The 551863-nt window shown below is 37.6% G+C and overlaps 1 protein-coding gene, 2 long non-coding RNA genes and 1 pseudogene across 7 annotated transcripts; 2 read left to right on the forward strand and 2 right to left on the reverse strand.

Annotated features, from left to right (window-relative positions):
- Positions 1-2959: 2959 nt before the first annotated feature.
- On the reverse strand, positions 2960-3382 carry LOC122239517 (annotated as a pseudogene).
- Positions 3383-45265: 41883 nt separating this feature from the next.
- Positions 45266-219306, forward strand: LOC122239628. 2 transcript variants are annotated; one of them, XR_006218897.1, is made up of 5 exons: positions 45266-45344; positions 101363-101437; positions 156762-156865; positions 171377-171449; positions 218801-219306. It is a non-coding gene; the product is annotated as an uncharacterized LOC122239628 (long non-coding RNA). The 2 variants fall into 2 exon arrangements; XR_006218898.1 differs by lacking the exon at positions 218801-219306 and adding an exon at positions 179929-179986.
- Positions 159904-467343, reverse strand: KCNH5 (potassium voltage-gated channel subfamily H member 5). 3 transcript variants are annotated; one of them, XM_007095216.3, is made up of 11 exons: positions 467271-467343; positions 440381-440504; positions 419737-419843; positions 415145-415273; positions 399538-399653; positions 392916-393308; positions 369034-369460; positions 272016-272215; positions 234308-234560; positions 220325-220521; positions 159904-162310 (listed from the first exon to the last, which is right to left on the reverse strand). In XM_007095216.3, the coding sequence occupies exons 1-11, from the start codon at positions 467341-467343 to the stop codon at positions 161363-161365; spliced, it is 2967 nt and encodes a 988-aa protein (XP_007095278.1). In that variant the 3' UTR covers positions 159904-161362. The 3 variants fall into 3 exon arrangements, with proteins under 3 accessions (XP_007095278.1, XP_042845788.1, XP_042845787.1); XM_042989854.1 differs by lacking the exons at positions 440381-440504; positions 467271-467343 and adding an exon at positions 422280-422329; XM_042989853.1 differs by lacking the exons at positions 440381-440504; positions 467271-467343 and adding an exon at positions 421851-421929.
- Positions 392996-400273, forward strand: LOC122239625. Of its 2 annotated transcripts, none has more exons than XR_006218893.1 (5): positions 392996-393183; positions 394489-394585; positions 395922-396055; positions 396210-396394; positions 399947-400273. It is a non-coding gene; the product is annotated as an uncharacterized LOC122239625 (long non-coding RNA). The 2 variants fall into 2 exon arrangements; XR_006218894.1 differs by lacking the exon at positions 399947-400273 and adding an exon at positions 396508-396598.
- Positions 467344-551863: the final 84520 nt, after the last annotated feature.

Below are 551863 nucleotides of genomic sequence, written 5' to 3' on the forward strand. Positions count from 1 at the left end.
GAGTGAGATGGGAAACACTGTAGCATTTTAGGCAGAGGAGTGACACAATCCAGTTCACGTTTTGAAATTAACAACTTGGAAGTATGTGAAGAGTGTAAAGAGGAGTGTGCACAGAGAGATCACTAGAGGGTCTTGAAGTAATGCAGGTGAAAGGTGATAATGACTTGGATAGCAGGGAAGTAGGTGAAGATAGTGCACCTGCCTGAATTTGCTAGAAGTGTGGGAAAAGTGGTCAAAGATGATGGTAAGGCTTTGGCTTCAGCAATCAGAAAGACAAAGTTGCCATTTTCTAAGGAGATGGATCTGAAAGTGTACACAGAAAGTTAGGTGTCCCCAGAAAAAGAAAGACAACACATAGCTTTTGTGATACAAGAGAAGTCATTTTAGGCCTCCAGCTATTTTCTGTGAACTGTGCCCTGACCATCTCTATTTGCCCAAGCACACTTCTTACAGAACTTTCTTGGAATTGCAAAGAAATGCAAAAACTTTAGTAGTTAAGGATTTTAAGGGGACAAAGGGAACCCAAAAACTAAGAGTTTCTAGGCCTGGAAATAACCTTACCATATCAGAGACAATAAATCAGAGGAGGTTAAACCTCATTAACATAACGTAGAATGTATGTATAGGCATGTTTCCTTAAGATGCATGTCATGTGCAGCCTTAGGCCCATCTGTAAATACAATGACAAAACTCCCCTTTCTGAATATTCATCTTAACCATCAGTGAAAGAAACTCACTCATCCCTGCTTAGAGAGCCACAACTTTGGAGGTTTTTCCCTGTGATCTCCTTATTTGCTGCAAATAAAGTTTCCTTTGTGTGACAACTCCACCTGGTGTAGTCTCTATCTGTAACTCACCAAGGGGCAAACTCAAGTTAATTCCTTTACAAAATTTGCAGGTTCAGGCACTGAGGGGAATTAAGAGTTCAGTTTTGGGAGTATTAAGTTTGAGATACATTTTCCACATGTAAATTTTAGAAGGCTAGAGATAAAAATTAGGAGTTAGTGTTTAAAGATACATAAGACTATGAGACTTGATGAGATCACCTGCAGAGTACAGAGAGATACAAGGACATGTCCTACCACTAAGCTCCAGGACACAGTAACATTTAGAGATTGGGAATATGAGGATGACTCTGCAAAGAAGGAGCAACTTAGTCAAGGAATTGTAGAATTGTATCCTGGGAGCCAGAGGAAAAGGTCAAGAGAATTGTATCCTGGGAGCCAGAGGAAAAGGTGTTTCAAAGAAAATGAGTAGTCCTTTCTACCAAAGTAGTCATGCATTGTTGGTGGGAATGCAAACTGGTTCAGCCACTCTGGAAAACAGTATGTAGGTTCCTCAAAAAGTTAAAAGTAGAACTACCCTGTGATTCAGGATTTGCACTACTAGGTATTTGCCCAAATAATACAAAAATACTAATTCAAAAAGATACATGCACCCCAATTTTTATAGCAGCATTATTTGCAATAGCCAAACTATAGAAACACCCCAACTGTCCATCAACTGATGAATAAAGAAGTTGTGGTAATATATATATGTATATTGGAATATTACTCAACCATAAAAAAGAATGAAATCTTGTCATTTGCAATGATGTGGATGGAACTAGAGAGTATTATACTAAGCAAAATAAGTCAGAGAAAGACAAATACCGTATGATTTCACTCATGTGTGGAATTTGACAAAACAAAACAAATGAACAAAGGGGGAAAAAGAGAGGCAAACCAAGAAACAGACTCTTAACTACAGAGAACAAACTGACAGTTACCAAGGAGAGGTGGGTGGGGGATGGGTGAAATAGGTGATGGGAATTAAGGAGGGCACTTGGGATGAGCACTGTGAGAGGTATGGAAGTGTCGAATCACTCAATTATACCCCTGAAACTAATACTACACTGTATGTTAACTAACTGGATTTTAAATAAAAACTTTAAAAATTTAGTAATCAACTGTTAAGTACAACTGATTAGTTAAGTAATGAAACCTGAGAGACCATTGGCTTTTTGCAGTGTGCGGCCCTTTGGAAACTTTGAGTAGAGCACTTTTGAGGAAGAGATAGGAAGAAAACCTGATAAAGAGTGAAATCAAGAGAGAATGAATATCACTTCCAGCCAAATGGAAAATTTACCATCCCACTTGAAACAATCAAAGGAGAAAAAAAAAACAGACAAAATATGAATTAATGGTTCTTAAGACACTAAATACCAGGCAATACAGGGCAGTGATGCCTAAGACATGAGAACAAATAGGTTAGCCCTATAAATGCTCCAGTTTACTGTCTTGAGACAGTTTCCCAATCATAGCACTACAAGAAGGAACCAGCATAGAGCCTGATGGAATTGGAATGAGACTGGGAGTCCAGGAAACTGAAAAAGCTACAGTTCGCAGGAGGGAGCAACACAAGGAACTTCAAAAATCTTCGTAATATTGCCATCACTTTTTCAGCTGAGCCTTGATGAAACTATGCATGTAAGGAAGTTACCTGAGACTGGGGAAAGAATCAACTGAAAGGATTGCAAGGAATAGTATGTGCCACTCACACGGGCCAGGAATAGTGACCCTTCCCATCTGCCAAATTAGCTCCCACATGTCACAGGGCTTTGGGTAATCAGAAGTGTCTTGCCTCAGTGCTGTGGGTCCAACCTAACAAATCTTTTTTTTTTTTAAGTTTGTTTGTTTGTTTGTTTGTTTAAGGAAAGGCATATTCAACTGGTACAAATGATAAGTATATTTCAAATGCTAAACAGTAAGCATCTTTTGGTAAGTAACCAAATAGGTGGACTATAACTGAGACATAGAAATGATAGTTATGTCAAGCTTGTGACCTGGTAAAACTGCTTTTCAGTACTCCTGTGGACACTTCATTACACTCACCAAGCCGCCATGTTTGCTAACACAACAACCAATTAGGTCTGGTCTCAAATTCCACTTCTAGGACAATAGCATCAGGAATTCCAGTTTTAATGAATACAACAACAGTTTCTCTAGCCACTGGAATTTGGAAACACATCCACATTTTAAGACAATGCTTCTCAAAATACAAAAGTTGCTTGCTATTGAAAAGCTCCACACCACTTCTGTCTTATGAACTGTACTGCATTTTCATGTTTCATTCCACCTTCAGTTAGTGTTAGAAAGACAAGCACTGGAACTCTGCCAAGACCTACAACTCAGTAGTAACTTACATAACACCCAGGTTTTCTACAAAACAAATTTTTTTTTCACAAGACTTAACCAGTAATCAACAATCTGTTTGGATGGTGGTGCACTGGCATCAAAAGGCCAATTGTGAAAATGAATGCCTTCTATTTTCCACAAGAATGGTGCTGTACTCCTTACTTCTTAAGTTTGTCTATAAATTTGTTTAAGGTTGCACTGGTTAGGTTGTATAAGAAATCTCACTTTGCTCTGTCTTTCTCTGTCCCAAAAATAAATAAAAAACGTTGAAAAAAAAAAAAAAGAAATCTCACTTTCTGGTATGTGACTTCCACAGGTCTGGGCAGTTTCCTTGAACCATGTGAATTTAGTTAAAAACAACCAATAGCATTATGGAAGAATTTTAAGAAGTGAATACAGAAATGATGTAAGGACACTTGTCTGTTTGAATATACGCCACTTGAAATTCTCAGTGCTTTGAGTGTGAAGCTGGAAGTAATAGGGACTGAAATGAACTTCCTAACAAGAAACAGCAATCCTTCAGTCCCGTAAAACTGAAGCAATAGATAGGAAGCATTTAGATAGGTTTAGCGCCCCTAGGTCACAACTCTTGGCAAATGTTCTACAGATTTCAATTCAACACTCTGAGTCCAGGTTAACTGCTCTTATGGGGGCATCTTAGTGGAGTAGTGATAAATTTCTTCAGTTCCCTTGTCTACATGGAGGTCATGTGTGCCTGACAGTAATCTCTACTGCCCTTCAGAAACTCCATAAGTGTGACCAAGAAAGGAATATGTTACTCATTGAAGACTGTGGTCTAATCATATAGCTGGACCCTGGGTGACAGGGACACAGGTGGTGGCAGGGCACCAGGCTCCACCAGGCAGTGATTGTCTCCAAGGAGAGCTTGGTGACAGTTGGCCCATAGCATAGAGAGCCAATACGTATGCCAAGGCCCAATGGTTATCTTGTTTTCAAAGAAGGAAAATAGGGAAAATTAAGGAATTGTAAACCACATTAATGGAGAAAGATTTTATGAAAGGAACCTACTTAACTAAAAAAAAAAAAAAGACTTATAGAGAGAGGCAGAATTTTTATGTGTGTTTTTGGAGGGAGAAGTATATGGATATACGTGCAGTTGGACAGGGGTGTCTTTTTCATGATTTTTCAGGATTACTATAGTCTCTGTTTCCAAGGGGTAGACCAGAATTTCTTGGCTATGACCTCTTCACTAACTTCCCGTACTTTCAGAATAAAATTCAGAATTTTGACCGTGTCTTACATGGCCTGGCTACTGCCTGTCTTTCCATCTTCGTCTGCCATTCATTCTCTCCAAATTCATTCTGTCTTCTAGCAATTCCAAGATGCGTGCTTTCCTACTTCTTTACTTAAAAAAAAAAAAAAAAAAAAAACTGGTAAGAGTTAAAGCCTAGATTCTCTTGAGAGTCCAAACTCTTTCCAACTTATCTAGCTTCCTTCTTGCTAATTGAAATCTGATTACAGTATATGGGTAGCTTTAGAGGCCATCTTAAAGTGATATACCCACCTCTTTGTACCATCAGTACAGAAAAATAGGGCAGAATATGCCTTTAACTTGGGAGCCATCTGCCTCACTTACTGACTCCCAAGAGAGAATGTCAGTTCCCATGCCACTGTGTGGCCTTTCCAATTCAGGGATTATCGAGTTCCTGCTGATGACCTCTGCTCCAAAGGCTGCTTTTAGCAACTCAGAGGCCTCAAGTCGATGGAATCTGTATTTTTAAAAATGCTGCATTCCCTCTATTCTAAAAATAGCTCCTGATGGTTCTCATCATCTAAAAGCCCCTTGGATAAATTAACCCAGATGTACATCTTTGAATTTATAGGATCTGGCTAGGAAATTTTCACATGGGTATAAAATTCCAGAGATTGAAGATGAATGAGATGACTTGTATAATATTTTGTGCTCTGTGGACATAACCTGCTATATACATCTAAGGCACAGTAGAATGATAGTAGAAAAAAATGGAGAGAACTACCAGTCAAACAGGAAGGCAAGTATCCTCACTAGCTTACGGTCAGGTTGGTAAGAAACAGCTATGAATTTTGATGTTAAAGGACCCATGATCTGGATGAATGTTTCCCACGCTTTTCCCTTTGTTGTTTTTTCCATGGACTTTCTGTCTATTCTGTAAGTTTAATTAAAAAAAGAAGAAGACTGGGTGGGGGGTGGTGGTACCTGGGTGGCTCAGTTGGTAAAACGTCTGAGTCTTGATTTCAGTTCAGGCCGTGATCTCATGGTCTGTGAGTTTGAGCCCAGTGTGGGACTCTGCACTGATGGTGCAGAACCTGCTTAGGATTCTGTCTCTGCCTCTCTCTGCGTGTTCCCCCCTCTCTCAAACTAAATACATAATTTTAAAAAATAAAGAGAAGAAGAAGGAAAAACTAAGTTTTTCTATGTGTTAGTGTCATAGAGTTTTCTAAACTAGCAAGAAAGTCAAGGGATTATAAATAAACCTTCTTCTTTCACAGCTTTTTTTTTCTTCCTCCTTCTCTCCTTATCTTCCTCTTCTTCAAGTAATATTTAGATTCTCTGGTAGAATTCAAGGGCCCTGCTTCACTCTCATCCCACTCCAGATACCCTTTCTGCCCAAGGGTAAACAACTAAGGTGGGAAGGGTTCTGGAAATCCTCCTCCTTCCTGCTGCCTCAGACTAACCTCACAAATGTCACCCTTACCCTCATTTTGTGGGCTACACACTTCCTCCACTTTTCCGTTAAATTCAGTACACCGAGTCTTTGTAGCTCTTGCTAAAGCAATGCCATCAGGAATGCTTCTCTCTTGCCTCGTCCCATTTGTCCCTCAGGGACACAGACCAACATCACTGCTCCTATCTATCACTCCATTTAAAAATGAGGTAGGTATGTCTTAGGAAATACGGTTACCACACCATTGTAGCCTAGAAGCATATATATTCCACTTCCCCAGGGAGATCGTGGCCACTCTCTCCACAACCTCTCCAGAGCTGTATCTCCTTTATCTCTTCAGGCTCTGAGACACCTGTCTGATATCTTTTGTTCTAGGGAGGAGGATGGAGAGATAGGGGCCATTTGGAACTATTGAGGTTTGGGGATCCTAGTCTTCACAATCGATAAACTGGAAATTTTGCAAACAGACAGACAAGCAAAACCACTTCTGTATGACTATTTTTCACTTCTCAGGATTTCAGTTCTAGTGTAATTAAAACTCAGGGCACTGCTGTTGGGATACCACTGGTAAATATTTTAATGTCTTTTCCATTAAAAACCTCCAAATTACTATCTCTAAGACCTGGAAACTGAGTCAGATATTAACATATTCAAATGAAGAGGTCAGAAAGAAATTCACTGTTTTCATGAAGAATTACATGCATTTAAAAATATATATGGTCTGAATATTTCTACAGAGGTATGAAAAGAACTTACAGCATCTCATGAAAACACAGTAGGGGGAAATCGCATAAAGTTTCAGTGAGCAATGATAAATAAAAAATAATTAGATAAAGTTAGCATTTATTTTTTCTTAATTTTTTTTATTAACATTTATTTATTATTGAGAGACAGAGAGAGACAGAGCATGAGCATGGGAGGGGCAGAGAGAGAGGGAGACACAGAATCTGAAGCAGGCTCCAGGCTCCAAGCTGTCAGCACAGAGCCCGACACAGGGCTCGAACTCACCAACTGCGAGATCATGACCTGAGCCAAAGTCAGACATTCAACCGACTGAGCCACCCAGACGCCCCTAAAGTTAGCATTTCTAATTTAAAATATATATTATGTAATTGATAGTCACTTAATGGGCTGTTATACTGTGCTTTAGTAGGCAAGAAATAAATGGACATTATTTGATCTGTGACTGTATTTATTGCCATGCAACAAATCATCCCAAGACTTTGTGGTTTTAAACATCAGCAATCATGTCATCATCATCTCTCATGGTCTCTGGGTTTAGAACTTTGGGAGAAACTGGACTGGATGCCAGTACAGGGTCTCTCATGTAGTAGCTGTCAGACCAAGGTTGGAAATGGAACGGTGGAGAGTTAGAACATCTAGAGACTTGGCAAGGAGTCTCTCCATCAGCGGTGTGGTCCCAGACCTTGTCCATGTTGTCTAGTTATGTGAGTTAATTGAAGCTTCCTCACAGCTTTGGTAAGCTCAGGGCAGTTGGACTGCTCACATGGTAGCCACAGGATCCGGTGTGAAAGTACTGGTGAACAAGCAGAAGCCTTCTATGAACTAGCCATGGTAGTTACATAACATTACTTCTTTCCTATCACTCCGCTTCCAAGATTTAAAGGAAAGGATTATAGACCCCATTTCTCAGTGGGAGCAGTGTTAAATAATATAGGATCATATTTTAAAATCTCTACTTCTGTACTTTGGCCAAAAATTATTTGCATTAATCCCACATTCAAACTATAGTCACTTTCTCCTAATAGTTCCCACAAATTTGATCTCGTTATAGTATCAGGCTCAGGCTTGAAGCCCAGCAACTCATTACAGATGGGCATGAGGTTCCCTGGGCTAGCACATCTCCTCAAGCATCATCCCTCTCCATTTTAAGATGTGCAAATTAAGATTAAAAAATATTTGCCTTCCATGCACTCAATATACAATGGCAGGGTAGGAATAGGATAGGCATATACCTATTCAAAAGGGGAAGGAGCACAACCATTCAAAAGAGATGGTGGTGGAAATGGGAGGCACAAAGGTTACTGATATATAGCCCAATTTTTTTCTAATTGAAGTATAGTTGACACACAGTGTTACATACATTAATTTCAGATGTACAACAAAGTAATTTAACAAGTCTCTATGTTGTGCTATGGTCACCACAAGTGTAGCTACCATCTGAAACACTGCAATGTTTCAGTTGCAGGCGCATGTTTCCAGTTCCTTCATGAGGAGCCAGTTCTCACTGGATTTAGTCTCCAGAGTTCTTCCACCTTGTGGGATCATGGTTCCATCACTAAGTTATCCTTCCTTTCCCATAAAAAAAGGAGACTGTGTATGCAACTGAGGCATTTTCTCAGACTCTCTCCTGCCTATAGGGATGCAGAGATCCAAATACTATTTTGCATTGTCTTTGTTCTATTCTGTCCGCACTGATACAATTACTTTAAAAATGATATGGGCTTTCTGTGTATCAATTGATTATCGATCTCATTAGACAGAGATCAAACCCACAAATCTTTTTTGAGATAACCTCTTTTACCTTGTGTTCCCTTTGCAGCTTTTATGGGAAATGCTCCTAAGATTCATGGGGACCTATTGTTTAACAGGAGGGAGGGGGTGGGGTATCTGCCAGGCATGCTCTTAAAATCTTCAGAAGTCTTTTTTTTTTTTTTTTTGTCTGTTTGAACTGATCTATGCAGCACAAAGTTATGTTTTTCTGAGGTCTTAACAAGGAATCTTATAGGCCCACCCTGGATTTGGTCTTTGCCCTGAAGCCATTTCTTAATTAGAATATTTTATTTTTATTTTATTTTATTTTATTTTATTTTATTTTGTTTTGTTTTGTTTTGTTATTTTTGCGATTTGAAGAAACTGGGAGTATGAAATGACCTTATTTTAGAACCCAGCAAGCCCTGGATCCTTTATGTTTTCTCCAAATTTTACTAGAAAATCAAAAGTTCCCTTTTGTATTTCATATGTCTATGCCTCTGACCAACCATACATTGTTAAAAGAGCTTGTACTTCCAGTGTTTTGCCCCCAAACCTTAGCCAGTTCCATCAGTTCATAAGGTACATTTTCTGTTTTCAATGTTACCACAATTAAGAGTTGTTAAGCATTCTACCATTTCATGAAATGAATCTCTCTTCCTCCAGCTTCAAAAAACAATTTTCTCAATTCCCGTTCAGCCCTCATGAATAACCTCCTTGAGGGCTGTCCAACTTCCATATTTACAATCTCAAGTCTCCTCATCCTCTGCCTATTACTTAAGCCAAAGCCAATGTCAGCTGTTTTATTTTTATTTTGTGTGTGTGTATTGGAACTCTTTCATGTTAAGGAAAATAATTTGAAAACAATTTTTAAGGATAGTTGAGGCACAATGTTACATTAGTTTTGGGTGTACAACATAGTGATTCAACTTTCCTACATGTTATGCTCATCACAGGTGTAGCTACCGTCTGCCACCATGCAAAGCTATTCCAATACCAATGACTATATTCCTGTGCTCTGCCTTTTATCCCTGTGCCTTGTTCATTCCATAACTCCAATCCATTTTAGGTTTGTGATACAGATTCAGTCCACTTCAGGATTCCAGATTTTGTTCTGATTCTGTTACTGTGCAAAAAATTAACTCAAAACTTAATACAGCAATCATTGTGTCATCTCTCACCATTTCTGTGGGTCAGGAATTCTCATAGGATGTGCAGAACAGTTCTGCCATGGTGTCTTCAGGAAGGTGCATTTGGCTGGTGGCTGGAGCCGGAAGAGCAGGGAGCTGGGGCAGCTGGCAGCCTGCCAGGCCTCTCTCATGCACTCTCAGGTCTTGTCCCTATGGTTTCACATATGGGCGATTAGTTCTCCTCAGAGCATGGCAGCCTCAAGGCTCTCGTACAAGCACTCCAGTGAACAACACAATAAATATCTGTATTTCCTTTTGTGACCTAGCCTCAGAAGTCACTTAATATCATTTCCCTGTAGTAGCAAATTCTCCCAAATTAAGGGAAGAGGACATAGATGGACCCTCCCTCTCTATGAATTTGGGACTGTCTTAAAACTGCCATTATGACTTTGGCTTATTTTAGTCATACTTTTAAAATAAGGTCTTAAGCTTCTTAACGATGAAGTCTATGTCTCCCACAAAAATTTTTCAGGAACCCAGTTCACCTGGGGATGAAAGTACTGTGGTACTAATTTGAATAGTCATATTGTGGAGTTATTAACTACCAGATAACATAGTAGTAGGGTATCTTAACCACCTCCTTTTCGGCCTTCCTGCTCTCCTAAAACAACGGCTTGGGTCAGATAGACTCTAAACATCCAGCTTCCCTGTACATGAAATCTTTCTTTTCTTCTCAGTTAGTCCCTATTTCTGGCCATTGCCTCTTAAAATGAGATATTTTAAATCAATTACACTAAATGATATGATCTTTGAGCAACCTGACCTGCTCTGAAGAGTGTTTTCATTACACAATTGACTTCCTTGCCCCTATGAAGGACCTAAAATTGAAGACCTTTCATTATATCTGTCATTCAGTGCAAAAACTCATTGGAGTAATCTTTTCATTATAACAGGTGAAAGGGGACATTATGGCTGCTTGACAGGCTATAAATGCAATCCTGATGACCATGAAATTCCCATAATCTTGGTCTTATATCTGCTATGGAAATACAAAACATCAACATACAAATAAAAGGGTTTATCACAACACTTTTGTCATTAAGACAAAACTTTGTGTTTTTTAATTCCACTCATTCTTATTTGAAAAGCTGACCAGGGTTTTAAGGTTTTGTGGGTTTTTTTATTTTTTTAATGTTTATTTGTTTTTGAGAGAGAGAGACAAAGTGTGAGCAAAGGAGGAGCAGAGAGAGAGGGAGACACAGAATCTGAAGCAAGCTCCAGGCTCTGAGCTGTCAGCACAGAGCCCAATGTGGGGCTCAAACTCGTGAACCATGAGATTATGACCTGAGCTGAAGTCGGACGCTTAACCGACTGAGCCACCCAGGCACCCCAGGGTTTCAAGTTTTTATATGAAAATAAAGCACTTAAATAGTTGAAGTACTTAGTTTTAAAAAATAGTTTTTAAATGACATGTCATTACATAAAATTCTTGGGATAAATGGGTATTTCAACTTAATTTTACTGCCTTTCACCCATCACAATCATTTTGGTATCATAACAGGTGCACAGACTACGAATTTAAAGTGAAAATTCTTGGGGGGCCTGGGTGGCTCAGTCGGTTAAGCGTCCGACTTCGTCTCAGGTCATGATCTCGCGATTTGTGAGTTTGAGCCCTGCATTGGGCTCTGTGCTGACAGCTTCAGATTCTGTGCATCCTCATCAAATGCACAAGGTTGTATAGCCTAGCCTCTTATCTCAGTATTTTATATTAGCAAATAAAAGCTATTGATGAATCTTAATAGGAATAGTTAATTACATAAAGGATAAAACATAAGAAAATACATTGCTATTACCAGCTTCTCTTAGCTTTATGTCCTATTTTGTTAACCAGAGCACCACTTGGCACAGTTGTCTTTCCTCTTTACCCTAAACCCAGGTTAACTAAAGTAAGTCTGTGAAAAGAGGCAGTTTCTACCTAGAAAATGAGGCAGAAACTTAACAGAAGTTAGGTGCTTCTTCTACAACGTAAAAAGGGACCAATATATACAGACTATGATCTTATTCATTCATTCATTCTTTCATTCATTCATTCATTCAACAAACATTACATATTATAAATCATGTGTCTTACAGAGAGGACCTTCTCTATATGGTTATCCTAACTGGTAACAAGTACAAAGATCTTACTTATTTCCTTTATTCAGGGCAAATGAGAGATTGGACAAGCTGTGGATTTTGATTGACTTGCAGAAAATACTGGAATAAAAACTCATGAAGAATGAGTGCTCTTCCCCCCCCCCAAGTTTTTATTTAAATTCTAGTTAGTTAACTTATAGTGTAATATTGGTTGCAGGAATAGGATTTAGTGACTCATCACTTAAGAATAGCTGTCTTTTAACATCAGAAATCAAAACCTGAATGTAATTGGTTTAAAGAGTCAAATTTAATATAAGAAGAAAAACATCCTTCAATTGAATAATATTTTGCATTTCCAGACACCCCCATGACTTTTCACTATCTTCTTAAATTTTCTTCAATATTATTTGCATGTGTCAAGGAAATTGTTCATGGAGTTTGTTTGGAAGTTTTAATATTACTTTGAGCCGTTAAAATCTTCAATTAAAGCAATAATTATTCTATTCCTAGATAAAGCAAAGCTCACTGACAATACACCAATTAGTATGTAGAAGTGGGCTCACGTGTGTCTGTTCACTCACACACATACAATATCTTCTATCTGTATGCTATATACTCTAAAATTTTTTCATGTGAGTTTTCTCTTTTCTCACAAAGGAATTGGGATGAATACAAATCAAGTATGTATCCTTATTTAAAAAATTAAATCATACCTAAGTTTACCTAATTAGAGAGTATACAAATCAGGGTTATATTATAGAAGCAGAACTGCTATGAATGATTTAGAATGAAGAATTTATTTTAGGGTTGGATGCGATACAATTTTTGGAGCTGTTGGAGCAGCCTATATAAGCCATTGTTTCTGTGTCTAATGTTGAGCCTCAAGTCACTATAGGTCATCCAGATGAGCATCTGGAAAACTGGATGTGGATGAGAAGAAAGATAACTGCAACCTGAAAGGCTGGAAGAAGACACAGAACGGCAAGTGGACCTTAAGATGACAAGCTGGAACTCATGTCTGTCTGTTATTACATCCAAACTCAATGCCATGTATATGCAGGAGAAAATGGGGTCGTCATGTAGGTGCACATGCAGTTGTGCATGAGCCAAATTGCCTGATGTCCTGCAGTAATTCTCAGAACTACCTTATTTACATCTTCCAGATCTTGTGCATAATATCTCCTGAGGGCCATGCAAAACCAGAAGCATGTAGAGAAGTTCTAAAAACATGTTTTAGCGTAGCTAAGTTGACCCAGTACAGAGTCACTGTAGAGAGTTATTACAGAATCTGGGTCATCTGAATTAAGTCTTTTCCCATTGTATTTTCCAAGGCTAATGTCCAACATTAAGCTCATGTTCAGCATTGGCCATAAAGGAAGCAGAACCTGGAAGACAAAGGACAAAAAAAAAAAAATCTGATCCACTGATATGTGATGACTTCTATAGTGCTATAATAAAATCAACCAGCCTTGCTCAACAAAGTGGAAGATGAATCATATATTTTGGTTTATACACCAGGCACATTTCAATAGAAAGCCAGCCTTTGCTTTGATCCTACCTACCTTTCATCATTTATGCTCCTGTTTTAATAAACTACTCTCTTTAGGCAGTTCTTAGTAAGTAAATATAATCATGGAAATAGTTGTGATGATTAGAGTAATTGTCTAATTGTCATCATTTACTTTGCTTCAGTGAGAGTAATTATGTCCCTGGGTTGAGCCATCAGATCCCCAAACATAAGACAAGCCAGTGCTTGGCCAGCGAACAAGGTACAATTAAATATGCAGACCTTTATTCCCTACATTTGTGTTTGCCTAGCCAATCAGCAAGACCTAGTAAATGGCAAATACAAATCTATAGGAAACAATAAATTATAAAAATGTCCTCTTCTCACTTCCAAAGCACCATTTCTCCTGGTATTTCTCCACCTCCCACTTAAGAGGAACCTGGGTCTTAGAAACCATGGGTAAGCCTAAAGGTTGTGTATTCCATTGTCTCTTGGCTGTAGTTTATGGAGCCACCAGAACTATGAAAGACAGCCTGTACTGGCAAAAAGAAAAAGAAAAAAGAAAACCAGTCAGGCAATTCTTCTCAATGAGTTCAAGGGGTTAGAAAGAAAATGAGAATTCAGGCATACAGAAATAGGGAAAAAACAAGATGAGGAGTGGGTGTAAAGGTAGAAATGAAAGGTATGTACCAAAACCTTTCAAGCAAACTTTGTTTCCAGGTGTGGACAAGAAGAGTCTTTGTGCCATTAACTTTTAGAAGAACTCCGTGGGCCCATTAGGGAGAAATGAGATTCAAACCCTGCAGAGAACTACACCAAGTACAAAGGTGGTCATTATTATAGAGAGCTTAGAGTCTGAAGTTAAGATGAGAGAGGGTCAGAATCAGATATTGTAGGAACTGGGGCACCTGGATGGCTCAGTCAGGTAAGTGTCCAACTTCAGTTCAGGTCATGATCTCGCAGTTCATGAGTTCAAGCACCACATTGGGCTCTGTGCTGACAGCTCAGAACTTGGAGCCTCCTTCAGAATCTGTGTCTGCATCTGTCTCTGCCTCTTCCCTGCTCATTCTCTCTCTCTCTCTCTGTCCATCTCTATCTCTCTGTCTCTGTCTCTCAAAAATAAATAAGCCTTAAAAAATATTGCAGGAACTGAAAAGAAGGATCAAAGCCTTGGAACTTCCTCCAGAGCACATGTAAGCCTTGAGGCTTATCCCACAGTTGCCCACCATGACTACATACGGTCCATTCTTCCCAACTGCTATAATGCTGAGAGGGTTTGTTAAAATTATGAAGTACTTGATCAAAACAGAACTGTGATTTCTTTAGCATCTTTTCCACCATGTCTAGTACCACCCAGTAAGAGAACAAATCAGCAAGAAATGTTGATTACACAGGAAATGTTTCCTGGTCAGTAACAATAGTTCTCATGCTTGCTGTGGAGGAGCAGAGGAACAGCTGATGTGAGCGAATGTTAGCGCCTGGGCTTGTAGCTGGGGTAATATTTGATTTTATAATAATGGCTGCTGCTTTTTTTTTTTTAGAACAGACCTACTTTCTTCTCTGTTTGCTCAGCTTTTTACTTTTTAGAAGGGAGAGAAGGGCATGTACAAAAAAAACTGTCACAATATTATATCAGAACCTCTATGGAAGCTCATGAGAGAAAACATGGAAATAGAGTTCCAGAAAACATTTGCTTTTGAGAAAAGGAAAATTTTAATTTACTCTAGCATCACCCAAATATGCAGTGGGAATTTCATCTCCTTTTATCCACCTTTAGAATCCAGACAGGCCTGAGCTGGCAGATGGACTGACCCAGGTCCATTTGCTGGGAGATGAAAAATCTAAGGGAGCTCATCTCAAGAGAAGAATGATGTGCTGACCTGGTTCAGTTCCTTAACTGATGGACAGGCAGTGATAGGTTCATTGTGATGGTTATTACTTGAATGTCTTCATTTTCTTCATAGCACTTGCCTAGTTTCTAGGGAGATAGAAAGGCACAATTAAAATTTTTAAAAGCTGTTCTACTAAACTCTAATATGTTAGGACCCCTTTATTTCAATGCAACACAGACGTTTTTAAAAGGCTCACCTTCCTCCTGTATCACAGACCCCCTGAGAATTTGGCATCTTGTGTTCTTTAGTTTTTCAGTGACCATACCAGGCAGAGGGTGATATCCACACAGGCCATGGAAAGATCTACTAGGAGCAGACTTGTGCATACCTGAGAAACTCTCCCTGGAGATACTCAGAACTATGGGGCTTTAATTTTGAGGAGAAAGAAGTACTTTCAAAGGGCTTGGGGATCTTGCTTCAGAATGTGTGAGCAAATCCCAACTACATGTGTGACTCTTTACCTACCCAGATGTTAATGAGGTGTGGGGGATTTGGGTTATAAAAATAATTGGGAACCGTGTTAGTTTTTTAGGGCTGATATAACAAAATACTACAAGCTGGGTGACTTAAAACAACATAAATTTCTTCTTTCACAACTCTGGAGGCTAGAAGTCTAAAATTAATGTGTCAGTAGGATTGGTTCTCTCTGAAGCCTCTGAGGGAGAATCTGTTCCTAGCCTTTCTACCAGCTTCTGGTGGTTGCTGGGAATCCTCAGCATTTGTTCTGGCTTGTAGAAATATCCCTCCCATCTCTGCTTCAGTCTTCACGTGGTGTTCCTCTTTGTAAATTTCTGTGTCCTCTATTGTCAGTATAAGGGCACTAATCATTGCATTTAGGGTCCACTCTAATCCTGTATGATGTCATCTTATCTGATAACATCTGCAAAAATTCTGTTTCCAAATAAAGTTGAATTTAGAGTCCATCATCCGGGTAATATGAAGAGTGACTTTTGTCTTCTGTCAGGATATTTATACATTTAAACTCCTAACTTGATCAGCAACCCTGAGTCCTCAGAGGGAATAAATGTCTGTGTCAAGTCACAGTTGTAACAAAAACCAGCAAAAGGCGTCTTCATACTCTGATCTACAAGACAGATTTATTGTAGGAAATTTTACAATTATTTCAAATGACATTCTCCTGGTGCCTGTTCAGAAATCCAGAATGTCTTTTATGTGGAATTCCATTTTTGGTAGGCTTAATTTAGGAAGACTCCTGATAAGTCAATTTGTTAAAAAATGAAAAATAAAGGTCATATCAGATTTCATAATAAGGGCCCAGAGAAACTGCCTGAATTAAGTGTTTGGAAGAATAGTGGTTAGTAAAGTCACACATGATAAGATCAGATTAAAGATAACAGGAAGTCTGAGATTCTAAAACCTGCTTTCAGTTGGCATAGTTTTCCTTTCATCCAGTCTGAGGATGAAAAGAAGAAATCTATATACAAGCAATTTATTCTTCCAATTCTTAAAATCATCATGTTCTTTCTAGCTCTAAAGGAAATGGCAAGAGACCAGAGCCATCTTTGCGAACAGTTCCATTTGAAGTCTGAATAATCTGCTCCATTACCATCTCCTGGAGTTACTTTGTATTATTCACATATGCTTCATACTGTTTTCTATCAATTTCCTTTTGCATAATTGATCAGGAACTAAAATTACCTAGATTTGTTATTGGCACAGGAGATGTTGCTAGCTTTGTGTAAGTATGCCTTTAATATTTTTTTCTCTAGCAGAGCCTCACAAATCCTTCCATTAACATAAAAACAATACAACAAAGGAGAAAGGCTTTAAATGAATGATGGCTGATGAGGTCATTTGGGATACCATAAATATGCATTTTTGCTTTCTTCAAGCATGATCACCACTTTACTTTAAAGTTAGTGCTAAAGATTTTGTCTCCCATAATTGACTGAAATTTTTAAGCCCAAGAATTATGCTATATTCATATTTGGGACCCAGATTTTGGCATTGTGCCTGACAGAGAATAGTACTCAATGAGTGCTTAATGGAGTTGAAACTCATGTTAAGACCATGCTGTTTTCCCAAACACAATATGCCTTGTTTTTGTCCCAGAGGAGAAAGTTTAGACTATGTTCAAGGCCTCTTCAGAAGAACAATGGTAGATGATAAGCTCTGAGGAAGCTTTTTTCCTTTTTTTTTTTTTTTTTTTTTTTTGCAGAGACCCTCTTTGGTAATGACACACTCTGTGACTAGATCTAATTAAAAGCACCTCACATCAGGTGGGTTTACCCTTTGGGTGAGAGCTCAGAGTTCTGTCCTACAAAGTTAAAGCTGCAAGAGTAAATTTAGGTTTTACATTCCATCATTCTTATTCTAGTTAGAACTTTGAGGTGATTATAACATAGTTTATTATGTTATTCCTACTGTATTTACCTTGTGTCACTGCCGTAATTATTATACATTTACATGCATTACAACTTGAAAAAAGTTTAGCTACTTGCAATCATTTAAAGAATTATCATCCGTTGACTATCCTATCACTAATTTAAATATAGATTAATATAATTCTGGGTTTTCTGCATAGGAAAGAAATCTTATATTAGTAGTTTCCTCTTGTAGCTACTTTCATGCCTAAAACATAGAATAATACACAACTTAATTCATCTTCTGGCATTCAAAACAAAATAAATAAGAAGTGGAAGAAATCCTGTAAACAGTGTTCTTCTATTACTGACAAGAAGCACTCTGCTTTTATTCATGCTGAAAACCAAAGTCACCCTAGGGAGAAATTGAAGCTCCTGGCAGGTGAAGGGAATGTCAGTTTTAGGACTTAGTGAAGCCTGGTTTTCACGTCTTTCTCTCACTCCCTCCAGCACTTTCTGAAGCAAAGTCTTAGGCTGTGGGCCAGACTACAATCTTGACATGAAATCTGCTGCTCTAATTTAGATCCTTCTAAGCAAAAATGCTCTATTACAAAAAGTTTTCTTTCATATATTAAAAAATAAAATATTATTTTTAAGAATGTTCTAGAATTTACATTTTTGAACATTCTTGAGATGATAGCATTTTAAGCCCCTGGCATAGTACATTGCCACTGGAAGCCACAATTCTAATAAACTTTGTATATTGCAGAATAGATTCTCCCAAACGCAAAATAATGATAATAATAATAATAATAATAGTAATGGCTATACCTACCATTTAATTTTTATTACTCATGATGTATCAGATGAATGTGGTTCAGCATGTTAGCTATAATGTAACAATTATAAGAAGTTATGGCAGTTGCCATTATGATTATTAGCAGTGTTATAATGATTCCAGTTAAGCTCATCCTTATAAAAACTGCATGTTTCATAAAAATAAAGAATTGATTAGAACTGTCACTTTTAATGGGAATATGATAGAAAGTTGAATTTCAGTATCATCTAATGCAGTATTATTATCATTAATAAGCTCTAGTTCTATGTAAGAACAAAAAAAAATGCAAAACATAACAAACAAAAAACCTCCAGGGACAGCCCCCACTTATCTTCAACTCTCTAGTAGAATATTCAGAGGGTAAAATTCACTAGTTGTACCTTTAGAGAGTAAAACTGCTCCATGTACCACATTTTGATAGTTATTTCAAATATCTACTCAAAATTCAGTACTTGATTTGGACTAAGGGGAAATGTGTATAACCAGAACAGCTAAAAGTAATATCACAAAATAGACTAGTCCTTGAAATATTATGCCATGGCCTTCATAGTGTGCTATTTGGTCTTAAGTGACACTCTGCCAATGAATCTTTGCACTTATGCTCCAAAGTACAAAAAATTCTGCTGAATTGTATCTTGGGGAGAAGTTGAAATTCTGGGTATCACAACAAATATTTATGAGCATCAGAAACATAAAAACTTCAGTGCTTGAGAATTTCAGTGCTCAAATGTCCTTCAGGAGATTGTCTAGCCTATCCCAAAGCATAAGATAGCGTTGCAGCTAGATAATTACCCTATTTGTGACAATGGAGATTCCAATGAATTTCTTATTATCCCAAAGAAGTATTCAACAGCTTTTAGATGTAGGAAGTTCTTTTATCTAATCAAAAAACTGCAGGTCTAAGTAAAAGTCCTTTTCTTATTTCATTGTTATTTAGTGCACCGAAGAGAGGATTTTTGACATAGACCATGAACAGCATATGGCTTTTCTATCTCCAAATGAAAATGAATACATGAAGTATATTTGAAAGTGGCTCAGAGGAAATGTGCCAGGACTTTTCAGTCTTTTTTTGGACCACCCTCCACATCTAATCAATGGTTCTTTTCTAAGCTTTGACAGAACTTTGATCTCATTGGCAACAGAATTGCCAGAGTAGGGGAACCTGTTCAGGATAGGACCATCTTCCACAAATCTGAGACGTAAATGCCTATTTCTCTTCACGTGTATCCCTTTTAATATATTCACATTTTCTTCCCATACCACTTTTTGAAGGAATGAGGTTGATAGATATGTTTCCCATTGTCAAAATTAGTGAAATATTCTTCTTTTGCCCTAGGCTTACCTCAAGAAGTTTAAATAGGAGCTTCCAACCCATTGTCCTGGCAGTTTTTAAGTCTTCTATTTCAAAATTTAGTCTTTTTTCTTTGGAAATAAAATGTATATACAGTAAATGCCCTTGTCTAAGTATACAAATCTTGAAATTTTGAAGAAGGCAGACACCTGGGTAACTCATACTCATTATCAAAATATAGAACATTTTCATTACCTCAGAATATTTTTTCATGCTTTCCCATCTGATTTGTCTTCACCAAAAGCAACTACTCTTCTGATTTGTTCTGCCTGTCCTAGGATTTCATATAAATGGAATCACACAATACACAATCTTACTTCCTTTTGCATAATGCTTATGAGTTTCTTGAATGTTGTGTGTATTTTTGTTGTTATTGGGATAATACAAAAGTTCCATTATTTTACTACTGATGAATGTTTACATGGTTTCCAGTTTTATTGCTACTGTGAATAAAGCTGATGGAACATTCTTGTATATAAGTATCTATCCTGACATATTTTATTTCGGTAAGTACCCAGAAGTGACATTGTTGAATTATGGGATAGGTATTTAATTAACTTTATAAGGCACTTCCAAACTGCCGAATTTCTTTTAACTTTTGACTCTCCCACTAATAACATATAAGAATTTCAGTTGTTTTCCAGTCTCACCAAAGTTTGGTACTGACAGCCTCTTTAATTTTAGCCATTCTAGTAATTTTAAATGGCATCTCATTATTGTTTTGATATCTTATTTTCTGAAAACTAATGGTGTTAATATGCTTTTATCTGTGTGTTGGGCATTCATGTATCATCTTTTGCAGTATGTCTATCCAAGTCCTTTTTATGTTTTTAAAACTACATTGTTGTCTGTTCTTGAGTTGTAGGACTTCTTTGTATATTCTGAATATAAGTTTTTTTCAGATATATATTTTATGACATATATCTGTTGCTTGTTCATTTTCTTAAAGTTGTATTTTGATGCAAGGTCTTAAGTGTATTTTATAATTTTTTTTCTTTCATGGTTCTTGCTTTCTGTGTCTTCTGTAGATATGTTTGCCTAACCTCAGGTCACAAAGATATTCCCATGTTTTCATTGAGAAGCTATATAATTTTAACTTTTATTTTTAGGTGTATAATCTTTCTCAAATTTTTTTTACATGGTGAGGCATAAGAGTTGAAAATACTTTGTGTTTAATGTATATTAGGTTATTCAAAACCCATTTGTAGAAAATGACTGAATTTTTATTGAATTGTTCCATTGAATTGCTTTGATCACTATATCAAAAACAATTAGGACAACTGAAATATAGACAGGATAACACAACAACAAGTGAAGGAAGACCGAAGGGTGGAAACAAGGGTGAAAACAAGATAGCATGCTGCAGAAACCTCCAACTCTGAAGCCAAAAAGCACGGTTAAAAAGAAAGAAATTAAGAAGTTAATAAAGAAAGAAAAAGAAAGGAAGGAAGAACGAAAGGAAGATTTCAATTAAAGCCTTCCCTCTAGGCTAAGGGCTAGCAAAAGGGTGGCCCAATAAGAGTAAACTTATTTGAAATGCCCACTTCATTCCAATAAAACACCAGTAGAAAAACTTTAGGCCCATCCCTTATGGTTTGAGGAAGGCCAAGTGGGAAATTGATCTTTCACCAGCCCAGCAGAAGCAGGCAGCACTCTGATTACCCTGCCAGATGGTGGCGGTGAACCAAGAGAAGAAGCTTTATTCTTACTGGCCTAAAGGAGACTGTATTCCAATTCCCAAACCAAGGGTAGTATCGGGGAGGAAGACCTTCCTCTGCCCTTCAACGTCCTTCTAGCTGGAGTTAGAATCAAATTAACATGAGACAGATTAATCGGAGTCATGAAAGTCCAAAAACAATGAGTCAGCATGAAGCTTATATGAGCTAAGGACAGGGGCAGGGTCTGAGGATACAAAGGGGACAAAGGCCATTAGCAAGAAGGTGGAAAAAAACAAAGGTTACTCTGTAATGCAGTTTTATTGAGCTTATGTTGACAAAGAAAATTTTAACATCGTATTAAATATTTGGAGTATTTCACTCCAACACAAGGTATACCTTACTCATACTTAGATCTTCTTTGAATTGTTTCATTAGTGATTTGTAAAATTATGCATAGAGAGCCTGAACTTGTTTTCTTAAATGTATAACCAAATATTTTAATTTTGAGTGCTATTCTAAATGATAGTTTTAAAATTTCAGTTTCTAATTATTCATCACTAATCTATAGAGATAAGACTGATATTTGTGTGCCAACCTTGTGCCTTCTAACCTTCTTAAAGTCATTTATTAGTTCTAGGAACTTTTTGGTAGATTCCATGGTCATTTTCACTCATAAAATCTATAATCTATGAATAGGGACAGTTAGATCTCTTGCCTTCTGAGGTCAGAAATGCCTTTCATTTCTTTCCTTTGCCTTAATGTACTGAAAGTGGCTTATAGTATGATGTTGAATAGTAATGGAGGTAGATAGTTTGCCTTATTCACAACACTAGAGTGAACACATTCAATTTCCTACCATTAAGTGATATTTGAGGTAGGTTTTTGTGGATGCTGTTTATCAGATTAAGGACATGCCTTTCTATTCCTACATGATATGTTTTTATGATGAATGGATGTTGAATTTTGTCAAAATCTTTTCCTGCATCAATTGATATAATCATATGATTTTTTTCATTATGTTAATATGGAGGATTACATTGACTGATTTTCAGTATTCCACCAACCTTTCGTTCCTGGTGTAAACATCACTTGGTTATGTTGTACTATTTTTTTCTATATGTTATTAGCTTAGATTTGCTAGTATATTATTGAATATTTCTGTGTTTGAGTTGAAGAGAAATACTTGTCTATTATTGACTTGTGTGTCTTAGTAGAAGTTTGTCAATATTATTGTTTTCAAAGCATTATCTTGAGTTTCATAGATCTGTATTTTTTCTGTTTTCAGTTTTATTGATTAGTTCTCATTATTATTTTCCTTTTTCTAGTTTGAGTTACTTTGCCTTTTTTTTAGTTGTTGAGGTGAAAATGTAGATCATTTATTTGAGATCTTTCTTCTTTACTCATATAACCGTTTAAAGGTGTAAATTTACCACTAAGCACTGCCTTAGTTACATCCCACAAACTTTTATTTATTTGGACTTTCATTTTCATTCAGTTCAAAATATTTTCTAATATTCCTTGTGGCTTCCTTTTTGATCCATGTGCTATTTAGAAGTGTGTTGTTTAATTTCCAAGTACTTGTAGAGTTTTTATCTTTCTGTTATTGAGTCCTTGTTGAAATCCATTATGGTCAGAGAACATAAATTGTATGATTTCATAATTTTGATTTGGTAATTTTTTATGATATAGTAGTTTTGTTTTAAGATATAGTTTGAAGAAGATACAAGATACAGCCTATTTTGGTGAGTGATCCATAGGATTTGAAAATACTGTATATCCTGTTGTTGGGTGGCAGTATTTTCAAAAAGTATGGTAGTTGGTTACCGGTGTTATTTAATTTTTCTATGTACTTACTGACTTTCTATTGATCACTGAGAAAGGGGTTTTGAATTCTCCAATTATAATTATACATTTATTCATTTTGCCTTTCAGTTCTATCAGTTTTTGCTTCATTTGGTTTGAAATTCTACTGGCATGTGCTATATATAAGCAAACACATTTAAGTTTGTTGTGTCTTCTTGCTGACTTGACCTTTTGATTGTATACAATTCCCTCTTTATCCCTGGTAACTTTACTTGATCTGATACAAATTTTTTTCTCAGAATATATCCACTCCAGTTTTCTATTGATTAGTCTATATGTGCAACATCTTTTTGCACACTTTTACTTAAAAAAACCTTTGTTGTAATAAAATATACATAACATAAAATTTACCATTTTAACTAATTTTAAGTATACAATTTACTAAGATTGAGTACATTCACATTGTTATGTAGCAATCACCACCATATATCTCCAAAACTTTTTCATCATTCCAAACAGAATCTGTACCTATTGGGTATTAACTCCCCATTCTTCCATCCCCACAGCCTCTGGTAACATCTATTTTATTTTCTGTTTCTAAGAATTTGCTTATCCTAGGTACCTCACATACATAGGGTCATACAATATTTATGTCTGGCTTATTTCACTTAGAAAAATGCTTTCAAGGCTCATCCAAGTTGCATCATGTATCAGAATTTCATTCCTTTTAGAGTTGAATAACATCCTGTTATATGTATGTGCCAAGTTTGTTTATTCATCTGTTGTGGACATTTAGGTTGTTTCCAATCTATTGGCTATTGTGAATAATGCTGCTATGCACATTGGTATACAGGTATCTATTTGAATGATGCTTTTAGGTATATAATGAGAAGTAGAATTGCTGTATTGTATAGTAATTTTATGTTTAGCTTTATAATGAACCACCAAACTTTTTTACATAGTGGCCATACCATCTTATATTCCCACCAGCGATGCACAAGGGTTCCAATTTCTCCAACATGCTCACCAACACTTGTTATTTTCCTATTTTTTAGTATTCTAATGGATGTGAAGAAGTGGTATCTCCTTGTGATTGTAATTTTGATTTACCTAATGGCTAGTGATGCTGAGATATTTCTATGTGCTCATTGGTCATTTGCATATTGCATATATTTGCATATATTTGGTGTTATATTCAATCCATTGACAAATCAAATGTTATTAATATTTTTCTCTAAATTCTTATACTTTTAGTTCTTACATTGAGATATGTTATCTATTTTGAGTTAATTTTTGTATATGGTGTAAGGGCCCAATCTCATTCTTTTACATGTTGATATCCAGTTTTCCCAGCACCATCTGTTGACAATCTTTTCAAGATTGACAAGATTTGACAAGAGTGTCAAAAATCAATTGACCATACAGGTGATAATTTATTTCTGGGTTCTGTTTTATTCCATTTGTCTATATTTATATTCCCATGCTTGTACCACACTGTTTTGATTTTTGTAGCTTTGTAAAAATACCCGAAATCGGGGCGCCTGTGTGGCTTGGTCGGTTAAGCGTCCGACTTCGGCTCAGGTCATGATCTCACCATCCGTGAGTTCAAGCCCCGCGTCGGGCTCTGTGCTGACAGCTCAGAGCCTGGAGCCTGCTTCCGATTCTGTGTCTCCCTCTCTCTCTGCCCCTCCTCTGTTCATGCTCTCTCTCTGTCTCAAAAATAAATAAACGTTAAAAAAAAAAAAAAGATCCGAAATCAAGAAGTGTGAATCTTCCATCTTTATTCTTCTTTTTCAAATTATTTAGCCTATTTGGGATCTCTTGAAATTCCATCTATATTTAAGTATATATTTTTCTATTTATGCAAAATCATTGAGGTTTTGATAGGGATTACACTGAATCTGTAGATGGCTTTGGGTAGTATTGTCATCTTAACAATATTAAGTCTTACAGTCAATGAATGTGGGGTGTCTTTCATTTATTTATAACTTCTTTAATACATTACAGGAATGTTTTATGCTTTGCAGTGTATGAGTCTTTTCAGTGCTATTTTAAATGACATTTTTTTCTTAATTTCCTCTTCAGATTTCTCATCATTAATGTATAAATGCCACTGCTTTTTGCAAGTTGATTTTATGTCTTACAATTTTTAAGAATATGTTTAATAACTCTAACATTTTTGTGGAATATTTAGGGTTTCTAAGTATAAAATTCATGTCCTCTATGAACAGAAATCATTTTACTTCTTCCTTTCCAATTTGGATGTTTTGTTTGTTTACTTGCCTAATTGCTCTGGCTAGAACTTACAATAGGAGTTGAATTGGAGACAAACCATATTTGACACTATTAATAATGATAAAATTACATATGTCAGGCAATAAGCTAAGTATTTTATATTCATGTTCCTATTTACAGTGCTAAAAAATAGATTATCATCCCCATCCTAGAGATAAGGATAATCAAGCAGAAACTAAATAAGTTGCCAAGATCATACATCTAGAAAATGACAGACCTGGAGTTTGAATCAGATGTGAGTGACTTCAAAAACTGTATATTGTCCTGTATACTTTGCCTTTATGTCAGTTATACAAGCACTTTCCAAATTTATGTATTTTTCATGTGCTATGTAATATCCACTTAGGCATCTTTTTTTCTCACTGATTTATTCCAAAGAAAGACTTGTCTAACCAAAATTTACATTTTTGTGGCTATTTGAAATTTTAAATATTTGCTGTGTAGAAAAAGGCTGGATGTAAAATCTTTAATTAAAGCAGATGAATGCTCTATTTTCCCAAAACTATGATCAAATCTATCAGGAGAAGTCATGGGTGACTTTTGGAGTTTGCATCATAAGTGACAAATCAGCTACACAGAAAATCCAAAAGATTCTTTAGCCTCAACTTGTATCTTATCTGAATTAGTAATTAAAACCAGACAGAGTGCTTATATTTGTGTGATGATGCATGAAAAATGAAGATAAGTAATTTTGTATTTGTTTTTTGAGAGCAAATACACCATTATATGAAAAAGCATAGATTAGCATCCTTCTTGGAATATTTCCAAAAATTATCCTATTTATATGAAAGAACTATAATTGCACAAGATGTACAGAGCATTGGTCTGGCAAGAAGAGCAATCCTGTACTTTGGTGTATTACTGTGACTCAAATTTCCTTATTCTTTCCATAGTTTTGTAGTCACTCTTTCACTTAACATTCTTTTCTAAAATACTTGCTTTTTTCATTCAACACTTTTTCAATACTTCTAAGACATTAGCAGCAGCAGCAGCAAAATCTCACTTCTGGAAAAAGTACTACCTAGTTTAAGAGTTAGCTGATGAAAAAGACAACAGCAGAAGTCATGGTCTTGCTTACAGTGAGTCTTTTTAAAGGTTCAAGAAAATACACAGTTGTAATCTGCTAGATTCAGTGTATATTTCTGATTATCACATATAGTATTTTTATTTCATATATATGAATGAATATTTCATATATATGATATAGATTAAGGCTACAGTATGCTTCCCTGCATACCCTATGTAGAGACAGACCTTACAGTTAGAAGGCTTTCTGTGAAACACTAGCTGTTATAAATTTGTATAAGACTTAGAGCCTTCCAGCTACACTTTAAGAGTAGATGAAACATAACAGAACTAGTTCTGTTAGGGGCACCTGGGTGACTCAGTCAGTTGAATGTCTGATTCTTGATTTTGGCTCAGGTCGTGATCCCAGAGTCATGGGATCAAGTCCCAAGTCTAGCTCTGCACTGACAGAAGAGAGCCTGCTTAAGATTCATTCTCTCTCTCTCTCTCTCTCTCTCTCTCTCTGCCCATCTCCCCACTCACACAATATCTCTATAAAATAAATATAATATAATATAATAAAAATTATTAAAACAAAGAACTAGCTCTGTAACATAAGGGCTACCAGAATAATTCAGAATTCTATAGAAAGAAAAACTGAAATACCATACTTTTGCCTTGTATTGTGATATAGCTACGATAACAGAATAAAGAAAGTTGAAGCTAAAGTCATCAAGGAGAATAAAGTGGCACAAAGAGAATTAAGAAATTAGAGAATTAAGAAATTCAACTATTTATTTATTTATAAATTTTAGTTAACATACAGTGCAATATTGGTTTCAGGAGTAGAATTCAGTGATTCATCATTTACATACAACACCCAGTGCTCATCATAACGAGTGCCCTCTTTACTACCCATCACCCATCTAGCCCATCTCCCACCCACATCCCTCCATCAACGCTCAGTTTATTCTCTATCATTAAGAGTCTCTTGTGGTTTGTTTCCCTTTCTTCTCTTTTTTTCCTCCTTCCCATATGTTCCTCTGTTTTGTTTCTTAAATTCCACATATGAGTGAAATCATATGGTATTTGTCTTCCTCTGATTTATTTCACTTTGTATAATATGTATTATCTCTATCCACATTGTTGCAAATGTCAAGATTTCATTCTTTTTGATGGCTAAGTAATATTCCATTGTGTATATACACCACATCTTATTTATCCATTCATCAGTCAGTGGACATTTGGGCTCTCTACATAGTTTGACTATTGTTGATAATGTTGCTATAAACATTGGGGTACATGTACTCCTTTGAATCTGTATTTTTGCATCCTTTGGGTAAATACCTAATAGTATAATTGCTGGATTGTAGGGTAGTTCTATTTTTTAGTATTTTGAGGAACCTCCATACTGTTCCCAGAGTGGCTGCACCAGTTTGCTTTCCCACCATATCCTCACGAACACCTGTTGTTTCCTGTGTTGTTCATTTTAGTCATTCTGACAGGTGTGAGGTGGTATCTCATTGTGGTTTTGATTTGTATTTCCCTGACAAAAATCAACTTTAAAAAATTTTTTTAAAACTATGTCCCCAATAAGGGGATCTTTTTTATTTTTTTTATTTTTTTAATGTTTATTTATTTTTGAAAGAGAGAGAGAGTGTGAGCAGGGGAGGGGCAGAGAGAGAGAGAGGGAGACACAGAATCGGAAGGAGGCTCCAGGCTCCGAGCTGTCAGCACAGAGCCCGATGTGGGGCTGGAACCCACGAACCGTGAGATCATGACCTGAGCCGAAGTCCAACGCTCAGCCGAGTGAGCCACCCATGCATCCCAAAAGTCAACTTTTAAAAGGGAGACAGAATTGTTTCATGTTGGCCCTGGTACTGTATGTTTTCAGTCATGTGTGGACCTTGAGAAATTTAACAGAAGATCATGGCGGAGGGGGAGGAGGGAAAAAGTTACAGAGAAGGAGTGAAGGAAACCATAAGAGACTCTTGAATACTAAGAATAAACTGAGGGTTGATGGGGGTTGGGGAGAAGGGAAAGTGGGTGATGGGCATTGAGGAGGGCACTTGTTGGGATGAGCACTGGGTGTTGTATGGAAACTAATTTGTCAACAAATTATGTTAAAAAAATAAAAGGGAGACAGGCTTTTGTCAGCTGCCACTAAGGTGCTTGGTCCTTGTAAAGAACCTAAGGCCATGTTGGGATGAGGCCCTCACTTCATCCAATACCAGCATTCATTGCCAACAGTACCTGCCCAGCACCTGCCTACACAATGGACTCTGTCTCAGAGGTCTGCGTCTCTTCACCCTCATCCTGCATGATAACGAGGTGGTTTCAGGGAGAATAAGATGAATGCCTTCATTAAAGTTCCTGGTGTAGGGATACCTGAGTGGCTCAGTTGGTTAAGCGTTCAACTTTGGCTCAGGTCATGATCTCATGGTTCACGAGTTTGAGCCCTGCATTGGGCTCTGTGCTGACAGCTCAGATCCTGGAGCCTGCTTCAGATTCTGTGTCTCCCTCTCTCTCTGCCCCTCCCCCATGTACTCTGTCTCTCTCCCTCAAAAATAATAAATAAACATTAAAAATTTTTTTCATTTAAAAAAAATAATAAAGTTCCTAGTGTGAATGTTGACCCTTTCTGACCAGGGTTGTCTGCAAAGTCCCTGGCCAATGTCAACATCAGGAGCCTCATCTGCAACATTGGGGCTGATGGATCTGCTCCAGCAAAAGGTCCTGTTCACTGCTGCTCCCGCTGAGTAGAAGAAAGTGGAAGCAAAGAAAGAAGAATCTAAGGAGTCTGATAATGACATGGCTTTGATCTTTTTGACCACACCTCTTTTGTAACATGTTCAATAAAAAGTTGAACTCTTAAAAAAAGGGTGGGGGTGTGTTTGGGTGGAGACAGAACTTGCAAGAGGCAAAAAAAGGAAATAAGTTCTTCATATAAGAAAAAATCAAGAAAATTATCTGGTAATAAAGAGTAGGAAATATTAGAATTGCATCTAGCATTGAAAATATGGGTGTTTAAATACTATATTAGGGTCAGAGGTAGAAATTTTGATCTTTTGAGCAAAATGAAATAATGTGATACTTTTAGAAGGAATATCATGCATCTGCAATCTTTTCACCAGACCCATATTCAGAAGGGATTTTCAAATTTAGACTATGAGATGGAAAGGACGCAAAAGCTTCACAACTCAAGAAATGACTGCTAATAAATAGTGGTAGCATAAGTTATACCAACATAAATAACAGTGAATGCTGTGTTACTGAAAGCGTTCAAACAGAACTTAAGCAGAACTTAAGTGACTGTATGTCAGGAGTGCTGTGGAGACTGAAAAATTAGAATAAGTACGTGATTTCTAAGGTTCACTTTATTTTTATTTTTTTAATGTTTGTTTTGTTTTTGAGAGAGAAAGAGAGAGAGAGAGCATGAGCAGGGGAGGGACAGCAAGAGAGACACAGAGGTTCTGAAGCCACCTCTGTGCTGATAGCAGAGAGCCCAATGTGGGGCTTGAACTCATGAGCTGTGAGATCATGACCTGAGCCGAAATCAGGAGTTTGATGCTTAACCAACTGGGCCTCCCAGGGGTTCATTTTAAATGCAAGGTATTATTTTTTATCATGTTAATTTCCTTTGTTTATATTGCTTTTCCTGATTCTGTTCCTTTTAGTTATAGAAATTTCATTGATTTCTCTTTGTTGTAAATATCAATTGTAAGATTTATCACTATGTCTGTGTCTACTACTGCATGGTATTTACTACAGTAAAAATTTTGACTAAGGAAATATAAAAATCTCCTTTCAGGAGATAACATCTCATTAAATATGCAACATTTGTCAAAAATTTCATGCTATTATAATTGTTTCTTATTACAGAATTAAAATGTATTCTTTGTAGAAAATTTAGAATTCAAATGAAATATGAATCATCCTGTGGGCTAAGGAGGGAAAATGTTTTTTTAGACTCTTCTCCCTTCCTCTCCTTTCACTTTTTGAAACAGAGGGTTAATATTATAAGCTATATGGTCTGGAATGCTGCTAGGGCATAGTTTCTAGTGGTCAGAATCACTGTATATTAAAAAGTTCAAGACAGGGGGTGCCTGAGTGGCTCAGGTGGTTAAACTTTGGACTTGATTTCTGCTCAGGTCATGATCTTCTGGTTGTGGGATTGAGCCCCACATTGGGCTCTGCACGCTGAGCATGGAGCCTGCTTGGGATTTTCTCTCCACCTCTCTCTCTGCCCCTCCCTTGCCCATGCTGTCTCTCTCAAAATAAATAAACGTTTTAAAATAAATAAAAATAAGAAGGTAAACACAGGATGTGGCTTTTCTTTTTTCCTTACACCTCCAAAAAGGAGACAGCAGTTGTAATTGAATCCAGGCCTTTTATAAGAACTAACATGTTCACCTCTCTCCTGTTCTTCACCAGAACCCGAAAGGTCCTAAGATGCAGATTGGACTTGGGAGTGGAAGGAAATAGGGACTCAATGGGCATTAGGTTTGGAGAGATAGTTTGGATCTCTGTCCTGGGTACCAGCCCATTGGGATTTGAGATTTACTACCAGATAACAAATTTGTTCCTTGGAGGACTTGTTTAAAGAATGGCTGAAATATCAGTGAAAGTCCAGTATTACTTGATTACTTGGTCACATTTTATCCACTAGCACCATACTTTCACTCTGATTCCTCACAATTCTCTGTACCCAGAGATAATTACTAGAATACCTTAATGCATGACCTTTCTGTCTTCCTTCTATGATATGAGTCCAGGAAGTTGTTGGTTTTTTTTTACAATGTAATCTTCCAAAGTATATATTTTTAATATTTATAATTTAGCAATTGTTTTACATGTTAAATAAATTTCGTAACATAATTTTAAAAGTTTCTGTTTGTACCTAATTATTGGACACATGAGAGACAAACATTGTTAGTACCTACCCAAAGGCTACTCTCTCTCCTTTTCCTGACAATTTAACCCTGATTTTGATTGGGGTTGCTGTGTGTTTAGCCCCTAGGAAATGATTCAAGATTGTTCCAAATTAATAATGAAAATTCTGTCTCTTTTTCCAGGTACTCACTTTCCCAGCCTCCTTGCAGCTAAAATTTGCCATGTGGCCACTTCTGGCAAACAAGAACTAAGGGCAAATCTGCTGAGATAAGGAGACTTCTGGGAAATATTGCCCTCACTCTATGATGAATTGAAAGTTTCATCTACCATTTACTTCTTTTTCTCCAGGCATGTTGCTTGAATCTGTGGTCCTAACTTTACGGCCAAGTGAAAATAAGACTGAGATAATGCTGTCAAATGAGGATGGCAGACAAGGATAGAAATAGCCTGTTCCTCCATAAGATCACAGAAATAAACTAGGAATAGACTATCTCCAGACTATGAATATGGTTTTCTGTGTCTTGCAGCTAAGTATAACCTATGATGTTTCAAATATTTCCCTTTTATAAACAGAGAGCTTTGATGAACATTTACATACATAATCTATGATTATGTCTTCATGATGAATTCCTAAAGATAAAATTATTAATTTATAGAAAGTGCAAAACATTAAGGCTTTTGCTATATATTACCAAGTACCCTCAAGACAGTAAAAAATGAGGATTCAGTAAACATTAAGAAACTCTTTTAAAAATGAAATTTTACCAAATAAAAAAGTTAATCTTCCTGAAAAAGAACCTATACCTCTAAAACTTCCTGGAAAGTCCAGCAAAATTCTAAAAGAAAACAGGGGGTCCATAAAGTCTATAACACATAATCAAATATGTATAATGTTGTGAAGGACATCTTCAATCTGTAAATGCATACATACATAAAGAAATCTTCTAACCTCCACACTTGTGGATACCAGGTAGAACTGTCAACTGACAATGCTGTTGTATTTTTTTTTTTATTCCGGTATAGTTAACATACAGTGTTATATTAGTTTCAGTGTTCATCATGGTAAGTGTACTCTTAATCTCCCATCTCCCCACAGACCTCCCTTCTAATAACTCCTTTAAAAATGTTCTCTGTAGTTAGTAGTCTGGTTTTTTGTTTTTTTTTTTTTTTGGTCTGTATCTTTGTTTCATCGCATTTGTTTTGTTTCTTAAATTCCACATATGAGTGAAATCATATGGTATTTGTCTTTCTCTGAATGACTCATTTCACTTAGCAGTATACCCTCTAGACTAACCTACCATATTGTTGCAAATGGCAAGGTTTCATTCTTTTTATGGCTGAGTAATATTCTATTGTACATATATACCACATCTTCTATATCCATTCATCTATCAATGGACACATGTGTTTCTTCCATAATTTGGCTATTATAAATAATGCTGGTATAAACATAGGGGTGAATATATCTTTTCAAATTAGTGTTTTCGTGGTGGGGGGTAAATATCCAATAGTGGAATTACTGGATCATATGGTAATTCTATCTTCAACTTTTTGAGGAACCTCCATACTGTTTTCCACAATGGCTGCAACAGTATGCACTCCCCCAACAGTGCATGAGAATTCCTTTTTCTCCACATCCTTGCCAACACCTGTTGTTCTTGTGTTTTTTATTTTAGCCATTTTGACAGGTATGAGGTGATAGCTTATTGTAGGTTTGTTTTGTTTTGTTTTTTAGAAAGAGAGCACACATGAGCTGGGGAGAGGGACAGAGGGGGATGGAGAGAGAATCTCAGGCAGGGTCCTTGTCCAGTGCAGAGTCCAATGTGGGGCTTAATCCCATAACCTAGGAATCATGACATGAGCTGAAATCAAGAGCTGGATGTTCAACTGACTGAGCCACCCAGGTGCCCCTCTCATTGTAGTTTTGATTTGCATTTCCCTGATGGTGAGTGATGGTGAGCATCTTTTCATGTGTCTTTTGGCCATCTGTATGTCTTCTTTGGAGAAATGTCTTTTCATGTCTTCTGCCCATTTTTAATTGGATTATTTGTTTTTTTGGTATTGAGTTGTATAAGTTCTTTATATATTTTGGATGCTAACCCTTTATAGGGTATTCCATTTGCAAATATCTTCTCTCATTCAATAGGTTGTCCTTTAGTTTTGTTGATTATTTCCTCTGCTGTGCAAAAGCTTTTAATTTTGATGTAGTCCCAATAGTTTATTTTTGCTTTTGTTTCCCTTGCTTCAGGAGACATATCTAGAAAAATGTTTCTGTTGCTGGTGTCAGAAAAATTACTGCCTGTGTTCTCTTCTAGAACCTATATGGCTATTCAGGTCTCACAGTTAGATCTTTAATCCATTTGAAGGGTTTTTGTGTGTGCATGATATAAGAGAGTCGTTCAGTTTTATTATTTTTGGTGCAGTCTGTTGGGTCTGTTGTTTTTTTTTTTAATTTCTCATTCTGCTACTTCATCAGTAGTGCATAGAAATGCAATAGATTTCTGTATATTGATTTTGTATCCTGCAACCTTACTGAATTCATTTGTCAGTTCTAGTAGTTTTTTGGTGAAGTCTTTAGAGTTTTCTATATATATTATTATGTCATCTGCAAATGGCAGAAGTTTTACTTCTTCCTCACCAATTTAGATGCATTTTATTTCTTTTTGTTGTCCAATTGCTGTGGCTAGGACTTCCAGTATTGTGTTGCATAAAAGCGGTGAGAGTTGACATCCTTCTCTTGCTCTTGATCTTAGAGGAAAGACTGCCAGTTTTTCACCATTAAGTATGACGTTAGCTGTGGGTTTTTTCATGTAAGACCTTTATTATGTTGAGGTATGTTCTCTGTAAACCTCCTTTATTGGGGGTTTTTATCATAAATAGATGTTTGACTTTGTCAGATGCTTTTTCTGCATCTATTGAAATGATCATATGGTTTTTATCCTCTTATGTGATGTATTAGGTTGATTGGTTTGCACATACTGAGCCACTGTTTAAATGCCACTTGATTCTGGTGAATGATATTTTAATGTATTGTTCGATTATGTTTGCTAATATTTTATTGAAGATTTTTGCATTTATATTCATCAGACATATTGGTCTCAATTTGTCCTCTCTCATTCTCTGTCTCTCTCTCTCTCTCTGTAGTGTCTAGTTTTGGTATCAGGGTAATGCACGCTTCATAGAATGAAATGGAAGCTCTCCTTTGTCTTCTATTTTTTGAGTAGTTTGAGAAGAATAGGTATTAACTTGTCTTTAAGTATTGGTAGAATTCACCTGCAAAGCCATCTGCTCCTGGACTTTTATTTGTTGGAAGTTTTTTGATTAGTGTTCAATCATTGCTGGTAAACAGTCTGTTCAATTATTTTCTATTTCTTGCTCATTCGGTTTGGGAAATTATATATTTCTAGGAATTAATCCATTTCTTCTTCTCTGGGTTATCTAATTTGTTTTCATATAATTTTTCATAATATTTCCATATAATTGTTTGTATTTCTGTGGTATTGGTTGTCATTTCTCCTCTTTTACTTTTGATTTTGTTTACTTGAGTTCTGTCTTCCTCTCTCTTTTGATGAGTCCGGCTAAAGGTTTATCAATTTTGTTGATCTTTCAAAGAACCAGTTCCTGGTATTATTGATCTGTTATGGTGGGTTGTTGTTGTTGTTCTGTCTTCCTCTCTCTTTTGATGAGTCCGGCTACAGTTTTATCAATTTTGTTGATCTTTCAAAGAACCAGTTCCTGGTATTATTGATCTGTTATGGTGGGTTGTTGTTGTTGTTTGTTTGTTTCTATTTCATTTATTTCTGCTCTAATCTTTATTGTTTCTTCTACCTGTTTTGAGTTTTGTTTATTCTTTTTCTAGCTCCTTTAGGTATAAGGTTAGGTTGTTTATTTGATATTATTCTTGCTTCTTGAGGTACGACTGTATTGCTATAAACTTCCCTCTTAGAACGCTTTTGCTACATCCCAAATTTTTGGGATCATTGTGTTTTCATTTTCGTTGGTCCATATATTTTTTAATTTATTCTAACTTATTGATTGACCCATTCATTGTGTAGTAGCATATTACTTAACCTCCATGTATTTGTGTTATTTCCAGAGTTTTTCTTGTTACTGATTCCTAGTTCCATAGCTTTGTGATTAAAAAAAAAGGTACATAATATGACTTCAATCTTTTTGTATTTGTTGAGTCTTTTTTTTTTTGTGACCTAATATGTGATCTATTCTGGAGAATGTTCCATTTGCACTTGAAAAGAATGAATATTCTGTTTTAGAATAGAACTTTCCAAATATATCCGTTAGATTCATGACATCCAGTGTGTCATTTAAAGACATCGTTTCCTTGTTGATTTTCTGTTTGGATGATCTATCCATTGATGTAACAGTTCTCCTACTATTACTTTATTGCTATCAATTACTTCTTTCATGTTTGTTATTAGCAGCTTATATATTTGGATGCTTTCATGTTGGGTGCATAAATATTTACAAGTGTGATATCTTCTTTTTAGGTTGTTCCTTTTATGATCATATGGTGTCCTTCTTTGTGTCTTGGCACAGTCTTTGTTTTAAAATGTATTTTGTTTGATGTAAGTTTTGCTACCCTGATTTTCTTTTCACTTCCATTTGCATAATAAATGCTTTTCCATCCCTTTATTTGCAATCTGCGTGTGTCTTTAGGTCTGAAATGAGTCTCTTCTAGGAATCATATACATGGGTCTTGCTTTTTTTTATCCATTCCATTACCTTATATCTTTTGGTTGGAGCATTTAGTACATTTGTATTCAAAGTAATTATTGATAGGTATGCACTTACTGCCATTTTGTTATTTATTTTATAGTTGTTTTTCTAGTTCTTATCTGTTTCTTGCTCTCTTCTCTCATCATTTCCTGGCTTTCTTTAGTAATATATTTGGATTCCTTTCTCTTTATTTTTTGAATATCTATTACCAGTCTTTGATTTGTGGTTGCCATTAAGTTTATATTAAGTTGATGGTCACTTAAGTTTGAACCTATTTTAAAGGCACTAAGTTTTTATTCCCCCACCATGTTTTAGGTATTATGGTGTCATACTTTACAACCTTTTATTTTGTGAATTAATATATACTTAATTTTACTGCTTTTGTACTTCCTACCTTTCTTACTTCTGCTTATGGTTTTTTCTTTCCACTCAAAAACACCCTTTGACATTTCTTATAAGGCTGGTTTAGTGATCATGAATTCCTTTACCTTTTGTTTGTCTGGGAAACTCTTTATTTCTCTTCTTCTGAATGATAGCCTTTCTGGATAGAGTATTTATTCTTGGTTGCAGGGTTGTTTTTTTCATTCAGTATTTTGAATACATCATACCATTCCTTTCTGGCCTGCAGAGTTTCTGCTAAAAAATCAGCTGATAGCCTTATGGGGATTTCTTTTGTATGTAACTATTTTCTTTTCTCTTGATGCTTTTAATATTCTCTCTTTACCACTGCTTTTTGCCTGTTTAATTACTATGTGTCTTGGTGTGGCCCTCCTTGGGTTGACTTTTTGGGGGAGTTCTCTATGCCTTCTGGATCTGGATTTCTGTTTCCTCCACAGACTTGGGAATTTTTCAGCTATTATTTCTTCAAATAAATTTTCTGCTACTTTCCCTTTTTCTCCTCCTTCTGGGATTCCTATAATACAAATGTCATTATGCTTGATGTCACTGAGTTCCCTAAGTCTGTTTTCCTTTTTTATTATTATTTTTTCTCTCTCCTGTTCAGCTTGACTGCTCTCCCTTACTCTGTCCTTCAGGTCACTGATCTGTTCTTCTGCTTCCTCTAGTCTACTATTTATTCCCTTTAGTGTATTTTTAATTTCAGTTATTGAGTTCTTCATCTCTGATTAGTTCTTTTCTGTTTTCTATCTCTTTGTCAAGGTTCTCACTGGGGTCCTCCACTCTTTTCTCCAGTCCAATGAGTATCTTTATGACCATTACTTTAAATTTGCTGCCATACATGTTACTTGGCTTTATTCTGTTTAACTCTCTTGCTGTGATTATTCTTTAATTTGGGACATATTCCTCTGTCTCCTCATTTTGTCTAATTCTCTGTGTCTATTTCTATGTGTTAAGAAAGTCAGCTATGTCTCCTACTCTTGAAAGTGATAGCCTTATGAAGAAGAGGCCCTGGTGTGCCCTGGCAGTGCAATGTACCCTGTGCACCAGACCTGGCAGTTTAGAGGTGTCTCCCATGTGTGTTGTGTGTGCCCTACTGTTATAGCTAAGCCACATTTGTTTTCATTCTAGCTGTATGCAATGTATGCCTTTGCCTATTGGGGGGAAGGCTTTGTTAGTTGTGTTGTTAGTGGGGCAATCTGGGGCTGCCTTGGACTTAAGTTGAGTCAGACCAGGCAATTTCCAGAGATGCAGTAGGACCAACTACAGGGTGCTTTCTCTGTGTTGTTCCCTGAGAAGCTTTCACTAGTGGGTGGGGACTGTAGTCAGACTTGATATCTGCCACCAGGACACTGCTGGGGCCCCAGTGGGACTAGTGTAGGTGGTTATCCTCCCTTCTCCCTGGGGCAGGAGTCACTTTGGAATGATGCCAGCTCCTGTCATTGTTGCTTGCACACTGCCAGTTTTATGGTACTGCTTTGGATGGTCTCTGGCCAAGGGCATATTGGAGGGGGCAGGTCCACAGGAGAACATGGAGGTGGGGTGCATACTGCCGACAAGGTCCATGCAGGTCAGCTGTGGGAAAGGACCTGCAGAAGTCTGGGAAAACTCTGCTAAGGCAGGCGAGGTTGGAAAGGGGCAGATTTGCAGAAGCTTGTCGGGGTGCAGTGTGCTGTTAGCAAGCTAGATGGAGAGTGTTGGTGCTATGGCTGGTTCCCACAGGTGTCCACATATCTAGGCTGGAATGCAGGGAAAGCAAAATGGCACCTGCCAGCTTTTTTGTTGTTAGAGAAACTTCCCAAATATCCCTGCCCCTACAGGACAAACTCTGAGATTATTAAATAAATATCCTTCCCACAAACCCCAAGCATTTTTTAAATTGCTGCTTCTATGCTGTATCTCAGCAGGGCTTTTGTTGTGCTGTCTCTTTAAGGGCCTTTAAGGGTGGGGACTCAGTTTCCTGGGCTCTCTCCAAGAACCAAGTGTACTGATTTTTAAAGTTCCAGGTGTTAGGCCCACTGATTGTAAGAACTCATGCAGTTAAGCCCCTCTGATTTTTAAAGCCAGATGTTATAAGGATTGGTCTTCCCAATGTGAGTCCCTCATGCTTGGAGTGCCTGTGGTGGGGGGTGGGGGGAGGTCTTCTCTTCTCCCTTCTCTGCACCAGCAGTATCCCTACCTCTTCTAAGCAGTCCATGGGTCCATTTGTCTTCCAACCCGTCTTCACCCTTCCTATCCACTTCAATGAGGCCTTTTCTCTGCATTTAGCTGTGTAGAGTCTGTTCTGCCAGTCTTTGGGTTGTTTTCTGTGTTATTTACATTAATGTGGTTATGTCGTTGTTTCTGTGGAATGAGGTGAGCTTAAGATCCTCATACTCTGCCATCTTCCCCGGAAGTTCAACTGACAGTGCTGTTTGAGTTCAGAGTTCAAGTACCTCCGTTAGCATGTACAGGAACAGCTGCTCCATAGCACAGCACAACTCTGTGCCTAATGTGCTTATCCCCTGAAGACTGTCACAGGAGAGCCTGAAAAAATAAAACTGTCTCTGGAATTCTACTGTCATACACATAGGGCTGAGTTTCTAAACTTAAAAATCCCCCTGCTCTATCCTCTCAGTCTTTCTCCTCTGGTAAAGGTCATTTCAAAGAGTTGTAAATCCAAATGTCAGCAGTAGCATACTAAGTCCAGTGAACATGGTGGGTAAACATACGGCAGGCTGATTACTCCAATATAGCTCAAATTAATGACACAGCAGAACCCCATTATCAGGTTAGTTAACTAAGAGGTAAAAGAAAGGTGGAAGGTACACAATGTCCTTTTGATGAGTTTTTATTTGTTGATCTCTGCACTATAGCTCTGTTTGATGGGTCTGTTCTTCCCTGTACCCCACTGTAACTATCCCTAAGTCTAAACTTATATGTTAATATATGTTTAAAGATGATTTTTGGGCCTTAAAATGTCACTTTTCCTAAAAAACAATTTATTTCCAGTTCCTCTGGAGTCATAGTAATACACGATATTTCCATATTATCTATCTGCTGTAATAAGAGTAACATGTTCATTCCTACCATTCCTGACTGCTCTCTTTAATAAAGTGGGCCTATTTAATTCTAGCTATATATTCATTAACATCATGGGATGTGAGGTTAATGAAACATGGGGTATGGTGAGACCAGGGATGTAAGGCAAGCACTATGAAGAACACAGTATTTGGCATATTGACATAGGAATAAAGGACAACATGAGACAGTTATGGTAAGGTTGAGAGAAGAAAAAAAATATGTCCACTTTTCTACAATGCTTAAACTCAACTCTAAAAGCATGGTTGCTGTTGTCATTGTTGTTAAAAGAAATGTACCAAGGGCCCACAGCATGATTTGAGAGATATCAACATGGTCTTTGATCTTGAAATATTTACAACTGAGAAGAAAGTGCAGTTACATCAAGAGAGTTAAACTATGATGTGTACACATGGTGAAGACCATGCAAAGACTGGAGTTATGCTGCCATAGCCAAGGAACAACAGAAGCTAGGGTTAGAGAGCTGAAATCGATACTCCAGGGGGAGCATGGCCACACCTTCACTTGAGCTTCTGGCCTCCAAAAATGTGAGGCAGTGAATTCCTGTGGCCCTGGTTTTTCTTTGCAGCCCAGTTTTTGGTACATAGTTAAGCAGCCCTAGAAAACTACTACAACTGTGTTCTCTATAATACTTCTCACCGTCTGAAAGTCACTTTTTTTATTTATGCATTTACATTCTTTCTTCTCCACAGAATATTTCATAAGAGTAAAATATCCACAGCACTGTTCTGGGTGCTAGGGATTCATAGATGGATGAAATATAATTTTTATCCTTGAAGGACTTAAAGTATATAATTTGTAATTATATAATTTGTAAAGCATTTATATATTCATTAATTGAACAAATATTAAGTAGTATATATTCCAGGTACTGCTATAAATTCTGATGTCACAGTGCAGAATGAGAGCTTACATTCTGCAAGGGAGAAAGATAAATAAAAAGATACAAACAGGAGAAAGAATATAAAACAAAGTAATAAGATAGTGACTGAAATTCTGAGGAAAGTTTAAGTTGATGGGTCAAGAAAGGTCAGTCAGAAATAAATCAGGTCTCTTTAAGAAGCAGCAAGAAAGTGTGTATTTAGATTAGGTGACTGAAGCAATGGATGAGAGTAATGAGAAGGAGAGGAGCAGGTGTTTGATCTCATAGAGCCTATAAACTATAGACAGGGTATGGATTTTATTCTAAGCACCACAGACAGTCATAAGGAGTTTGCAGTTCAGAGTTTGCCATGTTCTGAATTATTTTCTAAAAATATCACGCTGGCTTCTGTATGGTAAAGAAACTGTAGGGAGTCTAAAAGCAGAAAGATTATTTAGAGGGCTGTTGCCAGAACACAGACAAGAGATGGTTTGGGCTTTGTTTAGGGTGATGGCAGCAGAAGTGATGAGAAAAGTATAGGTTATTAGTTTATTTTGGAGGTATAGCTAATAGGACTAGCTGTTGTATGGAAGACAGAGGTGCTGGAAAATAATAAATCAGAAGTGATTCGTAGGTTGCTTCATGGTCTGTCACAAAATAAAACCAAACTATATTGATTGCATGACAGTTCTTTAATTAAGAGGAGTTTACTTGATGTTTATATAGAAGAGGATTAGTAGGTGTTTGAGATCATTAAGGTCTTTTACAACCTTGAGTGTCAATGATCCTAATGATCAAAGCAAAGCTGCTATTCTGCTATTGGTCAGTCCACTCCAGGAATTGAGGATCCCATGCAGTGAGAAAATAGTTGGGACTAGGATGGAGATTCCATCCATACTGGATGCATGTTATACATGAGTTTTTCAATTCCCCATGACAACACTTTGCTTAATCACCGTCATTTACATTTTCTGGCTGCCCCTGGGTTCTAATCTTTTTTTTTCTTTTTCATTTCTTTTCTTTTCTTTTCTTTTCTTTTCTTTTCTTTTCTTTTCTTTTCTTTTTTTTTTTTTAGAGAGAGAGAGACTGTGCTCAAGGAGGGGAGAGGGGCAGGGGGAGAGGGAAAGGGAGGGAGGGAAGGAGGGAGAGAGAGTGAGAGAGAGAGGGAGAGAATGAGAATGAATGAATCTTAAGCAGGCTCCCTGCTCAGTGTGGAGCCCGATGCAGGGCTGAATCCTACGATCCTGGGATCATGGCCTGAGCTGAAATCAAGAGTCTGAGGCTTAACCGACTGGGTCACCCAGGCACCCCGCCTCCTGTGTTCTAGTCTTAATGTTAAACGTTTTACATGTGTTACCACATAATGTTCACAAAAATGCCACACAGTAAGTAAAATTATCCTTTTCGTACAAATCAGTCAATTGATTCTGAAAAGGCAGTAAAATGTCCAAGACCTTAGAGATAAAGAGTGTCATAACCACAGTTTTAACCTAAATCTAACTTTTAAGACTTGTTTTTTTAATGTCTATTTATTTTTGAGAGAGGGCAAGTCGGGGAAGTGCAGAGAGAGGAGGACAGAGGATCTGAAGTGAGCTCTGCACTGACAGCAGTGAGCCTGATGTGGGGCTCAAACTTACGAACCTTAAGATCATGATCTAAGCTGAAGTCAGACATTCAACCAAGTGAGCCACCCAGGTGCCCCCGAGTCTGTTTTTAAATACTGTTTTGTACTGCCTCCTCTCTGATTTATAAAGATCTTCAGTGAATAATGAGGGCTGTGAGAAGAATTAAAAATAGAGTAGATTAGATCAATAATTTTGTCTTATTTTAATGTAGTTTATTTGAAATTTAATATGAAATAGTGTGAATGTGTTTTAATGTGGGTGTACCTATACATGTATATAAAACTACACATATACAGATTCTTGAGAGAAAGAAAAAAAAAAGCCTCTTAGTTGTAAAGTAGGTAAATCTTGTCATGGGTGACTTTGGTGATTTCATATCTACCCATGTAGGCCAATACTTTGGGTTATTGGAGAAGTTTCCTGGAAGCCAAAATGAGAGTGTTCTTCAAAACAAAAAGTGGATGCCATTTTTATTGCTTGCTCTCTGTTCCTATTCACTGGATACTTAGAGAAATAAAGTGACAATGAGTTGAAGTAAAAGTCAAGTTTGCTAGCATTTTCATTCAAAGAAGAATTCTTCAAAAAGATGGAAATAGAAGAAAAAATGAAATTCATTATTACTGCTAATGAAATGTCTTCTTGATGTCAAGCAGTAAGTGGTTGGAAGAAAACAACTTGGACTTAACCAGAAATTCAAAATATGGTGCATTTCCAACCTGGTAATTGGGCTGATGTGAGATGTCACAAACAGTGATTGTTACAATGGCCTGGCTCTTAAATGCACACTCTGGATTAAATGGTACCTGAATGGTGAGGGCACCACTCGGCGGTCTTGGCTAATCTATGTGAAACGATGGCGCTAGGGAAGCCATTTCTGCTGGCTCTGAGTAAAGCCTGTCCCTATGCACCTGTGAGAAAGGCAGGTGTGTTGTTTTGTTTTGTTTTGTTTTGTTTTCATAGATCTGATTTTTAAAATAAGGTTAAAAGATGACAGCTGTGAGAAAATGAAGCTATTCTCTGGAGAGTAGCTGCCTTGTGGGATAAGGGAAACTGCTTTTGGAAGCCAGCCCTGAGGCACTTTATTAGTCAGGTGTCAAAGGAGAGCTGCCTGTTCTAGAACTTGAGCTGAAAAGTTTCCTTTTAATCCTCTCTTAGGCAATATAATTTTTCTCTTTCAAAAAATAATCTCTCTGGCAGTATGTTCATTTGACATTTGGTCAACAAATATTCTTGAGCAATTACTAAAATAACGGCATTGCTAATGTGCACCTGAAAAACTAAATGACTTTATAAATTAAGGGTATTTTGATGTACCATGACCACAAAGAGTTTTAATTCAGCTTTTAGCATTTCTATATACATATGAACAGACCATTACTGTAACTAAGGTCATTTGGTGGTGCTACTTAGGGATACCAAAAATCTTCCCATGAATAACGTTTCAAATCCAAATATATTTCACAAACTCCTATTTTGTACAAAATATGTATACTAGAGAGGAATTTAATGTTCACTAAGATATTCTTTTAGGGAGATGAGAATCTGGTGAAGAAAGCCAACATATACACAATATAAAATTCAAATCATAATTTTGCCTACTTGGTAAAAGTGTCCTACAAACACAGAACAGAAATAAAACTCAGTTGGGGCAATGAGAGGACCATTTAAGGGGATCATAGTCAAACTTGGATCTGGATGTAAAGAATAAATCAGGCAGGCATATTCCAACAGAAGGAACAATAGAAGCGATGAAAGGCCCAGAGACTAGAAAATTTGGGAAATGACAAATGGTATTCTGGTTTGAGGGTGGAGGTGGGAGTGGGAGAAGGGGATATTTTTTTTTTAATTTTTTTTAACGTTTATTTATTTTTTTGAGACAGAGAGAGACAGAGCATGAACAGGGGAGGAGCAGAGAGAGAGGGAGACACAGAATCCGAAACAGGCTCCAGGCTCTGAGCTGTCAGCACAGAGCCCGACGCGGGGGCTCGAACTCACGGACCGTGAGATGATGACCTGAGCTGAAGTCGGACGCTTAACCGACCAAGCCACCCAGGCGCCCCGAGAAGGGGATATTTTAATAGGTGTATGATACAAATGAAGGGGGTGGCCTTAAGTAGCATGTAAAATAATCTGGACTTTAATTTTATGGAAATTTTAAATAAGTTTTTAGGAAATATTAGTAATGTTTTGGGAAGAGGGGTGTCATAATCACAGATTTAGAAAGATAATGCTTGTTGACTCTATTGGGAACAGAGAGATCTGTTTAGAGGCTACTGCAGTAGTCCTGACAAGAACTGATGGAACCTCAACTGAGTACAGTGGCAATAGGGATGAGGGAAGAACCAGATGTCAGTAACACTGAAGAAATAGTATCAGTGGTTAGTAGTTTGAGATTTAGATATGAGAGTCCCCTGCATAGAATTTAAGTGTTGACATTGTAGGAGTGGATGAGGTTGTCCAAAGAAAGAAAATAAAACAATCACTAGGCCGTGGTCCAGGCTGTCGTGAAACCAAGTCAGGTGGAGGACTTGGTCCTGGTGATTCATAGGCACTGGTGACCATTGGCAAAGAAGATTCATAGACAATATGACAACCAAATTCAAACTTCTGTGGGTTGGGAAGTAAAAAACAAAAGAAGGAGAAAAGTGAACAGAGATAACTTTTTGTGGCATCTGGAATTTAGGATAAGAGTATTTTGAATGGGAAGCAGAGTCAAAGGGGACATTTTTTAGGAGTGAGACACAAGAGAATGTCCATGAAAGTCAAGGAAATCTGGAGAAGGAGGGAATGAAGTTGTAATAGAGTCTAAGAAGACTAAAGTTAATCCCATAAATTATAATCCCATAATTATATAATTATATAATCCCATAATTATATAGTTTGCCTTGGCAAGGACGAGAGAGTGTACAAAAATGCAAACCAAGAAACAGACTAAACTATAGAGAACAAACTGATGGTTACCAGAGGGGAGGTTGGTGGGGGGATGGATTAAATAACTAATGAGAATTAAGGAGTGCACTTGTGATGAACACCAGGTGTTGAATGTAAGTGTTGAATCATTATATTATACACTTGAAGCTAATATTATACTATATGTTAACTAGAATTTAAATAAAAACTTTAAATGTTATTAAATAAAAGCTGATTTGGTAGTCAAAAAAATTTTTTTAAATGCAGACATTTTGAGGTGGGTGAAAGGGAAGCCTGCAAAATTCAGTAACTGGGAAGTACAATTGTTTGAGGTGATGGCCAACCCCTAACTCGTTGCAAGCAGACAGAAAGGATTGGAAGTGAAACCAAACAAAGTTTAAGTAAAGAGATCTGGTTGTTAAAGTAACCAAAAATGAGGGAAGGAGCAGATGAGAACAAGAGAATATGTTCTCATATAAAACATTATTTCCAGGTATGTCCGTGAAGGTGTTCCCCGCTCATCTGAATTGGTGGATTCAGTAAAGTAGACTGCCCTGCCTCCACTGTGGGTGAGTATCATCCAATCTGCTTAGGGCCTGAATGGAACAAAAAGAAGGGGAAAGGATGATTTGTTCCCATTCTGCCTGCCTGCTTGATCTGGAACATCAGTCCAGATGGCCATTGGCTCCTCTGTTGAACTGGCATTATACCACCAGCTTTCCCAAATCTCCAGCTTGCTCATTGGCAGATCATGACTTCTCAGGCTCATCTGTCTGTCATCTATCTATCTATCTATCTATCTATTATTACCTTTCTCTTTGGAGAACACTAATACACTGCCTCTACCAGAATATTTATAGTGTGTGTGTGTGTGTGTGTGTGTGTGTGTGTGTGTGTGTACAGATACATATAAACACATATGCACATATTTTTTCTACGTATAAATATTTAATATTAATTCCTGGTTCCTGTTTATTTTTTCATAAATGTGATTACATTTGAAAAAATTTTTTTCAACTTATTATTTTGTGATCTAAGATACCATGTGATCTTTTTTGAGGTATACAGCATGACCCTAGAATCACTCAAACAGGAGTTATTATCCCCATTCTACCAGTGAAGAAAACTGCTTTTCTCACATGAATCTTCATCTTCTAAATTCTCACCCAGAGCATTTTCTATGGCAATCATCACATTATATTTGTTTTTCTATTCAGACAAAGGTTTAATTTTTTTTCAAAGGAGTAAAATATGGAAGAGATGTACTCTTTTCAGTGTTCAAGTTTTTGTAAACAGGATTAATATCTAACATTTATACATTGATTTACTGTTCACAGGGAATCTTGATAAAATCTTAGTGTCCACTACGTGCTCCTTGGAATTCCAAGACAATCTTGTATTGCATGAACATGACCATTATCTCACCTTCCAGCTTCCTCAAGCTGTGAGGAACGCTGCAGACTGGCAAAAAGTCAGACTGTAGAGGAATTACTGGAGAGAAAATAAACCTCTCTTTGATGGTATTAATTATTTAGTTGAAACTTGCAGACTGGATATTCAGGAAGCTTTTGACGTATCCCACATTACAGTGAAGCACTGAAGAGAAAGTAGCAACATAGAAATGTTCTTGTTGCCTGAGGCATGTTTTAATTTGGGGCTCAATGACTCAGCCCTACATGGGCAGCCAAAATACACACTTTTCTTTTGGAAGTTGGCATATAAAGACTTTGGGGTTAACATCTCTGAAGGGCTTAAGTACCATTCGCCAGAGTAAGCTTGTTGTTTTATTCCATTTAGAATTGTGTATAGGTAGAGAAAGATAAATTTTTATTAAATTCTGACATGGTTTTTTTTCTCATTTTATATGCAAGAGGATATGTCATTGGTTGGGGAGAAGTAAAAACGGCATTCTTACAGAATGGATGTTAAAGTCACTAACCCAGGGTTTTCATTCTGGCCTCTTTCAGCAGGACCAGTATCAAGGGACAGTTTCTGTTGAGTCTCACGTGAAATTTATATTTTACCAAGTTGTTTAAGGTCTGAAAAATGGTGGGGCTAAGCACCTAAGTGCTTTCTGGAGGTTCAGGGGGCCCATTTTTTGAAGCTGGTTCTTCTCCCATAGCTATGTCTCAGGCATATAATTTAAGAAGGCTGCCATATTATTTTGGAGGTTAAGCTGAGTGCTTCCTTGGTAATTGAGGTCACCTTCATGTGGGTAGTAGCTAGTCTGAGATAATTTCTGTGTTTTTTTTTAATCTTTTCTTTTTCTCTGAAGATATCTTCAGAGATGGTAGTGGAAAAGTCAGAACAATATGGTCTTTTAGCTGGTGGTAGATTCACAAATGTTGAGTTATTAAATTCCTTGTACTATATGTGTTGCATATAATCTTTCATATATAGAAGTAACTTATTTTAAAGCCTTAATTTTAAGTGCATTTTTAAAAAGTTTTTTAAAAGTGATGTGAATCTCAGAAGTAAGAACCTTCTTTCCATTCCCTTTGCTTTTCTCTGATTGTGGCACTTAAGAGAAGAGATGCAAAATCAAACACTCCCTAAAATCTTTTCAAAGGCCAAAGATATGGACCAGAATGCTTGGTTGTGGCCAATTGACTATATTTTATAACTTAGAATCAAATGGGAATTTTATATAATTCTAAATATTTTTTGTTTGGTTGTTTTTGTTGTTTTTTTTGTTTTGTTTTGTTTTGGTTTTGCATTTTCCCTGTTTTGTTGCAGGATTTTTTACAAGCTTACTTTTCAAATGCTGCAGAGCTGTGGTGCTGCAGAAACTGGATATTAAGCATAGGGAGACCTAACTTTTAAACTGAACTTGGTTAAAATCAGATGGGAAGACATTTGGGTCCTCCTCCCTGCCTCTCTTGTCTGCTCTGATGTTATCTCGTTAAATGAAAATACCCTTCTCAAAATGACATTTTGCCCAATGGCATTCCTATTGTTTCTTTTAGGAGTGAGGAGACAAGAGAATGGCCATGGAAAGTAACTAAAACTGGAAAAGGAGAGAATAAAGATGTGTGACAAGAGATAAGGGCAAGACCAAAGCGTAGTATGCCTTTGGCCTAGTGTTTGGAGGGTATACCAATGGTCTATCAGAGAATGAGATTAGTTCTCTCTTAGGAAATCCTCAAAACAGAGTGACTGGCATCTCTTTAAAGTCACAGTTGTTGACTCAGACAAACGCTTGGTAATGCCATGCAACTCTACCATGTTGTCTGTACCAACTCACTGTCCCACTCTCTACAATGGTGCCCTTCTTGATTCTTTTCAAAATTATGTACCCTTTCCCTACTCCTTCCTCATTCCTGGCGGATGGCCTCAGCTCATACATTACATGAAAAATTGAAGGTATCAAATGGAAACTTTGTCAGCTTACTGCCTCCAAACCAACAGATTGCCCACATCTGTGCACATCATCTCTTCCCTTTTTCCTATTTCGTCAATTGAGTGTCACTCCTTCTCCCTGAATCCATTTGTTCCCCTGGTGCTTTGGTTCTGACCCCTTCTGAACTCCTCAGGAACTTGGCCTCACTCTTCCTTCTCTCTTTTGTATTGATACTTTTGATGGCCACTTTTAAAATGTTCAGTTCTCACAGACAAACCTTCCTTTGAGCGCAAATCTTTCTCCTAGTAGCGCCTCAGTAATCTTCCCTTCACAGACTCTAAAAGAGACAGATGAACATATTTTCTCTCATTTTCTTATTTTATACTCATTGCCCAACCCACCCTTCTATCAGTCCACCAAAGCAGTGCTTTCAGTAGGCCCCTGATGGCTTCCATACTCCTCAAAAGTCTAGTTTAAAGAATTCCTCATTGTACCTCTTTTGTCCAGGGTATTTGACACTGCTGATTGCTCTTTCCTTTCTGAAACTCTCTCTTCTCTTCTCTTGACTTTCATGACCCCACATTGTCCTAGATTCCCTTCTTTATTTCATAACCCCCCGACCTTTGTAGTTTTCTTTGCAGGCCTGTCCTCCTCTACCTAGGCATCAAATGCTGGAGTGCCTCAAAGATGGTACTTGTCTGCCTTCTTGTCTCATTCAATCCAGTCTCCTTAGCGATGTTCTCCATGGTTCGAAACACCTTCATTAGGGGCGCCTGGGTGGCTCAGTCGGTTAAGCGTCCGACTTCGACCCAGGTCATGATCTCGCGGTCTGTGAGTTCGAGCCCCGCGTCGGGCTCTGTGCTGACCGCTCAGAGCCTGGAGCCTGTTTCAGATTCTGTGTCTCCCTCTCTCTCTGACCCTCTCCTGTTCATGCTCTGTCTCTCTCTGTCTCAAAAAAAATAAATAAACATTTAAAAAAATTTTAAAAAAAGAAACACCTTCATTATATTAAGTTCCCATGTTGCTCTCTAATATCTCTTACTGAATGTCATATAAGTACCTCAAATACAAATTACCTAATATAGATGTCATGATTTTCCTCCACCCCAAATCTTAGTGTTCTTTATATTAGTGACTCTACCATCTATCCCAGTAAAAATCAGAAATCTGGAGGGACTTTATATTATTTCTCTCTCCCTCATCAGCTATAATCAACCAACCTAATACTAAAACGTGTCAAGTCTAATCTCCCAAATAACTCCAAATCCATTTCACTTGGTTCCTTCTACTGCCTACCTAGTCCTGAACTTATCATCTCTTGCTGGGACTATTGCAAGAGCCAAACTGGTATTTAATTTTTCATTCTGACAACCCTCTCCATCACGATTCATTCTGAATTATAACAGATGTGATCTTTTCAGAACAGAAATCATAATTGTGTTGCATACCTTACCTACAGAAAACATCTCATGAACTGCCCATTGGTCTTTTTTAAAAATGTTTATTTATTTATTTTGAGAGAGAAGAGCACAAGCAGGGAAGGGGCAGAGAGAGAGGGATAGAGAGAATCACAAACAGGCTTCGTACACCTAGCGTGGAGCCCAATGTAAGCCTCCATCTCACAAACCGTGACTGAGCTGAAATCGAGAGTCAGATGCTTAACTGAGCCACCCAGGTGCGCTCCAACAACTGCTCACTGATCTTAAGAACCTAACTCCTTAGCAAAGGTCAAAATGGTCTGATGATATAGCAAATGGCTATTTCTCATCTTGTGCCAGTTTTTTGTTTTTGGTTTGGTTTTGGTTTTTGGTTTTGGTTTTTTTGAGAGAGAGTGTATGTGAGCAGAGGAGGAGCAGAGGGAGAGGGGAAGAGAGAGTCTTAAGTAGGCTCCATGCCCAGTGCAAAGCATACTGCCAGGCTCAATCTCATGAACTGTGAGATCATGACCTGAGCCAAAATCAAGAGTCTTGATGCTTAACTGACTGAATCACTCAGGTGTACCTGCCAATTTTAGTTCATATCTCTTTTCTCCAACCTGATTGGTCTTTCTCAGGTCTTCAGTGAACCATATTCCCTCCTCCCACAGAACCTTAACATATTTTACTTAAACCTTCCTCCATCAGTTCCCACCTCATCATTTCTTATTCATCCACAGATCTCAGAGCCTTTAGTCACCTATCTAGACCAGGGTCTACAGTCTAGACCAGGGTCCATGTATTTCATCCCCATAGAGAATAATGTTCTTTCTTCTAAATAATTTTAAGTTGCAATTATTTATTTATTAAAAATATTTTTAAAATAAACCCCTCTCTTTCTCCTGTAAGCTCCATGAAAGCATGGAGCTCACAATTTTTTTGCTCACAACTGTGTCCCCACCACTTAGTCAAGTTCATAGTATATAGGAGGATTTAATATTTGTTTTTAATAAATAAAACTCTGAATAAGATGGTGATATGATGGGACAGGGACTAGGGAAGAGACCAGAGAAGATAAAGTACTACTGAACTATTATGCCTTTGTGAAAGTTTTCTGGGTTAGGCTGAGATCATTGGTCTCTGTATTATGCTGAAAATTTAAGCATCTGTAACTTCCAAGGCAATAAGTAATACAGCACTGGTCACTTTCTCATGCAGTTTCCCGATTGAATCTATGGTTGCCTATTCCCAGAATTCAGAGACTTCATCCTGGATTATAGGATTTTCTTTTATTATTTTTTATTATTTTTTGAAGTTTTAATTTAAATTATAGTTAACTATAGTTAATTTAGTGAGTAGAATTTAGTTATTCATCACTTACATATAACACCCAGTGCTCATCATAATATGCTAAGTGGTCTGCTAAGGGCCAGTTGCAACTTAAAAAAAAAAAAAAAAGTCTCACCAAGCCTGGCCTCTATGTGACTAATTACACCAGAAGGGAGCAGACTCATGGATGAAAGGACATGAAGCACAGTGGGAAGGAAAGGAAAATCTATGAGGCAAAATGATGCTTAATGCCCATCACCCATTTAGCCCATTCCCCCCAACCTCCCCTTCAGCAACCTTGTTTGTTCTCTATAGTTAAGAGTCTCTTATGGTTTGCCGCCTTCTCTTTTTTTTTCCATTGTTCTATATCCATCTGTTTTGTTTCTTAAGCCCCACATATGAGTGAAATCATATGGTATTTGTCTTTTTCTGACCGACTCATTTCGCTTAGCTTAATATACTCTAGTGCCATCCACATCATTGCAAATGGCAATATTTTATTTTTTTTGATGGCTAGGTAATATTCCATTGTACATATATACCACATCTCTTTTATCCATTCATCAGTTGATGGATGTTTGGGCTTTTTCCATAATTTGGCTATTGTGGATAGTGCTGCTATAAACATTGAGGTACATGTGCCCCTTCAAATCAGCATTTGTGTATCCTTTGGGTAAATACATAGTAGTGTAATTGCTGGATCATAGGGTAGTTCTATTTTTAACTTTTTGAGGAACCTCCATACTGTTTTCCAGAGTGGATGTACCAGTTTGCATTCCCACCAAAAGTGTAAGGGGGATCCCCTTTCTCTGCATCCTCACCAACATCTGTTGTTTCCTGTGTAAATTTTAGCCATTCTGACAGGTGTGACGTGATATCTCATCATGGTTTTGATTTGTATTTCCCTGATGATTGTACGATTTTTTTGAAACTTGAGTTAATGTACAGTACTAAGAAGAAGACCTCCACTTCATGCTCCTAATCTTTGTTCATTTTGCCTCATAGATTTTCCTTTCCTTCCCACTGTGCTTCATGCCCTTTCATCCATGAGTCTGCTCCCTTATGGTATAGTCAGTCATGCAGAGACCAGGCTTGGTGAGGCTTTTTTTTTTTTTTTTAGCTGCAACTGGCCCTCTCTACAGACCACTTAGTGTCAAACTCGGTGTTTGGAATGGGGACAAGGAAAATACAATTTTTTTAAAAAGCAATGTTATATATTTTTCTATACAGATTTATATTTATGTATTACCCTGTATGTGTAAAGTTCTGTAAATGTGCTCTGTTGCTCTTTCCTGTGAATTATTTGTTTGTACATTAAGCAGGGCTCTACCACTTACACCCTACCTTGCAGTAAATAGAAATAATGATATATATCTTTAAAAACTTTTCATTTTCTACAACAGACTTAAGTTTCCCTGAAGTCAAAAAACATCTTTTAAACAAAATTCTTGGTTTTAAGCTTTGTATTCAGTAGTACTGTGTGTAGTATATACCATTACATTGTGTAACCAAAGAGAGGCTTGGAGGGATGACTTCATAAAGGGAGTCAGTAGAGAACCCAGAAATACTGCCTTCTACAAATTAGCTCATCCTCTCCCCTGTTCACTTTTAAGTGGAAGAGATGCCTATAAACTTCTGAAAGCCTGTTAATGTATAATTCATGAAAGGGGCCCAAAAAGTTGTTTGGTGCATCCTTTTGAGTCTGAAGGTACATGCATGTCCTTACATCTAACAAATAAAGCAGTGAATAGAAATCCTGTCAACAAGCATACAGAGACATGCCATTATCAATTTGAGGATTCATTTTTCCTGAAAGATTACAAATATGTCTAAAACTACTGATCCAATAATGCATCAAATATATACTTTCATTTGAACCCAAGTTCAAATATTCAAAATGATTGCAAAGTAATGTAGAACATAAAAAGGTCTCATCTTACTTAACTATTGTGTATATTTATGCATTGACATGAAATAATTATAAATAAAAGTTCTATACATAAGTAAAATCTTTTAGTTATGTAATTAAATTTGTAAACTTCTTCAAAACTCTAAAATTTTAAAAATTGGGCAAAAAGAAGTTGCTTTCTACATTATTTTCTTCCTTCTGCTAATTTGGCTTATGTTTTCCTATAGATCCATGAGGTATGAACTTAGGTTGTTGAGATCTCCTTTTTTCTTTTCTTCTTTTTTTTTGAAGTGTGCCCATTTATCAGTATAAACTTCCCTCTTAAAACTGATTTTGCTATAGCTCATAAATTTTGGTATTTTGTTTCCATTTTCATTTGATTTGACACTTTTTGATTTCCCTTTAATTTCGTCTTTGACAATTTGGTTGTTCAGGAGTATGTTGTTTCATTTCCACATGCTTGAGAATTTTCTGGTTTTCTTCTTGTTATTGATCTCTAGTTTCATACCTTTGTGTTCAGAAGAGATTCTTGATATTATTTCAGTCTTCTTAAATTTGTTAAGACTGGTTTTATGACCTCATTTATGATCTATCCTGGAGAACATTCCATTTGTACTTGAGAAGAATATGGATTCTGCTGACATTGGGTGGAATGCTCTATATACATCTGTGAAGCCGATTTGGTTTAAATATCGTTCAGATCCAACATTTTCTTCCTGATTTTCTGCCTCGATAATCTATCCATTGTTGAAAGTATTGAAGTCTCCTACCATTACTGTATTGTTGTTTATTACTCCCTTTAGATCTGTTAGTACTTAATATATTTAGGAACTCTGATGTTGGGTACATATGTATTTACAATTACTATGTGTATATATCCTCTTGATGAATTGATCACTTTGTATTTATATATGATCTTTCTTTGTCTCTTGTTACAGTTTTTGACTTATAGTCTATTTTGTCTGGTATGAATTATAGCTACCCCTGTTCTCTTTTGGTTTCCATTTACAGCTTGGAGATGTGAGATGTACAGCTGGAGTGGCTAGCTGCAGGTGAGCCCAGTGGTACAGGCCACTGAGAGGACACAGGGCTGGATCCAGGTCCATAAAGCAATTGCAGGGGTCCTGGCTGTTGATGTGCACTACTGTGGCTGCATAGTCTCACCATGAGCACATGCACAGCAGTGGAGGCTGGTGACAGGAGTCAAGATGGGAGTTTGCAGGTGCACAGCTGGCGAGGCTAGCTGAGTATGCACATGGTGGTGGGGGTCAGCTGCAGGAGTCTAGGCTGCATCCTTACATTTATGGCTGGTTGCTGGTGCAGATCCCAGGCTCCAGTGGGGTTATAGAGGAGGGCGGCAGGGTAGGGCTCAGGTGGATGGCATCTGGGAACATAAAAACCTGTGGAACCAAAGTCAGTGAAATCTACAGGGGGTCTGCATTGGCTGTACTGGCTGTTGGTTTCTCTAATAGCAAAAGCTGCTGGAGTCTTTGGCAGATCCAGCGACTGGGAACCATGACTCTTCCCACGGTGTACCATGGAAATTCCTACTAGCTGGGGCATTCCCTCTTGGCACTGAAGAAGTGCTGGACTATGGGGGATAGAATGATGCCCAAGTAAGCTTTCCCTTTTCTTTTTGTACGGTTATTCTGTTTTTTATCGATGTTGTTGTTCAAGTATGTTTCCAGAGTTTCCTAAGTGAACTCCTGAGTCTCCCAAAACTGTTTTTGTTCATGGATAGCTGTCTAATTGTTGATCTTTGTCAGGGGGCAGGTGGTGGAGAATGGAAGCTGGAATCTCCTACTCTACCGTCTTGGCAACATCACTTTGACTGAAGTTTGAATATTGAGCCAGACATGTGTTCCTGGAATAGATCTCAAATTTTTCTTTTAATTGCTGGATTCTATTTCCTAAAATTTTGTGAAAAAAAATGTTTGATTATGTTCATGAGAGATACTGGATTACGGTCTCCTTTGTATTGTATTGTCTTTGCTTTTGGTATGAGGGTAATGATAGCTTCATAAAATTGGTTAGGAACTCTTATGCTCTTCTACTTTCTGAAAAAGCTGTGTAGAATTGGAGTTGAAACCATTTACTTTTTAAAATGTTAGTAGAATTTGCCAGCCAAAACATCTGGGCCCAGGTGATTTCTTTTTTTGGAAGGATTTTAGCTACCGATTAAATAACTGTAGGACTACACAGATTATCTATTTCAACCTGAAATCATTTTGAATTTAGCTTTTGAAATTTTTGTGGAATTGATCCAATTCATTTACATTTCAAATTTATGTATGTGGAATATTTCTTAATAACTTTTTACCCTTTTAATGTCTGTGACAAGTGTAGTGATACCTCATTTCATTCCTGACAGTGGAGATATTTGGGTCTTCTCTCCCTTTTATTTTCCCTTTGTCAGTCTTGCAAAAGAACCAGAGTTTGGTTTGAGTGATTCTTTCTAATGTTTTTATATTTTCCATTTCATAATCTCTGGCCTTATATTTATTCTTCCTGTCTTTCTGCTTACTGTGAATTTATTTTGCTCTTCTTTTTTTCTATCCTTAAACAAGAAACAGATATCTTATATGATCTGCAGGACTTTTTTTTTTGCATTTTAGAATTGTTAAAAAAGAATTTTTTTAATATAATTTATTGTCAACACCCAGTGCTCATCCCAGCAAGTGCCCTCCTCAACACCCATCACCCACTTTCCCCTCTCCCCATCTCCCATCAACCTTCAGTTTGCTCTCAGTATTTAATACTGTTCTCAGTATTGTCTTACAGTTTGCCTCCCTCCCTCTCTGTAACTTTTTTCCCCCTTCCACTCCCCCATGGTCTTCTCTTAAGTTTCTCAAGATCGACATATGAGTGAAAACATATGGCATCTGTCTTTCTATGACTGACTTATTTCACATAGCATAATACCCTCCAGTTCCATTCACATTGCTGCAAATGGCAGGATTTCATTATTTCTCATTGCCAAGTAGTATTCCATTGTATATAAAAACCATATCTTCTTTATCCATTTGTCAGTTGATAGACATTTAGGCTCTTTCCATAATTTGGCTATTGTTGAAAGTGCTGCTATAAACATTGGGGTACATATGCCCCTCTGCATCAGCACTCCTGTATCCCTTGGGTAAATTCCTAGCAGTGCTATTGCTGGGTCATAGGGTAGTTCTATTTTTAATTTCTTGAGGAACCTCCACACTGTTTTCCAGAGCAGCCTCACCAATTTGCATTTCCACCAACAGTGCAAGAGTGTTCTCATTTCTCCACATCCTCACCAGCATCTGTAGTCTTCTGATTTGTTCATTTTACCTAATCTGACAGGTGTGAGGTGGTATCTTAGTGTGGTTTTGATTTGTATTTCCCTGATGAGTGATGTTGAGCATCTTTTCATGTGTCTGTTGGCCATCTGGATGTCTTCTTTAGAAAAATGTCTATCCATGTCTTCTTCCCATTTCTTTACTGGATTATTTGTTTTTTGGCTGTTGAGTTTGTTAAGTTATTTATAGGTTTTGGATACTAACCCTTTACCTGGTATGTCATTTGCAAATATCTTTTACCATTCCATCAGTTGCCTTTTAGTTTTGATTGTTTCCTTTGCAGTGCAGAAGCTTTTTATCTTGATGAGGTCCCAATAGTTCATTTTTGCTTTTAATTCCCTTACCTTTGGAGATGTGTCGAATAAAAAGAATTTTTGATTGAGACTTTATGTAGCTGGAAATGCAAAAATATATTCTCTATCTGGTCCTTTATAGAAAATGTTTACCAAACCCTGGCTTTGGTCATTAATTTGAAATGTTTCCCTTTTCTTTTCTAATATAAGTATTTAAGGCTATAATTTTTCCTCTCAGTATTGAGTTAGCAGCACTTCATAGATTTTTATATGCTGGATGTTCATTTTCACTGATTTCAATACATATTAGAATTTCTCTTGAGACTGCCTCTTTTACCCAGGGATTATTTAGATATATGTAGCTTAAATTACAAGAGAGGGGAGATTTTTCTTGTCATTGTTTTGTTATTTCTATTTTATTATAGTCAGAGAAAATACTTACATGTGATTTCTATGCTTTTAAATTATTTAATTTAATGACTTGGGACCCAGTCTTGATGAATGCTCCATGTGTAACTTAATGAATGCACCATGTGCACTGACATTGTACAGAATATTCTCTAAGTGTCTTTTAGACCCAGTTGGTAGATGATATTCAGGTTTTTATATCTTTTGATTTTCTGTCTACTAGTTCTATTGATAATTGAGAGAGAGTATTCAAGTCCCCAATTATGATGGATTTTTAATTTCTGCTTTCAGTTACATCACTTTTTATGTATTTTGCATAAATATGTGTATTTTATGTATTTTGAATATCTTTATCTGGTACATGATCATTTAGGATTATTTTGTCTTCTTGGTGAATTTACAAGTTTAACCCTGATAATTTTCTTTGCCCTGAAGTCCATTAATCTGATATTAATAAAGCCACTGAAGCTTTCTTTTGATTAGTATTTACATAGTAAGTTTTTTCTAATGCTTTCCTTTTAACCTATCTATAGCATTATATTTAAAAATGAATTTCATGATTGACAAGACTCTGTCCCACAGTCTTTGGGTATTTTTGTTCTGGGTTTTTATTTTCTTCAAGTTTTTATTTAAATTCCAGTTAATTAACATACAGTGTAATGTTAGTTTCAGGTATAAAATTTAGTGATTCATTCCTTACGTACAACATGTAGTACTCATCACAACAAGTGCCGTCCCTAATCCCCATCGCCCATTTAACCCATAACCTCACCCAACACTCCTCCAATAACCCTCAGTTTATTCTCTAGTTTAGGAGTATGTTTCTTGGTTTGCCTCTCTCTCTTTTTTTTCCTCCTATGTTCATTTGTTTTTCTTTTTTTTTCCTCTTTTTAAACTTTTATTTAAATTCTAGTTAGTTAATATACAATGCAATATTAGTTTTAGGAGTAGAATTTAATGATTCATTACTTACATACAATACCCAATGCTCATCACAAGTGCTAGCCTTATTACCCATCACCCATCTAGCCCATTCACCCACATACCTCCCCTCATGAGCCCTCAGTTTGTTCTCTTATTTTTAAGAGTCTCTTGCAGCTTCTCTCTCTCTCTTCCCATATGTTCATCTGTTTTGTTTCTTAAATTCCACATATGAGCGGAATCATATGGTATCTGTCTTTCTCGGATTTGATTTTGTTTCTTAAATCCTACATACGAGTGAAATAAAAAGCTGCATAGTGAAGGAAACCATCAGCAAAACTAAAAGGCAGCCTACGGAAAGGGAGAAGGTATTTGCAAATGACATATCTGATAAAGGGTTAATATCCATAACCTTTGAAAATCCCAATGTTGTGGGAGTAGAATGCAACGCCTTTTGTAGTGCTTGCCTGTGGTAGGTCTGGTATGGTCGTGTGTGTGTGTGTGTGTGTGTGTGTGTGTGTGTGTGTGTGTGAAGGAAAGAAAGAAATTCCTCACTTATAAGGTCATCCACTGAGTCTCAAGGTCCCAGCCAATCTGACTTCTTTTTCCCACTGTCAAAGTCTTCTGATAGTTATTTTATTACTTTTCCCTAAGGTGTTAGTTTTAATTTGTGGGATAAATACGGTGCATTGTGGTTATTATATCTTGTCTAACACTGGATATCCTGCCTGTTTTATTTCCATATAAGTCAAATTTTCCTGTTCTCTCACATGTTTAATATTTTTTATGTTGATACTAATGATAATGATAGATATACTGTAGAAACTGAATCTGGTTACTTTCCCCTTAAGATTAATTCTTATTCTACCAGACAATTAACTTAGCTAGGTTCAAACTTCAAACTCAGGCTTCCCTGTTTATAGCAGCAATTGAAATCTCTGTTCACTTCTTTTTGCTTCAAGTCACTGGCTTTCAGCAGACCCTGGTGTCTCCTCTGCAATTGCAGTTTAGTCATTAGCTGAGGATTTGGGTGACTTTTATATTTTACATGCAGAAGTTTCCACCTATGTGACTCCTTCCTTTCATGATGGTCAGCCTCCTAATTTTTATCTGTTCTACCAATCTCAAATGCTGTCCTCAGACATATGAAGCTTGCAAACCTGCAGTTTTCTGATGCCCTGAGTAGTTTTCTGATGCCTCAAGCCATTGGGAAATTGAGAAATAAGTCAGACAAAAAGCTTTAAATTTATAAGTCTAACCAGGTTCTTATCTTTCTTGTCTCTTAAAGAAAGACTCCTCTCCAGTTTCTGCCTGCTTTTGATCACTACCCAGTGCCTTTGTATAGTAGGGTGACTTTACATATGTGTCCTAGATTTTATATCTGATATCTCTGTTTCTACTGTATCTACTGGGGGTTTAGTGTTCTTGTTGGCTTCCTGTTCTACTCTTTTATCAATGCATACCCAAACTTTTCTGTGTTAGTAAAATGAGATAGTATATAAGAGAAGTATAATGGCTTGATACTCAAAATGTAATACATAGACAAGGAGCATTAACATCATCTAGGAACTTTTTAGAAATGCAGAATACCAGGTTTTATACATCCATTGAATCAGAATGTACATTTTAACAAGATTCTCTAGATGATTCTTATATACAATAAAGTCCAAGAAACGCTAAATACAGGCTGTCTAGAGAAGAGCTTCTTAAACAATCTCTGGATGTTTTCAAGTTTTTGGGTTTTTTATTGTTCATATTCATTGTAGACCCATACAACTGCAACATATAATAAAAATGTATTACTATAAAAATAAAATAACATGATATAAAATCCTGATTTTTATTAGATTCAGCACACATAGAATTACATTTTCAAATAATCAGAACATATATAAATTATAAAAAATGAAAATAATTATAAAAGCTGTATGTGTTCATTGAAAGAGTATATTTTAGATTATTAATATTCACATACAACATAAATATCTTCTGTTGACTTTATAATTCAATATTCTTCCTTGCCAATTATTTTTGTGGGAATTTATTTGTAATGGTATGTATGAAAATTCCACTTAGGTTTTGATGGTTTTATTGCTTCATTTAGCCAGTATATCCCTGCAAATAATACACTGTGGTTTTCTCACTTAATCATCAGATATGTTTACAAAACCTATTAAATATAACTGGATGAACTCTTTCTGTCTTTATTTCTTCAGAATCATTTCCATTTTTATTATTTTTTTGGTAACTTTTCCACTTTAGGAAAAGGATATTTTTTATTTGACAGAGTCCACTGAAGGTTGTTTGCCATGTATAAATTATGTTTTAAAATAAATAATTAAGGGGCGCCTGGGTGGCTCAGTCGGTTAAGCGTCCAACTTCAGCTCAGGTCACAATCTCACGTTCCGTGAGTTCGAGCCCCGCGTCAGGCTCTGGGCTGATGGCTCAGAGCCTGGAGCCTGCTTCCGGTTCTGTGTCTCCCTCTCTCTCTGCCCTCCCCCGTTCATGCTCTGTCTCTCTCTGTCTCAAAATAAATAAATGTTAAAAAAATTAAAATAAAATAAAATAAAATAAATAATTAAAAACTCACTTCCTTAATTTAGTCAGTAGTTCTAAACACTAAATTTAGAAAAAAATGTGATTGATCAAAAATTTATATAATGTAAAAATATTTTTGTAAACATAAATATTTATATTTTTGCAGATTCTTATATCTTTTGAATTAAAGATGACAGGCTAACTTAAGACATTCTGTCTCACAACACTGTCTTATGAGGCATGTAGTATGCAGCTTATACCATATGTAATTTCGTACCATGAATTCGACACCTGAACTAGTCTAGGTGATAGTCAAAAAGTCATATCCACTGATCATGTTCTTGTATGTCACAGTAATGTCAAATTACTATAAAAATGGCTAAATGCTTATACTCAGTCATGTAACTTATCTTTTTGCTTATCTGTTACAGAGTGGCCTTTATCAATTCACAGACCACACTTTAGGCAGCACTGGTCTAGACCACTAACATTAAAGACTGTATTACCCAGAGCACCAAAGAAGTGCATTTTCATTTTAAAATCTATTTATTTCATGCAATGATGCCTAATAATAAATGAGGCAATGTCGCTTTGGCAACTCTGTGATTTATGTCCTATATATAGCCAACTATAGTCTACTTGAGAAATGTCAGGTTCTTAAGTACCCCAAAAGTTCTCACACATACAGATTTGGATTTGCACATTAAATTTAGATCAAAAGCTTCCTCTTCCTGATTTCTTCATCTACTCTACCCAGGTTCTTTACCAAAACCTCACATAGCATGGTTCTACAGTGCTCTCTGTCCTGCCAACAAATTTGCCTATACTTCTGGCTTCTTCAATTTTTTATTTCTTTGCACTACAGAAACTAGACAACCCCTTTCCATTGTACCTTGTTAACACTTTGTCTTAAACAGATACGTGTATTTGCATTTTGACTATACCTCTTTGATGAGGCTGTTTTTTCTTAATGTTTTTATTTATGGGTTCATTTCTATACACTGATACTTTATTCAACACTTCATTATAATAACTACCAACATCATTACAAGATTAATTAATTTTAGGCCCCAACAACTTTAGAGCATAGTCTGGTAAACTTTGGAAGATAGTTCCATTGAATGAGGGGCCTGGTGAGTGGAAAAATGGCAGTAGTATATGTGTTTGGCAGGGAGAATCCTAAATGTTTACCACCTAAAAAGCCACTTGAAGACAGTAACTCACTGCTGCCTAACTACCAGCACATTCACTGGGAAATTCAATTTCCTTTTCCACTGGGGTGTTGTCTGCTGGTTTTTTCTAAGCCTTCAAAAATCTTTGACTTGACAAAATGACAAAACATTTCATGCACCATTCAAAACTCTGGAGCCGTACCACGTACCTTGGAGAAATGGTAACAACCTGTTTCCCTACACCTTGTCACCTGGATTCCAAAGCTGCAGTATCTGTATTCCCAGTTTCAGTGAATACCTAGTCAAAGAGATCGTCACCTTCTGTAATGATTTAAGGTTTGTATTAGGAGGATGAGTCCAAAAAGAAATAAGTATAACAGTATGAAAAAGTATAGATTAGAAGTAGAAACATTATGGTAGTTAAGGTCTACATAGAAAGTAATGGAGGCCAGAATTAATGTAGCAGAACAAGAGAGGACAGAACAATTTTCAGGGATATTACAGAGATTGATTGGATATGAGATGATAGGGAATACGGGATTTTCAGAAAGAGAAGAATGTGGGAAAATGAGTAAATAAGTACAGTTTTAAGTAAATGAAGTTTGAAGTGCCAGTGGGATTCAAGTGGCAGTCATAAATTCAGGGATCTGTACAATAAAAATACCCCCAGAGATTTGAAATGATGGCAAGCACAAGCATTTAGATAAAATTATGGGTAAATTGTTGTAAAAACAGCAATTCCAAGTAATGACTAAATTATGAGTCAGGAAATAAATGCATGTTTGTTTTCATGCCCAAAGGACATGAACTACACAAAATATAGTTTTAAGAAAGTCCTACAGTGAAGTGTATATGATAAAAACATTGAAGTATAATATATAAAAATCTATAAAATTATAAAGATATTAAAACTGTAAGACTAAGAGAGCAAAGAAGTCTAATAGGTGAAAGTTTAAGCAGATATTTCATACAAAATGAAATATAGTTAGTGAACATTTGAAATTAATTTTGGCAAAAGTTAAAATCGTAAGTTAATAAAATTTCCATATCTAATGCTCTTTATTTTAACAAATTAGCAAAAATTTTTTAAAAATATTGTTGATTTCTCCAAGTTCAGAATATATAACAATACAGACCCAGTTATTCTAGTATAATTTAAAGCAATTTCAAAAATATATATCCAGACTTAAAAATGTCTATATCTGGGATTACACTTCTAGACCTATCCTATGGAAACAATTACAAGCAACGAAGATATAAGCATAAAGGTTCCTTATAACCTTAATTATAATTTCAAAAAGTTGGGGAACTAAATGCCCAATAATATGTCCCCACTAGTTTCTAATCCTTTTTATAGTAAAGAACATTTTTTACCCTTTATTTTGAGTTTTGGAGCATATTAGGTACACATTATTGCATAAATAAATTATGAAGACATTAAAATAACATAGATGAATTTTGTGGAGAAATGCTTGTAGTGTTGCTAAAATGGGCAAATGAAATAATGCATAGGTAGTAATTATGTATAATATATACAAATGAGAAATCCACTAACATTTCATGTAGTTATTTGATACTTTCGTAATTAGCAATAGTAACCATGCATTTCTTTGTTTCTGTTTTCCAAAGTTACGTCCATGTTGCATATACAAGCACATTTTTTTTGCTGAAGGGTAATCTATTTTATATCATCATTTATCCACCATGGAAGCTAAGAGGTATGCTTCTCAGCATTCCCTTAAGAGACAAACAGCATAAGGAGTGCAGTTAACTGCCAGCCTCTAGCTGCAGTGCCATTAGTGCCCCACTGTTTGAGAGAAGTCATGCTTTCCTCAGGCCGTCCCAGCAATGACTGGGCACACTTCATATTTTAGGGCCTGTTTGTGCTCTGATGAAGACCTACTCAATGGGCAATCTTTGTGCCAATACTTCCTAGTGGGTAATCCAAGACTTTCTCAGAGTTGCACTATACTTTGAGACTCTTCAACCAAATCTCCCTTCCTTTCGCTTTGCTGTTCACAGATTTGAGATGTGCATCATGATCTTAGGAATTTTCTACTGTTCTATTCCCTTGCATCTTTATGTGTAACAAATGTTTCCACCAAACCAACAAATCTGTCCACATGTTGATGGCAGTTGGGTTAATTCCTCCTTTTGACTGTTAGGAATAAATAAAACTGCTATAAATATTTGTGTACTGATGTTCTGTTGTTATTTTGCTTCCTTCCTTCCTTCCTTCCTTCCTTCCTTCCTTCCTTCCTTCCTTCCTTCCTTTGACATGCTTTTATTTCACTTGGATAACTATCTAAAGTGAAATTGCTGGGTCACAGAGTATGTATGTGCTGACTTTTATTAAAAATTGCCCAAGGGGCACCTGGGTGGCTCAGTCAGTTGAGCATCCGACTTCTGCTCAGGTCATGATCTCATGGTTCATAAGTTTGAGCCCCACACCAGGCTCGCTGTGTCAGTGCAGAACCCACTTCAGATCCTCTATCCCCTACCCCCTCTCTGCCCCTCCTCAGCTCTCTCTCTCTCAAAAAAAAAAGCCCATTTTTTTTCAAAGTGGCTGTACCCTTTTCTAATCCCACCAGCAATGTACTAGACTTTTTCATTGTCCTACACCCCCAATGAAACAAGATATTGTCATTTTTTAAAACTGTTTTCGTGGTTCTGCATAGGTTTCTCATTGTGGCTTTAATTTACATTTCCATGATGACTAATTATCTTTTCATGTGCTTAATGACCATTTATCCATTTTCCTTTGTGAATTCTCCATTAAAATTTCAGGCCCACATTTTTTATGGACTGTTTGTCAATTCATTACTGTTTAAGAATTTTTATAAATTTTAGAAAATAGTTCTCTCCTGAAGATATGAGTATTGTGAATATTTTACTATTTTGTCGTTTTCCTTTTCATTTTATTAATGGTGTCTTTTAAAAAGAAAGTTTTAGACTGAAGTGCAATTTATAGTTTTTTTCTTCATGGTTTGTTTGTTTTGTTCTACAACAATCTTCTATTTTTTCCCAAGAATTCTTATAGCCATAGCCTTTTTATGTAGCTCTGTGATCCATTTCAGATAAATTTTTATGCAGTTTGAGGAAAGCATTGAGGTTAATTTTTTAAACATAGATCACCAGTTCAAAATATTTTGTGGAAAAAATAAATACATTCCCCATGGATTTACATGAATGTGCACATTTTCCATTCCATTGACCATGTATATGTAGGTTTATTTCTGGACAATCTATTCTGTTTTGTCGATTTATATGTCTACTCTTACACTGATACCACATTGTATTGACTATTATAGTTTTATGGTAAGTCTTAAGTGAACTTTGCTTTTCTTTTTAAAATTATTTTGGTTGTTCCAGTCAATTTTAATTTCTAAATCATGAAAATATGTGCATTAAACTATATTAAACTGTATTTCCCCTTAATTCTTTGAATGTATTTGCCTTTCATTCCTTGAACATATTTATTTATAATAGTTGTTTTAAAGTCTTTGTTTGATTAATCCAACATCTGGGTCACTAGAGTCAGTTTCATTGATTGCCTTTTATTTTCTTGACTGTAAATCAGTTTTCAATTTATTTTATTTTATTTGTTTAATTTTTATTTTTGAGAGAGAGAGAAAGAGAGACATAGATCAAGTGGGGGAGGGGCAGAGAGAGAGGGAAACACAGAATCTGAAGCAGGCCCCAGGCTCTGAGCTTCAGCACAGAGACTGACAAGGGGCTCGAACCCAGGAACGGTGAGATCATGACTTGAGCCAAAGTAGAAGCTTAACTGACTGAGCCACTCAGGCGCCTCACAGTTTTCAATTCCTTAAATGTCTACTAATTTTTTACTTTGTAAGTGACATTGTAAATGATACATTTCAGAAGTTATGGAATCTGTTATCTTCTCCTAGAAAGTGTTGATTAGTGTTCTAGTACACTGTTCAGTTTCCAGATGAGCACTTTGAACTTGTGTATGCTGTATCTTATATTTTGCTATTGGAGCTTCTGAGAAGCTCACTCCTTTTCCCAAGCCCTTCTAACTTAATAGGATTCAACATTTAAACTCTGTCTCCCCTGTATGTCTGGCCAGGACATGGTTTAGCCTTTATTAGGGCAGATGTAGAGTACGTATTGTTTTGTTTTCCATTATTCTTGATGTTGCTGCTTAAGGTGGGCATTTTCTGATGTCTCAACTGAATGCCCATCATTTAAAAATAATGTTTACAAGTTTTCTACACTTGCTGGGTTCAATTCCACAGCAGCTACATTCTGGCAAGCCCAGTGTCGTCTTGCCCTGCCCATGCAGAATCCACTGCATTGCTGAGAACCCAACAGGAAACACTTTGTCCAGTTGCTTTATCTCCAATGTCTTTTTTTAAATTTTATTAATGTGTATTTATTTTTGAGATAGAGAAAGACAGAGTGTGAGCGAGGGAGGGGCAGAGAGAGAGGGAGACACAGAATCTGAAGCAGGCTCCAGGCTCTCAGCTGTCAGCACAGAGCCTGAGGTGAGGCTCAAACTCACAAAATGCTAGATCATGACCTGAGCCAAAGTCAAACACTTAACCCACTAAGCCACCCAGGAGCACCTCCAGTGTCTTTCCCATATATTCCAGGGACTTGAGCCTCCAGAAAGTCTGGACATCTGACTCTTCAACTCAGCCTGACTGCCATGCTATAGTTGGACTCTGGCTCATTGTGCTGTGGTCAGAATATTACACCCAGGCAGGTCATTGTCTAATTATAGATCTCACCTTCAGTTTCTCAGCCCTTAAGTAGTACATTCTTTTACTGCCTGTTGTACAGTGCCTGAATATAGTTGTTTTATATATATATTTATATATATATATATACACACACACACACACACATATATATATATATACACACACATATATATATTCAATTTTTTGATTATTTATAAGAAAAGGACTAGAGGAGAGTAGTAGAGTTTTTTTATTTATGGCTGAAAAAGCTAGTTTAGGCTTGAGGATGAGATCAATTCATATTTCTAGGTCAGTACTATTTAATAGAACTTTTTGAATGATGAAAATGTTTTATACCTGTGCTGCCCAATAAAGGAGCTACTAGTTGCCTGCATTTATTGAGCACTTAGAACATGGCCAGTGTAACTGAAGAACTGAATTTTTAAGTGTTATTTAAGTTTAAATAGTCACATGAGGCTAGTGACTACTATATTGGACAATACATTTCTAAGTAAGAGGCATAGAAGTACTTAACCTGCACCAGAACAACTCCTAATTTGAATATCTCATCTTGATATTGTTACTTGAGTCAGTTCTCTGGCTAGGTTTGCTTATTTTATTACATACAATTTATTTGGTTATCAGATAATTGCTCTCCCCAGTCACCATGACACATTCTTTCTCTGATATGTGTTTTTCTGATATTTCTGTGTCTTCATTGCATCTAGCATCACACTGGGCTTACTCTCACTCTTCTTACCTTTCCTGACCAAGCCTGTTTCCTTGACTTTGATTCAGAGTTTTGCTCTAAAAAAGGCTTAGTCTTAGCATTAGGTCTCTAATAATAGTAACTGTGTTCCAATCATTTTTAAAAATATTCTGTGCCTCATTATGACTATATGTTTTTCTATTTTGACTTCTAGATTGAACTGGATATTCACACTTAGGAGAGGCGAGAGTTTAGATAAACATTGGGATTACTTGAATTTATTAAGAAACATAGATAATCAGACCAAAATCTAGGTTTTCTTCATATTGGCCTAAATTTATGCCATTAGAATATAATGTTAAAATTAAATCATTTTTACTTCTAGCTATTTTTTCAAATTCAGAATTCAATGCTCAAATAAATACACAGAAATATTAATTTTTGTCTAATTATCCACTGCAATTTACAGAAAGGGTTTTTTTTGTAATTTGTTTTATTTTGTTTTTATTTTTTGTCTATTAGATTTCAACATCAACCTCCTAGAAAGTGACATAAATATAAAGACATGAAACCTATATATAAAAATGCACTATGGGATAATATAGATATGTCTATCTAAACAAATTACAGCAAACTGCTTATTGTTACTAGCTTTTGAGATTTTTGCTTGCAAGTGTGTGTGTATATGTGTATATGTGAGAGACAGACACACACAGAGAGATGGGGGTATCATGGATTACTTAACATTTTGGTCACTTAAATATATTAATTTTCCATTTGTAGGGACTGTGTATCATCTATGTTTTTTTTTCATTTATAGTGTGATTATTTATATCATTAAATATGCAATATTGGCTGATCATTTTTATTATACTAATTATAATTCATATATTGTCTATAACCTTTGCTTATATATAATTCTTACTCTCCACAGTTTCTTGTTTTGTGGCCTAGTCATGCCTTTATAAGTTAATAATATTAAAGAAGGATGACATAGTTGACTAATGCATTTCAGTTGTCCACTATATTTGTCACCATTGAAATACAGTGATAAAATGTTTCTATAAGTAAAAATAATTCATAGGTATTATTATTAGCTAAAACATAGGGCTAAATGAGACCATAAATAGTATTTTCCAATTTCCATATTGAAAGCAGAGCCATTGCTATTTGGCTTAAGAAAAAAAAGTCACTGTCTTTCTTCTATTTCATGAGATGCTCCTTATAATTAAGCCCATTAACTTAAGTTTATGTCCATTTTCTCTTATTCTGTAGTCAGTGGAGACTTATAAAACAGTTACTATCCAGATAAAACTCTCTTCTTACTTAAATCATATGAAATTAGTAGCATGTTGTTTGACATTTCCTTATATTGCGGTGTACTGTGTGGCTAAATGACTCAGTGTTTCAACTAGATGACATGCTCTCCATAGATAAAGGTTCCATATACCTTTTCTTCTCTTGTCCTCCATAGCATCTAGTTTGGTGTTGTGCATAAAAACACTCTAGTTATTTGAAATGACACAGACCTGCCAGCTCACATACTTACAGGGTAAAAATCTGGACCTATCTCCTTAAAAGCCTGAATTCACAGTAGTCTCTCCCACCCTAGCTCTTTCCCAGTATAGATTTGGACTTAAGCCCCTAGTGCCTCCCAGCCTGCCTGCTGACTATTCCCAGGTAGAGGTCCTTGACTGCCTCAGACCCTCTGTTGTGACTGGTCAGCAACAATATGTACCAACTGGGAACTCCTGAGGTAGTAAAAGTAATTTGGTTAGTATCAATGGGGTATTAGTCCAATTTTCACTCCTTCCAAAGGTTACATGAGTATTGTACTGTACAACTAGGGAGAGACTTGATATACATACATACACTTAATTTGAGAGAAGTAGAGGGAATGAAAAGAAAAGGGACACAGAGAGAATCAGTTCAGTGTACATGACATTTAAAAGACTTAGAGAACAAAGCAAAGTAGAAAATGAAAATCCTAGAAGAGGGGATTTATGCTTTCAGGTTTTTGCTTCAAAATGAAATAAATTAACTTATTTAATTTATAAACTTACACAACTTGCTGGTATCGTGATGGTCTTAACTTATTTGATCTCATTTAACATAACTTGGAAGGGAAAGAAAATGAGCAGGGGTTGAGGACAAGAAAAATAGGAAGCAAATCAGGGTAGGGAAATGAAGTTTTGTAGATAGGACTGAGAGGTGAGACCCTGGCCAGCAGCCAGGCTGTGTCCTAGGCTGTGGCTTGAAGAGATTACTCTCAGCAGTTGCTGGTTTACTTCTCTGCACATGGACCAGGTCTTTCAATTTCTTTTCTCCATTCTCCAAAGAATTAAAGTAAAAAAAGCAAGCTTCTTTTAATGACATTACAAATGTCTATGTGCATGTTTCAAGATAAGGACTATTGCTTCCCAAACATATATTCAATCCGACCATTGATGCCAAATATTCCATTGTTGGCATTAAAAGCCAAATTAGAACATTTTTTAATAAAAATACCTTTATGGGCATCTTGGTGGTTCAGTCGGTCAAGTGCCCAACTCTTGATTTCAGTTCAGGTCATGATCTCATGGTTCATGAGATAGAGCTCCACCATGCTGACAGCACATAGCCTGCTTGGGAATCTCTCTCTCTGCTCCTTCCCTACTCCTGCACATGTGATCCCTCTCTTCTCTCTAAAAAATAATTAAATAAACATTAAATAAGTGTTAAAAAATGAAAAGTTATAAAAATAACCTTATAATTGGAATCAGTAGAAACAAAAGAATACATCACTGCTATTCTTTCTATAATAACTCAGTACCAGAGTTTTGAATGTCCCAGAGACAGACAATAACATTTTTAGTATTCAGCCATATTATTTTCATAATGATGATGAGAAAACTTTTAGCAAAATGACCATTTAAAACACTGATTATCATTTTAAAACCCTTGACTTGTAAGCAAATTTGTGAAAAATAATTTCTTTGTTGGGAACCAATAATAACTAGATTGGCCTAAGACACAAGAATACCTTTGACAGTAATTTGAAGAAAAAACATGTTGACCTCAAAGTGTATCGTAGATATATAAAATTCTAGATGCTAATAATGATTATCTTAGACATTTTGATGGTGTAAGGTGATTACTGTAATTCATAAAAAGTATTAGTCATACTTCACATGAAAAACATTCTTATACTAATCACCCTAAACAAAGTCCAGTCTAGTTTATTATCTTGTGTCTATAGTAGCACAATTAATTTGATTTCATGTAAACACTGGCTTAGTATTAATCATTCAACAGTGTTTTATACATGTAATTTAATTTTATGCAAAGCAAACTTTCCATGCTCAATATTTGGTCCAGGCAATCAAATTTATCTATTGCTTCTATTGTCAACTTCTAAACAATTAATTATGAATGGGCTGACTCTAATTTTATAATTGTGTCATATACAAGCAAAATTCCAATTCTGCTATTCAATTTGTTAAAATCTACTCACAAAAGTACAGGCAATTAAATAAGAATCTGAATTACTTATGATGTAGCAAGGCAGGTCCAGGTAAGGTTAAATTCTGGCTTCTTTAGCTTGCTCATAAAAAAATGGATCCTAAAACTTTCTTGTATAAATTAAATGTTGGAAGGTTTCTTTATGACTAAGGACGATGAAATTAGAGAAAACAGAGGGGCACCTGGGTGGCTCAGTTAAGCGTCTGACTCTTGATTTTGGCTCAGGTCATAATCTCACAGTCATTCATGAAATAGAGCCCTGCAGTGGATTCCCACACTGAGCATGGAGCCTGCTTGGGATTCTCTCTCTCCCTCTCTCCCCCTCCCCCACTTGTGCACATGTTCTATCTCTCTTTCAAAATGAATAAATAAATTTTAAAAAATGAAATAACAAAGAATGCATAGATAGGAAATATAGCATATGCATGGATTTAGGAAGGAAATCTGGTTATTCATAATACTTTGCAATATGTTGTCCTTACTGTACCAAAATGGTGCTTTGGACACAACCAAAAAAGTTTTGGAGTTATTTTCACAGTAAAAAAAAATTTTAATTGAGCTGAGCTGACCACTTAATCTCTTTCCTGTTGTGACTGTTTTGCCATATTTGCAAGGTGGCTGGCATTAACTAGAATACTGAAATAAACCCTATAGCAGTGTATCTGTAGTATTTAATTCCATGTGTTGAATTTTTAATTTTCTTAATATTTTAATTTCAAAATTATTTTTTCTGACAACTTTTTCAGAGTAGTCAGTTGTTACTTTAAGAGTGCAGTATCAGGGCACCTGGGTGGCTCAGTCGGTTAAGAATCTGACTTTGGCTCAGGTCATGATCTCGAGGTCAGTGAGTTTGAACCCCGTGTCAGGCTCTGTACTGACAGCCCAGAGCCTGGAGCCTGCTTTGGATTCTGTCTCCCTCTCTCTCTGCCCCTCCCCAGCTCACACTCTGTTCTCTCTGTCTCTCAAAAATGAATAAACATTAAAAAGAATTTTTAAAAAAGTGCAGTATCTATCCTTTCCAATCTTTATGAACATACCAATTAGAATTATTTTTCTTTCCCATAGTTACCTCTAATTTTTTTGGGAGCATTTTTTCTGTTACTTCATATTGGACTTCTTTTGTTTTGCTTATTTATTTTAAGTATTTGGTGATATTTGGTTTTCCATTTAATAATGAAAGGTAACTGACATCTACATAATACAAAAAATTTTTTAAACAAATAAATATAACTATGATGATACATAGAACTCCTGTTTTCATATAGGTTACACAATATGTTTTTCCCCATTTATATTTTTACTTCCTAGTGTGAATTAAAATTAAAAACAGATCTACCCTTTGACCCAGCAATAGCACTGCTAGGAATTTACCCAAGGGATACAGGAGTGCTGATGCAGAGGGGCACCTGTACCCCAATGTTTATAGCAGCATTTTCAACAATAGCCAAATTATGGAAAGAGCCTAAATGTCCATAAACTGATGAATGGTAAAGAAATTGTGGTTTATATACACAATGGAATACTACATGGCAATGAGAAAGAATGAAATACGGCCTTTTGTAGCAACGTGGATGGAACTGGAGAGTGTTATGCTAAGTGAAATAAGTCATACAGAGAAAGACAGATACCATATGTTTTCATTCTTATGTGGATCCTGAGAAACTTAACAATACCATGGGGGAAGGGAAGGAAAAAAAAATTTAGGGAGGGAACCAAAGCATAAGAGACCCTTAAAAACTGAGAACAAACTGAGGGTTGATGGGGGATGGGAGGGAGGGGTGGGGGGGTGATGGGTGTTGAGGAGGGCACCTGTTAGGATGAGCACTGGGTGTTGTATGGAAACCAATGTGACAATAAATTTCACATTAAAAAAATTCAAATATAAATAAATAAGTAAGTAAGTAAGTAAATAAATAAATAAATAAAATAGATAGATATTGAACACATATTTTGGGTAAATAACTTAAAATTTAAGTACACAGAATTAAAAGAGTAACAGAGGCACTTTTGCTTCTAGACATTTTTAGGATAAGTTATATAGCTCATGTAGCACAGTGAGAAAAATATGGGGAAAAACAGTGCTTCAGTGACCTGTGAGACAATATAAAATTGCCTTATATAGATTAATTGGAGTCCTAAAAAGGGACAGTGTCCAATAGGAAAAAAAAAAATTGAAAAAAATGGCTGAAATTTTTCAAATCTAATTAATCCTAAGTATCCCAGAAGCTCAGTGAACTCCAGATAAGAAAAACATATTTTAAAATCACACCCAGAGATATTTTTATCAAATTACTGAACTAGTGATAAAGAGAAAAATCATAAAATCATCCAGGGAAGGAAAATTATTTCAAGTGAAAACTTGGATCCATACGAAATAATAATGTGTACCGTAAAATGTTAAATGTGTTAGAAAACATAAACGGCTTTTTTCACTTTTCTAAATTTTTTTAAAGGTAATTGTTCAAAGCAAAAATAGTATCAATGTATTTTGGCTATATCATCACAGATAGAAATAAAAGATATTTAAAATAATACTACAAAAAATAAGAGGGGTACGTGGAAACATACTGCCCTGAGTTTCTTGTAGTATTTGAGAAATACTATATTATTCTTTGAAGGTACATCATGATAAGTTGAATATTTTAATTCTCGAAAGCAACCACTTATTTAATGTGAAGAGGTATAACAAAGCCCAAAGAGATAAGTGGAATGCTAATAGATACTAACTTACTTCAATAAAATACAGGAAAATAGGAAAAGTAGAATAAACAATATGGGACAAAAAGAAAACAAATATAAAGTTGTGGACTTAAACTTAGCCATATAAATAATTGCATTAATTATAAACATCCTGAACACTTGAAAGGCAGAGGTTGCCCTACAGGATAAACAAGACCTAAATATGCTGTCTACCAGAAACACATTTTAAATATAAATAAATATATAACTTTAAAGGATTAAAAAAAGATATTTCATGAAACACATAAGAAAATTGGAGTCACTATGTTAATACCAAAGAGAACTGTAGAACATAGGGTATTACAGTACAAAATGGGTGACATTTCATAATGATAAAGGGCTAATTCATCAAAGCAACATAAAATTACTAAATGTGTATGTAAAAAGATCCACATATATGAAGCTTCAAAGTACAATGAAGCAAAAACACAACCGAAGGGAGAAAGGTATAATTCCAAAATTATATTTGGATACTTCAGTAATTAATATCCCTTATTCAGTAATTAATAGAAATAGACAGAAAATCCAAAAGGCAATAGGAGAAATGAAAAACCATGTTAACAAATTTGAACTAACTGATATTTATAAGACGGTCCACCCAACACCTACAGAATAAGTGGTCTTTTCGAATGCAAAAAAAAAAAAAAAAATCACCAAAACAGACCAGGTGCTGTGCTGTAAAACAGGATTAATTTTTTTTAACATTTATTTATTTTTGAGGGATAGAGAGAGACAGGTCATGACCTCACGGTTTGTGAGTTCAAGTCCTGGTTGGGCTCTGTGCTGACAGCATGGAGACTGCTTGGGATTCTCTCTCTACTCCCTCTCTGTCCTTCTGCTCTCGTGAATGCTTGCTCACTCTCTCACTCTCTTTCAATAAATAAATAAATAGAAATAATACAGAGTATATTCTCTCATCCTAAAAGACTCAAACCAGAAATAAATAGCAAAATATTTCCCCAAAATCTCCTAATACGTGGACAATAAATGACAAAATTCTAAACAGCCTATGGATCAAATAAGAAGTAATAAGGAAATTTTAAAAATATAGGAAGAATGATGATAAAATACATTAAATCAAAATTTGTGGAATGCTACTAAAGCAAGAATTAGAGGGAAATGTGTAAATTAAAATTCTCATATTAGAAAAGAAGATAAGGCTAAATAAATTATTTAAAATTCCACTTTAAAACCTTTGAAAAAGAAGAGAAAATTAAACCAAAAGTAAGGAGAAGGGAAGAAATGAATATATTTTAAGAATATATAAAATAAGAAAAAAAAAGGGGGCTCTGGGTGGCCCAATCGGTTAAGCATCCAACTTCAGCTTGGGTCATCATCTCACAATTTGTGGGTTCAAGCCCACATCAGGCTCTGTGCTGACCGCTCAGAGCCTGGAGCCTGCTTCAAATTCTGTGTCTCCCTCTCTCTCTGCCCCTGCCCCACTCATGCTCTGTCTCTGTCTCTCTCTTGCAAAAATAAATAAACATTAAAAATTTTTTTCAATAAGAAAAATGAATCAATGGAACCAAAATATGTCTTTGAAAATTATCTATAGAGTAAAAAGGAGAAAGAGAAGACATACAAGTGAACTAGAAGCAGAAATATTAGGATTGAGAGAATGGGCATCACTATAGATACTATAGACATTAAAAGGATAGTAAGGACAGTTTTGCTCAAATTTTCCCAATAAGTTTGGCAACCTAGATAAAACTGATGGAATCCTCAAATGACACATTTTATTAATATTGACACCAGAAAAAATAGAAAATATTAATAACCCACAGCTCTCAAAAAAAGACTTTAAAAATTTCCACAAGAAAACTCTAACCTCACGTGGTTTTACTGGTTAATTCTGTTAACACTTAAGAATAAATAATGACAGTCATACATAAACTCAATATTTTAATAAGGAAAATTTTCAACAAGTTTATTGAGGTGAGCAATACCCTGATATCAAAACCAGACAAATACATTAAAAGAAAGTTATAAATACCACTCATAATTATAGACGCAAAAACCCTTAACAGATTTTAACAAATTGATTCTAGCACTATATAAAAAAGAGAATTTGTTATGATCAAGGTAGATTTATTTCAAGAATATGGGATTAGCTTATTCAAAAAAATCTATCAGTGTAAATCACCATATTAACAGTAAAAGTACTGTATTATGAACTCAGTGGAGTACATAATATATAAATTTGTCAAATCACAAAGTTGTACACTTGAAACTAATGCACTATTGTGTGTTAACTATACTCAAATAAAAATAATAATAAAAACCTGCCCCTTCACATTGAGATTTGGGCAAGGATGTGCACCCTTACCACTATATTAAGTGTTGTACATGAGGTTCCAGATAGTGCAATAAGTGAAGAAAAAGAAATAAAAGACTTACAGATAGTGAAAAATGAGTAAGGTAGTCTATACGCAGATAACATGATTTGTTTATATAAAAAATCCTAAAGTATCTACATAAATGCCATTTAGCAAGTTTTTAGGATACAGGGTTAATATACAATTTTTTTAAGTTTTTGTGTATACTAGCAATGAACAATTGAAAAAGGAAACTAACAGAGAAACTAGTTGAAATGAATGTATCTGACAAAGGATCTTTATCCAGAATATATAGAGAATTCATAATATTAAGGAGACAAATTACTAAATAAAAAATGGGTAGTAAGAAAATGTCCAGTTTCCAAGCTTATGTGTAAAGACCTTAAAAATCATCATTCTCATCCTCACGACAAGAAAATGCTGAACAGACTGAAGATCAACAACTTTTCTTATCCATCAGAGAAGCAATGTCGCAGGGCAAACTGCTGCTCTGGAATTTAGAGACAGACAGGCAGACACAGAGAATCACAGAGTGCAGAGAGCGGAAGCCCACAGCTGGAGCTAGTATCGTGAGAACAGTTTCAGCTGTAATTGACAAATAGCTGGAGGCTCAGTCTATGCTAGCCTGAGAGCACACTAGCTTGAGTCTATACTAGCTTGAGAGTATAAATTTGCCAGGCAGGTCCCCACACTTTTGTGAGTTTTACCTCCTGGAACCCCACCAGGTTCTCACTGGGAAGATCAGAAAAAAATTTCTTTGTGCTTCTGAAATGGATAAAAAGAAGTGGTATTCCTGGAGCACCTGGGTGGCTCAATCAGTTAAGTGTCCAACTCTTGGTTTCAGCTCAGGTCATGATCTCACAGTTCATGAGTTAGAGCCCCACATCGGGCTCTGTGCTGACAGTGCAGAGCCTGCTTGGTATTCTCTCTCTCCCTCTTTCTCTGCCCCTCCCCTGCTCGCTCTCTCTCTCTCTCAAAGTAAAGAAAAAGAAAAAGAAGTGGTATTCCTATACAATGGAATGATGTTCAGCAAGAAAAAGGAACAAACTATATACAAAAATATCAATGACTACCAAAAACATTATGCTGAATAAAGTAAGTTACACACAGGAGTACATATATTATGATTCCATTTACATGAAATTTTAATCTAGAATGACAGAAAGTATATCAGTGGTTGCTTGGGGCCAAGGTATGGAAATTGCTGCAAAGAACCATTAAGAACTCTGTGGGTTAAGGAAATGTACAGTTATACATATTTATCAAAAGTCACTAAACTTCACTTAAAATGAGTGTACTTTATGTAAATTGTCCTAAAATTGACTGTAAAAAACACTATAATGAATTTTTAGTGGGGGTGGAGATTTACGAGCTGATTTTATAATTCATATGGAAAAAATAAGAATATCCAGAAAAATTCTGAAATATAAGAATAACAATGCCTTGGCAAAGCAGTTGTCTCCAAATTTCTAAGAATTGAAATACATGAAGTCCACATTCTACAATAATATTTATTATATTTTCTTAAGCCAAATATTATGTTTCTGAGGAAACAGGGCTGATAAAGTTTCAATATAAAATATGTTAAGTGAAATATTTTAGCATTTGAATATTCCTATCATTAAAATGTTAGCAATATCTATTTTATGCTTGAATTGCTAATTTAACTAAAATGTTCTAATACCACAGTGGCACAAATGTGTTTAAGTTAAATTTAAAACATTTTCCTGGATTATAGAATGGCCTGGGAGACAAGTTAATGTGAAAATGGTCAGCTATGAATCTACTGATCTAATGAGCAGAAATTTTAGTTGATTATTAAATGAGCAGTGAACTTAATGCAATTAAACTTAGTGCAGTTATTAAACTAACAGTATTCATTAAATATTAAACTCTTACAGAGGCTTGTTACAAGGCCTGTTCTATAATGTATCAAACACCTCATCTCACATGGAACTGAATAAATATCTCAATCTTCAGTACAGTATAGAACCTGACTGGACTTTCTTCTGTAAGTATTGGTCCAGAATAGATCTGACTGACCTGTTAGAAGAATAAGAAATTATTCAGGATTAAAGAGAGAAAATTTCAAGATCTTCCACCCTTTGAGTCTCAGTCTTTGTTCTCTCTCTTTCCCTCTCTTTCTGTCTCTCTCTCTCCCCCCCTCCTCCCTCTCTCTCTTTCTCAGGATGCATTAAATATTCAACTCGTACAGCAAGTTTATAATTTGTAGTTGTAGCATAGAGACTACATGAGATCATGTATATATATATATATATATATATATATGCACATATTTATTTGTTTATCAATATATATGATAGGTAAAGAATGTGTATATGTATGAATCACATATACATGAACAGAGAACCTTCATATCTAGCTAGAAAAACATGTTGTCACTTGCCAAAAGATGTTCATTAAAATACGCACCAGTGGAAGTTAGTTCACTCTGAACTCAATGAATTGCTTGTCCTGGAATATCTACATCAGATATAGATTATAAATTTGACTTACCACTTGTTTGAAAGAAAAAAAATTAAACTAGGACTCCTGTTACATTACTTACTAAATATTCTTTTGGATAGGATAGTTGAATTTTACCTAGGAAATATATTTATTGTTAAGAAATTTTTAATTAATGGACGCCAAATGCAAAAAAATTTTAAAAAGGGATAAAATGAAATGTGTCTTTATTTGGACAAGATTTTTTTTCTCAGGATGGTGATTCACAGGTTTTCAATGCACTTTGGAAGTCTATAATTTCCCAGCATTTCTTAAACAACAGAATTGCAAATCACCAGTTCTTCATTTCCATGGAATTAAAGAATGACTTCTGGCAGGTGAATATGGAAAACCTAGGTTTCAGTTCTCATCTCTTTTCAACTTTAACCTTGGGCAAGTCACTCAGTCTCCCTGTTTTAGGTTCTTCATCTGTAAAATGGGGATAAGTAATACTCTTGCCTTGGAAGGGTTGATAGGAGGCAACAAAATAATAAAATGTGAAAGGACTTTTAAAATGTGGCTTTGTCCACTACTAGGAATTTATCTAAAGGATATAGTAGTGGTGATTTATAGGGGCACATGTACGCCAATGTTTATAGCAGCACTTTCAACAATAGCCCAATTATGGAAAGAGCCTAAATGTCCATCAACTGATGAATGGATAAAGAAGATGCAGTTTATATATACAATGGAATACTACTTGGCAATGAGAAAGAATGAAATCATGCAATTTGCAGCAACATTGATGGAACTGGAGGGTATTATGCTAAGTGAAATAAGTCAGTCAGAGAAAGAGAGATAGCATATGTTTTCACTCATATGTGGAACTTGAGAAACTTAACAGGAGACCATGGGGGAAAGGAAGGGAAAAAAAATAATTACAAACAGAGGAGGGAGGCAAAACATAAGAGACTCTTAAATACTGAGAACAAACTGAGGGTTGATGGGGGTGGGCAGGGGAGAGGGGGAAATGGGTGATGGGCATCAAGGAGGGCACTTGTTGGGATGAGCGCTGGGTGTTGTATGTAAGCGATGAATCATGGGACTCTACCCCCCAAACCAAGAGCACACTGTATACACTGTCTGTTAGCCAACTAGACAATAAATTATGTTTTCAAAAAATGTAGCTTTGTTTGAAAATGGAAGCTTTTTTTTACTTTTATTTTTGCTTTTATTCAAGTATATTTATTGAAGCAAGGTTTGTAGGTTTGTTTCCTTTTTGTTTTCAAGACCTCACTGTTCTATCCTGGTGCATATCTACCCTATACTGTTCTAATTATATGTAATATTCAGAAATAACTCTAAATTAGTATTTTACTTATTAATAGAATCAGACAGGCATCATAATTTTTTTAATTAATACCAATCTGTCATAAGCGAGGCCATTTTAGGCTTCTTAGCAGCATACAATAGGTGGATAACTATAAATTTCATTTTGGTGATTTCCATTTTAAAGATGATTGCCAATGTCCCTGAAAATGGGAATATAGGCATCAAAGTAAGTGCCAGGGCTGACAAATAAAAGTGGACTTTACATCATCAAAATATCCAACTTAATTAGAGAAAGAGCATTATAAAAGCAGAGTCTCAGAAAATGCATTTAGAGGAAAGCCATAAAACCCCCACTGTCTGGGGTGATGACAGAAACCTTATTGTTCATGTGGTGCCTATCACTACCCCAGGCGTTGTTGAAACAAATCTCAATATATCCTTAGGAATACAATTTTTTAAACATATACATAGTTTAATAAATCTTTCTACATTTTATAGCATCCTTTACAATTTTCTCCTCTTAGATCCTGCACCCCACCCTCATTTCATAACAACACGTATCACAAAATAATCAGCAGGAGCTTTATCAGGAAAATAGAACTGAGGTGTAATTATACCCTGAGTCCCAAGTAGATACTTTTCTTGGGGGCTCTCCTGTCATGCTATTACCATTTAACACATACACTTTGATGCCATTTGCACTGGAGAAAGAAAAACAATATGCAATTCTGATATTTTGATCTATGATTGGGGCATACTGAATATTAGAGGCAATAAATGTAAAATTAAGCAATATAACTAAAACCAGATGTTGACCCATTCTTTATCTTTTTTTTTTCTTTTTTCTTGGTAGTGCTACTCCTTTAATGGATACACATATGCTCCAGATGGTCACATTTTACTTATTTCTTTCCCTGTTTATTCAACTTTTATTTTCAGGCAAGCTACTCAGGAGCTTTTCTCTTCCCTCTGCTGATCATTCAAGGCTCTGTCTCAGGCCCTCCTCTCACTGTACTTGCTCTTCTGCATGATCTCATCTAGTCTCTGGTGCTACAATTACAAGTTGTACAAGCCACTGACTCTTGAGAGTTACATCATTAGTCTAGAGCTCTCTTATGAGCTATAATCTACATCCCTAAGTATTCAGCAGCCTATTGGGTATCTTAGCGTAAACTTCTCCAGACCCTCACTCATCACATAAGAGAACCTATTATTTTCCAGCTACACCAAACCCCTCCCTTCCAGTGTTCCCCCTCAGTGAATGGCGTTCCCTTTCTCTCACATGCCACGTCAAAACCCTGAGCGATTTTCTTGATGCCTTTTTCTTGCTCACCCCTACAGATTCACCACATTTGCCAATTCTACCTCCTATATATCTCTCAAATTAGTCCACATATCTCCATCCTCACAGCCACTGCCTGACATCTAGTCCCCATCAATTTTTTTTTTGTCTGGATTATTTCAAAGTCTCTCTATCATGCTCTGCATACAATTTTATGACCCCTCTAAGTGGTCTTCCACAAAGCTATCATCTGGTCTTTTAACACTATAAATCCAGTAATGTCAGTTTCCTGCTTAAAATTTTTCAGTTGTCTTTCAAGTGCCTTAAGGTTAAAATTCAAACTAATTAGCATCACATTCTCTAAAATCTAGTCCCTGTCTGTCTGTCCAGCCCCATGTCTGACTATTCTCAGCAGATATAACAAAATAGTATATTTGCAATTCGAGGAAATTGCCCCCCTCTCAATCATTCCCCTCTCTTGAACAAACTTTTCTCACTGCCCTGACCTCTTTCTTGGCTTATTTAGCCCCTGTCATTAACAATTCTGTTCAAATGTCACTTCCCCTGCAAAGTTGTCTCTGACTCTCTCTCTTTATTCCCACTATTTAGACTACATTAGGTGCCCTTCCTCTGAGCTCCTATATGATGAGGCCCTATAATAACATTTCAGTTCTCACCAATTTTAGTATTTATTAAGAACTAAATACATAAGCCAGGCACTGGGCTAAGAGCTAGAGACACAGATGAAGACACAAGTCTTCCCTCTGTGAAGCCCTGGGTCTAGTCTAGCTCTCTTTTCACACTGTCTCTTGTTTGTTTACTTCCTCCTTCAATACACTATGAGCTTCTGGAGGCCAGGAAATTTTGGCCTTTACTGTTAAGCATAGTATGTGGCACACTCTGTGTGCTCAGTAAACATGTACATGAATAGCTTCAGGTTTAACCATACGTGATGATTTCAGGGGCCTTAAAAATTTGTAGCATTTTAAAATAATCATGCTTATTTATAAATGGACAGAGATTTTATCTATATATTGGTGGTAAAAATTCTTCCTAACATGCTCTATCTCCCTCCTCCTCCCTATGTGCCCTATCACCCTTCTCCTCACATCCTTTTGCATTTTGGCAGAAGCCCAAGCTATATTCAGGCATTATTTATGTAATGCCTCCTCTCAATACATGCCTTGGCTGAGTGGCATGAAAGCCCCAGCTTTTCTATGAAATAAGGTCCTTATCTCTGACAGAATATTCAACTTGGTTTTCTTACTTTGCATTCCAGTTGCTTTAATAGACATCCTAGAGCTTTTTTTATTAGCCCCCACTAGAGTGCCCATGACAGCTGTAAACCATTAGTTACTGGGCTTGCCGGAGGGCTGCCAAGCACTGTGCCATGATAGTATGATAAATCCAATTCATGCAACAACCATAATTGTAAATTTTTGATGGGGTTTTAATAGGATGGTCAGGGGAGAATGTGTCTCAGAGCTACAAAAATTCTTTTTTTTTCCCCCAAAGCCAGAGTGAATTTGAGAAAGCATTTTTTTTTGTTCTTAAACACAAAAAAAGAGAAAAAAAATGTTTTCTTGCCTGATGAGATAAATTGTAGATACTCTCTAGAAATGTTTTCACAAAACAATTCTCCAAAATTTATGTCTGTCATTAGCTGCATGAATTGTCTATGCATGGAAAAAGAAAAGTGAAGCATGTCTACACATGCCCCATAAGTGACTCCCCCCTGTTTTTATGTTGGTCTCTTTCCTCACCAACTTGGTGATTGTCAGTCGTGTACTTATGCAACAGTGTTCCTGAGATTCTGGGGTCTAGTCTAAAAGTACAGTGCTTCCAAAGGATCTCTTAAGAGTCAACTGAAGTTTAAACACTTAATTGCAGTATTATGCTTTAGAAATTAAAAAAGAACAGACAAAAGAAAAAACAAAATGTATTTTTCATACATTATCTCAGTCAATATTAGCTACTCAAATAATTGATTAAATATGAAATAGAATACAGTCTTTCCATTGACCTTTGTATCCATACCAAATCTTAACTCCCTGTCCTATGATTCAACTTTTATAGGAAATTAAAAGGAAAGGAAAATATTCCTACAAAAGATGATAGCCCCTGTGAAACTGCATTTGATTAGTAAATTTCCCTTGAATATGTTATTTACTATTCACAAATTTCTTCAGTAAATTTGCCTAACGTGACTACTTTATGACAGACATTTTTTGTGGTGCTAAGAACCCAGGCTTAAGTATAGACATCTTCCATATCTTCAATGAACTCACAGTGTAGTCACAGAGATCAGCATTAAATATTTTTCTTACATCAACAAATATGATAATTTGTGATAAGAGGTATAAAGTAAAAGTAAAGAGCAGGATATGAGAACATAAAGTTTAAGCAGCCTCCTCTTCCCCACCTTTGGCCCCAGCACCAACATACAGAGCAGTGTTCCCAGTAACGGGGTGGAAGAACAATTCTCAGCCTCACTGTAGGTATTGCAGCCCACTGTTTTGCTTGAGTCAAGATCCATTGGTGTGTTGGCTAAGTACCAACTGGAGGACACCCTGCTGTCTAACAGCCATGGATGACCCCCTGCCGTGGCCAGACTGGTCTATGACTGGGACCTGTGACTGGGAAGTTCTGTTTCAGTTCTGTAAAAAGAAAACAATGTTTGTGTTGCAAGACAGAAAAACTTGAAACCTGTTCTTCCAGCCTCTAAGACTCTTTCCAGACTGTCTACAGCAACAAAAAAAAGTAGCATCTATCATAAATCACTTGCCAGTTTCAGATTCATCCACACACATTATCTATCTTGAACTTCACATCCACCCAGGGAAGCATTAGTATATTCTCATTTACAAGGAAATCAAAGCTCACAAGGATACATGACCTGCCCCAGGTCATGCAGTTTAATACATTATGGTGCTGGGGTCCAGACCCAGTTCTAATGAAACCAAAGCAGGAGCTCTTTCTACCATGCTCTCGTGCTCATTCCTCCAAGGCTTTCATCACCCCAATTCCTGGGATCGTTGTTTAGATCCTTGTTTTACTTGCCATCTGATTTTTGATCACCTCAGAAACAATTCTAGTCGTTCTGGAACTTCATTGTGAGCTACATAGAATGGATATGGTAAAAGTGTCTCTTAGGAGAAGAAAATTCAAATGGCCGGTGTAATCTCTTTATGAGATGAAAGTCGAGGCAACTGAGAAATAGAGCATGACAAATAAGATCATGAATGAAAAATCTATAGGTAACAATAAGTTGAGAAAGCAGAAGATATGAGGAATACTTTTGTTAAGCCAAGCAAGTCACCCTCCTAGTGGTGGATCTCATTTTAGAAAATTGAGCATTTAAACATTCAACAAATGTGTATTATTTATTGATGTGAAAACAAAATCCCAGAGAAAGGCATACTCTTTTGAGGAAAAACAGAAGCTTTCTTTTTTTTCTTTTTTCTTTTTTTGGAGCTCACACAAGGACCAGTGTTGAGGTATCAAAGCCACAGCCAACATTCGTAGCCGGCTTTTCTCCTGCTTCACTGGGGTACAGCAAGAAGGGCCATGAGCGAGACCTGGGAAAAGCTGATTACCAACAAGTGCTGTTCCTCAAAATATCCCAGTTGGGATCAACCTTTTTTTTCCTTTCTGGCTTGCATCATATGTGTAGGGTGCTTCATTTTCTCAGTTACTACATGCTTTTTTAAGGAGCAGAGATAGTGCTCAAATCAAACCAGTATGCAATTATTCAGTCTAGAATTCTAGAGTCTAGGAAGTAAGGTAACCATGGAAGAGCAGAAATGTATATTTAGTGCACTTTATTCTGTGTTTCTGGCCTGTCAGAGTCTGTGGTGCAAGAACAGTAACACGATTAAAAATACAAATCTGAAATCAGCCTCCCTGGTTTTGAATCTTACCTTTACTAGTTGTTATTTGAAAGTCTAAGAAGACAGTATTTAACTTCTGTTACTTCACCTATAAAATGAGAATGGAGAATTTTTTTCTCTTATTTTTTTTCTTTGCTTGTCTCTTCTCTCTTCTTTCTCCTCCTCTCTTTCTTCCCACCTTCCTTCCTTCTACCTACCTAGCATTACCCAACCTTCCTTTGCTTCTTCTTGAGGAATCCACCACTTGGAAGGGTTCCCCCACCAGATATCTTCTCAACTTCCCAGGCTGTTGATGAATGCTCTAGAATGTCACCTCATCTCAGTCAACAATTCTTCCTGCTGAGACTTTGTCTCTGGAGGGAGAGGCAGACACAGAAAGGAGAGATGAGAATAGATAAAGCTCAGAGCACAGCAGAGGTGGCCAGGAGCACACAGGAGCAGTGGAGTCCACAGGCACCATCTGACCTGGTGACACTCATGCCAGCCCTGGGGTTCCAGCTCCCTGGTGCATCCTTCAGCCTTCCTGCAGACCCTGTGGGCTTTCCCATGTCTATCCAGTATACTCCTTCCCTAAATTAATGCAAGTCATGTTCTATTGTTTTTCTCTAAGAACTCTGACCAATGAAATGGGAAAAATAATACACTTGCAAGGACTAAATGGGAAAGTATAAGTTAAGCACTTAATATACTGACTGGCATACTAAAACTATTACTGGTCTAACATTATGGGTTATCTTATTGCTTATGAAAGAAATTTAAAGGGTTTTTTTCTGGATACAGATTAAAATATGTTTCTTTTTTTAATATTTATTTTTGAGAGAGAGAGAGAGAGAGAGAGAGAGAGAGAGAGAGAGAGAGTTGGAGGGCAAGCATGAGCAGGGGAGGGGCAGAGAGAAAGGGAGACACAGAATCTGAAGCAGGCTCCAGGCTTTGAGCTGTCAGCCCAGAGCCTGACTCAGGTTTTGAACTCATGAGCCATGAGATCATGACCTGACCTGAAGTCGGACACTTAACCGACTGAGCCACCCAGATTAAAATATGTTCCTAATTAAAAGAGAATGAATGATACAGTATAAAGAATGTTTAAAATATTGAAAATTATGAAGAAAGAAATGTAAATAGTTCTTACTCTTGTTAAAAAGGCATACAGATAGGGGTTCCTGCGTGGCAGGTGTCCAACTTTGTCTTAGGTCATGATCTCATGGTTCATGGGTTCAAGCCCAGCATCGGGGTCTCTGTTCTCAGTACAGAGCCTGCTTCAGATCTTCTGTCTCCCTTTCTCTCTGCTTCTCCCCCACTCATGCTCTCTCTCTCGAAAATAAATATTTTTTTAAAAGCATACAAATAAATGGGTAAAGAGGTGTGTGTGTGTGTGTGTGTGTGTGTGTGTGTGTGTGTGTGTGTGAAAGAATATTATTCAACCATGGGAAAGAAGGACATCCTGTCATTTGTCACAACATGAATGGATCTTGAGGACATTATGCTTAGCGAGATAAGTCAAACAGAGAAAGACAAATGCTGTATGATATCACTTATATGTGGGATATAAAAAAGCCAAACCCACAGAAAGAGAGATTAGAATGGTGGTTGCTGGTGTTCAGGGGTAGAGAGAACAGAGCTATTGGTCAAGGAGTATAAACTTCCAGTTATAAGATGAATAAGTTCTAGGCATCTCATGTACAGCATAGTGTAGTGTAATCACATAGTGATTATAGTGCAAAAGTATATTACATACTTGGGAAAAAATAATAATAACTGGTGGGTAGCTATGGAGATAAGCCACTTAGATCTCCTATCAAGAATGAATTCTCAGTGCAGCTTCAAGGAATGTAGTTAGCTGACACCCTGTAGCCATTAACACCTTGGAACTGAGTTCTAGAATGGAGGGCATGCTTTTCCCAGCCAATAACTGAGCACGGTGGAAGTACCAGAGCCTGGCCAATTCTGCCCAATATGGAACTCCCCTAATGGTCGCCTTTGCTGCAGAGCTCCCCTTTAGATTGGCATAGACCTTCCAATCTGTTTTGTGAAGATTGCTTTCTCTACTTTTTCCTCTGACATGTATCAGTGGTCTGAAGGCTACTTCTGCCCAACCTTGTTTCCTCCCCTTTCATCTTTTGCATATATTATTCCCCCAAAACACTCCTCCAAACAAACACTTACACTCCTAATCATGTCATCTGCTGCCTGCAAAGCCTGCCTAACATGAAGATATCTTTGCTCTTTTTTTCTAAAAATCTGTATTTCTGTATATGCATATGTATAATTTTTGTTACAACACTAAACTCACATTATACACTTAATTTCATAAAATTGTTTTGTCTTCATGTTTTTTTTGAAGTAGATACTCTTTTATTTATTTTTTTTAATTTATATCCAAATTAGTTAGCATATAGTGCAGCAATGATTTCAGGAGTAGATTCCTTAGTGCCCCTTACTCCCTTACTCATTTAGCCTATCCCCCCTCCCACAACCCCTCCCGTAACCCTCAGTTTGTTCTCCATATTTATGAGTCTCTTCTGTTTTGTCCCCTGCCCTGTTTTTATATTATTTTTGTTTCCCTTCCCTTATGTTCATCTGTTTTGTCTCTTAAAGTCCTTATATGAATGAAGAAGTCATATGATATTTGTCTTTCTCTGACTAATTTCGCTTAGCATAATACCCTCCGGTTCCATCCACATAGTTTCAAATGGCAAGATTTCATTCTTTTTGATTTCCGAGTAATACTCCATGGTATATAGATAGATAGATAGATAGATAGATAGATAGATAGATAGATAGACAGACCGACCACATCTTCTTTATCCATTCGTACACCAATGGACATTTGGGCTCTTTCCATACTTTGGCTATTGTTGATAGTGCTGCTATAAACATTGGGGTGCATGTGTCCCTTTGAAAGAGCATACCTGTGCCCCTTGGATAAATACCTAGTAGTGGAATTGCTGGGTCGTAGGGTAGTTCTATTTTTAGTTTTTTGAGGAACCTCCATTCTGTTTTCCATTGTCTTCATGTTTTTTTTTAACAAATGTTTATTTATTTTGAGAGAGAGAGAGCACACAAGCAGGGGAGGGGGCAGAGGGAGAGAGAGAGAGAGAATCCCAAGCAAGCTCTGGTGCTCAATCTTACAATTGAACTTTGAAATCATGACCTGAGCTTAAACCAAGAGTCAAATACTTAACTGACTGAGCCACCAGGGCCCCCCCCCATTTTTAAAAAATGTTTATTTATCTTCATGTTAAATATTAGAATGTCATTAAAACTTTTCAATATCTTTTCAAATGCTGACTAACAATTATCTTACATCCTTGTGTATCTTATCTCATGGAATTCTCATATAAATTCAAAATAGGCATTATTAATACTTTTCACAGTTTTATAGATGAGGAAACTAAGTTCATAGTAGTCAAGAAACTTAGCTGCAAGCACAAAGCTAGTAGCTGGCATTAAGATCCAGACTTGCCTTACTCTGGGCCCAGGTGGCTCCAGCCTCTGTTTCTTTGGCTCTCACCCTACTCTCAGGCACCAGACTGCATCTAATGGCAGACTTTACCTCTTTTCCTTACAGTACTTATCCTAGGGGGAATATTATGGGTTAGGATACTGCTCATGGCCTCTCTCCCTAACTTAATCATTGCTGTCCCTAGTTATTAGACATAAAGTAATAGTAGACTTTTCATTTAGTCTCTAAAAATTTGTGGGGCATTTATTATGTGTAGGTGGAGGTCACACATGCTTTTGTTGCCTCCATGGGTTTGTGGGGGAGAGCAAGGAGATAGACTCGTACAATTCTATGTGACATACAACATGATGGAGCTTTATAGAAGGCTCTATGGAAACATAATCTGATGGACAGAGTTGTAGTGAAGACTTTTGAGGAAGCTGAGCCTAAAGGACTTATTGAGTGTTCCAGCTCAGTAACAACATGTGCAAAAAGAATTCTAAGAAATTAAGGATGAATGAGGTCATTAGGGTGGGCCCTAATCCAAGGTGACTGGTGTCTCTATCATAAAAAGAAATTAGGATACAGACAGGAAAGACTATATTAAGACACAGGAAGAAGGCCATCTACAAGCCAAGAGCAGAGGCTTCAGAAGGAATCAATCATGATGACATTTTGATCTTGGACTTCTAGCCTCCAGAGTTATGAGAAAATACATTTCTGTTATTTAAGCCACCCAGGCTGTGTTACTCTGTAATGGCAGCCCTGGCAAACTAACACAGGAGGTGAGACAGAAAGGGCAGGCAAGGAGTTAATTAGGGAGGCCCTGTGTGACATATATAGGGGTTTATGCTTTTATTCAGAAGGTAATGGGGAGCTAGCAAAAGATTTAAATCAAGAAGTGTAGCAAAATTCATGTTTTAGAAATGTTTAACTTTTGTACTCCCTGTTTTCCACTTCTGTCCCCATCTAACTCTTCCATGGTGAAAGTAAATGGGACTGAGGGGAGAATGGAGGTAATTAGTCAGTGACTGGTTCCTACACATCTGATCAGGCTTCAAACTATGCTTTCTGACAATTCCATCTCTGCCTTTACCTTGTTTCTGTTTTTTACCCCTAGAATAATGTCTGAGTCCACAGTTCAGACTCTTCTTCCAGTCCCTGAGTTCTGCCTTACTCACCAAATCTCATTACTACCCATGACCCAGCATGACAATTTGGAAATGCTGGAAAGAGTTAAAGAGGCTGAAAAATGAAAGTATTGTAATAAAGACCAACACTGAGCCCAGACTGGGATTCAACCCCATCTAGGTGAATGTGGGTGATGCCTGTGGATTGCCTAGGGGAACGAATTGTCTGGAAACACTAGTCTGTGTCATCAATCTCTAGTCCAGCCTCTTTGATCTGTGCCAGGTTAATGGGGGGGGGGGGGCTGAATAAACTTATATCATGGGGTTCTCATGAGAGGTACAGAGTGGTTGGTTACATGTGACAGGGTGGTTAGCAGAGAAATCCTCCCCCTGTTCTTCACATATCACGTGGCACAGGCCCTGTAGGGGTCTTGTTCTTTGGGGAGCATTGGTAATTAACAATATTGGTATGGAAATGAGAGTGCTTACAGGAAGCAGGTAGACCCCGAGAGAACTGTCTGCATACCCATGGAACATTCTACCTGCCACCCTCACTCCTGGGGACCACCCATGACACTTAGCATAGTGATGGCACAGGGGTTAAGTCTTCACACTGGCAGATCACCCAGAGAAACCTGGCTTTACCAGATAAGGAATTACTCAGGTAGTCTTTGAGTGTCATTCTCCAATTTTTACTGCTATTCTATCCCTATTCCTTGTTTAGTGTGTCAGTGCTCATGTGGCATGCCATATATCAAACTATTACATTTCTCCTTCATCTTCTGTGAGGAAATAAAGATAGATGATAACACTGGCTTTTACCCTCTGTACATAACATGACTTCCTCATATATTTTCTTCTTAACTTTTGTTATAAAATGGTTTGGTAATTAATAATGGCTTTATTTTTTAAATTATGACAGAGTAGGAACAAGGTGCTGCTATTTCCTCATAAAAATCATTCTCATGACATTTGGTATTATCCCTCTCAAAGACGGCAGTAAAAATTCATTGCTGCACTCAAAGACGCTTGTGCAGAATACTCAACAGACATGATAAATTGAGTGGAGTGGGCTCTTTTTTATGTGGGTGGACAGTGAGGCAAGAAGGAATTTCTTACCACTAAAAATAAATAAATAAATAAAGGCCTAACCTCCTCTCCAAGTTTAAGCAATTGACTCATGTTCTCAACTTTCTATAGCTGAATATACTGTGGATCCCATCCATAGACTTAAGACCACCACTGTTCCTGATTTCACCTTGGCTAAGTCTGAATATATACCAATAAGTTTTGGTTCTACTGTTCAATAGCCTTAGTAATGGTGTGGCAGATTGCACTGTCCAAAAATGGCCACGGCAATATTTCTGACCTCATATGCTACTCTCCCACCAAGAGACGTCTTGAAACTGAGCCAGCCTTTTCCTACGTCTTGAAACTGAGCCAGCCCTTGTGGGATAAATAGAAGGCAGCAGAAGTAACTCTATGTGACTTCTGAAGCTGGGTCAGAAAAGGTCACACGACTTCCACCAGGCTCTCTCTGCTTTATTATGTTCACCTTTGAGAACAATTCGTCATGTTGTCAGGTAGCTCAGGCTCCAGGAGAGCCCATGCATAGATGTTCCACCCTGTGGTCCAGCTAAGTTTCCAGGTGATAGCAGTAATAGTCAACTGGAAGATGTGAATGAACAAACCTTCAGATGATTCTAGTCCTCAACCTTCAGGCTGACATTAGTGGAACAGAGCTATTTCCACTGTGTCTTGCCCAAATTGCAGATTCAGGAGCAAACTAAAAGCTGTGATTGTTTTAGAGTGACTGTTAGACAGCAATGTCAATTAGAATGAATGGGCTTGTTGCCAACAAGACCTGGTTTCCATTGTGCTAGGGATGAGTACTTAGCACTTTTGTATTGACAGTATTGAGTTGCAGCATTTTTTCAGTTAACCCCTGAAGCTAAAACTACATAATGGGAAAGAATACAGGCTTTGAAAGCAGAAGAACCTGGGTTCAGTTCCCAGCACTGCCTTGTACTACTAGCAGGTTGACCTCTGGCTAATTACTGAACTTCATTATAAGAAGGAGATAATTTTATCTACCTCACTAAGCTGTTGTGGGGACTAACTGATAGCTGTTGAAGTGCTTAATATAAGCTGGCATACACTCTTAGGAACTAAGATCTCTGAATCAATAGAGGTCAAATTTTCAGAGACAGGGAGCAACGCATTGGGGAGTGAGTTATTAAAAGTAATATTGGGGGAACCCCCTTCCACTTCTACCCTTTTATTCCTGCACTTGTAGTATTTTGGCTATAGGATTTAAAAAGTAACATTTTTTTAAGGGTACCTGGGTGGCTCAGTTGGTTGAGCATCCAACTCTTGGTTTCGGCTCAGGTCATGATCACACGGTTCATAAATTCAAGCCCCATATCAGGCTCCGTGTTGACAGTGCAGAGCCTGCTTGCCATTCTCATTTTCTCTCTCCCTCTCTTTCTCTCTCTCTCTCTCTCTCTTTCTCTCTCTCCAAATAAATATTTTTTAAATACCATTTTTAATTAGATATCATTAAGTTCATTATATGTAGTTCAGGTTGTCCGACGGCCTGGTATTCCATGGTCAGAAGTTAAGTCTTTATTGAGACCCAGAAGCAAGTAGGAGCCAGAGGTCTATACAGTGTCCCTGTTTGCCACAGACTTCAGTACCATTGCATCAGCTGGGTCAAAAGGCCTTGGTGATACAGTAGCTTGCACTGCATCCTGGTCCTGTTGGCAAACTTTGTTTTGCTCCACGCCTTACCCAGCTGTCAGTTACTCAGCAAATGAGAGAAGGCAACATACTCACATTGGTATATACTGTTTTCAGAATTCAAAGAGATGATTCTGCCTCTTTCTTAATGGTATGAAACATCCCCTTCACTTTGGAAGGGATATCCCAGCAAGCCCCAGACACCTGAATCCTTAGAAACTTTTCTAAAGAGACTCTTGAATTTTCATGGTGTTTATGTCCTACATTCTAGCACAAATTTGTCTTATTTAGGCTTTTATGATACTTGTCATGAACTGATCCTCAGATTTAGTTAATATAATGAATGATCTATGGAGTGTCAGGCGCATTAAGATTCTCCACACTCTATTATGATTAAGGGGAGAAGGGTTACCATGGCCCTCTCCCTGCCAGGTGAAACAAACTGTTTCTGGTGGTCCTTGATGTTAACATGGAGAAAAAAAGCACTTAATTGATCAATATGCATATCAGCTGTCAAGGACTGTGTTAATCTGCTTCAATAAATATACACATCTGGAGCAGCAGCTGTAAAAGGCAATCACCTAATTGGATTTGTGATCCAACAGAGTCATTCTCTATAATCCACTTGCCAAACAGGGCAGTTAAATGACGTTGTGATAGGAAGCATCATCCCTGCCACTCTGAAGTTTTTTGATGAGGGCACTAATTTCTGTAGTACTTCCATACAGAAAGTGTTTACATGCTTATAGGAAGGGGAAGTTCCAGAAACAATGTGATGGTTTTGCATTGTTGAGTGTGTCCCAATTCTGTATTTAGGAACTGAAGAAATAACCACAGGATGGTTAAATCCATTGGGCCCACTGTGAGAAAGACTCCAACCCCATTCAACAGCTGATCTCCATAAACTCTCACTAAGACCCATTGAATTCATCTCGACACATATTTTCCAAATCTCTACTATTATAAATTAACATTTTTCTACTATTTAGTTCAAACTCAGCTCTATCCCAGTTAGAGTTTTTAATTTTCCTTCTAGAGCTTTCTGTACTATGTCTCTAGTTATTTGTCTAGTTATGGATGATTAGGGGTAATGAAGCGAGTCTAGAGGAGAATGAGAATCTTCTTATAAGACACCTGCTTCGAGCAACTTAATATCCTTAATAGGGACAGGAGAGTTTCTTCTATTGGCACAGGATGCTCAGGAAATTGGGGGGGAGGGGGGTGTGGTTCTCAGATTGTACCCAAGTGCACCATTCCAATTCGAAGGATCTCCCTTCATTCCAGTTAAGGCCCTAACTTTCACATAAGAGACTTAGAACGTGATGAATGCTACTTATATTGTAATTTGCAAACTAGAAGCAAATTCTAAGTTTTTCAGAATTTCAGCTTTCAGTCCTGCCGATGGTGAAAATTTTAAGCCTTGAGCTTGAGTTTTAATTTTAAGCCTTATTATTTAAGCTCTCTGATACAATCAAAACTAACCAAATCATCATCATGACCAGATCCGAGATCAACAGTTGGATACTTAACAGACTGAGCCACCCAGGTGCTCCTGAATAAATAAACATTTAAAAAATTAAAATAAAGTAAAATAATAAAATAAAATATTGTGAAAATTAACCATGTCATGGGCTATCAGTATTTTATTTTCCACTGGTAATGAGTGGTGATTTGCTCAAGTCCATTCAGATTCTTATTTTTGATATTTTTTCCCCAAGAGGGGTGCCTGGGTGGCTCAGTCGGTTGGGCAACCAACTTCACTCAGGTCATGATCTCACAGATCGTGAGTTCAAGCCCCGCATGGGGCTCTGTGCTGATAGCTCAGAGCCTGGAGCCTGCCTCAGATTCTGTGTCTCCCTCTCTCTCTGCCCCTCCCTGCTCACATTGTCTCTCTCCTTCGAGAGTAAATAAACATTAAAAAAATTTTTTTTAATTAAAAAAATATTTTTCCCCAAGAGCAAAATAACAGTATCTACTCAGGTAGCAAAAACAGTTGTATTAGGTATTTAAAGCAGAGAGAATTGAATAGAGGGAAACTATTAAAATGTGTGAAAAGGACTGGAGGAGCAGAAGGAAGAAAAGATATCACCCTGAAATCAGTAAACTGCTGCCACTTCTGTAATGGAACCCATTTTCATGTGCTTCCTAGCATTTCTAAAGAGTGCTACTCCTGCCAGAGCTAGCATCCACGGAGAACTGGCCTGCTGGAATAAGTGCACAGCCTTCTGGTCTACACTATTCTTAAAATCAACAGCTACTAGGGCAACTGCCAATGCTTTCAGAGGCAGAGTCAGAATTATTCTTTCTTTCTCACACTTTAAAATCTTCTATCAGTGACTCCTTTTTGGCAGTATTTAATAAGAATCCAGCTGCCAAAGAGTCAGAAAACATAGGTTGCAGAGACCCAGGGCCAGGAGTTTGAAGCAGAGGAGAGAAAAATAGGCATAAAACTGGTAGATAATAGATAAATAACCAAAGATAACTAGGTAGAAAGATAGATCCTGGGATGTTGGTGGCATTGAGGAGTTGCTTTAACAACTCTTAGCTATTCTATTTCATGAAAAATGAAATAAAATTGTGATTTGTTTAAACAACTATTTGTATTCTCTGCTGCATTCAGCTGATTACTACCCCTCCCTAACACAGAATTTGGTAGGAGGAAGTAGGATGCCATCACATGGAATTAACTTAGCAGGACCTTGTGATGGAGGACATAACTATTGTAGACTAAAAAATTGATGACCTTTGCTATGTGGTGGTAAAACATTTGGCCAATTTTTTGCCTGTTGTACCTTGAAACACAAGTCGTGTTCCTATTAAGGCTGCAGTGTTAGGGGACATGGCAGGAATTCTATATTTTTTGGTGTATGCTGATTATTTCTTGTCAGTTTCTGCAAGAATGCTTTGATAAAGACCTATGAACTCAAACTGGACCTCACTAGTCAGAAAGTTAAGATGGAAAGACATATGGCACTGCTAAGAGAGATGTTTTCTGACCCTGCCCACAAGCTAGATTAAATGAGAGTGTCATAATTTGGAATGTAATAGATTTTAAAAAGTCAATTGTAGGGTTTTGTTTTGTTTTGTTTTCTTGCAAACAGAAGAGTTCTAAACTATAGCAGCAAAGCTGCATGTGTAGTAATAGATGAGGCTTGATGCCCCAGGCCTTTCCCATGTACCTCCTTTAAATAACTTAGAGGGCAGAGTTTTGACCAGGACCTGCATTAAAAAAATACATTTTATATTGCAACCCAGCACACATATTCATGTACATAACTAAAACAAATGTTTAGTGAAACCATATATACACTTATTACCTGTGATGCTATCTGGTATTTTGTATTCTAATCCATCCCATCCATTCTGTTTATTCTCAAAAATGCTGACCATGACCTTTTCAAATGCCTTCATAATCCAGTAATGAAACATTTTTCAAACTACTGGTCTGCATCTTCACAAATCCTATTACATTTTCATTCATGAACCCCATGTCTTCACTTTTCTCTTTGATTATGGCATGTATCTTTCTAACCACCTCCTGGCATCCCCTTCTATTAGTACTTCTTTCTTGTCTTCAAAAGTGTCACAGGTGGTTAAATCCAACTCTTCACTTACTCCACACCCACACTTTAGTAGATGAATATGACAGGAGAAATCCCACAACCATGCCAAATGATCTATCAAGCCCAGAAACCTTCCTGCATTTCTCCATCAATCCACTCCACCACTCCCAATAGGTGGTTTCATATTTTCTCCTCTTTCCCTGACTTTCAACACCTTTGCTCCCTATTTCAAGCTCCGTTGGTATAAATTCCTTGTTATTTCACTGAGAAAATGAAAGCAACCAGAAGAGAATGTGAACATGCTTGCACTGCCAGACCTACCAACCCACCTGCATGCACCATGCCTTTCCTTCTTTTATAAAGCATAATGTCAACACCTCCATTCCAGCACTCAGCCTCATCTCCTCTTACAATTGTCACTTTTCACCTGCACCACCAATTTTTACCTCTCTGCTGAATCATTCCCAAAGTTATATAATGCTCTGTTATCTGTCCCATCCTAATAGAAAATTGTCTTGACCCCACATTCTACCCCAGCTACTACACATTTCCCTGATTCCTATTACAGCAAAACTCTAGAGTTACTGTCTCAACTTCTTCCCCTCCCATTATTTTTTGAATCAACCACAAGAAGGCTTTCATCACCACCAGCACACCGAAAAGATGTTATATCAATTTCACTATGGCTTCTTATGCCTCATTTTCTTCAGTCTATGAGCAACCATTCATATATATAATGAGTGACTCGATATTTGGCCTCCAGAATACCCTTTGCTTTACCTTTTCATATCATTTCCTGTTTTTTGTTAGTCACCTTTCCTAATACTAACCCATCTCCTAGACTTCTAAACATTTGTGTGACTTAGGTCTTGGTCTCACATACCTCTTCTGTGTAAGTATTTTAGATTGTTTCATTTAGTCCCGTGAATTTTATTTTATTTTATTTTTAAGTGTATTTATTTATTTTGAGAGAGAGACAGCATGAGAGACAGAGAGAGAGGGAGAGAGAGAGAGATCCAGGGAGAGAGAGAGATCTAGAGCAGATCCATGCTGCCAGAGCAGAGCCAGACATCGGGCTCAAACTCACCAAACTGTGAGATCATGACCTGAGACTAAACCAAGATTTGGATGCTCAATGGACTGAGCCACCCAGGGGCCCCATCATTTAGCCCCATGGATTTTAACAGTATCACCTTGATGATACTGAATATGTATCTTGAGTACCAATTTCTATCCTAAACTTTAGTCTCAAATATATAAAACTTGAGTTTTATATATTTGATGGCTAGATGACATCTTCACTCCACTCTGCTCTCAAACTTGATATGCCTTCAACTGAACTCTTTATTCATCTCAAACCCGCCTCTCCCCCAGAATTTCCAGTCTCAGAAAATGGAAATCACTTTCTTCTAGTCATTCAGGCCCACATCCTTGACTTTACTCTACTATTGTCACATTGATTCACACTCTATATTGCACCTTCAAGCAAATCACATGTGCTCTTCTTTCTAAATATTTCCAGAATCTTATCAGTTATTATTTTTTTATTGTTCATTTATTTTTGAGAGAGAGAGAGCATGAGTGAGGAAGGGGCAGAGAGAGACAGAGACCCAGAATCTGAAGCAAGCTCCAGCCTCTGAGCTGTCAGCACAGAGCCCAATGAGAGGCTTGAACCCATGAGCTGTGAGATCGTGACCTGAGCCATAGTCAGACACTTAACCAACTGAGCCACCCAGATGCCCCTGATCAGTTATTTTTAATTCTGCTGCTACCACCTGTTTCAAGACACCATTTCTTGCCTGGACTACTAAAATACACACACACACACACACACACACATATACGTATATAATGTTTATATTAATACATACATATATAAACACATATGTGTGTGTATGTGTGTGTATCCCTGTTTCCATGGCTTGTTTTCTTTATTCCTTTGTTGAAATTATTAGATACTGGTGAAAGAATAGACACACAAACCAATGGGATAGCATACAGATTCAAGAAATGGACCCACACAAGTATGGCCAACTGATTTTCTATAAAGGTGCTAAGGCAGGTCAATGGAAAACAGAGAATCATTTCAACAAATGGTGCTGAAATAACTGTAAATCCATAAACAGCAGTAATAAAACCAAACAAACTTCAAACAAACCTCCAACTGATACAAAAATTAACTTAAAATGAATCACAGATCCAAATGTAAATATAACTCTATAAAACCTTTAGAATAAAACTTTTATAACCTTGGATTAGGCAAATAGGTCTTGGACATGACAACAAAAGTATGATCCATAAAAGGAAACAGTGATATATTAGACTTTATCAAATTTCAAAATGTTGCTCTGCGGACACTGGAAGAGAATGAAAAAAAAAAAGCTACCACAGAGAGAATGACACTGGAAGAGAATGAAAAAATTAAGCTATCACAGAGAGAAAATACTTACAAATCACATATTTTGACAAAGGATTTGTATCTAGAATACATAAAGCACTCTCAAAGCTTAAGAATAAGGACAAAAAAAAAAAAAAAGACACCCAACCTAATTTAAAAAAACAGGCAAATAGAGATGCCCTTTAATGGGCTTACCCAAAAGCTTAACTCTAAATTTTTGACTTCGATCTCTTTGGCTGGAACTGGATATCATGTCCCCATAACTCTCCTTGGGGAGAGGGGAATATTTTACTTAATCATCTTACCACCATGAAGCTGCATAGAACCAGTGTTTCTCTGCTGCATAAAACTAGTGTTATGTTCATATATAATAGGAGTGTCATTGACCCTTTACATACATTTAATTAGAAAAATTATGTTGGAACTGAAGAAGCTATTTTGCAAACTTGATACAAGAACATGTAGCAAACGCCACATGTTAAGTCATTGGATTGTGAGTCATAAATAAGTTCATACACATGAAAGTTGCTAACCACGTAAGTGTTCAAGAATGCTGGTGGTATTATTACTGTTACTATGGTTATTTATTTTTGTATTCCCAGTTCCTAAAGAAATTCCTAAAATAAAGTTTAGTATTCAATTCTTGTTGAGTGTTTCAATGAAATTTTTTTTGTCATGATTGTGACTTTACAGTTTACTAGACTGATCTTTTTAGGAACTAGTCTTCTGGTTCTGATCTTGCAACCCGACTTGCTCAGATGGGCCCCTAACACATAAATAGGTGGTTCTATTGTATATCACTACCCTCACCACTCACCTTTACTGAGGGCTTTTTACATAGGCACTAAGCTGTTCTAGATTCAACTTATTTAGATTTGGATTTTAGTGGTTACCAAATTATATGTGTGTATAATTTATTTATTGTAAATCCTATCCATTAATTATTCAATGATTGTTTTAATTCTTGAGCACTTTCAAAATCCTGTTTTTAGTATATAGATAATAGTGATTATGTACACACAACTCCTATGATGCTTTTAATAATGAGTGAAATATCGAGGAACCTGGGTGGATTAGTCAGCTGAGCGTCCCTCTTCGGCTCAGGTCATGATCTCACGGCTCATGAGTCCGAGCTGCACAGTGGGCTCACTGTTGTCAGCCTGTGAGTGCAGAGCCCACATTGGATCCTCTGTCCCCCTTTCTGCCCCTCTCCTGCTTGCACTCTCCCAAAAGTAAATACAAGAAAAATTTATAAAAATAATAATAATGAGTGAAGTATCTCTACATTCTATATACTTGTTTTCAAAATACTCTCTTGATAGTATGATTTTTTGAAAGGTAATTATTTTTCCATTTATTGCTTAAACATCAAATTGGTGATTTATCTTGAAGTTTTGAATACTTTTTTCCCAAAAATATATGTCAGGCAACCTAAAACTAACAGCCATTTGTCCTCACAGAAATAATAAAAAAAATTTAGAACCCTTGCTGTTTTACTTTTTGAAACACATAATTCATCTTTGAGTTCCATAACTGTATCATACATTGCCATTAGATTGCTAGAAAATTTCTGTGAAATACAAATGATTCTCCTGGTTATTCTCCAACTCATATAAATATTTTAAAGATTCTGATGAGTTGAGAAATCTTTGAATTTTAAAATTAACCTCATCTGTGACATCCTGGCCTCAACCTCACTGCTAACATACATTATTTGTAAAACATGCAACAAATGAATTTTACATATAGTTCTATCTCCATAGTGCTTGCCCTGGAATCCTTTTCTTACTCCATCAAAGAAAGTGCTCCATAATGTTTACTTTTACACACTCCTCCATTCAAAAAAAATGTGTTTATTAGATGTAGAAAACAGTAGTAGTGGTTGTCAGCATTCATTTCTTCCCTGTTTCTTGGGCACACAGGAAACTATACTTCTTACCATCTTGCAATTAGTGAAGCCATCAACTAATTCTGGCCAATGGATTGCAAGTGGAAGTGACCAGAGTAATTTCCTGCCCAAGGCAGTAAAAAGTCCATGCATGAAGATCCAGCCCATTCTTTACCTGCAACAGTGACCTGGCAGCCTTGTCTTGTGATGGGGCATAAAAATGGAAGCACCTTGGATCTCTAGGCCATTGCTTAGGAGATAGCTCCCTGGGGAAAAGGCCAATAGATCCATAAAAGACCTAGTGTGACCAAGACTGTTGATATATTAGGACATTGTAATTTTGAATTAATCTGTTACCAAATTATAGCACAACTTCTCCTCATAAGCACATTAAATAATCCATTTTATGGCAAGACTGTATAATCTCCTGTACCTTTTTCCCTTCAGTAGTTCATGAGCATACATTTATTTATATAGTCATTAGTGAAAAAGAATCTTTAAAAAATGCCTTAAGCTGAGAGATGTTTAAAAAAATACTTGTACTTTTATCCAACGCCATAGCCATTCTCCCACACTGAATAATTTATTCAAATAATATCTCCTCCAAATCTATATCAGCAATGTATCCCTCCATGAATCTTCCAATAGTACTTGATGACAGAGGCATGCATTTTAGTTTATCACTGTATTATCTTTCACGTCATTTCAGCCAACATTACTATGGCAACGAAACACACATTTTCCTTTTGAGATCTCTTTGTCTGGATGAGAAAACTTCAAAATAAAGTTCTGAATATTTATCAAATTTACTGAAAAATTTAAAGTCATGGACTGAGAATCTCATGAACTTAAATGGTAATAAAGAAAAAGTTACAGAGGTGTGTTTTCACATTCTGGATCCTTGGCACTTATATATTTTAAATTCTGGGTGTTTTCAGGCAAACCATGATGGTTTCATGTTAGCATCTCAAGATCCCATATATACTTCAGATGAGGTCATCCTTGAGTCTTTTAGATAATTTCAAGATGTTTTGCCTGAACTTTAATCTTCTTGGATTGTGATCATTTCAATCACAGAATGTATGTGATAATGAATTTGTGTAGTTTGTGTTTAATTATTACTAATATTTTCATATCATGGTTTCCTTGCAAGAATCATTTTTTTTCTTTTTTTATTTCAATTTTAGTTAGTTAACATACAGTGTAATACTGGTTTCAAGAGTGGAATTCAGTGATTCATCATGTACATACAACACTGAGTGCTCATCAGACCAAATGCCCTCCTTTGTACTCATCACCTATCAAACTCATCACCCACCCACCTCCCTCTGTCAACCCATAGTTTGTTTTCTGTCATTAAGAGTCTCTTGTGGTTTGTTTCCATTTCACAAGAATTGTTTTTAAAGCACTTGTGTTTTATGTGAGGTTTCATTAAGTTATAATTAGATAATATAACCCATAAATCTACATGACCAAGAACATGTAAGTTTAAATGCAAGCAATACACTGAAATTGAACAAATGAATAGAAGTGCCATAAAAGCCTTCTGCATTGGTGGGACTCCCATACCTTCTGAGAGGTACCTCCATGGCAAAGAATGAAAGGTGATTCAACAGGCATTATTACAACCTCCCTTTTCCCTCAACCCTTCAATTTCCTCTAATATAGATAGGGGGAGCAAGATAAATCAATCCTAATATCCTTCTTTTTCTAGGGTGGCCATGTGACACTGTTCTAACCAGTGAGATATATCCCAGTGTCCCTGCAGAAAGTATTCATTCCAAGGTAACGCCTTGCTGGAAGGACTTTCACTTTTGGTCTTTCCTTTTATTTCAGCTTGGAACACGAAAGCAATGCTTGAAGGAGCAGTAGCCATCTTGCCTGAGGCTGAGAGTCTTCAAGTACCAACTAGTAAGTGAGAAAATGGGGACCAAGGTCCAGAAATGTCTGATTCTCAAACCAAAATGCTCCAACCCCTGTGGTATGCCACTCACCATAGCTGGGATGAAATGAAATTCATGGGAGGGAGAGGATTTTAGATGAAAGGAAAAAAAACAAACAAACCACATAGCAATGGAGAGTTAAAAATGGTAAACTAGGTAAGACAATAAGATTTCAGGAGAATAAGGAATCTCCACAGCACAGAGCGGAAAAAGGAACTGATGTCCCCAGGAAGTAGGGTGTTTTGATGCAGCATCTTTAATATTAGTTATGATCACACATAAATCAACTTTGTAGAATTGATTCAAATTGTTGGTGAAGGTGTAATAAAAATGGAGATTGTTCAATGCTCTGTGTACTGCAGCATTTGTTGGAAGGCAGTGAGGTAGGTAAAGAAATGGATTGTTAACATATTTTGACATTTTGGCAAGCTTCTTCTACTTGTCTGAAAAGTAAAATTTCAAATGTCCTAGCATTAGATCCCTGGATAGGAGCCTGTTTTATACATTGTTTTTTTTCTTGGATAAAGCTCATTTTGTTTTCATTTTTTCCCATTTTGTGCCAAGAGTTTTTTCTTACCATAAACAGGATTAGTAAACATTTAACACTATAGTACTACCCCTGAAAAATAATTAAACTATTGGGCCTCATTGCTAGAATTTACATTTTCAGAAGAGGCTTTTTTTCTATTGTACAAGTCTTGTACTTCAGAGATACTCATGGGAACAGACTTAGTGTTTTGAAACTTTAATTATACTGATTTGAATAGAACAGGGGTTCATAAACAAAATTAGTGAGAAATAAAACTTGAAGGTCAGTTGGGACCAGCCTGTGGTCTAATTGGTCTAACTGAAGAGGTCCTAGAGTTGAAGAGGACCATGGAGTTCAGGGTGGGGATTTGGTGATGTCAGTCTCTGGAACAAAAATGGAAAGATTTGTAGCTTATTCAACAAATATTTGTTGAAAATATACAGCTGTATCAGACATTTACATTTTTTATATGAGGAATTAAGCTTAAGTGTCCCATACCTTACTGAGTGTGACTAAAATCTTGTTTTTAGTAAGTCTGCAACCAACTCCTAAAAATCCCCTATACGTGAGCAGTGAAGACCAGAAACTGAAGCTCTGTTCTCCCAAATCAAGTCCAAAATGAGGAGAAGTAGGGTGAGCAAGGCTCTCTGTGGAAAATTCCCTGTCATTAGTTTCATGAAACTGGATCTTGAGCACTGCTAATAGGAGCACCATTGCTGACCTGAATATCACAGCACACAGGTAGATTTTGAAAGGCATCCAAACTGAAAACCTCTTAGGAATTTGGAGCTGGGAATTAGCACTTGGTGTTATATGCTGACACACACTCAGACCTGGTCGGGATGTGCTCCTCTGCTGCCTTTTCCATTTTGTCAAATCCCTGGAGTCTGTGCCAGATGTCAAAGAGGAAAACAGAGATGGAACAGGCATTTCTGTAATCCCATTACGATAGTTTAAACTAGTGGATCTGCTTGGAGTGCAAGCTCCAGAAAATTTAAAGAATTCTCATTTCCCTTTGCTCTATCTAGACGTTTCTCAACCTTGGCACTGTTAACATTTGGTAACAATTCTTTGTGGAGGGGACTGTGTGTGCACTGTAGGGTGTTTACTGGCATCCCTGGCCTCTACTCACTTGAAGCAAGTAGCACTCCCCAGTCCTGCCAATCAAAACTGTTCACCGATACTGCTAGATGTCCCCTAGAGATAAAATTGCCCTCCCTTCACGTCTTCCCAGTTGAGAACCATCGTTCTATTCAGAGATTCAACCTATGCTGAAATATTCCAAATGACTCAGGGGTTGGTCCACAATATCACATAGAACACAAGAGTCATGTAGAACAAGAGCTCAGAAAAAGCCATTCTGTTTGACAGATGGGGGATGAAGAGGCATAATTCTGGCAGAGAGAGAGGAATGTAGACTACAGGGCTTGAGAGAAAGAGAGAGACATGATTTTTTTAAAGTAGAAATTGCTTTTCTGCAAGTTGGCATGAAGGGAGACATGCAGGCTGATATTTGGCAGGGTTTAGTTGCCTTACTGTAAGGTGTAGTGAACAAATAGATGTGTGTATGTTTGTTTAACTGAGGTCTTTTTTCCCCCTTCAAGATAGAGACAGCTGAGCAGGCTTGGAATTAGAAAAGAGTTAATAGAAAGCAAACTGAAGGCAGATAGAAAAAAGGAGACAGAAGGTGGAAGCAGAAACGCAGGGAGATAGAAGGTGTCCTGGGAGGAGAATAATGACGATGAAGACAGAATAACACAGCTGGGAGAATTTGGTATCCAGAACTAGGCTGTGTGACTTTAAATCCCAGGTCCATCGTTTATGAGATGTGTGACCTTGGAGATTTTTTTTTAAATCTCTTGACCTTTGTTTTTTTATCTGCAGAATGGGGATCATGATGATTTCCATCCTTGAAGGTTGCCAAGCTGTGAAGCACAGGACCTGTGCTAACTAGATGTAGCTATAGAACAGTACGGAGGGTACAGTAGGACACTGAAGGCATACATTCCTTATGTGAGATGGCTTCTGCAGTGGCTGGGAGAGTCTTTTGCAGTCCAGGTGCAGTGGTTGACAGAAGATGTGGGCCTGGCCCAGCAGACACAATTGAAAGGAGAGGAGAGGAGAAGATCAAAAGGCTTAATCAAACCACAGACTCAGACTGAACCCCTAATCAGCAGCTCTCTTAATGAGTAATGTGGATCTGGGTGAATACAGAAGAGAAATGTAGTGGCCAATTTGCCTGAAGCCTTGGCAAGCAAGAGAGATGACAGGTAGGGAGCCATAGAAAGTGTGGGAATTGGGTCACCATGGCCATCATCTTAGCAGGAGAGCAAGGAGTAATGTTGCATGAATCTGTGGTCTAGGTGATGTCCAGATGGCCAACACATTTGTTCTCCTTGGGGGTGGGGCTTTGTGCTATAATCCCAACCTTTAAAATAGCATCTTTCCCATGTAAATGCCCAATAAATATCCATTGAGTAAACAGAAGAATTGAAGAATAAATGAGGGAGCTCGTAGCCTTTTTTTTGATGTGAAGTCTTCTTTCAAACCTTTTAAATCTGTATAGCAATTAAATTTTACTTTTTATGGCCATTTACAAATTGTGTTGGTCAATTTTATATATCAACTCAACTGTGCAGGTATTTGGTAAAAAATTATTCTAGGTGTCTGCGAGGATGTTTTTGGATGAGATTAGCACTTGAATTGGTAGACTGAGTGAACTGGATTGCCCTCATTAATGCGAGTGACCCTCTTCTACTCAATTGAAGGCCTGAATAGAACAAACAGGCTGACCCTCCTATGAGCAAAAAGGAACTAACTCCTCCTGCCTGACCAATTGGGCAAAGGAAGCATGGTATGAAGTAAGGAAAGAGGGGCGCCTGGGTGGCTCAGTTGGTTAAGCATCTGACTTCGGCTCAGGTCATGATCTCGCGGTCCGTGAGTTCGAGCCCCGTGTCGGGCTCTGTGCTGACAGCTCAGAGCCTGGAGCCTGTTTCAGATTCTGTGTCTCCTTCTCTCTCTGACCCTCCCCCATTCATGCTCTGTCTCTTTCTGTCTCAAAAATAAATAAACGTTAAAAAAATTAAAAAAAAATAAAATAAAATAAAATAAAATAAAATAAAATAAAATAAAATAAAGTAAGGAAAGAGATGTAGGCAAGTGCCAGACGTTCAGGGCCATGAAAGGCCATGATACAGTGGGTTTTATTCTCAGCATAATTAGGAGGACACAGGAGAGGAATTATCTGGACTGTTTTTGAAAGAACTTTCTATGGCCGTGACACTTGAATTGCTGCTTGACATGCATTATTTCAATCAGTCTTCATGTTCATCCTATGGAGCAGTGATTAATACTTTCCCCACTTCACAGGTGAGGAAAATGAAACTCAGAAAGTGAATGCACAACTACTATCTACAAAGTAACAATTGTTATACATCAGTGTAAACAGTGGGTGTTTCTATGGTCTACTGTTGGTGCAATGATTGTGATTAAGTCAAGTCCAAACATGATCAAAGTACTTTTCTGAACCATTACATTGAATGAAGTTTTATAGATTTGCTTTACAGAGTTTCTTATACTCTCATTTAAGATTATTTTCTGGTTCTCCTTTCAAGAATTATTTGAAAAGTGAATTTTGACTAAGAATTTGAGTTAATACTATTACTGAATCAATGCTGGCTGTGAAGGTCATGGTAAACATATCCAACTTCTATATTGTTTCTGTAAGGCTTTTTGTGTGTCTTTTTGTGTGTGTATATATAATGGAGCATACAATAGCTTACATATTATCTTAGGTTACAGCAAATACTTAATTACTGCAAACAATGCCCTTAATCTGACGTGTTTTTCATACCTACTTATGACAGTAGGCAATAAAAATACAATATCCCCTACAATTACAGTTACAATACAAGTAATGTTTGTGATAGCATTTACAATTTGATGACTTTAATAATGATTTGGTCTTTTTTGTTCCAGTGTAGTGAATCTGTTACAGATCTTATTCATGTTGATACTTTACTGTTCAAAGCTTACAGTATTCTCACTATTGGAGTGGTAAAAAGCATTTGGGGGGAAAATCAGCAAATTGGCAAGTAAAATCTCACCAGTGGGATTAAGTTATAAGACTTACTACCTGCAACCTCTTTAGCTCAGATATTTTAACTATTCAGTTGATAATTATAATTCCTTTCTCATGATATTCTTACACTTTTGCTGTTGTGATCTGCTTCACTTTCATTTCTTAACTAAACTAGTTTTCTGTGGGCTCAACTTAGACACTTTTCCATCTCAAAATAAAACCAATTTTGAAATTTGACAAGCAAGACAACGGAAACTTGAAATATAATGAAATAATCCACCAGTGATTTCTCAGAAGTAGAATGACTATTTGTGTGGACAACATTTCTCTCTGAGTCCCCTGAATCATTGAGCTTGGCCACATCCCAATTTTTTCTTTCAGAAAAAAAAAAAGGAAGAAAGGAAAAACTTGGGATGACTAGCTAAGCAAAACACGGGCTGTTTAAAGATTAAAGAAGCACAAAGGATATTTCAGGAAGGGCAGTCAACTGGAAGTGTGGAGTCCTAAACTATCAGCTTGTTGGATCAGAAAGCTGTAGCAATTTAAACTTCACAAGATAAAATAAAATTAAAGCAGTCTTCCTCTGCATGTGCGTGTGCGTGTGCGTGTGCGTGTGTGTGTGTGTGTGTGTGTACACACTCATTGTGCCTTTTACCCTTATTTTAAAGAAATTTTTCAAGATGTTCATGTTTGATCAGATACCTTCCACACCCACAGTGGCTCAGTGAGAAAAAGAAAAAAACCACTAAGCATATTAAAATGTATAACGATTTACTCCTACTGATTTTATTAGCTGAGCATCTCATGTGTATGTTTGCTCCTCATTCAGCTCAATAGATTTCTTTTTTCAAGCCTGCATTTTACCTCTACCTCAAGTGGGGCAGAATGCCTCTGAGGTGAAGACAGCTGAACTCCTCAGACTCCCAGGTCACCCCAGTGAAGGAATGCTTTTATTTCTTGCACAAGCTTTAAAAAATCTGCTTATTAAGCCTAAGAGATCAGAATATTGTCCTTAAAAAGCCCTGAAATAGGACACCCTACATCACATTTGCTCTCCTGATCTCCCTTGGAGAAAAAAAAAAGAACACATCAAATGCTTTTTTTTCCCCCAAATCAAGCAGAGTAGGGTTAAGGAAAAAATAGTGACTGCTATTCTGACCAGAACTTGGAGACTTTCTTTGACTACCTTATTCTGCCCATATTGTAGCTACTGTAGAAATTAAAACATCTATATATTTGGGATCAGTTTTAGAGGAAAGAAGTGTCTACTTACAGTTTCTTTGCCACTAAACATTAAGATATAAGAAGTCCCATAGCTTAAAGTATCAAATAATGGTACAAAAACATTATAAACTGAGTCAAAACAGTTGCTCTAACTAGATCAGAGAAGTTTACTTTGAAAGATCAGATCAATAAATATATTGCTTATTTTCAAGGTAGTATTAAGAGTTACAACCATCATTTCCCTATTTTCCTTACACACTGGACATTTGCCACCACTGATTACTAACAGCCCTTTTTAAAACCATTTAATGCATTGATAGATTGTTAACATATTTTGTATGTTTGCAAATTACTTAATGCATTGTTGCAGGGCCTTGATATTACCTGTGCCTAGCACCTGGTAATAGTTTCTTTGAAGGCTAATGGAGCAAAAAGATGGAATTCAATTACATAGAAATATAATGAAGAGAGAAGAAAGGAAAAAATGTATTTATTGGAATAACATCTGATGGTCTTATCATTTTGACATGTATTTTAGGGGTTTTCTAATTGTTAGATTCTCAGTCATTGTATTAAGTTACACAATCTTTACCTATTCTTGGCCCCCCAAAATCTTTTACTTGTGAATTCAAATATAGCTTAGAACTGTAGTCCTGCTATTCATGTTGCAATCTAATCAGGACCCACATTGGATGACCAAGCAAAAATCCTGAAGGCAATGAGAAGGGACACAAAGACCCATGAGTACCAAATTGCCTTGGGCTCCGCTTCGGGAATGGCCGGCAAAGCTTTGCACAATTCGTTGCTCCATTAATGAATCTTGATGGATTTCTGGCATGGAAAATAAGGATTCCTATTCTAGAAGTATTTATTGTCCACTAGTAACTTGTTCTGTTTCTCTATGATAAATGTCTCACTTTGAAAGGAAGCTACCTATGCAACTTCCAAAATCTTCTGTTCGTCAATATATTTGCTAGCAAAACTCTTGTTGATTGAGAAAGTGCAAATATTAAGACTGAACAATTCAAATTCCTTTCAATGAATCAATAAACTTAGAGACTTTCTTATGAATATGAAGCATCTCACATGGAAATGAGAGCTTCTATTTAGGTGGGCCTTAAACTTTTTGAAGCAATTTACATTTTATTCAACTTGATTCTTACATCAGTCAAGACAGGATAGCTTTTGTTGTAATGACAGACCACTCTAGAATATCATTGACTGAAAACAACAAAGGCATATTTGTTGCTCATGCTACTTGTTTATCATGGGTCATCTGGAGGGGGAGTCTTGCTCTATATCATTCACACTCAGGATCCTAGGCTAAGGGAGCTCTATCTCTGTTCCTTCCTGACTGCAAAAATGGATAAAAGGGGTCATGGTGAATGATGTACTGACTCTTAAAGTATCTGCTAGAAAGTGACTTGTGATACTTCTGCTCAGAAGATATGGACCAAAGCAAGTCATGTGATCCCTCCTAACTTCAAGACAAGGGAGGAAGTTGAATCTGGCTCTGTGTCTAGAAAGAACAACTTGAATGCTTGGAAGAAACCAATGGCTACCCTACCCCTCTTCACAGCCTTATGGGAAAATATACCCAGTAAGGCAAGACATGGAGGCCAGGCCCATTTTCTAAAGATGAAATTTAAAGAAAGAATGGGTAGTTACCTACATGTGGCAACTCTCTTTATTTTTGTTCATAACTGTCTTACCCTCATCATACCACAATGCCTGTAATTTTCATTCTTCCCTTCTTTAGACTAATCAATGCCTTGCTTAAAAGGACACTAACTTTCTACCATCAAGAGATGATGGGAGGGCGCTCTTCAAGATGGGCATGAAAAACATTCATGACGTGAGGATCAAACAATTAAGTAGTGTACCTCCAGGCTGACTGTGCTAGCAGAGGTTTCTGGATTGCAGGGTGGGATGTGGTCACATCAGGGGGATAGGGATTCAGAGGCTCTTTTTACTGAAAGGCAGGACAATCTGCATATTTCCTGGCATAGAACCTCTGGAGACATTTTTACAAATAATACACTGTGAGGGAGCTGAGTTACACATCCATCCCTTAAGTTATAATATTTCTTAGAATTGTTTAATTTAAAAAGCAAAGTAAGAATTAGATGATGCATTTAAACTGTGAATTTTACGAAAATACAATGAGAAACTGAGAATTTCCTTGAAATTGCTATGCTAAGCCCAGCCATGCAATTGATCATTCTAGTGAAGGTCAATTTGGAGTACTGAAATTCAGAACTATAACCAATAAAGAAGAACTGAGTGATGAGATTTGAAGACACACGTCTCCTAAGCACACTTAGAGAGAAGTGGAGATTGATACCAAAATCACGCTGTATAGTATTTGCTTTATACATGAATGTGCTTTCTTATATTAACAAGGTGCTTTTGTGTCTTTGATCTTGAAACTTTTATGTTTTTTTTTCTAATTTTTTAAAAGTTTATTTATATTTGAGAGAAATAAAGACAGAGTGCAAGCTGGGGAGGGGGAGAAAGGGGGGGACACAGAATCTGAAGCAGGCTCCAGGCTCCACAGAACCGGATGCGAGACTCAAACTCAGGAACTGTGAGATCATGATCTGAGCTGAAGTCTGATGCTTCACTGACTGAGCCACCCAAGCACCCAATCGTGAAACATTTTTTAATAGACTTCAAGAAGTCTCATATCTGATCTTTTTCTGCCAGTGTTCTAATAAAATACTAGCATATTATCAATCCATAGTTTCTTTTATTTTTAAGTTAATTTATTTATTTAGAGAGAGAAAGAGAGAACGAGCAGGGGAGAGGCAGAGAGAGAGGGGCACAGCGGATCTAAAGGAGGCTCTGGGCTGACAGCAGAGAGCCTAATGTGGGGCTTGAACTCACCAACTGCAAGATCATGACCTGAGCCAAAGTTGGATGCTTAATGGACTGAGCCACCCAGGCACCCCTCAATCCATAGTTTATATTCATTCGGTTAAAAACTCAAAAGTTCCAGGACTCCTCGGTGGCTCAGTGGATTAAGTGTCCAACTTCCAACTTTGGTTCAGGTCATGATCTCACAGTTCATGGGTTCAAATCCCACATCTGGCTCTGTGTTGACAGCTCAGAGCCTGGAGACTGCTTCGGATTCTGTGTGTGTGTGTGTCTCTCTCTGTCCCTTCCCTGCTTGCATTCTCTTTCTCTCTCTCTCTCTCAAAAATGAATAAACAGTAAATAAATAAATACAAGGCTCAAAAGCTCCAATGGCAAGATACAAGTGGCTTTAAGAAAGTTATCTTTTATGGTGGTAATTTTCTTTGCCTATACTAAGAAGTGCTAAAATATATCATAATTTTTATAATTGAAAACTTTGTTCAAGCTTTTCATGAATAGCTGGCTTTGGGCTGATTTTTAAATTTAGGATATTTCAAATGATTGAAATTTTAAATTGCTAGAAACTTTAAAAAGTTATAATGAAGTTTTATACTAATGGCAGTATTTGCTTCTAAAAGATATGATAACAGAATGAGTGTCTTAGTCATTAAGCTTTTATCGTGATTTCTAGTTTCTAAATTTGCAAAGCCTTTCATGATAAGGTTTGAAAAGAAATTGCCTAACATTATTGCTTTGCTATTTAAGCTGTATTTTTATTATAAAAAAAAAACCTATTTACTATCTTGTAAAGTATTTCATAAAAGAATATATTAAAAAGATCCACTGCTGAAATATGCTTGTCCCTTTTTACAAAAGTGATAGCTTTATTCCAAATTTCTGGATAAAAATCAAAGACACTTTACTTCGTTTACCCTTTTGACACACTGCATTGAAGTCAAAGTCCACCAGGATTGGGGGTACCTGGGTGGCTCAGTTGGTTAAGTGTCTGCCTCTTGACTACAGCTCAGGTCATGATCTCACGGTTCGTGGATTTGAGCCCCATGTCTATTTGAGCCCCACTGCCAGTGCAGAGCCTGCTTGGGATTCTCTCTCTCTCCCTGTCTCTCTGCCCCTCCCTGGCTTGCATGCTCTGTCTCTCTGTCTCTCTCTGTCTCTCTCTCAAATAAATATATGAAAAAAAAAGTGCACCAGGATTTAAGTCCTGGCTTTGCTACTTACTAGCCATTAGAACTAAGCCTAGCCATTTGCCAGCTCAACTTTAACATGCATAATAATAATAATAATAATAATAATAATACCATCTTCCCTGCCTTATCTAGATTTTGTGTCATGAAGATTAAACAAGGTGAAAATCATAAAAAAAACCTGACCATTCCAAAGTGTTATGGAAGCTTAACCTATTAATATCACTATTTAATTATTAGATATGTTTCCTTCTCCTTTTATTCACTTTAAATATAATAAGAATTATAAATATTACTAAAATATTTACTTTTGTGGCAGCTGAAAGCCTTGCAGGTTACAAGTGTCTTACATTCTATGGAGATTATTTGCTATCTCATTTCTACTATGAGTTCTCACTAAGTTTATAAGACCCAGTTTGTAAACACATAGTTTAGAAATACAGAGAATAAACCTAGGGTTGATGGGGGGAGAGCAGGGGAGAGGGGAAAATGGGTGATGGACAGTGAGGAGGGCACTTGTTGGGATGAGCACTGGGTGTTGTATGTAAGTGATGTATCACGGGAATCTACCCCCCAAACCAAGAGCACACTGTATACACTGTATGTTATCCAACTTGATAATAATTTCTATTTAAAAATTAATTAATTAATAATAAATAAAACTAGAGTTGGGTCTCTAAAAGAAAAAAAAGAATAGTTTCCTGTGTTACAGGAAAACAATATCTAATTTCTTATTTCATAGGCAATTTAGTACTTAATCTCTCCTCTATTTGAGAATAAAATTTCTTTCTTTTTTTTTTTTTTAATTTTATAAGCAATGTTAAAATTTGTTTCTTTATATGGACCTGGAGAAATAGTGAGACAAGCTGACAGAGGATATAGAAGGTGTATTTAAATTAAAATGAGGACAGACAAGTGACTGGTAGGGTGAATTCACTTCACTTTTCACCAGGATATCCACGTGTGGTTGAGTTCTTCCCAGACTCTTCAGAAAAAAAAAAATCTAATTCTGGAAGGAAATGTCACTGAATCCAAATAGATACATAGATATGAAAATTTTTCTTAGAGATCAAAACAGGAAGTTTAATATAAACAAAGAATTTGTTTGAAAATAGATTTTTAAAAATCCAAATCTCAAAAATATATAAAGTGCTAAATGAATGATAGGGAGATCTATTTAAATTCAAAAGATAGTAGACTTTCTTCTTAAATCCTGTTATTGGATTAATAGACTCTGCCACTTAACATGAAATGTCCCCTGGATAAGGACAGGGTCCTACCAAATGTGGGCTCCTTCTTTCTTTCTTTTTCTATAAAATAACTAAAGTTTCTCTTGCCTTTTTCTCTTATAGTTTCTTGCCTGTGGGCAATGTTTTCTACTTCACTAAAACAACAAAACAAGCATGATGTTCTTTATCTGTGGTGCAATGAAATCAAATTAAGGGCCTTTGGTTTCTAGTATCACCAAGAGTGTTATGGTTCACATTTCAAAGGAAAAACAGGCTACAATTTACAAACACCCTTTCTGCATTTCCTGAAAATCTTACTTGGACATTCCAATAATAAGGCAGTCACCACATGGGTACTTATAGCAAATAACTAAAAGATGGAAAATAGAAGCTGTGTTTTCACTAATGCATGGGGACTATAAAAGAACAAAACTTCATGGACAGGACTTTCAGAGAAAACAGTTTTAAGACTTGTAGAAAGATGAGGCTTATTCTCACACTGAAACTATGAATATATTTAGTATCAAGCAGGCTTAAAAGCAGAGTCAGCCTCCCCTCCTACATACTCAGGGACAGCTGTAGTCAATTTCCTCCACATTCTTCTTCCTCAGTGTTTCCAGTGGAAACTTTCTCTCCCCGGCATCCCCTGCTGCCATCTCCAGTTTACATCTCTAGATAACCAAGGTCAGACCTTTCCTGCTTCTGTCTTTATTCATGCTGTTTCCTCCATACAGAACTCCTCCTGCCATGTCTGGTCAGATCCTACCTAATTTCCTTTAAGATATGCTTAAAAAGCATGCTGGCCTGCTGTATCATTCACATATGCACACCATGCACCCCCTCACTCAGACAGTAGATATCTCTCTGTTTTTCCGGGCTAATGACTTTTTTGGAGCATTCAGTACAGCGCACTGGTACTGACTTCACTGGTATGAAATCATGTACCTCCCACTAGTCAGCCTTTTCCACTCTCTATTCCTGAACTAGAGACTATTTCTTTCATAGATTTCTCACCACCACCACCACCATCATGTTACCATTACCTGAAACCTGAATTGAGATTCCCACCATTATTTTAGCAAATATGTATTAGAGTGTATTAGCTGCAAAATCTAATTTGGTTAACTCTCTTGGAAGAGACAGTCAACCAAGTGTTTTGCACAGAGGGGGTTCTGTTAAATGCTTTAGTGTCATTCAATAATGAAGGATTATTTGGGGAATTTTCTCCAGCCCTCCCATAATAATTACAGAATAGCTTGTCTGCGGCTCTTATTTCGTAGCTGATTTGGCTATGGGGATAAAATCCAGGAGAGGTGTTTTGAGGGAAGAGTAGAGTTTGAGGAATGGGATGGCCAAATTCTGAGTTGGATCACAAGAAGCGGAAGGTGTTAGGAGAAAGCAGTGAAAGAACAAGGTCCCCAGATGATGGATTGTATAGGAAAGGGTAAGGGAGTGAGATGCTGTCAAATGAATTGGGAAGGGAGGGGAGTTGGGGAAGAATAGAGAAGTCTCTGCATATAATATAATTCTGTATTTCTTCACATTTGACTAGAATTAACTCTGGTCCTAATGAGGAGGTTTAAGAGGACAGAGACATCATGAATGATCGATACTCAGAGAGTTTTCATCGATCACCTAGGACACATCATGGACAGATGTACAGACTATATCCACAGAGGTTCTAATTCAAGTGTGAAGGGTGGGGCCAAGAAGTCTGCGCTTTTAATAAGTGTCCCAACCGACTCATACATGTGGTCTAAGCGCCATCCTTTGGGAAACACTGGGAGAAACCATAAGGTTCACTGTCCAAATATGGCGAAGATGCCAACATCACCTAGTTAATTTGCAGATTGGCCTGTCCATGAATCTGGTGTTTGAGTAGGAGGAGAATATCTGGCTAGCTACCTGCACAGATTGCTCACTATTCTTGTAGCTACCAGAGGTCCAATTTAAGAGAGAGGAAAGAAGTATTATTTTGACATATTGAAGTCGCAAGGCCCCACATCTGTTCCATTTAGTACTACATGTTTTCAGCTGAACAAGATGCAGTTTTTCTTTCAAGTATTTTAAGTTGCTTAAAGTCCAACATCATGCATAGTTTTCAGTAAGTAGCAAAGCCTCTAGATGTCCCAATGATAATTCATAAAACTTCTTACAAAAGCCAAACATGCAAATACAAACACAATTCTTTAGCTTTTCAACTTTCAAACTATATCCAAAGAGCACAATTAAGTCTCTGTATAGTAATTTTCTCATGAAAAATGGCCAGTAAATGCTTCCCATAGATCATTTATTTTAGTATATTGATTTTTTTTTCCTCCTAAAAAGCTGCATTGAAACAACAGCCATTAAGGCTTATAGAGCTTTGCAACATCTGGTTATGATTGCAGACAATTGCTCCATTCCTTATTCTTGAGGCTGCGTAAAATACCACTGAGTACACCTTCATTAGCCGCCTACTATTCCCCTTTCAGATGGCACCTGGGGAAAGGCATGCAAAAGAGATAAAGAAATATCTGAAGGCAAAGCAATAGTTATTGTCCATAAATTACTTATGTCATTTGCCCACAGAGTCTGCTCCCTGGTGTTGTGTTAGAAGAACATTTTGCTTCTGTATTCATTACTTAGGATAGCTGTGCCCAATGTATTTAGTGATTTAAATACAACCATTTTTAAATTAGAGGCACACTAGCATATAGTTTTCCACTTAAACAATTCTGCATAAGTAAAATTCATCCATAGTTATTAGTCAGTTTTGTTAGTAGAAATAAGCAGGAACTGCTAAAGAATTTTGAAGCTAAAAGATTTTTACAAAACAAGATTGAAGTAACTCAGGAAACTCCTCAGGAGGCTAGAGCATGAGGCTTGGAAAATGAGCAGGAACAAGGAAATATCGGGTAGGTCCCAGGAACTGTTATGTGAAGATATTGCTTCTCTGCCCGGGAGAGGAAACAGACATGGCTACTACTACCAAACTGGGAAATGGGCGCAGCCGTGGCACAAGTGGATGCATCCCACTGTCTCTGATTTTTGTGTCACTCCAAATTTGAAGCACCAGGAGGACTTTTATCTTGTTGGCCAAGTCTGGATGTCATTCATGAGAGAAGCCTGAATCTGAATTAGTTGGGCTTCCTGGAGCTTTAGTAGGATTCAGGGCCTGCCTTCCACCAAGATATATATTAGAAACATAGGAGGGGATTCAGATGGCGGGTAGTCAAAAAAACTCTTGTGTCCTCTACATTTAGTGGTAAGACCCAACATGGAGTTTGAGTTGTGTTTCATTCAGAGGCTTTTGGCTCAAAATGGCTAATGTTTAACATGGGCTATCCCACATCTGAAAAAGTAAAATTAATTAATACCGAGTCCATATTTTGAGGAAGGTAAACTGGTAGAGATTCTTCAGAAGATCAGATGTTCATGCCCAGAAAGACAGTTTATAAATATATAAATATATAATTGAATAACATTAAATAAAAATGAATATTGCCATCATTCTTCCATCCAAACTGTCAATAAGCATTTTTTTAATGTTTTATCTAGACCAGGCACTTTGATAGGTCCTGGGAACTCAGAAGTCAATATAACTCTGTTCTTGTCCTCAGTGAACTTATAATAGAAGAAGATGTATGTGTAAACAGACAATGCAATAATGTAGATTGGATGCTTCGTGAATTCATGTACACAGCACAGTGAAGGTACAAATAAGCGAGGGTTGAAATCTACCCAAGCATAAAGGTAGACTTCAGGTAAAAAACAAAAAATAAAAAATAAATGAAACAAGTCTAAGAAAATGAATATATGTTCTCCTGGGAAAGTAGAACGGATGCCCAAGGAAAAGAAAAGTGGAAGTAGTTGCGTGTTATTTGGAAATGGGTGAAAGTTGTGTATGTGGGTGGCTATGGGAGGTGAGAGCAGGGAGCAATGGAATCATGAAATAAGACTGAGAAGTAGAGTCAGAATACAGAGCCTTCCCAAATAGGGAATTTGAATTTATCATGTGTGTAATAAAGAACCATTAAGGGGTTTTAATCAGAAGAATGTATTATTTTGCTTTTGTGCTTTATGTTTTATGGAATATTTTATAAAGGTTGTTCTGCTGTGAACAATGCATTGGAGAATGCAAAGTGAGACAAGAAGATCTGATAGAGTTTGGTAATATCCCAGGGAAAAGAAGAAAAGAGCCAAAGCTAGTGCAATTGAATTATTAATGGAAAATGGGAGGATTTGAGAAATGAAAAAGAATAAAGAATTGGCAGGGCTTTACCACTAACTGCACGTAGGGAGTGAGGGGTAGGGAGGAGGAGGATGCTGGGCTAACAGCCAGGCTTTGACAACCGGTGCAGGGTGCCAGTGGAAAAAGAGTAGAAGATTTGGTGGAGAAAGAATGGGCATCCAATAAATTGTATGTGTACAGATTTGTAGTATAAGAGAGATATTTTAGTTAGAAGGATCCCTGTTAATCACCAGGATAGAGTATATGAGATCACTCTGGGAGAATATGTACATTAAAGACAGAAGAAGACGAAATAAAGAACAGAGAAGCCACACCACATCAACATTTGAAGAGTTGACAGAAAAAGAGGAATCTGCAGTAGGAACAGAAGAGGATTGATCAGAGAGGTTGGAGGAACCAGGGGAAAATGGTAACACAGAACAGTAGGGTAGAGAGAAATTGAAGAAAAATGGCATGGTCAATACAATATTAAAGTTTCTTTCATTGTCTATAAGACCCTCAATAGAAGAAACAATGCCTTTTAAAACCCCAAACTACCCAGCATCTAATAAAATACCTGGTACATGGTAGATACTCAGAAGCCTTCTTTGGATTGAAATATAAAACACATTTGCTGCCAGGGAAGGAGTTGGGGATATAATACCATCCAATAGAATCCCTAAGTGGAGTCTACCTATCAGTGAATTAATACGCATATCCTGAGCTGAGACAGTCCTAGTACCATATTTCTACCAGCCAATAAATGGGGAGAACTATTGTCAGCTGAGAGAACAATCAGGAAGTGATTCATCTACCCTAAAGGAGCATTTCTTATCTGGCCAATTAGAAAAGAAAATAAAGTTAGAGAAAGCAAAAGGGTGGAACAAAGAAGCAACTAACCAAAGATCTCATAGATTTTAGATTCCAGTGAGACACATGTAGAACGCCCATTACCAGAGTGAGTGATCAGTGGCTGTGGTGTAATCAGTGGCAGGCATTTTGCAGAGCATCTGACAGGGACCTGAAGCTTCATTAGTACACTGGCTGATTAAAGGTGTAAAAGTGAGCTTGGAGTGTTTACTGATGTATCAGGAAACCCTAGCAAGGGCCCTGATAAAATAACTAAGCATCCCAGGGAGGACTTATGTGTGACAAGTGTGGCATGGAACAACGCTCAGTGAGGATCTATAGGATTTATGTGATGTAAGAAGAAAGGAAGCTAGACGCTGCCAGAGCAGAGGAAGCCCTCGGGTAAAGAGTTTCACTAATTCCATAATTGGGAAATTAGCTTGCTTCTCTAATGAGGAAGGAAACTAATGTGAGAAATCTATTGTGGAAAATATATTATTTATAATATTTAATTTTGCTTGTGCTAAATGAATAGTGGAATGTGAAGTCTTCTCAACCCATAACGAGGGTCCATTTTGTTAACATATCTTTTGATTGTGAATCCTTCCTAGTACATAGACTATGGAGATGATATCGAAATTTAGTTACAGACACAGATGGAGAGAGAGAGAGAGACATTTATAAATATTAATATAGTATTGGTATCAATATAGATACGGATGTAGATACGGCTACATGATAGATACGGCTATGAATATGGAGGTAGAGATACATGTTTGAACTAGGGAGGTACCTCCTGACTATCGCAGAATGGATTCAGGTGCCTAAGGGCACTTAAAAACAGGTACATAGTACTTTCAAAATGTCTACTTCACATTATGAATATTTACAAATAAAATGACCTGATTCCTGAGATTTATTCTAAAATATTATGGGGGAGAAAATAGGTGAGGCGGAGATCAAATAAAACTAGCTAGCTATGAGTTGATCATTTTTGAAGCCAGGTGATGGATATGTAGATGCTGATTTTACTAAATTGTCTACTTTTGCATTCATTGAAATGTTTTTCCACAATTAAAAGTTGTTAAAAAGTGAAACTTTGTGTCTGCCTCAGAGCACTGTATGTTAAGAGAGCATTTTATTAGGCACTAAACTACATGGTAGAGAATACTAAGTCAGAGAGGATGGGACCAGAGGCAGGATGTTGAAGGGTGGGCACACTTTGGATAGGCCGAGGAGTTGGGAGGGCATTTTAGGCAAGTGAAAGCAATGAGGAAAGGAAAAGAGGAGATCTATCGTTGAACGGTTTATAATAGTAACAGATGAGTGATACAGTATTGGATTAGGGAGATAGTTCTGAATTGCGAAAATCTTTGAGTGCTAAAAGTTCAGTTTCATATCTGCATAGTAAGAAATAGAAACCCACTGATGGCTTTTGAGAAGAGGAAGAATATGAAGACATTTATTTTAAAGAAGATTAAACTGTTACAAGAAAATGAGGGGTGGATAGACTACTAACAGGAAGTCCTGCTAAAAAGCTGGTCAGTAGCCCCAGAGATGATGTGGTGAAGACCAAACTGGTGTGGAGGTTGGAAAGGAAGGGGTGGATCAGAGGGAGTATTTGAAGCAGGAATTAAATGATACAGTGTCCAGAGGTGAGGCCTAGGAATGCTCATAGTACCAAAGTAAAGAGAACATTAAAGATAAGTAAATCAAAATTTTATTTACAATAAGACAATTTTGGCAAGAAGTGGGGAGTTGATATAAGGTTTTAAAAGATGACATGTTCAGATATTTTTTTAAAAGATACACCTCCATTTAATTTTTCCAAAGTGAAGTTTTAGAAAGCCTGATTTTCCTTCTCACTCCATCTTTCTTCAACTAGAGAACAACATCTATAATTGATATTCAACATGCATCCTATATGTAGGCAGATATTCTGAATAATACAAAAGTAAGTATACGAGGACAGGGCTGCTCTATTAAAAGTTATACTTTTCCTGTATAGACAGGAAAAAAAATCAAATGTACATTGTCACACACCCACACAAGAAGTCAATAGTCATGAAACCCCATTCTCTACTCATTACATAAGAACGGAAGGAACATCTCAGTTGTCACTTAGTGCATCTGTACATCTACCTGAGTCTATTAAGATTGAGCATAAAAAGCAAGAGGCTGGACTAAAAACCAGCATTAAAATACCCAAGTGAATTCAGTTTGGTATTTACAGAGCGGAGTATATTTTATTCTAATAAGAAGCAGCTTAATACAATTCAGAGTCCGAACAAACACAATCCTACGCAGAGGATAAAGTGTAAGAGTGACAAGACGCCAACACATTATGACAGCTCCTGTGCTGCCTGACCTGAAACATTTATGAATTTTCTAAAAGTGCATAAAAAGCAAATTTTATCATTGCTTGCAGCACATCAACCCTACATTTTGAGTTTTTATTACCCATAATCCCACAGGCTCTGGTAAAATATCAAACTGAAGTTGATTAGTTAACATTTTAAAAGGACACGATTTTAAGATGCTTCCCCAGGTGTCCTGATTTCAGCAATTTTGCTTCATATGCCAAGTAGCGGACAAATCACTAGCCCTGAAAACAGCCAACACCGCGATTATTAACAATGAAATCCACCCACAAATCGAACCAGTGCCAACCAACCATTCTGAAATGCTGATGGCATCCCGGGGCTTTCCAGCGGTAGGGGCTGGGGATGTGGGAAGCAGCTGTGACTTCCCTCACTACATGCAGATGGTGAGGAGTTAGACTGGTTTCGTTGGTGCTCAGAAGGATGGGTCCTGATGGGAAAGCCACTAACTTCCACAGATGTACGCAGTGATGCAGTGATGCAGCAGTTAGTTCCAGATATTAGTTACAAACTGATCGTTTCATCCCCCACCTGCTTCTCTTCCTGAATTTTCTTTCTCAGATCATTACATTACCATCTACCCAATGGTCCAAGCTAGAAACCTCCAAATTGGCTTTTTTCTCTACATTCCCCAAATCCAAAGTCAGAAAAGCTTGGTTCTGTCCTTTCCATGACTCCTGCCTTCCCATTTCCCTCTGGATTATTACCAGAGGACTTGATCAGGCTTATGTTTGGCCATATAATTAATTGCTAATAGAGGATTCTATATTTAATAAATGATTAGATGGCACATTGCAGACTTGTTGCTAGAAGATTTAAAAAGTATTAATTTAGGGGGCACCGGGGTGGGTGGCTTCATTGGTTGAGCATCCGACTTCAGCTCAGGTCACGATCTAGTGGTCGGTGAGTTCAAACCCTGCAACGGGCTCTGTGCTGACAGCTCAGAGCCTGGAGCCTGCTTTGGATTCTGTGTCTCCCTCTCCGCCCCTCCCCTGCTCATGCTCTGTCTTTCTCAAAAAATAAATAAACGTTAAAAAAAACTATACATTTAGAAGTTAGAAATAAAATTAGCAATTAGAATCATTTCAATTTGGTGCTTAAATTCAGATTCAATATTCATAGGGCTGTTGTATAAGTTTTTAATGAAATATTCCAAATATTTCACAAAATACTAATTTCATATTGAAAAGTATACTGAAATACTTAAGTGGCTAGCAGAGGATACAAGGATTCTCCTCTCCTATTGTTTACAGACATGTCCTAGATTCATCTCCCAGTATGCATTTGCAAATGTTGGAAATCTGAGTTCTTAAGAGATTTATTTTCAGAAAATTAATATATCATCTTTGATTTTCAATTTGGAAGTTGATATGGGCAGTGAGCTATTTCCTTTTCTGCCATAGAAACAAATTGTTCCTCACAAAACACGAACTCAATGTTTTGAAGAATTTACTCAGATCTAGCTTTGATGGGGGCCCTATTGATTACACTGTCCCTCTCCACCAAGGCCACTGTTAGCAGCCTTGTCAGGGGGCAGACCTATTGCTACATGACAAACAGTCACCTTGGAGACACAGCAAGAGCAGCTCCATCCAGTGCCCTTTTCTTTAGTTCTTCACTTTGAAAGCCACTTATACTTGAATGTATTATTTAACGTGGTGAAAAATGCATTGCTCTTCCAAACCTTCAGAGCTCAAATAGGTTTAAAAAGCTCCGGAAACCTTTCTAAAACTAAAATAACCCTGCCCTTGGAAGAAAGATACACAGTGTTCATATCAGGATTATCAGCAGTGGACCTGGATAAGTAAAACAACTAAATAAACAATTTTATGAAATTTGGTGGTGTGATGCCCCTCCCACTCATTCAAGAGGCTTAAAAGGGCCTCGTATGTCATAAACCAATTATCCTCCCATCATGCTTGAAAGAAGTACAAAATTGCTGTAGCCATGGCCTCAGAGGTGGTGTTAAATCCTAGACATACAGTAACTGTGGCAAAGAGAAGTGAAATAACTTGATCCAGCTTAAGGCACAAAGACTAAAATAGAGTTGACCAGATGTCCAATTTCCTGATGAATGGAATAAAGTGACCCAACTGACTAAATCAGAGATTGCCAATTCAATTAGGTCATTTAAACAAGACCTAAAGAATGTATATGTAATTTTTCAACACACCTTGTTAGCTATAGACTTGAAGCACAGATGGGAAGAAAGAAAGGGGTTTGGTATCTGCACTATGCCAGCTTCTCTTCTCTGTGTGATTCTGGGCCAGGGCTGACCACAAGGAAAATGTATGAGAGAAATAGACTCCAAAAGTGAGTCAGGAGTCTTGTTTACCTTGGCAGGTCAGTGCAGTGTCGGAGGCTACTGCAGCTCACGTTTGTTGTTGCAGATATGCTGGTTCACCTTGTTGGCTTATGTCTGATCTCCTCCCTGGGCTTCTCCAACTCCTTGGTCAAGTGCATTGTTAGGATTCTAAACGAGTGTCAGCTTCTCCTGTAGGTCACCTGTGTCATCAAAATTATAGGACTGGATTGGGGGTGATTGAAAGACCAACTCAGTTTCCAGCTTATCTTCCTGGATTTTTGTTTGCCCTTCCTTTCCTCCCCTTCATACCCATCTCTCCTTTCTAGCTCCCCACTCCCTTCAGGCCAGCACCAGATGCAAAAGCAATAGTGGTCCATAAATTATTTAACCTCCCCATTTGCACAATGTCAAGTCCTTCTAATAAATTGCTGTTCTGCCTCATTCCTGATGGTTTTGCTGTTGTGACCAAATCCTGAGTGACACAGAAGGGATTCAAGGCCCTGTGACAGGTGTGTTGCTATACATTGTCCAATCAAACCCTCACACAACTTAATTTTTAAGTGAATGAGAAGGAAAAAAAAAGTGAAGTGCCTAAAGCCACAGAAGTTTCCATGGCACTAAATTCAAGATTTATGTTATTTTCTGTGTCATACAGCTTGATGAAGTTTCCTTCCTCCCATTCGGAGCACATTAAACATTGATCGTAAGAATTTCGGTGACAAGGTAAAGATTCAAAACAAAGAAGCAGGCTAGAATGATAGGGCCAGAAGGAAATAAATTAACTAGATTAGGGCAGAGCTGAGAAGCAGATAGTAAACATCAAAAGTAAGGGTCTGGAATAAGGTCTCACTTTTTGGGTACCAAAGATTCACAGTAAGGTTTTCCAGGAAGACAATGTAGAGGAAGAGCTAAGATTGGGGCAAGTAATAAACCAGAAAAGGACCAGAAGATGCCAAGGTCAACCAAGGTAGAAGGTCTAGAAGTTTGGAAACCAGGATATCAAACATTTTGTGAGCACCTGTTTTAGTAAAGGTAAATTTGGATGCCATGTAATGCAAAAAACAGAGCCAAGTCAAAAAGTAAACCCATTGTTGAGAACCAGACTGCAGGGACTGAAGGTAAAGGAAGAATGTTCAGGAAGACAGATTCAGGAAATGGTCTTTTCTGTGAGGTCTTAGCTTCTGGTTGAGCTAAGAGCCATTCTCAGTGGAGCTTGATCTAAGCCCATGCCTGATATTGAGATTTGGGTACAAAGAGCAAAATGGAAATCCAGTCAGTCATGAGGATTCAAGCTCAAAGCCAGACTGGAGGCAAGTCAGGGTGGCACAGGGTTGAACAATGAAGCATTTGCCTTGAGGGTCTGCCCCTTCTTGCCAGGAGTCAGTTTGGTGCCATCAGTACTGCATACTGAGGTCAAGCGATTCATCAGCTAGGAAGAGCCAGGTAACCATAAGGGGTGACGAACTGTGAAGCTTGAAAAACAACTGTATGTGAGTAGGTGTATAACTATAAATAAATCCTAAAACTCAAATTTGATAATTAAAGATTTATCTGAGTTTTATTTATATGATTGTTATATGTAATATTTGTATATATGATATATGGCATACATAACAGGGAGAATATATATACTCTCTATACATGTAAGGAAGCTAGGTTAACCCCATTTTCATGAGAATTATATTTAGTAGAGTTGAGTATAGGTTAAACTCTATTCAGTGAGTAACTGAATGTTCTCAATTCAGAGAACTATTTGTTCTTCCTAAACTGATTACACTGGGGTAAAGATAATTTATACACATTATTTACATAAGTACTATTTTTCCTTTCAGTAGTCACAAAGATCAATTATCTCACATTAAGTTGTATTTTTCCAATTTCTTAAAACTTCATATTTTTTGCCACAAACATGTAGATAGGCAATTACATTGATTAAATGTGACTTTGGGGTTCTGGGGCACCCAGATGGCTCAGTTGGTTAAGCGTCCGACTTTGGCTCAGATCATGATCTCATAACTCATGAGTTCAAGCCCCGCGTTGGGCTCTGTGCTGACAGCTCAGAGCCTGGAGCCTGCTTCAGATTCTGTGTTCCCCCCTCTCTCTTACCCTCCCCCCCAAAAAAATTAACATTAAAAAATATTTTTTTAATTGGCCTTGGGATTCTAGTACTTCTGGAATTCACACAATGGAAATGCAAAGCTAATTAGTCCACAAATGTGTATATGGCTGCTACCACCCTCTTCCCATGCACAAACTTATATATATATAGAGAGAGAGAGAGACAGAGAGAGAGACAGAGAGAGACAGAGAGAGAGAGACAGAGAGAGACAGAGAGAGAGAGAGAATATCAGACTGCAGGGACTAAAGGAAAAGGAAGAATGTTCAGGAAGACAGATTCAGGAAATGGTCTTTTCTCGAGGTCTTAGCTTCTGGTTGAGCTAAGAGCCATTCTCAGTGGAGCGTGATCTAAGCCCATGCCTGATATTGAGATTTAGGTTTATTATATTATATATTATATATAATATGTAATATAGAAAGAGAGAGAGAGAGAGAGAGAAGTATGAGAGGACTCTCATACCTGCTAGTTATAGCCAGAAAGGAAATGTTTAAAAAGCAGTAATGACAGTTTTCTGACTGCCATTAGATTATTAGATCCCTTTCTTAACACTAAAAACTTCTGTAAATACAGATCTTCAAAACTCAGCAAATAAAAACTCCCACTGCCACAACGTGATAAAGTTTGCAAAAGGAATTGACATCAGCAATATTGGCTTAGGTCCCAATTTGGTAATGATTCATTTTAATATCCTCTGTCTTGCTGAATTATTACACTTTTATTTGCTCACTGTGTCCTAACCAGCAAGAAAGCTATTAACATGATATTCATGCATGTTCCTGTCTCTAGATATTCTATTTTCTGTTCTCCTTCACTGGAGGTAACAGTTTTAAAATGAATATTAGATCATTATACTTTCATCTATGTATAATTGTAATCCATTTAATATGGACCAGAAAAACCTGTCCTCTTGTCGAGCTACAAGCAGAGAAGTATTTTTATGTTTCTCAGTCCTGAAGCTTGGTGTAACAATAGAGAATTGGAGTAAGCTGATTTCCAGAGGGAATGTGGGGATGAATCGCATCATGGCCAGCATTATCCATTATCCTCAAGCTCACTGGTAGATCGAAGAAACTATTGTTCTCACAGGGAGCTTCAGAAAGAAACATTTATAGTAAAAGTTCTGATCCCGTGAAGATGATTTATATTGCTATTTGAAAGAGATATGTGTGGGCGTGGGGTGTGTGTGACTGGGTGCTATGCACCAAAAAGTACTCATTTGACCTAAATTATTTTCAGTTATGTGCAAGGGCAGAGGAGATGCTAATTTGAGCTACTAGGGATATTCAACAAGCAGATCACTGCCAAGGCCAGTGATGGGAGAGGTCTCTCCTGGTGGAGCAATAAGGGGAATCTTTGACCCTCAAGAATTACAAAGAAACCAACTAAAAACAAATCTATGTTTTATTAGCACCATTAATGGACAATTCCTAAAACGTTGATGATAATTATATATCTCAAAACATTTTTTTGTTCATCTAAGTTTAAATATATTCTACATTATTATTGTTTTAATTATACATATATATATAAAGAATATATTATAATTGTTTTTATTTGTTTACAATTTAAAACAGTAAAACAAAATATGAACTGTGAGATATGTTTTTCTTTGGTAAGTGCAAATTTAGTTCATAGCTAAACTGGTTTACTGAATTTGAATAATTATTTTCAATTAGTTTTTTATCTTTCACTTTTAATTTTTAATGGTTATAAAGCTAAAGAAAGAATCTGTAAATAATTATTTTTTTGATCATCGCATTAATATTATCATAAATGTTTTTGTCCAACAGAGGAAGAAGGTGTTAAACACACACACACACACACACACACACACACACACACACACATACATGTGTGGTCTGCTCTGGGGCTCAAATACTGACTAAAGTAGGCAAGGTTCTGGGACTGGTTTGTAAAGTGTGTCAGTTACTCCAGAGAAATAAAATTGAACCAGCTTGGAAAGGGCCCTCAGAGGCATAAATGTGATCAGTTCTGTTTATGTCATGAGTAAGTTATCATGTTTAATAGTTAGCCTGTCCCAAATGATCAATATTTTGATCTTTGTATAGGGAAGATCTAAGATTGCTTGAAATAATAATCTTTGCTCACTGCATTTCATGGTAGGGAACAAATCAGAATTATATCGCCCTGAGAAACCCTGGCTGGGATTCTGGTTGAGGGAAATTTGCATGGCTGCTTTGTGAAGGCCATGTAGTGTGGTTCAAAGATGCTCTGCAGCCCAGAGAAAAAGGCGAAGAGTTACCTACTTGCCAAAACCCTTGTTTGAATGCTGATTGAGTGGTACCAAGGAATCCAAATGAGTTATGCCCTCTTTAGTTTTCATCTCCATCTCAGCTTGATGTGTTTTCATTTTTTTCTGGAGCAGAATATATACTAAGCAACTAATAAGAACTGATCTTTGAAAAACAATTGTGTTCTTTTATTAGAAATTAATTATCCGCCTTGAATGAGGGTATAAAAATGCTGGGCATTCCTGCCACACAAAGGATATAAAACTAGAGCCAATACAAGATTCAGGAGTTTTTCAGTTTGTTTTTGATGTTGCTTTATTTAATGATAAGTAATCTGCAAATACAGCCACTATTGATTGCCTCATTAATAGGCATGGCTACTAGGATAATCCTAAAGCATTTCATTTTATATTTACATGTACATTTCTATATAGGAGTGTGTGATATTCTAGGAAAAGACAAAGTTCAAATGCGAGTCATGATCATAGTTGAGTAGAACCAACTATGTTATTTTGTCCCTTTCTTTCATTTTATGTGCTTCTAGTCTCCATGTTTCTACACACAAGTAGAAGTAGAAAGATGATGAAAAGGCTTTTTAAAAAGGATCTTTTCTCATGTGCCACCTAAGGTTCAGAAAGCATCTCAAGTCTTTCTTGGTTATTGACGTAGTGTTTATAGCAAATGCTATCCTTAACCTTCATTTTTTACTCATCAAGTAAATCAATAGGAGGTAAAGAAGTACCTCACCAAAGGTGAAATAGCACTCTCCTGGTGGATAATATGCCACAGAGATCATATTTACAGATATTAAAAACACAGCAAGGAGAATGACACTTTCTACCCACAGTCTAGCACATTTTTTAATAGTTGCTATTTGTATAGTAATGTCTCCCTTACTGACAGTGGAAAGAGTTTCACTATTAATCTGTCTTTAGACAAGGTTTCAACCTTGTTGCTTCTCATCATCGCAAGAGCAAATATTATGAGAAAAAATTTGAGATTACTTAAAAGTTTTTTCACTTAGAAATGTCTTTCCCTGTGTATTTTCTTGCATTTCTCTCATTTTTGTCTTGTCTCTTGACATTACGCCAGCTCGCCAGGGGATGCATCCAACTAAATTACATAGGATTTCTTATGCAGTGCTAGTGTCCAATTAATAGTAATGGCATTCCCATGCCAAAAGGACACATGCAGAGTTCACAGTTTACCATCCAATGCTTTCCCCTGAGCAAGCTGCAATGATCCTTCCCTCTGCTCTTCCTTCTCTCTCTCCTCCTACTGCCTCTCCTTGTCTGACCTCAGATACCTTCTGCCTGTTTTCCTAATATATATACATCAAATGCGGTGCTTATTTTCAAAGCCCTCTGGTATTTCACAGCTGCCCCTCATATTCCTCATTCTAGTTTCTCCTTGAAGACTCATGATTTTGAGGTAGTATATCCTAAACTATTAGATTGTGATAATAACTTCCATAGATTGGGTGCAAAAATCACTAGTAGGACTAATACCCAAAGATGCTTCATCTCTACTGAAGCAGAGAAAACAACCTGTCTAACCATTAGGTATTCAAAATGGAAAATGGAAAGTTTCTTTAAAGCAAGAAGTAAACCCAGGTAATTACTGCTATTTTATGTACAACTTGTTGAATATTTATGAATATCCCTGAAGAGGAGATAATAAATAATCTTAGAGAAGTTATATAAGACTCTGAAGTTAGACTGACAAGGTCAAATTATGACTCTGTCATTGTACTAGCTAGGTAACCTCAGAAAAGTGACCTACCATTTCTGTACCTTGGTTTTCTCTTCTATAAAAGTAGGATTATAGGGTTGTTGTAGCATTAAATTGGTTAATATTTGTAAAGCACTTAAAATCACACCAGGCATATATACAAATACTGCTTTGATATAGTGTGAATCTTATTCTCATAAAGTCACTAGGTAGATAGACAGCAAAGGAGAAGTTACTACTTCTTCAGTGAGAATCATGGTCATTATCACAGAGGAATGGACCCAGAACAATTAGAATGAGAGAGCATCAGTGTGCATAAGACCAATTATATTGTAATACTTCATATAAGAGAAAATGGGAGCCTGACTCAGAGTAATAGCCATGGGGTCAAATTAGGAACAACTTTAAGACATAGTGAAGAAAGAATCTACAGAATGTGGCAATTGACCGAATAGGTGAAGTGAGAGAGCAGGAGGAATTGACAGTAACAAGATATTGGCCTCAACATCTGAGAGAACGAGTATCTCTTAAGTGCACAGAGCATTTGGGGCACTTGACACTTTGGACTGGGTAATGAAACACTGGGAGATTTGTCAGCAAACAGCAAAACCATTACAACAGCCTGGAATTTGAGGGCAGGGACATGTAATTGGGAGGAGAATGCCAAGATCAAGGCAGGGATGTAGGCAGGTAACCAAGTCCAGGACTCAGGTTTAAGGAATGAGAAAGTTGAACCAAGAAAGGTCATGGTCAAGGAATACTAACTAGGACACAAAGTCAGGGAAGAATCTTAGGTGACCTCCACCTGTCTCCTGGGGCATTAGATTAGAGCTTTCCAAATCTCTCTTGCCAAAAGCCAAGATTTATCCTAGATGCTAGGAAGTCATCATCATAATGTAGGAGATCAACTAAGAAGGACAGAAGAATGAAGAATCTGGAAAATAGGAGAAGTTTTATTACCTTAAAGTCCTGAAGAGGAACTGAAGAATTTGAAGAGAAGGATGTTTCTACATTTTTTGATGATCCATAATAGAGGGGTTCAAGTGAAAATGGAGATGGAGAAACAAAGTTATCAATTACAACTTATAAACAACTACTCTGAAGTATGCAAAGGTCATTGATGGAGAAAGTAGGAAATTCATAGAATAAAATAGCTGGGAAAGGAGTCAGAACATACTCAGATGTCTCTCTACAGATACACAGAGATTTGATCAATTGAACTTTGGTATTTCAGCTTAAGAAGAAATATAGTAACACACACACACACACACACACACACACACACACACACACACACATTACTAAGACACTGCAACAAATCTGTAGCTGTGGAAAACTACACCCTGCTTGAAATAAGCAAAACTGCTTTGTTTGGTTTGATTTGGTTTGGTTTGATTTAGTTTTCAGAAGGGGTATGAGATGTTCTATGTTAAGAAGGCATACATTTCTGATGTTGACGTGAATTTCTACATGGAAACTAAGGCTTTGGCTGATGGTAGGAGAGGGGAACTGAAGAGGAGGAGGGGCTTCTGGGAGAACCAAAGACATGCTTTTCTGATTTAACAGTTGTTACTGGGCACAGGTCTGGTCAAGAGGCTGCACAGGTAGCCAACTGAGCAGACAGAAAGTGGCAAATGGTCTTACTTTTTGGTCTTGAGCAAGCATGTAAGAGTTGTGGTGGTAAGAAATTGTGTGGTCAATAAAGCCTGCATCTTCAAGTTTCCTAATGGCCTCATTGCTCATCAAGGTGTAAGGAATATTTGGCAAAAGACTGTTTTTGTTGCAACCTAACTTCTTCATCATAAATATTGAGAATATGGATCTGAATAAGAGATATCAGTAACCCTCAACCACAAAAGTGTATAGGTAATTTACCTGATGCAAAATTACAGTGGACAATGGTTTCAACCACAAATCAAAGATCAATGTCACATGGGTGCAGTGTGGTGAGGCCTGCCACTTGGTATTGAGTCACAGCCCCATACACAGATGATAAGTACCATCAGTCATACTGGCAAAGAAAGGGCCACAGCACCTCTCTTCCACATTTCAACATGCAGCAACACTGTCATTTAGGATAATTCCATATTTTTAGCTCTATGATTCAGCCTGAACTATTTGTAGGTAAATAAGAATTACAAAGTCACATTTTAAAAATGTAGTCTGGTATTTTATCTACTGTACTTATAAATGTTTTTAACAGTGAATTGCAATCATACTTATTTGAAAATAAAATAATATAGTTTTTACAATAGTCCATAATTCTGAGTCACATTACTAGAGTGCATATATGTGTGTCTGTCTGTAGCGTTCTTAAATTTTCTGGAATAAATTAATCATTTGAAAATACAAAACACAGCTGAAATAATTTTAAGACTTTAAGAAAACTACATGAACTTCCCATAAAAATTAATAACAAGACAAGTTTTGCTTTTTTAAAAAAAAGTATAAGTATTTTCTCCAGTGTCTTAGAAAGTGTGTTTACATTATCTAGATTCCAACTGTCTCATGCACACAATGAAACAGAAATCCTTTACTTCGTTGTGTCTCCCACTGTAGTTAGCATTGCCTGCACAGTGTAAGGACCAATAAACATTTATTGGTTGATGAATTAAAAATAACAGAACATCAAAAGAAGCAGAATGAAAAATGAAACAGAACACTACTAGCTTATCATCCACCTTTTATTAGAAAATAAAGATTTAACAACTGTCAAGTGTATAAAAACTTCAAAAGATTCCCACAACTCTCCATTTGTAAGCAATGATGTTACATCTATGAATCATTAGAAATGAAACTGTGTACACCCAGGTTCTCTTGTAAAATTTTCCTGGGAAGTCTTGAAAAAAGATGCTCACTATAAAACAATCTCTCAATAACCTGTTCACTTTTTATAACGCATAGAAACAAATAGACTGATTTCAAATACATTTCTCTTTCCTCTGCTGTCAGATTCAGCCACTTTACCTCATTCTTTTCTTTCCCTTCAGCACCAGTTGTTTTTTTTTTTTCTGATTGTTTTTAAACAACTAGGATAAATAGCCTTGCCTCTGCTTTCTCACTATCTTTTTACCTCTTAACCCTTTGCAGTCTGTGTTCTGCCATTACTTCTCTACTGAAACTGCTATCTCAAAGGTTCTACTTTCCAAATCTGTTGGCAGTTCCAATGTCTTCTTTCTCTAGGAATGTTATGACACTGGAAACCAAGTTGCCATCTGCCTGTGGGCGCTAGCCCGTTGCATTCCTTCTCTTGTCCTTCTTCTTCTGTCTTCGTTGCTAGCTCCTCATTTTCTTCTTGACCCCTAAAGTCGTTATGAGACTACTTGACAAATAATGATGATGGTCACTATAGTAATGACTAGTGCAAATTCCTTACCACAAGATAGGGACGGTTATCCAATCATTTTATCTTCATAACAACCCAATGAGGCAGGGGCTAGTGTTGTGCCCATGATAAAACTGAGACACAATGAGCTTAATTAACCTGTTGACACCATTAGTAACTGACCAATGAGGATTTGAACCCACAGAGGTTGGTCCCGTGTGTGTGTGTGTGTGTGTGTGTGTGTACACACACATATACATATTTATATATATATATATATATATATATATATATGTATGTATATATAATATATTAACATTTATTTATTTTTGAGAGACAGAGAAAGAGAGCGAGAGAGAGCGAGCATGAGTTGGGGAAGGGGCAGAGAAAGAGAAGGAGACACAGAATCCGAAGCAGGCTCCAGGCTCTGAGCTGTCAGTACAGAGTCCAACGTGGGGTTCAAACCCAAAAACTGTGAGATCATGACCTGAGCCAAAGTCGTAGGCTTAACCAACTGAGTGGCCATGTAAATACCCATAAACCCAGTCTGGAGGATCATTTCTGGCCCCTTTCAAATAATCTCACTTGTAAAGTGTTATTTATTTATTTATTTATTTATTTATTTATTTATTTATTTGATTTTAAGTAGGCTCTATGCCCAGCATGGGGCTTGAACTCACAACCCCAAGATTAAGAGTCATATACTCTACCCACTGAGCCAGCCAGTTGCCCCATAAAGTTTTTAATTTAGCTTATCAAAAAATGAACTTTTTAAAATTAAAAATGGAACTACCCTACAACCCAGCAACTGCACTACTAGGTATTTACCCAAAGGATACAAAAATACTGATTCAAGGGGCACATACACTATCAGCAAATAGCCCAATTATTTAAAAAGTTCAAATGTGCATGGACTGATTAATGGATAAAGAAGATGTGGTATGTATATATATATGAATATAACTCAGACATCAAAAAGAATGAAATCTTGCCATTTGCAATGACGTGGATGGAGCTAAAGAGTACTGTGCTAAGCAGAATAAGTTAGAGACATATACCATATGATTTCACTCGTGTGGAATTTAGGAAACAAAAGAGATGAACATAGGGGAAGGGGGTAAAAGGTGGGGGGGCAACCATAAGAGTCTTAATTATAGAGAACAAACTGAGAGTCGCTGGAGGGGAGGTGGGTGGGAGATGGGCTAAATGGGCATTAAGGATAGCAATTGTTGTGATGAGCACTAGGTATTATATGTAAGTGATGAATCACTAAATTCTGCTCCTGAAACCAATACTACACTATATGTTAACTAGGATTTAAATAAAAACTTGGAAGAAAAAATAAAAACTAGGTAAGAAAAAAATGAACTTTTTTGTATTCACACACATAGTCCTTGACAGTTTCTCTTCCTAACTTTGATGTAATAGTGATGCAGTTATTTTACTCACCAAGTCCAAACTCTTTGACTTCAAAGAACATCTCATCCAAGTCCTGTTTGCTTTTCACCTGTACATTCCTATTAAAGTAACTGTATACTAATTTTCTTTGCCTCCATTTCTCATTGCCTCTGAGTCCCTTTACACATATAGTGAAATTTGTTGTCCCATGACACAACTTTAATCATGTCCCTCTCTTGCTTGCACTTTCAGTGGCTCACCATTTTCTTAATAAATTCAGAATGCATTTGTCATTTAGTAAAACCTGTAAGGCCCTCTTAATTCTAGTCTCTCTAAGCTTCATGTCCTCCTCTCTAATATATGCATGATGTGGTCAAGCCATTCCCCTCAATTCATGCCATTGTTTCCCCTGTGGACCTTTGTTTATGCCATATTATCTGTCTGCACTTTCCCCCAATGCTATCCTTCAACACCATATCCATTGGAGTTCTAACCACCCAATTCCAGGGCCACCTCTCTTTCTCTTGAGCTTCAAACATACTTTATAGCTCTTTTATAGTTACCATATCATGCCTTAAATAATGGATCATTATTTAAAACTCCCCCACTGAAACATGCTGAGTATCTTACTGTTGTAGCCCTAGCAGAATCATGCTTAGTGTTTCACAAATAATAGATTTTGAATAAATATGTTTGAGATTCAATAAATATGTTGAATAAATATGTTGAGGAGATTGGCAAAATTTTATCTGCAGACTAACAGCTAATTTAGTGAAGACCTTTCCTTTAGCACAGTTCTGTAAACCCATTAAGTGAATTAGTTATGTGTCTTGCACATTGAAAAAAAAAAAAAGGTAGTTTTTATCAAGTAGTTTCTTAATTGAAGCACTGAGTTATTTCACATACTACTTTGGAATATTAAGTGTAAAACAGAATCATAAAAATTTTACTAGGAATTTGTGTTGGAAATTATCTCCCAAAATTCATTCTGCTACTTCTATTTAGCAAAGGCAATCTGGTATACATAGCCGGCCATATTGTCATCCTGCTAAAACACAACAGTCATTCTTACAACTAAGTAGGATCTATAACTAAGTCTTGGCCCATGAAAGGTAATCATGAGTGTTTTGTAATATTTCTTGAAGTTTCCTTACAAGTTTGAAGCATTTGTAATGCAGATTAAATGGATGGGGCTCTAGTAGTCATCTATTTAAAAAATAGAAAACAATGATGTTTAAAGGCACAAAATCTTGATTTGTTGTCCACCTCTCTATTTAGAAATAAGAGTATTATGAACATTCCAAGATAAAACTTGATGTGTTGATTATTTTGAAGATAACTATCTATAAATGCATAGCTACAAAACAATATAATAGGAGTACACATTTGAAATTAACACAAAGAGTTGCCATTTATCTTGAAGCTATTTACAAAAGAGAAACAGAACTACCAGAGAGATGGGTTTTAATAAAGGAGATTTTCAAGTGATATAAAATAATGCCCACTGCAGATTACTATCATATTCTTAATAGTATTTCATGTTCAACCTATATTTTCAACTATATTTGGCTTACTAGTACTTATCGAAATTCATCTCTGCAAGAAATAGACTGTAACTTCAAGTCCTTTCGTGCATTAGATGTCATCATGTCTTATTCGTTATAAATTACCTTGCAATCTAATAGTATTTAAACTGAGACAATTTAGAGTCTTTTAAATTCATTTGCTTGGGGGGAAAAAAAACTTTTTAGTAAAATGACCTTCCTTTGAAAATGAAAGAAGGGTCATATTTTTAATTGTTTCAAGAATATGACTATGATAAATCAGGGGGCCTTTATCCAAATGTAATAAGGAAAGCTCACCTGTGTTCATTGTATCAAACTCTTTTTTTGTGTGTAATTCTAACTATGGAAGCTGAAAATGCTCCGTAAAACTTGTTGTCATGACAACAAAATCCCTTAAGAAATGATGCAACTCCACATGTGAAGGAAGCATTCATGACATGATTTAACACAAAGGTGCTTCAACCACCCACCAAACCCTCGTTTTTCAGCTTTTCTGTTGTTTGCTTATATTTTTTAACACTTAACGAAATTTCCATCCTACATAGCACTTTAATAAATATGCTAAAATAGCAGTTATTTTCATCTTTCTCTTACCAACTATTACCTATAGTAAGAAAGGGGATTACTAAAATTTGTCAAAACTTAGAAGTTATTTAGAAATCTTTTCCGTGGTCACTCTTTTATTTGGTTTGAAAAAGCTCCTTTAAACATTCTCTAATAGATTTCTCTATAAAGGAACCGTTTGATAACTCTGGGCAAGGTGAATTTACAAAAAAGTATAGATTTGTTGTTTAACAAAATGAGAAAATAACAAGCAAAAAAGTAAAAATAATTTCAAACAAAACGTAATTGTTTTTGTTTTGAAAAATAACCTCAAAACCAGTGCCCAAAAAGAAAACTTTCTGCTATCCGACTTTTTTTTTTTAATCTTAGAATCTAGACTCTAAAATGGGAATAAAATTATAAGTAATTTCAAAATGTAAAATATAAGTGATACCTTCCAATTTGGGGGAAAAGTAAGAAAAAGAAACTAAGAAAAATTTTGGTTAGTAGCCTTCTTATCCAATGTGTCATATTACTTTCTTAATTTCTTCTTAAATAAGAATGTACCATTTACACTGGCTTTTGAGGTCTTTCTCATTGTGCTTGTAAATGATCTCTTCAGTCTCTTCTTCCACCTGTATTAAAAATTTAATATAGGAGTTTGATAACCTAGATATACCCTTTGATATTCTCAAGTTACACTTCTCATTGTTCCCCAAAGATGGCCTTAACCACCCAGTGTCTTCTTTCATCTCTGTTTTAGCCAGCGCTACGAGGCAAGAAAAGGAATAAAAGGTATATAGATCAGAAAGAAAGAAGCAAAGCTATCTCTATTTGCAGATGATATTATAGTCACATAGAAAACCCCAAGAACAATAAAAACCACTCCTAGAACTAGTAAGTTCAGCAAGGTCACAGAACACAAACATACAAAAATAAATTACATTTCTGCATAATAGCAACACATTGAAGAAACCAAATTAAGAATGTAATACTACTTACAATCACTATATATACATATATATCTTCAATAAAACATACTTGTATGCTGAAATCTACAAAATGCTAATTAACTATATCAAAAAAAAATCTCTAAATAAATAGACTATAATCATGGACTGGAAGACTCAATATAATAAGGATGTTAATTCTCCCCAAATTTATATACAGGTTTAATGCAATTTCCATCAAAATCTAATGAGATTTCCTATACATATTGACAAAAGGATTCTAAAATTTATATGGGAAAGCAAAGGAACTAGTATAGCTATGAATAATTTTGGAAAATGAGAATAAGTTGGGAGGAATTATTCTACCCAATTTCAAGACTTATTATGTAGCTCCAGTAATCAAGATCATATGGTATTGGTAGAGCAGCAGACACATAAATAAATGGGACACATTAATATAGCTAGCTGATTTTTTACAATGATGCCGATGCAATTCAATGGAGGAAGAACACACTTTTCAACAAATAGTTCTGGAACAATTGGCAAAAAAGTAAATGTCAACCTAAGTCTCATACCTCCTACAAAAACTAATTCATTGAACTGTAGAGTTAAATATAAACCACAAAAATCTAAAACTTCTATCTTTTAGAAGATAGAAGAAAATCTTCAGAACCTGGAATTTCATGAGGAGTTTTTAGACATGATTCCAAAATCATTATCTTAAAAACAAAACAAAATAAACAAACAAAAAAACCCTCTAAATTGGACTTAATCACAATTAAATAATTTTGCCTTACAAAAGATCCCATTAAGAGGCTAAAAATACATGTTATGGACTGGGAGAAAATCTCTGAAAGCCACACATCCTCCAAAGGATGCATATTTAGAGCATATAACTAATTCTTAGAACTCAACATTAAGAAAACAAACAATTCAATAAAATAAATGACAAATACTCGAAGATACATTTCCTTGGAAATGATATACTGGTGACAAATGAACACATGAAAACATGTTCAACATCACTGGCCATTAGGGAAATGCAAATTAAGCCCATCATGAGATATCATTATACACTTATTATATTAGCTCAAGTGAAAACAGTGACAATACCAAATGCTGGTAAGGATTCAGAGACACTGGATCTCTCATGCATTGCTAGTAGGAATGTCAAATCATACAGTCACTCTGAAAAACATTTGGCAGTTTCTTAAAATATTAAACATATCTTTACTGTATGACTTGGCAATTTCTACTCTTGATTGTTTATCTCAAACAAATGAAACTGATGTTCCCACAAAAGCCAGGACACAATTGTTCCTAGCCATCTTATCTGTAGTAACCTACAACTGGAAACAACTGAAATGCCCCTCAGTGGGAAAACACACTGCAGTAATTCGTATCATGTAACACTCTACAAAAATAAAAGGGGATACGCTATTAACGCACACAGTGACTTGGATGGATCTCAGCGGCATTATGCTGAATGAAAATTGCCAACCTCATAAGGTTTCATACTAGGCGACTTCATTCACAAAACATTTTAAAATAAAATTATAGGAATGGAAAGCAGAGTAGCGATTGCCAGCAACTGGGGAGAGTCTGGGATGGCAAGGAGGAGGATGTGACTGTAAGGTGGGGCACAAGGGAGATCTTTGTAGTGATGGGATGGTTCTGTAATTTGATTGCGGTTTACCCAAAACTACCCAGGAGATAAGATGCCTTAGAGATATAGGCTGTGCGGTGTCCGATTCCTAGTTTGGACATGCAACTGTAATTAGGTAAGATGCAACCAGTAGGGGAAAGTAGGTGAAGGATACACAGGACCTCTGTGTAATACCTTCTAACTGCCTGTGACTCTATAATCCTTACAAAATAAAAGGTTTAATTTAAAAAATATTAGTATCGGAAAATATTGGTAAAACTTCCTCTGCGGTTTAAATTAAAAAGGTATCAAAGCCTATGCAGCATTTTTCCTGAAAGGGTCGTACTAAAGGATGGTGGGTTTTATTTACTAAAAGACAATAAAAATGGGCAAGGAGGTTGTCATCTGCAATACTTGAGAACCTCTAGAAGAGCGCAGCACTCCAAACAGTCGAAAAATAAACTCGTATATCCCTTTATTTCTGTAGGTTACACCTTTTCAATTTAATTTCTATCTGATAAAATAACATGGTTTCCATAAACTTCAAATCTTAATCCAATGAATAATAGATTCTGGAAAAAACTTAGACATTATGATAAATTAATACACATACCTATACTCAGAAAAATTAATGTGACAGATTTAGAGGATTGTATACATCATTCTAACAGCCTTTAGTTCCCTTAAACTGGATCAGGGTGTATGTACTCCTGACCATTGGCCATATCACTGGGGCTCAGGAGCAGTGCCTTCTGTCCACCTGTTCCTGCTCACAGCTCTATATCCCTGGGAGTGCAAGCTGGACCCTATCACTGATGCTCCCATTTGGAAGTTTCAGGATGATTCTGTTGACAATCAATCAATATTTTCTCTGCTTCCCCATCCCATTCCTCCCACCTGTATTCAATAATACAATATTATCGGTTTAACTCTCTCCCTCCAATGCTGAATTCTAAGCTCCTTTGAAAGTAAGCTCTCCTCCTTCTTTACCTTTGTAACCCTTCCTTGCTACACATAGCCATTTTATAACAAATCTAGTGTATGTTTGTAAAACAAGACACATTTGAGTAATTGCAAGAGAATTAAAGTGCACAGTTAAGTATTAGTAATTCTGTATATTCTATAATGTTGTTAGCACCATTCCAGAATATACAGTGCTGGTTTCTTCATTTAAACCATATTGTACAAAAAGGAATAAATTTAAAGAAACCTGAAAATACTGAGCTAAAAGATAGTCTATCTGGGAGTGAGCAGGTGAGGTATTTAGATATTCATTCGATATTTCGCACAGTTGACACTTAACAATGTTAAGATAACATTCAGTGTTTGTTTAGTCAACAAATGATTACTGAATATATTCCATACACATGTCTCTCTGCTGAGTCCTGAAGAAATAAGGGTATCCAGGAGATGTGCCCTTAGCCTTCACAGAATCAGGTCACAGAGTCAATCCAATGGGAATGGGATTTATTTTTGTAAATTGGTGGGAGCCTAGTCTGCACTTTACAAGCACAGAACAAATATATTTAGAAGCAGCACAGTCTGGGGTCTCAGAATTGTGAAACACTTTTTAATAGGCATTTTTGTCACAGCTTCACTGTGGCTTGAGAGGTGGCAGGCAAGAGTGAGCCAGAAGACTTAGTTTGGAGCAAGACTGAATCTGTCTAACTGCAAGCTAGTCTGTTCTGCTCAGAATCTTTCAGCTTCTTTCTCATTAGGTTAATCTGGAAAAATGAACTTTAGCCAACTAGTCAAAAAAAAAAAAATCTTTCCCTCATAGCTTTCTAGGAATGAGTTTGCAATACAGACCAGTAAAGGTAAACTGGTAAGTTCTTAAGCTTGTGAACCAAATTGTGACTTTTCTAAACAAAATATTGCTATAGCGCTGTTATATAGCCAATCTCCTATTTCACAGAACAAGAAGACTCTTTTTATTTTAGTTGAACTGAAAACGAATAAACAACAACCCACAGCAATAAAAAGCACAGGTCTCCAAACATGAGTTTTACAACTTTGAAAGTGGTTGTCGTAGTGACCAGCAAGTCTAAGAAAAATAAATGGGCAGGCTGCTGAAGAAATTAGTTAATAGAACAACTGATTGACCATTCTTTCTACAAAATAAAGGCTTTGACAGAGAAGAGTGTGAAAAATAAACATGAGTCGGCCCAGACACTAACCTGCTTGGATTGCAAGGACTACATCCTCCTTGGATATATGTCCTTAATTTTTTGAGTAGACTTTATTTTTAAGGCAGTTTTATTTTATTTTTTAAAGTGTATTTATTTATTCCACACTGCCAGTGTAGAGCCCCACATGGGGCTTGAACTCACAAACCATGAGATCATGACCTGAGCTGAAATCAAGAGTCATGATGCCCAACCTGCTGAGCCACCCAGGTGCCCCTATTTTTAGGGCAGTTTCAGATTCACATTAAAACTGAGCAGACAGTGCAGAGATTTCCCATTACCCCTGCCCTCATACACACATAACCTCCTCCATTATCAACATCCCTCATCTGAGTGGCACGTTTATTTCACTTGCTAAACCTACATTTACACATTATCACCCAAATTCCATAGCTTACATTAGAGTTTATTCTTGGTGTTGTACTCTCTGTGGGTGTAGACAAGTGACACATATCCAACATTATAGTATCATACATAGTAATTTCATTGCCCTAAAAAATTGTCTTAGCTCCACCTTTTCAGCCCTTGCTCCCCATGAACCCCTGGCTACTGATCTTTTTTCCCTGTCTCCAAAGTTTTGCTTCTTCCAGAATATCATAGAGTGGGTAGCATTGTCAGTTTGGCTTCTTTTACTTAATAGTGTGCATCTAAGTTTCCTAAGTCTTTTCTTGGCTGTTAACTCTTTGCTTATTGTTTCACTCAATACTATTCCATTGTCTGGACCATTCCATCTTTAGTTCTTAAGGTGGTTCACCTTTGACATTTCTGATAGTTTTAATCTAGAGTGAATTGAAATAAATTTCTTCTGAATGCCTTTTCAAAATCAGCTTTTGAGGTAAATAAGATCTGTTGCGATTAAAAATCTTTGGCATCAGAATCGATGTCCAGTATCTATTAGCTGCATTTAGAAGATAGTCTAAGTGGCTTCAGACACATAAAGCATTAAGGTAGTTTTGTAATTTCAAGTTAATACCTCCCAGAAGTGCTAGTGTCTCTTACCTCCTCTCAGGTAATCTGAACTGAAATATCTGAACAGGGTATACTCTTATAGATCATCAATCAATTAATTGTCATTCCATGTAACTGGAAAATAGTGGCACCAAAAGGCAAAAGGAAGGTAAGAGATGTGAATGTTTTCTTAATGCAATATATTCAAATAGACATTTCACCAAAGAAGATGTAAGAAGGCCATTTTACATATGTTTAATTTCATTAGTCTTTAGGGAAGTGCACATTTAAACCACAAAGAGATACCACTTAGACCCACTAGAATGGCTATAATCAAAAAGACTGGAAATACTAGGCACTGGCAGGATGTAGAGAAACTGGACCAGAACATACATTGCTGGCAGGAATGTAAAATGGTACAGTAACTATGGAAACTGTTTGGTATTTTCTTTAAAAAAGTTAAACATACACCTACCACATGGCCCAGTAATTTCACTCCTGGGCATCTACCCTGAACAAGTGAAAAAGTATATCCACACAAAGACTTGTTTGTAAATGTTTAGAGTAGCAGTATTCATAATGACAAAACAAAAAAAAAATGGAACAATCCAAATGTCTATAAACTGGTGAATGGATAAACAAAGTGGGGTATAACTGTGCATTGAAATACTACTCAGCAATAAAAATGAACTGCTGATACATGCAACAACACGGATTAACCATAAAACATTTTTTTAGGGGCACATGGGTGGCTCATTTGGTTGAGTGCCAACTCTTGATTTATTCTCAGGTCATGATTTCGTGGCTGGTGGGTTCAAGCCCTGTGTTGGGCTCTGCATTAATGGTGCAGAGCCTACTTGAGATTCTCTCCCTCTCCCTCTCTCTCTGCCCCTCTCCCACTCACGTGTGCATGCACTTTATCTCTCTCTCTTTCTCTCAAAATAAATAAATAAACTTTAATTAAAATAACATTTTGTCTGAAAGAAGTTAGGCACAAAAGCTTACATATTATATGATTCCATTTAAATAAAATTTCTAACAAAGACAAATCTATGGAAACAGCAGATCAATGATTGCCTAGAGTTTGGGTGTTAGTGAGAATGACTGTAAGTGGCCATGAGAAACATTTTGAGGATTCTGGGAATGTTTTATATCTGGATCACAGTGATGATTGTGCAACTATATAAATTTACTAAACAATCATTGAATTATATACTTATAATGAGTGAAGTTTATGCCATTTAAACTGACCCCAAAAAGTTATTTGTAAAGAGGCAATAAACCTTCTTCAATGAAAGCTTCTCCAATAGATCTGCACCTGGCAGCAATGTTCTAATAGCAGGCAAAACTTATTTGTGAACAAATTGTGAATCACTAGCAGGGATGAGGGTAGCAAAATTCCTGGAGTCAAATATTTCTAGGAATCACTCATTCACAAAAATTTTCACACATTTTTGCCAACATTTATTCTCCCCCCCTATAATTTAAAACTATAATGCACTGGGCAGTATCATAAAAGGCTAATTTGTAATTTGAGAGATACTTAAAAGAGTCTTTTGACTGGTAAGAAAACTCTTCTTTAAAAATAAAGTTAGGAATTCATCATTTTTTTTAATTTACAAATTTCAACAGAAAGAAACCACTATATATATATGAAACTTAAATATCAAATGAAAGATACAAGTATTCTGTGATGGTTATACTGAGCTGAAAATTACAACATTGGACAGAGAATTGCCATTTCATCATGGTAGAATATGATTCTTTTCTGTTCAGACAGATGGGTGTAGAGATTATATACAGACTGAAAGGGTTAAAAACCTTGGCTAAGCCACGCTGTAGCCTCTGTTGTGGCACTTGGAACTATTTTTAGAAATGTTCTCAAGGGTTGCTTTCCAAATATGCCAACTTCTGACCCTATTATAGATCAAATTACTCCTATTATGGTTTTTGTAATTTGAAAAGCGCAAGCAGCACACCATATATTCTAAACCAGTGTTTCTCAATAAAAGGGTTATGATCACCAAATACCATGTGAGTATGTGTGTGTGTGTCAGGGACAGGGCTTCCCCACGCATCCAACAATTCTCCGACACCAGCTGGGTGTCCTACAATTCAACTCGATTCCAACACTATCTACCTAGAGACTGCATCAGATTCCACAGCTTAAGGGCTCAGTCTCACAAGACTGTTGTCCACTGTAGGTGCCAATTGTTGCCTGTATGTCTGGTTGACTAGCTATAAATCAGCAGTTCCCATGACCTCCCCCTCAGATTCAATTAATTTGCTAGAGTGGCCCATAGAACTCAGAGAAATATTTACTTATTACATTACTGTTCTTTTTTATGGAAGGATATAACTCAGAAACAGTCAGATGGAAGAGATGCATAGGGCAAGGTATGAGGAAGGAGAGTGGACTTTCCGTCCATTCCCTCTCAAGACTTGCCATTCTCCCCACGTTCACCAACACAGAAGCTTTCTAAATGTAATCCTTTTGGTTTTTTAGGGAAGCTTCATTACCAATGCATGCTTGATTAAGTCATTGACCACTGGTGATAGAACTCAATCTCCAGCCTCTCTCCCCTCTCTGGAGGTTGGGGCTGAGACTAAAAGTTCCAGCCCTCTAATCACATGGTTTCCACTGGTAAACAGCCCCTATCCTTAGGTGTGGTCCAAAAGTCACCTCATTAACATAACAAAAGACACAGCCATTACTCTCATCACTTAAAAAAATTCCAAGACTTTTAGAACCTGTGTGCCAGAAATGGGGACAAAAGCTAAATATATGTTTTTTATTATAAATCACAATATCATACTCAACCTCAGCACTATGGATGTATTGAGTTGGATAATTCCTTATTGTGGGGGTCATCCTTTGTAATGTAGGATGTAATTTAGCAGCATCCTTGGTCTCTACCTAGTAAACACCTATAGTGTTTCTGCCCCAGATAGACAACCAAAAAAGTCTCCAGAAATTGACAGATTTCCCCTGGGGTAAAATTGCCCTCAGTGGAGAACCAGTGGTCTAAATGATCAGTCCAAACTCGTTAGAGTAGTGGAAAGATCATGTAGGAACTTAAAAAGTAGAATTTCTCTCACCATTGAATTGTCCAGGTAAGTATAATTTGTTGATAACTAGAAAATGCAAAGTGAGTTGGCAAGTGAAAGCATTTGCAAGAGGGAAAGTATCATTTTTCCAGTTTTATTGCATCAATAAACTTCAACATCTCCAACAGTGAATGAGAGAAATGAATTTGTTCTAAGCATTCTAACTAAATAAAAAGGGACTGATACTTACCACATCGGATGATTTCTATGCTAAACAATTTGCCTTTATTATGAAATATTAGCAACACGTCAAAAGAAAAATCCAAAATTTATACCCAATAAAATTTTATCAACGTATTTGACTACAAAGCCCCACAGATCATCATTTATTTAAATATCAAAGTGAGAAGACATATAATGTGCTTATTTTGATGAACACTGTGAGTTGATAGACGTTAAAATTCTCTTTAATAAAGTGAATTAACATTTTGTTCTAATTACATCCTATTCACCTTGTTGGCAAGAAGGTTAAATGCAAAACACTAAACACTGGACAAATGAAATAGAGAGCAATCCACTAGTCACATATACTCATGGTCTGGCGGAGAAGCACTTCGCATACCATGCAGGGCCACACTGAAGTTACATTCAGGAAGAGAACAGACGGGCTGTCTGGGGAAGTCTTCAGAGTAGCAAAAAGGTAAGGTGACCCTTGGCTCTCACATGTGGATGTGCTTGGCTTCTTTGAAAAAACTTATGGGCTGTCAGGATCCTGTTAGGTTGAACACTGGGTGGAATTCAGCTGTTGTGGCTGATGGCAAATTAGCCAGGTTCAGGAAAAGATTTTCCTGCTAGGGATGAGGTGGGGTAGGGGAGTGCTGCATATCTGCCAAGAACAAGGGAATTCATGATTAGATCATTGGGGCCCTGTGAGGCAGAGTTATTAAGGCAGCACTGGGAGTTTTAGGACTTACAGTTCACATTCTCAGACAGTTAGAAGTGATTTATGATGTCTCAGTCATCCTGAACACAAAGATAACACCAAGTAGTAGGCATATCTTTCCTACATGAGTTAGCTGTGTTAAAACTTTTCAGAACAGAAGTCTTAAAAGAATAGATCTGAACTACTCCAAGCATTCTTTCAAGACTTTTAATTGTAGCAACTGTGCTGGGCATGGTGTGTCCTTCTAAACACTGTAAGGAGCTATAAAGGAAAAAGAAAACACAACCCTTTCCTTTAAGTGGTTCATGTCTATATGACCAGAGTGTCCTACACTTATCTTAGTGCTCCTGTGGGGCTTTTCCACAAATATCATTGTGCAAAGGGAAAAAACCAAGGTGATGCCATGAATTGCAATATTTCATATCTGTGAATAGGTGGACATACATGAAGGTGAATCTTAGAATTTTCTCCTGCCTAAGGACTAACATAAGACCAAACCTTGAAATTCTGTGATCAGGTGATAGTTTGAACCACTCAAGAGTCCTCCCCAAAATAATTTTAATATGTTTCATTTCTACAAATGCTGATATGAAAACCAGGTATCTAATGCATGTCCAGCAGTTACTTTGAGGCAAAGAAAACAGGACTTGGAGTCAGAAATCTGGGTTTGAAAACTTTTTCTGACATTCTGGTTATGCAAGCTTAGAAAAGGCTTTTAGTCACCCAGAGCCTGTGGCCTTGTCTGTCGATGGGCTTATTGGCAGCATCTTATGTGAAAGTAACTAGAACTCTATCTGACAGATAATTCTACTTACCTGTGTATTCATCCATCCAACCATCCATCCATCCATCTATCCATATACGTACAATATACAAATTAGTAAGAATCTTGGTTCTGTATCAGTAACAACAGCAGCAGAAACACAACAATTGGAGTTCTATAAAAAGTATAAACATCCTGTCAGAGTTTAGATGGGAGGCTTGATGGGGATGATAAAATTGTTGGTATTGAATTTTGGTCTTGTGTTATGTTTAGCATAAACACTTTAAATTGTCAACTCCGGCATTATTTTCTCACCTGTATCTAAATAAGTTGGGTGAGAGTGCTAAACTAATTCAACATCTAGAAACCTCTTTATTGCTTTAACATTAACTTTTGAGAATTTATCTTACAGCTCTAAGTCATAAATCAGGAAGAACTCTGAAACAGTACTTAATTCCTATCTGTGTAACAGAAATCTCATAAGATATCGATAACTGATTCTGAAAGTGAAAAATTCAAATAGTACTGCTTTCTTAAGAATTTCAGGTTAATGAAGCTAGGGCTATACTTACGATATAGTCTACATGTTAAAGAGTCCTTTTTAAATATTTTGTTTCTAGAAGTGGGGTGAGGCACAGGAGTGGGTATATGTAGTGTTTGTGCTTGCCTTTATGGTTGACAAGGAAATAAAAACACTCCAGCTGCTAGCCATGGCTGAACATACTATAATCATGTCCAATTTTCTCTATATATAAGTGATAAAAATTTGGAACCTCACTGGGAGCTGGTGTCAATGTGTGTTATTAATATTTATGACTCCTCAGTAAGTTCTGGAATCTATTCTTGACTCCTGGGAAAATCAATGGCAAATAAAAAGAGCCTCAAGTTTTGTGTAAGCCATTATGTTTTTCAAAGAACTTTCACTGCTATTATCTCATTTGATCTGGTCCCAACCTACTTTAGGCTACACAAAGAATAAAGTCTCCACCAGCAGAGGAAAGGAAGGAGGGAGGGGCTCCTGGCAACTCCACCAGAACAGAAGTGTCTTATTTGCTGCTCCTGTGCTGAAAGGCAGAACCCCTCCCTGCCCTCCCTCCTCTAAGACTACCTTTCAGAGGACTCAGTGGTGATTGCTGGATAACTTGCTCTAGTCCTCCCTTTTTTTCCATAGTCAGGCAGGGAGCCCCAGCAGTTTCAGGTCACTTGCAGGGTGTTTCTTCTCCTCCTCCTGCTTCGGGCCCAGTGACAAACTATAGGGAGCAGAAGACAGGCTATGTGTGCAGCAGTAAAAGAATAAGGACTGAAAATCTCTTCCCTTCTCTCCTTGCCCGTGTTGTTAAGAGTTGGGGGGAGGGTGTTAAGAATGGAGACCGTGGTGGTGCCTAGGTGGCTCAGACGTTAAGCATCAGGTCATGATCTCATGGTTTGTGAGTTCAAGTCCCACATCAGGTGAGTTCGCCCCGCTTCGGGTGAGCATGAGCCCCGCTTTGGGTGAACACAAACCCCACATCGTAAAAACATGAACCCACTTAGGGTGAGCCCTGCTTCTCTCACTCTCCCCCCTCCCCATCTCTTTCTCTGCCCTCACTCACATGTGCCCAATCTCTCTCAAAAAAAAAAGTGGAGATCATGGAGATTTAAAGAAGGCATGAGAGAGCTGAAATCCTTCCCTGTCTAATCCTGGATATTGTTCCTGGAATTCCTGCTAGGCAATAAATTAAATAGCTCAAATGTCATTAATATGAAGAATTTCAAGAGAATTGTGTTGGTTTTAAAACAGGATATTCACAGCTATGGAAGACAATCCAAAGGTCCACAATTTGGGTGCAGCTGAATTTGCTGCAGACATCCTCTGTCATGGTCAGTGTGATCACCATATCATACAATGAAGCAATATCTGTTAATGGGTTGAATGACTCCAGGTGAGGAAATGTTAGCACTTCTCCACCCACCACTCACCAGACTGAACGTTGTTATTTGTAAACCGTGACCATAGACATTTATTTTCCCTTTTTATGGGAATAGTCCCAGTGGATTCTAAGAACCAAGAGGACTGTCCTCCCCAAAGACATGCACACACACACACACAAAGACTTAAGGTTGGACACTAGAAGACAGTAGAATCAGATGAGATGGAAAGCAGTGATTGATGCACCCACATGGGCCCACAGGAGAAAAGACACCCAGAAGTTCCAGTTTCTGTTCCTCACATAGTGATCTGGGGTGGTCTGCATCCAGCCAATCTTTTTTTCAGTCTTCTTGACCTCTGACATAATTGTGCAGCTTTAGCCAGATACAACAAACTGATGATGTATTTAAATATGATTCCAAAACTTTAGGTGTACAGAGTATTGTGACTACATTATACTAAATAACAATCTTTTAAAAAATTTTTTTAAATGTTTACTTATTTTTGAGAGAGAGAGAGAGCATGAGCAGGGGAGGGGCAGAGAGAGAGGAAGACACAGAATCCGAAGCAGGCTCCGGGCTCCAAGCTGTCAGCACAGAGCCCATTGCGGGGTTCGAACCCACCAACCATGAGACCATGACCTGAGCTGAAGTTGGATGCTTAACTGACTGAGCCACTCAGGCGCCCCCTAAATAACAATCTTAGTATCATATGGAGAGTACACTTTTTGTGAGATTCCGTTGTTTCAGGTTTTAAAAAAAATGAAATAAAGGGCAAAGACCTTTATGTAAATAGCATAGTTGGACATACAGCTGTCCTTTCAGAAACACCCAGAGATGAGTCCAGCAACATCTTCAGTAGCAGTAGCTGAAATACGTGTGTGTACACGTGTTGCTCTGTGGAAACCGCCTACAGCAATGTAATATAGAGGAAGAAACCCTGGACCTGGAATCAAGACAACTGAATCTTAGTCCAGCTCCTCTACCAACTGTACATAGAATTTTGGAGAATCACTTACCCTCTCCAGTTCTTAGTTTCTTCGTTTCCCAAATTAGGTGTGCTGCTGATTCATTTCCAAAGTCTCTGCCATCTGTAAAATGCCTGTCAGTTCTAGACTGTTCACACAGGGTACGTCGTTATTTAATCCAGTTAAAGCACATTGTGCTAACTTGCTTAGATTTAAAGAAAAAAAAAAATGGATCCGAGCTGATACAGGGAAACTGGGTGTTTTCAGTGATCTTAAAGAAAGCAAACCTTCCCTGATGGTTGAGAATAGAAGCATTTTGATGCAAGAATTCTTGACCAAAAGTTGGGGTCTCAAGCATCCATTTGCATCCATTCTGCATCACACTCTCAGGAGAGAATAGCCCATGGCACAGAAATGTCTGTCTCCTCCTCCTTTTAATGGTATTTGGCACTTGAGTGTTTACTTATCCAAATCTGTAATATATTTTATCATGTTTGAAAGTTGGTATCTTTCTCAGTAGATATATTATCACAGAATTTACAAGAAGGGATTGTAATTGATTGCTGTGTGTATGTGTATATGTGTGTGTGTGTGTGTGTGTGTGTGTGTGTGTGTGTAAGGAAAGAAGAGGGGAAGAAAGGCAAAACAGAGGTGTTAATTACCAATAATTTGTGTATTGATCCATTTAATTATGTGTGATCTTCATATCCCTGACTTCTTTATAAACAACAGCTCACTCTAGACTCTATCCTCTATAAATACACTTTCATATATGCATAACAAAGACAAAGTTTTATTTAGTTGTCCTCTACTCAAAATGCTATATTGCACAGAGAAACAATAGATATAAATAACTCTTCAGTAATGTCCAAAAATCCATCCCTTAAGCCTGTGTTTCTTTAATTAGAAAAAATCTGCAGGCCTCATGTAACAGCCTTCCTATATTACGTATCTCGCTCTCGCCTTTTAATGCTTCAAGGGCTAGTGGCAAACTATGGATTTTCTAAAATATGGAAGCATTCAATTTTTCCATGGACATTCTAACCTTCTTAATTTCAAAGACTGGGATAAACCCATAATATTAGGAAAATAATTATGTTTTTGATAAATTAAAAGAATTTAGAAATATAAAAAGAAATCCCATTTTAAAATAAAAATTTCTTCAAAATTCTATCTAGTTTTTATCACTATCTTTAACAGAAAAGAGAAATCTTTTACTTTAAACAAATATACTGCAGGGGGTTACAATTTTAACTTCTTATGTGACACTAATTTTATTGCTTATAGCATTACAGTACAACTTATTACAGGAAAAATATTATAGATGTTTAAAGTAATATTATCAAAGCTAATATATCAAAATTATTTTCTCTGAATCCATTGCTTCATATTTTTGTAATGGAGAGCTTCTCATTTATTAAACCAAATTCAAAACAATTATTTTCAACAAAGACACAATTCAAACAAGTTCCATAAAATGCACATTTTATTCTGTATCATGAAAAAATATTCACATTTAAATAAAGTGTGAAAAAAAACCAAAATAATCCTCCCTGATGAAATACAGTTTATTGTGCTGAAACCCAGAATTCTTTTGGGTTAGAATCTTCCACCTGCCAATTCACTTTTTAAAATGATTATTTCTTGTGAACAAATTTTAAATAAAGTGATAATCATCACAAATCTCCCAGAAGCAATCAAATTTTGATCCCAAGTGTTCCAGAATTGACCCTAAAGTCAAAGTTAAAATATTTTCACACATTCTCTCAGCGATCAGGTAATAGGTCAACAGGACTTACAAAATTTCTATATTACACATTGCAATACCTTTCTTTAAGTAGAAAGAAATGATCTGCTAGGCATGGATTAGATTTTTAAAAGAGCAAACAAGTACTACTTAGCATAATGATGTTAAAAATATCACATGAAGTTTTTGCATTGTTTTCTTGGCCAATACACGAATCAGTTGTTTCCAGTAAATTAACCCTTATAGGTAGAGGCATTTTTAATACCCCAACCCCCATCAATATGGTTGCAGTGGCAAAGACATTTATGAATTTTCAAAAAATAATTTCCAATAGAAACATTAGTGTTATAGTGAGTAATTTGCATTATAACATATACAATGCTGCAACTGGAGTCAACAAAGTCACTAGAACATAGAATAAAAAGAAATCTATGGTTTTCAATATATCATAAGTATGTACATTTTGATTTGTGTTCTGTGAGTACCAACCAATTCTAAGAGTCTCTGCTTTTTCAATAAATTTCAGTGAATGTTTCAGGGTAGAAATGGTGCTAAATTGTTTTCCAACTTCAATGTTGTAACAATCATATTGTTCCTCATATGAAATGCATGTTCTGTCTTGCTTTAACTGTGAATGGGTTCTAGGGTGGAAGATGTCCGTGCTGCCAACCAAAACAAGATGTAAGTGAATACTGTATTTATAACCTCTGAAAAAGAATCTCAAGAATCACAGGAAAACCTTCCCACAGACATCAAAAAACAATTCTTGCCACTATTTTTCTAAATATGAAATATATTAAGTAATCTTGATTTTAAATGAAACTACATTTGGCTTTTGTATGAACTGACAATGCATGCTTATGACATAGCATACCAATATTAAAGACTCAAGTCTATCAAACTTTCTTTGACATGGAATTCAAAATGAATCTATATTGTGATTTTGCATAGTTTGCTAGCTATGCTTCTTGTTTGCTCATTCTTGGCCTCATCAGGAATAGTTCCCATCATACTCTGAAAAAAATTGAGGAGCCAATGAGGGATCCTTGACACCAAGAGTTCTGTGATCAACAATAATCTTTGTTGCTTTAGTCACAGAGTCCAATCTCCCGAATTCAGTAGAGGAGGAGAGGGTTCAGCTTCATGTTATCAAAGATGACTTAGCAGAGAAGGAGGACAAAATATTTGACAATGAATTACTTAAATTAGTTATTGTGAATACTAACTCTGGCTTATTCAGGCACAGTGTGGATATTTTGGCCTTGACTTGTCTGGTCATTCAACAGTCAGTGATTCTGCATGAAGGAAAGAGTGGTCAGACTCTCTTGGCTTTATCCCACGACATATAGATTAACTATGCCAAGTGTTTATGAGACTGGGCTTCTAGGTCAGAACCAGAGGTAAACTTGGTTGGTAGGGGAGCCCTCAATTACATTTTTTTTAAAGCCAAATATTTGATGAGCTTTCAAAATGCTTCCTAATGTTTCATTAAAATCTTAATAGTGGTTATAACAATGTGTTATCTAGATAGATAGATAGATAGATAGATAGATAGATAGATAGATACTATTAAAAAGCATCACACGCACACAGAAAACCCATGATGAGGAAGCAACTACTAACCCTACTTTTCTATTTCTTTTCCTCAGTTGTTCTTTGACCAAGTACCTTCATTCAGATGTAGTACAAGTCATGACCTCATTTAAACAATAATGCAGTGATAATATAAAAGTCAAGGGTGAAAGTGAGCTAACTATAAAAGGCTTTGGATACTATCACTGGGGTCCTCTACAATTGTTATGAAACAAGTAAAATGGTCTTTTCCATGGTTACCTCTAGCTCTGTTATCATCAAAGAGAAATAAGATGATTTGAGCTAAGAATCCCCAGAATGTAATGCTGTAATACCTTGTTTCTTCTTATCTCAACACATTAGCTTCAAAAAAAAATCTCAGAAGGTAGGACAAATAAATCACCTTCAGAAAATTAACATTTTTTTCATTAGAGAAAATTATTTATACTTTCTAAAGCAAATATACATACAAGAGGCCTATTAAATTTGGAAGTAATACAAATTGCCATTCTAAACAGAAATAGTTCATTTGGATAATGCATTTAATAGTGGTTTGGCCAAGAAGGCAACATCAGTGTAATCAATAAAAAGATCTGCATAATCCACTTAAAACTTAGTGGATCAAAAAATAAATTTTAAAAATAAAATCTTTCTGGAGTTTCATCTAAAGTCCAATATTAAAATGGAGAAAAAATAATAGAAAAAATCCTGAATGTCTCTTGCTTTCCTTGACTATCATGCATTACCTCTTTAGGTTAAAATTCAGTTGGAAAAGAAAGTGTTAGTACCAGTGACCACAACTTGCCTCTTACTTGTTACTGCATTTGGCAATTTACCTTTACAGATGCCTTTCGATTGCTAAAGAAGTAAAGGAAAATTCCACTTGTGATGGGGCACCTTGTGCTTATAACAATTAGGACTTCAACCGCTGTCATTTACTTTGACCTACCATGAAAAATCAGGTATTTACTTTTATGTTACAGAGTGACATTTCTGGAAGTTATTTTAATCTCAGGAGCCTTTAGAAGTACATGTCTTGGGGTGCCTGGGTGGCTCAGTCGGTTAAGCGGCCAACTTTGGCTCAGGTCATGATTTCACCATTTGTGGATTCGAGCCCCGTGTCGGGCTCTGCTGACAGCTCAGAGCCTGGAGCCTGCTTCGGATTCTGTGTCTCCCACTCTTTCTGCCCCTCCTCTGCTCACGCTCTGTCTCTCTGTCAATACTGAATTAAAAAGTTAGAAAAAAATTTAACAAAAAAATAAAAAATAAAATAAAAGTGCATGTCTTGAAAAACTTGGAATTTGTGGTTGGACCAGATGCCCCTTGCAATGTCAGTAGTCTATAAAATGAATTTTTCTCTCTAAAGTCTTCCTGCCTGTTTTAGAATTTCACCCACTTACTGGGGCCCCTGGGTGGCTCAGTCAGGTAAGCATCTGACTTCAGCTCAGGTCATGATCTCACAGTTTGTAAGTTTGAGCCCCGCATCAGGCTCTGTGCTGACAGCTCAGAGCCTGGAGCCTGCTTCGGATTCTGTGTTTCCCTCTCTCTCTGCCCCACCCCTGCTTGCACTCTGTCTCTCTCTGTCTCTCGAAAATGAATAAACATTAAGGAAATTAAAAAACAACTTTAAAAATAAAAAAGAATTTCACCTTTACCACTTAATAGCTAGGCTATCCTGACAAGTTCCTTATCTGTTACTTCTTAGGGTTGTTGCAAAAATTAAATGTGAGATTCGAAATAAAATGTTTAGCACAGCATAAACAGGGAATGAACACCCAATAAATATGAGCCAAATTAACTTATTTAACTTCTAAGCCTGAAGGTAAAGAAACAGATAGATTCTACTCAGTCTTCTCTCATCCTTTGCCTTCATCATTTTCCTGATTCCCAGTCCAAATCTCAATGGTCTTGACCTTCATGAAGCATGCAAACATATTCTCATCATGAAAATCAAGAGATAGAAAATCTCAAGTTAGAATACAGACTAACACTCTTACAACATCTGGCATATAATAGGAATTAAAAAATTCTGGGTCGGTTGAGCATCCAAGTCTTGATTTTGATTCAGGTCATGATCCAAATTCCAGCTCACGTCTCATTTCCCTACATCACATGACTCAAAATTTTAATTATAATGTAGGGCCAATTACAAATTTTAGTACTATCTAAATAAATATGTCAACATAAATGTTTACCTATTTTCTCTTAATTTCTCAAACATTCTCAAACTTCACCGTGCCGTTTAATAAATTTAAATACTCTACAAAGAATGAATTAACTACCTTGCTCTATAGAAGAAGATGATTTGTTTGGTTCTGTGTGTTTGTGCATACCCTCAAGTGTTTTGAAGGACAAGAAAGACATGGTAATAAAACTCCATACTTTGTCACTGGCCTTTGGACTTGGATAGGAGATATTTTCTGCCCTCAGTGGATGGCTGAGAACCAATTATTTTACAGAAAATGCTTTGAAGATTAAACTCATTAGTAATACTGAACATTGACACTGTTTAGCAACTTGATTTGTGTGATATAATTTTGTTAATAAAGAATGTTCATTTTTTTAGTGCTTCTCATCTTTGCATACTTTATGACCCCAAACAGATTTTCACTATAACTTTTGGAAATATTATATTACCACATGTGAGAATTATAAATTAAATTGTGATCATTATAAGTTAAATTCCTCTATCATGAAAACAAAGAACAAATTTATAATTATATAAATGTTTATCTTCATTATTTCCAATGTAGAAAAAGACCTAGGGTCAAAGAAGAAATTTTATTTTTAGGTCTGATTTTTTTTAGTAGTTTTGGGGAGAAAAGTATCAAGAATGGAAAATAAAACCAGCAAAATACAGAGTAAGCATTTTATCCTAACATAAGAAAAGTATATTGGTTTGTAATCTTAAACATATTGAATAACTCATATTGCCAGGAAGAGAATCACTAGCAGTGTCATTATTTTTAGCATCTAAATCTCCAGTTCTAGAAATATTCTAAATGAGAAAAGTTGGATAAGACCCAGGAGGTAAAACACTTGTAAATTTGTGGAAAAGTGAATAGATACCTTTGCAGAGAAAATAAAGAGGGGGGGTGGTGGTGAAGGGCAAATGCCAAAGTAGTACAAATATTAATTAAGCTTGTGAGTAATGATTGTGTGAAAATAAAGTTTAAGGAAAATATTTTTTTTTGAATCTCAGTATTTTTTTAAACATTTATTCATTTTTGAGAGTGAGAGAGAGCATGAGCAGGGGAGGGGCAGAGAGAGAGGGAGACACAGAATCAGAAGCAGGCTTCAGGCTCTGAGCTGTCAGCACAGAGCCTAATGCAGGGCTCTAAGTCATGAACTGGGAGATCATGACCTGAGCCGAAATCAGACGCTCAACTGACTGAGCCACCCAGGCACCCCATTAAGGAAAATATTTTCTTGAAGATCTAAATTTCACAGAAAAGAGGTATGAAAAGCCCAAAAATGTGTCTCTTTTAATGAGAATAGGTCTGTAGCTTTCCTGTTAAAACTGTATTTTCCATAATTCATGTATGGGTACTAGAAACATCTCATATAAGCACTGTTTTACTTAAGGAGGAGAAAACCTGATATTAAAGGAGAATGTATGCAACACAGTATGTTTGAATTTATTACTTGCTCAAGTCCTAGGATTGCATTAGGTTTTATAAGTCACATTATTTATTGTTTAAAGAGCTTTTGACATCCACATGTCTCCTTTTGCTTGTCTAGTGATGTGCCAGTGAGAAAAACAAGCTGTAACTATAGGAAGGTGTAGGTTATAGTTTTGTTTCTGTTCAAATAACTCTGTTTTCCTCTTTGTAGATTTGTTCCAGAGATGCAAGTGCAAATCCCATGAGCTTATGTAGCCTGACACTACTAACCTATTTAAAACCTGACTCTGTTTTTGTTTGGATTGTGTAGTCCCACAGACATCACCTCTTGGTTTGTTTTCCTGAACCAATAAGAAGAACTTTTCTTATAATGTCAACTCAATCTATATCAACCCTCTAAAAAAATCATATATGTCATTCCCCATTTTGAAGAGTTTTTATTATCTGAGCTGCTAACAACATGTAAGTTGTAAGTACAAAGTTTACACTGAGAGAAAGTGGATTGAAAATATTTATTTACATATGTGTAGAATACATATGTAATGCAACTGTGATTTGGAATGCCATGGGCCTATCACAGAGTGGATACAAATATAAGTGTTATCAACTATTTAGCAAATAAATAAAAAACATTTGAATGGATAGTAAAAAGTCATGGTTAATAATGAATGTTCCACATAAATCTCTTTTAATATTTCTTAAATATATTGGGCATTTATAATGAACCTTTCTTTAACTTGAGAAATTGTGTCTGCTTTCAAAAGAATGCCCAATTCCCATTTTGTTATAACAGTTTTTAAATTCTGATGTAACAGAAAAATTAAAAAACCCTGTAAGAGATCTAAATGTCTCAGTGTGTAAGATGTTTCCCCTTTGTTACTATGTGCTCTTGGTATTTTCTTTACCCAAAGGATCACCACCAATGGAGTGACTTCAGGCTTGAGTGTATTCTTTAGGATACAAGACTATCTTTGTAGAATGAACAAATGTTAACAAAATGAATCTCATTCTCAAAAATAAAATGTTTACATGTTATAAGTGGCTTCCTAGAGTTACCATTATTACTAATCATGTATTATAACTTTTTAAGTTAGAACACTAATTTAGGTCACAATAACATGAGTATTTTTAAGTGTAATTAAAATGATTTTCCTTTTTTTTTTTTTTTGACCTTTTTTTTTTCCAGTTCAAGATACACATTGAAAAATCAATTGGTCATTGGAAAGGATTCTTTCACAATTAAGAATTTCATTGTAAGAATATCTGCCCACGTGGAGCCATGTGTCTTAAGTAAGTCATGATTGTTTTTATACAAAACCGAAAGATGAACTGCTCTGTATCTTGAATACTCAACATTTTTTTTTTTTACTTTTTCTCACAAGAATGAGAATTTCTGCTGAGCAGTATGATTAAATAGAATAAACAAAATCATAATATTTACATGTATTTTTCTCTTCTTTCTCTCTTCTCACAAGACATTCACTCCTTCCATGTTTATTTAATAGTTCTAAATTCCCAGATAATTCTCAAGTCTTTTGCTCACATGCCAACGACTGATAATTATTTAGCCATCAGTGTATTTCCCCACCGACTTCTAACAAGAGACACCTCTTCTAAACCCTAGAAAAAGATTTAGAGAGTCCACCTCAGCTGATCTTCTATGAAAGAAAGAAGCAATTAATAATTTATCTTAATGTGATTTTCGTTTGAGAGGAAGATGATTTGCCACCGACCTAACATCATCTTGATATAAGAACGGAGCAGTTCTTATCTTCATTTTATTATTTATTGGTGGGGAAATTGAAGCCCAGATACACCAGAGAACAGTTAATTGGCCCAAAGTGACACTACAATTGTGGCAAAGCTAGATTCAGAATCCAAGATGGAGCTCAGATACTAATCCTAGGATGTTTTCCAAAAGATTGTTCTTTCTTCTCTCCCTTGCCATCAAGACCGCAAGAGAAATATTCTTATATGTAACAAAATATGAAAACACAACATTCACATAATTATAAAATATCCATAAAGTTATCCATGTATGTTATGTACATTCTAGATAAATTGTCTCATTACCTACATAAAATTTTGGAAAAGAGACAGATAAAATAGCTTAAAAGATAAAAATTATACAAGATAGTAGAATTCATTAGGAATATGACACATAATTTCACCAGTACCAACCACTGCACACTTTTAAAAACAGTCACTGCTCTGAAGACTATTTTTTTTAAGTTTTCTAAAAGAATTTAGTAATTTAAAATGGAACAGTAAATGGGCCAGATCTCAGGAGAACAAAATCTCCTTAAATTCATAGAAAATTGTGATTTGCATTTGGGCTCCAATAGGATGAATTTGCAAAATGGCGTTTTTGTTAGTGGTCATAATTAATATTCCTGTTAGAGCTCTAGGAACTCCAGGAGTATATATTTGTTCTTAAAAGCGGCTTAAAATCCCAAATTTTCGAACTCTCTTGCTCTGGTCTACATACAGTTTTTTTCACTGAGCATGTAGGACAATTGTACGTATCTGTACAATGTAAGTACAGGTACCTGTACTTCATGTGAGATGAAACTGGTGTCATAATAAAAATCTTCCATTTTAACAATGAAGTATATGTCTCTCTTCGACATCTATGCCCAAACCATTCGAAGTACTATTCATGTCATTGTGGGACACTAGTTGGTATTGTCATCTGCCTTTCGTGTGCCTATTTTCTTTTTATCATAAGCTCTTGTATCTACTAGACCATAATGCAATAATATCCTAATACAGACTGACAAAACTTGTCCTTATGATGCACAGCTCACATTTCTATTTTTGTTTGGCTTTTGCTGTTGCATTACAACCACCTGTCCAGGGTACAGCATCTGATCTTATATATTATCATAGAAAAATATTGAAGGTATGTAAGTTGCTTTGAAAAATGTTTGGATTTTCAATACATATCTATTTACTCCTATTAATACATTGTTCAGAAATATAATAATAAAAATTTTATTCTGGATGCACCGAAAGCATCTATACAGTGTAAGAATAAAACATGCAGTCGTCTGGTCCCCCAAAAGAGAATCTCCTGTCTATGTGCTGGCTGAGGCAACACAGAACATGACTATGTCACGATTGCACTTATTAAAGCAAGTGTTCACCCTTCATTCAAGTCTGAGTAAGTTCACCTGGTAAGAATTGCAGAATCTGGGAACCGAAAAGACTACTCTATATACAGTGTTTGCTGAACACATGCATTTCTGCTGGAAACAGCAGAGTGCATTCAGCACCTCATCATGTCATGCACATAGGGACAGAGGGGACTGGAGAAGAATGCGTGATAACTGCACCATAAACAAGCAACTGACACATTTTACCCCTTTGTGACAACCTCGAATAGGTCAAAACCACGTTTCTTTCCCACGGATACAAACAATAATATTGTTCGTCGACTGAGTCAATGGCAGAACACAGCAAATATTTGCACCACTAATAGGCAAAGGCGTGGATTGCAGCTTCAAACTACCCTGCTGTTTTAGTCATTCTGATATAGTTTTACACCAATGGTTATTTTTGAAGCACGTGGCTAAAGCTTGACCATTTCTGTACTTAGGTTATGCTTACTATTCATTCACCTCTAAAAGCTTAACCAGGCTTGTGTCGTACATGGTTAAATAGAAAATTACCCTGCAATTCAATAAATGTCAGAGGTCAAGAAAAAGGACCCTCCTCGCCATGAAAGCAACTAAGTCTCAATTTCAAGGTTGATTCCTTTTACTGTGATTACCTCATTTTCTTGTGCCTGTGGTAGGTAGATGTTGTAGCATTGCCTGGAGACATGCTCCCCTGCAAACTTCCATGATGAGTAATGGAAGTCGTGGGCACAGAGAAGGGGAAATGGAGCCCCTGGCACATCACATCTGTTCTGAGACTCCTGGATTAAAGAGGCACATCTTGTGGGCATGTGAAGAAGCTCTAATAGATGTTCTAAAATATCCCTTGTTTTTATAAGTTATTTGGTTCTGCACTTCTCCGGTCTGATTGTGATAACCTGTCTTTCAGTTCTGGTGGTTTTGTTTGGGGATGCTGAGAGATCGTTAGAAAAGCTCATAAAAATGGCAACAATAGGTCAAAATATGTCCTTTGATTTTGCTGTCATCTGGTGTATATTGTGAACGAATATGTACAGATGGTCCAATAATGTACAGATTCCTGGAATATATTTTCAACGTGATGCAAACAATAACTTCCCTGTTCCCACAATTAGATGTCATGCATGCACCAATTTAAAAGTATGCCTCTTTGATCAACTTCATAACATAGACTTTAGTCAAAAGAAAAAATTCTTCTGGGTTCTTATAAATGAACATGTATTTTATTCTCAATACATACCACTTAAGGGACTGGCTATACACAACTGTTTGTGACTTTTTTTTTTTTTAGTTGATAATAGGCACTTTCTAGGAAGAGGATTTATAACTCATAAGACTCTGAAATTCAGTCTTTAGTAACCCCCTTTCATAAATGGATCTGCCTGAGCCACAGCAGTCTACTGTATCAACTCAGCAGAAGTCCTGCAGTAGAACTGTGTGCAAAAAAGCTTTAGAAAATTGTAACCAGAATAAAATTATAGAAAAGCAGTTATCTGAACTGAGCAACTTAACATCTACTTGTTAGTGTTTTTTTGTCACCATGTTTCATGTGTTATCCCTATAAACATTAAGAATCCTGTGTGAACAATTCTGTACCTGTGTTTCATCTTAAGTTACAGATATGTTACAAAATATTGTCTATCTGCTTACATTCTTTTTTATTTTATGTCATTATAGTTAAAATTTTGATATGAGTACTTAGATGTGTTTTGTTTGTTTCTCTGCTAAGAGCCTTTCAACTTCACCTTTGAACAAGTTTTAGAAGTACAAATTTAGAACACTCATCACATTTGGAAAACCAGCATCGCTAACATGAATTGTTAAAAGGCCCTTTTACCCTGTGGTGCAGTTTTTCTATAATAATATACACTATATTAATAGTTTCGTATTTATGGGGTTGGTAAAATCAGCTTACAAGATGGCAGCTGTTCTCCAAGACAGAGGGAGGAGGGATTTCCTTACATAAGCATTAATGATTACTATCTAAGTATAGTGTTAAAAAAGGAGAGGTATAGTTGAGCAGAAATGCAATTCATGCACAAAACTCATAGCAATACGTTCTCAGCGTCCCCCACTGCTATCTGATTTAGGCAACAAAACAGTCATTTTGATGGAGCAGACACTGCCTGTTGGGGAAAATAACCTAACACTAAGTTACAGAAAAATATCCTATGAAAAGAGATTATAAAACGGTACCGACGGTCTAAAAGGGCGAACTCTCCCTTGGCATTAATCCAGAATTTTAACTTAACAGAACAGTGAGAAAATGACAGCTCGATATACTCAGCCTGAGATCAAATTTGTCATGGCAACATTGGCAGGTTGGACCCTGATTCTTCAAATATTACATTGCCTTGGTTAGCAAAAATCATACTTTTTTTTGTATTAGAATAGAGATTATAAATAAATGTAAAGTGTGCATGCAGTCAACTGCATAATATACAAGCAATATCTATGTTTTAAATAATCATCTTCTTTGGCAGGCCAGAATCCAGCTGGACATGCAGTATTTACATATCAAAATCCATATGGTTTCATCATATTGAAAGCAAGTGAAAATATATATATATGTATATACTGTATATACACATGTATGTATATAGATGTATATACTGTTTTTAATATATTAACAAATATATATGTATATATATTAAAAGTGGATTTCATCTTTGTCAGATTCAGGTGACTCAGGCCTTGAAACACTAAAAATATCCTGACATGGTATCTGGGAAGGTACTTGGAGTGGCATCTGGGATTTGGGAGAAGAGGTCTGGGGCGCGCTTTTTTCTGAGAGTATTTTTAAAATTTCTGCCACCTGCTTTTCCAGGGCAGTCATTCTGCAGCTTAGCAGCTGGATGTCCTCTTTGAGTTCATGTTTGACTTCCTGCAGTGTGGTTTGTAAGGCCTGCTCTGGGATGGGATAAAAGGGGTGCTTGGCATCAGCCTGAATAGGGCTGTGCTCCAGCGGACTTCGGGCCTCCCCGGCCTTATCCAAACGAAGGTCACTTTTTGTAATCCCACTGTCACAAGAATCTGTTTTCCTTAATGGGTTTTTGGTAACGCTGTTCTCTGAATCGCTGCCCTTGGGGTCCTCTGACAATAGCCCCATGGACTCCGCTTTCGTGACGTTATTCCAGTCTTCCTTTTTCTCCTCATGGGCGCCCATGTTATTCTTGAGTCGCAGCCATCCTTTCCCATTTCCGTTCTTCATCCTTATGGGGCTGTTGACTTTGAGACATTTGGGGTCAGCACCGCCGTTGGGCTTGAGTTCCATGGCGTCGCGGTTGTTCTGCTTGAGGGACTCACTGGTTTTCACGTAGGCCAGCGATGTCTGGATGGGTGTGATCTGTGACACGGTGACCACACTGGTGCCCGTGATGGAAGCTCCGTTCTGTAAGGAGCGGCTTTCTACCTGGAGCTGGTTGCGCTCGGGGTCGCTCTGTGTTGACCCCTGATTCCGCAGCTCCTTCTGTTGCTTGAACTTCTGGAAGAGCTTTCGGACGGGGTGGTCCACGGGAATGCTGAGGGTGACCTCATTCTTCTGCCGGAGGCGCTCCTCTTCCTCTTTCTTCACGTCACTGATTTTTCGGAAAATGATCTGTGGAGGAGGAGAGATGTTCAGAACATGATTATGAAGATAGACGAGCTTACAGTTGCGTGCCAGGATGTTGGATGAACTTTCTTTTACTGAGGAAACCCTCGAACACAAGGTCATTTCTGAAGGGAAAAAAAAAATACCCCAATGCCATTTCTTTAACAGATGCGATACACTTAAGACTCAACATAGGAGCACTGACTAAGCTTACTTAGCTTATTTAGTCCTACTCCCTTGCCTACGGAAGGGGGAATGTAATAGCTGAATAGAGATGCCTGCTGTTTAGTTTATACTCCCATTTAATAGAAAATAGGTAAATATATATGTTAGTCTATTATATGTGTGTATGCATACGCGTGTAAGGAACTATATTAAATTTCCTTACAATGCATCATTATTTTTTGTATGTTTCTTTTCATATGTGAATATATTCAAGACCGTTTTTAATAACATCCTCTGCTTAGGGGGTCAAATTATGAGTTCTAGGCTATATAAAAGTACCAAAACATTAGTTTACTAGCATAGCACCTATGTGGGGTGAGAGGAGGGATTAAATTTATTTATGTGGCTCCAGAGGGCAGAACTAGGATCTGTAAGTAAAGTTCCTGAGAGACAAATACCAATTCAATACAGACTTCATTTCAAACTGCTATCTATTCACAGAATAAACTGCCTTGAACACTCGTGAACCTCAACACCACTAAAATATCCAAACAGAAGTAAGGATGTTGTCCATGTAATACTGTCACGGGTGGGAGACTGGACTCTTCAGATTTCAATATTCTTAAAATTTGTTTTTCATTGTTAGTATTCATTTTTCCCTTATCATTATTCCAACCTACATACAGGATCTTCTTACCTTTTGAAATATTATAAACAATTTTAGCGTAAAGTGTTTCTCCCACTCAGACTTCAGTTGGTTGCCTCAGACCTAAGTATCATTAACCTTTTTCTGTGCATATTTCCAGAAGGTTTTTTTTTATTTTTAAATTCCGGTATAGTTCATGTAAAATGTTCTGTTAGTTTCAGGTGTACAATGTAGTGACTCGGCAATTGTATACATTGCTCAGTCATCATGACTAGTGCCCTCCTTAATCCCCATCACTTATTTCCTCCATCCCCTACCCACCTCCCCTCTGGGAACTATCTGTTTGTTCTCTGTAAAGTCGGTTTCTAGGTTTGTCTCTCTCTCTGTCTCTCTCCTTTCCTTTGTTTGTTTTGTTTCTTAAATTCCACATATGAGTGAAACCATATGGTATTTGTCTTTCTCTGACTGACTTATTTTGCTTTATACTCTCTAGCTCCATCCATGTTGTTGCAAATGGCAAGATTTCATGCTTTTTTTTTATGGCAGAATAATATTTTACTCTATAGATATATCACATCTTCTTTATCCATTCATCAGTCGATGGACACTTGAGCTGCTTTCATAATTTGGCTATTGTAAATAATGCTGCAATAAACAGGGGTGCATGTATCCTTTGAATTAGTTTTTTTTGTATTTTGAGGTAAATTTTAAATATAGAATTAAATACATAGTTAATGTGCTATTTGATAGGTAACCACAAATAAGTTAGCATAAATTTCATTTAAAATGTCTTCTGAGGGGCGCCTGGGTGGCTCAGTCGGTTGGGCGTCCGACTTCGGCTCAGGTCATGATCTCACAGTTCATGAGTTCAAGCCCCGCGTCGGGCTCTGTGCTGACAGCTCAGAGCCTGGAACCTGCTTCAGATTCTGTGTCTCCCTCTCTCTCTGCCCCTTCCCTGCTCATGCTGTGTCTCTCTCGGTCTCAAAAATAAATAAACATTAAAAAAAAAATGTCTTCTGAAAATAATACTGGGAAGAATGTGTAACTCCATCAAGAGAAGTAAAAATGGTCACCTGTAAGAAATTACCACTTATATTATCAGAATTAGAAGTGAATTTAATGAGTGTGAGATTTTTTGCTCAGGTTCCTTCTGAAGAACAAAATAACTGCAGATGAGGTCTGTAAGAAAAATCCAGAAAGGAGTTATAGTAGATACAGTGCTCTCAGAATCAGACAATTTTATGGGGCTGGCAAAATTACTTACCTCATCACCCTCTCTCATTAACTTATTGCTTAGATTAGAGATCTATATGAAGTACATGGCATATAGTAGACACTCAAAATATTCTGGTTATATCCATTGAACTCTCATAAAATCCTGTATATTTGAAACCATTTCCATTACCACTTGAAGCTTCCAGAGTAACATACAAACATTGATTTATACTAGAAACCAATACTACTGATGGTCACTGTGAACAGAAAAGTCAGGGAGATAGAATTCTCTAAGAGCATACTTTCTAAATTGAAATTGATGCACTAGATACAGCTTATCAAGTGGTAATAATCTGTATTTTAAAGTAAATATTCTCTAAATTCAATAACTGTCTATAAAGACCAGTATATTTTTCCCTCCCTAGTGGCACATGAAATTGGGTCTTTTTGAATGATGTAATACTAATCTGAAAGCCTGACATCAAAGCTCTTGCAGTTTAATTGAAAGCTTTTCAAAGGGTTGACATATTTCTTATGCTCCCTAAGTAAACAGAGCTTATGCTGACCCTTCAAGATACTAACACTCTTTAGGACGAGATAGATCCAAACATGGAAACACAAATACCACATTCTGATTTCATCCCATTTCATTGAAAATGTGCTGAATTTCATTTCAGGAACTGACATGAGGGGACAAATGTAAATGACTGACCACATCCTCCTTCCCACTCAACTCGGATCTTTTGGTTTGTTTTTATAAAGGTAATTCCTTAGCCTTTAGCCATAGCCTTCGTGCAATGTAATAACTGAGAGTCACCTTCACATTTGCAATACAAAGATCTATTTCAGACTCTCAATGAGGGAAGGGAGGTAAATCACACATGAGGATGTTAGATGAAATACAGGGCCTCCATGCAGTATTTGGGACACACTAATACTGAAAAGTCATACATCATTTATCTGAATGGGACATATTGACATTTTAAAACATACTCATTGTTTACCTGAAATTTAAATTTAACTGCATGCCCTGTGCTTTTGTTTGCTGAATTCAGCAACGCTATTGATATGTAATAGACAAAAACATTACTATCTCTGTAGTGTCCATGTGTACTGCTGTGTGAAATTCACAGTTTTTAGAAATTACAATGAAATATTTGGTGTCCCTGGAACTGAGAATCTGGTGGCATCTTATTTGTTGGCTGTATGTTTTAAAATTTCAATATGATGGCTAATGATTGCTTACGATTATTGTGTGCTTAGCAAGTTTAGAATGCTTAGTGATTTAAGCCCATGTAAAACATCAACAAAATAAGCCTTTCGCAGCTTCCCTGACCACCAGCTGGCCCCTCCACACAAACCGAGGATAAAGTGTCTGGACTCCTACTGTTAAGCTGAGAACAGAGACTCTAAATGCCAAACTACGTTGTACAAAGGGAGTCCTGTCACAGAGCCAGGCTGCTGGTCTGCATCAGGGGACAAATGAGATAGAACAAGGTTGTGGATTTTGCCACTATGAACATATAAAAGAAACTGAGAAAGAGAAAGAATAGAGGTTTGGGATATTAGCATCTGAAGTGCTGCACGTTGCTCCTTTCCCTCCACACCCCCCCCCCCCCCACTCCAGGGGGATAGGAGAGGACAAGGAACTAGACATAGGCCCTTGAGCTTTAGGGGCACTTGGAAACATTGAGATAGGCCCTAACTTCTCTGCTGGAGTTTGCAGAGCAGCAGGACCCACACGTTCGCTCTCTGGAGCCAACCAACATGCTGGAAAAAAGCATACACCCTCTTTGTTTCTGCCCATACTTCTGTGTGCCTGGATGGGCATGGCTAGGATCCCGGTGGGCCCGGGAACTAGAGTAGGTAGACGACTGTTATCTCAGCCCCATGGAAGCCAGATGAGGTGAAGACACTCCATGAGGTGGGAGAAGTTACAGCACTCTGTAGAACACTTGCTGCCAGGACCTTTCAGACCATTAAATATGCCACACAATAAATAGTGCCCAGTAGTTGGGTGTGGCCAGCTGAAAAGGCCAACGCTCTGAGGAGTGACCACAAGCCCGCCAGATCTCACAGACAAGCCCTGGGTGCTGAAGTGGAGCCCCCTACCCTTTGCATCAGGCCCACAGGCAATCATGAGCCCAGGGAAAGTAGAAGCAGGTGCAGAAGGAGGGCTGGGAAGAGAGGGTCATGAGGAAATTTCTTACCCAAGCTACAGAATTTGAGCTGGAATCAAACTCAAAACAGTAATACTTGGATTTGATCAACTACTTAACCATAACCAGGCTTTTAAGCCAGAGGTAACTTTGTTTTCCTTAAGTTTATTTCTTTATTTTGAGAGGGAGAGACAGATCACGAGTGGGGTAGGGGCAGAAGGAGAAGGAGTGAGAATTCCAAGCAGGAATTCTCTGATAGTGCAGAGAGAATGTCAGAGGGTCTAGAGACCGCACTATAGTGCAGAGCCTGACACAGGGCTTGAGCTCACCAACCGTGAGATCGTGACCTGAGCCAAGATCAAGAGTCAAACACTTAACCGACTCAGCCACCCAGGCACCACAAGCCAGAGGTAACTTTAAACAAAATTACTGAGTTAGAGGTTACTGAATAGATTAAATTTCTTTTATTTCTTTTGGCTTCAGAATGGAAATTATGACTTACTGAAAAAAATAATTATTAAAAGTTCGCATATAGCAAAGAAGTCACTTTCACACATGTATTATCTCATTAACTACTGTCATACTACTATTTGATATAGGGCCTAGTATTCTCATGTTACAGAAAAGCAAACTAAGACATAGAGAGTGATGTGGTTTGCCTTCCAGGTCACAAGGAGTAAGTGGCTGGGATACTAATCCAAGAAGTCAGATTGCAAGCAGTCCTAACCATTACACTCTACTGCAGGTCTGTAAGGTCATTTTGACACAGAGATGTGGATAGTTGAGTGGGTAAAGCAGGGGGGTGGTACAGCAGTTTCACACCCAACAGATAACCCTCACCGAGCATTTGCCATGGAGAACCATCCCTGAAGGCAGTCCATTGGGCTCTGTGCTCGCTGAGCAAATGACAGCTGGGCAGGAGGGTGTTAGGGGAGGCAACCTCAAAGCGCTCCTCATTCTCAAAGGCAAAGCCAGCAGGCTTGCTTCACTCTACTTCCCTTTAAAATACATGCTGTCGGGGTGCCTGGGGGCTCAGTCAGTTGAGTGTCTGACTTCAGCTCAGGTCATGATCTCACGTTTCATGGGTTCAAGCCCCAAGTCAGCACAGAGCCTGCTTCAGATTCTGTCTCCCTCTCTCTGCCCCTTCCCCATTTGCACTCTCTCTCAAACATTAAAAAAATAAATAAAATAAAATACATGCTGTCATTTTGTATCGTCTTGCTCTCTTCAAGGCAGCTCTTGTATTTTCTTCTAACTTCTACTTATATTAAATATAGTATCTTTACCAAAAACAGGGGGTGGCAAGTCAAAGGACATAATTTTCCCTGGACTTAAATGCCATTCTTGATCCCACTACTACCTGGATTCATTTCGTTATGAGGGCAGAGATTTTTGTCTCTTTTGTTACATGCTGTATCTCCAGACTTTATGACAGTGTCTGTCGTATTGAAAGTCCTCAATAAGTACATGTTATTCGTTAATTCAATAATCTCTTCATACACTCAGTAAATGTATGTTTGTGAAGGTCTATGAATAGAAAATACTACAAATAGGAAGGTTTCCTACTTTTTAAAATTATTTTTCACTCTCTACACAATGAATCAATGTTATTTGTATTATTGTAATTGATCGTTAATGTCTATTCTTATTTCCTCATTTGGAGGCAAACACTACATCATCTACCTCCTGGCATCCTCAGCACCTAGCCCACTACTGGGCACAAGTAGATAGTTAACAAATGCTGGCTGACTGTAATCATATTCAAATCTTTGACCCACAAATCAATCTTTAAAGAACTTGAATGAGAACCTATCTTTGATTCCATTGTAAGGATGCAATAGCATCCATTAAGAACTTATTTTCCAAAAAAGAGAGAGAGGGAAATAAACCATGAGAGACTCTTACAGAGAACAAATTGAGGGTTGATGGAGGGATGTGGGTGGGAGATGGGTTAGATGGGTGATGGGTACTAAGGAGGGCACTTGTGGTGAGCACTGGGTGTTGTATGTAAGTGATGAATCACTGAATTCTACTCTTGAAACCAATATTGCACTGCATGTTCACTAACTAAAATTTAAATAAAAATTTGAAAAAAAAAAAAAAAAGAACTTATTTCCCAGCTGGTGACAATGCAGTGCTTTCTTTCTTTTTTTTTTTTTTTCTTTTAATAATTTTTTAATGTTTATCCATTTTTAAGGGAGAGAGAGCGAGCACAGAGCATGAGTGGGCAGGGGCAGAAAGAGAGGGAGGTACAGAATCTGAAGCAGGCTCCAGGCTCTGAGCTGTTAGCACAGAGCCCTATGCGGGGTTTGAACCCATGAGCCATGAGATCATGACCTGAACTGAAGTCAGATGCTTTACCGACTGAGCCACCCAAGTACCCCAATGCCATACTTTCTTAATACAAGGTATTTGGCACTAAAATTAAAAACAGAGAAATAAAAAATGAAGAGATGATTTTGTCATGTTTACAAGGTTTCAAGACTAATAATCTACTGAGGTACCATCACTGGTTGAACCATGTTGTATGTGTAAAGTATGATAGCTTTTTGTTTTGTCTTAAGTTATGAAGGATGCATTATAGACCAAGAAAATACAAGAGCAGGAGTGCCTAATGGAAGTAACTCACTGTTTTTCACAAACATTAAATGTAATAGACTCTCTATAAGTTCTCATAGTTTTAAAGATAACTTTATGACCCTAAACTCCAAATTTAAATAACAATGTATTTTTATTACCAAGGAGACTACATTTTATAATAAACATAGCATGGTAATTATTCTACATTACCATTACAAGCATGAGCATTTTCAAATATATTCCGTTGAATCTTTCCTTTTTTTTTTTTTTAACATTTATTTATTTTTGAGAGACAGACACAGGCAGAGCACGAGTGGGGGAGGGGCAGAGAGAGAGACACACAGAATCCAAAGCAGGCTCTAGGCTCTGAGCTGTCAGCATAGAGCCTGATGCAGGGCTCAAACTCACAGACTGTGAGATCATGACCTGAGCCAAAGTCAGCCACTTAACTGACTTAACCGAGCCACCCAGGTGCCCAGAATCTTTCCTTTTAAGAAGTGTTTTTTACCTTTAAGTTTTTAATTATGCATATGATAAAATGGTTTCACTTTATAACTGAATGGAAAGATGGGTAAATTTTATTTAGTTAAGCCCTTTTTAAAAAGCATGTTGTCATTAAGATTTTTTAAACTTTTGCTTACTAGTCTTTGGCAATTGAAAGAATCTACAAACAATAAGCATTTCATAATTCAGTTGATTCCTATATGGGCAGTGTGTCCTATAGAAAGTAAAATATTTCCTCCTAAATAAATATGTAAGTTATATAGATTAATTTTAACCAATTATTACATAGAAATGACAATGATTTTTCTCTAGGAAAAAAACATTTTAATTCCCCCAAAGAAATTATTTTAGAAAATGTAAAAGGATCTGAGTGTTCATAGAACAACGTATGGATTAATGTAAAAGAAAAAAATATACATGATTCTTAACATGGTATTAAATCAGCCTTTAAAATTTTTTATTTGTGTTTTTTCTCAGTATTAATAACCTAGAACCCTTGCACTTGATGCACTCTGTGTCAATCTTTTTGTGCAATGGCAAATCAAATTGCTGATGGACACCACAAAAATTAAGGACAAAAAAAAAAAAGAAAAAGAAAAATCATGAATCAGACTATGATTCCAGCCACACATTTATTGGTAGTCACAATAGCCTGTACTGTTTCTATCAGCAAAGAGGTTTATTTCATTTAAGCTTTTCTTCTCTGTGCTTCATTATGTTCTGTGCAGCCCATGCTGGAAGGTTTAATTTATTTAAATGATAAAAGCTTCTTAAACTTAACAGGGAACATGGCCAACTGAGCTTTCCATTTCAAAAGTAGGACATTTGATCATAAAAGTGATATCAAAATTGAATAATTTGAATGTGTACTGAACTTTGAAATCCAATAAAGGCAAGGAAAAAAAGGGTTAGAATCATTTGTTTAATGACATGGATTTAGTGTTATATAATTTGAAGGAAGATAGAGGAGTTTCCCCTCAAATGGCCCATCACTTTCCAAATCTGTGAATCTAGGGAATTGACTAGGAATTTATAGCTATATGTGATCAGGCAGAAACTCCAGTTCATCTGACTCTTAGGGGATCTGGTTGGTTTTGTTCTTTGGTTCCTTTTATTGTTTCCATAAACTCAGTTACTAATTCTAACTCTAGTTCTTTCAATCCATTCCAAGAGTATTTATTAAAACTCTCATGGGCATACCAGAGGCTAGAAGCTCATCTTAACGAAGGCCACAGTGACAAGGCTGTGTCAGATGGTCATCCAACAAATTCAGAAGTGTAAAGGAAGGGTAACAATGACACATCACACTCCATTTTGAAATATGGCTGCCTTGCTTTACTTGGGCCACTCATAAGTCTGTAAGCTCTTAAAGGACAAGGAATGTGTTAGAGATCTAGTTCAGCCTCTAATGTCCTAAATAAATTTTGAGGAATTAATTAATTGATAATTAAGAAAAAGAGATGAGTAGAGAGGGAAAAGTAAAGAAAGGAGGGAGGGAGGGAGAAAAGGAATATCTTTTGATTTTGTTAATGTGTCAGGTAATGTCTAATGTGGATAAGGGTGGTTAAGAAAATGCAAATGCAAAATATCCTAGAATCATTAATACTATTACCAAAATGACTAATGAAATGTTCTACGCCCCATTTTTACCATATAAAAATCATTTATCTCAATTTTCCAGGTGATCATAAATATAAAAATGTATTTTCCATAAGTAACAAAACATATATTGTAAACCCCATTACTGATGTTAGCATAACTCTGAAATACGGATACTTAGTGTTTATGTTTCTATTACTAAAGGTTTTTTCATTGAAGAAAAATAATGAAAGAAGGAAGATAAAGTCTTCAAAACCAAGAAAATGGCTGTTCGCAGGTAAGGCTGACAAGATTAGATTCATTGTCTCAAATATTGCAGTAATCCAGGAATTGCCCTCCCTGCCTCAATTTCTAGTCCCATTTCCCCTTATTCCATTTTTTGCTATTGTGTATCAAATAGGATAGCATCCAAGGCAAAAAAAAAAAAAAAATCACAATAAAATTAAAGCTCTTTAACAAGTCAGCAAGCCTTGTTATGGCTAACTATGGCTCAGTTCCACCTACCTCTCCAATCTGTTTCCTTCACTCCTCATTTGACCTCCACATACCTGCCATGCTCAATCACTTTGATATTAAGAATCATTCCCCATTGGTGATGTTGCAAATTAGTATTCTCTCTCCTCTTCACATGCTGGGGAACTCCTACTTATCCTTTAATACTCAGCTCAGCTGTGCTCTCCTTTATGAGGCAAGACCAGCTACATCATTTGTAGGGCCCAATACAACATAAAAAATCAGAGCCTATAACATGCTTAATGGTAAAATACTGAAAGCTATCCCCCTAAGATCAGGGAAGAGATAAATATGTACCATCTTGCCACTTCTATTCAACATTGCAGTGAAGGTTCCAGCCAGGGAAACTGTCGAGAAAATGAAATAAAAGACATCCAGAATGAAAAAGAATGAAAACTATCTCAATTTGAGGGTGACATGTCATGTATATAGAAATTCCTGAGAAATCCTCACAACACACACACACACACACACACACACACACACACACACACAGCTGTTATAGCTAATAAAGGAGTTCAGAAGGATGCAGGACATAAAATCAATATAAAATTAGTTGTATTTCTATATACTATCTATGAGCCATCTGAAAATGAAACCAAGAAAATAATTCCATCAACAACAGCATCAAAGAAAATAAAATATTTAGGGAAAAATATAACAAAAGTGTATGACTCATACACAAAACTACAAAACATTATTTAAATAAATTAAGAAGACTTAAATAGACATTACGTGTTTATGGATTAGAAGATATATTGTTAACAAGACAATATTCCTTAAATTTACCTATAGATTCAATTCAATTCCTATCAAAATTCTAACTGCCAATTTTTCAGAAATTGATAAGCTGACCCTAAAATTCAGATGGAAACATAAGGGACCCAGAATAGCCAAAACAATACCAAGATACAAGAATGTAATTGGAAGACTCATACTTCCCAGTTTTAAAACTCCCAGTTTTATAAAGCTATACCATAATCAAGATACTGCTATAAGAACAGACATATACAACAATGGAATGGAACTAGGTTTCCAAAAGTAAACCCATGCATCTATGCTCAATTGTTTTTTTGACAAGGATGATGAGGCAACTCAATGAAGAAAGATTAATGTTTTCAACAAATGGTGCTGGAATAATTGCACATCCACGAACAAAAAATGAATATGGACACCAGCCTCACACCATATACAAAACTTAATTCAAAATGCATCAAAGACATAAATGTAAGAACTAAAGCTATAAAATTCTTAGAAGAAAACAAAGGCATAAATTTAGTGGCCTTGAATCAGGGAAAGGTTTCTTAGACACCTATATCTCGAGCCACCAAAAATAATTAAATTAACGAACTGGAATTCATCAAAATTCAAGACAAAAGTGTCAAAGGACACTTTCAAGAAAGCAAAATGACAACCTACAAAATGAGAAGAAGTATTTGCAAATCACATATTTGATATGGCTCTAATATCCAAAATATATAAAGAACTTTTATGACTCAAAAATTAAAAGACAAAAGAAAAAAAAATATTTTTAGATAATCAAGGGACTTGAATAGACATTTTCCAAAGAGGATATACAAATGGCCAATAGGTACACAAAAAGATACATCATTAAGGCAATGCAAAACCACAATACAATGTACTTCACATCCTCCAGGATGGCTATAATCGAAAAATAACATATTAATAACAGAAAATAACAAGTGTTGTGAAGAGGTAGAGAAACTGGAACCCCCATACACTGCTGGAAGGAATATAAAATGGTGCAGCCTCTGTGGCAAACAGCTTGGCAGTTCCTCAAAGAGTTAAACACAGACTAACAATATGACCCAGCAATTCCACTCTTTGGTATATATCCAAGAAAAATGAAAGCACTAGTACACGAATATTTGTAGTAATGTTATTCATGATAGCCAAAAAGTAGAAACAACCCCAAAATCCAGTAACTGGTGAGTCAACAAACAAAAAGTGGTATATATGGATACAAAGGAATATTACTCAGCCAGTAAAAGGAATGATATCCTGATACATGCTACAGCATGGATGAACCTTGAAAACATACTAAGCAAAAGAAACCTGACACAAAAGGTCACTTTTTTTTTTTACTTCACTTATATGAAACATCTGGAATAGGCAAAATTAACCAGGGGGTATATACCCATGGCCAGGGAAGGAGTGGGAAATGGGGAATGACTACTAATGGGTATGAGGTTTCTTTCTGGGGTGATGAGAATGTCCTGGAAGTAGACAGTGGTGATGGTTGCACAACTTTGTAAATATACTAAAAAACACTAAATTGTACACTTTAAGATGGTGAACTGTATGGTGTGTGAATTATAGCACAATAAAAAAGGATGCAGGGCTCCCTATTCAAAACTATTAAGAATTTAGAGAGAGCGACAGCAGAACATGAAACAGAAGCCCTTCTGTTTCAGGGCCCAAGAACAGGGCCCTTCTAAATGCAAAGTTCTGTATGACACAGGCGAACCATCTGTGAAGCTAGCTCTGCTATGAGGCTTTCATTTACTGCCCAGGAAGAAAAGGGTCCATCCTATTCTGCATAGTTGTTACACTTGTTATACTTGTTAACACTTAATGCAGGCAGCAGCAAACAAGATATTCATTCACATTACAAGTATTTGTCAAACACCCACCTTGTTCCAGGCTGTGTTTTGGAGTTAGGTATATAGCAGTAAGCAAAGAAAAGCTCCTTAAATATTCTATAAAATGTCAGGTGGTGATGTGGGCTACAACGAAAAATAAAGAGTAGTTGGGTCTCTTTGAGAAAGTGCTATCTGAGCAGAGGTAGTCATGAAATGAAGACGTGGGCCATGCAGATAGCCATGGGGGGAGGGGGACCCCAAGGTGAGAGAGCACCTTACACATTGGAGGAACGATGTGAACAAAGAAGGACAAAGGAGGCAGCATTTGGTAAACCGGGAGGCCAGGGACTTTGAGTTTTAGATGTGAAGGAAGTCATGGGAGAGGAGTCACATGATCTCACTTCTATTTCAAGATGATCGCTCAGGTTGCCGTGGGGAAAATAAACTAGAAAGTGGGGAGGGTAGAAGGGTATCAATTAGAAGCCTCTTTGAGTAATACAAGTGAGACATCAGCATGGGAAGTAGAAATGGAGGTAGTGAGAGGTGGTGAGATTCTGGATTTATTTTGCCAGCAAAACTGACAGGTTTGCAGATAAGCAGATGAACAATCTGAGAGAAAAAAAAAAATTTCTCTCTCTTTAGTCTAAGCCCATGCTTAAATGGTAACACCATTTTCTGAGATGGGAAAGCCTAGAATGGAGTGGCCTGTAAACTAGAAAGGCAAGCTGCCCACCCCCTCCCTGCCTCAGCCCAGCCACACACATACACACGTGAATATGCATGCATACAAACACATATGCCATCAGACAAAGGTGGAGCAGGAACAGGCTAACTGACTAAACACTCCTGTTAAAAGGGGACAGGAAAAGTGGCTCAGAGACTCCGCAGTCACTGGTCCACAGCAATGATGAAGTCTGCCAGGCAGGCATTATAAGGCCCTGGCAGTGTGGTGAGTTCCTTAATTAGCCTCTGAGCCTGCTCTATAGGATTAGCTCTGTGGGATAAGCTCTCCCACCCAGTGGTCTCTGTGGCTCCCGATTCCATCTTTTCCGAGGTTCTTCTTTGTCCACAGTCCTCCATAGTCAGACCTGATATGGGCCTTGGAGAGTTGGTGCAAGGATTGAAGAGCTTCCTTGGCTCTTTGCTGCCTGTGAAAATTTGGGGGGCCTGAGTTGCGGTTTGGGGCTCATACAGTAAAAGGATATTTTAAGACCGAGCTTGTGGTTTCTTTGGCAGTATATGTCTTCCCCCCACCCCCAAATTTTTATGTTTGTTTATTTATTTATTTTGAGAGAGAGCAAGAGGGGGAGGGGCAGAGAGAGAAGGAGAGAGAATCCCAAGAAGGCTCCTCACTGTCAGCACTGAGCCCAATGTGGGGCTTGGGCTCACAAACTGTGAGATCATGACCTGAGCCAAAGTCAAGAGTCAGATGCTCAATCAACTGAGCCTTGTAAGCACCCCATTCTAAAAATTTGAATAAGTTTCTGATCTGTTTACAGTCAATTCCGTGTGTCTACAGCCTCATAAAAAGTTTTTTCGTAAATATCATTTTCAAGCCTGATTCAATTCTTTGCTTTCTTGGCCCCATGTCTCTCTCCCTTTCTCTCCCCCACCCCTCCTGCCATAATAGCTGCTACATTGAAAGCATCAGGCTTGCTGGGAGGTCACATCCATTCTCTGGCCTTTGCTACAAAATTGAGTCTTAATGGACTTTTTTGTACAGCGACTTTTGAATCTTATTTCTACTTCTTCCTGTTCTCAATTCCTTTCCATATTTGCTTATAAGCCAGGTAACCCTTGTGTGGGATCACTTCTTTCTTCCCATGCCTTACTAAAAGTAACCAGTCACAACACCCACTCACTACTAATATCATTTTCCAACCTCTTCCAAAAAAAGGTACAATATTGAAAGGCAGTCACAATTAGCAACTTTACCAAACGCTTTGCTGCCGAAAAATATTTGTCTTCATCCTTCCAAGTCTCAAATATCCATTCCCTTACTTCTTTCCAGCCCTGCTAAGTCAATGCCACACATTTTGGAATAAGCAATGGCAGAGCCCCACTATTGGTATCGATTTAAGCTCATGTCCAAGTAGCATTGCAACTACCATCTATTTGTTAGCATTTGAAAATTCAGAAGAAAACTCAGAAGAATAAAATTGTTTTACTTCTAAGTTCTCAGCATAGAATTTTTAGCACACTCAAGTTCAAAAGAAAAAATTGATAAAGAAAAACCATCACTGTTATGCTTTGCTGGGAATGCAAAAATGCAGCCATCACCATTGCCTGAGTCTTGTAGATGAACCATTAGACCACCCTGTCTTTGACAATGTAGTTATTCTGGTCACAGTAGTGGTTGCTTCCACATGTTTTCACTTTAGAATCTTTGCAATAAAAATACCAGGATCAGGAGACTTGTACTAAGTATTTTTCATGGAGTATTTGCTTATTTAATTTTCACAATAATCCATTTTAAAGATGAAAAAACCCTGAGGCTTAGAGACATTTAAAGATCGTCCCCAAGTCTACCTAGCTAATAAGTGACAAGGCACAGTTTCCAACCCAGGTGTAGTGGACTCAAAAAGTAGGCTACACTGACTTAAGAATTCCTGGTCTAAATTTAAGAAAGATGCAAAGGATCCAAAAGATCAAAGGCCTGAGGAGAAAGCAATTATATGATAAAGTAGGTTGAATCACTTTAATAATGGCGGACAACAAAAGGCATGACCCTGGGCTGGCAGTTTAACACACAGAGGGAGGTGTATACATAGGAATATGGAAGGAGAGTCTCCAGTATCTAATTAGAAAACAACACTATTTAATATTTGGCAAATGTGATACACTTTACAGTGCACTTCAGCTTATGTTAGCTAATTTCTCCCTGAAACTTTATAAATCAAGCAGGACAATTATTATTACCCCTATTTGACAGATGAGGGTCAGAGAAGTTATGTGACTTGCCTAAGCTCACTGAGCTGGTAAATGGCCAAGCTGGGACTGAAATCTGTTTCCTAAAGCTAACTCCAGTGTTCCCTCCACTGTTACATGCTGACATTCCTAATGCTGTATATAATTTTGTTTCATAGTTTATAATGCACTTTCCACTGTAAATCCTACTAGATCTCATTTGATACTATTCCTTTGTCCCAAGGAACACATCTAATATGTGGCTTTAGTTATTGCCTTGTAAGATAATTGCTGTGCCTCAGAGGGAACAATTACTAAAGTAGGGCAGTTGCAATACCTTCAAAGATATTTTTTCATAATGAAAGAAAATTTCTACAGCTTTTGTCTGGGAAACCAATTCTAGTACATTTATTTAAGTATGTGTTAATTTTTACATTTGATTCCTAAAAGACTAATACAGCTTTTACTCAATATCACACACAAATTCTTCACTGTTGGGAAATACAGACGAAGTAGGTAAATAGTTTTTTCTATTGGAGTATTATCTTCTAGAAATATTTAGAAATGTATATCTAGTCTAGATGACATATTACTGTTTCAATCTTCTATAGTTGGAATCAAATTTACCTGAAATGTAATATTCTTGGGTATTTCTTAATTTGGGGGAATCTGCAAGCTGAAACTCAAAGGAGCCAAAATGATTAGGCACTTGGATTTACAGCCAGCCATTGACAGTTGGACCTAGAAGTTACTTTTCCTGATTTCTCAGTCCATTTTCCATTTCCTCCATGGGGTATCCCTTATTTCTAGATCAGAATTGTGTGGCAAGAAAATTTTTTTTTTCTCAAAACGTCTCGTATGAGTCAGGAGGCAAGAGTTTGCATGCATAAATTTGGCCAAGCCACTTACCCTTTCTAAACATCAGGTGTACCTCAAACCTATTTAGGGTCAATGGTTCTCTATTTTACCAGAATGATACAGGCATTCCATGTAAAATAAAGATCAATTGCTTATATTGAATCTGATGAGTGGCATAAGTATAGCATGTGTTCCCCCAGATAAACTGAGAATACAGTCTCTAAGTATTTGTTGATTGCAAAACAACCAAATTGTGGTGCAGATCTCTCCTCTTTCATTCACCACTTACATATTTCAATTTTCCATACAAGCAAAATTAGACATGCAAATGACTTTGTCCTGAATCTTTAGACCATCTCTATTCTATCCCAATTGTTACAAATCATTAAAAACAAAAACAGACAACTCTTACAGAAAAATTAACATTTTACAAAATATAAACAGCCATTAAATATATGGAATAGTGCTCATCTTAATTAGACATCAAGGGAGTGCAATTTAAAACCATAATGCATTACCCTTACACACTCACCAGAATGGCTAAAAAGATTTTAAAAAGTAGTGTTAATGAGAATGTAGCAAAATTAAATTCTCATAAACTGGGGCACCTGGGTGGTTCAGTTGGTTGTGCATCTGACTTTGGCTCAGGTCATGATCTCACTCATGATCTTTGGCTCAGGTCATGATACCTCCTGAGTTCCAGGCCCACATCGAGTGGGCTCTGTGCTGACACCTCAGAGCCTGGACCCTGGTTCTGATTCTGTGTCTCCCTCTCTGCTCCTCCCCCACTCATTCTCTCTCTCTCTCTCTCTCTCTCTCTCTCTCAAAAATAAATAAAAACATATAAAAAAAATTTTTGAATTCTCATAAACTGCCGGTAGGTGTACAAATTCATACAACCATTTGGAAAACTGTTTTATGTGTCTACTAAAGCTAAAGATAAACATACTCTTGATTTGGAAATTTTACTCTTATGTATATACTCCCTCCAAAAAATATTGTACAAATGTAAATAAAAGGACATGTATAAGGATGCTGGTAACAACACCAGTCATAATGGTTCCAACTGGAAACCCAGATGTATATATCAAGAGCAGAATGGATTAGTTGAAGTATATTCATTCAGTAGAAAACTCTACAAAGAATGTTAACGAACTCCAGCTATGTACAACATGAATGACTCCTACAAAACAATATTGAGTGAAAGAAGCCAGATACAAATCAGCACATACTGTATCATTTCATTTATATAACTCTAAAAATAAAAAAAGAGGTAAAATTAATCTAAAGTGTTGAAAGTCAGAACAGTAGTTAAATCTTGGTGGGGGGGATTGGGTGTCATGAAAGCAGTGGAGCAGGAAATAGGCTTCTGACATGCTTCCTGTTCCATTTCTTGGGCTAGATGCTGGTTACATGGATACGTTCAGTTTGTAAAAATCCATCAAGCAGTATTCTAATAGTTTATACGGTTTTCTATAAATGAGTTATATTTCAACTGAAATGTTACTTACAAAATAAATAAGAACATGTCCCATCCCCGGAGATTCGCAGTGCGGTAGCAGTAGACCCTCTCATTACCATGTCACAACAATGCAGTGGGACAATTTGGTCTATTAGAATTCATTAAAGATTTTTAGGAGCCCTTATTATGTGCAGGACAGGTTTGTAGGTGTTGAGGATAAAATGAATAAAATAAGCGTGCTGATTACAGCTCCATAAACAACAAGGGTAATTTCAAAACAGGTAATTTCAACACAATATGTAAATGTAGAAGCAGAGGAATGTGCACAATGCTAAATAAAGACCAGGACCTCTAATTTACCTCCACTTAATCAACATGACTAGCCTGACCATCACTTTCCATCCTCTTTGTAGGACACACTGACTGATGCCCATAGCACACCAGATGCTCTATCGAGACTGCTGGGCCTGTAAACCTCTACAACCAACAGTTGAACTGTATGCTCATTAATAGTTAGTTATTAATAGTTGTATATATGTTTATCAGTAGAGTCTCTTGCTTCCCTTAAAGAAACCAAAATTGAAAATCTCAGAGGCTTTATTATGCTATGCTTTACCTAACAGACACTACTCATGCCTCAAAACTTTAGTAATTGAATGAAAATTTTGTAAGGTTTTAAGTCAAAATATCTAACCAAAAGTTTTTATTAAACTACTAATTACCAAGCGATGCACAATGCTTTGGTAAGAGTATAAGCTCTAGTGCCAATTCAATGTGGTTCAAATTGTGGTCAATATATTCATTAGCTATGTGATTCTAGACAAGTTATTTAACCTTTTTGTGCCTCACTTACTTCATTTGTAAATGGTCATTGTTGGGAATAAATACATTGCTGTATCTAAAGAACTTTGAAGAATGCCTAGCATATCATACGGATTTTCTTGGTCAATGTTAGCTGTTAATAGTTCTGGTCCTATCACATCAGATAAGAGAGCTTAGTATTAGAAGGTATAGGACAAATAGGATGAATCTTGAGAGAAAGAAGTAACTAATGATAGTCCATTACATGAAGCCACTAACATTGCCTGGTGTGGGAATTTGGGAAAAGCTTCACAAAACTTTGACCTGGATCGTAAATCATGAATAGCAATTCACCAAAGAAATAAAGCCTGGAAAGAATTGTGAGCAGAGCAATGCAGACGGCAGAAAGATGCAGAAGACTAAGATCACGGTGCATTTGAAGAACCTTTCATTTTTTTCTATATTCTTGGAGTCAAAGGTCTCTGGGAGTAAGAGATGGAAAGTTAATCTGGAAAGGTAATTTTTACATTTACTTTTAAAATTTCTCTTCTTCCTCAAAAGACTATGACTTCCGTGACAGCGGTCACCATTTCTACTTTTTTGCCAATAAATATCATTTTATTGATTTGAAGTCAAAGAGTAAGTTAAAATAATCTGCACTTTACATGCAATCTGAGTCTTTATTTTTTTCTTTTCAGACTCTGAAAGAATACATTGTAAATTTACTTTTATAGTTTGAAATGAAAATATACTCTTCATTTGGACTTCATGGATTGTATGCATGGACAAGAAATGTGTGGATAAAGTATTGTTTTCTGATCCTTATTTTACTAATAAAGCCAAAATAAAGTAGCTGCTAGGGTATAGTTATTTAATTTCAAGCATTGCCTTAGAATTAGTGATTCCTGTAGATAAGTCCATCGGACCTCTTTCAATGGTTATGGGGAGGCATAACCAAGAGAGGCAAAACCAATAACTTTACAGCAGTAATATCCACCATGGATCAATTAGTGCAATCAGGGGCACGGTAATCAATTTACACGACACATCCCTTCCATTTATTTTCCTTTTGTTGTTCTTCACTATATGGAGACAAATCTCTCCAAATTGTTATTTCTTGTTTACTATTAACAGAATCAAGAAACCTATTTCTACATCTAATTAAGAACAACAATATGGGAGTGCTTATTTGTTAAATGAATCTAAGAAGATAATAATAATAATATAGAAAAATAAACCTTCATTTCTACTGGGAAAGCATTATGTACAATTAAAATCTGTCTTTACTAGAAGGCAGACTTCATCCCCCACACAAGGACACACATACCAAAAGCTGGTAGAGTAAAACTACAAAGACCCAATTTCAATTAGGTGATACTGAACTATGTTCCAAACAATAAGTATAGATTTGGAGGGTGGGTAGTAGCTATAGCATGTGACACTCTTTTCTAACAATACTATTTTTCCATTGGTTTTCTTTGTAAACTAAATTTTAGAAGTTTAAAAATATAATTATTGTCCATTAAAAAAAACACTAATCATAGGGTGCCTGAGTGGCTCAGTCAGTTATGCATCCAACTCTTGGTTTCAGCTCAGGTCACGATCTCAGGGTTGATGAGACTGAGTCTCACATCAGGCTCTGTGCTGACAGCATGGAGCCTGCTTGGGACTCTCTGTCCGTCTCTCTCTGACTTTCTCTGTCTCTCTCTCTTTCTTTCTCTCTTAAAATAAATAAACAAACATAAAAAACCCCACTAGGGGGTTCCGGAAGATGGCGGCGTAGGAGGACGCGGGGCTCACAGCGCGTCCTGCCGATCACTTAGATTCCACCTACACCTGCCTAAAGAACCCAGAAAACCGCCAGAGGATTAGCAGAAGGGAGTCTCCGGAGTCAAGCGCAGACTAGAGGCCCACGGAAGAGGGTAGGAAGGGCGGCGAGGCGGTGCGCGCTCCACGGACTGGCGGGAGGGAGCCGGGGCGGAGGGGCGGCTCGCCGGCCAAGCGGAGCCCCCGAGTCGGGCTGGCAAAAGCGGAGGGGCCGGACAGACTGTGTTCCGACAGCAAGCGCAACTTAGCGTCTGGGAGGTCATAAGTTAACAGCTCTGCTCGGAAAGCAGGAAGGCTGGAGGACAAAGGGAGGGAGAGCTGCTGAGCCCCCGGACGGCAGAGCTCAGCTTGGCGGGGAACAAAGGCGCCAGCGCCATCTCCCCCGCCCACCCCCCAGCCAAAATCCCAAAGGGAACCAGTTCCTGCCAGGGAACTTGCTCGCTCCGCGCAAACACCCAACTCTGTGCTTCTGCGGAGCCAAACCTCCGGCAGCGGATCTGACTCCCTCCCGCTGCCACAGGGCCCCTCCTGAAGTGGATCACCTAAGGAGAAGCGAGCTAAGCCTGCCCCTCCAGCCCCCGTGCACCTTGCCTACCCACCCCAGCTAATACGTCAGATCCCCAGCACCACAAGCCTGGCAGTGTGCAAGTAGCCCAGACGGGCCACGCCACCCCACAGTGAATCCTGCCCCTAGGAGAGGGGAAGAGAAGGCACACACCAGTCTGACTGTGGCCCCAGCAGTGGGCTGGGGGCAGACATCGGGTCGGACTGCGGCCCCGCCCACTAACTCCAGTTATACACCACAGCACAGGGGAAGTGCACTGCAGGTCCTCACCACGCCAGGGACTCTCCAAAATGACCAAACGGAAGAATTCCCCTCAGAAGAATCTCCAGGAAATAACAACAGCTAATGAACTGATCAAAAAGGATTTAAATAATATAACAGAAAGTGAATTTAGAATAATAGTCATAAAATTAATCGCTGGGCTTGAAAACAGTATACAGGACAGCAGAGAATCTCTTGCCACAAAGATCGAGGGACTAAGGAACAGTCACGAGGAGTTGAAAAACGCTTTAAACGAATTGCAAAACAAAATGGAATCCACGATGGCTCGGCTTGAAGAGGCAGAGGAGAGAATAGGTGAACTAGAAGATAAAGTTATGGAGAAAGAGGAAGCTGAAAGAAAGAGAGATAAAAAAATCCAGGAGTATGAGGGGAAAATTAGAGAACTAAGTGATACACTAAAAAAAAATAATATACGCATAATTGGTATCCCAGAGGAGGAAGAGAGAGGGAAGGGTGCTGAAGGGGTACTTGAACAAATTATAGCTGAGAACTTCCCTGAACTGGGGAAGGAAAAAGGCATTGAAATCCAAGAGGCACGGAGAACTCCCTTCAGACGTAACTTGAATCGATCTTCTGCACGACATATCATAGTGAAACTGGCAAAATACAAGGATAAAGAGAAAATTCTGAAAGCAGCAAGGGATAAACGTGCCCTCACATATAAAGGGAGACCTATAAGACTCGTGACTGATCTCTCCTTTGAAACTTGGCAGGCCAGAAAGGCTTGGCACGATATCTACAGTGTGCTAAACAGAAAAAATATGCAGCCGAGAATCCTTTATCCAGCAAGTCTGTCATTTAGAATAGAAGGAGAGATAAAGGTCTTCCCAAACAAACAAAAACTGAAGGAATTTGTCACCACGAAACCAGCCCTACAAGAGATCCTAAGGGGGATCCTGTGAGACAAAGTACCAGAGACATCACTACAAGCATAAAACATACAGACATCACAATGACTCTAAACCCATATCTTTCTATAATAACACTGAATGTAAATGGATTAAATGCGCCAACTAAAAGACATAGGGTATCAGAATGGATAAAAAAACAAGACCCATCTATTTGCTGTCTACAAGAGACTCATTTTAGATCTGAGGACACCTTTAGATTGAGAGTGAGGGGATGGAGAACTATTTATCATGCTCCTGGAAGCCAAAAGAAAGCTGGAGTAGCCATACTTATATCAGACAAACTAGACTTTAAATTAAAGGCTGTAACAAGAGATGAAGAAGGGCATTATATAATAATCACAGGGTCTATCCACCAGGAAGAGCTAACTATTATAAATGTCTATGCGCCAAATACCCGAGCCCCCAGATATATAAAACAATTACTCATAAACATAAGCAACCTTATTGATAAGAATGTGGTCATTGCAGGGGACTTTAACACCCCACTTACAGAAATGGATAGATCATCTAGACACACAGTCAATAAAGAAACAAGGGCCCTGAATGATACATTGGATCAGATGGACTTGACAGATATATTTAGAACTCTGCATCCCAAAGCAACAGAATATACTTTCTTCTCGAGTGCACATGGAACATTCTCCAAGATAGATCATATACTGGGTCACAAAACAGCCCTTCATAAGTATACAAGAATTGAAATTATACCATGCATACTTTCAGGCCACAATGCTATGAAGCTTGAAATCAACCACAGGAAAAAGTCTGGAAAACCTCCAAAAGCATGGAGGTTAAAGAACACCCTACTAACGAATGAGTGGGTCAACCAGGCAATTAGAGAAGAAATTAAAACATATATGGAAACAAACGAAAATGAAAATACAACAATCCAAACGCTTTGGGATGCAGCGAAGGCAGTCCTGAGAGGAAAATACATTGCAATCCAGGCCTATCTCAAGAAACAAGAAAAATCCCAAATACAAAACCTAACAGCACACCTAAAGGAAATAGAAGCAGAACAGCAAAGGCAGCCTAAACCCAGCAGAAGAAGAGAAATAATAAAGATCAGAGCAGAAATAAACAATATAGAATCTAAAAAAACTGTAGAGCAGATCAACGAAACCAAGAGTTGGTTTTTTGAAAAAATAAACAAAATTGACAAACCTCTAGCCAGGCTTCTCAAAAAGAAAAGGGAGATGACCCAAATAGATAAAATCATGAATGAAAATGGAATGATTACAACCAATCCCTCAGAGATACAAACAATTATCAGGGAATACTATGAAAAATTATATGCCAGCAAATTGGACAACCTGGAAGAAATGGACAAATTTCTAAACACCCACACTCTTCCAAAACTCAATCAGGAGGAAATAGAAAGCTTGAACAGACCCATAACCAGCGAAGAAATTGAATCGGTTATCAAAAATCTCCCAACAAATAAGAGTCCAGGACCAGATGGCTTCCCAGGGGAGTTCTATCAGACATTTAAAGCGGAGATAATACCTATCCTTCTCAAGCTATTCCAAGAAATAGAAAGGGAAGGAAAACTTCCAGACTCATTCTATGAAGCCAGTATTACTTTGATTCCTAAACCAGACAGAGACCCAGTAAAAAAAGAGAACTACAGGCCAATATCCCTGATGAATATGGATGCAAAAATTCTTAATAAGATACTAGCAAATCGAATTCAACAGCATATAAAAAGAATTATTCACCATGATCAAGTGGGATTCATTCCTGGGATGCAGGGCTGGTTCAACATTCGCAAATCGATCAACGTGATACATCACATTAACAAAAAAAAAAGAGAAGAACCATATGATCCTGTCAATCGATGCAGAAAAGGCCTTTGACAAAATCCAGCACCCTTTCTTAATAAAAACCCTTGAGAAAGTCGGGATAGAAGGAACATACTTAAAGATCATAAAGGCCATTTATGAAAAGCCCACAGCTAACATCATCCTCAACGGGGAAAAACTGAGAGCTTTTTCCCTGAGATCAGGAACACGACAGGGATGCCCACTGTCACCGCTGCTGTTTAATATAGTGCTGGAAGTTCTAGCATCAGCAATCAGACAACAAAAGGAAATCAAAGGCATCAAAATTGGCAAAGATGAAGTCAAGCTTTCGCTTTTTGCAGATGACATGATATTATACATGGAAAATCCGATAGACTCCACCAAAAGTCTGCTAGAACTGATACATGAATTCAGCAAAGTTGCAGGATACAAAATCAACGTGCAGAAATCAGTTGCATTCTTATACACTAACAATGAAGCAACAGAAAGACAAATGAAGAAACTGATCCCATTCACAATTGCACCAAGAAGCATAAAATACCTAGGAATAAATCTAACCAAAGATGTAAAAGATCTGTATGCTGAAAACTATAGAAAGCTTATGCAGGTAATTGAAGAAGATATAAAGAAATGGAAAGACATTCCCTGCTCATGGATTGGAAGAATAAATATTGTCAAAATGTCAATACTACCCAAAGCTATCTACACATTCAATGCAATCCCAACCAAAATTGCACCAGCATTCTTCTCGAAACTAGAACAAGCAATCCTAAAATTCATATGGAACCACAAAAGGCCCCGAATAGCCAAAGTAATTTTGAAGAAGAAGACCAAAGCAGGAGGCATCACAATCCCAGACTTTAGCCTCTACTACAAAGCTGTCATCATCAAGACAGCATGGTATTGGCATAAAAACAGACACATAGACCAATGGAATAGAATAGAAACACCAGAACTAGACCCACAAACGTATGGCCAACTCATCTTTGACAAAGCAGGAAAGAACATCCAATGGAAAAAAGACAGTCTCTTTAACAAATGGTGCTGGGAGAACTGGACAGCAACATGCAGAAGGCTGAAACTAGACCACTTTCTCACACCATTCACAAAAATAAACTCAAAATGGATAAAGGACCTGAATGTGAGACAGGAAACCATCAAAACCTTAGAGGAGAAAGCAGGAAAAGACCTCTCTGACCTCAGCCGTAGCAATCTCTTACTCGGCACATCCCCAAAGGCAAGGGAATTAAAAGCAAAAGTGAATTACTGGGACCTTATGAAGATAAAAAGCTTCTGCACAGCAAAGGAAACAACCAACAAAACTAAAAGGCAACCAACGGAATGGGAAAAGATATTTGCAAATGACACATCGGACAAAGGGCTAGTATCCAAAATCTATAAAGAGCTCATCAAACTCCACACCAGAAAAACAAATAACCCAGTGAAGAAATGGGCAGAAAACATGAATAGACACTTCTCTAAAGAAGACATCCGGATGGCCAACAGGCACATGAAAAGATGTTCAACGTCGCTCCTTATCAGGGAAATACAAATCAAAACCACACTCAGATACCACCTCACGCCAGTCAGAGTGGCCAAAATGAAGAAATCAGGAGACTATAGATGCTGGAGAGGATGTGGAGAAACAGGAACCCTCTTGCACTGTTGGTGGGAATGCAAATTGGTGCAGCCGCTCTGGAAAGCAGTGTGGAGGTTCCTCAGAAAATTAAAAATAGACCTACCCTATGACCCAGCAATAGCACTGCTAGGAATTTATCCAAGGGATACAGGAGTACTGATGCATAGGGGCACCTGTACCCCAATGTTTATAGCGGCACTCTCAACAATAGCCAAATTATGGAAAGAGCCTAAATGTCCATCAACTGATGAATGGATAAAGAAATTGTGGTTTATATACACAATGGAATACTACGTGGCAATGAGAAAAAATGAAATATGGCCTTTTGTAGCAACATGGATGGAACTGGAGAGTGTGATGCTAAGTGAAATAAGCCATACAGAGAAAGACAGATACCATATGGTTTCACTCTTATGTGGATCCTGAGAAACATAACAGAAACCCATGGGGGAGGGGAAGGAAAAAAAAAAAAAAAAAAAGAGGTTAGAGTGGGAGAGAGCCAAAGCATTAGAGACTGTTAAAAACTGAGAACAAACTGAGGGTTGATGGGGGGTGGGAGGGAGGGCAGGGTGGGTGATGGGTATTGAGGAGGGCACCTTTTGGGATGAGCACTGGGTGTTGTATGGAAACCAATTTGACAGTAAATTTCATATATTAAAAAATAAAAAAAATAAAAAAAAAACCCCACTAATCATATTGATGAGAAAAAAAGCAAAAGAAATGAAGACAAAATGTCATTGAAAATATTCAATTCATTCTCTTCTTTTGAAACATAATATGAATTTGTTATAAACCATGTGGATTCAGCAAATAGATGGTTTCTACATGGAATGTAGGTTATTAATGTGGTACAATTTTTTACTAAAATTTAAACCTCGACTATTTATCTGCCTTACGTGATACTTGGTTTAATCTTCGGAAAAGAATGTGTTGTACTGAGCATGAAAATGCTAATTAGAATACTTGCAGGAATTTTATCTAGACCTTATGAAATAATTCTGAAAATGCCACCACTATTATGCATTTAAGTATGTTACAAATATACTATTTAAAAAACAGTACCCAAAAGAAGAGGAGGAAAATAAAATGATCTCAGTTATATAAGATGGATTTTGAGGGGTGAACATCAGTGGCCTCATTTCCATTGAGTATGTCCTACTACCAGACTAATCTGATAAAGCCATGATCCTGAATCATCCCTTCAACTGGCCTTCTTGAGTTACACAGTCAGGTTGCTGAGCATCCAAAACTGAATGAGAAAATCCCTCAGTCATGCGTGATAGTTCAGGATCTCCAACATCAACTGGGCTTTCAGTGGACAATTCTTGTCTTGGTCCATTTCTCCTTCTGCCACCCCTGCTCCTGCCCTGGTGAGTTTCAGAGAAATATAACTCTCCCCACAATCTTCCCACATCCCACCCTCTCACCCTCAACAGATGATCCATGCCTTCTTTATGAGGAAAATTGAGGCAAAGAGATCAGCTCTCAATTTCTTGCCTTTCCCTCTGGTCCACTCACCACCTACAGATTCCATACAACTGTGCCTCTGCTTCTCCTTTCCAATTTGAGAAGATGAAATGTTCTTACTTCTATTTAAAGCCAACCCCTTCACTCTCTTTATTTGTCACCTGAATCCTCCAGGACTTTTCTCCATCAATTATCCTTATATCCTCCAATAGCGTTAACTTCTTTTCTACTGACTTTTCATCTCAGCTTTTACCCATCTCTCCCATCCTGGTGCAGAGAGAGAATCTTCACAAAACTCAGCTCCGTCACTTTACTTTGCAACCACTTTAACTAATATTGTATCTTCTTACTGCTGTACTCAAACTAATTTTGTACTGAACGTTTACCCCATTTACCCCTCTAGACCCATACCCACCCTTCCCTACCTGCCTTGGATGCTGGCCTGTATGACTACATCAATGGGCTTACTTTCTGCCTTGCTTCCAGTTGGGTTTGGCCAATGAGCAGCATTAGAATGAGATATAAGTGAAGAAGGAGAGTGAGGAATCAGGGTCTTTTTACTAAAGCTCCTCCTTGAGGTGTCACCATGGGCTGGCTTAATTCCTTGAACTAAACTTAATTCAAGGTCATATCTCCTGTCAGGCAGTCTTCTTGATACAGTCTCTCTCTTTCTCCCCACCACCACCTTCTTACCCTCCTCTCTCTCCTTCATCTTATCTCTTTTGGCCAATGGATGGTAATGGTGTGATATAAACAACCGATGGGTAGCATTATCCCTTATATTTAGAAACTGTGAGCAGTTGCTCACTTTATATATAAACCTTTTATTTAGCCTCCTCAAATTACCCAGTAAAAGTCTGCCATTTATTTCCTGCTGGGTCCTGGTCTGATACAATTTTCTTGAAAACATAGTTTATGTAGATAATACTTGCACACCCTTATTCAGTCACCAACCCACACATTTTAGCTTTTGTTCCATCATCCCTACACTAAAACTATTTTCTTTCTCTCTGGCCACTATTATTAACCCACACATATACAAATCTAGTAGTCATTCTTCAGTTGATACTTTACTGAACATTTTTTTCTACATTTTACACTGCTGGACACTCCATTCTTCTAGTAATTCCCTTTTTATGTCACTAATGGTTTCCTCTTACTATTAAGTCTTTAACACTGATGCTCCCCCTATTTCAGTCCTTGGCCCAATGCTCTTTTAACATTATATGCTTTTCCTAAGTGAATTTTTCCACTCTCAAGACATCAAGCATACCCGACACTGTCTGAATCTAGCTATCTACATGTTGACACAACTATCTGATGACACTTCAAACTCAGCATGGCCGATACTCAAATCATTATACTTATACTATGCCTCAGAACTACGCCTACTTCTGTTTTCCGCTAGGCTAATGACTCCATTTATTCAATCATAAGAGTCATCCTAGAGTCATCTCTCTTCCCCACACCCACCATATCAGCTTCCAGTCATGATTCATTGAAGATTATCATTCATACTTGCACCAGAGAGATATTTCTAAAGTGAAAACATGATCATGTCATTCCACTGCTTAATACCCTTTAATAGCTCTAGTTTGAGCTCTTTCAAGGCACACGGGTGCTTTCTTCCTGCCCTGTTCCCTACCTATATCTTTAGTCTCAGCAGCTGAAACTATCAGGCCTGTTATGTTTTATTAATGCCAAATTGCTTTTCTGTCCTAGTTCAAGTCATTACATGCTATGCTTCCATGCATTTTGAACTCTGTCTTTCTTACCAAAATGCTCTTGATCATGTAATTTGACTGTGTCCTCAGTGCTTTAGTGTAGCACCATTCTTTCCCAGGAAGCCTGTCCTCTTGCCCCTCCTATCCCACCCCCCTCTTCTGCTAGCATCGTGCCTTCCCCACTATCCTCCTACTTGTAAGTGTCCACGCTTGGACTCCCAGAATACCTTCAAGTCTCTCAGAGAATTTAAGATAGAGTATTGAAAGTATCTGTTTGCATCTGTCTCTACCTCATTAAACCTAAAGTGCTCTAAGGCAGGGAAGATGACTTGGTCACCTTCTAACAATTGTAGACCACAGTTTCCTGTGGGATCAAAAGGAAGAGTTGGGGGTGCCTCAGTCGGATAAGCGTCCGACTCTTGATTTTGGCTCAGGTCATGATCTCACGGTTTGTGAGTTCGAGCCCTGCGTCAGGCTCTGCACTTAAAGTGTGGAGCCTGCTTGGGATTCTCTCTCTCCTCCTTTCTCTGCCCCTCTCCTGTTTGTGCTCTCTCTCTCTCTCTCTCTCTCTCTGTCTCATAATAAATAAATAAACTTTAAAAAAAAAAAGGAGAAGAAGCGTTGGTATAATCAAATCTATGTTGGTGACATAAAGAGGTGACAAGAATGATGGAACTACAGTTGTAATCAGGAAGTGACTTGGGTGGGCATGGGAATGACAGTGACCCAGGTTACAGGGCAGAACAGACCGTGGACAACAGTGAGGCAAGACGGCTCAGGACTGTAGGTGTTACCCTAGAGACCCCTTGAACTGAGGAGAGGGATATACTTGTCTCATTCAGACAAGTATTGTTGGTACTATGAACATCTAACCATAATAACAATATTAACAACAAAATCATAGTTACTAATTAGCACTCGTAGGAATCACTGTGCTATACTCTATACTCTCTCTTTCTCTGTCTCTATGTGTGTATATAGATATAGCTATAGATGACATAGATACAGATAGCTATAGATATAGATACAGAAATATAGATATATGGATATATACATATATAAATATGTATATATCCATATATCTATATATATTCCAATTAGTCAGTAAATACTATTGCTCATTATTTCTGCTCACACCACTGTAGTCTAAGCCACTGTTACAGGTTTGTGTCCATCAAAAAGATATGCTGATGCTCTAAGCCCCAGTACCTCAGAATGTGACTTCATTTGGGAGGAGAGTCTTTACAGAAGTAATCAAGTTAAAATGAGGTCTTTAGGATGGACATTAATCCAGTATGACTGGTGTCCTTATAAAAAGGGGAAATTTAGACAGAGACAGACGTGCACAGTGGAAAGATGTGAAAAACTGCAGGGAGGAGATGGCCATGTGCCTGGAGGGCCGCATCTGCAGGCCAAGGAGCACCAGTGGTTGCTGGCCAACAACAGAAGCTGGAAGAGGCAGGGAGGGATTCTCATCAGAGCTGTCAGACACACTTGAGCCCTGCTGACGCCTTGATTTAAGACTTTAGGCCTCCAGAGCTGTGAGACAATACATTCCTGTTGTAAGGTTTTTGGTGCTTTGTTAAAGCAGCCCTAACATGGCACTGTAGCCACCAGCACCCGGCGGTTGCAAAGCCTCCCCGCTAGTCTCTTACTCTGCACTTCTCCCTCTCCACCCCACTCCACTCCAGTTATCCGTTCTCAAAATAGAAGGTGGAAGCAAGAGTGAAGCCTTCAGAATGCACATGGTGCCATATTAGTCTTCCACTAAAATCCTCCAGTGTCTTCCCATCTTATTCAGAATAGAAACCAAAGTCCTTACAGTGGACTCTACAACTCTTCACCTTCTGACTTTATCTCCTGCTAGTCTCCCCTTGCTTACCCCAGTCCAGCCCCACTGGCCTGCTTTCTTCCCTCACACATGCCAAGAAAACTCCTGTCTCAGGGCCTTTGCACTTGCTGTTTCCTCTGCACGTATCCCCTAGATATCCATAAGCCCGGCTTCTTCATCTCTCTTAGGTCTGTGCTCAAGGATCCCTTTTGTGATGAGGCCTGATTATCCTGTAGACAATTGCTTTGCAGCTCCCTGCAAATGCCCTACTCCCTTCCCTTGCTTGATTTTCCTGCACAGTGATCACCACCATCTAATATACTGTATATAGTATTTACTTTTGTCATTGCTTTCCCAACATGAATTTAATCTTAACAAAGACTTGATACATTTGTTTGCTCACTGAGGTATGCTGAGTGCCTGGGACACACAGAATCTGGAACATAAAAAATGCATAAGGTTCATCTGTTGAGTGAATAAATTATCCCTTATACCTTAAAGATAGCACAAAGTAGTAGAATGAATACTGACTGCCACTGAAGAAGGAATTCCTGGGGCCTGTACCCCCACTGAATCACTTACTAGGGGTAAATAGCCTGGGGTTAGTTGCTTCTGAGTCTATTTATTCATCTGTGAAAATGAAGAGAATAAAATCTCTTTTATCTATCTCACAGTGTTGTTCTGAGGGTCAGCTTGGATGATGCATATAAAATTACATCTGTAATCTTTACACTGTTATATAAATATTAGCTATTATTAAAATAAATCTATTCCAAGTTTTATAGAATGGAAGTGATTCCGTGTGTTAAGAGGTAATTAATAAAAGATGACATTCTTAATTGTTGAGAAGTCAGACTTACTGAAAATAGGTTCTAAGAAAAGAACAAGAAAAGGAATCCTTGTCAAGCACTGCTTAAAGATTTTTAAAAAGTGGGAGCTGCAAAGTGCAACGTTCATTACTAACAGCTATTACTTGCTAAGAGTTACTAAACATGCTTGCAAATATAGCAAAATACTTAAGAGCCCAGGACATTTAAGCTTTCTTGGTGCCACAAAGAGCTCATTATAAAGTGAATGAGGCTCAGCATTATTGACTGAGAGTGTATCACTTCATTTAAAAAGAGCAGAGAAAATATTTTAAAGTATCATATTGTGGTTCCTTTAATTTACCTTGCCCACTATGATGTATACATGCTAACAATGCCCCTGCCAAGTAAGTATTCCATGAATAATGTGCAGTTTGTGTCCATCTCCCTATTGGATCCTACGATCATACTTAAGACATCCGGAATCAACTTACCATCTATCAAACAGTTAAATAGGAAGCATTTCTCAAATATATACTGAGGGCCAAGCACAGTGCCTAATGGAATGAACAATGATAAATGAAACCTGGTCTCTCTCTTTTAAAGTAATTTGCAGTCTAGTTAGGAACATACAGCCATTTAGAACCTCAATACAAATCAAACTATAAGAGGCTCTTCAATAAAAGGAATGCACACATAAAAAAGTACATTGCGGGGGCACCCGGGTGGTTCAGTCGGTTGAGCGTCCAATGTTATGATCTTGCAGTTCGTCGTTCAAGCCCCGCGTCAGGCTCACTGCTGTCAGCGCAGAGTCGGATCCTCTGTCCCACCCTCTGTCCGCTCCTCCCTTGCTCACACACTTTCTCTCAAAAACAAATAAAAATTAAAAAATACATTATGAAGGAGGGAAACTGAGGTCATCTGAAAAATTTTTTAGAAATGGTGCTATTTTAATTAGGTCTTAAAAGACTTCAGCAGGAAGACAAGTGTGAAGAGGACGTTGGGGCATGCAAGGCAGAGGGAATAATGGGACAAGAGCAGCAAAAGTTTCGAAAAGAATTTAGACAGATTGGCGATGACTTTATCTGTTAAGTAGGTTTTAAGGGCAACATGGTTATTCAGGAGTCATCCTTTTTCTTTTTTTTTTTTAATGTTGTATTTATTTTTGAGACAGAGAGAGACAGAGCATGAACAGGGAAGGGGCACAGAGAGAGGGAGACAGAATCCGAAGCAGGCTCCAGGCTCTGAGCTGTCAGCACAGAGACCAAGGCAGGGCTCGAACTCAAGGACCGCGAGATCATGACCTGAGCCGAAGTCGGACGCTTAACCGACTGAGCCACCCAGGCACCCCTCAGGAGTCATCCTTAATCTGTGGAAATTAATAATGTCACTGGTAAACTTTCCCTCTGATACAATTGTAGTATGGTGCACAAAGACAGTGGTATGTGGCTTTCCTTATTAAATCTGAAGAAGTGTTCCAATTTTTTGAGAATTACAGATTTGGGGAGGGGAGGATTTTGATAAAAAATTTTAAAACTTCCCTCTATAGTACACATTGTCCAGGACATGAAGAACTTTTAATCGTTTTCAAGTTTAATAGAATTCTTCAAAGCCTGCAGACTCTCTAGTCAAAATGATGAGACTACTTGTGCAGAGAATTTTTTCTTTTTTTGTGCCAGGGCATTTAGCAGTTCTTAGAGGGAAAGTTTTGAGGGTGGTGCTAATATAACACAGCATTTGAAAAACAAGAAATTATATGTCAATGTGTTGGAGAATGTCTAAGATACTCTCTACTGAATATCAACATTTGCCAACTTAATAGAGAAAACTTTTGATAGAGAGTTCTGTGACCCACTGAAACTATAAATCCCAAAGTCTTGCCAGCTGCAATCACAGCACTGTTGTACAGACTGAAATATTTATATGAGAAAGTCCTGCACAAACATTACAACTCAACAAAGATTTATGCTCCTATAGACCCAGGGCATCAGATTCGAGTGTTACTCTTTGTCATATAAACCTGCAGGTAGCTTGAAGAATTGAAGGAAAAGTTTGCTGTGTATCTCAAGAATTGCCAATAGAACATTATCTTTGATTTACAACAACAGTTTAATGGTATTTTATAATAGCCTCCAAACACAGAACATAATTAACTGTAAACCTTTTAGGCAAGTAAGATGGTGTTTTTGGAGGGGTGCGATGGGGATGTTTTAACACCTGAATCAGCAGCATTAAGAATCTTTTGACAGACAAACATACCATGTAGATAGTTAAGCTTCTTTCCATTCCTAGAGATCACACATTTAAACACATCAGATCTGATTAAACCAACAGGAGAGTAAAGATCAAGCAGCAGTCTGTGATTGAATGGCCTAAGATATCAACATACCTTTGTTAAATGACCGTGGGGCCACAATAACAAAAGGTGTGTATGTGGACTGTAAGAATATACTTGAGTATAGAAACACACAATACTTATCATTATCTACTATCTGTCCATTGTCCGTCTTTGGGTGTGTATGTGTTTATTTGTTTTACTTAATCTCAGAAACTCAATAACGAGAATACTATTGGATCTCTTGCCTCGCTGGTCAGATAGAGGGAGATCCCTACTATTTAATCTATTGCTCTCTTGCTCACAGCCACCAGCCCATTTTGTTCCCCTGCTGACTTTCTAACATGGCACCTAGGTTTGCCCCTTGCTCTCCCCCCTCTCTGAAAAAGCCTTCCTGGTCTGTGAAGCTAGTTCAGAGAAGAACATGACAGTTAACAGATGTAATCCCAAAAGGATAACATCCCTATGTTTGCACTTCATTTGATTTTCTTCCTTTGTTTATTTTTATTAAGCTTATTTTGTTATTCATGTATTCTGACAAGTTATGCATAAAATAAAAGATATTTAATAGGGAGGTGGATATGAAGTTTAGTCAACTCTACGTTACACAGCTGGTTGTTTAGTGTCAAGGAATCACTTTTGGATAATACTGACTACAAATGGAATTAATATGCACTAATATATAATTCCTTTCCCGTCTCTCTTTACAGCAAAACAGACTGATGAGCTCTTAAAACAAAGAACTCTTGGGAAGCTGTCACTATTCTTATTTCTGGCTTCCATTACTTACTTCACTAAACTTAATGTGCTAATTTCCAGAAACATCTTATTTTTAAGTGGACAAGTGGACGTCATTGAAACATATGCCTAGATTTCTTTGAGTATAAAAAAAAAGAGGAAAATGCTTATAAATGACACACGTCTTACATTTTTAAGGGCATTATATATAACCTTACACTATTATATCGACTGCTAGATGAGGAGGACTCATGATAGAGCTCTCCCAGCAAAAAAAAAAAAAAAAAATGTCCTGATAGATGAAGCGGTTTGCATCTATTCCTTAAGAAGTTTCCTACGGTACTTAATGCTTCAGATGTAGGAGGAAAAAAACAAACAAACCTGTATTATATTTTCAGAGGAGAGGCTGACTGAGGATACAAGGACCTGTTCTACTAATAGGCGAGATTGGGCGGGAGAAAAGCTTTTAGGGAAAACTCATGATAGTGCAGATGGAGTGACCCTCTAATATGGTACAGGCTCTGTAGATAGAGAAATGCTGGCACACCATGAATCAATTCTTTTAATGAACTGAACATACCAAGCCAACTTTCTGTTAAAATAAGATTGAGTTATCCAGATTTTGGATTGTAAAAGCTCTTGTATCTCCTCTGGTGTCTTGTAGGACCTGAGTTCTCACCCAGTGATAACATAAGGCACAGAGAGGATACACCCACATGGGTGGTATTTATAGCTTACTTAGAATGATTATTATTTTTTTAATGTATTGTCAGAGACAGACAGAGAAGGAGAAAGTGAGTAAAACTTTTGGCTAAAACTTTTAGGCAGTAATACAGCTTTGGTTTTTGCTTTTATTTTACAATAGCCTCTACAACTGTGTTTTAATAAATATCTATGCAAAGAAAGAATAGCACCAGTGGTTTCAATGAAAATCACTGTAAGTTGCCAATTCTGCAAAAACTTTCTGTAGCTAAAGACAGTTTACTATAAGAAAAGACCACTGGCCTCAAAGACCCTGGGGTATAAATTCCATTTCTGCTGCTTATTAGAGGATCAACCTTGTCTTACCCTCTATGGATCTCAGTTTTCTGGCTAATAAAATGGAATGGTAGCATCTTCCTAAAGGCTTTGTAGGATTAAATGAAATAATATATTGAAACTGGTGTCATGAAAAGTGTACAACATATTTTAGAAGCTTTAAAATAGCTAGTCACAACTGGCAAAAAAGCACAAAGTATCTTATAGTATGATTCAACTTATTTGAGATTTCTGAATGATCTTCATTTCTCTTAGATTTTATTATCGACTTTAATAAAACTAAGTTAACATTAAATGAGTTAAGTAAAAATTCTAAATAAAGTTAATAAAAATAATTCAATTAATTTTTTATGAAAACTGCAAGCAGAACTCTTAATAATTTCATAGACTGAGTCTGTGCTGAAAAGGTGAGAAGCTCTTATACAAAAAATATCTAATTTTATAGACGAAGGAGAAGGGAAGATTTTTTTAAAAATAAGAAGGAATAAATGCTACATTCATTTCCTTTAACTATCCGAGAGGGATGAGTTTAGATACTCATTTTTAGTGAATTGAAATCTCTAGTCTGGTTCCCATAAAACAGCCAATGACATTACAAATACTTAAAGCTCACAAGTGGTGTTTTTCAAAGCATTTTCAAAGAAGCATCCAAATTATAATCATTTAGGGTAGATTCCTGGGTCCCACTTCAAACCAACCAAATCAGAATTTTTGAAGGTCAGTCCCAGGAATCTAAATTTTAACTAATGTCCACCCACCCCCTCCCTGGGTGATTTTGTACACCATTTTAGAATCACTGATCTAGTACAATAATTTTCAACCCTGGCTACACATTAAAATCACTCAGAGAACATTTAAAAAAAAAGAAAGAAAGAAAGCAAAGGATACCTATGCCTTGTCCCAAACCAATTTAAATTAGAATCTCCAGGATGAGGCTTAGCATCAGACTTTTTTTCCAAAGCTCCCGGGATGATTCTACTGTGCAGCCTGGGTGGAAAAATACTGCTTGCAGCACTCCAAGATTCCCTGCTTCATCTTTCAAGGTGAAAGTTAGAAATCAGTACCAAAACACAAACTTGCCTTTACAGGCAGACCTCCAGCTGGAGGCTGGGATAGCCCCTTAACCTCTATTTGCTATGTTGCCTGTGTCCACAGAGGATCAAATCTCTGAATGCGTTCTATATAAATACTCCACCCTGTATCTCGGCAATTTAATTCCCAGAATGAAACTGATGCCAAGAAGAGGGTTTTCACTTCATTATTGTTTTTTTTTATTCCATTTCAACTTTTTGTCACCTAGCAGTCACTCAATACATATCTGTTGGTTAGATGTGGATCTCTTAGTCTGCTGCGACTGGTATGACAAAAATATTATCAACTGAGTGGCTTATCAGTAGCAGAAATGTATTTCTCCCCATTCTGGAGGCTGAGGAGAACAAAACCATGCGCAGCAGATTCAGTGTCTGGTGAAGAGCTGTTTTCCAGTTCATAGAGGGTGCCTTCTCTCTGTGCCCTCACAGAGCACAAGGCAAAGGGATCTTTCCAGGCCTCTTTTATAAGGGCACTAATCCTGTTCATTACGGCTGTGTTCTTATAACCTGTTTACCTCCCCAAAGCCCTACCTCCTCATACCATCACCTTAGGGTTGGGATTTCAACATATGAATTTTAGGGGCTGGCGGACACAAACATTTAATCTATAGCAGTCTCTTTGTCTTCAGAAAGCTCTATATTCCATTGCAACACCATGCTGGTAGCAGGAGCACAACACCACCCAAGCTGAACATAGAACTTACAACATCCAAACTTGCAGTTCTTTTTTTACTTTATATAAATCAACGTATCTGTTTCCATCTACCACCACATCATGCAAAAACATGCTAATCCCCAACAGATTTGGAGGGTATACTTCATGTATATCTGATATACATGAAATTCACATATTGGGGAGCATCTTGAGGAGCTAAGCAGCCATCCTCCACAGTAGATAAGATGCAATGAAAAGCTTGAGTGATTGCCACTCAGGAGGAATAGGATATATGCATTGGGACATTGCAGTCAAAGAAAACAGAGTGGCTCAAATATGAGGCCGTCATCAAAAATCACAAGGACAGAAGCTGTGAACAGCAGGGCTCGATCTGCAAAGAAATTGTTTCCTCACATGGATAATTCTTGGTGGCTTCATGGTGAACAATAACAGGTATTTGTTTATTTTAACAATAATGTTTCTCCTGAGCACAGCTGTGGAAGTCACTAGAGATTTGCTGAATGGTGTAGGTTTTGAAAGAAAGCTCTCTTATCCAGATAGAGAAAGCTGTTTGCATAGTACCATGTATAATCAGGAGTTGTCGGTGCAGTCTTCCCCCCGCCATGTAAGAGGAAAGAAACAGCCCTGACCTGGTTTGGAATGGCTAGACACTAAAGCAATAAGGAATTAAGTTAAGTTCTTGAACTGCCATCCAAAGGTTTGCCTCGATATTAATTTATTTATTCTGTATCAACTTTAAACTCTCTAACTTCAAGGAACTAAAGAGAAAAGTAAGAATAGTGAAGGATTTCTTTGGTAAAGAGAATTCTCCTTTATTACATATTAATACACATTTGTATTAATTTTTTTAAAAAGCCCTTTGCTATTACTATCCTTACTACTCCCAATAATTCCATGAGCTCTGTAAGGGACATATTCGTTAAAGCAAAATTAGTAACTTTCTGAAGATTTGGGTTTGGTTTCCAAGACTATTATTTTACCATTTAACATTGAGGGATCTTAGCAGGTTACCTGCTCCTCCAGGACTTGGTTTCCTCGTCTATAAGATGCAGACAATGATATGTTTCCTGAAGAAGTAATGTACGAAACTATTTTCAATAGTTTCCTAACCTGTAATTGTGGAAGTGTCAGAGGTTATAATTATTCCAATTTTAAAGATAATCAAATTGAGGCACAAGAGATTAAGGTGGTCACCCAAGGAAAGAAGTAAGAAATGTTACTTACATCTAGATTTTCTAATTCCTACTCAATAATTTTTCCCATATTATCACAAATAGGTTCAGAATACTGCCAGTGGGCTTCCAGACATCAAATCAATTTAAAAAAATGAGAGAAAGAAAGAGTGGGGAGGTACTTATTATGGTTTGAGATATTAAATAATGACAAAAAGAGCTTTTCATATCTTGACCAGATCTTTGGGAAAGGACGCATAACCACATGAGTTAATATACTCTGAAATAACAAGTTAAGAATAGCGAAACAAAAACTCACTTCTTGACAATTGGCACCAAGCTTCACACTATGGTCAGGAACCATGGCCAATCACTCACCAAATCAATCATTCAGAGGCCTCTGAGAAAAGCTTCTCTGATTTGAAATGGCTAAAACAGCAGGAACTTTCATTCCACACCATATACTTATTTCCATGAGCTGGAGAATCAGAAGCTTTGAAAAACTTCAAGTAAAACATAACTTTCATAACACCCTCTAATCCAAAAGGTATAAGAAAGGGACAAAGAAGGAAAGTGGGAAGAGAAACCAGGGAGAATGTAAAGGATATGTCCTTCTAAGAACATATCCGCAGCCTTCTACAATTTAGGCTTTGCCTCTACATGTTGTTTTGACTGGAGTCTAGCAGAGGGAGTTCTTCACCATTTCGCTGCCCTGTAAGACACTGACATCACACAAGTTGCCCGCAAGAGTGAAGGTCAAAGCTCCAGGCTTTTAATGCACAGACGTTATCTTGTGCAGCAAATGAAGTCAGTGGCAGGTTATTCAGCTTGTCTATGTAGATCACAAGCTCATGAAGTGGAAACTCTCAAAATGTCACCTGTCCCCCCATCTTCAGGCCGGTCTGGTCCCAGACAGAACAGCAGCCACATTACTTCTAAAGAATAACATGCTGTCCTCACATTACAAGAGGTTGTCATCCTAGTAAAGGGAACTTTAACCTATAATCAATGTTACGTTGAAACTGGCTTTCCAACAAAAGCAGTATTTCCTTAGAATATCTAACACTGTATGGGGTGTTCAAAAGTACCGAGTTCATCAGCTCTCTAAACAAGTATAAATTCAATATTTATGTGATATATGGTTTAAAACATTCAGAGAACCAATCACATATATTTTATTTATTTTTATTTAAACAATCCTTGGAAGAGAGACTTTGATTAGAGGCAAGGGGCCAGAGAGACCCTCAGAATAAAGGCTAATTGGGAGTTGAATGTTGGTGAGGGGCGAGGATATTCATTACGGAGGTCCATAAGAAGACAGGCTGACTGGATAATACCAGCCTGCCTCCTATATGGATCATATGTCACAGCACAGATGTAAATGTCGGGAATCTCTAGGTAGAAAATGCTACACGTTTCAGACTATTCACAATTTCCATACAGAGCAGCTATTTCCTTGGTCACCCTTATTGCCAAGATAGCTTCATCCATAATCTAAATAATTCCCCTTGTAGCTGAGGCATTCTCTCCTTCAGGGGAGAATAGGTGACCACAAAAGCGGATCTCAATCCCCTACACACTTTAAGGTCAGACAGTTTCTGCTTTGGCAATAGCTTCCCAATCCTGCTGTCCACATGAATCACCTGGAGTGAATCCTTAACCCCCAAACCTGCTAACTATGGTTTAGTGTCTGAAGTGGGACCCAAGAACCTGCAACTTGATTAAACATCCAAGTGATTCTGGTGTACTTAATCCACAATCCTCACTTTCCTGTATGGTCTGATCTAAATCATCCCCCAAAATGATCATGGCCCCGTGGCATCTCCTCCGCGTTACCTGCAATCCTTCATGTCATAATCCCTTTGCCTGAAATTCCACTGGTAGAAATTGAATGATCTTTTAGAGTGTAAATACACATATGTAATATGTAATATATGTATTATACTATAAAATACTTGTTATATACCCATACGTGATTTTTATATTTATATGTATCTGCTATAAATTTTATATGTTACAAACATATATAAATGTCATACATGTTATAAATGTTATACATTTTATGCATTTGTATGTTATGCCTGTATGTTATAAATGATTCATAAGTACTGTGATTCCACTTGCACTCACTAGGGGAGAATAGGTATGTATCCAAATGAAGGGACTTCTACAAGGCAAATATTCCTAACATTTTCCTCCATCTTTCACTTCCTTCTCCCCAGAAAAGGAGTGATGTCTCTGCTTCGTGAGGTTGGAAAAAGAAGTGGAGCCTGTCCATTTCCTCTCCCCTTTTAAGGAGTCCTTCCTGCAAAGTGGGGGCATTTTGGCCTATGGACAGAGGCATGAGTGTATCAGAGCAGGTTCCCTGGTTAGGAAAGAGCTGGCTTTGGTTTCCCAGCCAGACCAGTGCCTAGACAGTAAATATGCCTGGCTCAGGGCTAACATGGCATAAAATCCACTTGATAAAGCCCTAAACCCATATCCTCCCATCAGCTTCCTTAGTAATAATCGTCATATTTTGATCTCTCAGTTGGTTCCAAATATGGGCTGAATATAAGGATACTCTCTATGATCCCTTGCACTTCCACAATGCCTCAAAAGATAGATATCAGACTTGGCCAAAGAGTGGCTATTTCTAAGCTCCAGAGAGCTGTGTGGAGAAGAAGGTGTAGGGAGTGGGGAGAGAAGAAAGACTGGAAGTTTCAGGAGGTGGGAAGGAAGTATGACCTCATCAAAGGGAAAATATGTGTTACAATTTCTCATGACCTTGCTATGTTCCAGATTTTTTTTATAGCATTAACTTCTCTTCAACAAATTAAACAACTCCAACCTCTTTAACCCCTTCTTACAGATATTATTTATGCCAGGGGAACATAAATCCATGTAATAATAACTATATTCAGTCCTCTTGTAAATAGGAGGCACTCAAATATTGATGCACTTTCCTGCCAAACGTTTTTTGAACTGTACAGCACAAAATTCTCCTCTAAGTGCTATGATTACATTATTCACAATCTTTGACCTCAAGTAGTTTATAATTTGGTGAGAACAATGGGCCCAAAATAAGAAGTATAATCAAAGATTCAAGCAATAAGCTAAAGGGGCTAGAACTCCAAGTTTACCAAAGCTCTGATGCAAAAGAACCCATGCCCAGATGACATGGGTGCCATCCAGGATAGAGGGTGAGGGTCACACTGGTGCCCAGCCAGGCAGCAATCCTGAGAGAAGTTCACTGAGCTGCATTTTTGACTGGAGACTTTCTCTCGTTCATGAGTTGCTCTCTTTTTAAATGACAGATCTCTCTTCCTGCATTCCCTTTAATTAATAATCCTGTGGAATATTTTTCATTAAAAATGAATGTTACCTTTACTATGAAATGTCAAGCATGAATAAAATGAGCAACTTTTTCTTGCAGAGAATATTATAAAAAGGAATGATATTAGCTCACCTTTTCTTTGACAAATTTGACTAGTGGAATGAGCTTGTTCAAGCAATATTTCTCTTTCTTCACATTACCAGTGGCCTTTCTTTATTGTGTTCTCTCCTGAGCAGATGAATGGATACAACTAGTATTGTTTTTTAAGTCAGTCCTTCAGAGATGTCCTAATGTTAAGAGCAGGTGAAATGAAAATTTTATGAAAGGAAATGTAGTTGTCTTTCACTTCTAAAAGTTCAATGCAAATTTAGCTTCAGATTCTAAATAAAAGAATGAACCGAGCTCTTGGTTTACAAAACTACTGGGTTAATAGTAGGCACAGATTGGAAAGCTTTTTTTCCATTTTCCCCAATGCGTCCCCTGAGTGTCACCCATTAAGGCAAACACATTTATGTAAATAACTGTTTCTATAGCCACGGGGGCAAGGTGGGGAGGGCTATTTCAATGGAAAGCAGAATACTCAGACAAACTCGATAGATGTCATTTAGGATAAGTTTAGAACCTATAGTTAAAGTGCAAGTTTTTAGATCAAATTAAATTGGCTAACGCTAATCTTAGCATGCACAACAAAGGGGGGCATGGACGCTGCTTATTAACCTAGGTTAGAGAAATGCAATCCATGAGCAAAAAGTGGCAAGATCTGGACTTGACATTCAACCCCTGTCTGTTTTCTTAATATGTATCGTTCACCAAATAATTTCATCAAATGTTAGAGACCACAGTGGGGAGTTTACTTGTAACAGAAGTTATGCTGAATGTGTGGAGTTTAGAAAGAGGTGGAGGGAGATATTGTTTTGTGTTAACAGAAGAAAGTAGGCCTTTCCTTTGGGAAAAATCAACATTATTCTGGGCAAGTGTAGAAATGTTTATTTCTGCAATTCTCAGCCTATTTCACTGTTGCATATGGAATTCCTTGTCGTTACCTATTGGATTTTGTTTATAAGAGGAGGGTTCTATCTTCTACAGAGATGATTAGATCCAGGTACTTTATTATCATTTCTCTTACTTTCTTAGCACCAGTGACAGACCCAATACTGAGACAAAACTGAACTTCTCTTCCCATTAGAATTTTGGGAGAGAATCTTGGGCACCAGTCTGGCATTGCCATTTATGAAACGCATCCTTATCACTGTCTTCATCACCATTACCACTGCCATCATCACTGCTAACTTCCACTAAAACCTCATGTGGGATAGTCTGTATGCATTTAGTCCAACAACTCTGTGAGGCAGGCACTAGATCCTGAACCCCATGAGGACAAGGAACATATCTGGTTTATTCACTCCTAGATATTCTGCATTTAGAAAAGTGCCTAGCACTTAAGCACTCCATGGCTCTTCATTGGCTACCATTAATCTCATTTTACAGATGCATAAACAGAGGCATAGTGAGTAAACCCGAGTGCACAAGATCATACACTTGAACCCAAAGCTGGCTTTCTAGTCCTTACAAAGAGAGATGTCAGAACATTCCCTGGGAAAGAATATAGATGCCCTTTGCCTATGGGTGTCAATAAGATCACTTTTATTTCTGAATTGGGTGAAAGCTATGGCCCACTTCTCCCACCTCCAGTTGTTTAAGAGCAAAGGAGCCATGTGTTTAGGACATGCTTTCCCCTTTTTCCTTCACCAAAACAACTAAAGATTTATTCTAAGTTGAACATCTACTTCTAGCAAAGAAGTAATTCAAGTGCCTCCTGGAGAATCCCAAACATTGCCATTTCTCTTTACTATTTCGGGACAAATTTTAACCAATTAAGATGTATTTGCTCACAGTAACCCAATGGCAAGTCTACATGTTTTATGTTTAATGCCCCAAAGAATTTTCTAATGTCTCTAAAGTGTAACTTTTGCAAATTGTTATGAAATCTACATTCAAAAGGAGCCCAGTAGTTATCAGAATTAAAAAAATATATAAAGCCGATACCTCTTTTCCTGCTACTTTCCTCTCCAGACATACTCCTCCATGGGTGTCAGGCTCTACTACTAGAAAGGGAAGCAGCACACCTTGCTTTAAATCAGTGAACTCTGCAATATTGTTACTTATTCAATCAACAAAATGTCACTGGAGTGCTAGAGTACAAAGAGCAGGTGGAAATATGGGATAGTAGCCATTTCTCTATCTTTAACAGCTTAACAGTCAATGTGTGAAGACAGGGCGTCTATTCAGTACATATAACCCTGCAAAGCAACATACAGTAAATATTGAAAAAATGATACAGGGAAAGTAGAGATCCCATACAGCTGGAGAGCAGGAGGTGAACGGAGAAAGTGCGGGCAAAGCTGATCCTTGAGGAAGGAGCTGAAGTCACAGGATAAGGTGATTGATTCGTTTCTTTTATAAAATAGCAATTCAAGTTTCATAATATAGTTTTTCCCAACTTGTCTTCCATTTGTCCAAATCTTGATGATTTTTCTGTGCCATATTTTCACAATGTTTGGAGACCAGGAGTCTTTTTATATCTCACCAAAGGAGTATCTTTGCCCTTGCTCTCCATTTAAAATAACCACTTTTGTTGCTCTACAAATGGTTAGAGTTTTTCTTTATTCTAGTCCAGGTCACTCACAGTAGATAGATTTTATTTTGGTGAGATATTAAATACATCTCTGATCTTCTTTAACCAAAATTAAGCAGCTACATCTTTGACACACTGGAGCACACCTGGCTATTGAATCCTGCCACTCTCTGAAATCGAAAGTAGCAGTTTTCTAAGTTGCTCACATTTTCCTGAAAAGAGTTTGGAAAAAATGAAAAAAATACTTGGATAGTTTGAAGTTCTATGGCATCAATGGCAAATTTACTTCTGGGCTATGGATATTAGACCATGAGGCACCTGTGCTTCCAGAAGGAGATTGATATGTTTGTTTTATAAAATATACTCCAAAACTCTAAATTCAAATGTCTTATATGCTGTTTGGTATATAGTAAAGCCAGCTTACCCTCGAGCATCGATACATTTTCATATAATTACATGTGTTGCAAATCTTTTCTTCTGACAGACTTGTCTTGATGGGTCTTTGAATTTTTAAAGATTTCTCTCTCTCTCTCTCTCTCTCTCTGTCTCTGTCTTTCTCATTGTTTGAGCTTCATTAATGTTGTCAACCTCCATAGAGTTGCTGGTTCACAATTAAAAACACCCTTCTAAAAGGAATGTACCAAGTAGAATGGCCTAGGAGCCCCACAAGACAGATTTTTCAGACTGGCAAAGCTACCAAATCCAAATCTGCTTTCCTAGTTTTCTCACCAGGGCGAACATCCATGTTAAGACCTTCTTTGCGGACTTCTTGGGAGAAGTCAGCTGCCTTAGAGTAAAGGGAATGAGGCCCTGCCAGCCATTGTTCTTTGCTCCACACCACCACTCCCACTCCCAAACAGTCTGTGGAGAAAGTCTTCCCAGTGGATTTCTCTAACAAGCCACTTGGTGACCGTCAGGTGTGAAAATGTTACTATTCATAAGCCGGCAGTCAGCCTCACTTTATGGAATCATAAATCCAGAAGGCTGGATCTGATCTCTCGTGCTTGCTTTTTTCTGGTGCAACAGACCCTTCCCCACGCAACAGTGCACTCTATAATGGCTAAGTAGGCCATCTGACATCCAGTCTCTGAATTTCCGAACATTAGGAAACACTAATTTTCTCACTCAGGAGGAGGTATGTATCTTCCTGCCACAGGAAACTAACTTTCAAAGGACCTGTGTTACATATTACCCATTTCACATGCTGGGATTATGATGCCATTCACAGCCACCTTTAAAGTAGTTGCTAAAATACCTGTAAGAGAGGGAAGCAAATCCCTGGCCAGGGTCCAGTGCCCAGCATCACCTCTGTGCCCTGCTGTTAGGGGAACCTGGCTGCTTCCTGCACGCAAAATGAGCAGTTCCCATGTTTAGCCTGCAATTTGCATTCCAGATTGTGAGTTTCCTGAGGGATGGAGCCTCTGCTGAACCGCTGCAGATTGACAACGCTCTCTAAAGGATGAAACTGTGGACACAGCGCAAACCCCAGTGACATCAAATGTCAACTTCTGAAAGTGTTGGGTTAAATCAAGTATAACCTGATTCAGAAAGAAGAGGCAGAAAATGAATGCCTTTCTCTGGGAGAAATTACTGTAGCCTCGCTGGGTCATCTGAGTGTCTCTGATTATTTAGTAGAATGACTTGATTTGACTCCTTTGGGGAAAGATCACTTGATTAGAATGTCAAAATCTATTAAATGCACCTTTCAAATGGGGAAAAAAATGGACATTCCAGGAAGACAGATACTATTTTGGTCATAATCGTTAACTATTAAGAATTCAATCTGACCACAGAGCAGATCTCTATTTTTTTGTTTGTTTGCCAAATGTATATAATGCTCTAAAATGCTTCCTATTCTACATACATTGATATGTTTTAAATATAATATTTATTTCACTTTTTTGGCACTGTAAACATCTTGAAAATGCCCCTTTGAATAACCAAAAGCCTTTCAAAATCTGTTGTAAAGTGTTACAAACTACTTAGAATCAACACAGAAACCTTTTGAATACACGTCTATTGATCTCGATATTTTCTGAGGTTCCTCAGAGAATAGAAGAAGCTGAGTCAGTGGATTAAGCTCAAAAACTGATGGGAAGAAATTCCTACAAGGACAAACTATATCATCAAATTTAGATGTTAACTTGGAGGTTAGATGGGAGGAACCCCCCCCAAAGAGCTCTACCTAAAAATATACTAAAGTACTGATCCACGAATAGATCCAAAGTTAACAATATATATATATATATATATATATATATACACACACGTAAATATATATATATACATATATATATATACACACACACACACATGTAATATATATATATATATATACACACACACACGTAAAAAAATACCTGTTATTATATAGTATATATTTTATATTATATACATATTATAGGTACAATCATAGGTGATCCATTGACTTCTTTTTCCATAACAGAGAAGGAAAAAGATACATAAGAAACAAATATAGGAAAAATTGTGTATATTCAAAATTCAAATCAATACCTAAAGAAATTAGGGAAGCAAATATTATGTACATTTCTGTTTTAATATATTTTTTAAATTTGTTTTAATGTTTATTTTTGAGAGAGAGAGAGAGAGGCAGAGACAGAATGTGAGCAGGGGAGGGGCAGGGAGGGAGACACAGAATCTGAAACAAGCTCTGGGCTCTGAGCTGTCAGCACAGAGCTTGACATGAGACTCGAACCCAAGAGCTGTGAGACCATTACTTGAGCTGAAGTGGGACACTTAACCAACTGAGCCACCCAGGCGCCCCTCGGTCTTAATAGAAACCCTTGCTTTTTTTCATTCAAAAGGAGGGGTTTCCTACAAATGAAGATGGCGTGATATAGCACTGTACTTCCAGAGGCCCCTTCATCAAATATTAATTGTTGAGAATTAAGAAGTGGTTGTTGACACATGGAAATGAATAGTCTGGTATCCAGCTATGACACCCCTAAAAAGGCACTATTGTAAGGCAGGATTCAGCCCTAAAATAAAATCAAATGTTTCAAGTGGACTGTTGGCTACTTTGAGGATTCCCAAGAAAAATAATTTATAAAATTATAATTTTATCATTTCTTAGGTTAAATACTCTTCTGACTATACTAAATGCTTATTCCCTCATTTATTACTAGAAGACATATTTTCTTGCAATAAAAATAAACTCTAGTTTTGAAAAGGGGAGCTATCAAACAGACAGTATGATCTCCCTTCAAGTATGTTGGTAACTTACTGAATTCAGCCCCACTCTGAAACTTGAGAAACGCTGTCCTTAAATAGCTGCTTTGGAGGTATTACTGAAGAGTGAGGGATCTGTGAACCTATGTCCTGAGAGCTAAATGTGGAAAAGTTTTTATTCTGTCTGGAAGCAGATCAAGACAGCCCTAAATAGAAGCAGCTTAAGGAATCAAAAGACTGCATAATTAAGTCTCTGCTTCCTCTAAATGCACATGATAAACTTCTGGAATTGCTGAAAGTCTGCCTCTTTCAACCACCATCAGCGGGGTGAGCGCCAGCCTGAAGCTGAGACACTGGAGGCTGGAACTTCATTCAGAACAGCGATTGGCTGTGTGGCCTCGAGCAAGTCGCCTCACCTCTCTTGGCTCACTTCCCTCCAGTGTTGATTTGAAGCCCAAATGAGACAAGGCCCGCGGTGTGTGAACTGCAAGGTACAGAGCTACATGAGCTTGGAGGTGAAACTTCTACAAGCCGCAGGGTACAGGCTATGGCCAGTGTTTCTAGTAGTTCACACGCCTTTGTGATCCTGATGATCAGCTAAGATAGTAGCTCTCTGCTCACACTCAAGGGTGTATGCAGATTCTACAAGGGAAACGATGAGAAAAAAAGTTTGTTCTTTAAAGTCCTTTCGAATGAGATGAAAGCACTGTTCTGACAAGCACAGCCCCTGGCATCAGGTGATCTAAATTCACGCAATAGTGATGTCAACGTTGCTGTCTTCTGAAAGTGCTAGAGAGACGGGCATTGTGTGGACTCCGCAGGCAGAAATGGTTAGAAACTGCAGCTGGAAGTTAGCTCTAATTGTGATTTAACACTAATTCGTAATGGTCCTTTTCATAATCCTATTTCATAAGGCTCTCTGCCAAAATCGTCAAGGGCATCATTTGTTTTTCTGGATGACAGTGATTATTGTAGTCAGTGATGATAAAAACTATGCTGGCCAGTATGTCAGATTCACTTTGCATTCATTCACTGATTCATTCATTCAGTTACACAGCAGGCACTATTCTGGTCATTGGCAATGGCAAAGAGATTACAGAAAAATACCTACTTTAAGGAGCTCGTTGTTTAATTGAAAAAACAAACATGCAAATAGGAAACCCAAGTACCACAGTCAGTGCTATGAGAGAAGCACAGATTCTCTGGAATACTTCAGAGTTTTATGAAGACCATATTAGCTTTTGTTCCAAGTGTGGACAGTGTTTTAGTGATGTCTTTTTAATTGGATACGAGCTTGCAGGGATATGGAATGAATATACTCCTGTATTTTGTTCAGCTGATGTACCAGGGTGGGAGAAAGGGGGGGAAATAGTGGAGTTGGAACTCCCCTTATCAGAATCCTAGACTACTTCTTCAAAGATGCCAGTACTGACCCCTGAAATACATGTAGGCTGCAACACATGTACACCAAGCAAGTACTCAAAACCAGTTCAGTATCCAGTTCCAGTCTGTCTTCCATCTATAAAAGGTAATTGTTATAGAGATGCTTCACTGCTCAAAGAAAAAAAATACATTCCGTGTCACTGGATTCACCAGGATAAGAATGCTTTTTGGAAAGAAAAACAGTTACTGAGTTCTGAGCCTGTGCTAATGCATGAGTGACCCTAACCCACGATTTCTTTCCACTGTGATATTAAAATACAGGATTGGTGCTTTAGCCACCCATAAATGGCCAGCTGGCTTCTGTTACTCTCTACTTAAGAATACTGCCATTTGAGGAAAAGGATCCCGGTTTTATGGGAGGAAAGGGATAACTACTTTTATGTTCTGTTTTTCCAATTTACAATTTGCATTCATCATTCTTGGGGGGAAATTTTTCTAAGTTTAAATGGGATCCTTTCTTAAATCACTGTAGGAGGGCAAGAACGTTTTGCTAGTAATGATAATTATGCATTGCCGAGAAGTTACAGCAGCCAGTACTGAATGTTGATGCTGATGCATATCCCCAGTAATCCAGACCTATTTCAGTTGTAAGTTTTGATTTTAGAAAACTTCTCAAAGTTACTCCTTCACATTTAATTTAAAAAAAAAAGGGGGGGTTGTTGTGTCCTCCTCCCAAATCATATGTCTAAGCTCTAACCGCCAGTGTGGCTGTCTCTGAAGATGGGGCCTCTAAAGAAACAATCATAGTTAAATGAAGTCATAAGGTTGGGGCTCTGATCCAACAGGATTAAGAAGAGACACCAGAGACTTCCTTCACAGAGGAAAGACCATATGAGCACACAGCCAGAAGGCAGCCATCTACAACCCAAGGACAGAACTCTCAGCAGACACCAACCTCACTGGCACTTTGGTCTTGAACTTCTAGCCTGAAGGCTGTCAGACAATACCTTTCAGTTTAACCATCCAGTCTGTGTTATTTTGTTATGGCATTCTGAACACATTAATACAAGGGATAAATTAATACTAATAGGTCTTGGATTAGCTTGTGTCTGAACTAAGGGGTATACAGATGTTCAGTAAAAAGGAGCATAAACTAGGAGCAAGGTGGGCCTCCAAGGCAACCATAGAGGTGTTTCTTTGAGACCACAACTAAGGGCAAGTGTCAGTTTGGCATCACTTTTTTTTTTAAGTTTTTTAAAGTTTATTTATCTATTTTTGAGAGAGAGACAGAGCAAGCAAGGGAGGGACAGAGTGGCTTAACCAACTGAGCCACCCAGGCACCCCAATTTGGCATCACTTTTGATCAAGGTCCAAGGAGATCCACTCCATCATAATAGTAGATATACTGGAAACATTTCTCTAGAATCGTTTGGCTTAGAAATTTTCATGACACCAGCAATAAAGTCAGCAGAGCCATGGAATGAAAAGACACATTAGTTCTCTGTCCATGACCACTCAATCTGGAACCACAAGAGGGGTTTCTACTCATTAACATAATAGATATGGTATTTAAAAACATTATTTTATTAAGTTTATTTATTTATTTTGAGAGAGAGCACATGGGAGGAGCAGAGAGAGAGAAAGAACCTCAAGCAGACTCCACACTGTTACAGTGTGGAGCCCGATGTGGGGCTCAAGCTCACGAATCGTGAGATCATGACCTGAGCCAAAATCGAGAGTTGGTTGCTTAACCACTGAACCACCCAGATGTCCCATAGACATGGCCTTTAAAAGGGAAGCCCAGTTTACTGCAAAATTTTAGGGCTATATTCACATTGTTCGGTCTTAACTATTTTTCTTTCTTTTCAAATTTCAGTTAGCGATCTCTTCCCAGTTGGTTTTTTTGGAACTGACCACATGGTTTTCTTAGTTCTCATTCCTAACAAAGAATCGTTCTCGGTATCAGCTCATTCCCTGTCTGTTTCCTGCTGTCAGTCAGGTCTCAGATTTTCCCAATTCTGTATGAAAATACTTGTTTTCCTTTTATTTATTTCTTCCAATCTTTCTTCCTTCCTCCCCCGCTTCCCCCTTTTTAATCAACAAACATTTTTAGTACTAATAAATGTCACTTCTGGCAGGAAACTTGTCAGTATTTTTTTTCATAACTTCTAATGTGAAAGTACTCAATTCTTAAGAAAGTAACTTAAAATACAAAGGTGTAAAAAATAGGAGTTTTGTTTAATGTGGGAAATTTCCTTTTTTACACATGTTTATACTAACGGGGTGGCAGCCAGTATAGTTCTTAAAAGTATTGACAAGATAGCAGAGAGTATATTAGAAACATAGTATTATCAGCAAAGCAGTATTTTACCGTGTTCAGTAACACTTCTTGAACCACACTGATATGTCGGAAGTTCCATGCTTTTACTAAAAATGAGACCCTTCACAACACAAGCGGCACACCCGCTGTGGCCACACCACACACATTGGGTCGCACTGAGACTGGGAATCCTGTTCACAACTCTGAACACGCCGATAGCCTGGTTTTTCTGCTCTGCTGTTAGTTTTATCCCTAATCATGATGTAAAAACACTAAAATCAGTCTATGAATCACAGGCAAACTCATGCCGTCTACCTTCCTTTTTCCCTGTTAAAAATGAACACAGCCAAGTATTGCATCTTACTCACAGTCTTCGACACAAGGCTTTTAAACTAGGCTAGCTAGTAAAAATACCACCAGCATGGAATTCAAAGGACTTGGATTCCCATCCCAGCCCTGATGCTTATTTGCTAAGCAAACCTGAGCAAGTCACTTAATTCACTGGGTCTCAGTTTTCTCATCTATAAAGAAAATAAATTGGACTAGGGGGTCTGCAAGATCATTCCTTCCTCTTGAATATTATTCTGTTTAAAATGAAATCCTGGGGTGCCTGGGTGGCTCAGTCAGTAAGCATCCAACTCTTGATTTCGGCTCAGATCATGATCTCACGGTGGTGAGACTGAGCCCCCAAGTCGGGCTCTGTGCTGAGCTATGGAGCCTACTTGAGATTCTCTTCTGCCCCTCCCCTGCTCATGCTCTCTAAATAAATATACAAATAAATAGAAATGAACAGTCACAATTAAAATAAAATATAAAATAATGAAATAAAATAAAATAAAATAAAATAAAATAAAATAAAATAAAATAAAATCCTAATGCCAGTCATGTCATCATCACCTCCTGGAATCCCTCCCTGTGTCTTCCTCTGGGATGAGTTGGATTCATCTCCTCTATGACCCCCACCTACACTCTCTACCCTGAATGTAATCCTCTCATAGCATTTATCGGGCTCTGTTAGGATTTATTTGACTCTTGCTAGACGGCAGGCCCCTAGAGAGCAGGCACTGGGCCTTTTACCTCCATGACCACCTAGGTATGTAGTAGGGCTGTGATGGATGCATACTGATATACACTGAGCCAGCCAATACTCTCTGTGCCACACTTTGTCAAAGGGTCTTGTCAGAAAAGGTACCAAAAATAGCAAATAAAACTCCTCACTCATCCAAATAGTCAGTCTGGAGGAAAATATGTTCATGCTAGCTTGAAACTGAAGGAAATATTTAGAAACAACTCAAAATCCCAACCACACTTAATGTGGCCATAAGTAAATGTTTAGCAGAGACCACACTGTTTGAATAAACAGAGTAGTTACAGTGAGCCACTCTCACCCATTAACCTGACAGGAACCCTCCTGAAACCGAGTTCCCAGATGCCAGCCAAGAGCCTGCTCTAGAAGCAGGTCTTTTAAAGCACAGCAGTCACACCTGCTCGTTAACTCTTTTTACACAGACAGTAAACTTCATTGCATCACAATTAGGCAGAATGAGCAGAAGTGCACGAATTGCTTCAACAGTCTGATTAAAATCCTTTACAGTTTAGAGATCACCTGTGCTGGCTGTGCCGCTTGCCTTTTCAGACCTGGACCTGAGGGTTGGTCCTCAAGTTAATAAGCACCATTTTGTCTGGGGCACCTGGGTGGCTCAGTCAGTTGAGCATCCGACTTTAGCTCAGGTCATCAGTTCGCGAGTTCGAGCCCTACATCAGACTCGCTGCTGTCAGCACGGAGCCCACTTTGGATCCTCTGTCCCCCTCTTCCTGCCCCTGTCTCACTTGTGCGCTCTCTCTCTCTCTCTCTCTCAAAAATAAATAAACATTAAAAAAGAAATTAATAAACACCATTCTGCCATTCCAGGAAATTGTAGCTTCACTTAATTAAGTACATAAATACATAACCCAAGTCAGCAAGTGAGCCAACCTTCCGCTGTTGCTCTCCATGCCTTTTCTGAATGTGTTTAAACTTACTGAAAACTATGGAATTGTGTTCCTATTATTGAGAAAAATACACCAACCCGTCCTTTTGTTCAACTTAGTTCAGCTTCTGACTGTCGTGTGGGGGTTCTTGATCTCCAGCAGTCTAGGGAAGCCTGTGTTGCTTTAAATGCACAAAATAAAATATATAGTATTGCAAATGGAAAAAAAAAACCATTATGTTGAAGTCCAGTTATCAAAATATTTAAAAAGAATTCACAAAAAATAGTCATCTGCGCTTTTTTAATGCAATAACCTCATCTTAGTAGCAGGTCTATAATAATTTCCATAATTATTAAACAGTGATGAGCCTAAACACTTCAGCAAGTACAATATAATAAGAAAATATCTATGAGTTCTTCTGGTAAAGAAATAATACTATTTAATAATACTAATATATACTAATAACTGTAAATAATACTATTTAATAATACTAATATATACTAATAATTATAAATAATACTATTGAATAATACTAATAATAATGTAGTATGTTAGCAACCTTCACGATTGAAGGAAAAGCTAAATTTCACTTAGAAAATAAAGAAAATTAAGATGTAATAATTTTTCTTATCCAAATTTACAGGCTTTAGGTAAAAATTTCAGGCTTCTACTATCATGAGATCAAGAGTTCATAAACTCATTCCATTTAGTTCACAAACATTTGGACCAAGAGCAAGCACACTTGGATTCATCAGTCTGGCATTCATCAAACTTGCATTGTTTGACCATGTTATCTTTAAAAAAGCCAAAGCAAATTAGTTACAAAACTAGTGTGGTTTTGTGTAAAAATTTGCACCTCTGGATTCTCTGGGAGAAAAAAAATATGCAGACCAAGCAACACTGGGCTGGCATTCCAAGGCAGTGTGCAACTAGACCAAGGAGCCCCTGCCCCTCTTATGTATGGTGTGAACACTGGTCTTCAACAGCCACGGGAGCCTTGCCTCACTCATGCATTTTATTGACCTATTTCTGCAGCCACCTCTCGTGTATGGTATTTTCCATTGCATGATAACCTCTGAGCGGCAAGTAATAGAGATGTTTTCTAATATAAGGGGGAGAGAATTGTATTTGCATCCTCATTGTCCTTCCCAGCAATTGACACACTAAGGCCCATGGAAGCTACCTGTTTGTGTAGATAAAATTTTGCTAAAGCACAACTATGCTCACTTATTTACATATTATCTTTGGCTGCTGCTGTGAACTGAACTGTATCTCCCCAAACTTCGGATCTTGAAGTCCTAATCCCCTAATATGATATTTGACAAAGAGGTTTTGGGGAGCTAATTCGGTTTAGATGAGGTCATGAAGGTGAGGTCCTTGTGATAAGAATTCTGCCCTAAAAAGAGGCACCAGAGAGAGAACTTTCTCTCTCTCTCTTTTTCTCTCTCTTTCTCCCTTCCTCTCTTTCTGTCTCCCTTACTCACAGCCATGTGGGGACATAGAGAAAAGGCAGAGGTCTACAAGCCGGGAAGAAAAGAGCCCTTACTGGGGTACCCAGCTGGGTCCCGCACCTTGATCTTGAACTTCTTGGCCTCCAGAGCTGTGTGAAGTAAATTCCTGTTGTTTAAGTGTACAGTATTTTGTTATGGCTCCCTGAGCTAAGACAGCTGCTTTCACACTACAGTGGCAAGCCTGAGTCATTGACACAGAGATTCTGTGGCCTTCAAATCCTAAAATATCTACTGACTGATCCTTATCAGAGAAAGTTTGCCAACCCCTGCTCTAGTTGATGGGTGGAATTACCAGTTCTAGTTCTAGAATTTGTATAGAGAGGAACTTAAGGATGGTTAGCGGGATCTATGTTGGCATAACAAATATCTTATCTTCCCGTAATGGAGATGGGGCAAGCAGCTAAAGCACTGACACACCCCCCATTATTGTGACCACCAGGAACCACACACTTTACAGACCTCTCCACTGAGCCACCTCATGCGCTCATGAAACCAGAGCTGTAATCCGTGATGGCTGAAAATCTGGGTTCCAAATCCACTCCCCCCAACTCACTAGGGACATGCCCTTAAATGATGGTTATGATAGCTATGGATATCAATAGCATACTACAGACATAGTTTTGATTATGCAATTCACAACAAATGTGCAATTCACAAAAAATATTCAATGCAAGAATGATTGCAATAATAGCAATAAGAACAAAATATCCTTTTATTAGGTTCACCTGAGTGGCTCAGTCGGTTAAGCTTTGACTCTTGATCTCAGCTCAGGTCTTGATCTCAGGGTTGTGAGTTCAAACCCTACGTTGGGCTCCAAGCTGGGTGTGGAGCCTACTTAAAAATATATATCCTTTTATTAATAGCTCTGTGGGGCATGAAGTGAAAGTGACTGAGGGAATGAGAAACTTATGTGTCTGTGGAATATTGTTGTGGAAAAAAATATATCAAGTATGTGACAAGCCAAAGCAACATGGTATCACCTAAAGAGTTAGGTTTTAGAATCAGACAGGGATGGATTCGAAGGCAGACCCTGACCCATAATTGATTTGGTAACTAGCTGTCCCCTTCCCAGAACCTCAGCTTTTTCTTCAATGAAGTGGAAATCATAGTGCCTCATCTGTGGGTTATTAAAATTTCATAAGATCAATTATTAAATAAAAAATGTGTTGAAGTGCACAGTTTTAAAATAGGCTCTGAAAATGATATTCTCATGAGTCACTAGAGGATATTTTCTGTTATTTTTATGAGAATACTTTTAAAAAATTTTTTTTTAATTTTTTTAACGTTTATTTATTTTTGAGATGGAGAGAGACAGAGCATGAACAGGGGAGGGGCAGAGAGAGAGGGAGACACAGAATCTGAAACAGGCTCCAGGCTCTGAGCTGTCAGCACAGAGCCCGACGCGGGGCTCGAACTCACGGAGTGTGAGATCATGACCTGAGCTGAAGTCAGATGCTTAATTGACCAAGCCACCCAGGCGCCCCTTAAAATTTTTTTAATGGTTATTTATTTCAGAGAGAGAGCACAAGGCAAGGAGGGGCAGAGACAGAGGGAACGAGAGAATCCCAAACAGCCTCCACCCTGTAAGCACAGAGCCCATCGCAGGACTGGACCCCAAGAACCAAATCGTGAGATCATGACCTGAGCTAAAATCAAGAGTCGAATACTTGACCGACTGAGCCACCCAGCCAGAGAATTTTTTTTTTCTGAGAACAAAGTGACACTGACCGACAGCACACCTGTCCCCACATTTTGCCAAGTTATTGAGACCATCCATCAATTGAAGAAGGGCTGGAATTTATTAAAAAAAATTTTAAAAAACGGACACAGGTTGTAACAGGGAACAGAGTATATATAGGGAAGAAGCCATTTGATGTAACTTGGGCACCAGTACCTGTAGACGTGGGTGCACCACCCTCGGGTTCCATTAAAAAACACACAGTTTCCTGTCTCTAGCTCTCTTCCTAGCAGAGGTAATCATGCAGGTGTGTGCACTCAGCATTCACAACAGTGTGTGGGTGGGTGGGTGTGGTGTACATATGCTCAGATGTGTGAAAGAGAAAAAAAAAAAAGAGGCAATAGAGCTCTGTGATGGACTCATTCTGAAGAACCAGAATTTATTTTCGACTGGTAATTATCCCTCTTTGAGACCTTGCACTGCAAATATATCAGTTGGTTATTTGATATTAATCCCTCTGGGCCTGAGTTTCCCCATGTGTTTTGAAGGGAAAATAACTGTCCTTTTTTTCCCACAGGAATATTACAAACATCAGATGAGGTACTGTGTAAACAACATGCTTTGAGGAGGACAGTGATAAATAGGATCTGTCCTGAGGACCGTAACGATGATGGATAGGGGTTTCGGTGATCTCGCGGTGTGTGGGAAGACTCCAAAACTGGCAAAATTTATACTGGAGAAGACTTAATGAGATGTAAGAGTTTCAAATATCTAACGGGCTGCCTTGCAGAAGAGGAATTTGGCACTGGGGAAGGTAGAGCATGGACTAAAGGAGACTTATTTCTGCTTAAAAGGGACTCTACACTCACTGATGAATAAACAAGAAAATTCCACGTTTAGTTCATATTCGGTACCCCTCTTCCCCATTCATCACTATCTTCACTTTCAATTACATGTACAAATCTGTGTTTCACATATTTGTGTTTCATATACCAGTCACACTTGGCTGTAAGCTCCTTAAGCATTGCGGCTCTAGTCCTCGTGCTCGCAACAACTCCTTACGTTTTGTCATGCAGGTTGTGAGTGCTCAATAAACATTTGTTAACAAAAATATAACCTGAAAATGTTACTCAAATGTAGATCCAATGTTGTGACACAGCTGGGAGGAATATGACTCCTGCGGTCCTATCCTCTCTTAGAACCCCAAGTAGGGAGCTATATTGATTTGCTTATGTTCATTTCTCTGCTGCTGCAGTAGAGATGCTGATTTGTCTCATGGCTTGATTTTTCTCCTCCATGTTAACTAAAGGGAAAGTTCTATTTAAGGGGGCAATGGGAATGAAGCTTGCTATTTCAAAATACTTCACCATAGACAGGCAATTATTTTAGATGAAATTCCTTAAGTGCAGTTGTCCAAATGTGTATTTCATTCTTGGCAATAAAAGGGCCCTAGCCAATGTCCAATGACCCATAAATCATAGCTAGGGGATGTCTTTATGCAAATTAAATTTGTGTCATAGTCATCAATAAAAAAAGAAAACGTCCACGAAGATTGTATTTGCAACAGCAGTGCAAAGTTAAGGATTGCTATACCAATTTGTAGGACATGTCAGTGTGGCTAATTATTTTTTAAGATAGTATGCTTTGAAAGAATTCACAGGTAATAGGCTTTATGAATTGATCATTAAATGAGAAAGGATATTTAAATAGAGTCAGGAATATAAAATAAACATTCAGTCTGATTAACCTTACCAACTTAAAAAATCCACATAATAAAGTAAGGGACGCTGATGTTATTTTTACGGCAGTTATCATAAACCCCAAGAACTAATTATATTATAGTACAGTATGCTTGTTTCTCAACTCTGCCTTTCATTTTACTTTTAAATTATAAAGATTCAAGTCTTTAACCACATACTCAGGGCTTCTTCCCCCCTCTTAAAAAGGAAACAAAATATAAAGAAAGGAAAAGAATTATGTCACTTCAAATCAATGAGAATGTATGAGTGCAAAATGAAATACCTTTCACACCTCAGCTAATAGAGCATGACATATTAACTCTATTGATACTAATAAGGGGAAGTGGATACATGCAACATACCCGTTTCCTTAGATTACAAGTAAGAGTGAGATTCCTTGAGAATGAGTTTGCAAAAGCTGTATAAAAGTCCAGGACTTTGAGCAAGGCTTCTCGCTTGATGATGTGGAGGTCACAGTATGTTAGTGCTCGGACATTGGCACATGCGTGAGCGAGGGTGGTTTCCTTCCAGAAGATGTCTCCAAATACGTCACCTTTCCCTGGAAAATGGTATAAGATATGTATTCAAGTACCTATACTAGTTCTTATCCTAATCACTATTTTTATTCAGTTTCATATATGGTATTGATATACTAGCATAATTTAGAGCCTGAGTATATAACCCCATCCAGATACATATAACAATGTACAACACTGTCATATAATATGTAAAGTAACATCACCCTGAATGCAGTTCTTGATGGAAAATCTGGAGTGGTATGAATAAATGAAATACAACAAAGACAAAAATTGTATTTTAACAAATAGTTTCATTATCTTCTGCCATCATCACTTTTTCCATCTGACTAGAAGGAGCAAAGGTGACTTTTTAGTTTCATCCTTTCTTCTGCTTCTTCTGTAGAGATGACAGTAGAATGCAATATAGAAGGATCTGCTGTTACAGTATTTATAAATCTGGAACTGATTGCACATATATTAAACATACATTATTCAGCAACTAAGTCTTATGCTCCAGGCAGACTAATACTGGCCATGACTTATTCCCCAGGGATGCCTTTCCATCTCTCCTGAGCCAACCTTTATGCAAGGCCTCAGGGCCCAGCCCCGGGGGCTCCCCATCCACAACTACAGAGCCTAAGAAGCTGAGTTGGGGAAAACATGGAGACTCAGATTTGTTATGCTATCAACAGTTCCCTAAAGAGTGCTATACTGTAGTGAAATGTGGATATCTTTTTGAAATTCTGGAAATCACACAGAAATCAACTCTTCACTTCAGAGCAGCATCCACTGGTGAGCTGAACTCCACAGTTCATTCCAAACCAAGAGTACTCAGTTGCCCAAACAAGATGGGGATAAGGAAGACTCAGAAATTAAGGCACTGTGCCAAAGACATGCTTTCTATACTCTAACCACAGAAATGAGTAAATATCTGCTTTCATCACAAAGATTGAAGTCAGAAGGGACAAGAAAAAAGGAAGAAGAAGAAGGGAACATCTTATAACACTTCAGGCCAGCAAGATTATCAGAGAGAAAAGGCAACATGTAACCAGAGAAACGAGGGAGAGAGAGAGAGAGAGACAGAGAGACAGAGATTGAGGTTGAGTGAGATTACACATTCTTGCCCACATAGACAGTTTGGAAATCCTTAAAGAACCATGAGGCACTCCAGGATAGAAAGACAAAACATGCATATATTGAGAAAGTGGTTAAAACTACCATGTGATCATATGATCAGCATAAGGTAACCATAATGGATATTTAATTAATCTTGAGCATTTGTTTCCAGACACTCCAAAATCTTCTTTTAGTTAGTGACAGTGACAATTCAAGGGTCTGATAGTCTTACATTTGTCCAAGGAAGGTTAATTAGAGACCTGTGACCCAAGGTAAGTCTCTGGGGTTATACAGCATCATAGATAACCTAAGGGAGACTTTAGGTATAGAAATTTTAAAAATAAGCCCTACCTCCACTTACACAGATGAATTTTAGATATCTGTAAGTGGCATTATCTAAATTTTAAACAAGTAATTCCAATTGTAAAGAAACACATATTTATTCTAATTGCATGATCAGAAGTACCACATTTAATTATAAAAATGTTCATTGACTGAGCACTGAGTAATGTATGGAAATGTGGAATCATTATCTCGTACACTTGAAATTAATATAATGCTGTATGTTAATTATACTTCAATTTAAAATAAATAAATGAAAGAATATTATGCAGCACCCAAGTATCATAAATTGGAAAATAGTGACAAAAAGATGTTCACATTATGTAAAATAACAAAGGCAGAATATCAAATCATACACATAGTATGATCTCATTTTATGCACTCTACAAAGCAAGTGCACCAAAATGGTAGGTTCTCTCTGCCTTATGGATTCTGGATGGGTTTTATGGTCTTATTATTTCCATTTATTATTTTTTAATCAGAAGACATCAACAACTGTTATATTATCATAGTCCCTGGTGCTATGAAAGTAACAGGGCTTCTAAAGGGCTGCTTTCATGTACCTCTTGTTCCTTTTACTCTATCGTCACTGCTATACTCTCTATACTAGGTTTTTCCTTGAAAAGACAGAAGAAGGATTCTACTTCTTTCTGATTCATTTCTGTGACCGTTTCTCAAACTATCACTTATAATACAGCCTCTGACCTATTTATAAGTGCTCAGTACACTTCAGCTATCTGATTTTCATGTGCAGTAACTACAATGATAATCAATGTTTTTGACTAAGTAATTTCACTTCCAGGAATCAATCAAGATTTAGGACCAATACATGGAATATTCAGTCACAACCCCAGATTGGTAAGACAAACAAACAAATAAATGAATAAAATATCCAACTATGGAAAGCTATCTACATATCAAGCATCAGTTCACATAGAATTAAAACTGTCTTTTGGAATAATGTGCAAAAATGCTTACCTTATAATACTAAATGAAAAAATAAAGATACAAAGTATAATATAATTTTGGTTACAACTACAATAAAGTACATAAAAATGAAACCAAAACTCCCAGACTAAAGTAATTATCAATTAAAAGTACTTTTTCTTATTTTCTTAAAATAAAATATTCATGACAAAACCAAATATACTGTATTTCATTATTCTATGTTATTCTATAGAGGACATGTTATTATTAATTGATAAATTAATTAACTGCTGAAATTAAAATTGTGTTAAAAGCCAAAGGGGGAGTGCCTGGGTGGCTCAGTCAGTTAAACGTCTGACTCTTGATTTTGGCTCAGGTCATGATCTCATGGTTCGTGAGAATGAACCCCACATCGGGCTCTGCACTGACAGCTCAGTGTCTGCTTGGGATTCTCTCTCTCCCTCTCTCTCTCTCTGCCCCTTCTCCACTTATATCTCTCTGTCTCTCTCAAAAATAAATATAAATAAACATTAAAATAAAGCCAAAGGGATACAAGACTAGAAGAAAGTGCATTTAAATAATTATAGCAACTGGCTTCAGGTAATGTGTTTATTTTTTCTTCTTTCTACTTTATGTTTTCCAAATTTTTCTGTAATGAATCTGCCTAATTTTCATTTAAAAATAGCAAGCTACTTTCACAGATGTATTTCCTTACCTATTTTAATAAAACTGAATTAATAAAATATGTAAATAGATCTACAGAATAATAGATGAATATTCATTGATTGATTAGTGTATCATCAATGAGTAAAATATACCCCATATATAAATGAATTTCTCATTGCCAACATAGACCATTTTTTAAATATTTTTATTTATTTTTGAGACAGAGAGTGAGGTAGGGGCAGAAAGAGAGGGAGACAGAGTATCTGAAGTGGGCTCTGTGCTGACAGCACAAAGCCTGATACAGGGCTCAAACTCACCAACCGTGAGATCATGACCTAGCTGAAGTCGGACACTTAACTGACTTAAGCCACCCAGGTGCCCCCAGACCATTTTTAATTATGGAGGCACTCAAATGTCTGTTACATATTTTACCTAACTGCTGAAGTTAAATATGTCTGATACATATTTCTATCAAAAATTTTAAATTATTTATTTTTTTCATATCATGGATAAATAAAAAGCCTGTGATGTGGAAAGAATAGCATTAAGCTAGAACATGAACTCATAAGGGCAGGGAATTTTCTCTGGTTCATCCACTCTTGTTATTCCCCAATTCCTAGAACAGTTCAAGCAAGAGCTAAACAGATATTTTTTGGAAAGAAAAATGTGAATGAAAAAAGGGGAGAGAAGAAAGACACAGAAGAACAAATTGGGAAATAAGACGTTCAAGTTAGATGTGAGGCTCTACCTGTAATGGTGTGGCCTAGATCAAGTTATTCAACTACCTGAATCAACACCTGTTGCTTTGACCCTAAAGCGAACAAGATGAACAAAAACTAATGTTTAAGGTGTCTCTACATCTATAACTCTATGGTAATTCAACTAAAAATCATCAAATTGTATTTTCAAGATAATATTTTTTCTATGTCAAATTGGCCAAAAAAAAAAAAAAAAAAGACTAAAATCTAGGGCCTCAACTCCAAATCCTCAACTTGAATCCCATCTGATTCAAGCAAAGTAAAATTTACCCCTGCTCCTCCTCTTAAAAGAAGTTTAGAGAAGCATAGCAAAGTTAATAAATGTGGATAATTCGGCCCTCAGCATTGGAACTCACATTGCATAATAAGCAATACTAATTGCTGTATAACATAGAATTTCCATTAGGATACACATTGATATAATCAATCATTTTAAAGTGTGTTTGCTTTATCCAGTTATCTATACCAATTTATAGTCACTTAATTCACAATAAACTTTTATGGCACTTCTGGAAGATGTGTCTTGTAAATCAATTAATTAATTTACCATTCACAGTAGAGCTGACTAACATTCTTCTCCAAGGAATATTATGCATATCTACACTGACTAATCAGAAATCACAGATTGTAGAGACATGGGATCGTGCATGGAATATCCAGTAGCTGCACAAGTTCAGATCTAGGTCCTTCTGTTCGTCTTCGTGGCTATAGGATATTTGATGCTAGTTTTTAGGTCAGCTCTCACTGGGTGCAAGTAGTCTCAGCTATAAACATTTCAGGGCTTGAGAAAACTAACCTTCCCCCAAAGCCCTAAAATTAGTAGAAAAGCTCACACTCAACATGAAAGTTGTTGTTTGGCCTATTTATATATTCTCAGTTCTTTGCATCAAGTCTTATGAAGTATTTCACTTCTAAACCACAGGAAACAGGACAGTAAAACAGGAGCGAATTAAAGATTCAGAGACTATGAAACTGGAAAATGTAAAGACAAAACAGAGATGACAAGTAACAATATAATTAAAGGAGTAGTACAGACCATGGTATATTTAGGGAGTATGATCCCCTGAGGTGCTGGTTTTATAGTCAGAGCTTTTTAAAAAATTTGAAACACATTATTTGGTGAGTTAATGAAATGGATAAAACAAATGCATTAAAGTTATTTCAGTTATTCATCAGTGAGTATAGCTAATATAGCCAATGAATCCCTAAAAATACAGCATTTGAAACGTAGGTCGTTCCCTGTCTGGTGTAGTCATGGCTCTATATGATGATTCTTCTATAGAATGGACCTAATCCCTGTATTCACTTTTATCATTAGTCAGCCCTTCACTCTGATTATTGCAGTAGGCTCATAAACTTTATTATGAATACATATGCATAAAAATATTCATTTATACATGAACAACACTAGGAGTTTTAGAATTATGTGATTTTTAATGGACTTTGACTATAACAACACCTAGTGTCATCCACTAATGTTTTAAAGGCATAGAACAGAAACAACAAGATGATGAGTGTTAAAATTAAGAAATTATATAGGTGTAGTAGAATAGAATCTTTTAAAACATTTAGAATTGATGCCTGCCAATCTTTGGTGATTGATGCCCAAGGTCATTCTGTTCAAAAATTATAATGGATAAAAACCTGAAGACACTTTTAGAGAAGCAAATAATTCTTATATACTAAAAAAAACCCACTGATGTAGCTTGTAAATTTTTATTTATACAAAGAAAGAGTCAAATAGCTCCTGTTACGCAGATGTAAAACTAGAGTATCCCGTATCAATAAGCAATGAAGGCAGGGAAGGAGAGTGGGAACAAGACAGGGATGTATAGGTGGGTGTAAGAAAGCTGGGAAAATGCAGATGAAGCTTTCTGTAAGTGGATGTCTCGACCTCAGGAAAAGAAAAGAGCAGTAAGAAAGGAGGCTTCATGGCCCCACCCTGTCAAGAGAACAGCAGCACTTAAGGGAAGGGTAGAGGATTCAGCCTAAGAACTGAGACAAGTCCCAAGGTCAGAACAGAGTCAGGGATGGAGAAGTAAACTCCACCTCTTCTAGGAAGGAACTGCAAAGATTTGTGGCCATTCTTGCAATCCTGAGGCATTCTTGAAAGCTTCGTTTCCAATTTCATACCTCCCAACTAGGTAGACTCTGAACTCTTCCAGGGCCCAGAGGAAAGACTGGCAAGCAGCATTTAAGATCCCCATCTTGTGTTCTGAGGGCTCCCGAGAGACACCCTGAGCCAGTTATCCCTGGTCCTAAACACCTGCCTGGCGGTGAACCAGTCACTATGAGGACCATATTTTTAGATAAGTAGATGATTAACCACCTCATAGTCATGTCATATTTGGTGCAGGATTTTTGTTACACTGGTGTGGTATTTAACAGTGTTGTTAGAAAAATCTTTTTTTAATAAAAGGAAACATATTGGTGACAATAACATAAGCACTATATTTTCTGTCAATATTAAACCAAATAATTGTATAATTTCAAAATTCTATTTAAGAATAGTTAACAGGAACCCATGGGGGAGGGGAAGGGAAAAACAAAAAGGTTAGAGTGGGAGAGAGCCAAAGGCATAAGAGACTCTTAAAAACTGAGAACAAACTGAGGGCTGATGGGGGGTGGGAGGGAGGGGAGGGTGGCTGATGGGCATTGAGGAGGGCACCTGTTGGGAGGAGCACTGGGTGTTGTATGGAAACCAATTTGACAATAAATTTCATATATTGAAAAAAAACTTATTTGAAGTTAAATAAATTTTAAAAAATAAAAAATAAATAAAAAATAAAAAATAAAAAAAATAGGTATGACCTGGGGTGAATCACCTGATACCATACTGCACAGCCTCTGTTTCTTCATCTTTAAAATGACTATAGTAAATACTTGATTCACAGAGTCGATTAAATGATTTGATATAATAATGCATATAAAATCATGAGTACTCAATGACTATTGGTATTTGTATCAGCCTCTCAAAGGGGCTGAAGTGCATTTTTCAAAAATATACTTTTGATAAGAAATATTAAAAGCAAAATGTATGTGTAGATTTTAAATTTTACTTAAGCATGGGGAGGGGTTTCTTATTTACTAACCACAAATATGGTTTTTATTTCTTTAAGCCCCTTTTAACTCTTGAGTGTTCATTTTCTTAAAATTTTGTTTTAATGTTTACTTATTTTTGAAAGAGAGAGAGAGACAGAGAGACAGAGCATGAGTGGGGGAGGGGCAGAGAGAGAAGGAGACACAGAATCCTAAGCAGGTGCCAGGCTCCAAGCTGTCAGCACAGAGCCCAATGTGGGACTCGAACTCATGAACTGTGAGATCATGACCTGAGACAAAGTCGGACGCTTAACCAACTGAGCCACCCAGGTGCTCCTTAAGTGTTTATTTTCAGTAAAATTAATTCTGACTTGCAGACTATTTATTCCAGTTGATAGGGAAAGTAATGCTACTTTTAGGAATCAAAGCTAAGTCCCCTTCCAAAGAAATAATTTCAACTTTTCCTACCATGGCCAATCACCATGGTATAAATTAGATTCTTTCTTGATACTGGGAATTCCTGATGTATAACAAGGAAGGAGTGTTTTATTAAAGAGTTTTAAGTGACCTGAGATATTTAACATTTGGCCTGCTGTATTCTCCTTGTTCAAAATGCCCAAATGGTAGGAAACTTCCTTCAATTCAACATGGTGTGAAAACACAGTAGGGCAAAGTAATGGCTCAAGTCAGGCTGGAAAGGAAACAAGAACAAAATGGCCTCAGAGGCCATGCTAAAAGTTACATTTTATCCTCAAGTTGCTAAAAAGTCAATCTTAATGAGAAGACCACATGGTAAATTATATTTTAGAATGAATATTTTGGTGGCCACATAACAAAGAATTGGAGGTTGAAGCTGATGACAGATTGTGAGCTCTCCAGGCCTTTCAGATGGCAGTCACAGCCCAGGACCAAGCTTTTAAAAGCAGTCACCATGTGAAGGGGTATTAAGGATAAGATAAAGAGATAACAAGGTGATAGAATCAACAAGACTTAGTTTTGAAGGATGATTGGGAAAGAATTTGAAATTGAGTCTAAACTACTAGACTGTAAAGACTTGAATTTTATCCAAAAAATCTACAGGCTGAAGAACAATAAGTATATAATTTGAACCATACAAATGATGTCGGAATCACTACTTTGAAAGTTTAAAACAAGACAAGCATGTAATTTTTTTAAAGCAAATAACTGGCTTGACCTTTATAAAAATGTCTGAATTCACCATGTTCATCATCATAATAATGTATAGCAAACCTACCTGGTTCATAGTTCAACATCTCGAAACAGAAACATGGATGCAAAAGAAAATAACTTTGGGGGCTTAGGAAAAGCCCTTTTAAGGATTTAAAGTGTGAAACACTTGACTTCTAATAGCAAGTACGGGAAGAAATCTTAACTGTAGCATGAAAGTCACATTTTCGCAGATTCTCAAAATAGCAAAATATTATTCATTCACATCTTAGAATTTTTTTTCTTTTTGGAGTAAAAATAAGCAGATTTTGAATTTTGAGCACCATAATTTGTAAGTTTTATTTGATAACACAAAACTCTTAACTCAGGTACTAGAAATTATTTTTTTATTATTAAGGTTATTTAACTCTGTCATTCTCTGCCTCACTTCTGCTCTCTGCCCTAACCCCATGACAATATCTAACCCCTCCATCCAAACTACATAAATAAGCATAACTCTCTCGGGAATTTGAATTTACAATTAGAAGACTTAGATACAGATTGTTTTAGATTAAGAACTCCAGCTCTATGATTCTCATCATCAACAGACCCAGAAAAGACAAAATGTGAATGCAGCAAAACAAATATCTTGGGAGCCAGGTCTATCGTTCACAGGGAAATGTCATTTATATAGCGCTTAAAGATGCAATATACCTCGCTGAGACACTTAAAAGTAACCTGGCTGTTTTGGCCACACCAGTAAATCTGTTCACATTAGGTAATTATAGGGTAGGAACTAAAAAGCAAGAAGATACTAAAGAATATAAAATATTACATATGCATCATGAACTTAATTTGGAATTTTTTGTGTCTCATAAAAAGTGGGAAGGTCAAAAAGAAAAAGGTGGAGGTGTAAGAACTGAAAGAGCTTCAACTTGGAAAAAGACATGAAAAGCAATTATCTTCACCTGCCCTATTTAGAAAAACATCTTGAAGCCATCCTTCAACGTTAAAAAAAGAAAGCACTTTGTTGACTACATTTTTAATCTTTCCACTAATTAGTTATGGTTCAGAACGTATTCATTAAACACTTAGCATTTTTGACACACTAAAGAATTATGTACCTACCAAGGGACTGTTGAGAGGCAAAGATCCAAAAGAATGAAACTGCACCTGTTCTTTGGATTCAGCAATTTTAATTAATTTTAAAATGACCTCCCTTCTCTACCTTTCAACTGGCAAACGAATCAATGTAAAAGAGAGAAAATCCTGTTTATTTCTCCTATCAGACCAACTGAGGTAAATCTTCATTTTTCTGAGCTATGCTCGGAGGTGAGACATGTTTTTTTCTTTCTGTCTCTTACATAAGGCAAAAAGTCATTAGACCTGATGAGAAAGGACACATTTCAATGCTAAAAGCCACAATTCACAATGAAGATACAACAGTTATGAATATCTGTGCACCAAATAACGCAGCAGCAACCATGAGACAGCACAAACTACAGGAGATACAAGAAGGCACAGATAAAACACATTAATAATAAGACACTTTAACATGCATATATCGTGTTTTTCACAAATTTAGATTTGTGCCAACACCATGTTAAGCAGATCTATTTACCATCATTTTTCCAACAGCATTTACTCACTTTGTGGTTTTTTTTAGGTTGTATCTATTTATCTATTTTTTGAGAGAGACAGAGAGAGAGAATATGCAAGTGGGAGAGGGGCAGAGAGAGAGGAAGAGAGAGTATCCCAGTCAGGCTCTGCGCTGTCTGCACAGAGCCCAATGCCAGGCTCAAACTCACAAACCATGAGATTATGACCTGAGCCGAAACCAAGAGTCTGATGCTTAACTGACTGAGCCACCCAGGCACCCCTATTTGCTCACTCTGTGTCTCTGACTCAAACGTTAATAATTCTCACAATACTTCAAACTTTTTCCTTATTATTATATGTTATAGTGACTTGCTACCAGTGATTGCGACCCACTGAAAGCTCAGATGATGGTTAGCAATTTTTTTAGCAATAAAATACCTTTCAACTGAGATATATACTTTTTTCTTAGACATAATGTTGCACACTTTATGGATTACAGTATAGTGTAAACATAAATTTTATATGAACTGGTAAACCAGAAAATTCACTTGACTCACTTTATTGAGATACTTGATTTTTTGTGGTGGTCTGAGACCAAACCTGTAATAACTACCCAAGTATGCCAGCAGAAGACCTAACCAACTTACTAAAAAGGCAGAAAACCCAAAGATATTTATCAAACTTCACTCCCTGATAATTTTTGCAACTTTTCACTAAGTTTGTAATTATGTCAAAATTAAGCTATCAAAAAATGAGAAGAAGGAGAACAGAAACAGAAAGAGCAGAAAAGGAAAGGATAGTCACCAAAATGTTAGGAGTGACACTATTGAGTTTCTCTTTTCCTCTCCCTCTCTTAAAACATTGTTAAGGCGGGGCGCTTGGGTGGCTCAGTTGGTTGGGCATCTGACTTCGGCTCAGGTCATGATCTCACGGTCCATGAGTTCAAGCCCCACGTTGGGCTCTGTGCTGACAGCTCAGGGCCTGGAGCCTGTTTCAGATTCTGTGTCTCCCTCTCTCTCTGACCCTCCCCCATTCATGCTCTGTCTCTCTGTGTCTCAAAAATAAATAAACATTAAAAAAAAAAAAAACATTGTTAAGGTATGCTGAGTGTTAAATAACCCTCCCACCCTTCCTTTTTTTTTAAGTTTATTTATTTATTTTTGGGAGAGAGGGGGAAGGGGGAGGAACAGAGGGAGAGAGAGTATCCCAAACCCATGCAGACCCCCACATGGGGCTCCAACCTACCAACCATGATATCATGACCTGAACCGAAACCAAGAGTGGGACACTTAACTGACTGAGGCACCAGGCGCCCGCCACCCTTCTTTTAATCATAAAAGTACTTTAGAAAAGTCTAAAAACATGCGTACTCAATGGAAACCACACTAAGAAGTCACAAAATGGAGCCAGAGTGGGGATCTACAAATCAAGAGGCTGGCTATTAGGAAAAACCTTCCTGGCAGGTTCCAGGGTAGTTTCCAGGCAGGGCTTCAGAGGCCTCCAGGGTGGAACCTGCACATGGTGTGAATGCAAGGGCAATCCGACAATGCCCTCGTGCTCCCTCTCCTGCAGAAGTTCTCTAGGAGTCCACCCTCCCAGTCCACAATGTCTTCAGACTGTCTCTCCAATAAACCCAGATTGGCAGAAGGTACCAGGACAGAGTTCCCAAAGCTAATCACCACATCTGTCCTGTCATCACTGATCCAAACCACAGACTCCTGTAAGACAGTATTTTTGTCTGGCCCCATGGTGCCAAGGCAGCTGGCCAGCCCATGTAGCCTCTGCCACTATGGCACTTCCCAGCCTGGCCCACCTACTTCCACCCTGAGAGATCACTTCCGGGTCAAACTTTGTTTTTTGTTTTTGTTTTTTTAAATAAAAATCCTCTTACTGCCCTTTGGCTGAATTAATCTTTGTGAGAGGCCCATGGAAAAAAAGGAAAGAAAAGTTTCCAGGGAAGAGGGATGTACATATAATTTGACTCATTAAACCAAAAGATGAAAAGTCTCTGAATCCCAAGACTTTTTTGAAGAAGATAAACAAAAGCACACAAAGAAATAAAATGTGACAGATATATAATGAGACTGGTCCAATACTCAGGGGCCCTGTGTTCATTTTCACTGTGTCACTGTGCAAAACCAGCTACCATTTTATTTTAAAATGAAAAGAAAATGCATTTTGTCTGTCTCACTGAGCAAATGATTCCAGCTTAACAAACCCAACCCAGCGGCACTGCACCCAGGGCTTTCTCCACCCTTCTTTTTAGAAAATAAGTTACCAAGGTGAAGCTGTAATTAAGAAAATGGGGCAAAGTAAATGACAATGAGTACACAGCTGAGGTAACTTATCACAAGGCACACGCTTCACTGTAATATATCCGATGCCTGTTCTCCCACCCACCATTGACATGAACATGCAGGAAAAGAAAATACACCTGTTTTATCCTCTTCTTTAAGCAAACAAGAATGGATGTGGTGTGTATATGCTTCATTTTACCACAAAGGATTGTTCTGGCAAAATACACACTTTTTATGAAGGATTACATAGAACGCCTTTATACTCCGGGGAACAAAGCAGAACAACCGCTAAGTAGCATTAAACACGGTGCTGACTCTAAAGTGCTATACGAATTTCTCTTGCAAAAATAAAAAATAAAAATATTTCCTAAAAGAAATCTCACCTTAACTGTAATGCTATTTCTCAATAGTGTTCTGTCATTTGCAACCCGGAACCATTTTCTCTAACGCTTACTAATTTTACTGAACCTATTTTCCTATGAAGGCTCACTGCTTCTCAATACTAAATTCTGTCTTATTTCAGGTAATTGTGCTTTTTGAAATCAGTTATTCATTTTTGTGCTGGACTTTACTTTTGTAGCTTCTAAAACACAGAAGTCCAATCTTTTACTTACAAGAGTAAGTGGCATTCAAGCTATGGTAGATTGACCTCAGTAGCTAAAAAAAAAAAAAAAAATCCAATAGTTTAAAAATTGAGCTCGTTTTTCATGAGACACAAGCCATGAAAAATATGAAAATGGAGTTGACATCCTGCAATTTTATTTTACTTGAGAGAAAAACAAGGGCTGATTCTCTCTGACCTCATTACGGCTTCTTTTTATACCTATGTGGACTTCATGAAACTGCTACAGATTTATGAGTAGAAATAATCTAAAATATTTAGGGGCACTGGGTGGCTCAGTCGGTTAAGTGACCAACTCTTGATTTCGGCTCAGGTCATGAGGTCCTGAGATTGAGCCCCATATCAGGCTCCACACTAGGAGTGGAGCCTGTTGAGGATTCTCTCTCTCTCCTTCTGCCTCTCCCCTGCACATGTGCATGCTCTCTTTCTCTCTCTCAAAAAAAATAAAATAAAATAAGATCAAATAAAATAAGATCAAATAAAATAAAATAAAATATCATTTAGCATATTTTAACCAATATACACATTACAATGCCCCAAACATGTAATTTCTTAAAATGTTGTTATTTACATACTCTATCTCTGACTCCTTTTTGTTAGTATAACAATCTACTGGGTCTCTGAATTTTTTATTTAATTTTATTATTAGCCAAATATTTTTTCTTGGTTCACGAATGGATGGAACAAGCTTTATAAACCGAAATTTACTTGCACTATGATTACTCTAACATAATGGGTTAAATTCATTTACCTCCTCATCACTTTCAGCTCATTACTTAGGTCTGCTGTGGATGAATGAGGCATAAATATTTGGAATAAGATGATCTGTACTCAAGTCCTAACTCATTTACTAACTAGCTGGGAAAGTCACTAAACTTTTCTGGTCCTCATTTTGCTCATATCTAAAAGAAAGTATTGAGTTAGACAGGTTCTGTTGCCCCTCTGAGACTATCATTCTAGGTTAGCAACCTGAAAATAGTTCCACAAGCCATTTTCACACTTACCAACATGGAGGTACAGACACCTTAGGCTATGACCAACTCTAGTCTAAAAGGTATTGTCCTACTATTGCCAAAGAAAGTTTAATCAAACCCTTGTGCAGCCCATTAAGCTGTGACCAATACGAATGTTCTTTGCTGAAAGAGCATTACTAGTTTTTACTAAGATTCATTGTCTCATTAGTGACCCAATTTCCAAAGTCACCAAGCAGAGGAAATTTCTCTTAAGAAACCTGAGAAGCAAAATCTCTAAAACTGTTACAAATTTGCTACTACATTAGGAAAGTTCACAGTACCTAAAATAGCCACCACCTCATCATCCTGGATGACTTCCAAGGATCCTGACACCACAAAGCAGAGGGCATCCACACTTTCTCCAGCATGGTAAATGAGGTCCCCAGGAGCACAGTGAATCGTTTGGAACTCTACCGCCAAGGCGCGCAGACACCCATCACTGGCCAATCGAAAAGCAGGGTGTTCATTGAAAACCTTCCGATTTAGATGAACACAGATATCAGCTCTCATGTCCTTGGGACAGATGGAGAGAACCTGAAGAAAGTGAGAAATGAAGAAGTGAGAAGAAAAGAAAAAAGGCTATTTCAGTAAAAAAGTCATCCAACAAATGTTTAGCTGCGACAAAGTCGGCAACATACTGTACTAGATGCTGGGAATGCAAAGTTAAAAGTCACACCTCTGTTCTCAAGGACCTAATTATCCAGGGAGATGGGCTGATGAGCATATGGAGTGTTACAATGCAGCATCACACAGTAAAACTTTGAGAGTGGTATGGATCTCTCCATAGAAAGAACAGAGTCTTGGAGCGCCTGGGTGGCTCAGTCGGTTGAGCATCTGACTTCGGTTCAGGTCATGGTCTCACAGTTCATGGGTTCAAGCCCCACATGGGGCTCACTGCTGTCAGCACAGAGCCCGCTTCAGATCCTCTGTCCCACTCTTTCTCTTCCCCTCCCTGGCTTGTGCTCTCTCTCTCTCTCTCAAAAATAAATAAAACATTAAGAAAGAACAGAGTCTTAGGTGGTTAGGAAGAGTCTCAGAAAAAAACCTTAATATAATTTCATCAAAGAGCCAACTAAAATAGGGTATTACCTTTCATCTTAGTCTAGTCTCTGTTTTAGAATTTTTTCATAACTAAAACCAAATTTAGTCTGATGTACTTTACTCCACATGGGAAGTGGATTCATATTAATCAATTATAAGAAAACAAAATCAACAAAAGTACCCTTGTAACTTGACATGCGGGCACTGGCTGATAAAACTCTACCCTTGATGGGTCTATTTTCACTCCTAAAAATTTTCATTTTACAAATAGCTTTATGTTCAAGGAGTGAAAAAGGTATTCACTAGCCTTCTGTAGGGTTTATGCAATTGGGAGTGGCGGCGCCCACAAGGTGAGCACATTACTGCCTGGCAACCTTGCTTGTACTGGTCTTTGACTCCAGACTGCCAAGGGAAACAGGAAAATTCAAGCTATAGGCAGCCTTCAGAAGAGGGCACAACTGGCAGAAACATGCTTAGATAGCTCTCTACCAAAGGGTTGGAAGGTTCTTATTGCCTGTAGCTTTCAGACAGGGCAATTAATGACCCAGAATAAAATGGACACCATCACCACATCTAATCAGAGCATCATAAAGCAAGATGTAATTACAGAAGTCAGTACCACCTATTTGAAAGATGTGTGTAAAAACTCACTTAGAATCCTCTCCCAGCCCCCTTGGGTAAGTTTCCTTGTCAGAAATTTTTTTCTCTGATAGGCTTTCAGCCCTTCAAATAGAAGTCTTAAGCTGATCTTTCCCCATTAAATTATACTGAATAAAGTTTTAATATGAAATATGTGTCTTTCCTGTACTACATACATTTTAACCTTTAAAAAAATTACCTAAGGCTTGAAATATCCCGGATATTCCTTTCACTCGGGACTCATGATCAATGAAAAGTTGGTTGCCTCCCTGTGTAGAAGATGAGTCCATCATAAATGTAAAGACCATTAATTAAATTATACTTCTAGTATCCTTTCCCTTAATCTTTCCTAATACCGTACATATTATTTTGTACCACTTAAGCAACTCTGTGGCTTTTTTAATGCTCCTTATAATTCCTAAGGGAGTAGGGATCAACTCACCTATCCTGAAAAATCTCATCTTTGAAGAAAGGAATGCCTAACACAGCTTTAGAAGCAATTAGCACTTTCCCTTCCACATCAGTTGTTTTCCAAAGTAATGTAATGTTTTCTTTATTATATTAATCTTTAATGACTTCTGATATTACTGGTTCAAGAGGCACTTATTCAACTCCAATGATGGGGTGCACCCCTGCAGTAAGCCCCTGGAACTAGAAGGATTAATAAGACACTGTCTTTGCCTTGGAGGAGCTAGCCACAAAGTAGCAGGAGGAAGACATGTACAAAAAGTTAAAATACAATGAGAAAAGTGCTAGGACAGGACATGGACAGGGTGACATGGGAGCCCATGTTGCCTAGGAGTCATTACTTATGGCTTAGAGGTAGGAAAAAGATAAGGCTCGAGAACACTTAGATCTGGGTGCATATCTATCACTTACTACCTCTGTAGCCTAAGTTGTCTTATCTCTAGAAACCTCACCTGTGAAATGGGATAATGGCACTCATTTCATAGTCCCATTGCAGGAATTAAATGAAAGGGCTTGAGTTTAGCACAGTTTAGCCTTGCACATGGCCAGGACTAAAGAAATGTTGGCTTTTATTACCCCTATCAAACATGAGTACTTTTTTTTGTTCTTTTTTTTTCAACTTTACTTATTTTAAGAGAGACAGAGAGAGCTCAAGTGGGAGAGGAGCAGAGAGAAAGGGGGATAGAGGATCCAAAGAGAGCTCCGTGCTGAGAGCAGACAGCCAATGTGGGGCTCAAACTCATGAACCATGAGATCATGACCTGAGCCGAAGTCAGATGCTTAACCAACTGAGCCACCCAGGCGCCCCTTGAACATGAATATTCTTACAAAGTTTATTGTTGCTTTAGCTCTCTGGAAAAACAATATACTTTTTTTCTTTTTCTTTTTCTTTTTCTTTTTTTTATTTTCCACCCTGTTTTGAATTCTGTATCTTGGCTGTTGAGATTCTAGGCAAAATTAAGGAAATATCTCAGCATGACCCTGAAGATATTTCAAGCACTAGCTAATATTAATATTTTTCTCAAGTTGAAAATGAAATTAGTGCTAGAAAAGCCAAAAAGTAAAAATAATTTTAAAATATATACACACATGCATAAACATTATACTGAATAGCTTAATGGGAAAATGAACCATTCTGTTTCTATTCCATTTACCTTACAGGATTTTTAATGTTTTGGATTCATTTTGGTTAGCAGTCATTTTATGTCCTTTTAATTATGTCTTTCAGGATGCATGCTTCAAATGAAATCCTCCAATGTAAGCAATATTCTCTGTTCAGTGGCATATCAAAAGAGGATTTTTATTACATATTAATTGCATCTTCCCTTTTTTGTTTCACTTCACTTATGACACTAATTCATTTATTATTTTTATAGGTGCCATATACTAAAGTTCAAATGTCATAAAGTGACAAGTTAAAACTAAGTTAAAATAGACCAAAGTCACACCCAGTGGCAAGCTCATTCCCTATCCTTAGATAGAGCATGTGCCTTACATGCTGTGTCTGTCATTGAAATATGAGCATAGATTATTTTTTCTGTAAATGAAGGCACTGACAAGTGTCTTAGGCAAGACAAAACTTAGTTTTAAGTGATAAAATTATCATTCAAGATGACTCTAACACCTGGTCCATTAGTCCTAATTTCAATGTACTCTGCCTTGAATGTCATATGCAATCTCTTGTGGATAAGGTCCTTACTGGGTATCTTATAGTTATAAACAAATGAAATTACATTTCAGTAGAAAATATTCATATTAAAATGAGTATCCCCTCTTCATGTCAGGATAGTTATAAATTAGATTCTTAATTAGGACAATGGATAAATTTTCTCTTTGGAAGAGCTATAGCCATATACAAGGAGTCATTCTTAGAATTCTGCAACCAACCCTGGAAAAAGAAAAAAAAATGCCATGGTCTGAAGGAGGAAACTTTTTGAAATTCATTGATTTATGATACCAAGGACACATATAGTCATTCATTTAACTCGTAGTTAGTAAGAATTGGTTATACACTTGTTAACATGTGGGCTACTATGCACGCCCTCCAGATCCAAGAGCAAAACTTTCAGTGCCTGTATCCCTAGAGCTTCCAGTCACGAATAGCTTAAAAAATGACTATTCTTAGTCCGGTGCCCCATTTTACAGATAAGGCAAATGTATAACATAAAGTTTATGTGATTTGCTCAAGGCCTCTCAATAAGTTACTAGCAAAACCCAAAACTCTTTGGGTTCCAGTTTTTAAGCCATGCTCCTCAACGAAGCTCAACCAGGAACAAAATGTGACATCTGGCACTCTTTTATGTTTGCTGGGTCTTTGAATACTACAAAAATATAGATGCTGATTTCTGAAAATCATTTAATGTCCAATTAATCAAAATATACCTTTTTTTATTAAGAAATCGCTGATGTGCATACCACCACCACCACCACCAAAGAGCAGCCTAGATTTCCTTGCAGATTTGCTTCCATTTCTAAACACTTTAATTTCAGCTTCAGATAAATGTATTGCCATATTTTAGTGTGTGGGTGAAGACATAAGGATGCACTGACAAATTATTTATCTCATTACTATTTGCCAAAAGGAAGTAATCTTATTTGAAATATAAGTTTCAGTGTATAGATGAAAAGGACATGAGCTATATATTAGCATGGAGTAAACATATTTGATAAATGTCATTTTCCCCATCACTTTTATCCATTATGATACTAGTAATGTTGCAAAAGCTTAGAAAAGCAAGCCTAAAAACTTGAATTAGAAGCCAAAGAGTTAAATCAAGATTCTCTAAGGAAATGGTTGACTATACAAAGCCCAAAGAACAAGGTTTTATCCTCTCTATTATTAATTCTTTGAATACACTTAAACATGCATTTTAACAATCCTTATATAAAATGTAGTAAATCAAACCTATAAAGAAGAAAATAAGATTTCTCCATTACTTACATATCTATATACATACATACCATTTTCGTGAAACCTGACTCTCCAAACCTTTATTTCTTGCTGTGTTTATATCTCACTATAATCACTTCCCATGCCATGAAATACTGATTTAAAAACATAATTTGAATCATTGCATAATACTCCATCATACAATTATAACACAATTAACCACTGCATTATTATTGGATATCAAGATTTGTAGTTTTCCCTTTCATAAATCAAGGTACAACAAATACTCTGTACTTTTGTCAGATTGTCTGAGGACAGATTCTTTTAGAAGAAAAGTCAGTGGGCAAAATATAAAAACATTTTCAAGGATCTTGCCAACTTATTTCCCAGAAAAGGCAGAGTAAATTACTCTTTAAGCCAGAAGTGTATGAGACTATCTTACATCTTTTTAATAATCACCCTCCCCTCAATTTTTCATTCATTTGCATTTGAAAAAGAAAAGGCAATTTTACCTGAAACAAAAAATGGAATTGTACATGGCTTGTATGGAATTGTATATGGAACTGTAATGAGACAGAATGTTGAGCTTTATTTAATCTTAGTGAAGGTGGTCTCCTACCACTACTCCCTAGTTTAGTGACAACAGACTGACTGCTTTTATTCAATCTACAACAAATTTCTAATGTGAAAATGAGGATAATCGTGATACTTCCATTTTAAGCTTCTGAAAGTAGTGAACAAAACAAGGGCCCCTTTTGACATTTCTCACTGCTCTAAAATAAATTGTTTTTTTTTTTTATTATCTACAAAATCTTATATCGGGGTAATATAGTGACAGCTATTTTTAATAATAATTGATAAGTGAAGATGATCCCCCCCCCCACCGTTCTCTTTCTTAGGACAAAGGAATAAATGCATTAATGACATTTTGATAGGCAATGAAGTTACCACTGACATTCTTCAAAATCCCTGCTTCCTTTGATGCAATTAAGTTATGCATTGCTAATTAATCTCCCCTCACGGATCCAACCGAATTGGTATTAAATTAGAGAAAACCAGTGGAGAGAGTAAGGCAAGTGACATTTGCACATAAAACATTTTTACAATCCTTCTTGGGAATGAGGAGCTTTAAGACTGCCAACAAATGAAGTAAAGTTCGCTACAGAAATTCAATTCTCATTCATTTTATGGGAAGAAAAAAGGTTCACCTTATTTTTTTTTTCAAGTATAACCAGGCAGCCATGAGGACCAAGGCAGAGCAGCTGTCTGGAGGTTAGTCTGCCAATTTCTGGGGTATCCAAACCTCCAAGGAATTAACTCAGGAACAATGTAATGAAATAAAACCAAAGCAAATTAACTCCCATTATTTAAAAGTAAAAGGTCATATTTAGCAACAGAAGACTGATATGATCAGTGAGAGATTATAGGTTAAAATTCATAGGTTTCACTTTAGAGACAAATTTTCTGCAAATAGACCACATATACAAAAGTGAGACTTAAGATTTTGTTTAAAAAATGTAGTGAACCCATTCTACCAAATTCTTCATAGTTTTGGTTCTGCAGTAAAGTGAGCAATAAAAAGAAACAAATAGCAATTGTTACGATTTTTTAGCTTGTTAAAGGTGCAATGTTCTAGACCACTAACTTTCCAAATTTAGGGCTCTGATAAAATTTAGATTTTCTATTGTTCTCTATTCTTAATCTCATGTGTGTACTTTTTCATGTGCATGTATTTGACTAAATAAGAATACTTTTGCAGAGGAACCGAATAGACATTTTTCCAAAGAAGACATACAGATGGTCAACAAACACGTGAAAAGATGCTCAACATCACTCATCATCAGGGAAATGCAAATCAAAACCACGATGAGATACCACCTCACACCTCTCAGAATGGCTAAAATGAAGAAGACAAGAAACAATATGTGTTGATGAGGATGGGGAGAAAAAGGAAACTTTGTACACTGTTGCTAGGAATATAAGTTGGTATAGCCACTGTGGAAAACATTATGGAGATTCCTCAAAAAATTAAAAATAGAAATAGCATATGATTCAATAATTCTACTATTGGGTATTTACCCAGGGTAAATGAAAACACTAATTCAAAAAGACATATTCATCCCTGTGTTTACTGCAGCATTATTCGCAGTAGCCAAGACATGGAAGCAACCCAAGTGTCCATCAATAAATGAATAGATAAGGAAAATATGGCGTGCGCACATGCACACACACACACACACACACACACACAATGGAATATTACACAGCCATGAGAAGGATGAGGTCATGCTATTTGTCACAACATGGATGGACATGGAGGGTATTATGCTAAGTGAAATAGGTCAACCTGATAAAGACAAATATATGACTCCACTCACAAGTGGAATCTAAAGAAATAAACAAAAAGCAGAATCAGAACTATAAATGCAGAGAACAAACTGATGGTTGTCAGAGGGAAGGAGGGTGGGGAGTTGGGCAAAAAGGATGAAAGGGAGAGAGGGATACAGATCTCCAGTTATGGAATGAGTAAGTCATGGGAATAAAAAGCAGGGCATAAGGAATACAGTCAACAATATTGTAATGGCAATGTAATGGGACAGATTGGTAGCTATACTTGTGGTGAATATAGCATAATGTATAAACCTGTCAAATCACTAACCTGTATACCTGAAAATATATTCTACATTGTATGTCAACTATATTCAAAATTTTTAAAAAGTGAAAAAGAGAATGCTTTTCCACATGTTAAAGTATTTTCTAAACTTAGAAATATATTTTAAAATATATTTGACTGAATTATCCAGAAGAATGGAAACAATTCTGGAAACAATCTGGCAGTGATCCTTTTAAAGTCACCTATGATAAATAATGTTCCAGCTTCTTTAAAAGAATGGCCCACTCATATACTGTGGTAGAAGTGAATTTGTAGTTCCATTACCTGACTATACTGACAAAAGTTTATATATATACCTTAAGACCCAACAATTCCATTCCACTTTGGGTATATGCCTAACAGAAATGTCTGTATATATGCACCAAACCACATAAGAGCATTTGTAGGAGCACTATTCATAATAGCTCCAAGTTGAAAATTAAACAAAAAGGGGCCCCTGGGTGGCTCAGTTGGTTAGGTGTCCGACTTTGGTTCAGGTCATGATCTCATGGTTGGTGAGTTAAAGCCTGTGTCAGGCTCTGTGCTAATAGCTCAGATCCTGGAGCCTGCTTTAGATTCTGTGTCTCCCTTTCTTTCTGCTCCTCCCCCATTCATGCTCTGTCTTTCTCTGTCTCTCAAAAATAAATAAAATTTAAAAAATATTTTTAAAAAAGAAAATTAAACAAAGATCCATAAATATTAGAATAGATAAATACATTGTGGTATATTCACACAATGGACTGTTATCAGCAAAAAAAAAAAAAAAGGAAAAAGAAACAACTACACATAACATAGATCAATTTCAACAACACAATGTTGATTGAAAAGAGCCTAACACAAAAGAGTATATTCTACATAATTCCACTTATATAAAGTTCAACAACTGGCAAAATCAATATATGGTTGTAGAAGTCAAGATATGGGTTACTGTGGAGGGGCAAAGCTGGCTAATGTCTGGAGAAAACATGGAAGGACTTCCAGTAATGAGGTGTTGGGGTGCTGGCTAAACACATTTGTTCACTTTGTGAAAATTTATTAAGCTGTTCATTTATAATATAATTTTCCCACACTTCAGTAATATATTTTAATTTTTTTAACATTTACTTATTTTTGAGAGAGCATGTGCATATGTGCATGTGTGAGATGGGGAGAGGGAGACGGAAAGGGAGAGGGAGAGGGAGAGGGAGAGGGAGAGGGAGAGAGAGAGAGAGAGAGAGAGAGAGAATCTCAAGCAGGCTCCGCACTGTCAGCACTGAACCCCACGTGGGGCTCAATCCCATGAACCATGAGATCATGATCCGAGCCAAGATCAAAAAGTCAGGCGCTTAACCAACAGACGCCCTAGTATTATATTTTAATTTTAAAAGATTACTTAAAAAATCACACACACACACACACACACACACACACACACATGTTAATAATGTGAAGATAGATATGTTAATTAGTTTGATTGTAGTAAATAATTTCACTATGTATATGTAATCAAATCATGTTTTACACTTTAAATATATACATTTTTATTTTTAAAAAGTTATTTTTAAACAAATAGGTATTGTCTAAAGAGAATGAATGAAACAAAAATCGAGCTGTTAAACCAATAGTGACAGCTATTTCTAGAATGATTATGATTGTGAAAGCTTGTGTCTCAACCTACTTTTCTTCCAATAGAGCAAACTAAAATTCCAGAAGATGTGCATCAGTATTCTTTCAAATTACTTATGCAATTTAATATATCTACCCATATATGTGTGTGTACATATATATGCTTATACCAACTATAGAAAGTAAAGGTAGTCCAAAGAAGTCAGAGTAGTAAATGAAGCAAAAGATATGTGGGTCGGTCATTTATATTGCATTTAATTCTAAAAAGAATTTGAGATCTGATTATTTGATTGTATAAAAGAATATATAAGTGCCAATACACATTTATGTCTATATATAGATGTGTATATACAGATAGATTAAATCAAGTATATATAAAATAATAGCTAAAAATTTATGTTGCTTAAAAAGGTTGGGAGATTATTAACTGGAAGAAAAACAGTAAAGTAAGACAGAGTATCAATGTTTGAACAATTGGGATCACACTGCAACATTTTTTCACAGCTCTAACACTCATATATAGATTACAGATGTGGTGCCTAGATATAGCTATTGGTGTATTTATGTGTAAAATAGCTTTACTATAAAATCAGGAATCTTTCAGAGAACACTAAGCTCTTCCAGTCACTCTCCCAATATGCTGACATTCATCAGACTAGACCTCGATCAATGTGTTCTTATTGAATAAATCCTGTTATGTTATTATATGTAGTTGAAATAGGATAGCTAAGCTTTCTGGTAAATTAAGTCCTTCACTGTAAGTAAAGTGCCTCAGGAATTTAGCTCTCTGGGACCACTGGAATAGATAAAAGGGTACAGTTATTTGAATATTTATATGCACAAGTATGCTTTCTAGAGTTTTTTATGGCAGTAATTCATACATAAGCAAAAGGTAAGAAACAATGTATAGACTATAATAAATATAATAAAAACATAACATGTATAATAAATACAATTTTAAAAGTTAAGAAAATGAAAAGATTGGCCTTAGATTGAAAGAAGATATTTATAATACATATATCCTACAAAGGAGTCCTATCCAAGATATATGAAAAACTCCCACAAGTCAATAGGATAAAGGTAGAAACCCAATTTTTTATAAAATACTAACAAGATGTGAACAATTTACAAGATAGATTATCTAAATGGCCACTGATTTTAAAAGGTGCTCAAAACCATTAAGTATGGGAAAATGCCAATTGGAACCACAATTAGATACAACTACACCTGCACCATAATGGCTAAATGTAAAAGGCCAACAACATGCCAAGACTCGGAGAACATGTGGAGCAGTTGGAACTCTCACGTATTCTAGTGGAGTTGTCACCACTTTTCTAGACTCCTTGACAACTTCTAATAAAACTAAACTGCTATCAATACCATAACCCATCAATTTCACTCTTATGTATATACACTAGAGAAATGTATAAAGATATTCATAAAAAGACATGTACAAGAATTTTATATCTTTATTCATAATAGCCAAAACTTAGAACAAACCCTAAGTTAATGCCCATTAGCTATAGAATGAACAATATCCATGAAATTGAATACTTTATATATACTGTATAATTCCACTTCTATGAAGTTCGGCATCAAAATACCAGTTACAGGAAACAGCCCAATGCACATCAACTAATGAATGGAAAAAAGAAAATGTGGTAAATTCCATACAAAAGAATACTATGCAGTCATAAAAAGAAATGAAGTACCAATATACACTACAACAGGAGGAATCTTGAAAGCATGCTAAGTGAAGGAAGCCAGTCACAAAAGACCACATATCTTATGACTCCACTTATATGAAATGCCCAGAATTAGCAAATCTATAGAGACAGAAAGTAGATTAGTCCTTTCCAAGGGCTTAGAGGAAGGGGAGAATAGAAAGTAATTGCTGATGGAATGGTGTTTTTTTTTTTTTTTGAGGTGATGATGATGCTCTGGATAGTGATGATGGTTTCACAACATTGTGAATTCACTAAAAACCACTGAACTATACGCTTTTAAATGATGAAGTTTATGATAACGTGAATTACATCTCAATTTTTTAAATAGTGGTTACTTCAGAAGGGCACAGTAATTGCTTTGACAAAATTAGAATGGGATAGCATTCTAGGGTGATAAAAATTTTATCTTCATCTGAGTAGCCATTACATGGTATTTACATATATGGAAATCTATCCATCTGCTTGCCTAACATTTGTATATGTTATGTGTGGATGTATGTGTGTATGCGCCTTTATATGATAAAATGCAATATGGAAAATCATAACTGTCACCATTCCCAACCACTAAAAATATTGGCAATAGGCAAATTTGGTAAAAATTAAGTTGCAATATCTACGGGATAAACCACTGCAAGGTACAGGACTACCTACTTATGTTCAATAATTACATAGTACTGGTATATGGTGTCTATTATATGTGAAACACATATAGAAGATGGCATTAAAAACGGTTCCAAACAGTTCCTGCATGCAGTTTGCTTGCCAATCTTACCAGGAAGACAAGACAAATTTACTAGGTCAGTCAAAGCTAGAGGGAAAGGCTACCCTGTTGCAAAAGGAAGCCAACTTTGGAGGAAATAATATGCAGCAGGTCAGAGGAGGGTATAAGTAAGGGATGTTTGGGGAAAAGTTGCCATAGGCACAGGCAAAGTGAAATGTTGGCCATTTTACAGCTAATCAACTTTGTGATTAGAGCTAATCAACCTCTATTTTCATTTCATATAACAGAAGCAGCTTTTCTTAAATGATTGGTACATCATAGTGAATTCTATCACTAAATGTAGTCTCTACTATCTTAATTAAGTTTGTATCAGTGCTATTGATAAGAGTTGAAAACACGACAGTGAACATTGCTAGTTATTTATTTACTTAATAGTATGTATGTTGTCATGGTGACTAAAATTTTACAACGTTAATTAAACAGACTTTTCTTATTTGCATGAGCCTATTTAGTAGCACAGGGGGAATGTATGTGTTTTTTAAGTTTAAGAAATTCCTTTAAAACTTAATTAGTATTCTACATACGCTAGAAACCAAATTATCATCTTTTTGATACAGCATGTTATGTTGACATTATGAAAAGGACTTTGGGGAAATAGGCCCTAAATGAATGTTGGTTTATGTATTACTTATACTGATATTTGTCACCAATACCTTCATTGCTGGGAAACAAGACATGTCAGTAATCAAACTTATTACAATTCTCATCATCCAGAAAATAGCCATGAATAAGTAAAATAGCCAGAGTAAGTAAAAATGTCCACAAATAGGAGAAAAGACAGCCACAGAGTGTGTAGGATGTACATGTAATAGATGCCCTTGAGCGTCACTTAATGCCTCAAGGAAACCACCAGAGTCCCAGATACCGCAGACGTGATCTGATTTCAGCCCAGGGCAGATCAAAGAGAGCAGACTGAGAGGTAAATGTATTGACTATAAGGAAAAACAATAGAGAGGCTAATGCCAAACAAATATTCCAAAAAAGTAAAACATAAGGATGAATATATGGAAACCAAAATTGAAAACATAACACCACTTGTAACTTATAAAATGAATTATTTAGGTACAAAGTTAACAAAACATGAGCAGGATGTATATTCTGAAAATTACAAAATACTGATGAATGAACAACAACAACAAAAAAAATCCCTAAGTCAATGGAGAGAGAAATCGTGTTGAAGAATTAGAAGACCCAACATAGTAAATTCAATGTGATAGCATTACCTATCTAAAATAAAATAGTGATAGTCCCAAATGATGTGAGGATACAAAGAAGCTAGATTGTACTTATACTTCTAGTTATACAAAATTGTGCATCTACTCTGTAAAGGAGAATGGTTTCATACAAAACTACACATGTGCTCACCACATGACCTGTAATTACAGTCTTGGGTGTTTATCCCAAAGAAATGAAATTTTAAATTCACACAAAAACCTGTACATGACTGTTCACAGGAACTCTATTTTGCAATAGCCCCAAACTAAAAACACTACAGATTTCCTTCAGCAGGTGAATAGCTGGACAAACTGTTGTGCATCCTACTCAGCAATAAAAAGGAACAAACTATTGATACATGCAATAATTTGGATGGATCTCAAGGAAATTATGCTCAATGAAATAAAGCTAATCTCAAACGTCTACATGATTCTACTTATACAACATTCTTGAAATGACCATATTAAAGAGAGACTAGATTGGCCATTGCCAGGATTCAGGAAAGTGGTGGGGAGACAGGTGACTATTGCCGTAAAGGGTAGCACAAGAGATCCCGGTGATGGAACTCTTCCATCCTGACAATGGTAGTGATTGCATGAAACTACACTTGTGATAAAATTGTTTGGCATAAGACCACACACACACACACACACACGCACACGCACACACATGCGCACACACACAGCACACACATTCGTGTGTGTAAAAGAGATGAAATCTGAATAAGGTTGATGAATGGTACCAATGTCAACTTTCTGGTTATGAGGGAAACTGGGTGAAGGGTACATAGAATCTCTATGATTTCCTACAAGCATGTGAATCTACAATTATCTCAAAATAAAAAGTGTTTTTGAAAAGATAAAAGTTTTGTCCCTCTCTTTTGACAAAGAGACAAACAGCCCTCCCATAAACCAGAACCCCTGGAATACCAACTAATAATAGGGCATAGCAGTCATCTCCATTAACACGCTTTTATCAAGTGCGACTTTTCATAAAGCCAAAAATACTTGAGGAAGCCCCTCAGTAGGAGAAGTGTCTGTAGCCTTGAGTTTACATGTCCCAGCCTGGCAAGAAGATGACCTGAATCTCACCAGGGACAATTTTAGTTTGTCCTTCAGCTCCAGGGTAGTAGACCGAATACCAAACTTCTGACCTGAGGGCATTAGCCTCTAGCACAAAACCAAGGGTTTTACCTGCCCCCCCCACCCCAGAAAGAAACAAACAAAACAAAAACAAAAGACACGTTTGCTTTGGGAATCAGTGTGCAACCTTGCATTTTATAACAGAGCTCTCTGTAAAATATTCTAGCTTCATCCTCTTAAATGCCCAAAACACTTCAAAAATGTCCTGAAAATTTCATTTAGACAAAGAGTTTGGCCCTTGGTGATGTTTATACCTGAACAAAATCTTTACACTATTATTTTCCCTTTAAGGAATCCTTTATTTATATTAGGTTTGCAAATTTTATCTAATCTAATACACTGAGGAAGCAGTGTCAAAGGAAAGGGAATCATTCCTTCCCGAAGTTCATGGAGGTTTTCAAAGCACTCTAACACTGTTCTGCCATTGTTTGCTATTTCATTTGCTCACTGATTGATGGTCACCAATGAATGTTGGAAACATGCTATGTCTTTGGATATACGCAAACAACAGCCACAACACGCAGCCATTATCTTCAGAAGCTTCTAATATGGTGGTTGAGTGAGATATTTTAACCAAAAAACAAACAAACAAAAAGCCGATACTATTTTATCAATGAGATGTGAGTGACATTCTGGGAAAGCATGAAATGACTTAAAAGATATCCTTCCTAGGATGGTGAACAGATTTATGCCTTTTTGTGAAATCACAGTGTCTAATATTTTAACAGAGTGGCAAGCCGAATCTCTCTCCTAAGGCTTAAACACAGCTTAGCAGAGATTTCAATATTGTTTTCTTAGATTCAATTGGTTCAGACTTTGAAAGAGAAAATGACACCAACCATTTAATCCTTACCAAAACTATACAGTGCAGGTATTATTATTTCCATATTACAATAGTTATTAACAGATCCATAGTTTGGATGATTTTAAAGCCCTTTTGCTCTATCTATAACACAGAATTGCTACTGGATACAGAGATAATCAACAGAAATTTATCCCAGGTCAACTTGTAACAGTTGGAGGCACATTTGACTATACAATCTAAGCCTGATTTGAATGCTATCTATTATGGCTCTCATGACAACATGTGGCCCTTTTGGAAACATTTCCTGAAAGATCCTTGGATTAGGACTCCGGTGCCTTATGTGGAGCCCAACTACCTGGCAACACTCCCATCAACTGCTAGCAACATGACCATCTGTCCCCTGCTCGGACTTTCCTAATCTTTTTTATATTCTCGCTCCTTCTCAAACTGACCCTTACTCTTATGCCACTTGCTCCCACAGTAAATGTAACCATCTGCGTTTAGCTCACATCCTCTCAAAAGTTTCTCCATTTCAGAGTGACTGACTCAGAGAGCTCACACATATCCCTGATCTAGGGTACAGACTATCATGAAGCACCTTATTAGCACATTTAGAGACTGGGGGTGTGGACCATTCAGTCACTGTGGGAGTACATGCCTCTAAACACCCAACAGGCAGATTCGGACACACAGTCAGCCACAGTTCATTAACTGTAATAAGATCTCCACGTCATTGACCTTCCCTACAAATTTGACCCCTTCTGTTTTCACCTTTTAAATGTCTAGCATAGATTACTACTGTTTCTCATTACAAACATTTTGTATTACTCTTCCCCATGATATCACCTATGAAAACCCCATCCTGATTTATTTCACCTTGGCTAGCTACATCACACAATTCTGATGAATGCTTTTATTTTAAAACAATGAACACACTTAAAATGGGCACTCGTCCATACCTACCATGTCAACTACAGTTCTCTGACATTTATAAAGCATGTAGGATATACCTGAAGTTTATGATAACAAGGTCCATATTCCCCAGTATGAAGTAGGCCAGGCATGTGGTTTAGGTTTTTTTTGTTTGTTTCAGGATGCTTTCCTAAATTATGGTTTAAACATCAGTTCTGTTCTTTTTGTTTGATTTCATGTTTTGGTAGGCATGAATTATATGTATACTGGGTCTTTATGCCTGTGTTCTCTATTACATGTTTGCATACATGTACCTCTTTATTTTAGTTTCATTAATTTTTTTTGCTCTTTTTATTTAATTCTCTTTAATTATATATTCTTGTAACTATTATTACATAATAAAAGATAGAATGTGGGCACCTTGCAATTTAGTCTTCACTTGTAATATTATTTTATCTCTTTGCTTTCATTTATTTTCTGACTTTGATCAGCTCCCTATATTTCTTTTTCTATATCCATTTTTTTTTATTTATGACTTACGAACTTCTTTCTTAAGTTTGTTGTTCACTACATTTAATTTAGTTTAGTTGTATCAATTTTCTTCTGTACCATGGCTTTTTGTAAAAGTGTGTTTTCATGTTGAAGTTTTATTTTCTTATTTCTTTTCCAGTGTCTTTATATATCTATATATAAATTATCTTTTTTTTCCTGTTTATTATTATTTGTGTTGTATTTTTCCTAACCAGCAAAAGTAGGCAGTCTTGTGTGTATAAGGGAAGGAGGAGGTAAGGGAAGAGTGTGGGGGGCAGGTTTTCTTCTGTATCTTACCAGATTCCTTAGTTCAAAGGTACCCTTTACTGTTACAGCAGTTAAGTGCAATTTCTTTGTAAACTATACAATTTGCTTTTTGTTTTTCTCTGTGTTTTTTTTCAATTTTTTATTTAAATTCTAGTTAGTTAACAACCAATAACATAAATTGGTTTCAGCTGTAGAATTTAGTGATTCATGACTTACATATAACACCCAGGGCTCATCACAAGTGCCCTCCTTAATACCCATCACCCATTTAGCCCATCAACTCACCCAACACCCCTCTGGCAACCCTCAGTTTGTTCTCTATAGTTAAGAGTCTCTTATGGTTTGTCTCCCTTTCTCTTTCTTTCCGCCCCCCACTTCCCATATGGTCATCTGTTTTGTTTCCTCAATTCCACATATGAGTGAAATCGTATGGTATTTGTCTTTCTCTGACTGACTTATTTTGCTTAGCATAATACACATTTGCCACGTCATCACAAATGGCAAGATTTCATTTTTTGATGGCTGAATAATATCCCATTGTATATATGTAAACCACATCTTCTTTATCCATTCATCAGTTAATGGACATTGGGCTTTTTCCATAATTTGGCTATTGTTGATAATGCTGCTATAAACATCGGGGTACTTGTGCCCCTTTGAATCCGTAGTTTTGTGTCCTTTGGGTAAATACCTAGTAATACAATTGCTGGGTCATAGGGTAGTTCATATGGGTGCTACCATATCTTGGCTATTGTAAATAATGCCGCAATGAACATGAGGGGTGCATATATCTTCGAATTATTGTTTTTGTATTGTTTGGGTAAATACTCAGTACTGTGATTGCTGTATCATTGAGTAGTTCCAATTTTAGTTTTTCGAGGAACCTCCATATTGTTCTCCAGAGTGGCTGCACCAGTTTGCATTCCCACCAACAGTGCAAGAGGGTTCTTCTATCTCCATATCCTCATCAATACCTGGTGTTTCCTCAGTTGTTAATTATCCTGACAGGCATGAAGTGGTATCTCATTGTGGTTTTGATTTGCATTTCCTTGATGATGAGTGAGGTTGAGCATCTTTTCAAGTGTCTGTTGGCCATCCGTACGTGTGTCTTCTTTGAAAAAATGTTCATGTCTTCTGCCCATTTCTTTACTGGATTATTTATTTTGGGGGTGCTGAGTTTGACAAGTTCTTTATAGATTGTGGATACTTATCTTTTATCAGATATGTCATTTGCAGATATCTTCTCCCAGTCTGTAGGTTGTCTTTTTGTTTCATAAATAATACAATTTTGGAGGCACCTGGGTAGCTCAGTTGGTTAAGCATCCAACTCTTGATTTCGGCTCAGGTCATAATCTCATGGTTTGTGGGATCGAGCCCCACATTACGCTCTGTGCTGATAGCATGAAGCTTGCTTGGGATTCTCTCTCTCTGCCCTTTCCCCTCTCTCTTTCTCTTTCTCTCTCTCTCTCTCTCTCTCTCTCTCAATAAATAAATAAATAAATAACTTTAAAATATACATATTTTATTATATATTATATATATATATATCCATAAATAATTTGGTTTTAACTTCTTATATCCTGTTCTTAGTCCTCTTATCTTAAGACACTTCCTTTCATCCCTTTACCACTAAGCTTCCAAGAAAAATAGCAGTCTTCCAAGGCTTTCCTTTCCCACAGAAGTATGGCCTTCCCTAAACTATTTCTTCTCATCCTAAGCACGCTCCAAGCTTCCTGACTCCACATAAGCATGTACTCTGGTTCACTATGTCTCACTCCTGCCCTCAAACTTAGAATTTCTTTTAATGTTTATTTATTTTTGAGACAGAGAGAGAGACAGAGACAGAGAGAGACAGAGACAGAGAGACAGAGCATGAGTAGGGGAGGGGCAGAGAGGGAGGGAGAATACAAAGTAGGCTCTAAGTTCCAAGCTGTCAGCACAGAGCCCAATGTGGGGCTGGAACTCACAAACTGTGAGATCATGACCTGAGCCAAAGTGAGACGCTAACCAACTGAGCCACCCAGGTGCCCCTGTCCTCAGTATTTTGCATTGTGGATGGTGAACCCTGATCACTGTTGTCTGTCCTCCATCATGACTAAGACCACTTGCCTCTTCCTCTGTTCTGTATATCTCCCTTCTGACTCTCAGCTCTGTTGCGGGTCCCAGAGTCAACTCTGTTGGTTTCGTGATGTATTTCCCACTGTTCAATTCAGTATAAAAATTTACAATATTCTCTGTCTCTTACCTGAGCTTTAGGCATACTCTTAAGGTGACTTCATTTGCTCTCCGTTTTAGTGTAGAGATTTGGGGAGAACATTTGTGAGCAAAGTTTGGCTGCCACGATTATATTATGGGAATCCAGAGGTCAGCATTATGTTTTTAATTTGTATTTCCTCTTTTGAGAAATGCCTATTTGTGTCTGTTCTCTTTCTATTGAGTTATCTTTTTTATTAATTTATAGGAACTCTTTATATATTCTGGAAGTTAATCCTTTACTGATTACTTATATTTCAACATTTTCTCCTAATTCATAGATTATTTTTTCACTTTTCCTGTGGTGTATTTTGATGTACAGAAAGTGCTAATATTGCTAAAGTCAAATTTTTAGTATCTTTGTTATTAAGTCAAAATATGTCATGTTTAAGAGATTAAGAATTTAAACATATATTTAATCAGAAAGATTTTCTATATATTTTTTTTATTGTGGTAGGAACACTTAACATGAGATTTACCCTCTTAACAAATGTTTAAGTGTGAAATATAGTACTGTTGACCTTAGGTGTGATGTTGCACAGCAGATCTCTAGAACTTATTTATCTTGCAAAACTGAAACTTTATACCCATTGAAAGCAACTCCCCATTGTCCCTTCTCTCAGACTCTGGGAACCACCATTCAAACACTATTTTCTGTTTCTAGGAGTCAACTATTTAAATAACTTACATAAACAGAATCATGCAGTATTTATCCTTCTGTGACTGGTTTATTTCACTTAGCATAATGTCCTCTCATTTCATACATATCGTTTCATATAGCAGGATTCCCCTCTTTTTATGGCTGAATAATACCCTATTGTATGTGTACAGCACATTTTCCTTATCCATTTGTTCACTGATAGATTTAAATTATTTGCACATCTTGGCTATTGTGAATAATGCTGTAGTGAACATGGGAGGGCAAATATCTGTTTGATACACCAATTTCAATTATTTTGAATTGGAATTGCTCTATCATCTGGTAGTTCTATTTTTAATTTTTTAAAAACTTCCATTCTGTTTCCTATAGCAGGTGTGCTATTTTACATTCCCACCAATAACGTACAAGAGTTCCATTTTCTTCACATCTTTGCTGACAGTTGTCTCTCTCTCTCTCTCTCTCTCTCTCTCTCTCTCATTTTGTTTTTTTGTTGGTGGTGGTTTTTTGGGGGGTTTTTTGGTAGTAGTAATTTTAATAAATGTAAGGTGACATCTCAGTGTAATTTTGATTTGTATTTCCCTGATGATTGGGGATGCTGGGCATCTTTTAACATACCTGCTGGTCATTTGTATGTCTTCTACGAAGAATGTCTAATTCAAGTCCTTGGCCAATTTTTTAATTGAATTGGTGTATTTTCACTATTGAGTTGTATGAGTTCCTTATATATTTTGGATATTAACCCATTATCAAATGTAGTGCTTACAAATATTTTTTCCCATTCATAGGCAGCATTTTACTTTTTTAGTGCTTTCCTTTGTTATGCAGAGGCTTTTTAGTTTGATATAGTTACACTTGTCTGTTACCAATTTTGTTGCCCATTTTTTTGGTGTCATATTCAAGAAATCATTGCCAAGACCAATGTCATGAAGCTTCCCCTATATTTTCTTCTAGGAGTTTTATAACTTCAGGTCTTAAGTTTAAGTCTTCAATTTTGAGTTGATTTTTGTGTATGGTGTGAGATAAAGATCCAATTTAATTCTTTTGCAGGTTAATAGCCAGTTTTCCCAGCCCCATTTGTTGACAAGACTATCCTTTCCCTATTGTGTATTCTTTGGTGCCCTTGTCAAGTTGGTCAACCATATATGCTTGGGTTTATTTCTGGGCTCTGTATGGTCTATAAGTCTTTATGTCAGTACAATCCCGGTTTAATCACTATAGATTTATAATATATTTTATAATAAGGAAGTGTGATACTTCTGGGCGTGTTCTTTCTGAAGACTGTTTGGGCTATTGGGGGTCCTCTGTGGTTCCATATGAATTTTAGGATTTTTTTTCCTACTTCTGTAAAAAATCACAGTTTTTAATATTTAAATCTTTAAAGTTAGAATTGGTTGGTGTGGTATGGAGCAATTAAATTGGATTTTTTTTCCCATACAGGTAACCTTTAATACCAATGACATAATTATTGAATGGTCCTACCTTACCCACAGATCCACATTTGCCTCTCTCTGAATTATATAAAATCTCCCCATATGTCTGGGACAATAATTAGGGTCATTATCTTATGCCATTACCATATGTCAATTTGCCTGTCCCTATGCCAAAATCACACGGTCTTAATTATTATACATTACTCCTCTTCACTCCAATGTTGCATCTGTCTCCAATACTCTAGTAAATCTGTTTTCATCAAGTCCACCAGTAAGCTCCATGTTGCAAAATATAAGTGGAATTTTTCACATTTTATTTTATGCGTCTTTTAGAAGACTTCAAGACGATCTTTATTTTCTCTCTTGGCTTACATAAAATCAAATATTTCCATTTTTCCTATAATGTGAGCAGCTACTGCTCAGTGTTCTTTCTAGACCTTTCTTGTCTGCTTGACATCTAACTGCAGGAGGTTTCTCAAAGCTTGATCTTATACCCTTTTCTCTTTCTTAGCCATAATGTCATTTTGCATGATCACAGCTAGGTGTTGATGGTCTTTTATATATTAATGGCTTCCAAATTTATATGCCCTTATGACCCCAGAATTATATCCATTGATAAAATATTTATTGAGCATCCACCATGTACCAATCACTATCAAAATGCTAATTATTAAGAATAAAAGAGGCAAAATTGCCTGTCTGCATGAAATGTTTATTCTAATAATTCTAAGAATTATTCTAATTCTTTAACAAAGGAGCGAACTATATATATAATACTTCAGGTTGTATTAACTTCTGTGAAGAAACCTAAATCAAGGAAGATACCTAAAGACTTCAGCAATGGAGATGCTGCAATTTTGACTATGATAGAAATCGGACTAGAGATCCAATAATCTTATTTATTTATTTATACTTTTAAGAGAGAGAGTGTGTGTGTGAGTGGGGGAGGGGGCAGAGGGAGAGGGGGTGTGGAGAGAGAGAGAGAGAGAGAGAGAGAGAGAGAGAGAGAGAGAGAGAGAGAGAATCTCAAGCATGCTGCATGCCCAATGTGGAGCTGGATGCAGGGCTCCATCCCACAACCCTGGGATCATGATCTGGATCTGAGCCAAAATCAAGAGTTGGATGCTTAACCGACTGAGCCACCCAGGCACCCCTAGAGATCTTAAGCAGAGGTTAACAAAGTACAGCCTGAAGGCCAAATCTGGCCCACTACCTGCATTTGTACAGCCACTGAGTTCAGAATGGTTTTTACATTTTTAATGTTTATTTATTTTTGAGGATGACAGAGTGCAAGCAGGTGAGGGGCAGAGAGAGCCAGTGACACAGAATCCAAAGCAGGACCCAGGCTTTGAGCTGTCAGCACAGAGCCTGATGCAGGGGTTGAACTCACGGACCACGAGATCATGACCTGAGCTGAAGTCAGACACTCAACTGACTGAGCCACCCAGGCACCCCACAGAATGGTTTTTACTTTTTTAAATGATTGAAAAAAATCAAAAGAAAAATACATTCCATTACATTTGAAAATATATGAAGTTCAAATTAATGTGTCCATAAACAACGTTTCATTGGCACACAGAAATATTCATGTATTTACTTCTTATTATCTATGGCTCTTTTCATGCTCCAAGGGCAAAGTTAAGGAGATGAGACAGAGACCACATGGCCCACAAAGCCTAAACTACATATGTACTATCTGGTCCTTTATACAAAAAGTTTGTGGATCCCTGAACTTGATCAATATGCTCTATTGCTTGCAAACAAAAAGTCTCACATGGCAAAGTTCTCTTTGGATTCAATGCCAGAAGAAAATATGTAAGTCTTTAGACAAATGTGTTTGCTTCCTTTAATAGAAAAAAACATTTCTATTTTAATTCAGCTGCCAGGAAAACCAAAAGCTCAGTATGACCAACTTCAGTAACAATGACACTCCAGGTGGCCAGACACCTCTATTGTGTTTAATCCTTTACCTACATGTGTATGTGTATATGTTTATGTAGGTTGATGTACGGTCTTGTTCTCTCTTGATTTTAATTTATGAGAAGTCTATAATTTTGTGTGAAAGCCAATACAAATATGAACAAACATAAGGATAAGTTGTGTTTGGTATAACTATTTTAAGAGGTTATCCATGAAATCATAATGACCAAACTGTCTTTCTCTGTTACAGGATTTGGAATTATGGAACGAAACAAGCACATGTCTAAATTTGTGAGAAGTTATAGTGTTCCCTGTGACAAAAATATGGCCCTAACTTATGGAATATGTAATATTTTCATATACAACTCGAGGAAAATACTAATATTTGAAAGGCTTTTTTTCGAGATCCTTAAATAACTGTGCAGGAAAGTACAAGTCCCAGTCAACTGGAAAATTTACTTCTGTGACCCAACTCATGCTTTGCCACTAACATTCTTATGCACTGTTGCCAACAGTGAGGTATATTAAGATAAAGTGACGATCTCATGTCACCTGTTTCATTAGTTAGAAAGTAAAGGTCATAACAACTTTTCTCTCAACTCTTTTCGAATCTTATATAAAATACTTTAAAAATGAAGTGTGAAGAAAGAAAATCAGACTGTTGGTTTTATTTGCTTGTTTGTTTTGTTTTGTTTTTGAATCTTTTGTCTTATTTTTGAAACTTTTACAACAGCCCTCAAAAAGCCAAATAAATGAAATTCTGTGCATGTGTAGAAAGATTTCAATATAAGAATTTTCTTAAAACCAATTACAGGTAAATTGAATATCAAGAATATTAGCTCTAGCACCCACCAAGTTTAGACTATACAACCAGGCATTTCTGTTGTATATGTGTCTTATGTAAGTAATTAGTTTGATGGCTTTCTGATATCTGTTCATTAAAATATTGAGCTCTTAAGGGAACTTGGGTTCTTACAAGGGACTTAAGAAAATAAAATTTGTGTACATTTTTGAAATGTTACATAGTAAATGACTGTACAAATGAAAGCAGTTTTCCCAACCCCAACACCAGTAAGAATACAAGAACCTTTTTCCAATATTGGAAAACCTTAACATTAATCTAATATTCACACCAAGTTAGGCAGCACAAGCTCATTAAAATTCCAAGTTTCATTGTTCCTGATTATAATTATACCACTGCAGTTTAGTAAAATTATATACCTCTTACTGATTAATAAAAACAGAAGCAAGAATTGTCACAATCCTGTTATCATCTGGCTATTATTACAGAGTAACAAAGATCACATAATTGTAATATGTCTATAAAGATTCAGAGATTTCGATATATCACAGAGTACATTATGTTTAGGAATAGTGAATTTACTCCACCATTCTCGATGCAGGTGAGAACCATCCTTCTCTATATTAAAGAAGAAAACCAAAGTTAAATATATATGTGTGTGTGTGTGTGTGTGTGTATTTAATATATCTATACATAGATTTAATATATATATTTAATATATATATATTAAAGCATTTATATATAAGCATCTATAAATATATATAAATATATATGTATATGTATATGTATATGTATATATATATATATATATATATATATATTTATTTACCTTGAATGCTAACACTTCACAATCATTTAAATTTTTATTAAGGAATTAGAAAATGTTAATTATTCACATAATTAGTCTTCTCTGTCTGCCCCCTAAACTGTAAGTTTCATGTGTCAAAGACCCCACCTATCTTGCTCAGTTTCATCTCCAGTGTGTAGCATAGCATCTAGAACACAGTATGTATGGAATAACTGACTGATGTAGGGCAAAGAGCATTGACTTTAGAGTCAGAACCCTAGGAATTAGAAGCAAACATTTTCTCTGCCATTACATTCACTAAATGTGTATTCCATTACCTCTGATCCTTGGTTTACATTCTTCCAGGTGTCCCAGGCCCAGAGGCCAAGTACCTCTTAGTGTAACCATAAAATAGTATCAGTAGGTCAATGAAAGCAGAATGATTTGATCAGCCCTGTGAGAATGCAAGCCCAAGGTGGCAGGGCTGTCTCATTCACTCGTGCATTGTAGAGGCTGGAACAATGTCTTGAGTCTAAACAGAGGCTTAATCAACACGTGATATTCAAGATTGGAACAGGAAACAGATCTTTAAAGTAAACATCAACCTATGCATCAATATTTACCTAAATATTTATGAATTCTTGACAACACTTCTTGTCAAGCTTCAGCTCCCAGCATAGAGAATTTTACTTTCTTTTAGAAAAAATTTTTCATCTTCCTTCTAACCATACAAAACTTTATTACAAAGTTAATAAGCCATTATTAAATCAAAGTCCTTGTAACAGAAAATTAAGATGATAATGAAGTGTTACCATTAACAATAAAGAGGATTTGGGGTTTGGGGTTTAGGTTTTGTTTGTGTTCTTACTATATGGAAGGATGGTTCTCAACTGTCTTGAGAATGGTTGGATAAATGAATTGCTTCTAATCATATTGTGCTCTGTTATTTATTGAAGTGTATGAATCATTAAACACATGTAAAATTATGTGACCATTGATTTTATTACTTTTACAATACACTCTGAAGCCAAGTACTAACTGTCAGATTAAATGGGGGAAATTCTCTTTGGAGGTACTAGTATTTTTTTTTAATGTTTATTTATTTTTGAGAGACAGACAGAGGGAGCGTGTGAGCAGGGGAGGGGCAGAAAGAGAGGGGGACAGAGGATCTGAAAAGGTCTCTGTGCTGACAGCAGAGAGCCTGAAGTGGGGCTTGAACTCATGACCTGTTAGATCACGACCTGAGCCAAAGTCGAACACTTAACCAACTGAGCTACCCAAGCGCCCCCCCACCCTTGGATGTACTAGCATTTTAAATTGTGCCCTAGACAAGAGGAATCTTAACTGAAACAACTGGGTGGTTGGATTGGGTTGTTTCTCTTCTAATGGTGACTGGTTTCCCCTAAAAAGGCTGTTTCCCATTAATTTCTCATTCAGTGTCCCAAGATAAAGTTTGATACAAGGTTACAATATTAAACTCTTTAATCTAGATGGTCTTCTGATTTTTCCTGGGTGCTAAAAGGAAAATACTATTTCTAACAAAAACTTCCCAGATTATATGTTTAAATTTTAATCCTAGAAATGGAAATATCATTAAAGAATATATATCCTGAATCTGTGTGAGTTTAAGTGACTGTTCATCCATCCTGCTGGCACATGACAACTAGACTGGAAGACTAGCTAACTAGAACTCAAGTCTCCTTATTGCTGGTCTAGCATTTTGCCCATCATACCCTACCTACACTACCTCCAATCCAAACTGTGCAATCCTTTGATCTTCACCTTGACTTCTACAAGTGGAACTTCTAACTCTGCATTAGAAGAGCTATGCCCAAGCTCTATAATTCCTTCTCATGAGCCCACCATATCTCATCCTGACCAACCTGCACAAGTTTTCAGATGGTCTCTCCTGTGTGGCTTAACTCTGAGATGATAACAATACAATTCCAGTCAAATGTTCATGGATTCCTTTTGGGGGTATAGGAAAATGATAAGTAGGGAGAGTAGAGAAACTTTATTTGGAAAAATAAACACATAGGGAAAAAAACTGGAAAAACTTGGGGCACTCAATCACTTAAGCATCTGACTCTTGGTTTCGGCGCAGGTCATGCTCTCACGGCTCCTGAGTTCGAGCCCTGAGTCATGCTGTCAGTGCAGCGTCTGCTTGGGATTTTCTCTCTCCTTCTCTCTCTTTGCCCTCCCCCCACTTCTGTGCATGCTCTAAATAAATAAATAAATAAATAAATAAATAAATAAACTTTTTTAAAAAACAGGAAAAATTAAGGTGTGATAAGGAGATATTTGTCTACTAATACATAGCATATTAGTTGATAATAATATGCAACAAGTAACAGAATGTTCCTCTATAATGCAGACCTAGTCCAAACCCAATTTCATCATATGTGACATAAAATAAGTCATTTCATCTCTCTCAAACTATTTCTATACTAGTAAATAAAAATCATCATAGTACTTACGTGTTGGAAAGAGTAAAAATTAAACACTAAAATTAATGGCCTATTAAATTCATAAAAATTAAAAGAAGATTAATGCCCAATATTAACAATGCTATTCTGAAAAAGGATACATGTGAACCTATGTTGGTGATAGCTCATTTGATCTTTTAGAAGAAATAAACTATATAAATAATATAAACTATAAAATGTACGTACCCTTTGATCTGGCAAACCAGATGCTCAGTGTCTATCTTAATATAAAGACATCTCAATATTGAGACATCTCAATATCTAATAATAGAAGATTTAAAATATATACTATATCCTTTAAATATAACATAAATGTTTATGTAGTATATATTTATGGCATAAATATATGTTCACAAAACCACAGAATCAGTGTGGCAAGCTGTATTTCTGTGAGTGGTGGGATTGTGGACGATTTATTCTCTTCTTTTTCTGTCATATTTCTAATTGTACGTAACAGTTACATATTTCTATTAAGTAAAAATTTTAGAAACAAGATGATTATAAAATATTCTTCTAACATTTATTCATCCTTGGTAGAGGTGATAATAACAGAATGCAGAAAACTATACTCTGGTGATAAATGTATTATTCTCTGACACTTGCCCACAAAGGCAGCAGAACTGCTTCGAAACAGATACATGCTGATTGGTTTAATCAAATGAAGGTACCAATGGAATCCACGTGCCCTGTGTCAATTTATATATTGTTACTGGCTTTACAGTAAGATTTTTAACCAATGTGAATGAGCAGTTGAAGTTATTCTACGACACGTGGAAAGTACAGGCAATTCACAGTTGCTTAATGCTGGTTAATTGATAATTTATTAGTACCTAATGGACGAACTAGATTTTTCCTTTCTACTCTTTTCCACCTTCAAACCAGTTACTTAATGATTAGCTCATAGGGAATTTGTGTGTTATTATAAGATGCATGAAGAGTTTCAGTTTCTAATAAGATTTTATGTCCAAACTCTATTGCTTTCTCTATTGCCTTCTTCGACCCACATCTAAATAAGATTCACGCCCTCTCCTTTTAAAAAAATCTTACATAGCTCCATTTATTGTATTTCAAGCATCATCACAATTTGGAATCACACATTTATCTCTATGATTATTTACGTCTCCTCCCCCATTAGACTCTGAGCAACACAAGAGCAGAGATTGTGTTTATCTTTATTTTCCACTCCATAGCAATTACTACAATATCCTACAAAACCAAGGTTCCCTTTGATGTGGATGTAAATTTTAAAGGACGGCTGTTTTCCTATTTATAAATTCTACCATCGTATAGATCCTTCTTTAACTGATGTCTCCTGTATCTCAGCAATACCCTGTATCTCAGAAATGAAGGAAGTGAAGACTTTCTCAAGAAAATTCCAGAAATAAAGAAATCAAAAAGAATGCTAATGTGCCAAGAGATGCCTGAAGGTCTCAGTCTCAAGACAGGTCAACACTCATGCCACCAGATTGCATAGCCATGTGTTCCTCTCCTTGTCCAGGACCATGCCCAGGAGGAGGGCATGAAGTGGCACCTCAGGAAATTGGCAGTGAACAACTAGAGGAATATCTTTCATACATAACAATTTTTCTTTTTCTTTAAATGTATTTATTTTCTCCGCCTCTTGCTGCCTTCTGCTGTGCCAGACAGAGATGCCTATGGTTATTTGGCAACTAGTAAAGGAGCTAAAAGTAGCTTTTCGGTACTTCATAGACTATAAATGAATCCAAAATCAAAAAAAGCAATCAGCCTGAGCCAAAATACAGGCATCTTTTAGGCATTATCAAAAGAACCAGGAAAGAAATGGGAAAATGAGTAAGGAATAGAAAGCCACAGAGCCCTGGAAGAAAAATCAAATATAACAAACACGGTCAAAGAGTAACAAAGACAGAAATCACAGGAATGGAGACATCTTTTTTAAAAAGTTCAGTTTATAAAATCCAACCATCTGCATAATTCTACTTTTGTCTAGTAAACCGCAAAAGTTGTAGGTAACACTATGATCTCATTCAAAAATGGGTTTTTCAATAGACATTTCTGAAGATTTCCTCTAGTGAGAGTTTGAAAACAGATCAATCAAGGCAGCTCAGAACAAAATAGCAGGTTGGATACACACACCTACTCATACTATCAAACTGTCTGCAGTATGTGGATTCATTCATGATTTAACTTTTCCTCTAAGTCTAAAATATGTTTTGTATTTGTGTTCAGTGGGTGTGTATATAGAAATATTTTATTCATCCAACTGTCTCTCCAATTGAGGTTCTATTTTCATCTATAATTTAAAGATGACACAGAATACCAGCAAAGACGAAGATTAAAAATGATGCCAAACATGAGCAAGTTCTCATAATTTATAACTGGTAAAGGAAGAAATAAATTATAAGCACAACAGCTAAATTATTTGTTAGCACTTGTGGCTGCTTCTCGTACGCAGGCACTACATGGGTACTTTTCATCTTCCAGCCAAATAAGTAAGGTGGTTATCTCCAATGTGGATGTGAACACAGGAGAATGAAACCCAGTTCTCATGGTCTGTATAAAGTCATGCTACTGGGCAACTCACCCATTGCCCTATATAAACAAGTCCTTCTTCTCATTCCTAGACTACACTATCAAATAATTGCTTAGTCCCTACCTCAGAGACCAGTGGCATATTGGTAAGAAAATGAAATACACTGAAGTAATTTCAACATGGTACATAAAAAGAACACATTTAATATTCCTAGCAAGAGGCGTGGGTCACTCAGGATTTATTTTAGTCATACAATGCCTCCCTATCATTATTATAGAAAAATAATACCGCCTGCTACCTGACACGCAGGAAGTTTATGAATAATCATATCAGCTGACAATAATATAAATCTTGCATTGGAGCACTCTTAAACTATGCCAAAAGCCCTGACAAACTACATATGCACTTGAATGTTCTGAAATATGATCAGAGAAATATTAAAAAGTTCTCCTTATTTGTAATGTTTCTAATAAACCCTTGAGTATTATTTTAATTTCTGATAAATGGAAGGAAAAATAAAATCGAAGCTTCAGATAAAGTCCACATTTTCAGAGAAAGCCTGTAGGCCAGCTAGAAAGGAGAAATGTTAATAATAATTCTGAATACTTCAAAATATTTTTGTGGGTAACAAATGAGCCAGACATGTGGCCATGACAATAGTCAAGTTCCCTGACCATGTTTATATATAGGTAGAAAGTCAGAGTTTTCAGAAATTCGAGGCATGATGCTTTCCCACAACAGGCTATAGAATAGTTCCTTACAAGGATAGACTACGCAGTCCCTTTCAACAAACAGATTACTTAACAACCACAGAAAAATAATATGTCACTTGTTTCTTGGGCAAGGCCTAGCTTATCCCGATCAGGGATTTTGTGTTCCTCAGAATTTTTTTAAAAATGGCATTTGTTCTATAGCCATAGGAAAAAAAAAAAACAATTAGTTACATTTGTGAAACCAGAGTACATAGCTCTACTAATAAAAAAATTGTTGGGAAATAATTACTGACTTATAGAATCTTATTCTATCATTTTTGGTATAGGATATCTTGAATATATGTGTCTGAATTTTAAATAAGATATGATACGTAATGGTACTCCAAATCATTCAGACACAATTATCATGTAATATATTTAATATTATTAAATTAGTGTCAGGACCTGCAAGTTCATTGTGTACTACATTCTGCCTGTATCCTTTACCAGCAGGGAGTTAATTTTTTCCTGAAGCAGTTAGATCACTGCAATTTAAAATACTTTAAGTCACCTGTCATACCTCTCCCCAAGCCTTCAATTAGCCAAACTAAATATTCATATTTCCTTTAATTATCCACCACATAACAAGATTCCCAGAACTTCATGCCGTCATGGTTACTTTCTGGTAAGAGTGCTGTCATTTGATAGTATTTCTTTTAAAATATCCAGCTAGATGTTATGCTAAGTGAAATAAGCCATACAGAGAAAGACAGATGCCATATGTGTTCACTCTTATGTGGATCCTGAGAAACTTAACAGGAACCCATGAGGGAGGGGAAGGAAAAAAAAAAAAAAAAAGAGGTTAGAGTGGGAGAGCCAAAGCATAAGAGACACTTAAAAACTGAGAACAAACTGAGGGTTGATGGGGGGTGGGAGGGAGGGGTGGGTGGGTGATGGGTATTGAGGAGGGCACCTGTTGGGAGGAGAACTGGGTGTTGTATGGAAACCAATTTGACAATAAATTTCATATATTTTAAAAATAAATTTTAAAAAATAAAATAAAATATCCAGCTAGAATTACTAGCATAATATTTTATCTATGATCTGATTAATATGGACTGGAATGATTATTACCTCTCTAGTAAAGACAAGAGTGCTTTTGTAATGCATGTTAAGACCAATTCAGTTCATTTTAATATGTTCACATGTATGTATTTACATGATATGGTTTTTTTTAAATTTTTTTTTCAACTTTTTTTTTTTTTGGGGGGACAGAGAGAGACAGAGCACGAACGGGGGAGGGGCAGAGAGAGAGGGAGACACAGAATCGGAAACAGGCTGCAGGCTCCGAGCCATCAGCCCAGAGCCTGACGCGGGGCTCGAACTCACGGACCGCGAGATCGTGACCTGGCTGAAGTCGGACGCTTAACCGACTGCGCCACCCAGGCACCCCTACATGATATGTTTAACATAGCACATTTGTCTGCAGAAATTTTCTTGGAAGGCTGATGTCTTCTCTCCCTTTTTTTTAAAATCCTTTTTTGAAGTAGGCTCCACGTCCGGCACACAGCCCAACACAGGGCTTGAACTCAAGACTCTGAGATCAAGACCTGAGCTGAGATCAAGAGTCAGATGCTTAACCAACTGTGCCATTGTCATAGGAACCTCTGGGAGTATTTGAATATTGAACCAAGGAAATGATGCCAGGTATGAAAATGTCATTGCTGTTTTTCACATTTAGGAATACAAAGAAAAATATGTAGATGTGCTTTTCTAAATTAAAAAATAACATATAGAAGTAAATTGACTAAAAAGGACATTATTTTAACTTATAGGAAAAAATATATTGCCCACCATATTTGGAAGAGGTAGAGTACTTCTTTGATAGATTTGGTTAAAAAAATGATCCAAGATATGAAAATATTCAAATCTCAATTGTTTTAAATTCTAAAGGCATATTTCTGCCTGAATGTTTTGCATAATTCTGCCAGAACTTTTCATATAATGATATCTTCCTACTGATACTTTATGCTTATTATAAAACACATGAAACAAGAAATGAAGACCAAAGAGCTTTTTTCTACTGTTCTTTTTCAAATTGCATGTTAGAAAAAAAAGTGAGACAGTGAGAAATAAAAATGATAAGGTTTTAAGCTTCATCATCCTTTCTATTTTTTCCCATAATCTCCTTTTTCCTTTTTAAATCCTCACTTATTCCACCCATTTCTCAGTCTTTTAAGTGCACAGAATGTTAGCGAGTAGCACAGCCCAGAGGATGGATTTTGGTTATTAAAATTAAAAAGAATCTAAAGCAATTGTAACAATTAGGTGTCAACAAAATATTTTCAACCAAATAAAATTAATCTAGGTACTGTTCCATATAGAATATCTTGCCTAAGGCAACCTTTCCTGATAGAAATACTACAGTCTCCATGTAAGTCCTGACTTTAATGCCACAATTTGTATTAGAGAAGACATTATTCACATAAGGCAAGACTGGGTTAAATCACAGTGATTAATTTGCTTGTGGGGGTAAAGCTGACTTCAAAAAAATCTATAAAACTACATATGTGGAAACGATAGAAGGAAATCTCAGTAATTGGGGCGAAGGTTCGTCTCTAATTAGCTGCAATGCATCATTAAGTTCTATTGTACTAGCAACTGAAAAAAAAACATCGCTGTTTTAGAACAAATGAGAGAAGAGAGGCATTGGAACAAAGACATTTAACTTCATACATTTCAGTCTTTTCCAGTATATACTCATAGTTAAATCTGATAACAACCAACATTAATAAAATATCTGAAAGAGACCATCAAAAAAACGTGAGACAAGAAACATATAGTAAGACAAAGTATTTGGCTCACCGAGGAACAGAAAGTTGAATGGAGGTCTCTCATGTCAAATACGGGATAATTGTTAAAACTCAGATGCTGTTTACTAAAGCTACAACCTCAACTATGTTCATAGTTCTGAGATTGTGAATTACAGAATTTATTTGATTACTATCATCAATCTTTCATTTCCTTTTTTTTCACCCTTGTATTTTAACAAGCTCAGTCAACTTCATTATTATTATCAAAAGATCCTGCAATACAGATGAATATGTGATTAATAGAAGATAGATAGGTAGATAGATAGGAAGAAAGCTTTATTATGAAAGCCATATAAACTCACTGGCTGCTCTGCTGAAAGTATACTGCAATACAATATCTACTGTTATCTGCAATACAATATCTGCAATACAATATTTACTGTATCCTATACAATAACCCAGGTAGGGCATAATGGTGACTTGGACCAGAGATGAAGGGGGTTAGAACTAGAGGTGGAACTAGCAGGATTTGGTGGAGGTTTTAATACGGGGACGTTTGTCTAAGCAACGGATGAATGGAGTTTCCATTAATTGCATTAGGGAAGAATGTTCAGTGGAGCAGGTTTATGGGAGATGATGAGAAGTTCAGTTCTGGACCGTCTCACCGGATGTGAGTAGGCAGTTGGATAGGAGAGTCCACAGTTCCAGAACAGGTCCAAGACGAGTATATAGATTTGGGAAGGGTTAACACATTTTAAAGTCATAAGATTGCAAGATATCACTGAAGAAGAGAATATGGATAGGAAAGAGAAGAGGCACAAGGACTGAGCTCTAGAATATCCCCCTAACTTAAGATATTATTTTAATCAAACTGCTTTCAAGAAATACCATACCATACCAGAGCACCTGGGTGGGTCAGTCAGTTAAGCGACTGACTCTTGATTTCAGCTCAGATCATAATCTCATGATTTGTGGGTTTGAACCACATTGGGCTCTGAGATGACAGCATGCAGCCTGCTTGGCATGCTCTCTCTCCCTCTCTCTGCCCATCCCCCACCCTCACTCAGCCTCTCTCTTTCTCTCTCTCTCTCAAAAATAAACAAAAAAGGAAATGCTATACCAAATTACATATAAACCAGAATTATATGATAGTGTCAGTCACTACAGCATTTGCCAAGAGTGGCCATTATCTTTGGCAATTTGAAATACTAAAAATGGTCTCTTGCTGTTTCAGTATTTATTACAAGTTAAAATAGTATTTTTGTGTGTTTATTAATAATTTGTATTTTTGTTTATTTATATAAACTATGTACTCAGCTAATTTTTCTCCTCAGGCATCTTAATTCTTATTGATTTACAAAATCATTTTACATATTAAGGTAATTAACCTTTCATTTGTGATATTTGTTCCAAATATTCTATCTTATTTTCATTTTCATGGTCTTTGGTGTGAAAGATTTTATATTTTCTAGCCAAATCTATTCACCAGTTACTTTGTTATGTATTCCATTGCTTTAATATGTACAAAGATAAATTAAACATGTTCACATAGTTTCTTTTTACTAGTTTATGGTTTCTTATTTTTTGCATTTAACTCAGTCCATCTGATATTTATGTTAGGCCATATGGGAAACCCTCATTAAATATTTTCTTAGATCTTTAGCTCATTTTATAATTACACTAAATAATATATCAATTCCTTCTTTGTGATATGTCCTTTAACTTACATTCAGTTCTTATCCATAGTAAACTCTAGTTCTGAGATATTTATTCCCATTTTTTGCTTTGGCTACTAATTCTTGTGTCTATATGTGGATACTTTATTATCATATTTTAAAATTATATGTTATATATACTATTTATTTGTCAAATTACTGAATGCCTACCTAACAGGCATGTGGGTTTTCTGCTGTGGTTGTGAGTTTCTCTACTAAACCAAAGTAGAATGACAATTTTTTTTCTTTTGGTTCAGTATAGGATATGGTGTGGTAAGAATGCATTATTTATGTATTTACTTATTTATTTATTTATTTTTACATTCATTTATTTTTGAGAGACAGAGTGAGACAGAGCACAAGCAGGGGGAGGGGCAGAGAGAGAAAAGGACACAGAATCCGAGCTCCAGGCTCCAAGCAAGCATTCAGCACAGAGCCCAACGTGGGGCCCAAACCCATGAACTGCAAGACCATGACCCGAGCCGAAGTCAGACGCCCAACCGACTGAGCCACCCAGGAGCCCCAGGAATACATTGTTTTAAAGTCTTTATTTAAATTCCAGTTAGTTCCCATGCAGTGTAACATTAGTTTCAGATGTACAAGATAGTGATTCATCACTTCCATGCAACACCTGATGCTCATCACAAGTGCCCTCCTTCATCCCCACCACCTGTTTCACCCATCCCCTTTGGTAACCATCAGTTTGTTCTCAGGGTTAAGAGTCTGTTTCTGTAAGGATACATTTTAAAATTCAGCCTCATTGACTCTGAAATTAGTGAGAATCTCATATACCTCCTTCCCAGGCCCAGACTTTAGCATATATCCCTTTATTTATAGTTCTGTCACGGCTTCCCTCTCATGTCTTTGGGCGGGGATTTTCTTAATAGGCTGGGAGAAATCAATACAGGCATGGAGAGTTCGCTGCCACACCAAATTAAACTTTAGATATGTTTTATACATGCATAACAAAGCTTTCGTATTTGCCACAGTTATTTAACTCTGCTTCTCCCATTAGTCAAAAACTACTCTTTCTGGCTTCCCATTCAGTTAGAGGCATGATTTTTTCTTTTTTCTTTTTTTTTTTTTAATGTTTATTTATGTTGAGAGAGATAGTGCGCTCACACAAGTGGGGGAGGAGAGGGAGAGAGAGAATCTCAAGAAGGCTCTGCACTGTCAGCACAGAGCCTGACACAGGGCTGGATCCCACAAACCATGAGCCAAAGTCAAGAATCAGATGCTTAACCAACTGAGCCACCCAGGCGCCCCCATGATTTTTTCTTATCCAAAAGCTAACCCACTTTAATACTTTGACTTATTTCTTTAAGAATCTTTTCATTTGAACTAAAGGTTTATTTTACCTTTAATATTAGCTTCCCAATATTTTTTTCCCTATTATTCTACTCTCTTTGGATACTCTACTAATCAGAAGTACATTTCTGTTGCCACAAATGATGAACAGGCAAACCAAACAAAAAGAAAGTGGTAAATAATAGGAACCCAGAAATTGTTTCCTCCTGCATGGTACGTCCACTTTCAGACATTCCCCATGCCATTGCACTATACCCCAACTCCATCAAGAAGCAGACAGGTGAGCAGGTCCTTAAAGCTTGTGAGAATCTAGTCAGCTCCCTTCCTGAACTACCCCAGCATCTGGGACTCAAAAATCTGCCCCTTACTAGATCTGGGCTTAAAGTATAGGTCAGTCTCTTTTCAAATGTAAAAGGCCATTATTCCATCATCTTACTGATGTTTTCTGCCAGCTGCCATGTGACTTACTGATGTTTTCTGCCAGCTGCCATGTGACTCCACTGAATTTTCTGAAAAGAAAAGCTTCTGACTGAGATGGTGATTGACAAGGTAGACAGTTGTCTCTTGATCTCAGTTTCACTGAATGTGGACCTCCAAGGACATCATGCTTCTGATGTCCTAAACACTGACCCTCACCTGTGTCCCTGAGAAAGATTTTCTTCCTTTTTTTGGACACCCTCCTTTTAACCACATATTGTCTGGCTTGGACATACATTAATCAAATTCCACAGAAGGTGGTTTGTCTTTTTCCTGTTTGTGGTCATACCTTCCACTTTAATGGCTGTTTAACTAGAAAATTAATACTGCATCTTGTTGGAAGGGGGAAATCTCACCCTCTTTCATGATTCCTCACATAATTACCCCCAAGTGTCTCATCTCTACTCCCTCTGAAGGCTTCCCTCCCTCAACACTTCCATGTCTGGTCCCTAAATATTCCCTCAACCATCTGCTCCTAACAACAGCTGCTCTGACTTAGAACTACCTAAATGAAACTCCTCTGACTGAACATTGCTTGGTTCATTTGCTCTTTCCCTTTGACATTGAAAGGTGCTTACTGAGCAGATCTTAAAGAAAAACTCCAAGTCAACATCATATGATGAAAAGAACAAATCAAATTTGTGGGAAATGGCAAGGAAGGTAATGTACTATCTGATTAGCATGTCAAAAATTCAGTGCCTAAAAATAATGGTCTCCACTGATTCTTATAAAGTAAAACAGTTCAAGATCAGTTTTTTCTAAAACTCGTGTTCAAGCCCTACTATCCATTCCCCATATTTGATGTGAATCAGCTGGGTGTAGGAAATCAGAATTTATTTTTTTTTATTTGTTTTTTTTTAAGGAGGACTTTGGGTCCTTCTTTGGCCCTGGTAGGAAATAGATGGGAAGAATTAGAAGAGGTTTCATGAAGAGACAAGTGAGAAATAAGAAAATAGAGATGTCAGATGAATGAGGTGGTATCCACTTTACAGATTTGTGTAAGGAGAAGAGGAAAATAAATAATTGTAAGTTGCTTTGTAAATATGTGTGAGGAAGGGGAGAGATTTAAGTAGAGGACAGCATAGAAGACATAGAACTTTTTAGTTTATAAGCAAAACCATTTCTTTCTAAATTTTAGATGGGCAAAAAGTCAAAGGAGAAATTAAAAATAAAATCAACCCAAAGAGACGGCAGCACTGTTAATTCTAGAGGAATGCAGCAAATTACTCTGAGTCGTAACAAGTGTTTTAGGGAAATGGAGTAATCAGTTGTTTACAGAAACCAAAATTTCTACACTGATGATTAATGGTTGAGTGCTTTTCACCTTCTCAGCACTCAATAGATACTATGATTGACTGATATGTCACTTAGGAAGCAGTATACAGTGGGAAAGCTATAGGCATCAGAAGATCCCATTGAAATGGAAAATAAATAACAACAACAATAATAACGCATACCTTCTCTGTGTCAATGCCTTTTGACATGGACCATGTTGAGACGATATAATCCATGACTCGTTCACTAAGCCCTTTGGGGACCTGATACAGTTTCAGAAAGTCCCGTACATTATTCAGCATCTCATGGTATCGGTTGGTGTTGGCATACATTTGCTGGAAAATTGTGGTAACATTTCCAAAAATGGTTGCATAAAGAAGAGCTGAAAGAGAAGAAATAATGAAAATAAAACAAATATCCCAAGTAAAAATAAATATGAATATTGGCCAAGTCAATGAATTATTTGACAGCGATGTCTTTACAAACTTTTTGAGATTAACTCATGTTAAGCCCTGAGAAGAGTACCTGGAATTAGGTATTCATTCAGGAAATGTTCTTCAGTATGACAAACATGGCTTTATGAGCATGTGCTATCCTAGTTAACATGGCAAAACATGAGAGTGGCTAATGAATTTTGTAAAGAATTAGATGATCCAACGTTAAAATTTGCCTAAGGAATTCTAGCCTTATGCCTAAAGATATCCGGCAGCCTTGTCCTCCTGAATGAAGCCTAATCAATTTAAGTTTTCCAGGGATTGATGATCCAGTTTAGAAATGTATGCTCTTTATCATTGCTTGCTTCTTTCAGCTTCTGTAATACTTCCCTGCTTGTAAATATTTTTAACAGAACATCAGAAATATAAGGAGTGAAGACAAATTAAAGAATTCTACTTTTTAAAGGAGGTTCTGGAGAGAAACAGGATTAGAATTAACAGCTAAATTAAAATTTTGGAATTGCCTGAAAATTCCAGTTATTAAACTCATGTTTAATCCTAGCATTGCAAGTTTTTTTATTCCATCGTTTTAATTAAGAGAAAGGCCAACTTGCAAACCACTGTTATTTACCTGTAGGGCCCTATGAATGCAATACAGTTTTTTAATTCCCCTGACTGCTATGCCCTCCCTCAACCCATAATTCACCAACTCTTCTCTCTCCAGATGTGGTCAGGCTACTAATATTAACCTCATCTTTAAAAGCAGTTGAAGTCAGCCCAAATTCAACATACCTCCAATCTAACCCTACCCTACCCTATCCTGTCTCTTTGGTTCCAGCCCTTGATTGACAGTACACTCTTTTGAAAAGGGGCAGTACTTTATTCCCCTTGATATTCATAAACACAATGTTTAGCAACCACATATGTTCCATAAGCAATTCACAAATAAGTGGAGTTTCAGACAATGGTCACTTCCATTCTATATCCTCAAAACCATCTGAAAAATGACTCCTCCAAACAAAGTATGGTCTGTTTCATTTTGCAATTTCATCAGCCAAATCCCATCTGAAGAAAGTGGTATAAAATCAAGCTAGTGAAGCAACTTCAAAACCTTAATCTATTTTCAGAAAATCATTTGGTTTTTTAAGAACAGTTGTTTGAGTACAACAAATTACAATTTTACAACAGAAAGCCATGATTTTATAAGCATTTACTCAGTTGTTTCTTTCTTTTCTGTCATTTAGAGATTTTGATACCAGGACAGAACAATTTTTTTTTAATTTTTTTAACATTTATTCATTTTTGAGAGTGAGAGAGACAGAGCATGAGCGGGGGAGGAGCAGAGAGAGGGAGACACAGAATCTGAAGCAGGGTCCAAGCTCCAAGCTGTCAGTACAGAGCAAGACGCAGGGCTTGAACTCATGGAGTGCGAGATCATGACCTGAGCTCAAGTTGGACGCTTTACTGACTGAGCCACCCAGGCGCCCCAGTACAAAACAATTTTTAAGGCAGAAGATGTTTTGTTAAAACTTAATAGAAACAATATAATGCTGACATGTCTCAACTGGGTATCTATTTATTAATTTACTTGTTCATTCATTCATTCATTCATTCATTCCCAGTAGAGTTAACATACAGTGTTACATTTGTTTCAGGTATACAGTATAGTGATTTGACAATTCTATATATTACTCAGTACTCATCATAAGTGTACTTCATCCCCTTCACCCATTTCATCCATCCTCGCACCCACCTCTGGTAACCTCTGGTAACCATCATCTTGTTCACTATAGTTAAGAGTCTGTTTCTTCGGTTACCTCTCTCTCCCCCGCCCCTTTACTTGTTTGTTTTGTTTCTTAAATTCCACATATGAGTGAGATCATATGGTATTTGTCTTTCTCCAACTGACTTATTTCATTCAGCATTATATTATCTAGCTCTATCCATGTTGTTGCCAATGGCAAGATGGTCTTTAAATCTTTGAATATTTATATTTAAAAACCAAAACAAAAAATAGGTTATCAAAGATTTAACATCTGTATTTTGTCGTTGTTGGTATTAGGAAAGACAAATACAGAAATAATGTGAACAAATTAGAGTAGATGAGTCATGTAACAAATATGGAAGTTTTTCATTTTCAGAAAAGAGAAATAAAGAGAATTTATATTTTTAAAATAATGAGCATTTCAGAGGTTAATAAAATAATTCTACAATCATTTTTTTGAATAGTGTTTTGCTATTATAAGTTGTCAATAAATATCAGAGGACTACCTATTATTTTGACATGTTTAGCTTGTTTGGCTCCCTAGAATGCTTGCAATATGCTATATTTGCCAAAGTGTCTTTCTACTGCCTTTTAGTTTAACAAATTACCACACATTTCATCCTTTTGGGTACACTAAATATGCACACATTCTGCTCATATAAACATTTTAAGCACTAAAGCATGAATAAAACTGCCAAAGTATTAAAAGTGTACAGCATTAATAAATGAAGGATATAATCAACGTCCCATTAAGTTAAGCATATTACAAATATATCCACTTCTGCCCCCCATTTTCATGTGAGTGTGGTGGGTAGGACTAAACAAGGTCATAATTAAAGGTAAGACCTATTCAATTATATGTACTTATATTAAAATTTTTTTTACTTTGACATAAGTTGTAAAAATCATGCAGAGAGTTCACATGTACCCACATGCAGCTTCTCTTGATGACATCTTACACAACTAAAGTAATTTATCAAAACCAGGAAATTGAAAACGGTACAAAACAATTAACAAGACTGTAGACCTTATCCATGTTTCACTATTGTTTTACATGCACTCATTTTTTGGTGTATAATTTTATAAAATTTTATCACATGTGCAGGTCCTCTTCCTTAAAAATATTTTCAGTGTTTAGGACTAGCATACATTTCAAAACTAGAGTAACAACAAGTACGATATTTCATAGCAAGCAATAACACCACTTCCCACCACAGTCTGTGTTCCCAGGATAAAGGGGCACATCTTTGTGTGTGTTCGCCAAAATGTCCATTTTTAATAGCATTTATATTTGGCAGCAATGTGGCCATCATCAACTAATCTTATCTTTTTTTATTTTTTTAATGTTTATTTTTAAGAGAGAGAGCACAAGTGGGGGAGAGGCAGAGAGAGAGAGGGAGACAGAGAATCCAAAGCAGTCTCCAGGCTCTAGGCTGTCAGCACAGAGCCCCAGGTGGGGCTTGAATTCAGAACCGTGAGATCATGGCATGAGCCAAAGTCAGCAGCTCAACTTAACTGACTGAGCCACCAAGGCACCCCAATATCTTTTTTATTCATTAGTACTTTTCCAGTCCCTTGGAGAACTTTTGGTCCTCCCTCTCATTCTCCCTTGATTAGGACACAACAGATCACTCCAAAAAGTTTTAATAACTCTGAAACTTCAAAATCTGTTTGGGTCTTAACTGGGTTGGAGGGGGGGAGGTGGAGCAGAATTTAATACCAGTGGGAATACCATTTCTTCTTCTATGGATTTCCCCTAATTTTCTTTTTTATAAATTGAAGTATAGTTGACACATGTTGCATTAGTTTCAGGTGTACAACGCAGTGATTCTACAAGTCTATAAGTTATGCTTCACTCCATCTGTCAGCATTCAATGCCATTACAATACCATTGACTATATTTCCTATGCTGTGCCTTTTATCCCCATGACTTATTCATTCCTAAACAGGAAGCCTATATCTCCCATTCCCCTTCACCCATTTTGCCTGTCCCTCTACCCCGTCCCCTCTGGCAATCATCAATTTGCTCTTCGTATTTATGGGTCTGTTTCTGCTGTTTGTTTGTTTTGTTCATTTGTTTTGTTTTCTGAGATTCCACATATAAGTAAAACCATATGGTATCTATCTTTCTCTATCTGACTTATTTCACTTAGCATAATATCTTCTAAATCCATCTGTGCTACCACAAATGGTAAGATCTTATCCTTTCTTAGGGCTGAGTCATTTTTCATTATATATACATACACATCATCTTTTTTTTCAAATTTTGTAATGTGTATTCATTTTTGGGGAGCAGGGGAGGGGCAGAGAGAGGGGAGACACAGAATCTGAAGCAGGTTCCAGGCTCTGAACTGTCAGCACAGAGTTCAATGCAGGGCTTGAACCCACAAACCACAAGATCATGACCTGAGCTGAAGTTGGACACTTAACCGACTGGGCCACCAAGGGGCCCCAATACACATCATCTTTATACATTCATCTACAGATGGACAGTTGGGTTGCTTCCATATCTTGGCTATTGTAAATAATGCAATAAACATAGGGGAGCATATACTTTTTGAATTAGTGTTTTCACTTTCTTTGGGTAAACACTCAGTAGTGGAATTATAGTCATAGGGTAATTCTGTTTTTAATTTTTTGAGGAACCTCCGTACTTTTTTCCACAGTGGCTATACCAATTCCCACCAACAGTGCACAAGAGTTCCTTTTTCTCTACATCCTTTCCAACACTTGTTATTTCTTGTCTTTTTCATTCCAGTAAATGGGCACACGTCTAAGGAGAGAGGCCCTGAGGCATAACACACAATAATGAGGTAAACAGATCTCAGTAAAAACTATCTTTCTGCTGCTAATTCCCAAAGTAAGACCTGTCTCCCGAATTATAGACATGCTTACCTTGTTGGATATCTAATAGCCATTCAAGTTAAACATACCCAAAAAAGAACTCTTAATTTACAACACCCTCTCTCCAACAACCAAATGTACCTTTATCTCAGAAATTTGTAAAGCCACAGCTAGTAGCTCGGACCAAAAGCTACAAAGTCATCCTTCAATTCACTCTTTGGTTCGTTTCCTATCCCTAATGCATCAGCAATTCCTGTTGGCTCTACCTTCAGAATATAGCCTCAGTTCAGTCACAGCTCACCACCTTTACCAGCACCCTTGCATACTCTTTGTGCTTTTCCACTAGCTAGCTGTGTTTCCATGGGCCAATTACTTTCTGAGCTTCTATTTCTTCACTTACAGCTTTAAAATTACAATAGAATCTTCACAAAGGGGTTTAATCATGTTAAATGAGATGATTCAAATAAAACAGTTTTAAAAAGAGAATCCAATAGGGAGTAAGCCTCCATGAAATGTTCTATTCCACCATCATCACCACCACTATCATCATCATCGTCTTCATCATCGTCGTCATTGAAATAGCTAGCAAACAATTTTTCACACAGCAGAAAGAATAATCTTTTTTTAAAAAAAGAATGAAATTATCTTGGGCCTCTCTACCTCAACCCTTTCCTATCACTCTTAGACTTAAATCCAACCTGGTGATGTCCCAAGGACACTATAATCAGAGCACTGCCTCCCTCCCTAATCCTAACTTCTACCAGCCTTCCCTCATTCCTTCTGTTCCAGTCATACTACCCCTCTTGCTGCTACTCTAATATCCAGTCATTAATGCATCAGCACCCTTTCACTAACTGTTCCTTCTACCTAGAACACTCTTCTCCAAGATCTTTACCTGATCAATTTTCTCTCCTCATTCAGGTCTCTGTTCAAAACCCAGCTCACCACAGAGGGCTTCTGTGATCACCTTTCTAAACATCGCCTTTCTCCAAGACCACTCTCCATTAACTTGCTACACCTGAGATCTTAATTTTATTTATCACCACTTTATTTTTATTTATTTACTTACTTGCTTATCTACTTACTTCTCTATCTTCCCCATTAGAAATGCAAATTCCATGAGTACAGGCATAGGTCTTGTCCTTTTTGCTTACTGCTATATTTCAGACCTTGTTCTTTGTACTCCCTACTATATTTCTAGAACACACACCAGATTCTGGAACATCCTGAGTATTCAAATATTTTTTCTAGTATTTTCACACACCAAAAACCTAAGAAGCAATTTTTCAGAAACATCCTTCTTTCTAATCAAAGTCTTATTATTGGTGATACAAAAACATGGAAGGAATACACATCATTAATGTGAGTAGAAGAATAAAATGTTTAGAAGTTAAGGTGACGTATGCTTTGGCTATATTAAGATAATAAATAAATTGGGAAGACCCATTATCATTCACCAAACATGAATGCCCATGGTTGGCCTGGCTAGTTTTATAGAGGCCTGTTATATAATTTTACCCTTTGAATGCAATGCGATATAATCAACTCACCTACTTTACTAATAATAATTAGGCTAATTTATTAACATTTGATAAACCTCTTTTTACATGCACTCCTGTAGCCTTTTAGGCTTAGGACAACTTTAGACAAGCTACTTTTGCAAGCTTATCATATTTAAAGTCTTGGTAATTCTGGCATACAGATCTGTAAATGCCTTACCTAAAAGTCTTTTATTTTCTAATTCACACAAAGGGATTATTTTGAAGATAATGATGGTAGATTAAAGATAGCCACAAACCTCTGACACCTTTTCCATTCACAGACAGAGTCTATATCCCTTCCCTTTGAATCTAGGTATCGAATATGGTTACTGTACTCATATGCCATTAGCTGGGCCCAGGCCTTAGGAAACTGGAAACCTCTGATTTCTTGCTTTTTCAACATCTGTCCTTGGAATGTAGTTTCCATGTTGTAAGGAAGCCCATGCATTCTTCTAGAAAGACCCACATGAAGGGGAATCAAGGCACCTAGCCAATAGCTTAGCTAAGCTCCCAACTAATCACTGGCCTTAAATTGAACAACTTGAAATGTTGATATGAGAAGAATATTCTGGTAACACTTAAGGCTATACAGGTGGTTCAATAAAATGTTTCTTTCCATTCATATTTATATTAATACTGATAGTTAAGATATGATGGAAAATGTTCCATCAATCTATAACTATGTGTGCAGTGCATGGCTTGACAACATAAGCTAACAAGCCATGTTGGTAGCTGAGCCAACTAAGAAGTGGATCTTACAGACCATTCAAGCCACCCAAGCTGATACCACATGGACCAGAAATAAGTCATGCATTCTTATCTATACATAAATTAGACTCAAGGCAAAAATAAATGGCTGTTCTTATTTTAAGCTGCTAAGTTTGATTAGTTATACAACTAAAATAATTTAAACCCTAATAAAATAAATGGATTCTCAACAGGAGAGAGAACTGGGGGAGGAGGGGAGTGAGCTCCTCATGATGTACATCAGAGCCCAAGAGTATATTTTAGGAAATACTTTTAAAATATTTAATATACTTTATATTTTCAAATCCAAAACACCTATTTTTTTATAATATAAACATTAAGGTCATGAATGTTTAATGTATTTAAAAGGAGGCATAGATTAAAAGATTGAATAATGCCATTATAACGAGTCATAGATTTCCTTATTCATTCAACATTGTAGATATCAGTAGATATTTATTGAACATCTATTTTATACCAGCCACTACACTAGCCACTAGGGATATGATGATAAAAAGAGAGATAGAATTCCTGCTCTCAAGCAGTGGCCACTACTTTCTCTAGAAAATATAGTCTTTAATTCTCCCAAACACATTCTTTGAAAGAAGGTTAATGATTTTTTCCTTTTCATGGTTTATAGAAATTCACAAATAAACTTATAGCCAGCCCAAACATAAAAACTAAATATGGTTTATTTCTCATGGTTAAATAATTTGCAGAGTCAAACAAAAAAATCTATGTTCAGCGAATTAATTGTAACTCAGCTTGCACTCTTATGAGTTGCTCACAAAAAACAGAGAAGATGATGCTATCTGGGTCTCTGAAGGAATTATGTTCTCTAGTCACTTCATTCTGTTTGCTCCTTAGGTCAAGGTGCATCTATTCATTTCGTTAATGATTTTTTACTTTTTAGACTTTTTGTGCCCATTCATGATGACATCCAACATTTACTTTTCCTAATTATCTTCTTATAAACCTTGGCAAGTAAACATTGGCTGTAGACTGAGCGATTTAAAATGTTGCTATGAGAATGAATTTCTGGTAACCTTACAGCCTTGCAGGTGGTTTAACCATCATTTCCCTTTCTATTTATATTCACTAACGTCCACCTTTTACAATGATATTTAAGATATAGAAGGAAAATGTTCCATCAATCTGTGATTATATGTGTAGCTCCCAGCCTGTTAAGACACATGAAATGATTCCTGTTGGTCTTAGAACAAAGTGAAGAAGCTGATCTTCAGGAACCTGCAGTTTCAAAGTCTTACTCTCTTTCCAGCTCTCTCATAATGGCTCCTGGCTTTCCTGGATGCTCCTTTTTTGCAATGACCCATATATGTAGGCACCCTCCAGGTATCCACTTATGAGCAGATATTTTCTCTTTCCCAACCTCACTCAATCTGTGCCCCATTTCAGCTAGTATGTGAAATGTGCCAATTATCCAGTTAGAGATGAATCTTACTACTTTATATTAAATACTGAAAACTATTTAATATACTCTCTCTAAGGGATGTAAGAATTTTGAATGGGGGAATTCCAAGTTAATTAAATCATTATTTGAATTAAGTGTCAACTAGTGAGATGAGTTGGGACACAGAGGGACAATTTTCAGAATTTAGCGAGTTATAGCATAATATTGGACAGATTGCATCAGCTTATGGACAATCCATGAATGCCATAACAACTGACTATATCAAAATTGTCTCAATAATTGAATGGCAGTGATTATTGATATTATTTCTTATGGGCCCTAAAGAATCACTTAATTTTATAAAATTAATATATATAATAATACAAATTAATACATATAATAAAAAACATAATCCAATGTTAATAAGTTACTAATGTAACATCAAAGATGGAAGGAAAGGGAGGGAAGGAGATGACTGAAAAGATGTAAAAGTTTTGTTCATTCAAAAGAACTCCAAGAAATTAAAGTAAGAACAAAGAATCAATGGAAACGAATTTGACAATAAATTATATTTAATATAAAAAAACAGTCAAAGGATCAAAATAGCTTGATCTTCACATGATCCTTCTGTGACAGTTATTCTATTTTTTTATGCTAAGTAAATCTATTTTCTTCTTTTCTTTCTAATCCAGCACAGTTCATTCAGACTTCTAGTAAAATTAGCATACTTACTTGGATTATATAGCTAAAGAAGTTTTTGTAACTTTAATAAAGACTAGCTGCAAAATATAGAACAATGATCCTGAAATAAGAGGAATGATAATAGATCAATAACAATGTTATTGACCTCAATGAATACTGACCTCATCATTTCTAAGTCATTTATTATAAATCAAACAATGTTTCCTAAAGTGCATCAAAATATATCAGGTAACCAAAGATAATCAAAGATTAAAATGGTGTGTTATCTTGAGAGGCCCCCAGCTCCTTTTAGTGCTACATCTTCCCTTTCTTTAATATACCTACCATCACCCTGAGCCCCCTTCTTACCGGGGCCTACCTCATTGCTCAGGATATCACAACCTCCTGGTTGATGCATTGCCCAGCTGATACAAAGGTTAGTTTTCTCTCTCTCTCTCTCTCTCTCTCTCTCTCTCTCTCTCTCTCTCTGACACACACACACACACACACACACACACACAAAACTTCTGAGGGAGCTGTCTTAGGTACTGAACACCATCTCAAGCAAGGGCATAGCTTGATCTGCCATCCTTGGGACACTGGTCACTCTTATGTTCCTCAAATTCTAGAGCCATCTTAGAGACAGAAGAAGGAGAAATGTGAGGAGGTTTGGAAATAAAAAGCACACAGACAGAGCTTGCTGGTGATGAACAGTCACTCAGACATGCCCCAAGGGAAAGGAGATACTTTTTTTTTACATTATTTTTCAAAAATCATAGTTACAAAGTAAGACTTAAACTTCAGCTGAGTTCAAATGATTAAAGGAAAATCAGATATGTTCATATCAGGTGATGCCAAGCTTGGCAAGAGTCAGCACAGACACAAAAAAATAGAATACCAGCTTGGAAAAGATAGCATGATAGACCTTTCTGTTTCTGCAATTAAGACTTTTTTTTCCTATGTCTAAAAATTGTTACTGTTTTGGTTTCAAGGAACAACACATACTTTTAGTACTTGTACTTTGTTTCCAATATTTTTTTTCCTCTGTTAACTTAGGATAAGGCATTTTTCTCCTCTACCATCTCCATTCTCTCTCTCTCTCTCTCTCTCTCTCTCTCTCTCTCTCACACACACACACACACACACACACACAGAGTTCAATTATGATCTAATCTGATGAACAGATGATAATGATATATATAAGTTGTACTTTTCAGGATATTTATAAATTCTTATATTGTATCTTTTTATTTAAAAAACTTTAAAAACAAAACAAGGAAACTATAATGGTGAGATTCAGAATACAACAGTACAATGATTTTTGATACAGGGATTTTCCTCTGCTCAAGTTATAAAATGCAAATCAACCTGCTCTACCTACTTAAAAGTCCAGCTTTATCAGCTGCAGGAAAAAAAGAGAAAATAAAGTGAGTCCAGAATGGTATAAGTAAGGTGAAAATAAAATTTCTTTTGTTTATGGTTCTTTTCTGTTTATTTTGTACTATTACAAAAGTGCTACTATTGTGCTTAATTATGGAAGCACCAGGTATAATATTTGAAATAAGATACCTTTTTGCCAAAACACAAGTATTACTGATCCAAGATCCAAGGACTGCAGTGGAACTTCCAACAACCTGAAGCCTTCCAAGAACAGTACCTGTGGAGCATACAGCCAAGAGCTTCCTGTGTCCTCTGCAGCCTAACTTCCTGCTCATCTTCAGTACAATTCATTCTGACTTCTGAATCTTTGTGTAATTTCCTCATCGTGGATTTCAAAATATGGCCACAATTTTTTTTCCATGTTGGTATGCACATGTCTTTGCATTGAGACGTCATTGCTTTTCCTACCATAGGTGGAATCTATTTCTTTCCATCTGGGCTGAATTCATGACCTCCAACAGAATGTGGCAGAGATGATATTAAGCAAGTTTGCTTTCGATTTATAGATATATACAGAAACAGGGCTACAAGGATGTTTATAAAATGTTAGTTGGCTATATTTGGAAAATGGAATTTGTGGGGATTTTTGTGTTGCTTAAGCTAGTCTGTATTTAAATTTTTACAATAAGCATGTACCTTTTTAGAAAAAGCATAAGTTATTTGCATTTTTAGAAAGGAAGAAGCTATAAATCTCCTTAAAGGACAATTAGGTCAGTTCCCAGGTGAGATATTCGTGAAAGGCCATTAAAAATCGAAGACACTGGGGCGTCTGGGTTACTCAGTCAGTTAAGCATCCGACTTTGGCCAGGTCATGATCTCATGGTTTGCGGGTTTGAGCCCCACGTCGGGCTCTGTGCTGACAGCTCAGAGCCTGGAGCCTGCTTCTGACTCTGTGTCTCCCTCTTTCTCTGCTCTTCTCCCACTCATGCTCTGTTTCCTCTTTCTCTCAAAAATAAGTAAAACTTAAAAAAAATCCAAGATATTAATGGTAATTGTAAACTTTACTTAGTGCTTATTATGAGCCTTACATATGTTATCTCATCAAACTCACAAAATCACTCTAAGTTACTATTTTATCCTTATTGTAAACATAAGAAAACAAATTCAGGAAATTAACCTGCCCAAAGTCAGGTCAGAGCTTCAGTCTCAGTAACTACTCAGCTTAATACCATTATCAACTTTAAGATTGATATTGCAAATAATAATCATCCTGTCCCATAGAAGACCTCTTATAGCCAATGTTAGCTGTTTACTAAATGTTGATCTGACCAAATGTTCTTAAGTATCAACAGTGGATCCCAAAGAATCAAATACTCTCAGGGCCTAGATTATAGGTCAAATAGAAACAGGATATACCCCTTAAGTGAAAGGTGCCAAGAACTGTTTTAGGGCCCCATCACTAAACTAGGATGTGCTTACATGAATACAGATGAGAAGTCCTTAAATCTGCTATGCCACATTACTCAAATGTCATTTAATGCAGTAGAAAATAAAATTTATTAATATCTTTGTAACACAAAAAGAAAATTCTAGTTCACTTTGTTAACAGCTTAGTCACTATGATACACTATTATATACTATGATACATGTCAATACTAATCAAGCATTAATCATTATTTTGACTGACTTAAAAATTCAAAAATTTGGATATGTACTTAACTGATGGAATGGAATTCCTAATTTTTGAATCTTAGAAGGCAAAATATCCAGGGGACATGAGAAATACAAATCTAACATTTATAGTCTCCCCATCCCCCTCCTTACATTGTACATTCTTAAATTATTGCTGCGTCCTGTGACTCCCCATTATAATCTAGTTTAGATGCCGTGTCATCACTTTGAAATGATTGTAATGGCCTTCACTTGGGCTCCTCCTTCTATTTTTCTCAATTATTAGGATCAACCCACTGAACTCAGCAACAAATAAATATGTTCTCAGCCATCTCTGAATCCTTTCTTTAAATAACTGGGCAGAGTATCTTGTCCAGTCTAGAGATCTATCTGCTTGTCAGTATTCTCCTGTTTCCCTTCTATCTGGAAATACACTAAACACCAAGTTTCCAAACCAGATAAACAGCATTTTGGGTGGTGGGGGCGGGGGGGGGGGGGAAGCCTTTCAGTCTGGTGCTGGGAAGGGAGATGAGATACTGTGCATTTCTTTCTGTGACCATTGTCTCAACATACATTATCTAGAGATCCTTTATGTGGTGGAGATGCAGACAAAGTAACAACTTCCAAAGGCAAAACCGAACAATTTTATGAAGGAAACATTTTGATCAATGAAACATTTTGATCAAGAGCATGGCTGCTGTTCTCTGGTCCATTGCTGGCTCCTCTCTCTCTGTAAGACCCCTTTATGAAATGGTTTACTAAGAGTTTTTCATTCTGCCTTCAGATGAACTCTTACAGCTTCCTTTCTATTAACATCTCGGAATCTCGTCTTATCATCCCATGGCTAGTGTGACCATAACAACTTCCCAGCTGTTCCCCTTATTTCCATTCTCCATTATAATGCAATGTGCACATGACACTAGGCAAAATTTCCTAAAATACTAAAATTTTATGATTTTATTCTTCTCCTTGAGTATAGAGGCACCTGGGTGTCTCAGTCAGTTGAGCGTCTGGCTCTTGATTTTGGCTCAGGTCATGATCTCATGGCTTGTGAGATCAAGCCCCTTGTTGGGCTCTGTGCTAACAGCACAGAACCTGCTTGGTATTTCTCTCTCTCTCTCTCTCTCTCTCTCTCTCCCTTTCCTACTTGAGCACATATGCTCTCTCTCTCTCTCAAGATAAATAAACATTTTTAAAAAATATTCAGGGGCGCCTGGGTGGCGCAGTCGGTTAAGCGTCCGACTTCAGCCAGGTCACGATCTCGCGGTCCGTGAGTTCGAGCCCCGCGTCGGGCTCTGGGCTGATGGCTCGGAGCCTGGAGCCTGTTTCCGATTCTGTGTCTCCCTCTCTCTCTGCCCCTCCCTCGTTCATGCTCTGTCTGTCTCTGTCCCAAAAATAAATAAAAAACGTTGAAAAAAAAATTAAAAAAAAATATATTCAGTATATGCACATAGCCTATAAGGTAAAGGCATTCTGAAAGAAACTATAGGATGTATACAATGGTAAAATGTATCTATCTGCCAGATTCAGTACATTTTCCCCCCATAAGTTATTTTATCACTTCCCCACTTTTATTCTGAGCTACTATGAGTAAGTAACTATATTCTTGACTCTTTTTTTTAAACCAAGTCAGAGTTTTGCCCAGGGAATGAAAGTTAATTCAGCCTTCTATAAATAAAGGGATGTGAGGCTTTCTCTGACTCTGAGTATAACAACATTAGCATGACTGTATCTCTCCAGCTGCCTATACAGGGTATGAACAATCTTACTACCTATTAGAATTTCATGTAATGCATAGCAAACACTTCATCAAAGGAAAGGCATTATATCATTGAATGAATGTATTCTTTAAGCTTTTTAAGCCAGGGCCAGTATTATCTATCTCCTTCATAATCCTCAAGAATAACTAGATATTCTTCAACAAAGTGTGTCACTGACAAAAGTTGCTGGCAAAAATGAAACAATTACAACAGTGATAGGGACTCTGTCCCTTGTTTGGTGAAATTATAAAGCTAGTTTGTGTGAGTATAGAGACATTAAATTTTATGCACAATTTGACACTTTAAAAAATGGTATTTTAGCCATTTTATAAATATAATGGGCCCCCTTCGCATTGGCCAATAGGGCTTGTGATCACATGAAGCACACATGTATCAAGTGCTTACTGTGTGTAAACACAATGGTAGGCCCTGTGGGAGATATGGAGATGTGCAATTTTATATACATATTTAAAATTTTTAATTTGGTTATAAAACTCTAGGCTTAGGAATGATTATGAATTGTCTCATCTTCCTTAAAACTGTGCTAAATAATGTGTCAGAAATCTGACAAAATATCAGCACAGTATGAATCCTGATCATTAAATAATTGTACATTTGCAAAACGCACTGGAAGAGTGAATAAGGTCAAAACCGAACAGGTTGACTTTACTTTCCTACTGAGACTGTTCTACATTAAGGTTAGCCTCATCATCGCTGACTTAACACTGCCCTTGACAATTCTCATTTCCCTCTTCCTTTTAAACAGTGCAATCTCCTTCACTTTTAGGACACACTGTTCCTCTCCTGGCTCTTGTCTCCTCTCTTATCTAAGGTGGCTGTCCAATTAATCGTTCAAACCAACACCTTTCTGAGAGGAAAAGAGGGCATTCTTAATGGTTACGTCGGGACAACAGGAATTAGTTGATCTGTTCCAGGTAAATCAGGGACACCATGGGTCATCCCACCTTATTCCAATTCCTCTTCCTAGGATCCTGTCCCTCATTGTAAGAGATGTGATTTATGGGCTTCTGATTGCCATTTGCATCAGAACTCACTCCTGGAGGAAGACTGGCCATTCATGGGATCAACTAGTATCTGGCCCTGAAAGCTACTTTGCTTACATACCCTACCATCTCATGTTGCAAGTGCCTTTATTTGGATGACTGTACCTCACAAGCTGCCTCATGTGGTGCCTAAAAGGAATCATGTCATTCCCTCCCAGCCTAGCATATTCCCCAAATCTCTTTTTATAGTCATCGGAATGGGTATAAAGTATAAAACCAATGCTCTAGAAGGTGAAACCCCTACATTCTTCTTTTGCTGGGACTGTATATGAACTAATTTAGCTGACCCTGAGAGCTTAGAAGGAACAGTAAATGTTGGAAAAGATAATAAGTGAAATGAGAAAACTATGTCTAGAGAAGGCAAAATGACTTATAAGTTGTAAGGAATTTGATTTGATGGAGCAGTCCAGAATTTGCAAACTGCCATCTTTTCAAACACTATACTTCTCTATGACTTTAACAGATGTTGGTCTAAAAAAAAAAAAAAAAAGTTTCTGGATCAAATAAGTTTTCCATTAGCTCTCTCTCTCTGAGAGTCCCAATTCACATTAGCATATCACAATGCTTATTAACATATCAAAAGCTCTGAGAAGCCTTGCAGTAAAGACACCATTTTTCATAGTTGTTTGTTCTTGGAACCCTTTTTATTCATTAAAACCTTACAAACATTTTGCAGATCTCCATGGAAAATCCTTTTACGATCACTGCAGCAGGCAGGAGGGAGCAGGTGCAGGCACTGGAGCATATGAGAGACTGTTGCCACAGTCCCAGGATGCTAATGCAGGCCAGCAGTGAGGAACCCATTTTAGCAAATCTCAAAACTGGTGGTGCTACATCAACCAGTGTCACAGATGGACATAGAGAAGGAACTAGTTATGAAAGGTAATGCCTACCTATAGGAAAAGCAAGAGAAGGAGTGCTAGGTGAGACCAAACTTGAATTTGATCAAAAAATAAACCAGGCAGTGGCAGAGAGCAAGGTGAGGGGCTGTATATGTGAGTTGGCAGAGTTTGCTGGATTTTTAGGCAGACACTGTGTTCCCCTGCCACTGTTTTGTGGGTATTAAAGTGGAGTTGTCTGAGTCTTTCTCCTTAAATTTTGTTAATGTTTGTTTATCTTAGAGAGGGAGAGACAGAGTACAAGGTAGAGAGGGAGGAGCCAAGAGAAAGAAAGAAAAAGAGAGACAGACAGACAGAATCTGAAGCAGGCTCCAGGCTCTGAGCTGTCAGCACAGAGCCTGATGCGGGGCTCAAACTCATAAACCGCAAGATCATGACCTGAGCCGAAGTCAGACGCTTAACCGACTAAGCCACCCAGGTGCCCCTCTAATTGAGTCTGAAGTCAATGTTTGATAAATAAAGAGTAAAATACAATAGTATTTTTTTCAAATATGAAAAATGAATGAATGAAATTTTTCATATTTTTTCAAATATGAAAAAGATTACTCTTGTAGGTTTGGACAGCTTACACTGGAGCATGAAAGAGACTAAAGACAGGTGAACAAGCTACCACATTGGTAGCCATCTCTGTGAAGAAGGAAATTATGAGGATCTGAAATAAAGCAGGGGCTAGCATATGAGGAGAGAAATAAACCAACCAAAGACATAAGGAAGAATCAGCAAGACAGGGTAACTTAACTTAAGCCAATGGACTCAAACACATTTATATTCTTGCAGTCTTGGAGGGCCTGGGAAAAGTCTCCCACACCGTGGCACTCTGTATATTCAGTGTGTACAATCTTCCTTTATGTCAAACTGTACCTTCTCAAGTATTTTTTTATAAATTGTTCTACTTGTGTCTCTTTAGCTTCTCTATATAAAGCGTAAATTTTATTATAGACAAAGAAAAACATACCATATTTTCCATGAATTGTGCATTTCCTAGGAGAATCTTGTGCATTGCTTGGAACAATAAATTAAACGATTTAAAAGGATAACTGATGTTAAGCATGCATTGTAAACATGCATTTTATATACAGTAAAGCACCTCACTGACTTCTTTTAAAGATAAATTCCCATCCTGTGTTTAAACAAGATTATTTAAAGATTAATCACCAGGGGACAATGATGTATAAGACAATCATATAATCATCCAGTTAAAGGAAAAAATCCATGTGATGAAATATGAAGACATGAAAATAATCCATCATGAAATAGCAGAATATATTACTCCACTTACAATTCTTGGGAGCAATGATTTGTAGAAACTCTGAGTATTCTGGTTACAGAAACTTTCCACTGTCAGCCTATTCATTAGTTGCTGGCTGAAAAGCAAAACTTACTAAATTGCCTAAAGGAACGGAGCCAATGCCAACCCAGTAGGTCAGCAGAAATGACACTGGTTTAGTAGTTTCAAAGGCTTTAATTCTTGATTTGATAAAATTATTCTCATCTTTCTAATTTCCAAGACTGTGTATCCTATGAAACACAGCATGATATATTACTAAATGTCTTCTCTGTCTCCCACATTACTAGGCTTCATTCTTTTCTAATAACACTCGGTACCAAATGTTCACCTTTTCAATAAATCATTACTGCCAAGGTCTGACGTATATGGAATAAAGCCATACCAAGTTCACTTTACTGGGCACATCACTGTGGCAGAAATGTCGACTATAATAAGCATGTGATGAAAAAGATCTTCAGGGCTCCTGTCAGGTAGTACATAATCTGACAGCGGGTTAAAATTGAACATTTACATGAAGAGGCTGGGTGACTGAGCCTGACAGCTGTCATTAACAGTGTGAAGAAACAGAAGTATGCCACCTAAGATTTCCCAGCTTTCACAGTTTACAGGTGCTTTCACATTCCCATTTAATCCTTGTAACAAACATGGAGTTGGGCATTATTCCCCACTTACGGGTAAGAAATATGTCTCTTCTCCCCATCCATAGCACCACTACCCTGATTTAGGTGCTCATCATCTCTCAGCTGAATTACTGCAGTAGCCTCCTGGCTGAAAACCTTGCCAAAGAGCATTTTCCAACTATAAGAACTGAGTTTCCGGGGGAACAGATGAACCTGAAAACTCAGTTGCTTAACAGTAACCACTTTTTGCTTGCAGTTCACAACTGTAGGGTGGATGTGGATTACACAGGTCATTAGGTTGTCGCTAATTTATAGATCTATAATGTGACTCTTGATGAGTGAAATAAATGATTTTTGCAATTGTTGTAGTCATTAGGAAAACTCATATGGTTTATCTGAAAATGAGAACTATACACAAATCAGAGATTCAAGCACATGTCAATATGTCATACACCCTTGGGCACTCAGTAAAAGTGAGTTGTAACAACTAACTGTCCATTTGGGAAGATGATTATTTAATGATCTAGTGCTTTGAATTGCGTTAATTATTGTTTGCAGGCACCTAAGAAATCAGTCACTTATTTTTACTTTTCTGAAAAGGTCTGGAGTAAAAGAAAATAACACTCCTCAATATTTTCTCCAAATGAAATGATCAGGTAGTAGGGTATAAAAGAAGCTGGAAATGAGAGCAGTACTTAGACTTTGCAAGTCACATGGAGGGACTATCACCAGTCTGCTGCTGACAGACAGAAAATGATTTCTGTGTATGCATAGTGATGGTTCATATTCCAAGGGCTGATCTGGTCCTAGCTTTTTATTTTTAATTAGGAACCCAGACTTCTAACATAACAATGTATTTTAGGAGGTTTAATGCCCACCAACCCTTAAGCATGCAGGAGGCCTGAAAATAATTTGTATTTAAGACAAATTTGTATTTAGTTTTTACTTATGTTTTTAAGATTATTTATTTTGAGAGAAAAAGTGCCTGTGCACAAATGGGGGAGGGGCAGGGAGAGAGAAGGAGAGAGCATCCCAAGCAGGCTCCACACTGTCAGTGCAGAGCCTGATGCAGGGTTAGATCCCACAAACCAAACCATGAGATCATGACCTGAGCCAAAATCAAGAGTCAAACATTTAATGAACTAATAAGCCATGCAGGTGTCCTAAAACAAATTTGTATTTAAAACAAACTTAAGGGGCCCCTTGGTGGCTCAGTCAGTTGGATGTCCAACTCTTAATTTTGGCTCAGGTCATGATCTCACTCACAGTTCGTGAGATCGAGCCCTGCATTGGCCTACCTGCTGGTAGCTCGGAGCCTGCTTGGTTCTCTCTCTCTTTCTCTCTCTCTCTCTCTCAAAAACAAATAAATAAACAAAAAATAAATAAAATAAAACAAACTTAAAAATCCTCCCATAGAATAAAGAACAAAGCATAGACTAAAGTTTATCTCCTAGAACTTTATTCCTAAAGAAGTGAGGTTTTTGCTAGAGACTGTGCTTGTGTGTCTGTTACCACAGAAGATTCGAACTTCACAAGGAAGCTCATGATAAAAGCAACTGAGTTTTGTGTGTATAAATGTGCTTTTTCCTTTTAAATGGCTGGTAAGATTAACAGCATGGGATTTCTGCATTCAGAATCTGAATTCAAATCCCCAAATCACCCACACCATAGCCTGTAACTTTGGAACAGTTTTTAATCCTTCTGAGTTTCTGTCTCCTCAGCTAAATAAAAAAAATCAATAATAATAATAATAATAATAAACCTTGGCCTATATGGTTTTTGGAGTAATTAAATGACATGAGTCATATAAAATGGTTTACACAGAGTTTGCCACATACAAAGCATTCACTAAAAGGAAGCTATGGCCAAGATATGGATATGGATATGTTCTTAAATGTGCATCCATAGATGAATGCATAAAGATCACGTGTGTATATAAACATATATATGGAATGGAAAAGTAGTCATAAGAAAGAACACAATCTTGCCATTTGCCACAACAGGGATGGACCTAGAGTGTATTATCCTAAGTGGAGTAAGTCAGACAAATACAAATACCATATGATTTCACTTATACGTGGAATCTAAAAAAACCAGAACAAATGAATAAACAAATAGAAACGGACCTGTAAATACAGAGAACACACTGATGGTTGCTAGAGGGGAGAGAGGGAAAATAAGTGAATAGGATAAAGAGATACAAATTTCCAGTTATTAAATAAATAAGTCATGCAGACAAAAAGGACAGCAGAGAGACTACAGTTAATAATGTTTGTAACCATGTTGTATGCTGGCAGATGGTGACTATATTTATCATGTTGAACATAGCATAAGGTATAGAATTGCTGAATCCCTGTGTGGTATACCTGAAACTAATATAACATTGTACATCAACTATACTTCAACTTAAAAAAATTAAAGTAAGATATATAGTTCTATAATCAATATTGAAATCTTGCCAGTTGTCCATACGTTGTCATGTGAAAACTTAAATCTGACCTCAATATTATATCGTCTTCTATAAAGGTTTTGGAAGTCAGAAAAATACTTTGTAAGCATTTTTTATGGCAAGAACATGGCTGCAGGTGATCGGCCAAATCTCAAATTCTAAAACTTTAGCAAGATTTCCTTCTATCTGAAATGCATTTTGGATGCACCATTCTTAAAAATAGACTATAAAAAAACTTTATAAAGCAAGTAACCCTAAGATGACAAAGTATCAAATATGCTTTTCAACTTATTGCTAGATGAAAGGCCAAAAAAAAAAAAAGGCGAATTTAGACTAGAAAGGTTTATTTTCTGTAATTCTTATTTCCCACTAAGTTCATCTTCGAACAACTTGAAATTATGGTACATATATTTAGGGAACATCAAGTGTCTTCCCAAAAACAATATCGGGGCTTCTGCTTCCAACAGCAATGTAGTAACTGATAAGAGCCATATCCTTCCATTATAAATAATGAGAAAACTGGACAAAATATATGAAACAAGAGCTTTTTTAAAGTTGGGAAGCAAACAGGACATAACCGTGTTTTCCTGAGAGGCAGGAAATAAGATAAGCCCAGCAATTGCCCTGGCTATCTTTCTGGAGGCCACAGAACAAGGATGGGAGGGAAATCAGGTTGATCAAGGTGATCATGCTGAGCTGATGAGACTGAGACTGGAATTTGGGAAAGCTATGGAGGCTAAAGTTTTTGCGACAAAGTATCATAAACAAATACGATAAGCAAACAAAGCGGTTCTAAAAACCTACATAGGTCCCCTTGAGTCTTTTTCTGCATACTACAATGTATAGATAGGGTGAACTCCTTGAGGCCAAGCTAGAAATAGCTAGCAGGCTATTCTACATATATATCTTCCAACCAGCCAGAGTGAAGAGACCTCATTGAATATATAAGATATTCACTAGAAAACCCGGAAGTCATGTCTTAGGAGTAGGGCTAAACTAGTAAAAGAGTAAAGGCTATTTTAGACTCTACTAACAAAGTTTTAAAAACAAGCCTTAAGAGAATAAGTTTATATGCAAATTACTGAGCCTTATATCAAAAGAATATTCAAAACCCTTTGAATGAAATCCATCAACAATATAACATTGACAATATCCAACATCTGATAAAAAATTATTAGATATGTGAGGAAGAAAATGTGACCATAGACATAAAAATAATTAGTCAAAATAAACAGATCAAGAATTAACAGGGATAAAATTAGCATACACGGACTTAAAACAGCTTTTATAAATATGCTTAAGGATTTAAATAAAAATATGATTATACAGTGGACAGAAAGAGAAGGTACATAAATAACCAGATGAAATTTATAGAGATGAAATATATAAAATCTAGAATAAAAAATTTACTGAATAAGATTTATAGCAGATTAGATTGTATAAGAATGAAGAACACTGGAAAGAAAAAAAATATGGGTAAATATAAAGGATATTTTCCCATTTTTAAATTTATTTAAAAGGAAATTTGCCTTAAAGTAAAAACAATTTTATATTGTACAGTACATAACATATATAAAAGTAAAGTATATGATTAGCTATAGCACAAACAGGATAGGATATAAACACATGCTTTGCAAGGTTTTTTTTAAATTTTTTTAACATTTATTTATTTTTGAGAGACAGAGATATAGCACAAGTTGGGGATGGACAGGGAGAGAGGGAGACACAGAATCCAAAGTGTGCTCCAGGCTCTGAGTTGTCAGCACAGAGCCTGAGGCAGGGCTCGAACTCATGAACCGTGAGATCATGACCTGAACTGATGTCAGATGCTTAACTGACTGAGCCACCCAGGCACCCCTATAAGGTTTTTACATTATATGTGAAGTGGTACAGCATTGTGTGAAAGTAAAATATGATGATAAACTAAAGGTATATATTTAAGGCCCTAGAACAACTATTAAAAATTAGAACAAAGAAGTGTAGTGAATAAATCAATAGAGGCAATAAAATTGAATGTGAAAAGTATTCACTAAATATCAAAACAGAAATAAGGGGAAAAAGAAAAACAGCAAAAACAAATAGCAAAATAGTGGACATAGATCCAACCATAGCAACAATACATTAAAAGTAAATAGCCTAAACATTCTAATTAAAAAGTAGAGAATGTCATATTGGATAAAAACACAAGATCTAACTATAAGCTATATACTTTTAGTATAAGGATATGAATAGTTTGAAATTTAAAAATGGTCATACATACAGGAAACATAAGAAAGGTGAATGGGGTACATTTATCAAAGTGTGCTTCAATATAAGGAATACTACCAGAAAATAAAAGGAATATTTCATGATAATAAGTTAGTGAATTCAATAAGAACACACAAAAATCCTAAATGATATCCACCTAATTAAAAATGCTCAAAATAAAAAGTAAAAATTGAAAGAACCAAAAGTGGAAATAGTCAATTTCACAAACAGAGTTGAAGACTTTAATTCTCTTTCCTCAGGAATAAATTGAACACTACCAGAAAATCAAAAAGAACATATAAAATCTGAACTCAATTATCAACCAATGTTACCTAATTGACTATATCAACCAATGTTAATTAACTGACTATAGAAAATTACTCCTAACAATGGTAGAATACACATTATTTTCAGATGTACATGGAACATTCACTTGGATAGACCATATGCCATACAATGAAACAGGTGTCACTGAATTTAAAAAAGGATTGAAGGTCTATGGAGAAAGAAAGAAAGAAAGAAAGAAAGAAAGAAAGAAAGAAAGAAAGAAAGAAAGAAAGAAAGAGAAAGAAAGAAAGAAAGAAAGAAAGAAAGAAAGAAAGAAACTTAAACCAGGAATAAACAACAGATACTAATATCTGGAAAAACATCTTCAAATATTTGAAATTAAATAACATGCTTTTAAATGTCTATAGGTTACAGAAGAAATCAAAGAAAACTAGAAAATAGCTTAAGCTGAATGAGAAAATGAAAAATAACAAAATTTTTATATGAAATGAAAGCAGTATTTGATTGGAAATCTATCATTTTAAATATTTATATTATAAAGGAAAAGATGCACCTCAAGAATTTAGAAAAAGACGTCTAAATTAAAACCCAAGTAAGTAGAAGGAAGGGAATAAAGAGGTAAAAGTAGAAGACAACAAAATTTAAAAAGAAAAAAAAGAAAAAGCAGTGAAACACAAACATGGTTGTTAATTTTTAATTTTTTTAATGCTTATTTATTTATTTGAGAGAGAGCCAGTGCAGGTGCACATGAGCAGAGGAGGAGCAGAAAGAGAGAGGGAGAGAGAGAATCCCAAGCAGGCTCTGTGCTGGCAGCACAGAGCCCTACATCCAGGGCTCATCCTGCAAACCACAAGACCATGACCTGGCAGAAATCAAGAGTCGAACGCTTAACTGATGGAGCCATCCAGGAGCCCTGAAAGATGGTTATTTGAATATAAGCAACAAAATTAACAAATCTCTAACTAGATTGATCAAGAATAAAAGATAAAAGACAAAAATTATCAATATCAGGAATGGAAGTGGATACTTTCACTAATAATAAAGAAATAATATAAAAATCTCTATGTCAATAATTTCAATGATTTAGGTAAAATGGATCAAGTCTTGAATGACACAGTTTGCCAAACTGCCACGAGAATAAACAGAAAAGTTGAATAGCACAATATTTATTAAAGACATGAAATTTGCAATTAAAAATCCTCCCACAAATGAAACTCTACACTCAGATGGCTTTAATAGGGAATCTCTCAAATATTTAAGGATAAAAATATAGCAATGTTAAGCAAGTTTTTTTCAGAAAATAGATAAAAAGGAAACAATTCTCAAGTCATTTGAAGAAGGTAGCATTACTCTTATGCAAAAACTAGTCAAATGTACACAAGAATATTAGAAACCAATAATTCTCATAAACGTTAACACAAAAATGCTTTAAAATATTAGTAAACCAAATTCAGTAATATTTAAAGACAATAAACATCATGACCAAGTGTGATACATCCTAGGAATGTATGGTTGGTTTAACATTTGGAAAATCAATGTAATTTACTAAAATGACAGACTAAGACAGAAATATCATAAAATCATCTCAATAAAATCCAAGAAAGAGCTTTACAAAATGTAATGCCCATTAATGATAAAAATTCTCAGGTACTTTTGGTTTTATTGATTGTTCCCTTTGCTGTGCAAATTTTTTATCTTGATGAGGTCCCGATAGTTCATTTTTGCTTTTATTTCCTTTGCCCTGTAGACGTGTAAAGTAAGAAGTTGCTGCGGCCAATGTCAAAAAGGTTGCTACTTGCTTTCTCCTTTAGGATTTTGATGGTCTCCTGTCTCATATTTAGACCTTTCATCCATTTTGAATTTATTTTTGTGTGGTGTAAGAAAGTGGACCAGTTTCATTCTTCTGCCTGTCTCTGTCCAGTTTTCCCCACACTGTTTGCTGAAGAGACTTATCTTTTTTTTCCATTGGATACTTTTTCCCTGCTTTGTCAAAAATTAGTAGGCCAGACACTTGTGGGTCCATTTCTGGGTTCTCTATTCTATTCTACTGATCTATGTATCTGTTTTTGTGCCAGTACCATACTGTCTTGATGTTTACAGCTTTGTAATACAGCTTAAAGCCCAGAATTGTGATGCCTCCAACTTCAGTTTTCTTTTTTCAACATTACTTTGTCTATTTGGGGTCATTTCTGTTTCCATACAGATTTTAGGATTCTATGTTCTAGCTCTGTGAGGAATGCTGGTGTTATTTTCATAAGGATTGCTTTGAATGTGTAGATTGCTTTGGCTGGTATTGACATTTTAACAATATTTGTTCCTCTAATCCATGAGCATGGAATGTTTTTCCATTTCTTTGTGTCTTCTTCAATTTCTTTCATAAGCTTTCTATAGTTTTCAGCATGTAGATCTTTTACCTCGTTTGTTGGGTTTACTCCAAGGTATCTTTTTTTGTGAAATTGTAAATGAGATCGATTTGTTGATATCTGTTTCTGTTCCTTCGTTATTGGTGTATAAAAATGCAACCCGTTTCTATATGTTGATTTTATATCCTGTAACTTTGCTGAATTCATGTATCAGCTCTAGCAGTTTTTTGGTGGAGTCTTTCTGGTTTTCCATGTAGAGTATCATGTCATCTGTGAAGAGTGAAAGTTTGACTTCTTCCTTGCTAATTTGGATGCCTTTTATTTATTTTTGCTGTGTGATTGCTGAGGCTAGCACTTCCAACACAATGTTGAACAACAGTGGTGAGAGTAGACAGCCTTGTCATGTTTTTGACCTCAGGGGGAAAGCTCTCAGCTTTTCCTCTTTGAGGATGATATTAGTTGTCAGCCTATCATATATGGTTTTTATGATGTTAAAGTATGTTCTTTCTATCCCCAATTTCCTGATGCTGTATTTTGTTAAATGCTCTTTCTGAATCTATTGAAAGGATCATATGGTTCTTATCTTTTCTTTTATTAATGTGGTGTATCACATTGATTGATTTGCAAATATTGAACCAGCCCTGCAGCCCAGGAATAAATCCCACTTGATCATGGAGAATAATTCTTTTAATGTACTGTCAAATTTGATTTGCTAGTGTATTATTGAGAATTTTTGTATCCAGCTTCATCAGGGATATTGGTCTGTAATTTCCCTTTTTAGTGGGGTCTTTCTCTGGTTTTAGAATCAAGGTAATTCTGCACAGCGAAGGAAACAACAAAACTAAAAGGCAACCGACTGAATGGGGACAGATATTTGCAAATGACATATCGGATAAAGGGTTAGTATCCACAGTGTATAAAGAACTTATCAAACTCAACACCCAAAAACAAACAGTCCAGTGAAGAAATGGGCAGAAGACATGAACAGACACTTTTCCAAAGAAGTTATCCAGATAACTAACAGACACATGAAAAGATGCTCAACATCACTCATCATCAGGGAAACACAATTCAAAACCACAATGAGATACCACCTCACACCTGTCAGAATGGCTAAAATTAACAACTCAGGAAACAACAGATGTTGGCAAGGATGCAGAGAAAGGAAACCCTTTTGTACTGTGATTGGGAATGCAAACTGGTGTAGCCACTCTGGAGAAGAGTATGGAGGTTCCTCAAAATATTTAAATTAGAACTACCCTATGACCCAGCAATTGCACTACTAGCTATTTATCCAAAGAATAAAAAAATGTTGAATCAAAGGGGCACATGTACCCCGATTGTTTATAGCAGCAAAATCAACAATATCCAAATTATGGAAAGAGCCCAGATGTCTACCAACTGATGAATGGATAAAGAAGAAGCAGAATATATATACAATGGAAAACTGGGCAATGAAAAAGAATGAAATCTTGCCATTTACAACAATGTGGGTGGAACTAGAGGGTTTTATGCTAAGCTAAATAAGTCAGTCAGAGAAAGACAAATATTGTATGATTTCACTCATATGTGGAATTTCGGAAACATCCACAACAGATGAACATAGGATAAGGGAAGGAAAAATAATATAAAAACAGAGAGGAAGGCAAACCATAAGAGACTTTTAAATACACAGAACAAACTATGGGTTGATGGGGGTGGAGAAAATGGGTGATGGGCATTAAGGAGGACACTTGTTGGGATGAGCACTTGGTGTTACATGTAAGTGATGAATCACTGGGTTCTACCTACTCCTGAAACCAAGACTGCATTGTATGTTAATTGACTTGAATTTAAATTTTAAAAAATTCTCAGGTACTAGAAATTGATGGAAATATCTTTAAAGTGAATAAGTCATACCATATTAATAGTGAAAAACTTAAGACTTTCCCCTAAGATGGGAAGTAAAACAAACTCACTCTCACCACTTCTATTTTATATTATGGTAAGATCCTAACCAGCTGAATAAATGAAGGGAAAGGAAATTTGAAAAGTGAAGTAGGGTGGATTTGCAAATGACATGATTGTACAAACAGAAAATCTTAAGAAATCACCAGTACTATTAGAACAAAAAAGTGAATATAGTCATGTTACAAGACACAAAGAGAATAAACAAAAATGTAATTTTATTTCTATATACTACCAACTAATAATTTTAAAAGTTACTAGAAAAACAATGACATTTTAAAAGTCAAATACCATGAAATACTTAAGGATAAACTTAGATATTTATAAACTCTGAACAATAAAATCCAGGGAACATACTATACACTACATATTCTAGAGTGATCTTCATCTAGTTAATATGGTATTGCCATGAGGGTAAGATATGTAAGATAGGGAAGAATATTCTGAAACATAATAAAGAGTCCAGAAATAAAACCACACATTTGGTTAACTGATGTCTGCTTGGGAGAAATGGGAGAAAATGTAGTAGTCCACAATAAATGGAGGAACAACAGTATCTCCACATGAAACAAAATGAACCTTGATTCTTACCTTACATCACATATTTTTTAAAAATTCAAAATATACAAAAAAGTTAAATTAGTAAAATTAGTGATATTATATATATTATATTATATTATATTATATTATATTATAATTATACACACATGCACAACCAAGTGCCACAAACTAGGTGGTTTAAATAACAGAAATTTATTGTCTCACAATTCTGGAAACTAGAGGTCTGAGATGGAAGGTCTGCCTTCTGAGGTCTCTCTTCTTGGTGTGTAGATGGTTGTTCTAGACTTATCTTCACATGGGTTTCCCTCTGTGCATGCCTGTGTCTAAATTTCCTATTCTTATAAGGACACCAGTCATGCTGAATAAGAGCCTACCATAATGATCTGATCTTAAATTAATTATTTCTTTAAATTATTTCTTTAAATAAAGACCTTATATTCAAATAAAGTTACATTCTGAGGTACTAAGGACTTCAACATACTAATTTTAATTTTGAAGACACAATTCATCCCATAACCCCTTTGGTTATTAAAACATAATGGTATTGGCATTAAAAAACCAGAAACATTAATCAGTGGAACAGAATAGTGAGCCCAGAAAGAAACCCATGCATATGTGGTCAGTTAATTTATGACAAAGGGGACAAAAATATATAATGGGCAAAGGACAGTCTCTTTGATAAATGATGCTGGGAAAACTGACAGCAACATCCAAAGGAATAAAATTCAACTGCTATTTCACACCATACACAGGAAATAACTCAAAATGGATTAAAGACATGGAGGTAAGACCTGAAACCATGAAACTCCTAGAAGAAAACATAGATGGTAAGCTCTTTGACATAGGTCTTGGTGATTATTTTTTTCATCTTACACCAAAAGCAAAAGCAACAAAAGCAAAAACAAACAAGTGGGACTACATCAAATTAAAAAGCTTCTGCACAGCAAAGGAAACAAGCCACAAAACAAAAAGCCACCTATAGAATTGGAGAAAATATTTGTCTATCTTATATCTGATAAGGGGCTAATATTCAAATATATAAAGAACTCATACAATTCAATAGCAAAAAACAAACACTCAAATTAAAAATTTTGATCTAAATAAACATTTTTCCAAAGACGATGTACAGATGGCCAAGAGGTACATGAAAAGATGCTTAACATTACTCATCATCAAGAAAATGCAAATCAAAACTACAATGAGATATCACCTTACATCTGTCAGAATAGTTATTATCAAAAAGACAAGTAACAAGAGTGGATGAGAACGTAGAGAAAAGAAAACCCTCCTGCAGTGTTGGTGGGAATATAAATTGGTACAGCCACTGTGGAAAACGACATGGGGGTTTCTCAAAAAATTAAAATAGAACTACCATTTGATGCATCAATTCCACTTCTGGGTTTTATCTGAAGAAAATGAAAAAAACTAATGCAAAAAGATAATATGCACCCCTATGTTCATTGCAGCATTATTTACAATAGCCAAGATATGGAAACATCCTAAGTATCCATTGATGAATGAATGGATAAAGAAATTACGATATATATGTGATGGAATATTATTCAGCCATAAATACGTATGGAATCTTTCCATTTGCAACAACATGGGACCTCAAGGGCATCTCACTAAGTGAAGTAAGTCAGATAGAGAAAGAGAAATACCATATGGTCTCTCTTATATGTGGAATCTTTAAAAAAAAAATTGGTGGTTTCCAGAAGCAAGGAGGCAGCAGGGGGCAAGGGGATGGGGAATAGGTGAACTGGAAAGAAAAGAGAGAGAAGGAAAGAAAGAAAGAAAGAAAGAAAGAAAGAAAGAAAGAAAGAAAGAAAGAAAGAAAGAAAAAGGGAGAGAGAGAGAAAAGGGAGGAAAGAAAAAGAAAGAGGGGGAGGGAGAGAGGAAGAAGGAAGGGAGGAAGGGAGGAAGGAAAAAAGATCATCAAGAACAAAAACAATTCTCAAAACCATTAATAATATGTTAATGCAAATTAAGATCACAAGGAGATACTACTACACATCCACCAGAATAAAGTTATAAAGACTAATCATAGAATATGCTAGAAAGGACATAGAACAACCCAAACTCTTGTACATAGCCAGTGGGAATACAGAGTGGTACAACCACTTTGGAAAATGGTTCGTTTTACAAAATTACTTATACTTAACCATATGACCAAAACCCCATGTAATCTCCATGATTATACTCTAATGATGTAATCTATAATATGTATCAAATCATGTACATGTCATCTGCTCCCAGCCTTATCCCCAGAGCCTGAAACAGTGTGTGGTATGTAATGAGCATAGACAAAATATCAAATTCATGAATGGATTTCTTTAACCAGGCCATTAGTATTTCACATTTAGCCTATTTCCAATATAAAGGTAAACTTTCAACCACATCTCTGGGAGCTTAGGCACATCTTAAGCGTCCTGAAGCACATTCCCAAATACTCTCCAGAAAACTTGCAGCAATTAATATTCCTGCCTGTAAGGTGCTACAGTTTCCGCATTCTACTCTCAACCCAGTGTCAGGCATTAAAATGTACTGCACCTTTGCCAATCTAATTTGGAATTTACTTTTTTTTTAGTCTGCATTTCATTAATTATCAGAAGTGTTGATCTTCTTCCATTAAATGTATTTGTGCTTCTCCTTCGTATATTCTAAAAAGTCTTCTTTTTATAGTTTTGCTTTTAGTGCTATTCAAAAGCAAATGCCTCCCATGTCTTTTAATCATAATAGAGCCCATATAATACTTTTTAAATTCACAGAGCCAGGACAGAACTTTGTGTCCACTTTCTGCTACATAAGAACATCTTTATTACAGAATATTTCATTAAGCATGCTAAGCAACGTGTTTATTACATAGCTGCTTCACAACAAGCTGCATTTTATATTTTTCTATCAGAAATTTACTGATCAAGATTTGTGTTCAGTGAAATTTTGGTAGCAATTTGTGTGAGACACACTGAACTAAAATGTATCATCTCAATTTCTACTCATGCTTTCACAATCAAGGCATTACAACAGATTCTTTATAAGGAGATCATCCCACATGTAATTCTGTTTTCTTTGGAATAGACTATAGCACCTGGAAAACAGTTCATTAGTGGTGAGAATATATATTAGAGCTATAAACATCCTTTTTAAAATGCATACACATTCACACTCATGCAGTTATGCATACCACTCAAAATTATCAAAATTAAAGGGAAAAAAATCTCAAAAGAAACTAGGAGAAAAAATTGTCCAAAAAGCAAACCCAGCACTGAGTTTCAAAAATCCTGTTACAATGTAAAAAAGATAGAAAGCAGGACCTGATGGCCAATGCTGGGGGAAGAACAATTTGATCTCATTAGGCACGCAGTTAGGACATTCAAGAGCCAAAAGGAGAGCCTCACACAAGAAACAGTATTGCCTACCAACTATGTTCAAGAAAGTACATGTGATCGTAAATTTTTCTGATGATATTAAAATACTGATATTAGGACATGTAGATGCTTTGGGGACAAGAGTAAGAGATAAAAGAAATAGATTGTAGGGGAGCAGAGAAGATTGTGAAGAATTTCATCATTAGTGGCAACTTTAAAAACTGTGCCAAATTTTTACATTTTTCTCTTTTTAAAATAATGAACAGTGAGTATAAATTTAGTATAGGATGTATTCATTTGAAAACATCTCAGAAACATGGACTATTTTTAGAAAAGATGAAAAGTAAGTCTTGTATGTGTTTGTTGCCAAGCTGAACTTGGAACTAACTAAGCTTCCACATACAGTGCCAGCCAGCCACTGATATATGGCTAAGTCCTTCCTTTCATTGACACAGAGAGAAAAAAATTGGTGCAAAGCTGCAGCCATTTTGTAAGAGCGGAATTTATCTAAATGTGTCACTTTTCAATCAGTTGTACTGACATTGTATAGAAACACCTTTAAGCCTTCAGTAAAATGTATATGCATTAGGGAACATTTAGGTACATAATAGATAACATTTTTCTACCCCTATTTGGCATTACAGGTAGTCAATGATACTCTAACTTCCAAGAGCTTAGATTCTAAAATAAGGAACTTCGAGGTACATAAGAACAGAAAGAAACCAAATGCATGTCACTTGCATAAAGATTTCCATGGAAGATTCCATTAATTCCACCATTTATAAACCCCTATCACAAGAATGTCTCTCATCTGAGATCCCTGAAATCCCTAATGCTGTAATAAATGGAAAATAGTTAATTATTACTGTGTATATTACTAGTAATAGGTGCCATTTAATGACCACTTTCTATCACAATACTCTTTGAGATTGATATAAGTATCCATATTTTATAGATCTAGATGAAGATTCAGTAGGTTAAATAATTTCCCAAAGTTATTGGATGCTGGTGAGTGATGAGGTCTAGGTTCTCATTTCAGACTATCTACTTTCAAAGCCCCACCTCCTGATCAGATATATACACTGTCTCCTAAAATAACTTTGATAGTCCACTCCATTTCTATCATTCTTGGAAACCTTTTATTTAAAACATTTAATGATCTTTTAGGGTCTTTCTGGAATCTGCTGAAAACTTTTCAATGTCGTTCTCCTCCTGGTCACTGGGGGAGGACGACAGGTTAAGAGTCTTTCTCAGGAAAATACTAATTCTCTCTAGGAAGAGAGAATGTGAATTATAGAATCGGTACTGAGCTGCATGCTGTAATTTCTATGCTCTGTAACATGCACAACCATGGAACTTTAGCCAGGTCTCACAAGCAATGTGCTACACACTCAGTAATCAGACTCACAATAATACATGACACTTACAACTTGACAGTGTCCACAGTGCTAATGTAGAGTAGGACTGCACGCCTTTGTGGTTCTAAACTAGATGGAACATGTGTCCTGGAGTAATAATGCCACCATTCTGAGTCCCACAATGGTCATTTAAAAACTAAGTTTGGAATTGTTCATTTTCTCACCTTTTCTTTTTTAATGCAGTTGACTAAATTTGTTTTAGCATTACAATACCTGATGAACATGCTTCCTGGGTGGGTGTTAATTGAGCAGCATGATTCCAGAATTAGACACAGATGCAAATTCACAACCAAAGTTCTTATTAATAAAGCATACGACTTTAGCTCATCTTGGTCAACCAACATCATTACCATTTGGAAAACTAAGCTAAAAAAAAGTTGTAAAGTATTTTCTTTTTTTTTTTTTAATTCTTTTAATGTTTATTTATTTTTTGAGAGAGACAGAGTGTGGGCAGGGGAGGGACAGAGAAAGAGAGGGAGACACAGAATCTGAAGCAGGCTCCAGGCTCTGAGCTGTCAGCACAGAGCCCGACGTGAGGCTGGAACCCAGGAACAGCGAGATCATGACCTGAGCCAAAGTCAGCTGCTCAACTGACTGAGCCCCCCAGGCGCCCCTTAAAGTATTTTCTGTACAAGAGCCTTTAGCTTTGTATTACTTCCTTTCTACAGTATGGCCCAAGAAATTTTCTAATATCCTTGAAAGCTCTATCAATGGCTTATAATGATAATCTTCTGCAGTTAGGTGTTGAGTCTCTAAACATGAGTTTAGCCTGAAATTACATAGAGGAATCACAGTGGGAACAGTTTAATGAGTTAATTAGTACTCACTCTTCCAACAGAACTGCACTCATTAATCTGGGAGATACACAGCAGATGCTTGCTTTCTGCTCTCTGAAGTATCATTCTTTTCCCATGCCCTTACTGTCCATTTAACTCTTTGATCCAATTGGGACAACTCTGTGAGTAAGAATTGGATGAATCTGCAAGCTCAGTAGAATTCAATTACCTAAGATGTGTGTAAAAAAAATTGGCTGCCCTGTTTTGAAAGCTAGTAAATGAATTTGTACCTTAGGTACTCAAGAAATGCAATGATTTCACCTGAAAAATAAATTTTTTTTTTCTCAATCTAGAGTAATTATGACTAACCAGGGACTGCTTCTAAGTTCCGGACAGTGATACCTCTGCTACTGCTTATGCAATGTAAATTAAATTTAATGTAAATTAAAATTCTAGGGCACATTAAATCTGGGATGCTGGTGATCCAATGTGCATTAAGTTTAGACTTGCAAATGAAATATACAAAGAGGAAAACTGAGATTGAGAGTCTAAATAAAACATATACCTACAGATACATAAAATTTTTGTTAGAATACATAAGACACTATTCATAACACTAATCACCTCTGGTGGAATAATGGGGTCGTTAGGATGAAGGAAGATAAACTTTTCACTTTAATACCACTGTTCTTGTTTTCCACCATGGATATGTATTACAGCAATAATAATAACAATGATATAATAATAATAAATAATCATGATTAATGGCTCATAGTAAGTAGAAAGAGGAAAGTTGGAGGAGTGTGAGTTAAGAATCTTTAAGACATAGAGACAAATGTCCTTTGCTCCCAATTTGGTATATCTGGATACAGAAACATAGCCAGTTGCTTTCTCTTATTAAGATATGGAAATTTAACATTCTAAACCCAGAAGTATCTAACCTGATAGCCAAAGCCCTTTTTGCAACTTAGAGAATCCTTAGTTCTGCAGAAAGAGCATATTTTGTTCAAGATTTGTATTAGAATTAAAAATATTTTTCTAGTTGAAATTATAATAAAACTGGAAAACAACACAGATGTCCATTTAATGTGTAATGTACCTCTGATGTGATACTAATAGCTTTCGGTATGTAGACAGCCCACATTTCTAACCTGATTTCCCTCGGTCTGTGATTTGCATTCCAAGCAACAGACTTAGAAATGAAAAATTACTACACTTGGCACGCCATTTACACAGCTTTGAGGCATGTATGTGTAGGGGATATAAGGATCCATGCATATGCCAGCTTTTTAAAAAGGCAAATAACAAACACAAAGGAAGGAAACTAGATGATGTTAGTAAATATAAAGTACTGATGATGAAAACATTACAAATCTAAACCTCAATCCAGAAAATTTTCACCTGAATTCTGTGATACAAAGTTATATCACTTCCAATATGAAAAATGAATTCAGATACAAACTAGACGCTTTTTAAAAATGCATTGAAAACAAAGTCACGTAACCAACTTACGAATTATTTGTAGAACTTTATAGGATGCCAGTATACGAAAAACAAAGATGATCTCAAATCCCTAAAAAACAAGTATCCTACTTTAATAAATGAAAATAAAGGCCAGTTCTTGAAGAATGGGTTGGATAATGATAGTAATTATAATCTATGTTTGATCTTAGGGCTCAGGAAAAAATTCTCTAAATACCATATATAACCAAAAACAACCCAAAATTGATGTACCAATATGGTACTAGACAAGCCATGTCATCTCTCTGAATCCTAACTTAATTATATTTCCTTTGGATTACATGATATCTAAAGTTCTTTTTAGCTCTAAGACAATTACGTTAGTTGTAATTATTATTATATCCCGTTTTCTGAGACTATAGTAAGTATGAAATGTTATAAAAGGAAAAAAGTATTTTCCAAAACTATGACGAAAAGATAAAGGTTTATAACTAAGATTATTAATTTTCACTAATGACCATTCTTGTAAATAAGCATTAAAAAATTATAGTGAAAAATATTCTTATAGGAAAACATGTTTTCTGCATGATTGGTTAAGGTGAGGATGGGCTAATGGAGAATTATCCTACATAGCACACTCGAAAACAAAACTTTCAAATATTTAAAGAAAGTACTAAAAATGATAGAATAATTCATTCATTATACATTTTCCAAACATCTATTATGTGCCTAGTACTATGTCAGACAGTGGGGAGACAATGACAAAATAACACAGCCTGTGCCTTCCTTCAGGAGAGTTGGACTCCAGTAGAAGTAGCAGACAGTTAAACAAGTAAGTATTCAAAAATATTATGGGTATGGGGCACCTGGGTGGCTGTCGGTTAAGTGTCCAACTCGGTTTCGGCTCAGGTCATAATCTCATGGTTGGTGGGATCAAGCCCTGCATCAGGCTCTGCACTGAACACAGAGCCTGCTTGGGATTCTCTCTCTCCCTCTCTCTCTGCTCCTTACCCTGCTTGCTCGCTCTCTCTCAAAATAAATGAATAAACTAAAAAAATGCTTTAAAAATATTATGGTTATAAGGAGAGAAATTTGAAACAATGGTGAAGACCATTCCCTAAACACCCTTTTATGTTTCAGAGTTATTTATCGACTCAAAGTAGACTGAAGAAGCACAATTAAATACAAAGTTAGACAGAAACACTAAGTTACATAGTGTTTTTATGTTAATTTTTGAGTTCTTAATTTCACTTTTGAAAGTATTTCCAAAAAGGGGTACAGAATGTGAGGCGGAGTCCGGCAAATCCCCTGCTGTGGTTGATGGCTACTTGAAATGCTTCTTCCACTCTTTCCATCATAGAATATTTAGAAAAATAGAGGACACTATTACATGTCTGTGCTCTTATGGGATCTTTTTCATTCACATTTTCAGGACAGCAAAGTGTTATTTTCATGTTTTTTAAACCTTTTACTTGAATTCTGTCAGTTCCTGTAAGAAACACAAGGAATTTTCTCTTTCCCTCCAAAGCCGATTTGTGTAGAGCCTTCCAAAACATCACTATGGTAGCATATGAATGTAGTGCTTTTTTCTTTTTTTTACAGATAAACAAAATGTTGAAATTCCAAACAATGAACCTCAGAAGAAAGGGCTAGACCTGTAAGGAAATTATGAAGCCCCAAATCCCATAGCACTTCTCTAAGGTAATAATTTCTGCTTTGGATTCTGTGCTGCCAACACTTGTCTGTTTGCAAATAAACATCTCACAATTAGTAGTCATGTTTGCTCAAGCTGAACATTTCTCTCCTTGAAAATTTAGCACCTGCAGAGAAAACACACACACACACACACACACACACACACACACACACACACACAAGAATATCACTCTTCTGGGCATGTTCAGGTTGCAACTTTGGTACAGATGTGCCAAAACATCTCTAATTGTACAGCTGACTTCCTCTGGAACCTATCAACTCAAAAGATAACAGCCAAGTCGCTTGGCTGTTTGGTCAAAGACTACAATACTTGAAGCATGCAAAAATTTCTGCTTTCATTTTTGTATTATGCCATATGGTCTGCACTTAAAACTAACAGAAAGTGGAATCCTGCAGGGTGCATATTTTCAAGAACACAGCCAGCCACACGCTGTCTTCAATGGCTGTGCTGCACCAAAGCTGTGGCACAAGAGAGCTACCCATGGCTTTAACCAGGACTGGGCCCATAATGATTGTGAAGTTAGTTGAAAATTTTAAGAGTATTTTCTCATTTCCTACATGAAATTCTTCATGAAGTCAAACTTGAACTGAACCTTGAAAGAAATTGGTCATAAGCTCTCTGTCTGCAAAACTGGCTTTATCAATCATGCTTTTCAGGAAAAATATGGTTCTTGTCAACATGAGCATTGTACTAATATACACACATGGTTGGATGTTTATTTCCTTCCACACACGTGGCCATGAAACAGAATAGGTTTGCACTTATGGGGAGCATTTTGAAACAGGCACAAAATGTGTGAAATTACTACAACTCTGTATGAACAATAATAATGATAAACTAAGGAATAATACCAGTTAAGACCGTCAGTTGAGACAGTTGAAAAGAATGTTAGATAGGAGTAGAGTTGGTAGTATGAGGATAGGGAAAGTTGTACTTTTTGGGAGTGTTAAAATAATATTTCTAGACATAAGAAAATACCAAATGTGGGGCACCTGGGTGGCTCAGTCGATTAAGGGTCCAACTCTTGATATTAGCTCAATTTGTGATCTCGCAGTCATGAGATTGAGTCCCGCATTGGGTTTCATGCTGAGCATGGAGTCTGCTTGGGATTCTCTCCCTCATTCTATCTTTGCCCCTCCTTGCTCTCTCTCTCTCTCCAAATAAATAAGCAAACATTTAACAAAAAAAAAGAAATAAAATACTGCACAAAATGCCACATTTGGTTTACCTAATCCTGTATCTCTGACAATGGCCGAAAGGGCATTTCAAGAGAGAGTACATGATTAGCCCCTTTATATAAATTTTCCTTGTATAAATTATATTTTATATATAACACATATATTATATATGTTATAAATTCCCTCCTGGTTTCCCTTATATAAATTATTATGCTATCTTATTTTAAATAAAATGTTAATTTTACTATTATCACTGCATAAATTTGACAAAATACAGGTCTACTCATCAGGTAAACTTGAGAACTATACCACTCTGCTTATATGATGCCTTGGCCACAGGAGGAAAGAAATGTAACCCAAATGAAAGCTCTTGGTTGAGGATGGTGCAAAATAGCATTAGTTAGATACTCTGGTGCTACCACAGACTGTAAGGACTGCCCAAGATTTCACGTCCCAATTCAACATCATTATTTGGAGGCTATATAGTGAATATCTCCAGAAGCAGGAAGAGAAAAATACAAAAGTATAAGAAAAGAGCAAGACAAAATCTGTTTCTTATCAATGCTACAAAAATTATTTGAGTATATTTTTTTAAAAAAAGAAGTATGTGAATAAACTTTCAATTTGAACCACAGTGCTGAACACATCAGATAGAATATTACTGAGCATGATAGAAGGTTTGAGGTTCATAGATGGAGACTCACTTCATTAAAATGGAAAAAGCCGTGGCCTTGGGGTCAAAACAAGAGTGTTCTAGAGTCGGCTTTGCTATTGAGTAGTCTAACATGAAACTTTTGGAGCCCCATCACTTTTTCTTTAATTGTGGTCAAATACATAATATCATCAATTTTTAGAACCCACTTTTTCTTTAAAATGAAAATGGCAGTTGAAATGATTTTTAGCCTCAGCTAATTCTAAAGTCTTATGAATCTTTCAGTTAATTCTAATGCATGTATTTCTAAGAGCATTTTACAGTTCTTTTACCTAAGAATGGTGAAAAATGATGGTATGCTGATTCTCAATCAAGAGTCTGAGGCTCTGAAGATGACTTATGGGCCTGCTATATTTTATTAGATGTACTGTGATTTGTCTTACCAAGAGCATAAACCCTCTGCCTTAAAGAAAGGGAAAAGCTTCTGATTTTAGCCTGTAATCCCATTCAGTTGAAACTACAGACCGAACTCTACACATGTTATAAGAAGATGCACTTAGGACACTGCCAATTATTTGTAGAAGCTTTCTATGAAAGAAAAATTTAAACAAAAATTATGAGAACAGGTATTCCCTTTTGTACTGTATCTCAAAAGATGAAATTTATTTTCTTCAAAAGCTGTGCTATGTCACCCTTGGCAGGAAAGCCATCCAACCTCTTTGGGTCTCAGATGGATGCTTTGCGTGAAATTCGAATTATACATAACCTGCCCATAGGTAGGTGTCTGAAACAGATGATCTCTCAAGGTGTCTTGAGCTCTACAATCTATATTTCTGTGGCTTTAAATGGGAAACTAATTTGAAATACATTCCTATAAAACTCAGTCTTATAGAATTTTAAGACTTCCCTCAGAGAAATGTATTAGATTAATTCTCAATAGCACAAATAGTGCTGCTAGACATTAGAAGCAGGTAAGTGTGTACATCTTCACCTACACAGTAGTATCATTATTACTTGTAGACTTCCTAAGAATGCAGAATGCCTGTCACCCATCTGCATTAATCCATTTGGACCTATGTCCTTCTCCCCAAAGAATATTTGTCATGCTGCAGAAAAGATCACTGACCCTAACCCAGTTAGACAATATAGAGAAATTGGTCTGTTTATCTAAGAATTTCCTGAAATTATTCTCTGCTAAAACCTAAGAACTTTTTAGTCATAAAAATATCTAATTTGGGAGAGACAAAAGTCACATGGAGACTCTCATTTATCCTTACTGCCAGATGGTTTATACACTAATATAGGTCAGGGGTGCCTGGGAGGGCACAATCAGTTAAGCCTCCAACTTTGGCTCAGGTCATGATCTCATGGTTCATGAGTTTGAGCCTATGTAGGGCTCTGTGCTGACAGCATGGAGCCTGGAGCCCGCTTCAGATTCTGTGTCTCCCTCTTTCTCTCTCTGTCCCTCCCCTTCTTGCTCTCTCTCTCTCTCTCTCAAAAATAAATGTTTAAAAAAACCTGATATAGGTGGTAACACCTTATAATATTAACATCCTTGAGCATACCATCCAGTGGACTGCCATGGGCTAGATGTGGCTAGATGTGCATGAGCACTGAGAAAAAGAATGCTCTTTCTGGAGTTCCTCTATCACCCTGTTGGTAACACAAGTTAAATACCCAGTGACAAATACTACTCATGGAAGTGCAAAGATAAGAGAGTTAGAGGAAAACAAAATGCTAGAAACAAGTCAATAAATTTTATTCAACATGTATTTATTAATTGAGGATTTGACACCCACCAAGCATTGTTCTAGTCACCAAGGCATAGCATTGAACAAAATAAACAGATATCCTCCCCTTGACAGCTCAAATTCTAGTAGAACATCACTCAGAAGCCCACTGTACCAAAAGATGCTCAACTGCAGGGGAGAATATCAAGAATAGCATAGCCCAGTGGCAGGAAACAAAGGGAAAGTCAAGAACTAAGAGTCAGATGCCCAGAATCAAGGAGAAAAGTGATACAGTAGTCTAGAGAACAGCCAGTGATCACATCAACTTTTAGGGCCTGGCTAGGTTTTTAGTGCTGGCCTAGTTCCCATTGCTTTGCCACTCTGATTCTTGAGAAGCAAATCTCTACTAGGCAGGGAGCCAGGGCAGATTCTAACACCCAGACTATTTTAGTACCTGCCATGTTTTGGATATGAGACAAAACTGGCTCATTAAGTACGAAATTCTGCACACAATAACAATTCTGTGTGGTAATAAATTATCCTACATGGTGTCTGTGTATTTCAAATGAATACGTAACTACATAAGAGATAAGTGAGGAATCCAAGAGTATGGAAGACAGTTGCTCAGAAAGGCATTAGGCTAAGTAGAAAAATTAGAAATTGAAGGTCATGAAGATGCCATGGATCAACTAGTCATCAAATCAATATGAGTCATCAGGACTTGAAACTAAACATAAACAATATGCCCCTAATCCAATAACCCTATACTGAGGACACATATATACATACACACACTACAAAATACACATGCACACAGAATCTAAGTATTAAAGAGAAAGGGTCTATTTCCTGGGGTGGGGGTGAGGGTGGCAGTGGGAAGAGAAGAGTTCATGGGGTAAGTAATAAAATCTGCCATCAACTAAGAGATATGAGTGTTTCCCTTTTTTGTCCTCTTATGTATTTGGTAATTCCATTTGTGTTCAAGCACTTCATATAGATTTCCTCCCTCTCAAGTGGCAACAATACTGAACTAATCCAAGTTTCTTATTCCATCAAGTTATTTTGTCTTCACTTTTATCACTATCTTCAAACTTCATCCCTTAGAATACCTGGAAGTCAAGGTTACTGACGATTTCCACTATACCAGAATAAAAATGACCTAACATTAGTTAACATCCAACCAATTCTATATAGCTTTTGCTTGACTATTTGCTAAATCAGAGGCCAAAGGTGAAGTGTAAGTCACCTTCCACTCTTACTTGAGTGTCTGCATGGAAGAACACCTTCCTTCATCTGATGGCCTTAACTAAATGAATCCACTTTTGATATTTATTAAACACACTGAAATTAAACTCACCAAAGCTCAATAAATTTTTTAGACATTTCAAAGATAACTCCTCTTAATTTAATTTCTAAAACTTTGAGTGAATACGTTCCCCTCTTTTCTAAAGCTGGGAATCTGTAGATAACCAAGCCTATAATCTACTCTAATGATAACTCAGAAAGAGAGTAAAAGGCCTTAAATCCATAACACTGAACTCAGTAATGGAAGAAAACTTGACTTTCAGCTTTTCTTTAGTTTTAGACTCAGTTAATAAATTATTTTAAAAAATATACAATTCCCATGTGCTCAATTAACTCTTAAATAAGTGTTTAGGCCAGAAGACCATGCGGGAAGGGAAGGGGGGAAAAAAAGTTGCAGAGAGGGAGGGAGGAAAACCATAAGAGACTCTTAAATACTGAGAACAAACTGAGGGTTGATGGTGGGTGGGAGAGAGGGGAAAGTGGGTGATGGGCATGGAGGAGGGCACTTGTTGGGATGAGCACTGGGTGTTGTATGGAAACCAATTTGACAGTAAATTATATTTTAAAAAATAATAAAAAAATAAAAAATAAAAAAATAAGTGGTTAGGCTTTGGAAATGTGAGATGGGGGAGTTTTTCCTACATCTATTTTGAGATATTTTAGAGTATGAATATTAATTATAATATCCTTTATTGTTCTATTTTCTTCAGGCTCCTAGGAAATTGCAGAAAGATTCTGATAACCTGGTTCCCCACAAATTTATCCCCTGTCCTACCCATATAGATTAAGGAACTCATTAGTCAATAATAATTCATTCAGCATCATGATTTGAATAAAGCAATCACTTTCTGAGTCAGGAGGGGGGCAAAGGACAAATTGAAATGCTCCATTACAGCATCTACCATCACAATCTTTTAGTTCAGAGATATGATATTGAAATGTAAGACAACAAGAGGATTTATGTCTTTTTCTCATAAAACTTTTACTCCAAAGAGATATCTTGTAAAGGTTCCTCAGCACTACTGAGGAATACCTCTTTTTGGTATTCATGGATACCCTACATTAAACCCTCCTTTCTATGAATTCCTTTAGGAGGTATAACCCTAACTCCATTTGTGTAAATACTTAATTTACTCTTACGTAGGGAAAATAATGACCAAGGGTGGGTGCGTAGAAGGAAGAAATTGCTTTCACCCCATAAGCCCTTCCAGTGGGCAGAAATGATGGAAATCTATGCTGCATCTTCAACCCAATAATCCATAGGTATGTCCAGAAACAAGGATCCTACAGCACAGTCCCAAGAATACTGCTTTCACTAATGGCAATACTCTTAGATGAGGAGAGGAAGGGTATAAGCAATATTTACCAGTAACTCCAAGTAAATCCTTTCCATCTGAATTGTCAGTTAGGTCACTGAAGCTACATGCTATGAATCAACCAGAATTACATTCTGTTCTACTGCATAAGGGCATCTATAGTAATACAGTGAAACGGTTTGATTCACTTGTGTCAGCCACTAGCAGAAAACTTGGATAAAAATGCTTTAGAGTGCAAGATGGAGACCTACTATTGGTATAGCTGCTTCAATTCTTCATTTTATTCAGCCAATGAATATTGAGAATTGAGAGAAAATCTCCCACCACCTTTCTCTTGTGATGGGGAGTGTCCTCAAAGGAAAAGCAGAAGGTATGTTGATCCATATGCTTCAAAAGTCTTTCCGAGGTAGATTCAGAGTTCAATTTTATGATTAATATAGCATGTGTTGTCTAGCCATCAACAGAATTTACACAATAAACTGCTATTTAACTCATTACAGACTATGAAGTGAATTCTTGTTTCTTTACATGCATTCTGATCAGAATTCAAAGATTTTCAGAAACAAAGATTTTCATGAGGTTATAGGAAGCCCTCTCTTGATCCTTTTGGATCCCAGCAACTGTATGTAAACACAGTAAATAATCTCAGTGAAAGATTTAAAAATTGTTGAAGATCATATAAATAATATCACATGGCCACATATGAAGAATATACATACAAAACACCTTGCCTTTCTTTAGAAGAAAATTATTATTATTTTTCTGCTGGTAAAATAACCTTTATTTATTTTGCATTTTTATTTTAATTCTAATTAGTTAACATACAGTGTTATATTAGTTTCAGGTGTACAACATGTAGTGTTAAATTACTATATTGTACACCAAAAAACAATCATTGAAAGCTAAAAATTCCAAATTATTCTTCAGCAATTGAGTATGGTGACAAGTCATTGTGAGACAGTGGTCAGAACTGACAAATTTTGATCACTAACTTGCTTTATGGTGGTGGTCCTTTGTTCCCTAATAACACCCAGTGTTTCAAATTTTACCTCTGCCTCACTGACATCACAATCAAAGTGAAAATGACTAAAGACAACACGTGAGTCTTTTGAGAAAACAGTCCGAGAAATAAATAGCAGTAACTCTAGATTAGCATGACTTTTAACCAGAGGTTATAAATAATGAGTAACAGATGTCTGATCCAGAGTCCTTTTATTACATTATCTTAAGTGAAATTCAGGTTTATTTTTAAGCTCTCTTGGATCAGATACTATAAGGCAAGAAAAGTGTTTTTATTAGTGGGAAAGAAATGTTTTTCTAGATGAACCAAGTGGAAAAGATAAGACTAAAAAATTAAGAAGGGCGTTATCTTCATCACATACTAAAGAAAGAGGGTTTTTTCTTTTCTTTTCTTTTCTTTTCTTTTTATCTTAAAGACACTGAAATATTGGGAAAAAACAGCCTGGCTAACAATAAAAGAGATGTAAATTTTGTCTTGGATATACAATGGCCTTACCTGACACAGAATGAAGCCCAGGAATAAAATGAATCACTATCCCATCTAGCATGGGACTATTATGAGTACTGATAGATGTCAGTACACAAAAAAAAGAAAGAATCTAGTTAGGTAGAAGAGCAGCATATGAAAAATGGCAGTCAGTTAAGAGTCCGACTCTTAATTTTGGCTCAGGTCAGTATCTCACGGTCGTGAGACTGAGCCCCACAATGGGCTCCACACTGGGCCTGGAGCCTGCTTAAGATTCTCTCTCTCTCTCTCTCCCTCTCCCTCTGCCCCTCCCTCACTTGCGTACACTCTCTCTCTTTCTCTCTCTCTCAAAAAAAGGAAGAAAGAAAAGAGAAATTAAACCATACTAGTTTTCCTGCTTTTCACATAGTCACAAAATGTAGTAACACTTTTTACATTCCCAATTGTTTCTCTTCATCTCCCTTCCCACCCACCACTTCCCATGCCAACTTGGCCTAGTAACTGAAACTTCCAGTTGAATCAGTCCCATGGAAATGGAGCATAGAAAACCAAAACTAACTACAACAGAAAAAAAAAAATCTCTAAACATTTTAACTTGGGTGTTGAATTTTCTCATTTAATGAAAACTCATGAGAATAATTGGATGCCGAGTCAATGAGCCAGCAAGTATTTATTAAGCACCTGCAAAGTACACAGCATTGTCGCAGACACTGCGGATTAATTAAAAAATAAATAAAACCAGATGCTTCATCCTCAAGAGCATAGAATATGTTAGGGACACAGACTAGAGAATATTATGTAAGATATTATATTATATAATTTAATAAGGGGTTAATTTCTAAGATTACATTTTAGAAAGTAAGAGAAAAATAGTATAATGTATGTTTTAGTCACTATGATATCTAATTTCTGGTATTAAAAATAGAACTAAGAAACAATGACAATAGTAAAAAGTACAGAGGGGAATTAGTGGATTTGATTTAAAATCCTTTCTATCGTACTAAAAGAAGGAAAAGCTACTCATCAATAGTAGACTTTGTTAAACATACATATTAAGATTTCTAGAGAAATCACTAGAAGAGTAGACACGGAGATTATAACTTCCAAAATAGCTGATGGGGGAAAATTCAATCCAAAAGAAACAGAAAAAAAAAAGAGAAAGAAAAAGAAGTAGAAAAATTAGAAATTGAAAGCACAAAGTAAGATTATAGATAGGAATTTTAAAGTACTGGTAACTAAACCAAACGTAAATGGACTAAAATTTTTAGTTAAGAATGCCAAAGTGGATTTTTAAAAAATACAACTATGAACTATTTATATGAGATTCAAAAGAGAATTAGAACACTATACGGTTGAAAGTTAAAGGCTAAAAATTATAAATCAGGCAAATATTAATCAAAATAAATCTGATATTAATAATAGACAATAGGCCCCATTCAAAAATCATTGTTAGAGATAAATACAAATACTACTAAAGATCAAATAATATGAAAATTATCACTAGAGATATTCTAAGTTATTGCTAGAGATATACTAGTTATATAATAATGTTAACTATACTTGAATTTAAAATTAAATTAAATTTAAAAAAGAAACAGAGATACAAAATATAATAGTTATGTAATAGACATTAGATGCATAACAGTGATTTGTAGAATAACTACGTATTGGTCAAAATTTCAACTACCCAGGAAGATATAATTTTAAACTTGAATATACCTCGTAACATAGTTTCAAAATATATAAAGCAGAAATTGCCAATAGACTGGAGTTAGAAAAATTCACAAAGATGAATGGAGATTTAACACATCTCTCTTAAAAACTGATTCATCAAGCAGATGAAAAAATCATTCAAGATGTTGAACAACACAATTCATGAGCCACAAACACTGGAGATTTAATTCTTCTCAGACATTAAAGGGAGATGAACAAAAATCAACCATATCAAGACAGTAAAACAAGTCTTGACAAATTTCAAAAACACTGGTACAATGCAGAATATATTTTCCAACTAAAAACACAGCAGTTAGCACTCAATATCTATCAATACAGAGAACAAACTGAGGGTTGCTGGAAGGGAGGGAGAAGGGGGAATGGGACAGAATGGGTGAAGGGGAGTGGGAGATACAGGCTTCCAGTTATTGAGTGAAGAAGTCATGAGAGTAAAAGGCACAGCATAGAGAATATAATCAATGATACTGTAATAGTGTTGCACGGTGACAGATGGTAGCTACACTTGTGGTGAGCACAACATCATGTATAGAGAGGTTGAGTCACTATGTTGTACACCTGAAACTAATGTAACATTGTGTGTCAACTATACTGAAATTTAATTTTTTAATTAATAAATAAAAATAGAAAAAAATGTTGCAGTCAATAGCAAAAAGAAAACAGAAACACTCATGCATTTAGAAATGTTAAAGTAAGCTTTTAAATAACCTATAGGTTAGAGGAGAAAGGAGATATTGAAATCGAAATTAGAAAATATTTAGAACTGAACACCATCTTGTATCTAATCTAAAGCATGCAGTTTTTCACATTTTAATATCTCTGAAATTAGAATGTATCTTATGATCAATGATGACTTTCCATTATACTTCGCTAGATGACATAATTGACATTACCTGCACATAATGGATTATTATTCCTGGTGATTTAACAAGAAAATTGCATCCTTCATCTTTCAGTGCACAAAACATTGAGGATCATTTGAGGAAAAAAATACAAATTTTGTCTGTTCACCAAAAATGATCCAGTGACATATTTATGGTAACATCAGGAAAGCACCAATATCAAAACCCACGTAATAGCTGTCAACATTTTGGAGGAAGATCTCAGGGAAAATAGTAAATCACTCTTTAAGGAATGCCTTTGATGGCACAGAGGATGACATAATACAGACAAAAATAAAAGTCTATGACTGAACCAATGAATGATTCAGAAGAGCTGGATTCTGAATGTGAAAGAGTTTAATAACTATCTTAACCAATCTAGTTTTATATATTCTTTCATATATATGCACAAGAGCAACATGGCATAATTATATGTTTTTAAAAGTTTACAGAATCATCTGACAAGTATAAATAAAAATTAAAAATGATGAGAAACCATTATGCTACAATTGTATTTTTTTAAGTGTTATATAAAATAATGTTTAGAATAAACGATGAACTATGGTACCACAAGTGACAATTGTGTGATAAAGCTAAGAGAAAGTATTGAATAATTACAATAAAAAAGATGAAAGCCTGAAAATAAATGAGCTCAGCATCCAAGTAAAGATGTTTAAGAAAATAAAAGAAAAAAAATTTAAATGAAGGAAACAGCTAAGAGCAAAAATAATAAAGAAGGAAACAAAAATATGATGGAGAGGGTCAAAAAAAACAAAAATTGGTTCTGTTTTAAAAAACAAGTATAAAAGTGCCTAGCAACATTGATCAAAGAAAAAAGCAGAAATAAATAATAATAAAGAATAAACATAAATGATGGCACAGCAGACGTTAACAACTTTGTGTCAGAGATGAAAAATGTATGCTAATAAATTTGATAATTTATGTGAGATGAACAAATTTCTACAAAATGTAATTTAACAAAACTTACCAATGTATCAAAACCGACTCAAAAAGAAAAAAGGAAACTTTTCTCTTGATACTATAAATATTATAAATGACACTGTAAATATTGAAAAATAGAATCAGAATTAAAACCTTCGCACAGTATCACTAAGTATAGATGGTTTTCCAGGGATGTTCTATGAAACAGTCAAGAAAGATTGATTCAGTCTTACATCAACTCCTTCAGAATTCGGAAAAATTCAGAAAAGTGCTATTCCTTCTGAAGCTAGTTTATCTTGATACCCACTGCCATCTCACTTATGAGTATAGATGCAAAATTCTCAGTAAGAGTTTTGGATTGTAAAGGACCACGGTGATATCTCAAGTATTGGTAGAATTTTTCCTTTTTTTCTTTAAACTGAGTGGTATGTATATTTTGCTGTATTGAAACTGTACATATATTTGATAGACGCTCTTTACATGTATGATGTATCACATGACAAAAACAATTTTAACAAATAAAAGATACTTGTAATTCCTGCCCTCATCAAAATGTATACTTTTGAAAAATATATAAATAGGTGTTTATTTTATAATCCACATGCAACTTTTTTTTATTGTGGGAAGAACACTTAACACACAATCTACCCTCTTGACAGATTAAAAAAAATTTTTTTTAATGTTTATTTATTTTTGACAGAGAGACAGAGCATGAGTGGGGGAGGGGCAGAAAGAGAGGGAGACAGAATCCGAAGCAGGATCCAGGCTCTGAGCTGTCAGCACAGAGCCTGACGCGGGTTTCGAACTCACGGACCGCGAGATCATGACCTGAGCCGAAGTCGGACGTTCAACCGACTGAGCCACCCAGGCGCCCCGCTCTTGACAGATTTTTAAGTATAAAACATAGTACTGTCATCTTTAGCACAAAGCTGTGCAGCATATCTACAGAATGTTCATTTTGCGTAACTGAATCTTGCCCAACAAAATGGGTATAAAGTTTCATGACACTTTTCTTACTTGCACATTTATCTCCCCACTCTTGGAAACTTTGACTTAGCAGCAAAGTAGGTTGGCTCTGACAGAGGGAGTATGGTATGTTTTTTCAGAACTCAATTTTGTATGCATATATATGCATAAATATGTATGTATAAATAATAGTCTAAGTCTAGAGCTCCAGCCACGTAAAAACTAAAACCACATTAAGTCTCTCATTCCCATTAGTTTTATCTTACTTCAATAAATATTTTTCAGGCAAGATTCATGATATAAATAAAAACATTTGTCTCTATAAGTTGGTATATTTTGGTCTCTCTCTTCATATATATACACATATATATACATATGTGTATGTATATATGTGTGTGTGTGTGTGTATTTCTATACATATTATGGTAGTCTTGATTTTTAAACATATTATTTTATAGATGCTATGATTAAACAAAACCAATCTTTCTCATGTCCAGGAAATAAAATTCAGCCTTAAATTTAAAAAAAAAAATCCACCAATTTTGTAGTCAGAGAAATGTGGCTTTAAATCCTGACTCTGCCACCATTTAGCTGTAGGACTTCAGACAAATCATGTCATTTTGTCCTTGCTCCAATTTTCTCATCTGAAAAATTGTGGGTAATAATATCTATCTCATAAGACTGTTATAAATACATTTATGAAAATTGTATGATTTTTCATAAATTTTGAAAATTACAAACAGTGTCAGACCCATAATTAGGGCGTAATAAATAGTTGTGGGTAAGAGCAGGATATTGTAGTCCTCTGATTATATTCCTAATGAACGAATAGACCTCCCTTCTTCTTCTTCATACACCCTCGTGTTCCTGTCGAAAGATGGAGTCCCCGAACCACCACCAGCACCTCCCACACCCACACACTCCTACACTACCAGAGCTTAGGCAGACCCTGGTCTCCATTCTGCTAAAACTCTTGTCAGGATGAGAATGCGGCAAGTATTTATTATAAAGATTAGGTTTCTCCTGGAGGGGGAAGGAAGGGGACCCAACTCAGAGTCTGTCCCTTTAGAAATGAGGAGGGAGCACTCTTCTAAGATTGGGGAAAAGATGGGCTGAAAGGCAGACAGTTAAAGTGAATATGGAAGTCTGGGTACCATCAAGCTTGTTACTTAGTATCTCTAGACCTCAGTTTCATTGAAAAAAAGTTGGGTCAGACAACACGTATGGTCCTATTCAGTGCTAGCACTCTATCAGCCTGTGGAGGATGATGTGTCACAGCAAGCTTAGAAAAAAAAAAAAAGGAAGTGGTAGGGATTGTGCCAGGGGTTCAGTGATAAATAAATAAGAAGATTATTCCACAATGACAAAGATGAAACTAGACTGCATCATTCAAATGGCCCGAGGAAGCAGCTAGAAAAATAATGAATAAATTGATGGATGGTCGGCTTCATTGTTGAGGCTACCAAAGTTACACAGAATGTCTGATTACTAATGCTATTGTAAATACTTTAATACTAAAAGTTGATCTGATATCATATGTAAATAATTTCATTATGTTATCAATCATGTTTGTTTATTTTTCAGAAAATGTTGATTGTGAGATCATAGATCAAATGAAAAATATCATTCTTTTATCAGTTTCTTAATGAACAAGAACAGTTTTGTGAAATTAAGAGGGCATAGAGCATGGTTTTGCAACATGTCAGAAATGAGGGCACCCCTACAAAAGTACCCTAAGACTACTCCCTGATGAGTTCATTACAAATACAACTCCCTCAGAAATGCACATCGTATTCATCAATAATGCAAGTAAATCAAAAAGTAATTATTTCCACATTGGCATCCAAATAATTTTAGTCTAAGTAATCTCTTTATACATCAAGAGTGAAATTACCAGAATATTTTCTCTTAATTGCTATGTACGTTTTTCCTTCATTGGCATGAATCTGCTGTTTTATACAACTGAAGGGTCTCCACACTGAATTCAGTCATATTACCTCACTCTTATGCTATTATTATAGACACAAAAGCAGATGAAACCAACTTAGAAGCAGCCTACTTAATTCATCTGGAGGGTGTATTGTTTGATTCTTCCCATCCAACCAGAGAGATCCTCACATCTTCAGCAAAATGTCATTCACACATATATCCCCACCCCTATCCCCCATGGTCCTCCATGGTTTCCTCATAAACCACACCTTCTCTGAACTAGAGATGCTGCCTTGGGTCACTTCACACACACACGTATACACACATATACATACATACTTCACAGAAATTAAGCCCTCATCAAAGGTGCAAAATCATTTTTTCTTTTAGACATGTTTATAACTTCTCATAGTTTTCACCAATGATATACTGAGGCTTAAGTGGTTGCTAAAGATAACCATCAACCTTTGATAAAATTAAAAGTGCTGAATTCCAACTTGGATATACTTCTCAATTCATTTTCTCCCACCACAAGCCAAATGGAGGTCTTACATCTGAAATTTGATTGACTTCCACCAAGCCTACCATCAATAGTAATCATCAGCTGACATGTTCAAGCGTTGCTTTCCAGGAAAAAAGAAAAAGAAGGTCCAAAGAAAACAGAGCTTAGATTGTGATGTAAAGAACATTCATTTATAAAGTTCAAGGTTTACCCCACCACTGATCTAGATGTGTTTCTGAGTATCAGTATATTTCTTCGTTCACAGAATCAAAGAGCTGGAGGAGTCACTGAGAAGTCATCAAGCCAATCAGTGGGGCTCAGATGGAACTGTACCCAAACTAGGTTAAGAAAAAAAAAATCTATCTCCTTTCTGGTGAGGTCCCAATAAGTAACCACAGCTTCCAATTACCCTATCATCAAATCTCAAAACCTCACCCGTTTCTCAGATCTTTCTGGATACAATTAAGTCTCTTTTGTTTTGTTTTAGCTTTGGTAACATTTGCATAATAACCCTAGTACCAAAAATTATTCATGAATATAGAAAATAAAGAGGTATAGAGAATAAGTCTATAGAAGGTGAGAATTACAAACGTCTGCCGTGAAAGTCCCCACCATCCTGGACTTGATTTCACAATGACTGCACAATGAAAGTTTGAATCTTTCTATCTTATTTTCCCCTTCCTTGCTAAGATCTCTTTTCCTCCCTTCCCCTGCATTTTGGAGGAAAAACAAAAGATGACAGATGTTAGGTAAGAGTCCTGGATTTTCCCAACAAAGAGGAAGTCGTGAAATCATGAAGTTGCCAAAGGATAGAAAATTATTCTGTGATGTGTGTTCATGGGCTGTGAAAATCCCCATCACCCTTACTGCTCTCCAGTAAATGAATGCCAACTTCCTCAGCGAACCCAAAGTCCACAGAGGGGAGTGAAGAAGTGTTGTGCAGCCAGCACACCCTCCAGGGTGAGCCAAGACATCTAGTTCCCTCAGGTCTTTCACCTCATACCCACTCGCCATATCACAAGGCCCCCACAGAATGCCTTTCTTTCTTCCTTCCTTTCTTTTTTTTTCAGAGTGCTTTTAAATAGGCTTTCAATGGCGTACTAAAAGAGAAATGTGTTCACTAACAGTCACTGAGATGGGCCTAAACCAAGGCTGGAGCCAGGCCCATTTCTCATCCATCTGCCACCCACCCAGAATGTGATGGTGTTGCCACCTACCCATTGTTCTGCCTCTTCCATATGGTTGGAAGGTTGCCTTCCTTACTCAAAAAGGTAACACACCTACTATAAAACTTCTACGTGAAAAATCCCTTCACAGACAACAGCTACAGTTTTATTCAACTTCACGGTGTGTTTGCTTTTTTTTTTTTCCAAATTTTTCCCAGTATTTTAATATCTTGACGGCATTCATTCATTCATTCATTCGTTGTCTCATTCATTTACTGAGCATCTAATAAATGTCAGACATCATACTAGGTTCTTGTTAGGAAACGGGGAGCAAATGTGCACATTCCCTGTGTTCAGGGAAGCTTACAGTCTATCTAGTGGAAAAGATTAAATTAAAAAATTACAAACGGCCTTTGTATGGGGAGGTGTGTCACACAGACAGACAGACAGACACATACTTGGTGTTGGGAGTTTATTAAAGGCTGAGATTACCTACATTGGAAGGTCAGAGAAGACTTCTAGTGAAACAGTGATCAAGCTGCAATGTAGAGGAAACAGAGAAGCTCATTCTATAACAAAGCCACTTTCTTATCTTTTACACAAATATATATTTCACTTGAGTCAACATTGTTCATAATTTCTATTAAGAATGAGAATAATGTTTTATTTATTTTTGAGAGAGAGAGCATGCGCACAAGCATGAGCGGGGGAGGGGCAGAGAGAGAAGGAGACAGAATCCGAAGCAGGCTCCAGGCACTGAGCTGTCAGCACAGAGCCTGATGCAGGGCTCGAACCCACCAACTGTGAGATCATGACCTAAGCTGAAGTGAGACACTTAACCAGCTGAGCCACCCAGGCTCCCCCATCCTCTCTTTTAAAGAAAAGGTTGGATACTGAAAATATAAGACGTGTCTAGCTCTCTGTTGAATAATTAACAGAACACCGCTAGTCTTTTCCCCTTTGCTTTCCAATTGAAATTGTTAAACTCATAAAGTTTAAATAAACAGACCACCATTCACATATAAAAGTCATGTTTTGGGGCACCTGGGTGTCTCAGTCAATTAAGCAGCTGACTTCAGCTGAGGTCATGATCTCACAGTTCATGGGTTCGAGCCCTGCGTTGGGCTTGTGCTGACACCTCAGAGCCTGGAGCCTGCTTCAGATTCTGTGTCTTGCTCTCTCTCTCTCTCTCTCTCTCTGCCCCTCCCCTGTTTGTGCTCGCTCTCTCTCTCTCTCTCAAAAAAAAAAAAAATGGCAAAGGCATGTTGTTCACCCACCATCTAATTTGTAGGATACAAATGAGAAAGTCTGGGTTTTTTTTTTCTTTAATGACAAGACTTCTTTTTCTGGTCTCATTTTCTGTGACATCCATGTAGTTTCTCATTCCATTTTCCCCATGAAAGCACATGAAAGGTACATGTTTGCAAAGACAGTTTACTGGATTGAACAGGGAATGAGAATCCAACTCAGTTCAAATTATTTTCTAACGCCTTACCTAAGGGGTCTCAAAAACAAAAACTATGTCCTTCATTGGACAACTTACAATATCATCTCAATTTTTCCTGGATATTTTGTGAAGATACTGCTTGGCATCTTCAAGCCCCAATGTTTTTTCTTAATCTTACAATCCAAACCCCTTCCTGTAATTCTGACTACAATTTCCCACATGTATAAAGCCTCTCAGGGTCATCCTAGATAAAAAGAGTTTTCTCTTTAATTATTTAATTCTGCTGCCCTGCTTTTTGTTAGCATAACCTCCAGCATGTTGGTTTGGATACACTGTCTCAGGGAAACTGGGAAGATTAATCAGGCTTAGTGACAAAGATCCTATGTTTCTCATCTATATGAAAACATAAAATATGGCCCAGTCATACCTGGAGTGTTTCAGGAGTGATTATAGGGAAGCAACATAGATCTTGTCCATTACTCCCCCTTGTTTATGAGGCCTGTCACTCTATCAGAGAAGAAAATGAAATAAGTCTGCCATGATTTGTCTTCACAGTGCCAGGCTGACTGTTTCCTAGTTTATCATACATTTTTTATTCACTCCCACATGATAGTCTCGTTGACAGTTTCGTGCCAGTCTTAAGGAAAGGGCAACTCCCAAGGTTATATAAAAAGGGGCCTGGACTCCAAGGGAATTCATATCCAGGACACGAAATCAAGAAGCTGAAATCCGGGAACACCTGCAGGGTTGAAAAACTGGGAACCATACCTAAACTAAGAGTTTGAGTAACAATTATCAGAAATTAAAAGCAAATAGAACCTTAATACTAAGGGACATCTTTTTGTCATTCCCTGATCATTTGTTTATTTTCTGTAAAACAGGGAGCGGTTCCCAAGCTTGGGTTTCCTGGCTGGAGTGTCAAATGACAGGCACAAAGTAGAGCCATCTGAAACTTGCTCTGGGCCTGTGCCCTACTTAATAGCACATAAATAACTCAGAAATCAACTCATAATCAATGCTCTCCTGCTATTAAATTTCCATGAGGGCATTGTGCAAGATGGAAGTCGTCTACCACAATGCTATCTTCAAAGTACTGGAGATATGTTCTTAGAAATCCCAAGGATATTCTCAATACTCCATTATGAAAATATCACCCAAGACCTTTATATAAACAATTTTCAAACATAGTTATGTATACAAACTAAACAAACTCTTGGGGGTAATATATTCAATATGTTCGTAACTTAGTTTATATAAAAGTATCGTATTTCATTTTGTCTGACCTAAAAAGAGAAAAGAAACCATAAGCATCAAGTATGTAGTAATACAGGGTTGTTTGTCAGTCTTCAGTTCATTTCACCTTCACAAGACTGCTATGACATCCATTTCACAGGTTATGAAACTGAAGCTCAGTGAGGTCAACTACTCAGTTAGTAGTTAGGGGAGCAGAGATAAACAGAGATTTAACAGACAAGTTTCACCTCCAAATTATCTGCCTGCCTCCTGTTCACACACCTGTCTCCTGAGTTCCTGGTCAAGATGGTGGCCTTAGAACATGCTGTGGTCTCTCCTTCTCACTCCAAATTCCTAGAAATTACAAAATGGCTTACTGAAACTTAAATGAGGAACCCTCAGCAAACCCTAGATTCAAGGAAATTCTTAGGAACTCTGCAAGATGGGACACAGCATATATACAAAGAAGGAAAACAAAGCTCTAACATCCAGACAAATGGATTGGAACTCAACAGCTATAAATAAGAAGTGATTGCTAATAATGGCAACAACAGCATGAGACAAATTCTAGATGATGCCAACATGATAATCGACAGGGCAGGGAAGAAAAAGAGAAAAGTGAAAGAATTCTGGAGTTCTTTCCTTGGACAAGATGGAATAACAGTAATTTTTAGCCATGTTAAAAAAATATACATATATATTAAAATATGTGTATCAAACATATATATATATATATATATATATATTTGAAATGTACTCTTTCAAAATACAAAATTTTAGATTTAAAATGTACGTAATTTATGGTGTGCCAATGTTCAATAAAACCATTTGTAAAGGGTCAAGTATGTGCATTAAGATTTAGAATGCCAACCGAAGGATTGTTTCACTTCCAAATCATTAAAGGGGAAGTAAATAAACAACTATAACAATACCACTGAACACAAGATAGTCAATTCCATGAGAGGCAGAAAAGGAGGTGGGGAAAGAGAAGAAGCATGGTAAACATACATTAATTCCTACAAAGCAAAATTCAAATTAAATATAACTATATTAAGTTCAAAAAGCAAAGCAAAAATTTTAACTGGGAAATAAAACAATTTTAAATAACTCACACATTAAGGAATAAATTTCCAGACAAATTGGAAACAGGAAATATAACAATAATGAAAGTACTGAATATCAAAATCTGTGGGGGATGCCCAAGGATATTCTCAGAGGGAATTTTCAGCAACAGGTATGTTTAATAGAAAATAAAAATATTAAAATAAATTAAATTAAACTGAAATAGTAATCAGTATGATCTACCTCCAATCTCAATTTTCCATAAAAGATAAAAACAAAAAAATTCAAAGAAAAGGCAAAGAGTAAAATTTTAAATTAATAAACTAAATTAATAAGTGAAATTAAATAATAAACTAAATGAAAAGTTTGATGTCAGGGGGTGCCTGGGTGACTCAGTCGGTTAAGCATCCAACACTTGATTTTGGCTCAGGGCATGATCTCATGGTTTGTGGGATTGAGCCCACATTGAGCTCTGCACTGACAGCACAGAACCCGCTTGGAATTCTCTCTCTCCCTCTCTATCTGCTCCTCCCCTGCTCCATCTCTCTGTCTCTCTCTCAAATAAATAAATAAACTTTAAAAAAATTGTTTTAATATACAAATAAATAAAATAAAATCATACACCTCTCCAGAAAATAGTTTGGTAGTTTCTTATAAAACTAAACACACAATTACCATAAGACCCAGAAACTGCACTCTGGTGCATTTATCCTAAAGAAATGAAAATGTATGTTCACACAAAACGTTGTCAACAAGTGTTCATAGCAGTTTATTCACATTTGCCAAAAAACTGAAAACATTCCAGATGTCTGTTTATATACATACTATTTACTACTGCTCAGCAATTAAAAGGAAGGGATTATTGACACACACAACAATTTGGGTGAATCTCCAGGAAATTACGCTCCATGAAATGTCAATGCCAAAAGATTATATAGTGTATGTTTCCATTTATACACCTTTTTGAAATGAAAAATTCTTAGAAATGGAAAGCAGATTAGTGATTTCCAGTGGATTAGAATGGGGAAGTGTGTGTGTATAGGAGGGAGTTGGAGGGAGGCACATGTACATATGAAAGGGCAATAGGAGAGATTACTGTGGTGATGGAACTCTTCAGTATCTTGACTGCGGCATTGTAAACACAAATCTGGCCATGTGATAAAATTGTATAGAATACACACACACACACACACACACACACACACAAATGAGTACAAGCAAAACTGAGGAAACTTGAGTAAGATGAGTGGATTGCATCAATGTCAGAATACTGGTTGTGGTATTATACTCAAGCTTTGCAAAATAGTACAACCATCGGAGAAGCTGAGTAAAGGACATATGGGATCTCTTTGTATTATTTCATATGACTTCATGTTAACCTATAATTATCAAGATTTTAAAAATTAACAGAGACAAACTTTTGGCAAGTATAATCTGAGACAAGGCATAAGTCAACAATAAAAAAAAGAAAAAAAACTGAAAAATAGTATTATAAGGCAATAGTATGAACAACTGTCAATAAATATGAAACCTAGTTAAAATGACAAGTTTTCTAGGAAAAAGTAAATTATCTCATGACAAAGTTAAAAGTCTGAATGAATCAATAATACAGAAGAGATTCAAACAGCAATCAATCCAATCTACCTCCTATCTCTATGACACCCAATTCCTCCATGCAAAAAAGTTATAACAGAACTGAGACTGCTATCATTAGGTCAGTTTTCCAAGCTGGCTCTTGGCTAGTGACCAGCAAATGCTTCCTTACATTAATATAAAACTTTCTTAGGGGCGCCTGGATAGCTCAGTCGGTTGAGCATCCGACTCTTGGTTTCAGCTCAGGTCATGGTCTCATGGTTCATCGATTCCAGCCCCTTACTGGGCTTGCACTGAGAGCATGGAGCCTGTCTGGGATTCTCTTTCTCACCTCTCTCTCTCTCTGTCTCTGCCCCACTCACATTCACTCTCTGTCTCTCTCAAAATAAGTAAATAAGCTTAAAAAATAATAATAAAATAAAACTTTCTCTAAACGAGTGGCTCACTGTGCCTAAATTGTACAAAGAATATGGTTTGGGGCGCCTGGGTGGCTCAGTCGGTTAAGCGTCCGACTTCAGCTCAGGTCACCATCTCACGGTCCGTGGATTCGAGCCCCGCGTCAGGCTCTGGGCTGATGGCTCAGAGCCTGGAGCCTGCTTCCGATTCTGTGTCTCCCTCTCTCTCTGCCCCTCCCCCATTCATGCTCTGTCTCTCTGTCTCAAAAATAAATAAACATTAAAAAAAAAAACTTAAAAAAAACAAAACAAAAAAACAAAACAAAAATATGGTTTATGCTAAAAACCTGCATTCCTTCTGGGAGTCTGGAATTTGGGTGCTTATTATACAGAGGGTGCTTATGTAACCAGCCCCTGATAAAAAACTGTGGGTGCTGAGTCTCCAATGTGCTTCTTTGGTGCACTTCACTTCACGTGTTCATCTTGTTGCTAGTAGAATTAAGCATACCCCACAAGATCACACTGGGCAAGGACTCTTGGAAGCTTCCACCTGGTTTCCTCCAGACTTTGTCCCATGAAACTTTGCCCTTTCTTAATTTTGCCTTGTACCCTTTTGCTGTAATAAATCTTAGCCATGAGTTAAACTAAACACTGAATCCTGTGAGTCCTTCTAGCAAATCACCAAACTTGGTCTTTAGAGACCCCCGACATATCCCTTCACTATCCAAAAAAAAAAAAAAAAGTAAAGGTCTAAATGACTTTTTGAGCAAGCCTAACCAAACTTTTAAGTAAGAGAACATTCATTTTCTACAAACTGCTCTTAAACATACAAAAAGCTACCCTATGTATTTTCAAAGGCATGGCTTATGGAAGAACAGACAAACCTAGCAAACCTAGCACAACTTTAGAATATCATTGCAAAAGTCCTGAACAAATTGTTAGCAAATCAAATCTAGCCATTTACTAAAAGAAAAAAAGCATCATAATCAGGTTGCTGAGGCCAAAAAATTTAACCCCTCTCTTCCTCTCATAACCTAAATGCAATAAAAAATCCAGAAAACTCTGTTAGCTCTACTTAAATTAGAAGTAGATTTTCATCACTTCCACTACCACTCACAGGTCTGTTCTGTCTCTATCAACTCCCTCCTGTTTTACTATAAGGAGCTTTTATACACATCTCCTTCCTCTCTTTCTCGTCCCTCCCATATGTCTGTTAGTGCAGAGTGAATCCGCACAGCCACAAGGCAGGCCAGGCCGCTCCCCTGCTCAGAATCAGCAATGTCAGCCCATCCAAATCCACTACAAACTCCCTCCCTACACCCGATTCCCCTTACCAGCTCTGCTGTCTCTGTTTTACATTACACTTATCCCTTCCTACTAAAAATACCATTTTCTGGGCGCCTGGGTGGCTCTTTGGTTAAGCATCCAACCCTTGATTTCGGCTCACGTTTCTACACTGACAGCATGGAGCCTGCTTAGGATTTTCTCTCTCCTTCTCTCTCCACACCTCCCCACTCACACTCTCCCTCTCAAAATAAATAAATATTTAAAACTAAATAAAAAATAAAAATATAATTTTCTCATTTGCCATATTTAGTATTTTATGCCTTCCATTATTAGAATGTAAGCTTCTTGAAGTCAGGAATTTTGGAGTGTTTGTTCACTGATGCAACTCAAGTGCCTAGAACATTGCCTGTACCTGTAGACACTTAATACTTTTATAATCACTATATATCTGAGAATTGAAAAATAGGGAGAGAGATCAACACAATTCACTACATTAACACGTTTTACACACACACACACACACACACACACACACACACATGAACTTCTTAATAAATGTTGAAAATTTTTTTACTTTAAAAAAGTACTTTAAAAATTATAAATAGGAGAAAAATTGCCCTGCTCCATTGAAGAAAGAAATAGTAAACATCATGCTTTATTATGAAATGAGAAGTATTCCATTAAAAGTAGATAGAGGAAAAAAGATGTTCACTTTCATAGCTACTATTACATATTTTACTAATCATCCTAGAAATGTAGTAAGACAAGGAAAAATGAAATAAAACATGTAGGCTAGGATTGAGGAGATAAATAGTCATTATGCAGGATTGTTACTTAATAGAAAACCAAATGGAATCAACTGTTAAAATACTAGGACTAAGTTCATAGTGTAACAGGATATAAAATCAAAATACAAGCATCAGTAATTCTCCTATATACCAGCAATAACCAAATAAAAGGATAATTTTAGAAAGAACATAAAAAAGATAACCATAGGAAAGACTGTGAAATACCCATAAATAAACCTAACAAGAAATACTCAAGATCTTTATGGAGACAACTGTATATTATATATTTGAATCCTATTTTTCTCTTTTCCCCCCACTAAAATATAAGCTACTTAAAAGTAGGGACATTTTAATCAATGTTCTATCCCCAACACGTATAACAGTGACCTAAGAATAGTATGTGTTTAAAACATATTTGTTGAGTGAAGGACATATTTGTTGAGTGAAGAATACCCGAATAAATGGAGATATGCATGTGCATGAAGGGAAAGCTATAAATAAGCTAATGATCTAAAGTTAGCCTATAAATTCAATGCAATATTAGTCAAGAGTCCAATAGAAGGTTTTCATGGAACTTGACAAGATAATTATGAAATTCATATAGAAGACACAATGCTCAGGAATAGCTAAAGCCTAGAATTGGGTCCCATAAGATATCAAAATATATTACAAAGATGTATAAATTAATAAAACATGACATTGGTTCACAAATAGACATCTTGATCAATAAAATAGAATAGAAGAAGAACTGAGCCCATAGCATATGAACATTTTGTAAATGAGAATCAGCATTTCAAGTTGGTGGAATAAGGCTTTTAACTAGTTAACTTTTTTCCCCATCCTTTTTCTCTTTTTTTTCCCCATCCTTTTTCTCTTTTAATTTTTTAAAAATATAATTTATTGTCAAGTTGGTCTCCAGAAAACACCCAGTGCTCATCTCAACAAGTGTAACTTTTGAAAGCTCAAGAAATATAAAGTGCTTTACATACTCCTCTGTTTCACATGATATTTATATTTCAATTCATGACATTGTACACCTTAAACTTACACAATATTATATGTCAGTTATATCTCAATAAAGCTGGGGGAGGGAAGATACTGAAAAATATATATATTATGACCAAAGATTACTTTTACCTAAGCCTGCCTATCTCAGGTTTGTCTTGAGGATTAAAGGGGCTGGTACATGTTAAAGAACAATAAAATGTATTAAAATGCCCTAACATAACAATATGTTTATCATGAATAATTTCTCATGAATAATTATGTTACCACTTTATAATAATAAATTGAAAATTAACTGATGACAGCAATCAAATCTCAATCTTCTTTATCTTTTAGCCCTTAAATGTTTGCTGAGTCATACCAGATTCTAGTCTTCCATTGCCTTGCCTTGCCCTATTAGCTCTTAGTTTCCCTTAGATCTTATTGTGTTTTAATCATTGCCTCAAGGAGCAATCTGCCATGCACAAGTACAACATAATTAAATATACAATTAATCATCTTTATAAGCCATTTTGAGTGTAAAAATGAGATGGAACAGAAAGCCTCAACTACATTTTTTTTAAATTTTTTAACGTTTATTTATTATTGAGAGACAGAGCGTGAACAGGGGAGGGGCAGAGAGAGAGGCAGACACAGAACGTGAAGCAGGCTCCAGGCTCTGAGCTGTCAGCACAGAGCCCGACACATGGCTTGAACTCATGAACCGCAAGATCATGACCTGAGCCGAAGTCAGACATTTAACTGACTGAGCCACCCAGGCACCCCTCAGCTACATTTTTTAAAGCATATTTATTTATTTTTGAAAGAGAAAACATGAGCGGTGGAGAGGCAGAAAGAGAGGGAGAGAGAAAATCCCAAGCAGGGTCTGTGCTGTCAGTGCAGAGCCTGAGGCAGGACTCCATCTCACCAACCAGATCATGATCCGAGCCAAAATCAAAGTCGGACGCCCAAACGACTGAGCCACCCAGGTGCCCCAACTACATTTTTTAACACTGAAGTAATTTACACATAGCAAGGTGTCTTTCCCTTCAAGTTTCATGGATTGGTGTATCTGTCTACTTAAATTGCTACGTAAAGAAAAAAGTCATTTTCTTTGTTTAATTGTAAAAAATTACCTAAAAAATACATATTTATTATATATTATTTTTTCTAATAACATCTACTTGAAAATGGCTTCTAAACTGGTACTAAGTTAAAATTTCATTCCTAAGGAGAGGTTGGGGCAGCGATTTGTCAAGACAAATGAAGCCACAGGATAAATCTAATGCATCTTCTTGGCCTAGGATATAAAATGAGCCATGAATAATCAATAGTCACATAAATCAAGAACAGACCACACGTTAAAATAAATTTGAAATTTCTTTATTTGGAGAGCAGTGGTGGGCAAGTGATTCAGAATTGCAGACAAGATAGCAATGGTTTGTCTAATTAATAGGGACTTTCTAAATTCAATTTATATAACCACCTAGAATAATTATAGTGCTCAGGAGAAGTTGAAGAGTAATAACACTATAAAATCCAAGGCAAAATGGTTTTTAATGCATACTAGAAGAAGCTTCGGTTTCTTAATGATTCATAATCATCACCTAAAATAACATAGTTTGTCAAAGAATTTTATTCATCTTTCAAGTAATTGTAAAGCAGTAATACATCCCTGAGGTTTAAAAGAAAATTTTTCTCTTGGCTTTCTTCCCGTAATATGCTCTTGGAGTCTTGGAGAGAGGAGCAACAATTTTAGCCTCAAACCTCCCCAACTAAAAACTCTACCTTGTGTACAAAAGTCAAAGATTATTTGTCACTTCATCTTCAAGTCTGAGAGAATATCAATAATGAAACACATTCACAGAAATTCCAGTAATAAGATATAAGCCGAGTGAAAAAGGCTGGATTTTTAGGTGTAAACACCACTCTAATGTGTTTTCTTAAAATAGGAAAATATATCAAAGATTATTGTAAAAAAATTAGATTTGCTAATGATATATAAAGAACTCTAAGATGTTAACCGTATTTCTTCCACAAAAATAGAAATTGTTAATCACCATCTCAATTGAGTTACTCATGGTGAGTCATCATTTATGTTGGCCTAATGTGGTCTGGGAAAGTCTCACTCATGTTTATATTTTCAGAAGGCCCCCAAACAACCCCTTTAAATTGAAAGAGATACAAATAAAGAGAGCAACAATAAGGAAATAGAGGTAGAAAATGCCACAGGGATTCTGTACCACCAAGGAACTCCAATTGCTGAATAAATTAAGTATAACTGGCCACTAACAGAAAGATGGTTGAAAACAGATCATTAAAATCATGATTTTATATTAAATTTCATTTTAAAATGGGCATTACAATGTAGCTTTGTAAGTGACCCAAACTGTTCATTTCCTAGGAATTTTCCATTGGAAGAAAAGGAAATCTCATCGTTTCTCTCTTCTCACGTTTACATACATCTTACCTGTACATACAACATATTGTATGTACATTTACACATGCTACATATGCATGTTTCTTTGGCGATATGTAAGGGATGTGCAGAATATTGGTGGGGGAAGGATATTACAACATTCAGTCTTTGGCAATAAAACAAGAGGCTTGGTTAGATCAGGTCACTATGATGGCAAAACAGTTTGGGTTCTAGCCTCTTTATAGTACAAAGACAAAATAACAAAATTTGGGCTAGCTAGCAGGCACTGTCTATTTCTTACCTGCCCCTTAAGGCACACCTCAAATACCATGGGTTCCACAAAAACAGTTTGATGCCTACCTCAGCCCATTCATCTTCTCCTGCTGTAATCATATAATTCAATAGTACCTGTTATTGGTCAGACACTTCCAGCGTATGTTAATATATATAATTTTCCCTCACCCTTCTTCACAGTGTTGTAGCCACATTGGCTTCCTTCTTACTATTCCTCAGATGTTAACATTGCAGGCACAATCCCATCTTTTAAAAAATTTCTTTAAGTGTGTTTATTTTGAGAGAGACAGATACAGCATGAGTGGGGGAGGAGCAGAGAGAGAGGGAGACAGAGAATCCCAAGCAGCCTCTGCACTGCCAGACCAGAGCCCAATGCAGGGCTTGAACTCACAAAACAGTGAGATCATGACCTGAGCTGAAACCAAGGGTTGAATGATTAACCGACTGAGCCCATCCAGCCACCCAGGAATCTTTTTTAGTTCACCATTGTTTTCCAAGAATTCAGAACAGTATCAGACAGAATAGTAGGTGTTCAACAAATATTTGATGATTGAACAAATGAACACCTGTCTCTAAACCTCACATCAACCCATTAGACAGGTAATACTTTTCATTTAAAATAAGAAACAAAAACTTAAAGAGATCAGTAAATGGTCCAAAGTGACACAACCAGAAAATAGGAGCAGAATGACTACTGCACTGCTCTAGAGCACCTACATTATTGGATCTACTACTTTGACCTCAAAAGTGACATTAGTTCTATGCAGGGCCTCATTTTCCTGACCAGCACAGTGTCTTGTGTTCAATAAACACAGGAGTACTCTAATAAAATGAAGCAGTGACCCTAAGAATCTGTTTTTTGACGTGTTATAAAGAATAACATTAAGGAGTTTGGATGCTCAATAAACATAAGAGGGAAGGGAAGGAGGAAGAGGTCATAATCATCATGCATCATTAGCAGTTCCAATTTTCAGAAAACAAGCTATACAGGGGAAAACGGCAATGCAAATTAATTGTCCATTTTCTGGCCCCAACATCCTTAAGAAAGTCAAGTAGAACTCACCTGTCCCAAGAGCCTACACATTCCCAGTTCCCTTAATTTTTCTTTAGAAGAATGATATCTTACATTCTTATTCCAGTCTGTACTAGTCTAGAAACTGACTTGAAATTAATAAAATAACACTTTTAAAGTATGACAGTCTAGAAACCAATGCCATGAATTTACTCAAACTTTCTTTATGTCATTTTTCAGCTTGAGTATAAAGTATCATTGCCCTAGAAAAAGTGTTTATTAGAAATTATCATGAAGCTAGGTTTTTTGATATCTCCTGTGCGTTCCCTTCTCTTACTACTTAAGGAATCAGGAACAAGGTTAAATTATATTTCATACCCAGCCACACATGAATACACTACCACTAAATGTAGAAGTGTTTATATGCAGAAATACACAAGGGCCCCTTGTAATCTGGCAATTAACTCTATGCAATACTGCCATATGAGATATTACGAAAAGGGAACATATTTGATAAATTACTCATGAGGATATTCACATTTCAAATGTGCATGCCCTGCCATTTGAGCAGTGAGAATAGTCAGGAAGTAAATCCTCAAGCATAAATTATGAATTTTGCATTCTACCTTCCTTGAAAACAGGGTCTTTGTCTTATTCACCTTTGTAATTTCAAAGCTGAGCCAGTGCCTGGCACAGAACAGACATTCAATAAATGTTTATGGAATCAGATCAATACACCACAGGTCTCAGCCAGAGATCACCTGCTCCAATTAAACAATATATGAGAAGTGGCAATCTTTTTATTTAATTGGCTATCTGACTTTACAACCAGCCAAAAGTCTTGTGAGGTTCATACTAATTATGTGGGTAGAACTAATTGTGCTTTTTTGTTATCTTTTCTGCATGCAGTTAATGTCATCAACCCACTGTATAAATTTGTATATTCTTCCAAGTCCTTCCTTCTCTATTTCTTGAAAGAGGAGACCATATGTTTGGCATGCATCACATTGAATACAATATTTAAGGCTTGCAAGTTTCCCAAACTACTGTCACTTGTAGAAGAAATCTGATGAATAAATACCAGAGCAAAAAGTGGAATACTTATGGGTGGTACACTTATTTTCTTGCCCTGTAGACTTTTCTAGGATTGCAAATGCCATGAAAATGCACACATGATATTTAAACAAGTGAAGGCAGTAAAAGTGAAAGTGGAATTGTTTATCTCCTGAAGTCCTTTGGAACAAGAGCCATAGAGTTATTTTTTCTTAGTATCCCAATCTTGAACACATTGGCCCTCGTTTACGATGAAGCGAAGGTATAAGGAAGTGGGGGAAAATGTTATTCCAAAAAAGCTTTTCTAAAGGTCAGCTGTTTATGGAAGTACCAACCGTTTGGTAACAGTGCTAAATGATACAACTGAATTCTTTTTATTGAACTCACTTGATGGCAGGTACTGTGAAAGCATTTTATGTGCCTTACCTAATTTAGCCTTCAATGTAAATTTGAGGAGAGAAAGGCATTAATTCTCATTTGACATATGAGTAAACTGTGGTTTAAAAATAAGCGACTTGCCCAGAGACACCCACACAGTACATGGCACAGCCAGGATTTGAATCCAAGTGTGGCTGATGTTCATATTCTTAACAACCATATCCAGAATAATTGGTGGATTGGAGAACACACTGCTATAAAGGTCAATTAATTTCTTGAGCATCCAAATTCCTGAACGTTATTCCTTATAACGTGTCAAAAAAATATCGGCTTCTTCTTATGGTCATTACTTCATTTTATTAGAAAGAACAACCCTGATGTGAGAAGTAATTAACTTTGGGGAAAAGATTTAAGTTAGAACACCGAAACGATTAAGTTTGCTGTATCACTGAGGTGCCTTTTCTGATTTTCTGATGAGAAAAAAATCTTTCCCCACTGCCATAGAAACCCTGGATTCTGTTCTGAAAACCTGCAGGCCAGAAAACACTACTGATAGGATTTGAGAACACAGAGAAGCTCTGGAAACGAAAGGTTTGCTTGGAGAGGAGAGAAGCATGACTCAACAGAGAGTGGTGTCAGTATGCTGCACAGTGCGACACGGGCAAAGAAACGCTGAGACTCAGGACACGGTCTTATTCTTTCCAGCTCTGAATCCTAACAAATGATTGATTTAACTAAACTCTAAGGGTGGGATGGGGGGATGGGGGGCGCACCTGGGTGTCTCAGTCAGTTAAGTGTCTGACTCTTCAACTCTCGATTTTGGCTCAGGTCATGATCTCCTAGTTCGTGGGTTTGAGCCCCATGTCTGGCTCCACACTGCCGGTGCAAGACTTGCTTGGGATTCTCTCTCCCTCTGTCTCTGCCCACGCCCTCAAAAATAAATAAAATAAACTTTAATTCAACTGTAAGAGGAGAGGTCAAGGCTAAGTAAGGTAAGAATAGCAGAGCTCACAGGGTACATCTAGGCCATTTTCTATTAACTTGATCACCAGGAAGAGTCCTGAAAGATCCAGAAGCAATTCATGTGGGAGGTACAGTGGTTTGTTTTCTAGAAATGCAAGAAATTAGGGTTTGAGGATCCACACCAATGAAATAGGAATACAAACTAACATAAAAATTGGAGCTTACACTACAGTTTAAATTATGTTTAACTTTTACGAAATATGGTAAATTAGAAAGCGATGACCCATGTTTTGCTCCAGTCTGTGCAAAACGTGCGTTACTCCTGTTATATAGCTTTGCGTTGTTATATAGTTTCTCTTGCTCTGTATTGAATTTCCTAATTATTTTTGATGAGACTGAGCTCTGTTCATTTCACTGCAAGACCAGGAGTCAAGCACTTTCTGCTCCTTACTCAGATTTACCCTTACAGTGGGAAAAAAGGGCAAAAAAACCCACAAAACACCTTTTACTTTTTGTGTTGTCTCAAATACAGTGCTTACCAAAAATAGTGCATTCACGCAAGTGCTGATAATTAATGAAGTGATATCAACTGAAATCTATATGCCTTTTTATTCTAATGGTAAATTCTGCCCTGAAGACTGGAAGTGTTCTGCGAATGAGAAATTTATCTGCATCAAAATCCAGTATAATACCAGGCATGAAATCCTTTCTAATTGTACATGTAAAATCCTGCTTAATACTTGCTCTGACTACTTACTGGAAATGAGATGAGGGAAGAATTTGCTCAATATGCCTGCCTGAAAATGGACCAAGCATTCTGATATAGTGCTCTCTCACTGACCCATTTTTACAAATTCATTTAACTACTTGGACATCATCCTCTTAATTCTTAAAATCCGAAGCACACCCCATATTATTTAATACCTTAACGTTCCTATGTCTTTTTTCCTTTCAACATCTGATTGCTTTTGCACTGAAACTCCTTTCAAAAGTCTGAACTGGAACTCGATTACACATATTAACAGTTAAGGATTCCATTCCTAATCTTTCTATCAAAAAGGGGGGGGATAATTTTCAGCATGAGACAGGCCATTTAACCTTTCTATTCCTCTGCTTTCCCATCTACCTAAGGGATCATAGTGTACTCCAGGGCTAAAAGCATGGCTTTGGCATCAGACCAACCTATAGTCTAATCTTTAGTAGATGTGTGATTTGGAGTATTTATTCTCTTTGTCTCATTTTCATCTGAGAAATATTAATAATAATATTATATTGTGAACTGAATTAAATGAGGAAGTGTTTGTGAAAACTCAGTAAACTTTAAAGTGATAGACACATAAATGACAGTTACATGGTCTGGTTCCGTGTCCTATTAAGATGAAGCCATTTCCACAATGTTGGGGTAAAGACAGTTTTATTAAAAATGGCTCATAAGCCAGAAGAAACTATTAGAGAAGAGGTTTGTTTGACCACATAAAAATTCAAAAACCCTATGTGGCAAATAATAAATAGATAAAGAAGTAAATAAACTACTAAAACAAGGCTGAAGAACTAACTACCATCTGGGAAAAATATCTGCAACACATAAAATAAACAAGACTCATATCCTTAATATGCAAAAAAAAAGTAAGAAAAGAAAAAGATAATAAAAAATCAGCATAAAATAAACTGTCACTAACAAAAATAGTGGATATAGCATATTCCAAGGTAATTTGCAAAGCATATACAAATGGCCAATGATCATAATAAATATATATATTCAACTCCACTAAATGTTGAGTGTCAGAAATAAAAATTAAACATTTTTTCAACTATCAGACATCTTTACATTGACAAAATCAGCAATGGCAAGAAGTAAAAGAGGTGGGCACACTCGAAATATATTCGTAGAGGATGAAGTTGTTACAGTCTTTCTTGTTTGGCACTATATACCCAATAAAAAATGTGAATGTCCTTTGTGCCAACAATCCCACCTTCAGGAATTTGCTCCCAAGTAATAAAATGTCCATGAACCAAAATATTTGTAGAAATCATGTTTACCATAAATTTTCTTATCATGTAAATATTGGAAGTGGTTTAGATGTTCATGAATATGCTTAAATGAAGTCTGTCACAGCCATACAGAGCAGCACCATATTCAAAAGCATGGCATATACTTATAGTCACTGCCACAGAAAAGACATCCCCAATTCCTCTGCACTGTGAGCCTAGGAATAGGTTAAAAAACAACAGGTATAATATAGTCACATTTGTAAAAATGCTATATACACATACATGCATGTGCATAGAGAAATGTCAGAAAGCATATCCACCCAAGTACCGGTAGGTAGTTATGATTTCTCATTTGTATTTTCTGGATTGTTTCATTTATCTTCACAAGTATGAATTATTTTTATAATCAGATAAAAACTGAAGCTATTTTCATATTAGAAAACAAATACCATAGCTACTTCCCTAGAGATGATATTTTAATAATGATATAAGTGCCTCAGGTCTTTTTTTTAATATGTTTTATAAAGTTAGAAGAGCATTCTAGGGTCCACAGGGATAAAAAGAAAAACATAAAAGGAAATTACAGCATTGTTGAGATGATAAGGCAGTGAGCATCACACATTCTGGCCTAGAGTAATACTACCTCACCAAGTTTCCTGTCTTACTAGCTGGGCGTAAGTTACTGAATCTCTCTGTGCTCAATTTTCTCTCTTTTGTAAAATGTGAGCAATAATATCATTTAACTCATAAAGTTACAATGAGGATGACATGAGTCAATTTTATGTAAAGCACTTCCATTCATACCTGACATCCTAGAAAAAATGCTAGCTGTTCATTGTAAAATGAGATCATGTATAGAATCATCCTTGCCCAGCATGGAAGTACAATAAATATTTACTATTTTTATAACCTACCTGCTCATCACGTGTCACCTAAGGACACTGAGAAGATGAATCATTTTCTCTGTCTCAGAATAAGGAGGGTCAAACAGTCTATGGAACATGAATAAATATATAGCATTTCCAAACCAAGGGTAGAAAGAGAGGTCAATGAAGGCTTGGAAGGCATGCCAAACAGCCCAAGTCCCAGGATATCTGAGGTTGTCCAATCTCAGCAAGGTGATATCAATTACTTTGACAAATCAATAAACTCCTATATAAAACTATTACTAATGCCTTACATTTATACAGTGCATGACAGTTTTCAGGGAGCTTGCCCATCTCCATAACAGGTTGGCAGTGTTTCTGATCACTGTGACGGTCCAATGGTGAATGGAGACTGGTGTTTGGCCATCACTTTAAGATACCGACTCCCACTGGGGCAAGTGATACAGGGGAGCTGGAGGCCTAGGAAGACTGGTGGAGAGAAATGCGGAAGAGAAGGCAGATGATAGGGAGAGGAGCCAGGATGCTGAAAACTTGTTCCTTTTTTTTTTTTTTTCTTGAGGTGGGGGAAAGGGCAGAGGAAGAGGGAGAGAGAGAAACTTAAGTAGGCTCCACCCTCAGCACAGAGGACTCCAATAAGGGCTGAATCTCACAACCATGAGATCATGACCTGAGCCAAAATCAAAAGTCAGACACTTAGCCAACTGAGCCACCCAGGCTCCCCCTGAAAACTCATTCTGAGTGCAACAAAGAAAACAGGAAAAACAGAACTTCTCTAGTTAAAGCAGGGTGGAGGGATAGGGTCAGTTTGTTTATTCATTCATTCCAATGTACTGAGTGTGCTAAGGGCTAGATATACAATTAGGTACAAAAACCCTCATGTAGCTCACAGTGTGGTACCCTATCTGCTCACCCACCTTACCAGTTCCAAGGTGACCCTTCACAAATCTTCAGCCCTCCAGGGCAACTTAAAAACCACTGAACTTGGGTTTGTTCTATGTTAAAAAGAAATCCTCAAAATAAACTTAGGGTGTGTTCCCATCAAGCAAAAAAAATATATATATAATCTTGAAAATAAGATTCATTAAATGGAAAGAGTGAGTCAAGGGAATAAAAAGCAGAGCATAAGGAATACAGCCAATGGTATTGTAATAGTGATATAATGGGACAGATGTTAGGTACACTTATGGTGAGAACAGCATAATGTATAAACTTGTCAATTCACTAAGTTGTACACCTGGATCTAATGTAACAATGTGTGTCAACTATACTTAGGCAAAAAATAATAAGCAAGAAAGAAAGAAATACCAATAAATTATTCAAAGATGTTAGTTATTCTAAAATGATTTTGTTTTCCTTCCCTTCCCTAACTACTACTAATAATTTATCTCATTATGAACTCAGTTCTGGATTTACACAATAAGAAAGAAAAATACTGTCTGAAAATAAAAACCAAGTAAAAAGTACAGAAAGAGATATGTTACCAAAATTCCCTAAATCAGAGGTCATGCATCAATTTATAAATTTATGAAAACTTCTTCTTACACAAAGAAATTACGCAAACTGCAAAAGAGCTTTTTGTTTCAATTAAGCAATTAAGTGCATTAATTGTTCTGTGTTATCACTTAAAGACGGCATAATTAATTTGTCATTCCTACCAAAGCCCGTGAGCTTTTGTATGGTTCTCTATCTTTAGCTATTTCAAAGCACTTTTCCAAACATTTATTTTATTTTAATCCTTTGTTGCAGAGCTGCAAAACATGCTCCATGGCAGACTGGAGAAGCTGACATTAGTTCAGAAACAAAAAATGGCCAAATGTGGCTCAGCATGTTCTCTAATTAAACACAGTTGCAGGGACACAGGCTCCATTTTCATTCTCCTGCTACAAAAAACCTACCGCCAAGTAAAAATAGGAGCTCAAAACCTATCACTTCTCTAAATAAATAGAAGATAAATTATGCTTGTTCTTTAAAATACAGGGAAGTGGTTTGTGTTTTCATGACTTTGTGGGTAGAATCTCAAAACCCTAATTGAATATGAAGTGTCTAATAGGCCATTTGTGATGAGAAGAAAATGCCTAGAAATTGAGCATGATGGAGAAAAGGTTTGGAGACAACGCCAGCCTGGTGTGATCTAGTTTTGAGTCATCAACATTCTGGGAAATCTCAAATAAGTCGTACAATTTCTCATGACCATAAATGACTGGCTAGAGGTCCACACCTCTGGACCTGGGAAGAGCAGACAATCATCCTGGGGAAAAGCATCACACCAGAGAAGTACACTTGTGTAGCTTTCCACACATCCCCCCTGGCTGTGCTCAAGGCCTCAGATGAATCAAGACTGACCTGTCTCTCAGGGTCCACCAGTTATGACCTGATTTCAGAACGGACAAGGACAGGTCCTTTCACCTGCCAGCCTTAAAGGCCAAGATATAATGAATAAAATACATCTTATTTTGCCCCTTTTGACAGTGACAGACACATTGGTGGCTGAATTTTAAATATTCTGAGAATACCAGAGAAGCATCACACCAGAGAAGTACACTTGTGTAGCTTTCCACACATCCCCCCTGGCTGTGCTCAAGGCCTCGGATGAATCAAGACTGACCTGTCTCTCAGGGTCCACCAGTTATGACCTGATTTCAGAACGGACAAGGACAGGTCCTTTCACCTGCCAGCCTTAAAGACCAAGATATAATGAATAAAATACATCTTATTTTGCCCCTTTTGACAGTGACAGACACATTGGTGGCTGAATTTTAAATATTCTGAGAATACCAGAGAAGCATCACACCAGAGAAGTACACTTGTGTAGCTTTCCACACATCCCCCCTGGCTGTGCTCAAGGCCTCGGATGAATCAAGACTGACCTGTCTCTCAGGGCCCACCAGTTATGACCTGATTTCAGAACGGACAAGGACAGGTCCTTTCACCTGCCAGCCTTAAAGGCCAAGATATAATGAATAAAATACATCTTATTTTGCCCCTTTTGACAGTGACAGACACATTGGTGGCTGAATTTTAAATATTCTGAGAATACCAGAGAAGCATCACACCAGAGAAGTACACTTGTGTAGCTTTCCACACATCCCCCCTGGCTGTGCTCAAGGCCTCGGATGAATCAAGACTGACCTGTCTCTCAGGGCCCACCAGTTATGACCTGATTTCAGAACGGACAAGGACAGGTCCTTTCACCTGCCAGCCTTAAAGGCCAAGATATAATGAATAAAATACATCTTATTTTGCCCCTTTTGACAGTGACAGACACATTGGTGGCTGAATTTTGAATATTCTGAGAATACCAACCACCATTTTTTATGCTTAAAAGCTTAAAACATGCTCCTTATGCTTTCTTTTATCTGGCCTTGTAGCAACCCTGTGACATACATGAGACTGCCCGATGGTATCTATGACCAACACTCTTATATTGGCTTATTCCAGGACAGAGTGATGCAGAGGATATATATTCTGGGTTTCACTTTGTATAGTGCATTTAGGTATCGAAATTGTACTTCCAGATTCAACTATATAAGGTAGTTTTCCTTCAGTATCCCTGAAGTTTTGAGACCAGGGAAAAGATTTTACTTGAATCCCTAGGCTTCAATACCTATATTTATATCTATACCTGTATCTATATCTCTCTCTACCTTTCAGAGACAGAGAAAGATATAAAAGCACTGAGGACATAAGTATGTACATGCACATAAATTTGTATCATAAAGTGGCTATACATATGAAATATGTCAGTTAAGTGTTTTATTAATAAATGAATAAAGATTTAAACGTTCTTTCTTTTCAGTTAAGCAAAGTGTGATAAGGAAAAAGAAAAAATAACAGATTCCAAACACATTAAGGATTGTCTGCCCTGTGTCTCTATGGACCACATTTTGTTGGCTAACTGGAACTCAGATCTATCATGAAAAACAAGGGAGAGAATACCATGTAAATTACTCTGTGTTTAACTAAAAGACATATGCCTCCCTATCGCACTCCAGAACTAATTAAAGCACATATTCATTTTAAATTGAAAATAAACCACAAAGGTTTAAAACAAACTAATGTATGGCATTAAACCATATGGGCTTTCTTTTGTGCAACTGCAGCTTGCCTACTTAACTGCTCTTCTAAATGTTTCCTCCTCCTCCTTGAAAATTCTCCAAAAGTACACTGTTATATTTTTCTCCTTGAGTACCATAATGAATATTCTTCAACATCAGATTTGTGCCAGCCTAAAATATACATTTGTATATATAATAAGATATACAATGTTATATAGAGATATAGGCATATATACAGGTAACGTACAGATACATATTCATTCTGCATCTCACAGGTAGAAGTTAGAAAATTCTAGCATCAACCAACTCCTTCCCACTGCCCTTGGCACATATACCTGGTGTCTTTAAAGCCTTAAATTCCCAAAAAGTAGCCATCCTCTTTCAGGATGGTCCAAAGTCTGGATCTTGTGGCCACAAGGCAGCTTCTAATCAGCTCATGTAGGCTCAATTCTGGAATCGGAAGTTAGATTTCCAATTATGGATTTCCAGAGACTACAAATAATAGTGTAATGTTTTAGTGCTTTCTGACATGATATTAAAGAAGAAAGAAGTGCCTACATTAAGAAAAATAAGATCTGGAACATTCAGAGAGAAGACCTTGCAGGTACTGGCATTTTTGTTGTTAATGTAGAAAGCAGAAAAATAGGTAAGTGTTTCTTCTCGCCACTATAGGCTTGCACAGGCGTTAAAAATGACAACAGCTACCTACTGATCAATGCCAGATGAATGCTCATGTATCTTGAAATACCGTATAGTAAACATTTCTAAATGTTTCAGGCAGAAAATATTGCAGGTGGTTAATACAGGAGGAATATCCGGGGAGTGAGGGGGGAGAGGAAAGAAAAGGATGTAAAGAAGGTAAGGAGGGTAGGCTTGCATCAGCTACCTTGCTCTTTAATTCCAAGAAATCAAAGTTTATTTAATGCTAAGGAGCCTGAGATAAACTAGAGGTGCATGTTTATAGTCACTGTGATAAGTTCATGAAAATTTTAGATGGTCTACAACATAAAGCACTATGTTGGACATGATTAAAGAAGCTGCCGGTATTTCAAAGCTTAAATAGGAATTTTTTTAATGCAGATGGTTATCTAGATTATCAGGAAATCTAAAGTCCCCAAAGAACTAATGTTTGAAAAAATGCTAGGACAACAAATAGTAGAAAGAAGAGCCTCCACTGTTTTAGTCCATCCAGATTGCCTGAACAAAATGCCACAGACTGGGTGACTTACACAATAAAAGTTTATTTTATTTGCTCACAAGTCAGGATGCTGGAACTAGAGTTCCTACATGGTCGAGTGCTGCTGAGAGCTCTCTTCTTGGCTTGCTGAAAGCTGCCTTCTTGCCATGTTTTCACATGGTGGACAGAGAACCCTTTTATCACTTTCTCTTATCACTTGCTTTTATCACTTTCTTAGAGCACCAGTTCTATCAGATCAGGGCTTCACTCTTATGACTTCACTTATCCTTAATCATCTCCTTGAAGGCCCCAGCCCAGGGTACCTGAGTGGCTCAGTTGGTTAAGTGGTTAAGCGTTGGACTCTTGATTTCAGCTCAGGTCATGATCTCATGGTTTGTGAGCTCGAGCTCCAGGCCAGGCTCTGCACTGATAACACAGAGCCTTCTTGGAATTCTCTCCCTCCCTCTCTTTCTCTGCCCCTCCCCGACTCAAGCACATGCTCTCTCTGTCTCTCTCTCTCTCAAAACTAATAAACATTAAGAAATAAATAAGTAAATAAATAAATAAATACATACATACATCCATACATAAATACATAAATAAATACATAATAGAGGCCCTATCTCTGACACAGTCACATGGCAGGGGGTAGTAGCGCTCAGAAATATTTGGAGGAAACACAACTCAGTCCATAGCACCTGCTTCTTGAGCTGTGAGTCAATGTTTATGGATGACCCAAAGGAAATACAAGTCTTTGACTCCTGTTCTGCCTGTTCTCTACTTCAAGCAGAATACTACTCAGGCCAGAGCATAGATTATAATGAGCACTTGTGTGAGAGGAAATAAACCCAACAGAAGACAAACTGATTTAAAAAGAAAGCAAAACATGAATAGCTGTAAAAGGGTTTATGTGTTCTGGGCCCATCAGAATTCATCCCAAGACACTGGAGAGTCTGCCCAAGAGATAGCTGTGCCCCTGCCACCCATGTATGAGGAATTTAATCAGCAAAACACTAGAAATAAGGCAAACCCGATTGTAGTTTTCAAATAAGAATAACAAAATATCCTGGGTTCTAAGAGCAAACTGGCGTACAAGGTATTATCCTTTGACAATGTTTGGAATGAATAAGAACCCTGAAATGAGAGGAATGGTCTCTAAGACCCATCAGTGATCCTGCAGTAGTCACAAGATAGCCTCACTTCTTGCCTCACAGCCACTGTGCCTTGAATATTTACCTATACTTTAGTGAGACAGTAAACAAGGTTTTCTATGATAGCCTGGAAGGGAGTTGTATGGATTGAGTGCTCATTCAGATAGGTGGATTCGTTGCATGACCTCTCCACGAGACGGTGACGGACAATTAACAGAGGTTTCCAGTAAGAACAAAACTAGTTATTTAGCATATACAATGTGCCAGGCACTGTTCTGAGTACTTTATATGAGTCCATTGATTTTGTTCTCACAACTCTCTGAAATGGGTAATGTTATACCATTTTACAGATGAGAAACTGAGGCTTAGAGGGCTAGAGTAAGAGCTTCTCTTCCCAAGATTCCATCAAATCTTCTCAAGATAATCGGATCACCCTGACTGAAAAAATCCAACAGCCAGTTTCCAGGTCCCATTCTGCTTGATCTATAAGTGGCACCTCCCATGGCTTCACTCACCCCTCCTTAAAAACACTTTCCTCACCTGGCCTACAGGACACTTCACTCCTAGACTTCTTCCTACCTCGCTAAGTGCCTTTTCTCAGTCTCTTTGTTGGTTTTGCCTTGTCTTACTGACCATTCAATATTGGAATGCCCAAGGCTTTATTCTTAGACATCTTCCCCATCTCAATCCTATGGAGGGTTCAACCAGTCTCAGCCACATTTTAAATATCAGCTCTATACCAACAATTCCCAAACGTACGCTTTTAGCCAAAATCTCTGCCCTGGAATCCTCTCTACCCAACTGCCCATTAGATATCTGCACTTGTATGTCCAATGAGCATATCCAACTTAACATGACCCATCAGAATTTAACTCCTAATTCTATGACATCTTCCCCCTAAAAAATCCCTCTGCCTTCTCCATAATCATTTCCATTCCTAGAGATGCATAGACCAAACCAAAACAACTTTGAATCATGCTTAATTTCTCCCTTCCTTTAGCACCCACATCTGATCTGTCAGCAAATCCTGTTGGTTCCAGCTTCAAAATATAAGTAGAATCTAACCACTGTGCACCTTTTCCTCTATTGCTACCTAAGTCCAAGCTACCATTATCCCTTAGGAATATTATTCCAAAGCCTCCTTCAGTTGTCTTTCCTTCCCCTGTTACTCAGAGGGACCCTGTTAAAATGCCATATCATGTTGTTTTCTGCTCAGAATCCTCCAGAAATTCCCATCCTCAGACTAACATGATCTCTAGGGCCCTGCAGGATCTGGTACCCATTACCTTTCTGGCCTCATCCCACACCATTTTCTCCCTACTTCACTCTCTCCTAAACTCTATGGTTACTCAATTTATAATGGGGACAGAGCCTTTAATCATGATACTTTTAAGCCTGCCTTTTAGCCACTAATCACGAATTTTTATTAGTTGCTCTTCCCTTGCTTTAAATTTACATAGGCAAAGTTCTATCTGACAACAGAAAAGTCCCAAATACCACAATAGTGAGACATTTTATTTTCACTCCTGCAGAGCCAGTAGGGCCATCCTGTATAAACCCATTTACTTGAGACCCAAGCCAAAGATTTTAAAGGCAGTGCTTATATAACAATGTTCACAATAGAGCTTCACAGGAATCCCTGTGATTTTCACTGCAAAGCAGCTTTCATCAAAGGCACATATGTTCCCCTCCTACACTGACTGCCTCAGTGAAGTGTTCCAGCTGACAGTATTCCAGCTGAAACACAAACTGAGAAACACCTATAACAGGTTTATCAACAAAATCCAAGCATCACTGTGCTGACTCACTGTGGACTATAGAATGCTATTTATTTAAGGCTGACAGAAGAGGAATTTTAGCCACTGCTTTAAATTTCGCCCATAGTACTGAGAGTGGTTTTTCCTCTCACCCCTTCATTGTTGACCATGTCTAGTCCTAAGACTACAACAGAATCTCGACTTTAAGAAATTCAAGATACCTAATCCTGGCTTCACCCATGAACCCATGATGCTTGTAAATTGCATGCTTTCTTTTAATTTTAAAGTGGAAGCCTATGTGAAAAGTTAAACTTCCGACTCAATCTGGCTAACAAAATAGACTATTTATACAAGGTTAGTCTGTATATTTAAGGGATTGGGGACAGATGCTCTATTGGAGATTGGGCTTGAGGATGAATGTAGTATCAGAGAGAGCCTGACTCTCATGAATACAGAGGGAAGAATACCACAGAGAATGATTGAGCAGAGGTTGTAATAATAGCACAGGACTTCCAAGGAACAGGGACCATGCAGCGTAGCTGAGAAGGCAAGCAGACAGTGGAAGAGATGTATAGATTCAGTAGACAGATATTATAGCAGTGCGGAGTTAGCAAGATTGATATATTAAACTTGAGACTAACCTAGTAGCTTCAGACAAATGATAAATAGCAGTGGGAACTTTTAGATCAAGAGTTATATAAAACTGGATAATAAACAAATGAAAGAGAATCAAGAACCAGGAGAACTGACAGAACCAGGCCAAAGGGAAAGAGAGGCTCAACGAAAGATAGAGGATTGACCACATGGAGGTGCCTCTGCTTTCTCTCAAAACTCCATAAAATAACAGTAAATGGGTTTAAAGCCATAAAACCATAGGGATGCAGAAAATGGGAGAACATACAGAAACAACAAAATTTTGAAATCTGGAAAAAATAGAACAAGTATTAGCTGACTTAGCAGATTCAAGAAAGCTGAATCTCAAGTCAGCAAAAGAGAAAGCCAAGGTTCACGCTGGTGTGCACGATAGAACCGGCATATATCCCAGGAATGGCTGCTGCTACTACCCCCGAAGTGCGGGGGCAACGGTGGAGTTGAAACTGGAGGATTTATTGCAAATCTATTTAAGGGGTGCCTGGGTGGCTTAGTCAGTTAGGCATCCGACTTTGGCTCAAGGTCATGATCTCATGGTTTGTGAGTTCAAGCCCTGCGTCAGGCTCTGTGCTGACAGCTCAGAGCCTGGAACCTGCTTTGGATTCTGGGTCTCCCTCCCTCTCTGACCCCTCTCCCTATCTCTCTCTCTCTCACTCTCAAAAATAAAAATAAAATTAACATTAAAAAATTTTCAATAAATAAAAAATAGAAAATATTTAAGAAGCAGATAGATATCCATCTCCTATATGCCCTGCCTAATTCCAAAATCAGGCAGTTCCCTTTCCACCCATTGCAGACTGAAGAGGGTCTCTGAACTGAGGGAAGAGCAAATAAAAATACCATATTGAAACCAAGGGGATTGTGTGAAAGTTTATGCTCTAAACATCACACTCTCAGCTCTATTCTCCATTCAGCTTCCCAAAATCTGGAGCAAGGCTTATATTCTGCATCCTGGAATTTGGAAAAAATTTTCTCTGGGGAAATTGAACAGAAATGATGTAAAAATATTTATGTTGATTATTCTCCACAAAATAAGCCAACAGATCTCTCTACATCAGGGCCATGGTCATAAGTCCAGCCATAATAAAACAACCACAATTCCCACATCATCTGCATAAAGCCTCCAACATAAGCAACAGAGACCAAAGCCAACAAGCCAAAAATCAATTTGAAGGACACAAAGACTATGTGGGGATCTGAAAACTGTACCTAAACTATCCTACATCCTCAGAGACAATAGAGAAGATTTTTGAACTGATAAAGCAAAACAAGATGTTATAAGAAGGAACACAGAGAAAACTCTAGAGCTCTTAGAAATTAGCAGAAATGAAAACGTAGTAGAAGGATAGAAAGGATAGAAAATGAGCTGGACAGGAGCACCTGAGTGGCTCATCTGTTGAGCATCCAACTCTTGACTTCAGCTCAGGCCATGATCTCACATTTCCTGGGATCAAGCCCCCTGACCAAGTCTAGCCTTCCTTCCCACACCCTGTCAGGCTTTGTGCTGAGAGTTCAGAGCCTGACTGGGATTCTCTCTGTCCCTCTCTCTCTGCCACCACCCTACTCCCTGCTCGTGCATACTCTCTCTCTAAATAAATAAATAAACATTAAAAAAAAGAAAAGAAAAAAGAAGATGAGCTTGGCAGAAACTTCCAGACTGCAGACAAAAAAAACCCCAGAAAATTATAGAAAAAGAATAAGAAAATTAGAAAATCAATCCAGGAGATCCAATATCCAAATAATCGGCATTTTAATAAAGGGGGAAAAAGGAATTTATCAAAAAAATAACTCAAGAAAATGTCCCAGAAGTGAAGAATAAATATTTCCAAATGACGAAGCAGACCCACTGAGAATCTAGAAGAGATTGTAGAATCTAAAAGAGTAGATGACAACAGACCCATAAAAAGAGACTTTTGCCATAGTATTTCATAATACTGGGTACCTAAAGAAGATTCTAAAGTTTTGCAGAAATAAAGAGAGAAGAAAACATATTTATAAGAATCAAGACTTGAATAGAATCAGTCTTTAAAAAAAATTTTTTTAATGTTTGTTTATTTTTTGACAGAGAGAGAGAGAGACACGGACAGGGGTGAGACTGTGTGTGTGCGGGGGGGGGGGGGGGGAGGGTACTGAAAGAGATGGAGATACAGAATCTGAAGCAGGCTGCAGGCTCTGAGCTGTCAGCACAGAGCCTGACCGGGAGCTTGAACTCACAAACTGCGAGATCATGACCCGAGCCAGAGTCCGACGCTTAACCAACTAAGGCACCCAGGCGCCCCTAGAATCAGTCTTTTAAATAATTCCACTGAAAACTCAAAAACAAAGGAAAGATATCTCAAAATTCTGTCATAAAATTATTTCTAACCTTCATATCTTTACCCAGATGAGCTATCAGTTAAGCAAAAGGGTAAATGAAAGACATTTTAAGACATACACAACCTCAAAATATTACCTTCTATGCATCCTTTCTCTGTAAACTATTGTAAGAGTTGTTCTATCAAAACAGATGTAGTAAACAGAAGGTCCACAAAAGAGAAAGGAAAAGGAAACTCTGAGGTTCAAAGATGAAGGGAAAAATCAGGCTGAGTGAGAGCTGTTGGTCAAGTCTATAGAGACCAGACCAGACTGGGGAAATTCAGAAGATTCCAAGGAAATAGCCTCCAAAGACAGGAAGTTGGTAACTACCTAATAAAAGCATATTTAGATGAGTGTTACATGATAGAGGAGAAGTACATGGAAAACTAAGAAGGAGGGGCACCTGGGTAGCTCATCCAGTTGAGCATCCAACTTTGGCTCAGGTCATGATCTCAGTTTGTGAGTTCAAGCCCCCCACCAGGCTCTCTGCTGTCAGTACAGAGCCTGCTTTGGATCCTCTGTCCTCCTCCTCCCTCTGCACTTCCCCTGTTTCCAAACTCTCTCTCGAAAATATATAAACAGTAAAAAAAAAAAAAAAAAAAAAAAAAAAAAAAAAAAAAAAAAACTAAAAAGGAAAATGACATAAAACCAAAAGTTATACAGGAAAATAATCATAGTAAACCACATAATTCAATTACAAACAGCGTTTGTGTAGTCATGATTATGAAAACACACTATTGATTTCATCAAATTTGTGATCTATATATTTTTAGAGGCTAGAAAATTGAAAAATGTATATATGGGTACGTAGTGGTGGGTAAGGGATGGGGACAGAGCCAAATATAATTAAAAGAGAATTATATTTTAATCTTCCAAAGATGGAAGTCAATTTATAATGACTAAAATTGAAAATCCTCTCCAATAATCATGCTATTTATAGATAAAAAGATAGATATTTTCAAAAAACTGAAACAATTTTAAAGTGATTGCTGGGAAATGGAAAAGTGCATAGGGATTAGAAAACTTCTATTTTTCAAAAATAAACCTTATAGCACTATTTAGTTCTTTATGTACATATATTACTTTGATCTAAAAATTAAATTAAAAAAATAGGCAGACAATCTGAATTGGCACACAGAATAAATTAAAAACAAGTCAGGAAAACCAGAGGTCTGGAAAATTCTTGATTTCCTTCCTTGTCTTTGTGGGTCCTGGGTCCTTTCCTGTTTATTTCAGCTCTGTCATCACTGGGGTTGTCATATTAACCAAATCCCATTCTTTTCTAACCAAATCACCTTCCTATCTCTGGGAATCTCTCCAATGACTAAATTAGCAGTTAAAGTCACATAGCTATAGAAAGTCTTTCACCAAACATCAGCAGCCAATGAAAGTTCCCTTTGGGTAAATGGACTTACTTGAACACACTTGTTTCAAGATGCAAATTTCTCCAAAATACAGGTATATGATTTTGTTTCTTTAGTAAACAGTAATAACAGCAATGACATGGATATTTATACTTCTGATTTAGGCTGAAGTAGTTCTAACCTTGTCTGGCCTCTAAGAATAGAATATCCAAACTTTATCATTAAATTCTACATGTGGTACAGTTACTTCCAAACCATTTGAATCCCATTTGGTTCTCTTCTATACCCAATGAACAAAAAGGGATTGGGAGGTTGCAGTGAATCCCTTTATTCCAGGACCTACCCATGATTGTGGGTGAGGAACACACACAGAAGTATTTTCAGTGCCTTTAACCCCTGGTTCTTCCTAATGGCCGCTCTGCTGCCCTCCCACTGAAACAGTGTCAGTCACTTATCAAGGGGAGTATGCACATAGCTAGGAACAAAGAAAGCAGCATAGCTTTGAGTTTCAAATTAGACCTTTTTTTAAGCCCTTAGCCAAAACAATAATCTTGAAAGCATAGATCTCCTTTGCAAGTGCCAGGCCCTTGAGACAGCAAATGGCTTTTTTGTTATTGTTGTTCTTGTTGTGTTTTATTTTTACTGTTAAAATCTTAGCTCTTTTCCCAGAAAATATTGGAGGCAGGGGGAAAGGCAATGAAACATAAGTGGGCAGAATAGCAAGAAATATAGATGAAAAAAGAAACTTGAAATAGGGTAAGGGGAAATCCAAGAGCAACAGAGAAGTGTATCCTGCTTCCCATCCAGAACTCTCTGGTACATGGCAAAGAGTAAGGAGTGCAACCATAGGACAGATACAGCATGAAAGACACCTTCTGAAGGGCACCTGGGTGGCTCAGTTGGTTAAGTGTCTGACTCTTGGTTTTGGCTCAGATCATAATTTCATGGTTCGTGAGTTCCAGCCCGGCATCAAGCTCAGCGCTGCTGGTGCAGAGCCTGCTCTGTCTCTCAAAATAAATTAATAAACTTTAAAAAATATTTAAAAAAAAAAAAGAAAGATACCTTTTGAAATATGGAAAAGAGTGAGGTGGTAGGTCACAAACTAATTGAGCTCTGTACAGAAAAATGAAGTCAGCCACATATTCATGTATCTAAGTTCTACTGTATAAAAATTTAAACTCCCCATTAAAATACTTAGATCTGGAGAGCTGGTATAGTTTTGCTTTGCTCTGAATACACAACCTTTTGAATATGGAGTATCAAAACCCAGTCACTTGTTCAAAAAGAATTTACTGAGCACCTACTATGCTCTCATTATACCAGATATATAGAGGTGAACCAGACAGACAAGTCCCCTGCCTTCATGGCTCCCACTTGAGCTGGGAAGACAAGCAGCAAATATGTAAAGAAAGAATTAAAGAACATAATTATAGCCCATAATAGAAAGATAATGATACGGAGGACAGAGACACTTTAGACAGATTAGGGAGGAAACTTCTCATGGCAAGAAATCGGAGAAAAGGGGCATATCTTATTAATCTCTGATTACTTTTCCCACCACAGAGCTAGGAAGAATAAGAGTTTATCTTGAAGAGTCTCTTCCCTCATGGCATCATCACCTTAGCCCCTTCCCACCCCGGCCTACCAAGCAGCTCCCCACGCTCCAAATGTTTTCTCTACTCTGCTCTGAAATCTCAGCCTCTCTTTCTTCTTCACTGTGACAGTGAGCTAGTTTGAAGCTCAGTCCATGCTGGTGTGCTGACAAGAGACTTACATCTTTCAGAGAACAAAGTGGCAGTTGTACAGGGGACTTTTGGAGGGAAAGACACACAAAATAGGGACCATCAGACAAAATGATCAGGGAGATATCTAGAAGTTGTCTAGCTCCCCTAAATCACTCCTTGGTGGGGGACAGTACTCAGCCTCAGATCAAGAGCTGCCCTCGATCTTTCAAAAATCTGTTCCCAAAATCACACTTTCCAATATTTAAGAGACAGAGTATAATGATCCAGCAAAAGAAATAGAAGAAATAGCCAGAGAAATGGGAGAGAAACCAGGGAGAGATAAACATCAAGAAGCCAGAGATGTTTCTGCATGGATGAAAAAGTGTCTATGAAATTTAGCAAATGTATTTCAAGTGGTGGTAGGGGAAAGAAGTCCACTTTTTAGGTAGTAAAATAAGATAAGAAAGTAAAGACTCATACTTCTGGAAGCTTGCTTTAAAAAAAAAAAAAAAGAACTGGTAGTTAGATCACAGGCAAAGAGAGTGTGAACTCGAGTGTTCTTCTATTCACATATGTGTATTTTTTTGGATTGAAGAAACAATGAGCACGTTTACTGGCTGATGAGAAAGAGCCAGTAGAGAGCTAGAGAGATGGAAAACACAGCAGAAACAAGAGCAAATAATTGGAGGAAATAAACATTAAAGGATGAAACAGATAACATGACCATACCCTGGACCATCCACACAATTCTAGACTCATATACATTAACTGCTCACTCAACATCACAAAGGACCATTCCCAATTTAGCAGTTGCTTGCACCAAAAGCCTAAATTAAATCCAGACTCTTGCTTTCTCTCTTATGTTGTGGGTCTTAACATTTGTCCAGAGTCTAACCGATTCTAACTACCACTGCCATCATCTTGCACCTTGACTATTACCCTATCTGCCCTCTTCCATCCTTTATCTCTTGCAGTCTGTTTTCCACACAGCCATCAGATTGATCTTTATAAAACATAAGACAAATCATGCCACTCTTTGGCCCCAAACCCTCAAAAGCCTTCCCATCTGACTTGGAAAAAAAGTCACTAATTTGACCTATCAGGTCCTGTGTGGTTTGGCTGCCCCCTCACTCCCAACCTGCTTCCCTCTTCCAGCCAGTCTTTGTAAGAGGGTCAAGAAGGTACAGGGACGCATGTCTGCTACAGCCACCCTTTCCTTTTCAGAGAAATAAAAGAAAGGCCATCTGCTGAAATAGGAAAGGGCAGTCAGAGATTCAGGAGAGCTGAGAAGAAAACATTAGAATTGCACAAGAATAGCTACTCAGCAAAATGTGAGAGGGAGATGACCTAAAATAAGCAAAGATTTGTAAGATTATGAACAATGTATTGTAGTGGCACCTGTTCACATAGCTGTGGTTTACTCCAGCCAGTTCTCAGCAATCCCGAAACAGGAGCAAAAGAGGCAGGTAGGTAGATCCAGATTGGAATTTTTTAGGACACAGTGCAGTGACAGGACAAGGGATGATAGAATCTAGAATTCTGGTGTGTGTCTGGGATTGGGGGGGGGGGGGGGATGGGGGGAAGGAAGAGTGCTCTCTGGCTAGCTCCCCTAAGAGAAGAGAGTTAGAAAATACACCTACTATGGGGTTCTTTTGAGGCCTTTTCTAAGAAAACTGAAAAGGCAAAGTCATAGCCAGCTTAGCATAAGAAAAGCTCCTGAGGTCAACACCACCCATCCCAAAGTCTCATTAGAAGAGTCGCCTGGAGTGCCTGGGTGACTCAGTCAGTTAAGCATCTGACTTCGGCGGAAGTCACGATTTCATGGTTTGTGAGTTCAAGCCCCGCGTTGGGCTCTGTGCTGACAGCCTGGAGTCTGCTGCGAATTCTGTGTCTCCTTTTCTCTCTGCCCCTCCCCAACTTGTGCTCTGTCTCTCTATGTCTCTCAAAAAATAAATAAATGTAAAAAAAATTTTTTTAAAAAGAAAAATCAACACCCATCTCTTTTGCCAAGTCTTAACTAGAGGTAGGAGTTTAAGTGTCCTTCCCTTACATTCATTTTAAATCAGTAAGGCTCCCAAATTAGATTTTCACAGATTAAGACTTTTGGGGGGTTGTTAAACATAAATTCAGCTTTAAAGAAGAGAGTGTCTAAAGGGCTAGCTCAGAACTAGCTTCAGAGAGAATCTTTTAAAGCCTCCAGTATTTCCTGACAGTCAACCAGAACATAACTCTCATCCCATAAAAATCTTCCTATCTACACACACAAAGCCCAAAACTACAACCATGTACCTGGCACCTCTACTCCCAGGGAGGCCTGATGCAGTCATTGCAATTTATGTAAATATTATGTAAAGACGTAAGAAGCAGTCACTTAGGAACTGGCTTAGAAATTGCTCCAAAGAAAATCCCCTGTCTGAGCATACCAAAGCAATTCTTAAATCCATACATAAAGCCTTCTGGGTATAACATTTATTTTAGCAAATTCTAAATATATTCATATGTGGACTTGTTAGTCTTTCAACCTTTGAAAAATTTTGTAAGTATTTTGTTTCCAGCAAAATTAAAAGTATAAACCAGTTGACCCTTGATGCCACATACATAAGGATCCTGTAAGTCCCCAGTGCTTTCTCTCTAGCAGAGCACAATTTCACCCACCAGGCAACCACCCACCTTGGGCAATAGACACGTTCATAGGAATCAACACAAATTTATTAGAAGGTTACCATATAATTTCATAAGTAAAATTCTTCCCTGGCTGAGATCCCTGTTCTTAGAATGTGGGATTTCATAAAAACGTCTTTGCAAGTCAATTTCCTTTTCTATCTTGTAACATGGAAAGAAAACTCCAAGTGTATGTACCCTACCTAATAGTCTAATGTATATATATTTTATTGAACTTGAATGGTGATTTAGAAAAAAAAAGGCAACATTAGCAGTGAAAAATATTGTGTAAGCGTTATCTGTCTGCACTAAGTTAAATTTTTCTTCATATTTTCCTTCATATTAGAAAAAAAAAAGGTTTAGATCCCAAAAAGGCAAATTCCCCCATGTGATTCTCTCCCCTCAACTATCCAATGAAGCTACTCATAGAAGGTCACCAATGACCTCATAATGCTAACCAGACCTCCTGAGTCACTGTCCCATTTCTCTTGTTGTTCTCCCTTCCTTCTTGAAGTTGCAAGAAACTTCTTCTGGAGCCATGCTTTCTTTTTATCCTTCTGGGCTCTCTTCTTTATCCTTCTGTGGCTCTCCTCCCTCAAGTGTCATCCTTCACCAGCTTCATTCTGAATCTACCCTGCCACTTTCTTGACATCGGTTACTTTCTCCACCCTGTGATTCACAAAGAGATCTCACCATGTTTTACATCTCTGGAACCCCAAAATCACACTTTTAACTGTCTAACCTAATGTACATTACCACCTAAATGACCTCAGGCACCTCACACTCAAACATGTTCAAAATAGAACCATTCTCTTCCCCCAGGAATAGTTGCTTCTTTTTTCCTATCTCAGAAAAGAACGTGGTCATTCACACAGCTGAATTAGCCAGAAACCTTCCAGTCCTTTTGGATTCCTCTCTCTATCATATTTGACACATTTGTCCACTCACCAATAACAACTTAAAAAAGCATTTCAGGAATTTTATATACAATCTATTTTTGAGTATTCCAAAAAAACTCTGCAATGTAGTGATCTCCATTTTACAGATGAAGGTCTAGATAACTGGTGTAAATTCTTAATAATTGAACATAGGTTTGTCTGACTCTAAAGTCCATGGTCTTTTCATAAACCATGTTGTCTCCCTAGACTGTGGGAAAGTATGAATATGCCGCACCTGGCCTGCCACCTGCTTAAAGTTTTATTGGAACATAGGCATGCCCATTTATTTATGTCTTTGCCTCTTCTAACACTGCAACAGCAGAGGGGCACCTGGGTGGCTCAGTCAGTTAAGCATCTAACTCTTGGTTTTGGCTCAGGTCATGATCTCACATTTCGTGGGTTTGAGCCCTGCATCAAGCTCTGTACTGATAGTGCAGAGCCTGCTTGGGATTCTCTCTCTCCCTTTCTCTCTCTGCCCCTCCTCTGCCCATGCTCTCTCTCCTCTATCTCTCTCTCTCAAAATAAATAAACATTAAAAAAAAAAAACACTACAATACCAGACATGACTGGTTGCAACAGAGACTTGACCATGAAGCCTAAGATAGTTGTTAACTGTCCTTTTATAGAAAAAACAATTTGCTGGTTCTGAAACTGCCACCTTCCATATCCCTACCACCTCAATTTATGACTTCCTGAATCATTGCAACAGCCTCCAAACTGGTTTCTCTACCTGCAGCTTTTCTCTGCTCCAATTCATCCTCCACACAGAAGAATGAAATTCTTCTTTATCTCACAACCTTTAGGATAAATGATAAACTCCTTGCCAGGCTATGCAAGTGAAATACATGGAGTTCTACAAAAGGGCCAAGCCATTTCATTCCTGTTTTTTTCACATATGTTCTCTTTATTTCAAAAAGTACCGAAGTCCAGTATGTTTTTCTATTCTAATCTCATGAGTCACTTCCTCCCAGAAATCTTCCTGCATTCCTCAGGATAAGTTAGGTAAACTTTTTTCATTCATTCAACATGTTTAATGAGCATAACTTTCAACTAGGCACAATACTTTGTGCTAAATATGTAATGACAAATAGGACAAACACATACCTTGTTCTTACCTGCTCTGTAGTTCAGCCCAACTTCTTTGTTCATCTGTTCAAAGTCTTAGCTTTTAGCTCACCGTATAAAGACAAATAAGAAGGAGATGACGATGGAGAAGTAATGAAGATGGGGAAAGAGTTGCACATGGAAATGGGGACAGAGATGGAGATGGGGATGGAGATGCAGATGGGGATGGGAATGGGGAAATAGTTGCATGTGAAAATGGGGACAGAGATGGGGATGGAGATAGGGATGGGATGGAGATGGGGATGGGATGGAGATGGGGATGGGGATGGGATGGAGATGGGGATGGGGATGGGGATGGGGATGGGGATGGGGATGGGGATGGGAATGCGGATGGGGATGGGGATGGGGATGGGGATGCGGATGGGGATGGGGAAATAGTTGCATGTGGAAATGGGAACAGAGATGGGGATGGGGAAGGGATGGATATGGGATGGGGATGAGGTTGGAGAAGGGGATAGAGATGAGGATAGGAATGGGATGAAAGGGGGATGGACATGCAGATGGATATGGACATGGAAACAGGGATGGGCATGATGATGGAGATGGGGCTGGAGACTGGGATGGGGATAGAGATGGGAATAGAAATGAGGATGGAGACGGAGAGAGAAGGCGGATGGACATGGACATGGACATGGGGACGGGGATAGAGATGGAGGGAATGAGAGAGAAAGAAAGATGATTCAGTGATTCTCTTGTCTGACACTCACCATACTACTAACTTACTGAGAGCCACAAAGTATCCAGGTTGTCTGCTTAATAACTGTCCGGGACAATGATGAATGAATTAAATAATTTTGAGTGATACTGAGACACAAGGTAGTTCCAGAGACCAGCTCTTTCAAAGAGACCAGACTAATTACTGAGCCACTGAGAAAATTTCCTGTTTTCTGGGAAAACTCAATCTTTATAGAATCTGAGAGGCTTTGTGAAAATGTGACTAGGCATAAAAAGAAACATGAGTATAAAAGAACATTCCTGCAAAAGATACAAGTTCTATTGTGATTAAGAAATGGAATAAAGTACACACCACATAGCCTTTTCCTAACTACCAGGCTATACATCTGCAACTACTAAACCATGAATAAAGGTACTTATAACCCTGAACTTTGTGTTCCACAAAATGTTTTTCCTCATAGGATACTCAGCTTATTAAAGAAAAGAGATTTAAAAAAAAAGAAAGAAAGAAAATCTTTTTTACAAGCAGAAGTAAAGCAAACACAAAGAATTGACCCAGTTTCCAAAATAAACATTAAGCTTAAAAGTCTCTCCATCTGGCTGAATCTAAAACCAGAAATTAAAATCAGCATGTTCACACTCCACTTCCTACCTACACCACAACAGCAAGGGCAAGAAAAAATTCAACATGTAACTTAGGATTGTATCTCAGTCACCTAAAATCTCATGTTAAGATCTGAAGAATAGTTTTTTAATATTGGAAAAGGGCAACAGTTCACTTTTATTTTTTTAAAGCAGCATTTCTTTAATATTTATTTTATTTCATTCTACTTTTTTTCTTCCAAGTTTTTTTTAATATATGAAATTTATTGTCAAATTGGTTTCCATACAACACCCAGTGCTCATCCCAAAAGGTGCCCTCCTCAATACCCATCACCCACCCTCTCCTCCCTCCCATCCCCCATCAACCCTCAGTTTGTTCTCAGTTTTTAACAGTCTCTTATGCTTTTTTTCTTCCAAGTTTTTATTTAAATTCCAGTCCACTTTGAAACCTGCCTGGACATCCGTGTAGGCCAAATATCCTTCAGAGTTCCCACTGGTCTGGTGTACATGCTTCTCCTTGGGACCTACTCTTATGTCCTGAAGCAAATGTCTTTCAGTCTATCTAGCTGCCTAATTTCTATTCAAAAAACACTCTTCTTTCCAAAACCAGTATTTTCTTTTCTCTACAAGGTTTCCTGACAGTGTCCCCTCATTACTGAATATATTCCATAAAAGATGCACCTTACTCTCAATAAAATTGGCAAGATATGTAATATACATGAAAAACCCTAAAACCGGTAAGTGGAACGTCTTCCATTTCATTATTAACCTCATTACCAACAGCCAACCCAACTCTAAGAACAGTGGCATAACTGCACTAACAGAATCTGAAATATTTGTTAGCACAGACAGGAATATTAAAAGTCATTTATTTCAACTCCTGCATTACACAACTGAAAAACTAAAACCAGAGAGATTCAAAGACTCTCTAAGGTCACACAGGCCTTCACCCTCAACTTATTCTATATTCTCCCAATCTCTGGGTCTCACCATTTTCTATTTATTTCCTTTTCCTATGGGGAGAGATAAAAGCAATGCCTATAATCTCAGCTTGGCTTTTATCTGAACTCCACAGAGAATGCTAAATTAGATCATCAACTGGAGAATATGGTGCATGGCATCAGCCTCCTCTGCGTGATGTTGAGTGACCAGTGTGTAACCAAGGGCTCCCTTGGTGGCTTAACCACCCACATGAAGATTCGAATTTCTCTTCATGCACATCTCACTAGCAGATGGTCCTGCTGTACTTCTAAATATGCTAAACCATTTGCCTGCTGCATTGTAAACCGTATCAGTCAATTACACAAGAGTTCTTAGACTGTTTGGGCTATCATCTATTACACCCTGTTTGAAAATTGCAGATTAGCGTTTTTACGACTACCTGCCTACCAATTAATCTCAGCAGTTTTCATATTTATAGTTTTTAGTCTTTCTTTGTTTTACTTTTAAAGATTTAATTTGCATGACATCCCACCAGGACAGATTCTGATTGCCATATACCACATGAGTCAGGCTGCTTCCATCTAGCAACTAAGCAGGCAAAAATAGGGAAAAAAAATGCTTTTAAATACAATAAGTACCCCAAGTCTAATCTTATTTTAATTTATTTTCATTTTTATTTATTTATTTACTTACTTATTTTTGAGAGAGAGAGAGAGAGAGAGAGAAAGAGAGTGCAAGCAGGGGAGGGGCAGAGGGAGAGAGAAAGAGAGAGAAATAACCTTAAGCAGGCTCCACTTCCAGCATGGAGCCCAACAGGGCTCCATTCAATGACCTTGAGATCATGACCTGAGCCAAAAATCAAGAGTCGGATGCTTAACCGACTGAGCCACCCAGGCGCACCCCTGCAAAGTCAAATCTTATAGTCCTTTGAAATATGCCCTGTACATGTTTACTAATGTATTTAACAGTGTATTAAAACAAAATAGGGGAGCCTGGGTGGCTCAGTCAGTTGAGCGTTCTACTTCGGCTCAGGTCATGATCTTGCGGTTTGTGAGTTCCAGCTCCGCATCAGGCTCTGTGCTGACAGCTCAGAGACTGGAGCCTGCTTCGGATTCTGTGTCTCCCTCTCTCTCTGCCCCTCCCCGGCTCATGCTCTGTCTCTGTCAAAAATAAGTAAACATTAAAACAAAATTAAAAAAGAAAATTTTAAACAAAATAAAGCAAGCATATGAACAAAAAATAGAGAAAAAGTGAGAGAGAAAAAGAGAAAGAGAAAATTTATGGTTGGACATAGATTATTCATGGCATAAAGTTATTTATAACTTATATTTTATTTTATATGTTTCTTTTTTAAAAAAAATTATAGTGAAAGATGTAAGTGTATATATTTTTATAATGGTTGGATTAAAGAAAAATATAATTTATATGATCATTTAGTAATGAAGAAGAAACTAAGTAAGCAATTGCTTCTCTGATAAATCTTTAAAAGTGGATTCATAAAAATACATTAAGACAAAAGGATAATCATATCAGAAACATTCCATTCTCATATTGCTTTGTTTTATAGTCACCAAAACAAATCATCAGTGCACTAAGGTGCTTTCTGAATAGAAGCAAAATTAGTCAGTCTGCTAATCTTTGTAAAAAAGAAAATAATTAGGGGCTCAATAAGATTATACAAATGAAATGGATTAGAGAACATTTCATGAAGGCATCATGACATATTTACTCTGCAAATAAGCAAAGACATTACCCACATCTTGATCTTTAAAAAAAAAAGTATGCAGGGTATGCAGTATGCAGTTGAACTTCCGAGTCTTAATTTCGGCTCAGGTCATGATCTCGGTGTTTGTGAGTTTAAGCCCTGCATCAAGTTCTGCACTGACAGTGCAGGGCTTGCTTGCAATTTTCGGTCTCCTGTCTCCTCCCTGTCTCTGTCCCTCCCTTGCTCACTCTCTCTCTCTCTCAAAAATAAATAAATATAACATTTTTTTAAAGTATGCTATTTTCCACAACTGCTGTAGAACTCAACACAAAAATATCTTTTCGCAAATGTCCTCTGGCAGTGAATTTGATGAATGTCAGCAGAGCTGTCAGGTTCATTCATGAATGGACAAATGCAGAGAAATGAGAGAGAGTTAACTACCCTGCGGTAGTGTAATGGCTGCTACCAGAGCCATGGAGTTCTACCCAAGGCATAGAGCATGCCAAAGCTGAGAAGAGACAAAATTGAGATAAAGAATGCATGGTGGTAGATATATGTTGAGAAGATCCAAAAAAACTTTTCCAGTTCTATAATCTGAGCAAGGTGATTCTCCATCTTGGGCAAATGATGGAACAAAGGATTTAAGTCTAGTAAATCTCCGGGTAGCAGGAAGAAGAAATACCCTGGGATCCGGCTGATGCAGAAGGGATAAAAAGGGAACACAGAGTGACTGGAATTGAAGGGAGGCCACAGTCATAAATTTTGTCTGAAGATTTGTCTGATAGCAACAAGGAGAACCTTGGGACTGTGTTCCTGGATGGAGTCCGCATGCAATTCAGCATCAGGGGGGAAGGACCTACAGGTCAGAGAGGAAAGCCCATTAAAGAAAGAAGAGGGCTCAGAAAGGACCTAGGAACTGGAACTGTTGCCATTAAAATTTCTCAATTTTGCTAGAAGGCATGGAAATTTCAGATGACTTTCTCCAGAAAAAGAAGCTATGATTTACAAGTAGTGATTACTTCTTCCACAGAATATAGGCATTTTTCACAACAGAATATAGGCAGCTGGTATCTCCATCAACGTTTTGATAAAATACTTTTCTTAGTTACTGTGTTAAAAGGTTGTAAGTGGTGCTTCTCAAACAGCCAGCATGGATTGACTAGAATCTTAACACAACTAAAAGCATGAACCTTTCTGTTTTCTATCTCCCTCTTCTCTTACTCTCCTACTCTCCTTCCCCATCACACACACATACACACACACACACACACACACACACACACACAGAGAGAGAGAGAGAGAGAGAGAGAGAGAGAGAGAGAGAGAGAATGGGATGGACGCTAAATCCCTGGCTGTATCTATGGCTGATAACACATATTGGGAACAGTAGTAGTTTGTTTTGTTTTCCTTGGTGTTATTGTAGGGGGAAAAAGTGATACTAAGACTACAAATAGCTTCAGTAGGTACATTTGGTTGATATTTTGAGCTTGTGTGTCTAATAAATTTTGGAATTGTGAGAAGTTACTGTTATACTTCATGGGTCTTGACAGTTTTCTATCAACTTCTTGGGTTGTTTCAAAGGAAACATATCATTAAATTACTAAGGACCCAAGGACTAAATTAAAAGGCATCTCCCTGGGATGATCTTGGCAATAGAAACTGGACTTTGAGGCATAAAAAAAGAACAAAAACAAAACCAAAAACAAACAAACAGCTAAAGTCAACAGACAAAAAAAATGTCAGAAGCTAGTTTATGAACAGAAAACTACTGCTCAGGTGTTAAAAGGAAATAGCAGAAACTCAGAAAAGAAAAGGACAAAGTTTGAGACTAGGTGTTCATCTTGAAATCAAGACAAGAACTAAAGAGAAAGAAAAGAAGGAGAAAGACATTTAGATACAGCAATATAATTGGCCACACATGAAGTAGAGAAAGGATGGGCCCAAGTGAACCGAATAAAGTTTTGTTGGATTTCAAGGGGTTATGATGACTGAAAAAAGCCAATTTCAAAAGGTCACATTTTTCATGATTCCACTTACATAACATTCTCAAAATCACAATATTATATAGGTGAAGAGCAAATCAGTAGTTGCCAGGGTTTAGGGATGCTTTAGGAGAAGGGGTGGGTATGATTATAAAGGGGTAACATGAGAAAGGTTTTTGTGGTGATGGGACAATTCTGTATCTTGATTTCAGTGGTAGTTACAGGAAGCTACACATGTGATTAAAAAAAAACAGAACTATACACGCATGTTGTATCAGTGCCAATGTTGATCTTGTGCTGGATTACACAGGATGTCATTATTGGAGGAAACTAGGTAAAAGGCACAAAGGCCCTCTCTGTACTATTTTTGCAACTTCCAGTGAATCAATAATTGCTTCAAAATAAATTTTTTTAATCTAACTACGCTCAAGTGTAAGGCAAAATGCATTATATAATACAAAAAGTAGTATAGTAATAAATACCACATCTGACAAAATGTCTTCTGAATTTATAAAGCACCGATACATCTTACCAAGTTGGGTATATAGACAACAGTTTAAGAAATCATCAGGATCTTTTTGTATGAAGAAACATATTTCTTCCTACAAGCCTCTGAAGAAGACAGCACCTGGAATTCTCAGTCTACCTCTTTAAACAGTGAGTGGAACCTGTGCCTTCTTGTTTCTGTACCTGCACAGAGGAGCACAGAGACGGAAGCTAAACTGCCAACATTGGTGCTCCAATAGCTATCAAATATTCTCACCTCTGAAAATGTGAAAACTGCCTTACTTTGACCTAAGACATTGACTTTTCATAGGCCTCTTGATACTCCTGGACTCTTAACATCTTTCCCATCATTCACAAAATATAGGGGTGCCTGGGTGGCTCAGTCAGTTAAGTGGCCGACTCTTGATCTCTCAGGTCATGAGTTCAAGTCCTGCATTGGGCTCTGTACTATCAGTGCAGAGCCTGCTTGTGATTCTCTCTGACTCTCTCTCTGCCCCTGCCCCACTCATGCTTTTTTTCTCTCTCTCAAAATAAATAAACTTTAAAAAAAATGTAAACCTCCCCAGTATGGAATCTCAGAAAGGAGGTCTTATACCACAAACCAATGACCATGACCTAAAGGCTTAACAAGTACTAATAACACTAATCATACCTCCAGTACAATGATCTTAAGGTTACTCTGGGGGGTTAGAATTAGGCTTGGATAAATCATCTAAGTCAACTTGAAGGGGTAGATAATGGTGAAGTCTCCCCCATAATCTTCTTTTAAAATAGCTTCTTTGATACGTATTTCCTTAATTTCTGATCTGACACAATCCAGTCTCAGTCTGAGTGTAGAACACATGGTCTCTCAACTCCTTTAGAGAACATTCTAGTCCCAGGAACACCATCCAGGCATTTAGTACTCAGGAAGCCTGCTAACTCCCAGATACTTTTGTCATTGCCAAATGAGCTCGTATTTACTAATCCTTTAATTCTCTCAAAGGAGCATATATTAAACCTAGAGTGTTTATTAACCTAGAGTGTTTGCTACGGAGACTAAATTTATGAAACTTTTATTCTTCTTAATTGTAAAAACCTGCAGAAAACTATCCTGAAATCAACGTTAGTCAAGAATTCAATTACTAACTAAAGTATTTTCTAAACTATGTATCACCCATCATATCCTGGCTGCTTTTTTTGGAATTTAATACACTGCCAACAAAACCTATGGGATGTGCCAGATGCTGCCTTTCTAGATGCTGGTTTCCCTTGGAAAGAGCTCTGCTGGTTACAAGGCTATGAACAGAATTAAATCAAAGAGTTCCCATTCCGATTTTCGTACCACTCTATCAACACTGTTTTTCATGTGCTCAATACATTCTGAAAAGTAAAATGTATTATTTTGCATTTTATTTTCTAAGGCTGAATAAAAATTAAACCAATGCAAATAATATGGAATAAACACCTTTCCGAAGACAAAGTAGTTTCATTTTAATCTTGTTAGAGACTGGAGCCTGGAAAACCACCAACAACGATAATTTTTTGGTAATTAAAAAAGAAAAACGAGATACTTACAGCCAACCATCATCATGGCCACTGAAAACATCTTCTCCACATCGGTGGTAGGAGCTATGTTTCCAAATCCTATGGTTGTAAGGCTTGTCATGGTAAAGTAGAGAGAGGACACGTACAGAGAATCCTTGCTGGGTCCTCCTTCCCATATCCCTGCACTGGTATTATATCGATACGGAGTCCCAATGCTCAAGGCCAGCTGGTAGAGCCAACTGTCTATTTGGATCGTGTTCGTCACTTCATCGATGACCTCATAGTCCCCAATGCTGTACCATATGCAGGCCAGCCAGTGGGCAACTAGTCCAAACACACATACCAGGAGCACGAGGACTGCGGCTCCATACTCTAGGTAATGGTCCAATTTCCTAGCAACACGGCCCAGTCGCAAGAGACGCACCACTTTTAAAGAACTGAAGAGACTGCTGATTCCCTAAAGAAAATAAAAGAAAAGAAATGACAGGACACTTTCAGAAAAGAAAAGGCTGGGAAACAATTCAATGGTTTACCCTCATGAACTTGATTGCCCATTTATATGCTAAGAACATACACATAATATAGCTATGACTTCAAGTCCACAAAAAAGCTAAAATGCTAAGGAAACTTTTTTCAAAAGCAGATTTATTTTTCCACCAAGAAATAAGATATTTCTGAATTATTAAATAAGACAACTTTTCATTAGCTGAGGAAGATCCAATTTATCTTCATAAGTGAAGTATAAATAGCACAGAGGAAAAAAAAAACAAAGGAGAAAATTGCTCAAATGCAATATATACAGAGCATAGAAATGGGATGATGAAATCAGACCTTTTATTACTTCTTTCCTATAAAACTTTTCCTCTACTCAAAAACATTTATTTTTACTTCCCATTTTGTAATAGCTATGAGCAGTAAAACTTCTGAAAAAGGAATCCCAATCTTACTGGCAAGCAAACAGGAAATACTTCTGTGCATACGGGGACAATGAGCAAATGCCATTGTTGCTTCCACTACCTCCTGTCACAGTCATGATAAGCACTAAATTTGTAGAGCTCTGAAAAAGTTAAGAGTTGAACGTAGAATGGGTACATAATCTACAAAATCCGATCATCCTTTAGCAATAGTTACAGAAAAGAATACCGTAAGGGAACAGCAACAAGGTAATTCATATTTTGCTCAGAAGCTTAAAATCCAAATACAGCATTATCCAAATGGGAATACAGCATCTACTGTCTTCAATCAATGAAAGCCCCGTAATTATTCTTTTTGGAAGCACATAATAAGCCATGTGGGGAAAGACGATAAATTCACTCCTGATGCAGGTAGGGAATATAGAGCTGTGATCTGGAAGCCTCTCGTCTGACCCTCACCTCCAAGACTCATGAAGACCATGACTCCCTTATTGCTAATTTTTTCTCCCAGAGAGGAGACAAGGAGTCTAGCATAACTTACCCTGAGCTTCCTTCTGACCAACACAGAAGAATTGGTTGGTATAGTGGAACAGATGTGACAGCAATAAGACTAATTTGGGCATTGTAAAGTTCTTGACAGTTAAGGTAAAAGGATTACTAATGTATTTGGTTATGTTCTACCCCATATGGTAGGTAGCATATGATTTAAATTTTTCAAGATAAATATTTGAAATAGAGAGAACAAAGAGAAGTAGAAACAAGAGAACTTGTACAAATGAAAGAGTAGCAGGAGCATTTTGACAGTTTTCTGTCTCAACCTCAATACCTTGGGCTCTATTTCAGTTCCTATTCTCAAATGCTGTGGCATCAGTACAGCCTTAAAATAAATTCTCATTTTGCTTGAACACTTGAGGGGGGAAAACAGATACCAAACTTTAGGCAGTTAAAAAAAAGCAGAATTATGAAAATTCAAAAGATGAATTGGCATAATTTACTGACAACAGATACTGAAAGGCAAGAGCATTGGGTGTTGTATGGAAACCAATTTGACAATAAATTATATTAAAAAATAAATAATAAAATAAAATAAAAGAGAAAAGAAAAAGAAAAAGAAAAAGAAGAAGAAAAAGAAAAAGAAAAAGAAAAAGAAAAAGAAAAAGAAAAAGAAAAAGAAAAAGAAAAAGAAAAAGAAAGGCAAGAAGAGTCAAGAGAGCTTGGAGGCTTTCAGAAATGGAGCCGTGTAATCACGAACAATGAAGACAAAAATAAGCAGTTCTTAAGCACTTCCATGGGCCAACCTCTGAGTTAGGCCCTGGGGACATGAACATAAATATGCCTTGCTTCTGCTCTGAAGAAACCCATAGTCCAAATGCATGACAAACTCAAAACAGCATTAAATTAAAAAATTAAAACAGTGCTGCTATGGACGTACTTCTCTAGCTAGCTTAAAATTTTAAAGGAACTATGATACTGCTGTGAAAATACTGCACAGAAAAGGTATTTCTACCTGAGTTTTTTTCTCTAAAAATGAAGAGAAGAAAAAACAGAGAGGAAATCGTTATCCTCATTCGAACTAAAAAAGTCACAACTCTCAACCAGAATGTGAAAATCAGGGCCTACTAGAATTAGGTCCAAACAGTGGCAGAGCAAACCCTCCTGATCTCTGACATAGGCAGAGCTCTCCAAAAGGAGATGGTCCACCCCAAAGGATACCTGCTCTGGACCCCACTTAATCAAAAAGCACCATTTTCTATGGCCATGATTAACACTACTTAAACATTACAACATATTTTGCAAGCATGCAAACTCTGCCACAGGTTCTATGACACCACTTTCTCCTGGGTTTTGCCAACTCCCCAACCGATATCTCTTTCAAAATCGTTTTCTAGGGCTACCCCTCTCCATGCTTCTGTGATGTGTTAGGGTTCTCATCATGATTTTCCTCAGCCCTCTCCTGGCTGATCTACTGCATATGCATGATTCTACTGACTTCTCTATATGGATGATTCACTGGTCCTGTCTCCTGAGTTCCTGACAGAGGCCAAATACTCACTATACATCTGCATTTAAATGTGTCATGGGTGTTCACAAGGTAATTGGTCCCACAGGGAATCCCTTGTTCCACTTGAATGAGTTCTCCATCACCAACTGTCATGAGTGACATCATTACCTGCCCTGTCCCTCAGACCTGAGGCTGAGCTTCCTGCCACCCCCAGCTGGTTATCAAATGTTATCACAGGACACGAGCAAGTGCTCAAAATACATCTACTTAATAAACCTCTCAAAAATTTCCCTTCTTCCCTATTCCCAAGGCCTTGTCTTGGTCATGACTTCATATTTTTTCTTCCTTGTGTCACCGGAAGAGCCTATCAGCCACCCTAGCTCTGTTCCTACTCCCTTTAATTCAGACCACACTACACAGCCCACCGGTCTGGTATATACTTAAATCACATCTATCTATTCATGTACCTCTCCAACCTTCACTGTTACTTCATACCTACAGGATTAAGTATTAGCTCCTGATACTTCTAGTCCCTCAGATTCTTAGTGCCTGTTCCACAACAACCGACCGCTGTGCAGTCTTCCCGTCCTTACCCCCAACGAACCCTGCAAGATTCATCTTTCTAATACACAGTACCCTCCAGGGACTCATCACAGACATTACATCAACCACAATCTCCAGGGCAGGCCTTCAAGGTGCCCAGCCCCACCTCTGTCTGGACTGCCAGGTCATCTCCACTATGCCTGTGCGTCTCAGTAGTGCTCCCATCAAACCAAACTCCTGTTTGCTCCCAAACATAATCCCCAAGGTTCACTTTGAGTTTGTCCGGAGTGTACCCTTCAAGGACTTGTAAAATCAGGAACTGTTATTCAAAAGTATTAATATGCAAATAAGCAAGCTTGCTTTATTTGGAAAGCTGTTTTAACTTTCTCATTCTCTATCGTTTTGTATTAAAGAGAATTTAATGCAATCATCCTCAAAACTCAAACTGAAACAACTTGCTTTTAAAATGTGATGGGGGCGCCTGGGTGGCGCAGTCGGTTAAGCGTCCGACTTCAGCCAGGTCACGATCTCACGGTCCGTGAGTTCGAGCCCCGCGTCAGGCTCTGGGCTGATGGCTCAGAGCCTGGAGCCTGTTTCCGATTCTGTGTCTCCCTCTCTCTCTGTCCCTCCCCCATTCATGCTCTGTCTCTCTCTGACCCAAAAATAAATAAACGTTGAAAAAAAAATTTTTTTTTAAAAAAATAAAAAATAAATAAAATGTGATGAAAGGGTGCCTGGGTGGCTTAGCTGGTTAATCATCTGACTCTTGATTTCAGCTCAGGTCATGACCTCATGTTCGTGGGTTCGAGCCTCACGTCAGGCTCTGTGTGACAGCACAGAGACTACTTGGGATTCTCTCTCTCCCCTTCTCCCTGCCTCTCTCCACTTGTGCGCACATGCACGCACATGTGCGTGTGCTCTCTCTCTCTCCTTTCTATCTCTCAAATAAACATTAAAAAAATAAATACATAAAATGCGATTAAATACTTAAAACTTGAAATCATGCAAACGTTCATCACCAGTATAATGGGTAAATAAACATTCATACATTTAGTGGAATACTATCCAAAAATAAACATGAACAGACTATCTATATACAATAACAAGAATAAATCTAAAAAACATCATGTTGAGCAAAAAGACCAAATACAAAAGAGTGTATACTGCATGCTTTCACGTACAAAAAGTGTAAAAACAGGTGTAATTCCTCTGTGGAATTAGAAGTCAAGATACTGGCTCCCTTTGTTGGTGGGGAAGGGTAGTGACTATGATGGGCATGAGGAGGATTGTGGGATTCTGGCAACATTTTGTTTCTTAATATGGCTAGTAATCATTACATGTGCTCACTTAGTGAAAATTCTTTGAGTTCTACACTTAAAACTGTAATTTTCTTTAAGCATGTTATATTTAAACATAAAAAATAACGTTAAGGAAAATCCAGCAGTCACTGCTGTGTTGTTAATATCTCACCATAGTACACAACTCAAATTCGTGATTTCTTCAGCATCATGTGATTTTTTTGAGGGAGGGTCATATTCAATATTGTATTAAAATAAGAGACTTTCCTTACTTATGATTCACTCTCACAACCTTTAGATTGGGCCACAAATAGTATTTAATTCCTTGTTTAGACCAGTCCTCAAAAAATGGACTCCTTCTGTACCAACACCTTTTTAATAACAATTTCTTGATTCTGTACTTTCCACCAGTTTTATGTGCTCATTTATTTTCTGCTTCATTTCACTCCACATTTTCCAGACCTTCTGTGCCCTCCTCTGAAGTCCAGAGGATTTCTGCCTCTATCCCAACCTCTGAGCTCTTAGCACACAAATCCCTGGGGTTCCACAGGTGGAAGAGAATTTCAAACACATGAAATGCATAATAGAACACAGCAGGGTTAATGGAGAACTTTCAGTCATCAGTCTTCTGCCTTTCCAGCTTATTTCCTTACTTGACAAGCCCCTCAGGCCACAGGAGCACAGCAAACAATATCCAGCACATATCGCTGAGGTATTAACTCCTCAATATTTTTATGGATTCCCACACTAAAGAGATGTGGGATGTTATTGGCATAAAAATCATATATTTCAATGATAAAGCCACCTAAAACACAAATCAATGCTCTCATTGGACCATAACTAATGATAGTAGGCAAATGGCTACTATCAGCTAATATATTTTCCTACCTTCTTCCCTTCTTGCTTTATAAAGAGAAAAGGGATGCTCCAAGAACTTTTTTATACAAAGATACGTGACAAATAAGTGGGAGTGACAGAGGAGGAATGCAGGTTTGTAAAATCCAGTGCATGGTGTTTCACCTACATCTTACATTCCCACACACAGGATGTTGTGGTAGATTTTTTGCAAGGAAAAAAAATTTAGCTGTGGTTATTTTCCTTCTTATATCCACACTGCTTGGCTGTGTGACTTTTCAGCTCCTCCCTCCAGGAAATAAGGTCATTTCTCCAACCCTTGAATCCAAGCTGGCCCTATGGTTTGCTTTGGCCAACAGCATGTGGTGTAAATGACTCTGTGCCCGTGCTAAGCCTACACCTCAAGAGGCATAGCACCTCCACTCAAGGTCTAGGAACCCAGCTTAGTTGCCATGTAAATACCTATGAGGTTTTTGAATGATGAAAGACCACAGAAGCAACCCTCTGAATCATCCATTTGAGCCATCCCAGATCAGTCAGCTACCAAGCAACTCAGCAGTTTACCACAAATGCATGGGCAAGCTTATCAAGATAAGTTAAACCTAGCCCAACTTAGCAGAACCACCTAATTTAGCCAAAAACTTGTGAGTTAAAGAAATGGTGATTGTTACTATCCATCAAGTTCTAGAGTAGTTTGTGATGCAGGGAAAAAAGGTAACTGATAATGGGCCACCTGGGTGGCTCAGTTGGTTAAGCATTTGACTTTGGCTCACATCATGATCTCAAGGTTCCTGGGTTCAAGCCCTGCGTTGAGCTTTGCACTTACAGGGCAGAGACTACTTGGGATTCTCCCTCCCTCCATCCCTCTACCCCTCCCCACCCTCTCCCTCAAAATAAATAAACTTAAAAAAAAACTGATACAAATGTGGGGAAAATATATCTGTTATGTGTTTATGTGCATAGAATTTCATACTTGGTATGACTTAATACTAGGGACTATATAGATTGCCACTAGATACAAAGGTCTCATTTTAATAAGACTGTCCAATATAGGTAAGATATGGGTATGTAAAATAAAATTTAACATATAAATGTTAGACATTATTTATCTTTTATATTTGGAAATGTGTCCCTATTCTGCTTTGAATAGATCCATGCCAATGAATATACCACGAGAATAGAAAACTCAAAAGAAAGAAAGAAAGACAGAAAAGAAAGAAAGAAAGAAAGAAAGAAAGAAAGAAAGAAAGAAAGAAAGAAAGAAAGAAAGAGAAAGAAGTAAAGAAAGGTAGTTTACAAGAAACTCCTCCCCCCTTCTCCCATTCCAGACTATATCTCTGGTCCTCTTTTAATATCTAAGCAAATGTCAGCATTGGCCATTTGATTAAGCAAACCAGAAACTGAGAAGTATTCTTGTCAGAAGTATTCTGAAATTCCTCACACCCAATCTATCTCAAAACCCTGTTAATTTCAGCTCCTAAGTATCTCTCAGATGTATCCATTTCTCTCCATCTCTACTGTCACTACCTAAGGCCACGCTACTAGCATCTGTCTCCTGGATCTATAGATGTTTCCTAATAAGTTTCAAGTCCTTTATTTGTCCCCATCCAATTTGCTCTGAACCCTATGTAACTCTTATACTTTTCAGGGCACCTGGGTGGCTCAGTTGGTTAAGAATCCGACTTCAGCTCAGGTCATGATCTCACGGCTTATGAGTTTGAGCCGGGTGTCTGACAGCTCAGAGCCTGGAGCCTGTTTCAGATTCTATGTCTCCCTCTCTCTCTGTCCCTCCCCACTCATGCTGTGTGTATCTCTCTCTCTCTCTCTTTCTCTCTCTCTCTCTCTCTCAAAAATAAATAAACATTAAAAAATTTTAATGAAAAAAAGAGTTACTTTACAAAATCACTCCCAGTTTAAAATCATATGATGGCTTCCCATTGTTCTTAAATCTGTTTTGGTTCACACAGACTTGCATGGTGTGGCCCATGCCTACCGCTCTAACCTCATCCTTCAACATTCTTCAGCTCACTCTTCATCCAAATTTCAGGTTTTGGATATGCCATGCTCCCTCCGACACAGGGCCTAGGCACTTGTTAGTCTTTCATGCTCTCTATCCTTAGCTTAGCTAGCTTTTTTCATACTTCAGATCTCAGCTCAGTCACTGCTTCTCCAGGAAAACTCTTCTCCAGTCTAGATCAGGTCATTCCATTATATAGTCTCAAAGGACCATGTACATTCCCTTCAGGACATGTGCCTTAGTTGTGAGTGTATATGTTCTGTTAATCCTTTTATTTAGCACTCCCTTGCAAATAGTAAGCGCCAAATACTTATTGAAAGAATGAATATGTTATTTAAAGAATAAACTAACCAATACATAAGTCTCTCATAATAATTTCTGACTCCTCCACCACTGATATTGTATTAATAATTAATAGTTATTTCATCTTCATGGATAGCACCATAGCAAGCAACTGAATAGAAACCACAAAACAGTAATAAGCTCCATTTCATAAGCATTGGGTCCTTATTCTAAATAGATTATATACATGAATGACTACATAGTGCATTTCCATTTTCTATTGTAGAACACAATCTAAAGACTGAAAGAAAATTGCAAAGTACATTTATTATCTGAACCTTTAACCCAGATAACAAATTCTATTGCCTCCTTTCTATTCAAAATTCACTTGTCCAATTCCTGCTACCAAGAGATCCATGGGGAAATAATCCTAATTACTCCATACATTAGTTAACATGCTTCAGAGAAGGTTCTCAATTTAGATAACTTGTACATACTACCTGTTTTAGCCAATTTATATTCTTATCAAAACACAGTGGCATAGATAGATAGATAGATAGATAGATGAGGAGCAGACATCTATCTTCAGTAATATCCATAATGTACTAATTTTTTAAGTGCTTCTTGTTGTGGAAAAGACTTTCTCTTTAATTGGATCATAATAAATATAAAGCAGGACCAAAATACACACCCTAAAAAGAGGTATATTGCCTGAAGCTTCAATTTTTTTTCACACATTATGATACATGTACAAGCAAACTAAGTTGAAGGATGCTTTAAATTCTTCAATAACTTGTTGCTGCCTTTACAATAATCCAAACGCCTTAATGCAACCTAACTCTATAGTTTTGCCTTGTGCATCTCTGTCTTCTGCTCTCTGTACTCCAGTCATAGAAAACTTAATTCTTTTCTTCAAAAATGTCATATTCTCTCACCTGGGAGTCTCTAAACATGATGTTTAAAGCACTCTCCTGAACCTACAAATCACCCCTTGTGCCTGGTTAACGTCTACTCATCTCTCAGGTCTGGGCTTAAATGTCTATCACTTCTTCAGAGACTTCCCTTAACTATCCCCATCTTCAAATAGATTAAGGCCCTTGTTTTAAAGCATAAGTACCTGGTCCAGGAAATGCTGAGGGAATAATGGAGGAGGCAGTGAGAGTTGAAACAAAGGAAGGCTGAAGTGGCCATGATGGACCAGGTAGTAAAAGTTATGAAGATTCAGGGATGAGATCCAAGAGATAAAGAAAAGGAGAAGAGAAGGTAAAAATTCAGTCAGTAGAGAAAAGGCAGGAGAGGATACTGACAGGACTAAGTGAATCTTACTAATAGTAGAACGCTCAGATCTACAAATTCTGGAAAAATAGAAGAGGACGGTGAACAGTCATGTCCTCCAAAACCATTTTCTAAAAGTGGTCCTTTTCCAACAATTATAATGATAATATGTGACAATGTGGTTTTTAAGGCTATTCTAAAAAGATGATGCAATCTCAAAGCAAACCTGGGAGACATGCAAAGAAGGTGGTCAAAGAGTAGTAGCTCCCCTTTTGTAAACTTTTTCCTCCCTACCCAATTCTCTGGCCCAACATCCACTTCCAGGCTCACTCCCCTAATATTACAACTTGGCTGCCTTGGACCACGGCTTCCACAGCTCTGATAGTCCAGGACCATACATTAGTTCCTAAGGTCCCATGTTTCTTTTCCAATTTTCTAAAAAATGCCTGCTCTTATATCTCCCATCACTTCAGGTTACTTGAGTCTCTTTTCTTTGCAACAACAACAGCAACAAAACCTTAACCTAACAGTTTAGCCCAGTACATGTTTTCCCACATGGTTCAACTCCTGATCATCCCAGTTATTAGCTGTATCTTATTGCCCTATATTATGTCTGTATATAGATCATATCACTATCTGAAATTACATATATACTTCTTAAATTTTCCATACATGTTTGCTGTTTTTATCCACCAGAATAAAAACTCTGACCAAGACAACCTTAATGCACCTTGATTAAACTTTAGACGGGCTTTTTTCCTGACTCTAGGCCCTGACCTCCATTTTCTTAGAGACTTGACTTTAGAAAACTTTCAATTATAAATTCTTTCTCTGCCCCTTTGAGATATAAATCTTCTCCCAGACTTTTGACAGTTGTACAAGCCAGGAATGTCTTTCTCAAGGACTTGGGAGCCATCCTTTTGAAACATAATCAAGAAAAATAGTACCCCTATCTCTCAGCATCTGTGGGCAGGTAGGAGTTTAACTTTGATGACAGCAATTAGCAAATATAGATGGCTTAATCACATTGACCAACTTCTCTGCCTTCTGTTTCAGCATGGTTGAGTTCAATCTCTCTTTCCTATTACAATAGTCTTGAATGAAGTCTTTCTTGCCATTTTTAACAAGTGTTCAGTACAATTTCTCTTTGACAGTTCCATGAAGATAAGGAGGATTTGTGTGCTTGTTCACTGTTGAGGTTCCCAATATTTAGAATAAAGAAGTAGCTCAATATATATCTGTTGAATGAATGGAGGAATGAAATCACAAAAGGTATTTTTTTTTTTTTGCATTTAAAGGATAACTTTGAGAGAAAAATAAATCCCTCTTGGCTATTCCTTTATATTTCTGAATATACTGCCACATCTCAAAATTCATGGCTTACTATGAAATTTTTTACTATGAAAAGTACATGGCTTACTAATCACACTAAGGAGAAGAAATTATCAATCTTAGTGATATAACTTTATTACACACACTGACAGGCTTCTACACGTGGAAATTGTATTCCCTAAATATGATTACTTTCTTTGTCAGTAAAGGTGAAAATGGCATTAAATATATGTGCTATTATTAAACTTTAGCTATATTTTAATACAGAACACAAAAAGTTCAAGTGGTTCTAAAATTCTAGCAGGACTATATTTGAGTTAAAAATTCTGCTAGTCTAACAATTTGTAACTATCATAAAATAACTGTTGCGCAAGCTTCTATCATCTATGCTTCTTCACTCATTGTGGCCAAAACAATTACAACATCTGCAAAAGCTCAAACAAAAAATTTTGAGTATGGCCATTCACAACTCAGTATAAGCCTGTGTATAAATGTGAATATAACTTAAGATGGCTGATTTTGCCTAACACAATGACCTAAGCACAAACAAGTCACAGTGAAAACTAGCATCTTCTGGAAAAATGCACACCAGGCATCTGATTGTAAAGTCCATATTTTTGTCTGCAATGCTGACCAAGTAAGCATTCATGCTCACAAGACTGTCATAAGCCATGTTTGTTCTCATTAGATATCTCAGAGGGATACAGGGAAGAAATCACTGGTTATGAGTAGGGCAGCAACAGGCATCCTCTTCCATAGATTTGACCTCATAGCAGTCTATGTAGCAGTCCAGAAAACTATGCTTTGTACCCTCTCCCAAGGAGACAACCATCCTGACTTAAAAACTAGAGAACTGACCCTGCATAACCCCACACTCAGCCTGGAGACTCAGAGCTGAAACCATGTTAACATGACTTTTACGTAATTCCTCTGTCTTCCTTAGCATGACTTTATTTTTCCAGGACTCCAGAAAATCAAATGGTTTGATTTTTCACCATAGGAACTTCCCAAAGACCCATTAACTCTTCAACAGAAAGCATAAATAGTTTATGCCCTAAGGTTCTTTGAATTCTTTGCCTCAAAATCCTCATCTTGCTGTCTCCAGAAATCCTGGATTATTATATCTTGATACTTGAACTTTACTCAATCCTGATTCTTGACTTGAAGGATTTAAAGGCTTTAAAGGATGCCAAATACGGTTATCCATACACTTACCCCTGAGTGGATAGGTGAAAGTCAAGTGTGAGTAAACTACCAATCTAATCCTCAATAAATGTTTTGGGGCACTTGAGTGGCTCAGTTGGTTGAGTGTCCATCTCTTGACTTCAGTTCAAGTCATGACCTCATGGCTAATGAGTTCAAGCCCCGTAGCAGGATCCACACTGACAGTGCGGAGTCTGCTTGGGATTGTCTCTCCCTCTCTCTCCTCCCCTCCCCACTTGTGCTCTCTTTCTGTCTCAAAATAATAAACTTTAAAAAGTGTATATATAGATATACATATACATATACATATACATATACATATACATATACATATACATATACATGGATATTTTTTTATTGTTATTAGAATCACTAGGTTGTAAAGGTGCTTTCTCACTCAGAGAAGGACTGGGAGGTAGATCTTAAAACTGTAGCTAAGATTTTTTTAAAGCAGGCTACTAAAAAACCTAAGTCCTGAATACAAGGTAGAATCACCCCACAGGTAATACATGAAAATTTCATCACAGTAAGAGTCTCAAGCTCTTCAGAGGAAAGAAAATTATCAGGATAAAGAGGGGCATTGCATAATGATGAAAAAGTAAATTCTCCAAGATGTAATAAGCCTTAATGTATATGAACATAACAAGAACATCAAAATATGTGAGGCAAAAGCAAGTAGAACTTCTAGGAGAAATAGATAAATCCACTGTTATAGTTGAAGTCTTCAACACCTCTCTGTCATAAATGGTCAGATCTACCAGGCAGAACATCAGTAAAGACATAGTAGAATTCAACAGTACCATGAATCAACTGGATATAATTGACATCAGTCAACTACTTTATACAAAAACAGCAAGTAAAACACATTCTTCTTAAGCTCACATAAAACATTACCAAGATAGAACATATTCTAGACTAACACACACCTTAACAAATGCAAAAGAATAGAAATCCTACAGTATTCACTTTTAGATCACAATGGAATTAAGCTAGAAATCAACAGAAAGAGTTAGAAAATCCCAAAATACTTGAAGACTAAACAACACACTTCTTTTTTTTATTTTTTTTAATATTTATTTATTTTTGAGAGAGAGAGAGAGAGAGAGAGAGAGCATGAGTGGAGGAGCAGAGCAAGAGGGAGACACAGAATCCAAAGCAGGGTCCAGGCTCTGAGCTGTCACAGAGCCTGACACGGGGCTTGAACCCACACTGTAAGATCATGACCTGAGCTGAAGTTGGACACTTAACCAACTGAGCCACCCAGGTGCCCCAACAACACACTTCTAAATAAGAAATGGTTAGGGGTGTCTGGGTGACTCAGTCAGTTAAGTGTCCGACTTTGGCTCAGGTCATGATCTCACCACTTGTGAGTTCAAGCCCCGCATCGGGCTCTGTGCTGACAGTTCAGAGCCTGGAGCTTGCTTTGGATTCTGTGTCTTCCTCTCTCTCTGCCCCTTCCCTGCTCATGCTCTGTCTCTCTCTGTCTCTCAGAAATAAATAAATGTTATTTTTTTTTTAATAAGAAATGGTCACAAATAAATCTCAAGAAAAATTTTAAAAGTTTTTGAACTAAATGAAAATGCAAATGCAACATATCAAAATTTGTGTGGCACAGGAAAGTAGTGCTTAGAGGGAAATGTATAGCTTTGAATGCAAATAATAGAAAAGAAGAAAGATCTAAAATCAATAATCTAAACTTCTACCTTAGTAAACTGAAAAAAAGAAAAGAGAATTAAGTACAAAGTAAACAAAAAGAAAAGACATAATGAAAATTAGAACAAAAAAAATCAATGAAATTGAAAATAAGAAATCATAAGGGAAAATCAACAAAACCAAAAGCTTATTCTTTGAAAATATAGATAAAATTATTAAGATTCTAGCCACACTTACTAAGAAGAAAAAACAAAGAGAACACAAATTACTAATATGAGAAATGAAAGAGAGAACATCACTATAGGTATCATAGACATTAAGAGGCTAATAACAACAATAATAAGAGAATACTATGAATAAATCTAGAAGAAAAGGACCAATTCCTTGAAAGACTCAATCTGCCAAAACTCACACAAGAAAAAATAGACTATTTGAAGAGAACTGTGTCTACTAAACAAACTGATTAGACAATAGCCTTCCAAGACAGCACAAGGCCCAGATAAGTTCATGGGTGAATTCTACCAAATATTTCAGAAAGAAATATAACAATTTTATACAATCTTTTCTGGAAGATAGAACTAGATATGATACTTCCTAAATTATCTTTTGTAATACAGGATTACCATAATGCCAAAATCAGACAAAGACATTATGAGAAAAGAAAACTACATACCAACATTTCTCATGAACATAGATGAAAGAGTCCGCCACAAAATATTATAAATCACATCAAGCAATCTATAAAATAATTACACAATATGACCAAGTAAGATTTTTCTTAAGTATGCACGGCTGGTTCAACACTAAAAAATCAATTAAGGTAAGACATAACATTACAGACTAAACAATAAAAATCGCATGATTACATGAATAGATTCAGAAAAACCATTTAATAAAATATAATAGCCACTCATGATATAAAAAAAGAAAAAGAAACCTCCCAGAAAACAGGGAACAGAACTTCTTCAACTTGATAAAGAACATTTACAAAAAACCATACAGCTAACATTATAATCACATACATACAAGATGTATATATATGAGGAAAACCACAAAACTTTGATGAAAGAAATCAAAGAAGAACTAAATAAATGGAGTGCTATCCCATGTTCATAAACAGGGATACTCAATATTGTCAAGATGTTCTTCTCAATTAGATCTATAGTTACAACACATTCCCAATCAAAATCCCACCAAGTTATTTTGTGGATATCAATAAGCTGATCCTAAAGTTTGTATGTAGAGGCAAAAATTGTGCAAAATAGCCAACACAATTAAGAAGAATAAAGTCAGAGGGCAGATGCTACTCAACTTCAACATCTGCTATGAGTCTCTAGTAATCAAGACAGTGTGGTGGAAGTAGAGACACATAAGTCCATGGGACAAAACAGAGAGGCCAGAAATAGACCCAAATAAATACAGTCAACTGATCCTTAACAAAGGAGCAAAGGCAGTACAATGGAGCAAAGATTCTCTTTTCAACAAATGTTATAACTAGACATCCAAATGCAAAAACAATGAATCTAGACACAGGCCTTAAACCCTTCACAAAAATTCACTCAAAATGGATAATAGACCTAAATTTAAAATGCAAAACTATAAAACTTCTAGAAGATAATATGGGAGAAAATCTAGGTGACCTTGTGTATGGTGGTAATTTTTTAGATACACCAAAGGCATGACCCATAAAAGAAATAATTAATAAAATGAACTTCAGTAAAATTAAAACTCTGCTCTGTGAAAGCTACTATCAAGAGAATAAGAAGACAAGCCACAGACTGAGAAGAGAAAATATTTGCAAAAGACATATCTGATAAAGGACTATTATATAAAATATACAAAGAAATCTTAAATTTCAACAAGGAGAAAATAAACAACTTGTTTAAAACATGAGCAAAAGACCTGAATAGACACCTAACCAAGGGAGACATTCAGATGGAAAATAAGCATATGAAAGGCTGTTCAACATCTTATGTTATTAGGGAATTACAAATTAAAACAACGAGTTACCACTACACATCTATTAGGATGGCTAAAATCCAAAACACTGACAACACCAAATGCTTGTGAGGATGTGAATCAACAGGAACTGTCATTAATTGCTGATGAAAATGCAAAATGGTACAGCCACTTTGGAAGCTAGTTCAGCAATTTCTTGCAAAATTGAACATAATCTCCCCAGATGATCCAGCAATTGTGCTTCTTGGAATTAACCCAAATGAGTTGATAACTTACTCCTACACAAAAACCTGCACACAAAGTTTGCAGCAGCTTTATTGATAATTGCCAAAACTTGGAAGCAACCAAGATGCCCTTCAACTGATGAACAGATAATAAACTGGTACATCTAGACAATGTAACATTATTGAGCTCCAAAAAGAAATGAGCCATCAGCCACAAAAAGACATGAAGGAACCTTAAATACATATGAAAACCTGAAAGAAGCCAATCTGAAAAGACTACTGTGTGACTCCAACCACATGACATTCTGGAAAATGCAAAACTATATAGACAGTAAAGGGATCAGTGATTGCTAGAGGGGAAGGGGAGGAAGGGATAAATAGGCAGAGCACAGAGGATTTTTAAGGCAGTGAAAGTATTCTGTATGATACTGTAATGGTGGATACATGTCATTATATATTTGTCCAAACCCAAAGAACATACAGCTATGGGTTTTGATAATAGTGTGTCAATGTAGGTTCATCAGTGGTAATAAATGTACCGCTCTGGTGGGGGATGTTGGTAATGGAGAGGCTAAGTGTATGTGGGGGCAATCTCTGCATGGAAAATCTCTGTACCGTCCTCTCAATTTTGCTGTGAATTTAAAACTGCTCTTAAAAATAAAGTCTATTATCATCTGTGCAAACACACTGATAAGAAAAATCAATAAATTCCAAGGTGGACTGGCCAGTGTTTCTAAGGATCTAATTAGATTAAATGTAGGAAAACTAAAAAAAAAAAAAAAAAAAAAAAAAAAAAAAGATCATGTAATCTCTACCTATACCACTCAAACATTATTGCAAATTATCTGTAGGCTTTAATGAAAAAGTAATGGCAACCAAATTGTATTAAATAGCAATTTCTAACATGCTCTATTTAGTTGAGGGTCTGAAATTCAACAGAAGTGAGAAAAAGAAATCAGAGGCTGAAAAAGTCACCAAAATCTATAAGTAAAATTAGCCTCTTTAATTTCCAATTCTTGTTTTGATGGCTAGATAAGAAACAAAAAATATGCAATGTAAATATGTATGCCAAAACATAATAATGCATGTGACAGTTTCATAAGCATAAACTGCAAATAATAACAATAATAATAATAATAATAACAGTGTAGAAATGTTTTTCCATAAGCTTTTCAGAAAATTTAAAATATTTATATACTTCCACTTAGCAGTAGCTGACCGATCCATTTTGCCCCCTGAAACAATACATTAGTGATCTTTTTCCCAATTTCAATGTGTCACGACCTAGTTTATCATGTTTAGCACTTACTAATACCACTCTCTGTCCTGTGTATATCAGGTTTCCTATGTCCACTTACACTATCAAATGGTGTTACCTGCAGCTGCCATATCTTTCCCCTAATGCCCTGTAATTCATTTCCAGGCCTCCCAGAAATCAGGTTCCGTGGACCACCCAGAGTGGCATTCAAACACACATACAAAAGAGCTTGAAATAAAGATAAAAACAGAGAGGGAGGCAAACCTTAAGAGATTCATAAATACAGAAAATAAACTAAGGGTTGCTGGAGGGGAGGTGGGTGGAGAGATGGGTTAAGTGGGTGATGGGCATTAAGGTGGGCACTTTTCTTCAGGACAAGCACTAGGTGTCCTATATAAAAAAGATAAAGCACTGGGTTCTACTCTTGAAGCCGAGACTATATGGTATGTTAATTAACTTGAATTTAAAGAAAAAAAGAAAAGACAAAAAGAGCTTGATTCTGGGGCACCTGAGGGCACAGTCTGTTGAGCAACTGACTTCAGCTCAGGTCATGAGCTCCTGAGTTCCCGCCTGCATCCTCAGCTCAGAAATCCTGTCTCCCTCTCCCTCTGCCCTTCCCCCGCTCACGCTTTCTCCCTTAAAAAAGAATAATAAAAAAAAGTGCTTGATTCTATTCCTTGGATTCCTCGTTACATTTTTACCCTGGGTTATGGTTTCTAGGAAATCTGCATTACGTCTTCTCAAACAGAACATTTTCCTCTAATGGACGCTGTCTTCCATGCTTCACAACTCTCTTACAGAATCACATATTCAGTTTGTGAATTCCTAGTAAATCAAATTACCTTCAGAGTGCACATCAACTGAAACAATGTTGAAAATAAAGAGTTATTAAGTCCTGCACCCGCATCACATTAAAGGATTAAACTGCTATTTTCAGATTCATACTCTCCTATTCCCAAGCCACCACCAGCTCACTTCATCATAAGTTTTACGTCATTGTACAATTTACTAAAACCTTGCTAATACGTCATTGCTTCAGGTCAGTGAGTCACTGATACGCACGAAGAATAATAAAGGATTACCAAGGAGATGGGCCACATTCTTCCCTATCACAGGTCTAGAATCAAGCTGAGGGGGAAAAAAACACACAAAGGAAATAATAATATCCTCTCAGATAGGCAAAATTCTACAAGTAAAATTCACTCATGTCTCTATTCCCATTTATTCCTTATAACCACCCTGTGGTGTAAGTAATTAGGTATTCCTTCCTTTTTCTTACAGACACAGAAACTGAGAGCCAGAGTAACCATCCCAAAGGCTCACAACAAACATATCCTAAGGAAGGAATAAGACCCCAGGTCCCACAACAAACGGTATGTGTTCATGAGCACATACAAAGCAACAAAAGAAAAATAACTTCAATTACATTAATGTGCACTCATGTACATAAATGAAGATGAAATACGATGAAGATATTCGTTAGAGTTGCTTTGGAATAATTACTTTTTTAAAAAAGGCCCAAAATGGGAGTCACTTGTGCTAAGCCCGCCCGTGTCACGGAACCGAGACTTAACATCAACTTGATTGCAGTTTCAGCCTCTCCCAGGAATGTAATCTTAACCAGTCCACCTGGAATTACCTGGTCAGCACTAATGAAGTAACCTTCCTGATAGACCCCTGGCCTTCCCCTAAATGAAGGTGACGTTGCCTGAAATAACCCATTCTTTGCTAATATGTCCTTGTCTTGCCGCCTTCTGCCTATAAAAGTCTTCTGTGTTGTACAGCTCCTCAGAGCTCCTTTCTATTTGCTAGATGGGAAGTTGCCCAACTCATGAATCATTGAATAAAGCCAGTATGGCCTTTAAAATTTACTCGGCTGAATTTTGCTTTTTAACATAAGGTTTCCCTGAAGAAGTATGTTCCAGAAAGTTGGATGTCATATAATAGATAATACAGAGTTGATCCACAGGAACTAAACCAGAAAGAAGCCAAAAATGGATAAAATAATGTGAGCAAAGAAACTGATGGACATGTGGGTACATCTAAATAAGTATTGAAATTAAATAAGACAACAATTGGGGCACCTGGATAGCTCAGTCAATTAAGCAACCAATTCTTGGTTTCCATTCGGGTCATGATCTCATGGTTCATGAGTTTGAGTCCTGCATTGGGCTCCACGCTGACAATGAGGAGACTGCTTGGGATTCTCTTTCTGCCCCTCCCCAGCTCACGCTCTCTCTCTCTCTCTCTCTCTCTCTCTCTCGCTCTCTCGCTCTCACTCTCGCTCTCGCTCTCGCTGTCTTGCTCTCGATCTCTCTCTAAGAAACAAACTCTCAATAAATAAATAAGACTACAATATAATAATTAAAAGGGAAAGTTAAAAAATATAGATCCAAAATACAAGACAGTAATTTCAAAGATGAGATGAACAAAGGTCCTTGAATTAATTAGGAAAAGAGTAAAGATACTAATAAGCCACATAGTGATGCTAGAAATGTTAAGAGTAATCAGGGGCACCTGGGTGGCTCAGTGGGTTGAGCATCCAACATTGGCTCAGATCATAATCTCATGGTTCGGGACTTCGAGCCCCATATTAGGCTGTCTGCTGTCAGTGCAAAGCCTGCATCAGATCCTCTATCCCCTTTCCTTCTGCCCCTTCCCCACTCATTCTCTCTCCCTCTCTCTCTCTCCCTTTCTCTCTCTCAAAAGTAAACATTTAAAAATAAATAAGTAAAATTTTAAAATATTTTTAAAAAGAAATGTTAAGAGTAATCAATTAACAGAAAAACTTCCAAACTAATGGAAGATATCCAGTAGGTGAGAGAAAAAAATCAATCCAAAAAATAGAAGAAAAAAGAAAAAAGGAATAAAAACAGAGAGAAAAGAACAAACGTATTTTAAAGTAGAGAATAAAATGCTTTATGTAAATAAAAATGCAATTAATCTCAAAATATATGCATAGATTAAGCTTGTCAGTTAAGACTCTCAGAATTTACTGCTTCCAATTCTGTGTCTCCCTCTCTGTCTGCCCTCCCCTGCTTGCTCTCTGTCTCTGTCTCTCTCTCTCTCTCAAAAAAATAATATACATTTTTTTAAAAGCCTCTCAGAATCTATATAAGATAAAGATACAGCTAGAGTTTAATAATCTATAATAATAAAATTTAAAAGATATATCTATATATGCCAATACTAAATGAAAGCTAATTTAGCTTTATTGATATCAAGTTAAATAGATCTTGAACAAAAACAATCATTAAGGACAAAGAAAGTTAGACAATAATGTTGAGGAAATCTCCCAGACAGTATAGCAAAAATAGAAAGTGTTGGAAAATTGGAGAGAAGAAAAAAAGAAAACTAGAAGGCCAGTCCAATCCACATAATGTCTGAATAAAAGGAATACCAGCAAGAGAAAAGTGAGGAGAAGGGTGGAGAAAATAATTTCAGGAAAAAGAAATTAAGACATAAGACACACTTTTCCAGATTGAAAAGGGCCACCATCAGTGCCCAATAAAACTGATGAAAATGGACCCCACACTAAGGCATATCATCAGAAAGTTTCAAAATCCAGAGACAAAGAGAGCACACCAAACTTCCAGAAACAGAGAACAGGTGCCATGTAAAAGGGCCAAAATCCTAGTGGTTACAAGTTTCTTAACAGTTTTTAGAAGATGGACTACAATGACATTATGTCTTTCAAAATTCTGAGGAGAAATTTTCTCTAGCCTAGAATGTTATAAGTAGCCAAATGGTCGATCATGTGGGAGGTGGGAGCAAAAAGATTTAAGAAAATGATGTTGATAGGGGCACCTGGGTGGCTCAGTCGGTTGAGCTTCTGACTTCGTCTCAGGTCATGATCTCACAGTTCGTGAGTTCAAGCCCCACGTCGGGCTCTGTGCTGACAGCTCAGAGCCTGGAGTTTGCTTCAGATTCTGTATCTCCCTCTCTCACTGTGCCCCTCCCTCATTCATGCTCTGTCTCTCTCTCTCTCTCAAGAATACATAAAACATTAAAAAAAATTTTTTTTAATGATGTTGATAGAATATTGCTTGCATCGATGTAATGAGAGAAGATTTAAACAATTGGCAGAGAGCTTAGTGTTTGAGTTAGTGGTAAGTACATAAAACCAAGCAAACAATAAACCCAGACATTTATTAATGCTCGGGAAAATGCAAAGTGCAGGAAAACAATCATAGCATGTTTAAGGTTCCATATCTGTAGTAATAATGTTGTGAACACCTAATATTTATTGAACCAAAAGGATGATATACCTGTATTGTGAGAACTAGGTGATGGGAAAAGTGCATGGACATAGTAAGAGTAGGGAGAAAATGCCATTTGCGAAGTCAAAGACAAGGCCTCAAACTGAAAAATCAGGGATGCCTGGGGGAGCTCAGTCAGTTAAACATCTGACTCTTGATCTCAGCTCGGGTCTCGATCTCAGGGTCATGAGTTCAAGCTCCGATACTTTAAAGAACAATTAAAAATTAAAAAAAGAAAAAGAAAAGAAAAACCAAGAGGTAGGTAGGTGATCTTGTTGTTTGCTGACATGCAAGCAATAATAAAAGAATCTCCTAAACAATGCGAAAGTGGTTGGCTCTAGGGTTGTTGTGTTTTGTTTTTTGTTTTCCAAAATGAGGTAATGTCAATCATTCTGCATAGAAGTTTTACCAATTTACCTTCCCCTTGGGCAATGTATGAGAATACCCACACCTTCACTTTATTAGTTCACGTCCGCTACAGAGTGCTGCCAAGTCAGGGTTACATGTGCAAGAGTTTTACTGAGCTGAATACCTGGGAAAGATAAAGGGAAGAGGGAGGAGGCTTCAGACCACAATGCAGGTCTGACATGTCTGAAGAGGTATTGGGTAGAACAGTCTCAGACCACAGTACAGGTAAATGGGGAGCCCCAGAGCAAATGCTACTCAATAGAGGAGTTCTCCATTGAGCAGGAGTCGACTAACTAGACTGTTTACCACCATTCTTAATTATTGGCTAAGAGTAGCCTTGCGGAAATATGGCGTCAGTGTATGAAATGCAACAGACCAGAAAATGCAGCAGCTGTCAGTCAAAAAAAAAAAAAAAGCCTTTATTCATACCATTTGTGTCTTTCTGGGTGTAAATACTCCCACTGCGGCCATGGCCAGTTTCAAGCTACTAGTGTGACAGTGTGATAACTCACTAAATGAATGCTGAGTTCGAAAAACATGCTAACAGTTGTCTTTCCCAAACCAAGAGCTGGTTCCAGGAAGCCATGAATTGTGCTCTGGGTGGCAGGTTTTCATGAAGGAAGATCTGAGCAGTGCACCTTCTTAGCCACCATACTCACCATCCTGGTGTGTTAGCAAAGTTCTTGTTTGGTTTTTGGTTTTGTTTGGGGTTTTTTTTTTTTTTGGTGTTTTCTTTTGTTTTGTGTTTTTTGTGAGAGAGAGAGAGAGAGAGAGAGAGAGAGAGAACTATCGCATGTGGGGGAAGGACAAAAGGAGAGAGAGAATCTTAAGCAGGCTCCGAGCTCAGCAGGTAGCCTGATGTGGGGCTTGATCCCATGACCATGAGATCATGACCTGAGCAGAAATCAAGAGTCCAACACTCAACCAACTGAGCCACCCAGGTACCCAAACTAAGCTTTGCTTGTAACAACCTGAAAATAGTATGTCAGTGTATAGTTTTACTTTGCATTTTACTTAATATGCATGAGGCTGAGGATCTCTTGATATATTTATATATTATGTCAAATACATTTATTATTTTGTAACACATTTAATGTATCTTCCCTTTTATGAGCGGAGCCAATCTTTTGATTCTTGTTATTAAAATATTGGTGTCTATGTTCTAAATGACTGAAATCTTAATATATAAATTCATATAGTAAGTGAAATATAACTTCTATCATCTCCTTATCATATTTCACATTTTCAAAATAAACTCCTCTCAACCCTTTCCAGAGGGTAAATAGGAAAGAAATAAATGTACCTTTAAAAGCTTGATGTAAATGGAATCTAAAATTATAAAATAATTTACTATCATTGCTCTTTTTTCTGTAATTTTTAAACTAATGTGTATGGCATCAAAACACAATGTCTGCACTTAACTTTCAGGGAAATAGGGGTTTTTTTAATAATATTAAAGTTAAGTGAGCATAGAAATTGTATGGAAAAAAGTCACCGAATAGTTTCTATCTACCTCCCAACATACATAGAATAACAACAACAATGTAGTGGAGAATTTTCCATCTGAGCAGCCGACAAGGACAGAGTAGAATCTTTAGGGAAATTAAGTTTGTAATATTATCATTATGAACATATTTTAATAATAGATGCATTCTATATTGACTCATTTTTATGTTATTAGTTGAGATTATTGGTTGCATCCTATTAGCTTGATGTAGCAAGTTGAAAATCACCCACTATTAAGTTAGAAGTTGGGAAGCTCTGGATAAAGTGGTCTTTTAAGACATTACATATTTTAAGTATTTGTAATTGTATAGATAACACACTGAATGAGCAGAACCTTGAACTAGACCAGACATCAGAAATCATCCAATATAGTCTCTAGCCACAAATGTGCTTAGACAAAATTTAAAGCAAAAAGGCAACCAAAAAGGCAAAAATTTAAGACTTTTCCATAAACTTTTTTTTATATTATCTCAATCAAGCACTGCTACCATATATATCTGGAGAGGAGGAGACAAAAGATCTATGGATGCATAGCATTTTAAAATGCATTTTAAAATACAGTTTTCCAAAGAAAATACATCTGTTTCATATCTTTTAGTCAATTACCTAGTTCATAAACTGTTTTGCCCCAAATGCTACGACTTTTCTTCTGTTCCACCTCCTCCAACCACAACCTCCACTTTTCAAACCACAATTTCCAACCACAACCACTGTCCCAGTAATTGGTATTATCAACCAGAAAGCAAGAAAAGGAAGCAGATGAAAATTAACATAAAGTAATTGAATATTACAATTTATGGCAAGTAGGGTGAAGGCTGAACATGTGGCTAAAAAGAAGTTTCAATTATCTGTAAACTTTTATCTTAATTTTCTCAAAACATATGAACCACAGTACTCAGAAAAAAAAAAAAAAAAGAAACTTACCTCATCCACATTTTCAAAGGCATTGATGATGTCATAAGGTAAACAAGACAACAGATCGATCACAAACCAAGTTTTCAGATAATTCATCCTTATCAGCTTGGGGTCAGAAATGACCTCTCCACCAGGTCCCACAAAAGTCGTGTGAAAATTTAAAACAATGTCAACCAAAAATATAACGTCCACCACACTGTCCAGCACCAGCCAGGCTATGTTGTTCTGCTTCGTTTTGAAGGAAACGTTATAGGGAACCATAATGGCGGTGTAGAAGGTAAGAATTAAAATCACCCAGTCCCAAGTAGTTTTAAAAGCACAATAGTGTAAAATAATGTGTGGTGGCGTCTTTGGCGCTTCTTGCTTATACTGAGGAAGGATATCTGATCCCAGCTGAAGAACCTAAAAGAGAGACAATGTGCATATAAGTGACTTGGACATGTCTGTACAGTTAGTAATGAATTCAAACTCACCAAAACTCAAACCACAGCATAGTTTTCATGACTCCTGGTTTCCAGACTAATCACACCCCATAGTTCTGTCTCCCACTTCTGAGTTGTACCAAAGTTTGTTCAAAGGAAGTTAATCTGCTGTTCCACCTGGCTTTCTCTCCAGGGACCAAATATTGGTTCACAAACTGGCCCCCAAACACCAAGGGCAAGAAGAAACCAAAGAAAAAGGCAGACCACACCATACTGTTAGGTGGAAGGTTTAATAAGCTAGGGAACATACCTATGAGGCTTGTGGCAGGAAGCCATGAGACTAGTAGATAACTACCACCCACCCACCAGAATCTTAAAAGATTAAAGAGATGCCCTGGTCCAGTTACATATATCACCCAAATGGTCCCCAAAACATCCTACTCTTTCAGCGCTATGTGCTTGAAAATGGTTCTCACAATGGGAACGGTGGGTAGAATGTACATTCGAAGGACAGGAATGAGAAGCCTTCAATTGCCTGGGTTCAGCTCAAGAGTCAACCAGCAGTCACATCCTCTTGATGACTTCCTCCAACACCAACATTGATCCACAGCACTGCTGGAATCCACTTCTGAGACTGCATTCTGTACACTCACTTGCAAGCCTGCCTAAAATCACATCTCTAACTGATTATCCAGCACTTATTTGGGTGACTCACTGTTATCCATTCTTCACACATATTTAGCACCTCAGAGAGCATAACTTTGATTCTGATGGCCTCGCTGAACCCCAGGACCACACTGTTGGCGATCTTGCTGTTGAGTGGGACTCAGCAAGGGCCCTAATGATTGGCATAGTGATATCAGGGTTGTAAATATTTAGCCTACTTTTTCCTTTTCTCCCTTCAACCAGGACTTGAAGAACTGTGTTTTCTGCCCATATGAATGTTCTCTTTCGGGAAAAAGTGCTAAATACTCAGGTTTGCTTCTCTATACCTTTTTGGACAAGTGGAAAATTTTCACTGCAAGGTTATATGAACCTTGACTTACTCTAAGCAGGTCTAATTAAAGAGGCAAAGACAAAAAGCAGATGACAGAGCAAGAGCAGAAGGCTGGGCAGCACTGGGCAAAAGTAACAAACACTGACTTAGCATTGTTTTGCAGAACATGGAACCTGGAAATTGTGAAAAGGAGTTGAAAGAATAGATCTGAGAGCTCTGCTCCATGCCATCAATGAAGCTAAGGCTGAGTGAACCTATATGTAAGGAGTTTATAAATGTGACTTTCATAAATAGTATTTCCAGCAGCTTTGTAATATTATATATCCAATTATTCAGTGTCTCCAGGGCTAATGGGGTCCAGTAGGAGTCAAAGGGTTACCATAAAATCATAAGTGCATCAATATTTGTTTTTTTAATGTTTATTTGAGACAGAGAGAGACAGAGCATGAATGGGGGAGGGCCAGAGAGAGAGGGAGACACAGAATCTGAAGCAGGCTCCAGGCTCTGAGCTGTCAGCACAGAGCCCGACGCGGGGCTGGAACTCACAGAGCAGGAGATCACGACCTGAGCCGAAGTCAGATGCTTAACCGACTGAGCCAACCAGGCGTCCCTAAATGCATCAATATTTGAATGTAAAAATAGATATAAACAAAAATACCTACTAGCATGTAACTCATAAGCCACAAAGCAAAGCAAATATACTAGCACTTCTTGAAACTTGAGAGAGAATTATCCTGAAAAGTTTCTCTCATGCATAGAACTTACATAACTGAAAACTATGTATATAATACCCATCATTAATATTTTGAAACATAAAAAACATCAATTGTATTCTCTTTAGTTGTGTATTAAAATTATTGTTATTATTTGGGGGTTACAAGAACTATTTCTAAAGATTTTTATGTATTTATCCTCATTATCAGTGCCCAGCCATATTTGTCCCATAAGGTCTTAAATTACTTGGCAGCAAATTTTCTTACCAGGAATGAAAGCTTCATTTGGGGATAGAGCTTTATATATATAATCATGGTTTCTCTCTCACTTTACAACCAATGGTCTATCCATTCCAACTTCACTGTATTAGACATGAAAACTTTCTTCAAAGTCAATGTTAATATTTTACCATCTATATCTACACAGACCATAGACTGAGCACAAAGAAAGTATACTTAGAAAATAAACTCAGTGCCAGGGTGTATTATGACCTTCATGGGCCCTGAGCATTTTTGCTTTCCTGGACCCTTCCTCCAAAAAATATAAAATAAACTAGGAACACCTGGGTGGCTCAGTTGGTTAAGCATCCAACTCTTGATTTCAGGTCAGGTCCTGATCTCACGGTTCATGGGATCAAGTCCTGTGTTGGGCTCTGCACTAACGACATGGAGGCTACTTAGTATTCTCTCTCTCTCTCTGCCCATCCCTGCTCTCTCTCTCACTCTCCCTCTCTCTCTCAAAATAAACATTTAAAAATAAATAGATAGATAGATAGATAGATAAAAATTGCATTTTACAACTGCATTGTTGCAAAAAATAAATTAATATTATATATTCAATTTTTTAACCTAAAAGTTTAATTTTTCCTTTTACTGTTAATAGAAATTCAAACATCCCATGGACCCCTAAAAGCACTGTAGCCCCACACACTGTGTTTATAGACAAGCCTGCCCTGCTCAGCACCTCAGCAGAACATGAGATGTCTTCTCTAGAGATGGAATGGGATCACTCCTAAGGTCAGTATCCCTTAAATCTGGTTACAATCTAGAATCATGTGGAGAAATTTTTTAAACTATGGTATACTCTTTCTCAGGCCCATATTTTCAAAACCTTTCTTGGGTGATTATAATGCACAGTCCAAGGTAAAACCCTTGTCTTTTATTTCTTTAGCCATCCAGGACCTAGTTCTTCAGACAGTGACTTGCATATGTAAAAGGATCCAGAAATGCTACAAGAAGACAAGGAGCAGGAGCACACATGAACAACAAAGGAACACACATGCTTGTGCTTTGATGTCTCTCAGATGCAGAGCACTACTTTGATCTTCACTCTGACGCCGGCGCTTTTATAAAGCAGTGAGTAACAATTCTTCACTTTCATTGCTATTCCACTTGTACTTTCATAAGTGATGAGCCTGAGGTGGAGGGGGTGAAAACACATTTTCCGATGTATTTTTATCCCAATACAGACACATTCTTTCTCTCTGAATATCTGAGAGCATTGACGCTAATAGAATCAGGACCATGGACATGGCATTATTACGGAAGTTTATCTCTCCGCCAGTATAAAAGTGAGAAGCTGAAGCCAGTCAGCAGGATATGGGTTCACGTGGACAATAGGTGAACTGCCTACACAGAGACCAGGATCTCTGAAACTGGGAATCGGCTCCAAATGTAGGTGTCCTGATGGAACTGAGATAAAATTTATATTTTTATCTTGGAAATTTATACTTTATCTTGGAAAAAGTGAAAGCCTGAAATTTACCAGCAAATCCATGTACTCAGGTTGAACACATTATAAGACTCAGAGTAAAATTTTTAAAATGATATCCTTTTGCTAAATTGATGCTTCTTGTGGGTCAGCCTTTGGATTCAGAGCACATGCAAACAAAATATCTTTCGAGAATCTTGTTATCTCTTCATGTTCTCTGAAATCAAACCTACAACCTGACAGAAAACAATTTTGTGTCTGAGTCAGGTTTGTGAATTAGGGATGGTCAACAAAGAAACTAACAATAATCAAAAGGCAAAGCAAAAAAATAAAAATAAAATAAAATCAGATGGGAAGAAACAGGAATGAAATTTCCTAAAAAAATAAAAGTAAAAGAAAATCATGAGCCATTGAGGGGAAGCTTCCCCAGTTGATGCAGAAGAAAAAACCAACGAATGATTCAAGGTGCTAAGGTAAAAAATTTCCTCTCTATAATCCCTTTCTTCTTGTTCTTTCCCAGTGGTATAACAGAGAAAAGAAAAATTCTGAATAAGATATCATTAAGACCAGAAAGGAATCATAGCTATGAAAGTCAGCAGTCACAGAAACAAGCTCTTCCACTCCAGTTTGCTTTGTAAAAGGAAATGGACAATTAAGGCAGAAAAGAAAGTTGTAAAATCAAGTAGTACTTCATAACAAGAATTATTGACAAAGGAAGTTGTATCTAACAGTCTGCTTTAAGTCTTGTGCTACTTGAGGGGCGCCTGGGTGGCTCAGCTGGTTAAGCTTCCAGCTTCAGCTCAGGTCATGATCTTGCGGTTCGTGAGTTCAAGCCCTGCGTTGGGCTCTGTGCTGACAGCTTAGAGCCTGGAGCCTGCTTCAGATTCTGTGTCTCCCTCTATCTCTCTCTGCCCCTCCCTTGCTCATGCTCTGTCTCTGTCTCTCTGTCTCTCTGTCTCTCTCCCAAAAATAAACATTTAAATTTTTTTAAAAGAACATTAAATCCTGTACTAATTGCATATTGTCTTTTAAAATATTGCGATTATCATTATTATTAATATTTAGTTGTAATCATGATCTTACCTTGGCTTTTAAAAATGTGTTTGCACATCAAAGTTTTAGTTTCTCCCCAAGATAACAGTGCCATTTAAAGCAGAAAGCCTTCCAAGTCCCCCAGTTAGCTATGGTCCAAGAAAAACTCCAGAACCCTCCAAATTCAAGGAACATACTTTACTTTCTAACCCTCTCCAAACCAAATTTAATATCTGCAACCAGTTCAGAAAGATACTCTAGAGTGCTTCAACTCACTTTTCTCCAGCAGAGCAAACTGATGAACATATACATTTAATTTTATCTCTCTCTGTTTTGGTAGGCCACCTCAGAACATTTTCTGAGTGCCCACTAACTGCTCTGCAGAGCTTTGGTAGCTTCATTAACTTTTGGCAACACTGGGAAGACAAGTGATGATTATAGAAGACACGTGAACACCAAAGCTTCTACCTAGAGGTCTGTCCTCAATTCCTTTTCTCTCTGGGTCACTATACTTTCTCTGGGCAACATCATCTCATCCTATGGCACCAAGGTCTGCAACTCAGACCCAGAAATACCTCCAGAGCCAGACCCATAAATTCCTCTGCCTTTGAGGCATCCCCTCTTGGATTTTTCTGTCAGGCACTTCAAACTTAATATCCCCCAAACTGAACTCATAACCATTGCCCCAAAACCTTCTCTTCCTGTTCTTATATTTGCTATTTTATTAGCCAACAGTACTAGTCAACAAATGTGTTGACTCTAACCTTGGTGTGTCTGCATTCTGCCCACTTCTGCTTCTGGTTTCCTTGCTTAAAGCCATGGTCAACCTAACTGATTTACCATTAAGTCTCTTAACTGGTTTCCCTATCCTCCCATTCAACACAGAGCCACTAGGTCAAGCAGGGGGTCTTAATCATTTTTGTACAATGGATCCCTTTTGACAATCTGGTGAAATCTATGGATCCCTTCTCAGAATCATGTTTTTAAATTAATACAAGAAAAACATAGCATCGCAAAGAAAACCGTAGGGACTAATCTCCCTTTGAGAGGTTTCTCTGAAGTACAAATGTGATCATATCTTTTCCCTAACACATGGGACACAAACCACCACTGTTTTACTACACATCACTTTAACTTTCCTTCCCCTGACCTCACCCACACTGAATTCATACTCAAAGTCATCATACTGTCTCACCTCTGTGCCTTTGCACCTGCTGGTCTCCCTGGTAGGAATGACCTGCATCCCTTCTTTACCAATTTCTCATATTTTTCCTTCAAGATTCACTCACCCCAGGTAAGCTTCCCTAGAGCCCCAAGTCTAGGTAATGCTTTTGCATGTGTGTCATCCTACTTGTCACATTCTATTGTCAGGTTTTTTTTGCAAGGATCTTTAGTTCCTTGATGGTAGAGCCCATTGCATATTCATCTTTCCATCCTTGATAGAGTACCAAGCACAGAGAAAACCCTCAGGTTATGGACGAAATGAGTGAACTTCCTATCTCACTTACCCGAAGAAAATCTCACCATCTACAGACCTCTACAGATATGACTTGGGATATCATGAACTTGTTTCCCATTTCAAAAATACAAGAGAATAAAAAGATATATTTGAAATTTCTATAAATCTACACAGGAAAAATAATTAGAGGATGAGTACTTAGAATATAATAACCACAGATATCTATATTGAATCATTTCAGGGGGAAAAATGTGCTACCACCACCATCTTGGGAAGGAAAGTTAGTCTCCCACTTACTTCAGCTAATCTTGAATGTTTGTGGACCACCTCTGTTTTATTCATTGGCGTGAGCTGCTGCAAAACACTTCGGCTATTTGTCAAAGCCCGTGTCAATCGGGCAAATTTTGTCCAACCTTAAAATAAGGAGAGAAAGTCTCAGTTTTTCACATATAATGAATATGGAACGCAACATTCTTGCTAATATTCAGGGGATCTCAGAAATAGCATAACATCCAGAACTAATAAAAAGTATCAATCTAAAGCACTTAATTTCTACATAAACATCACCACATATTTCAAGTGTAGCTATAAAGTAATGACTAATTTTTATGTGTGATCTTTGTGTTTTGCTCATATCTATTACATAGTCCCAGTACCCAAGGTACACCTGTCCACAAAATTCTGTGTTCCCCCTTGCATTATATAGATTTGTTACTGGAAGACAACTGTCCAGCCAGGAATGTATTTCCCAGCACTCCTTGCATCCAGCTCTCCCCATGTTCCCAGTTCTCATCAATGGAATGAAAGCAGAAATGATGTGTGTCACTCTCACACATGCCACAACTTATGAAGCAGGTGAGACTTCTCTACACATTCTCCCTCCTTCTACCAGCTGGATACAAGTGACAACAAGCCCCTAGGGAATAGTAAAGCACTGAATCCATGCACGGAAGGCTGCCATATGCCAAGGATCACCTGCCTTCGACTGTAACGTGAGCAAGAAATATGCTTCTGCTGTGTTAAGCTGCTGGAAGATGGGGGGGGAGGGGTATTTATTATAGCCTAATAAAAAACAATTTTACTGTGCATTTGTGTGTAGATATATACACATAAGAAAATGAAACCCAATTTCAACAAATCTCACATATTATGGTTCATATCACACTTCCATCTTTCTTGTAACAGCAAAATGTTATTTCTCTCTTGTTAATTACAGTGGTATCTAAATATCATTCTTTAAATATCTAGAATCTCTAACATTGTTTTCTGAAAGAGTAGTAATTTTAACTTTGGTGGGGGAGGGGATGTGAATTTAATGAGAAAGAAATTTCTTCCCAACGCCTCAAATTCCCATTATTAAATAATTAATTTCAAGGAAACATCAATGAGACATGAGTAAGTAGAGCAAAACTAACCATACTCTGAGTCTGTCTCAAATATCCTTTTCTGGATATTCCAAAAGCTCTAATTCATTAAAGATTCCAGGGGGTTCCGGAAGATGGCGGCGTAGGAGGACGCGGGGCTCACAGCGCGTCCTGCCGATCACTTAGATTCCACCTACACCTGCCTAAAGAACCCAGAAAACCGCCAGAGGATTAGCAGAAGGGAGTCTCCGGAGTCAAGCGCAGACCAGAGGCCCACGGAAGAGGGTAGGAAGGGCGGCGAGGCGGTGCGCGCTCCACGGACTGGCGGGAGGGAGCCGGGGCGGAGGGGCGGCTCGCCGGCCAAGCAGAGCCCCCGAGTCTGGCTGGCAAAAGCGGAGGGGCCGGACGGACTGTGTTCCGACAGCAAGCGCGACTTAGCGTCTGGGAGGTCATAAGTTAACAGCTCTGCTCGGAAAGCGGGAAGGCTGGAGGACAAAGGGAGGGAGAGCTGCTGAGCCCCCGGACGGCAGAGCTCAGCTTGGCGGGGAACAAAGGCGCCAGCGCCATCTCCCCCGCCCATCCCCCAGCCAAAATCCCAAAGGGAACCAGTTCCTGCCAGGGAACTTGCTCGCTCCGCGCAAACACCCAACTCTGTGCTTCTGCGGAGCCAAACCTCCGGCAGCGGATCTGACTCCCTCCCGCTGCCACAGGGCTCCTTCTGAAGTGGATCACCTAAGGAGAAGCGAGCTAAGCCTGTCCCTCCAGCCCCCGTGCACCTTGCCTACCCACCCCAGCTAATACGCCAGATCCCCAGCAACACAAGCCTGGCAGTGTGCAAGTAGCCCAGACGGGACACGCCACCCCACAGTGAATCCCGCCCCTAGGAGAGGGGAAGAGAAGGCACACACCAGTCTGACTGTGGCCCCAGCAGTGGGCTGGGGGCAGACATCGGGTCGGACTGCGGCCCCGCCCACTAACTCCAGTTATACACCACAGCACAGGGGAAGTGCACTGCAGGTCCTCACCACGCCAGGGACTCTCCAAAATGACCAAACGGAAGAATTCCCCTCAGAAGAATCTCCAGGAAATAGCAACAGCTAATGAACTGATCAAAAAGGATTTAAATAATATAACAGAAAGTGAATTTAGAATAATAGTCATAAAATTAATCGCTGGGCTTGAAAACAGTATACAGGACAGCAGAGAATCTCTTGCCACAAAGATCGAGGGACTAAGGAACAGTCACGAGGAGTTGAAAAACGCTTTAAACGAATTGCAAAACAAAATGGAATCCACGATGGCTCGGCTTGAAGAGGCAGAGGAGAGAATAGGTGAACTAGAAGATAAAGTTATGGAGAAAGAGGAAGCTGAAAGAAAGAGAGATAAAAAAATCCAGGAGTATGAGGGGAAAATTAGAGAACTAAGTGATACACTAAAAAAAAATAATATACGCATAATTGGTATCCCAGAGGAGGAAGAGAGAGGGAAGGGTGCTGAAGGGGTACTTGAACAAATTATAGCTGAGAACTTCCCTGAACTGGGGAAGGAAAAAGGCATTGAAATCCAAGAGGCACAGAGAACTCCCTTCAGACGTAACTTGAATCGATCTTCTGCACGACATATCATAGTGAAACTGGCAAAATACAAGGATAAAGAGAAAATTCTGAAAGCAGCAAGGGATAAACGTGCCCTCACATATAAAGGGAGACCTATAAGACTCGTGACTGATCTCTCCTTTGAAACTTGGCAGGCCAGAAAGGCTTGGCACGATATCTACAGTGTGCTAAACAGAAAAAATATGCAGCCGAGAATCCTTTATCCAGCAAGTCTGTCATTTAGAATAGAAGGAGAGATAAAGGTCTTCCCAAACAAACAAAAACTGAAGGAATTTGTCACCACGAAACCAGCCCTACAAGAGATCCTAAGGGGGATCCTGTGAGACAAAGTACCAGAGACATCACTACAAGCATAAAACATACAGACATCACAATGACTCTAAACCCATATCTTTCTATAATAACACTGAATGTAAATGGATTAAATGCGCCAACTAAAAGACATAGGGTATCAGAATGGATAAAAAAACAAGACCCATCTATTTGCTGTCTACAAGAGACTCATTTTAGATCTGAGGACACCTTTAGGTTGAGAGTGAGGGGATGGAGAACTATTTATCATGCTCCTGGAAGCCAAAAGAAAGCTGGAGTAGCCATACTTATATCAGACAAACTAGACTTTAAATTAAAGGCTGTAACAAGAGATGAAGAAGGGCATTATATAATAATCACAGGGTCTATCCACCAGGAAGAGCTAACTATTATAAATGTCTATGCGCCAAATACCCGAGCCCCCAGATATATAAAACAATTACTCATAAACATAAGCAACCTTATTGATAAGAATGTGGTCATTGCAGGGGACTTTAACACCCCACTTACAGAAATGGATAGATCATCTAGACACACAGTCAATAAAGAAACAAGGGCCCTGAATGATACATTGGATCAGATGGACTTGACAGATATATTTAGAACTCTGCATCCCAAAGCAACAGAATATACTTTCTTCTCGAGTGCACATGGAACATTCTCCAAGATAGATCATATACTGGGTCACAAAACAGCCCTTCATAAGTTTACAAGAATTGAAATTATACCATGCATACTTTCAGACCACAATGCTATGAAGCTTGAAATCAACCACAGGAAAAAGTCTGGAAAACCTCCAAAAGCATGGAGGTTAAAGAACACCCTACTAACGAATGAGTGGGTCAACCAGGCAATTAGAGAAGAAATTAAAATATATATGGAAACAAACGAAAATGAAAATACAACAATCCAAACGCTTTGGGATGCAGCGAAGGCAGTCCTGAGAGGAAAATACATTGCAATCCAGGCCTATCTCAAGAAACAAGAAAAATCCCAAATACAAAATCTAACAGCACACCTAAAGGAAATAGAAGCAGAACAGCAAAGGCAGCCTAAACCCAGCAGAAGAAGAGAAATAATAAAGATCAGAGCAGAAATAAACAATATAGAATCTAAAAAAACTGTAGAGCAGATCAACGAAACCAAGAGTTGGTTTTTTGAAAAAATAAACAAAATTGACAAACCTCTAGCCAGGCTTCTCAAAAAGAAAAGGGAGATGACCCAAATAGATAAAATCATGAATGAAAATGGAATGATTACAACCAATCCCTCAGAGATACAAACAATTATCAGGGAATACTATGAAAAATTATATGCCAGCAAATTGGATAACCTGGAAGAAATGGACAAATTTCTAAACACCCACACTCTTCCAAAACTCAATCAGGAGGAAATAGAAAGCTTGAACAGACCCATAACCAGCGAAGAAATTGAATCGGTTATCAAAAATCTCCCAACAAACAAGAGTCCAGGACCAGATGGCTTCCCAGGGGAGTTCTACCAGACATTTAAAGCAGAGATAATACCTATCCTTCTCAAGCTATTCCAAGAAATAGAAAGGGAAGGAAAACTTCCAGACTCATTCTATGAAGCCAGTATTACTTTGATTCCTAAACCAGACAGAGACCCAGTAAAAAAAGAGAACTACAGGCCAATATCCCTGATGAATATGGATGCAAAAATTCTTAATAAGATACTAGCAAATCGAATTCAACAGCATATAAAAAGAATTATTCACCATGATCAAGTGGGATTCATTCCTGGGATGCAGGGCTGGTTCAACATTCGCAAATCGATCAACGTGATACATCACATTAACAAAAAAAAAAGAGAAGAACCATATGATCCTGTCAATCGATGCAGAAAAGGCCTTTGACAAAATCCAGCACCCTTTCTTAATAAAAACCCTTGAGAAAGTCGGGATAGAAGGAACATACTTAAAGATCATAAAGGCCATTTATGAAAAGCCCACAGCTAACATCATCCTCAACGGGGAAAAACTGAGAGCTTTTTCCCTGAGATCAGGAACACGACAGGGATGCCCACTGTCACCGCTGTTGTTTAATATAGTGCTGGAAGTTCTAGCATCAGCAATCAGACAACAAAAGGAAATCAAAGGCATCAAAATTGGCAAAGATGAAGTCAAGCTTTCGCTTTTTGCAGATGACATGATATTATACATGGAAAATCCGATAGACTCCACCAAAAGTCTGCTAGAACTGATACATGAATTCAGCAAAGTTGCAGGATACAAAATCAATGTGCAGAAATCAGTTGCATTCTTATACACTAACAATGAAGCAACAGAAAGACAAATGAAGAAACTGATCCCATTCACAATTGCACCAAGAAGCATAAAATACCTAGGAATAAATCTAACCAAAGATGTAAAAGATCTGTATGCTGAAAACTATAGAAAGCTTATGCAGGTAATTGAAGAAGATATAAAGAAATGGAAAGACATTCCCTGCTCATGGATTGGAAGAATAAATATTGTCAAAATGTCAATACTACCCAAAGCTATCTACACATTCAATGCAATCCCAATCAAAATTGCACCAGCATTCTTCTCGAAACTAGAACAAGCAATCCTAAAATTCATATGGAACCACAAAAGGCCCCGAATAGCCAAAGTAATTTTGAAGAAGAAGACCAAAGCAGGAGGCATCACAATCCCAGACTTTAGCCTCTACTACAAAGCTGTCATCATCAAGACAGCATGGTATTGGCATAAAAACAGACACATAGACCAATGGAATAGAATAGAAACACCAGAACTAGACCCACAAACGTATGGCCAACTCATCTTTGACAAAGCAGGAAAGAACATCCAATGGAAAAAAGACAGTCTCTTTAACAAATGGTGCTGGGAGAACTGGACAGCAACATGCAGAAGGTTGAAACTAGACCACTTTCTCACACCATTCACAAAAATAAACTCAAAATGGATAAAGGACCTGAATGTGAGACAGGAAACCATCAAAACCTTAGAGGAGAAAGCAGGAAAAGACTTCTGTGACCTCAGCCGTAGCAATCTCTTACTCGGCACATCCCCAAAGGCAAGGGAATTAAAAGCAAAAGTGAATTACTGGGACCTTATGAAGATAAAAAGCTTCTGCACAGCAAAGGAAACAACCAACAAAACTAAAAGGCAACCAACGGAATGGGAAAAGATATTTGCAAATGACACATCGGACAAAGGGCTAGTATCCAAAATCTATAAAGAGCTCATCAAACTCCACACCCGAAAAACAAATAACCCAGTGAAGAAATGGGCAGAAAACATGAATAGACACTTCTCTAAAGAAGACATCTGGATGGCCAACAGGCACATGAAAAGATGTTCAACGTCGCTCCTTATCAGGGAAATACAAATCAAAACCACACTCAGATACCACCTCACGCCAGTCAGAGTGGCCAAAATGAAGAAATCAGGAGACTATAGATGCTGGAGAGGATGTGGAGAAACAGGAACCCTCTTGCACTGTTAGTGGGAATGCAAATTGGTGCAGCCGCTCTGGAAAGCAGTGTGGAGGTTCCTCAGAAAATTAAAAATAGACCTACCCTATGACCCAGCAATAGCACTGCTAGGAATTTATCCAAGGGATACAGGAGTACTGATGCATAGGGGCACCTGTACCCCAATGTTTATAGCGGCACTCTCAACAATAGCCAAATTATGGAAAGAGCCTAAATGTCCATCAACTGATGAATGGATAAAGAAATTGTGGTTTATATACACAATGGAATACTACGTGGCAATGAGAAAGAATGAAATATGGCCCTTTGTAGCAACATGGATGGAACTGGAGAGTGTGATGCTAAGTGAAATAAGCCATACAGAGAAAGACAGATACCATACGGTTTCACTCTTATGTGGATCCTGAGAAACATAACAGAAACCCATGGGGGAGGGGAAGGAAAAAAAAAAAAAAAAAAGAGGTTAGAGTGGGAGAGAGCCAAAGCATAAGAGACTGTTAAAAACTGAGAACAAACTGAGGGTTGATGGGGGGTGGGAGGGAGGGCAGGGTGGGAGGGAGGGCAGGGTGGGTGATGGGTATTGAGGAGGGCACCTTTTGGGATGAGCACTGGGTGTTGTATGGAAACCAATTTGACAGTAAATTTCATTTATTAAAAAAATAAAAAAAATAAATAAAAATAAAAAAATAAAAAAAATAAAAAAAAATAAAAAATAAAGATTCCAATAAGACCATTTGATAACTTCTATGATATTGCACTTCACTAGGTTATTTGCCAAATAACTCCTTAAAAAAGGAAAACTTCTGATGGTCTCAAGGAATGACGGTAACGGCAAGGATGAAATTTCAGACAATGTGACAAAAGATGAAGGAAAAAACCCTCAGCAGACACCCGTCAAATGCCTTTCAAATTATACTAGGTAGATGACATCATGTTTTACTACCATTTTTAGGCCAATTCTGACTTCATTTAAGCTTTGTATTTCCCCAACTGTTCAGCTCCCTTTATGGTATCCAATAAGTGGTTTAGAAAAAAATGTAATCTGGCATCAGTTGATAGAATGTCCTTAATTCTTCACTAATGGACTTTACCCTAGTGACTAGAACAACAACAACAACAACAACAACAACAAAAATGTTAGGCTTTGGGGATTGTATGCAACCCTAAGGCTAACCCTGTGCAATGTCCTAAAAGGAGAAGAACAACAACAACAACAACAACAACAACCATCACCAGATATGCCACCAGCTCTCTAAGAACTTAACATCAATGTAAAAGACCAACATGCAATCTGTATCACCAGTCTAGACTCTTCTTCTCAGCATTAGACCTATCTTGTATCTAATCAGCCATTAGCCACCTTTTACTAAGATGTTCTATAGGCATCTGACACTCAGCACATCCAAAACTGATCTCATCATCGTCTCCCTCCATCTCCAACTCTTCACCTTTCATGTATTCCTGGACTTGGTGAATGGTCCCATGATATTTCCAGTTGTCCAATCAGAAACTTGAAATTTACCATCCTCCTTCACTATTACCTCCACACCCACATATCCAATCACTTTCAAGACTTATAGACTATAACTTATTAATAAATTCACTCAAGTTGAATCTCGTCTCTCCATCCCTATATGTCAGACAATCTTCCACCTGAGTTAGGTTGGCAGTATCTTGAACACGATACTCTCTATCTGCTCTCTGACCATATACTCCCAAGCAACTCTACATTGCTGCCAAAGTGCTTCCCCTTTCCCTATTTCAAACTCTTTAAGATCCCCGGAGGCCTTCAGAATAACATTGCATTTTCTTGGTATATAGGTCATTTAGTTTCTGGCCCCAAAGATCTGCTCTGCATTCATCTCCTTCTACTTCTTTATACATACTCTGTACAACAACTCTACCAAAATTAACAGCAAATTAAAAGAAGAATAAATTCAAAACTAAAATTAAATCTCCTAGGAATTCTCTGTACACCCCATGATATTCATTGTGTCCAGGTTTTCAAGCATTATAATCATTCTGCCTGCCTGAAATGCTTCCCCCCATCCCCTTATGTCTGGCTAACACTGACTGGAACCTCTAGACTCAGTTAAAGCATTATGTCCTTCTGGAACCTTCTTAGATCCACTCATAAGAGAGGTATCCTCCTCTGTGTTTGCACATCATAGGATAAATACCTCACATGGCACTTGCAACACTAATGGCAGTTGTTGATTAACATGTTAGTCACTCCCACTGAACTACTGTTCATCTCTCCATATTCAAGCACTTGATAAGGGCCTGGCATAAAACAGGCCATGAATTAATTAATTGACTTATTTGTAACTTAAAAATCAAATTTAAAATAAGTCCCATTTTGTTTTATCATCAGGGGTTGGGTTTGGTTTTGCTTTGTTCGGTAAAAGTGGCAAGGGTGTCTTCAGATGACATGTTGGCAATAGATACATTACAATATTTCAGGTGATCGTTTTCTTTCTTACTTCAACTTGATATTATAATTGCATTGAATATTTCTAGAAACTTCCAAGGCAATGTTATACTAATTGAAGCTTCATATTTCTAAGACAAGTAACGTTACACATTTAGTACATCTAAGGATTGGATTAACAAAGAAGCCAATTTTTATTCCCAGAATGTAATAAGGTTTATCCAGAAAATATTTTGAAAAAAATTAAAAGAGATATTGAAAGAATAAATTCATTGACACATGGAAGAATACAAATCATCAAATGGCATGCGTTCTCTCATTTCCTACAGCCATGGCTAGGGTTAGGGCTTTCTTATAATTCTCAGTTCTCAACAATTAGCATTTTTCTCAAAACTCGTATACTACCCCTCTCTCCTCACTCTCAACCAATTACCTCGTCAAATGTTATTGAATAAGCAGAGGCCATAAGAAACATGATAGCCTTCAATTTCCTTTCTGTCCCCTCCATCTCTAGACCCACCCACATGGCACTGAATCTTGCCTGCCTCTTTATCATCTCAGAGAAGTAGGTATTTGCTCTTTTCTGATCATGCATATGTTCTATTTACGGGCATTTAAGTGGTTTCTAGATTTTTCTCTATCATTAACAACACGACAGCGAATTTCCTATGCCTATCCTTTTGTGCCCTTGGACACATCTGGAATTGCCTATGTTATTAACTAAATTAGTTCATTTGCTCTGTCACCAACCCCCACTATACAGTCAAACTTTGAAAAAATTGAGCAGCCATACTGTCTAGGTCAGAAAAAAGGCACATCAGCAGTTCTAACGTTTTCCAGCGATACATTTACTGGTCTCACCTTTACAGAGACCTAACTGGTACAACTGATTATTCAGCACAGTTCGCTGATGTTACTTAGATGTGGTCGATATGGGGTAATGTGAACAGACAGCTGAATATGAAGAGCCTAAAACTTGTTCTATGAGTTGTTCATGGAATTATGAGAACATTTGTTCTCCTAAAAGCTCAGGATGCCAACTCCTTCTTAATAAAACATTAGTTTAGCTCTATTGGGTTGCAATTAACCTCTTTGTCATGGACTGCCTAATCTTAAAAATAAGAGGAAGTCACAGAGGCAGTTAAATCAATCTTACTAGACTGCAACACAAGATTCTAATCTATAAGAAAAAAGCTTAGGTAAACAATTATACACTTGGCCAAAGAGACTACACGGTATAATTACTCATATTTCATCTGTTGTTTCCTCTCTAAAGAAAACCATTGGCTTCCCACAAGGGGAAGGTTGCTATTTTTGCTGTTAGTTTCATTCTATAGGAATTTTTTGCTTCAATTATTGGCATGAAGATGCCATAACTATTTGGCACAGGATATTTCACACTGTGAGTGTCTTGGCAGTTTTGGAATCTGTTTGAAAATACCGCACAGCTAAATGGGCAGAGATTTTGGTCATCTCTTTTAGAACACATATGGATAATCAACAGAATGGATTTCTTGGCTGTAATTTTTCCCCTTTGCATTATTACAAATGATGAATCAGGTACCATTGACTGATTAGCTGAGCGACAGTTCCAAGACCTCAGTACCAGGAACAAAAGATAACAAAAATGCTTTGCCCCCTTGATTATTATCAGTAAATTTCATTGGTTTAACACAGTACAATACTGTCAGAATCAGAGTGTTCTCAATTGTTGCAGGAAAAAAGGAGAGCAGGGGATTAAGGTGACAAAAATGCAATAGTAAGTTTCCACTAGAAAGGATGAGACAGCATGATGCAATAGAGAGAATATGGGATTGAAAATCAGTCACACTTTGCATGTCAGGATCTTCAACAGTAAAGCAGAGATAGCAATACTAATTTTCAGAATTATAGGTAAGAGCAATAAAGAATATAAAGTTCCTGACATATAATAACTACTCCATCAAAACAGGTTTCCTTCCCTTCAATGGTTTTTACTACCATCCATCATGATGTACATCAAAGGTATCATTGACATCAGTAAGTGCCATTCATTTTAAAGGCAAAAATCAACTAGATTGAAGTTTTGATATCGTGAGATTCATTATGAGGAAGAGGTGCACGTAAATTGCTATCACATTATAGTTACTATCCCAGATACAATTTAGAAACAATTGTATTTATTCAGAATTAGTTTACTCAAGTCTTTCAACTATGTGTCTGGGTTTCTTGGTAAAAATACCAAATCATGTAGAAGGAGATTAATGTTAATCCCAACCTTGGCAAATCTTCAAAGGACTTTCGACATTTCGCATTAAGAAGGTAAAATGCCCTTGCTCTGGGATTAAAAGTTACATTCTGGCCTGTTAATGTATGGACTCACTTGTCTATTCTGCATCTTAAACACTATTTCCTATGTCCTAGGTAGAACTCTACTACCTAAGTACTTCCTCAGAATTTTGCAAACACCCTCCATGTCCTCCCTTGCAACAGCCACAACTCCCTGATCCTTCTCTCTAATTCTTTTCATCTTACTCACCTTATCAAATCCCAACTCTGGATAAATCCAACTCTTCATTACTTCTGCATCTATACACCTTCGACTAAACATAGGTAGAGTAAAATATATAATCATGCTCATAGATGCTGGTGAATTCATGATCACTAGCCCCAAGCAGACCTTCGTGTTCAGCAAACCTGCTGAATTCCCCTTGCCCACTCACTTTTCCACCCTCTTAGATCACCATTTCATGCCTACTCCTCTCTCCCCAAACCTTCAATACTTCATCTCCTGCACCATGCTTACTCTCAGGTGAGAACCATGTTTTTTATATTACTGAGAAAATAAGAGCAATCAGAAGAAAATTTCCAATCTATATTTACTTGTTTGTCTTCCCCTCCCCCATTATCATATGAGGGAAGGAACTATGTACCTTCAGGACACAGGTGCAGAATGGCCTGCACCATTCTGTGTGCTTAATCAACATTTTTGGTTAAGGGGAAAAATTGGTAAAATAGATAAACAAGGGGAACAAAATTTTCCTAGAAGAGTCATGCAAAAGTCTCATGTTAAGTATTTCCGGTGCCCAAGCCCGAATTAAAGTAAATCTACCATCTCCCCGTTTAATGCTCTACACCCAAATCATTTTGATATTATGGTGTTATCACGAAATCTTATCTGCACTTTCTTAAAAGTTCCACACTCCCTTTGACCCTTTTACTCAACTTAAGAATTGGAGAGACATATTTTTCCGCCAAGATTTCCAAACATACTTTCCTATGCTTCTACCTTCATAGAGATAGCAGGATGATTACTTAATGGCATAAATATTTTATTTCTATTGAATTTTTCATATTAATTTTACAGCTCATATGAATAATGGAAAGTAGCTCATATACAGCCTTCATGGTTACATTGTGCATTACTTGTTCAATAATCTGTTATGTATTTGACAGGTATGGAAGAGTCTCAAAATAAAAGTCTGTTTAAAATAAGCTCTTCCTCTACAAATTCAGGCCCTGGAAAGAGACAGTCTTCCCTAATGCTTTTCACAGTGGGGTCTGATTTCCCCTCTAAATTCTAATTTACATATCTATCCAGCACATAGTTCAAAATCAAAAGGTCTAAGTCGTTTGGCATTTATTCAAATACCATTTTTTTTATAAGAATGCGTGATGCAGTTAAGAGATTCTGCCACAGGAAGAACTCTGCGATTCTGATGTAAGGATACAGAGATGGAAGTAGGTAGATAAACGGAAGGGCATTAATTTGAGAAAAGTCAACTCTCAATATTAGCACCTTTTCCCCAATCTCACTTTGAATGCTGTCAACTTTCAGTTTCTATAAATAGACTAAATATACTGACACCATCAACGTTCAGCAGGCCAAAACTGCAAATGTACCATATTCTCCCTAACTTCAGCTGTGTCATGAAATCACTTTAAAAAAAAGTGAGAGAAAATAATATTCATTGAATATAAACATAAATATAAATATAAATATTATTTAAGGGAAAAGACTGTGACATGAAGGCTTCTTACTCTGTATTATCGTCATTCAGTGCAAAGGCAAGAGAAGTTCATCTGAAGAATATGTTAGATCACAAATCGTATACCAATTATTTATCTTTTATTTTAAAACATATTACTTTAAGATATAGTCAGCTATTAGCTATAGGTTTTTCATAAATGTTCCTTATTAAGTTGAGGAAGTTCCTTTCTATTCCTACTTTACTAAGAGTTTTTACCATGAATGGGTGCTGGGTTTTGTCATGTTTGTTCTATGTTGAATGATATGATGGTATAATCTTTCTTTTTCAGCCTGTTGAAGCGAAGATTACAGGGATTGATTTTTTTTCATGTCGAACCAGCTTTGCATATGTGGAATAGATCCCACTTGGTTGTCATGTGGGTTCAATTTTTATTGAAGGTTTTTATATCTATATTCATGAGAAATATTGGTCTGTAATGTTCTGTTCTCGCAGTGTCTTTTTCTGGCTCTGGTATGAGGGTAGTGCTGGCCTCACGGAATGAGTTAGGGGAGCTCTCTCTGCTTCCATTTTCTAGAAAAGACTGTAGATTTGCCAAAAACAAAAGATAAAAAACAAAAACATCCTTTGTTTTGTCAGTTTATTAACTATTGATTAAATTTATTTAATAGATATAGAATGATTTAGGTTAGCTGTTTCTCCCAGTGTGAGTTCTGGCAGTTTGTTTTTCAAAGACATGGTCCATTTCCCCTAAAGTATCAATTCAGTGGCTACACAGTTGATCAAAGTATTCTTTTGTAATGCTTTAATGTCCTTCGGATGAGTTGTGATGGCCCTTCTTTAATTTCTGATACTGGTCACCTGCATCTTCTCCCTTTGTTCTCACTTAGCCTGGCTAGAGGTTTATTAACTTTGATGATCTTTTCAAAGAACCAGCTTTGAGTTGTGGTGATTTCCTCTGTTTTCCTATTTTCTACTTCATTGATTTCTGCTCCAAGGTTCCTTATTTCTTGTCTTCAGTTTGCTTTGGTTTAAATTGCTCTTTTTTGTCTCCCCAAGGTGGAAGCTTAGGTTATTAATTTTACGTCTTTCTTCTTTTCTAATATATGCATTTAATGTCACATACATTTCCTTCTAACCACTACTTTTGCTGCATCCCATAAATTTGATAAGTTGTATTTTCATTTTCATTTAGTCAAAATATTTTTCTAGCTTACTTTAAGCCTTCTTCGTTGACCCGTGGGCTATTTACAAATGTATTAATTTCCAAATATTTGGAGATTTCTTAGCTCTCTCTGTTATGGATTTCTGGCTTAATTCCATTGTGGTCTAAGAAACTGCCTTTTTTAAGCTTTCTATTCTTTTAAATTTGTCAAGGTGTGTTTTATGGCCAGAATGTGATCTATCCAGTGAATGTTCCATGTAAGCTTGAGAACACATATTCTATCGCTATTGGATGGAGCACCTTCGAATTTTAAAACAAATAAGCATTAAACCTAAATACTATTAGAAGACTATTCTATTTTTAAAAATAATGTTTAAATTTATCCTAAACCTCTTAGACACTGAGTCTCTGAGTAAAAGTAAAGGAATAGGTAGTATGAGTCCAAAAGTGAATATTCAATAGTCCAGAAGATGATTTGATATACACATTTTCAGAAACATTTGCACATAAATTGTCCTATGTTATACTTTAAATGGTTTGCATATTGTAAAATTTTCCTCTTGCAATTTGATACTAACCAGAAACCGACCACGTATAACATAATATATGTGAATCCATATGCAAGGAATAAAACTACAAAATTTTTCTATAATTAGGATTACGGATGGAAAGATTAAATTTCTGTACCAGTTTTTTTTTTTTTTTTTTTTTTTTTGAGAGGTAAGAAAAGGAAGACAATGTTTGCCAAATACAAAGAGGAAGATCTCATTTTTAGTCTCTGGAGGGATTATTAAAAATAACTTTTCATAAAATCTTCTAAGAGTATTTGAAATGCTTCATTTATATGACACCAGTTTTTAATTTAAACATAATTGGAGGGAATAAAATGAGAATATATTACCTAGAAAGGGGGATACATGCACACCACTGACTACTGATTTCTATAGCCATCCCCCTGAATATTATAGTCAGTATGACTATTGTCAGGATGTTTGTATTTTGCCAGCCACTCACTTGATAACAAAATTATTCTTCACATAAGCTAACAGCATCTACCCAAGACCATCTGCAACAGCTGAATGGGTAAAGGGTGAAAAGTAACCTGAAAAAAATCAGCTAATCAATCACTTATTAGTTCAACCAAATTCAATCAACCGATCAACTGTGCTGTAAAAGGACTTCACCTAAACCATCTCACAGGTTGTTAAATTTTGTGTTTCCAAAGCTCATCCTGGTAGAAGTTGTTGAAACTCCCATTATATTGATTCTAAATTAATAATGACCTGTGAAATTTCTTCCTTATATCTTATCTAAATTCCTCTTATTATAATTCAAGTTAACCAATTCTCATTTCAACTTTGGATAGCCGTGCTATTTCCATTCAAATGATATGACTGGATAAAACTGATTTTGGATAATTGCTTGCATGAACGTAAAGCAAAAGAAGTACTAATAGTAAAATTGTGTTTTCCAGTTCAACCAATGTATTTTTCTAAACAATAATAATAATAACAATATAAATAATTGATGGCCTAATTCTTAAGTGTGGCCATCCCTTTGGAAATTACCTTTTGTTGAATCATCCTCTATTGGCTGTTTGAACAATGTAATATCCTTGAAAGTACATAGGAACAATACCACCTTTTCATGTTCATTTCTTATTGGTGCAATTTGCATATAAAACCAAACAGGGGTTCCTGTAAGAGAGAGAAAGGACAATAGAGTGTGACAGATCCACAGCAGTGGTTTGGTCTCCTGCCTTCCCTCTGCCTTCAGCTGCCAACTGCTATGCCAGGAACCAGCACCAAAACAACAATATTTTCATTGCTTTCCAAATCAAGCAACTACCAGTTGCTCAAATATTCATAAACATTTTTCAACCCAAAATATCAGAATTTGAAAGGAGAGCAGAGGGTGTCATTTCACAACGCAGGAGCCCAATGGCAGTCTCACCACTTAAGTAACACCAGCATTCCCTTGAGGTCTGGGTCCCTACACCCCTGCTTCGCTCACCAAATTCCTTTTCATAGTTTCCCCATGCATGACCACTCCTCCATGCTTCTCCTTGTCACTTTGAGAAGTGTTTCCAATTGACTTCAACAGCAATCCCTGATGCTCTGATAAGCAGTCCTCTCGGAGGAACATTTGAAACACTATTCCTATCTCAAGCTTCTCTCATCAGTCAGAGTTATACGATGGCTCTATGCCTTTGACAGCACCCCTACATCAGAGAAAGAGGATGTCAGAAATACTTGATGCCCGTTGTACACAGAGCTCTACCTGAAGCTTGTAAGGCAATCTTAAAAAAAAAAAAAAAAGTGTCCCCAACCCTTGAGATTCTTCAGGTGTCTTTATGAGCCACTGCTTCCTATCTCCTTCACTCAAAGAATGAGGCTTGACTCTGCTGCTATGTTCTTTAAACAGTGGCTCCTGCAACCTCCACGAAGCAAAGAGTTTCAGAGCACTTAAGGCTTAGGATTTGGACAAACCAGGAACTGGCATTAGTTCAAATAATAAATATTTGAAGACACAAGAAATGCCTTCAAAGGAGTAATTATCCATTAAGCGATAAAACACTGAAGGAATGTTCCATCAAAATCAAAGACACAGTTTGCATCATATTCTTTCCAAGCCATCGTGCAGCAAAGCCTCTCCAAATTTCCTATCTTAAAGACATAGAGGCTTTTGTTAGCTTTGGGATTTGGGGAGTGAAATATGCAGCTATTAATAGTCTCTACGTGAGAGTTGATAGCCTATTAGTGGCTTGCAATGAAAACCAAATAGGAAAAACCTTCATACCTTTGGCCAAAAAAAGTCACATAATAATGTCACCACAAAGGGGAATTTGTCATCTAGACAAGAAGAGACAGCTTAACTACCGGGTTCAAGAAATCAGAGAATTAGAGGAAATTTTTGTGGAATATTCAGTTCGGGTCCTTGCAACCTGGGGCCTATTGAAAAACATGGCCCTTTCCGAGATGATCACCGGGTGACACAGGGATCTCAAAAGCCATGACACCATCTCCCAGACAGGCTTGTTCTTTATTTTCTGCTTCTTATTCTACACTGTGTACCCAACAACTGTGAGTGATGTACTCAGTTTTACAAATCACCAGACACACATGCTCACAGATACATGGCCTATGACTGTTCCAACACAGTCAACTTGAGACAGCAGGGTTATAAACAGAGAGAAAAGGGCATTAAAAATAAGTCATTTTCCAAGGTCTGTTAAAAATTTGAACAGAAAGAGATGATGTTACATTTCCCATCTTCCTATAAAAACAGCAACTCTTCAAATTTTAGCATAGAGTCAGGGCTGTTTTTAAAATTGCTTTCAGATATGAAGGCAGATTTTTTTCTTTGTCAAGTTGAGCTACAGGGTCAGACTGCCCAAGTAGACAGAAGATTTGCTGAGTGGCTGGTGAAATATCCATATTCTGGTTTTGGGGTTCAAGGGAGCAGGAAGTCTAAGAGGGTTAGACAGAGAGGACGGTTGTAGACGGAAACTCAGGGCAGTGCCTTGGCACTGATTATCTGGAGTAGCCCAGGCTATCACAGGTCTGCCTTGGTGCAGACAGACCCCTTTAAATCATCATCCCAGAGCTACTGTTTTCTTCTCAACAGTAGAAGCAGCCCCCTGCTGATCAGAGCAATGGGCTTTAAAAATAGAGCCTACAAACTGAAATGTCAGTGATGACACATGTTAAATCAGATACCTCAATCCCCTCATTTGCAAAATGCTGTTTAACCTAATTACTTAATGGAAGTATTGGGAAGACTTGGCATTCAGGCATTCCCAAAACATTTATCCACAGACATGTGAATTTTGCTATCTAACATTTTTTAAATTACAAGAACATACTTTTTTCAGTTGATGGTCACAATCCTTCAGGTAACAATTTGCAAGATTTTTTAAAAGTTGCTTTAAGTGTAAGAGAACTCTATTCAAATACATAAATGATATCTACCCTTCATATTAAAGAAAAAAAAACTCAATGAAGATCAAAGAATTTCAAACCATTAAAAGAAAGCAAAATACTACCTTGGAAGGAAACGTTTGGGAATGTAAAATTCAAGTTGTTTCTAACATGATTTAAAGGATATAAGGAAAACAGAATCTCCACAAAGGTATTTTTGAGAAACTCAGAAACTATGAACTTGGCGTTCATGCTTTAAAATCAGGCAAAGATTTGTTTACTCTTCTTAGTGTCAGAGTGAAATGATTTTAGTAATATGGAGTACCCTTGAGTTACTTGCTAAACTTGGGGCATATATCTAAGTCATTCAAAGGAAAACAACCCTATATGAAAATGATTGCAGGGGGCATAGGGGTCTACTACAAATTATCAACACAGATATGGACCCGGTGAAAAAGACCCAGAAAACACCTCGAGCTTGACTTTTCTCTGGTGGATGACAGAGCAGATCATTCAGAATGGATTGTTTTCTAGGTGACAAGCCAAAAGACATTTGGCTATGACTAAAGAGATATACCTCTCTGGCCTTGATTCTAAAATGAAAGATAAAATGATAAGACATTCCATGGGTAAAACCATTAAAAACCAACATTCCCATTACCAAGCACACTAATCTTAAAGCAATGCCCGTGGTTGTTATCCCTTTGATGACCCATTAATAAAAAGAGAAAACTAAGTTCAATTCTTTTTTTTTTTAATTTTTTTTTAACGTTTATTTATTTTTGAGACAGAGAGAGACAGAGCATGAACGGGGGAGGGTCAGAGAGAGGGAGACACAGAATCTGAAACAGGCTCCAGGCTCCGAGCTGTCAGCACAGAGCCCGACGCGGGGCTCGAACTCACGGACCGCGAGATCATGACCTGAGCCGAAGTCGGCCACTTAACCGACTAAGCCACCCAGGCGCCCCCTAAGTTCAATTCTAAATAACTTATAGTGAATAAATGTTTGAGGCAAGATGGAGAGAATGAACTATGCTGCAAACACTCCAACCCACTCTGAACATGGAACAAGTGTTTCCTGTTGAAGCTAAAATGCTTCCCAAACTGGGGAAGGATTTAGTGACCATCAGTTTCCACTAAGGTAACAATTGGTTTTGCTATCATTTATCATTAACACTAAATAAATTGAAGCATTGTATGAAGTGACTATTCACTTAAAAAAAAAAAAAAAAAGATCAATTTGGGAAAAAGAAATAAAAGTAACCAGACTACTCAAAGAAAACAAATTAGAAAGGAAAGTTGGTGGGGCACCTGGGTAGCTCAGTTAAGCATCTGACTTCAACTCAGGTCATGATCTCGCAGTTTGTGAGTTGAAGGCCCATGTTGGGCTCTGTGCTGACAGCTCAGAGCCTGGAGCCGGCTTTGGATTCTGTGTCTCCTGCTCTCTCTACTTCTCTCTGCTCACTCTCTTTCTCTCTCAAAAATGAATAAACATGAAAGAAAGAAAGAAAAGAAAGAAAAAAAGAAAACTTGGTTGTGGAGTATACTAGTTGGTTGTTGTTTGGCTGGCTTTTCCCTCAAACTCTGAAAGAGTCCAGATCATGGGGTCTCATGTTTATAATATAATTTATTATACAATGCACAATTTCTCAGTCACAAATTCTGTCCCAGAGAAGACCTCACCATAACCAACACAAATTTACCAGCTGGGAATGGCCTATTATGAAAGTAATGAATACTTTTGTAAGCCTTCCACACAAAAGAGTCAGAGTCTAGCAAAAGGCCATATTGGTAAAGACTGACCTCAAAGAGATATCACACGTCATTGATGCACATGTAGAAAAGTAATCACACATACTGTGATACTAATCACCTTTTCCTTTAACCATAAGAAGAAATGAATGAATTTGTCTGTCATCTTTAGTTGCTGTCATATAACTACAGGATCTTTACCATAAATATTATAAAACATTTTGCCATCTGACACACACACACACACACACACACACACACACAAAATCACATTAATGCACCGTATTTTTCTGTTATTCCTCAAAAGGTTGCTTTTCATAGGTAGAATCATTTATTAGTTTTGCTATCTAATTTTATCAGCACCCCCTGCCTTTGCCAAGAAAAGAAACAAAGTTTTATATTCTCCCTACACTACAGCTCAATTACCAGTAACCAAAACATAATGTTCAACAGAGTTGACACATCTTATTGATAATTTAGATACATACTGTTTTTCTTGTACAGAAGAACTTCAAAGCAATTTGACTCGTAGTTGTCAAAAGTCTGCCTCACTTTCTCAATGGTCTTCTTGTCAGTCAATTCTCCATACATAAAACTGGAAAAAACAATCCATTTCAGTTTTGGGTTTTTTTTTGGTTTTTTTTTTTTTGTTTTTGTTTTTGTTTTTTGTTTTTTTGTTTTTTTTTTTTTTTGCTTTTCAAATGCTATATAAAATTACATAGCTGTCTTTTTGAGTTAAGTATTCACATTTAGTTACAAAATAAAATGTTGCTCTCACAAGAGGAAATAAATTACTGAAACAATGTTTTAATCATGACTTAAACTTCTTGCTAACAGCTAGGTTTAGAAGTTATTTCAAACGTACAGAGAGAGAGAGAGTTATCAATTTACATAGTTTCTATAGGCACAAATTTCAGTTACTACAATTGAGTTAAATAAATCCAACAGCATGGTTCAAATTTCAGTTATCATACTATAATAACTGTAAACATCTGCATAAAATATAAACTTTTCTGCTAGCTCCCCAGACTACAAATGACTGGTAAATGAAAGATACACATCATAATCAGTAACCAATCCCATTACTTCTTTCCAAGCCCCTCAATATTGGTCATGGTGCATTTGTTATTAAGTTCATGCCCACAAAGCATGTAGTTGTGTTGCCTCCTTGGTTCTCAGCAATGAACCCACATGACATTTTACAAATATGGATCATCAAAAGCAGGAATTAGCTATCACAGATTGACCAGCAAATGATAATGCTGGAAGTGACATTCAAATTGAACACACATGAAGATATAGATGAAACACAGCTGTGGGAATGTTGACACTGCTGTCACTTGAGAGATTCTAGGGCACCTGGGTGGCTCAGTCAGTTAAGTATCTGACTCTTGATTTCAGCTCAGGTCATGATCTCACAGCACGTGACATCAAGCCCTGCAATTAGGCCCTGCACTAACAGCATGGAGCCTGCTTGGGATTCTCTCTCTCCTCCTCTCTCTGCCCCTCCCCAACTGATGCTTGCTCTCTCTCTCTCAAAATAAATAAACTTTAAAAAAAATGGAGAGAGACTCTAGATATGCAAACAGAGGAATTGAGGGAGGGAGAACTTATCAACATAAGTCAGGACAGTGGTTGTGACACAAAGGATCAAAGCTTCCCAGAGGAAGTGATGCCAGTAAAAAAAAAAAAAAAAAAAAAAAAAAAAATCACATTAAAAGAGGTCTAGGAGAGAGTGCACAACAGTGAGAGTATAAGGATAAAATAGTCAAGGCTGATACAGATTTACAAAGGAGCATGAGCCTTTACTAAGAGAGAGAGAAAAAAAAAGCTCTCTTCATGTCATGCTATATTACGAGAAGGTAAGTATTATTCAAGTGACTTGTGATCGTTTTTTACAAAGAAATGAAACACTTTAATTCTCAGTGTTTCTTACATTCTAAATCAGTGTGCTAAATATTAGTTTTACTATTATTTGCATTTCCCTCCATTTATGATCAACAGTAAGAGAGTTTTTAATGTTTTGACAGACGTTGTTAAAGGTCACAGAATAATCACAAATTTTTCCCCTGAGTCTTAAGATCGTATCACCCAGTTTCAACTTGCATGGTCTTTTTTATCCTCCCATACAACAAGGAAACGTGAAGACTCCGTGTGACAATATAATGCACGAGCATTCTCATCAGTTCTTCTCATCAGTTAAGACAGGTGCAGGTAGGAGGGGGCCAACATGGCCGAGAAGTAGGGGGATCCATACTTCCCACGTCTCTAAAACAAAGAAGTGCTGAAGCCAAAGGACTTTGAACCCCAAGAGTCTGGGAGGAAAAGAGACTGAATCTACCAGGAAGAAGCCAGCACAACTTGAGAGACCATAGGTAGGCGATTGCTAACTGGGGGAGATAAAACGGCCGCGTAGGCACGAAGGGGGGGGAGGGGGGGCTGGGGGGGTGAGTCCCCTTCTGCAGAGACGAAGAGAAAGAGCGGCTTGGGAAGTTCAGAACTGTATCTGGACAAGAGAAAAACCTCGGACTGGGACCGAGAGGGAGCCCATCTCTAACTGCAGGGATTTCTTCAGACTGGGGCCGGCTCCCTGTTCACGCACCTGGGGAGGAGGGGAGCCAGCCCTGGGCTGGTGGTAGATCAGGGGCACTGTCTGCCGTAGGAGAAAGCGGTCCCCTCCCTGGAGGGCGGCGCCGTAGGACAAAGTCTGCCTGCGTCTGCCACCCCCAGGCTCAGTGGCCTCGAGGGCGCAGTCCACAGCAGGAAAGAGCAACCCCCTTCCTGGAGTGCTGTGGGAAAAGACAAAGCTGGCCTGCATCCGCCACCCCAGGGGGTCGGTGGCACAGTCTGCAGAGGAAGAGGCGGTCCTCCCTAAAGCGCGGTGGCACAGGCAAAACGAGCCAGGGCCACACTTCCGCCGCGCTGAGAGGCGTTTCCCCAGCGCCAGAGTGCGTGGAGCCGGTCTTTTGAATCCTAGCCAAGCGCAGGGTCAGGGGAGTTGGCAGAGCGAGAAGGACCGCGCCGTCCGTACCCGCGGCACAGGGAGGACGACTCAAGTGGAGTCCAGCGGGTCTGTGGAGAAGAGAATGGGGGACCACCGCCATTTTCCCTCCACCGCCACCACCAGGGCGGGGCCTCAGGGATGGGTCTGCAGGGGCCCACCGTGGAGGCGGGACCAGCCTACACCAAGCCACGCCCCTCAGTGAGGCGGGACCAGCCTACACCAAACCACGCCCCTCAGTGAGGCGGGACCAGCCTACACCAAACCACGCCCCTCAGCACTGGGTAACTGAGTATCCACTGGAGCCAGAGGGACCCTGTTTAATCAGACGGACAGCTCCTCTAGAGGAGCGCTGCAGCATTGCCTGGATTAATTCTAAGTCAACTCTGGATATATAGATATAGTCTACCCCCCCCCCCATTTCTCCTCCTTATCTCTTCCCTCCTCTAGGCTGGTTACTCTGGTTATTGGTTTGTCTAAACAGACATATTTCATCCATTCTCTTGATACATGCTCTACACCTCCTTCTTTACTTTCTTTCTTTCTCTGGAATAATGAAGCCATATAGTTTCTCTGTCTGGATAACTCTATCTTCATTTCTTTTCCCCCGCCTCCTTCCTCATTTTCCTTTCTCTCTCTCAGGATTAAGCCTTTTAGTCTCTCTGCCTGGTCAATGTTTATTTTTCCTCCCCCCCCCCCCCATTTCTCTCTTTGTATGTGTTCTTCCATCAGCACCGCTTCCACCCTGTTCTTTACTTGTGGCCGGTGTTTCTGGTTTTTTGCTTTTCATTGTTTTTATTTTTTTGCTTTTTTTGTTTTTGTTTATTTGTTTTATGTTTGTGTGTTTGCATGCTTTTGTTTCCTGTTTGTCTATCTGTTTTCTTTTACAGGGCTATTCCAAGGAACAAATCAAAGCACATCTGGTGGAGGGTCCAAAACATCACTACGAGTAGGGAAATAAAATAACCAAAGTCACAACAACAGCGAGCAAGTAACACTCTCCAAAAAACACCTCCTGAAGGGCCAGGCCCTGGACGGTGTATGACCCTCCTTTAATATAGCAGTGCTCACAGGTGCAGAGCACACAACAAACTTTTAAAACTCTTAAGGGACAGAAAACTAACCAAAATGATGAAACAGAAGAATTCTCCTCAAAAGAAATTCCAGGAAGAAGTGACAGCTAAAGAATTGATCAAAACAGATTTAAGCAATATAATGGAACAAGAATTTAGAATAATAGTCATAAAATTAATCGCCGGGCTTGAAAAAAGCATAGAGGACAGCAGAAAATCTATTGCTACAGAGATCAAGGGACTAAGAAATAGTCATGAGGAGCTAAAAAAAAATGCTATAAATGAGGTGCAAAATAAAATGGAGGGGGTCACAGCATGAATTGAAGAGGCAGAGAGGTGAATAGGTAAATTAAAGGATAAAATTATGGAAAAAGAGGAAGCTGAGAAAAAGAGAGATACAAAAATCCAGGATTAGAAGGGGAAAATTAGAGAACTAAGTGATGCAAACGGAACAGTATCCATATCATAGGAATTCCAGAAGAGAGAGAGAAAGGGGCTGAAGGTGTAGTTGAACAAATCATAGCTGAGAACTTCCCCGATCTGGGGAAGTAAACAGGCATTGAAATCCAAGAGGCACAGAGAACCCCTTTCAGACATAATTTGAATTGATCTTCTGCACAACATATCATAGTGAAACTGGCAAAATACAAGGATAAAGAGGAATTCTGAAAGTAGCTAGGGATAAATGGGCCTTAACTAATACAAAGGTAGAAACATAAGGATAGTAGCAGACCTATCTACTGAAACTTGGCAGGCCAGAAAGGAATGGCAGGAAATCTTCAATATGATTAGCAGAAAAAATATGCAGCCAAGAATCCTTTATCCAGCAAGTCTGTCATTCAGAATAGAAGGAGAGATAAAGGTTTTCCCAAACAAACAAAAACTGAAGGAATTCATCACCACTAAACCAACCCTACAAGAGATCCTAAGGGGGACTCTGTGAGTGAAATGTTGCAAGGACCACAAAGTATCAGAGACATCACTACAAGCATGAAACCTACAGATAACACAATGACTCTAAACCCATATCTTTTGACAATAACACTGAATGTAAATGGACTAAATGCTCCAACCAAAAGACATAGGTTATCAGAATGGAAAAAAAAAAAACAAAAAAAAAAAAAAACCAAAAACAAAAAAAAAAAAACAAAGACAAAAACAAAAACAAAAACAAAAACAAAACAAAAAACAAGATTCATCTATTTGCTGTCTACAAGAGACTCATTTTAGACCTGAGGACACCTTCAGATTGAAAGTGAGGAGATGGATAACTACCTATCATGTTACTGCAAGTAAAAAGAAAGCTAGAGTAGCCATACTTATATCAGACAAATTAGGCTTTAAATTAAAGGCTGTAACAAGAGATAAAAAAGGGAATTATATAATAATTACAGGGTCTATCCATCAGGAAGAGCTAACAATTATAAATGTCTATGCATTGAATTTGAAAGCACTCAAATATATAAAACAATCACAAACATAAGCAACGTTACTGATAAGAATGTGGTAATTGTAGGGCACTTTAATACTCCACTTACAACAACTGGATAGATCATCTAGACAGAATCAGTAAAGAAACAATGGCCCTGAACAATACATTGGACCAGATGGACTTGACAGATATATTTAGAATTATGCATCCCAAAGCAAGAGAGTATACTTTCTTCTCAAATACACATGTAACATTCTCCAAGATAGATCACATACAGGATCACAAAACAGCCCTCAATAAATATAAAAGAATTGAGATCATACCATGCACACTTTCAGATCACAATGCTATGAAACTTGAAATCAACCACAGGAAAGCATGGAGGTTAAAGAACATCCTGCTAAAGAATGAATGGGTCAACCAGACAATTAGAGAAGAAATTTAAAAATATATGGAAACAAATGAAAATGAACATACAACAACCTAAACCCTTTGGGATGCAGCAAACCCTTTGGGATGTCCTAAGAGGAAAATACATTGCAATCCAGGCCTATCTCAAGAAACAAGAAAAATCCCAAATATAAAATCTAACAGCACACCTAAAGGAACTAGAAACAGAACAGCAAAGATACCCCAAACCCGGCAGAAGAAGAGAAATAATAAAGAATAGAGCAGAAATAAATATAGAATCCAAAAAAAAAAAACAAACACCAGTAAAACAGATAAATGAAACCAAGAGTTGGTTTTTTGAAAAAATAAACAAAATTGATAAACCACTAACCAGGCTTCTCAAAAAGGAAAGAGAGAGGACCTAAATAGATAAAATCACGAATAAAAATGGAATTATTACAACCAATCCCTCAGAAATACAGGCAATTATCAGAGAATACTATGAAAAATTATATGCCAACAAACTGGACAACCTGGAAGAAATGGACAAATTCCTAAACACCCACACACTACCAAAACTCAAACAGTAAGATATAGAAAATTTGAACACACCCATAACTAGTGAAGAAATTGAATCAGTTATTAAAAATAAGAGTCCAGGACCAGATGGCTTCCCTGGGGAATTCTACCAGACATTTAAAACAGAGTTAATATCTATCCTTCTCAAGCTGTTCCAAAAAATAGAAAGGGAAGGAAACCTTCCAGAGGCATTCTATGGAGCCAGCATTACTTTGATACCCAAACCGGACAGAGACCCAGCAAAAAAAGAAAACTACAGGCCAATGTCCCTGATGAATATGGATGTAAAAATTCTCAACACGATACTAGCAAATCAAATTCATCAGCATATAAAAAGAATTATTCACCATGATCAAGTGGGATTCATTCCTGGGCTGCAGGGTGGATTCGATATTCACAAATCAGTCAATGTGATACATCACATTAATAAAAGAAAAGAACCGTATGATCCTGTCAATAGATGCAGAAAACACATTTGACAAAATACAGCATCCTGTCTTAATAAAAACCTTCAAGAAAGTTGGGATAGACGGAACATACTTAAACATCATAAAAGCCATTTATGAAAAGCACACAGCTAATATCATTCTCAATGGGGAGAAACTGAGAGCTTTCCCCTTGAGATCAGGAACACGACAGGAATGTCCACTTTCACTGCTGTTGTTTAACATAGTGTTGGAAGTCCTAGCATCAGCAATCAAACAACAAAATGAAATTAAAGGCATTAAAATTGGCAAAGATGAAGTCAAACTTTCACTTTTCACAGACGACATGATACTCTACATGGAAAACCTGACAGACTCCACCAAAAGTCTGCTAGAACTGTTACATGACTTCAGCAAAGTCTCAGGATACAAAATTAATGTACAGAAATTAGTTGCATTTTTATATACCAATAATGAAGCAACAGAAAGAGAAATAAAGAAACTGATCCTATTCACAATTGCACCAAGAATCATAAAATACCTAGGCATAAACCTAACCAAAGATGTAAAAGATCTGTATGCTGAAAACTATAGAAAGCTTATGAAGGAAACTGAAGAAGAAACAAAGAAATGGAAAAACATTCCATGCTCATGGATTGGAAGAATAAATATTGTTAAAATGTCAATACTACCCAAAGCAATCTACACATTCAATGCAATCCCAATCAAAATTGCACCAGCATTCTTCTCAAAGATAGAACAAACAATCCTAAAATTTTTATGGAACCACAAAAAGACCCCGAATAGCCAAAGTAATATTGAAGAAGAAAACCAAAGCGGGAGGCATCACAATCCCAGACTTTAGCCTCTACTACAAAGCTATAATCATCAAGACAGTATGGTATTGGCACAAAAACAGACACATAGACCAATGGAATAGAATAGAGAACCCAGAATTGGGCCCACAAATGTATGGCCAACTAATCTTTGACAAAGCAGGAAAGAATATCCAATGGAAAAAAGACAGTCTCTTTAACAAATGGTGCTCAGAGAACTGGACGGCAACATGCAGAAGAATTAAACTAGACACTTTCTTACACCATACACAAAAATAAAACTCTAAATGGATGAAGGACCTGAATGTGAGACAGGAAACCATCAAAACCCTAGAGGAGAAAGCAGGAAAAAAACCCTTTGACCTCAGCACAGCAATTTCTTACTCAACACATCTCCAAAGGCAAGGGAATTAAAAGCAAAAATGAACTGTTAGGACCTCATCAAGATAAAAACCTTTTGCACTGCAAAGGAAACAATCAACAAAACTAAAAGGCAACTGATGGAATGGGAAAAGATATTTGCAAATGACATAACAGACAAAGGGTTAGTATCCAAAATCTATAAAGAACTCACCAAACTCCACACCCAAAAAACAAATAATCCAGTGAAGAAATGGGCAGAAGACATGAATAGACACTTTTCTAAAGAAAACATCCAGATGGTCAACAGACACATGAAAAGATGCTCAACATCACTCCTCATTGGGGAAATCCAAATCAAAACCACACTGAGATACCACCTCATGCTGGTCAGAGTGGATAAAATGAACAAATCAGGAGACCATAGATGCTGGCAAGGATGTGGAGAAACGGGAACCCTCTTGCAATGTTGGTGGGAATGCAAACTGGTAAAGCCACTCTGGAGAAGCGTGGAGGTTCCTCAAAAAACTAAAAATAGATCTACCCTATGACCCAGCAATAGCACTGCTAGGAATTTACCCAAGGGATACAGGAGTGCTGATGCATAGGGGCACATGTACCCCAATGTTTATAGCAGCACTTTCAACAATAGCCAAATTATGGAAAAAGCCTAAATGTCCACCAACTGACAAATGGATAAAGATGTGGCTTGTATATACAATGGAATACTACTTGGCAATGAGAAAGAATGAAATCTGGTCATTTGTAGCAACATGGATGGAACTGGAAGGTATTATGCTAAGTGAAATAAGTCAGGCAGAGAAAGACAGATACCATATGTTTTTACTCATATGTGGATCCTGAGAAACTTAACAGAAGACCAGGGGGGAGGGAAAGGGGAAAAAAAAAGTTACAGAGAGGGAGGGAGGCAAACCATAAGAGACTCTTAGGTACTGAGAACAAACTGAGGGTTGATGGGAGGTGGGGGAGAGGGGAAAGTGGGTGATGTGCATTGAGGAGGGCACCTGTTGGGATGAGCACTGGGTTTTGTATGGAAACCAATTTGACAATAAATTATATTTAATTAAAAAAAAAAAAGATTGGTGCAGGTATGGGGGCCCCTGGGGGCTCAGTCAGTTAAGTGTCCAACTTTGGCTCAGGTCATGATCTTACGGAGTTTGAACCCTGCATCGGGTTCTGTGCTGTCAGTTCAGAGCCTGGAGATTGCTTTAGATTCTGTGTCTCCCTCTGTCTCTGCTCCACCCCCACTCACGCTCTGTCTCTCTCTGTCTCTCAAAAAATGAATAAACGTTAAAATTTAAAGATAGGTGCAGGTATGGCTCATGGGAGGAAAATAATGGTGAGAAATTGAAGAAGACACACTGTTGCCATGGTTATGGGGAACATACAAAACATAAATTAAAAAGTGAGATTTTACATGCCACAAAAATTTCCTAATGTTTGAAATTATCCACTTTTCTAAGTGAATTTCACCAAAAGTCTGAAAATCTACAAAATAGAACTCAGTCAAGGACTACAAGCCTCTAAAACTCTACTCTGATGCTTTCACGATCTTTAGCTGTGCATCTGGTTCTAGATACACAGTCCTACTAGTTAGCATAGTTGTCCAGATCATTTAGTCCACCAGGAAAGAATATGTGGCACTTCCAGATACCTTGAATAAGTTTTTTGAAGGTCCATGTATATCTTTGTTATTGTTTTTCATCCATTTTCAATGACTTAGCATATTGGCCAGAGGCTGATCCAAGTGTGATAGAGACTAAAGCTTATACAATTTTAGGGACCTCTTTAAAGAAAAAATAACATAAAATTATAAAACAAAATTAGGTACAGAGCTTTGAAAGACTTGCACTCAAGTGAGGGCCCCTGAAGGTTAAGATTCATGATCTTCATGGGAAATCTGGCCCTGAATGTATCAATCTAGAAAATTTATAACATGAAAAGCATAGTTGGATAGCAAGATCCAGAAAAACTAGAAGATCCTATAGGAATGCCGTATCAGAACCAGAAATTACAGAGTGATGGCCCATCTCATGATAATACTAACCTAGGCAACTAGAATTCTAGAAACTAAGAAATGAAAGGAAATGGATGAGGTTTACCAAAGACTGCCCAGTCTGCATTCTACATTTTCAAAAAAGAATTTTCATTGTCATCATAAAAGTAAGTTAAGCAAGAGAATCTCAGAATAAAATGGCAGATTCTAACTCCATAATCTCGATGTCAGACTCACATAGAAAGCTCTCAGAGCCTACCTGTAAGACAGCATTGAAAAGCCATTGCTTCCACCAAAGACTAAACTCTGCCTCATGAGAATTTTGTGAAAATCTCTTGAAGGCATTACTGTGAAACTAGAATTAAAGAGCACAAAGACACCCTCCTTCCCCTCCAGAAATTAAGACACTAGTTTAATACTGTTAATATTTTTTATAGGGTGAACTTTTTAAATCAACCAGATTTTTTTTAATTGACTGTGATTTTTAATCTAAAAACTCCTTAATAGAGAAAAAAAAAAACAACAACAACAACATTTGGTTGCCTGAGTGGATCAGTCAGTTAAGTGTCTGACTCCTGACTTTGGTTCATATCATGATCTCACAGTCATGAGATCAAGCCCTACATCAGGCTTGGGGATCCTGCTTGGGAATCTCTCTCTCCCCTTCTTTCTGCCCCTCCCCCACTTATGCACACGCACATGCAAAATAAATAAACATTAAAAAAAAGAATGAAAGAAAACATTTAAAAAACAGAAAAAAAGTTAAGATAATTAAGGTAACTAAATGTTTATGGTCTTATAAAGAAAGAAAAAACCATTTAACTCTTGTTAGTAAATGTCAGAGCTCTATGGTTCAATAAAATAAAACACAATATCTGCAATTGGCCAACAGAAAAACATTTAAAAAAGAAAGTGTCTATAATATAACAAGCAATTAAGATAAAAATTTTGAAAAATCAACTCTAATAGGATTTAAAAATAAGTGACAACTCAAAATTCCACAATTCTTGGAAATTGATGTGATAATACCACGTAATAACAAATACAACACAAGTCTGATTCAGTGAAAATTCTAAAGATGAAAACAAGCAACTTTTTAACATTTATTTATTTTTGAGACAGAGAGAGAGAGAGCATGAACAGGGGAGGGTCAGAGAAAGAGGGAGACACAGAATCTGAAACAGGCTCCAGGCTCTGAGCTGTCAGCACAGAGCCTGACGTGGGGCTCGAACCCACGGACCGCGAGATCATGACCTGAGCTGAAGTCGGACGCTTAACCAACTGAGCCACCCAGGCGCTCCACAACTTTCTAAATAAAGTCAGAAAACTCTATAATGTATTCTTCACTAATTTAGCCCTTTTAGTGGTAAAATTGCCTGTCATAATAAAGGCACTTGAAGAAAAAAAATCCTAGATTATTACATTCTGAATACTTTCTTAAAGTTAGTCTTCTATTTTGTTATATTGTTTCACTCACATTTTTCATTTTATGTTTATTAAACCACATATTTCCAGTGACAGAACACATATTTGAAGTGGTAAAATTCAGCAATTAACTAATAAAAAATATTTCAAAACAAACTATAAGGAATGTCTGAAATGTATTATCCATTCTTCCAATGAAAGGACATATTTCCATCTGAAGTTGCCCAAACTGACTAAATCAGTGCTTCCACAAAGTCTACAGGAATATGGCACATTTGTTTATTTGCTTGGCTATTTTACACGTAAATGTTGAGTGTCTTTATCAAGGTTTCCAGCAGCCTGACTCCGGATGACTAAAGCTCAATGCAGTCTTTGAATGGTTAATGGAATCTGAAGGAAACCAAGATTCAGAAATGGTAATCCTCAGGCTTTTGAAACTATATACCTATATCATAATTTTACACATTTCTTGTGTATATCCTCCAGGAATATATAATGGGAATACAGAAAAACATTTCAGAACTTCAAGCTGCTCTCTCAGACAGAATGCCAAGCTTCCCTTACAGTAATTATACATGACTACTACAAGTGCACTGTTATCTTATTGAAAAGAAAATTAGATGCACAGATGCTATCTGTCTCCGTTATAATATTGAGTGATCACGATATAACAAGACCACTGCACCATTTACAAACAGCATAATTCATGGGCAAATCATATAATTGCTTGGACTCTCAGTCTCCTCATCAGTAAAATGATGATAATGTTCATATACCTCAGAGGGTGAGGGCTTTAAAAGGATAATGCACATGCAGTTGCAAATTATAATGTGCTATACACTGCCTGAATTATTACTGGAAATGCTCCCTATGGGTGGGGTTAGAAGAAAGCTCCTCCAGCCCTAGCCCCAACCCCACTACTCTCTAGCTCCTCTATAATTGTAGAACAGGGGTTGGGCCATGCTTGCTAATGGGCAGTGTCACTGTATCTTAAAGGGATACATACATCATTTTGTGTGTCTTCTTTCTTTGTGAGCTGATGAGGGTGAAATATAAATCCATTCAGGACCTGCTCCTGAATAATCTTGCCACTTTTCTTGCCACACGATAAACCGGTGATAAAATTTGGTCTTAGGATAGGGAGAAGTTTTCCTGAGGTCTGGCCTAGGCTATATCCAGCAGGCCTGAGCATTCAGCAGTATACCTTTCATGTCTTTCCTGCCCTAGCAAATTTCTAAGGTCAGGTAGGTTTGCTTTACAGCAGGATTTACTTATTCTTGGGTCCTTTATTCTACCAGCAAAAGCTCACAACAAGCCTTATTATGATACCTACCAGCAAGAATGGCTATAAGTGTTGACAGATTTCCAGGAGAGACAGGAACCTCACAAACAAAAAATATATATAACCTATTCATGAGTTCTGCCAATCTATCTTAATCTGCTAATGGTCAACAATGTTCCTGGACTAAAATGCCATATTCAGTCACCACAAAAAGGATAATATTATTTATAGCCTGTAATTCACAACCTAGGGTAGCTTCATTACAGAAACCACACAGATTGACTTAATGCAGTGGGTAAATGTGGTCTCTAGCTCGGAATCAGCCACAAGAATAAAATTATCACAAAAGTTAATGGGAGAATGAGCTCAAATAGTCAAAGAATCAAAAAGAAGCCTGAGAGAGAGGGAGTAAGGAGGAAATTTTAGAAACAAATAACACAGCTTTCAAAATCTGAAAGAGGTAATTTTAAAATAAATCAAGGAGTTACTTTATACAGTGAATCATAACCAAAAGTTTTCACAACCCATTAATTTATAGGAGTTTAAGAAGATTTAGATAGAGTCATAGTGGTAGATCCATGGTGTGTAACTAATGGAAACTAGGGATGGCACTGGACATCTAACCTTTGGAGTGTGACGTCCCTGAACACCTCTGCTCTCCAACACTTTCCCTCAGTGCCACCGTGTGAATCAGAGCCCTCAGCCAAATGTCACCACACGGAGTGGCATCCCTCATGCGTACTGTGCTCTGGCTGGCTGAAAGGACCCTGTGCTAATGAAACTCCTTGTGAAGTACATCCAATAAAGTGCCTCTTAATTGTTTCATTGTCTAATTTGATGGCTTGGGTAATGGATTATTAATGAGCCTTCCAGAAAAAAAATGTATTTGAAAGTATCTATCTACTCCAATCCTCCGTACCTGTATGATTGCTCTTCTCACCTCTCTAAAAACAGCACAGCTCTGGGGCGCCTGGGTGGCTCCGTCGCTTAAGCATCTGACTCTTGATTTCAGCTCAGGTCATGATCTCATGGTTGGGAAGTCTGAGCCCCACATTAAGCTCTGTGCTGACAGTGCAGAGCCCCCTTGGGATTCTCACTCGCCTTCTCTGTCCCTCTCCTCACCCCCTCCCCTGACTCAAATAAACATTTAAAAAATAAAAATAAAAACAAACAAGTACAGAGGGATTTTTTAAAAATCTCAGGTTAATCAAAGGTAAAATGCTAAAGTGATTTCTACCCTACTTATGATAGTATGTTTTGATGCCTTCAACCAATGTCAGGGCTTCCTGGGGGTCATGAGATAAGATCAGATGCTACTAAATGCCATTCCCCCAAAACCTACAATCACCTTTAAATATGCAGTCTGTTTTGTGTCCTTCAATAAATAGCAAAATAGCCCAAAGGCTTGGAAATGCAATTATTAGACAATGAAATGGACTAGATTTGAAATTCCTGGTAATCCTCAAGTATCATAAGAATGTTTTTTGAAATTTTAGCCAAAACCAAATGAGATGGTACATAGGACATATCACATTTTTTTTAAAGTTTATTTATTTACTTTGAGAGAAAGAGAGAGAGAGAGAATGTGAGCAGGTGAGGGGCAGAGAGAGAGAGAAAGAGAGAATCCCAAGCAGGCTCTGCTCTGTCAGTGCGGAGCCCTACTCGGGGCTCGAACTCCCAAACAGTGAGATCATGACCTGAGTTGAAATCAAGAGTCGGACGCTTAACAGACTGAGCCATCCAGGCACCCCACCACACATCACATGTTTAAAAATAGAAATGTAGATGCTACTGTGAAGTACAAGGATTTAGGAAAATGGTAATACTCCTTCATGGCTGCTGAGAGAGGAAACAGAAAGGTACTCTGGACAGCCACCTGGCAGCGGTTAATTTACAAATTCAGCATACATTCTACTCTCCGGCAACACTACTTCTGGGTGTGGAGACAAACAATTTCTCACATGGCGCCGCAAGAAGATGTGTAGGAAGATATTTGTTGTTGAATGTAGCAAAATGTCAGAAGTTCGAGTTCACGACTGCTAGAATAGATAATAAAACAGAAGGCTGTGAAGACATTTGGGCACTATACAGCGTCAGACATAATGAAAGAGATTGTCATATGGCAACATAAAAACCTCTCAATAACAAAAGGTTGAGTGAAACAGTAAGAAACTATCAATCTTACTGCATGGTATGACTTATGTAGATTTTTTTTTAATTTTTTTTAACGTTTATTTATTTTTGAGACAGAGAGAGACATAGCATGAACGGGAGAGGGTCAGAGAGAGGGAGACACAGCATCTGAAACAGGCTCCAGGCTCTGAGCTGTCAGCACAGAGCCTGACGCAGGGCTCGAACTCACGGACCGCGAGATCATGACCTGAGCCGAAGTCGGCCGCTTTACCGACTGAGCCACCCAGGCGCCCCTGACTTATGTAGATTTTAAAAACAAACACACACAAAGTAACATCACTTCAAGAATATACTTATTTAATAAACAAACAGAAGATGGATCCGAAAGACACACAATAAACATGCTACAATGAACAGCTATGGAAAAGGAAGGGGGTGGAATGAAGGGGAAAGGAAATCAAAGACAAGAAAAAGAAATAAAATAAAAGGGAGACTTTGCCCAGAAGGATCACAATACTATGGGAAGAAACTGAGGAGTATGTTTAGTTTAGTAGTTAATTTGTTGCACCTGGTCTAATGGGAGACTGAGAAGGACAAAGAGAAACAAGAAAGCAGAAGAACTAAATATTAGCTTCTTGATATTGCAAAATCACAATGAACAGTTTTTTATTTTCTCAAACAATTCATGTTTGATTATTTTAAAATACTTTAATCCATCTAATGAAAGCTGTATAAAAAGATGATTTATTGTTTCAGCATATAAAATGACGTATATTTTCTTCACAAACGGATGCCCACGGACTTGTAGTTTCTTATTCTGTTACATTTGCCTAACACTTGTCATTATGAAACTCAGTAAAAATCTTTGAAATATTTGCAAGGCTATCCTCAGTATCAAGTTAGTTATCTCCAACTGGAATTCAGTGATTCCAAACTCTATAATAACTTTTAGCATTAACAATGTGTTTCTAAATGTGTATATAATTTTTGTCTTTCCTTCTTGTTTCCTTGTGTGTAATATTCAAAGGCTTTTATAGATTTATACTGGAAATAGAAAAAAGCCATATGTAAAAAAAAATCAGAGTCATAATACAGATACTGTTCTATAACCTTTTTGTTGTTGTTGTTGGTTGATTGCTTGGTCAGTTCATTTTTTTTTTTACTTAAAAAATATGTTGTTAGCTTCTTTCAGTGTCTTATCCTTCCAACATATGATTTAGAAAGTTTGGCTTTGCCATAATATTTTTTAACAAACCTACAACTGGACATTTTAACTATTTCCAGGACTTCATTCTTCTAAAAAATGCTGCAGTAAACATAAAAAAGTAGAGTTTAATTTTTTAAAGGGACAAAGAGGTTTAGAAGCAGAGTACATTAAAATCAACTATGCCTATAAGAAAACCTGATAAGGCTCAAATATCATCTGCTCATATATCAGATGCTAGTCTTCATTGTTCCACGAAGGCGTTAAACTGGTTGCGATTTCTAGGTTAGCAAAACACACGGGGTGTTTCATGCAATCAAGTAATAATTGTTTACATAAGAATATTACTTTGAGGGGCCCCTGGGTGGTTCAGTCCATTAAGCGTCCGTGTCTTAATCTCAGCTCAGGTCATGATCTCAGCGTTCGTGGGATCGAGCCTCACCTGAAGCTCTGCACTGACAGCACAAGACTGATTGGGATTCTCTCTCTGCCCATCCCCTGCTTGGTCTCTCTCTATCTCTCAAAACAATTTTTTTTTAAAAAGAAAGTTATTTAAGGGGTGCCTGGGTGTCTGTTGCTCTCTCTCTCTCTCTCTCTCTCTCTCTCTCTCTCAAAAAAAAAAAAGTGAATAAACATTAAAAAAATCTTTTTTGAAAGTTCTTTTGTAAAAGAGAATATTATCATTTTGAAAATGCCATCTCTAACAACAGTGAAAGGAAGAAGAGCTGGGGGAAGGTTTGCATACTTCTTCCCACAGTGAAAAAGCATAACCCAATCCAAAGCCCTCTGCTCTCTTACCACCTCGAATACCATAACTCTTGGGAGCACAGAAGCACATGAGACCTGGGTTAGGATTTGTTGCAAAGTGAGCTATCTAATTCAGCAAAGACAAATGCAAAACACTGAGCTGTGTCCTTAGTGCGTACAAAAGTGAAGGAGATGAAATGCCTACCTTAAAGGCACTTATAATCTGACACTGGTGGCAGGAGTTAAAAAGCTATTCTTCTACGGGAGAGAATATGCTGCAAGCATTTGTTTTCATAAACCCTTTTGTAGGACAGACCTCACATACCAAAGAAAACAGGATAAAAGTGGAGGCAGATACGTGGAATCAAAGACAGATGGGTACAGGACTTCACAATATATTCAGATACGAAGAGCAATATGTCTCTAAAATGACAAAAGCAATAGCGATGAAACCCCGAGGGATAAGGAAAGCTAGTTGAAGGCCAGATGATGGTGCCAAATAATGAACCAAAAGGGAGTCAGAGGAGCAAAACCACATCTCACTGAGGGAATCATAAATAACTTCAGGTAGAAAATGGCATCTGAAACAGGCATGACATAATGATGGGATGTCCACAGTCCAAAAAGAGGAAATGGGCATGAGAGCATCTACAGTCCCTGGAACTCTCTATAGAGCCTGTTCCACAAGTAACGTCTACCATAAAACTAACCTTTTCCTAACAAGCCTGCTGAGACATAAGGGAACAGAGAAGCTCAATACAGACCTCAACCTCCCAGAACTTAAAACACACACCTTAGTGCAATGGCAGCCTAGGAGCTCATACTCATCCAGTGGATGAAAAAGGCACGAAGACATCAGTGCTACCAAAGGCAGTCTCTCAGTGGGGGGGAAGGGTAGCACAGTTTTCCATCACTCTTGCTTACCAATTTCAGACCTGGGAGTGAAGACCGAATGTGAAAATAACTTTAGAGAGAAAAAAGATTGTAAGGACAAGATAAGTGAAGGAAGAAGTTTGAACAGATTATTTCTCAAACCTGGCTAAACTCAGAATCATCTGAGCCGATGGTTAAAGGTACTGGTACCTGTTCCTACCTCCCACCTCAGGTGATGCTGATTCAGTAGGTGATTCCCAGAGGTGAGGTCTGGGAATCTATGTTACACAAAATCCCTCCAAATGATTCCTACATGCAGTCAGGTTTACACTCACTGGTATAAGATGAATCCCTGGCTTCCTTGAAGATGCAGAATATAGATAGATAGATAGATAGATAGATAGATAGATAGATAGATAGATAGATATAGATAGATAGTGTATTGTATATGTTTTTAGCACAAATATACAGGAAAAAAAGATAAAGAAATCCCTGTATTTCCCCGGGGCCAGTCCCTTAACATAACCCTCCCTCAGTTTTCTTTTGTGAAAAACAAAGGATGTGGAGTAGACAATAATTCAAATCCCTTACAGTTCCAAAGTAACATGATTTCGGTGCTTAGTTAAGTGAGAACTTTGAAGAGAAATTATCTCCAGTAAAAAACATCCCATCTGGCCTTACTGAAATACTGTGAAAAAGTTTTAGGATCTAAATTGGTTCCCTTTATAGAATTTCCTTTCTTTTATACGACCTTTTTTTTTTCATAATACTCTCTTTAAACTCACAAATATGGCATATTTTAGAAAGAATTGTAATAAATAATATAAATGCCAGATTCTGTTTTACATAAGCCAAACAAAATAACAAGTTACAATGTATCAACATTACCAAGCAGATGTGATTTACTCAAGATGTAAAAACTTCATTTTGACGTTCTTTAATTTTTTTTTCATGTTTACTTATTTTTGAGAGACAGAGAGTGAGCAGGGCAGAGAAAGAGGGAGACGCAGAATCTGAAGCGGGTTCCAGGCTCGGTGCCCCTCGATGTTCTTTAAATGTTCCTGAATTTTGTCCTACTGGGTTGGGGGCCATTTACTCTACTCTGTTCAAGACAGTTTTAGCAGCTCAAGAAGTGCTGATGCCATCAGTGGTTGCCTGATACAGGACGCTCCTTTGATCACTCAGCACCTGAGAATAATTCATGGCTCATTGTAAGTATTCAAAAACTATTTCTTGAAAGAATTAGTAGATTTACAGATATGGGAACATCTTTTTCTTTGCACAAGTTCTCCCCAGTGGCTCTTAAATTATATATTTGCATTAACAATTTAGTCTCCTTAATATTCTAATACAGTTTCCTGCTTTTGTACTGTCCTACAGTTTTTGTTTGTGAGTGTAGACAGATTCTAGCACCAATGGGGGAGGATGGGTGGCAACAAGTCTCCACACCAACAAACAATTCTTGGGACACCAAGACCTGACCTTTACTGCCCACCTGCTTATATGCACCGAACTTTGTCCCCCATTTTTCCTTAAGCTTTTCTTTCCAGCTTATCTCTTAACTCCGGCAAATGGAAAGTGAAACCACCCTACTAGTGACAGCCACTGCCCTGACAAGACCTCCAACAGCCGGGACGGCCTAGAGCATTTGAGCTTAACCTCAGACTCACACCTGCACAGATGGACCATGAAGTGACCTCTAGAATGTCCGACAACTACATTTAGCTCATTATAGTATAAAATCTCCACCCAAGGAGGACCACAAGGCTCATCTACATAACATACAACGCGTGGACAGGCATGTTTCCTTAAGACGCATGCACAACGTTATGCCCGCTCCTACATACAATGACAAGGCTTCCCTGTCTAAATACTCATCCTAATCCTAAATAAAAGGAATCCATTCACCCTTGCTCTGGGGAGGCTTTGGAAGCCATTCCCCTGTATCTCCTTATTTGCTGCGAATAAAGTTTTGTTTGCATGACAACTCCATCAGGTAGTTTCTGACTCACCAAGGAGCAAACTCATGTTGGTTCAGTTACAGCTGTCCCACAATTCAACTCAATTCCGACACTACCTGGAGATACAGCATAAGATTCAGTCCTACAAGACCACCCCCCACCCCCCAACTCCAGACACCAATTGAAAGCACAGGTTGGTACCTGTATTTCTGACCTACCGGCTACAGACTGGACGTTTCCGCAACCTTCGTGGGTTTGTTTAATTTGCTAGAGCAGCACACAGAGCTCAGAGAAATCTTTTCTTTACTAGATCACTGGTTTACTATAAAAGGATATAACTCAGGAACAGCTGGACCAAAGAGATAGATGCACAGGCAAGGTATGGTGGAAAAACAGAGTGCCATCTCCAGGTGCGATGCTCTCCCAGGCCCTCCACACGCTCACCAACCCTGTCCTTTTGTGTGCTTGTGGCTGCTACACTACACAGTCCAGACTGATTACATCCCTGGCCATTGGCAATTAATTCAGCCTCCTGGCCATCCCTTCCCTAGAGGCTGAGAAGTTGAGGAGCAGGAGTACTGAAAGTTTCCACCCTCCTAGCACCTAGATGGTTCCCATGGCAACAGCCTCCACACTAAGGTTACTTAAGGGCCTTCCGAAAGTCGCCATTAACATAACAAAAGACACTTTTATTTCTCTGATCACAGAAAATTCCAAGAGTTTTAAGAGACCTGTGCCAGGAACTGTGTCAGATACCAAATATATATTTCCTATTATAAACCACAACATCACAGTGAGTCTAAGACAGGAGCTTCCCCTTATCTGGGGAGGATATGTTCCAAGACCCTCTCCCAAACCCCTCCCCCAACCCCTGTGGATGCCTGGAATTGCAGATAGTACCTAACACTGTATAAACTGTTTTTTCCCTAGACATACATACCTATGATAAAGTTTAACTTATAAATTAGGCACAGGGAGAGATCAACAACAGTAATAATGGAATAGAACGATTATAACAATATACTGTAATAAAAGTTATGTGAACGTGGTCTATCTCTCTCCCAAACCACCTTATTATATTGTACTCACCCTTCTTGTGATGATGTGAGATGAGAAAATGCCTATATAATGAGATGAAGTGAGGAGAATGACATTGGCATCTGGAGGGAGTGTTAGGCTACTCTGGACGTGACATTGCATCAGAAGGAGGAGCATCTGCTTCTGAAAGTAGTTAATTGGGGGTAATACACCATGGGAAGCACGAAACCACGGGAAACAAAACCTCAGGAAGGAAAACCAGGGACAAGCGGGGGACTCCTGCAAGTGTAGCCATGAATCACAGTCAACATTTAGTTACACTTCAGAGAAGATTCCTGAGCTCTTCTAGGACCTACCTGCAAGTGCTGCTTTTCTGCATGACGTCAGCTCGATGATAGCCAGAGAGTTTGCAAAAACCGTCATTACTATAAACTACTGGCCAATCCACAATCTGGGCGTTTCCCAGTAAGAAACTCGATTCTAAAGAAGAAAGAAGGAAAAGGAAGTTTTTTATCTGCATTTAACAATGTACTTCTTTCAAGGAAATGAAAAGACAAATTCATAGATAGACCAACGCAACAATGGTTTGTTATGGTACAAATAACAAAACCTATTCTGGAGATTGACATAGTCAGTTCAGCGTGATTATCAAATGAGATCTGCAATAAGTACAAGATTTGCATACAAACAAAAACCCCATTGAAGAGAAGCCAGTTTATAATACCTCTTTGCATTCAAGTATATTCTAAGCTATGAAGAACAAGTATGATTAATATTAAATAAAAGTTAGTGACTATAATAATTACACAGATTAATTTAAGACAAGGGCTACAGTCACTTCACCACAAAGAAAATGAACTTGATAATATTGAAGCAAACTTGTATGACTCCTCCAAAAATTCTATTATAATTTTGACATATAATTTTGTCCATGAGATTGATCTTGAGAAGTCTAATTTAAAATAAGAGAAGAGTCTTTTTTTAAATAAAATTATTCAAAGATATTCTTTTCAACCACATTTTACACAGAATTTGGAAACTATCATTATTCTAAATAAAAGGAACATCTCTGATCTATTTTACATAGAGAAGTGGTTTTGCATTAGGTATAAAAATTAATACAAAAATAATATCTTTTGGTATCAACCTTGATTGAAAATCTAACAGTTTTAGGCAGCACCTTTAGCAATTTTGTAAATCAGATGATAAATATGTTAACATTATAGTGAAACAAAATTAGAATGATATTAAAATATAGAAATAAAATACTTTTTAATGTTTATTATTCATTTTTGAGAGAAAGACACAGAGTGAGAGTAGGGGAGCAGCAGAGAGAGAGAGGGAAACACAGAATCCGAAGCAGCTCCAGGCTCCGAGCTGTCAGCATAGAGCCTGACACGGAACTAGAACTCACAAACCGTGAGATCATGACCTGAGCTGAAGTCGGATGCTTCACCGACTGAGCCACCCAGGCACCCCTAAAATATTATTTTTAAAATAAATATTTTAAAAGAGTAAATTTTAGGGGCATGTGGGTGGCTCAGGCAGTTAGGCATCTGACTCTGGATTTCAGCTCAGGTCATGATCTCAGGGTTTGTGAGATCGAGCCCTGCGTTGGTCTCTATGCTGACTGTGTGGAGCCTGCTTGGGATTCTCTATGTCTCTCTCTCCCTCTCTCTCTCTGCCTCCCCACCCCCCAGCTCATGCTCACGCTCTCTCTCTCTCTCTCTCTCAAAAATAAATAAACATTTAAAAATAAATAAATAAAATAAAAAGAGTACATTTTTAAGGGAATACTATAATTCAAAAATTCAAAATATCTACCAAAGAAATCTCTTTCAAACTCATATTCAAAATAGCATACTAAAAAGAGAAATTAACTTATGATTTTAAGACTTTAAGCTTAGGGGCACCTGCGTGGCTCAGTTAAACATTGACTTCAGCTTGGGACATGATCTCACAGTTTATGGGTTTAAGCCCTGCACTGAGCTCCCCACTGACAGTGCAGAGCCTGCTTGGGATTCTCTCTCTTCTCCCTCTCTCTCTGTCCCTCCCCCACATGCACTCTCTCTCTCTCTCTATCTCTCTCTCTCTCTTGCTCTCTCTCAAAACAAAAAAAAAATAAACTTAAAAAAAAATAAATAATAAAGACATAGACAAGTTGAAAGTGAAGTGTGGGGAACATACACTACACAAACACTAAGCATAAGAAACCCAATGTGGCTATATTAATGCAAAAGACAAGAATAATAGAGATTAAAAGGAACAATTAATAATAGCAAAAGGGTCAACTCATTAGGAAGACATAACAGTCTCAATTGTATATAAAAGTATGTATATAAAAGTAATGAAAGAGCTTCAAAATACATGAAGGATAAAAATGACATAACAAAAAAGGAGAATTCAACAATTTCACAATAAAAATGGAATGTTTACTCTCTCCCACATCAACTGGCAGAACAACCAGATGTAAAAATGATTGAGGATATAGAATATTTAAACACTATCAACACTATCAACTAACTCTAGCTAACTGACATTCATAGAATACTCTACAGAATGCTAAAGAATACACATTTTTCTCTAGTGCACGTGTAACTTTTACCCAGACAGATCTGATTTTGAGTCACAAAAATGAAGTCAATAAATTTCAAAATATGGAAATCACAGAGTATATAGTCTCACCTCAAAGCAATTAAATTAGGAATGAGGTGGGTTTTTTTTAATTATCTAAAAAAATCTACACTATTGGATATTACCCAATTCCTTTCTAGACTGGGTCTAGAAGAAGAAATGGGTCAAAGAAGAAATCAAAAGAAATTTAGAGGATATTTTTAACTGGACGTTAATGAAGTAACAACACATCAAAGTTTGTGGGATACACTTAAAGCAATACTTAGGGAGAAATTTCTCATTTTAAACGTTTATATTTTTAACAGATGAAAGTTTTAAAATCAGTTATCTAAACTTTTATATGAAGAAATTAGAAATGCTATTACACCCAAATTAAGTATGAGGAAACAAAGATCAGAATGCAGATCAATAAAATAGAAAGTATTCAAAGAAAAGTGAAACTTGAGGCGCCTGGGTGGCTCAGTTGGTTGAGCGTCCGACTTCAGCTCGGGCCATGATCTCACAGTCTGTGAGTTTGAGCCCCACGTCGGGCTCTGTGCTGACAGCTCGGAGCCCAGGGCCTGTTTCAGATTCCGTGTCTCCCTCTCTCTCTCTGACCCTCCCCCGTTCATGCTCTGTCTCTCTCTGTCTCAAAAATAAATAAACGTTAAAAAAAATTTTTTTTAAAAAGAAAAGTGAACCTTGACAAAGTCAAAATTAATTCTTTGGAAACATTAGTAAAAATGATAAGCCCCTAACAAGTCTGATAATTAAAAAAAAAGAGAACGAGAGAGTGAAAACACAAGTTACCAACATTAAGAATAAAAGAGAAGACATCACTGGATATATTACAGATAGAAATGATAATAAAGGTATAGTGCAAACAATTTTTTGCCAATTAATTTTAAAACTTTGATGAACAAAATTTCTGAATAAGAAAAACACCTTAAAAAGCACAAAAAGAAATGGAAAATCTTAATACTTGCTATTAAAAAAAAAAAAAAAACTAGCCCAGAAGGCTCCAGACTCAGTGAAATCCTTCAAATATTTAATTTTTTTGTTTATTTATTTTTGAGAGAGAGACAGAGTGTGAGCAGGGGAGGGGCAGAGAGAGAGAGAGGAGACACAGAATTTAAAGCAGGCTCAAGGCTCTGAGCTGTCAGCACAGAGCCCAATGTGTGGCTCAAACTCACAAACGGGGAGACAATGACCTGAGCTTAAGTCGGACGTTTAACTGACTAAGCCCCATAGGGGCCCCCTTCAAATATTTAAATAAGACATAATACAAATATTACACACTCTGTCAGATAGTATATGAGGAAATATTTCTTAACTTTTTTTAATTTTTTTTATTAAATATAGTTTATTGTCAAATTGGTTTCCATACAACACCCAGTGCTCATCCCAACAGGTGCCCTCTTCAATGCCCATCACCCACTTTCCCCTCTCCCCCACCTCCCATCAACCTTCAGTTTGTTCTCAGTATTTAAGAGTCTCTTATGGTTTGCCTCCGTCTCTCTGTAACTTTTTTCCCCCCTTCACCTCCCCCTGGTCTTCTGTTAAGTTTCTCAGGATCCACATATGAGTAAAAACATATGGTATCTGTCTTTCTCTGCCTGACTTATTTCACTTAGCATAACACCCTCCAGTTTCATCCACGTTGCTACAAATGGCCAGATTTCATTCTTTCTCATTGCCAAGTAGTATTCCATTGTATATACAAACCACATCCTCTTTATCCATTTGTCAGTTGGTGGACATTTAGGCTCTTTCCATAATTTGGCTATTGTTGAAAGTGCTGCTATAAACATTGGGGTACAAGTGTTCCTATGAATCAACACTCTTGTATCCTGTATCTTAACTTGTTTTATGAGGTCAGCATTATCATAACACCAAAATCTGACAATGGCTGTTAAAAAAAGATTACTGACAAACAGATCTTAGGAATGTGCTTGCAAAACTCCAGAAGAAAATATTGGCAAATAGAATTCAGCAATATATATATAATAACCAAGGAGGGTTTGTCTCATGAATGTAAGGCTGATTTATCATTATGAAATCAATCAATGTAATCCATCACATCAATAGAATAAAAGAAAAAATCATACGATTGTTTCTCAATAGATGCAAAAAAAAAGCATTTGACAAAACTCACACTCGTTCATGATTAAAATCTCTGAGCAACCTTGGAAAAGAAGGAAACTTCCTCAAACCGACAGATGATACCTACTAAAAAATCTAGAGCTAACATTATTCTTAAGGGTGGAATACTGAATAACTCCCCCCTTAAGATCAGGAAAATGTCAGGGATGTATATTCTCAATGCTTACACTCAACATTTTATTGGTGGCCCAACTAGTGAAATAAGGCAAAAAAAAAAAAAAAAAAAAAAAGTAAAAGGGAAAAAACACAAAAGATACAAATATTGGAAAGGAAGATATAATGACTTTCTATTTGCAGGTGGCATGATTGTTTACAGAGAAAGTCCTAAGGAATATTTAAAGGAACATCTAAAATTAATAAGTGAATTCAGTGAGGCTCCTGGGTGGCTAGTCGGTTAAGCATCCAACTTCAGTTCAGGTCATGATTTCATAGTTTGTGAGTTCGAGCTTGGTATCAGGTTCTGTGCTGACAGCTCAGAGCCTGGACCCTGCTTTGGATTCTGTATCTTCCTCTCTCTCTGCCCCTTCTCTGTTGTGCTCTCTCCACCCGCCCCCCCTCAGAAATAAACATTAAAAAAATAGTAATAAGTGTATTTAGTAAGGTTGCAGGAAATAAAGTTAATATAACAGTTAATTTTGTTTCTATATACTAGTATTAGACAATTGCAAAGTGAAAAACAATTTCACTTAGAAGGATATCAAATACTTAGAAATAAATTTAATGAAAGATGTGCAAGGCCTCTAGAATGAACACTAAAAAAATTCTCCTTAGTTAAAGGACACTTAAACAAATGGAGAGCTACGCCATGTTCATGAATTGAAAGACTAGATATTTTTTCAGACATCAACTCTCTGCAAATTGATCTATAGATTCAATATAATCCCAGTGAAAACAGTAGTTGACAAAGTAATCATAAAATATTATGAAAATATGAATTACCAAAAATAATCCAAAATAAAATCTGAAAAAGAAGAACCAGGCTGGGAAAACATACAACCAATAAAGCGAATTAAAAAGTTCAGAGATAGACCCTCATAAAAATGGTCCACTGGTTTTTTGCATAGATGCCAAAGCAGTTTAATGGGTAAAGAAAAGTCTCTTCAATGAACTCGGCTAAAACAATTGTATGTCCACATGAACAAAAGTTGAACCATCACTGCTACATCACACCACACACACACACACACACACACACACACACACCAATTTAAAGTGGGTGATAGACGTAAATACAAAGGTGAAAACTAAAAGGAAAACACAGGAAAAAAATATTTGCAACTTTAAGGAAGACAAGAATTTCTTAGATAAGACTCCTATAGCAATCACTGTAAAAGAAAGTGTTAATAGATACATTAGACACCATCAAATTAAAATCAAGTGCTCATTCAAAGACATTTTCAAAAAAAAAAAAAAAGGAAAGGAAATCCATAGACTAAGAAAATATTTACAATACAGATATCTGAGAAAGAACTCCTATCCAGGACATACCAAAAAAAATCCTACAAAAGGACAAATGACCCAGTGAACAACATGGGCACATAACTCGAACAGACATTTCACTAAAGAAGATAAACAATGACCAATAACCACAAGAATAAGATGCTCACCATCATCAGGCAGCAGGGAAATACAAATTAAAAGCACAATGATGCATCACTCAACCACTAGAGTGGCTGTAAAGGCTAATAGGACAAAATGTTGATGAGAGTGTGAAACAACTGGAACTCTTTATAAAATACTAATGAGAATAGAAAATAGAACAATCACTTTGAAAAATAGTTTCTTGTAGAGTTAAATATTTAACCATGACCAAGAAATTTCATTCTTAGGCATTTCCTCAAGTGAAACAAAAACATATGTTAACAAAAAGACTTGTAAGGAAAATGTTCACATCAGATTTATTCATAGCAGTCAAAAATTGAAAACAAGGTAAATGTCCATCAGCAAGAGAATGGATTAAAAATTGTGACATAGCCCTACAAGAAAAGCCACTCAGGTCTAAAATGGAACAAACTACTCACACATGCAACAGCATGGGTGAGTCTGATAAACATTATAATGATAGCTAGAAGCTATCATTTCATTCATATGAAGTTTAATACAGGCAAGGCTAATCTATGGTGATAGGGATCAGCACAATGATTGCTAAAGGGGATGGGAGGGAGACTGATAGGAAAGAGTCAAAAAGAACTTTCTGGGGGAGGTCATTGTTCTCTATCTTCACAGAGGTATAAGCTACACAAGTATACACATTTGTCAAAACTAATTGAACTGTACACTTAAAATTTGTGTGTGTTACCGCTAATAAATTAATTCCCTAAAATTTAAAAGAAAACACATGGAAGAAGAAGGACCAAAGATTCAGAAGTTTTAGGGAAACTGTGGCATTTGAAATGAACCTTAGCTATGAGAATCGTAATACCTTTCCTTGATACGTAGGGTGGTTATAGTAGAGATTAAAATGAGCTTATTCCTACAAAAATGCTTCATAAAGTATAGATAAATTCTTCTATAAATATATGACATTTTCATTTGTGTATAGCATCAAGTATAAATAAATACAATATGATCACCAAAAATTAACTTTTCTCCTCTTAGCCCAGGCTGGGGTCTAATCAGTTTACTCTCGCTAATCCATATGCTGTCCACTTCATGATGAGGCAACAGTGGCAGTCCATTCAGCTACATGGTCTCCCTGACTCAACTGATCTTACTTTTCACACTAATGTTCACTCTCCCCCCTGAATTCCTGCCTCCATCATCCTACTACTCCTCATCCAAATATAGACTCCCAAGTGCTTACATCATCAAATTGCCTCTCAGATTTAGAAACCCTTCTAAAATCCAGCTATACCCTCCCTACCTATACAAACATATTTATCATTACTCCTAAAGTCTATACTATTACAATTAAGTCAGTCTTCTCATTATGGCCCCAAAATATACTCACTCATGATGCCTATTGTCCACTTGAAACACTTTTCCCCCATCCCTTTACCTACCAAAACCTTTCAGAACCAGACAAATTCTATGAGTACCACTTAGCCTACATCCCCCTCTGACTACCACCATATCTGTCTCCAACCCCTCACTGGACAAACTTCCCAAAAAAGTTGTGTGTTCCCATTGGTTCCATCTTCTCAGCTCCTATTCATACAACTCACTCCTATCTAGTTCTTTCCTTACCACTCCAGGACAAACAAGATCACCAACAGCCTCTACATGTTACCAAATCCAAAGGATGCTTTTTATTCATCTCACTTGACAATTCAGAAGCCCTGGTAACCACTCACTCCTTAAAATTTTTCAATCTTTAGCTTTCATAAAATGACTGTCCCCTGGTTCTCTGAATAGTCCTCCATTTCCTTTGCAGGCTCAACATTCTTTATCCAGTAAGTAGATACTAGAGTTTCTCCACATCAGTTCCTCTTATACTTCACCTGTCTCCATAGATTCCGTAACTCATTAGTTTATATCTTCAAACCAGACCTCTTTTATATAAATTCTAGATCTTGATATCCAAGTTGACATAGATATCCTCTTAGATATCTTTAGTGGACCTCAATATAATAGGTCCATGACCTTTCATTCCCCCAAATCAGGTGCTTTTCCAGTGTTTCCTATCTTAGACAATGGGATCACCATCCATGCAATTATGTAAGCCAGAAATCTTGGAGCCATCTTTCAACATCCTTCTCATTATCCTTGTACTTAATCCATGACCAAATCCTATTAATTTTATGTCTTCAAATTTTCAAATCTCTCCATTTCTCTGGATCCTCGCTATCATCTCCCAAATCCAAGCTTCCATTATCTCTCCCCTAGATCACTCCAACAGCTACCTAATTGTTTTACACCAACCCTCTCTGAGATTTTTTCAATGGATTGTCCATACTGAAGCCAAAGAGGTCTTTCCAAAATTCAAATTGATTCATGTCCTCTACACTGATTTTTCTTATGTTTTTGTAAGCTTCAAGTTCTCTCCCATCATAGGGTCTTTTAACTTGTCATTCTCTTTGCCTAAACACCAGCCTTTTCCTTACTTATATGATTGATACCTGCAGTTAGTTAGATCTTAACTCAACTGTCATGACCTCAGTAAATCTTTCCCTGACCTTCTGACCATGTCATCCCTAATAGTGCAGACATAATGCACCTCTTCCTCACAGCCCTTATCACAGTTACAATTTTATACCTATTTGTGTTATGATACGATGAATGCATATCTGCCTGTTAGGCTGTAAGCTCTACAAGGACAAAGCCTATATCCATTTTGGTCCCATTTTATCCCCCTGTACCTAACATGGTGCCTGGCACATAGTAGATGTTTGCTTGTTGGTTGACTATATCAATAAACACAGGAATTAATGTATTCATGTGAGATTTCTTTATATAATTGATATCATGAAATTTAGTATGCACTGCCTCTCTAAATACTTTACATATGCTACTTTTTAACTTCTTGGATAATATAGTCCTCAGGATTCTAAATTTTGTGCCTACTGTGCCCACAAAAGTTTCAGTATAGTAATTATTTATTGATTGAAATAATTGCCTGTATCCCAGGAAACAGAAACCAAAGGTTCTAAAAACGAACTACCATAAACATGAAAAGTCCTGCTGAGGGAGGCTTTCTCTCCCCAAGAAACTAATCAAACCAGTGTTTTTCAAACTTTTTTTAAGTTGAAGCTCATAGTAAGAAATTAATTTTACATAGTATCTCAAAACATGTTTACACAGGTGCACACATGCACCTACACAAACACATAACTAAAAAACAATTTCTCAGAAAACACCATGAGAGGTCCTCTTTTTTAACTCTATCTCAATTTTTTGGTGTGCTAGTCAGGACCCATTAAATCAATTTTATACCCTGAAGTAAGAGTTCTATTTCACAACACCCTAAACAGCCCCAAAGTCTTGCAGACCTCCCTCTGTCATAAACAGACTTGTTTTCAAGACATTTGTTAGGCTTTGGATTAGGAGCTCTAACTGTTCCTAGTTAACTCTGCTATTAAAAATATTAAACTTCTCCCATCATACCATTTTCAATAATGAGAAAATTAAGACTCCAGCTCAGAAGGGCCTAGCTATGATCATTCATTTATTGTTGATATATTACTTCACTTATACTCTAGTAACTCCACGGAATAACAAAATCAAAGCAACCTTTAGCAGAGCCCAAACTCTGTGCTAGGCATTGGGACAGATCATCAACCTGTTATCTACAGATTATCGTACCCATTTTCTCTAATCTGGAAAACAACTCCTTTCTGTGATGAGTCAGAGACTCATCGAGACCAGATTCTTCAGGAGCAGCGACTACAACAGAGGTTCTCTACATTCTAATTCTTGGCTGAGATATTTGCAGATTCAAACTTTTTTAGGTAGAATTGTGTCTTTTTTTTTTCTTTTGCTGGAATAGAAAAGTAGGAAGTCTAAGAATGAAGTCCTAACTCAACTCACAGGAGGGAGGATTAATTGTCATATTAGCTTGAAAGCAGAGTTGTTCAGAGGAAAAACAAAACTCCACAGAAATTGGATTCGATCCCATTTTTTATAATATATACTTGATTTTAACCAATAAACATAGAATATGGACTATTCAGATATTTACCAGCTACACATTTGAGTATTCACTTACAGATTCAATCAGACCTAACAACTCAGAAGAGTTTTTTTAAACAACTTAAAGATTAACAAATAGTCTAGGAAATATGGCGTCCATTCATCTTTATGCTTCAAGTTTGATATTATCCATTTAGACCATCAGAGCATGAAGTAACTCTGTGTTCACTAGCCCTTACCTCAAGGTCTTAACAATTGCACATTAGCGATATGTGCTCTGGGTTTATGGAGGACAAGCATAAGAACTGCTTTTCTCATTTCTGAATGTTTTATAAAACTGTAATTGAGAAAATAGCCACAGTGCTAGGTACTTCATATAACAAGTTATCAACTGGTAAATATTCATAACAATCAAATTACCACAAAGAGCCCTGTTCCCAAACTTTCTGCCAACACTCGGATCCCTTCTCAATACTCCCAAGGGAGCTACTCTAGAAAACCGGGGGAGTTTTTATTAGGTTATTGGTTTCCTCACACACAAGCTGGAGACAGCAATACCTACCACTCTGGGTAGTTTATGGAGATGAAATAGAGTAATGAAAGAAAAATCTTTATAAACCAACTATTGGAGCAAAAAGTCTTTATTAACTAATAATTGTTATTATTTATTATGTACAAGATTCTTGTACAATTGTGTCATATATGCAGACAGAGCATCCTATGTGTGAGTTCTGCATATGTGTGTACAAGCAATGAACTAGAAAAAGGACACAGATATTTAAATAGTGACCCTGCAAACCAGAACCTATAAAATTGTATTTATCACTGAAATACACTAAATACACTAAACTACAAAATAAAATATTAGGAGGAGAGGGGTGGGGACAAAAGAAGGGGAAACAGATTTCCTTTTCATGTCAAAGGTTAAATTAGATGAAAACTGATAAATACTAAATAGACTGTCCAGGATCTTCCTTAGGATATTTGTCTATTTGTTAATTGAAATATAATTTGTGAATCTGAAACATTCACACAACTGTTCCATTTCCTATACTCATAAAAATTATTGTTTTAGTGAATGTGAAATCCGGTATTATTAACAAATATTAATAACAGGATAGCAAATTAATTAAAATTGTTTCCTGAAAATTTTTAATTTCTTTTGGCTTTAAAACACGGTGGAGTGGGGTGCCTGGGTGACTCAGTTGGTTAAGCGTCTGACTTTGGCTCAGGTCATGATCTCACGGTTTGTGGGTTCAAGCCCTGCATCAGGCTCTGTGTTGACAGCTCAAAGCCTGGAACCTGCTTTGTCTCTCTCTTTCTCTGCTCCTCTCCCATTCATGCTCTGTTTCTCTCTCCCTCAAAATAAATAAACATTTAAAAATATATATTTTAGGGGGCACCTGGGTGGCTCAGTCGGTTGAGCGTCCGACTTCAGCTCAGGTCATGACCTCACAGTCTGTGAGGTCTAGCCCTGCGTCGGGCTCCACGCTGACAGCTTGGAGCCTGGAGCCTGCTCCCGATTCTGTGTCTCCCTCTCTCTCCGCCCCTCCCCTGCTCACATTCTGTCTCTGTCCCTCTCTGTCAAAAGTAAATAAACATTAAAAAAAATTAAAAAAAAAAAAAAAATATATATATATATATATATATATATTTTTTAATGGTGGGGAAAGCAACCTGGCAACCAAGAGATAACTTCTTTGCAAAGGAGATGAGTTGCAAATCTTGAAAGTGAGACCAGTTAAGAAGTTTTGGAAACACAAAGCTATTAAGTTAATTGCCCAGAATTCTTGGTGACCACCACCATCCTCATTGTTCTGGACTGAATGTTTGCGTCCTTCCAAAATTCATATGTCGAAACCCTAGCCCTTATGTGAAGGCATTAGGAGGTAGAACCCTAGGGATGTGGTTAGGATTCAAGAAGGTCATGAGGGTGAAGTCTCTCATGAATGGGATTAGTGCCCTTCTAAGAGACACAAGATAGTCTGCCTTCTGGGCTGTTCTCCACGTTGTGAGGATACAATAAGAAGCCAGCTGTCTGCCACCAGGAAGAGAGTTCTCACTAGAACCCAGCCATGCTTGATCTCGGACTTCCAGCCTCCAGAACTGTGAGAAATAAATTTCTGTTGTTCAGAAGCCAGCAGATTTATGACATCTTGTTAGAGTAGCTCAAACAGATTAAGATATTTATCAACCAATCTTGCTAGGGAAACCAGTTCTGATTTGTCCTCACAACTCTTGGCACACCAAGAGCCATGAATTCTGGAAAATTCAACCTTCTTGGGATCCGGACTGTTTCAGTCCTTGAAGATGTTTGCATGCATTTCTTGTCCAAATGATTCAAATACGCACCATGTTCCTGCATGAGGGGCCTAAGAATCAGGTCATTATCTCTACTGGGTGGTAGCAGTCTCGTACAGCATTTCAGAAGCTGTAATTCTACACATGAGCAGATTCTCAAGAGAATCTCTGCAAGAGGCTAAGCCTTGAAACATCTCCTATTCTTTAAAGACCATTCAGTGTTTTCTCAGAGATAGACATGAAATAAAACAAGCACTCTTCCCTGAAGGGTTAGAAGGAGGTCAAAAAATAAATCACAAGACCCTGATTCACAATGGCCCAGTAGGAATCATTATGAGTTGCTCTCAATTTTGATTCCATATTTAGTGGGGATGAAGATTGAGGAGAATTGGAAGGGGCCCCAGGAGTTACTCCTTCCAGGCCTCACCCCTCAAAGATTCTGTTTTAATAGGTCTGGGTGCGATCCAGGCACTGGTATTTGTTTTTAAATCTTCTGAGGTGGTTCTAATGGAGCCAGAATGGCTACTGCAATAATTCCCAAATACTGGCGGCTACCATAGAATCCTGTCATGAGTGTCAAAAATATCAAAAATAAAGATTGCTAAGTTCTAATGTGGACACACTGAATAGACTCCCTAAAGATGAAACACAAAAATATAGCCACTGAAGGCAAGTCCCATGCGCAGCTAGCTTTGGGAAACTGACCCAGTACTTTGCTACTCAAAGTGTGGACCAGAACCACCTGGAAGTTTGCTAGCAATGCAGACTCCAGGACCCACCACAGACCTGATGAATCAGAACCTGCATTCTAACCAGATCATCAGGTGATCTTCAAGCCCACGAATACACTCATCTTACACTTGCTTTCCTTCCTTTCATGGGTGGGAAAGGACCAGGAAAGTGAAAGGACCCAGTGCACACAGGAAAAAAGTGTCTGGTGGGGGACAAACGCACAGCCAGGCCTCGCTGACTAAGGCTTTCTATCCTATCACAGTGTATTTTTGAACTGCTATCTAAGCTTTTGTTTTGCTTTGTTTGAACATAAAGGACGCACTTCCTTGTTACAGCACCATTTCTTCGGATAATAGGAAAATAACCACATTCTATGTCACTGCATATTAATGCCATTTCTAAAGGAGATCATATACAAACTATGAGGTCAATAGTCTTGGCCGATAGAAATTTCCCAAAGAAAAGAAGTTATATTTGTTCAATAACAACAATATAAAAGTATGGGAGATATTCCTTCCCTTTCTACAATTCCAGAATTGTAGCAATTCCAGAAAAGCAGTGTTTTCCTATGAGCTGCTCCATCACTACCTGTATCTGACATGATAATACAGGTGTTTGTTTGTTTGTTTGTTTGTTTTGTTTTTAAGAAAACTATACCCTTCTGTGGTCCACAAATTCCACAGACATTAACAAAGTGAAACACCTTTTGGGTGTTACAAAAAGTGTAACCTTTTGGGGGGTTAAATATCTCTCCCTCTTGGTCTCTCTCTTTCTATTTCTCTCTCCCTCCCTCCTCGTCCCCTCAACTTTCTTTGCAAGATGACCCTCAGAGCGCTAGCACTTAGAAGTTTTCATACATTTTAGGAAGTGAGGAGACACACGAATTCCAGAGTACTGAGGAAGAGCGAAGACATCAAGTGGGGCTGAGAAAGGAAAAGCACTTCACAAAAATAATCCACAAACACTGAACAAAACACTTTCACTAAGGTATAGTTTTTCCAAGGTATAGGGTTGCCTCTGAAGGCAACCGACAGGATTTTCCCTCTGACTGTATTCATTTAGTCCTTACTTTGGAGAAGCACACCATCCAGAAACTGGGGCTGTTATCCTGAAAGCCTTACTACCCAGGACAGAGCCCCTCCGACAGAGGTTCTGTGCAGGTGGAAGCCCAGAAAGCTAGCTGAGAGCTATTTCAAGCTGCTCTCCAGATCCCAGGGGCCTCTGTGGAGAAGGGCTTGATCACAGCTGCTCATAGCTTCAACTTCCACTCCACCCTCCAAATCTTCTGAATCAAAGAGCTGAAGAATGCACATTCTGAAAATCAATGACCAAAGAGGGTAATTTGAAGCTTAAAAGCAACACAATAAAATCCACGTAGTAATTGCTAACGTTTTCCAAAAGAGATTGGCTAAAGAGGGCATTTCAACAATGCTTCTTGTCAAATGTTCACTATAAATGTAAGTTTTGGTTTGGGATTTTGGTTTTATTCAAAAATGTACTTGGTTTCTGGTCTAAATCAGCCTCTTATGAAAATCTGAAGCTACCTGTTTCTAATCCACAAGGACAACCAGACCAACCAAGCTAATTATCCAGCCTGTGATATTCTTTTCTGAACTTCTGTAAGTAGAGTACAGAAGTCCCCTCCTTACACGGTCACACTGAACTAAGCCCCCCTTGCCTTCATTTGTCTTCACTTCAAGGGAATGAAAGGGAGCTAGATAAAGCCATGATGCAGGTGATGTCCAGAGTTTCACTCCGAAGCTGGCTCTCAGGGAAACCTTCCCTACCTCTATCTATACTCAGATGCTCAAGGCAAAACCCAGAAAGGCATCCTTCACACCTCTTCATTTATGCCATCCAATTCACCACTAAACCCTAATAATTCTACCAGTGAAACATGCATGTCCGATGCATCTACTTCTCTCCGTCTCTACTGCTCCCAGACCAGCCCAAGCCACCATTATCTCTTGCCTGGTCTAGTCCAACAGTCTCCTAGCTGGTCCCCTACTATGACTCCTCCTCCTTCTGACCTAACTTGTTGTTACAAAAATAATCCTTATGACCTGAGTGGAGATCTGTCCACTGCAGTTGGAATACAATGCAAACACCTTGCCCTGAAGAGCTAAGCCCTGACTTGAGCTTTTTGTGCTCACTGCAATCCAACCACACTAGCCTTTGAACTTCACAAACTTGGCCCCACATTTTCTCTGTCTCTCCTTAGGACTGTTCACCTGTTTTCTCTTCACCTGAAATATTTTTTCTGCCCACTTATCATCTAGCTATCACTTACTTTGGTCTCCACTTTACACTACTGTCTTAGAAAGGCCTTCCCTGACACCGTCTCCCAATTGAAATGAATCCCTGTATACTTAGTCACAGCATCCTTTCCTTTTCTTCACAGTGCTTACCACAATTTGTAATTATATATTTGACATGGGTTTGTCGAACACCTTTCTCCCCTACCAGACTTCAAGTCCCCTGAAGTCAGAGACCATGTCTGTTTGTTCATCACTGAATCCCCACAAGTGTTTGTTGAATGATCAAATCAAATATAAAAATTCTGATTTCTATTTAAAGTCATATAATCAGGAGCGCCTGGGTGGCTCAGTCAGTTAAGCATCCTACTTCGGCTCAGGTCAAGATCTCATGGTTTGTGAGTTCGAGACACATATCAGGGTCTGTGCTGACCGCTCAGAGCCTGGAGCCTGCTTTGGATCCTGTGTCTCCCTCTCTCTCTGCCCCTCCCCCACTTGCACTCTGTCTCTCTTTTTCAAAAATTAACATTAAAAAAATTTTAAGTCATATAATCAACAAACAATAATTAGAGCAAGGCTGGACATTGTCATGAATATAGATAAGGACCGTGCTGGGTATTTTTCTTCAAAGAACTGACAATTCTGAAAAAAAAAAAAAAAAAATCAGAGGTTCCTAGCAGATTTCCCTGCACCCTGGAAACTTGAAAATTTAAATTATGGAGTGTATATTACTTTTTAAACTTGTCTTCTGGATGAGTGATATCTATAGATACATTTAAGTTTCATAGAACAGTAACAGCAGAACAATCCCCAAAGCACATACAGCACATGTTATTTGGATTAAATACCATCCTGGCACAGATGGCTAAACAAAAGCATAAATAACTTATATGTCATATCCACATCCACAACATTGATTTCTGGGAGATGCATTGCTCACTTCCACTATGTAATAACAGAATATAAAGCTGGTCTCTTTCCTGTTCTTACAAATACACCTTTACCCTACAGCTCTATAGCAAGGGAATGTGTGCATATGTGTGTGTGTAGACACATACACTTTGTACCTTCCACAATGAGACTAATTATTATATAATAATATTGGCAACATTAAGCAGACCATCACTGTGAGAGTTTGAAAGATGCAAAAAATATCTGTTAATTTATTCAAACTTGTTCAGCTGTCATCAAAGATAAAAATATGCCTCTACTTTTCATCTCCTTCAAGATCAAAGGTACATTTTCAGGTTTCTATGTTTCTTTGATGGCATTAACTTCATCATTTTTCCATCTAGCCAAAGTGGCTCAGAATACTTGAGATTGTTTAACACATATTTCTAAAATTTTAATGGCAGGAATAATAGCAATTTTGTTATAGAAAATATTTCTACACACTGACACACGAAAGAATTCCCAACAATTCAAAATTTCTACTTTTAATAGTCAGTATTTCGTTCATGAGAAGATGGGTTTCTAAAAAGTATACTGGTCAGAATTATTAGAAGCAAAAGGTAACTGCAGTAATGACCTGTATGACTCATATTTCAGAATACAACAGAAAACCTTAACCCTGATATAAATAATGATGAATTTTTACGGAAGTTTATTACAATGAAATTTCTTAAAATAGCTAAAGCCATAAGACAGTCACTAGTTACATAATCTTGGACAAAAGCTAAATCAGTCAAAATGTATTTATCAGGGGGGAAAAGTGTTACATATTTAATGGTTAAGCATCACTTTTAAATCCTGCAAATAAACAAACCTTGTTTTTGCAAACGAACTGCATCTGTTCTAAAGGGATTATATATTTTCTTTGAAGTTAACCTTTTAAGGCAATCAACACTAATGGCTAGATAACTAATGAAGAATTCCAATTAAAAGATGAGTGTAACCTGCACACCTGGTAGAAATACAGAAGCAAGGCTTTTCTGAATGCATTTACAATCTAATTAATTTTCTAAAGCTTTGTTCTATTTTCTTTCCTACTATCTATGCAATAGGAGCTAATTGTGCAAGGAAAAGATACAGATCACAAATTCAATTCAATTCTCTCCTTTGGCCAGATTTCACTGGGCCAGTTACAAAAAGCCTGACATTTCTGCCTTCTTCTTTGGCCTCTGCAAGCACTGCCAGTTACTGAGCTAAAAAGTACTGATGTTTCTTTGGCTCTCAATAGTAGTTTTTGTTGGAGGGAAGAGTAGTGTTTGTTTGGGGTTTTGGTTTTTTTTTTTCCCCCAAAGAAGTAGGCCCTTGGTCAAGTGAGTCCAAATGCTTTAAGCTTAGACTCATCAATTTATGACTTAAAATCTCAACTACTTAATATTTTGTTTTCTTCAGGTTAAAAAAGGAAGGAAGAAAATCTTCCCTGCCTTACCTTATTTAAAGAAAATAGGAAAAGGTGAATATTTATTAAGCCCTTACCATGACAAGGTACAGTACAAGAGCTGCTACATTTATGGCTTTGCTGAGTCTTTCCACCAACTTGCCAGGTAAGACTTCTAATCCTAGAGAGGCCCAGTGTTTCACCATGGGTAAGGGCTCCTGTTACCAGGACAAGAGTCTCTGTCATCAAGATGGAATGCCTTTGCTCTGTGGAAAGCACTGTTCCCTGAGCCTTAGAAATGTCCCCATAACGCCTGGGTGGCTCAGTCGGTTAAGCTTCCAACTTCAGCTCAGGTTATGATCTCATAGCCTGTCAGTTCGAGCCCCGCGTCGGGGCTCTGTGCTGACAGCTCATAGCCTAGAGCCTGCTTCGGATTCTGTGTCTCCCTCCCTCTCTGCCCCTCCCTCACTTGCGCTCTGTCTCTCTCTCAAAAATAAACATTAAGAAAAGAAGGAAAGAAAGAAAGAAAGAAAGAAAGAAAGAAAGAAAGAAGAAATAAAGAAAGAAAGAAAGACCCCCACAGAGTCTCAGAAAGATTGCATGTTACTTTGATTATGGTTGCTCTAGTAGAGAGAAGGACTGCTTTAGAAATGAATGAGGAGAATGTATCATACCTTTCATTCCTCACACAGAGATAAGACATTTTGTTCCTGAGCGCAGTTAATGAAGCAACTCTTCTTTCCACCTGTAAGTCTTTCTTTGGTTCATCATATCTACATACATTGGCTTCATATGATGTCAGTTGTGGACATGTTTCATGCCCTGAGATAAATCAGTATAGTTAACTGGCATGAATTTACGTACTTTGCACACAAGTGCTGTGTAGTAATAATAACTAAAAACAATATTTAGTAATTTAGTAGTAATAACTAAAAACAATAACTAATCTGGTTAGAAAGCAAGACTAGTATTATACTGACCTGGAAGTCAAAGAAGACCCTCGGGTTTCTAGACTAAAATTAACAACAACAAAAAAAAGTTTTTATTTGAGTCTAGCTGCAACACACAATGTTGTGTTACTTTCAGGTGTACAACATAGTGATTCAACCTCTCTATAAGTTATGCTATGATCACAAGTGTGGCCACATTCTGTCACCATGTAATGCTATTACAATGTCATTGACTATATTCCCTATGTTGTAACTTTTATTCCCATGATTTACTCATTCCATAAGTAGAAGCCTGTATCTCCCACTCACCTTTACCCATTCTGACCATCCTTCTATCCTCCTTCCCTCTGACCACCATCAGTTTGTTCTGTATTAATTTATAGGTCTGATCCTGCCTAAAGACTAAAATATTAGAGACACCTTTGACAGAGATGGGGAAACAGCAAAGCACGTAAGTCTGTTTGAAGCTAAAACTGATGATAAATTCAATTCTGGCGACATTTGAGGTTTAGATTACTTGTGAGAAGTACAAGAAGTATAAGAAGAGGCCACTAGAAACACAAGACTGGGGCACAGGGAGGATAATTTCAATTATGACAGAGGACAAGCTTGCTCTGAAAAGGAGGGTGCATGTGTGTAAGAAAGATGGTTGAAGTTTGAACCTGGAAGACTATTCAGTCTTCAGGAGAGGGGAGGGAAGGACAAGGGACAGGGCAGGGAAAAGAGGAGAGAGGGAACAGGAAAGCAATAGAAAGGGACTAGGAAGAGAATCCAGGAAAAAGGGCAGGAGAAAGTGCAAAGTCATGAAAGACAAAAGTGAAACAAGTGTCAGAGAGGGTAGCGGAGCATAGTGTCGAACCCTGCAAAGTCAGAAAAACGCAGAAAAATAAAAGGGCTTTGGATTCACAAGAAGACTCATTTGTAATCTTCTAAGACATTTCAACATTACAGACAGAAATCATTTGAAAGAAGTGCAAAGGAAAATGGTGACCAAGGATTAAAGACATCAACTACAGATGGTGCATTCAAAGATTCAAACATCCAAATGATAGTAGCAACTAAACTCACGGATACTGACATAGTATTTGTTGTGTGCCAGATACTGTTCTCAGTACTTTGTATATATTACCTCATTTAATCCTCACTCCAATACCATGAGCTAGGTACTCTTATTATTGTATGTTACAGAGGAGAAAACTAAGGAAGAATAAGCAAGTTATAGTGCTAGCCCCTCACAGAAAAAAAAAAAAAAAAAGAAGCATTATTTCTATCATTGTGCATATTATGTATCTCCAGAACTTAGATCCGTGCCTAGCACGTAGGAGACAATCAATAAATTTTTGTCTCAGTAATGAATTATTAACCAAAAAGAATATGAATGTCAAGCAAAAGGATGGGAGCTGTTTGTAGGGGACTTTATTCTGGAGCCACTTAACCCTGGTTGAAGAATTCTTCTATTCTCTCAATGCTGTAAATATATGAAAATAAACCCATTGTGCTTTAATTGCCCCAAATAAAAAATATGCCGGCAGACAGAAAAGGCTTACAGAAAAGATCAGGATAAAGGTTAACTCCTCCCCTCAATTCAAGTGAGTTGTCTGATTTTCAGTTAAACTTGGTGATCTGAGGCTGGCCCTGCCATCTCTAAAAAGCCAAAATCCATTTCCTCTCTTCTGTGGGATACTACACAGAACCACAGGGCAAAACTCACTCAGAAGATACTTAAACTGGTAAGGATGGGTTCCCAAGTATAAAACTTGCCATCTCCTAACTGCAAAATTGTTTCTTAACAAAATTAATCAGAATCTACAAATTTCTCTATGGTTCTTTCTTATATAAAAGAGTCTAGCTTTTAAACTCTTAGAGGGTAGAACAAGAGCAGTAGAAAAATTTTTATCTGGAATAGGAGATGAGCATGAGAACACTTATATGTTTGCCTCTTGTGCTTGCACGAGTCCCGTGTGAGTTGCCCTGTACAATGCCATTTCTGCTTTCAGATCTACCCATTGACTAGACACTTGAAACTATGCAATTACTTATACAAGCTTACTTAATAGATTTAATCAGCATTCTTTTGGGGGAAAAAACAATTATGGACTTGTTTAATTTAGGAGACAAAATCAAAAGACATTTATTCAACTAGTACTTGGTGCTATGTACTCTTCATAGTGGAAGATATAGAAATACGAGTGAGGTATGACCCATATCTTTAAGGAGCTTAGTTCATATAGCAACATGTTCATGACTTTCTAGTTATATGCCATTACCTCCAGGGACTGCTATAACTGTGCACCTAAGCTCATATCTCAAGTAATAGGACTTCATATTTAGTATGTATATTTCTCTAATGGGAACAGACCCCGAGAAAGAAATCCATTTCAATAAAATTTCAAAAAGCTTTCAATCACTCTTCCTTTCTAATTTTTTTATTATTCTTTAATTAATTTTTCTACTTTTCCATATGAAAACATAATGTATCTCAAAACTACTATCTTTAATTTTTCCATTTAAAACTAATTTTGTTTGGGACATTTTGAAGCATCTCCCAATATTTGGTTTCTAATCCTATGAAAAAGAAAAAGAAATTCCTGAAACCAAGATTGAGACTTCCTGATTGACAAGAAACAAAACCTCTTAAAGTAATATTATCTCCAACCCTATTCTGAGGAAAATTCAGTAAGTTTGGAAAATTTCAGAGAATGTTTGTTTTAGCTCTGTGTTTTATTTTAAAAGTTTGGATAACATGAAAATATTAGAATCATATAATATCCTAGGAAAATAACTGTAAATCTGTGAACTACCTTTCAATAAAATCAAAGCGCTGTCAAGAACTGATCTTACTTCACTGATTTAATATGAATTATATCAAGATATCTCACAGAGGAAAAATGTTGTTGAAATAGAAATATATATGGACATTATTTATATGGCATTTTTCTGCAAAACTTTGTATCTCATATATATTACCACCATGGTGAAATGGTTTATTACAATAAAATTTTGTTCATCTGCTGAAGTATTATATTAGTCTCAAATGTATTTAAATGTATTTCTTTACGTAAACTCTTTATTAATATCCAATTTATTTAGTCATAAAATAAATTAATTTTAGCAACTAAAATAAGACTGCAATAATTAAAAGAAATGAGTATCTTTCTTCATTTTGCTTCCCTATATGTCTAATATTTTAGATTTTTTTCTTCCAAGAGTAACAATTAATTATGTTGATTTTAACCTCCAATCCAACTGGAGGGAAAAATCACAAAAATGGAAAAAGGAAGATATGTACTACTTGGTTCACTTGTGACAGAACCGATAGTGACCTCTTGTGGTAAATACTATCTACAGAGCTTTGGAGAACAATACAACCTTTTTCCTAGGCCAGACACTGGAGAACACAGAAGCACTCTTCCTCCATGCTTGCAAACAGCCGTTATTAACAATGAAAGTAAAAGACAAATATTGACTAAGCTAAAGGATTTCTTGTTGGAAGTCAACTCAGTCACCGTCAATTAAAATATTCCTAGCTGCTGTCTTTTATTAAAAAATAGTGTCTTACATTGTTCTTTCAGGAGGGCAGTTAAAGGATGGCCAGGTACATGGAGTTCTCACACACCCTACTTCTGGAACCACCCAAAAGACAGACAAAGAGGGCGATTTCTAGTGAAGACAAGAGTGACCTGGCATAAGCAAAGTTCTGGTCAGCAAAGCATTGCTACTCATTACATAACACACTGTGGGCTCTAGAGCAAGAGACAAATCCACTGGCTTACTTATAAATATAATTTAGGGAGTGGTCAGTATAATTTCAACCTCAGTGATATTTTCAAAGTAAAAATGATACACTGTAATACCTGAGGAAACCAAACACAACACGGTTCTATCAGTATTTCCTCAATAGCGGTTTAGATGTCAAAGAAAATCGTTCAAGAAAAAATATCAGGAACTTTATGCCCCCCCAAAAAATCATGTTTTTCATCATTTCTTTTACATTGGATGCTACTAAAAAGGTATGATGTCTTTTTCTGTTTTATTTTTAAATCACTAGTTCTCTATTTTTTCTCCTACAGGTTCTCCTTTAAGATCTCAGTTTTCACAAATATTAATTATAGCAAAAAAAAATAATTTTGGATTTTCCTATGAGATGACTAAGCCAAGAAAGTGCTTGTACAACTTTGATATCTCAAGCAATAATGGAAAATCAAGTATATTGAAGTGGTTGATAAAATACTACCTTTCCTGTTTTCTTCTTTCCTGAGCCCCTTTTTTTTTCCTCTAAAGAGAAAAACATTCATAGATTTTAATAATGTTTAAAATATTAAAGGACAATAATTAGATTCTAATAAAAAGACATTAAATTTGGTATATATAATATATCAAAATGGCAACCTAGTTCACAGTCATGGAAACTAATCATTTCTGCCTATTTGCTAAGGAACCAAAGACAACATATGAATAAAATGTGCTGCCCAGAGACATAATCAGATTGCAGGTCTTGGAAATGTTTTGTTTCATTTGAATCTAAAATTTCACCTATAATTCTTAAGATACTCTTGTTTTCTTTCAGGTATTTACCCCCTACCCACAAGTTTTCTGCTCCCTACAGCCCAATGTATACTGATGAAGAGTTTGCACAAATAATTACAATTTAAACAAGGAAAGACAGCCTAATAATGTGCCAGACACGGGTTCAGTCAAGAAGCACTTTGGGCCGGGGCTGTCTACAAGACCTGTCATACATGTAATGAACTCATCCCATAGTTCCCAAACTTTCCATTCCTAGCAACTTATTTTGAACCTCCTAGCCAAAACTGTATCTAAACCTTGCTATTACACTTATACTTCTGACCTTTGCAACTTCTTAGACTACTAATAATGTGTTCTCTATATCTGCTAGAATCAAATGTTAAGAATTATTATAATTCCTTTTATTTATCTAAAACTTACCTTGTCTTTTATCTTAAAATTAAAAAGAGGAATTTCCTACTTCTACTATTGTGGGATTTGGCCATAAAGCATGTTTGTATCCATCCTACTCAGTGGCCCTCATTATTTTATTTTATAGACTTTGAATCACCAGTAACACTTTGAAATGCTTCCCCATAACAGACTGAGTCAACCAAAGACGGAAAATAAAAATCCAATCTCAAGAGGTGTAAAGTAACAGCAAATAGGAGATAGTGCTACTCTAAGACACAGAATGAAGCACTGTTATTGTGGGAAATTGCAAATGAGAACTTAGGAACTTTATTAGGAAGTCCTCTGGTTTAAAAGCTACATCCAAATAGACCACACTTTGTGCTCTTTTGTTCCACAACATGAAGTTCTCTGATGGATGTCTAATTGGCTGCAATTTCAGTTCATTAGTTATATCCGTGGACAAATTAGTGCCTGATGTTTTCTCTTTGTGTCCATTACTCTTCCAAATCTGATATTCCCCCTCTCTGTGTCTCTCTTTCTGTATATCTCTCTTTTGCTCTTTGTGTGTAAGAGAGAGAGGTTGGGGTTTTTTTTCCTGTACATCCATCTTCGTATCTGGATGGATGCCTGTCTGTGGTGTATCTGTGTACATCTCTCTGTATACGTGTCTATCTCATCCAACTCTCAGTAAAAGACCTGATCTTTTCATAAGAAGAAAATGGTGATGTATCAGAAAGAGAAGCATTTCGTGGGGTAAGGGTAAGTAGGCAACTCTCTTCGATTTCTGTCTGTTCCACTAAAGCTCTGCCAACACTTCACTTTCAATGTTGTTAAAAGTTAGTGAATAATGAAATCTTCACTGTGACAAACTTCATCCATCTGTGAGAATCCTGAAGGGAATTTCCTCTGTTAGTTTCAATTAAACAATTTCTCAGAATGAATTTTTCTATTTCTCTGCCAAATCATATAGAAATGACAACAACTGTGGGCTACTCCCACATGAATGTGCAGACCAATTGAATACTGTAATTCTCAATTTCTGGGGCTCTTCCTGTAAAAGTAGTACTGAGACTTTCTAGTTTTTACTACCTGCACATGCACATATTTACCTCACCAGTCCAATACATTGCAAACAAAGCTCGGCGGTTTCAAGCAGTGGTATTAAAAGCTAGCCATAAGCAATTAGAAGTGGCATTTTAAATGCCAGAACAGATAAATTTTCATTTGCGCTTGGGGTTGTTATCCACTGAAAGAAACATTAAGCCAATGAAGCAATTATGAACACAAAGTGTCAAAACAATCAAACACTCATCGATTTGGATGGTAGATATAAAATAGAGGTGGCAGAAGCAGATATTTCCAAGCCACATTAAGGTAAGCCTTAATTTCCTACTATATCTGAAATCAAACATATTCTCAAAGCTGGCTCATCGCTCCACTCTGTAGAAGAACTTTCAACCAAAGATGCTATACTAGTAAACTGCAGTCAAGGAATTCTCATCTTCTTTCAGGTCATCGTGCAGAGGAACAGAGAGCCTATGGGTTTTATTTTTTCAGGCATTCTCTGACAAGTCCCCTCACGGACCAGATTGCATGGAATTGAAATAATCCAAGAGGATGAGAAAACTGAAATAAAATGTATGTATCTGAAATAGTTGATCCCAATAGACTTTAAAGTTCCCAAACTGGTTGTTTTAATAGTGACATCCCCTTGTATTCTAGGTCTGCATTTAACAGGAATACATGAAGGTATGTATAAACGTGGAAGTTGCCTACCATTATGAATTTGTATTTTATATTATCATAAAAAATAAAAAACATATTTCAAATCACACTGGAATGGCCAAAAATATTATAGACTTTTTTAAAAATTAGACCAAGACTGTTAGCTATTTTTTTTCAACACAAAAAGTCTGCTCTAGACTTGTATAATATCAGATGTTGACCAATGTGGAAGAAATAAAGTCACAAGCTTCAAATTAAAACCAAATACCACATCAGAGATTTATGAAAAATACCTCGGGACACTTAAATATACACGGTCCCAAAAATCAGGGGAACTATTTGCAAGCTTCGTTTTTGAAGAGATCCTAATCTATGAATTAGTATAATCTAGTCAACCAATTCAGGGAAAGCATAATTGTATTTAATTATTTATTATTATTTTAGTGTGACTCTGTCTTACACACTAGGCAGAGAGCTTCTTAGGAGCAGAAGTGTCTTAATCATTTCTTTTATCCAAAGGACCCCACAGAGTGTCTGTTGTATATGGCACCCAAGTAAATATTGTTTCAATGAATGAATAAACAATGAATTTTGGAACTGCATAGAGTATTTCCATTGCTTTGGCCCAAGCTCTACTGTAATCAATATGCAGCAATATCTTTCTCATAAGTCTCCCAATAAATGATCTCAAAATAAAATAACAAGCCTCTGAAGGAAAAAAACTTTGAAGGACACTTTACATATCTTGCTTATAAAATTGGAAATTATATAAAAGAATTAAAACAACATGAAAGATGTAGATTTCAGTAACATGCAAAGTTTATAAGGTCTTAAAATGTGAACTATATATTGATCTCCATTCAGAATATCTTGAAGGAAATGACTTTATAAATGGATGGCATTTTAAAGACACTTTAAGGCAAGAAAACCTTACAATCAGTAGCAAAGTAGAATGGCATTTTTTAAGATTCTTACTCCAGTTCTTTAAAAGCACAGTAGCTATTGCTTCCCTTTCACATTTCCCCTGTTTAAGTCAAGTGAAATATATCAAATAGATTAATAAAGAGCAATGCACAATGGAAAAAAAAATTAAAATAAAGAAACTTTCAACACAAACTTAACCATAGTAATTGGCTTCCCATTTTTCAAGTACTGACTCTGTTAGGTTCAACTCCAACTCCTCTACCTAGCACAAGGTTCCTTTCAGCAGTGCTCATTGGGCCCAAAAGCCATTCCAGAGACTTAAACCTCATTAAGTAGCCACTTTCACAGCCATTCCCAACTCGAGGGAAACCTTCCCACTGAGATTAACTCTAAGAATTTGATCAGTCCCTGAAGCCTCCTTGAGGGGGAGAAAATGTGGGGAAAGGATGAACAAGAAAGATATCCCTCATCAAAGGAAAACTCAACTTTATTCTCCAGATGAACCTACAATCTCCCAGCTCCCCCTTCCCTTCTGGGCTCTGGACAGGTGGGAGGGAGGAGAGTCTGTCGTGGGGAGGGGATGCAACTAACTTTCCTTCACTGCCTTATTCCCCTCCCGACCCCAAATCAGGTCCAACTAGTAACTGAAGCCACCAGGTAGGGCTGTCTGCATCCCCCTCCCCCTTGGGAGAGGGATGGGATGGGGAGGATGGGGGGCGCGCGTGGGCAGGATGGAGGTGGGGGTGTTCTGAACTGCAACTCTTCTTACCACTGGAGCGCCTGACGATGTTCTCCAAAAATGTGTTCTGCGGTGCCACCAGCCCTCTCTTGCCCCCCGGCATCCTGGGTCTGGAGAGCAGCGGCCAGGATCCGCGGCGGGGGAGGGGGGGATGCAGGAAGAGAAGGTGGAGGAAGAGGAGGTAAAGGTGGAGGAGAAGATCGAGCCGAAAGAAGAGGGGGCGCGGCGGCGGCGACAGGGTCCCCTGACTGTGTCTCCAGCCCGACCTGGATGAGCAGCTCTGGGGAGGAGGACCAGGCAGTTCATGGTAGTAGCGCTCCCCCGGCCGCCGCTGCCCAGACTGTGGCGGTGCCGCACACGGGGCTCGGGAACTGCAGGCTCCGCGGGGCACAGTGCGCCTGCGCCGCCCCCGCTGTCGCTGTCCCGCCGGTGCTGATGCTGAAGCTGCTGCTGAGGCTGCTGCTGCCGCGGCGGCGGTCGCCTGGGCGCGGACTCAGCATTTCTCCCGCTGCCCCGCGCCCCGAGGCCGGGGAGCGGGAAGAGTCACCCCTAGCTCTGGCTCCCAGTCCCTCTCAGCCCAGATGCGGACCCCTTTACTGAGCCTTCCTCTCCTCCCGCCCTGGCCCACCCCTCGCGCGCAGCTGGATCAAGGCTGCCCAGCTGAGCCCAACTTCTGCCGGGCTGTGCGCCCGGTAGCCGCTCCTCTCTCCCCAGAGATCCAGACACACGTTCGCTGTCCAATGGGGCCGTGGAGCGGGAAAGGAAGAAGCAGGCAGGATGCCAGAGGAGCAATGGGCAGTCGGAGGGGGTCACATCTCAGCTTCTCCCGCCGGGGTCCCGAGCCCCGGCTGCTCCCGAGGACGCAGCTGTCGGGGCGAAGGTGTAGATCAGCTCCCGCTCCAGCTGAGGCTGAGCGCGGAGCAGGGACTGACAGGGCGGCGCGCGGGGACGCAGAGCAGCCACCTGACGCTGCTACCGCCCCCCTCCGGGCTTCCGCGCCCGAAGCTCAGCGGAGGAGCTGTCAGCACCCGCCCTGCCCCACGCCCAGGAGCCGGGGCCAGCCAGGGTCTGAGCGCAGAGCGGGCGCGGGAATGGCCCCTGCGCCTCCCACCGCACCTGGCGCGCGGAGGAGCCTCCGTGCCGGGGAGCCCCAGAGCGCAGGAGGCGAGCGGCGAGCCCGCCACCAGGGCTAAGTTGCGGGAAAGGTTACACTTAATTCAAGGAGTGGGAAACGGGGGTGGATAAATTCACACGCGAGAGAGGGGGAGCGCAGCGGACAGGATTTGTGGTGGAAAAACAGTGAAGGTGGTGGAAGGAAACAGCGCGGGGGGCGGGGGTGCAGGAGAGAGGCAGGCAGGAATCTTTTTTAACAACCCTCCATCAGCTCAGAACCGGGGACAGAAGTGGAACCGTTAGCATACACAGTCCCAAAGCCGGAAGCTACCACGGAGAAGGGAAAATGGCATAAGTGCGAATGGAGCGCGGAGGGATGGAAAGGAAAGGGGAAGCTCACGCCGTGGCACCTTCTTTTATTTAAAGCAGTGGTTCTCACAGGAGTCCTAGACTAGCAGCATCTCCTAAGAACTCGTTAGAAATGCAAATTACCGGGCTCTACCTCAAAGCTAGGTAACTAGGCACACTTGGGGCCAACAACCCGTTTTAACAAGCCCTCCGGGTAAGGTGATGCATGCTCGCTCAAGTTTCAGAAGCACTAAGGCTTCCCTTCCAGAGGCTCCACTGGCCTGTCTAGAAAGGGAGATTGCTAAGCAGGGTCAAGGACACGGGACAAAAATGCGGCTGCAGCACGCTGAGAAGTTGGTGTCCAGGCGAAGCGTTGAGTAGTGACAGCAAAAGGACAGTTGTGTGGGGGCGTCCCTTTTTGCTGGGGTCATGGTATGTTAGAGAACCGCTGTTAGAAATGATGGAGGCTAAGTTGCCCGGAAGCAGCAGGAATCCTCAGGCTGAGGTCCGGGAGATCTGCTTAGCTTCGGCTTGGGTCAGGGAGGACAGAGGGAAGGTGTCTGACTTTGTTTGAAAACCCCTAGATTGTTAATCACTGGCCTCGAGTTACGACCACTCTCTCTCCAGAGCACCCCGGTGTAGGGCCTTTGCCTTTGGCCAAGAGACGCAGAAACACACAATCAGAATCCAGGTTTTAGCCTCGGGTCCTTTCTTCCCTGTCCTCTCTGAAATTTTCACCCATGTCCCAAAGCTTGGGCGGGGCAGCTGAGCAAACGCAGAAGGTTGACGCAAAGCAAAGAGCAGTTTGCTCTGCTAGGATTCCTTCTGCAAAAAATCAAGAGACTCTGTGGAATAACACAGGGCTATTTTAGCTTTCTACTCAAGTACTGCTGGTGGTGCAAGTTAATTCCCCTACAGTTAGAACGTCTTCTAAATGCATTAGGGTGTATTTAGTTAAATAGCAAGGAACTCAGGCACACGCTGGATCTGTCTAATCCGCCTGCCACCGGCAGGGTTCGGATTTGTGGTTGAGGTTACAGCTCCCTCCCTGCAGTTGACTGGGAGTGTGTAAGAGCCGGAGAAGTGGAAAGGCATTTTTAAACACACAATTGGATTCCCCCCCTGATGGGTCTTACATAACCTGTGTTTGTGGAAGCTAAGCTGGTGTAGGGACACAGCATGGTCCTAGACTAATGAGCCATTCACAGACTGGGGTGGTAATAGACAGGCTAAGATATAGATATAGATATAGATATAGATATAGATATAGATATAGATATAGATATAGATATAGATATAGATATAGAGTTTATATATGTTTTATATATATAATTCATAGATTGCAATCCTAGACTCTAACATGATATGATAAATCCGTCAACATCATTAACAGGAAATACTTCAAGACTTCAGATCTATATGTTCTTTTGCACATCATCAGCTGCCCACATCTCGCCTCTGGGTATTGATATAAATCTCTGTTTCCCAGCATTTCCCATCTAGTATAAATATCTCTGTTCCTAATTACTCCTCTGTGGGTGTATTAGCTCACACTTCCCAAAGAGGAAACTCTTTTGGACTCCATTAAGACGCAGTCACACAATTACTGGTAGAACTTCCCCGTTTATTTCCATCTGCAGACTTAATTAAAGTGACATTTATCTTTTCTTCTTTGTCCTTAAGTGTATAGCATTATAACTTCTGGATTATTTTAATCATTGTACAAAAAATTCGGGAAAGTGTCAAGCCTCTGGTTTCCACACCTGTCTTAATCTTCTAGTTTAAGTTTTTATTTTACAGAGGAAGAAACCATGACCCAGAGAGATGAAATGCCTGGTCCAAGGTGACACAGTGCTTTAGAGGCTGCGCTGAGCCTAGAATCAAGCCTTCTGACCCTACAGCAAGAGCTCCTTGTAAATAATGGAAAATAATCTGGTGTTGGCTAAGAGCTGTAACAACAGGCAACTTCCAGTGATCTCTCTTGCCACCGCTGATTTCACAGCACTGGAGAGAGAAGAAACCCCTGGCAACAACTTGCAACAGCTCCTAATCAAAATACAGTTGAGCAAAGCGGAGTGGCGCCGAATGGACTGACTAGCCCTAAGGAATGTGCCAGCAGATTGCAGCAAGGTGCCAATACAGCATTTTAAAAGTGTTTTGCAGACACCGTCCATATGTTGTAACCAAACTGCAGGATTTAACAGGTGAGCAACAGGAACCAAAAGTCTTCAATGTCACACAAAGGGCTTCTTTTTGTTTGTTTCATCGCAAAGATCCCATCTTCAAGGGGAATCATGTGTCCTTCTTTCTTGAGGCCCTGTTATTAGAGTGGTGTTGTCTGTGAGAACCAGGGGTTCCAATACCCAGCGGTGTGTGCTGACACCTAAGTCACAGCTCTGAAGCGAGTGGACGCCAGCTGAGCTGCAGGTGTATTCTAGTGTAACAGCATCCAACATGAAAGTGAAGACTTAGAAATCTGATGTATTAGGAGGTGATGGTTTGTAATTACTACTGGCTCACTGAAGCATTCTTTGATCAAGCACCCCTCCTTTAAGATTTTTTAATGTAGTTTCACAGTAGTGTAATTACATGTAAACTCTCAGAAATGTGTTAGAAATAGGTCCAGTCTGACTTAATGTTGGATCCCTTATGTGAAAATAACCTACCCACTACTCTCTAGGGGAATGATTTTTCTCCCCATCTCCAATTTTTGTTTCCGAGATAACCCCAGCATGGGTTTAAGGTGAAATCTGAGGATGCTGAAGGGGTACCTCTGATGGATGAACAGGAGCAAAGAAGAAAGAAAGGGGCCAGACCCTGCTTTCCACCTTGGCCTCCAGGGTTGGTCTCATTATCAGGAGTTATCTGTCAGAACTGTTTCCTCCTCCCAGACCCATTTCCCAAGCGTCACTCTCTGCTTGCCCTCAGAGCCCTGCTCCAGCTCTAAATATTCACACATTACTACTCCATTCCTTTGCATTCACAAAGTGCTTACACTTATAACCTCCCTCCTTCTCCTTTTCTCCCGCCCCCTCCCCAATCTAAGTTGAGATAAAGCAGAATAGACAGCAGAATATTGTATAGAGAGACATTGCTTAGACTCTGGACCCAGACTACCTGGAATTTAATCTTGCCTCATGCTAGCTATATGACCTTGGGAAAGTTATGTAGCCTCAATCTCCCCTTCTATAAAATGGGGATAAAAATGATCTACTTAATAGGGCTGTTATAAGGGTGAGATGAGTTCCTATTTGAAAGCCACTAAAATGATATCCAGCGTGGAACGAGTGCCATATGGGGTTTATAAAGTAGATAAATGTTTTTCTCTCCTTCTGCTTTCATTTATAGTAAAAGTTCTAGGTGGTGATCATTACTAATGTTCACCAATATCCAGTTGCCTTTGCCACCTTCTTGAAGTTTGTTGTGGCCATAAACTACTTCTGGTCAATGAGATGTGAATGGAGGTGATGTGTGTTACTTCCTGGTAAAAGCAAGTAAGAGCCAGAACTCAGTCCTCAATGCTCCTCTTCCCCTGACTCACTGACAATGGAATGCCAAGCAACACAAGGAAAACAGCTGCCCAAAAGAGTCACCTAGACCCTTGGTGACATCCTACAAACAGGAATTTAAGCTTTCATTAATTAAAACCCACAGATTCTGGCATTGTTTGTTACTGTACCCTAACCTAGTCTATCCTGACTGATACAGGTTATGAACTTGCTTTAGGTACAGGAAATTAGGGAAACAATAATTCCTTGACTACAAATTAGAATCACCTGCGAGTTTATAAACATCCCAACTTTCAGGACACAGCCCTTAGACCAAGTAAATCAGAATTTCTGAGCATGAGGCTCAGACATCAGTAGTTTCAAAGTTCCTGAGGTGATTTCACTGTGCATCAAGGTTGAGAACCACTGTCCTAGAGCAACGCTGCACTCTGCAGGGATCTCTGGGATTTAGATGTCAAGCCAAGATTGTCAACTCGCAAAGATCAGACCTTCAGTTACACCTACCCAGCCAAGACCCAGCTCTACTATATCCAACTTTGAGTTTCTCCATACTTGTACCTACTGAACGTCTCAGGAGACAATTTCAAAATCTCCAAAACGGATGCGTCATAAATTCAAGGCCTCCAAACCCCTTACTTTCTCAATGCAGCCCAGTCCTTCTACACATTCCTTGTCAACCGTCCCTTCCATTCTCTGCAGTAGCTTTTTCAAAGCTTCTCCTCTGTCTTCACACCTAAGATGTCACCCTCTCACCTCACAGTCTCAGATGACTCAAAGAACATATCATGCTGTCAATCCTTAGGCTACCTGCTTTGCCTCTCTCTCTTCCTTTTCTTCTTTCTTCGAGGTGAATAGGAAGTGATTTCCTGCACCATCCCTCTACCAGTGCTCTGCGTCCTACTCACTAGTGCCTCTGGAGGATCTCATGTTACTAATTGCCTTCTTATTCCTTGCTCTTCAATATTTCATATGCTTTAAGAATGCTTTCTTGGGGCACGTGGGTGCCTTAGTCCATTAAGCATCTGACTTCAGCTCAGGCCATGATCTCACGGTCCATAAGATGGAGCCCCACATAGGATTCTGTGCTGACAGCTCAGAGCCTGGAGCCTACTTTGGATTCTGTGTCTCCTTCTCTCTCTGCCCCTCCCCCACTCACACTCTACCCCCCCCCCCCGCCTCTGTCTCTCTCAAAAATAAACATTAAAAAAATTTTAAGAATGCTTTCTTAACTTGCTGTTCCCTCTAGCTTTTGTTCTGTCTCTCCCATCCCTTCATGTCAGTGTCTCAGGAGAGTGGTCTGTGATAAGTGTCTCCACGTCCTTGCCTCCTTTCCACGCCTTTACCCACCATGGGTTGGCCTCCACCCCACTATTTCCCTCACACTGCTTTCCCAAAGTCCATCTTTAACATTGCCAAATCCAGTGAGGCAATGTTGTTTTTAATTTTACTGTACCTGCCTATAACATTTGGTCCTGTTACCACTCCTCTGTTCTTGAAACATTCTCTTACCTTAGACTGACTGGTTTGAATACTGATTTTGTGACCTCAGCATTTTAATTAACCTATCTGTGCCTGAATTTCTTTATCTGTAAAAATAGAATAGTAATAGGGCCTACTTCATCTGGTTGATTCAAGAATTAAATGAGATCGTAGAGGTGGATAGTCTTGTATCCACATTTCTGAAACTGAAAACTTTGAAATCCTGGACTTTTTTTTTCCCACAAATTTGTCACAAATGTATTTGCCAGAAAAGCCTGACATGAATTATCATGAGGCTATCTGTATTCTTCCTTTATCCCACTTGCTGTGAATATTGACAAGTTTTGCTGCATAGATATTAATGTGTTTGATCACAAGGATCGCCACCCCTAACTCTGATCAGGGAGCTACAAATATATAGAAATCCACAAATTTCTGAATTCCAAGACACAGATATCGTTCCTGCAACTCTAGACACGTATACCTATGTGCTAACTCTCTCTGCATGGCAATTCCACAGGGATCCCTAATTCAACATATCCAAAATGTCCCCCCCCTCCAGTGTTTCCTGTCTCAGGAATACCACCTCCAGCTCCTCCCCCACCCCTCCCGAGTTGTCCAAGTTACTAACTTGAATTCTTCTTTATCCTTATCCCCCACCTTCAGTGCTGCTCATTCTCCTCCTGTGCATCTCTTAAAAGTATCCAGCGCCCATTATCACTGCTGGTACTCCTTAAGGTCAGGGTGCAGCCAGGGTTGAGAGTTATTGTACCCTTAATTTCTTGTACCTAAAGCAAGTTCCTAATGTGCATTAGTCAGGAAAGCCTAGGTGATGGTGCAGTTACAGACGGTGCCAGAATTCATCTTGCAATTGCACTGCTACGACAGTCCTCTGAACTTGCCCCGCTTCTTCCGGTCTTTTCCTGTCCTACGCCTCTCCAGATCCATCTCTGAACTCTACGCCAGTCCATTTTTCACCCTGTACTTCTTAAAGCATAAATCTATTTGTGTCACCCTTCAAAGTTCCCCTCTACCCTCAGGTGAAAGTCCAAAGCCCTTAGCTGGACTTTTTCTAGCCATCCCTGTCTGACTCCTGCTTGCATAGTTATTCTCGACTTATCACTTCCTATTGCGACCCCACATCCTCATCCATCTTGGTTCCCTAGAGCCCCTTCTATTCCTTGTACTTACCTCCTTCACCTATGTCCTGTGTCACCAGGCATATTCCTTCAGATCACAGATTAGACATCATTTCCTCCAAAAAGTGTCTTTGACTTCCAAGACTTGAAAAAGAGCCCTTTCTGTGTCTTCTCCTCATGCCACCATATGCTTTCTTTACTGCAGCGGATGTCTCACTGTTGGAAAGAAAAGATTACAAATACAGTTGAAACCCTAGATACGTCCTCACCAGGGCTGCTACTAGCTACTTTGGCATCTTGGTGAGAATTAGGAAAAGATGTCTCCTGTGGACAGTCACAGAACTAAAGCGGGGACACCAGTTGGTGAGATGATTATGGGCTGGATTTCATCCTTGATGGGTCCCTTGGTGGAAAGAAGAGGTAGGCTTTCTAGGAGAGAGAACTAGAAAAAAGGAAAAGCATAATAATAGCAAAGCTTATGATGTGTGACAAAAAGTAGATAATTCAGACTTAAAGAGAAATGGGAGATAGGATTGGAGGCACAGTTAGGGACTCATTGGACCAGCCTAAGGAGCTTGGGCTTATTCTGTAGCTAGAAAAGACATGTTTTGAGTAAATAAGGGACATGGTATTCTAGGAAAAGGAACCTGTATTTAATGGGTGTGCAAGATGCTTTGGACACTCATCACCAAAGAAAATGTCTATAACTCCATATGGTGCTGGATGTTAACTAGATGACTTATGGTGATCATTTCACAACATGCACAAATTCGAATCGTTACGTTGTATGAACAGAAACTAATATAATGTTATATGTCAGTTATACTGCAGTTGTTTTGAAAAAGATGCTCTGGAGAGAAAACAAGACCAGGATTGGAGAAACCAGATGAGGAACGCCTGCATATGAGGACATATTTTTGAAACATTAATAAGGGCTCTCTTCCCAAATCTCCATATTTACCGATAGTCTCTTGCTGCCATTACACTGTCACTCCTCACAACAGCTCACCTGTTCTGGCTTTTGAATTTCAAAAGTGTAGGCATTGGAAAAACAGAAATGCAATAAGCAAAACATTATAAATAAGGCTATGTGTATTCTTACCAGGTGCTAGGTACCGTTCTAAGTACATGTATTTAGTTTTCATTTAATCTCCTTTAATTCTAATAGAATAAATTAGAATTTCATTGACTCCAATGAATATTTGTTGAGCATTTATGTACCAAGCACTACAGTAGGTGTCTACATTGTTCCCATTGAACCGAAAATGAAACTGAGGCACGGAGGAGTTAAGTCACTTGCACAAGGTCTCAAAACTGATAGGTGATACAGCCAGGATTATGTACCCAGGTATTCTGTTTTCAAAGCCCAAATTCTTAACCCTTCTGTTGATCCACTGTACTATATGACTCCCAAAAGATTTGGGAAATAACTAACAAGAACCAGTTTTCTTATATATTCTCACTTCCAGCCTAGAAGAGAAAAATTCCTCTGTGCTAAGAGAAGTGAAACAAGCTGGAGAGAAACCAAAGAGTAAGACAGTCCTTTCTCTACTACAATGCAGACAGAGCCCTGGATTTCCAAGGGAAATAAAAAATTAAAAAATAAACGATAAGTTTACGGGAGTCCAGACAGAGAAGATCTGCTCCATTTCCTGGGTAGAATTCCAGGGAGGCAACAGGACCCTAGGGAAGAGATTGCTGAGTTGAGTGACTAGAGAACTGTGATCTTAATTAGCATAGAGAAATTCCCCAGACCTTGGTGGGCATGTGCACTTGAACACAGTGAAATGATTCTCACATGCCCTAGAGGTCCACAAGGAAACAGAGAAAGTGAAACTCAGTGAAATTAAATCACTTTATATTATTGGTTTTATCTACCTGTCTCCCTCACTACACCGTGAACTCCTTAAGGTCAGAGATCAAGTCTTCTGCATATATGTTTCTTTAGCTCTGATTCAGTACCTAGAACATGCAGGCTACAGAACAAATTGATTCGTTAATTATTCAGTGTTGTTGGGAACATTTTAGTGTAGAATTAAACATTTTAATTTCTACCCACACTTCACACCATACACCACCATAAATTCCAAATATGCTACTAAGATAAGCATGTAACAATTATGCAAAATAGGCTTCTAAATTATTTTGGAAGCGCAGGGAATTATAAATAACAAGGTAAAACAGGTTTGATTACATCAAAAACCTATCACCTGCACACACACAAAAAGCATAATGTAGATGAAGAGGAATTTGAAGGAATGGGGAAAATTATTCATAATTCATGTGATTATGACTACAAGAAGAATAATTCCTCAAATGTTTTGTTGCTATTTATAATGTGATAGCTACAGACATAAACACTTTTAAGTTTAATCTGAATTATTTATAATCTGCACTTTCTCCATCACTTTATTAAGTTTCTATAATCAACAAAACGATAAATCAAACCCTGATTTGTGCATTAGCTGATTTCCATAGCTGACTTCAAGTTTCCAATGTGACATCACCAAACACGAGGTTGGAAATTGATGCGCATAGCACAGCATGATACAGAATTTCCACCTTATAGATATTACAGTCATAAATAATGTCAAGAATACAGATAACAGTAAAATGTAGTAACATAATTTAGGAAGTGATGAATTTGGTGTATTGTGCTCATTTTTAATGTAATTTATTTCATTGCAAATTAATATAATTGAATCTTTATTACTGACTGTGTTTCACAACCCACTCACCAGACCCTTGAAAATTTTAAAGTTGCACTAGCAGGTGCAAGCTGGTTCCAGCAGCCCCACAGAACACAGGGCTGCCGCTGGTTGGACATTTCCCCGACTGGATAGAGAAGGCCAGCCTACAGAATGAAGGTTACTCCCCAGGGGAAGCCCTGCGGGGAGGGACCAACAGAAAGGATTCTGCCCAGGGATTTTTCTCAATTTTCTTTTTTTGCTCCAGCTAGATGGAGCTGAGTTTTTGTTGCCACCAAACAGTTACGAAATGTGAAAGGCCCTGTTTATTTACAGGGCTTTATTACTTCCATTTCTTAAAATAGCTGCACCCAGAGGGTATCGCCTCTGTTTTACAGGTGAAGTATTTTGGTTATTAAATCCTGTCTCATTTAATCATCAGAATAATCCATAAGGTGTCTGGATGCCTGTTTTTCTTTGTTCTCATTTTTCTGATAAACTGTGGGATGTTAAAAGGCTCTTGCTCCAAGGTGGGAGTCAAGTCCAGTTCTGTCCGACTGTGAGGCTGCTTCCTCAGCCTGCATCCTCAGCAAATGTAGGGTTACTTAGCAGTAAATAGATCAGTATCTATAACGTGACTAAGCTTTTGACCTAAAGAACAGGAAAAAATGTATCCATTGGCTTCCTCCACCCTCCACAAAATAGCCATTCGCATCATTGGCAAATATGTAAATTCTAGCTTATATCTATTTTTTTCTTTATCATCAAGATAAATGAGAATACCAACCAATATTCATGTTGGAACTACATTATCATCAATGACCATTACAGGTCATCCACAGAGTCAAGAGTTAGGCAAAAATCCTTGAGAGTATCCTGTAAGAATCAATGGGCTGGTGCTGAATATTTTAATATTACTTGCAAATTACATGCTACACACATTTTACATCAACAGGATGTATAATAAATTTAAGTATGTGTGCATATATATATGGATATGGATACATATATATACATATATGCATTTTTTAAAGTTAACCAGAGTCAGCCATAAACATTTACCCACATGCTAGTGTCTAAATTCATCAATTCTGAGTTTAGCAATCCCAGTTCAAACAGAAACCTTTCTTCTCAATATCTACATACCAGTCCAGAGGAAGCCCCTAAACGGGCCCTACCTGTGTCACCTGTCTACATGTCTGTGCCCACACCAGGAAAGGTTGCAGAGGCGATGTAGTATAGGAACTGGCTCAGCCTGGGGTGTGCACTGGGCAAGACCATGTTTGGTCATCTCGCTGACTATCGAGACAGACGCAGTACCTTAAAAGAAATACAGATGCTGGAGAAACAAGCACAAATAGATACCCATTTTAGTAAGTCCTCAGTAAATGGCAGTTACTATCACATAAAGCAGTTCTGACCTTTTAATCTCAGGAAAGAAAATTAGCGACAGTTTACTCACTCTGCAGTACATCTGACATTCTAAGGTTAAATAATCTCCAACTCATTTAAATGTTCTCCTTTCCCCAAGGCGTCAATAGAGTTCCAGCCATTAGTTGTTTAGCATTCGTCCTTTCTTCTAATCACCATTTCTTGAGCTTCTGCTTCTTAAGGAACTGGGTCAGGTGCTGTAGATCCACTAAGTTTACTCTAAATTTGATAAATGGCAATCTAGCCTGATCACAAGCCCATCTGTTGTGTCTCAAACATCCTGCTCTGAATATGGCATCACTTCTTTAAAAAACAGTTCATGCCACCTCAGCTCCAGTAGGCTAATTGAACCAAACATGTTCAAAGAAGCAAACCCTAAGAATACATTCCCAAATGTCAGCGCTGTCTAGAAGGAATGAAGAAACATATGGGATCCCAGCCATTCTTCAAATTATTCATGCCAAGGTGTCTGAGGGGGCTGGGCTCCAGAGAACAGCTTTATGCCTTCCAGAAAAGTCCTATGGACATGTAATTCTAATTGTAACCTTGAAAAAATAGACTGTGCATTTAAAAAGTCATTGCAAAAAAAGATTCTTATCATAGAGGGCCATTATATTATATTCCATTTGCAGTATAAAGCAATGTTAGAGCCTTAAAATTGGGCAAGAAATGTCGCTTATTATAAGAACATCCCTTGCATGTGACTGTAATAAAAAGCCATCCACCCTGTACACCATCTTTGGGGAGATCAGGCCAGCATCTTCTCTGGAAAGGACTATAGGAGTCTTTGGGGGAAAAAAAAAAAAAAAAAAAAAAATATATATATATATATATATATATATATATAGCATGCATCTTACTTACAAAGTGAACAAATGTCCCTTATTCTAGAAAGAAATAGATCAAAGTGGCTCAGATGTGTAAACCAGAGACAGTTAAAAGAGAGTTTTTTGTTTAAAGGATATGGGCCAAAAAGAAAACAGAAACTCAGGAAGTTAAAGAAGTCAGCTCAGCTCAGATCAGGAGAGAAAGAACAGCCTGAAATAGCCATGCAACTCTAGGCCACAATCTGCATCATGGTCTAGGAGGATGGGAGGAAGAAACTAGGAAAGGGCAGGATGGGCTTGAGTGCCAACTGTATATTAGGTTCTACATCAGCTATTTGTCATAGGTAATCACTAATCCTCAAAACTTTTAAAGATAGATATTACTTATCCCCACATTAAAAATGGTGAAACTGACACTCAGAGAAATCAATAACTTGCCTCGCATCACACAGTTAATAAGTGTCAGAACCAGAATTAAAGCTCAGAGCTATTTGGCTCCAAAACTTTATCCCCCATATGTTGGCTTCAATGAAACTGAACAGTAATCAGTCCAAGTCCCAACATCTAAAGGGGCAGGGGTGAGCTTGATTCCAGTGTAGGCTGTCATTTATACCTGGGAGTGAAACTTGGGAAAAGCTCTAGACAGTAGCAATATTTTTAGTCAGGTGGGTGAAACAAAGAGGGAGTGGTAGAAAGACTAGTAGAGAAGGACACTCTGACTGATCAGAGGCAGCATCTCAGCCAATGGCTTGGGATGAATTTGGAAACCATTCCAGTTTCGGGGAGAGGGGCTGGTATGGCTATCGTCAAGGTACCATCAGTCTGAGCTGGCAACTAAAATTCAAACCCAAACTGGAAGCCGAAGCCCCATCATATGGAATAGGCTGGAATAGGCACTGGGGGACAGAGGATGGGATGAAAGTTACAGCTCTCTAGGCTGCAAGCCCCTACTACTCATTCCAGATTCACTGCAACTGGGCTTAGGGCAGCAGGACCGCATCTGGTGGGAACATACTTATATTCTTATGTCCTAAGACTGTGTCCACCTCTGAGTAGACTTAAGCCTACAGGTCAAATGTCTTTAGCACTGGTGCCCAAGCATGGCTTTCAGTAGAGGAGACAAACAACAAGCAAGAAAAACTATTTGCAAGCCAAACAAAAAAAAAATCTAAGAAAAGAAAAAGCAAGAGACTGAAACCAGACAAAAAAGTCAAGGGGAGGGGGAACACACTTTAGATTAAATGCCCAGAAGAAGTCTGTCTGTAGAGATCACATTTAAACTGCAGATTAGGGGATAGAAAGGAGCTAAGCCCAACAAGGTAGAAGAAAGAGCAGTCCATGCAGAAGGAATGACCCTTGTATCAGGCCTCAGGTGAGGACAAGTTGGAGGCTTTACAGAAACCATAAGAAAGTGGGGCTGGAAAGGAGTGATAAGGAGGAGAGGAATGAAAAGTGAAGTTGGACATAAATAAATGCAATTGCATTCAGTTTGTAGACCAAGGCACGGAGTTAGAACTTCTCATCACAAAGTATAAAGGATAGCCACTGAGACATTTATACGTGGTGTGTGGTAATATCATTCTGTGTCAGGAAGAAGCAGGAGAGAAGAGCATGAGACCAGCAAGAAGGCTGTTTTCATAATCCAGGCAAGAGGTGAGAGTGTGCCAAAAAATGAACAGTGGAGACAGGAAGAGGGCAGGATGGAGGGGAGTTGGGAGACAAAGTCAACAGAGACTCATTGATGATATGGATGTGGAAAGTAAAGACCAAGGGAGGAATCAGGACTAACTTCTCTCTTCCTGACATCAGCAACTTGGTGAACAATGGTGCTATTGCCTGGAATGGGGAAGGTCTGTCAGTGAAAGATACGTTCCAGGAGAAAAATCGAGAGTTGTGTTGTGGACATTTTGAGGTTGTTATATCCAAAGTGGAGATGTCAGGGAGGCAATTTGATGCATTGAGTCTGGAGTTCACAGGAGAGGCTTTGGTTCCTGAGAGCAGATGGAGACATCCCAACCAAGAGAATTCTGCAAGGATTTCCTCTTAAGTCATCTCCATTACCTCTGTGTCTATATTGCCCACATGGGTTACAGACTATGCTCTTTTGTATCTTTCCCATCTTCAGCAAGTAGGAAGAGGGATAATGAGATAAGAGCCACAACAAAAAGACTAAAGCCTTACAGCACTATTCATATGAGGAAAACACTTAAAACACTCTAACTCTCCGTAGTAGGGACTAGGCTTAACTACGTTATTACATATTCCTTAAGTGAAATATAAGTCAGCCACTTGAAATTGCTGCTCTAAATCTATATTTATTTCCCAGTATGAAAGATATTCAAATTATATGGAAAAAGTATTTTGCAAAACAACAAATGCTATATAATCATATCATTTATTTGTTAGAGATCAATTGATAACCATATTGGTATGATCCCTACCCCTGAGGGAAAAAAAAAGCCTTGAGAAATATATATTCATCAAAGTTTAAATTAGTGGTTGCTTTGGGTAGGGGAATTCTGAGTGAATTTCACTTTCTTTTTTATACTTTAATGCATTACCAGGCTATTTTTACACTGAACACACACTTCTATATGCATATGTTTTTACACCTGTCTTTATAATCAGAAAGAACAAAAACAGCCATTCTCACTTAGGAAGAAGCAAACAACAGTCGGAAGACTTCAGGTGGAGGCCAGAAAGAGCCAGGCTGGCAGCCAGCTGCTCTGCCACTGCCACGATCAAAACAGTTTGTGTTTATTCGATTCAATTCAACTCAACAAGCACTCCTCATGCAGCTACTCTGGGCCAGAGTCTAGTTAGATGATAAAGAAGCATAGATGAATCCAGCTTATTCCCTGACCTCAGTAAATTCACAAGAAAGTAACCTGACTCTAGATACACATTCATAGAAGAGTATATTCCTTGGATCAGGCTGTCATAATAAAATGCCACAGACTGAATGGCTTACATAACAGAACTTTATTGGCTCATAATTCTGGGGGCTGGAAGTCCAAGATCAAGGTGTCAGTCAGCAGGTTCGGTTTCTTCTGAGGCCCCTATGCTTGGCTGGCAGACGGCCATTTTCTTGTTGTATCTTCACATGGTTTTTGCCCTGTGTGCCTGGTGTCTCTGTGTAGATACTAGTCAGACTGGGTTAGAGCCCACCTTAAAAACCCCACTTGAACTTCATCACCTTTTTCAAGGCCCTATCTCTAAATACAGTCATAGTCTTAGGTCCTGGATGTTATGATTTCAACATACCCATTTTGAGGGGGCACAATTCAGCCCGTAACAAGCTCCACAAAATTAAAACTTCAGTGGTAAGATTCCTATGTATTTTGTGATTTTCTATAGATGCCTCTTAAATTTTCTGTGTAAACTATGCAGCAGGTATTCGAAAGTATCTTACAAAATACTTAATAAGAATCATGTAAAGAAAATTACTCTTCTTATAAATGATTAGATACCATATGACATTTACTTTTATGCTTTACATTCAAAATACGGATAAATTGGCCAAAATGAAGAAATTACGATATTTTCATTTTAGGACCTATGCAACCTAGAAAAGAGTATTTAAAATAAATTTTCCAGAGAAGTGAGATTATATTTATTAATACAATAGAGCCTTGTAATCTATTAATAACTTTTCAGATCACTTTGTCTTATGTGCAGTGAGGTGAATCAGGCTCAAATAAAATCAGGGATTAAAAAGCTGGAATCACCTACAAGTTTTAAAAAATATTTTTCTATATGTCGTGTTCAAAAACTCTCACTTTGTTCAGGAATGCTCAAAACCCATTCTCCTTTAAACTGTATTCCATATGGAAGGAAACAGAAAGCACTGCTTAATTAGAGGAGAGGTGGCTTCCCAAGGGACAAACACCTAACATAAGGTAGCTGCCCATGGAAACAAAAAATCAAGTGAAAGACTCTATTCTAAATTACAAACAAGCTTATTCCTTCTCAATATTCAGGATAATGCTAGCAACATGTCCTCTTCAGCACACTCGGAGGAAAAAAAAAAAAAGAATATTCCCTTCCTACCCTGCCTGCATTCTTTTTTGTGCTAGATTCTACCTATAAAACAGGAAGAGAGCCAGTAGGGCTGCCAAATGAACAGCAGCATTTATCACCACAGTGCCGGATACAGGGTAAATACTCAGTAGATACAGAGTGGACATTTGTTTGCTTCTTCTCTGAAATGTATTCCCCTGGAGCTCCCTCTCTTTTCTCAATTGCACCCAAAATTCCTTTGACAGCCTCCATCTCTCAGTCTCCATCAAATAGTGTAGATAGCCTTAACCTCAATGCACTAATTCCCGGAGAGGAGTCTACTTGGCTTAGGTCAATCAGCATTGCAGGTGTATGCTATATTCAAACACTGGTGAACAAGAGGAACCCCCTCCCCACTATTTCCTCCACAAGATATAATTAGGGTAAATCTATCCAGAAGTTCTAATTCCCACCTCTTCTCCTAGATGTTCAATTTTGCAATCAACTTATAGATGATTCACTTTATGGATTCCCAGTAGCAAATAGCCAATCCCAGGATAACTCTGCAGTATTTGAAGAAGTGCTCACATATCTGACAATTGTCAAGGGTAACAAGTTTTGAAGTACTGTAACTAAAGAAGAGAGTTTCCTACAAAGGTGTGATAATTAAAAAAGAGGATAAAAAATAAAAATGTTCAAAAAAACTAATGGCAAGCAGTGGCTCTTGGAATCTGGGAGTCTTATGCCAACGATCTGGGAGGGAAGCGACCTGTTTATGTTGTTTTCTGTTTCTGAACCCAAATAGTTCTGGAAATCTTGACTCGGTTACCTGTCGGTGGTGGTGATTTCAGTGATACCTACAAATGTATTCCCTATTTTATCTGTTCCTATTACCGAGTTGTGTAATCAATTCCAGTTACTATGATAGCATAAAAATTATTCCCAAATTTCAGAATGACATCTAGTTTTCTCATGAATCTGAAATCTGAGTAGGACTTGGTGAAGACAGCTCATCTCCACATTACCAGCATTAACTGGGACAACTTGAAGGAGGGGGATTGGAACCATCTGAAAGCTTGCTCATTCACTTGCCCAATGGTTAATGTGGGCCAGGCCCTGAGATCTTAGCTGAAGATGTTGGCCAGGACACCTATACAATGGCCCAGCTTCCTCACAACATGGGTACAGTTTTCCAAGAGCGGGTATCCTCACAGGGAGGGAGAAAGGGAAGGAGAGAGAGAAAGAACACAGTGGCTTACTCAGATTCTTTTAGTGTTCCTTCCAGAAGACACCTTCCAGTTCTTAGCCATATCAGAGGCAGTTAGGTGAATATAAAGAAGCGGTAGAAGCCCCTGTGGATGAAACCAAATGGTCTGTTAATTTATTATAATAACCAACAATATCAGAATGGAGGTGAATGGGACCTTCTACTAAGTTAAAATACATAATCGTTTTTATAAAGATTTAGTCACTGATTGTGCTGGGAGAAAGATTATATATTAAGAAAAGTGAAAATTGACAACCCCTTCGGTCTTTAATTTATCTCATAAAACTGTATTATGACTGTCTCTGATTGACAAGAGTATTAAAACCTAGAAAAAGGGCACCTGGGTGGCTCAGTCGGTTAAGCGTCTGACTTCAGCTCATCTCGTGGTTCGTGAGTTTAAGCCCCGCATCAGGCTCTGTGCTGACAGCTCAGAGCCTGGAGCCTGCTTTGGATTCCATGTCTCCTTCTCTCTCCCCTTCCCCACTCACACTCTGTCTCTGAAAAATAAATAAACGTTAAAAAAGTTTTAAAAACCTAGAAACAAAATATTTCTGTAGATATTGTCACCCTTTGTACATGAACATGATGATGTTTATTTTAGTATGAAAGATACACAGTCTATTTATATCAACATAAATACCCTAGGAAAGCTGAAATTCTCTTTGGAGTTGATTCCATGTATCATTCTTTTATCCTATGTTTGCTAAACAAAAGAACTCTCAAAACAGTTTTTAATTAATTAAAACTTAGAGCTAAGAAATAATTATTTCTATACACTTTCTTTTATATGGATAAAGGGGAAGGAAATCTTCGAGTTTCCTAGTGGTCTCTCCAAGAAACTCAAAGATTATTTAAACATAAAGGCCATCCTAATAATTTTATTACATATTTGAGGGTTGATTTTGAGAAAGGTAAAATCAGACCTGTCAGAAAAGATAAGAACATATAAGTCATTAATACCCAAAGACAAGAAATAGTTACATGCAATATTTTTAAATAAGTAAACATAACTATTATTATTTTTAACTTTAAAAAAGTAATCCTTTTTTCAAAGTAATTTAAGAATATTCAAAAAGCACAGAGTAAGAACAACTTATTAATAAAAGAAATCTCTGTTATCTGGGCAGAGAATGACTTTGCTACATAAAAGAAAGAAAAAAACCATCAAATACTAGTTTTATTCTTTGTGAATTTAATCTATGTGACAATTTGCAATAGAGGATGTGTAGCCTTTGTTTTGTATAAACACATACAAATTTTCAAAACTTACAACACTTTCCTCATGGCTTTTCAAATCATTAGTTGTAGGCATTACGTATTTGTGACCTCAAATTTGTCTTTTTTAAGCTTTATCAATACCAAAATTCTTTAGGAACACAATGACAAAACTCCATAAGACGATACTAGCAAATGAAATTCAGCAAAACATAGAAAGGAAAATATTGCATGACCAAGTGAAATTTACCCTAGAAATGTAAGTTTGTTTTAAAGTTTCAAAATCAACTGATGTGATTCATTATGCTAAAAGAATAAGGAGGAAAACCACTTGACCATTTAAATCAATCAGAAAAAAAGCATTTAACATCCATGTGTGTAACAAATGTGTGTAGTTTCTGCAACTAGAAACAGAAAGGAGTCTTTTTAACTTAATAAAGGGAATCTAAAGTAGCTAACATCATGTGTAATTGTGAAATATTGAATAGTTTCTCCCAAGATCAAGAACAAGACAAGGATGTCCACTCTCACCACATCTATTCAACATTTTCTGGAGGTCCTAACCAGAGCAAAAAGGCATAAATAGTAAATACAAATCATAAAGTTTGGGAAGAAAGAAGTAAAGCAGTCTCTAGTCACAGATTATATGACGGCTTAGGTAGGAAGTCCTAAAATCCTAAATAAACTCAGTAAGCTCTCTGGGTTGAAAGTCAATACACAAAAATAAGATGAATATACTAGCAGCAAACCATTGGGGAAAAAAGTTTTAATATCACTTACAATGGCATCAAAAAAAGAAATTAAAAATCTATTTAACAAAAGACATAGGAGAGGACTATAATGAGAACTTAAAATAATGCTGAGATTAAAGAATACCTAAATAAATGGAGCAATGTATCATATGCAGGTGTTGGAAATAACGTTAAGATGTCAATTATATCCATTATAGCAATGCAACACAATTTCACTTATAACCCCAGCAAGTGTTTTGTAGAAACTCATGAACTCTTTCTAAAATATATATATGATCAAGCAAAAGTCTTTTTCTTGATCATATTAAAACTTCTCATCAAAAGATACTATCAAGTATGTTAACTGGAATTAAAACAAAAACTTTAAAAATAAGATATTATCAAGAAAATGAAATAGACAAGCCAGATACCAGAAAACAATATTTGCAATACATACACAGAACACATAAGAGCTTTTAACTTCAATAATAATATATCATAACTTTTAAAGTATGTAAATCTGAGGGGCATCTGGGTGGCTCAGTTGGTTAAGCATCCAACTTCGGCTCAGGTCATGATCTCCCTGTTTGTGAGTTCGAGCCCTGTGTCGGGCTCTGTGCTGACAGCTCAGAGCCTGGAGCCTGCTTTGGATTCTGTCTCTCTCTCTCTCTCTCTCTCTCTCTCTCTCAGCTCCCCCTCCTCAAGAATAAACATTTAAAAATTTTTTTTAAATTTGTTTTAAAAAACACATAACTTTGAGGAGCATTCCATAATGTAAAACAGATTTGCCAAGAAGCCATAGCAACCCTAAATGTGTAAATGCACTGCATGAATCTGGATTAGAATGAGGAAAGCATAGCTATGAAGATCAATACTGGGCAATTGATGAAACTTTAATATGAACATGGACGAACCTTGAAAACAGAAAACATGAAGTTAAGCAATAGAAGCTGGCCACGGAAGACCATCTATCATATTATGCCATTTATATGAACTACCCAAATCCGGAAAATCTGCAGAGCTGAAAGTAGATTAGTGCTCGCTTGGGGCTGAAGAGGACGATTGGGTAGAGGGTGCAGCTAAAGTATAAGAGGTTTCTTTCTGAGGTGATGAAATCTCCAATTGTGCTGATGTGCACAGACATCTGTGACTACTTGTGCACTCTTGCTTTGTTCCTTTTTTCCTTATAATTTTGTTGTTGCTGTTGTTGTTGTTTTAGAGAAAGTGTGCATGCAAGCGGGGGAGGGAGACAGAATCTCAAGGAGGCTCCAGGTTCAGCACAGAGTCTGACTCAGGGTTCCATCTTGGGAAGTGTTGGAGCCAAAATCAAGAGTCAGACACTTAACCAGCTAAGCCACCCAGGTATCCCTGCTTTGGTCCTTTTAAAAGGATGGATTGTATGGTGTGTGTGTGTGTGTGTGTGTGTGTGTATGAATTTTATTCTCAATAAAGATGTCATTTAAAAAACCAGTGCTCCTTGGGGCGCCTTGGTGACTCAGATGTTTAAGTGTCTGACTCTCGATTAGGGCTCACGTCATGATCTCACATTTCATGAGTTTGAGCCCCACATAGGGCTCTGTGCTGACAGCATGGAGCCTGCTTGGAATTCTGTCTCCCTCTCCCTCTCTCTCTCTGCCCCTCCCCAACTCGCTCTCTGTCTCTCTCTCTCTCTTTCAAATATAAATAAACATGAAAAAAAATTTTAAAAATCAGTGCTCCTTTATGTATGCCCTCTTTCTTATACACATCATGTCGGTATTCATCATTTTCTCAGGTCATGTTCCCTGGGAACAGAGCCAGAGTTTTAGATGCAAGTGCATATAATGTATTGAGGAAGAACTCTTCAGGGAAACACTTAAGGAAGTGAGGAGTGCAGTTCTGGAAGAGAAAAGAGTCAAGCAAGAATCAAGTCTAGCTCTGGAACCTAAATTGCCCCATACTTTGAATCAAGAAGGCTGGTCTTACGGATCCTCATATTAGTCAGGTTTTGGCTGCAGCTGCTCCCAACCCTGGAGTTGTAACCTTTTGACAAGCAGGTTCCTGTTAGCTGAGAGCTGTTACCTAGCTGGTGAAAGGGAGCACCTGTGAGTCATTAGCAGCCAAAATGCAGCAGCTGGGGGGAAGATGCACTAGTCTAGTAAAGGGAGCCTGGGCAGGGCATCAACCAAATGTACTCGGTACCCCAAAAGAGTCCTTGTGGAAACTGTCAAATATTGAGCTAAAATAGTTCATTCCAATATTGTTTGTAACAACAAGAATTACATTTAATTTTCCAACAACTTAGGTGGTACAAGTTTTGTTCCTACAGAAGGATGCTATTAGCCATTAAAGGTAGAGAAGACCATTTAAAGAAACAGAAATAAATTTGAGAAATACTGTAACGTGAACAGACTACAAAAGTATGAACGGCATAATCCCATTTTTACAAATGTAGCAGTACATATCTGTTGCACACTTTCTTATCCCCTTTTGGGAGGGATGTACATAAAATGTAAATATTGGCTATTTCTCATCAGGGGTATAACTATTTTTATTTTCTATATTTTATCCATTTATAAAGAAGTAATTTCAAACATTACACCCCAATGAATTAATTCTCAAATCTGAACTGAAATTGTGTGACCATACTCCAATACTGTGAGGTTTAAGAGTTACTATTCCAGCAACAAATGTGGTTCTGGGAGAAGTTACCACCCAATGCATTGTCTTCCACTTTATACATTCAAGTGTTTCTTTTTTAAAAAATTTTATTCAGGTAAAATTAACATACAGTGTGATATAGTTTCAAGTATACAATATAATGATTCAACACTTCTATACATTTCTCAGTGCTCATCGAGATAAGTGCACTCTTAATCCCCTTCACCTACTTCATCCATCCCCTCTCCCACCTCCCCTCTGGGAACCACCAGTTTGCTCTCTATATTTACAAGTCTGTTTGTCTCTTTTTCAGTTTGTTTGGTTTCTCAAATTCCACATATGAGTGAAGCCATATGGTGTTTGTCTTTCTCTGACTTATTTCACTTAGCATGACACCCTCTAGGTCCATCCATGTGTTACAAATGGCAAGATTTCATTCTTTTTGATGGCTGAATAATATTCCATTGTGGATGGGTGTGTGTGTATGTATGTGTGTGTGTGCGTGTGTGTGTGTGTGTGTGTGTGTGACACACCACATCTTCTCTATCCATTCATCTGTCGGTGCACATTTGGGCTGCTTCCACATCTTGGCAATTGCAAATAAAGCTGCAATAAACATAGGGGTGCATTTACCTTTTTGAACCCCCATACTGTTTTCCAGAGTGGCTGCACCAATTTGCATTTCCACCAACAGTGCACTAGGGTTCCTTTTGCTCCACATCCTTGCCAGCACTTGTTATTTCTTGTATTTTTTATTCGAGCCATTTTAACAGGTGTTACACCTTCAGTTTTGTCATTACACAAAAAGCTGGTCAGATTGGCGGTCACTGACCATCAAGAGATGAAACTACAGATCAAATATCCACGTGCTGATTGCCAGTGGAGTGACCATTACATTCCAGCCACCATTCCATTCATAACTCACTCACAGCTTTGTATTCCCAAGGCCAGGTACCTGAAAAGACATGTAAGTTAACAGAAGGTTGTTTAGTGAGGATACAGATCAGATAGTCTGGACAAATATTTAACCCAGGCTTTATGGTTACTCTTGATGAAGCACAATGGACACCCCAGGGCCTCCCCTACTCACCAGTCCTGCTGGGAGTCAGTCCAGTAGCCCTGGCCACAACTGATATGACGAAAAATGTGCACCTGACTTGAAAGCAGCACCCACATGCTGGTCAGGGACTCTGGGGTGACTTGGACCAAAAAATAGAGATAACCCAAGTTGCTGCTCTTAGAAATTATAATTAGGTGTTATGAAGATAATGAGGTGGCTAGTGAGCAGAAGCTGGAACCAGGCCGTGATATCTTGTCAGGACCATGGTAGGTCATGGAACGCAAATGTTATAAGGCAAAAATCCCATAGAGAGAAGCAAGACACTATAAGCAAAGAGACCATGGCAGCTGATAAGGAGGCAGAGTCTCCCCAAGCCTGTAAAGTGGCCTCAGTTCTTGGCTGCTTTCTTTTATCAGCTCAGAGGCATCTACCTTCATGATAAACTGGAGCGAACAAGATCTTGACTGAACTTCAGGGTTGCCTGGCTGGCTCAGTCAGCTAAGCGTCTGACTTCAGCTCGGGTCACAGTCTCCTGGTTTGTGGGTTCAAGCCCCACATCGGGCTCTGTGCTCAGAGCCTGAAGCCTGCTTCAGATTCTGTGTCTCCCTCTCTCTCTGCCCCTCCCTTACTCACACTCTGTCTCTCTCTGTCTCAAAAAGAAATAAACATTAAAAAAAAATTTTTTTTTAAAGATCTTGACTGAACTTCAATTTCCTGTATCAAAAGCACTTCACTTCACATGCACTACCCCCAATTCACCACCCAGTAACCGGAAGCCTATCATATTCAGTATCTCTTAAGAACAAATGTGGATAAATTCTCCCAAGGGAAAAGGCTAGAAAATTCTTTCTTCAGTGTGTTTCTTTGAATAATAATGGTCTCCCCGCTCTGGACTGTAAGCTTCCTGAGGATAGGAGACTCATCTGGGTTTGCACACCCAGTTTGCATATCCCCTTAGGAAATATATTTTGAATAGAAGAATCAACAAATCACTTTAAAATGTCTTAATTTACTTAATTTCCACAGCAGCTATGTGAGATATTTCTCTCCTAACCATGGCTTATTGCAGTGCAATTGTCTATTGGTTCATGTAATATTATACAACTTTAACAGTTTCAGCTGAACCATTAAAATCAAGAGCAAGAATAATAGCTAACTTTTAGTATCTCAATTAGTCCCTATAGTCATAGAAAGAGAACAAAAAAAAATCCCTTGTTTATCTACAATGTGCTAAGCTCTTTTGTTATTCTAATTTAATATCCCCATCAACCAGATGAAATAATATTACATTCTCATTTTACAGGAAAAAACCCTAAGGCACAGAGAAGTTACATAACTAGAAAGGAATGAAGCCAGGATTCAAACATAGGTCAAATTTAAAAATCAGTGCTTTCATGGGGTGCCTGGGTGGCTCAGTCAGTTGAGTGTCCCACTTCAGCTCAGGTCTTGATCTCCCAGCTCGTGTGTTCGAGCCCCGTGTCAGGCTCTGTGCTGACAGCTGAGAGCCTGAAGCCTGCTTCTGATTCTGTGTCTCCCTCTCTTTTTGCCCCTACCCTCCTCATGCTCTGTCTCTGTCTCAAAAATAAACGAATGTTAAGAAAAATTAAAAAATAAAACTCAGTTCTTTCCACTTATCCTCTGCTGTTTACAAGGATCCTCTGCTGTTTACAAGGATTACAACCATCCAATTCACCCTTTGGTTTTACGTGTGGGAAAAATAATAAAAGTTAAAAGAGAAACTCTGATTCCTGACTCTTTGAGAGTTGTGAGGACACAGATACCATTATTCTCTGATGAAGATATATAAACCCAAAAGAAACTGAGACCAGGAGAATTCCTTATTGGAGTCATTGCAAGTATTGAGGTCTTAACCCAGATATTAGTAGCACTGATTCCATTTTACTATTATAGTTGTTACATTGACCACAGAAGAAAAATAACTTAAATCTCATTATCTACTTTACACATAGAAGGACAGATGGATGGATGGATGGATCAATTGATTAATTGATCAGTGAATAAATGATGGATCAATGGATCTATGGATTGATGCATCTCCCTCTTTGCCAGCTATACACATATACAATTTCCCCTGCATAAAAGAAGTTACTACACTTTATGTGACCACTTCCTCCACATTCAAGCAAAGGTAGAAGTATTTATAGAGCCACGTATTATCCGGGTTATTTTATCTATATTCCATCTTACTAACTTAGAGCCACAAGAAAAGTTTCCATTTCCCAAGTCTCAGTTCATCTGAGGAATTAAAATCCTCTTCTGGGTAAAATCTGAGTCAGCATGAAAAGACCCAATCCTGTCATTGTTCAGCCTTCATGATTCTTATTCCTTCCAAGAGAAAGGAAGGGTGGACCATTGCCAATATCGGGCCCCGGGTGCTGCTTGCTAAAGCTGTCTATAACTAGACCACTGGCTTCATCTCATGCTGATTACACGATTATATGTTTAGGTCACATGGGGATTTAAAGTCATACCAGCAGGACAGCACTGAATTTCATGGTAACTTAGAGTTTTTCAAATTCATTTTGCATTTGTTAGCAATGATACCCTTGCACTAGATGTTAGCAGAGGGAAAAGCCCCAGGACGAGATCTTTGCTCCCAAAGTCATGTGAGGGGATCATATCCATGTTGACTAAGCAGTATAGACAAATGGTAGACTATGTCCATGTTTGGGTTCTACAGCTGTGGTCACTAGACGCAATGGGATTCTGAGATACCTCAAATCTTTACTTGCTAGCTGGCAGGCTATAATTAAACATACAAACATACATATTAGATTTATGGACTCTGAAGTAATTTACTATAACTTGATGATTTCTTTAAAACATTCTTACCACTCCCTGGTATAGAGAAAAATCACAAACTTCAGAGTCAAATATCTAAATACAAATCCAAGTTCTGCCATATACTATTTTGTTTATTACTCTTCTGGGACAAGTTGCTAAGCCTCCCTTTTCTGTGTGTTTTTCATTTGTATAAAAAAGACAATAATGCATTTCCTCATAATATTTCTTTACAGATTAAATTAGATAATGTAGGTAATGCACCTAGCACAGTACCTAGCACCTAGTACTCAACAAATGTTAGGCTCTCTTGTCTAAGAAGACTGGAGGGAAATATTAAGTTTACAAAGGTGTGGTTTCACAAAGGTAAGTGGGCCACCAACTTACATTTGAAATGATCCTGAAGAATCTGTGGAGGCAAAAACATATAACAAGAGCCTGGAAAATTGTATGTAATTCTAGGGATTCAGAATAAGATTACCTAAAATTGAAATAATTCCTGGCTCTCTTCACATGAAAATGAATTGTAAGTGTCTGTTTGAGGTGTATCTTTTCTAGGAAATTATCTCTTTGAGATATTTTGCTTTAAGGAATAGACTTTAAACATTCATACTTCACCAACTTGAAACTTGAAGTTTAATTCAAATGGGAAGACATGGAATTTATCTGTAAACACTTTCTACAGGTAGGTTGAAGAGAGAAGCTGTTGTATAAAGTTGCAACACTGAAGAAAGAAAACTATTGAAGGGTATGAAGGTACCATGAAATATCTCATTTTCCAGTTAATTATGACTTTCTTTAGAGGTTCATATAACTATTAGGCCAGGCAGTATGTCTAGGATATTGTGAATCTTGCAGGTATAGAGTGACTTACACCATGTCAGAAGATGGGTCCTATATCATTTTAAAAGAGCATTGTTGGGGTGCCTGGGTGGCTCAAATTGGTTAAGTGTCTGCTTCTTGACTCTGGCTCAGGTCATGATCTCAAGGTTCATGAGACCAAGTCGGATGTTGGACTCCACGCTGACAGCAATCCCTCCTTGGGATTCTCTCTCCCTCCCTCTGCCCTCCCCCACTCACCATCTGTCTCTCTCCCTCAAAATAAATAAATAAACCTTAAAAGAGCATTGTTATAAGTTCTAGAGGTTCACAAACCTAAGTAATAGCAATAAAATTCATTAAACAAACTTCTTGAAAGTTGTTTGAACTTGGGGGAGGTCAATCAAACAAAATAAAGCAAATGGTACTGGCATAGGCATCTTTGAAAGGCCATTTGTCCTGAAAACAAATTCAAGGAATGAAGCAAATTTAACCTTCTAGGCAGATGACTATCTTGAGTCTTTGGTGTGCTTTCTTCATATAGTGACCACAGATAAGGGCAAATATGCTACATGAGGGGACCACTTGAACCACACAAACCATGAATGCAGAACCCAAGGATGTGATAAAATAACAGTTTACCAAATGGTTAGTGGACATAAGTCTAAGGCCCAAGTTGGAGTCTTGATGACTAATCAATCAACTAGATTGGATAAATCTCACAAAAGTAAATAAACTGTTGGCATGAATTTTGGTACTTATGACAAAAAATCTTCTCATATCTGTACATACTAAAGGACTGATATAACAATGATGCATGTGGGGTATGTGGGGTGGTATCAGAGTTTCTCTTCAATCAGACCCTGCATTGGTGGGATATACCTCTGAGCAATGAAAAGGAATCTGACTTGGAAGTTCAAAGTAGAAACAAGGACTTTTACCAATGTGTATTTTGATACAATGATTCCATTGAGTCCAGGCAGAAATGCTCTAAAACTGAGAGTTTTCAGTAGATGATAGTAACATGTTCCTCAAATGATAATGATTATCCTTTCATGAATAATTGAAACAACTTATAACTATATTTTCCATCATGCTATAAAAACTACTTCTATATTTATAGTCTCTTTTGTGCCTTCTAAAAACTCCATGCATTAAGTGTTATTATTCCCATTACACAGATAAAGAAATGGAAATACAATCAACCTGACCAAGACAACACAGCTATTGCCAGGCTAACATTTAATGTTATTTTCTCTAGTCTCACAGATTCACTGGAATGGTATAGATATGGCATATGTAATAATCTCAATTGAAAATATCCCAGACTCAGAATAAAATCACAAATATAAACAAAAAAAGTATGACAGAAGTACAGGGATCATCAATTCTTTGGAGAAATGTGGCCACAAAAGGTCAGTACAGAACAATTGTTATTACTCATTAAGGGAAAATAATCCTTCCCTAGGGATATTTTATTTACTATAATATTAATAAAACTTTAGAAAACCCAAAGGATTGTTTCTAGTGAGAAGGCGATGGGGATTACACACAACCAAAGAAACACTGGGGAGTGTGCTTGTCTTGGTGGTATGGATTTTTTTTTTTTAATTCATTGTCTTTGCTTGGCCAGTAATTACATTTTGAAGTTCCACAGCCCAGAGAAGCTGATGTAGCAAGTAAGCCAGTTTGAATAGGTTTTTCATTGTTTCTCGTAAAGACATGATTTGCGGTTACGAGGTTTTCCTTCACACAGTGCCTTCAGATGATCAAATCTTCCCTTCAAGAAAGGAAGGGAAATAAACCAAATGTCCAACATTCTTCACCTCTGCCACTACTCAAGACAGCTTATTTGCATGTTGCAAATTCGCTCTCATTCTCTCTTGAGTCTAGAATATTTTGTTGTGGTCTTAGGATAAAAAGACATAATACCTCTATTGTATGATTTTGATAATACCCATCCTACAGAGTTTAGTGATAAGCCGGACACTTCCATTTTCTCAAATTGGATTGTGGGACAATTTGCAACCATTTTTTAAATTATTCATTTAACAAGTTAAAACATATCTCTCCAAAGTATGGAATGACCACCTAATGGAGTTTCTCCTTATCTGAATTCAAAGTCACCCTCCCTTCCTACCTAATCAGTATAACCAAGGTTCCACAATACTGAGTAGACTTATTCAGATTCAAAAGGCCTATTACAAAATTAAATTTTCTAATAGGCTAACACCCGAGCAAAATTAAAAATGTAAAAAAAGGACATTTCCAAAAAGAGTTAGGGGAAAGAATGACACATGTAAGATGTTGTCTTTCTTACCCTTGAACTGAGACTTGGAGATGCACTGGAAGAAATTAACAGAACTCAGAAGACCAAAATCCATGAGAAACCCCTGTGAAGATAGAAGTCAGGACCTACAGGTGGTTAAAAAAAAAAAAAAAAAAAGGCAGCTGAGAGCAGAAGAGGGCCAGGCACCATAGACAGAAAAGTCTATGGGAAGCCATTTTCCCTCCTGATACAATCTGTATATTAAATTCCAGGCCAACCTATAATCAGCCAGCTGCAGTGGGACCCAACAACCAGGATGGGCCAGTCCCTCATCCCACCTCCATCCAACCCTAAAGCTTGGTAATGACAACTATGGAAAACATCTGTTTGAAAAGGACCATGCAGGAGACAAAGTTATCCAGAAGTGCCCTGAGGGTACGGAGGGATTGGGATGCAGTCAGGTAGAGGAGAGGAGGAGAGCATCCCTCTCTGTCAGCCAAGTGAACACAGGAAGTGTTGCCTTGACCGGAAATCCAAGGAAATTCTTCTCTGCTGCTAAGCACTCACCTTTGCATTTTCTTTCCTCTTTTCTCTCTGCTAGTAATTCCTTACCCACCTAGAACTACCTCCTGACTTAATTCTTACACCATCTCAGCACAGAATAGATGATCATTCCAAGAAGGAAGGTAAAAAAGAGAGGAGAGGAGAAATAGGTGAGCCTCCTCCGTGAGTCCTCTGGCCTCAGCTTTAATGCATCCTGAGGTTTCATTATAGAAACTCAAACTGCTGACCTGAATATAACGTACCATGTATTGCATATCTGTCATGTACCAGGCTCAGTGTCACTTGCTTGGCAAGTGTTATGTAATTCAGTACAACACTAATTCATAGGTGAGGAGTCAAACGTTTTTAAAAAGTCTTAAAATTTGTCCATATTCATCAGATTTTATATATAGTCAAATCCAAGAGTCAAATCCAGGTCAGGTTGGCTCCAAAGATTATTCTCTAAGAATGTTCTTCCCTACCATTTCTAGAACTCCCTTTGAAAATGCCTAGCAAGCAGTCAGCTACAGCTGGGTGTAAGGCAGATCCCCTCTGAAGTTAGGAAGATGCTTTCCGACCACCATCCCCAATGCAGGGAGAAGTGGGCCACTTTACCCATCCTCCCAGGGGCTTCCCCCTGACAAGAGGCAGGACTGAGAGAGGGGAAATGGAAAAGAAGCTACCTTTGTCCCTTCTAGTCACACTTACTCTGTTTTCCCAGTTCTGTGTCAGAGAAAGACCACCACCCCTTTGCCACTTTGATTTCTACCCAAAGCACAAGGCATTAAGTTGAATAATAGCATGTATTGCATGACCAAAAAAAAGTTAAAAAATCTTGAACATTAGATATTCCCTGAAGACTTCATGCATCTCTGCTTCCCAAGGCCCCCTCCCTCTGGAATCCTCTGGAAATTCAATCCCATCTTTAATTTGCAGAACACTTTAGTTCTCTCCTCCCTGTGGCTTGGCTTGGGCCTTTCATTGATGTTCTAAGATTCGTTAATGTTCTTTGCTCAATAATGGACCGGTTTCTCTGGCTTTCCTGATTTATGTGTCCAGAAGAACAGGACAGATGTCCATTTTCTTCTCTTTTCTTTCCCTCTCCCCCAACAGCTCTCACGTAGAGGTTTATTTCTCTCACCTATGTAAATTATTCTAACCACAGTAAAAGTCAGATGCTGTTCAAGGCACCTGGGTGGCTCAGTGGGTTAAGCATTGAACTCTTGGTATTGGCTCAGGTCATGATCTCACAGTCACGATCTCATAGCCCGTGAGATGGAGCCCTGGGTCCATGCTGAGAGTGGAGCCTGCTTAAGATTCTTTCTCTCCCTGTCCCTCCACTCCTCCCCCACTCACACTCACTCTCACACACCCGCTCTCTCTCTCTCTCAAAATAAAAAAATAAACATTTTTAAAAAGATGCGTTTAGGGGTGCCTGGGTGACTCAGACGGTTAAGCGTCCAACTTCAGCTCAGGTCATGACCTCAGGGGTGGTGGGTTCAAGCCCCGCATTGGGCTCTGTGTTGACAGTTCAGAGCCTGGAGGCTGCTTCAGCTTCTGTCTCCCTCTCTCTCTGCCCCTCCCCTACTCCTGTTCTGCCTGTCTCTCTCTCTCTCTCTCTCAAAAATAAAGATTAAAAAAAATTTTTTTAAAGACGCGGCTCATTGTAACTTCAGCTTCATTTTTTTAAAGTCTCTAACTAGCACCTTAATTAATTATAACTTTAATTGCACAGAAAACATCTGTCTCTTCCAATGGAAGTGGCAAGAGGTGCTCTTGCTAATTCTCCAGGGTCACTGGCAGGCCAATACAGTTCTTAAGTTGTAATATTGCAGAGGAAAAGGTATTATATTAACCCTAGGCCACGCTATTAATATACTCTTGAGTTAATAAGTTAATACTTTCCCACAAGAGCTTTAGCATTAACAATTTTGTAACAAAGGGATTGATCTATATTTCCGCCACATGGGATGAGAGACAGTTCTAGAACTTCCAATTAGAGTGTGGCGGGCAGGCAGACCGCCCCAGGATGTGAGGTAAGTTCACAAGTGCAGCTGGACACTTCCCGGACCCTCACTTGCAGGTTTCAAAGGAAACTCGAGAAGGGAAATCAGCCCCTTTAAGGAGTGGGGGAGAGGAGCATAAGGCAGAGTCTTGGGGTGCCCTCTCTCCTCAGTGCAGAAAGAGCTAAGATTATTTCTACTATTATTTTGTAAGCATTTGAGTGGTTCCTAAAACTGAAATCAATGTTTTACCTAAGTTCAGCCTTCGTTGCTGCTAGAATTTTATACTTCTGACTTCTGCTTTCCTCCGAATGATGTTCTTGAAACATTTTCTGAAATCTCAGAGGTGAAAGATAAAGGCAAGCCAGGACCTCCAGCATTTGTTAAAGTGTTTTGGGTAATCCATCCTGGTTTATTCTGCTCTGGCGCAGGCTGATTTTAATCCTCATGTGCAGTCCATTCTGACCTTCTGCCCACAAAGATAAGAGGAATAAAGCTTTTACAATAATGTAATATCATATCTGGAAAGGATTCCACAAATCCTCCTGTAAGATTGGTACGAAAAAATCCAATTTAGCAAAAGCTTTAAACACAGACCCACACACCATACAATGTACCTGCAATCAAGGAAGTTCACGGCGAACAGGGGCCAGGAGGAGACAGAAATCTATATTCCCCAAAACCACACAACTTCACAATGGAAGTCTTAATTCTGTAAATGTTTTAAATAGACACTGAACTGGTCATTAAATGAGTATTAAGATCTTTAGACTTTCTTTTTCCCCTCATTTGTTCTGAATCTCAGACTATCAAAATATAACTTTTTTGTTGTACCTGATGAATCTCCCAAATTTTTTCTAGCAAAAATGGCTAGCTTTGACGAACTCAATTTGGCTTTTTTTTTTCTCCTGTGCACTATATTACCATGATTTCAGACAAAATTCAAATTTTTTTTCTAATTTTAAGCTTGCTGCTTTATGCTTATAGTATTATCCAGATTTAACGGAGAATTAACAGACAAACAAACACAAAAATCAGTCTAATGGTTTGCCAACCAACAGCAGTGCAGATGAAAGCAGTTTGCTTCCCCCAGGGCAGATTTTGACCAACATTATCACAATGACCTTATCCTATAAGGCAAAGTGATCAGCTTCCCTCAAAGCAGCCGCCCAACTACCTGCTCAGGCTATTAATCTCTTTTTATTACCTACAATTTTATTCTGCTCTATGTGTGCCCTAGTTGCCTTTGGGTTGATACAGTTACAAGTTCAGGAAATGAGCTATAGGAGCATAGCCCTGTGCACCAAAGAAGAAAACTTGCTGGTGGGTGTATGCTGTGTGTGGAGTTAACAGGAGAACCTTGCTTTGTGTGAGAGCTGGAGAGCTAGAGAAAGTGGAGAGTTGTAGAAAGAAAATATCTTAAAAAAATTTTTTTAATGTTTATTTACTTTTGAGACAGAGAGAGAGAGACAAAGCACAAGTGGGGAGGGGCACAGAGAGAGGGAGACCCAGACTCCAAAGCAGGCTCCAGGCTCTGAGCTGTCAGCACAGAGCCCGACGCAGGGCTGGAACTCACAAACTATGACATCTTGACCTGAGCCAAAGCCAGACAGACACTTAACCAACTGAGCCACCCAGGCGCCCCCAGGAACCCCTAGAAAGACAATGTTTTAAAGAAAACCCTCCCTTGTCTTTGGGGACAGTGCTGCTTATGTCTTCTAGGGTGAATTCTTTTATAAGGCCAAATACTATTTGGTAACATAGTTAACCTTACTCTAATTTATCTGTTTTTAAATCCGGATCTTTATTTGTTGGATTTCTTGGAGTGACTCACTCACTCATCCATTCCTGATCTCACCACGTGCCATGTGGCACCAGCCTTTTTCTCTACTTTTGTATAGGCAACAAATTCAGTTGCAAATTTGCAAAAGCTTTGTCTTTCATCCCCCCCCTTCCCTGGAACTCCCTCATTTCCCCCTCACCCTCCCCCCATTCCCTGACTTTTGCATTCCCTGACTTTAAAGCCCTCTAGTGTCACATTCTACCTTGTGATGTAGTTATTCGCTTGTATATCTCATTTCTCTCCCAGATGATCGTCTCAAAGGTCAGAGCCAAGTCTGACCTCATTCTATATCACCCAGAACGTATACTACAGGTTCTGAATAACTATTTGTTGAATTTGAACTAATGTGCTTTTCTCATCATCATCCAAGCCTCCTCTGCCCTGAGTTCGACCAAACTGAGTTACAGCACTGAATCTCAATACCTTGTGTAGCACACAAGACTGACCATATACTTGCCCTAGAACAGCCTCACTTCTAAGCATGAATCTTTCCCATCCACCCAAACTATGTGACAAAGCCATATGTATTTTAAGCCACACTGATTAAATAACAATGTACCATAGTCTTTTAAAGGAACAAATTAAGTAACCTTAAACAGATTACTAATTCTCTCTACAGTATAAGTGTTTATCTCAGTGACTAATTATACTTGATTAACATTACTTTCCTTTTTTAACTTTTAGTTCCCTAAACCAATACTATCTTATGCTTTTGCACTTTTGCAGATTCTCTTCATCCTTAGAATAGTCCCTGCCTTGATTGCTTGTCTACTGATTCCTACCTCGTTCCAAGGACTCTAAATTTATATCATCAATCCCAGATTCTTTCCTGACCCCAGAACCATCCACCCAACTGCCTTGTGAACATCTATCTTCACAAGGAGATATTAGAAGCCTATGGCATTGGTCCGGATGAAACACTATAACCCATAAGGGTCCAGATTAGGTCTGTATCGGTGAAGGCGGGCAAAAGAAACGGTTTGGGACATATTTTGGGAGTTGTGTCAATAGGAGTGTCTGACATACAAATGCAGGTCAGTTCACATTATTAGAAGACTAACACGATAACACTGAGAGCATGGGCTCAATTCCCTGTTAACTTTGCTCCTCTTTATGGTTAACGATCTTCTGGTTCAAGACCCCTTGAGCAGACACGTTGTAGTTGCATGTGCTCGGTTGTCAGGCACAGAGAGTGTGATTACACAAATCTATCATGACTAATGGAATATCAGATGATTTACATTCTTTCTCTCCTGAGACACAACCTTTTTGAGGATGCAGGTTTACATCTCCACTTTCCTTCTTAAAAATTCCACTTGAATGTCTCACAGCTGTCTCATACTTAACACGTCCAAAACTGAACTCCTGGGGCACCGGGGTGGCTCAATCAGTGAAGCGTCTTTCTCTTGATTTTGGCTCAGCTCATGATCTCATGGTTTGTGAGTTGGAGCCCTGCCCATGTCATGTCAGGCTCTGCACTGACAGTGCAGAGTCTGCTTGGGATGCCCTCTCTCCTCTCTCTCTGTCCCTCTCCTGCTCTCTCTCTCTCTCTCAAAATAAATAAACATTTTTTTAATTGAACTTTTATCTCTTATGCTACCTCAGTCTCTTCCTTCTCCAGTGTTCCCATCTCAAAAAGTTGTACCATTATCCAGGCAATGCCAGAAACTTGGGAGACAACTTTGGCAATGATCTCTTCCTTATTACCCAGATCCAATTGATCAGCACATCCTCATGATTCCACCAAAAAGTTATTTCCTGAAATCACATATGTAACTCCATTTCTAAGGCTATAACCCTAGTTCAAGTGAACTTCATCTCTCACGGGACTTCTGCAAATAACCATCCTTCCTGCTTCTACTCTAGACTTTCTTCAGTGCAATTTCTACACAGAAGCCAGCATGTCTTTTTAAAATGCAAATCTGATTATGTTTCCTTCATTTTCAATTCTTTCATGCTTTCTACCCCTCTTAGAATAAGATGATAAATCCTCAACCTGGCTTATAACACCATGCATAATTTGGTCACTATGCTCCAGCCACACTAAGTTTCTCTTTGTTTGTACAGCTTTCCATGATGTCAGTTCCATATCTGTGCTCTTCTCTACTGTATCTTCAGCACCTAAGCAATGCTTTGCATATGTCTGTTCAATTAATATTTATTGAATGTGTAAAAGAATGAATAGGTTTTGAAGATTATCACCTTTATGCCAGAAGGGCCAGTGAACCCATTATAATCCTTTTAGCTGCAAGTAATGGAAGATCCAACTAATGGAGGTAAACAATAAAAATTTTTATTATATCATACAGTTAGAAGACCATGGACTGGGCAGCTTTGGGTCAATTACCTCAGTTTCAGAATATTTTTTTCAAATGTTTATTTATTTTTATATTGAGAGAGAGAGAGAGAGATGAAGAGAGTACAAGAGGGTGTTGGGCAGAGAGAGAGAGAGAGAGAGAGAGAGGGAGAGAATCCTAAGCAAGTTCCATGCTATTAGCACAGAGCCCCATACAGGACTCGATCTCACAAACTGTGAGATCATGGCCTGAGCCAAAATCAAGAGCCCAATGCTCAACCGACTGAGCCACCCCAGATCCTCTTAGAATATTTTAAGCCTCCAGGTTCTTTCCTCCTCTCTGTTCTGCATGCTCAGTCTGCATGAACAGACCATCCCTTTACGGTCATAAGATGGCTAGAGCATTTCAGACATCGCAGGTAGGTAACAACATCCAGCTAACAATAGGGGTGTTTTCTTCATTCAGCTCTTTTTATTAATGAGAAAAACCTTTCCAAGAAAGTGCTCAGCTCAATCACCCTCAGTTCTACAGGCTGAGACTGAGATACACACCCTACCCATTTCTAACCAAATCACTGGAAAAGGGAATAACACCGTCACAATTAGACCAATTATCAATTTCCCTTGGAGCTGGAATACAGTTTACTTTTCGTAAGCAATCCAAAGAAAACAGTAACACAAAATCAGAGCTCTATCAACAATGAAAAGTTGAGGGCCAGGGCGAAATAAGAAATGGAATTCGCAAGGAAAAGCCTATTAGATGGGCAACCAAAAGTGCCTGCCACAGAAGAACATCACTATCATCAAAGTTGACCAATACTGTTGGCCAAAATACATTTCCTTTCCTCTATTTAAGTGAGTTTTCAGGACTTGGGTCTCTAAGCAAAGACTTAAGCTTAATTACAAACAGCTGTTGAGGTAGAGACCATGCTATGTGAGAGCACAGGATCTGGTGATGTATGACCTGACTTCAACCAAAGCAGCTATACCTACTTTCTGCTTAAGAGAGTGAAGCTACACAAACTATTTTATTTGAGAAAAGGGTCCTGTGGCCCACAAAAGGAATTTGAGAATTACTGATCTGATGTTTTCCAAACATCCAGTTAAGTCCCAGAGAGATTATATGATTTGTTTAAGTCACAGACTGGATATGGTGCTGGGCTTCCAGGCACAGGTAACACCTTATCAGAGGGAGTGTTTGGGGGTTGAGACGTGCACCAGTTGTCCTACAACTCTTGGTTTTCCTCCTCTCTCTAACATCCCTTCCCCATCTCTTCTACATGCTCCTTAAAACTTAACGTACCACGTACTCCTCTTTCCATATTTTTTTTTTTTTTTTTTTTGCCTCACGAGGTTGTTTTTCCTTCAGTTTCAACTACCAAGTTTTCTCTGATAAACAGCAATTTCTCTTCCGAACACTTCTCTCCCAAGCTCCAGATATGAATTTGCAACCACTCACTGGTCATCCCCGACTAAATATCCCACAAACACCTCCAAATCTACGCATTTAAAAATTATACCCAACACCTCATGTCTCTTCACTCCCCACCCATACTTGCTCTTCCTCAAGTGTTGCTAATGCCCATAAAATGTCTCCCCATGCATGAAGAACCAGGCCAGGGGACACGTGGGTGGCTCCATCAGTTAAGCATCTGGCTCTTGTTTTCAGGTCAGATCATGATCTCACGGTTCATGCATTTGAGTCCTGTGCTGACAGCACAGAGCCTGCTTGGGATTCTCTCTCCTTCTCTCACCCCGCCCCTGCTTGTGCTCTCGCTTTGTCCCCCACCCCTCTCAAAATACATAAATAAACTTTAAAAAAGAACCAGGCCAGAAAGCTGGCCAGTCATGCCCAACCCTTTCTTTTCCTCACCCTCATATCAAAAATTTCCAATATTGTCACTTCTAACTCCTACACCTCTTTCAAATGAACTCCTTTTTACCCTCCCCCTTGCATACTACCCTCACTGTTTCTTTTCCAGTTTTTTGTAGTAAGTCTTTTGGTGGTACATATTCCCCCTAAGTCCATCCTCCCTCCTATTAACTACAATGATATTTCTAAAACAAACATCCGAAGCAATTTGCTTTCTTAACATTTTTTTTTCCAGAGCTACAGGATAAAGTTTAACTCCTCAGGGGGCCCTGAAAACCCTGTCATGATTTGGCTCTCTTCCTCTCCAATCTAATTCCTGAGCCTTTCCTACTTGTGAGAAGAGGTGGTCTTACTTATTGATTTAAAGCCCAGGCTTTGAAGTCAGACTGCCTGAGCTTGAATCTTGGCTGTCTTTTACTGAGTTACTTTATCAAGTTATTTAACCTCTCTGTGCCTCTGTTTTCCCATTCATAAAATGGAGATAATAATATTCCCTGAAAATTAATGGAGGTAATGTATGTAAAGTGTGTGCCCAATAGTAGTTACTATCTCATGTACCAGCCACTCCAGATTTCTTTGAACCTGATGTTTTTGTTCCTGTCTCTATGTATCTTCCTTAAATCACCTTCCCTATTGAAAAGTCACTTATACTGGACTCTTAAAACTTCAGAATCAAACTCTTAACTCTCCATTTCAATAAAGAAAAAAGGAAATTGAAGATTTGCAAAAGAATGTGTTTAAAACTGCAGAGCCAACATAAAGGAATTCTTAACCATTCATTCATCCATCTAGAGAGCATTTGATGAGCACCTACCATAGGCACTACTCTAGGACAGGGAATATAGTGGTCAGTGATATGAAAGTTCACAGACCAGCACTATCCAATAGAACTTTCTGTGATTATGCAAGTGCTCTATACCTTCATTGACCAATATTGTAGCATTTGGCTAGATATGGCTATGGAGCACTTGGAATATTATTCCTGCAACTGATGAAATAAATATTTAATTGTATTTAATTTGACTCAATTTAAATTTAAATAGCCACATGTGGTTAGTGACTACCATATTGGACAGCACAATCTAGACCAATATATAAAGAAATAATTATCAGGTGACCAGGACTGTGGATGACATATGTATAAAGTCACATGTGAGCAAAGGAGTGAGTGACCAATTGTTTTTGGAACTGGGGAGAAGTTTCCAGGATGTGGGCACAAAGAATGAGTAGGAAATTTCTTGATTGGTAAGAAGGGGGCAAATGGAAAAACTAAACTTCTCTAGCACAGCCAGAATCTAAAGAAGTGGTTGATAAGTCATCCGAAAGTTTAATGAAACTCTTACAAGTTGGGGCTCTGTGTCACTGAATGCTTTCTTTTAAGAAGTATATATCATTTGGTTGTCTTTTATCCTCAGTGGGACTGACAGGGCACACTTTAGAGGGAATGGAGAGGACTGTATGAAGATGAATGAATGATGTCTGCCTAATAGGGTGAAATCTATACTTTGAGATAAGTAGCCTCACAAATTACAATGTAGTTGGGAATACTCTTCCCTCTTGTGAGTTTATACTACACTACACTACACTACACTATACAGCTCTGATCCGAGAATTTATATGTGTCTTTAGAAGGTATGTGTTGCAGTATATGTGTGTGGGAAGGGGGTGGACAGTGAGAGAAAGAATAGCATAAAGGGCATATCTGCAGCTTATGTTAGGGGAGAAATTTGAAGGGAAAAAAACCCCTGAGGACTCAAGCCCCCCCCCCACCACGACTGGAGTACTTTCAAAGGCCATCCTACACTGTCCTCCCAGAACCCTTAAGGCATATTTCTAGACTACATTGCTCAAACTTTGAGAAATGTACTATTGGGTCCAAGAAATGGATCCTGAGGCTGTACCTGGCCCTGTGGAGAGGTTTTCCAAATGATGAATAGAGATTCACCTCAAGGAAATTAGAAGAGAAGGTAGGGGTGCCTAGGTGGCTCAGTCAGTTCAGTGTCAGACTCTTGATTTTGGCTCAGGTCATGATCTTGCAGTCCATGAGGTCGAGCCCCATGTCAGGCTTTGCACTGATAGCACAGAGCCTGCTTGGGATTCTCTCTCCCTCCCTCTGCCCTTCCACCACTCATGCTTTTTCTCTTTTTCTCAAAATAGATAAATAAACATAAAAAGGAAGAGAAGGTAAACCTGAGAAGCCAAGAATAAAGTTGCAAAATGTTATAGGGGAATGATGATGGCTCACAAAGTGCCTATTTGACAAAGGTTTAATTTCATGGATCCATTTCTATTGAGCCATGAGAAAGGTAACACATTGAAGAAAGTTGTAAAAGTCTTCCTTTAATTAATTTCTTGTTGTTTAGACAACTTTGCTTAGTGAAGTCCTGAAAAATGAGGAAAAGCACAAAGAAGAGAAGTGAACGCTGCCATGTGTTTACTACCTCTGCTGTGTTGTCCACCAACCCTCTCCATGATGGCCCTTGACACAGAAACAATATTTGTCTCGAAGGAACTGTGGACTATTTGTTGCTGTATGTAACTTTTAGCAAAGACAGCCAGTCCAGGGAAGAGTGAAGAGTGGTAGGTAGGAAGACAAAACCCAGAAAAGCAATGATCTAGCAAAGGAAAGAGGAGGAGATCCAAGGATTTCTAGCATACATACATACACACATGCACACACTCACAACTACACAAAGATATGAGAGGATGATGACTCTCAAAGGAAGAAAAATACTAATATTTTGATAATAGTAAGAAATATATTTCAATGGGCATATATGCAAGTTATTATGTAATATTTTAGAATTGTGCCTACATCTATACCATGATATCTAATTGACTCTACTTGAAAAAAAATGTCAATCTGCACCAGTGAAAAATTCTAATCATGGGTAATTTTTAAGATTATGTAATTACATTCTTTTTGAGTAAGTTGAACATATCTGATGACTGACAGAGCTCTGCCAAGTGAAATCCTACAAGATCTGCATTAATGGTTAGTTAATTAGCAACACTAGCAAACAAAACCATTTACAAGTGTTCTGTGAAAGTACTTGAAAATTTTTGTACTCTTGTTTCTCTCTTCTTGTTTGACTATCCATTTAGTAGTCTTTATTGATCACAAAGAGTATAAAGAAAAACTCCAAACCAGCCTTTGTTCAAATTACACACCAGTAGCATGTAAATTAATGAGATTTTTCTCTACTTATTTGAAAAATATCGCCAGCTTAGTAGCCAACAATGTCATGGCTGGCAAGAAAAAGTGATTCATTAAAATTATTTTACTGAGCTGATGGACCACGTCCAGTTTTTTTCTACCCAGTATTCTAAAGATTCCCGTTGCCTCTCTTATCTTTAAAATAGTTAACTACAAATTTCAGCTTATTTTGAATACGTTTCCCTAGAGTGATAAATCTTGGAGAAGCTGGAGCACCCAGGTACACTGCAATAAGGATACGGCTTGATATGGTGAATGTGAAACAAATTTGCATGCTTGCTCTCTAGGGCATCTCTAAATTTAGTGAGGAGAAGTTCTGCAGGTCCCAGCCTCCTCCCAGGACAGTGTGTGGGCACTAGGGATTGTCCAAAAAGCCTGCAGCACAGTGCATGGGAGGTCATATGCAATTGGCCATCCATATATTATATAAAGCAGTAAATAAGGATAACTAGATTTAAGAAAACCACTCACCAAGTAAGGAATATTATTGAAGTGAGTCTGTGAACCTAGGCAATTCGAGCATCAGAGGCAGGCAGAAGCTAGAGAATGGGTTCTGCTGATGCTGTGTTGATTCTTGCACCACAAGAAAGAAAACCAAATTCTTGGGTGTTTCTTTCCAACATAAACCAACTCTAGCCTAGAGACTAAGAACATGACTTTCTTCCCCATTGGGTTCCAGCCAGGATATGCTGGTAAATGTTTAGCAACTGACTCTCTGGGTATAGTTCTGACTTGAAAGTTGGTTGATGTTTTGGTTACTTTTAGTGAGTAAGACAGATGTGAAACAGTTAAGATATTTGAAACTTCACTAGTTTGTCATTTATGTGAACAACTTCTTTGCTGAATCAGATAATAATTTTCTAATACCGGAAGGATATTTCCTCACTTTTTTGTGCCATTCATAATGAAACAACCAGAAACTGCACACTTGGGTCTAATCTGCATTATTTTCTCTATCCCTTTCTTAGGTGTAGATAGACAAGCAACAAAACAATAACTCAAGCCCTAAGCTGTAGTGTTTGCTGATTTCCATGGTATAAATACTTACACCAGGGCCCCTTCCAGCTACCAACATGATGTCATCGGCTACAGAATTGGGAAGAGATGCACAGTAGCACACTCTTATCTAAATTACCATGCAGATAAAATAAACATAAATAACTTCAGAGCATAGATAATAACTACAGAGTGAAATAATTAAGAAGTGATGAGTATGGGTACTTTTTCCTTTGATTTTAATAAAATTTATTTCAGTGTAAATTTTCATAATTTACTTTTTAATGATGACTGTATTTAATAGCTGGCTTAGAAAATTCCTGAAAATTCAACATCCTGGGGACACCAGAGATAGATCGGCACACCCCTGGTCCAGCCATGGCTTAAATATGTAAAACACTATCCTGAACAAGAGTAATATGCAATCTACTAGTGTCCTTCAACATATGAGTACTGGTGGCCTCAGAGACCTCAAAGAACAGAGCACTGTAGGAAAGAGATACAAGGCCATCAAAAACAACAAAAAGAGAATGTTTATAATAACCAAAAACTACAGGAAGAGATACAAAGCAGTGAGTATATAAGAAAAGGATTGTTGCCTTAAGGGTTCCATAGATGAGACTTTCAGTAACTATCCAATCAATATCTATTCTTATAAAGGAAACTTATAAAGCTATCTACCCTATACCCTTTCTTCTCTTTCTTCTTACTAAAAGAATGCCATTATGATTTGGAGCACCTATGTCCCCAGTTAAAAACTTATACTTTCCAGCTTCCTTTGCAGCTACAGGTGGCCATGTGGCAGTTTTAGCCAATGAGAAGTGGGTGGAAGTTACTTGGTAGGGCTTCCAAGAAGGCTTTCCTAAAGGATTCATTCAACTGCACATGTTTGTTCCTTCATCTTTTTACTCCCTATCTGGAATTCTGTGTCAAGGCCCTGAGATCTTAAGACTAGAGATCCATACCTGAGATATTGGAATGGAAAGATAGAAGTCAGTTCCCTGATGACATCATAGAGTACCCTTCCATCTCTACACTGCCTACCTCTAATCCTCATTTCATGAGGAAAAATTTTAAGACATAAAATTACATTAAACTATTCTCACCTGGATTCTCTGCTGCATGAAGCCATATTTAAAAAGCCTAATTAAAAAGGGATGAGCATGAGACGATTGGGAAAGAGTGCCAAATGAGAATATGATAGGCCTCAGTCATCAGCATCACCATTCTGGTTGAAAGTATATCTAAGAGTCCTTCATTAACTCTCTCTCAATCTCCCACTAAACATTTATAAGGACCAGAAAGAGAAAACCAGAGCTTACTGTGAATGTATTCTAAGAATCAAGAAGGAATTTCAATTAACTGTCCAGCTGTTAAAAGTAGAAATGAGAAGTGATTGTTGGCCTGTGGGTTACCCTTTGCTACCAGAGGCATAGGTAACAAGAGCAAAAAGAAGGTAGAGGGACAATACATATCTCTCCCACCATACTGGCCAATGCTTAATTGTTTCCAAATGATAGAAGTCCAACTCAAATTAGCATAAAAGTTCAGGCAGAGATTAACGTAGAAGTTTGTATACTATGATTAAGACTCAGCCCCCCTTCATGTTTTGTCTGTCCTTTCTTATGTTGGCTAAATTGAATACCTCGCAGGCTTCATGGCACAGTCCCTAGCAGCTCCAGGGTCATATTCCCCTGAGTTCAAAGGCAAAAGAACATTCTTATGTTTCTCAGTCTGGGACCATTATGGCTCATTGGCTCTGCCTGGGTCACCTCCCATCCTTAAATGAATCACTGTTACCGGGGGAGCATGCAATCCTCTGATTTGCCATGCCAGGACTAGGACTAGGTCAGGAGCCTTTTCAAAACCATAGCCTTTTCGAAACAGCATCCCTTATTGCCAGGTTCTACCAGCAGGGAGAGTAAGGACATACAAAGCTACACCTTAGCCACTTTCTCAATGGAAACTTTCTCAAGTTTCTGAGAAGGCATCACCTTGGGGAAATATGCTCCAGTAAACCAATTGCTTCCCTATCCCCACCCCCATATCAGCTCTGGGCAACTAGAGAAGGAATATTTCTCGGGGGAAAAAAATTGAATTGGATACCTGGAAAAGGAAAAATGCATAGAGGGGGCGCAAAAATCACCTCCATTGTACCTTTGTTACCCTCAGGTCTGAAATTCAGAGTCCACGCTCACGGAAAACTAGCCACAATCCCTCTCCTCTGTCAGTAATCCATTCTAAGCCATCACTTCCCAGATTGCTCAAACACTACTACATTTCTACCCACACATATCAGGAGGCCGTAACTTCAAGGGAACAACAAACTAAGAAGGTGGAGGAAGGAGCCTGAGACAGTGTATTTCATCTGGAGAGGTACCGTCCTCGGTGTAAAACCTTGAAGGAAGGAAGAACACTGGATGAAGTCAAGGCTGGTGATTATAATTTTTCATGTGCCACAATGATTCATAGAGCCAGAGGCAGTGGGAAAACAATGAGATCTTGTGTCAGCCAGGCAGTGCCACAAGACATGAACGCCTACCAGACTCTATAGAGATCGAACTGGGAGCACTTCATGTCAAAAACAAGAGAATGATGTATATTTATCAGGTATACAGAAACAAAAAGTAACCAAGGGACCCATACCAATTACACACAAAGACTTAAGTAGCACAAAGAGAGAGAATTATGTTGACAAAAAGAACAAACCACCATAAATTTTTATAAGTGAACTATATAAAGCAATAACTACTGTAAATAAGAAGGAAAACTATTCATGAATATTATTTCAGATTGACAACAAAAATAAAATCACTACGTGTCAAAACTTATCAGTAACGTAGTGTTAATATAATAGAGGATTGTTTTAGTCATTTATTCAATGAAGGAACAAACTACCCCAGGACAAAGATTTTAAAATCACTTCTCTCTCTCCCTCTTTGTTATTATCCCCACCACCAATCTACTTGAAATTGAAGAGCCTTGAATGGTTCTGTGTTTTCATGATGGTCTCTGGTCTACTTAATGTATTCTTTATTTTTCTTCTTCACTGACCCTTAGGCTACATTCTACCTGCCACCTATCCAATTATTTAGTTAATATGACATCTTGTTGACCCATTGCAATACATTTATTTTAAAGGGGCCTGATAGATAAGAAGAAGATTAAAGATAGAAAGATCTGTCCCCTTGGAGTTAAAGGTCAAGGACAAGAAATGCAGTAAGAGGCAGATATGGGAGGTACACTAGTTTGGGAGGGTTGTCAAAACAACTACCAAAGACTGGGCAGAAGTGTATTGTCTCACATTTCTGGAATCCCGAAGTTCAAAATCAAGGTGTCGGAAATGTTGGTTCCCTCTGAGGGCTGTGAGGGCAGATCCACTCCAGGCCGAAAGGATCCAAAGGCTTGTGGAAGGCTGTCTTCTCCCTCTGTCTTCACCTCATCTTCTGTGCATGTCTGGCTCTGTGTCAAATTTCCCTTTTGTATAAGGACACCAGTCACATTGGGTTAGGGGCCACCCTAATGACCTCATTTTAACTTGATTACCTCTGTGAAGACACTACTTCCAAATAAGGTCACATTCTGTGACACTAGGGGTTAGGACTCTAATACATCTTTCTTCATTTTTCAATGGGGGTGGGGTGGTGGGGGGAGGGGGGACACAACTCAACCCATAACAGAAGGAATGGCTCTTTCTGAGAATGGACCAGAATAGGATTGGCAGTGCCTGCCGTCTGCTGAGTGATGGTTCTCTCTTTAACAAAATTACCACACTTAAGGAAACTCCTCCTGTTGGTTTGTTTGATCACCCCTCAGCTCACATCACCCGCCTCCTTTCTTCCATAAGTCAACCGAATCTTTATCTTCCTGTCTACCATTTAATTTTTAGTCACTTAATAAATAAAGCATTAGTTTCTTTTTCATAAAACAAAAGCAACGTCACTACCCACGGATGTCAGAGTGGTATAAAGCTCTTCACATCTGGCCACTGAATAGCTCCAATCTACAAATGGAGTCACTGTCCCTCCCAGACTCTGAGACCAATCTGTTTCCTATACAGGGAATATAAGAGTGGGGCCTCAAGCTTTACTTCTGGTTCCATACTAACAGAAAACTTCAGTTCGCCAGTAATTTATTTCATGAGTTGTGACCCAGGCTCCCTGTCATCGAATCCTTACCCTGTCTTCTTATTATTCCTTATCTAAGTTCCTACTTTATGGTGTACCACCTCATGGCTAGATTCTTTTTTTTTTCCTTTAAGAGTAGGATTTACAGTTTCTGAATTCTCTGCCTGCTATCTCAATGTAACCTACAAATTGTATTCTGATCCCTGGGCTTCACTCTCTTCAGAACTGGGTCACTGATAAAGTTGCCAAAGTTTTATAATGGTAAATATCTGGTCCCTTGAAACTCTGCCAGTTATTAGTCTTGTCCCTAACTTGAACACCATGGTACCTGCGTGTAGTGGGTATACAGCGAATGTTTGTGTTTTTTGAATAAACATTTATTGGTGTCGGACATTGAACATTTGTTAATGTCATTTCTCTCTCTCCAGACCAAGACTAATACCCCCAAAGCACATCTTTTTTTCAAACTTCCATCACTGCCGTTTCATCCCTTACTTTGCTTCCATACATAAACCCCTAATCTTTATTGGAATGATGAATCTCTCAGACTCAAATTCAGGACTTGCTTAGACTAGGACTCAAATCAAGTCATGTCAGCCTAGTCAGATACTGGTTCCACTACATGCATTATGGCTCCATTTTATGAAGCAAGAGAAATTACTCAGTCCTCACATAAATGATCAAATATATTCCAAGTAGCCCTGATATCTCCTTCTCTTTGAGTGGCTCAAGACATATGACCACAGAATCACCCCCAATAAAGTACAAGGAGACCATGCAGGAAAGGGTTAACTCAGGCCTGGTTGCTCAAGCCCTGCACATTCCAAAGAAAGGCCTGATCTAGGAGAACTGGCCTTTAGCCAGCTCCTAGGAGACAACTTCTGAGCCCTTGGGATACCCTGTTCGATAAAAGTGTCCTATATTCCCAAGGCCGTGGGCCAGGCTGTGTCAGTTTGACCAGATGGTTTATGCTAGCTAATGATGTGACTCACAGTAAATGCCTGTTTTTGTATGCCTGAGATCCTGAGCCATTTGTGCCAGTTTGACCTCTGGGGAGTTGGAACTAGGTAGCTAAGTTTAATCACATGGGTGCTGCATGCCTATAAAACCAATATGAAACATTATAAAGCTAAAAACCCTGGACACCAAGGCTCAGGTAAGCCCCTCTGGTTGGCAACACTTCATCCATGTTGTCACACATCATTGCTGGGAGAGTTAGGCATACCCATGTGACTCGACTGGAGAGGACACCTGCAAGCTTACATCTGGTTTCTCCTGGACTTCACCCAGTCACCTTTTGCCTTTGTTGATTTTAATCTGTATCCTTTCACTGAAACAAACCATAACTGTGAGCATAGTAGCTTTTTCTGAATCCTGTAAGTCCTTCTAGCAGATCAGCAAGTCTGAATGTGATCTTGAATGCCTCTGGTTCAGAGCCACTTTGAGTGAACACCAAAATGAGCAAGAGAAGCTAATTACTTTAGTTTCTTTATCCCTGTAGATTTTTGCTACTGAGAACACTCAGGACTTCTACATAGATCTATCCTTTTGCCTTGGTTCTCACCTCTATATCAAATCCTCAAGATGAACTGATTAACCTAAAAAAATTTTCAATGCCTAAATTCATTAACAAAAAATACAACCTGTATAGATTTGGCATAAGGTAATGATCACACATGTTCACATGGATGGGTGTAAAATATTCATTCCAGTATTACTGGTAAGTAAAACACCAGAGGCAACTTTTATGTTTTGTTTTGTTTTCATTTTAGTTAGTCAACATTCAGTGCAATATTGGTTTCAGGAGTAAAACTCAGTGATTCGTCACTAACATTCAACACCCAGTACTCATCACAACAAGTGCCCTCCCTAGTACCCATCAGCCATTAAGCCCATCTCCCACCCACTTCCCTCCATCAACCCTCAGCTTGTTCTCTATAGTCAATAGTCTTTTGTGGTTTGTTTCCCTCTCTCCTCTTGCCCTCCCTTCCCATGTGTTCATCTGTTTTGTTTCTTAAATTCCACATAGGAGTGAAATCATATGGTATCTGTCTCTCTCTGATTTTTTTTTTTTTTTTTGCTTAGCATAATACATTCTGGCTCTATCCACATTGTTGCAAATGGCAAGATTTCATTCTTTTTGATGGCTGAGTGATATTCAATTATATACATATACCACATCTCCTTTATCCATTCATCAGTTGATAGACTTTTATGTTCTTCAACACAGAAATGTTATAATGAATAATAGAATAACCATACTACGGAATAGTATGTAACTAGGTACTGATATGTGGTACAATCCAAGAAATATTACTGAGGTTAAAAATCAAGTGTTCAGGGGCACCTAAGTGGTTCAGTTGGTTAAGTGACTGTCTCATCTCAGGTCTTGATCTCAGAGTCGTGAGTTCAAGTCCTACGGTGGGCATGGAGCCTACTTAAAAAAAAAATCGGGTGTGCAAAATGCAGCTTCATGTTTATAAAAACAAAGTAAAGTCCTAATTCTTTTGTTTGCATACACATAGAAAAGAGCTGGAATCTCATTAATCAGATGCCAGTGGTACCATGGGGCAAAAAAGGAAGGGTGGAGTAAGAACAGATTTCTTTGGTGTTATTTAAATATTTTTCAACCATTTCTGGTTTGACCTGGTGTCATTGTTATAATTTCCACAGATTTTTTAAATATGAGACATTTCGACATTTAAACCACTTTGCCTTTATTTACAAGGTCAAAACCACCCGACGCTAGTCAGCAAAATTCAGCAGTGTTAGACCTGGTGTTGCATTTCCCTTCACTTTCCCTTCTGAGCAGTCTCCCCTGAGCTGTGCTGCTGGTTTAGCAGAAGGGATCTGGCTCACCGGGTGTGAGAACAGGGAGCTAGAAGGGAGCTTGCAGACAGCCTGCGTGAGAATGAAGCTCCTTTACAGTGCTCATTTGACCCTACTTTACTTTGTCATAAAGATCTTTAAAAACTAAATATGAATGTTCTTGTTTCCCTGGCTCATGGAACACCCTAGGCAGGAATTACCCCCTTTAACCCATCCTTTATATTCTGTGGGGCTGGGGGACTCCCCACTCTTGAAGAGCGGTGTGAGTACTGAGTGTGGGTCATGAGCATTATGGCGTGATAAAGAGCACCTTTCCTGGCTATGTTCCTGTTCAGCCAACCTCATGCAAGTCCTCTTCTGCTTGAAATATCAGTTTTTCTCACCTGTAACACAAGGATCGTGAATAGATCATCTCTAATATCATTTCCAGCACTGCGATTCTAACTGTATTATCACAATCAATTAGCTCCATTTTCCTTCCCCTGGCATACCTTTTTCCCCTCCCGCAGCTAAACACCCTTGTTTACTCCCAGCCAAACACCCTTGTTCCCAAGAGAAGGAAAGGTTAGGCTTCTATGAAAAGAAAGCAAATGATTCTTATTGACCAAGTATCATCAGCCATCACTCAAGTCCTCATCTACCATGAGAAGAAAGAAATACATTAAATACTTTTACATAATTCGAATAAAACTACCCACTTCATATTAGTTGCATTGTATAATTCTACCTCTCACACAGCAATTTATATCTTTTGATGTCTATCAAGAAGATGAATTAAAACTTTGATTAATGAAAAGCATATGTTTCATATTTATATGTCCTCTTTAATCTTTTGTATGAATAAGGAGAGAACATTAATCTCTGACAAAAAAGGAAGTCTCAGCGTGGTGAGAATAAGGAACAGGCCTCGGTGCTAACAGATGTAATTCAAAGAGCTTGTGATCATTTTCAATTTCTAAGGCCAACGTCTAGATATTTCTAACATTTATTTTTGTCTCTCAATTTGAAGTCCTATCAGGAAACACAAGAAGAGAAACATTCATTCATGGTCTTCATTTTTAGAACAAATTGAGTCTCGTTATAAAATGTCCATACTTTTCTACTACAATTAATCTGCTCACAAGAGGGCCAATGAAAAAAGATTAATGGATCACAAATGAGGACTCCTGGGCATAGCAGAATGACAGCTCGCATTCTTTCAGCCATGACACAACATAACCCAAGTGCCCAGCAATTCTGCAAGAACTTACAGCACACATACTGTACCATTTTGTTGTTGTTTTAATTTTTTAGTATTTATTTATTTTTGAGACAGACAGAGACAGAGTGTGAGCAGGTGAAGGGCAGAGAGAGAGGGAGACATAGAATTCGAAACTGGCTCCAGGCTCTAGGCTGTCAGCACAGAACCTGACGCAGGGCTCAAACCTACCATCTGTGAGATCATGACCTGAGCTGAAGTTGGATGCTTAACCGACTGACCCACCCAGGCACCCTTCACTAACTCTGTTTCTGAGAGAGCTTAGCATTGTGAGTTCCTGAAATTTAATGTACATCCTATTTCACTTTTGTATAAATCCCTGAAGTTAAGGGTCATAGAAAAATGTTGGTAATGTCTGTTCTGTAGCACTACATAGGCGATAGATATCAACGATATTTGTGGTTTCCTTGGAGCAGCTCTTATGCTTCATATTGTTTACTGAAGGAGTTAATTTTAGATTGAACACCAATAACATCTGAAAAAATAACCTTGGGAAACTCTAGTTATAGCAACTAAAAGATAATGTTATATAAAACTGTAATTTAGCCGGTAAGGATATTTATGGAACAGCTGTGAACCAACAGATTCTGTCATGATCTGAGGTCGGCACAAAATATATAGATGACAAAGTCCTTTTTTTTTAAGAAATGTATAGTCCACATGGGGCCCAGAGCATGGGAGGTAACACTATAATTTAGTAAAGAAAGGTATAAACTAGTCTGAAATCAAATTGAGAGGGTGAATGCTGAGTCTATCAAAGGAAGGTGTGAAACAAATCAGCAAGTGTTATATATGCCTGGATCCATATTTCAAGGAGCTTGGTTAGGGGGAAGGAAAACACTTGCTGGCACAGTGGAAATGGCAAGAGAAGGTTGGAACATTCGGTGCATCTCACGTGCATATTCATACTATGGGTTTCCATTTTGGAAATGGTAACCACTGCGCAATGGCAACAAACAATATCAAGGCTGCAGATACCAAAGCAGCCACTCCTCAACCTGGCTGCGTTCCCAAGCCCTTTTAAATAATTATACATGAACCCGAGTCATATAGAAAGGGAAAAGGCTGCAATTCATCTGTATAAACAAATCCTTAATATCAGCTTTTCTATTTTCCTTTTTTTCTTTCACTTAAAAGCACACTTAAAAGCTTCCAATATCAGTCACAATGGAGTAGCTGATATCAAACTAATCATCCCACCGAAAAAAATTACAAAACCTGGACAAGATATTTTAAAGTAACTGCAGGGATTGAGGGGGAATAAGCACAGGCCGTGTTTTGATGCATGTGGGAAAGAAGGTACAGGTAGTGAGCTTTATCGAATTCACCCAGCTCTTTTCCTGAGATTGCTTTTCAGTTTCCCATAAGCAGAGGATTAGACCCGTACAAGAAATATATGGGTCTTAATGGACTATGGAGAAAAGAGTTTGGAGTCTGGGCACTACAGGGGCTAAAACTTTAACATTAAAATCACAAAGAGAAGGGAGCCTTGAGGAAAGGAAGCCCGTGATCTGCATATAAATTCCCCTCAAGTGTGGATCAACACCTAAACTTCACATGCAAAGTGTGAACACAAAAGAAGTAATTCCTAATCAATTCAATAAGGCAAGAAAGCAATAAAGCTATACAGATTGTGTCTATTCTCAGACAATGTGACAGTCATTGTGGAAAATCCCACTGAATCTGAAAAAAAAAAAAAAAAAAAAAAGCCTAAAACTAATGAGTGAGTTTAGCAAGATCTTAAGATACAAGGTCCATATTCAAAAGTCAATTGTATTTGAACACACTCTTCACAATTAAAAATTGGAAATTGAATTTTTAATAATTTTTAAGTTTATCTTTATTTTGAGTGAGAGATAGAGAGCAAGCAGGGGAGGGGCAGAGAGAGGGAGAGAAAGAGAATCCCAGGCAGGCTCCACACTGTCAGCACAGAGCTGGAAATGGGGCTCCAACTCACAAACTGTGAGATCATGACCTGAGCAGAAATCAAGAGTCAGAGGCTTAACCAACTGAGCCACCCAGGCACCCCTGGAAATCGAACTAAAAACGGAACTATTTATAATAGGTACGACATTAACAAAATATGTGCACTGATCAAAGAAGTAAAAATTAAGTCAAAGACCTAAATAAATGTTAATTACACTTGAGTAAAATAATAATAATTTTAATTGAGGGAACCACACTGGAAGGCCATACTTTAAGTTTTTCCGCTAGGGGAGTGGAAGAGGATGCCCTTGAGCCATGAAGCCCAGAGACCTAACCTGGCCATGTGCCTCCATAAGAACCTCCTATAGACATCACAAAAATGTGTCTCATTAAAATATAAGTAACAGGGGCCCCTGGGTGGCTCAGTTAAATGGCCGACTCTTGATTTCGGCTCAGGTCATGATCTCTCAGTTGGTGAGTTTGAGCCCCACATCGGGCTCTGTGCTGGCTGGCATTACACAGCCTGTCTGGAACTCGTTCTCTCCCCCTCTCTCTGCCCCTCTCCTGCACTCTCTCTCTCAGAATAAATACATAAACTTAAAAAAAAAATTGAAATCTGAGTAACAACAAAATACTATGCTCTACATTCACACAAGGTCTTACGAGAAAAATTAAAAGATGAAAAAGAGTAAAATAGCTTTCTTACAGACACTGTAAGACCCTGAAAACACCAGGAAAATACTGGCACAAAGCAGATGAAAAGTGCAATCTAACATTCCAACTGAGGGTTTTAAACTTCTATGCAGCAATTGAAACTCTAAAGGAGAAATACCAAAACTCAGAGAACAGATGGTGGCCGGACAAGAGGAAATGATAATAGATAACAGGAGGATGTGCAACAGGAACTGACAGCACACAGGAAAATAAAGAAAGAAAAGAAAAGACGAAGGCATTTAAAAATGAAGACTAAATTACAAGGAACGCAGGGAAGAACAGGCCCCATAAAGAGCACAGTAAGGATGCGGAGGATAGAAATAAGAGCATCAAATAAAATGCAAACTAGGAAGGAAAGGGCCACATTAAAAGTATATATTTAAAAAATAAATAAGACTTCAGGGAGTTTTGCTAAGTAAATTCTTCTTCATAGATACTTTTACAAATATTCAATATTGATACTTCACAACTGAACACTTTCACAGCCACAGAAGGTATCTCTTTGGTTTTGATTGTCACTGGGAAAGATTGAGGGAATTTTTAAAACCTTAACATAGACCTTTCTAGACTAACAGAATCACCAGCTCTAGTTTTATAAATCTCTTTTCTTCGTATGTCAACAGTTAAAATTTGTGGAACAAAAGCATTTTCCTAAAAACACAGATTTCCTAAAAATCAGTGACTACTCATGGGGAAAAAGTTCCTACTTTCCAATAACCTAACATGAGATAGTTGATTGATAGATTGGTGGATGATGTTGATAGATAGATAGATGATGATGATAGAGAGATAGATAGAGATGATAGATAGATAGACAGAGATGATTGATAGATAATAGATTGCCACACACACACCTTGATTAAACTTCTTCCTCTCCTTAATACCCCCTCTCCACTTCCATCAACATCTGTCGTGGCTCCCTCCATTATTTCTAGTACCCATCCACTTTTCAACCTGGAATCTTCTAGCTTCTACCCCTATCATTCTTCTAAAATTGCTTCTACCGGGGTCATTCATGACCCTCTATTACTAAAGCCTGTGAAGACTGGTAACTTCTTCAGTAGAACATTCTGCTGCCCTTGACATTGTCCACTGGTCCTTGTCTGTGAAACTTTTCCCTTGAGTTGCAGGGCACCACTCTCTCTGAGTCTTCCCTTTCTCTCTGCTGATGATTTCCAAATGTACATCTACTGCCCTCTCATGTCTGACTTCCAGTCAATTCCATTATTTTCACTTTTTATTGAATGGCAGAGGAGTGTGGCGGTTAAGCGTATGGACTTGAGCCAGAATGCCTGGGCTGTGTGGTCTTGGAGGAGTCACCTAAGGTCTCTCTTTGCTACAGTTTTATCTATAATATTGGGGGTCGGGGAGAAATCATAATGTCTACTTCATAGGATTATTGTTCAGATTATATGTAAAGCTTGTTTTTTATATGTAATATATGTAAAGTTTTTAGAATAGTACCTGAAATATAATAAACACAATGTGTTTGCTATTCTTATTTTATTATTAGGCATCATTTTCTAGAATTTCCTATAAGCATTTCAAGCTTGTTTCTTAAATCTGTTCCTGAGATATTCATTTCTCTCCATCTCTAGTGCCAACATCCTATCTGATTTCAACTGTCTGAATGATTAGTCCATACTTAGCACTGTAACTTTATTTCTGGTCATTTCTCCCCTACCTTTCCACCCCATTCTTTCAGTCTACAACAGAAACTAAAATCCATTTTTTACTCCTTGACCATATCATGTTTTCTCCTACTTCAGAGCCCTTGTGGCCTACTCTTCCTGGAACACTGTCCCTCTGTCATCCCTTTCTACCTAGAACATCCAAAACCTATTACTATATAGGACCAGCATATATGGTTGCATGGGTTGTGCACTGAAAAACTCCAGGGAAATCCATTCACACCTGAGTCGATGTGACCAGCATCCCCTGGAGTAGTGTAGTATTTACACAGTCACCTATGGTGGCCCTGACCTGCCAATCTTATCCAGACAATTCTTGCTCTTTAAGTATCTGCTTAAAGGTGACTTCCTTCAGGAAGCTCTTCTGTACTTCCTCATTTGGTCAAAATCAGTGCTCATCTTTGGTTCTCCTTTGGTACCCCATGCTGTTGATCACAGCCCTTTTCACAAAATATTGCAACCATTTGTATTCTTATATTAGCTCTCACTAAACTGTTAGTGGTTCAACATATCCAAACCAAAGTCACTTACGTCTCCTCACCCCAACCCTCTCATCCAGTCTTTCACTTTCTATCACCCCAAACTTCCCTTCTATATTCTCTTCTATATTCTCTATTTAGATGGAACCATCCATTCACCCAATCCTTCCACCTACCCTCTGACAATATTCCCATTTTCCAATAAGAATTAATTAGTACCGATAGTACTTTTATATAGATTTCCATGATGGCACCTATCATCCTGAGTTACATCGTAATTATCGCTTCATGTGCTAATCTTTCCATAGATCATGAACTTAATAAAGGTATAGGATAACCTTCCATCACCAAAACCTGACATAGTGCTTGCATCTGTTCTGTATTAATATTTCTGAATATGCAAAAAATAAATAAAATGAGTTTATGTAAACTACAAATCCAAATAAGCCATTTATTAGGACCCTGTTAAATTCAATCGTATGTCTTGGGAACTTGATTTTTTTTCTTTTTAATATATTTTTTTCATTTAAAATATTGGTTTTCATTCAGAAAAATACTGAAATGGCATTTTTCTATAATCAAATGAGCATATTTTCCTCATGTAAGTAAAAATAATTTCAGTATGTACTCACATATGTCACTACTTGCAAAATCTATTTCGGTGCTGACAATTTAACTGGCATAAAAGAAATATGGGCAATTATGGTGATAAAAGGATGTTGCTTCAAAGAACACTGTAAATACTAAAACCATCCAAAAATAAAATCAAAATTCCAAAATCTGTTATTTTAAGTAAATTCCCATCACTTTTTTTTTATTTGAGGGAAAGAGAGAGAGCAGGCATGCATGAGTGGGGGTGGGGGGAGCAGAGAGAGAGAGAGAGAGAGAGAGAGAGAGAGAGAGAGAATCCTAAGCAGGCTCCAGTCTCAGCTCAGAGCTCGATCCCACGACCCTGGGACCTTGACCTGATCTGAATTCAAGAGTCTGACGCTTAACCAACTGAGCCACCCAAGTGCCCCATCGTTTTTCTGATACCAAAATATTCTTATTGCTCATGGATGTAAAATCATAAATATTTCCTTTTAATAATGAAGTTACTCCTCCTCCTCCTCCCCCCCCAAAAAAAGAAGTAACCATTGTGTTTGGGTGTGGATTCTGACACTTACTGATTTGGGGATCTTGGGCAAGTCAACTAATCTCACGTTTTCCTTATGTGTAAACAAAAGAGGAAGTAATAGTAATATCTCACAAAATTAAGTTAAATCAATATTAAATGTGAGTTGGTGTCCAAAAGTGATTTCTAAACTGTCAGCCCCTAGGTCACCATTATTACTACTGGTAATATGACTCCTACCAACAAAATTGCTTCTTAAGGAATGGCTCAGTCCCAGTATGAATTTGCTTCTCACATCCCTGTGTCTCTTTATTATTAGGACCAACACTGGAAGATAAATGTTTCATGACAGCATTATCTTGAAAGTAACAAAGAAAATCTAGCATGTATAAACAAAGCATACATGCACATTAGTATTTGAGCATATATTGTATTTGCATTGGATTTTAATGATTTTTTTAAAACAAAGCCAAAGAAAACCAATGTTCAAAGTTTCACCTCTAGCCACCAAATAGTATAGAACAAGGGGCAGCAAACTTTTTCTGTAAAATACCAGATAGCAAATATTTTAGGCTTTGAGAGACATATAGTTTTTGTCACAACTGTTCAACACAGATGTTGTGCAAAAGCAGCTATAAACAATATGCAAATGAATGAGTATGGCTGTTTTCTGATAAAACTTTATTTATACACACTAAATCTTAAATTTCATATAACTTTTATGTTATGAAGTATTTTTTCCCTTTACTTTTTTAAAAAAATATTTAATAATGTGGGTGCCTAGGTGGCTCAGTCAGTTTAAGCGTCCAACTCTTGGTTTCAGCTCAGGTCATGATCTCATGGCTTCGTGGGTTCGAGCCCCACGTCAGGCTCTGTGCTGGCAGCATGAAGCCTGCTTGGGATTCTCTCTCCCTCTCCCTCTCTCTCTGTCCCTCCCCCACTTGTACTGTCTCTTTTCTCTCAAAATAAATAAACTTAAAAAAAAATCTAATAATGTAAAAACGCTTAGTTCACAGACACCAAAAACAGGTGGCAGGCTGGATTTGGCCAGTGTGCCCATCCCTGGTATAAAAGATAACATTCCGTGTCAGACATTTTTCTGGTAAAAGAGCAATGCAAGTTAATTCCTTTTGGTGTTGTGATTTAGCCGAGTCTTGTAGTTTTATAAATTAGAATAGTTTTGAGTTTATATTATATGTAAAATTCTCGATTGCTCCTGGGAACACTGAGGAAATTTGGAGGTAGCTATTCCAAGGGAAGTCATTGCATTGATCTAAGGTCCACAGTACTTGTGCATATTCTGTATACCATACCATCTGCCTATAGGTGACATGTCATGTAACCTGGAAAGACATGCATTTTTTAAATGTGCAACTACAAAATCCTTGCATCCTGGACTTATATTCTATTGCCCAGGCAAGGTAATAAGAGTGTGGTTTGGAGAGCTACTCAGACCGGGTGTAAATCCCATCTTTCCCACTTCATAACTGTGTGACTTGAAGGGAGTTTGTCAGATCCTTTAAACTTAATCCCTCATCTGTAAAACAAGAAAAATGACAAGAATATTGGCAGGGTTCATGGCAAGTGAAAGGAGATCACGTATCTAAGGCATGTAGGGAAACACACGGTTCCTTTCCCTTGTCCTATTCGCAATTTCAAAAAATGTTTCAAAATCCATCTGCTACTCTAAATTAAAGCGAATTCTCACATCTTATTTCTCCTTTTGTCTGAGTCAGTAAGATTATTTGAGAAGCCACTAATGTTTCCAAAATTCTTACCATGTATTAGTATAAATTATCACATTTTTATCTACATGTAAAAATGCCTTTTATCAGTGAAGCTGCATACTCATTTTATGGAAACAAAAAGCAAAGAGATTCAAAAGAACATCCAAGCATTAACCTCCAGTGAACAAAGTGTCAAAAGTTTCAGAAATCACACATAGTTCCCTTGTAAAACATTAATGTCCTTCAGATTTATCCAAAAATACAAGTCTACTTTGTTTTCTTTTTAGATGTACAGGTCTTTAATTGCAAATCTTTCCATCCTACTCAACATCAAACCAAAAATCTCCTGAGAATTCTCATCACAAAACTGAAAAAGGCTGAGAAAAAAAAAAAAATCTCTTGACATTGAAGGGACAATGACATATGGATATCAGAGCCAATCAAGTATAATTGCTCAGGTATTCTCCCACTTGCCCATCAGATTGTTGTTTTGGCAGACAGAAGGTTTGGGAGTCAGAGGGCCTATGTTCAAATCCCAGCTGTTCGACTAACAGGCTGACTAACCCCGGGTAAATTGACTAACCTCTATGTGTCAGTTTCCTCATCTATACAATGGGGCTAAGGATAGCATTATCTCACAGGAAGACCTATTGTGAGGATTAAATGTGTGTGTTTCAATTTGAGTTCTCCCAAAAGTGGAGCCTAAGACAAGACCTAGGTTCAGAGAGCTTGTTTAAGAGGTGCTCCCCAGGGAGCAGGGAGAGTGGGGCAAGAAAAGGAGGAATGTCAAGCCAACTAAGAATATATTGTTGGACTGGTTCCCATTCTGGGCAACCTGGGCTCAATCCTACAAGGGGTCTTTGGAGGAATCCTGCAAGATTCCTTTGGAGGAATCTTACAGAATGGCCCTCAAAATTGTGCTTCTGAAGGATAGGAAGCTGAGAAATTTCTCCACTAACTCCCACTCCTCACTTGCTAAGGAGCTTTATCTTCCCCTCACATCCTGGCTGTCTTATTCACTGGTTTAACAGTCTTCCCCAGTCTCAGAGGAAGCCCTGAGGCAGGAAAGTTAGAGCAAGTCCTTAAGGTGGGGTGATGGCAACCAGCACAGAACTTTTCACCATAGCCACGCTAACATCAAGGTAATATAGGGGTGCCTGGGTGGCTCAGTCGATTAAGCGTCTGATTTCAGCTCAGGTTATGATGTCACCGTTCTGTGAGTTTGAGCCCTGTGTCGGGCTCTGTGCTGACAGCTCAGAGCCTGGAGTCTGCTTCAGATTCTGTGTCTCCCTCTCTCTCTGCCCCTCCCCACTCATGCTCTGTCTCTCTCTCTGTGTGTCTCAAAAATAAATAAACATTTAAAAAATTAAAATATATATATATAAATAAAATAAAGCTGATATAGGCAATATGTCGTGGGTTCAGAATTTATCTGGCACAATATATGAAACACTAAACAGGGTATAGAAATTCTTAACTGCTTAATAAATCATAGTTCTTTTTATTAACATTAATTTTCTTAATCAGAATCAAGTCAGTGCTTGATGTCAGGAAGACAACACCATTCACCCTCTGGATCCTGACTACTGAAATAGCAATGTTATATATCCAGATGGAAAATGTAGGCAAGAGTGCAAATAGCAGAAGGGCACAAAATAATGAGGTCAGTTAGGACTTCCCAGGGTTTCCAGGTGCCTGCAGGACTTGGTGGTGGAAATATCTAACAGATAGACAGGAACTTTGGTCCGGAGCTCAGGAGAGAAGGGGGGGAGCTGAAGATGGAGACTGGAGACCACCAGCATCTGCATCAGAGTTCACACAGTGGTGAGTGACCACAGAGGCAGACAAGTGGGATGGAGAAAAGAGAGCTAAAAATAGAACCTCGGCCACAGTAGTATTTAAGAGACCACAAAAGGAGGGTAATGCTGGAGAGCAAACAAAAAAAAAAATAATAATCCTGCCAGGGAAGTAGGAGGCAAGCAGGAGAGGATGCTGTCATGGAAACCAGAGCAGAGAGGAAGACCAAAGTTTCCAGGAGGGAGCACTCAACAGTGTCAAATTCTGCAGAGACCAACATGAAAACGACTGAAACACGCTCCTTAGTTGCATATTTTAAAAGATGTATTTATTTTTAATGGAATATGATTTTAGGTGGGAGAAGTAGAGACAAGAACAATTTAAGAATTGAGGCAGGGAGGGATCTATCAATTTCAATTAGATACAAAAGACTTTTACTGAGTACCTATCTACGCCCAGAGCATAACCGAGACAGAGTATCCAAAAGTCACATAACATTAACAATCAAAGAGTCTTTAAATCTCCTCTTTTTCTGTCCTTGGAAAGTGGGCTTTATAATGTGAACATTGCATATTATAAAATTGGCCTCAAGCTTTAACTCCACTTGTGTGCATTATTTGATCAGCAACTTTTCCCAACTGCTCTTTCTCCACTGGAATGCAAAGCACGTCATCTGAACAATGGGAGCCAACCTGACGCAAGCCAACCTAATCATTAATACGCCCACTGGCTTTTCCAAACATATGCTTAAATATCTTCTTCGTTCTAGGATTTGATAGCCTTGTTTTCTTGCAAAACAAGAAACCTCACTTATTTCATTGCCACAATAACCAGTTGTCTTTTAGTTTTGTGGTCCGGAGGCACTGGCCACTAGGTGGAGAAAGATACCCAGTGACCCCCCCTAGACAAAGGCACGAACTGAGTTTTTAGTTCCTAAGATTCATTTAGTGACTTCTCGAGACAGTAGGTTGGATTCTGTTGTGAACAAAAGCAATCTCTATGAATGGTGATGCCAAGTATTCCACGCATTTAGAGGTCATTACTCTTTCCCCTGGAATCTATGCATTCACTTTCCAAGAATGAGTTCCCTGCCCTTCTGATCAAGATAATCCTCAGAATGTGAATTAACAAGTCATTGTTCTGATTCTCAGCCTTTAACTTTCCACACAGCTCTGGGTAACACAGCCTTGCTCTATCTGTGAAATAGAAGGGATTAAGCCCCTCCGTCTCTTCCTCCAGTCTCAGATACTACTCTTGCTTTCAAAAACAACATAAAGGACAATAATCATACCCTCCAGAAATACTTGTATTTTTCCTCGGGGCCTTCGAGGGACAGAAGATCTTCAGAGTCCAAAGGAATAACTCTTAAGAGTGAAATTTGAAAACCATGACTGGCACACCCAAAACCCACCCTAAGATCTGTCTTGATCTGGAATTATAGTAAATTTCCCATTGTCTTTGAATAACTTATGTGAATAGTACTTTATAAAGAAATCTGTTTCTCCAGTCAAAAGATATTTTTATTCGAGTAAGTAAATGAACTCTGTTAAATGCCTTTTGCTATATCTTTTATCTCTCAAACTTTTAAAATCACAGCAAAATTTTTGTTCTTTTTCTTTATAATGTTTTTTTCTGAGTACACATCTTTCCTATTTGTAAATGCTTTAATCACTTTCACAAAAGACCTGATAGAGATTTTTTAACTTTCTCTTCAAATAAAGTTATACATTTATTTTCTCATCCCTCATCTAAACAGTTAGGCATGTCCAAATATGTGAGTTATTTACTGGAAAATATTTTCCTACTTTCCAACTGATCACTGTTGGCAGAGAGAAAAAATAAGAAGTCGTAGTTGCTTCATAGATATGATTTTCTTTTTGCCCAAGAATATTTGAGCATCTGCTACTTTAAACCTTACATTATAAAATTTTTTAATGTAAAGGAGTAGATCCTGGGAGTTCCAACCACAAGGAAAAAATGTTTTTTTCTCTGTATAAGGTGAGGTGATGGATATTAAGTAAACTTATTGTGGTATGTAAGTTTAGGTATACAGCATAATGCCTGGACTTATTTTAAAAAATTAAAAGATAAAAGTGGAATAGTGTAGACAGACAAAAGATACTTATAGAGGGAGATAATAAAGTAAAAGGAAATCCAATGAGAAAATGTATGAGGTAAGAACTGAATGAAAAAATATCTGATGGGGTCCTGGAGTTGTATCTGACGAACACGGTGTTGGGGTTTTGTTTTGTTTTGTTTTTTTTATATGTTTGTTTTTTGTTTTTGAAATTTTTATTTAAATTCTAGTTATCTAACATACAGTGTAATATTGTTTTCAGGAGTAGAATTTAGTGATTCTTCGTTTACATACAACACCCAGTGCTCAACATGACAAGTGCCCTCCTTAATACCCATCACCCATTTAGCCCATCCCCCACCCACCTCCCTCCACCAATCCTCAGTTTGTTCTCTATAGTTAAGGGTCTCTTATGGTTTGTTTCCCCTCTCTTTTTCCCCCTTCCCATATGTTCATCTGTTTGGTTTCTTAATTCCACATATGAGTGAAATCATATGGTATTTGTCTTTCTCTGGTTGACTTATTTCACTTAGGATAATATACTATAGCTCCATCCACAGCATTGCAAATGACAAGATTTCATTCTTTCTGATATTCTATTGTATATATACCACATCTTCTTTATCCATTCATCAGTTGATAGGCACTTGGATTCTTTCCATAGTTTGGCTATTGTTAATAGTGCTGCTATAAACATCGGGGTACAGGTACGCCTTTGAATCTGTATTTTTGTAAACTTTGGGTAAATTCCTAGTAATGCAATTACTGTATTATAGGGTAGTTCTATTTTTAACTTTTTGAGGAACCTCCATACTGTTCTCCAGAGTGGCTGCTCCAGTTTGCATTCCCACCAACAGTACAAGAGGGTTCCCCTTTCTCCGCATCCTTGCCAACAGTTGTTGTCTCTTGCGTTGTTAATTTTAGACATTCTGACGTGTGTGAGGTGGTATCTCATTATGGTTTTGATTTGTATTTCCCTGATGATGAGTGATGTTGAGCATCTTTTCATGTGTCTGTTAGCCATCTGGTGGTTTTTACCCTAGAATTGTCCCTTTCGGTTGTGATGCCTTATTCCTCTCATCTTCAGATTCACTGTTTTTCCTGATGTTAAATCTTGTAAAGATACCAATAGGTCTAAAAATAACCATTAACTTTTATTATTTGAAGGAGAAATCAGTATAATTAGCAATTAACTACTAACATCGCCTTGTATAATTAACTTGGTCTGAAAATTACGAGGTCAAATCTTTTACTCTGATTCTTTTAGCCTTTAAGAAAGTGAGCCCCATGCATATGTGCAAACTCCATGCACACACAGTATCACAGAAACTTAGAGCCTAGACCCTTGGAAGATGGAATCCCAGACCTGTCATTTGAATGACAGGGCACCAGAGCCTGGAGAAGAGAAACACCTTCCTCCACGTCTCCTGATACTGGTAGATGGATTCAAACCTTAAGATGATTCTGCTCATCCCTGGTCCAGTGGTTGGCCCACATTATGATTTTCCTGAAATAAAGACAAGTTGAGCCTAAACCACGCATGTATTTGTTGAATTGATAGAGAACAGCAGACGCTCTGATTTCTACCAGCAGAAACAAACAGAACAGTGGTCTGTATAGCTCAGATTTCTCTTTCACTGGGGCTTATCACATAAGGGATTAGGAGGGCCATTAGCCTGAGCCCCAAATTTAGACTTTTCACCTTATCCTCCAGTAAGGTTAAACATTCAGGTATAGAAAGACCCAAACAAATGCAAATTGGTGCAGCCGCTCTGGAAAACAGTGTGGAGGTTCCTCAAAGAATTAAAAATAGAACTACCCTATGACCCAGCAATAGCACTACTAGGAATTTATCCAAAGGGTACAGGAGTGCTGATTCATAAGAGCACATGTACCGCAATGTTTATAGCAGTGCTTTCAACAATAGCCAAGTCATGGAAAGAGCTGAAATGTCCATCAACTGATCAATGGATAAAGAAGATGTGGTTTATATATACAATGGAATACTACTTGGCAATGAGAAAGAATGAAATCATGCCATTTGCAAAAATGTGGATGAAACTGGAGGGTATTATGCTAAGTGAAATAAGTCAGGCAGAGAAAGACAGATATCATATGTTTTTGCTCCTATGTGGAACTTGAGAAGCTTAACAGAAGTCCATGGGAAAAAAGAAGGGGAAAAAATAGTTTCAGAGAAGGAAGCAAACTTATAAAAGGCTCTTAAATACAGAGAACAAACTGACGGTTGATGAGTGGGTGATTGGGGAGAGGGAAAATGGGTGATGGGCATTGAGGAGGGCACTTGTTGGGATGAGCGCTGGGTGTTGTATGTAAGCGATGAATCATAGGAACCTACCCACAAAACCAAGAGCACACTGTATGTTAGCCAACTTGACAATAAATTATATATTAAAAAATAATAATAATAAAATAAAATCGTGAAAAAATAATAAATAAGAAGAAGAAAGAAAGAAAAGAGAAGAGAAGAAAGAAGAAAAGAAAGAGAAGAAAGAGAAGAAAAGAAAGAAAAGAAAGAAAGATCCAAACAGAACTGAAAGACATTCCCCACATAACTTTAAACTTGGGTTACTTCTAGACCCACAAGGATCATATGAATAAAACAATCATGTTGCATAATGCGGGGTGTGTGTGTGTGCGTGTGCGTGTGTGTGTGTGTAACAGCATTGATTTGTTAAATGCAGTTATGTAAACTATAAACCTACTGTTATATTTCACCTCTTCATATACCAGAAGATTCAAAAATAAAAGTGCTCTGACATCTTTAGACATCTGAGAACTCTGCTGACAGGAATAGCAGATTGTTTTGTGGAGAAATAGGGAGTTCCTATTCCTCCAAAACGAAGGTACTATTCATAAACACTACCTGATGGACATTCTAGATGGAGCTATCATGCTTTTTAATAACATATGATCCCATGCAATCTTCACAGTACCTTCTAACACAGGTACTATTATTGTACCCACTTCACAGATGAGGAAAGTGAGGCTTAGGTTAAGTGCTCAAGCATAGACAACTAGCAAATGATTGAACTAGGACTAGAGAAAGCCTCGTTCTGGCTGACACCAAAGCTACGTTCCAGCCATCTGGATCACCACCTCCCAGGAGTGGTTAATTTCGATGAAGCAACCATATGCTTTAAGAAAGTCACAAGAAGTTCAATTCCCACTTAGTGACCTATCAATTATATATTAGGCTCTTTCCATCAGCCTGTACTGCCCTTATTCACATGGAGGAAGTAAGGTACTCCAGCATGTCTCAGAGAGGTGAGTGTTCACGTGAGCATCTGTGTGCATTACATTCAAAGTTTAATGTTAGCAATGAGAGGTCTAACTGCTCTTTGTCTTACCTGTGATCCTGCACCCTTTCCCTGACCTTCATTCCTAACTCATTTCTGACACTAATCACTTCTGGTCCTTATTTTACATTAGAATCTATTGCCGCGTGGTGCAGTTATGGCTCATTCCTTAGCTTTTCCTCCCACTTCCAAATAATAGCCAAATCCTGTTTCTGTTTCTTTCTCCTACTGACTCTAAAGGACAGTATTTTTGCCCAATATTCTCTCAGCATCCAAACTATATCAAAGTCTAAAGTGATGTAATCTGCTAGCCCAGGACTGGAACCAGGTAAGGGCAGAAAAACGGGAAGAATTATCCTCAGTGCCTCCCTGACTTGTTATCTGTGTCAATATCTCCTGTTCTGCTCTCCTTGGACCTCCAGTGCCTGCCTGCTACCCTGGATTCCTATAGTTAAGAAAGATAGTGATATTACTAACTAATGGCCATAAGAATTTGTGACTGACTGGTCACCGTCCCTCACCCTGTCCCTCCTGGAGAGGAAAATGCTTTCAGTAGAACTTTAGACAGGCGCACCTGGTAGGAAGTTGTATTCATTTTAACATTTAAGTGATTATTTGCTCATACATTGTTGGCCCTGCATGGGAGCTAAGTACCACATCTCAGAGTGGCTAAGTATCCTGAAACAGGATGAGGTAGCTTAGGAAAGAATAGACATTCGACCAGACCCACCCAATAGAGAGAGCCAGGCCTCAAGGACAAGTTCAGCCCAAGAAACAGAATACGATATCCAGAAGATTGAGGGCAAAAGAGGAATGAAGTGGTCCAGGCAAGCTGTCAACTATAGGAACATAACACAATGTGGCAGAAGCATCCATACAGGCAAGTGGAACAATAAAGAGATTCACTCTGGAACAGGTCATATTCTAAGATCTAAGGAGAAAGGACCCCTGGGGAAACTGGGAGCAGCAAGCAGGCTGGGGAGCAGAGCTCTGCTCAAATCCCTGGCCTATGAATGGCCAGACCAAAACAGCTCCTTAACTCCAAAGGAACCGAGACACCAGGCATGTCTCTGAGATATCAACTTGGCTCAGAAAATAAGACAAGAATCTTTCTCTTAAGTGGAGAGCCTTGATCTCAACACAAAATCTCCCTGACCAGAATGGAGAAACAAATTCAGATTCCTGGGCAGAGTCCTATAAGCTCTCTGGTTTGCAGTCAGGATAGAGATGTGGATGTTGCTGGCTCAGCAACTGAGAGGGTGGTGGTCTCAGTTTGAAGGTCTGAGGTGGCGTCAGGTTGGGCTCTATGCCCATGTAACGCTTTATGCTAACTAGGAAACAGTATCCTGTCCGCGCAGAGGTAAATATGCGGATACAGTGCTTGGGAAGTGCACAGCATCTTTGTGTTATCTATAAAAATATACCCCTCCCAGTTGGACACAGATCTGTGCAGGGCACAGCCTAGTGTGTGGAGCACAGGCTACATTCTAGCCTCTGCTTGTTCCTCAATCAGGCATCCTTGGGCAGTAAACAACCCATCCAACCAGACCCAGCAGTTCTGGAAAGCACAGTGGCTTAATATAGAAGGTTTCTTCCAGAAAGTCTAGAATCAAGGGCAATGCAAGTGGTTTCCTTCTCTCCTCTAAGGTATAACCAAGCCTCCTCCTCATACCCCTTGGGACATAAAAGGTAGAATCAAGCAGAATGTGTATCAGCGACTGATTGACAGACTTTTTTTCTGCCAGAGAGGACATTTCAATATGAATTCAAGCTAAGAAATAGGAGAAACTCCAAAATAAGTGTTTTGGCAAAAACATATTTCATGACTTTCTTTTCATAGTCAAGTTATGCTTCTTCCTTGTTTTTTTCCAGGCTCCCTAGCAGAGTTTTCATCATCTATGACCAATGGAGATAAGTTGGACAGATGCACCATTCAGGGGCCAAGTTCCATAGCAATTTTTTTTTCTAGAAATAACATCTGGCTCTATGGCTCTTTTCCCCTTGGAGACTCAGTGACTGTGGACGTGGCTGGCTGCTTGACTTGCTTCACAGCTGTGGCACTGCATCCCAAGTCACTTCTGACATCGGCTACAGATGGGCAACACGTGGCTTTGTCCTTCCACGTCCTCCCCTGTCCTTTTACGTGGAGCAGAGGCCAAAGGAGTCAGGGCAAGAGATTCTGGATGGTGTCTGCACTCTGGCCCTGGGCCCTGGTAGCCACTGGAAGTGAGACCTGGCTCACGCCCCAGTGTGGGGACTGGTGCTCTGTACCATGTTATGGTTTAGGAAAGAGGCTAATCTCTTCCTTCCGGCAGAACCTGGGGTGGAGGGTAGGGGTAGTAGGAGGGATGGATTTCCACTCACAGAGGAGCTGAAATGAAGAGTGGGGAGGGTGCGGCCTTTTCTGTCAGTGAAGCCCAAAGATAAAGAATGAGGAGAAAGAAAAGCTATAAAGGGATTGTTGTAGTCCCTAAAGGTTCCAGAAATACCTTTGAATTGGAAGGGCTCTGGTCCAGCAATTCTTTGAAAATAATGTTTTCATTTTCCAAATACTACATGTTCATTAAAGGAACTATAGAAAAAAAATAATGCATACCTAGAGAGAACCATATTTCTACCATCCAAACTCAGCCCATTTGGGTTATTTCCTTCGTGCCTTTTTTCCTCTGTATGTAGAATGCTGGGGGCACGGTGGGGGGGGGGGGGATAGATTTAATCATACATGATGTATGTTTTTATATTCATAATATTAAATTATATAAATTTTGCCATGTTAATATTCTTAACAATTTTAGTGGCTACATTAATCACATAGTTACATCAATTTTCTAAATCATTCTATCCTAATTTAGGCTCAGTGAACACAGAAGAGACATTTTAAAAGATGAACAGAATCAGTAAAAAAAAAGATTGGACTAGGCAATGAGAAGGAAGAAAAAGTTAAAGGGAACTGCAAGATATATAGAGAGCCTGGGAAACTAGAAGGTTGGTAATAGAAACAGTAGAGATACTGAAACTAGAAGGAGGCTTACAGGTTGTGTGGTTCCTTCCTACTGGAAGTGTGGTCCGTGAACCACCTGAGTCAGCATTTCCTGAGAGCCTGTTGGAATGCAGAATCTCATCCTCCACTCCAGACCTAAGAAATCAGTCAGCATTTTCAAAGGATTTACAAGAAGTTCATATGCACATTAAAGACGGAGAATCACTGGTTTAGGACAATTCTTTTTCCTGACCAGAGATGCAAAGTTTGTCCACAGTCACACAGCTAAATAGTGGCAGACCTGGTCTCTGCTTCTTTCCATTAAAGCAAAATTTATCTTATTCAACGAATAATAATAGATAATATTATCAGTGACGATGTACCAGCAATTACTCTAATTGATTTACATCTCATCCTCACAATAACCCTATTAGTGTCCCTACTTTACAGATCAAAAAACTGAGTTTGAAGTAACTTGCTCAAGGTCATATAGTAACTGGCAGAGCTGAGACTGAACCCTGGTTCCACCACTTGTGTTTCTAACCACTGACCTGGACCAGGTGGATGGATGGATGGATAGATGGATCATGGATAAATACATGCATAGATGGAGTCTTTTGCTGTATTTAGCCCAGCTTATCTAACAAGTATCACATTTAAATACCCTAGGGACATACTTCAATATGCTAGGGACAGTATGCATAGCTACATGGATTTGAATCAAAGAAATCTAGTTTCCCACCTGCTCTTTTTAATTTCTTTTAATGTTTATTTTTGAAAGAGACAGAGTGTGAGTGGGGGAGGGGCAGAGAGAACAGGAGACAGAATCCACAGCAGGTTCCAGGCTCCAAGCTGTCAGCACAGAGCCTGATGGGGGGGGGGGGGGGGGGGGGGGAGGGAGGGGGAGGGCTCAAAAACTCACAAACCGTGAGATCATGACCTAAGCCAAAGTCAGACATTTAACCAACTAAGCCACCCAGGGGCCCCTTCCCACCTGCTCTTAATCAATCAGTATGCCTGGAGATCTGCATCAGTCAGTATGCCGTTTACATCCACAAGAAGTTGACTATCGGTTAGGCCTCCCTCCTTATCGGATTTTCTATTTTCTATTTGCCCAGTGGCTCTTTCTCCCAATCCACTCGTGGAGGTTAATCTTTATGATGTTCATTTGTTCCTTATTAGTTATTGCAGCCCTGCTCAGGAGATTATGATGGTCAAAACAGGCAGTTTTTGCCCTCATACAGTCTGCGTTCTAGAGGGAAAGATCAGGATCAAATGAATAATTGCACATATATATGAATCCGTGCTAGGACGGAAAATTACAAAGTGCTGAGAAAACCTAGTATGGGGCCATGACCTCATCTTGGAGTCACTCTCTTTCTGCTCTCCCCCTCCCTGCAGTTCTCACATATCATACCTTTCTCCATCTGCATCTCTCCACCCAAACATCAAACTCATTTTTCTAACTCCACCCTTACATTCAGCACCTGCCTAACTTTCCTAGTGCTGCTGTAACTAATTACCACAATCTTAAAATTGTGACTTAAAATAATTTATTACCTTAAAGTTCTGGAGGTAAGAAATTCAAAATGGATCCCCCCTGGCTAAAACCAGGGGGTTGGAGGTGCTGCATTCTGTTTGGAGGCCCCAAGGGAGACTCGGTTTCCTTGCCTCTTCCAGTTTCTAGGGGCTACCCCCCTTCTGGTCTGCAACTACACCACTCTGACCTCTAATTCTGTTGTCACTTCTTCTCTGACTCTGATTCTCCTGCCTTCTTCTTTCATATAAAGGTCCCTATGATTATTTTAAACCCACTGGATAATCCAGGATAATCTCTACCTCAAGTCCCATAACTTAATCACATCTGCAAAGTCCCCTTTGCCACACCTATTAGGGAATTAGGATGTGGATGTCTTTTGGGAGCTATTCTGCCTCCTATATCAGGCTCATTCTATCTCCCCTGCCCTGTTCCTAGATTCTGTCTTTATCTATTCCCTTCATCTTATTACCCATCACCTCACTCTCATTCTTTCCCCTCATAATACAACCGCGTAATGATTCCAGTAACACATAGGCCAAACAGGAAGAAGGAAGCATAATGGGTCAACCTGTGAGCCACGATTTTTCCACTGGACCATAACCTTTCTTCTTTTTTTTTCAAAAAAAAAACTTTTGTCTTGGATTTGATTTTCTAAAAATGAAAACAGCACATTTCCTGGTTCAGAATGTGCCTACAAAACAATAGAAAGACTATCATTTTTTCCAGGTAGATTTTGTAAAGGAAAAAGTTACACTGAGGTAGTTTATTGTATTGTTACTGACACTGGGAATGCCAATTAGTGTATATCAGAAGGAACAATTCCAAAAATCTATCCTAAAAATAATTAGGGATAAGTACAAAGATGGACAATTGTTTATCACGATGAATAGAAAACAACCTAAATATTCAAGATTACACGATTATAATATTGCAACAGTTTACTATGTAACCTTCCAGATAATACTATAACACATATTAAGTGACATGGAAATAGTGATTTCAATTTTCAGCTCAAATATCACCTACTTGGAGGGCATCCTTCACCCCCTGATCTGATCTATTTCTCCTCTTATCCCTTCTCCCAGCCAGTTTTCCTTGTGGCATATATCTGAAATAATTGTATCCGTTAAATCATTTATTTATAGTTTTCTTCTCCCTCCTGCACACAAACACATCCTTTTACCTTGCATAAAATGTAAAGCATATGCAAGCCAGGCTCATCTTTGCCCTGTTCACCAATTCCCAGGACATGCCTCATACACAGCAGGTACTCAATACAGTTTCGTTGAATGAAATAATTACCAGCCCAGGTTAATTTTGAAGAAATTTTATCCATGGCATTATAGAACATGGGCTACAATGCCGTTTCCTTTTTCTCTGGAACATTCAATTCCTTATCATGATTCTGGGTTCTTCAACTGAATTATCATTTACATACAGTGAAATGCACAGATCTTGTATTTAACTCTCATAGAACCATGGAACCCACTCCTATAAGAATACGTGAAACAATATGATTTCTCTATGCTTTTCAGCTCCTTGCACACTGTAGTTTTCTCAACAATCTTCAAGGAGAGTGGGAAAGGGAGGATTTTTGGATCATGCAATTTGCTTTTGTCTCTAGAGCTTTTCCAGATTTCAGTCCATCCCACCAGCCCACACAGTCGTCCAAAGCTTGGCCAGTTTCTCCTCATCCTACAAGATTTCTACATCTACGCCAGGTCTGCAACTCCATCTGCCCAAACCTGGCGTGGGGACCTGCCTCACGTATGGAAGCTGCCACACTTCTCTGTTACCCACAAAAGGCTGTCTGCTGGCTTACTTTCATTCTTTCTTTCTCTATCTTTCTTTTTACATAGAATTAGGTTCTTCAAGGCTTCCTGTGTTCACCTTTCTTCCCCAGCCCCACACAAAAGAATAATTTTAATGTATCTGAGTTTTTAGTTGTTATCAAGGGAATAAATAAATATTTTTCCTAGTCTTCTATATCATAACCAAAAGTAGAAAGTTTTTCACTCTTATTTGGACATATGCCCTTGTAAGATAGCATATAGGAACTCCAAAAATATTTTATTCAAAAACTCAGGAGGTGCATTCTTGGCTATGTGTCCAAATTCAGCTCAAACATACAGAAATTTTGGATATAATCAACAAATCTTAAACACTAACAATTATAGTTAAGAGACAACTAACAGTTGCTGGCATTGCTACTGACTAAAACCCATGGAAATTTTTACTTTGCCTAGAATGATAAACCTCAGTGACAAAAAAAAAGAAATTTACAAGTTAGATTTGATTTCATGCTTGAAACCAAGGACAGAAAAGAACTACGGAATTAATGTTAAGAAAAAGCCTTTTTAATGTTGCCATAATGAAAGAGACTTTAAAATGTTGAACTAGTTGGAAATCAACAATTTAGCACAATTAGGATCATCCATCTTCAAGATTTGGGAATTTAGCTGTACAATTTAGGAAAACCTCTTTAAAATTCTCCACTATTTCATGAATTTGTTTTTTATTGGAAGTCAAAGTATGTCCTACAACTATAGGCATATAGGGATTGTATTTCCCATCAAATCAGAGGCCAGAGCACAAAAGTACCATGGCTCTTTTAAGAACCCCTTCCCACAAAATGGGCAGAGACAAATCCCATGTTGATTTTCAAAATCACAAATTCTGAGCATCTACTACTGGCCTTTTTGTTGGCATCCACTACTGCTTGACTTTATTAGGAATTTTCTCACTTCTGTTTGGGTCTAAACTTATTTCATTTAAATATACATTTAAGAGTATCTACCACGTGTTTAACACCAAGTCCGGCTAGGGATATGAGGATGAATGGGATGCACTTACTACCCTTGAAGATTTCAGGACTAATTATCTCAGGTTTCCATCTGAAGTTTTAGTTTGGTTCAATCTCCTTCTCTTCCATGTTCCCAACCCTAATTAATCCCCTCACCCATCATCCCAGTGAACTTTATTTCCCACTATCGACTGCCTTATAGATCCCCGACTCCTACTTGAAGCAACTCTGGCCCTTTACTTTGCCCTACAGAGCTTAGATACCCTACTTCTCACAGACTGTCCCTCTAAATTCAGAGACATTATAGGCCCAGGATCCAGGTCTTTTCATTCAGAGAACATCTCCTGATTTTACCCCAGATGAAGTCATTCCCAACCTCAAGTGCCTTCTGTGTATATCCACACATCAAGCCTCCTAGTTCCTTGAACACACCCCAAAATGTAATACATTACACCATAGAAAGCTAATGATGTGTATCACCCATTCAGAACCAGACATATTTTCATAATCTCTTAGTTCCATCCTAGTATGCTTCCTATCCTGATTGTCCCTTAGGGCAGAATGAAAATAGGAGACCACAAATTCCGTATATCTATATCTCTTACGTGAATTTCAGACCTGGATCAGAGGATCTCTCAGATTTCCCCAGGTGCTCTTCAATCTAGATTATTAGAAGTAGAATTGCCTAGTATTTGTGGTAAATTGTTTAGAAAGATGGACACAACAGTTCTCATCCCATACACCCGTTGCAGTTAGAGTTTCCCACTATTTTCATAAAGCTATGGAGGTTCTCCTTAAATCTACACTGGCCCTCTGACTTGATTTTACCAAAAGAATGCAGTAGAAGTAAGGATGTGTGGTTTCTAACGCTAGGCTTTCAGGGACCTTGTAGCTTCTATTTCTATGTTCCTAGAACAATCCCTGTTGGAATGCTGCCTTGAGAATGCAGTGTTGTCAGGAAGCCCAAGCTAGTCATGTGGAAAAGCTACAAGAAGAAGAAGCAAGGTGCCCCACTTGCAGCTCCAGTTGAAACCAGTCTTGAGCCAATCTGCCAGCTGAATGTATTCACATGAGTGACTCCAGGCAACAGAAGAACCACTCAGCCAACCCACAGAAGCATAAAAAATAACTACACTTGGGATGGCAACAAAAACTAAAATAATATTCAAGGGCAATATTTATAGAACAAGATTGCCTGGGTATGGCTCCCACTTACTCTTCCACTTACTAGCTATGTGGCCCTCGGCAAATTATCCAGCCTCTTGGTGGAGCTAACTATCAACCCGTTCTTCCATAGTAACACAATATTCACTGGGTACATGACTGCTCAGCTAGGTTACATTTCCCAGCCTCCCCTACACTTAGTAACCATGTGACTAAGGAACATGAACTATTTGTATATCATTTCTTCATCTTAAGACATTGGACATGCACTTCTACATGCTCCCTTCCCTTCCTGAGGAACCAGAAGATGCATGTGCCCACAACCAAGCTTCAACAAAAGACAACATTGCCTTTTTTAAAAAAATATAACTTACTGTCAAATTGGCTTACATGCAACACCCAGTGCTCATCCCAACAAGTGCCCTCCTCAATGCCCATCACCCATTTTCCCTCTCCCCCACTGCCTGCCCCCCCATCCAATGCAACCTAGCTTCATGACTTAGCCCACAACCTAGCTTTAACTTCTAGACAAAGACAACATCTGAGAAAGTAGAGGAGAAACAAGATGAAAGGAATGTGGTTCCCTGAATCACTCCATGGAGCCCACTGCCCCCCTGCCTAGACTCATTAGACTATGGCACAAGAGAAGTAAGCTTCTATGCTCTTATAAGCTACAGTATTCTTCACTTTCTTTATTATAGCATCTTAGCTTTTATCCTAATATACCCTCTGTGCCTTAGCTTTAAATAATGCTTGAGGTCAATTTGAAATTGTTTGGTATTCTTTTCATGGAGAAAAGATGATAGGAATGTCATAATAAAATTATTAGGGTCTTTCAATATTCCTTTACAGGAAAAGTGTCTTGCTGCAATTGAATACACTGTAAGACAGTCTGAAAAATGCTATTCAATAAAATTTCTTATAACTTATTATAAAGCACAATGTACTGAAGGCTACAAAAAACTTTTCTGGCAATTTTGACTTTAGCTGAAAAGTATTCTAAGTGCATTCAAAGTATTCAGTCTCTTATTGGGCTAAGACAGGTTGCTCATGTTAGCAATGCATATTTTTGAAGTATCCAATCTCAATACCTGATGAAATGAGGAGAGATTCCTGTTTCAACTTGGATTTTCATAGTTTTAAATTTATTAATGGTAAATGAGGAAATTGATTTTTACCAGATTTGATACACTACTTAACAGCATGAGACATGCTTTCCTTTCTATTTTGTGGTCCACTCCATTACCTAGGGGGTCAATCATGGAAACAACATGATTGAACGGAACCAATTTTTCCTTATTGTTTTTAACCCAGTGGAACTTATTGGTGTGTTAAATAACTGGAAACAAGGCTAAGAAGCCAATTTTCATGGGAGGGTATTAAAGACAAATGTCTTATTTAAATATTCATGCTTGAAAGGAATTATTCTCTAAAATCTCTTTCAGTTAGAACAGTCCTTATACAGCAGGAATTTTGATAAATTTGTTACAAGCTTTGAGCAGATGTGGAACAAAGGCAAAATGTGACCCAATGTTACCAGGGTCTGAAAAATCACGGAATTGTACTATTTTACACTAGTCTGCCAAAATTCATACTGGATGACTCATTAGAAGTTTATAAAATAAAAATGGATAAAATGTGCATAAAGCCTTACACAAGTATGTAGTTTTTTCATGTTTTCATGGTTGTTACAGAATTTGTGTTAAAACTAATGATTGCAGGCTTGAGAGAATAACCATTTAAGAATAAAATGAAAATAATTTCAGTGTACATTTCTTCATATTTATATGAGTAGATTCTTAGTGTTTTAAGGTTCGTTTTGGCATCCTAAAGTTGATAAGTGCAGGAAACAAAAGACAAGGAAAAAAGCCAATACCCAATTCCAGGATTTAGGAATATTGAAATCCTTAAGAGGGAAGATAATCCAATGGTAGTTTATGTAAAATAATTCGGATGTATATTTTGAATAATCGTCTGGCAACCTCTCTTTAGTGCTGGGTTGTGAGGCAAAGTAGGTACTACTTTGGGTAGTAGAGTAGTACTTACTTTGCCTCACAGTAGGGAGGAGGTAGGAGACCAGATGTTTTCTTCTATCTACCAGAATGGGCTGGAACCACATGACGAATATGATCACATACCAACCCCTTTCTAACTTAGCCCTATGGTGTGATTAGGAGGGCTAATTTCTAACAATATTAGAAGCTGCATGTTAGAAACTAAACAAATTCACACGGATCCCCATGGCAGATTCAGTTAGCTGGCTCCCAGATTCCTAAAGGCACCTCCCTCCTAGGGATGTGGCAATTAGAAAACCAAGTTTTGAGTTGTGGATTTAGTAACTATCACCTTAACATTTAATTCTTTCAGATTACTTGATATTATAAAGGAACAACTGATAATTTTATTATGAGGGAATCTCAAAGTGGTTAAATACCACTTTAACCAAGAGACCAAAGTTAACACCACCAATAATCAGGTAAACTGGCATCATTTGCCTCCTGACATGGTACACAGAACACAACCCTAACTTTTATAGTATCCCTACCAAAAACACATAACCTGAATCTGATCCTTAGGGAACATCAGATTAACACAAAGTGAGGAGTATTTTACAAAACATCAGTGTATATTCTTCAAAAATCCCATCTTGAAAGACAAAGGCTGAGTAACTGTCCAAACTAAAGAAGACTTAAAGAGACATAATGACTAAAAGAAATGCATGATCTTCGGTTGGATCTTCTATTGGAGGGAAAATTGCTATGAAGAACTTTGAATACAGACTGCAAATAACAAAATGGTATTACAAAGATGATATATTTCCTGGATTTGATAATTATACTGTGGCTATCGATGAGAATGAGCTCAGTCTCAGGAAACACGTTTAAATATTTAGAAGTAAAGGAGTATGATGTCTGCACTATAGTCTCAAAGATTCAGGAAAGACTATATATGTATAAAGGGAGAAGTCATGATAAAGCAAATGTGGCAAAAATGTTACTAATTGGTGATTCTGGATTAAGGATTTGTGGGAGATCTTTGTACTATTCTTGCAACTTCTCTTTAAATTTATAGTTATTTTAAATGTTAGAATGTTTAAACTTAACTCTTAAAATATGAGGTTATTAAGACTTGAAAGATGAGAAAACTTGTCATTGTTTGCAATATGCACCAGCTTGGTTAATCATGCTGGTGAGTTCTAGAACTAAAAAAGAAAAGTTTATCTCTTAACAAACTAAGAATGTAGATCATTAGAGCTATTCATTAAACAGATAGTTTTAAGTATTCATGTACAAGTTCAAAATAGATATTTTTTCAGAGCGCCCTTCTTTCCCACTCACTTCACGGGAAATACCTGAGAATGTTTTGAGTGAACACTCTTAACCATCTAACAGCCAGAAAGCAAACTTCGTGAGTCAGTACTATGTATGGTATGTTCCAAATCCAAAGATCCATGGCTGCTCTACAAATCCATTCCTTCAGCATTGCTGGCCCATGTTATGCATCAGATACTGTGTTGCTTGTGGGTCAACTCAGAGCACAACCATAGTTTCCAATGAACCACCAGTCCTCGGATATCTCCAGCCCGGACCTCCCCTGAGCTGCCATTCCACATGGAGCACAGCCTACTGTACATCTTCACTTGGATGTCTCACAGGCATCTTAACCTGTACCAGCCAAACAGCACACTTGACATTCTCCTCCAAATCTATGTATCCTCCATTCTTTCTCCGTTTTAATAAATGTTGAATCTTCCAGTTGGCTCAGGGAGAAACATGGTTGTCACCTCTGCATCTTCCATCTTATCTTCCACCTTCTACCAACAGCCAATCAGTTATCAAGTCCTGCTAGCTCTCACCTCTAAATATCTTCATCTACTTCCTCATGTCTATCCAAGAGAGGCAAGTTAGCTTACTAATTAAGATCATGTATGATGGAATCAGAATACTTGGATTGAAATCCAAGTTCCAAACTCATAACTGTATAGCCTTGGACACGTTACGTTGCCTCATTGTGCCTCAGTTTCCTCATCTATAAAATTGCGACAAATAATAGTATCTACTCCGTATGATTCTTATAGTAAGTACTCGATAAATATTAAGTATTACTGTCTCCTTTGCCACAACTCCAGTCTAAATCACCATCACCACTCACATAGACCAGCCTTTTGTTGATCTCCCTAATTCCACATTTGTACCTCTCTAACCAATACAAGAACTAGGTGATCTTTATTAAAAACACTTGTAAGTATCTCACTCCTCCGTTTAATGTGTTCCAGTAGCTTCCCATTGCCCTTGAAGACAATTCAAACATTTTTCCAAAGCCTACATGTTTCTGCATGACATAGCCTAAGGTTTCTCCAACCTTTGACAGCTGAAGACCACATAATGGGCAGTCAGCTGACACAGTGCTACAAATTTTAGGTCAAAAAAAAAAAAGAAGAAGAAGAAGAAGTGAGGGCACCTGGTTGGTTCAGTTGGTTGAGGGTCTGACTCTTGATTTCAGCTCAGGTCATGATCCTAGTCATGATCCCCATAGGATCAAGCCCCGCATCGGGCTCTGTGCTGTGCATGGAGTCTACTTCAGATTCTGTCCCTTTCTCCCTATGCCCCTCTCCCCTGCTCATGCTCTGTCTCTAAAATTAAAAAAATTTAAAATTTTTTAAAAATTAAAAATAAAAAAACAAAGACTCAATCCAATATTAAAAAATAAAAATACAGTTTAAAAATAAAAATGAAAGTGGTTACACGTAAGCAAGAGGTAGTATAATTGTTTGCAATTTTTCACCAAAGCATCTAGCTCTATGTCAACTTACATCAGTTTCTATCCACATGGAAATAAGAGGGGTTTTTTTCCTATTTTCTATTTCTAAGAAATTTTAAAATTCCAAAATAGAAGTGTAAACATCAGGAATGGCAATCTAGGATGGATCTTCAGACGGCTCATAACTGAATTAAGGAGATGATCCAAAAAATTATAGGATGATTTTTCACCAAAGATTCCTTTAAAGCTCTGTCAGATGCTGAGTCAAGGAACACAGCACACACAAAAGCAGAAAGGTTAGCAACTTGATCCAGTTCTCTCAACTAACTCTGACAGCATCCAATTCTAACAACATTTCTTCAGGTAGCATTTAGATACGGTTTTCAGATATACCCCTATAACACATAATTAGTTTTTCCTGGGACTAGTGAAGAATATTATCATGTGCTGGGAAAAAATTCAAATTCCCAGCAACGGAGCTCTTTTCACTATAGGTCAGTCTTAGAGCAAACTCTGTCATTTTACCTTCAACATTTAAAATCTTGATATGCCAGCTTTCAAATAATGGATCAGACTGTTTAAGATTCTGTTATCAGTAATATGTACCATTTGAGCAAACCACTTGAAAACTTATGTCAATGACATAAAGCTGTCATTATCAGATCATCATGAAGAAATATTTTTATCTCTTCCCTCATTGCAAATGCTTGTGAACACCTTCCTTCTCACCAACAATTCTCCCTCTATCTCCTGTATCATGTTTCCCCTTTTTATTAGGTCATTCACATTAGCATAAAAACTATGCTGGTATTCCTTCCTTTCAAAGACAAAAATCTGATTTCTCTTTGAAACCTCTCCAGTCAGGTCCAGTAATGTTTATTTACTTTTGAGAGAGAGAGAGAGAGAGAGAGAGAGAGAGAGAGAGAGAGAGAATGAGCAAGGGAGGGGTAAAGAGAGAAGGAGACACAGAATCCAAAGCAGGCTCCAGGCTCTGAGCTGTCAGCACTGAGCCCAATGTGGGGCTCGAACTCCGCAAACCTCGAGATCATGACCTGAGCTGAAGTTGGACGTTTAACCAACTGTGAGCCACCCAGGCACTTCCAAGTGTGCAAAATTTCTCAGCACAGTGCCTAACATATAAAAAGATCAATGTCTCTTTTCTTCTTCCTCCTTGATCACAGGAAGAGTTACTTGCTCAATCTGGTAAAGGTTGAGCAGGGCTGGGAAAGGATTTTACTTCACATGCTGCTCAGTTTGTGGTAGATGGCTGGAGCACTGGGTTGAGAAGGTTTTGATGGCCATGTTGTCAGCTAGAACTTGCACCATGATGACATCTACCCTGGCATTGGGTGGGGATGGTGGTGTCTGAGCAGAACCTACCTTCTTGGTTTTAATGGCTTACTCTACTGCCTCATGGAAGAACCCTCTATTTCTCAAAATGCTTGTGTGATTTTTCTAGCATAACTGTGAGAGGAGCTATGTTATACCAGCATCAATTGTAGAATTATTTCTGAGCTTAAGGAAAGACATAAGGAAAGATAGCAGAAAACCTATATTTCTACAAAGGCTTATCAAGACAATTGAGCTGTCACTCCATTTTATGGAGTCTGCCTCTTTCAGCATATTTCAGTATATTCAGGGTCTAAAACCATGGAAGGTTAGCTAATCAGGCTTCACAAATACCATCTCCTCAAGCAGATTTTGAAGGCCTACATTTACTCTAAGGGAGCTTTTCCCAACAACATAGAGAAAATTTCAACATTTTTTTAAAAAGATCTTCAATCCAGAATAATTTAGGATTAAGCATTGTATTGGTTCCAGTTGGGTAAAAGAAATACTAAGAAAAGTGCAGGAGACAGATGTTAACTGAAGAAAAGAACATTAGAAATGAATATAATTATTCTCCCAAGATACTAGGTTATTCATCAAGTTGACTTGGCCTAGTAACAGTATCTTACATTTTCATGGCATAGAGAATGTGATATCTAAATTTTTTAAAATATGTATTATGCCCAAAATGTATTTTGGAGGAAAGAAAGAGGGGGAAAACGGTACATAGTTCTTTTTTTTTTTTAAGTTGGTATCAAAGGCAGCAACTTATCTGACAATAAGCTTTTATATCCAGAGTAGAAGGAAATAAATGTTTCCTATTATGTGCCAAATTTATCTACTGGAAAAAAGAAAACGAAAATTAAGCCAAACAAAGTGTTACATGGCTCCTGTTCTATATCAAATCATGAAACATGTAGCTAAAGATATCATCACAACACCCAAGTGGTTTTCCAGTTTTACCCACAGTCCTGGTCCTGCTGTGGTTATACAAACAATAGGCATGAACACATACAGGGGAGAAGGGTATTTAACAGTCATCTGGATTCAGGAATCATTGAAAACAGCTGCAGAGATGATACACCAAGAGATATGGTGCTTTATCAATACCTTCAGTAAGAACAAGGAAGTATTGATAATGACCTAAAGTGCGAGAGTTCAGAGACTGATAGGCTACTCCACATGGTTTACAGGATCACCACAAACAACCTAAAGGAGGCTTGGATTGGAGGGCAGAGCACTGAACATCACTACAGCTTTACAAACTCTTAAATGAAAAGCCAAAGATTATCACTGGAGGGTGGAAATCGGGCGTAGGACACTCCTTGTTTGTGACTCACCATGATTCTAAACACATCCAGGTAAACAGTGTGGGTTCTATGGCCAGAGTGCCAGTGTGAATCACAGTTCTGTCACTTCTCAGCTGTGCCAACTTTATCTCTCTGTGTCTTGGTGGCCTCATCTGCAAGATGAGAATTTAATGGTACTTATCTCATACAGTTGTGGTAAGGATGGAATATGCTAACCTATGCCAATATATAATATGTACTGGATTATTAGCCATTATGATTATTGTCATTACAACTATAAGTAGTAATATTATTATTACTATTTTTTTTTACTCTCCTTCCTAACCAGGTATGGAGCCCAACTGGCTTAAGCCCATCAGCATACCTCACTTAACCCAAGTCAGAGAGAAGCTTGGCCCCTTGTATAGGAAATACCAAGGTATACACTCTCTTCCCTACCAGGCTAGGTAGCTGAAGAAGTCAAATTCATATCCCTTGTGGCTGGAGAGTGTCCTGGAGATGCTAGAGGCCAACTTACAGGCCCTGAGGATAGAGCCCACCAGAAGTAGGAAGCCAAGAATGAATCCTAGTGGCAACACTAAGTGCTAGGTCAACCAAACCCAAAACCAGCTTCCCTAGAATATTGGGTTACATAACTGTAAATCTTTTGTAGCATACACTAATTTGGATCTCATTTTGTTTCTTAGATCTTGTATATACCTATGATTAAATTTATAGAGATGTTATTAATACATCTTTATTTAGGGGCGCCTGGGTGGCTCAGTTGTTTAAGCGTCCGACTTCGGCTCGGGTCATGATCTCATGGTCCGTGGGTTCAAGCCCTGCATCGGGCTCTGTGCAGACATGCTCAATGTCTGGAGCCTGCTTCCGATTCTGTCTTCCTCTCTCTCTGCCCTCCCCTGCTCATGCTCTGTCTCTGTCTCTCTGGGGAGGGGAGGGGGGACATTTAAAAGACAAAGAGCTATTATTTGATGAGGATTCTCTCAGAGTCTACACAAATGGGGGCTTCGTGACTTGCATCTAGTTCTTAACCATATATCTTAGTCCATTTGGGCTGCTATTACAGGATACCATAGACTGTTACAGACAACAGAAATATATTCCTCACAGTCCTGGAGATTGGGAAGTCCAAGATTTAGGCACCGGCAGATTTGGTATCTGGTGGAAACCTGCTTCCTGGTTCATGAACTGCTGTCTTCTCTCTTCACAAGGTAGAAGGGTCAAGGGAACTCTGTGGGGCCTCTTTTATAAGGTGCTAATCTCACTTATGAGGGCTCCACCCTCATGACCTAATCACCTCTTAAAGGCCCCACTTCTTAATACCATCACATTGAGTTTCTACCTGTAAATTGGGGGTGGGGGGGTCGGTAATAAACACTCAGTCCGTATTTAATGTAAACATGTAAAAAGGCACAAATTTGAAGAGCAACTTTAACTCAGATTACAATCACATGTGCCCCGAATGCTACTCCAGCATTTCACAGCTTTGTTAAACAAGTCTTCTCTACATGCATTGTCTGAAATATCATGTGACAGTTTATCCAAGACTTCCCCACTGCTTTCAGGCCCTAGTCAGGGCTCTTGCAAGTGCAAGTAATAGAAATCCATCCCAAGTCAATTTAAACCAAAAACATAATGCAATGGCTCGTTCAAAAGGGAAATTCAGAGCTATGCTAGGAATAGTTTACATCCAAGAGCTCAAGTTATGTGATCAGGAATCTGTTTTTCTCTCTTTCACCCATATTTTTCTTTAGTATAATGGCAAAAAGCATGAGCTCTAGAAGCAGGCTGCCATATTTAGAATCCTGGATCCACCACTAACCAAATCAGCTGAGTTCACTTTGCCTCTGCTTTTTTATCATAAAAATGGAGAAAATAATAATATTCACCTCATAGATTTGGGAGGAGGATTAAATGAGTTAAAAATATAAACTACTTTATCATCATCATTATTGTCAGCATCAGGTGGGATCTTTCCACCTGGTGATCCTTATGCGATGATTAGTGAGAGAAATTCCAGAGGAGAAGAGCACCTATTTCCAGAAAGCATCCATCAGTGAAAGCCCCAGAGATCATTCTTATTTGCCACACCTGGATCGTGTACCCACTCCTACACTAGATGGTGGGGTTAGCCTGAGCTGAACAACTTGGACTGAAGGTAGAAGGTAGAAGGAAAATTGGAGTGCCATTACCAAAAAAGGAAAGAGACATTAGATTGGCAAAAGCAACAAATGTCCACTACAATGCCAGCTACACCCTAAGTATTCAAATAGTAAATAATAGTAGTTGCTGTTTTACACAGTGAACAATAGCATTCATGAAAAGGGCACAGCCTCTGAGCCATGTTGTGAAGAAAATTCCTTTATTGTTGAAAAAGTTGGATTTGATAATGATAAAAAGCCCCTTCCAGGCTCGAGATTGAGGTCTTGAAAGATTTTGAGACATAATAAAAAATAAAAGTAAGACAGAAATAAATCTTCAGGCATCTACAGAACAGGCAGCAATTATCACAAAATCTCCACTTTTGAGATAACAAATAAAGGACGGTATTGAGCGTTTGCTTTAATTGGAATTAGCCATGAATGCTTTAGAGATGTGGGCAGTTTTGAAGGATCACCTTCTTTTCAATATAAAAGAACAAAATAAGGTTGGATAAAAGCTTGCATATGTGAAATTTACAAAAACAAAACCATTTTAAGCATATTACCGATTTTCTCATTATAAAGTCAGTCAAGATTATATTATTTTATCATCAAAATTGCAGTATAAAGAAGTTACCTTTAGACTTTCAGAGTAGACAAAAGAGATATACATCTCACAAAATGGATTAAAATTTTTTTAATTTTCCCAAAAGTGAGGTAAAGTACAAAATAATTTCCAAACATAATGTGATCGAAAACAATTGAAGCAAATTAAAACCCACTAACATTGTTGAAAATACCCACAGTGCTTTTAATAAAGTCAGCACAATAGTGAATAGAAAATTCACAAAAAGAAAATTTCATAAAATTGTCCAGAAGATAAACACTTTGCAAGAATTCTCCATCTTGACAATAAGAAGGGAGTCTTTTCCAGGGCACTCAACCTGAAAGCCCTGTGTCTTCTCACATAATGACTGTGCCTACCTTCTTCTGCCCCTGGTTGCTGGGGTAACAATCACAGAAGACATTGTCTTCCTTCCTTGGTCCTGGGGGTTTTCACAGATTTGTTTGAAGCTGTCTTCTTTCTCCTCTCTCTTCCACTTATCCTACTGGGATTTGGTTTCCAGATCTTTCCTCCCAGGCCCTATCATGCACAAACACCAAATCTGAGATCTGAGCTGAGGTCTCATTTAAGCACTGGTAGTCTTTCTGTCTCTCTTTATTGATGCAGGTGATTTCTAGATGCAAATTAATTAGCAAAGGAGCTGTTCAGGAAGTGTGATCAGACACATTAAATACACAGAGTAGAATCACATTTCCCTCTGCATTTAGTGTCTCATCCACAAGGAGTTGATCGGTAACCTGCAGGCTCTCAGGAGGATTTGGAGTTGTTTTTCTAGCAGGGGTGAAGATTTACACGAATCTTTCTCACT

The sequence above is a fragment of the Panthera tigris genome, chromosome B3, assembly GCF_018350195.1.
Source record: "Panthera tigris isolate Pti1 chromosome B3, P.tigris_Pti1_mat1.1, whole genome shotgun sequence".
Classification (NCBI taxonomy): Eukaryota; Metazoa; Chordata; class Mammalia; order Carnivora; family Felidae; genus Panthera; species Panthera tigris.

Excerpts from the sequence above, each read along its gene's own strand:
- KCNH5 (XM_007095216.3), bottom strand. The coding sequence starts at position 467,343 with ATGCCGGGGGGCAAGAGAGGGCTGGTGGCACCGCAGAACACATTTTTG. Across the intron at positions 440,505-467,270 it reads CATCGTCAGGCGCTCCAGTG|AATCGAGTTTCTTACTGGGA; the intron begins GTAAGAAGAGTT and ends TTTCTTCTTTAG. Across the intron at positions 272,216-369,033 it reads GGCCATGATGATGGTTGGCT|CTCTTCTTTATGCAACCATT; the intron begins GTAAGTATCTCG and ends CTTCTCTTTCAG.